Source organism: Pipra filicauda, unplaced genomic scaffold, assembly GCF_003945595.2.
Source record: "Pipra filicauda isolate LSUMZ 115617 unplaced genomic scaffold, ASM394559v2 scaffold351_size757598_pilon, whole genome shotgun sequence".
Lineage (NCBI taxonomy): Eukaryota > Metazoa > Chordata > Aves > Passeriformes > Pipridae > Pipra > Pipra filicauda.
In genome coordinates this window covers 47,820-583,561 of record NW_024104478.1, presented here as the reverse complement: position 1 = coordinate 583,561, position 535,742 = coordinate 47,820, and the positions used below count along the sequence as shown (strand labels likewise).

At 39.9% G+C, this 535,742-nt stretch overlaps 6 protein-coding genes and 2 long non-coding RNA genes across 11 annotated transcripts; 4 read left to right on the top strand and 4 right to left on the bottom strand.

Moving 5' to 3' along the window:
* The first annotated feature begins 5,159 nt into the window (after positions 1-5,159).
* DESI2 (desumoylating isopeptidase 2) lies at positions 5,160-16,877 on the top strand. The gene is made up of 5 exons (XM_027740987.2): positions 5,160-5,310; positions 12,076-12,148; positions 13,979-14,072; positions 14,566-14,707; positions 16,506-16,877. The coding sequence occupies exons 1-5, from the start codon at positions 5,272-5,274 to the stop codon at positions 16,737-16,739; spliced, it is 582 nt and encodes a 193-aa protein (XP_027596788.1). The 5' UTR covers positions 5,160-5,271; the 3' UTR covers positions 16,740-16,877.
* A 23,951-nt stretch (positions 16,878-40,828) lies between these two features.
* LOC113998336 (cytochrome c oxidase assembly protein COX20, mitochondrial) lies at positions 40,829-44,743 on the top strand. The gene is made up of 4 exons (XM_027740986.2): positions 40,829-41,050; positions 42,863-42,977; positions 43,120-43,183; positions 43,637-44,743. Exons 1-4 carry the CDS (start codon positions 41,018-41,020, stop codon positions 43,776-43,778), a joined length of 354 nt encoding a protein of 117 aa, XP_027596787.1. The 5' UTR covers positions 40,829-41,017; the 3' UTR covers positions 43,779-44,743.
* On the bottom strand, positions 41,417-46,633 carry LOC113998338. Its single transcript, XR_003544420.2, has 2 exons — positions 46,519-46,633; positions 41,417-41,814 (listed from the first exon to the last, which is right to left on the bottom strand). It is a non-coding gene; the product is annotated as an uncharacterized LOC113998338 (long non-coding RNA).
* Positions 46,634-54,920: 8,287 nt separating this feature from the next.
* On the bottom strand, positions 54,921-69,534 carry HNRNPU (heterogeneous nuclear ribonucleoprotein U). 2 transcript variants are annotated; one of them, XM_027740992.2, is made up of 15 exons: positions 68,699-69,534; positions 68,577-68,656; positions 67,652-67,763; positions 67,453-67,526; positions 64,974-65,113; positions 63,291-63,390; positions 62,073-62,185; positions 61,413-61,676; positions 61,040-61,159; positions 60,404-60,532; positions 59,876-60,044; positions 59,097-59,336; positions 58,653-58,855; positions 57,473-57,544; positions 54,921-57,056 (listed from the first exon to the last, which is right to left on the bottom strand). In XM_027740992.2, exons 1-15 carry the CDS (start codon positions 69,310-69,312, stop codon positions 57,003-57,005), a joined length of 2,484 nt encoding a protein of 827 aa, XP_027596793.1. In that variant the 5' UTR covers positions 69,313-69,534; the 3' UTR covers positions 54,921-57,002. The 2 variants fall into 2 exon arrangements, with proteins under 2 accessions (XP_027596793.1, XP_027596791.1); XM_027740990.2 differs by having other exon boundaries at positions 68,577-69,534.
* Positions 69,535-87,851: 18,317 nt separating this feature from the next.
* On the top strand, positions 87,852-119,604 carry EFCAB2 (EF-hand calcium binding domain 2). Of its 3 annotated transcripts, XM_027741001.2 has the most exons (8): positions 87,852-88,045; positions 91,663-91,715; positions 107,132-107,216; positions 112,279-112,351; positions 116,446-116,537; positions 118,191-118,233; positions 118,334-118,400; positions 119,359-119,604. In XM_027741001.2, the coding sequence occupies exons 1-8, from the start codon at positions 87,885-87,887 to the stop codon at positions 119,493-119,495; spliced, it is 711 nt and encodes a 236-aa protein (XP_027596802.1). In that variant the 5' UTR covers positions 87,852-87,884; the 3' UTR covers positions 119,496-119,604. The 3 variants fall into 3 exon arrangements, with proteins under 3 accessions (XP_027596802.1, XP_027596803.1, XP_027596804.1); XM_027741003.2 differs by lacking the exon at positions 91,663-91,715 and having other exon boundaries at positions 87,955-88,045; XM_027741002.2 differs by lacking the exons at positions 91,663-91,715; positions 107,132-107,216 and having other exon boundaries at positions 87,860-88,045.
* Positions 119,605-140,491: 20,887 nt separating this feature from the next.
* LOC120323834 lies at positions 140,492-141,905 on the bottom strand. Its single transcript, XR_005564712.1, has 2 exons — positions 141,820-141,905; positions 140,492-141,208 (listed from the first exon to the last, which is right to left on the bottom strand). It is a non-coding gene; the product is annotated as an uncharacterized LOC120323834 (long non-coding RNA).
* KIF26B (kinesin family member 26B) lies at positions 140,657-428,683 on the top strand. The gene is made up of 15 exons (XM_027740999.2): positions 140,657-141,517; positions 141,760-142,161; positions 229,073-229,606; positions 258,871-259,037; positions 321,646-321,829; positions 363,621-363,827; positions 365,366-365,459; positions 367,410-367,672; positions 370,317-370,500; positions 375,021-375,180; positions 401,623-401,785; positions 402,891-406,323; positions 419,306-419,508; positions 420,531-420,681; positions 422,252-428,683. Exons 1-15 carry the CDS (start codon positions 141,455-141,457, stop codon positions 422,398-422,400), a joined length of 6,357 nt encoding a protein of 2,118 aa, XP_027596800.1. The 5' UTR covers positions 140,657-141,454; the 3' UTR covers positions 422,401-428,683.
* An 11,713-nt stretch (positions 428,684-440,396) lies between these two features.
* Positions 440,397-524,601, bottom strand: SMYD3 (SET and MYND domain containing 3). Its single transcript, XM_027740994.2, has 7 exons — positions 524,519-524,601; positions 521,953-522,055; positions 513,424-513,534; positions 492,316-492,403; positions 488,924-489,098; positions 447,746-447,854; positions 440,397-441,115 (listed from the first exon to the last, which is right to left on the bottom strand). Exons 1-7 carry the CDS (start codon positions 524,548-524,550, stop codon positions 441,014-441,016), a joined length of 720 nt encoding a protein of 239 aa, XP_027596795.1. The 5' UTR covers positions 524,551-524,601; the 3' UTR covers positions 440,397-441,013.
* Between the last annotated feature and the right edge of the window lie 11,141 nt (positions 524,602-535,742).

Sequence of the window (535,742 nt, the reverse complement as noted above, 5' to 3'; positions counted from 1 at the left end):
GCTTAACCAATCTTCCAGTGCTCTTTGTTGAGAGAGTTTCTGCCACATGGCCACTGCAGCTTCCCTAGCCTGACTAGAGCTGACCCACAGAAGTCTTGTGTTACTACCCCTGGCATAGGCAAGAGAATTCTCTGTCCAAATGGAAAGACAACCTGAGCCTTTGACCTTTTTTCTCAATTGACTGTGAGATGTTTAAAAATAGAAGTGCACTTTAATATACTGTAGCTATAAACAGATCTGCATGACTCAAAATCAGGTCCAGCAACGTACCCTACACAAGATAATGATTGCGCTCAAATGCAAAACCAAAATGTACAGTAGATGGAAGCAGGGCAAGCTACCAAGGCCATGCAGGGACAGAATTGGGAAAATCTAAGCTTGGCTAGAATTTAAACGAGCAAGGAATATGAAGGAATAACAAAAAGTGCTTTCGTAGGTGCATCAATAGCATAAAGAAGAAAATGGAAAAGGTGAGTCCACTGCTAGGTCAGGCTGGAGATCTACTGACTAAGGATAAAGAGAAGGCTGGAGTAGTTACTGCCTTCCTCCTTCCATCATCTCTATTGACAAATGCTGTTTGCAGTCTTTCCAGGTCTCCATTCACATTAGTAAATTTAGTGGGAGAGTTACTACACATAGTATCAATGGATCTAAGTAGGGACTCCTTAGATAAGCTGGACATGCACAGTTCACAGGATCAGACTGGATACCTTTATGAATGCTGAAAGATTTGACAGTTGTCATTGCAAAGCCACTCTTTGTTGTCTTTGAATAGTAGTGACAATCAGGGGAAAAAGGCAAACATCTCAGCCATCTGAAGAAGGAGAGAAGGAAGACAAGGGAGAACTATGGGCCAATCAGCCTAACCTCAGTTCTTAGGAGCATTATTGATCAAATCATCCTGGAAGGCATTTCCAGTCACAGAAAGAAGGAGAAAGTGATTGTAAACAGTCAGCACCATTTTACCAGGAACAAATCATGCTTGACAAACCTGCTCACTTTCAGCAAGAGGATGACTGACTTGGACAAGGGTGTAACACAGACGTCATTTACCTTAGCAAAGCATTTGGTATAGAGTGAATAACTGGTGCACAAGATTGGCGGAAAACTGGTTGACCACATTTTGATCACTTCAGCTGGCAGAGGTGGTCTGATAAGTTCCACATCTCCATCAGTGGGATGAAATGCACCCTCAGCAAAGTCATGAATAATACAAAATTGGAGGCAGCAGCTGACAACCTGGAGATACCTCCTCATAACTTTGGAACTAGTTAGTGTATTTTTACCACCCCTTTCAGATTATACTAGATCAAGAGAGCCACAGCTAGTTTTCAGAAAGGAATAGGCCATAACAAGTACCCAATACAGGGCCTGGAAAATGCATATACATCTGTGCCAGAAACACAGTCAATGAAAATAAGTACACCATTACTGGATTTGAGTAGTGTTTGAGCCATGTGGTTAGGGAAAGGAAGATAAAAGTTAAATGGGGCTCTACTCAACCATTAATCAAAATAATATTATTGATAATAATGATGATGGATTGTCACTATTAATTTCTGCTACATTTTCTATTTTGCTCGCTCAGTCATTGGCTTCACCAGAGATGTCCCTCCAAGAAAAGATGATCTGATAGAAACCTTCAACAGGGTTTTGGAGTATTCAAGGAAAGATATAGCAAACATCTGATTCCTGTGAAAAATTGATACTTGAAACTGTTGCGCCCAGAGTAAAAGTTGGAGCAGTATTGCCTCAGGATGCTGACTGACAGAAGGGCAGTCTTCAGTATCTGAGTCACAAAACTTCACTGCTCTGACATTCATTCAGAATTGGGTTAAGAGCTTCCCTCTGTAAGAACAGCCTGTTCTACAGTAGGAGTTACACTTGCTGCTCACAACTTTCCTAAACTGGAGATCTGAGCTTATGGTGATTTGGTTTGCTCATTCACCTCTGTATAAAGGTGGTTGCCTCAACCAGTGTGGAAAAAAAAACAATCAAGGTACTAATGGTTGCTTTTCTTCCATGTGAAAGAGTCTTGAATTCGTTCAAATTTCAACCATATCTGAATTTCATTAGCATTAGGAAATCTGTGCCGTTTCCTAAACTCCCTGTAGTTTCAGGGCTGAGATGAACAGCAGACAGATCTTAATCTGAGCAGGACCAAATTATTTAGACTGTTAATGGCAGTTGCTCTGTTTGTCCTAAAATAAGTTTAATAACGCTCCATAAGTAAATAAATGTCTGGGGTTCTCATAATTACTGTATTTTATATTCACAAGTTTATGAAAATTTTCTTAAAATATTATAAAAGCTGTGGAAATCCGGCACAAAGAATACATGAGCATTTAAAATAATTTGTTACTGATTTATTTTTCATGATTCATATTCCATCTATTTCTGTGCAGTTTGTACCAAGACAGAAATCAGGGAAAAAAATCAGAAATCAACTTTGAAATTTCACCTTCAGTGGAAACAGTCTGTTCCTACTGAACATTAAGTCGGTCTTCCCTTAAGAGAGGATGGTCCCATGGGCTGTTGCGAAGATGAGAGCCCTCCAGTTCCTTCTGTAGTATTTGCGCATCTTTGTTCCACTTTAGCTGCACCTATGCCAAGTGCAAGAGCAACAGAGCTGGAGCAAGGAGCTGCAGAGCAACATCTGTGTGGGGTGCCTTAGGCTTCTCTAACTTCTCTTTTATGGCTGAAAATTGGTGCTCCTCTAATCATGACTATTTCTACACCTTTGAAAACTAAACAATGACATTTTCCATAAAGACAAGAAACCAGACTGCTCTTTGAGCATATTTCTCCCATAGAAGGATAGGAAAATGTCATGGCATAAAGTAAATGTAGCACAGATTGGTAGACAATGATTTTGGTTTGTGGTGTTCTCTGAGGAGAAGATTTTCTGTGTTCCCATTAAGGGCTCAGGCAGCTTGTCATTCAGTTTTACAATGCAGAAGTCCCTGGGTTCGCCACATTATACTTTTGCGGTGACAGTGCCCATCACTGATCTCTGCCCCTTTACCAAACTGCCACTGATGTTTGTGAGCATCTTGGAGTATCGCCATACCATACTTCCTCACTCTCCAAACTACTCAGATACGTGCAAACTGCTAAAACACAAACCACGTACAGCGTAACTTTCTGCAGTATTCACTCACGCTTAACATTACTTCTGACACATAGCTAATCACAGTCTTTTTGCTCAAAAGAAGGATTTTCCTGGTTTTTGCAGATAACTGCATGAAAAGATAAACTGTATCACCGAGGAAGTCAGAGCTGTAATATTGTGTTACTCCGCTATGTATTAAGTCTAGTATTTAAATGCAAATATTCAATTCCTAAGTCAAATAAATGACACTTTGGGGGTTTATTCTTCACCTTTCATAGAACATGAATTTTCTCTCTCCTGGCTAGAAGTTATGTATTTCTCTCCTTCTGCTTCACAGTGCCTCTTGTAGACAGAAATCAGGAGAGAAAGAAGACCAAGTGATTCACAAGTCATTCCAACACTCTGTATTTCTGTCTTGCAGCTAATGAATACTGTTAGTTGAAAATGGAGTCCCTGCCTTCTCAGATTTAAGATACAATCATATTTTCCTCAGTATTCCCTGACATGAAAGCAGCTTTTTCCCACAAAACTTTTTGGTTTAATAACTACCAGTTTGTTTCCTAGCTTTCAGCCAAAGGAGCAAAGAACACGACCCAAAGGAGTTATAGACCTGTCCACGTTTACCGTTTTACCAGCAAAGTAAGGCATTACTGCCAAGTCCTCACATGGCTAAGGTGAACCTCAGTTTCACACACCAGTCTCTCAGGTGCCTGAATTACATATTCTGACAATCAGTAGCCAAACCTGTGGGAAGTTTTTGCAACAATATTAATTTCGTCTAACCAAAGATCACTCCCCAAAGCAGGAATTGCTTTTTCTAACTGCCTACATCAGCTATGCTGTAGTACCCGAAGGATAAGCTGTTCTGCACACAAAATGGAGCTCAGCAGCTAAGCGAAATCTTAGCTAAGAAAGAGGGGCTAAACATCTAAAAGTCTGCAGCCAGAAATGATAGTGAAAGCCGGGATACCCCCTGGGGTGGTACATCCTCCTTCCTCCAGCACCTTCATCTCAAGGGCACAACCACAGCCTGCTGCGAACAGCACCTTTTTAAAGTGCTACAAAGCGGCAGTAGTAGTCTTTATAAAACTGAATCTGCTGGGAAAGAGAAGGCATCTTTTCTCCTGCTTTTACCAAATGGATTTTTGTTTTGCCGTTGCTTGAAAAGGTTATAGGTTGAGGTTGCCTTACCACCAGGCTGTAAGGCAAGGTTACTCTCGAAAGTGTCTGTAGCCTTAGGAGCGGCCACGCATTCATCAGCACCAACATGCGGATTATCCGCCCATCCACACAGTTCAAACGTTCCTGCTGCCGAGCCAGTTAAAATTCCCGTTCTTCCCTGAACTCAAACGTAAAATGGCGGTGCCGGGGGACGCTCCGCACGCGGCCACAACACGGACTGGGAACGGAGTAATCCTGCCGCTAGAACTACAAGCCTTAACCGCGCGTGTGGCATTTGCGGCACGGGACGGGGAGGCCGGGCACAGTCCCGCGGCCGTGAGGCGGTGCCGGGGCGGGCTCGGCTGCGATGCAGGGCGGATCGCGTTCCCGCTGGGACTCTGCTGCCACCCCGAACACCTCCCAGGACGGAGACGGGCCACACGGGGGTTTCCACAACCCGGGCTGGGCTCCCGCGGCGCGGGGCGGGCCGTGGAGGCGCCGGGCACGCCGGGACCGCATTCCCGCGCTGCGCGCCGGGAGCTGTAGGCGCCGCCGTCCCGCTCCGCGCGGGCGCTGGGGGCGGGCTGGAGCGGCTCCATCTTGCGCCCATTGGCGGGGCTGTCCGGCCGTCCCGCGGCCCCGGCGCCGCCGCCAGCGCCAGGCAGGGCGCGACCTGCCGCCCGCGCCTCTCCTTCCCTCCCTTCCTTCCCTCCTCCCCTCCCGCCGCCGGCACCGCCATCGGCACCGGGGTGGGGCCCGCGCCCGCTGCCCCCCGGCCCCCGCCGCCGGCCGCGGGCTGAGCGCGTCTCCCGGGGGCGCGGCCCGGTCCCTCCGCGGCGGCGGCTCCATGGTGCCCGCCGCCCGCCCCCGCCCCGCAGCAACAGGCAGGACGAGAAGGAAGCGGCCCCCGGGGGTCCGCACGGCCCCGCCGCCGGCCTGAGCGCCGCCGCCGCAGCGGGAGCTCCGAGCGGGCGGGGGGCGCCCGCGGGCCGCCGGCGATGGCGAACCAGCTGGTGATCCTGAACGTCTACGACATGGTGAGCCAGGGCTCGGCACGGCCCGGGGGCGACGGGGCGGGTGGGGGTCCCGGCCGCATCCCGGGAGGGCGGCGGCGGGGAGAGCCCTGTCCTGTCCTGTTCTGTCTTGTCCTGTCCTGCGGGGGGCAGGGGCGGCCGGGAAACTTTTCCTGCCCTTCCCTTGCCTGTCCCCGCGGGAGCGGGCTCTGTGGGCGGTGGAGCGGGAGAAATAACGAATCCGGGAAGGGGGGGTCGCGGGCGGTGATTTGGGAGGTCTGTCGATTTCTACAGATCTTTCGTGACCTGCGACCAAAGTTTGCCGGGATGGGTCTTCCAGTGGCAGGTGGATCCGCTCCCTGTCGCAGGGAAACTTCCCCTGCCCCTGCCATGAGCGTCCCCGAGCTGTGCCGCTCCCCCTGCTATTGCCCCAAAGCTCAGCAGCGGGGAGGCCCTGCCTTTCTGCTCACGAAAACCATAAAAGTGTCTAATTTTCCAGCAGGATAGTAGTTGGGGATAACCACTGTCTCTGTAGGGATAAGAGCTTTTTAGTGCAGTGTCAGTAAGGTGACTTTTTTCTGGATCAGAATTTTTGGGCGGTTTTGGTATGGCTGCGATTTGGTAGAAATAAAGGAGTCGTTCCAGCTTGATTTGCAGCCCTATGAGCTCACCTTCCCTCCCTCCTGGGTAATCTTTCTGTGACATCTACAGCAACTCTTGTATTGTCTTATGTTCAGCTGGAAGCTGCTCAAATGCCATGGTAACAAATGAGGTGTAAGTACCTGCATGGAACAGGAGGTGCGGATAAATAATATTAAGAAAATATTATCCCTTAATGCCTTTCAGCTGCTGGAAATTAGAACGAGTGGCATTAGTTCTCTAACCAAGTTTTGAGTCTACTGATAGAGGGACAGTAAGATCAACAACTAGCTTCAGGTGACAGTGTTTGTGTTACTTAGCTTGTTTTGGATAGGCTTTCCTACCACCATTTTAAAGTGAACCTTTGCTGTTTTGAAAGGGTGAAGGTGTTTAGTGTAGAGTCAGTGACTGCTGGAAGTAAGAAAATACAGCTTATTAGCTTGAGAGTAGTCATGTTCAAATGCTAAAATGTTTGATAGCAATCAATAGGCAGCTATCTGGCCTGAAATCAAATCTATTTATGATATTATAGGAACTAGCCTGAGCCTCGTCATCATTATTTCACCCCAATACGTCTCATAAAAATCAACATCCCTCTCAAAGGAGTTTTTTGGGCTTTTTTTTTTGTCCACTCCTGTGTTTGAGTTCTGTATCCAGTGAATATAACCTGTTACTTCGACTTTGGTTTGCCTTCTTTGTAGAGAATAAGGGGAAACTGGAGACAGGACAGTCTGCTCACTGTGATTTTTCTGAGGAGGCGGGGGAGAAAGAGGTCTTTGCTCACCTGGTTGAGCTCATATGTGGTGCTGATATTAGGAAGAAGGCACTGTGTGCCTTACGCTAGACTTGAGGAAGGAAGGATGCTCTGTCACGTGCATATATATGACTTCTCTTGATTACAGTGCAAAAATACACATTGTAGAATCTCTTTTACCGTGAAAAGAGATGGTTTTACATATATTAACTATAAATATTTGTGCAGAGAAAGAAGTAGGACTTCAGTTTCGGGACTCTTACGTAAGAGAGTGTCTTTAAAGTCAAGGCTTGACGCACTTCTGACTCACCAAGATGGAGACCTAGTGTTCCTGCAAAGACTTGCTTAGCTGTGCAAAGTGTCAACTGGGCCCAGTTCACAGGCAGGCTGTGAAAACTTTACAGAATGGATTGTCTCCTGTATAAATGCCTGCCTGGAAAGTAGGGTCATGCCCTCTGTGAGAAACTCCATTCTCACTATAATGGTAGCATTGGTGGGGTGTGACTTCACCATGCTGTTTCTTTTTTTCTTGTGATAGTCTGCTTTCATTCACATGGTTCTCCTTCATCTCTTACTCCTTAGATTTCTTTGCTGCAACCCATATCCTGCTTTCTTTTTCCTCCAGAGTTGAATTGCTGTGATCAGTTTTACTCCAGCCAATGTAGGAAGGCTGGCAGTTGACACAAAGGGAAGGGACGTAAAAAAGCAACGGGAAAGGTGTGCTCATAAAAACTAGTGTCATACTTTTCCTTAGGATGTGTTGGGGACTGATCGTTCTCCGATTGCGATTGCTGAAGCTCTGCCTCCATTGAGAAGTTACATAGCCTCTAAAGCTATGTAACTGTGGAAGGAACTTATTCTCCAAAAAAGCAACCAAGTACATTTATTTGCAGATGTTTGATTGCATGTAGGGGGTGACTTTTTTTGCATTTGTCCACAGTTTTAGTATCGGTTAAAGCTGCACAAATTATACATAGTATAAGCTGAGGCCATAAAGGAAAGTGTTTCTATTTCCCGCTTCAGTCCTGTTTGTTGTTTTATAGCAACGTCTACATTACTTGACCATTAGAGAAACAGATTTCCTTTAAACGGGTAAGAGAAACCCAGGTTCCTGTGACGTCTGAAAGATACCGTCAGTGTACATCCTGCCTCAAACTCTTTTTTTAAATGATGTCTCAGTCCATTTTGAACTTGTTTGAAGCAGGAATTTAAACCAAAGCCTCACGTTCATGTGCATAGCAGTCGTTACTGCGTGTACACAGCCTGCTGAAATCAATGGTACTCCGTTATTTGGGGGCACTGAGAGCGGGTGGAAGAAGGGAAGTGTCTTCTCTAAAGGCTATTTTGAAGTTCTGCTTGTTCATCAAATCCTGCCAACTGTGTACTTAAGACATTAGCAGGTTTGCTATTTGCTCCTGACATTCTGTGTCACTTGGAAGTGGATTTGGGCGTTTTCTGTAGTTTAGGTTTGGGATTGTTTTTTTTTTTGTTTCTCTTTTGGAACAAGAGACCACTGTTACTCACCTGCTTGACAGAATCAACGCTACTGTAATAATTGTAAAGCCGTATGAACAGCTTTATTTTAACCTGAATGCTAACTGTAGCTTCATTTCCCAAGCAGCTGCTTAGGTATGCAGGGAATACTAGGTGACCTTGCTCCTGCTGGATCTCCTTACATCACTGAGTCGGTTGGTTTTGGAGCATATACCCTTCCAGTGTCCTTATCACTTGAAAAAACAAAAATCTTTGATAAAAACAAAGAGGGAAGAGAGTTGAGTGTATTGTGCAAGAAAGTGGACTTTCAAGTACTGGTGTGTATTGTACAAGAAAGTGGACTTTCAAGTACTGGTGATTTTATGGTGGGAGAAAAGCTCAAGGCCACGTTTACATCGTGCAGTTCATACCTTTGAAAATCTTTTATGATCATTAAAAGATTAGGGTGAAGACTTTGATATATTGTGTTTTGAGAATTGGAGTACTTTATAGTTTCATTTTAACTGGCTTCTGTTTTTAGGAGTCTAGGTTTTTTGTGCCCAGAGAAGTATCCTATTTTTTCCCCTTATCAAATAAGGTGATAACAAGCTAAAGTATTAACATAAGTGAAAGCTCTGAAGAAAGTACTGTAGATATTTTTGAAGCACCGGGATTAGTGTTTTGCTTTCATTGCAGTGACGTGACTTTATTGTGCGCATAGAAAAACACTTCTCTAATATTTTCACTATGACAGTCGCATTAAACCTGAAATCCTGTTTTACAAGACTGACATATTGCAAAATATTGAGGATATGGAATTGAAGCATTCTACTATGGCAAAATTCATATCAAGACCAAAGGGAATCCAGTTTGTGTAATGGAAGCAAGGATATAGTGTTTGGGATGAGTTTGGGATTACAGAATTTATGGCATGTTACCGAACCAGTGATTTATATAGATGTCATTTGATTTACAGTCTTTATTTTGTGAGTTGTGTATAATCTTTTCAGCTGTAGCCAAATTCAGCACACTTTGTTGCATTTGTCCTGCATTTCTTCAGTGAGATAAGGCATTGTGTTCAATGAGAAAATGTGACCAACCTTCCAATAGCTCATCCAGATTAAGTAATAATTAGATATAATTACTGTTCCTAAGGGGAAAGTAATTCTGCCTCATTGAAATTCTTTTATCTTCAATTAACCTACTCTGTTCTTATTGGAAACACAAAGCGTGCCAGCTTACTTCAGGCTCTTCTTCCAAAGCTCTGCTAACTTTTGTTTCATCTGCCACCAGTGCTCAGTTTTTGTAGTCTAGCGAGCCCTATGTATTGAGGTGGCACCAGTAAGGGGGAGCGTGTACTTGAATAGCACGTGCTGAATACCTTGTTGGAGCAGCTTTCCTTCCTGTTCATCTGCTTCTGTGCAGATCGAAGAGAAGGGTTGGTGACTCACTTTTCTGTCCTCTCCCTATACTTTGTGTCAGGTTTCATGGGTTGTGGGCGGGCAGAAGCATGAATAATTTTTTCCTCATTTTTTCTGTCTAGTAACCAACTAGACTTTATTCTTCTACTGCTTGTGGGGTATCTTGTCTAACTTTTGTTCCATTTTCAGAGAGCAGCCATAACCTTGCTTGTCATTAGCAGATCCAATAGGTACGTGATGTGTAGGTTGTTTGGAATTCAAAGGCCAAATTCTGAGTTTTCTGGCCAAAAGTGTCCAGGAGAGGGAAAGACCTAAAGTACCAGGACCCTGTCTAGCTCAGTTCTAGATTAGGTTCATTTGGATGCACCTCATTAGGCAAACATACTTTCTTCCAGTGCTGACAAACTGTATGCTGACTGTGCCTACGGTTCTAACTATAAATATAAACCTAAGACTATTTTGGAATGGTCAGCTGGTAAACTGTGGGATAGGAATGGCTTCAGAACTGAAACAGGTTTATGTTGCAGTAGCTTTTCTGTTTTCCAGGGGATTTTGATTTCACCTCATGACCAGAGTCCACTGTTTTATGGTCACAAACCCATGAAGCTGGATGAGTAGTCTTGGCATCATTCTCCTTTCTTCTCCTCTTTGTTTTCTCTCTGTTCTGTGTCTTTCTATGCAGAGTAAATCAACTCCGTATATTTCTACATGTAGCTTGTTCATACGAGACTAGCTCTCTGCTCTTTCCTGGGGAGTGGAAGGAAAGAACTGCTAAACCCTTTAAATAGACTAAGGTGATGATTTAGTGTAGTCATCCATACCCCACTAGCTAACATAGCAATGCATTGACAGAGGCAGAGATTAAAGCAAAGGGTAAAGTTTAGTCTTAAGCAAAATTTATCCACAGATCACAATGAGCTTTAAATAAATATATGGCACAAAACCTGTCTTCTGTTAATTCATGTTGACAAAATTTCTCACAAACTGGCCTGTCTATTTGTAACTATTGGCATGACATTCTCTTTTTGCCATTGAACTTTTCTTAATTTTCATGACTAGCCTGTCAATCCAAGGTTTAGTGTATCATTTTTATTGGAAGACAACAAGCTTTCAGAAATGCATGTTATACGCCATAATGTTTGCGATGGCACTGTAAATTACGCAGTAACTCCAGCTAGCACTTCCTAAAAAAATGTGACATCTGCAACCTTTTACATCTTTATCATCAGTTGTGCTGTTTTAATAGTGACTTCGCATCAGAAAACACTGATTGTGTCAACAGGTTGTGCAGAGAAGATAGCTTCATTTTTCTGTTTGCTAAACCAGTATTAATTTACCGGCGGTAACACCTCATCCCATATCTGCCTGCCAGTTGATGTTTTGAAGTCTGCTCTGTAAAAGTTCGAAGCGATGCTCTCTGAGGAAAAAAAATCCTGTTACTGGAGTAATTGACAAAATAATACTTTTCTTGTATTTTCCAGAGGTTTTTCTTTCTAGTCAACTTCAGTTTTAAGGGCACAACTGAGGCTTTTTTTTTTTTGAAAGGCTTTGTTTGACCTTCTTTTAATTATGTGTCACTTGAAAATTTTTAATGCTTGGAGACTGATATTTTGAGGGTGGTGATGTAGACAAGGAAAGAGCAATTTTGAGATTTTCGTTTTCCAGAACTCCTTGCATCTTTAAGGACTTGAGGGTAGTAGCTTCTGATAGACACTGGTTGCTGGTGCAGCTTTTGTAAAAAGAAAAGACAAAGCACTGAGGGAAATTTCTCTTCTTTCCTATTTTTTCCCTTTTTGAACAAATTATCACTTCCTGGATTCCTTTTGAAATGCATCTATTTTCTGTTGGCAACAATACAAGTGATATATTGGAAACAGGTGTTAGACCTACGCAAAAGACTTAAACCTGATACGGGAGACCCATGCATCAGCAGCCTGGAGAGAGCTTTGTCTCTTGTATGGTGACCACTGTTTAAGTATTCAAAGACAAAATATAATAAGGTCATTTCAGTCCATCTTACAGATCTCTGAGTATGTCTCGTGCTCATCTGCTCATAAGCAAGTGTGATCATTGCTATAAGTGACAGTCAGCGTGTGTATATTACAGCCTTACATTGTGATGTTATTTTTTAAAAAATGTGCTCCTTCAAGATTAGTGTAATTGAGTCTAGAATGTGTTCCACCTAATGGAAAACTTTACAGCCTACAACTTGTTGACAAATAGAAAGTTGATCTGGATTTCTTCCGGGTACAGACTCCTTGCTTGACAGACATTGACAGCACGAAAACACTGGCATAGGACCTAATGGAATTAATTCACTGTGTACAGTTGGGGAATTTTAATGATATGTTCTGTTCTCATAAAATGAGTTGTGCAGTTTCATTTTGTGGTAGGGTTTAATGCTTTTCATGGGGGGGACAAATGCATGTCAGTCTGCTATGAGAAGACAAATCTGTATTGCAAACTAACTAGAGTTGTTCTTGTTTTCTTCTTTCCTTTTAGTATTGGATGAATGAATATACTTCTTCACTTGGAATTGGAGTTTTTCATTCAGGTATAGAGGTGTATGGCCGAGGTATGTACGAAAAAAGCACAACTTACTCTTTGTTTCGGGAATTCTGTTATTTAAAACCATTTTTCAGGTAGTGAGGGAAGTCTGGCTCCTGAAACCAGTTTATCTCTTTTTCTCATCTATTCTGCCTCTGGAAAAAATCTTGGACAGGAATAATCTGGTAGCCATCATGCATTCTTTTGTATAAAGCTATGCAGCTATGAAAAAGTGTGCAATTTATTCAGCCAGGCATAGAAATCTTTACTTTAGGTTTGAAAACACTTGTTGCAAAAACAAATGTACACTTTATGTAAGCATGGTTGAATCGTATTCTGCCAGCACTTAGTGCAAGGAGTTAATTTTTAGGTACAGAAACGAGAGGCACCCAAGAGTGCATGATGCTCAGGAAAAAGTCTGTTCCTTATTGGTTGGTTGGTCTGCTTTAAGGAGACTGTTTCTTTAAAAGACATCTCGTTCATGCTGTTCATAAAAGATACCCTAGTGATAATACAGAAATACATTTCAATTTTGCTAAATAGGTTGTACTGTGGGACTGCAGCTTCTTGATCTGTTCAGGCCACTTAGAATCTGCACTGCTGCCAGAAGGTGTTTCTGAGGAAGCTGTAGCACAGGCTCAGGGCTGAGGTGTTTCTGCACAGCAGTATAATGATGCTCGGAGGTGATAGTGTTGCTGAAAGTAGTCCATTTAAAGAAGAAAAATCTACTTCAGTTCTTTTTTTGGGAGGTGAGGGGAAGCAGCAAAAGGCATGGCATGCACTCCAAAGACCACACTGCTCAAAGTTATCCTAAACTATGTTTCAGCTACTATTATGGTCACATTGTAACTGGGTTTGCAAGTGTTACCAGAGCAACAAATTGACAATACTATGATTATTGTAAAAACTGGTTTTTTTATTTGTTTTAATCTGAACCAGAAAGACCTGCCTCTTAATAGTGCTGTGCCTGAAACCCAGTTTTTGAGCTGTGCCAAATACATGTGCCTCCCTTCCTGTTGGGATTATAACAGCTTTCTCATATAGCAGGTCATGCCCCTGCTAGAACAATGACTTGCATTTTTCAAAGTACATCAAACTTTTTATTCATTAACGTGTTGTAAAAAAGATTATCCCCAAAACTGAGTGCTAGACTTGCATGATGTGTTACGAGTTTTGAGGAAAGGAAGCGTGAAGTCATGCTTTTAAAGCCTTTTATTGCAGTCTGGGCACGGCATGCTGTGTTATCTGACAGACACAGATGGAAGCTACAGCATACCATGATATTGTCATGTACTGTGAGTGCTTGTGCCAGCAGACGCTATGTGCAGGCTTCAGATGCGTGCACTGGTTTACTTTCTTGTTATAGTAAAAAAACTCGTGACAGTTGAACCTTTGCAAATCGAGACATTTAAGAACCTCTTATGCCGCTACTTGCTGCCACACCTAGAGCTATGTAGTGCACACTGAATAGAAGTGCCATCAGACCTTTGAGGATACTGTACTTTGAATCCCCAATTTAGACATATCAAAGTGGACCCTTAAAGACAAGCATGTATAAAGAACATTGATAGGATTTACAATTTAACTTGTAAATCCTCACTTATACAATGAAAATTATATACTTACTGTAAAGTTATTCAAATTAAATCCATACACTGTAGGAAATTTCCTGTCAGTTTTTACTCAGGCTGACTAGTAATGTAACAAAACTATTCATTTCCAGCTCCTTTCATTTGTAATAATAAGATGTCTGGTTCCTAGCTTTAGATCCATGTGAAGTTGTCTTTGGTCAGTGAGCCCTGCTGCTCTTTGCTGTCATCATATGCTGGTTTTGTTAAATCTGAACTTTCTCTTTTAGAATTTGCCTACGGTGGTCATCCATACCCTTTTTCTGGAATATTTGAAATTTCACCGGGAAATGCTTCTGAGCTAGGAGAAACATTTAAATTTAAGTAAGAAAGATACCTATTTTCTTGTTTTCTGAGAAGGCATATGAAAAAGACAATTTGTTGGATTTATTTTTGAGGATAGGGGAATTGTACAAGGATTTCTGACTTTCTGAGAAATTCATGTGTTTACTTAGAAATGAAAGATGGACAGAGGTAATGAGATAGTGAAGTGTCTACAGCAAAGAACATTTTTTTTTTAGCATACCATTAAATTTCTTAAATGCATACAAATTTTGTGGACTTGTGGCTAACTTTTATTATTCATGCAGCATATACAATGCAGTAACTTTTTCAAGGTGGATAATAGGCAAGGAAACATAATCTTTCATGATAAAGATGAAAGTGGTGCTGTAAAATCGAATAGAAAGAATTGATGTTGTTCTAGGAGCACCGAAAGATCTCACCACCCCCAATGGGGTGACTTTTGAGCAGTGTATGAACAGTAATCCACCTGTATCATGGGAGCCTGATCACTTACTCTCTGTTTCTCTTCTAGAGAGGCTGTGGTTCTAGGCAGTACTGACTTTATGGAAGATGACATAGAAAAAATAGTAGAAGAGCTTGGAAAAGAATTCAAAGGAAATGCTTATCATCTAATGCACAAAAACTGCAATCACTTTTCTTCAGCTTTATCTGAGGTAAACAAACATGAAGATCTAGAAAGGTGCTTCCCAGGTGGCTACAGAGTATCATCTTCCTTTGGAATGTTTGGTCTAATTTCCAACTTCTTATCTCTGATACCTTGGGCAAATGTCACCATTTTCCAGATCGTATTTGTGCTTATGTCCAAAGTACAAGATTTTGCTGTCAAAAATGCTAAATATTGTTCTCATACATAGCTTGTATTCAAGCAGGGGTGCGTTCCTAAATGAGAGACCTAGTAAATGAACTAACAGGATTTCAAAATCATTTCAGTTGCTTCAGAGATTGCTACTGAGGATAGTATTTTGGTCAGTATTTCCCCACAGAAACATCACACTGAAAATAATTTTTAAAGTTATGAGCTACTGTTAAAGAATAACACATTCACAGAAGTTACAAAGACAGTGTTAATCTTCTGCTTGAGAGGCTTTTGTCAAGGTATTGCTCTGCCAGCATCTGTGTCCTGGTCATGTAGATACTTGAGTCATGCGAAGTATCTGACTGAGGAGTCAAATGGGCTTTTCTTTTTTCCCTTTGCAACGTGATCAGTTTGCCAATCTGATTGAATGCTTGATCATTCACACGTGTATCAACACAAGGGAAGGGGTCAGGAACAAGTATCCTAGGACAAAGAGGTGAATGGAAATTTGATTTTTATTGATAGTTGGCAATCTGTGCTTGCCAGAATTTATGATGTTTCACTGAAACACTCCCAAACAAGAATGGCTATTTTTTCTGTAGTGAGCTTTCACAGATTTTAATTTTTTTTTTCCCCAAATAGTTAATGCACTCTTACTGTATAGCCTGTGTTTTGTGTAGACTGATCTTCCAGTGGTACTGGAAAATTTTATTGAGATAATGATTCGTGTACAGTGACAAGTAAGTAGGGTGAGACACTAACAAAGCTGCAGTTGGTGTGAAATCTGGCCTATATGGACAGGGTTTTGCTATACTTTTCAGCTGCATGGTCATATTGTCTCTGTTTTAGTGTTTGTCCTATTTAGTGTTCTATTTAGTGTTCAAATTGACTATAGAAGTGGGTATAATTACAAGGTAAACGCTGCTTAGTTAAGCAGAGTAATGCTCCCATTCTCCAAATTTGCACTGGAGTAAGTAATACCAGAAGTGAACGTGGAGGCAGTTAAGTAAAATGGCTCACTCCTTGAATAGTGACAACGGAATTATTTAATGACTGATGTGCAGTACAAATCAGTATTTAATGCTGCATTATATATTTTTGAGGCGTTGAAACCAGCTATGCAGTGTATATCCTCTCTTGTTCCAGTGAACCTAAGTGCTTGTGCTTGTTTTGTGAGATAGTGACATCTCATGAAAGTCGTCAGAGGCCATCCCACTAAATAGCCTCAGCTGCATGTGTAACTCCACACAGCTACGGTATTTTTGGTCATTTGATTTCAGGGTGCTTTTTTGTAATAGTGAAGTTTCTCCTGCAATTTCTGTTTCTGAGGAATTAGCAGTGAATGGAATACATACCTTAACTAATTTCTGTCCCTTTTGTAGAAGTTATGCAAGAAGAGTGAGGTGGTTAGGCTTTCCAGGACTTCTAAGAAAAGCACGGAACCATGTGTCCAAATTTCACAGTGGAAAAAAGTCTGCTTTTACTGATGGAGAAAACTTGTCTTAGTGCAGCTAACTTGGGTGCTTCTTGAGTGGCATTTGTGATAAGTAAACTGTAAGGCTACTGCAGGTTTTGGTTTTTATTTACCACGCTGCAGTTTTGTTACTGCTGAATCCAGAAAACAAATTAATCCTTTCTTTTTCCTTCCCCCATAGATTCTCTGTGGAAAAGAGATTCCACGATGGGTGAATCGCCTTGCCTACTTCAGCTCTTGTATACCCTTTCTCCAGAGCTGCCTGCCGAAGGAGTGGCTAACTCCTGCAGCTCTCCAGTCTAGTGTTAGCCAGGAGCTACATGATGAGCTGGAGGAAGCTGAGGATGCAGCAGCATCAGCTTCCTTGGCAAGCTCAGCATCTGGGTCTAGAACTGGACGCCACACCAAATTATAAGTCCTCCTCCAAAGTAACAAATGGTTTGAAATACTTCAGTTTAATCTCTCCAGCAACTGACTTCCTGACAGAACATGAGAGCTGACTCTAGAACATTGTTTTTATATGCAAAAAAAAAAAAGCTCTCAGCAAACCATGTTTCAGCTCAGGATTATTTATGTAGTGAGAAGAATTGCTGGGAGAAAAGGGAAGGATTTTGTGTGAAGCCACCCTTTTCATTTTCACCTGATGTTTGGTAGACCTGGATTAACTTAACATCTTGTATAAAGCGAAACTTAAATTATTTGTTTACAGTATTGTGTACTGCTGTTTACAAGTCCTGTAAGGACTCCTGCCACCATGGAAGAAGAAAGAATTTGAGTTTGATTTAACTGTTGGTGTAACTCAAAACAGTGGTGTGATGCCCTGGATGAACTCTCCCCTTTGTTTTCAAGATTTAAGGCAGGTGAACGTTAAATTGAGAAATGCCAGAAACTGCTGAATACTATATATGTGAACAGGGTATTGTGCACTTAAAGTGGCTGATGTAAGCAGGTAGTTTCCAGGATGTAGGGAGACTGGTTCCGTCTAAGATCTGTTCCTAGAAGTATGACCTCTACATTAATGAAACTGTGGATTTTTGCACATATGAAGGGAAATTTCTATTTCATTACAATGCACATCGATCCTTCTTTTCTAACTCAGCCATGTAGTTTACATCTGATCTCCCATCTTTATTTACAGTTTACTTCAATCAGGATTTAGACGTGTGAAAATCATCTGTTAGAAGCATGAAAAATTTTTTGCTGTTTGCTTTACTTGATTTCAAACTTGTATCTACAAGTTAGTACTTGTATTCCTTTTTTGTTTGTTTCATATAGTTTGGAATCGTATAAAACAAGCCATTTGTGTTTGGGGAATGGCCTTGCTTCCTGCTGCTGATTTTGCTTCATTTGAGTTTGTAAACATTCATGTCCTTTTTATTTTTTTTTTTTGAGCTATGAAGTGCTGCCCAGTTGTGCACATCTGCACAAATGATAGAGAAATCCTAATTTATTTTCCCACTGTCTCTATCTGTGGCATTAACTTTTTTTGTCAGATGTAATGAAGAAAAACCTGAAAACTGCTTATGCACCTGCGTGTTTACACAGCAGAACCCACTAATCTGCACACATAATTATATCTGAAGGTAAGAGATATTATTTTCTAAAACACAGAAGTATGTTTGCTGGTAGATTATAATTAGAGCTAAATTATAATTAGTGATCAGAATATATAATGGAATGCCTTATTCTTGTTCACTTACCAAGAGAATTAATGGTTCTTCCAATCATTAGTGTAAATTAGTGAGGTTCTATTGTGCGCATAAGGCTACAGTAGCACAAACATGAGGGAGGTGAGCTTGTGTATTTTCTAAGAGTTGCTGCCTTAAACAAAAAACATACCATCCCTAAACTGATCAGCTCACAAAGAAGTGTGCATTACTAGAAATATAAATTATTCTTACAAGCTTTATTTTCAGTCTGTTGCTGGGTTTAGTTTTTCCACTAAGTGAAATACTGACTCTACAGTTTCTGCTGTTTAAAAGGAAAAAAAAGTCCTCTAGGGAGGCAGGAATGCTTCATGTTACAAATGCTCCTAGCCATGGGAAGTCGGTGCCATTGAACCCTACAGGAAGGTGCAATAGGCTGTATCCTAATAAGAATTCTTATGATGGCTTACTCGTGTTAGAAACAAGTTTCTCTGCTGGCAGCTGAGTTGAATCCTTTGTCAGACAGACTTTGTTTTCACTTATCTTCTGTGATGCCATGTAGGTACAGAGAGAGAAACGCTCAGTTCTGGGGAGGCCGGGGAATCACATGAGACTCTTTGTGGAAAGAGTGAGGTAATAGTAGGAGTCTCCTTAACTGTATTTTGGTACGTATTTTAATAATCTCTTCTACCACATGGGAAAATGCGTAAGACTGATGAGTCTGCCACTGACTTCGTTCTCTGATCTCCAGAAGCTGGACATACTTACCCTCCCTGTTGAGTGCTTTTCACTTGGATCTCTGAATTTGAGTTCTCCTTTCCTTTTTTTCCCCTGTAGTGAAAATGAATATGGTGGTCTCCAGTCAACTCTCAAGCATTACAGAACTGAATCTCGCACTACACACAGCTAAGAGAACAGGCTGCAGACAGGTTATGTTGCCTCTGCTGTGCAGCTGTGGTAGTAATGTGACTAAGTCTCTTGGCCAAGGCAGGTCCTTTATTTCAGCTCAGGGTTGAGGCCACTGATCTAGCAATGTACTGTAGCTTTTCCTAGGCTTTAGGAAAAATAAATAGAATGAATTTTCATTGCTACCTTTTATGTACCAAAATCAGCTTTTTAGGCTTCTGATACATCCAGAGTGCTAGGTCACAAATCTCTACACTTTCATTAACACACACAATTACAGCATGTACAATGCAAGAACGTGACAGATCACAGCACAGTTTTTATTTAGAAGTAAAACTAAGACTATTTTTTATAAAGCAGACTGGAAAGTTTGTAACAAAAACATTCATTTTATTGGTAGCTGTACAGGCAAAAATACTGTCTCATGCTCCATAATGAGTTTTGTGTTTGTTTCAAAACCATCCATTTGTAAATCCTGTGAGGAAACTGACACCTGAACCCTGAAGGCTGTTGGGTATTGTATGGAAGCGAGCGGCACTGTAACTCCAGTCATGTGCTGTCAGCTCCTGCTGGATGCCTCCAAAAAGTCGCCCTGCCAGTGGTTACTCTGATTTGTTAGCAATAGAGCAAGTTACCTTTCACCAGCATTACTGCCAAGCAGGGATTACTTTAGTCTACTAATGACCACACTGTGCTAGGACTAGAACACTCCAAAATGCTGTGAGAAAGCTGGACACCTGTGGAATCTTTTCCATCAAAACGGGTAGAAAAATCACCACTTCAGGGTTCTGCTCTGTTTACTTTCTCATTCTTGTTTAGTTTCCTGTGAGATAGTACTTTTGATACTTATTACATTGTTTAACTCGGTCATTTTATTTAAATGCCATTTTCTGTTCAGCAAGCCAAAAAAATCCAATGTACTGTTAGTGTGCACCAATAACTCCAGAGTGGCTTGGTAAAAAAAGCATAGTTGCATTACTTCTAAAACTGACAATGCAATTCTGATCACTATTGATAGATGATAATTTTCACTGTTGGAAGTTGCTTACAAGCTGAATATTCACTGATGCATTTTTTGTAAACTTGTATTCAAGTTTACTGTACTACATAGTATTTGTATAAAATTCGAAGAATTTTGACTTTTGTTACCTGTACATGGCAACAATTTGTCTAGCATCTTAAACTTAAATCCATCAGTTTATTAAAAATACTTTTATAAAAAAAAAGACAGTTGGCTCTGTGTGTTACTCCCCTTGTACCTACCTGTTTTGGTAGTGCCACCCAAGCTGATCTTTGGTTTAGAAAGATGGTTTTGAAGGACAGTAAAACTACCCAGGGGTTTCCTATAGTTAAGCTGTAGGCTGTTACGCTGACATGAGCATCAGGTGCTGTGGTTTGGTTTGTCTGAGGCGTTATTAAGAGCCACTAGTTTCCATTAGACTAAATTCAAAATGTGTTTAGATTTGGTGTACTAACTACATCTGTTGGGGCATCCAGACACCCCACTGTCCTTGGGATACATTGCAGGTACTATGTGCCACATTCTACAGTTTGCTTGAAAGCCCGGCTCTGTGGTCTGGATTTGCAGTGGACTGAGGAGCCACAAGGTATGTGGGGTCTGTAATGTCTGTGCCCTGCCAGTTCCTTTGAGCAGAGCAGAAGTACCCAGAGTTCAGGGAAGTACCAATGGCAACACCAGCCTCAGCCACAGCTGCCTGTGCTGTACCTGCTCCTGTGGCAGCAGCACCACTGGTGCACAGCCCAGTGCTGACCCAGACTGGAGAAACTCCCCTGGCTTTGAATTAAAAAGCTGCCAAGCTATTTCCTGGACAGGGCCGCTCAGCAGTTGAGTTGCAGCCCGACAGAACCTGTGGGGTGGTGGCACCTTTGTTTAAAGCTGTGGTTGCTCTGGGCAGCAGAGCTGGCCTGCTCCTTGCAGCCACACTGGCTGTGTGGTGCTGTGGAGCAGCTGCAGGGAGAGCTAACTGGCACAGCCTGTTCCCCAAACTTTCCCAAGCTCTGGCACAGTGTTTCCCAGCACCCAGAGGTGTTGGCATTGGAATTTGCAAAGGGCAGGTGAGTGCATGTGTTTTAACAGGAGAGAGACTTCTCTGCCCATTGAAGGCATTGATAAATGGGAGTGCTCTCCAAGCTGGTGCTGCTCCTACCTCTCTTGCCCCACAGCTGAGTGTAGTGGGTTGACCCTGGCCGGATACCAGGTACCCATTAAAGCCACTCTCTCACTCTCCCTCTGCAACTGGACAGAGGAGAGAGAAAAAAAAACAACAGCTAAGGATTCATGAGTTGAGATAAGAGCTGGGAGAGGTCAGTGACTGATTACCTTCATGGGCAAAACAGACTCAAAGTGGGGATAGTACTTAAATTTATTACTAAGAGGATAAGAGCCAAAGAGTGAGAAATAAAACAATCTTAAAAACACCTTCCCCCCACCCTTCGTTCCATGTTCTCCCTCCTCTCCCCAGCAGTGCAGGAGGATGAGGAATGGGGGTTATGGTCAGTTGTTTCTGCCACTGCTCCCTTGGGATCCCTCCTACGGAAACAGTCCTTGACGCACCTCTCCAGCGTGAGTCCATCCCTTGGGCAGCAGTTCTTCCCAAACTGCTGTCCCGTGGGTCGCTTCTCCATGGGGTGCAGTCCTTCATGAATGAGCTGTACCGACGTGGGTCCTCTACAGGGGCCACATTTATCACACGGGGAAAACCTGCTCCAGCGTGAGCTTCCCTCTCCACGGGCTGCAGGTTTCTGGCAGGACCCTGCTCCATCTTGGGCCTCCCACAGGGTCACAGCATCCTTTGGGCATCCAGCTGCTCCAGCCAGGGCTTCTTCATGGGCTTCAGGTGGGTCTCTGCACCCCGATGGTCCTCCATGGGCTGCAGGGGCACAGCTGCTCCACCATGGTCTGCACCAGGGGCTGCAGGGGCCTCAGCTCCAGTGCCTGGAGCACCTCCTGCCCCTCCTTCTGCACTGACCTTGGTGTCTACATTGTTGTTCACATGTTCTCATTCCACTCTTCCCTGGCTGGAATTCTTTCTGTGCAACAACCTTCTGTTCTTAAGTATGCTATCACAGAGGCGTTACTATTACTCCTGATTGACTTGGCCTTGGCCAGCAGCAGGAAGTCCATCCTGGAGCCAGCTGGCATTGGCTCCACGGGACAGGGCAAGCTTTTAGCAGCTTCTAACAGAAGCCACCCCAGTAAGCCCCCCTGCCAGCAAAACCCAGCCACAGAAACCCACTACACTGGGAAAGGGATGTGTTTTGCTGTGGTTTGCGTGCTGAGCCTGGCATCGCTGTGTGCATGGCTAATGAAGATTGGCTAGAGCATGACCTGTTGGAGAAGCTGTCCAGACACAGGTGTGTTCCCTTTTCTGACTGCTAAAAGGGACCCTAATCACTAACAAAGATGCAAGGGAGTTTGAGGAACTTGTAACCTATTGAAAGGAAACTTGGCAAGAGTTCATCAAATAAAACTAATGTGACTTCCAGGTGAACTCCTTTCTGGCATCCAATGGCCAAGAGTGCCTATCCACTTCTAGGAAGGCGATCAATATACAAAAATACATACTGCATTATCATAACTCTAACTGTTTCTTCAGGTGCGCAGAAGTACATGACAGATTTGTCATTGGAACAGCTTCTCAACAGGCAAAGGTGTTTTTTGTGGCTAAGACACCTTAGTTTTATCACACCCCCAAAATAAATATATTCTTCCAGAGTACTTCATATAGTGCAATGACAATGGCTAGTGGACAGTTCCTGACTCGCTCTGATACCCTGTGGCTTGATCTAAATCAGATCATAAAAAAACCCTTCAAACTTTGTCAATGTAACAACTTGTCAGGGAGGCCATGGCAGTTCTTTGAAAAGCAGCTGTGCACCACTGGCAACTCCCGTTCCTGTTGGGCTAGAGTAGGAATCCTGTATTTCTCCCATGATCTGGTCTAGTAAAATCAGGGTGCAGCAAACTAAAAATAGGATCTGGCCATAAAGGAATGCTAGATCTTGCACTAGTGTGGTTTTAGCTTGCTTTGGGGATGACAGGGCTGCATCTGTCTCCATGTCTCCTTAGAAAGGGACATGGCTCACACCAGAGTGGCTCTCCATCCCTGTCCATCTCTGAGCAGCAGCCTGGGACAAGTAGTACTAAGGTAACACCGCTCCTTTTGCAGGTGGCAGATGGGTGGCCAGCAGTCCTCACAGTCTTTGCAAAGTGGTGTCTTGATCCTGGAATCCTGAAAGCAGATAGTTTGCTGCACTTGCTGGTTACCTGGTGTGCTGCTTCTAGCCTGTGTGGTTGTGTGAAAGGAGTCTCCTGAATGAGGCAAAGGTGAAGGAGAGGGACTTCATGCATGCCCCGCAGGAGCTGTTCATGGGTTTCAACTCATGATTTCCTTTTAAGGAGCCTTTCTTAACTCTTTATCCCCTTTCACCTTTACACAGCCTGAAACAAGGCGCCCAAATACTGGAATTCAAGAAGCCAGGACTGTGTTGCTGAACTGTTCCTGCTGGGGGCTCACCATAGCTTGAGTGGAGGGGTAGGAAGGGGTTCAAGCCATCTCAGATGAGAAAAGCCTTTCCTGCATCCATGATGCCAGCCTTGTCTTCTGCCTCAGGTGACTGGGGCAGTAGCAGGGTGGGGTTAAAATGCACCTTTTGTGGAGTTCCGGTGTGGTCCCAGCGTGGCTGATGGTCAATATGGGCCCTCCTTTGCAGTGAGGTAAGTGACGTGAATCAGACACCCCCTGGCCTAACAGGGCACAGACAGGTTTTTATCAGGCTCCAGTGAAACGTGTCCAGACTCCCGCAGCAGGAAGAGGTGGGGGCAGAGGAGACCCACTGTTCCCAGTGAGTGCCTGAGTGACATGGTGAATGCGGTTTCAGCTGGCTCCCTCATGTTTCCCAGGTCTGAACGGTCAATACTGTTAGCTCAAGCAGAGCCAGGGCTTTCCTCATAGAATAAGAATAAAGCCCCATTAAACCCACCTAATGACAACACAAATCATGTTGAACAGAAAATGTCTTGTGTTCCTTACTCGGGCTTTGGAGGTTTGTGGGGTTTGTTCTGGTTTTCCCACTCCTAATTTGCCTGTGGGAAACGCTGCCTTCCCCCAGCCTTCCCAGTGCCAGCACACAATAGCTACTTGTTTTTTGCCTGGAAGGAATTGCTGAGCCTTTAAATAGCTGGAATTGAGTTTATTTTAATTCTGTACTTCGGCTCATTCATTACTCAGTTCTAGCATCCTAAAAGTGAAGATCTCCAGAAGAACTGGAATTTGCCTCCTTTTTTTCTTTACCTCAAAAAGATGCTCTGCATCTTAAATTCCCTGCACCAGCCCTGTGTTAGTCTCTCTAACTAATCCTGCAGCAAAGTGTCAGCTTCCAACAAATTAATTCACATGCCATTAAGCAAACATCAACAGAGTAGTGAGGACCAGCAAGAGCTGATGGCAGTGTAGCTGGCTCAAATACAACTGTAAAGGTCAAATGTTTTTTCTGTCAGAGAGACTTGGAAAGTTTAGTAAAAGCACTGAACAAGAAATGATGATAGTAAGGGTGACCGGCTGAGTGGAGGCTGCTTGGGCTGGCTCTTCCCTCCAGCACTTTGGAGCCGAGGGCAGAGGAACACTTCAGGGAGTGCCCAGCTTTTGAGGATGCTCTCATCTCTGCAATTGCTTTCTATAAGCTGCTTTGCCCTTCTAAGAGCCTTGTGGCTTCTGTGCATTTTAAAAGGTTTAAAGGAAGGACAGGCTCTGTGGCCTAAAGTGCTGCCTCTGCTCCACAACTCCCTGCACAAACGCTCCCCCAGTGAAATGCCACACCAAGACACGTACCCAGGGATGCCACACTCGCCCCATGCTTTTGGAGAGTATGGATGAGCATGGAGTGGGAACCTGCAATGCATCCTTCAGAGAGAAAGGCAGCCTCTAGCACCTCTCCAGGTTGCATTGAGCTTTAAAGATGTAATCATTAGTGCTAATATTGCTGAGATTGTCCTCAAATTAGGGGGAAAAAAGGCTTTTATACTGGCATGTCATTATTTATTGATAATAAACTAATACTGCATAATTAAACTAAGTACAAATGGGAATTCATTCAGAGCTAGACTATGCATCTTCCCAGTCCTGGCCTGTAACATGACCTATATGTATAGTACATCTGGAGCAATTAGCTCCTGACAGTCATCTTTTTCTCCCTCACTCTGTCCACAGACGTTGAACTTCCAAAATGGTCTCTGAGGATCTGCTTTTTTTAGGGTTACTCAGGTAACCCTACTGGTCATAAACTTCCCTGACTGTGTCATGAGCGAATCTATACTACTTCCTCCATATCTTCTGGAGAGGTTTACTGAGAATGCCTTGAGGCAGCAGCAACTCCCCCCCCCCCAGAAATGGGCTCTTGTTTAATGTCCACCAGAGACAGCCTTTGCAACGTATCCCTGGTAGTCTGGAAAAGCTTGCTCCCTCCTCACAGGCTCCGAGGTGATTTTCTGGCCCAGTACAACAGTTGTCTTTAAGCCATGTCTGCAAACAGGAGGAAAGTGCTGCAGTAGGTTACTTTTCAGCTGATCACCTTCAAATATTTTAATATTTCAGTTTTATAGGAAAGAACCCCCACCCTAAAAGCGCACTTTTGGTGACTGCTGCCTTGACTTTGAGAAGCTGGTCTGTGAAAAACATTAGAAACTCCATATCCATTGGCAGCTGGCGAGGCCAAAGTACTCTATTAACAGCTCTTGTAGTTTTTCAACTGTGGAAGCCTGTTCTGTTGACATCATTCTTCCATGATGACCTTGGAACAAGGAAACCTTTGCCCTCCTGTCTGAGAAGCCCACATAAGCTCTCTTGGTGCTCCTTTCCCAATGGCAACAGCAACTTGCTTTTGGGACAAGAGCCACAGGACACATTGTCTGCAAGGTTGCTGCTATTGGGGTGCTGCAGGGGACACAGAGCATGCCCTGCAAAGGGAACCAGGCCAGTGCCACACAGCACTGAGCCACTCAGATGGGCAGGATGGGCTCCCAGAGACACAGCAAAGGATTTCAAGGGCTCCATCTTGGTTCCCCCCTCCCCATGGCATCACTTTACTCACTTCAGAAGCTGCCTCGACACAATTGTTCTAGTTTTAAGTGACTTTTCAGGCCAAAGGCAAAAGCTGCTTTTAAAATTAAAACATTTTTAAGTAATATACTCCATGCTGGTGCCTGCAGTGTTTGAAGAAACAAAACAACCAAAAGCTGCAGCTGAGCCTGGGTCAGACAAGTTCCCTCTCTCTGCCCAAACACACAGACAAAACTGGTAGTTATTGAAGAGTGTGACATGGGTTTGCGGCTCCTTAAGGAACACCACAGGTAATGGAACCTTCACCTGGAAAGTAGATATTTCTGGTAGTAGTTAGGAAGAATTCCAAGAATATTTGTAAATTAGGTGCCATGCATATAGGGCTGATATTCAAAAATATACATCTTTGACAAGTTAACCTATAGGAATATTCTAGAAGCAGTGGAATAAATAGGTCAACAAAATATGTTGAGTAATGGGTAAGAGGTCCAAAACGGAAGGGGCACATGCACGTTCAAAGCTAACCATGAGTCCTTCCATCACTTCTGGGGCCTGGGAATGATACAGAGGTGCGAGGGTGTGTGAAGACATCTACAGACCCTTCCTCCCTCTGCCCTCCTCCCCTGGTTACAGGACAAGCTGCCCTGAGAGGCAGGATGAGGTGGGATGAGGAGGATGGGCAGCAGCCCATCTGCATTCAGGCTGCTGCTGGTGCAACAAGCTGAAGCCTTTGCACCTGGTCTTGTACACCTCATGGCAATGAGCAATGGATGTGCCCGTGCAAATGGAAGGAAGCCCGGCCGCAGGGGCCAGGGAAGGACAATCAGGTCAGCTGTCTTCTTTACTATACACGCTGCCAGTCGTTTCTTGGTTTCCATGGAAACCAGCTGCTGCAGAAATGATGTTATGGAAATTACTTCTGAGATTTAAAGCTCACAGATTTGCTTTGCTGTAATGAGTACAGAGGGACTTGCCCTGCACGTGGTGTAAAAGCGGTTTCAGAGGAGTTGCAGGTACCCCCGAGACAACCTGCTGGCAGCGAATGCACCTTCTGCCCTGTGTCACTGAGAGCCCATGGAGCCCCAAATCCTAGGCAGCAGAGAAGGGGTGGAGGAGGAGGAGGTGGAGAAGGAAAAAACAGAAACTTCCAGATCCCACTAGCTCCCTACTGTTGGGTTCAGCTCACGCCAGCACAAGAGGCAGCACTATTGCCATCTCTGAAGGCTGAAATCTATTGTTTGCCCTGCAAAGGCCAAGCCAGCAGATGCAGCACGTGGCAAGATGTCCAAGAGGCTGCAAGGAGACTGTGCTTCAGCACCTTCAGTGGAAACAGTAAAGGCAACAATAGTGGCTTAGAGAGAAGTGCAGCCCCTGTGAGGCTGCCCATCCCTCTTACCCAGATACTGAGCAGGGAACACTTTATTCAGTGTTTGCTTTCATATTTCACATGGCCACTGAATGGTCAAAAATCAGTCTTGTATGAAAAAGTTTAGATAGGCCAACTTATCTAAGTTGCTCTCAGAAATACATGTATTATTGAATAAACCAAGGTCATGCCTCGCTGAGAAGCTCTGTAGCAACAAAGCGATCCAGCCTTTGATGGAATAATTGGCAGAAAAACACGCAGAACTTAAAAAGCTTAACTCTCCCTCCACATTATTAATTACTCAGTGAAGTTTCATTTGGAACGAGTCCATGAAAATATAAAGAGGCATTTAACCTAACAACAGAAACACCACAGCCCAAGTTAGGCAGTGTGGCGGAGGCCTGGGGTTGATGCTCAGGACTGGTGGTGTGAAGACAAGCTGTGCTCTCCACCACAACAGCAACTTGCATCTCCTGTGGAAGGCGGCAGAACAGACACCCTGTGCCTGCTCAATGTAATGCAGTGCTTGCACCTGCAGGTAATACCTTCAGCGGGAGGACAGCCTTCCTAGTGGATACTAATCGGGCAAATCACAGAAAACAGCTGGAAACAGGTGACAACAGGGTGGAATTCATTTCAAGTATGAATTTTGATGTTTCTAGGAGCTGACCCAACATTCTACAAAAATGTTGTCAGTAATACAGAAATGCTGAAGGCAGCAAAATCAGACATCAAATATTTTTGTTCAAGTCCTGCAAATGACAGCTGATCATAGCACTAACCAACAAGTGTTTGTTGTTGAAAAGTCTCCATGTTCCTTGGTGCAGGGAGAGCCACATGATCCTGGTACCTTACTGTGAATATTTTTCTGCATCTCTGCTGCAAAATCCACTCAAAATGGCAATGCCAGGTTACCCCTGACTCCATTTCTGGAGAGACTCCCTCAGAGAGGCTCTACAAAATCTGAGGATGTAAAATTAGAAATCCTGGGAGCAGTGTGCACTCTGTTGTGGAGTGTTCCACCTCCTTATGCAGTGTTAATACTGGGGAGTATTAACACTAAGTACTGTAGCCATGTAACCGAAGACATAAAGAACTTCACAGTAAGACTAATAAGCAATCAGATGCCTCTTAATTTTGAAGCAGAACTTGATGGTCTGTAGTCCATCAAAGGAGGAACAAGCCCCTCAGAAGACAGGTATGGTATTTTATGGAAGAAGCGTGTAGCTCACAAATGCTGGTAACTGCAGCATTTGAAGATACACAGCATGAACAGGCACTACAGACTCGATTTTACATGTAAGCTTAGCCTACCAATAAAGTGTTTAAAATAGCATAAAAGTCACTCCACAGAAGAGGACAGCAAAAGAATAATGCATTATACTTTTTATATATATATAAAAGAAAGTGATTAAATGTAGAGAGGGGAGCTGTGCTTGCATTCTTTGGACTCAAGCTGCTGGACAGTCAGGGCACTGTTCAGTTGCCTACACGCTGGCATTGGGTCCCTCTTGGTTTAGTACATAAGGTACTTTTCCAGCTGATTTAAATCTGTTATGGGAGTAACAAAGCACATATACATGAAAGGAACCTGTTTGGCACAGACAGGATTTGCAGGATTGAGCTCTCCGTCATGTAGCCTTTCCCAGATTTCCTTCTCAACCTTCCTCCCAGCTCATGTCAGAAGAGGCTCAGATGTTCTTTGGAGCCTCGCCAGGGAGAGTAGAGGGTGATGTGAGGGAATCAGCTTTCCAGCCTACTACCTTTCTTCCTGGATGAGCAATTTGTGTCAAAGCGCTCCACCTCCTCTGAACACTACTCACCCACGTGGGCACGTTCCCTGGCGGAACAGATCAGTAGTTTTCCTGATGAGCTTGCAAAGTGCATGGCTTCGTGATCCAGCTGGTCCAGCCATGGCTTAGCTCTTATAAGCTTCTAGGAAAAGCATAGTGCCAGGTTGTTGTCTAAATGGTTAGGATCAGAACAGAGTCATGAGGTAGATCCCATAGGTCCCATAAAGGTTTGTATCAGTTTGGCCTGGCTCTCCCGCCAAGTCCAAGCTGTCTCCTCCCCCCTCCTGCTCTCCTCAAGCAAGGAAAAAAAACAAACAATGAACCACAGGGAAAAAAAACTGAAAGAAGTTCGAACTAAATGGGATTATATCAAATATATATATATATAACATATATTTACAGTTACATATACAATTTGAATATATTATACACAACAGGGAGCTCCTGAGGGGGGAAAAAGGGAAAAGGGAGGGGGAAAACAGGGATAAAAAGAAACCTAAAAACAAATACCTCCCAAATACACCCGTTAATAGAGAGCTAATGAATAAATATAAAAACAAATTGAATACTTCCCTGAGCGGGACAGCAGAGCTGTGTAAGGCAGCAGCCAACTCCCCCCATGCCTCCCGGAGAGACTGGAGATAACGGCAGGTCGGAGCAGGCAGGCTTTGGCCTATACAAGCAAAACCGTCTGCGAGAGGGACCTGTCATCTTCAGCCACTGGAAGAGAGAAGAGAGCGAACTCTCTTATCTGCGCCTTTTTATATATTGTGTTACGGAAAGGAATGATATGGAATACTTCCTTAGATTCCTGACCCCGTTGCTAAGGAAGGCCTAAAAATCCAAGAAACCAACCCACTACAAGGTTTTAGACAGCAACCAGAGAAGCCAGGTTTTGTATCAAACCAAGGATGTAAGGAGGAAACTTGGTCAGAAGGCAAGGCGATGTTGAGAAGTCAAGGCAGGAGCCTGGACTGAAACCTAGAGGGACTCAAGGAAACTGTAGAGGAAAGCCTTGTGTCTATCTGCCTTCTAAGGGCCCACTGAGTAAAGGATAGATGTGTTTTCGGAATCCCTTTTATTCTGTCTTACAATGTAGTTTAGAGAGTTGTGTTGTCAGACTTAACTGTTTTTCTAGTCTAATAAAACAGCCTTGAACAGGATGTGAAGAAAAGTGGAGAACAGCAGCGCACGGTCAGCCCAGCTCAGCACACTCATCCAGACTCATCCCAGCAGAGACAGCAACCCTGCCAGCTTCGGGGTACCAATCTATACATCCCTCTTTGCTCTCAAAGCCTTTAGTTGCCACTGAGACAGTCAAACCCTCAGATCAGGAAATGAATGCTCATGTCTGACTCCCAGATTGTTCAGCTGGTCTTTCTTGCCTCTGTTCAGCCAAACACATGAACTTTCAAACCAATTTTCAGACTAGAATTTGCCTGACCCGCAGTTGTGATTGGAGTGGAGACTCTGAGTTTCAAAACTGGTTCCCATAGCAGCATGGGAAGTGTGGGAAAATCACACACCAGCCTTGTAAAGAGCAACTTGTGCAACTTGTTAACTGAGAATTTGACAAATATAATATTTCACACTAATAACTGAACTCTCTCCCAAATCAATATTCTCTCACAACACCAAAGCACTCTTTCAGCTCACTGATACTGTTGTGCAGCCACTGTCCTATAGAAGTGAGATTTGAGTATCCTCAGCAATGGCAGAAGAAACCAGGGCTGGCAGATACACACCCAGAACTGCTGCAGCAAGTTGAGCAAATGACACAGATGAAGTCTGTATATCCTGATGAGTGATAAAACAATACAGGCATTTTGGTTGTTCAAAACCGACTCATGCATTCAGTTTTTCTGTCTAAGGGCAATATGTATATGAGAACTTCACTTCCAGGAACTAGGAGAATTTTCCCCTGGTCAGTAACTGCTGGCAAGGAGCCTGGGGAATTTCGAATGTGGTTGTAAAATACTTTCTGAAGCAAGAAGAGTCTTTGGAAAAGGTAGTAGAACTGAGTATTTCTGAACTATCAACTAAGCCTGGACTAAGTGTGCTATCTTCTAACCATGGAAGATCGATGACAAGATCTGTAAGAGGGGCTTGGCACAGCTGGCATAGAGTGGGAATGGTACAGCAGTACCAAGAAGTCTTTGTGGTGTTTGGACACTTTCACTGACCCACTTCTGTAACTATACATCTGATCTTTGCCTAGAGCTGCACACTTTACTAGTATTTGTATTCTTTGTGGGACCTGGAAGGGGGCAGAGAACATGGCCCAAGGGTTGCCGATGGCCTCTCCTGACCCTGGATGAATAGATATCCAGAACTCTCCCAGGGTGAAAATACCTGCATACCTTGGTGCTTTTTCCTGCAGAAGGCAAAGTCTGTGGGACAAAAGGTCTATCAGGATCCTACGGGGAGGGAGCATGGGGCATGTGTGGTCATGAAGCTGTCAGTGCAAGGATAGGTAATCTCTCCTGAGAGCTGAAATGGGGCAGAGGCAGAAAGCTATTGATCATGGAGGAGCAGGAGGAAGTTTCCTTGCTGAGAAGATTCCTTCAAACTTTCCAGGGCAGGAGCCATCAGCTCCACCTCCAGCCTCTCTAACCTTTATAAATTTCCCCATCTGTGGCTGTTGCTTGCAGCACTTTTATTAAGTTTCCCTCCAACCTGTTTTTTCACAAAAGTTATACTAACAACCTCAATAAATTTGAAGTTATCAGTAAGCTTTAAGATTTTATGAGGTTATTGTTTTGGTAAAATATCAGGGAATGTGTGTTAAGTGGATTCTAGAAACTTTCCAGAAACAGAGCTGGTTTAATTATGAGAAAATTAGGTTTAACCAACACTTACATAAATTTGCAGATTCCGGACAATTTTTATCTGATGGGCCTTTACAAATTAGCTACAATCAATCCATATGCCATTCTTTGTAACTACAGACTAAAATTGTCTAGGAATGTGAAATTAAGTGAAAAAGCAGCACATTTGTGGATCATATAAAATATTAGCACTTTTCTCAACTGCAGTCTGCACGATTTTGTTAATTACCTGTCTTAGCTCTGTATCTGAAATCACAGTCACTTAAAAGTACAGTGACAGGTTCTTAGCATTGTTCTTAGCAGACACGCCCCTAGTAACTAAGGAGGTGATGGTTACTGAGGTTTAAATAAAATCAAAGTGCTTTAATTCTATTCCTCTGAGTGCACAGCACCTTTACATTTTTTGAAGAAAAACCTAATAAGTGAAATGGTGAAGGTTTGGGGACCATTCCATGATTTGACTTAAAAATAACAGTGTAATGCCTGAGGTTCTTCTTAGGGATTGGTCTTTCGCCATGACTTGTCTGAGCAAATAATTATGCCAGTTATAGATAAGATTTTGAAGAAACCTCTAATATGTTCCAAATCTGAGGCTTGCCTGTAGTTAGGTTGGGGGGAAAAAAGCAAAAATCCAGAAGTCTGAACAGCATTAGTCTTTTAGTACTCATTACAAGCATTTGAAAAAGATGGGGGATTTAAGAAAAACTGCTGTCTCGCAATGATCATCTTGAGTCATGAGTTTGAAATACCCACATAGGAGGCAAAAAAATGTAAAAAGGAAACCATAAACTACAGGAATGTACTTCTTGTTCCCAAGCACAAGAATGAAGAGGGAATTGGATGGAACCAACGCTATTATTCAGAATTACACTACTGTAAGCCCAAGTTAGTGCTCTGAAGGACCATTCATCACAATAAGCACTCCTTTCCTTTTCTCACCTGAGAATTGTCCCCTCTCTGAAGCACCGGATTTTGTGACGCTTGTTGTTGAAAATTCTTGACAACCCAGACTTCCCCAGGACTGGAAGAATAACTCACCAGCCACCTCTGACCAATGTTAGGCTATTTTAGCTTTAGCAGACCAGAAAAACCAATCTATCAGACATCTATTATATCCAGCTATCTAAGAATTTTAAACAGTTTATAAGTGAGGCAATTAAGCATGTGTTTAGCTTCTGCACTTGTTCCTGCAGAGGTACTGAGAAGGCGCAAGTCAGACATGCTGAGAAAATAGAACTACCAGCACGGGAAAGTGTGTGGGAAAATAAAACCATTAGCATAAAGAAAGAAACCCTTCTGCACAGTTCAGTGGCCACTGAACAGATGCCCATGCTCAGGAGGTCTGAAACTCAATTTAGGGAGCCGCTAGCTGTCTCACTGGTCAGGACAACAGCAGCAGGCTCTGCACTAGGGAGACTTCTGAAGGTTTCCCGAGCAGCACCACTGGGCACATGGAGGGGGACATCAACAGTTCAGTGCAGAGGGTGCACACAAATCCTCCTGGTCTACTCAGGAACAATTCCCCCAGCAACCCAAAAAGCTCCAGTTGTCCTACTATTTTCCAAAACATCAGAACTCAGCTTCTGCACTACACGTACCCTCCCTCCCGCCAAATTCTGCTTGGCTGTCTTGCATCAGGTGCTCTGTAGAGTTAATGCATAGATGTGATTTTAGCCCAGCATCCAATTCTTTAGGCAGGAAACGAGGATCCTCCAAAATCAAAATATGACAGAAGGTTGTAGCCCTTGGTAGCCAGTCACCAACAGACTGACTCAACCTTCAGGCCAGGTCACAGTGAGGCATCAGGAAAAGAGTGAAAAATACCAGATCCAAAACAATAAGCAACGAGATATGAGGTATTTTTAATCTCTGCTTCTTCTCAAAAAGCAGCAGAAACCACACCAGGTACAGAAATATTTATATGCTAAACTAACACTCTCAGTGTGCAAGACATGAAGTCATTCCTGTCATGAACGAGAAAAACCTTGAATTCTTGCCAGGGAATCTGGACACCACAGCGGGACTTTAGGTGCCTGCAAATCTGGAACAACTGTTTGGAAATAATACATTGTGTTTGACTTTGAACTCTCAAATCTCAGCCTTGCAGACTGCCTGTTTCTCGTGAGATCCTTCTGAAGCCATGAGCAAATTATTTTCCTTTACCCCTTGCCAAAGGTGCGCTATTTTGTGTAGGAGATCCTGCCCTAGCAGACTGAAACCAGCCTTTGTAGCACAATGAAACAACATAGGCTGACTGTATTTTGGACAGTGGCTGTCTCAGGACTATACTGTAACTTCCAGTGCAACAAAACACCTTGCATCTGGCAGGGTACTAGCAGACAGTCTGTTGCCAGACCATGTGAGGTGGGAATAAGTCGATGAAATCCACTTTAAACCTGATTACAAAATTAAAATCAAACCTACAAACTCCTTACCCTCCTCCACTTTCCAAAGAGAAAAAAAAAAGAGGAAAAAAAAAATTGAAAAAAACCCCAAACAAGATATAATGAGATCTACCTGATGCATCATCATTTTTTCAAGTTGATACAAGGCATGGCTTCTGAACATCCTCTCCAGCTGTCTGATTTGAGTGTCTACTTTGACATGCTCTGCTCCTTGAATGTGACTCCTCTCTCCCTCTGTGCTGCTAATTATACACCTTCTTGGACAGCACATTGCATACAAAACATTACCAAAGTGGCTCCTGGCACACCATTTCTTTCCTCTCTTACCCTTCAGTTCAGTGATATCATTGTATTATGTCACTGTCTGTGTTACAAATGAACCAGTTGTCCAGACTATAGTACATTAAAGCAATGAGAAGGTTTTTTCCCTTCACTGGGCTTTAGCCTAATCTTGGCAAAAATGCAAGAACTGCAGCCAGTAACACAAAAAAGTTAATTTATCTAGTGTTGGATATATAGAGAAAAGTGTAATGATAGGAGAAGCACACCTTCTGACATCTCCTCAGAACACCCCTGCAGCCTCCAGTGACTTGTGCCAAGGGAATTCTTATGTCTGAGAGGGTGCCTGAGCATTTAATAACCTTCAATATATTTTTTCACTATGAATTTCCTAATTTTGTTGTGCTATTTAAACACCTTATTTCTAAATAAATTTCTTAGTGGTGCAACCCTCTCCAGTTTGTTATGAATTCTCAGAAACCATGTCCCAAAAGAAACAATTATCATACAAATACCTTGTTAACTCTAGTCTCCAGTTTTCCCTCGGGAGTTAATAAAGATTAAGCCTGACACATTCATATGACAGACATGGAACATGAGGTGCAGAGTTCATAATAAATCCCCTCCACATTGTTCATGATAGAAACCTCAAGACAGCTACTGTATTTTGAAAAATTAAGATGTGAAATGGAAGAGGAAGTTTAAAAGGAAAATTAGATGAACATGTTAGGAATGAAATAGGCCTAAGGAAAATAGCTCTGAGGCAAAAAGGGAGTCCCTTCCACTCCTGTTTCTGACCCTATGGTTACTAGGTCATTATTCAAATTTGTTTCAGAAACAGTATAAATCTCCTAACGTCTTCAGTTTCAAAAGAAAAGTTCCATGTCTTACAAAGTTGCAACTTAAAAAAAGGACCAAAAATGGCAGAAATAAATAGTACCATCATCTGCTTGAAGTGGATTATAGTGAAATACGAGAAAACTTAAGTGTCCATCAGTATTTGCCACTAATACATTAAAGACACACCTTACAGGCAAAGTAATTTACATTATATGAAAAAAAGGGTTATCTAAGAAAAACTCTGTTCTATTTTTAGTCAGAATCATCCTTAAGTCCAATTGATACTAATAAGTCAAGAAATTTTAAATGTAGCTCTACATCTAACTGCATAACTCAATTATAACTCCCATGTTTTATATGTCTTCTTTTATAATATAAATCCCTCTTCCTTTTTGAATCAAGTGCCTAAATAACATAAACAGATTAAGAGATCTGGCAGAAAAAAATAAAGCTATTAGGAGCCTCCCCTTGTTTCCTTAGCTTTCAGAGGAATACATTGAATTAAAATCTCTTATGTGTTGCAGATGAAAAGATCATCTGTACAAGCAGTTAGGAATAAGTTAGGCAAAGTCAACCTACAGAAATGATCAGCGAAGCCAACCCAGAATAAAATTGCCATGCAGTTGAAATGTAATTTGCATTAACATTAATGCTTGGGGGAAAAAAAGTAATTTTTTTATTCAGTTGCACGAGTGTGGTTGATGACTGCCTTGGCAACAGCACCTTGCTCACACTCCTTGTGCCCGCCCTGTCCCCACAAGGGTGGTTACTCTGACCCAACCTACTGCACAGTATCTCTGCAGCCATCATATTAACCATTTACACCCACAAAACCACCACAGAAACACAGAATCATAGAGTACCTTGGGTTGGAAAGGAATTCTAAAGATCATCTAATCCACTCCCCCACAATAAGCAGGGTCATCTTCAACTAGATCAGGCTGCTCAGAGCCCCACCCAATCTGATGCTGAATGTTTCTAGGAATGGGGCATTTACCAACTCTCTGAGCAACCTGTTCCAGTGTCTCACCACTCTTAGAGTGAAGAATTTCTTCCTAATATCCAATCTAAATGTACTCTCATTCAGTCTAAAGCCATTACCCCTTGTCCTATTGCAACAGGCCCTGCTAAAAAGTTCCCCTCCAGCTCTCTTGTAGGCTCCCTCTAAGTACTGGAAGGTGCTATAAGATATCCCCAGAGCCTTCTCTCCTACCAGCTGAGTAACCCCAGCTCTCAGCCCGTCTCCACAGAAGAGATGCTCCAGCGCTCTGATCATCTTCAGATGGCCCTCCTTTGGGCCCCCTCCAACAGGCCTATATCTTCCCTGTGCTGAGGATCCCAGAGTGGGGTCTCAAGAGAGCAGAGTAGATTAGAGCTCAACCATGTGGCTTGATACAGTCCAGGATACAGCTGGCTTTCTGGGCTGCAAAGTACTCCTTGCTTTCAAGGCTTACAAAATGGCACGTGGTCAGCACAAGCTACTCTTGACTGGTATTTAAGTAGCTTCAGGGTGACTATGAAGACAGATAAAAAGTCCCACTGGACATCTCCAATTTTGCCTTGAGGCATGCCTCAACTACCGATGGCCTGCTACTTAATAAACAACATCTTCAACAGAGCAATTTCTTGAGGCACTTGATCTAAACTGGCACTTGCTTTCAAAAAAAAAACAACCAACCTGTTTCTCCCCTCACCATGGCCAGGAAGAAGCTTTTTGTGTAGTGTTAACTTTCAGCTTCTCAGGCAGCAGGGCTGGTGGTACAAAGGAGAAGACAGGATTCACAGCAAAGAAGAGGAAGGCCTGGACTACCTCTGGTGTCAGCAGTCCCCCTCAGAACAGTTTAAGTTGCATGTGGAGCTGAAAGGATATCTGTGGATACCAACAGACAGAGCAGCCTCCACTGGTCATTAACAACTGCTACAGACAGACCAGGAGGACCTTTGCAAACTACCCAGGCAGAGCAGCCCTCAGGAGACGCTGAATTCACCATGAAGGTTAGTTATCTGAAAGGTCTGTGGTGGCCATCAACCTAAATGTGGTTATCATCCACAACCTAATAAATGTATTTCTTAGGACAGGCTGTCACAGCTTTTGCATGTGCTTGCTTTTCCACAAGACTACATAAACAGCTTATGGTATAGGAATAACTTACGTGACCGAGAGGTGCTAAAGGTAGGAAATTCCACGTTTGTGTGATGGCTTCCTCCTCCTTGGGAGTGTAGCCCAAAATTGTTTCAGAAGTGACAAGATACATACCTACTAGTATGTAGATTCAGACACCTCGATAAAGTTCTCTGTGTGATGAAGGAAATAAGCACTGGCGAAGTCAGCGAGCCAGGTTTCTGTCAGCTGCTTCATATCCTGTACACCGTGGTCTCTTTCCTGCTGCTGGACTGACAAGTGTTTTGCCTGGCCCAACCTTTAAACACAGGCGTGAAGGGTGACAGAACAAAGACTACAGTCAAAGACCCATCCAAACCATTCCCAAGCTGTCAATTTCAGGATGGACAGGCATACAGCTAAGGACGCTACACTTTATTGATCACTGCAAATAAAAATAAGAACTGCATAAATATAGGAAAAGTTCAAACTGCTGAGAGCAAGTGGCAATCAGCACCCTATGATTGATAGAACTGAGCATGTATAGGCAGGTTTTGCCACGGGTATCCAGCTCCAAGAGGAGAAAGAAGAATATTTTTATATGTCTATTGTGTCTTTTAGGTTCAGAAATCCAAGGCGACAATTCCAAATTTGCATATACAAGATGCCCAGCTTCCAGAAACAGCACAGGTCCCTGTTAGTGGAGGAAGCCATGCAGGGCTCTTGCTCAACCACTGTCCCTGTAGGCACACTGGCAGGTACAATGCTGGGATATGCCTTTGCTGGACCAGGTGTACCAAAGTCTTAAGCCAAGGTTGGTCCAGCCCTTGCAGCAAGTCATGTTGGCAAGGCAGCAGGCATATCCAGCAGCTCTCACATTCCCTGTGCTATCACCCTCTAAATGCAACATGCCCCCACAACTTCATCCTGCTTTATCAACTTACAGACTAAAACCTGCATTTCAGCTAGCTAGAACTATCTATCCGCACTTTTATTTGAATCCAGGATGTGAAAAGAACATCCTACTTCCAGAGTCTCCAGTGGACATCAGGGTAAAAGCAGCAGAAGTATGAGGCCTGCACTTCAAGACCCCTGCCCTCCTCATGTGCCAGAGGACACCACCCCCTGCCCTCTGCACACGCAGACATCTCAGGCCCCTAGGGACACAAGGGAATGATGGCTGCACGCTTCAGGCTATCCCAAAATGTCCTATCAGTGGTCCCTCTGCTCTTAAGCTAAGGATGCTCCAGCTCCAGCATCTTCACTGACCCCAAGCACTGACAAGCAGCCCTCTGTGTACTTCTAACTCCACCAAGGGTAATAGTTATTAATTTTAGAGCGGCTTCTGAATCAGGTGAAGCAGAACTGTGAGGTGCAGCAGTAAAGCAGAGTAATGACTGAATACCAAAAAGAGAGGGAAAAAATTGAATATGTTTATTGGCAATGGATATTTTAGTGTAATTTGTGTGATTTGAATGCTTGGAAAAGGGATACATAACATACAAGGAAAGCCACACACTTCCTAGCCTATTTTTGACTATCAGTCAGAAGATGCTCTGTGTTCTCTGCTCTCCAGCACCTTAATGCTAAAACCAATTTCCTCTTTCAAAGAAAAAAACATCCTTCCACTGTTTTCCTTCAAAATATGAACTGCTGCAGGCCAGGCCACCTCATCAGCAGTAAAAGCAGTGTCTGTTTCTCACCACTGTGGCCTTGTTAATCTCAGACATACTAACACGTTCTTATGATTCCTTGTTATATTCCTCAGTGTTTGTCACTGCTTAATTTTTAAACCAACTAAGATAAAACCAGACATTACAGACTTTTCCAATGAGAGATTATACCAATAATTTGTTTTTCACATATTACAGCAAATATCCTGTGTTTGCAGCACTACATACATAATATACATTAGCTTTAAACAGGTCAAGCTACTCACAATTCAAGTGACTCCTACTGATCTTTTTAAAATGGATAGTAAATGTATTGAATCAGTGTGTTTCGTGAATTCAGAGCACTGCCTGCAAGATCTACAAAGATGACAAAACAGTGCTAGATTGGGACTGTTGGGAAGGATTGAGACTTGTTTCTAATCCATGTGGGATTTAAAATAGCTCATGCAAATGTACAGTAGCACTTTTCAGCTAGTGATACATGAAAATTGATTATGTGTGAAAGTACATTGTTTCCAAAATCCTGCAAACATGTAAGTAATGAGATAAAATTCAAATTGACATAAATTTCAGTGTGTGAAAAAGACTGTTTTATTTAGCATAGGATTAAAAAAAACCCAAATACATAATAATATTTAACAAGGTCTGAAGACATCTCATGCCTCCTAGGTCAAGACACACTATTTTTTAAATCAAAGAGCAATATTACACATCTCTCATCCTTGTGATACTTCATCGCTAAGATGGAAAAGATCTTAAATTGAACCTACCCTGTCATTCACTTCTTGGCGGGTAGAAACTTGTTTTCTTGCGGCAAAATGTATTTTTACAGTATCTTGCAGAACTGTAACTCTGTCCTAAGTCACTTGTTTCTATTTACCTCTTCACATCCTTACTGCAGATACAATTACACATACCTAATAGGTAATTTCCACCATGTTCAAGTGATTTAACACAGGTTTCACCCCTTCCGAACCCACTGGGGTTTTGCTTGAAGTAGATGTACATGGCCTCACAAGAGGCCATTTTCCACAGCACTTCTCTTCAAACGATTCTTCCTCCACTTCCTGCTTCCCGCTGCCACCGAGGTACTTTTCCCTCAGCAGCACAAGCCATCGTCCCTTTCCAGCACTCTGAGTTGCGGAGACGGACAATCAACTCTCCCCCATCTGCCTTTGGGGGGTGTATCCCCGCATCCTTCAGGCTACCTACACGCCGTGAGGGATCCCATCACCTCCTTCTCCCACTAGGTGCTACCCACTGAGCGCGTTTACATCCCCCACCCCTGTGACTTCTCTTTTGGCTTTTAACAACGCGGCTCAGCCGGACTCCGGCAGGGCCCCTCTTCCAGCATTTACGGTACACCCGAGCACAGTCTCCCGTAGCCCCGGGTGCCCGCCGGCAGCCAAGAATCGGGAGTCAGGATCCAGACGCTACCCACAGTCTCGGCTCTCCCGCGCCCCACGGAGGCGCGCGCCTGGAGCGGGAGGGAGTGGAAAGGGAAGGGGAGGAGAGGGGCGGGATGAGCCCGGCGCTCCGCCTCCCGCCCGCGTGCCCGCGCGCGCGCCCCCCGCTCCGTGACCCATTTCGCCGAACAAAGGATTTTCGCTGGAATCTCTCTCGGCGCCGGGACCTAAAATGGCGCCGGCGCGGCCGCCCCCGCCCCTTCCGCGGGCGCCATAGAGACGGGGCGGGCGGAGCGGCCGCTCCTCGGCGCCGCTCTCCACGCGGGCGCGGCCCCGGCTCGCTGGTGCGGGCGGGAAGGCGCTGCCGCGTCATGGCGGGCGAGGGCGACTCTGAGCCGAGGAAGGTAATGGAGAGGGGGGGCGGAGAGGGGCGAGAAGGAGGAGGAGGAGAATGAGGAAGAGCTACGCGGGCACCCGTGTCTCCGCGGGAGTCCCGCGCTGGGGACATGGGAGGTTGTGGCAGAGCAGCCGTGACCCTCACACCCGCTGTTTTATCTCCAGAGGAAATAATTAGAGAACAATACACGGAAACCCACGGCAGAACCGAGGCTCTGTAGGGCCGAGTGGGTGGGGTGAGGGGTTGTGTGTGTTTGTTTTCCCCCGGACCCCCCCGTGGGAGTTTCTCTCTGTGGGCGAAACGCCGTCGTGACACTGGAACCTCCTTAACGCCGGTGATTACGGTGGTTAGAGACAGAACAAATGATTTCCAGTTCGGCAACAGGTGAAATGCTATTTTAAAAGAGTGCATCATGCTGCACGGATGTAGCAGGGATACCTCCTTGGCCAACAACAGCAGCATATCCAGTGACTTCTTCCTTGTGAGAGTACTTGAAATTGCTGTTTAGGAGATTCGACCAACATAGACCACATCCTTTCTGTCTGGCGTGTACATAGGGATTATGTGGAAACAGCTGATAGTTTTTCCATAGGGAACGTGGGTAAAACTAACGATGGGGGTTTCCATACTTGCATACAAATCCAGCTGTTGTCAGATGCTTGTCATCCCTATTACCAGTTTTGTGATGACTTGTCTCAGAGATGTCAGCCCTCCACGAACAGTTGATTGTAGTTCTCCATCTTTAAAATCCACTTTGACCAAGTAGAATACCTTTAAAAAAATAAACCAGTCATCTTTGATGAATTTAGATACAGTTGCACACATGGCACTTAATGCTTTAAGGATTTAAACACAACGAAGATGTATTCTTGCACTATCACTGACAAAAGAATGATAGCAGAAAGATGTGCTGATGTTACTGTGGTGCAGCCACCTTGACCCTGATTCATATCATCTTGAGGCTTCTTTTTTGTATGCAGTTTCTCACTCCTGCTTGTGGTGCCAGCCTGCATTTGCAAGGATGTTTGTCAGGTGGGAAATAGGAATTACATGCAGAAGCCAGAGTAGGCGTCTCTGAAATGAAAATCATACTTTTCAGTTCGCAGTTGACTTTGTGAATGCCACATGTAATTGCCATTTGAGTGAAATAAAAGGTCAGTTTATAGATAGGAGGCAGCATATGTAGTAGTTTGATTTTTTTTTTTTACCAGTAGGTTAATTAAGAAAATTACTCGTTATGTATAGAAGAATTTCTGTGCCCAGCCCCTGGCTGTACATAGGGTTAGGTTAAAATTTACTGGTTTATAAACGTTTTCATTTACTGTTCAGTACAAGGTTCTCTATTATATGCTCATTCTCTAGTAATTTCAATTTTTTTTAAAGCACATTTGCCTTTTCATATACTAAAATTACATGGCATAACTAACTGTGTACTTGATTGTAGCCTTATTTGTGTGTTGTGATGTAACAAAAATCCTGCATTCTTAAGGGTTTTCTCCCTTCCTTTTTGGGGGAATGTAAAGGGGGAAAATTAAGTAGTCATTTTATAATATTCAGTAGAAAGGATGGATCAACGGGTTTGTAGAAAATTATGTTGCGTAAGTTAGTAGTTCTTCCAAAACCATTCCTGATACAGCTGTGCTTGTTCACTTTTCCTCAGCTATAACTGTGCAGGCAGTAAATCCTCAACTGTATTTGGAAATACAGTCTATTTGACTACGAAAATAACAAGTCAGTTTTAGAATGGAGTTGGCATCATAGACTTCTACAAAAGTGATTTTTTTAAGTTTATGGTGTGTTTTTTTGTTGTGTCTTACAGTCCTTTAAACTCTTGGGATTTCTTGATGTTCAAAGTGTCCCATGTGCACGAGAATCTGTGCTCTATGGCTCCCTGGGGTCTTTAGTTGTGGGTCTTGGACATTTTTTAGCAACTAGTAAGTACTTATTCCTTCTGGTTATATATTTATTTGCAAGAGAAAAAATTCCTATTTGCTGTTAAGTGTTATTAATAATGGGAAGTGATCCAAGGCTTTTTTTCCTCTAACTTTTTGGAGAATTTTTGTTGGGTTTTTTTAGGTAGAGTTAGAAGATCTTGTGACTTTGCAGTTGGTGGCTTTATTTCCACAATGTTAGGATACTGGTATGTAAAATGCTTCTTCAATTTTAACAGACATGTGTTGGCTGAACTGTACTACATGATCCCCATGTTTGTTTTCAGAAACAGTATTTCACACTGCTTTTGAAACTCCATTAAAAAACTTGCCTAGCAAAGCATCCTCTTCCTTCTCCTCAAGATATTTCTCTTTTTTAAAGGGAAACAGTTCAATGTGAGTGAATTTTCATGTTCATATATTTTTTAAAAACTTGAATCCTAAGAGCTCAAGCCACCCAGTTATTTCCATTTTTCTTAATTCTTTCTTTTTTTTCCTTTGCATACCCCGTTCTTCTGTCCTAATTCCAAAGGCAGCATGCTGAATTTTACTAGCATTTTTATATGTGACTGCAACGTTTCAACTGGCTGAATAAGTCTGATTTGATACCGTGACTCATATAAGGCAGGGAATCATGTTTTCTTTTCATCCCCCCCCTCTAGGTTTTACTGCAGGTACAATTTGGCTCAACAAAGGATCCGGCAAAGAATGCTTAAAGAAGGAATGAAAAACAGAATGTTATTTGAAGGCAGTTATCTTGATCCAGAAAAAAACCAAACTGGCAATGAAAGAAGCGATTCATAGGCTGCTGTGGAGGAGTTGTGGTCTAATACAGCTTTGGGAGAAGGTGATCCAAAGATGTCAGTCTGCCTTGTAAACATGTGAGGTGTATAAAGCTGACAAATCATGGTTTTCCTGGCAAATCTGAGCAAGAAATTCATAGTGAATCTTTTAAGTCTGTACAAACCTTGCTTTGTTTCATGTATGTATGTGTGTGAGTGTGTGACTGTGCACATAGTTAGGAATGACTTCCTGTGAAACATCTGGGAACTGATGTGTTCTGTTACTGAGAGGATTAAGGGCAGTGATTTGGGACTGCTTTTAACTTCCATTGTAAACAGAGTGGTTCATTTTAGCAAAGTTGTAATTACATCTCATTTAAATACAGGAAAATATTTTCATCAGCTGTTCAGTAAGTGTATCTTCGGTGCTACTGTTAACAGTGCTGTTAGTAAAACACAAGTATTTAAACAGTAGATGAAGGCTTTGCTTGTGCAAGATGGGTGAGATCAGCGGCCTTTGTAAGATTTCAGCTGCAGGATAACCAGATAACTTACATACACTGTGAAGTTGTAGGATTTCCATGTTTGTTCTGTCCATATGAAACTAAGAATAAAATCTGAATAAAATTCAGAAGCAATCTAAATTATGTAAATAAGTAATTTTTTTACTTGATTAAAAGTCTTACTATTTAAGACAATCCCTACAGCTGTGGAATAATAATTTACATTATTTGTAAGTACCAATGGTCAGTAGTTTGTTCTTGTGTTTTTTTTTAAAGGCGCGTTCTGCTTAACTATTTCACTGTACATTTTATGGTTAAAAGGAATATGACTATAATTTCAAGGAAACCATCTTATTTGGAAATACAGTTTAGGTCTAATTGAATATTGTTAAAAAGATGAGTGATGACATCATATTCCTTGCTTGCTTCTGTCTGCAGGATTGACACGCTGTATTTATTTTTTCATAAAATGATTTATAGCCTATGATACTGTAAGAATTTTTTGGTCTAAAGGCATTCACTGAGCAAAAATAGTCCTTTCCCCCCATTCTGCACTTAATCTGAGAGAGTTCGTGATCTGTTGCTGACTCAGGTTGGTGGGGGAAGGTTTGAGACTCCAGATATAAACAGCAGTATTGCTCTACTTATTTATTTGGAAAATATATGCGAGAGCACTAAGCAAACATGCTATTTACACTGAAAAAATTAAACTTTTACCCTCTGTGGATTGGCCTCATCCAAGAAGAAAACAAACCTGCATAAACTAATTCTTTTTTTCCCCCCTCTATTCCTCTTGTTTCTTCTGGAGGAAAAAATAAAGATATATTTTATTGAGGACATTAATTCCAGTATTTTATATTAAAAGTGTTCAGAGGACTTCAGTTAGTGCAATGAAACACTTCCTGTCCTCACTGCAAAATCCGAACTCAGAAGTGAATTGGTAGCTAATTCAGGAAAGTGTTTCCCCTGGGTCTGTGCTGGGCAGGGGGCCAAGGGGGAGGGAGGCTCCTTCCCTTTGGGATGGGAGGTGTTGCTTCATAAAGCCCTTAGAGCAGCAGTGGGAAACTGAGCGAGCCATGAAGCAGGTCTTAGCAAGCTCCTGTTTTAATACATGGTTGAGTTCTCTCCTATCTGACATGAGAAAAGAAAGTGCAACCTAAGCAGGGGGTCTTTTGGCTGTGAGGTCATAGTTCAGCTTAGAGGAGTTTAGGCAACAAAAGCACAGAGATGAAAATTTACTCTTTGGCAAAGAGCAGTAGTAGAGAAAGAAGAGAATGGTGTTCTGTGCTGATGGGAAAGGAGGGAGCATGTGCATCATGGCATCCTTCAAAATACACAAGTACTGTGACTGATTAGGAGAAAAGAGAAGCATTATGATACTGTGTAAATCAAAAAATCTGGGGAAAACTGCAGCATTAAATCCTCTCTGGTGTTAATTGGTGTTGGTTTAAGTTACTGCATTTAAGGATATTAGCTCAATAGCAGCTTAACTACAGTATTAGCAATTCTGGCCAGTAACTGTGAAACGCTAGATGTATTTGCACTGTGTAGATAACCAATGTAATACTTCTGCTTCACTGTGCAGAATGTAAAATGAGCCTGCCAGATGTTGACAGAAAAATGGGGAAAGAGGCAATATGCAGAGGCAGCCTGGCCAACACGTTTGAGCTTCAGTATGTACTAAAACTTGAGGTGGAATTGAGCTAATTAAAAGTCGGGGCTTTAGCTGAATAGGAAAGGGTGGAGATATAAGGCAAGGAAGCTGTGAGCAGGACTCGGTGTAAGGAGGGGCCTGCAGCAGAGGGAAGAATGCTTATGGCTAAACACGCAGGGGAAAATGTCTCACAATAATTCCTGAAAGTGCTGGCTAGGCTGCTTCCCTGCCATCTGTGGAAAGTGAATTGAAAGTGACTGATGGGTTACCACATTGAAAAGGTGAGGGATTGGATAAAACAAAAAAATCTCAAAGCTATTAGTTGTCATAAATTAGGATACGTGGATAAGAAAATAAAAATTACAGCAACTTTATAGAAGTAATTTTAACATTTGAAAACAATTACATAACTGTTTTTTTAAAATTAGTGAGCTGTATCGCTGCTCATCCCTTACTGCTAATTTCTGAAATCTGAGTTATTGGTGGAAATGTATACTAAGCCTCTGTATTTTATTTTCAGACTTGATCTCTAAGTGTTGCTGCTAATGCCATGTGATAGTTTTTGCTTTCTGGATGTTCAAAATATTCTTTAAATTAAAACTTACCAGACAGTTACTAGAAAGGAAGAGAAATAGTGATTCTGAAGATGCTTGGTTTTCAGCCCTCTGAATGAGCCATAAGAAGGGAGAGAATGAAGTACAGCAACTTGAAACTGTAGAGCTGTTAAAATCCTGTTCATTTTACTGACAGTTACATCAGTTGGTCACTGCACAGTGACTGACAAGCACACTTAGTTTTTATCCCTGAAGTTAGTAAAATCCTTAAAGCAGCCTACAACACCAGCAAAATAAAGAAATGCGTTTATGGCCCCCATAGCTCCTCCACACCTTGTCTCTTCCCGTTCCTTGCAGTGGTGATACTCTTGGGAAAAGGTGTGTGCCAGCCTCCTCCGGCAGGAGCGCACACTCGGGACGCTTGCGCAAGGGCACCGTGTGTCCTCCAGGTCCTTCAGGAAGGAAAGTCCCTGTTGAGGCAACAGGGTGAAACGTGGCAATCCAAGGTTAATTGCCAACCCCGCTGCCAGAGATGCATGTGAGCAGATTGACTCTGCTCTTCAGTGCCTCTCACTGAAGCAAAGGTCTTGCCTCAGCCATCGACAGCTGCAACAGGCTCAAAACTCTTTTGAAGGTGACAGCAGAGGCAATTACAGCTTGTTACATTCCAAACTCATAATTTACATCTTTACTCAGGCAGTGATTTTGGGGAGGCATTGGCCCTCACTGCATTTTGCAGGCTTCCAGGCTATTCTGTGTGTGTCACACAGACCCAAGTCCTCGGGTGCTGCAAAGGAAAGGTCATCTCCTGTCACTGAGTCTGGCTTTTGGTAGTTTTTTTTTTTTTTTAAGGCCTGGAGGAAGCACGTTTGTTGTTTCTGGTGTAAGCAACCCAGGTAACAATGAAGTACTGTGTGAATGCAGTTGTAATGAGCTCCCAAGCAAAAGATTTTCTCCAACTTAGTAGACTAATTCCCATACTTCTCTAATTCCTGTCCAGGTATTTAGATCAAGAGCTAAGTGGTTACCAGTGAAAGTTTTTGCTGTGTTCCATTTAAAGTTTGAAACAAATCCATTGTTCTTGCCTTGAAAAAGTGATCAAACCAAAAGTTTTACAGTATATTCAGATATCAGGAAGATGATCCTTTGATGGTTTTTTTTCCTAATTGAAGTACCAAGAATTTATTAAGTATCAGAAATGGAGCTGAGTTTTAATTAAGGTGACTCAAGGCCTTGGAATATATATCCTTCTTACACTTAAAAAGAAAATATTACACTATAAGCAAGTACGGCTGCTAAACCTTCAAATGGAGGCGGGGCAGCAGGCTGATGGGAGTAGAACTTTGGATGAGACAATTTGAGGGATACTCAGACCTCTGTTTGTGGCTAACAGCACCCTGCCTAAGACTGTTCATAGGCTCCCACTTTTTCACACACTCTTTGTTTCTTCTCTGCTTAGGTTCATAGTTTGCCTGAGAGCCATCCAGCAGTGGGTCTGCCTGTTCCTTGCAGGAATAGGTCATGGCATCCTTATGTCTGCTTGTTTTAAAGATTAAGAGCAGTTTGTTCTGAGGCTATTTTAATCCTTCCAGCTTCTGTCATCTATCATGAGCAAGGCTGCGTCAGAATCTTCAACTTTCCTGAACATGCCAGGAGCCCACTGGCAGTACCTAAAATGTACTGTGGGAGCGAACAATTACCACTGCAGGGATCCTTTTCTTTAGGCTGGCCACATCTCCAAAAATATCCAGCCTGTATATTGTGCTGATCTGTTTAACAGAACCAAAGGTTCCCCCTCTTCCTGCTCTGGAGAGAAGGAAACACATGCTTTGCTTGTTGTTTAAACTTGTTTATTTTGTCAAATGCTCTAAAATAGAGCAGGAGGTGTGCTCTTGGCCAATGTGAGTTTTCTCCCTGGAAAACAGATCCTCATCTCCTGCTGATGGTAAATGGCTTGTGATTAACTCTGGTGGTCAGGATGTGCATTTATCCATGACACACCTTGGCCTTCAGTCCTGCGTATACATATGTGACAGGTCTTTGGAGTTCACTTACAAGCTTTATGACTCTGGCTTGTATTCTGGCTTTCTGTCATCCAGGTCAAGGGTTCTTACCACCTTTACCTTTGCCAGGTAGCAAAAAACAGTGAGAAAAATCTTCTTCCACCACCTCATCACTGTGACACTGCACAGATGCTGTGGAAACAGGATGAGAGATCCACTCAGCCCATCTGCCTGTTGCTTCTTGATCTGAACAAATTCACAGTCCGGGTGCCCACAATCCCCGCCAACAGAGCATTTAGGGTATGTTACTCATGTGATTAAAGGGAAGCTAACATCCCCTTCCCTGTCAGAAAACATTCAGGCTCTGGCTGAGATAGTAGGAATATTGCTGAAGATGAAAAGAAAATAACAGGTTTATTACTAGGCAGATACATTACCACAAATGGCTGTTGCAGGAATCCTTCACAGAGCAAGTACAGAGGAAAAAAGCCAGCCAACAGCCTGTTCCTTGAAATAGAGGGGATAATACCCTGTTCAGGTCCCCCAAAGAAATCCAGAACTACCAGTGATTGTTACATGCTGGGCTTATAGTGATTTCATCCAAGATATAAAGCCCTTGAGGGTTGCCCCTGAGGCAGCACTGAGGAGGCCATGACAGAACTTGTTTGACTCGGTTTCTTAGCTCTGATAGTAGTATCCCAGTGCCATCTTCTTCAGTAACTGCCTACTAAGACTCCCAAATGGATGAAAAAAGCAAAAGCTCAGCCTTTTCTTCCTACACCTCACACAGCCCCCTTGAACCACTAGAGGGGGTAGAAGGCTTCCTACCCCCACTAACAAGAACAATGGTACTCCCCTTCCCAAAAGCCAGTCACCATTTATTTCTACTCACCATTTTCTGTATCACCATTCGTCCTTCTGCGAGGGACACCATGTCTCAGTCTGTACATCTCTTGTCACCCACACCTGCACTCTCAAGATCTTCTAAGAGATATACATCAAGAGCATCTAAATGGGTCACAGAGTGGCCACCTACCAGATGGTCAGGAAGCCGCTCCCTCAGAGCAATGTTCTGTTCCAGCAGAGCGAAGGATGATATGACAGTGAACTGGACAAACTTTGGAGGAGTTCAGTTACTGATACATCAGCAACGCTGTCCATCTACTGGTGGCCTCCAGAGGAATTCACACCAATTGGAACACTGAAGACACAGCCACCATTCAAGGAGGAGCCCATCCACTCTCTGCCTTCCCCCATCAGCCCTTCAGTTGCTTTCAGCAGTGTAATTTTCATTGGTTTGTTCTGGAACTAGAGGATACTTGTACTTGCTAGATAATACACCTTTCAAGGCAGTAAGCACCTATAAAGGCAAGATCACTCCTGAAAACTTCTCTTCATTGTCTGTACTAGGATCTGCTGAAAGAAACAGTTGGAGCATCTCGTTTCCCTTCCACGGGTGTTTCCGTGAAGGAAAAAATAAAAAAGGACAGGCTGGCTAGCTGCCAGGCTGTGGAGGCACATAAATATCCCATGGCTGTGCCAACGCAGCTGCTGAAGCAGCAGCAGCAGCCCCCTCCCATGAATGTCCAGGAGCCACTGGGGAGATGTTGATCTTCAGGAAGTGTCTCCCGGCCTCCACCACTGCCAAACAGACTGTGGAGTTTTCTCAGTGCTGAGCAGGGCTGGGCTCAGCATGCAGCCCTTCCGACTGGAACACTGGATAACAATGATTCCTTCCACCTCCTCCTTTCCTTTGGAGGAAGCAGCTCCTATCGCAGCCACATACGGGAACCAGCCAGTCATCTTGAGTGTCGGCAGCCGGTGTGGCACTTGGCGGCCCCTGCTCCACACAGGAGATACCTTTTGGAAAAAAAAGGGGCACGCACGTTCATGCAAAAGGTACGATTGAAGGAATGTCCTAGGCCTGGAATCCAAATGTGGTTTTTGATATTTAAGTGTTGTGTTCACTGATGCATAAGTACTGAAATTGTTCTTATTGCACTATTTTAGCTGCTTTCTCCGAGGTCTCACAAAGTAAACGGGGAGAATACATGAGACATTTAATTTGCACAAGTAATTTAAAACTAATGTTTCTTTTTGAGGTGCTTGACTTACTGTTTATCTATTTAATAAGTTAGATTTTAAATATTGCTGTTATTATTATTGTTATAGTTATTTTTACATAGTAGCTGCTTGCATAATAGAGTGTCCACTAGATGCTGGGAAGCAGCAAGCTGAATAGCCGCCCTGCTGAAAAGGATAGGACTTACAGTGGATGCCAAGTTGAACGTGGGCCAGGGGAGTGTTCTCTCTGCAAATAAGTCAAGCTGCAGTCTGGGCTCCATCAGGAAGTACGTGGCCAACAAATCAAGGGACGCGCTTATCTGCCGGCATGTGACACTGAGAAGGCAGTGTATCCAATATTGCTGTCCAGCTTTGGGCCTCTCACCTAACAAGGATGCTGAAAAACTATAGAGGCTCCAATGATGGGCTCCTGAGGTATGTCCAGGGAGCCCAACTGCCTACCCTCCGGAAAAACAGTGGAAGGAGTTGGATGTAGTCCGAGGAGGAGGCGGCTGTGAGGTGACCTAGTAACAGCCTAATATTATCTGCAGGACAGTTACAAAGATGGAGCCAAATGCCTCCTGATAGCTGCAGGTGACGTGGCAGGGGCAGCAGCCACAAACTCTAGCCTGGGAGCTCGAGGCCAGGCAGCAGGACAAACTGCTTTACTCCAAGGGCAGTGCACTGGGCTGCCCAGAGAGGTCACGCAGTTTCCACCCTTGCAGGTTTTCAAGCTTCATCTAGACAAAGCCACAGCTGACCTGAGCACTAGTGCCAGTCCTGCTGCAAGCAGGAGGATGGACTGGATGTCCAGAAACAAAATTTCTACAATGCTACAACCTACGGAGAGACAGAAAAAAAAAACAAGGCAGAAAGAACCCAGTATGGTATAGAGGGCAACCTTGATTGAGACAGTAACATCCTGTTTTGCTTGTTCCCTTCGATGCAATGCTCCCAGGCTGGGCTGGAGGCCCCCAGGTGCTCCAAAGCAGCAGGGAGGATGCAGTGAAGACATAGTATGCACAATGTGGGGGTGCCAGGCTTTGGGGTACATAGCTCTGCTGCTCGCAACCTGCACATGATGCTGCAGGTGGACTTGCCTCTGCTAGCTCAACTTTTCTGAACGTTGTTTCTCAGCAAACCCCAAGTGTCATTTGTTTCAGAAAAAATTATTGCAGTAAATCCCTCCTTCTAGGCTTACTCATTTCTTCTCCCTCATCTCTTAGTACTTTCTTACCACAAAGACAGAAGTCCTTTTATAATACAAGGTTTATCTTACCTGCTTGCTCAACAGCCCCAAAGAGCTGAAAGTTCAGCAGAGCCCAAATATAGCTCTAGCTGTGTCTGAGTAGGTTACATGGAAACTATGAAGAGAGAATCAGACCTTTCATGCATCTCCCACCTTGTAAACAATCAGTGGTACTTTAGGCATGCATTTACATCCAGGGAGATCTTCAGTAGTATTCTGAGCCTTTTTATTTTGCAGCTGTCTTGGGCATCAGCACCATTTCAGAACTTGTGGTCTGTTAAGTGCCAGCACAGACCTCCCTAATCTAAGGCAAACAAGTATTTGTTAAAACCTGGGGGAAAACCTCCAGAGCACAGAGTGGCAGAGGAGTTAACATAGGCTAATGTGACATAAATGAAGGCCACACTCAGACCAGAGAACACATACTTGCATTTATATGCCACAGCAGTCACCAGAGGTGTCCTACTAAGCAGGCATCTGATCCTAGCAAAGGGGGAATTAACACTGAGAAAAACAAGTACCCTTTCAATCCTTGCATGCTAACCAGGCAGAAGATCCCCGCGTCATTAGCGTAAGTTGGATCTGCCCTGCACTACCAAGTTGTAAAAATTTTTTGAGCATGAAAAAGTTTGAGGGAAAAATTGGCTGAGTTGTCTTACCCACTTCAGTGACTTCTAGGACCAAAATTACTCTGCAGATCAAAGATTGTCAACCAAACCAGAAGAGGGAACAGAAAACTGTCTAAAGTAACGCCTGTATATCAAGTCACCTGCACAAGTAATTGTAGTTCTAGGTTTTTTACACTTGCTTTGTTTTCTGCTTTTGATGTTGACAATGTATTAAGTATTTAGCATCTTTTTGAAGCCACAGTTGAGTTTTTTTAAGCTACAACATAGCAACCGATTCATCACTGAATCTTCCTGCCGCTCCCAGCACTGGCAGAAAGACAAACTAAGGCAAGAGTTGCATCCAGATTAATTGCTGGCCTAGTCCTGATTTCAGCCAGTTCCCTGGCTGGCTTTGGAGAGGCCTGTTGCACTGGGGGAGATGGCTCGTGCCTTTCAAAGGAGAAAAGCTGCACAAAACTAACCACTAATCTGCCATTGTTAAGCGTAGGTGTCCTTCTCCCCTCCACCTGCACAGGGCAGGGGGCTTTGCCTAGGATGAGAACTGTGCATGACTGAGAGAGGTGCTACTTTAAGTTCACCACAGCCAGTTCGTTAACACCTGACTTACAAAGCTGCTCCTGAGTTTCTGCTTTCCCCTCAGCAGCTTTTTCTGACATCCTGGAGCTTTCCTTGTCCTCCACAGCACTTTGGGCCAAATCATCTCCAGCAGTACTTGCTCCTCCCTTGGTAGTTCACAAATACAGTATATGCACACTTCTTCGCTTGGGAGAGCCCAGCCCCTGGCAGTTAAACATCTGCAGTAGTCTCAAAGTACTTCACCTCTCTTTCTAACTCAGTTTGATTTCTTGTGGTTTCGTCTGAGGTTGCCCTTTTAGAAAGCACTGGCCTAGCTTTTCAAAAGGTCATGAACAAGGAAACTTCCTAATCTTAAAAGATGACTTCATCACCTATTCCTAGTTAAAAACATCACTCTAGTGTTGCGAGAAATTAAGAAAAATACCCGAACTAGTGGCTTATACCATGAATAATTTTTTAAATGCAAGTGGCTTGGACTGTACATGGCATTGCCAGAACACTGGTTCATTCTGCTATCTGAAAAATTGGGCACAATGTCTAAAAATGTCTTCGGTGATTAAGAGTTATCCTGCAGTAGGCACAGAAAGGAACTTGTGTACAGGTACCACTTACACTGAGCTCCTACACACGTGGCAGCACTGCCAAGTACTCCCTGTGCAGCACAGGAAGCAGTGCAGCACTGGAAGGGCCAGCTCACGACAGCAGAGCTGGGGTTTGGGGGTAGAGATCGCATATGGCACCCCAGAACCAAAGCCTGGCCTGGCTGTCCCACAGCTAAGAGTGCATTTATAAAGTCCTTTGACCCAGGACAGAGCTCCTTGCCAAGACTGTTGCATGTCAGGGAAGCACCTCCCTGTACACAGTGTGTATCCTAGCGACTGTTACTAGCAAAGGCAGAAATACAACTGGAGTTTATGTTTTGTTGTTAAATGGGTGCTTCCTCCCAGGATACCCAGCACAGACCCGCCTTCAGTCTGCAGCCAGACGTGCGTGGCCCCCTCACGCGATGCAGGGCAGCTACAACCTGTTCTAGGATGAGAGATGTCGGCAGATACAGCAGACAGGGCTGCAGTGAGAGAACCACCAGCAGCAGTGCTCCTGCTGCCAGGAGCTGCACAGGCATCATAAGCCATGCTTCTACTGCCAGAGCCAGGCCCAAGGTTCTCCAGGTTTGTACTCCATTAGGAAAAAACCCATCTCGGTTAGAAAAAAGCAAACCCAGTTTGCCCTCCAATATGAAAAACACCCAAAAACACAAACCCAAAACCCAGCTGTATGTTAGTGTCTGCGCAGCTGCTGCCAGCAGCACAGCTGCTGTAATCCAGGTACTTTTCTGCATGTAAACAAGCCCTTGTAAACTGCAAGAAATCACTCGATATGACAGATGGCTCATCCCTCTTGTTTTGGCAACGTTTGGCTGTGCCTTCCTCACCTTTCTGTAGCCATCAGCCAAGTTTGATATTGTCCTTTTTAAATGCAAACCACAATTTTTTTAATATTTCTGATTTTCTAGGTAATGGCTTTTCTGTAAAAGCAATTTTCACATGACAAAACAAATCCCTTTGCTATGAATAATCACAGCTATACTGATGAAGTCTCTCTGGGCAGACCCAGGCTGAACACAGCCTCACACAAGTGCTGGTCTCCACTCTACTGTGAGAAATCACGAGCAGGACGTGCTTGGGACTTTTCTGTGCCCTCTCTGAACTACACATGCCCCAGTGGTGCATGTCCTAAAGCTTTTTTGAATTCTGTTCCTGAGAAACGAGCAGTACAGCCAGTGCTGAAGTTACCAAAACAGCTTCTGTCATACAGGAGCATTTTTAACAGAAACACAAAAGTCCTCTTTTGAAACACTTCATGTGTGGCAAAGACTTGAACACAAAACATCCCAGACTTTTGAATTGAAATACAAGCTTTACAACCACATAGTAAGTGTAGGCTCTTATATTTAAGACTATATCATTTTATAGAGTACCAAAATAAGCAAAGGATCAGCACTCCATACAAAGTGTTAGTTCTCATGAAGAGGGTAGAAGGGAGATGGACTTTAATTACACTAAACTTTTTTTTTTTCAAGTCTAAAGAAAATTCCATTTCAGCAGAACAGATTTGGGTTTCAATTCCCCAAATTTCTAGTTCATTAAATAGCGTTTCTTTAAAGACAATTTACATTTTTTTCATTCAAAGTAAAGGGATGATTTAAAGCAATATTAACAAGGAGGTGGTGCTGTTAATGTTTAATGTCAATATGCATCTGCTATAAAGGCTAGAAGAGCAACACAACTTTATCTTTACTTCTGAAGACTACTAGAAATTGACTAACATTTGAGAGCAGTTTGCAGCACACTACACGGACTCCAGCTCTGGGCTGCTGCCAGGGAGCCTCTGCTAGTCTGTACGCTGCCACGAGGACTCGGCCAGCACAGCCCAACGCCCCAGTGCCGGCAGTGACACGTGTTCTCACACGTGTATGCTGAGTCCCACTGACAACGGTGACATCTCTCCCCTGTCTCATGGCATTAAAACACAAGTCAGCAGCTAACATTGCCACTACAATTTTACAGAAGCGTAAAGCTGAACATAATAGCAATTAAAACAAATTGAAGCTCTCTGTTAAACTTCATCCTCTTTCCCATCCTACTCCCTGTCCAGTCCCCTCCCTAATGTCTATTTTACAATAAAGAGGTTAAGTGGATTTACATGATGCAAGCCAACTCAAAGACTTTTGCCCTATACATATAACCATGTTAAACTGTGAAATTATACATGTGATAGATCTCTAACAGAGCGACTACCAGTTTAGATTTTAAAGAAACACAAGTATTTGAGCATGTACACAGCAATGAGTTTTAAAACTGTCCAACATCGTCACTTTCATACATTCTCTTCCTCTTTATAGCCTTAAAGGGATTTTAGACCTTGATGGTGACAATCCCAAACAAGAGTAAAATGAATTTATTTTATTGCAAACAAACGTCTAGAGTTAAACTTCTCCACCCACTTTCTTTAAAGAGAAAAGGAATCAGCAGGCTAAGGAGATACACCCATTTGAAAATTGACATGATTAAAAATTAAGATATAAAATGGGTGACTCACAGTTTCATTAGCTTACAAAATGGTGGAGTAACTACTACAAGCACACTAGGTATACAGTATTTTGTGGGGAAAGTTATACAGACACACAGCTAACTTCATATAGATCCCATTAGACAACTGGATTTACAACAAGTTTTGTTTAATAAGAAATGGGCAAAGCCAGCTTCTTTTCAGAATCAAAATGCAGAACAAATGGAAAAGAAATTATGGTGTTGTACCTTCACAAGTTTGAGCCTCCACAAATAAAGCAACCGAGTTTTACAACTTTAAGAGCTTCTACATACACTCCACCTTCACTATTTAGCCCCAGGTTTCTGCTTTGCCCCCAACATCCTAAAGAGTTCCAAGTGTTACAAAAAAGTCCTAGTTATTGCCAGAAACTTTTACCTCCCCCTCCTCCCCTCCCAACCCAAAAGCTTCATAGAGAAGATGGAGTGTAATATGGAGCTTTACATAATCTCATGGTATTTGAGGGCTACTGAGAAGCCTCCGTACGAATCTGGTTGCTAACACTGCTATCGTATTGTGACATGACTCACGACTGTTTCTTAGAAATCGGGGGATGGGGAAAAAGGAGAAAATTCTTTAATAAAAAGACACCAGGTACAAAGCAACGTTTTACTTTTGTTGTGGTAAAAAAAAAGTCACATTTTACAGATAAAATGCAGAACCCTGAAATACTGACACATTCTTTTATCGTGCACAATGCTGAGGTTCTCTTACGAATCACTTTAAAACTGCAATTAAAAATGTACAAAAAAAGAAAAGAAAAAAATCAACCCACAAAGCTTCTAAAAAAGGAACCCGCAGGCACTTCCTCTTGTGGAATGTTTAAAAAGTTAGCCTACTAAAGAAAACAGTCGACTTCTTGTGAAGGTTTTGGAGAAATATGTATCAGTTCATTTATTTGGGTATTCAATAATATCCTTGGTGATAATGCTGACTCCATGGCTTCTGACCCCAGAATTGCTGCAATAAAGAATAAATAGTTAGTTTTAATCTGCAGTTGCAAAATGGTTACATTTCTTACAGAAAAAAAAAAGTACTTAACAAACATCTAGTTCCTCTGGAACTTGAGAAGAATAAAATCCTCTCCAATAGCAGCAAGTTTCTGAACAACTGAAGGCAGTTATGAGCTCACCTCACAGCAGTAATGTGATGCCAAACACTACATACCATTAAGGCTGTTAAGCCACAGCTGATATTTGATATATCAAGACCATCAAGCCAGATTAAGTTTTGCACAGGAAACTATTTATAGTGATATTACCTAGCATTAGAAAATTTTAATATCCAGTTTTGATTACACATCTAATTATTTCAGTCAGCATTTTGAAATGTTCAAGTTAAAAAATCAGTAAAAAGATAAAGTTGGGACTACTTACACCCTGCTGCCACTGGTTGTAGCCCTGAGATTGGTTTTTGTAGCCACGATTATTTCCCCTTCCTCTGAAGTTCTGCAAGAGGACAACAGCTTTTAACAACTTCATCTATATGTGTTTTTCAGAAGTGTACTAATACCAATCTTTATTACCACCAAAACACCACACACCATATTGAAGCTTTCAAATTCAAGCTGTCAGTCTTGGGTTGAAACAAAACAAAAAAAACTACACAAAACAAAACCCTCCCTGAAAAACACTAGAATATCAAAAGCCTCCTCTCTCTAAGCAACTCCCTTTTAACAAGGGGCGAGAACATCAGAATTAATAAGCCAGCTCAAACTGTCGTTGCCAGTGGTCTGGAAAGCTGGCTAATCCAGTTTTGCCTCACCCTATTTTCAGCTGCTAAACTGCACCAGGACAACTAAAAATACAAGAGCTTGTCTATTTTCAGTTAGGAAAGGCTGTAGTTGCTACAAGGGTATGTTATCTGATCAGACAAAAGGATATGGGTCACACAACTGAAAATAGAAGAGCTAACCCACAGAACTTCAAACAGAAGTTATGGTACAACAAAGGACATTGATACTAGTAGATAAAATATTTCATTTCTCCTGTTTGTCAGTATTATGCAAACTTGAGCCATGTTTACTGGCTTGGGCTCCATCTGCTGGCTTTTCAGTAATCCAGTTTTTTTTTCATGAATTCCACTGATACTCCACCAGGTAAGACCTAGGCTAGCACCTTTACCAGTTGCATTTGATACCAGACACCAAGACAAAGACTGTGCAGAGTCATTTCCATAAAGTTCCCTAAATATTTGATAGAGTTACACCTTGACCCTAAAGCCGAACAACAGTTACTATTGTCAGGAGAGGGGGGGACACGTGACAAACAAAAAATCCCGAACACAAGCCTTCACATACATGCCCTAGAAATCTTCGTTTTTAACAAGACAGAGGTACAGCCTTAACATGGAACCCCCACATCCACATCAGCACTTCTTACACAGCATTCAGAGCCCTGCGCACATGCACTAAACCAAAAAAGCCTTGCAGTGGTGGCAGTGGTGCAGCACCACAACCTAGTGTGCAGCTGTTCACAGCCACCAAACCTTTCAACCAACCTCATCCAAAGTACTGTAGTTCACCCAGTCAATCCCCCCTCCCCACCCAAGCATCACCTGGTTGTAGTTCCCCCTGTTGGGCATTCCACCTCTGTTATAGTTTCCTCTGTTTGAGTAGCCACCTCTGCTTGGAAAGACAGGGCCGCGAGGATATGGGTAGCCAATCGCACCGCTGCTGCCACCGCCACCACCGCCACCTCCACCACCTCGCTGAGGCATGTTGCCTCCCCTTCTGTTGTATCCACCACGATTGCCAGGGACTGCAGGGAGAGAGTTACTTCAGGTCTTACATATTTCCTACTTGAAAATCAACAGTGCAATCCAGGATTTTGACAATTTTCTCATTTAAGCTGGACAATTAACTCTGCACTAAAACATTAAAGCTTGCTGAAATTGAAAGCAAGATTCCCACTAAATAATAACTGCAATGCAAGTACTACACCCTTTTTTCCCCTCAGTAGCAGCAACCTCCAGAATTCACAGCCTTATTTTTAGGCTCACCTCCTCCTCTGAAGTTGCCCCGCATGTTGAATCCTCCACGTCCTCTCTGACCCCTATTAAATTGATTTTTATTGCTCTTCTTGTTCTTCTTTGAGCCAGTGTTCTGTTTCTTTTCTGGCGGAAGAGCTTTCTTACTTTCTTCTTTATACTGTTCCAAAAGCTTCTGAGCTTCTTCTTTTTGCAACTCTACATAGATTATTTCATCAAAACATTCTGCTACCTCTGGCAGTGTGAAGTTCCCTATAATTGCAAAAACACTGAGTATTCAGCATCTACATTCAGCTACAATCAAAGCCGCAATTTAATCACCTTTCTCCCATTCTTCCTCCCACCCCCTGCATTCCCTCAAGCATAGGGACAAAATTACATAATTTGAGCATTTAGGAAATATAACAGTGACAAAAGAAATAAACAGGTCTTCATGGAGTTACCAGTACTGTTCCAAACCTCAAAAACATTCTGCCTGTATCTTTTTTTTCTTTTATAAGCCTCCACTCAGAATACCAGTTTCTGCCAAATATATCACTCATATAGGGCACTTTATGCCAAGACAGCTTTGTGCATCTGCATGAAGCGTATCAGCATAACTGAGTAGTGTTAAGGACTGCAGCAGAGGGAACACAATATAGTGTTATCCTACCAAGTTACAATAGTCTTCCAGTTTTGTTTAAGTACAACTGTTTAAGATAAAGTGATTTTTTTTTTAGACTTCACGTTTACTTAATCCTTTAAACAGATAGTCAGCATCCTAAAACACAGTATAGGATTATGTTCCATGCCTTTCATTTTGAGAACTGCATGCTCTGGAAGATCTTTTCCCTCCACCTCTGCCTTCTTTTGTGTTCTTTGCTTGTAGTCTTCATCTTTTGGGCAAACAACAACTGCTTTGCGCTGGAAGCCTGCAAACAGGCACATTTTTCTCCTCTGCGCAGCTGCAGACACATTTGTCTGAAAAAAATGCAGTAACTTACTACACGTAGCTGTCATTGTAAGAGTTAAGGAAGTCAACTTATGGTGTATAGACTTCACCTCTACAAGAGCTTGCAATGAAGTTTACAAATAACTGGACATAAAGATGCTGCACAATGCAAAGTTACGAACTCATATCCACGTGTTAAAACGCTATTCCTCCCACATCCCATAAATCCAGAGAAGTTCAGACAAGCATTTGTAGTATTATCTCAACTTTGTGTCCCCTGAGTAGTAAGTAAGTGAAAGTGCTATTACAATGTAACTTTAATCCCAGTTAATTACTACATTACAGCCTATAACAGATTTCCTTAACCGTTTTTCACTGAAGTTTCTACCTGATCCAAAATGAAATTCCGCTTCTTACGAGCTGCAATCTCAATGAATTTCCCAAGACACTGTGGAGCTCTCTGCAACAGTGTGTTAAGTTTCCCAGTGTCTGCCATCTGACGCTTAAAACCTGCAACCTATGGAGAGATTTTCCAGAGTTAAAGTAGTCGTGATACACGTGGCTGACATTTTCTTTGCTAAATGTTCTCCACCTCAATTCATGGATTGTTCAATTGAAGGCTATAGCTGCGAACTCGTAACTGAAATTCTCAAGCCTCCATAAGACACAGAGCTTTACAAACAAAGACTCTAGGTGAATCAATACAGTTCAGTTCAAGGTATACTCATCACAATACTAATTCCAGCTAAACATTCTATTCTGAAAACAGTAACACAGAGAAATAGAAATACGTTAAAGAGTCAACAACAGCTGACTATTTTTTATATACTACCACAAAAAGCTTTAGAATTCTGCTGTGCCACATACAAATGAGCAGCTCAGCAAGGTAAAAAGACTTTTAACAGTCACTAGCTAACACGTAGCCAGTTTCTTTGATACAAAAGAATCCCACAGCAGCCAGACACCTTGCATTTACACCAAGTTTTTAATATATTAAGAAATCAAATGTCGTATTTTCACTTACCATCATTTTGTCCATAATAGTATTTGTCCCAAGAATGTTGTATTTCCCGGGATTTGCTGCTGCATGTTTGGTAACCCATGTAGTCTTGCCAGCCCCAGGCAAACCAATCATCATCACCACCTATGACGACAAGTTCTATACTTGAGATACTAGTTCAAAGATTGTCTTTAGTATGTAACTTAGCCCAGAAAGCCTAATGAATACTGAGAGGGAATGTAGGAGTGTCAGGGGGTGGTGGTGGTAGTGAACAGTCATGGGATACCAAGTATTAAAGCTCCCAAACAACATCAGAGTGTGGTGTAATAGTCTGCTTAAGTCTGCCACTGCCATCCATCCATCTCAACAACTTTGAGATTATCAAGAAGAAACTTACCTCACAATCTTTCTTTTGCTCAGGTCCCTTTGGTCCTCGGACCCTATCCTCCAGGGGGACCTTCTGGATGAAGGTATACTCTTCAGGAACAGGAAAGTAAGGTTCCTCCTTCTGACCAAAGTTAAACTCAACTGCACAGTTATGGCAGAGAACATGTGGAAAGAGTGGTCGTCCATCAAGAACTTCCTTGCTTATTTTGAATGCAACACCAAGCTCTTGTCCATTCTTGGAATATGAGAGTTCCACTTCATCACCATCAAAATTCTGTTTTTCAGACAAAACATCAGGTTAGATACAAGTACCTCACTCTATGAAATTATATTAGTCACTTCACTATATTCATTTAACTCCTGTAACACTGCTATATCATAAACGAACTAAAACAAATTTTCTCTTACAATGAGTTACTGCCAATGATCATCTTGTTTAAGATCTGATTTTTTTGTTAAAGGCTTTAAAGACATTTGTTTATGAATACGTAATCACGTTGGCAGCAGCAGCCACTGTTGATAATAGCTGCTGCTTCTAGCATCTCCCTATGTTAAACAACTTGTCTTGCTCCCATGATTTTAAGTATTTGCTTTACTGCTTATCACATCAAAGAAGTCTAAAAATATTCTCTTTTGAGGAAAAACATCCTTGAAATAAGTGAAAACTTACAGCAAAACATCCAATCACATCATTTTCATCAAACTTCTCACCAAAGTCTTCAGTCTCACAATTGCAAGTCTTTATTCCTTTTAGAGAATAACCATAAGAAAATTCTTCTTCACCTGAAGAAATAATTTAAACTAATTAAAAACAGGCATTCCCACCTAACCTTTTAGAAATAAATCACTTTACAGCTACTTATGTAAGCTGCTGTTCAGAATATTTTTATTAATGCCAAAACAAGCTATGACCCTAAACAGTTACACAAGCTCACTTTTCTATTCAAGAGTACTCTCACTTGAGATGGAACAGCAGCGTTTCCTCATCCCAGTTTTAAGAGCCTTATGCTGCTGGTTCCAGATTCATCCTGACAAAGCTGAACTGCCAGATAAAGACATGAGCAAGTATTTTTAAAATCTGAAGACCTCACATTATGCACTGGTATACCTACTGTAACATAGTCAGAAAGGCTTTCTGACTGAATTTAGTCTCCAGTAGCACTTACCCCTCCCATTTTAAAGGGAGTTTAGCAGACAGTCAGCCTATGCCACAGCTGAGGATGAAGCTGCAAGGAACAAGCTAACAGGAAGTGTCAAACATAAGCACTCAGGTGGAACTTAAGTACTTAACTAGAAAGCTGTTGCTGATGTCAGAACATACCAACTCATACACATTTCCCACAAAGATGTGTTTCAGCAACAAGTATGAGCTGTCAGTGTTATTATGACCATTTGCCATGTATCTAATGAAGTTGTACTTTTTTCTTTCCAACTTTTTTCAGAAATTAGGATTTCCCCCCCAAGCCAAAGGAATGATAATGGAGTTATCCATGAATTTTTTTTCACTGGTTAAATCTTACACTATGTCCCATCCTTGAAGAAAAAAGAGAAGGGCTGTCCCTGTTCCCTCTTATGACACCACACAAAAAGGAGAAATCTTTATCTTGTTAGGTATTCGATAATGTTCTCCACAAGCCATACTTGACCACTGGAAGAACTAGCTCTGAAATTATGAACTCCTTACAGGCCTGAATACTTAATGGCTTAATTTGAGTCATTTACAGGACATGGTGTGAGGAAGTTTATTACTAGGACCAAATAAAGACTTTTCAGAACACACAGATTACAATCACTAAGCTTGTCCCACCTGCTTCAGAAAAAGATGATTTAAAACTTCAGCCATATTCAGCATACACAATTCAAAAGCAATCAAACATTTAATTCTTACCAAGCAACATTCCACTTGTGTTCAGTGACCAGCCAACTCGCACTTCATGTATGTCAATATCTTTTGTATACAGGTGTTTAACAGGAATCTTTTCTGTAACCTATTTTTAAATTATTCAGCAAAAGGTAAGCGATATTTATTAGACACTAACAAGATGGAAGCACAAAAGGTAGTATTTGGAACCTTTACACATTGGTTGAATCTTTGCTAAGTCTAAGTAATCACCTTCTGCAAAAATAAAACATTCTGAAACCACAAGCCAACGACTAAATAGTTTTATCTCCTGACCTAGCAATGAAGATTGAAGATACCATATATCTTGATCACTTTGTCAAAGCAGTCCCCCTCAGTGGCCAAAAGCCTTAAGTCCTTTTGACACTGTATTAATATCACAAACAAGATGTATACATACTTAAAAAAACCAAAAGAGCTGCCATAAAATTGGGATTAACAGTAAATTACTTTGCTAAGAAAATATGCAATGGATAAAAAAAATTGCTTTATATAGACTGAGGCAAATATTACACTCGTCCCTTTTCACTGTAAGCAGACTTCCTGGGCAAACCGCCAACTTCCAAACAACATAACCAGATTTAAACAAAAAAACCCCAACATACAAAACCCCCCCAACAAACCACCTAAAAGCACTGGAATCTGTAGGCAACCAGCTATTTCTTAATTGCATTTACTAACTTCACCAAATTCAAGTGAAAAATCCATCAGTACCCTACCAGCTTCCACAATTAATTTAAGTCAGGTCAAACTGATTTGAAAGTGAACAGGGCAATAGGGACATTAATTTCACTTTAGTGGCCTCCCAAAGTTAAAGAAAGAAATCGCTCCATGCAACAGCAAGAACGGGATCACTACCCAGTTCTCATGGAAAAAGTTACATGTCAAAGCACTAGAGGAAGAGAATAGAGTAAGAGAACACAGGCACATCATGTGCAAAGAAGCCTTTAACATGGTTTTAAGTAAAAAAAATAAAAAAAAAAATTCAAGCTTTCTGCTCTTGTTACTCTTCCATCCACAAGTTGGAGAAATCAATTTATTACAAGGCTGATTGCTCTTTGCTGTTCTTAGCCTTCAGGAGAACTTCTGTTCTCAAAATTTAACTACCTGCTAAATACTCACATTCAATGCATCAAGTCAGAGTTAATCATGTTGAAAGGGACCTCTGGAGGTCATCCAGCCCAAGTCTCTACCTAGAGCAGGTCAAACTCAAAGAGAAGTGGAAACAGAAAGGACTGCTGGGATAATTTATATCCCTTTTTTAAAAAGAAATCAAGCTCTCTGTACTCTTCAAAAAGTCCAAGCAAACTTCTGACTAGAGAGTATAAAAGTTCTTCAAGTGTTGATGCATGAGCTCCCAAATAGAATTCTTGGTTAAAAAATGAGAGCAAACGTCTCATTCAGACAAAATGAAGGGTTTTGTGGTTTTTTTGGGGGGCTTTATTTGTTTGGGGTTTTTTTTGTTGTTAAATGGAAGTTCTTATTAAAGAGGCAACAGTTTTGCAAACTGAGCCATCTTTTATCAAGAACATTTCACAGGCACATAAGACAAGGCCTTCCCAGGCCTTGTTCACATGACGTAGTTTTAACTTAGTCCAAAAAATGTGACAAGTATAAACAATATTATATTTAAGCATGCAAAACAGTCTCCTGTAAGCATCAGTAACTCACCTTCATCTCAAAGCAGACTTTGCCTTTAGAAACTCCATAGGAAGCTCTCCCTCCAGCCCAAAGGAAAGCAAAGCTTTCCATGGTCAGAGAGGAAGCACTAAACCGGTCTCTTGAGATTTTAAAATGCAGGTCACAGTTATCTGTTAACATAAAAATCATTCTGTTTACTCTGATTACAAAATAACGTACAGGTGTCCAATTGTATGCATTAAAGGTGATGTCAGCTTTCAAAGGTGATATTCAAGACAAACTGCCAGCAAGTACTCATTGGCTTTCAGAAAAGCAACTCACAACTGAACATATGCCTAGACAGAGGCACAGGCTGAAGCTCAGCATAAAGTCTTAAAAAAACTAGCTAACAAGAGCAATTTTTCAAGGTGTTATCTTCACTTTTGTCACCCATTTCCCCTCTATTTTTTCCATCTGCTTAAAAGCCCCTGAATTTCACCTTATCTACCCACTTGAGTCTTCTTTGTTGGTTACCTATTTCTGCCAGTACAGAGCAATTTGCATCACGCTCTTGGCAGTATGTGCTGTTGTACTGTTTTTGAAGTATTCTTAATGCTCACCCTCAAAATTAAGGGCTGCTAAGACGTAAATATGAACGTTTGAGTACTGAAAATAGTCTCTGGTTAATACAATAAACTAGCGAGTCCCATTACATTAAGCCAATTAAAACACAAGTGTTTAATTCAAACACTCTCTGTGCTTAGCCTGAGAACCTACTTCAGACCAAAAACAAGACCTACAACTATGAATTCACCTAAGAGCTTAAGTGGAACCTTGGTTTTACAGGCATCTTCAGAGCTGAACACCATCAAATTGCTAATTAATCTTTTAATAGGTTTCAGAATGACAATGCCAAATGGTAAGATGGGGTGCAGCATAGAGCACTTTAATTCCCCAGAACAAGGAATCCATAGATGAAGCTCCAAACCTATTTGATAGTTGCAAGAAAGAAGCTAAAGGAGCAAACAGCGAGTTCTGCTCTAGTGTAAAACCTGCACGCTGCCTGAGCACACCAAATGCAGTCTGCCCTGTATTACTGGCAACTGTCACGCACAAGATTTTTGCATACAACCATCCCCAACTGCAACAGTGTTTTCCAAGTGTTTTCTCATTAGTACTTCTAACTTTTATTTGTTGTGTGAAAACCAGATAAAATCACACAGAAGAAACCCACCTTTACATGTTACTTATAGAACAGGAAATGACAACAGAATTTCAAATTACAGCTTCCTTTTAAGACATGGGAAATAAAAGGTACTTAAGAGTGGCTAAACCTCTTATATGTCTGGATCACTATGGTGCAGAAAAGAGAATACCTATTCAGTCTTTAAGCTATGTTTGAATCTTATCTCCAAACAGTCTGTTAACACTTTAAATCATGAAGTTTGTCCAGTAAGAAAACTTTTCACTAGGAATTATTATTATTATTATAGAAATAGTAATAATTAACAGCAGCCATTTACTCAGTCATTGGGAAAATCCAAAGCTCCCACAGAGGTGGCTACTCACCAGGTTAGCAGCTAGAAACTTGAGATTCAGTTACCAAAATGTCAAGGATTGCATACTGAGCAGTTTATGTGGCTGTGAACTAATACTGCCTTCCATTTCAAAGCACTTGTTGTGGGAAAAAAACCATCTGGAACCACTAACAAATATGCTAGATAATGCCAGAAGTTAAGCTTTTCTTCCATGGCACTTTAAGAATCCAACAAGTTCAAGCACTACTTATTCCAGTTTTCTAATATTGCACTAAGTTCTTATACTTACCCTCAAGAATACAAATGTCAACTTTGCTCTTACGGTACATCCCAGTAATAGTAATGTTTATAATCTGTCTCAAAAAAAACCCATTTGCAGGTACTTGTCAAAGTCTACGCTCTGCCAACGAATTCTCTCTGTCTTCCCACTTACACAAATCACCACCCAACCCCATAAACTCCCAGGCTGCATAAATGGGTCACTTTTCAGGAGGTCTTACCAGATTCTGTTCAATTTCTCAGAAGATGTGAAAGAACACTCCACTGCTCGGTACATATATAGCGCAAGTTATGCAGGAAGCTCACTTCACCAACCATACCATTGTAATCACTTACACTACTGACTCTCTAAGCTTTCTGAAGCAGCAGTGCTGGACAACTATTTTCTCAAGCTGTTTTCAGGGTGTTCTATGTTCACTCTACATTTGGCCACCCAAGCTTCCATACTGTGTAAGAGTTTTGGTTAAGATTTCTTCACAGAATTCTGTCACCACAGACTTTGTAGGAAAACAAGCTTACTGCTGCTAATATACTTGCACATCCTTCTGATCTCTGTATATTGAAAATGGGTAGAAACACAATTTCTTTTTTTTTTAGTTACCTGGTAATGAAAGTCAACAAATGTATTCTCCCCGCATTTCAGAAAGTGTGGCATTAAGATTAAAAATATAACACCACATCTTTCCAGAGCAAAGGAAAGCATGTTTACTCACAAGTATCAAGACAAACCACTGTGTCATCAAAATGTTCATCTTCTTCTTCAACAGGTGGTTGAGGGGACTTGGCCCTGATAAAACAAAGACCAAACAAAAGATAATAAAGCTACACATATTTTAACAATGTTAAAATAGACACTCCTGTACTTTACTCCTCCTCATTCACAAAATGCTACCCAACATCAAGTCTGTTTACCTGCTATACTTATTTTCCTCAATGTATTCAAAATATCCTCGGCCATGGTCCTCACGTGGTCTTTTCACTCCCCTCTTCTTCTCACCAGGTTTTTGTTCCATTTTACCATCTCCTGTAACAAAATGAATGATTCACTTTAATTATTTTAAGTTTTAATATAATTAGGAATAAAATCTCTCTGAGGGCTATAAGCTTGTAAATTAAAAGAACCTACAGCCTGAGAAAAACAATAATATCCTAAAAAGAAGTTTTGCTTTTTTTTTTTTTTTTAAGATAGAACCCCGTATCTCGAATTTTCTCGGGAGACTCAGAACTTGTCGTAAGTCAGAAGCGATTTAGCAGACGGAAGCGGCCACTACACCACGCAGCAGCCGGTACGGCCGTCGGTGTTAAGATCCCCACGGAAAAGCCAGAAAAATAAAATGAAAAAAAATAAAAGGACCAAAAAAAACCTGGACCCGCCGCGACGCCGCACCCCCATCCTCCTCCCCGCGGGGACAGCGGGACATTCCCGGCCGCTCGCAAGGGCACGGCGCGATCCGCACGACTGCGCCTCCTCCCGGCGGGCCGCAGGCGGGAGCCCCAGGGCAGGAATTCCTCCTCCTCCTCCCGCCTCCATTGTACCGCCGGGCCTTCCCAGCGCCATCCCGTGCGCCCAGCCCGGAAGTGACGTCACGCGCGCCGCGCGCCCCTCGGCGCACAATGCACAGCGCGCCCCAGCGGCCCCTCCGCCGCCCCTCCCCCCACGGCCCCTCCCCCGCCCGGCCCCCCCCGCCGGGGCCGCACGAGGCGCGGGGCCTCCAACGTCCTCCCGCGCGCGCCCCGGAAGCCGCCCCCCCCTCACACCCCCCTGCGGGCAGCCCCCGCCATGGCGGGCGGGGGATGGGATTAATGGCCCCCCCTCGTCCCCACCGCGCTCACTCACCCCCGGCGCCCTGAGCCCCAGGGCGGCCGCTGCCGCCTTCCGCTTTCTTCTGCTGCTGCTGCTGTTGCTTGGCGGGGCCCGCCGGGCCGGAGGCGGCGGCCGCGGCGGGCCCCGAGGCGCCCCCGGCGCTCTTGCCCGGGGCCTCCTTGGTGGCGGCGGCGCCGCGCGGCGGGAGGAGCGGTGGGGGCTGCTGCGGCTGCTGGGACTGCGGCGGCTGCTGGTCGCCGTGCCCGTTGGCGTCTCCGGCCACGGCCTCCTCCTCGTCGGCCAGCTCGTCCTCCCCCTCCTGGAATCCCTGGTCGTCGCCGTTCTCATCCTCCTCCTCCTCCTCTTCCTCCTCCTCGCCGCCCGCCTCCTCCTCCATGGGGCCGCCCCCGGCCCCCGCCCGCTCGCCGTTCTCTTCGCCCAGCTCCATGGCGTCGCCATCAGCGGCCTCCAGCCCTTCCTCGTCGTCGTCCTCCATGGCGGAGGCCGCGGCCTGGCCAGGGCCTCCCCCCTGGCGGAGCTGCGCGGCGCCCCCGCCGCTCTCGGCCGCCTCCCCCTCCACGCTGCCGTTGCCGGGCTCGGCCGCGCCGCTGGCGGGGCCGCCCCCGCCGGCCTCCTCCTGGTCAAGCGCGGCCTGGAGCCGCTCCATGAGCTCGGCCTTGAGGCCCTTGTCGGAGAGGCGCCGCTTTTTCAGCTCCTCCTTCAGCTCCGACACCTTCAGCTTCTTCACGTTCACGGGCGAGCAGCTCATGGCGGCGGCGCTGGCGGCTCGGTCCCTGGGCGGCGCGCGGGCGGCGGCGGTCAGGGACGGGCGGGCGACTCTGGCTGTGCCTGCGGTGTATGGGTGCCCCGGCGGGCGGTGGGAACGGGCGGGAGGCGCGGGGGGCCTGTGCGGCTGCGGCGGCTGCGGGAGCTGCGGAGCGGGACCCGCCTGGCGCCAAATCCTTTCACCGCGAGCTCGCGAGGGAGACGCGCCTCGCGGGGCCGCGCACGCACCGCCGCCGCGCGCGCGCCGCCCCGCCCCGCCCCCGCGCACGTAGGCCCTCCCGCGCTACCGTAACCACCCTGTTACCGTAAATGCCCGGTCGAGCGCAGCGGGGCCCGCCGCCCTTCTGGCGTATTCCTGCCCGGCAGCGGATTCACCAACACGCAGCTCCGGCACACTGACCCCGCTCGGGGCTGGGAGCCGTCCCCGCGCCAGCTCCCGCTCGCTGACATGAGGCCACGGCCCGACCGAAATGCCCCCGCGTTCGAGCCGCAGCCTCGCAGCGCTCTGCCCTGCTTCCCCTCAGTCCCCGGCGCCCCTCTCGGGCCTAGTCCCGCACGGTTTATGCGTAAAGGCTTCGAAGAGGGGCACTGCCGCCCGAAATAGTTCCCCTGGCACAGCCCTGCTAACGCGGTTATGTAAGGGCAGGAGCGAGCAATCCGCGTCCCCGCAGCACCGGGAGGAAGCAGGCGCAGGGCTGATCCCAAAGCAGAGCCCTGCGATAACAAAGGTTCTGGAGTGCCTCAACTGGGGCTCGGCACAGAGCCCACCCACCAACCAAAACCGCTCAGCTTTCCCTCCTGTCCCCCACCCCTCTCTGCACAGTATTAATTGGGGGCTCTCCCCAGCTACCCAAGCTGTACAGCGGTTGAATTTGGGATTTTTCCAATTCGGTCAGAACTAACAAGAACAAACAGGAGAGAATTTTGCATGAACACGAAGGCAGAACTGATCTACGACTCAGCTTCCTTAGGGAGCAGGAATAAAAAACTAATTTTCCCTTCAGGAAAAGGAAAGCAAGTCAAACCATCGGTATGAGGCGCAACAGAAGGGAAGGTGTGTTTGGCACGAAGTTGCCTTGTGTTGGTGCAGATGGCGTGGCCTCCTGAATTAGAACAAATTACTTTTACCTGCCCCGAGAGGAAGGGAGGAGAAACAAGGAAGTCACCCTGTTTTAACTGCACAAGGAAAGGGCTCTATCAAGCACGTACAGGCACACACTGCTCTGTCCTCAGTCAGGCTACATCTATTGGGAGGAAACACGACTCAGTCAGCAAGGTTAGCTCAAGCCAGCACTACAGAACAGCTTGTTGGAACAGAGACAGGACAAGATGCAATATGTACAGATGAGAAAAAGGTTGCCAGAACCTTTCCCTTACTATAAATGCAAGTTAGTAGATTTTATCTCAGTCCAGTAGGTCAGAGTCATCTCAATAGGGGAAGAAGAAAAGGGTAAGAGTGCATCAGTGCAAGGCAGAGGTCACTGTGTGAGGAAACTGCTCTACTATAAACCATTACCTTTGTTCATTTCTTCATGAAAAAACTCTCTTAGCTAGTCTGCTGAGTAATTCTTGATATATACTCTTCTGCCAAGGTGGCAACAAAAGTAAACAGAGATCACCTAGTTAATATTGCAAGATTACTGACTAAAACTTACAGATAGCTCTGTATTAATTTAGATGTCATCTGCCTATTATATCTGAACCTCAGATGGAGCCCTACATTTGGACCTTGATCTGGCATAGGCCTCTTCACATGTTCAGCCATGTTTCTGGGATAGCCTAATCGACCTGTCTGCAAACTTTACAGACTGATAGACTGTTTTAGGCCAGCTTTGGATCCCTAAGCCTTGCCTTTAATTAGCACATCTGCACACATTCACAGCACCTGTGTATAAGAAAATGCCTAATTCAGAATCACTCCAGAGCTGCAGTCCTAACATATAATCCCATTTCTCTAAACAATGTCATGTCTCCCTACTTTAGTAACATGCTCATACCGCTTTATACTCCTGTTACCATGGAGAAACAAAACAGCTAACAGCTTTGAGGCACATGGAGAGATTTCTTATCCTAAAGCATTCAAGCCTGTTTATAAAGGCACAAGTATATAAAGTAAAAATCATATTCCTCCCCCTGCCCCCCAGAAATTTAGCACTACTAACCTTTTTTTTTAAGTTACTACAGCTATCTATTTATTAAACCACTTAGAAGGCTAAACATATTATTTTTAAAGGAGATAAATTCATACCATCATAGTACAGCTAATGCTTATTATCTAACCACACAATTAACTACCAAACAAGTGTAGCAGAACTGTGTTTTCAGACTACAGTTATGTTACCTATTATTACAGAAGTGAGAAATTTCAGTTGATTTTCAGATGTCAGGTGATTCAACTGTAAATAATAAATTGTAAATAAATAGTTGCAAATAATCATAAAGCTAATAAAATACACATATAACTGAAATAGATGTGTAACCTTAATGACTGCCTCTCAGTATAAAATAAAATTATGTTTAAGTTAAATACATATTTCTTACATATCTGTGCCTGGGAAAAAATTCTAAGATACTCCCCTGTCCTCTTTGAATCCTGTGTTTCGGGAGTCCGCCTTTTCCTTATTCATACTTTGAAGGGGATAAATGGGTTAGAGGGATATGCTCTGCTAATTGCTCTACCCTGTCTTAATTCAGATAGTAAGTAGATGCTTCAACTCTGCTTTTCATAGAGCATGCAGATAAATAGATGCCAGCCATGTCAAAAATGAGTGTTTGGTAATGCGAACTCCTGAAACGAGAAAGTTCTAGAAGAAAGCATATTAAACTTTAGTTTGCAAAGCTGCTACTTGTATGATGATGGCCACATGAAAAACAAAACATCATTGCTGATAACCACAAGTACTCCTCCATTAAAATTGTCTTTTCTTTCGTCTCAAAATATATTAAAAAAATCTTCCCTTTCATTTTCATTAGAAGTGACATCTCCCCATATATCAGATGTAATCCTATGCACTTTTTACCATGAGATAACATTTTCTTCCTAACTGTCTTGCTTTCTAACCTAAACTGTTCTTCTCTCCAAACCAGTCTCCCCTCTCAAATGTAATTTGGGATCCTACCTCTGGGACTTGACTCTTCAACAGATCCCTTGCTCTGGTTTCCCTCACTTCTTTAGACTTTAATTAGTTGATCTCCTCATCTTTAATATTCTTCCCATTATGCACCCTTAGTCCTTCCAAATCTCTCTCCTCCTCCAGTTTGCCAAGAGCAGTCACAAAGGGGTAACAAAAAGAAGAGCAGGCTTTCAGGAGGGGACTGAACGGTCTCAAGAGTCCATCCCACCTGGGTTTTGAACCTTTTCATACACTGTCAGTGTTGCAGGAGAACCCAGGCATTTATCTTTCCCTGTTCCATTCTCTTACAGCCTTGTCCGTCCCTTTGTGGCTCTTCTTCTCATGCTTTACCCTATGTCTAACCATCACCGAACCGTGTTCTTGGTCTCTTCTGCCTGTCCTTAACCCATCTACCCTCAATTAACATTGCCTTCAGAGTTCCACATTCAACATACCATTACTTTAAAAGAGAATATCATTCTTGCAATCCTCTGCTGCCTTTTATGATAGCAAGCAGCATGTGGAGCAAGTCTTTTTCTTTCTCCCTTTTCATCTCTCCTTGCCAAATCTTCATTAATCATTATTAGAGCCAGTCAGAAATTTTCAGACGTTTTTAAAGTGCTAATTTGTCACAAGTGAGGTTGCATGACAAAGGGTCAGGTCTGATAATTTCTTAGCCCAAATAATCCCTGTATCTATATATCTCCATAGGCAGGCTCTATCTGTAGAGCATATCTTTAGGCTCTATCTGCCAGGAGGTTGGGAGTTTGTTTTGGAGAAATACCACTACCCTTGCCCTGTGCTCCTCTTTCCCTGACGTGCACTGTTGCTTACTATCAGTCAGGATGCTGAACTAGACTGACCTTGCCTTGTACTATCTATTATCTCTCCATGATATTTTAATATCAAAGGAGTTCAATTAATCTCAGAAATTAGGTGGTCATATGTCACAATAAGGCCTATTATTTGCAGAGGAACTAGATCAGTTAGGTCCTGAGCATGCTTTCAGACCTAAAGGTAGTTAGTGCCTAATTACAAGGAGATCTAACAGTGTTCAAGGGACTGAAATTCAGCTTTCTGGCACTGGTTTGGTTAGCCATTTCTCCTCGGTAGCATCTTTCTCTTACTACACTTTCTGCCATATACCTTTTGGGCCTCCATGTGGGCTGTCAGTCTAGAGTCAGTACACAAGTCCTTTTAAAGATCCTGATGCTATTTTGTTTTTCCTTTGCTGGATGCAGTATTTGAACAATCCCACCAAGCAAAAGTACTGCAAAGCTGCACTGGGACATCACAAATCAACCACAACCCATGTTTGTCACTGTTTAAAGGGCAAGCATTCACTAACCCCATAGCAACAAGAATCCCTCTTTCCCCATTTTCAAGAAGTAACTTTTCTTACTTAAAAAAAACCAAACAAAAACACCAAAACCCAAGCCCATGAGTTTCTGAGAAACAGTTTCTCAATTCAAAGCATTCTAAGACTTACAGCTTCTAAGTCTGGCCTTGGAAAAAAAGGCTGCATTCTCCAACATAAAAGCCAGGATTCATTTGGCTTTATTCAGAACCATACAGAAGTTTACTGACTACACAAGTCTTGAGTGTTACATATGAACTAGTTAATAAGAAGATATTCAGCTCCACAAATCAGACATCTGCAGTTCCTTTAGATTATTTTTGTAACTTACCACATATACACATTCACTAGAGTGGAGCTGTGAACTCTGGAAATTTAGACAGACTAAACTCCTCTGCACAGCAGTCAGTCTGGGAAAGAGGAAGTAGCATTGTAAATCAGCTTCCAAAAAATACAGTTTTCTTGTGAGAAGACAATGTGAAACAAGCATTTCAAGAGAGTATCAATTAATCTCTCTAAGGGACTATTAAAACAATTATAAGTAGGTTTTAAGGTTGACTGTCAGCTCCAGTGTACCTTTCTGCTCATATATGAAGACACATATGGCCAATATATGTAACTAAATCGAAACAATCATGGAAGACAGATGCAAAAAGTGTAGGCGACGGGACAATTCACAACAGGCAGCCAATAGACCAGCTCTTGCCTAATGCAACTTTTCTGTTCAATCTGACTTAAAAAAAAAACAATGCCCACTAATGTCCAGATTACTATCTTTTTGGGTACCGCCTCTTCTGGTACTCTACACCCTCTGTAGTACACACAGTACACACCTATCATAATTTTACTCTTTAAACCTCTTCAATACAATTTTCTCCTTCCCCTCTTGAGATGTTTTGGTCAAAGAGGAGAAGTAGCCACACACTTTTTGTGGCACCGGAGCACTGCCAGCTCTTAGGCCATTTCATCTGTCCCCCCAGTTCACAAAGAACGGCTTCTACAGATTGGGAAGGCTGTGCTAAACAAAATCCCATAAGCACCCTAGAACTTATAAGAATATTGTATGCTAACAAAAGGTACCACTGTGGTCCAGTTGCATACCTTAAGTCTATGATGGGCAAAACTGAGTAAGCAAATTATTTTTAAATATTCATTAATCCATGAATTGTTCGCTTATTTGTTTTGAAGTTCTACAGCATCAAGAGAACTACATGCAGAGAGAAGCAGTACCTCAAACTTCTCCCCAGCACTACTTTCTATATAGGAAACATGTCCAGCACATTAGGAAAAAAAAAAAAAGAAAGGGAAAAAAAAGCTAGGTGCCATGTAGCTTTCCCTGTTTAGGTACTGCTCTGGCAATCCTACAAGGCGGCTGTTAGAAAATCCTGAGGTCTGCTAAGCAGACTCCAAAGCACCAAAAAATAACTTGGAAAGTACAAAACTGCCTTTCCCCACAGTCTTGGTCTTTGGAAGCAGTATCCCAAAGTCCAGCTACTTTTCTGTCAAGCCCCAGAAGAAGTCAGCTCAGAGAAGAAAATGAAAACCCCTCCACACAGTGAGTGAGAGAAGGAAATGGAGCCTTTTTCTTTCTGCCCACTCACCTCCCATCACACATGCATGGGCTCAGGAAAATACACAAAAATTAACTACGCACCAGGGAACAGCAGCTCAAGCATTAGCAACACTTAAAGACTGTACATGATATCATCTTTAAATCAAGAAATATAGACAAGCAGGATAAAGAAAGAGATCAGAAGTTTGGTCAGTTGATTCTTTTTAGAAAACTGCATTTTATCCAATTGAGTTAACCTCATTGTAGAATGCACCCTGGAAAGAAAGTAATTTTGTCATAGACTCCACTCTGCTGGAGCAAATTTGCTCAGCCTTTCTTTTTTTTTTTCAAACTGAGAAGAACCATCATCATTTCATATGACAGACTTATAGACAACAGAAACTCTTTTGGCAACGCAGTAGAGTAACTGCTAGCAAACAACTACAGGTAATTTCCTAGAAAAGCATCAAAAAACTCAGTCAGTCCCCTGCAAACTCTCTAAGAACAATTATTTGACAATAAGTATCAGACGAAAAGCATCATCACCTAACCTTGCTGTCCAGCATCCATAGGCTAAGGATAGTCCCGGGAGCACACCCTGGCCAGAAGGCAGGCAGCCTTTCCAGCGCGTACTATAAACCACGACCAGGTATCCCATGAGGTCACGCTGCTTTAAAGGAACAGTGCCAGCAAAATCATGGGGAGGAAAAGGGTCAAAAGTTTTCTAGAGCCTTTCTGCTAATCCAAGAGTTAACAAGCTCCTAAAGTATCCAACTGAAATTTTCTGATAGGAACATAAAGCAACCTATCCTTTTAAATAACATCAAGCCATCATGTTTTGTGTAGCGTCCTGAATTATCTGTATTTGCAATACAGGTCTCTCAATTCTGCAGTGTTTCCTACGTCCCAGGACCCATGTGACTCTGCTGAGTTCATTACAGGGTCAGGGCCTCAATGAGATTCTGGATTTTATGAATTCTTTTTCATACAAAAGAAAACAGAACTGCCTGGCAGTTTCTCTGTGAGACAAGGCATCTGCACTTGTTTCTCCGACTCTGCACACCAGCAAAGTAAGAGGTCCTCAACAGCAAAACTTAAGAAAGTTAGAAGCAAGGTGAGTACAGCATGCCAGTCTTAACAGGGAACTGTTTTAACAATACTGTTATAATAGACAGGATAGTGTTTATTACATAAAATAAGAGCTGGTTGCTGTTTCACAACAGTGAGCTTGTCTATCATTTACAAACTTGAAGAACTTATAACCAAAAGTATTATTAAAAAGGACTGAAAACAGGCATGCACTTCAAGCACAAATCTAACACCTTCAAAACAGAGAAGAATCAAATTGTCCACAATATCTATAAAGTTTTTTTTAATCACCAGTATGTTCCACATGGGAAAGTCTCAGATGCTTTAGCTATGGATAGCACCGTGAAATCATAATATACTTACAAGAAAAAAAGGCAATTTAGAGTAAAAGAAACGAAAACAAAACCAAAACCTGACAAAACACTTGAAAAATAAGCAATTACATGAGAAAATAGTGTTATAACTGTTCAGCTTTAAAGGAAATTAATGCAGAGCATTCAGATGGTAAATCTTTAAATGAATGCTTAAAACCAGCTTTTTTCCTTTATCCTCTATTTCTTTTCTGAAGCTGGTCTCATCACAAAAGCCAACATGTTTTTCTCAGTAGATAGCACGTATGCTCTCTCCAGCTTCTAGATATTAGCACTTTTATTCCTGATTTCCAAGTGACAATATAAGTGATTAATTCTGTGCAATTATTTGTGATCACAAAGTTGACAGAAAAAAGGGCTCTTACAGGCTAGATTTGTCTGTGAAATCTTGTGCTTAATATAAAACCAGCTCTTATCTGCTGCAATCCACCAGGCTACTGAAGGATGTGGGGAGGATGGAAAAAAAGAATTTGATGATGGCTCTCTTAAAAGCAGATCTTCCCAACCATTGGATTGCTGCTAATGGCACTGCCCCCTTCAAAACCAACCACACCTTATGCAGATGAAATGCCAGGCCTGGAGCTTTGAGTGATCTGTGAATGTATGGAGCTCATCCCCACCCCTGCCTCCTTTTTAATTCTGATATTACTGAAGATTGTCTCTACTGAGAAAAAGAGATGGGTATTTACTTCTTTCAAAGTCTCAAATCAGAGATTCTCATCTATGTTTCTCATTTCTCAAATCTATGGGGAAGCCAATAGCTTTAGGCTGATAACTTTATGCATTCATATTTCATGGTAATGAATATAGGTTGGAAAGTGATAAAAACACAGCTCTGAAAATCAGCTTCTTGCTTCTACTACTGAATCAAAGTAATCCCACAAAGACAAAACACTCTTTTATTCCTTTCTGTGTCATATTTACTGAAGAGGTCTTCAGTCTTCAGTTAATTTGGAAGACTGGACTTCTGAAAATATGCTCAAAAAATTGGCTGCTAGAGGTGTTTAGGAGAACAAGAGGTTCTCAGACTTGTCAAATTTTAGATCAGAAGAATCATGTGTATCTCCATGGTTACCAGATCAGTTTGTGAGCATCCTGGCAGATTTCTGGTAGCCATTTTGGAAGGCTTCATAGATACATTGCTTAGTGAAAAGACTACTGTAGCCATTCAGGCTTGCTGGGGAGACCAAGGGAGGTTGGACCAGATGACCCCATCGGTGGTCTCTTCCAACCTTAACCGTTCTGTGATTCTGCAAAGGCTGTATATATTTGACCATCAGTTAGAAAGGAGAACATGTTGCTGCACCACCTTGTTATCTGACCTTGTTAAACTTGCTGGTGTCAGGGCTAGAGATCAACAAAGTGGTCGGTTTAGTGTCTTGTGATCTGGCAATCATGGGTCTGTCTACATGTCTGTGTAGCCTGAACTTCTAGCACGCAAATATTTCACTATGGGAGCAGGAAAAGTGGTGGTGGTGCCACTGAAGGGAAGGCTTTGTTGCGGGTGGGAATAGAAGATTTAGACAAAGTTATTAAAAAGCAAGGCCTTGCCAGTGAGTCTTGAGGTACAGAAAGGACTCCCCTTGCTTTCTAAATTCCTTCTGAGAGAAGGGTTTAGGTGCGGTTAAACCCAATCTTACCTTGGACTGTGTTAACGGTTTAAATTTAAAGGAATTATAGAGGTCTGATTGAACCACTTTTGTCCTGCTGATTTTAATGATTGGCAAAAGGAAAATATTTATATAAAATGAATAATTTATTTTATATAAATGATCAGACAAAAGATCTTAATCAGAATTATTTACTACACAATATAAACACTAAAAATCTACTAGTAGAGTATAATGTAGCATAAAGTAGTATAGTGCACTGTAACAAAGCAATTATTGAAGCAGGTATATTAAAGCTAGCAAAAAGAAAGAATTATTAAGTAGAGAGCTGATGTAACTCACCCATACCAACACTTGGGGGAAGATCTTCTCTAAACCTCGAGGAGTATCCTTGGAGGGCATCCCCAACCCAAGGAAGGAATCTCCACACAGACACTCCAAGAAGGGTTATGTCAGAAGAACCTGGCTGCAGGAGAGGGGACTGGACTTCTATAGTATAAAGTGATTGACTGCTAGTCACACCTTTACAGGCCAGCTGCCAGCTTATCTGGGTGCTAGCTGGCAGTGGAAGGTAAGGTCACCAAGAGACAACAGTAGTGCCTCAAATCATCGCAGCAACATTTTGTCTTCAGGCTTCCAGAACTTGCGGTTTAGTTAAAAACTATTCTCCTTCTTGGACTCTGTCTGGTTGAGTTAATGTGAACTGACAGTAACCATAGCTCTCTAGGTGACAAAGATGCAATGCCAATAAATACTGTTGTATAGTGAAAGTATATATAAACCAGATAAAAAAGTGTGTTCTGTTTTAATTATATACTTCAATAAACAATTAGAGGAAAATAACTATCTCACACCGTGATATCACTTTTAGGTTTATTTTCATAGCCATCCTGTTCCTGAGGGTAAATCCTGGTGCCAGTGACATAGAACTGAGAAGAAGTTACCTATCTAGGATTTACAGATCCTCAATTTCAGGTGGACTATTAAACTTATATTTCCACTTTGTTAAATTCAATTAGCAGGTAAAACTTATGCATATATTAGGTATTAGTCCATTTTCACTGTCCTGCATAATCTTAGCCATAGCTCTTTCCTATGCTGCTAAACTTTATTTGTTGGAATAATCTTACACACTGATCTGCATATGATCAATGTGTCTAACCGGCAACTGCTCAGCAATCATACGTTAGGCAGTTGTCACTCCCCATCTTATTCTGTGCAAGTATTTATGTGGCTATTCAGAAAATGAGAATTCGTTTCATGGAGAAAAAGCCCATTAGTACTTTGTTGCCTATTTGTATTTCCTGGGTTATTTTTCACGTTGTTTGTCATTTCCCTGGTGTGGTTCATTGCATAGTTTCATAAATTCATAAGTGATACAGCTCTGAATGTCCGTACTGAAGACAATTTAAATGGCTTTATCGAGATATTTAAGTGCCTCTTCTTGTTAAGTCTCCTTTATTTGCATCTATCTACAGTATCGATTAGAATCAGTTTAGTATGCTGCAGTTTTCCCTGCTCCTTAGGGCTCTGCATGTGATAACTGCTTGTCTTTCTGTCCCATAAGGCTAATGTCCTTATCATGTTTTCCTTTGCAAACACTCACCTATACCTTGCAGGTACCAACTAGCCATTTCACTCCAATAGTCCAAATGATGTAACATAATAAAGCTAAATCTATTTGAAAGTGGTGACCACTGTACTCTGTTGAAGGGATGCAATTTCTGTTTCAGAACTGAAAAAGGGATTATGTCCAAAACCACTGGTGGTTGGTTTGTTTGTTTGTTTGTTTTTATCCCTCCAGCTAGTCTAATAAATGATTAAGTTTCTTCTTCCAAGCCCTGCTTTTGCTTCCTCAGTGGGCCTCTGTGAGAATGGAGCATGACTGGAAGACAGTTCAAGAAGGCAGTCATATGAGTTGGGAGAAGGCGAGCCAGTGATGGAACAAAAGCCCCTTCTTGGAGGATTGTGCCAAAAGTCTCAGGCTGCTCCTTGGTGGCAATTCTGTGTTTCCTCAGCCCCTGTGGATTGTTCTTTCACTGCCTCTTCTGCTACACTAGCCCAGCTCACAACCTGGTAACCACAACCACAAAGAAAGAGTATTTTTTAGCTGAATCAGCTTCCTACTCAGATCCTTTCATGGCCATGCCTTGGGGCATGGCAGAGGTGGTGATACAAAAGGAGGTGATGCCTCTGCTTGCCCTGGCACAGTGCCTCTGAAAACTCGACCAATCTGAAGTATTTGTTAGTTTGCTCTTAGTTTGAGTTACTGTGTCTAAATGGTGCAGTAGACCCTTCCTATTTCTAGATTTATGCCATATCTAAATAGTTGCAGTGGCAAAATTTACAAGAGGAGGAGCAGTTTTGAGAGCTTATTTTTTCAGTTCCCAAGAATGAAGAATACAGCAAAATGTCAACTCTTCCTGGTAAAATTGGCTGAACTTCAGCTTTTGACAGTGTAACAGTCTATTGTGGTATGAATATTTTACATTCATAGCCAACATGCAGTCTCTGAGAACAGATTTTATATTCATTAATACAGCTATGTATCTTCTGGCCACAGTGCATCAAAGTCCCCTATCCCTCACAAGGGAAGCAAATAGGAGCTCATTTTCTTTCTTATTCTGAAGGCAGAAAAAATATTTCTGGAATGCGTCTTAGTTCTCTTCCTTTTTTCCTCTCTCAAAATAACAAAATATATTTTTATTTCAAAGCAACTTTCATTTTACAATAGTAAGTCTATATAGGAAAGTCTACAAAACATACCCTGTATAGTATCTCTAGTTAGATCGGAGATAACTTTTTTAAAATATGGAAATCAATTTAATAACTGCAAAGTTAAAGCTTATATTTCAGTAAAAAATAAAATTCGTGAACCTGGAAAAACAAGCTAGCCATGCAATTAGCCCTTTAAATAAAAAAACACTGAGATGAATGAGAATCGAGGTGATACTTATACTATAAAACTAGTCTTCATCCTGTGCCACTTGTGTCAATGGAGATGAATAAATTGTGAATCAAATTAAAATCAGTCCCCCAGCCCTTAACCTTATTCCCACTGAAATTCTGAAGTTAACATGAGCAGGTAGTGGGGTAAGACTTGTAAAGTAAAATTCTGAACACATTAATGGGACTTGTTATGGAATATGGTTTTCTCCCTTGCTGTCCTACTGTAGATTTAAAAGGGTAGTGCTACATCAGTTCTCCAAACATTATCTTCACAAGCAGATGGTGTAGAATTTTTTTAATAAATGAAAATTTACATTCTGAAGAAAGCAGAATAATCAGAGATGGTTAAATTGATGGACTCTCTATAGCCAGGTTCATTTTGGTTTTGATTATTACTAACTTAGTGAGTATAGCAACATCTCTATGCCCGAATAATCTTGACAGATGATGTAAAAGAAAGTAATTTTACTTATAAGCCAGAAGGATTTTCCTGAGTATTAAAAAGTACCGTGTCATGCCTCATGTAAAGTGGTTAAGTGCCATATATGATCATTCAGATGTATAACTTCAGTTCCTTTTCTCATCCTGTGTCATGGCTGACAGCTCTGTAAAATTTGCTTTGGGCCAACTTACCCATGCTATGGTCTTTATACCCTTAAATTTCATGTTATAACATAACGAACAACAAAGTAGGAGCTTTTTTTTAAAGGTTAGCTTCACAATATTGGTAACATAAATGTAATTCCAGCAGTCAATCACTTTATACTATAGAAATCCAGTCCCCTCTCCTGCAGTCAGGTTCTTCTGACATAACCCTTCTTGGGGTGTGTGTGTGGAGATTCCTCCCTTGGGCTGAGGATGCCCCCTGAGGATACTCCTCGAGGTTGAGGGAAAGTGATCTCCCTACAAGCGTTGGTATGGGTGAGTTACATCAGCTCTCTACTTAATAATTCTTTCTTTTTGCTAGCTTTAATATAACTGCTTCAATAATTGCTTTGTTACAGTGCACTATATTATGCTATATTATACTCTACTAGTAAATTTTTAGTGTTTATATTGTGTAGTAAATAATTCTGATTAAGATCTTTTGCCTGTTCAACTGTTTGTTAATTTGTCATAATAAATTCATTTATATAAATATTTTCCTTTTGCCAATCATTAAAACCTGCAGGACAAAGTGGCTTAATGATACCTCTATAATTCCTTTAAATTTAAACCCTTAACACAGTATGAGGCTGAGATAGGATTCAGCCTCACCTAGACTCCTCTCTCAGAAGGAGTTTAGAAAGCAAGGGGAGTCCTTTCTGTACCTTGAGACTCATCGGCAAGGCTTTGCTTTTTAATAACTTTGTCTAAGCCTTCCACTCCCCCCCCCATGGCACTATTCAATTACAATTGTCTAATTATCAGTCTGAAATCTTTGATTTTGTGTTTTCCTCATGTATCTCTATTTTTACACAGCTTCTAGATAACCACCTTATTAGAGGGCCTCGCTTAAATATTAAACAATTATCAAATAATCTTTTGCTTTTTTAAGAATACCAAGATTAGCCTTCTGGGACATGTCAAATGTTCATCTCTTTGTGAATCCTTTCTTCTAGTGGTGCCTAAAGAAGGTGCTCAGTGGAGAATCAGGCAAATGAGTATCTTCAATACTCTGTCTCTCAGCCTCCTACAAATGGTTTGTGATTCAAGGATTTCCCAAGCTAGGGACATTTTAGAGTATTTCCATGTGTTCAGTACCACTCGGGTTTTTCTTCTTTTCTTCCTAAGTCCTTCAGTCATTTGAGAGTATGTTATTTGGGATTTTCTTTGGCATGGTATTGAAACATGCAAAGAACTTTTTCAAAAGAAACAGAGAAGGCAAGAATGGAGTTTTCATTGATGTTGCCAACATCACTGCTTTTGTCTCTTGAAAGAGGGATTCCACTGACCTTGTCTCGGTACTCCAAAAGTCCCTCATTCCTGAATATCAGGCTACTGGCTGATGCCTTCTAGGCTCCAGAGGAACACAGGCATCTTGGATATAGAATTCAAGGTCTTCATTTGAGGAAGCAGGCTTTCTTTACCAGTACGGGGCCCGTGAACTTGGCTCGGTGCTCAGTGGTGAGCCCCTGCTGCCTGTGGAGCATGGGGAGAAGTACTCATGGCAACCCATGTTGCTAGGCAGATGGATGATTGTGTTTTGTTCCTGCTACCGTGTTCTCAGGGATCCTGGCTTCACTTCTAGATATAATTAATGGTAATAAAGTCTGAAGGTTAAAATATATGGATCCCTAGGGCCATTTTTGTGCCTGGGTGGGATGGGGAACAGCATCCTGACACTTACATATAAAAGAGAGAGCTTTTTTCTGCTGCAGCTCTTTAGGCGTAGTCCCAGAGGCCAAGCACTGCCAGTAACTCCTTGACATTGAAGAATATCGCTGCAGTAAAAAATGCTTTTTTTTTCTAGTAACTCATTTTTAATGTATGTTCAGTCACTTTTCCTCAAGTGTAGCTTTGTTGAAGCTGGACAGGAGGAGCAAAAGATCCAAAAGATCCATAGCTGTACATGATAGATATTTACCAGGACAGTTCCAAAGCAATCCCATGGAGAAGGGTTTGAGACGCTGCTATTATAAGCAGACTTCAAACCTGATTTTTCCCCTTTCTTTCTTCTGTGTTTTACTTATGGACTTAGCCAATCACTGAGCCTTCTACCTGTAAAAGAATATCTCACCCTTCTTGCCTTCCTCTCTATTTCTCCCTCTCTTCTAATTGCATGGTCCAACTTCCTGGATGTACTGATTGAGATGCTTGTCAAACCCTTTTCTGAATTTCTTAATATGGCAGAACACTATTCACTTTTTGAGGGATTGTTTTTTTAGTACTTTAGTGACTCATATCTGCTCTCAGTGAGTGGCAGAACCAGCACAAGGTAGAAGGAGGTTGTGCAGCCAGCAATAGGGAAGGAAGAGCAAGACTTGGATCTTCCCCTTTCAGCATTGGTGAATTCCATATGTGTCAGGGAATCATATGCTGACATTTTATTTAAGAGATCAGATTTTTTGCTTCTAGGTTTATGACCTATAGAAAAAGTAAAGGAACTCCCTTGCCAATTTATGTGCTTTTTGCTATTCTGTAGGTGAGAACAGGAAAACTTATTTTTTACAAAGAACCCAAAGTTTTGGCAGATAAGGTTAATATAAACATACCAGCAGCCCAGAGGAGCTCAGTGGTAGAGCAGATAATGGTGGGCATGCCTATATGTCTGTCTCTACCCACTCTGTTAGGCTTCTCTTCATCTGGTCCAAACATAGGATAAAAGCCTACTGTTACAAAGAGAACAAGTCAGAGGAGAAGCTGTCTTCCCTCCCACACATCAAGGAATGAGGTAGCTGCTCTCAGTGTAATTTACCTAAATTCTGTAGGGAAAGATACAGCATAGGCAAGGAATAATGGAGTCTTTTTCTCATTTTTATCTGGTTGATGTGTATCATTTGGGCGAACAGATGTTTAGATAATACTCTGTTTTGAAGAGTCTGTTTCTGAGTGACACAAATCAGCTGCTAATCCCAGAGAAAGAGTGGAATGAAGGTGCCAAATGCACTTGGGCCATTCATGTCACATTGGTTAGAAAGGGTACCGTGACATGGAAATGCCTGCTGAGTGGTACAGCTATACCCGTTTAGCTGCGGAGGAGTTACAGGTAGAGTCCTGTCACAGAATTACAGTTATCCACCTGCTTTCTCTGAGAAGAGCAAATGAATATGCTTCTTTGTGCCTTCAGTTACATGGTCCCCAAGGACCCAGAGAGGGAGTCCTACAGTGAGGGTCTTCAGCAAGTATTTGGTGCAAAGATGTGTACAAATGCTGCAGCCCTGAAGCCATGGGGGGACACTGTTTTATAGGATGTTACTACACCTCCTTGAACTGCTTTGTCTTTTACGTCACTTCTCCCATTTTAGAGCTGGTTTTTATTGCTGAATAACATTTCTGAACATATGCATGGAAAATATGCAAAATGTGTGATAGGACCCTGATAGCTTACAGGAATGTATGTGATTAAATTAGGTTCAAAAGTAAGGGTACCTTATGTCTATCAGACTTCAGTGGATTCAGGCTTTGTATCAGTAATGCTGGATCCTTCCATATTTTCCCTGAGATATTTTCTGACATTTTTTAAATGAAAAGTTACAATTTTAAAAGGGTATGTTCTCTTCAGAGAAGCTCTGTAAAGATCTTGAATGCAGCAGCTGATATTTCAAGCTGTTGAATTAGTAGTTCTGGGTTTCCTTTTGTACTTGTCTGTGCCAAAATGTGATTAGTTGTTTCAGCCCACTCATACCCTTGGTTTGAGATATCTGTGCATTAAGTTAGAAGGGAAACAGCCATGTGGTTCAGGTCCAATATTTGATCTGCATTATAATTGTTAACACTTTTTTGCTACATAGATTTTTTCAAGACATGTTGCCAGGAAATTTTAAAGCAGTGAGTTCTTGTTTTGAAGTGCTTTCTCATTCCATATTTTGTTCTGCTCCTGAAGACAGCCGAGATATCAGAGCCCTGTGTGTCAGGAGTTGGGAGAAGAAGGAGAAACAGGTGCTGACACTTGGCTGCAAGCTACTGGAAGCAAAAGGAAACTCCACGCTGGAGCAGACAATGCAAAGGAAGCACTTTGATTTACAGTAATTGTCCTGAGTGGAATCTCAACAACACAGACAGGACAGCTCAAAATACTGTTAGCTGAAATTAATATGAGCTCTGAGTCACTGAAGGTTCTTCACCTAACTTAACAAGTACAAACATCCAGGATTTGAGCAATACCTTTATACACTCAAAACGACACTCTCCCCAAGGAGCTATAGTAGCAGCTCACGAGGGCTGGAGTTGGCTGCTGCAACGGGACATAGATGTTGTGGTGTAAATGATGTGTCATCTCTGTAGCGTATTTCACCATTTTCCCTTTCTTCATCAGCTTTTGCCCACTGCTTTCATTACCATCTCTCCTGGAGGAAACAAAGGAATAGTGAGGAAAGCCAAGTGCAAGCCCTGATGAAATTGCTGGGAAGATATTATAGGTGGATGCCTGAGTGGAGTTCCTGCCTTTTCACGTCACATTTGCAGTGACTCACTTCAATTCAAAGGCTACTATAAACACACAATAATCTCAATAAATTTGCACAATAAGCAATATTTGTATGTATTTTAAAGCTGAAAGCTGTTCATATTCTGGGCACAGATTTATCATGAAAACCTGAATAACTAGAACAGGATTTTTTAAAGCTTTGTTTAGGGATATGTAGTAAACACTTGAATCAGTGTAGCATTAGTAGAAGAGCTGTACGTGTGCTGTGATTAATTAGGTGATCCGGAAAATTACATAAGAAATGTAACGCTGGGTACAATATTCAAGAACATGAAATTCCGCATTTGGGGTAGGAGAGGGAAGAGATAAGAAAACTCCATCCTTGCCAAAACAATGTATTTCACACTTTACTTCCGTTTCAAACATGTGATTGATCCACCACCACATGCCTACAACCAGGAAAGAAAAAAGTTTTCTGTGTGGAGGGGTTGAGGGAATAAGAAATGGGACCCCTGTGAGACTGAAAGATAAGAGTCTTTCATTCTGCTGCCACTGCATCCTCTAAATTTCGCTGCCATGCTGTTCTCACAAAAATTTCTGTTACCAATTTGAGAGGAAACAAATCTGTGCTCCTCCTGTAGTCAAACATAATTTGAAATATTTAGTTACTTTAGTAAACTGCTCAAGTCAGTAGATAACCTTTCTGAGAGATCAGCTTTGTTAGAGAGCATAATCAGCTGTTTTCCCAACAGAGTAAAGATGTATTCTCTTGGGTATCTATTATACCATCTTTATTCAGAGCCACATTCAATAAAAATGCAAAAAAAAAGTGGCTGAAAGGCAAATAACAAATGCTAAAATGTTTTAAAAAAGGGTTGTTTTTTAAAGCAGAGAAGACCTCTCTAAGTTCAATGTGTTTTTTGAAATTTCAGGCTTCCATGAATACGGGGAACATTGTAACTGAGAGGTGGAAATGAATGTGTGAGGAGCAGTCGTCCACACGGGCTTTGCAAAAATTTAATATCTGACAAACAAGCACCTGCTGTGGTGAGGACGAGGTTTTAGTCCTAGGAATTTCATAAATGTTTATTTTCTAGGAATATATAATTTTATCTTGCCAAAATATTAATATTTATATTTTTTCTATTTTCACAGTTGTTTTTGAGTCAGAAGAACCAGGCATCGCAACCCTGTCTGCTAAAACACACAGCTAAATTTAAACTACACAGTTTTATTTAATATCACTAAGACAGAATATTTTAGCTGTTTCGGTGCGATGGTATTTAGAATAAAATGTTCTTTCACTTTCTAAAGCTGAGATACACGGAAATCTCTGCAATTGCTGGGAAAACTCTTTAAGAGAAATGTAGTCCTCTGAAGTGTCAGATTTAAGCGGCAGGTTTGATTCCTGCCTGGAAGGGCAGTGGGGTGCAGTGGGGGTCAGACATGAGGTTCGGGCACGTTCTCCATCTCTTTAGCACAGCGGGGAGCGACGCCCTACGCCCCGCTGGTGTGTGCAGGAGAGGGCCCGCCCGGGCCCGGCCAGGCCCGCGTCGCTATGGCGACAGCGCCGGCGGCTGCCATGGCGGAGAAGGAGAGCGCCGAGGGTAAGGCTGGGCCGGGGCCTGGCCGGGCCGGGCCAACCCAGGGCCTCCCGCCCGGCAGAGCGTGCAGGCGGGCAGCGCGGGGGACGGGCCGCCGCCGGGCGGTACCGAGAGAGGCCTGCCCGCCTAGGGCCTCCGGCGGCGGGATAGGAGGCGGCTGCGGGGTCAGCCCTGGCCGGGGTTGGTGCAAGGGTGGCACAGGGACACGCACTGAGCGACACAGGCACAGATACACACACACACACACACACGGACACATATATATAGGAGTGTGTACATTGAAGTCTTCAACATCTTCACGAGGGGAAGCAGGGGGGCAAGCACTGGTCTCTTCATTGTCGCGACCAGTGACAGGACTCGAGGATACGGCCTGAAGCTGTGCCAGGGGGGGCTGAGGTTAGGTATGAGGAAAAGGTGCTTCACCCAGAGGGTGGTTGGGCACTGGAACAGGCTCCCCAGGGAAGTGGTCGCAGCACCAAGCCCGACAGAGTTCAAGAAGCATTTGGACAGTGCTCTCATTCACACGGTGAGATTCTTGGGGTGTCCTGCGCAGGGCCAAGAGTTGGACCCAATGATCCTGATGGGTCCCTCCCAACTCAGCATATTCTGTGATTCTGTGGTTCTGTGATTCTATATATGTATATATATATATGTTTGTGTATGTATATATATATTTGCATATATCTGTGTGCATGTATGCACATATGTACATGGATATGAAAGCACGCACACGTGCATATTTACACACGCACAGAGAAATACACCTCCTGCCCCCTGTCCCATTCAGGGTGGTCACAGCAGTGCCTCCACCTCAGGGCAAGGAGCTGCTCCCCAGCACTCCTTGCCACAGGGGATGCCACCAGCTGCCCATGGCCAGTGTCACCTGTGGCCAATGCCACCCGTGGGCAGTGGCCACCAGCACTGGCAGCCTTGAATGTTGCTGCCACTCAACGGAGCGGCTGAACCCACTGCTGGAGTCACTTGGTCGTCTCCTTTTGCAGTCATTTCTGGATGCATCAGACTCTCTCTGCCAGAAAAAAAGTAATCTGTGCTGCTGATAGCACTGTGGCTTATTTTTAGAGGCAAGCATGTTCTACTTTAGGGAGTCTTGCCAGAAATTATATTTTGTAGGCTAAAGGTAATTCCTTCTTCAAGGATATTCAAGTACCATTTCAAGGAAAACGTATTTTCTGCAAAGCTCACAGTGTTGTGACTTCTGAAATTGATCCCTTCTGTAAGTAAACTTGGTGTGTTGCAGTAGTTTGCAAATTCTGAGCATTGTATTTGAAATAATTTAAACAATGGATTATTTCATATTATTTAGGAAACAAATAATATATTCCACAGGGAAGTCCAATATAAATAGTTGCTGTGGATAGTGCTAGATGAGTAATTTGATTTTGGTAGAAGTATTTCTAGCTGCACTTTGACACATAGATACCTTGCAGACATTAAAAAATAAGGCTGATTTAGCTTCATTGAAGACTGTTCTAAAAGTGGTTGTTTTTAATACTGGTTGTCCTTTTTGTTTAGCCTTGTGAAAGCATATGTTTTGCATCTTTCGAGTGTTGCAACTGAAGCTGAAGTGCAGTGCTGGCAGAGGTGAATAGAGATGTAGGATAGCAGCCTAGAAGTCTGCCAGACCGTCTGAGAAGAGAGAATGTGGTGTTCTGGCAGGGTAACAGTAGTATTGGGAAGTTCTAGCCCCATGTTTTGGGCACCCATATGTGTAGTACTGAGATTTTGCACCATTTTGGTAATCCACAGCCAGAAACTCTTGGAGAAGAAAGGTCATGGGTTTTTGACTGCTCAAATAATGAATTTAAATGCCTTTTTTGTAGCTTCAAAGTGAGAATACTTTGTAAGAAGTTTAATTATTGTATTACTAAAGACAGATCTCTTGGGTTTTTTTACACTTCATGTTTTTTTAGATCCTGTAAAACACTATTCCCAGAAGAGTATCAGATGTCATCTTCTAGAGGAAAATTGTACTGTCATCCTAAATGTCCTTGATCCGTAAACTCCATCCCTGGCCCTGCCGATGGTTCATGGAAAGTGACATTTAGTTTCTTTTCCATCGAATGAAGAAAATAACTTGTATCACAAGGAAAAGTCACTCATGAGAATCACAACAGTGTCTGCTGTTAGGCAAACCAGTTGCTTATTGCCCTATAAAGGTGCCTCATTATTCTAAAGACAGGTGAGGTAAGCTAAAAGTCTCATAGCAGAAGCAATCCCCTAAGAATAAGTCACATCATTTCAGACTTGCTATTAGCCTTCTTGCTGAGAGCAGTTAGAGGGTTAATTAGGATTCCCCGACTCTGGATTCACACATTGATTATGCTTTCTTCTGACAAGTATTCCACATCTGTGCAAACTGCAGCTTTTACTTTATTATGCTTCAAACTAATAACATTAGTTGCATTGTCAAATAAGTAGTCCTTAGAGTATTCCTCTCGGTTCTTTGTAGAACTGCAGTTCCAGCAGCTTTCATGGAAGGGTTTCCCTTAGGTCCTATTATCTTCCAAATTCTGTCTTCTTCAAAGTCGAAATGCCTACTTAAATGTTTTACAGATGTACATGATGTACACAAGGAAAAATGGTGAAAGGCCAAATCCTTCTACCTATTGAACATGTTATTCACATGAGTATTACCCTCTAACTTAAGCAAATGTTGTGAATAAAATCTTGTATGTGTGTTAAGTGTTAATGGGATCATACTATCTGTAGCTATGTGTTTTATGTATGAATTTATATCCCTACATTTGTGCTTTCAACTATATTTAATTTTTTTTTTCATACTCATCTGATCATGCTAGACTATTTGCTTAATCTTTTATTTTTGTACATATGTCCCTATCTTCCCTTCTTTCATTCTGTTCCTTTCCCTTTTTCTGCTACTTAATTCAGTCTGTCTGTTCTTCCATTTACTCTCAGATACTGTCTTTGTAATTTGACACAACGTGTCAGATTTTCTAAGTTTTAATACCTTTGATCTCAATACTGATGTTACCAGAACCTGAAAGCAAAATGCCAGACTGGTAGTGCCTCAAGTAGAACTAGACAGAAGACATGTTTTTTTCCATATGGGAATTAAGAAAGTACATAAAAGAGAGAATACTCAGTGTTCCTGTATCATTATGGAAATGTTATGTAATTGATAGGTATTAGAGTTTTTGATAAGACCATATTCTTTGTGCCAGATAGTGCATATTTAAAATGCAACTAAAAAGTCATGGATTTTAATCCAAAAGGGAGTATATTAAATAATCTGAGTTCCTGTTTCATCCACTTATGCCCATATGAAACCAAATAACTAGTTCTGGATAGCAGATGTCCTTCAGAAAGTTACTCTATTTGGATGTGAAGACTTATGGAGAATAACCTTCTGCAGTGATGGTTTTCTCTGGTAAATGATTAGTAGTTGTTCTGGGTAGTTTGAGTTACAGATGCCACATGTAATTGGGCCTCACAAAACCTCTTCCTACCACATGTGAAGACACACAGTCAAGTGGATGTTATAAGTGGAAATGGGAAAGAGTTTTCACCCCAATTTTATTATGTAAATACAGTAACGGTGTGTTCAGTCATACCTATATGTCTGCTCTTTACCTGCCCAGGTTGGCTGCCTGGCATGCTGATGAAATCAGGAGTTTACTGGAGATAACAATTGGTAAGAGCTAGCTACATATCCCATTCAACTACTACCTTCTTGCAAAGAAGCAGAGTTGCCACTACATCACCTGCCATGCTGAATCTTCTGGAATTAACATCTAAACCTTCCCTTTCCATGTCACCTGGCTCTGCCTGCCTTTTGATACTGATAGAGATACTGAAAATGTGCTATCACTGCTTGTTCTGTTTTAATAAAGTTTCAAGTCAAAGCTTAGAGAGCCTAGGAGCTGCCATGAGCACTGTAGGCAGTCGTAACCATTAATTCTGCTTGGAGCACACTTAATTAACATGAGAGTTTCAAATCTGACACAGAAAAGCACTTAAGCCTTGTAAGGCTTTGGGGAATCCTGCTGAATGGGATAACATGATGCACATGACACTTAAGCACATGAGTACATTTAAGGGTCTTGCTATATTGAGGATTTTAAATTATGTTTTTGAGAGTTTCACAAATGAGCATCAGCATTTGAAAGGTACAAAAGCTATAAATTAAACACAATAAACCTTCAGGCTAGAGGAGTCTATCAGACAGATTATCTCAATTTAAAAAGCGACAGTGTTTCATTTATGGGAAAATATACAAAATTAGTATGAGATGTTAAAAATAAGTGGCTTTCATAGTGCTCAAGCAAGCAATATTTCAGCTCTGGAAGAAAATCTGAATATATGAGATCACTTAGGAAATCCGTGTGCAGTTTTATCACAGTGGAATTTACAGATGAACACTATGAATATTTTTATATTCTCTTGTTGACATTGCTGTAGGAAATTACATGAGAATAAAAGTTTATAGCCTTTATTAGACTGTAATGCAGTTTAAGGTGCACCCTGGCATCAATCTGATTTACGTTTTAATATTTATACTTATTTGAGAGTGAAACAAAAAATAAATTTTGTCCATCTCACATGGACAAACACAGGTTGTAGATCTGATCCTCTTGGCTATACTCCCCCAGCAAAAATTGATCTCAAATGAATGTAGAATAGGTAATTGCAGATTGACATGTTTCTTGTTTCCATGGTGCATAAGACGACAGAAGTTTTTCAGTTTGGCTCTACTTCTAGATGATTTATTGAATAAAAATTGGCTGATGTGCTTTAAAGGCTTTAAACTTTTTTTGTCTTTTAAACAATACCAACCAGCAGATACACAGGGCTGACATGGAGCTTGAGAACCCCCACAAATTAGCTTTCCAACAATAGTTAACATGTTATTAAGAATTTCCATGTCTACATACTAATTACTCTGAGATCTGAGGGGTTGGGAGGTTTTTTTGCAATTTAGGAGTACCTGTATTTTGTGTGAACAGATACTGCTTTGTTGCTATTGGCAATAAAATGTGTTGGGCTGGAGGTTGTGGAAGGGAAGTGGTCTTTTGAGTAACAAGAGATCTGGCATGAACCTGTTGTCAGGCCCGGTGTTTAGCCCCTAGGTGGGAGGTGGCCATGCAGACAGCAGTGCTGGTCACACCAGTGCTCTGTCCTGGCCAAATCCTGCCATGGGGTTTGGCTGCTGCAGCTGTTTCTGCCTTGAGATTATGGCTGAGGTGGGGGGCGGAAGCTGAGAATATCTCCTACACATCCTGTGAGGTGTCCTGAGAGAAGAAGGGATGTGGCAGCAACATCCCAGCCCAGCCTGCGTGGAGGTAGGCCTTGTAAACGTGGCAGTGACGTGGGGAAGGGAATGGGACAGTCAGTGGAGGGGCTCAGGGTGTGCAGAGGTGGCCAGAGAAGCAGAGCTCACAGGTACCTGGTGCGAGGGTAAAAGCTAGTGGCACGATGAAGGGCTAGAGTTCCCAAACCTACCTCTGACCCCCACTGCTTTTGAGGTTGGATTAGGTGCTACCTGATGGGTCTCAGAAGATATTTTTATAAATGGTCTTCAATTGTAAATGTCCATCTTTAAGAAAGTACAGACTACCAAATTTTTGAAAATGACATCCTACCTCAAATGATTACAGAAATGTTAATTTATTGTTAAATGTATATGTCTTAATTTGTCAGTTGAAATGCTGTTCAAATTCAGAATATTGCTCTTAGGAAAACAAAAAGAAAATTGGAGGTTCATAGTCATTCACAGTATGTAAAGCAAGTGTTTTAGGACTGTAAATGATACTTTCAAGACAGCTCCTTAAAAAGAAGCAGCTGCAGCAAACCCCTGTAATCCTTGCCACTTTGTTTCACTCTAACAGTCTTCCTGCGTGGTCAACGACAGAGCAGTGCAGATAGAATTGCAACCAGTTTGGAAACTATTTTTCTAACCCATTTAACACCAAATTGAAGGCAAATTGAAGGGTTTGTGATATATTACATAATAACAGCATGTATTAAAAGTCATACTTAAAATGCTCATTCTCCTGTTATATTGTAGATTCAAAAGAAGAAAGTTTACAAACTGTTGTATTCTAGCAGCGGTACTGCGGTACTGCAGATAAACTTCATAATAGCTTATGTTTAAAATACATTAGTTCTCAGAGCACTAATATCCAGTTGATTCTGGTCCCTGGTTGCGGACCACTTAAGCAGTCCATGTGCAGAGGCATATTCAGTTCAGTTCAGTAGGCATATTCAATTTACGAGATGTTTGCTGCTGCCACGTGCAATCAGGTGTCCCTTGTCTGTGACAAGTGACAGGGTGCCCTGTTGGGGCTGTCCCATGTCCTTGGCAGAGTGAGCTGCTGTTGAGGGGCCACAGCAGCATGTGCATTGATGCATTTTGGTGGAGCGTGGGGTGGTGCATAGGTGTAGTAGGCTGTGGGTGTCGGAGTTGTCCTTTGTGGCTCTCCCATCTGCTTCTGGGGCCAGCACTGTGGAGAGTCCAGGAGAAATGGAGACAAATGCCTTCTGCGACCACACAGCACGGCAGCAGGGGTTGTGTTCTGCCAGTGTCACAGCCTATGTAAGCTTTTCATTTTCAGCAGCAGCTGGAGATATAGCGAGACTTGGCATCACCAGGAGAGCTACATATCCTTGCAGGGCAGTTTGCTGGTGGTGATGAAAGAGAATATAAGTATGGGCTAGACATAGCTCTTTCATTATATCTCAGGTGTGGCTGAGATGAAAGAAAGATATAGAACAAATTGCAACAGTGTAGATGACTGTTTTTGCCAGCTCAGAGCTACCACAGGGGTGCTGGCTGATGCCACTGCCAGAGTTGGGATTTCAGGGATGTACAAGACATCCCTGATGGAGATTTATTTAGAGTTTTTCTCTGCCTTATGAAAAGGGACACTGCATTGACTTTAAAAAAGATGTCACAATTATTTTCTGCAGGCTAAAAAACATCAAGTGCTGGCATTTCTTTAACTTCTCTGAAGGAAGGATAACATCCTGACTTTCCTCAAGAGAGGTATAAGATATTTAAATGTATATTACCTGAGAATCACAGGCATACAGGAAGCAATCCAGATCTGTGCATAAATCAGACTTCTTGCTTTCTTTTCTTTGGATGACTGGAGGCACGTCTCCACATTGTCTGATCAGAAGAGAAGACCTTTGTATCAAAAGGAAAGGATTTCCCCCATCATTCTGTAAGTTAGCTCAGGGCATGTTGTTTCACTGCCCTCAGTGTCAGTTGCATGTGATGGCAAATATTTGGTAACTTGTCTGTGGTCACCAGCTAGCAGAAGGAGAGCTTTGTTGTTAGAGCTGGACCTGTGCAAATGATTAGGGTGAGGGATGTTAGTCAGACCTTGCTGCTTTGGCTAATAAAGCTCCAGGTTTTGTGAAGTCAATCTCAGTCACCAGTGGAGTAGCTGCAAAATGATGATGTGCTTGTCTGGCTGAAATTCAGGTCATAATTGAGACCAGTTAGGTTCAATTTGGATTCTTCCTGAGAGTCCTTATTGCATGCTGCTTCCAAAATAATAATCTACAACAGTTGTGAGGCCTGTGGAACTAAAGCAGCATGAGCTATGGCCAGCTACTTGGGAAGACAGGTAGGGCCAAATCCCGAGAGCTGCAGTTGAACATTTCCTGCTATGCCCCAATTATTGCTCTAAAAATGTTACAGCTACTCCTGACATAAAATGTTTGACATCTTATCAAATGATAATACGCATTGTTGTGATCCAGGACTCAATAGCTTTCTCTGTCCTGTAATACTACTGTAACTTTCCTATCCCAGGGTCTTAAGGCCCGTCTCATCCAACACTTCGCTCCAAGAAATGCAAAAAGGAAAAATGGATTTCAGGGAAAAAAAATACGTTTCAACACTTGACCAAATATGAGAGATAAAAAAGAAGAAACTGTCTCTTCTTCAAAGATTCTACAAAAACAAATGCAGAAAGTGTGGGCTAACAGTCTCCTGTGAATGCTGGGAAGAGAGAAACCCCCATGGTCAGCATAGATGCTCTTGTATTTTGAAAGATGCTCAGGAGGACTGACAAGCCTTTCTGCTGTAAGTAGCAATGACTCCATATTCTTTCAAGCTCTAAAAGATTATCCCTACTTTTTATCTGAGGTTTGAGCGTATGCAGGGCAAACCCCATATGCATTCCTTGTGTTTCCCGGTGTTATGTATTCTCCAGAGGGTATAGGCAATGAGATGTATGTTACTGTTCACTGCATAACCCTGCACTATTTAAAATGGGGGTGGGGTGACAGTGTGTCAAGGCACAAGGAGTAAGGTGCTTAAGAAGATCAGGTCAGGGCATTAGCTCTCACTATTGAGTGTTTCAGAGCTCAGAAAGACTTTGTACTCATGGTGATAAAAATCTGTAAGCTGCAGCTATAGGGAAAGGTGCCAGCCTGAGCTATGAAGTCACACAGCAGCAGCAAGGTGCTTGTCACTGGGCACTGGCCCCCAAAGGCCAAGGGACCATGGGAGATGACAGGAGGAGCTCAGGGCTGTGACAAGGTGGAGCAGCAGCAGAGCAACAGTAAGTTGGAGCAGGAGGAGGGCTGGGTGCCAAGTATTTGCTTGCACACTTCCCTGCTACTTAAAGGTAGTAATTGTAGTAATCTTCCTGCCCAGCCATCCTGGCTGGTCAAAACGGAGAGCAGAAAACGTACTTGTGCTGCTGCCTATGTGGAAATCCAACTTGCTTTGCTATTTTCTGATGGAAGAGTTTCTGCCTATTACCACCAATGAAGTAGTGGATGATGACCTCCACTGGACTATTTTCCTTGCAGATGTAAAAGGAATGCTGTAGCATGGCTTACAAATTACTCACTAGAAAATGTGTCAGAATTTTAAATGGAATTAGCCAAATTACAGTTTTCTTTTTTGATTTTTTTTCCCCCCTGGGTATGCTGCTAGGTCCAGAACACTTAATCAGCAGGTGTATCTAGTGCTGTAGCCAAGTCCTGACCAAGTCTGCAGACTTTCAAGACCTTCCACTTCCCATCTCAGCAAGCTGCTGATATGGGCTACTGCCTGGACTTGCATCATTCAGACGAGCTGCCTACAAAGGAATGATTTTCCCCTAACAAACCATGTGATTGTAGTGTTTTGCCTCAGTGTGTCCCAGAACTGTGTAGACTGAGCTTGCCCTCACCAACAGGATCCTCAGGAACAATTTAAGCAGGGGGAAGGAAGGAATTTCTTGCCTCCAGGGTAGGGGAGAGACTAATCACACACATCACACGAAGAGATCCGGAGATTATGATGACAAAAGCACGAAGCTGAGAAAGAAGGTTCAGCAGAGCAAATGGGTGCTATCTCAGAGGGAACAGCAAAGTGCGCAGAGCTGAGGTGGTGTTGGTTGCCCTTGCCTTCATGCATTTCTGTGTAAAGGAGATCCATGAGATAACAGGAGGGGCAGATTCGTATTCCCTACCACATTCTCAGCATGTGCTGCTGCCTTTTTTTTTTTTTCAGTGGCACCAGACTTGCAGTCTGTCTTTCATATCTCTTCCTCAGGAGCAAACACTCCACATGCCCAGCCCTGAAGAGCATTTAGTGGAATTTTAGGGACTGTAAGAAACACTGTATCCCATTAGCAGGATTCTTACTGGTTCCCAATCCCATTCAGCCACTCTTAACATTTAACATTGCCTTCACTTGCAAGTTCTGCTTGGCTATAAATAGTTTCAGTAAGTTTAGAGAAAGTTTGGTTTGCGTTTTGGGTGTAGGAGGTCCTTATGCCTTTTATTTCTTTGATAAATTGCAACCTTCCATTCTGGGGACTTCCTGAAAGAATTGGGTGGAACCAGAGAAATTAATGCTTCAGTTTCAAGAGCCTGGGCACAGGGAGGCTGTCAGGGTTGTAGTATAGGAACTGATGCAAGAAAAAATGGTTTATTGGTCCCCTCCAACATATGGACAATTTTGTGTTGCAGCAAGCATCTGTTAAGGAATTTGCAGAGGTAGCAAGGCTATTCCTTGTACTTTGCCCTTCTCCATTCCCATAGGCAAATGCCTTATCTGCAGCAAGCCCAGGCAGTGGTTGTAGTTCCACTGTGGGTTCATGCTGACATACTTTGCCATCTGCATCCCCTGGTTTTGAGAAATACAGTGCAAGCTCAGGACAGAGCAAGCAAACAGCAGCTCTTAATATAGCAGCTCTTCAAGCTGTTATATCATAATGACTCGAGGCAGACAGGTATGAGTTACCAGGTGAGGTTACTGAGTGATCTCTCTATACTGGTGCGGGGGCTGTCTGCCCAGCACAGACCAGGATAAATAATGGCATCTTGCAGGAGCAACCAGAAGTGACAGCATTAAAATGGGCTTGATGACCTACAAGAATGTGTACCATGAGGGAAAGAAATGTTTTTCCATTGATGAACTGTGTTTGATCCAGAAGGGAGGTCAGCAGTCAAGACTGCCCATGACTCCAGCACTTTTTGTGAGAGATGAATGGGACAAGAACTTTGTGAATGGTGGATAGTTCCTTTCAAATCAATGACACTTTAATATGAACTGTGTTTTGAGGTAGTGTGAACTATGGGTTTAAACACCTTTGGAAATAGAGGGTGGGGAAAGGCATTAACTATTTATGCCTTCTTTTCCAGCTTGACATGGCATCCTCCATGGTCTATTTTGTTCTGTGTTACAGCAATTAGAAGCTTGACTGCTTATCAAGGCAGCAATAGTTTCTATACTTTGTTTCTTGACAGTTTGCTAATTGCCGCATCAGTTTTGTTAGTTTTTGTTCCCATATGTATTGAGACATCTGTATCTGTGGCAGATTAGAATGCCATGGCATTTAAAATAACACCTACTGAACAGTCAAAACCTGAGATAATACTGAGGATATCTTGTTTCATTAGGTGAAGTTACTGGCAAATTGTAACTTCAGTAGTTACTGCCAACTGACTACCGCAAACTAGATATATTTTGCAAATTGGTATATTATTGCATTTTTCAACTTTGAGTTTAAAATGCACAGTTGCTATATTATATTTTATAAGTCTTTAATGAATTTGTCAACTTCTAATGGAACTAAACAAGATATTTCCATTGTGGTTGATCTGAATACGTTTTACTTTTTAATGCTCTCAAATTCTATAAAATAGTATCATTTTCACAACCAAAGCTGGAATCAAGATAGTGCTTAATTTTTTATGTCACTTTATTATATATTTTGCTCATGTTACAACTGTCTTTTGTAAAGAAGATAAAAAGGAAAAATTGTATTTAATATTTTTGTGTCAGAATTTGAAGTAGCTTTTGCAGTTAACTTTTCCACAGCCATCATGAAACTGACAGCCTGTGTTTTATTATCAGACATCAAATTAATTACCTGATTTTTCTAAACTCTATTTGCTGCTGGTGATTTTGTTCTCATGGTTATTCACATTAGGTGCCATGGGGCTGTGCAAAGATTGTTCTGATTGCTCCACTCTGAAAGCTCCATTCTATGTATCTATTTTTAAATATAGTCCCTTTATTTTTATTCTCTATTAGTTTCCCACGAGGCAGTTACTGTGATGGAAACACCCGCGTAACTTTTCAGCTCTCACATGTACTACCATTAGGAAAAGAGGTATGACAGTAGGGTGAGGTTATGCTTTTAGTCCAAGGTTGCTCACATACGTGATGATGATGAGTGTAGGGTTTTGTTGATTCGCAGTGACGATGGGGTTTGCTTGCTTATCTAGATACTACATAGAATCATAGAATCATAGAATCACCTGGGTTGGAAAAGACCTCCGAGATCATCAAGTCCAACCGTTGATCCAACACTGCCTTGGTTACTAGACCATGGCACTAAGTGCCACATCCAGTCTTATCTTAAAAACCTCCAGGGATGGAGAATCCACCACTTCCTTGGGCAGCCCATCCCAATGTTTGATTACTCTCTCTGTAAAAAATTTCTTCCTATTATCTAACCTAAATTTCCTCTGGCACAGCTTAAGACCATGCCCTCTTCTACTGCTGGTTGCCTGGGAGAAGAGACCGACCCCCACCTGGCTACAACCTCCTTTCAGGTAGTTGTAGAGAGTGATGAGGTCTCCCCTGAACCTCTTCTCCAGGCTGAACAACCCCAGCTCCCTCAGCCTCTCCTCACAGGACTTGTGCTCGAGTCCCTTCACCAGCCTTGTTGCTCTTCTCTGGACCTGCTCCAGCACCTCAATATCCTTCCTGAACTGAGGGACCCAGAACTGGACGCAGTATTCAAGGTGTGGCCTCACCAGCGCTGAGTACAGGGGAAGAATCACTTCCCTGGACCTTTTGGCCACACTGTTCCTGATACAGGCCAGGATGCCATTGGCCTTCTTGGCCACCTGGGCACACTGCTGGCTCCTGTTCAGCTTCCTGTCAATCCAAACTCTCAGGTCTGTACATGGTGTATGTTGTGATAAACATAAGCAATAGGGAGCAATGACATGGCCAGTTCTCAACAATTCTGAAAAACATGAACAAAAAAGCTTTTGCTGTTCTTGAGATTTCATTTTTGTCTCTTTGAAAATGCATGCAAGTGACCTCTACATAAACCAGTTAAGCTTTTTTATTCTTCTACACCAACAGACTAAAATCAGATTGCCTGAGTATTATTATATTAACATGGGATGCTTCTTATCTAGCAGAGAAAGCATTATCCCTCTCCTGAGTCTGCAGGCCATAGCTTGCATCCCCAAACTGGAGTAGGTACTATTGTCAGTGAAGACTGGTCATTTCTTGGGAACTGATGTTTACCAAATTTCATGAATGTCCTAGTTAGGACAACTGAGACCAGTTCATCAGGGTATGGGTGTAACCCAAAACTGTGTATTCTATAGCCTTCCATGCCATTTCCCAGAAACTGTTATCAATGAACCATTTACACCATCTGCCCATAGAGCCTGACTCCTCAGGCTACAAACTAGGTGTTAAGAGGCCTGTGAGATAGGAGGATGCTCCTGTCCTCACACCCTTTGTGGAACTCCCCGCCCTGAGGGAAGTGCTGAGCATTCCTGCCTGAACTGCAGGATATATAATCTTGGAGTCTTGGAACATTTGGGAACCACTCTGTGGGATCCAGAGAAGGACTGTGGCTCATCGCTCTCAAACAGACTTGGATCACCACCCTATACTGGACTCCAATCACCACTTTTGACCAGACTGCAACGGCTCTTCCCCCGGCATCTCACTGCAATCACCACTTTTGACTAGACTGCAACAGCTCTCCCACCAGCAGGTTCTTCCCCTCTCCCTTTACTTTGGACTCAAGCGGGGCCCAAGGAACACCACGTTGTTCATGCCCCAGGGTACTGGGTCATACATTTGGGTTTTGTGGGTTAAGACCAATTGTTTGTTTGTATGATTGTACTTACTGTATTATTTTAGTAAATTGTTATTCTGACTTATAATCTCTCCTTTGAGTTGAGTTCATTTCCCCTGCTGGTTAACTCTTAAACCAGCACAATGAAGCTACATGTTTTATCTCTTCATTCAATCTGAGTGGCTAAACTCAGGTGACACATTTCCCATTGGTACCATCAATACTTTGCATCAATTTGTTTTCTTTGTATTCCAGTTCAGGGATAGGTTTATCCCTTCTTTGGATGACTTGAGCTGCTTTATAAGTGTCTTGTTTTTCTTCAAAATATTCTTGATTTGTCTTTTTAGAATGCAGACTCTTCAATGATCACATATCTTAAATTATTTCATTATGTATCACAAGACACAGAGAAACAACACTGCATATTCTACAAGCTTACAACTTAATCATATTGTTAATTTCTTTTCTGATACCCAATACATTAATATCATACATGCTGTAGGAGGTACAGAGTAACAAAGGAAAAATATTTGTCTTACCTCAAAATTTTTAGAGCATGTGCTGGTTCAGCACATTATACTGACTGTACATTAAGCTTCCTCTGGAACTAAAAAGTTCACTAGAAAAAAATCTAATGCATGCGTTTTCCTCTACAGAGCAGAAAGATCTTGCCAATAAGTCAGATTCAAGTGGTTTTCTCCATGTTCCTTTGCCTCAGTAATTTCCTTAAAATAGAATTAGTTAAATGCTGTAAGGTTTTCTTCTCTGAGGTGCAGCAAGCTTTCTGAATTATTTTTAAGTCGGTCAAGCTCCCCACATTTAACATGAATGCAATGCAAGTGTTTGTGGCAGAAAAATTTAGGGAGTTGTATACTTTGCTTTGGATCTAGGAAAGAGAACAGTGGCATGGGAACACCTTACGCTGATACCATCACCAAGAATTCGTTATGACACAACATTGGCTTTCCCTTTTTGTTCTGGAAACACAACACCTTGATAAAACTGATGAGTTTATCTGAAAGTATTTGAGATTTCACCTGTACAGGTGGTGCTGAGTGTTGTGACAGCTCTTTAATATCTTGACCTAGGTAATAGTACAGTTAGAACTTGCTTAAAATTCTGGTTAGATCTCGTAAGAGCTAATTAATAACCTCAGAGTTTGAATTGTGAAGTCTCTTACTGTTTTTTTTTTTCTGCAAACATCAAAGAAAAATCTCTTTTAGTTTTTAGTTCATCTCTTTTATCCTAAAAAGGGTGGCCATAGGGGCCTTACAGAAGAATGTTAGAGCAGTGTGGGGAGGGTGGTTAAAAAGAGTAACTTGGATCCATGAGCAGAAAGAGAAGGTTTGCTGAAGTTGAGTGCAGATTGCAGGAGGCTTTAAGACTCAGATTTTTTTATATGGCTGACTGCATAGAAACATCCCCTTTTGTGTCCATTGTCTTCTTAAAAATGTTCCTTTTACATCATGGCACTCTTTGTATTTCACTCCCAGTTCAGCTGACAGGACCGAGGTCACTGGCCACTTTTTTTTGTTGAAATAATGGTTAGTGGAAAAGAGAAGTGGTACTGTAGTATATAGCCACTGATATGGTTTTGTACTTTGTGCTGATAAGCCCCAGTTAGTGGATGGGAGATCTACAAAAGAGCTGTTGATAACAGGACTTTAAGTAAAACTGGAACAACAACATGCAAATGACTCTAAACTACCTGCCACTGAGTTGGAGTTATCTGGTTGTGCCCCTTATCCTTTCAGACTGACTGGTTCTACAAGTCAGCCCCATGTGAGAAAGGGTTTCTGTCAGCAGAGACCTCAGGGGTTTCCTCACACCTCCTTGTAATCATAATATAATTCTATGAAGAGAGGATGGAGTAATTAGTGAGATGTCCACATACACAGAGGAGTTTAAATATAAAATTGACTATATTTATTAAAATATGCTTAGATTAATGTTTATAAAGACTAAATGTGTCAGGTGTGTGAGCAGTAACGCTAAGTAATAAAATGAAGTCTGCTGGTGCTTCTACAAATCAACCCTTAATTTTACTCTTTACATAGCACGAAAGAGTTCCAGTAAATGGTTAATAGGTTCATCAGGTGGCACAGGGACTAAATGTTTTCCTGTGAGCAGCAGACAGATGCTGCTCCCCAGCATGTTAAGTGCTTGGTTAATGTTGGGCTACCTGTTCTTATGATAAGTCTTTTTTTCTGCACATAATTTCTCTTCAGTGAAAGGAAAGGTTAGCTTTTTGGACCATCAGAGCAACTGGCCCAGAAAAGGAAAGACAGCAAGCTCATACAGTTAAATGAATGGTAGAATCTAGCAAATTGCATCAACTAGAAATCCCCTTTTAAAACCCTCATTACTCAAGAGTCTGGCAGAGCCACATCCAGTTAATGGCTTCTGTTCCCTACAAAGACTTAAGTGTAGTCTTTGAGGAAGAAATGTCACAACGGAGGTAGGTGTGCTGCTTAAGGGCTGGCTGCAAGTGGGCCTCAGAGTGCTGGGCAATAGTGTGCACAAGCTGAAGAGGAGCAATTCAGTCTGAAAGAACGACAGGAATTGATTTGGGAGTCCCAGATCCCTGTCAGTCTTACTTAACTGACAGCGTCTAGAGCTTTATCTAGTTCACACTAAACAAATGGAAAATAGCAAAGGATAGTACAGGAAAGAAAACTGATAGTGAATACACTTTCAGTTAATGTGTCTGAGGAATAGATTTTAAGACATTTTGTCTTCTTTTTGCATATGTGGTAGGAAGATACGTTAGAATGAGGCAACAATGACAAATATCTGAAGCATTTCAGCAGCATAGAATTGGAAATAATATATCATCCCTACAGGACTCATTTGAGGAAAGTATTTGTAGGTATTAGAATCCTTTGTAGCATGGTATGTTTCAATATTTATTTATTTAAACAATTAGAAGTAGTCCAATAATTTTATCTTTGATATGTGTATTGTTTTTCTTGTTAGTAAAATAGGTGAATGAAGTCTTTTATTCAATCAAGGTGTAGGTATTTCTGTCCTGAAAAACAGATAAAACATTGTTCCACAGGGCAACATGTAACTTTCATTGATCTACCCATGGTGCAGCCTCTTTGTATAGAAAAATTTCAGTACATTAAAGCATCACATCTGCTGAGTTAACTGCATATCTGTTTCTTGTGCCCTTCTTGAAGGTATAATTTTAAAACTTTACCTTTTTCTTATCCTAAAACCGGAATCCATCTTCTTTTCCCTCCCAAAGGGAGGTTTAGAGTGAATCATAGAAGTCTTCAGATAACTAGCTTTGCCATCCTGAACTATGCTGAACATATTTGTCTTTCATTCCTAGAGGGAAGATGAGAGATTTAGGCAGTAGCTTATTAGGTGTTTACTCATCTCACCAAGAGTTTTTGAGAGGAATACAGTATACTATGTTTTCTTCCATGGATATGGCTCTTGAATCAACAACTTTCTCTGAGTTCTTGGAAGAAATATAGGTTATCTGGTACCTAGATTAAATCATCAAGTTCATTTCATTTCAGGACCTTTGTTTGTCAGGCCTCTTGAAACAGGTAAGATTAATGTACCCTGTTTTCATGAAAAAAGCTTGAAAAGGCTGGATGCTTACATGGTTCCAGTACTTAAAATCTTTCCCTGCCTTCCCTTGCCTAATTTTTATTTCTACAGAAGGCTTACACATCAAGACCGGAATATACAGCTATAAATTTTCCTCCAGCATTTCTCTGTTGCAAATCGTAGTATACAGCTGAAGGGCCTGATCTCAAGAACTAAACTCCAAGTCTACACTGAAGGCTAGATCTGAGACTCTTTGAAGTCACTGGAAAAAAACCTTAAAATTTAGTAGTTTGAGCGTCTTTGGGGACTTCTCTACAAGGAATCAGGTCCACTTGGATTGAACTGTGGGGTTTTTTTAAAGAATTCGGTTTGCATTCTTACTGGCACTTAGGCACAGAAAACATAGGCATTACTGTCAAGCTGTGAAAAGAATACAGTTTGTCCTGCATCAGGGACTGGACAGGGCTCTTCCTCAGTGAGCTCCAGTCTCCAATGCATTGTACGAGTACCTGCCTATGCTTCCATCAGGGGAATAAAGTCCAAGGGACGAATACAGGTTATATTCATACCTCTCTTCTCTTTACGTATTCTCTGGGGAGTTCAGTGCCAAACACAGATGGAAAGCAGCAGGCAGCTGTAGCTTTATAAGGGGATGCACCTCTCTTCTACATGAAGAAGAGGTTCCTTATAGCTGGTTCAATCCACTGCTGTACTGAATTGTTTGCAGCCTGTGATGGGCTGACCTTGGCAAGCTGCCAGGCACCCACCCAGCCTCTCTCTGCTTTCCTCAACAGCACAGAGGAAGAAAATATGATGAAAAAGCTCATGGGTCAAGATAAAGAGAGGGAGATCACAAAGCCAATGTATCATTCAACTATGGTCAGTTCTGACACCCTTCGCCAGCAGAAAGATATTTCTATCATGAGGGCAAGAAATCAAATGAAAAAATTGATTGCATACTACAGCCCCAAGGATTCCATACTATTGGGATTGTAGAAAACTAGGTATGAATTTTTTATGCCTGTAGAAAAAAGGTCCAGTGGCTTAATGTTGGTCAGAGCTGCTCAACAGACCTTAACACCACATCAGCTAAAGAAGAAAATAAATTGTCTGCTAGAGGAGAGCTGTGTTTTACTTATTATGTTGAAAATACAGAAGAGAAGTATGAAAACGAGAAAACAAGTGTCCCTCATACCAGTCTAATTCTGGCTGTCACACAGATTTTCCTTGTGGCATTGCTGTGGAGGCTGGGGGGCTAGCTCAAAAAATGCTGTCTCATGAGCTGGTTTGCCAGTTGGAGTTTGGGGGTGTATTTAGCCACAGGAACCAAAAGTTCAGCTCCATGTGACTTTGCTTCCCATATTCTCTCACTTGGAGTCAAATATTCATAAATGGCTAACCAGTTCACTCCTTATATACCCCGGTTTTCTTGCCAAGGAGTTTTTCTTTTGAGATAGACCCTTTCCTCTCTTTACATTATTTCTTCAGAATTTATTTCCTGGTACTTTGCCCCAAAAATGCAATTTCTGGCTTATACAAGATATATCTGTGATAACTTGTGGTTCTTCTTCCCCCATTCCTTGAGATTGAGATATGAAAAGGAAATGCAGCAAATTACTCCTTCCCCTTTGCTGAGATTGTCTTCTTTTCCAAACTGTTACAATAAATTATTTACCATGAGCCGTATTCACTGTGCACGTATCTTAGCCATCTCTTTATCTCTGGTTCTATGCTTTTCATGCATTATGACTAACTCAGTGGACATAAGAGCACTTATGTTTCCCTGGATGCAGGAACCTGGATGAAGTGACTCAGCCCTGTCTCAGGGCAAGCCTGGGCCCATGTTTGCCTTTCTCCTTCCACTGACACCATGGCATCCAGGAAGGGCTCAGGCTTGTGGTCCAGAGGGAGCTGTGGCACACTCTGGGCAGGGTCCACACCTAGGCAGCCTTCTGATCATGCAGTTCAGGCACACCATTTTCACCAGACTTGATATGGCTGCAGAGCCACAGCAAGGCCATATTACTAATACAAAATGAGAGATTCTGCATTTACAGTGGGTTTTTTTCAGAATAACTTCTGCTTTCCTGTCTGCCCCTTTATCAGTTTTGGTGCTTCTGCTGTTGCAAGTCTCAAATTGGAAATAAATCAGTTGCAACAGCACAGTGAATCTTTCTTTTTCTTATATTTCTCTTTGCAGATGGCAGAGTAGCTGAAATTGAGAAAAGGATTAGAGAAGCTTTTGAGGTGTTTGACCGGGAAAGCAATAAAACTGTGGATGCCAGGTTTGTAAATATATTCACAAAGAAATATTGCAGGATCAGATATAGAGATAAATAACTCCCTAAGCCAGCATCTGCTTTACCAGAAAATGTCATTGAAATAGGCCTTTTGGCCCTGTTTGGACAAGTATGTCTGTGGTGGGTTGACCTTGGCTGGACACCAGGTGCCCACCAAAGCCACTCCATCACTCCTCTCCTCAGTGGGACATGGGATAGAAAATATAACAAATGGCTTGTGGGTCAATGTAAGGGCAGGGAATCACTCACCAATTACTGTCACAGGAAAAACAGACTCGACTTGGGGAAATCAATTTAATTTATTACCAATCAAATCAGAATAGGAATAACGAGAAGTAAAACCAAATCTTAAAAGCAGCTTTCCACCCACCTCTTTACTCCCTGGGCTTAACTTTATTCCTGATTTTCTACCTCCCCTCCGCAGTGGTGCAGGGAGACAGGGAATGGGGGTCAGTTCATCACATGTTGTAGCTGCCAATCCTTCCTTCTCAGAGGGAGGACCCCTCACGCTCTTCACCTGCTTCAGCAGTGGGGTCCCTCCCACAGGAGACAGTCCTCCATGAACTTCTTCAATGTGAGTCCTTCCCACAAAGTGCAATTCTTCATGAACTGCTCTAGCATGGGTCCCTTTCCATGGATTGCAGTCCTTTGGGAACAGGCTGCTCCAGTGTGGGTCCCCCACAGAGTCACAAGTCCTGTCAGCAAACCTGCTCCAGCGTGGGTTCCTCTTCTCCACGGGGTCACAGGTCCTGCCTCCCTAAACCGGCATCTGCTTTTCCAGAAAATGTAATTGGCCCTTTTGTAATCAGTCCTTTTGGCCCTGATTGGATAAGTTTGTCTTTGCTGGTTTAATAGACATTTTGTATTGTTCACTGGTTGAAATTGGCTTGAGGGAGGAATGCTGGGACTGGTGGTGCAATGGGGCAAGAGGAAGCTGCAGCTAGGCAAGAGGTCCGAGGCCACAATTAGTGCTAGTAAATAAATCCCTGCTCTGATAGCTCATTTGGCACTACAGGACCTGGATCCTTATGAAACTCCTCACTTTTAGGGTATTTCAGCACATCAAGGGGTGTCCCTGCCAGTGTGTGTGTCACAGTTACCTGCACTCAGTAGGTGTCTTCAATGGAAATGCATCCTTCCTCTGGGGTAATGTGGGAGGTGGATGTTGCTTTGGCAGGGAGGTGGTTTGAGGAGACTTGGGAGAAACTTGCCTATAATTTATTTATGAATAATAATAATGATAACAACAACAACAGTAATATAAAAATTAACATAAAGATGATCATACTTGATTGCACCAAAAGTCTATTTAGCCCAGTACCCTCAGTTGAGCTATCAGTAGTTTCCTAGGGGAGGAATGTAAGGAATTGAACAAATATGCAGTATTTCTTGTTGGTTTTGTACATCTGGTACATTATGATTTGAGTGGCCTCTGGTTTATTTTTTTCTATCCTATGATAAATAGCAAACATTTGTTCTCTATTAATTTTCTCGTTAATGATTTCATACCTGGCTGTCACATTTGTCCTCCATCACAGTAATTTAAGGCTGAAGAGTCCAGATGTGTTCAATCTCTTAGGAGATGCTATTCCATAGCTTTGGCCATTCTCTTTTTGTGCTTCTTCATGTTCAGCTTTCTCATTTTTGAAATGGAATGACCAGAACTGGGGAAGTAGAGTGCACAGGTGGGAGTCTGGAAGGAGAACTGCATGCACTATACCTTTAGCATGCACCATTATGGAAAAACATACAAAATATACGTCTGAGCAAGGGGGTAGAAGTTCAGTGGAAGATAAAAACATGGACTGTTAGACTGATCAAGGCATAACTGGCTACAAGATACAGAGCTAAAGGATGTCAAATTTAAAAATTCCTCAGTAATCTTAATTCTGGTATTTTTTAAAGTTTGAATATTTGGCAATGCCACTTAAACTTCATTTTAATATAAGCATTCCTAGACATAACTATGGCATTTATTATAAAATACATAAATGACATGTTTATGTCTCACAGAGCAGGTTGTTATAAGCTGTTGTCATAAAAGCTTACTGGAGTAATTTTTCATATTTTCAATTACTACATTTAAAAGAATATCACTAGAGCTTTTAATTATAAACCAATTATTGAACATAAACACTACAAAGGAGTGTGAGAACTGGTGAAATTGTTGTCATTAAACATTCTTCATGAAGCCAAATTGGAAAATATCTTTAAATGTTTCAAACATCTTTTCTACATTCTAGAGCATAGGTGAGAGAGATGCAAAATATTTATGTGATGGTTTTAGGAATGCATGCTTACTAGTACCTCTAAATTTAAGAAATTGCCAGTACTTCATAGAAGTAATGATTTTTCTGCTATACTAGATAGGGGGAATTTCAGGATATATCTCCACACTCAGTGTAATTGCTGTTCCCTTGTCCATAGGGCTCTCTAGGGAAGGATGATCTTACATCTCTTGGCCCATGCCCAGGGAGGTGCCTGATCCCAGAAGTGGAATTGCCCCAGTGCCCCCCAGATGCCCTGCTCCTGGATGGGCCCTGGCTACCTGGCCCCTATGCAGAACCCCCACCACTACCATCCCCAGCCCTGGGGAGCCCCTAGCCCTCACTGCATCATGACATACTCATTGCTTATTTGTTTGCCATTTACATCTGCAGTCTTGGCTAAATAGTTGTAAAATTTTCTACATTCCTCACTCTATTATGTCATGGATATACAGCTTGATAAAATGTTACAACAATGAAATGATACAAATAGACTTTTAAAAAATGTGTTCGTTCAGACAGGAGACATCCAAAAGTCTGTTTAACATAGTAAATGCACAATTTCACGTTAATTTTTATCATAGTACAGTTACAGACAATGAACAACAGTTTATTGTCTAATTATTCCTAGGTTCATATTGCAGGGCTGTATCACAATAATGGGATTATTAATAACCGATTATCTTGTATCAGAAGGTGGCAGCACAGCACAATTCTTAACCACTGTTGTAGATGTATGAATTTTATTGCCTGAAATATCAGATACCCATGAAGAACATGGAAAATTACACTGGCTTGACAGGCTGACATTGGCATTGCATGACTCCTGATGCAAATTCAAATTAGTAAGAAATTAAGAATGAGGAATATAATATTGTTTCATGCTGCTTACAACATACTGTTGGTCAAGGACTTTTATGATTTTGCAAATCTTGCCATTGAAAGTGTTATATGTAGGGCAAAAATAATGACCCAAAATTTTATTGTTTCTGTGTTATAAAACTTGTATGATCATGAATTTGATTTTAGATGTTGTTTTTGTGTTCTAGAAACTAAACAGGAGGAATCGCAGCTTCTGAACTGAGAGGAAGTGGCTGGGAGCAAAATACAGTTTCCTGTCAGGGTTCTTTAAACTCTGTGTCATTACCAAATGGAACCTGACTTTTTTCACCACAGTCACTTTAGACAACATCCTCATGTTGGCACGCATGCAGACTGCCAGATACAGCACCAGGAATGCCAGATTTTGCAGGCTCTTCTAGGGCCTGGCTTACCTTAGTCACATCACAGTTTTGCTGGCTGTGAGTGAGGTGAGGCGGGAGGGTGATGGCAGCTTTACCATCTCTGGCATCTGTGAGAGTAGAAATAGTGTGGGACAGGAATGAGGCAGGATTTGTGTTGGGTGTTCCTCTAGGGGAGGCGGGGAATACTTAGAAATATCTTTTAGGTGGAAAAGGTGAGGGAGTGCAGGAGTGAGAACAGATGCAGTATATACATACTAGAAATAGGATGGATGGACAAGGATTATGCCTAAATGACTGACCCCCCTGACACCAATGGCCATTCGCATCCACAGAGGCAGAGTTTCACTGAGTCATTTGAGTAGATGGTCTCATTTCATAACAACTGGATGTGTAGGATTGGGTTTTGTTTTGTAACTAGTTTTGTCCAGCCTTTTCCTCTCTTTTGTCTATTGTAGTGCTTCTCACATGTTTTCAATCAGAATGGGAACTCCTTGGGACCTGTCTGAGGAGGTCAAAGACTTACAATTTTGCATGTGCTTGGTATGCCACATTCAGGGCCTTACTGTTGTAAGATTTTACAAAGGTCACTGCTCCTTGTATCTACCATTTTTATTGGGCAATCTGATTTTTCCACCAAATGGATTAGGATTAGGATTAGGATTAGGATTCACCACTGGTCAAGATGAAGAAACCACAGAGGTTTGGATTATGGGAACCACCAGCACTGTGAATAGATATTCAAATGTACTTAAATTTCTGTGTTGTTGAATTGGAATGTAAATCACAAGCAATAGTGATGCTTCTGTTATTCTGTTTTTAATCGTACTGTGAATCTCACTAAAGCTTTTTTACAGCTTTACAGTACTTTTGTTTCTAATCTGTGATGTTTTTCATCTTAAATTATTTTGAGGCATTGCCAGTTTGTTCAGAATTTTTTTAGAGCCTCAGAACAGCTGCACCAGGTTCAGCAGTAGATGCAAGCTATGAATATATTTGCAGCATAAACAGAGTGGGGATAAGCCACTTTGTTGTTCTGTTTGACTGTTTCAGAGCACAGTAGGGACATAGCAGGGCTGTCTCCTTCCTGACTTTTTGTAATTGTTCTTTAATGCAGTTAGAATTTGTATCTTTATAGCATTTAATGTACACATGTATTTTATTTGTTACCTTTCACCTCAGCATGTTTCCAAGTGATTTGTTAACTATATAGATGTAGACTTTACTGAAATAAAGCTTAACAATTAGAGAACAGTAGTTGAAAATTAACTTTCACACAGTACACTGCAACACAGTGGTAAAGAATTTTTTGGGAAAGTCACAAGAACAATTGCACTCTTTCAAAGAGCTCCAGAGTATTTAATGTCTGTAAAAATAGACATTGGTTACTGAAACATCATCTTGAAAGTCCACATGCATGTGCTTGTGCATACTTTTGGGCTTGTACGTGCATATTCCTACATGCAAACTCTTAACTGGATTGTCCACAAACACTCTTGTATTGCAGACATTGACAAAGATGTTCTTTCTTTCTTTCAGAGATATTGGTTGCATTGTCAGGTCACTGGGTTGCTTCCCAAGTGAGGCAGAACTACGTGAACTCCTTGCAAAGGTAAATGGTTAGATCTTTTGTATTTTTTTCAGTCTTAAACTTGCACAAGTTTGGCCCTTCTGCCTTACTGAGTGGGAAACTCAAGTTCTTTTCCCAGATGTTGGAAGTGTCATGGAAGTGTTTCAATCAGACAGGCAATCTCTCAGGTTGCCCTGAAGCAAACCTTTAGGTTGATGAAGTAACAATGCTGATGGGTTAAAATAAGGAGTCTTTGACTCTCTATTACCCCAGAGGATCACTGTGACACTGTGCTAAGGTGGAGGAGCATTTACAGAAAATGGACAAAAATTGTTTTTGACTGATGAAAAAGAATGTCCTAAACCTCAGTCAGATTAGGATCTCTAAACACTAACCATCTCACTCTTCAGGACATGCAGTGGACACACGGTGCATGATTAGGTAATAAAAATTAGTTCTTGAGAAGACGTTAAATTACAAAAATACACAGAGGGAAGATGGGCCATTTTTTTTCACTGGGTTACTGCTGTCTTATAGCCAGACCTTTCTACTTTCTGTCCTTCATGAGGTGTCTCCCAGTCTTGAGATTTCTCAGTTATAGGTAAGTAACCTTGATTACTTAAGCCTGTAAATCAGACTTCAGGACATAAAACTCCACAAGACCTAGTGGTCCTCCCATTCTCTCACTGATATGCAGTGGTAAGGAAATTCAATGACATTTCTCCACAATCTTTTCCTATACTAATTTTTGTCTCCTTACCGCATGCTTGTAATAGAAAGGATGATGTGCTGGTGCATTGGCAGGGTATGGCTAATAGATGGGATGAAAAAGTGGGAAAAAGTCTCCACATTCTTTTTGTAAATGGGCATGCTGCCTTAAGGAGTGGATGATGCTGGAGCTGAGAGGTGGGGTAAGGATTTTTCTCCTTTTCATGTGTAGCTCAGTATACTGAGAATTGATCTCTCTTACTGTTTTCTTCCTGCACCAACAAAAATTTGGATGGTTGCAGTAGTAGTCTCTCCTCAGTAGGCTTGTCTGGTCTCCTGTAGATCAGAATTTAGTGTGACAAATCTTGTGCTAAGTCTTGTGAAAATGACACAGCTGCTTCAGATGAGGAAGTGCAAAGAACCACCAGAGGAGAAAGCTCTTTTAACATGATACTGCAATCTGTCTGCTCTGGATCTGTACTCTCAGTACCAGATAGTCCCAGCTCCCACTGACAAACAAGGCAAAGTAGAAATTATTGTGCTTAATATAGATTATATTTTTAGTGTCCCACAGTAACTTTTCTTTACAGCAAATGAAAAGTACAACTGACTCAAGATATAGAATTGTGAAAAGAAAGGGGATATTTTGACAACCCACTTCAATTTCAGGAGAATCAGGAGAGTTTAAGGCCTTCCAAAGAGATTGGACATTGGTTTTTTACCCATTTTGAACAGTACTGAAATTTGAGATAAGTAATACATAACAAGGTACAATGCAATGCAGCCACAAGGCAGATGATTCTTGAGATATAACACTGTAACCTGTATGCAAATGTTGATTATAAGGATATTAAAGTACAAATACTGCAAAAATAAAGAGTATATTCAAGAGTAATGGTTAACCTTAAAGAACACTGAACTGGAAATCAAATAGCAAAGAACAGTGCCTGTAAGTGAAATCTTGGCATAGGTTTAGTACTAGAAGAACACTGTCTTCTTGTAGAACCCTTCATATATTATGATAATCACAAATACCTCTTAGTTTATATAAGATACCATTATAATTGACTATGGTAATACCATTTCATCTTAATCTAGATAAAGTAAAAATTGTGTCTGTTAGCTGGTTTGTAACTAAGCTATTTCCCCAGTATTGTTGCCCATTGTAAATGGTGATTTGTTTCTCTTTCTCTCTACTTGTGTCTCTCAGTCATCTGATCTTCCTATTAGCCTTATTGTAGTTAAACTAGTGTATGCTGCCATCAAATTATTCATATCTGTAAAATCATCGTTCATATAATTATGTTATCTCTATAAATCATCATTACTGTCTCCTATATTGCCTTATAATCAGTGTTATACTTAATATCATATCTTTAGGCCTACTTACAAGTTTAAGATTAAATGGTAAGCCTAGGGATGGTGAAAGCTAATCTAAGGATCATTTCAATGTCTGGAGTTCGGTACACTGCTCTGCCTGTTTCTTTGTGACTCAAGTCCCCCAGTGTTGTGTGGACAGAAATAGTATGGGTGTGAGAGTAGAGATACAAAACATAATGGGTGCTACAATACAATTGTTATGGGAGCTATGGATGAACCCAAAGGAAAGAAATAGAGCAAAACTCACAGTGAACATGCAAATGCTGTTATTGTGAAAAAAAGAGAAATTACAGAAAAAAGGAAAACAATAATGAGGAATGAGGTGTAGAACAGGAGTGAGCATGAGAAAGAGTAAGAGGATACATATACTTGCAAATCCCAATACTTAATGATTTAGGCAAAGTTAATATATTCAATTTATCCACTTATCAATCCATTGTTAGAAATAGGATTAATTTTAACTGTTCAGGATGTTTCTGGGCCTGTAGAGTCTCTGAAAGGGAAGCTGTTTCTTTCATCCTCAGAGGAAACTGAGGTTGCTGATCACCTCCCAGGACTAGGTTTTGCCTGGTATTTTTTACATCTTTTCAATCAAGCAAGCAGTAATACACATGATTCTGTAATGGTAAAAGGTACTATTTGATATAGCACGAACAGCTTCATTTCCTTGCTAAAGATCCCTTCAGTAGGCTCACCAAACAGAAGAGAAAATGTGTTTTTACAAGCCAATTTCCACTCTAAAGCAAGAGGTGACGGCTGTCTTCTCTTAGTGCCCAAGCCCCTTCAAAAACACCGTAGAAGAGCATTCAGCAGCAGTTGCAGCTCTCCATTTAAGCAAATGGATGTATCAGGAACCACCTCAGCTCTGATCCAGCTCCCAGGAGGAAGATTCCATACTAAGTGTTTCCTGGCTCAGTTAGAAGATTTCAAATCAGTGCCTATTTGAGCTTTCCTTCGATCTGAGCTGTGTCTCAGAGAGCCTAGCAAGGTGTTGGCTGCTGCCATGTGAGACCTCAAGGCATGCATCCAGTTTCAACACAGACAGGAACAGGCTAGCTTCATTAACAGGGGTCCTTCTGAGAGAAAAACTTGAAATTTTCAGGGAAGGGATGCACCCTGATGACAGGGAGCAGTTTTTACCATGTTTCTTATCTCTTGTGGAAATATAGGAATGCAGTGAGAATGCTGCTAGAAGTCCCTGATGTTTTGGGATTAATCTGTTAATTTGTTTGGGAGGCAAAAGGAAGATTTTCTGTGTATAGCATTTTATGGGCTGCCTTATGACTCCTTTGGACTGCCCTGACTCAGTCTGCCTGCCTCTCTGGTCCTGATGACTCTCTTTGGCTATGAAATATGTAGAGGCAACAAATTCCATCCTTGAGGTGTACTAGACTGGGGCTATGTCCAAGCTAGCCCATTAAATATGCCCAGAAACATCCTTGGGTGCTGAAGTCAGCTGGCACAGAGCAGCTTGTGTCTACCCCGGTAAATCTTTTATGCAGAGTGGCTGCACAAAGTATCCTTCCAGGGAAAAGCCCTTAAGGTCCCAGCCAGGATCTCCTGAGGGGAATATTGGGAGGCACAGGCCAAAGTCACGCCAGGGAATGTGCTCATGGTTTGCTGTAATGGGTGGTCACATTGCACTGATTGGGAATGTTCCAGATCCCGATAGACTTTACTGGTATGAATTCAGTCTGAACGTTTAAACCTCTGCTGAGTTATTGTGGAAGATAAGATCAGTTACACGGTGTCCGGTTACTTTGCAAGAATGGTTTTGAAGCACAAGAGGGCAATCTTGAGTTGTTGGAAGTGTCTATAATAGCGGGCCTGTGTTTTCCCTGGGATATTATTTCTTCCTCGAATTTCCTTCTGTTTGATCACAAGCATTTCACTCAGATGTTATGGTGCCCTGTGATATTAAAGACTTGATATAAATATTCAAAGTCTAACTCTGTAGTTTTAATGCAAGGACTACCCCAATTTTCTGTTTTTCTGTATCAGTTTGCTAATGAGCCATATACCCTGTGATACTTAAGTTTTATTTTTAGTTAGTACAAGAAGAAGAAGATGAAGAAGCAACCAGATTCATTCATATGGAAAAATTTCTTCCAGTGATGACAAAAGTACTACTTGACAGAAGGTAATGGAAAGTGAATTTTATGTATCTCTACTTTATTCCATATTGACAGGGTTGATTCTGAATAAATATATCTGCAGAAATTTTATATAACTGGAAGAAGTACAGATTTTATTTGTCATTTAAGATCAGTTTACATTAGCTAGATATTGATTCAAAATTACTTTGTCTACATAAAATTGTGTTTCACTGGTGATATAAATAATACCAGTTTATAATCATGAATTGTGATAATAGGTAGATTTTGTGTTTTTAATGGGAATCAGAATTAACTTGCTATTCAACATGTTTTGTGTATCTCTAAAATGTTTCATATGAAAATTAAGGTCATAACTATTACTTTCTCTGAACATATGGGTCACAGTTACGGAGAAGCACAGTCTGTTACAGTGTATTTTAAATAAGTTGTGTAAACCAGCTTCATATTCATGTCTCAAAGTGACAGCCAGGTACAGCTGAATGTATACAACTAGCACTCTAAAAGACTGCTGATCTAAAAGTCTCAAACAAAACCACTGTTCATTATACTAAGGTGCATGGAAGTCTTTGCATGTACACAGGAACTTGTGCTATTTTGACATTTGCACTAAAGCAAGATTACTTACAGCAAGATTAATTTCCTTTTAAAGATGGTAGTCAAGGCTTCTGAAAAACTCTGTCTTGTCCAATACCAAGAAGTTATTTTGCACACAGAGAACCTTTGGTAGGAGGGTGTTCTAGACATGAAATATCTGCGGCTCCACACTGATGTTCAGCCTTTCACACAGTGATGCCTTGCTGCTCTGGGCTCTCTTCTCCTCCTCCACAACCTCTCCACAAAAACATACACACACACAAAAAAACACAAAACCCTACATGCTTTCCCCAGGCTAGTTCAGGCTTGTCAAGACCCACTTTATCTTTTGGGGCACTCTGTCCATGGTTCACTTATCCAAGGGTACATGAGATTTGGATCATAAAAACCAAGACTACTTCTTAGAACATTTGATTTTTAGATAGTAAAAGACTGAGGCGGGTCTGGACAAAGCAATCAAGCACTTAGAATCTCCCTGGATTCAGCTCCTTCTATTTAGTATTCTGGGGGGTTGGTGAGAGTCTGTTGGGATACGGAAGCTCTCCTTTGCTACACAGAGCTTCTTTTCCATCTCTGAAATCAAGCACGCATATGCATGCACACATGTGCCCAGTTCTCCCATCTCTCTGAAATTGTTAGTGACAGACCTTTTCTTTTAAAGCTACCAACCTCCTTTGCTCATCATCAGCTCATTAGACTGCCCAAGTCCCACAGGTGATCTGTTGCCTAGCTACCAGTGTACCTGGACAAAACTTTGTTTTCTTGGTTTGGCCATCTTCTGTGCAGTGCATTGGCTGTGTGAGTGATTCAGCTGTTACTGACTCCTGCTAACCCACTCAGCCAGCCCAGACATGCAGAAGCCATTCATCTGGCTCCTCAGCACAAGGGAAGTTAAACAGTAGTACAACAAAAGACAAAAGAGTTAAATACATGGACAGTTCCAAAAAGTCAGGCTCCAATTAAATGTTTGATAGAAAAACTTAATAAGTTGTCATAGAAAGGAAGTTTTCCTTTTCCTCATGTTTTGTTCTTTCAGAACACTGGCAAACAGTAACTTAACTTTTCTGATTCAATGGTTTCAGCTACTGGCCTATTCGAGAAGATGTTCTTCTACATGCATTTGAGGTCTGTAACTAAATATTCAAGTACCTAATTGTTTGGAAGAAGTTGCTGCTTCTTGATACAATATGGTTAAAACAACAAGTTTTATTCTTTTTCTTTAAAGGCTTTGGATGAGAATAAATGTGGATATATTACTAAAGAGGACCTGGTCAAATATTTGACTGAAGAAGGTAACATGACTTCTGTAATATCAGTATTTAAGTAAAAAGCATTACAATTATATATGGCACCTTGAGGTCCTTAGTCTGTGTGCCAAAACCTGCGGTTTTTGTCTTCAAACAATACTGTTAATGTGATGAGTGGCTGCAGACTAGGACATTTCACTGGTGAATAATGCAGGGAAAAACATTTATCTGCCTGCTTACAGACGTAAGATAGATATGATGATGATGATTAATTCAATCATACCTGGATATGTTATGATTCTGTGCACATCTCTGTGCTTACTAAGGATGCGACTCTTTTTCTGTCCTCCTGTAAAATTGTAGCTTAGATTTCCAGATGTTTCAGGTAGTTTCAGTGCTCATTCATTCCTCCATTATCTTGATCTTAATTCTAGAGCAATACACAAACCAAGAGATTCAAGGGCAAGATTTAAGTTGTACATCCTGTAATCCTCAATATCCCTTGAAGAGCCTGCTTTTCTTGCATGGCTGACTCATGCATGCCTGCCTCAAGTACAAAACCTCAGATGGTAACCTAGTTCTCAGAGAGGGATGATGTGGGCCAGAAGCTCCTACAAGAGAAAAACCAGAAGTCTTTCATGATGTAAATACAAGTGCAAGGATAGCCAAATGACAGATAATAATAATATACACATTAGAAAAATTCCTTCTGACAAAAATGGTTGTTTCAAAATCCCTGTGGCAGAGAGGAATAGAGTGTTCTGGAGTCTGTGAACTAGAAGATCAGAAGATCCAGATCCTTTGCCTCCTTTCCCTTAGACTGGCTCACTTGGTGTGCAGGACTTACATTGGCAAAAGTGAAGGAATCAGATCCTTAGTTTTCCTCCTTTTCTTCTCTGTGTGAGAACCAAAAAGAGATTCTTTCAAGGGAAAAGCAGTATAATTTGCCAGTCCTGGAAAGAATACTTACCAAAACAAAGTGTTATTCTCTGCTGTCTTTCAGGTGAGCCCTTTACTGAGGAAGAAATGGAGGAAATGCTCTCCATTGCTCTAGATCCAGAAACAGATACTCTTCACTACAGAGACTACCTTTCAAAGTTGGTAGTAGATGAAACTAAGATCTTCCCCTTTCATGTTTGAGATGCCTTTTGGTAGCAAGAGTGAGCTTGGCACATAGTTGAAATATGTATTTTAAAGTATAACAATCTGTGACTTGCTGCTTATAATTAAAATAAAATCTGTGAAGTTATATCTCCTTGGGTTCTTTGTGTGTATGTATATATATATATATATATATATAAAAATATATTCACACCTGGAAAAAGAGCTCTTGACAGAAATACTGTGTAAGGTCTGGAAAAGAAATCATGGAATTTGGTTGGAAAATATCAGGAAAAATAATGTTAATGGAGTCAAGAAATTACTTTACAATTGCTTTTGAAAAACTAACGGAAAATGAGACCCCTGGAAGCAGGTAACAAGTGGGTGAGTATTTTAAGATGACTAATACTAGTAAGATAAAGCTTTTATATTTAAATGTGATCCTTGTTTGTGTTTAGCTAGTCAGGCACCAGGTAAGGTACCCCTTTTGAAATAATATAATAGATCAAATAAGCTGTCTATTTCTAGTGGTTTTCAAATATTTTTGTTTTGTTTACCATAAGCAATTGAACTGGACCAGTTAGTTCCATTTTATATTACTAACCTACTGACATATGCTTCCATATTTTTTCCTTCCATTTTAAACACACAGGTAAGACTCCAACCATTGCCATAGTCAAGTTTACAGACAAAGTAATCCTTGAGAACACTTCTGTTACTATAGGCAATAAACAGTTCCCCTTTCATAACCAGTTTGAAAGTCAGTAATTTCAAGTTTTCAGAACTTAGGATCACAGGACGGGAATTTGATTTTCATAAACTGATGAAGCACTATTTTTTGAAAGATGTTACTGTAGAATAGGTGTCTCAGCTTTCCTTGCTAGCAGACCACAACAGACCTCACAGCTCTTCTCATTTCTAGTTTAATAATTTTCTTGGCTGTTACTGTACTGCTCATCCTTAACTTGAGTTCAAGTTCCTTCCCCTCGAGTTCTTGCCTTGTACATCATCTTCTAACAAGTGGCCAGCAGTTGCCCTCAATTGATGAGGTCTCAGTTTGTAGAAGATTCGGTGGTCTGGTCCTCAAGGGCACCATCTTGCACTTTGTACTCCACACCTTCCACCCCATTTGTTTTTCTGCTCTCTATCAAGTTTGCTTTCCTCCTGTACTGTGTCCTACCACCCCTCTGTCTTAACTGCATATCCCAGCTCTGTGTCATCCACAGACCCACAGCTGATGAAATCTGGGGAAGACTGACACACAGAGGCACTGAGTGCCTTACCCCGTCATGCCCTTCTAGTGGCAGAGCTGAGAACAGAGACAGGACTCCTCCTCATGTCAGGAAGGACATGCTTTACCCGTTTGTTTCCCTTGAGCTGGAAGCTCAGACAAGCTGTTTTCATGTACAGCTGCAAGGGAGCTGCTGTGCTTCACAAAGAAGAGATTAGCATGATCTAAATGTGGTGATGGAAGCAGTCTGAAACAGACCATTTTTTAATTCAGTTTTTGCTTCTCTAACCCAAGTTGTCTTTCACTGATATTTTCTTAAACAGCAGGGCAACGAAGAGTTAATGCAAGTAGACAACATTTGCCTAGTTCTAAGCTGGGTTTCCATCTGGGAAACACTGTTGCACTGCTCCAAAGACTCTGCAATGCACTGATTAACACGTTTACTGTGTGTTTCACTTCATTGTCAGAAAGAATGAGAAACAAAGGCAGTCATTGGTGTTATACTGGTTGAAGATACAAGTTTTTGAAGATTAAAGCAAGAGCAATGAAGACCCGTTAAGAAAAACATTTATTAGGCTTATTCAGGCTCTCTTAGAAAGCTGAAATTATTTTCCCTAGATGAATTCTTCTTCCATTTGATATACAGTGTGTTATACTGGATTTCTGACCCAGCTGGTGGGAGTACAAGTTTCATTCGTATTCTACAGTCTTTGAGTCCTTGTCAGCCTCATCTGTGATGTCAAGCAGGAAGATGCTAATTTTGGGATGTCATCTCCTAGCTCCCAGTGCTCCACAGAGACCACAATTCGTTTCTAGTGGTGCTGCCCCAGAGGCCACCTCAGCTGATGCTGTGTCAGATCAGGATGTCCATCTGCAACACAGTTACAATTCATAGTGCAGATAGGTTCTTAACATACATCCTTTTATGATATACATATTTTTTTAACCTACAGTCCTCAAATGCAAGGGAAGAGGGTATTCTGGCACATGATTGTGTCTGAGTTTATCATCTAACATCTCCTCCAGCCTCGTCTATTTATATCTGTCCTCAAGAAAGATATGTGCAAACAGGACAGACAAAAGCAAGTTGCAGTCTTCCCTTTGTGCATAAGGAAGCAAATTCCATTGCCTAGAGAGTTTCCAAACTGGGGGTGAAAGAATTGTCAAGAATCAATCTCAGACTCTAGGATCCTAAAAGCTGAGCGCTCCCTGCCAGCTAGGATCACATAGCAGTGATCTGACCAGCTCATGAAGGGGCTGTCCCATGGGGCACCCCAGAGGCAGCTGCGCAGTGGCCACACATGACTATCCCCTTGCCTGTGTCTTTCATGACTTGCCAGCCCATGCTGTGCCCACCCATTTCCCCATGGTGGTGGTAGGCTGCATAAGGGGACTCTTCAAAGCTCCCTGGGGTGGGTTCTCTGAGTGCCCTGCATCTCTGTGCTCCCTGGGGATGAGCAGGGACCCATACGCTAGGGGAAAGTAGAGGAGACTTAGGGAACCATTTTGTTGTAGCTAAAACCCCTCTTTGTTTCCATATTTGAAGGGAAAAATATGTTACTTTGTCCTCTTCTTTGAGGTGGACAAATTGAACTGCTGAGTGGTCTTGAGCTATCTCTTGCTACATGCCTCTCCTTGCTGGCTGTTTTGCCTCTTCCCTCAAGATCAGGAACGAAGATAAGGAATAGGATCACAAGGAGAAGTCTAGGGAGGAACCAGCCTAGCACCTGGACTAAATCCACACAGGGAAGTAGAGCCAAGGCTTTGAAGAAACTGGGGAAGTCAGAGGGTTTTTGACCTTGTTGAAGGAGGGAGAGGGAAGGGAACTCATTATCCAGATGTAAAAAAGAAAACAAAATTAAAAGCAAAAGAAGAAATCAAAGAAGCAAACACTGGAAACCATCTACAAGTACAACTGAATCAGCAGACTGTTTACATCACTGCTGTGAGTTGTAGGCTGGACAAGACTTTACTTGTTTAAAACTTCAAGTAGGTTCAGCTGTGTCAGGGCTGGTATATAGTGGATAGTGGAGACCTTCTCCTCCATCTTACTGATACTGAGGAGAAATTCATCCAGCTGCTAAACTTGTACTTGGGAGTCCCATTGCTTGTATTCCAGGTAATACGTTGCTTTTTATGTTTCCTTCATCAGCTTTGAAGTTGCTTCTTCAAAACAGTTGTCTGTCTGCTAGTGACAGTCCCATATATATGCACACCTGAAGACTTCAGTATTTTACCACTGCATTGCGTACCAACATGGTATTTACAGTTCTTGTAGACTCTCCACTGACTGTGGGCACAAGCAGAAGTTGCAGGACTTCCACCACCAAAACGCTAAAGGGCCAGCATGAGACCTGGGACTCCAAGAAAAGAACTGGGCTGTTCACCTGTGCATCTCCACTCATGTTATCACAGAGGTAAGAGCCTCTAAAATGTTCAGGCTCTTACCTCTATTCAGGGAAAAAGAATTTGCTATATTTTTTCCCTTCTTTCTGTTGTTTCAGTCTGTCTTTTCTCCTGGTTCTCTTATATGTTGTTTCATTAATCCAGTTGCATGATTCAGTCCTGTGAGGACTGAAAATGCAGGAGAGTTTTGCTCTGCTCCACGCTGCTGATGCCCTGCTGCTTGCTCTGACAGCTGCCCATATCCCATGGCCAGATCTAGACTTGTTGCCACTGAAATCAGCACTGGCAAAACACTCATCACAGGTAAGGGGGAGAAGTGGCTGGGGATGTTGGAGTTGAACCAAGGCTGTGATAGGCATGGGAAGGTATGATTTTTTAAGTCCTGTAATACACTGTTATCATTGTGTGAAAGGAGTAGTGTAGTCTTGACAATAAGGCACGAGGTTGGCAGGTTCATTCTAGACTTTGTGAGAGGTGTTGGTAAGTCACATAGTCTCTCCCTAGCTGAACTTTCCATCTAAAAAGTCAGTGTAATTATAAGGAATGGGAGACAGGGAGTATCTATCTTGCCTACCTGGACTGTCGACTTTTTGTATTGCTAATTCTGATGTTTGCACAGTGTCTGGTACTATGACATTCTGATCGAAATCAGTGCCTACAGACCTCCCTGTCACATAATTAATAAAGGTCTCAGCCTTCAAGTCTTTTGTTCCAGACTGTACATTCAGCTCACAACTTCTAAACAGGTCAGTCTACTGCAAGTATGTTTTTTTTTTCATTGAACACCACTCTGTTTCATAGCGTCTCATGGCATTATAGGTTTGACTGTAAAACTAACTACTGAAACATCTGGTCTTATTATTGGAGATTTTTTTGGGCAGGTCAGTACTAGGCATGGGGACTATGGTGATTTAAAAGCTCAATAAAGATGTAGGTTGAAACAAAGCAGATTCTCCCGTTCAACCTATTTTGAATCCCTGGGGCTACTATTAGGCTTAGTGTAGTTCTGAAAGCCAAGAAAGTGTTACTCATTATGCTCAAAAGATTGATCACAGTATTTATGTCCTGAGGCTCAAATCCTGAAGTCCTTATTCAGACAGAACTCCCATTGACTTCAAAAGGAGTTCTGTCTGCAGAAGAGCTTCAGAAATAGTGATGCACTGGCTCACAAGGCACTGTAAAAACCTGTTAGTGTTTTTAATGAAGCCTCATCTGTGGAGGATCTAACAGAGATATGCAACCAGCAAGCAACTCGTGTCATTGAAATGCCCAAAACTGTAAAACTGTGGCCACAAGGAGTTAATTGTTGTCTATAGCAACACAAGCAAGAGTCAGTGAGAGTCAGCAGTCAGAACTTCTACATATTGTTCAGAGCACAAAAAGTAAAATCTAGGGATGCTACTGCATGGAAACGTAAAGTCACCTCTTCTGCTGTTACCCTGGAAGCACTGCAGCCTTAAAAACACACACATGTTGCATCTGTGATTTCATATACTATACCTATTCCTTTTATCCTGGACTCTATTTCTTTTAGAAGCCTTTTAGAAGAGGTTTCCCTGCTGCAAATACCTGCCTAAATGATAGCATGAAAGAAAACAGTTTGAAATAAGATATTTCATGTAGAGGAAAGCCTTTGAATATTTGCTGTCAACAGCAGTCTCTTTCCTGCCAAGACAACAGCTTCCCCCAGTGCAGAACGGGTCCTAAGATGGCTTTATGTTGCCAGACATGTCTTCCCCTAGACACCACCCTAGTGATGAAAATAACCAGATTGGAGTTCCAAGGTTTTCTACAGGTGTGATTTTGGAGCTGATTATGCAAGAATTTGAAGCTCTCTGAGATCTTCCATATTTGCAAGTGATCCGAGTTTTCTGCATTACAATAAATTTTACAGTAATGGAATGTTAAGGATATATTATGGTCCAGATGGAAAGTAGCAAAGACTGAAATTTAGCTTCATTTTAATCCATAGTAACGCAGCCACGAAAAACTCAGTACTGCAACTTTAAGGACAACTTCCTTGGAACACCTTTTTGCATGGTGAAATTGTACTCAATATTGCAGAGACAAAACTAAAAAAAACCCTACTGTAGCCACTTTTGGTCTGCAGTCATTGCCTTGAGAAGCAATGCCATTCTTCAGAGCTCCCCAAATAGAGAGGGGCATGGAAATTCAGCTCAAATTTAATGGAAAACTGAGAACCTGTCTCTAGTTTTTTGGGCATTGTCAAGGTTGTAGAGATAGTTTGTTATGCTAAATATGATGTTCTACCGTCTTCGAGATCAGCAGGGGAGAACTTTCTGTAGGAATTTGTATAACCAGGAGTGGGAAGAAGACCACTCTAAATACAGGGCCCTTGACTTGACTGATTCCAACAAAGAAAAAAGGAAAGAAAGAAGGAAAGAAGAAAAGAAGGCAAGAAAAAAGGCAAGAGGGAAGGAAAGAGGGAAAGAAAGAAAAGAAGAGTGAGAGAGAGAAAGAGAGAAAGGAAGAGAGACAGAGAAAGAGAAAGAAAGAGAGAGAAAGAAAGAGAAAAAGAAAGAGAGAAAGAAAAAGAGAGAAAGAGAAAGAGAGAGAAAGAAAGAAAAAGAGAGAGAAAGAAAGAGATAGAAAAAAGAGAGCAAAAGAAAAAGAAAGAAAGAAAGAAAGAAAAAAAATAAGAGCCACAGTTTGTTGACTTTCAAATGTTGTAAGACATGTCTATTTGCTTAGGATACCTGTTATTCAGTTTACAGAGACTGGCCTGAGCCTGAGGTTCAGCTGTGTGAATGCAGTTTGTTTTCATTGCTAGTCTCCTCTGGCATCTCCTCATTGGGAGGCACAATGCAGTTCTGCTCTCTTTCACCTTTTATTACAGTAGCCCTCTGAAGCTCAAATCAGGAAGAGTGTGTGCTCTAAAAAAACCCCAACTATCTAATCTAAGAACATCTATCATGAGAAGCAGGGGACACACAGCAAAAAACCAGTTACATACTCTTTTTAGAGCTATTTAATTACAGTGTTTTACAGTTTATATAAATAAGCTGTGAGTTTCCTCTGCTGTTCTTTTGCCAAGACAGGTTTCTTTTTGATGTCATGCCAGAGTACATATCCTGAAAGCATCTGTAAAAACGCACTGGAAACAGAGGTAAAAGAAAGAAAGAATGTAAGCATTAGTTTTACAGGAATGTGAAAAAAGAGGTTCTTCCTCTTATTTCCTATTAGCATGTGCAGTTGGGTTTTCAGGAAGGTGTTCTCACAAAAATCTTGTGGCTCTCATGGGTAGAACTGAGTGGCCATGAAGAAAGCAGTACGTGGAAATGTGTCCTTTGGATTTTCTCATATAAAGGGCTGAAACTTCTTTTTCCATCTTTAAAACCATAAAGGGATGCAATGTCTTTTGGCAATATGAAATGCGCTTGTTGGTGACATCTCTGCTTTCCTCTTCAGAAATGTACCACCTCTTCAGCATAATATAGTGGATTAGTTGGAGCAGGGCATCTTTCCCCATAACTTAGTCTTTAAAACAGCTAAATGAACACCAGAGACAGTAACAGACACTGCAAAGTTTAAAAAATAAAAAAGGTAAGAGATAAATCTCTTCATATGGATTTTTCTAATTGCCAAGGGTGTGTGTTCCATCTGGCAGAGATGATTTAGCAATACCCACCAAGAGGATGAGTTCAAGTGTCAGAAAGGAGTAACGATAACTCTTCTTTTGGATAGGTTGTCAGAATTTTAACAGGCACCATCAACTTTCTCTGTAGCATCCTTATTTCAGAATCTGGCCACTTGGTGATGGGGGGAGAGGACAATTTAAATATTCTGAGAATAGTCTATACCCACGGATATTAGTGCCTAATTGTGGAAGAACACAGTCCCTATGTAAGCCATGCTAGCTGGCCTTCAATAGCCAGAAACTGTTGCTCCCATGGGAGGCAATGTCAGCTGGAAACATACAGCTATGGCTGGTGAAGGGACTGGAGCATAAGTCCTATGGGGAGAGGCTGAGGGAGCTGGGGTTGTTTAGCCTGGAGAAGAGGAGGCTCAGAGGTGACCTCATCACCGTCTATAACTACCTGAAGGGAAGTTCTAGCCAGGTGGGGGTTGGTCTCTTCTCTCAGGCACTCAGCAATAGGACAAGGGGGCACGGGCTTAAGCTCCGCCAGGGGAAATTTAAGTTGGATATCAGGAGAAAATTCTTTACAGAGAGAGTAATCAGGCATTGGAATGGGCTGCCCAGAGAGGTGGTGGATTCACCATCCCTGGAGATTTTTAAACGCAGATTGGACGTGGCACTGAGTGCCATGATGTAGTAAATGGACTGGATTTGGACCAAGGGTTGGACTCGATGATCTCGGAGGTCTTTTTCAACCCAATTGATTCTATGATTCTATGATTCTATGATTCTATGAAGAGAAAGTCTGTTCTTCTGTTTCCTTGGTTTAACACAGAAGTTGAACATCATTGCTCACTCCCTGCCTGTTCTCACTGGAGAAGCAAAGGCTTTACAGTGATACAGTCACAAGGGGAAATGCTGAAAAATAAACTGCAGACATTTGGGACAAACATAGAATTACAAAAGATTACCTACAAGTAGAGATGTTGAACCCATACACCTTTTACATGCAATGTTCATACCCAAGATAGCTAATGTCAATTGTGCTATTATATGCTTACAAAAAGGTGAGCTCAGGAAACACATTTGAATTCACAGAAAAAATACACAAATCAAGATGGAAAGTAAAGTCCCATTCAGTGACCAGGGCTTGCCAAACTCAGTTCCTACAAAATGGGAAGAACCAAAAACTGCATTCAGAGACTGAGAGACACAGTGAAACAGTGGCTGCCTGGGCTAATATGACAACTTCAGGAGATAAATAACCATGGAAACCTCAGTAAAATGAATGCATCTTCAATGAAATTAAGCAGAGAGAGGAAGAAATGGTAACTGGAGAATCCTTCAGAGGCAAAAATACATGTATTTCCTTCCGCAGAGGTGCTTGTGGTACAAACAGGTTTTATTTTTAAACAGTGTATGTTCTCACTGGCATTTATGAGAAACTATTTGGTGCAAAGACTTTGTAATTTCTCTTTTATAGAGTTGCCACAATTCTGCATGTATGAAGGCCTTGATTTTAAAAGCTCTTGGACAAACTCATACTCAGTTTTTGTTTAAACAAGAAATAAGAAATAATCTGCCTTCCTCACTTCTGTCAATAGCTTCAAAAATAATAAACCCCATCGAAAAGTAAGTAGCTCTGGAAGACTACAGCATGCCTTTGTAATTCATATTTAATGTGTGCTATACTGTCCCTTGTTGGAAGCCAGCTTCTGATTGGTGCTATTCAAATATGATTTTTATTTCTATACTCAGTGGACCTCATATATTCATTTCTGTACTCTATATACCTCATAGACTCAGTTTGGTCTATGAGGTACACTGTTAGAAACTGCATGTAAATAATGGTGGGGAAAAGACCAGCTCTCTGCATCAGCTAATGAATGTGGCTCAGGGAGCAAGAGAAGAAACAATACATTCACTACTGCTAAAATTTAACTATGTAACTTACCTTTCGGCAATAAAAATTCATAACAAGGACAATAAAAATGGCAACAGAGGAACATTTTCCCCCTTTCTCTATTGTTGTTTGTCTAGCACTCATGTGCACCGAGCCAAGACCAGCAAGTTCACTTTCCTTTTGTTATGCTCTGAACCAGATATAAACTGTAAGGTAAAACTCTTGCACTAAACTTCTGCTCTGTTGATGAAATCTTTAAGCCTTACAATATTTGTTTAAGAACAACAGATAAAATTCTGTTTGCAGGGCATTTTTCAGGTAGTGGGTGGACTAAATAAATTTGTTCAGAAATGACTGCCTTCAGTCCCTGCTGATCAATGAGTGTTCCTCTGAATAGTGACATTTACAAACCATCGCTGTTCCCCATATGGGGAGAAAGCCTGGCTCTGTCCCTTTATTGTCCCATGTCAAAGAAATGACATTAATGACAAGCTAAGTTGCAGAAAGTCACAATTGTCTCACTTAGGATTGTAAAAATAGAATAAACTCTCCACATTCATTCCCGTGTTACTACCAATAACATCATTAATCTACTACAACAATCCATAAGGGGATGGCTTTACTGTCTATTAAGTGTCCATCTCACGGAGATGGTACAGTTTTTCATTATCCTTGCCCCTCATACTGAGGGTATTTACCTCATACGTTGGCACAGATGTGCCTCTGGAGATGCCAGTGAGGGGTCTCAAAATTCCCATCTCCCAGCTCTTCATCAGAGGGGCTCACAATTTACTTGATTATATATAGTCAGCAAAATCTGTATCTTCTATGTTCCCATCATAGACTCTATTTTCATATAAATCTGAAGTCAACTGGTTATATCCCCATATAGTGTCACTGTATGTTGAGAAGAAATCTGTCTCTTTGAAAAGTGTGTATAACTGGGCTACATGTACTGTGTCTGATTTGTACAATTAAGTTCTTTCTGGCCCATTGATACCTGTACAGTTAAATGCATAATTAGGCTGTTCTGAAGGGACCTGTATACAATGCAATAGAGGAAAAGTACCTACACAATTTTAGTTGTTCTATGTCTAATCAACATCAATGTGCACAAGTGCAAATGACAGGAACCATAAGGTGTTTAGCTTGGAGCCCAATCTAATGTGTTGTTGTAAAGTCTGTGCCTTGCAGTTTACTGGAGGCAAACCAGGGGAACACGGTTAACCTATCCAATTTCATGGCATTGTGTAGATCTCCCACTGTTCTAGAAACTGCAACTCTTAGTATTTCCTTTGAGTTCTCTGTGCCTATTTTGATTCTTGGAACGTGTCAGACATATGCTGCTGGGGAACAAATAGTGCCAAACTGCTTTCTCATCTTCTCCTACCTGTCCTCACACCATTGCATCCAAAACCCATAATTATTTCCTACACTGAAAGTTCAGGGAGCAAGCTGAGCTGCCTTCAGCAGTACTTAGTTGGGTCAAAAGTTCATATGGAAGAGCATACTTTGATTGCCACCTTCCTCCTCCTGGAGAGAATGCCTCATTCTGCAGTGTTTTGGTGGCGTCAAGCAGCATACTTTGGATGCCTGCTACTTATGGAAATCTGTAGATTGGCCATGCACTGCTACGTGCACAGATTAGAAATTGTTTCCATTTTTGCAGAACAGTCCTTCAACTACTCATTAATTTGGGCTCCATGTTCCGCTTTCTTCCATGGTCTGTATTTGCCAATCTGGTCCATGGGTCAAAGGAAGTTATTTCTTTGTTAGCAGAGTTTGTTAAGATGGATTCTTCCCCTTACTGACATCTTCAAGACCCTGAAGAGAAGCTGAGACTGAGAAGGTAGCCTGGAACCTTTCTTGGAACAGATATGATGTCAAAGTGCACCAGCAAACAAGTCTCATCAAGATGCCTCATCCTGGCACCAGCTACTTGGCAGGTATCATGAATAAGAGAATGCAGGCCCTGTTAAAATTTAAAGAGCTTCTTAACCTGGTTGAAGAAGGCATGCAGAAGAATTTTAGGATTAGTCTTGCGCTTCATGAAAAAAAAGTCTTTGTGGTTCTGATGTATGCAGGTTATCCTCATTTATCAAGACAAGAGCTATAAGGTTCCTGCATTTTAAGGATTGCTATTATCAAGTATTCCATGTTGCTAAATCTTGAAGAGCAATCATGAATATACAGGATGTTGAGTTTAGTTAGAAAACTAAATTAATTTATGTAATCCACTAAAAACCACCTCCTTGGCCTGCTTGGTCAAAGAATGAGTTGACCATTATTCAAGACTGGTTTTACAGGACCATTGCTGGTAATGCTTATGAGACATATAAAATAAATATCTATAGATAAGTATCTATAATGATTTCTTGCTTCCCTTCGTAAAGTTTTGGTATCTCCTTAGTAAGTCTGAATGCAACTCTAGTGACTAATTAACAGCAGTTTTGTTTCACTAGTATGCTATAAACAAAAAGAGCCAACAAGTGTCCAGGCAGGCAGGCGGCCTTTAAACAGTTCAGCTTAGGAGGAGACACGGTTATTTTTCTTTCAACACAGAAAATGGTAAACACATACCTACTCAACCTTTGCCAGACTCCTGAATGTTATCAGGACCTTCACCTGAAGAAGCATACAAGATTGTAGCCTTCATTTTATTGCTATTTACATGGCAATTAGTAATCCTAAAGTCACCACGTGGCCCTGGCTGCCCATTCTTTTCCAGATGGACTTGAATTATATGTAGCAATTTTTTTCTGCCTAGTTTCTCAGAGACTCATGCAACAAAGATTCTTCAACTCATGTGGACCCTCCATTTACTAGTTAGAATCTGAGCAGCTTCCTAAAACACTTCCTTAAAAGGTTCTAACCTTCCTTTTGAAGTCTATGAAAAATTGTGTCCAGTCAAGCATATGAAAGAACATGAAGAACTGGACAAACCTGACATATACAGGAAAAAAGGTAAGTCAACTCATCTATACTTGCAAGACAAATATATTTGCATTCCCAATAGTTCTGAGAACCACCTTCATGAGACATCAAGGTGAGATCAGGGTGACTGTCTTGACAGGAGAACCCACGCAGGTTCTCCAAATGCTGTGTGGCATCTAATAGGAGAGTTTCAACTTTAGACATTTTGACAATACTCTTACTGGTCCCTCTGGAGCTTTCTCCATACTTTTTAGCAACAAAAATGTTTTCTCTGTGATAAATTCTCATCTTGAAGCCAAATAAGATGAAAATTCTTTGAATGATACAACCTTACACATATTTCTCCCTAGAGTGATCTTGCATCAGCTGTCATCCCTACCCTGAGGCAGAATGCAGCTTTTTTGAGGAAAAAAAGTCGGAACCACTGAACTTCTTTTTCTGTTTTAAGCAGGCCTAACATGCTACAGGAACACTCAGTTTTTCTTAAGATCTTCCACTCAACGGTACTGGTTCATTTATTTATTTGTGTGCAAACAACCCTAAAAGAACACACCTCCCAGGTTTGCAGTGTCTCCTCCAACTAGCAAAGCATCATCCTCACACAGACTAAAGTGTAAATAACATGGCAGCAACAACACCAGTCTCCCACTGCCAAAAAGAACACAGATCAATACAAAATCACCGGATCCTTTGGGATCCAAAAGGCACCCTTTCCTCAGGTTGCCTCCCCAGCCCCACTTTGTTCCCACTAGCGGACAACAACAGCTGCTCCAAGCAGTGTGGAAGGGCTCCTGTACACATTCACAAATACAGAGAATTGCCATCTCCAGGGCACAGATTCCAGCTATTTTGCACCAAAACTTTGTTTCAGTTTGCAGTCTCTTTAAAGAAGTAACTCTATGAACATACTGGCACTCGAGGCTTCTCAGTAAAATTATTAACTTATTATTGATTTAATTAATAATTAAAATTATTAACAAGTGCCCTCACCTAGCAATGTTCATCCCAGAATATTAGTCCATACTTTCAGATGGGACCAGCCTCAGCTGTCACTGCAGCCCACCCCATTTTTCTAATACCTGACTGCTGCCCAAAACTCCTTGACCACAGAATGGCAGTGTCACTCACGTACAGCACCAGACACTTTCCAGGCTCTCACCCTGTCTGTACTAGGAGATTTGGACCAAATCCATTACTCTAAATTGATATTGTTGCATTATTGCAGATCAGGCATCATGTAATAGATACAGTGGTGAGGCTAGCACTGGTTAATATGCTCAATAAGGCTAATTTCATGGGTGAACATATCTTCAATATGGACAAGACTAAACAACCAAATTAAAATGTAGGCGATCATAAATACTTTAAAGCCTTACCTATGCATACAGGGACATCCTGATGGGTCTGAAGAGAGGGAAACCTCTGGGAAAGAGGCAGTGGGGAGCAGTGCCATCAGACTAAGAGTGCTAACCTTCTCTTCCAGCAGCACAGTTCTTTATAAAGTATTCATCTTTCTTCAGTGCAGTTATGGTTGTGTGCTGGTTTTGCCTGGGGTAGAGTTAATTTTCTTCATAGTAGCTGGTATGGGACTATATTTTTGTTTGTGATGAAAATATTGTTGATGACAATGTTTTAGTTATTGCTGACCTGTGCTTACACAGAACCAAGGCCTTTTCTGCTTTTCACACCACCCCACCAGTGGGTGGGCTGGGGGTGCACAAGAATTTGGGAGGGGTCACAACCAGGACAGCTGACCCTAACTGACCTAAGGAGTGTCCCATACCATATCTGTCACATTCAGCATAAAAGGTGGGGGAAGGTTGCCAAGGGCCCCACTGCTCAGGGACTGGCTGGGCATCAGTTAGTTGGTGGTGAGCAATTGTTTTCATTTGCATCACTTGTCTTCCCTTTTTTTTTTTTCTTTTTTTTCCTTTTCATTACAAATTTGTATTATCGCCATATTTTATTTTATCTCAATTATTAAACTGTTCTTATCTCAACCCATGAGTTTTCTCACTTTTACGTTTCCAATTCTCTTCTTGGGACGGAGTGAGCAAGTGGCCTTGCAATGCTTGGTTGTCGGATGGAGTTAAACCACGACGGGCTGTTAGGTTAAGCTGGCTTTTTCAAATGGATGCATCTTTATGTCTGAACACTGCTGCCAGCTTAAAGCTGGCGCTCTCCAGTTCAACTTGCACCTGCTCACACGGGTGGAAGCTAAATGGGTGTAACTAGTAAAAGGGGCTTTAAATTCATATAAATAACCGTCCAGGTCATGCTGATTTCATTAAGGCAATTCAACTTCATTTAAAACTGGTAAAACTTCCACAAGCAGACAAGCCCTGTCTACAGATTAGATCTACTTCTGCTGGATTTGGTGACATGCAGTAATGCATTCCACACTGCCAAAGCTTTCTGGCAGGAAGAAATGCCCATCAGTTTCTGCCAGTCCACCTCTGAAGCTGTGTTTGTGTTGATAGCTTCCAAGGCATGGGATTGTTTTCTCTCTGTCATGGTGTTTAACAGAATAGTTATGGATCAGAAAAGAGCTACATCATTAAGGCAGCGGGTGGGGATATGCTGCTGAGCACAGCTGCCCCTTGCTTGTGTTGCTTCCAGGGACAGAGCACAGCTTGAGGGGACAGATAGAGACTTTCCTAGAGCTGTGAGTATGCATGCCCTGAAACTGGGTAGCAATACTTTACCCCAGCCTGCCTGCGCCTACAGACAGGCTTCCGGAGTCAGTTCGCCACACTGACATCTGTGCTCAGAGACAAGACTGCTCATTTGTTTAAACCTGAAAGAAATTCCTGTGCAAACCATGCTCACCTGGAGCACCGGCTTCATGGTGTCCCTCTGAGGAACAGGTATGCCTTACTCATCCCCTGCTCTCCAGAGCTGTGCTGCCAGATCTGAACATCCCTTGATGGGCAAACACAGAAACTGAACTCATTTGGGTCTAGTCATGAATCCTCCTGGACTTCCCCACTTGGTTATTCATGCAGTCAGAGCAGGAGAGCATGAATACGCTAGAGAAAAGCTCTTTGCAGTGGACAGGGATGGGCAAAAAGAGCAGCTCTGTACCTTTCTAAGCCACTGACTTGCATCCATAGGAGATGCGAGGTCTAGCCATGGCTCTGCCTCCCCAGCTGCCAGTGAGCAGATGAAGAGAGGAATACAGGAACCAAACTGTGTCTCTCAAGGCAATGTGAAACTAGGGGCAGGTAACAAAGAGGTTTGAGGGAAATGGTAGGCAGATAAGCCAGTCATCAGCTCTCTGGAGTTGCTTCATAAAGAATACAATCAGTGTGGAATGATGTACAGCAAAGAGAAAAATGATGTACAGCAAAGAATTTTTTGGAAATCTGCATGCTCTAAAGTTCACTTTTAACCCTAACTTGGTGATAAAAGAAATGTATGAAATGTTTGAAAAGGAGTTGAAAAAGGGTTACAGATGAAGCAGATGCTCACAGATCTGGAGTGCCTACTGTTATAAAAATCTCAGGAACATACCGCAATGAGACCTCTGATGTAGTACATACATTATCATGAATGTAATTCTTTGTTGCTTGAGCAATGAGTTGAATTAGCTCACCTCAGATGAGCTGAGGGGCAGAAAAGAAATGCCTGCTGCCTTCTGTATCATGTTTTGTTCAAGGCATTTACACATTCAAGGCTATGATAAACTATTGCCTATGATGCCAGATCTGTTGTTGCTCTGCACTGCTATAAATTACTCCTGCAGAAAGAAAGGATGCAGCATAAAAATGCGACGATATAAATGCCTCACTGTTTGTTTCTCAGGGCTGCCTGTTCACTTTGCTGCGTTGTCTCCACTTAGCTCCTTCCACACCATCTGCACTGCTTGCCTGTCTCCCTGGCTCCTAGGGTGAAGCAGGCACACACGCTGGCTTTGTGCTTGCTATCCTCCAGCAGCCACTTCTCCTGTTTTCTAGCTTTGGCACATGCTGGCCTATGTTCCTCCTGTTAATGCTGTTATTTGCTAATACCATTAATACCATCTTCTCCCCTTTTCTATCCAAAGATGATTACTGAGAATAATTCCTTTGGAAGACAAGATTTTCCTCTACCCCTGATGTAGTTAGGAGGTTCTTTGAAGAACATTTAAAGGAAAGCCTTTGCCCTCTAATATATCCAGCCATGTCTTTGTGCTCAGGTAAAAGTGCTAGCAGTATTCCAGAGCCAGGCCCTGGCAGTTCAGGAGGCCCACAGGGGCAACCAAGGTTTCTAGACAAGAAGCAGCCTGTATCTTTCCCCACTAGAGCCTGTGACTGGCTGTTGGTACTCCAATAGTTTCTTGCTCTGTTGCTGTTCCATGTAATATCTGCACTGCTAGGGCTTGGTGCTTTGGGATTCACAGGTATCCCCCCCTTTGTTCATTTTTCAGGCTTGTCTTTAGTTCTGGAGTTGCAATAAATGCTCATTGTGCCTGAGAAACAGAAAATGAGATTCTGTCAAATTTCAGTATTTGAATTTATGAACTTAACCAAAATTGGCTGCAGACTTGTCATTGCAATGAATCCTGCTGCATAAAATGCCTGCAGACTTCTTCATGCAACCCTGCTGTGTGAGCATATGTATGTGCGTGACACCGCATCCTTTAGTACTTATGAAAAACATACCAATATTGTTTAAATAAGTAGACATTGATTTTTGCTAAGAACATAAAGATTTATGGAAGTAGGCAGTGCTGTGTGGCAGAAACTACGACAGCAGTTTCTAGAAAAATCTATAAAATATTTTACATTTGAGATATAGAAAAAAATGCCATTAAAAATGAATCCAAATAGACAGGTCCCTTTGTGGAAAATAGATTGTTTCTGGTAGTGGGCAAGGGTAAGTTTTAAAGGCAACTGGTTTACAACAAATGAAACTTTTTCTCCAAATTTGAACACAAATGGCTTCTTTTTAGATTTTGGAGATTTTCAAGGAGGACCTCAGTGGAGCAAGAAGAGTACAGGCTAAACAGCTGCACAATGGCCCTGAGGCAAAAAAATATAAAGTAAGCAAATAGAGAGATGTCAGGCAGACAGTAAAACTGTGCTGTTGTTTCAAGGTGGAAAAATTACATTCAAAGTTGACTGATTCAGGTCTGCTGGTAACAGCAATAAATAGAAGCTGTAATAAGGACCATGTAGAGGGTTCCCTGTCCATGATACACCATCCAGACCTAGGGATTGTAGCAGTGACTGAGAAGTACATTTATTCCAGCGTCAGTCCACTTTTACACTGACACACAAGGTAAATCTTGGGACTGATTTAGAAATTGTGCTACAGCAAACACCTCAGCAGCCAGCTCATACAGAGGAAATGCCCAGCCTTAATTCTCCATGACATCATGGTTAACAACTGTCAAGAGTAAGTAGAAAAACACAGTCCAGAAGCATAGTATATCCCAGATACTCTGGAAGGAACATAATCTACAATACCAGAAATACAAATGCAGTCCAAATAGCTGATTTCCTCCTATACTGCACGTATTCATAAACTCTGCAGAATACTTGGGCTTGGCTATGTGTGTTTCTACTCATGTGTGGGCTATACAAAAGGATAAGGGACTTAATATGCTTGATGTGCTAGAGCTTTTTGCTGAAAAGGTCCTATACTTTGGGCAAGGGGAAGAGAACAAGAACTGGAATGGTTTTAGAGAAGAAACATATCAAACAGGGAAAGTTCTGGTGATTTTGTTTGCAGCTCTTAATGATTAGCTGCTTCTATCTTTACAATTAATTCTTTGTCAGTATTACCAGGAATGCCTTCAATTTCCTCCCTGTCCCCCAACGGACTCCAGCTCATTAATATGCAGCTCTAAGCAAGTATTGAAGCTGTCGTGCATTTCAAATCTCCCCGAGGAAGCTTTTTAAAATTGTAAGTAAGACCTGATACCGAGACTTATTAGCACCAAACCTGGAAAAAAAGCTTCTGTGCAGGCAGCAATGACTCTTCAAGTTACAGTTGCTGTCACCTTTTTTTATCCTAAAATTTATTATAAATGTGAATACCTCAAAGGATTTCTTTGATGCAGCCAACATTTCCAACTCTCAGAAACTGCTGTTTGTGGATAGAACTGGGCTTGTGCCAGCATCTCAGATTTGAGTGCTGAAGCTGAACTTCTAGGTCAGATTTAATTGCACCCACACTGAGAAATACTCAGAAGGAATCCAATGAAGGCAGCAGAGGGATAGTACACCATGTCAAATGCACTGTGGTGGGATGGAGAAACTGGAAGTTTGTATACTTGCTAAAAGGCAGGTCATAACACTCCACAGATGTGTCAGATTTAGATCAAGATCAAAGTCCAGCCACAATGTTTTGAGACCAGCTTTCGCTCAAAGCTCTGATACTTAAGCTTGCATCCAAGGTTTGGATCTTGTCCACTTACTTATGTCTGAACAGCTCCATTTTTTCAGCTCTGTCTTGAATTAAGAAGAACAATCAGTCTAACTTCTAAACTGCTAGCATAAATGATTTGCCAGGACTAAGGTGAAGGCAGACTCCCATGACTACAGTTACAGTAACAGAAGGAACGTGTAAACTTGAAACTGAGAGGTAGCTGTGGAGCTGCCTGCCATTGGCATGTTGGTGATTCTGCTAGCTAATCATCTTTCATTAGTGACACATGGAGCGTGAGGTTTTGGTAAGAGGAAACTAAACCAACTTCCACATAAGGGAGCCTAAAGAGAGGGAGAAGGCCATTCTTCAACACTTCTCAGAGAGAAAGGTGATATTCCAGAGAAAGGGTTCTTAGCAGAGCTTTTTGGTAGAGTGATACTATAGTGTCCCAAACATTGTCCAGCACAAAATAACTGGAAAGATTTTAGCAGCAAAATACCTCAAACTGGAATTTGGAATGTCCCTCAGCTTCCGAAAATGTTCACAACTCAATAAAGCCTTTCTTGAATGACCCAAAATATCAGTAAATACTGACACCTGTCAGGAGGGAGAGCTGATCCAACAGAGCTATTGCCCAATAAAGCTGCAAAAGTGCAAGCTGTGAGAGATGCTCTTCTAATGCACCTTCTTAACAGTTCCCCCAAACCTGAGATATGAGGAAACACAGGTTTGCTACTGAAACTCTTCAGGCTCAAACGACAATTTCATCATGTCCTGAGGTCCCAATTTCCTGATTAGAGGTGTTCTTCATCCTCACCAGTCCTGACCCTACTTCTCCACTTCCAACCAAACTTAGCCATCAGCTACGGGCCGAGAAAGCCACCCTCCTCTAGAACCTGCTCTGTGTATAGGATCCACTCCTTTCCTGGTGGGCTACTCCATCTGCTCCAGTAGCCCTTCAGCCACGCTGCTGGCAGGCACCCAGGCTGCCGCTGCCTCCCAAAGACCTGGGTGTGAACCCATCTCCTTTGGGATGCTTGCTGCAGCCCTCACTCAGCCGGGCGGCCCTACATCTCCTAGATGGAGTTCCGCCTCGGAAAAGGCACGCTCTGACAGCCCTTCGCAGCCGTGCCGAGGGGAGCCCCGGTACGGCGGGCACTCCCCTGAAGGAGGGTCCCGGTGCCGCCCCCTCCCCGCCCGTCTCCTCACGGCCGCCGGCAGAGGGCGCGCGCCGCCTGCCAACGCCGCGGGGCCGCGCCCCGCCCCGCCCCGCCCCGCCCCGCCCGGCTGCGGGGGCTCCCGGGGCCCGGCGGGCGGCAGCGTTCCGGACCGGGATCCTGCCGCCGGAGCCGGGAAGGAGCGCAGCCACTCAGCCCGCCTCGGCTCCCGCGGGGCGGTGCCCGCCCTCCGCGCTCCCCCAGCCCGGCAGCCGGGGGCCGCAGAGCCGCCGTGCGCCCCTGCCCCTCCAGCCCGCGGTCAGCGCTGCCGCACCGGGGTCCGCCCGCTGCCCCGACCCCCGGGTCTGTGGGGAGAGCGGAGGCCGGGGTGCCGGCCGACAGAGCCTCCCGGTCCCGCCCGGACCCAGCGCGCGGGTTGGAAGGGTCAGCCCACTCCTGCCCGCAGGATTGCCCGCGGGCACGGCGCTGCGCGCGGGGCGACGGTCCCTGGCAGCACACGTGGTTAGGCAGGCATAGCTGGCAGCTTGGGAATTGAAGGTCTGCCGAAAAACAAAGAAAATCTGCCAGCTCGCCACCAGAACTGCCGAGCCCAGAGAAGGAGCAGTTCCACGCTGCAGTGCGAGCGGCCCCCCGTCAGCGCCGTGGGGCCAGCGGAGGCTGTACAGCTCCGCACTGCTGCGGGCTCGTACGGCATTTCCCTGCCTTACCTTGTCATCCCTATCACGTCTGCCTACAGAACAAACCACGGGATCTCTGCATGCGGATTTATGTGAAACCTATTCACATGCGACAGCAGCTGGGGTGCACCTCCTTTTGTTTGCCCGTTTGTTCAGCTTTTTGGGGTCACCTACGTAAACGCACAAGGCACTACCGATGTAGCCTGGCTATCTTGGATGGCATCACTTTTGTCAGCTTTAGATTAAAGCTTTCCTAACCGGATCAGGAGTGGCTGTTCCACTCTTAGGGTGATAACACAGTGAAGTTAAAACACAGCAGAGCATCTTACACATCTTTACTATTGTCAGAGTATCTGTGAAGACAGACAAGGACTGGGAGATTCCTTGCTCAGTGATGCTGGTTTTGTTTCCTCACAGCTGTCATGGCCCAGGTACACTAGGGATGCAGGAAGGACGCAGTTATATGGAAGTAACAATAGGAGGTTGGAAAGGTGGATGCAAGTCCCCTGTGTGTTCTGCCCTCTCATCTACATCAACCTATCCATGTTATGACCCTATCAAGGGATCTGGTATTTAGCTCTTTATTGCCTCCATTTCTGAGAAAATGAGCAACTTCTTTTGAGAAGGAAGATTTATTAGAGATGATTTTACTATCTACAGGATTTGAAATAAAAAAGGATATGTAACTAGATACACATGACCATCAAATAGAAATCATAATTAGAAGAGAAAGATTAATAGGGACACAAGTCTGTAGAATTTCATTGTTAAGAGATCAATTTATTATGCCCTTGACTGCAAGTTAAATTAATAACATTTAAAATTACAACAAGGAAAAGAAATGCCAGAAATGCCAGTGACTGTCATAAATACAGCTTGCTTTTCTTTCCTAGTTATTTAGGGAGGATTGGGAACACTTGTGAATAAAGCCTGAATAGAGGCAACTAACCAATAACTGCGGTGAAAGCAACAAGGTTCTCCCCCCGCACCCGCCCGCCTTTGCAAGAACGGGGGGAAATCACAGATGTCAGTCAAGAAATACTGCAAAATAAAATGGACCCTCCCGTCAGCCGAGGCACCGCGCAGAGCAGCGGTGAGGCTCTGGCAATCTGCTCACAGCCGCTAGCCCTGCAGCTCCGCCGCTGACCGGGGAGCGCACGGGGCTCCGCAGCCCGGGTCTTCCCTTCCCTCCCTTGCAAAACTGTCAGGCACAAATGGGCAGGAGGATATTGGTTGCAAGGGACGCGGAGGCTCCTCCCAGAGACTGGATCCCGATATTTTCGGAGGATTTCTTTTAACTCACTTACAAACCTGGGTGAAGGGAACAAGTTGCCGATATAGCGGAGGCGGAGAGAGCGGCTCCTACTCCTTCTTTCGCCTTCCTAGTGCTACCTTAGATGCTTCGCCTCACTTGCGGATAAGAGCTTGGCTGCCTGCCGGGAGATAGTTCCTGCTCTGGATGTTGCTGTTTCTGTGAAAACAAGGGTTGTAAGGGAATGAGAAGGAAGACAATGAAGAAAAACCGACCTAGAGAAAACCCCAGACCCAAGCGTTTTCCTGAGAACTGACGGGTGTTTTGGGGCTGAGTGATTCCGTCGGAGGCGGAGGAGGGAGCAAGCCTGCCCGCTCCGCGGGGGACTTCCCAGGACCGGCTATTCCCTTCGGATGCGGAGTGGGAAACCTGTAGGAAATTCTCCCGCCTCCCTACGAAGCCACCATGAATTCAGTGGCTGGAAATAAGGAGAGGATTGCGGTCACGGCTCGGAGCAGAAAATACGGGGTAAGTTGTCGGCGGAGGGGCGGCTCGGAGCGGTGGCCGCCGCCGTGCTGGGGCTCCCGCGCCTGTCGCCCGCTGGCTGCCGGCCATCGCCCTCCGGCCCCGCGCAAGTTCCGCGGTGCGGGGCGGCAGAGGCTCCGGGCGGGGGAGGCGCGGGAACCGCCGCAGGCGCGGAGCGTCCGAGCGAAACTTGGCGGCGCCGCTGGGCCTCCCTGCCTGACCCGCTGCTCCTTCTCCCGCTCCAGGTGACCGACCCCTGCTCCCCCACCAAGCCCGCCGCTCCCTTCTCCCCCGAGAGCTGGTACCGGAAGGCGTATGAGGAGTCCCGGGCGGGCAGTCGCCCGGCGCCGGAGGGAGCCGGCTCTGCCCTGGGCTCCTCCGGCACCCCGTCCCCAGGCTCCGGCACATCCTCGCCGGGCTCCTTCACCGGCTCGCCGGGACCCGCCTCGCCCGGCATCGGCACCAGCTCCCCCGGCTCGCTGGGCGGCTCGCCGGGCTTCGGCACCGGCTCGCCGGGCTCCGGCAGCGGCGGCGGCTCCTCGCCGGGCTCGGACCGCGGCGTCTGGTGCGAGCACTGCAACGCCCGCCTGGCGGAGCTGAAGAGGCAGGCGCTGAAGCTCCTCATCCCCGGGCCCGTCAGCAGCAAGGTGAGCGCGGGGCCGAGGGGAGCGGGGCATCCCTGTGCCCGGAGCAGCCTCCAGCAGCCGCTGGGGCTGTCGGCCATCTGGGCTCCCCTCTAACGGTGTCACCGCTGAGCGCTTTGGGTTTATTTGTGTTCTCCCCTTCTTGGTCTTGTTCCCTTTTCCCATCCCTTCCTATTGCTTCGTGTGGAGCAGGGTGCCTCTGTCTCCGGAGGGCTGCCAGGCTTCCGGGGGCACCTGTGATAGTCCCTGCAGTTCGTTTCTTGCCTCCCTCTTTCATTGCACTGGTAGCGGTTCTGTGTTATTTCCTGCGTGCTTGTTTTTTTTCCTAGCGGGGGGGTGTGGTGTGTGTGTGTGTAAGGGAGTTATTGGCCCCTTCCCTTTCTGCTATCTTTGATCCCTACAGGATGGATTTACAAAATACCCTGAGACTCGGCAGCCAACTTAGTGGTGAGGTGTGTATGTATGGTCTGGTGCCAGTGGTCTCTACTTCCATTGAGGGAGAGACCCTCCTGTACCTCTGGGTTCAGATGAGGCAGTGAAATGCTATGTGAGCCCAAAGGTCACCCAGGGAGGCTGTGGCAGACCATGGCATTGAACCCAGCTCTCCCAGGTGTCATTAAAAGAAGGATAACTTGCTGATGCTTCTCTGATATAGAGAAGTGCTGAATTTTTTTTTTTTTTTTATTCTTAAGAGGACTTGAAAATACTTGAAGCTGGTGGACACTGAGCACTGGGTTTAATAATCCTGTGTCTAAAGAGGATGTAAGCATTTCTGATATTTGGCACCAGGTTTTAAGAACTGGCTGATCCTGAATAGAGCTGGAAGTCTGCTTTCTGCCTCTGTTGGGGAATTTGGTACCTCCAAAGGCATACTCTGAAATTCCCAGGGGGTTTTTTGGCACTGCTTTTTGGTTTCCCTGTTTGTTACATAGAAAGATTAAGGCTAACAGCCCTAAACGAGTGTCCAGCAGCCCTTGGCTGACCTCATGCTACCAAAATAGTAAGCACCGGGTTCCTCCATAGCAACCCTGTGAGTGTTGCATTGTGAATGGGTCTACAGCTGCTGGAATGTAGTACAATACCATTTTGTTTGCCCTGTTGGGTCCAGGTACTATCAAATGATAATATTTACTCTTCCACTTCAAAGAGTTTTCATTAGTGGTTACAATAAAGAGGTATCGTGGAAAAGAGCCGACTGCTGAGAAAGGATCCCTGGTATTGCTGTTGTGTTGTACTCTCCATTATTTATTTATGTGCTTTTGAGAGGGAGCTGGTGCTCTCATGAACAAAAGACTCAAGGACTGGTTACCTTGTCTCAAGAGCTGACTTCACTGGATTATTCATGAAAAGGGAAAGGTAGAACCACCAAAATTAATAGTAAATTTAACCATTAATACATGGTTGATCAACTGTAAAGTGTCCCTGTACCGAAACCTTCACAAATTTCAGGCTGTGTGATTTGGCAGGGATTACCAGCTGTGAACGTGGGTGGGAAATTACTGATACCCATATGGGAGCCACCAGAATAACAGAGATTAGGGGTGGAGGGGAGGATAAAACTAACATAAAGTCACAGTGTTTAAATAGAAATTTTGTGGTCATGCAAGGGTTTGCACAGTGTTCCCTTATTGCAGTAGTGGTTGACATAGCCTTCCTGAGATGTTAGCCTTGTATTACTATTGTTATTTGTTCTGTTGTTCACTAAGTTTAGCTGATGCTGTTGTACAGGCTAGTCTTCATTTGTATGAGTAGAGTAAGCCTTACTTATCTATTTTAGCCACCCTAACATATTTTTTTTATTTTATTCTTACACCTCCTTTCCAAACCTTCCAGTTCTATAGGAAGGTTGCTATCCAACTATTGCTATCCAACCTGTGCACTTAGAGGCAAGGACGGAGGCACAAGTAAGGTGGTCTTTGTGGGCTGTGGTGACCCTCTGCCCTAATTGCTATGGTCAGTTGTACTTGCAGGCTCAGTTCTGTTGAGATACTCCAGCCTTTTGCATACAGTTCTTTTCTGTGCATGGGTGCTACTGGCTCTGACTGTTTGCTAAAATATCCCTTTCTCTCATCCTTTCTGGCTTATTTGTGACTCCTCAGAACCTTCTCGCCTTGTGATTTTTTTGCCTTCAGCAGGTGCTGCCCAGCAGAGTGAAGCTTTGGCCTAGGTGGCGTGAGATACAAACATCATGGCTAGTGCCATTGATTTCTTTGGACCAGCTGTGTTGGTCTTGCAAGTTTGTTTTTGCTGGTATCATTGGGTAGCTTTTTCAGTGTCTGCTTTGGGGAAAGTAAGGCACTGGCATGGGCTTGGCCAGTTCAACTAGGGCCTGTGAGCTGCCTTTGCAGTGCCACAGTAACACAGTTGCCCTCTGAGGGCAAGATGTAGAGGGTCTCTCAAGAATGTGAAAATCTGTCTGTGTCTGGGGAGAACTTGGATTTGGTTTGGGTTGAGGCAGGAGTCTACTACACTGTGTTTAGTGGAGCTGGCATTTTTTAGGGTCCTGTGAGGTGTGCTCTTGATTGCTGCTATGGAAATAGGTTTTTTGTGTGTGGAATGGATCCTGCCACTTAGTTAAGTGGAAGAAGGAGCAGATCACATTCCTAATTCTGGGTATTCCTTCAGAACTTGCAAAGTGTCTTACAACTCAAGACTGTGGTGCCTATGGGACACAGCTAATTGGCAATATGCCTTTATTAGAACAATTAAATGAAACATTTAAAATGTATCTGCCATCATCTAGTCACCCAGATCTAACTTACATGTTTTGTTTTGTTGCTGTTGAAGACAGCCTAGAAATATTGTTATCTGTATCAATACATTCTGTGGCACCTGTTCCGCATTTATACTGTATTTATAAATACATATGATCTGGGGTATTGTGTATTGCAGAACAAGCAGAATATGAGAGTTTATTTTTTTATATGTTTTAACATATATCTAGTAGCAGACATTGAAACCTACAGTAACTATCCAAATGTGAACCTACATTGATGTTTTCTACATATGCAATCACATAAAGGCTTGTGTATATCTGTAAACTGCAATAGTATACTTAATTGATTCATACACAGACCAGGCTTTATGCATGAAGTTATGTACTGAAGCTTTTCATTTGACTGAAAAAAAGCCACACTTAACCTAGAGCAAACTGCTTCTGACTAGCTGATTGTTAATGCTGAGGTGTTGAGCTTCCAGTTTTAAATAGAAACATTCTCTCCTAATATGTCAACAGGATGAAAACTAGTCTTTTTTTTTTTTTTTTGGTGAGGCACAAAGGTGAAGAATATATAATTATGGTTGTGCTAACTTATTTTAACCATTTAAAATGCCAGGTTCCCTCCCAATAGCAAAAAGAAAAGTGCTAAAAGCTTATTGTTTCTTTTTCATCCTTTTGTGACACAGATGTGACTTACTGATGTTCAGCAATTATGTGCATATAAGGGGTTATGTTTTATGAGAATTAAACCTTATTCTAGCCCCCATGTGGAGCAGGCCTATGGGAAATAACTAGCACAGGTGGTTGGTATAGTTGTACACTGAGGGTGTATTGGAGCATTTGGTGACGGTTGCTGGTGGGGTTTATGTTACATTTGCGTGATGAGAAAGATTGTCTCAAAAATTACTAATACATTTTTTTTTTTAATTTAATGTTTTTCTTAGGCTATATTTTCAGAAGGGCACCAGACAAAATTCTAGCATAGGAGTTTATGGCATCATATTCCCTATTTATCAGAATTTGTGTGAAATGTGTTTACCTTGAATTCAGTCCTGTGATATCACCTGTCTTCAATGAACACTAACCTCGCAGGCATCTAACAATTGAGGAGTTACTATATTGATGTGTATCCAATTATATTGTGTATAAATAATCAGTGGGATGCTAATAAGAATACTCTTCAGCTGATGGTTATAAATTTGTTAGTACAGGATTCCAAAAACGCTGGATAGAGCATATAAACAAAGGTAATTTGAATGTGTAGATATGAATAGCTGCTTAGGTGTGTTGTGATTGTGTTTGTAAGGAAGGATACTATTTTAAATGGTAGAGACTGATAGCACTGATGTTGTTGGGTGGCTTATATTGTGGACTATCCCATAGCTAAAAAGTCTGTGCTTCTGAGTATAAGAATTGGGTAAATTCTGAGCACAGTGTGTCTGTGACGAAGGAAGGAAAGGACCTGCATTCAGTGTAAAGTTTTGGGTTTTTTCCACCAATTTACTGACACTGTCCCATTTTTTGCTTGCATACTGTTGAATTACCTCTTCTTTCAGGAGTGCTCAATGGTCAAAGACTTGACTAATAATTATTAATAATGAAGAAAGCCCCAAAGCTGATCTAATGAAAAATAGGTTCCCGTTAGCTTGTAGCTGCTTCAAAAACATTCCCAGTAGAGACAGGACAGTAATGAACCCTTCCTCAAAGCTTAGTGAGTGGCAGAATAATGGAATTTCATTTCTGTCCAGACCTTTAATTTGTGAACAAGCACGGCCGTCTGTATGGTGACTTAATTCATTGTGCAAAAAATCTCAGGCACCTAATCATTTCATCCCAACTCATTGTAATGCAGATAGGATTATTGCATTAGAAATGTGATTTTAAATGGCCTGAGGCAGTAATTTGTCAGCATTTGGAAGGATTAACTCCATTAAAGTTTAGGCAACAACAACCATTCTTTTGTGTTGCATCACAGGTCACAATACCAAACATTTAGCATAACTCATCTGTGAATCTTCTTACAATTGTATGCTTCCTGGCAAGTTGGGAAGCCATGAGCTACTGCACTTGTGCTGGAATTACAGCTGCTTGCAGAGCTCCAGAGGAGACAAACGGATATGCCTTCACCTCTCATGAATTAATGTAAACCCTTTTCTAGGAGCAGCTGGAAGTCTTGCTGTTGCAGTCCCCAGTGTCAACATGTGAAATAGTTATATAATTTCTTTCAAACTTGCAAATGTCTTGGAGGTCATAGTGAAGATACTGTATATTAAAGACTGCTCTTTAGAAAGCTGTCAAAACTGTTAGCTCTGCAGCTTTCTCTGTGGGATGAAAAACGCTTGCCATTACTAAGTGCCCTGGAAATTAGAAACCGACCTATGATCACAGATTATATTTAGTGAATTGAAACTGTAGTATTTCCTGTCAGAAAAGAAAATACTTTTAGACCATAGACGCAAGTATTGAAGGTGGAGAGGGAAGTATTGATGTTTTAACTGAAGTAAATCTCTAGGGAGCAGATTTCTTTTTTTCACGAAGACTTGCCTGTGCATCTGAAAATATTGTGTTCAGAAATAGAGTAAGTGCTGAGTCTGTAACTGGCCTCTTCATGCCAGGCTGTTATAAAATAACAATGCGTCTTCAAGGTGCTTTATGCATGAAATCTGCACAGATCTCAAAAATACCCTTGTATCTTTAGAGAGTCTTATATTTCCTTAGAAGTAAATGTAACATCCGTAAATATATTGTATAATAAGCACAGGATTTTGGCATATAGTTTTGGAAGGGGAGAAGGAAGAAAGGTGGTCCATCTGAGTTACCCAGACAGTGTTTGAAAAAGTGTCAAACATTACCAGTGTGGGCCATCGGCATGTAATGGGAGTCAGGCCTGCATCAGCAGATTATTAGAACATTGCAGTGCTGTGTATGTAGGGCTGAAAGACATAGCAGTTTTGCCACATCAGCAGCACATAGCCTTTGACATCATATAATTGGGGTGTTTCCAAGCACTGAACTTGCAGCCCGCCACCACAATAAACTTGACTGTCATGCTCTACATAATGATGTAGTGGGAACTGTAGCATTCTGTCACATGGGGTCTGCACGTCAAAAAAGTGAGAGATGTTCGAAGTTAAATTGCTAGCTTAGATCTTAAAGTGTCATGCTGTAGCTTGAGAGGCATAGATGTTATTAAAATGGAGAAACACAAGCATATGTCTTCCCCTCCTGCCACTGAATAAATAATTCCTAGCCCACAGTATATGTTGTTGAAGCTGCAATTCAAGAACTATCCCTGATTGGAGAAAATTAGATTATATGTTTACTTTGAACTAAGCAAGCTGTAGCTTGTAACAATACCCTGATAACCAAAGTAGTATCCTAGGAGCAGAGAGCTCTAGAAGTGTCTTTTACAGTGTGTCCCATTGTACCAAATTTTGGTTGCTCTGTGACACTGATGGAAGTCACAATGAAAGTATTGCTCTTCTAGAAAGCAGTGGTGAAGTAATAACCTCAAGCAATCTGCTACAGTCCCACACAGAAACACTGCTTTGCTCTGGAAGCTTCAGCTTGTATGTTTGAAAGACACGGTAACGTTTCATCCAACACAGAGTGATCATTGGAGCTAGGTGTTTTAGATGATCATACCATTGCTGCACCCTTATTTGTAGGTTTATAGAACTCAAATCCCAGTGGCTTCTGTTGTTCATCTTTATTTTCAGTTGCTTTCTATGCAACCTTCCTACATTAAACCAGGTTTAAAATGCCCCCAAACATGTACTGAGCATTATGAAGCTGTTAAGAGCTGTGTTTGTCTCTAGTTTTGAAACCTGAAATATATAATCAGATTTGGTACAGATCAGAGTCTGTACAGTCGTAAAATCTTGTAGTATCTACAGCCAGGATATGCATTTGCTTACGCTTCTTTTTCCTCCACTCTCCTCTTACATAATTTTACAACACAGCTTGGTAATGTTTTGATGGGACTGTGTTTGCGGCTTCTTCAAGTAAAATCAGACCTACACAAGACACTTAATAGAGGAAAGTTGATAGGACCATTCTGAGCTTGACATGAAGGCTGTTCAAAAGATCCTGCACGAAATATCAAATATTGAAAATTCTTTCCTTTGTATAACACGCACTATTGCTTGTTACTTATAAAAATAGTAAAGTAGTGTGAAGGGGGAGAGAGAGAAGTGGTCTGGATATCAACCTTGTCAGTCTATTGACTGACATGAAATTGACCTTAGTGAGGGCGTTTTGGACTTCAGTGAAATCAGTAGGATTTCATTTAGGCCACAGCTCTTGTGTATCGTGTACCTCCAACCAGGGAATACTTGCATGCATTCAAAGCAGCAGACATGCTGCTCAGGCTGAGCCAGGGCTAAGATATCCTGGCTCCCTCTGGCCTTCCCATGTGCCTTTTCTTTCTCTTCTCCGTATAAAGGTCATAAGTTACCATCACTGCAGGTCTCCTGTGTGAATACGTGGTGGTTGCTCCCTGCTTTAGTTCTTATAAAAATGATAGATAGTTCAAACACTTTCAATAGCAGTGCTTTCTAAACTCAGATCCTTTTGATCAGGATTATTACAACAGCAGATGCGAGGAGCCAGTGATTTCTGTGAAAGGTACTGATGTGAGCAGTGCAATGCATCCAACTGTAGCTTCTGCTAGGGATTACTTTTTAATTACTTTACAAAATAGAAAGTAAAGGAAAATATGATACCAGCTATACAAAAGATTCACTCTTAAGGAACTGATGTGTTCAATTTCAGCTCAGATTTATTTTTATGGTATCAGAATTCAATTTATTTTAATTGAAATAATACAGTGTAGTAAGGCTGTTAAAAGCTACTTACCATTCCAGCACTGGTGTACTTCTTAAAAATTATTTTAATCCTCAACTGTGTTTATTTTTATTGTCCGTTATGATTTAACCCCAGCCAGCAACCAAGCACAACACAGCCCCTCACTCACTCCCCCACCTGCAAGATCAGGGAGACAATTGCAAGAGTAAAAGCTAGAAAACTCATGGGTTGAAATAAAGATAGTTTAAAAGCAAGAGCTGTGCACACAAGCAAAGCAAAACAAGGAATTAATTCACTGCTTCTCGTGGAGAGGCAGGTGTTCAACCATCTCCAGGAGAGCAGGGCCCCATCATGTGCAAAGGTTACTTGGGAAGACAAATGCCATTGCTCCAAACATCTCCTTCTTTCCCCCACTTTATGGACTGAGCATGATGTCATAGGGTATGGAATATCCCTTTGGTCAGTTTAGGTCACCTGTCCCAGCCGTGTCTTCTCCCTGCCTGCTCACCATTGTGGCAGTATGAGAAAAGGCCTTGGCTCTCTGTAAGCCCTGCTCAGCAATGACAAAAACATCTCTGTATTATCAACCCTGTGTTCAGTGCAAATCCAAAACATAGTCCCATGGTAGCCACTGGGAATAAAATTAATGCTACCCCAGCCAAAACCAACCCATTGTCAATAAGACCTTCTGTTCAATCTGTATTATTAAATCACAGTATATGTTGATCTTGAATTTCTTATATAACTGAAAACATTTTGTGTTTTCTGGGAGGAAAAAAAAAAGTATTTCAGTCTGATGAAACTTTCAGACTGGTTTCCTCTTCTCACCTTCCTTCTGAAACTGTATTTGGTAGCAATCTTTGGGTTAAAAAAGTTAAATTGCCAAGGAAGATTACTCAAGAGATCTGAGGAAACTGGTGGGATATTAAACTGACCTTTGTTTACAATTCATGATGAAAACAAAAGACTTTGCTCAGAAGGAACTGGATGCTTCTAGAGTCACGTAAGTAAAGCATTTGCTGATATAAGATTGTTGCATATTTAAAGTTGTCATGCCTTCCTATTAAACAAATAAGGACTGAGTCTGCTCGCTTTGTTGCCCTACAAGTAGGAGAACTTAACATATAGGCCCTATGGTGTCTGTTTTGTTAGTGCCTAGTCAATGATCTTATTCAATGGATTTGTCCATTTGGGAAAAGAGGGTCAAATGCCTTTGAAAAATTATTTTATTCCAGTAAAAAAGTACTGCAAGCTGAATTGAATGTGGATCTGGAAAACACTTTAAATTTCTTGCTGGTGATATGTGTTGAAGGAACTGTATACTGAAGGTAGGATATCTTTATCTAGTGCAATATGACTTATGTAAAGCATCCATCCAGCTCTAGTGTCTGTAGGAAAATCTTAAGACTGGGAATACAGTCTGTTTAAGTGTTCTGGCTTCCAAATTACCTTCAAGTGCAACTTGCTTTGTATGTCCTTATTTCTTACACATGTATTTTGATCCGTGGATTTTCTATGATCTATTAATAGCAAACCTCTACTCTAACTTATATTTCCCCATGCCCCCTAAGTCATAAATACTTTGATGTGATCATTTATTTGCACCTGAGTATTCACAACAGCTTCTCTATTCCATGGCCTTGCACTGGAACAAAATTCTACTCATGTGAATGTTTGGGGAAAAGTAAATGAAAGGAGACTTTGACATCCACCACAGTAAATATTTTCTTTTTCTGAAGAAAAAGTGAAATTTCGCAGTGGTTTGGGGGTTTCAACTTTGTTCAGAACTATCTGAACAGAATCTGCCCCAGCAGTGCAAATGATTTTCCCCAAGTTGTGCATGCTTCATTCCCTCCCTCCCTACCACGCTCAGAATTGACTGAAGATAAATCAAGACTCAAGATGCAACTCCTCAATTTCTGTGGACCTCTGTGACATTCTGTTGGGAATTGCCCATTCGTTTTACTGCAGGTGTACTTGAAGATATGAAAGAGATTCCTGCAGTGCTGAAGATGATGGTTGCTCTGAAGCCCTTTGTTAAAAGTGGGGCAGAACTTGGCCTTTATGTATTTCTCTCCTGGCTCCTCTGAGACTCACCTGGGCAAACTCCTGTCTTATCAAAGCTAAACTCAGACTTGGTTATGCTAAAGTTATTCAGGAAAGGGGACTTCTGCCTGCTAACTGATTGTCTGAATGATTGCATGCTACTATTTCATTTGGACAGTTTTATTTTTCTGTGCCTCTTGGCTAAATAAACGTCTGACCTGTTGAGTGCCAAATGCTGAAAGAATTGCCCATTTACTCCATCCACCTGATGGACTCCAGCAGAAAGCCTAGTGGGCAATAAGGCAATCTTGGCCTTCAGCAGGCACTGAACATTGAGAATAGAAGTCATTACTCTTCATTTCTCTATTAGTTTCACTGTTCATTTAATAGAGCCAGGCAAAGAAAACATTAATATCCTATTCAGCAGCCAAATGCACCAAAGTGGGAGTTGTGACTTGTGTGTTTTCCTCTTTTCTAATGGTATCATTAAAATTTAACAAGTCCTTTAAACCATGTTAGTATTCCCAGGGTTACTATGCTGAAATTGGTGGCAGCATTCCCACAGGAAGAGTAAACAGTGGCTGAGGCTGTGTGGCTGGCATTTGTTGCTCAGAGGGAGGTGTTGGGTCTGGACAAGCCCTGGCACCAGAAAGGAGAAATCAAGTCTTTGGCGACAGGGGGCATTTACAGTACACATACATATTCTTTGCTATTTACCTCTCCCTTTTCCCTCTCTCCTTGCTTTTCTCTCCCCATTAGCACTAAAGCTGTCATTTCAGCTCATACCCTTAGATGTCTAATGGAAATTCTTGACAATAAACCTGCATACATGTGAACTTAGCAGGAAGGCACACAAGTGTGCTAGTCAGTGTGAGTGTCAGATTTAAGAGATTGTTAGACCATAGATGGCTTTTACTGGAGGTCGAGAAGGCTAACAAAGTGGGAGATGCAATTAAAATGGTATTTGTTAGAAAGGAATAGCTAGCTGTCTGGGCAGACTGAACGTGGGGAAATGATGGGTAGCTGGAAGGACATTAATGATGGCTTTGTAAGCAGTTCTGCAGCATGGGTGGTAAGCCTAAATCCAGAGCTGTTCTCTTAGTATGCCTAATAAGACTTCCTTTTTTTTCCCCTGTGTGTCAAGTCCATTTTTGAATAATGGATTTGACAAAAGTTCTGTGGATTTTGGTTTAGGTTTAGAGGTGAGTGAAAGATTGCTTTAGATTTAGATGTGGGTGAGGTAAGAGAAGAAACTAGCTTTTGGAAGCATTCTCAACACCTTGAAAACAAGGTTTTGCAGGATTTTGCAGAATTGGTTTTTGTAAAGTCATTGATTCAGTGCTCTTGCAAAGAGGCTGTTTGGTGAGAACTATGAGACGGGGCAGCAACTCATTAAAATGTTTTCTTATTTTAAATGAACATTTGGGATCTGATTCTTTTAAGCTCTTGACAAGAGCTCTGATATTAAATAGTAATAATAATAATAAAATCTTCTCAAAATTACTTTTGCCACAGCAATCATCTTTAATTGTTAGAGGTATTTGATCACATCTTTCCTTTATAATTTTTTTTTGGCTGGTGGGCAGTTGGGTATTTGGCTTCAACATCATGGTTTACAACTTCCAAAGTTGCAAGGAGCAGAGTGGGCACTTACAGCAGGTTGGCCAATACATTTTGGCGTCCTAAAAGACATAAGCAGCTGTGTGTATAGAAAAGGCCCATTACAAGGAGAAATGTGGGGCTTTGAGAGAAAGAAGACATGCTATGGAGACAGAAATGCAGTGGGGAATGAAGTGTGCCTTGGTTCATCCAGGCAGCAAAGCTGCAGTGCTTTCATGGGAAAGGTGGTACACTGGGGAAGCAGGGAGAAATGGGTGATAAACCTGGGTTCTGTAAAAGCCTGAGCTCACTTTAAAGTTTTGAAGAACTGATTCATATGAAGGTTGTGTTTTGTTTTGTTTTTCTTTAAAAAGGCTATCCCTGTAATTTTTTGTCTCTCTTAAAACAGAAACCAACAAGCAGCTAGAAGTGTAGAAAGCAGTTAAACTGAAGTTGTCCTTGGTTTAAGGCACTTCAGTATTTTTCATTCTGAAATTTATATTTTTGTCCAAAGACTAAGGTACTGGTACATCCTCTGATCTAAAGGTGTAACAAAGTTTTCTTTCTTACATCTAATTAATTTGTTTCTCTTTTTACCAGTCATGAAGACATATATGTTCCATGCTGTCCATTTGAGATTTGGTATAATAGGGATTCAACCCACTGCACTAGCAATTTTACCTAGCACGGCAAATAAATGAGATATGTTTTAGTGCATCAGCAATAGTTATGAATTCAGTCTGGCTTTTCCTTTCTCTGTTCTTGTCTCTGAAGGAAAAAAATGTTTGATTTCCAGATTAATTTGAATTCTTATAGTGTTAAGCTTACTAATTCTGTAGTATTATTATACTAGACATTTTAAGGCCACACTATTAAGTAGCAGTGCTTGTTTCAAATACTTTAAAAGCAGAATAGAAAAGACTTAAGGTGTGAGAGAAAAGCTAAAGGTGGGGGGATATACATGAGGGCTGAATGCACAGGCACTGATGGCTCTAAATGAAGCACTTTACAGACTGAAGTGCTTTAAATTGCCATCCTTCTTTGTCAGTCCTAGTTACTTAGTTCTTCCTAGCCTGCTCTACCACTGTCTTGCCTGTTTAATATTCCACTTCAGTATAACAAGAGATGAAACATCCAAGATGCCTGTATCCTCCAGGAGTCAGCACTACTGATGTATTTGTGTTAGCTGTTTATAAGCAATGTGCCAAACAGAGCTATAAAGAGGAGAGGGAGCAGGGGAAGGGAAACCGTTGCGACTTCTCTTAATTTGCTGGGTTTTTTATCAGTGAAGGAAATAAATTCCGTCGCTTTCCTACTCCAAATGCACGCGCTCTGGATAATACAAATTGTTTCAATAATCACGCGCTGCTAAGGCCTAGATAAGGGCCTGTATTTCTGTGCCTGAAATATCAAGGACCAGTGTGTGCTATGTGGAAAGCTGGTATGGAATCATGCTGCTGAGGAAGCTGTGTGTAGTAATGTGCATGGGTGACACTGATAAATGGCTCCTCTAAGCAGGCATCTGCAGCAAATCGTCAGATTGAGACTTCCCAGCATACCCTAGACCTCCACATGAATGAAATCTCTGTTGCGCCATTATTTACTCACCTCCATATGAAATGAGAGGATAGGATTCATTGCTTTAGTGCAGCTTTTATATGATTTTACTCTTTATGTATGCACGTGTGTATATATTTCTTTTCTCTCACTTTCTGCAGCAATGGCCGCAGAACTCCCAGTGTTTTCTCACTGATTAGACAAACAACATTTTGAAAGAGGATAAAATGGTTTTCAGGGTAAAGGATGGGTGTTTTATTTCTAGAAACCTAAAATGAATGTTCTATGTATTCTGTTTTTTTGGCTAGACACATGTATAATTAAAGGTAGGTAAGCATGGTTTGCTTTTCGTTGTTTTATTTTGTTGTGGCTGTTCTAGTAGAGGTTGTGGTGGCTGGGAAAGAAAAGGGAAAAGTCTTAGATTATTTTCCTTTTTGAAGAATCATGATTATGGTCTTCAAAAGGCAATGAGATAGTCTGCAAATCTATTTTGCACTGAAGTAGAGCCTCATCTTTTCCTTGTTACCACTGGACATTACTGATGCATGAAAAGAATCGGACTTGCTCCTTGCCTTCCTTCAACATGTGGTTTGGCTTTTTATTTTTTCCTTCTTTGAGGTGATTTTCTAGAGTAACTTGTCATTGAAACTGAAACTCTGGTTATTTAGGCTTTGATGGAAAGGTCTCTTGAGATCAGGGTGGAATTTCTGGCCAATCTAGAAAAAAAGAACAATTTTTTGTAGTTAGATCCTGATAAGTTCCCCATTCTTCTTAATTCCAGCCAATATGTCAAACCCGAACTCTGAACCTGAAACTTGGGCTCCGAACTGCTGTGAGTTTATCTACAAGGATATAAAATGGTAACCTCTGATAGAACAGCAGAAAGGGAACACAAGTGTCAGGGCAGAAGGACTTATGCACACAAAATTTAGCTACTGCATTACACTAACAACCACCTTACCTGAAGTTTGCCTTTATTGGCATTGTGAATGTATCTGACAGGGAGGTGAGGATCTATGTCTTGTCCTACCACCATGCTGTGGTGTTGATGGATGTCTGTGGCTGCCTGCTCCACCCTTCTGCTGCAGCTCTCTTAAATTGTTGCTTCATTATCAGAGCCCTTAGCTTCTTGCTATTTTAGCCTTTGCCCTCAGACTATTTCTGTGTGTCTTGCTGGCTTTTAGTAAAAATGTTTAATATTTGCAGGTGATGTGGAATGGGACTTTCCACACAGAAGTTTCCACAAGAAAAGACCTTTTTTAATCACTTGGTGGAAGAGGACAGATGGTCTTAGAGTAGAGAAGTGGTTTCTAACACGAAGATGCTCATGGAAGTCACAGGGCTTCACACAGCTGCAAATATTCACACCAATATACCCATTCCTGGAGTACATGCGTAGATCTCATCTCAGTAAAGTATTTGCTTTTTCTATCTTTACAGCTGAGGAGAAGAGATACAGAGTAACTTGGTGAATTAATTAGTTGCATAGAACAGAGGTCAGGGTTCTTACATGCTTGTGCTCTTGACTAGAGGGCTTTTCCCTTTCTTGCTAATGTTGACCATCCTATTCTGCAGGAGCTCTTGTACGCTGGCTCAGTGTTGGCTCTTCTGACTCTGTACAGAGAGGAAGAAGGGAGGCGCAGTTTGCATTTCAAAGCTGTCGGCCTTAGAGGGATTGGAATATGGCAGTTGAATATGTAGTAACTAATTATCCAGTTATGACAAAAAGTCTTTCGGAAAGACCTTGACTTCTGATTCTCTGATTGGTACCAGGAGCTGGCCGTTAGTTTAACAAAAAAAAAAAAATTGCTAATGGGTTTGGTGTGGGGTTTTTTTGTGATTTTTCAAGAATGTGTTTATTAATTCTCTTTCTTTTTCTTCCTACCTTGGACAGTTCATATCTATGAATAATTTAATTGTCCTTGGCCGTCTGCTGTTGTGAATGGCACGCTGTTAGGCATTCTGTATTCATGTAGCATTTGTTAATGTTTGTTTTGTATTCTGTCTGCTTCTCTGCCTTTCCAGAGATCAAATGGATGATGCAAAGCTTGACAACATATAAATGCTATTAAACTGGATCTGAAAGAACAGAAAAGGAGGCCTTTGTCATTTCATTAGCTAGAACATTAATTGGAATAGATTGTTCAGTGTTTTTCTTGCCAGTTGAGAAGTAAATGTTTATGTGAAAGCATTTTTCTACTTTTTGAAAAGTTTGTCTTGAGAATATGTCTTGAATTTACAAGTAACTATTTGTACTGGTTTACATGATATCTCAAATATGTTCCCTCTGTTTTCTTGCCGTAGACATTCTTTTATACTGTATTATTCGCAAGTTTTAAACTGCAGAAATTCTAGTTTTGAGGTTTTAATCCTTTTTGCATTGAGGATTATATTGCTTTAACTGCTTTTGTCATGATGCTTGTTAAGCAAAAAAAAAAACAAAGATCTGTAAATTTTTTTCTGTTTGCATCTTTTCTGATCCAAACATAAGCATCTTTATTAGTATTTATTAGATCTTGTCAGTAACTCTTACAAGCTTCAGGTTGAGACTTTGAGGACAGTAGGCAGAAAGCACATTCCAAGCTACTTTGTTGTCTACAGTTCTGCCAGGTGAATGGGAAACCAGGTTAATGCTTTATTGCAATTATAGAAAGTGATCTCATCCTTTTTGGAGAAAGCGTCATCTTTCAGAAAAAAACATGCTAAAAAGAAGAAATAATAACATTTTCTCTCATGGGTAATTCACTTAATGACTGCTTTCCTGCTGTCTATGTTAATAGTAACTTTTTAACATAACATTGAAATTTTTCGTCATCCACAATTAAAGAGTGTTTGAATGTATGTTACTGCTCTAACAGCCTCTGCTTTTGTAACTATTTTGCCCAAGGTCCTCAGAGTTCCTCAAAGCTCTATCTTCATATATTTCCTATGGTGCCTACCAGAGTGAGACTACATGTTGCTGGGCTTCATAAAAATGTTGCATAGCCCTATAGGCAGCAGAGGGTCTTCTAAAGTGCTTCTGATGCTGGGTGCATCTAATGTAGAGGGATAACTTCCTATAAAGTTCACCCCGCTGCTGCTGGACAGCTGGTAAGCAAGTATGCGGTTGTTTTGCTTGTTCTTTAGAGTCCAGTCCTATAGCTCTTGTTAATGGCTGTCAGCCAAGTGGCTGTGTGCTGTGGGGCTGGGTGTCAGCGCTGCAGTGTCTCCTGAGGCAGGCGTGTTTGAAAACACCGTTCTCAGTGTGGGCAGTGCTGGGTGTGCTGCCTCTTTGTCTGTGGAATGTCTTGTTAGGCTGCCTTTAATTTGAACCATCTGTGGCAACCTGCACGCTCTGTTATAATACTGTTTTTATGTCAGACCTCCAGTGGCATGCTGTGAGAGTGCTGGAGACCAGCATGGGAATTAAGGTAGAAAATCCACGGCAAACATATTGCAGTGCGTGTACAATTAACTGGAAAATAATTGTGTTCATTGTGAACTGTACATCCTGCACCAGACTCCATCTTTGTTTTTATTCTGTCAACTGGAGTGACTCTAATGAAATTACAGGGTGTAAAACAAGGATGAAATGTATATGTAATTGTTCCAGTGCTTGTTAAAGGCCTCCCCTCTGTTGGGTGAAGCAGTATTGGACTTTGCCCTTCCCTTTATCATTGTCTGTTGAAGGACCCTTTAAGGTAGTCTGAGGCTTGTTAGAGCGCCCAAAACATGGAGTTGCTAATTGGCTACAGCCCTGTCCTTTCTTTATGTACTGCTGTTTCTCTTCCTGTAGCTAGCAAACATACTGTATGCCTATTCCCTTTAAAAAACTTCTATGCTGTTTTAACCTCTCTACCCCATTTTCTGCTCTGTTTTGATAATTTTCTTTTCCCTAACTAATGACTCACCTGGACAGGATTGCTGCTGGCTCTGTGATTATAGCAATTAACTCTAGCCCTAAGGAAATGTCTTGCTGTGTTTCCTGGCAGCCAGGATCTATGGGAGTTGGTAAAACAGAATGGATCAGACTTCATTTTTCTTTAATTTTAATCTTGCTACTGATTTACAAGGAAAGCAACTTACTGTGAAGGATCTTGTCAACCTTTGGGCTGGCTAAGTTATTCGAAAATTTGTTGACTTGATTTTTTCAGAGTTGTGATTTCCTTACAACTTCTAGCAACTGCAATGGCTTTGGTTGTTCTGTAAACAGGGCTTCTTAAGCCTGGCTTAAAGGAATTGAGAACTGCAACTGGAAACACTGTCATAACAATTTTTTCTTCTGCAAGACTTGATTTTATAGTGGTGTTTAGCCAAACCTTAGTATTGTCTTTCACTTGATGGTATAGAATAATGAAAATCCAGTTTCAAGTGAAGTTAGGACCTTAGGAATACATTATTGTCTTCAGCAAGCTTGCTCACACATTAATAACTAAAACCAGATGTGTGAGCAAGAGTTTTGAATATTGGACAAAATGGGAGTGAGCAGTGTTTATATAGGTGTCTAAAAGCAGGCCTAACTCTGGGTACCAGGTGTTATCAAAGAGCACCTCTCAACTCACATCAGAGGTAATAATGTGAACAAGCCATCTGAATTGGGGCAACATGGCACAATTAAATCTTTATAGGGCTAACCTCAGCCTGCTGAATTGGTTGCATGAGGGGAAACATAGATCTGCTTACAAACAAACGTAGAGCTAATAAACCTGCAATTTGTTTTTGTACCCCCATTGCCCCTTTTAATCATTCTTTTGTCAAATGTCAGCACAGATGGAAAATTCAAACCAAGCTCCTAGAGCCAATTCTCTGGAATTGTAAAGGTGTGTAGTACACCAGTGCAGCTCCCCTAGGCTGGAGAGCTGCCAAGCTTGACAGCAGATGTTTTAGGGTTGAAAGACACTTCTGAAAGTTACTTAGTCCAACCTCCACTTCAAAGCAGGGTGGACATCAGTGTTAAATCAGCTTGTTCTGGGGCTCATGCAGTGAAATGATGAGCATCTCTAAGGCCAGAGATTGCACAACCCCTGTTGCCCTTGCTTCTGCTGTCCTGTCCTCTCAAGCGCACATTCTTGCCCTATCTCATGCCAGCAATTACTTATCTGATCTTTTGGTGAACTTGTTAGGGAACTAACCTGGCAAAATCAACCCCTTCCCCAACCCCCTCGTACTAGCAAAAAGGAAGCTTAATGCATTAAAAGTTACACAGTAAACCAGAACTTGTTTCACTCATGTTCTTCTTTGGTCTGGAGGTATTTGTGTTTTCTAGAGCCAAATCTACACCCAGCTGAGTGATTAAGACAGGAACTGCTTAACTGACATCAGTATATTTGTAAACACTATGATTCTACATACAGCCACAGGCAAGTGATTTTTTTCTTTTCCCCCACAATACATGACTGTGCAATGAAAAAAATGTGCTTGTAACTAGAGGGGAACAATCCAGCCTTTTCATATACTGCAGTCTTAGTTATTAAACATCTGTTAGCATTTCTCATGGTATTTTGTTGGGTTACTTTTTTTTTTAGGTGACATAAAGGTGATCAGAAGTGCCAATTTAAATGACAATGCCTACCCTTAGAAATCAGTGTGAAGGCAGTGAATTTTCTATGGTAATGCAAGTAGATAGACAAGTGCAGTATTGACAGTAACAGTCTAAATATAGTGTTTCATGCTCTACTTATGTGTGGCCATGGGTGACCACTTGCAGTGACAAATAGTGGATTATATATCACCTAATCGAAGAAAGTGTATAAGAAGGGAAAAAGTGCTTGAAATCCGTAAATACATCTCACAGACACATCGATGTTCCCCCATACTGAAAAGATGTGATTTAACTCTGCTGAGACAGAGGTGTTTGTGCGGGGCTCTACTGGTGTCAGTCCAATGCAGAAGGCTTCTTTTCTGCAGCTGTACAATATGAAGACCTTTACCTTGAGCTGCTAAGTGGCAAAACAGTCTGCTGCAGGTGTCTCTGCCTTTGGGAGGGAGTGTGACAACAAGTGCATGGGACTTGTCTAGGTTCTGTGTTTCTGATCACCACAGGCAACGAGCTGTTAAGCTTCTCTGGGACATGTACCTTAGGTCTTCAGGGCTTCAGCCTTTGTGCTGTTAATTCACTTTCTCTTCATTCAGCTGTGGTGAAAAAAGAGAACTAAATGCAAATCCCCTGGCTATGACTGCTGATCATACTTTGGGATTTAATACAAATAAAGGGCTTCTTCTACCTGTTAGAAGTATTTCAACAAGCTCAAGGAATCCTAGCAGTAAACATTGATCTATTTCACTTGCATCATCCACTGCCTTTTTGTGAACATTTCTGTCCCATATACCCAGTAACTCTGTCTCAGCATTTTTTGGAATTACAGCTATTTTGAAAAGCTTACAAACATTCTTAGTAAAAAGAAAACCATACCTCGAATAGTCAAATTTTAAAGAGGTAGTGGGACTAACCTCAGACCTGGGTGCCAGACACCAAGTGTATTTATATTTATCCTTTTGAATTCAGGTGATTCTGAGGTTGATCTGCGCTTGTCCATTTCAAGGTGCAAATCCAGAGACTCACTTATTGCAGCTGTCTCATGGGCCAAAAGAATAACTACAGACTGGCAAGGTAGAAATGAGCTCTGACAATGGCTTTCTGCCTCTGAATGGAGATGGGTATGCCTGCAGTGGTGGGAGCACTGATGTGGTAGAGGAATAAGGATTCTAGATAACCATTTTCTAGCTGGGCAAATCCTCTAGAGGCTGGTCACCTGGGTTTGCTGGCAGAAATGACTAATGTTGTTTTGATTCCACAAGTGGCTTCACTGTGGAAGCTTGGTGAGCACTTGTGATGGGAAGAGAAAAGGCCAGGGAAGAGCAGGGGGGAAAATCCACTCTGTTTTTTTTTCATTGCAGTCAGTTTCTAACGTTTGTTGAGCTGCCTACTTGTACCAATGAGAATCATACTTCATAGGAACCTTTCCGTGTTCAGACAGTTTAATTATTCAAAATGCATGAAGACTTTTTAAAATATCTGGACAGAGTTCTAGTAATAAATACATTAGTTCAGTTTTGAAAATGCACTCAAGTAATTCACAACTATTAATGAATTATCCTCCAGCCTTTCACCTGCCTGAGGGATATATGACTAGAGATCAAAGGCATGGAGGAGTGAAATGACTTGTCACAGTCACAGGGAACCTGACTGTGATTCCCAGGACCTGTGTTTTAATGACAAAAAGCAATGTGTCACCATGAATAGCTACTAAACTTCTATGTGGAAGCTGAAAATCTCTTACAGCAGCATAGACAAATCGTATGGCCTTGAACAAGCTGTGTTATCTATGAATTATTTTTACCTTTGTTTCTTTGCCCTAGCTCCTTTGTCTCTTCTAAGACTGTAAATTCTAATTGGGAAAAGCCTCTGTCTTTGTACAGTACATGGCATAAGGGATCTTGGTGCTTTTTAGGTTTTTTTAGCTGTTACCTCTAAGACCTACCAAAATACAACACATAAAAAAATAAACATAGAAAGAGATTTTCTGTGTTATATTCTTTCAGGCTTTACTTTCTTTGATGTATTTCTTTGCATTGCTACTTTAGCACTGTGGCTGTCCATAGTGCTCTAGATTGCCATAAATCTTTATATTCTACATACCCGCATACGCAATTACTTTCTCCTGCCTAGTTGCTGCTGTTACACAAATTAAATGCTCAAACAGCAGTCTCTTTCACCCTCTCTCATTTACCTTCCTCTTATTTTGAATCGCGGAAGAACCAGGTAGATTTAGTTTTGCTACTCCTGCTCCTGTTTTTCTTTTTTTTTTTAATACACTCCATATAAATACACTGACAAATTTAAATTAGCTGCAACAGTAACTTACTGTTGAACCAGAAACTGACTCCATCTTACTGTATCCTGTAAAAAAGAAAGTGATAGTGTCACAAACACATCCTCTCTCTAAAAGCTCTGTAGTTTTCAGCAGCCTGGTTGCCTGTGTAATGCTTACTGACACTCAGAATTTTGTCTTCTAATTGTAGCAGGGGAAAATACCACCTCTGTCAGAGTCAGTGGTGGGTCAGTGGAGAACAAAGGCAGCAATCAATCCAAGGCCTAATTAAAGGCAGTGGTGCCAGGAAATGATAGGGAATTCAACAGCCTGACGCTCAAACTTCCCTAATTGGACTAGTGTTCTTTATAACTGCCCTGTGCCCCACTCCATATTGCCCCAGCTATGATAGCAGTATCTCACTCTATCAGTGTTTAGTGTTTTGCTCTGGAGTTCAAGGCAGAGATGGATAGAGGATCAATTAGCAGGGATTGTTGTAGGTTTATACTCTTTCACTTCACTGTTTTTGGTAAAAGCTTGGTTTCTCAATGACGGTTATAGGCCAGTCAATATTCTATCACAATTGATAAACTTAAAAAGAGATGGTGTAGCTAAGAGAGGAACACAATGAGGCTGCTGCTGTTCTCATATTCTTTAAATGAGAGAGCAAATAAGGGAAATGGTACTTTTGGATGGAGAAGGTGACTTTGGTTCATTAGCTATTTCATTTGAAGTGTCATGTTTTCTACTTCATGAGATTAAAAGAAACTCCCTCTGAAGAACTTCAGGCCAAAAGTAGAGCATAAAAGCCAATATCTGTGACCAAGAAACAAAAATGTTTTCTGCATCCTGTAAGTATATGATAAAGTGCAGCAGTTGCTGCAGGAATCTGAGGAAAAAATCTTAAAAATCATTTATGAGTTCTCCATAAGTGTAAATACAATAAATACATGTTCACATAAGCTGTGCGATATGTTCTAGTTAAATAATGTTTAGCTAAAATTCTGTCAATCCTGCAGAGCATCTTAAGTATAAAAAAGAAGTCCCAATGGAATCTTCAGTAGCTTTGCAGAGAAATATGTTTTGAGCATCAGACTAGTTTGTACTGCAGAAATTCCTTCTCCCACACTTGATATTTTCCTGTCTATTGGAGGTTTCTGTACAATAGTGAGAAATACTTAATTCTTTCTTTCATGTTGAGAAAAAACTGCTTGGGAATGAAGCGGAATTAGTGTCTGGAAAAAATGTGAAGATCTAGCTCTTTTTTCCCCTGGACATGAATATCTACAAATGGGGACAGGGAGAAGATTGTAGGTAATAAATTGCAGCATGACAAACAGTTGATATATAGTTGATACCACCATGCAGGATTTGATTCTGAATTTTTGCAATTGTATCACTCTTGTGATTCTTTCCTCAGCGATATAATAAGATGTCATAGCACAAGCTAGTCAACTCTAAGTAATTTCATGGGCTTCAACAGAATGTTGCCCATGTAACATATACTAACATAGTTTTGAAGGGTTGGGCTGCAGGCTAGGCTGTGGTGTTAGTGTGTTCCCGGTAGCAGGGTGGTGGGACAGAAGCCTTCCCAGTGCCAGCTCCCTGTCAGTGTCGGTGAAACATGTGCCCGTTCAGTTTGCTTAGTAATGTGAATGCCATGTGTAGTGGAGACAGAGATGTTTCCATGTAAAGATAACTTAAAATATTTTTGTTTTCTTTTCAAAGAAATTGCAGGAGTTATAACCACATCTGCCTAGTTGCTCACTGGCATAGCTAAGTGAATTACCCTATGACTCTTATTCCCAGGTATTTTTCAACTGGGAGTTGGATGTCACTGAGTAAAGGTATTTACTGTGAAGTGGAAAGACCATCATAAAACAGTATTTAAAATATAGAGAAATGCAAGCTACACTATTTGTGTTAATAATGATTTTTTTTCATCCCAGACCTGTGTAAATGTTTCAAGAAGAATTTAGTTTTGTACATAGGTGAAACAGATCTGAGGGAACTAGATGGTCTCTGACACAAATGAAGCCAGGTCTCTAATCTTTTTGCCATGTCTGCCACACCTGACTGCAGAATAAGCTCTAGATGAAATTGTACTGAAGGAAGCACTGAGCAACCCTTTTCTCCATTGTTGACCCTTCTAAAGAGATTTAAATTATGCAAATCTTAATGCAACAGAGCAATTTTTTTTCTATACCAACAAATTTGAGCAGAGTTGTTCTCTGGTACCTAATCACAGTAATGAAACATAATCCAAGTTTGGACTTCAAACCATCTGAAGAATAACCAATAAACACAGCTAATGAGTGGGCTTCCTGTGTATATATTAGAAACAGTGTTTCTTTGTATGTTACTTTAAAAACTTGGAAATGTCTCCGTTGCCTCTTATAAGAGGTGTGGAAAACTCTTCACAGACTTGCCTGTCTCCTAAGCTGCTCCGACTCCTGCAAATTATGTACTTTGCAGGGAAGTATTATTAATTCCAGTGTATTGGCCTGTGGCACAGTCCAAATCTGTTTATAATCTTTCAGCACTCTGATATTGCCTACACTTCTAACAAGAAGGATCAGAGGCATGCAGAGGGGGAGAGATGGACCCACATTTCAGTGTGATAAGTACTTAAAAAAAAAAAGAACAGCAACTGCTCTCTGTTAAATATCTGCTGTTTAACTCTATCTAGTGGCATAGAAGTTTTATAATTTTTCACAAATAAAAAACCAATTGAATAACCATATCTACGCAGCCAGTTCCCAAGAGATGGAATGCAGCCTTATTTTGATCTGCATGGTATTCTCATGGACTAAGTTCTTGTTCAGATCACGAACCTCCTCTCAAAAAAAAAAAAGAAAAAAATCAGGGGGAGGGGAAGGCAACACCAGACCATAATGAAATAATAATATTGTATCCCTGGCTGTCAAAGACTAGTACCATTATCTTCTTAGATTGATGAGTTTATTACTATGTTTTTTTGGTGCTTTAATAGGTTGTCATGTACTGGGACTTAATAGCTGCATATTATATGTGAGTGTTTCTATATTTTGTGTATTATATATGATATTTAACTACAGATTTAGCTGAGTAGCAAATTTCTTTGAGAAGAAAGACCAGCCAAAATCAGGACTCTTTCTAGTTGGCAGGTCAATAATACAGCTCTGCTTCTATCTGGCAAGATAAGTTTTCCCTGCCTCATTCTGGTTTTTTGTTGTGCAGTGTGTAGTAGATGGATTTGAATCAAAGTTTGGCTGATGTACGGTATAGAATGTCTGTCTAAATTCTCCAAAACTTGGTGCAGAGAATAATGCTGACTACAGTAAAACAGGATGAGTAGTTTTTTGGATAGACTTTAGAGGATTTGTCAACCTCAAATGGAGAATTTCCTCTGGCTTTTGAGCTGATAGAGCACTTCAGTCACAGCTGAGTTTCTCCAATATAGTAGTTCAAAGGCATCCATACTACAATTAATCCATGTTATTACTTGCAAACCTTACCTGTGAATTAAATCAGAAAGCCTTCTGATGGAGTCATGGTTTTTCATCATTGATTTGCATCTGAGTCATGCACAATGATACCTGTTATTGTTCTGCGGAATTAGGAAGACTTACTTTTGCAAAGAGTCCATGCTGCTTTTTGTGGTTGCAAAGTCACCAGTTGCACTTCAAAATGCACTTTGACTATTCACATAAAAGGTTTGGGTTGTAATTGAGTTTTTTGTGGGCTAGTGGCTATTCATCCCCATTTTGACTCTGAGTGGAAGTGGGCAAGTGAAAAGTTTTCAGTAGCAGAATTTGTCAGCTGAAGTGCAGCACAGGACCAAGGCCTTTGCATGCCAACACTTGACCTCATGCTGGACTTAGATGCTTGGAATGACATTCACAGAGGGCTATTAACTTATGCCTACCTTCTTCTGAATTCTTCTTTTTGAATTGGCATCACTGACAAAATTGGTATCTTCTTTCTTGTGTGTGTTCAGATTTCCACTGCAATGCCTCCTAACCCATAGCCATTACTGAGCTTTTAAGCTCATCTCGTTACAATAATGTTTCTCCTTTCAGTTGTGTTTGCCATTAAAAATGAGTATTTGCTGACACCTACACAACATTCAAAGCTGAGGTTCACTGGTGTGAGCTAAGAACACTTGCTGTCTATCAGACACAGCAGGGCATTAATTAAAGGGAAATGACAGACTCCTGAACAATGTTGTTATACTTTGAAGGCCAAGCTTAATGTTATCTGATGTCTTACATGAGATTGTTGTGTTCATAATAGGGCAGGTTAGGAGAATAAAAAATACAGCTCATTGAAATTGTTTACGGAAGTTTGTACACAATGTCATGTTCTTTCTTGCTTCATTAGTACTGGTTGAGTTGTCTCCTGCTTTGTTTTACCTTTTCATGCCTCTGGGGCAGACTCCATCATATTGGCTGTTGTATTACATTATTTGCTTCTCATGTTAAATACTATCTGTGGAAAACAGTGTCCTATTATGGTGTGCACTGTGTACACAAAAGAAAAAACTGCTCTCTGCTCTTAAATGATAGCAACAACACTTAAACTAACCAGAATGTCTGAGAGTGTTGCTCTGAGTATTTATTCTCTTGTTTGTGACATGGGAGTACTGATTAGTGATGTTACTCTAGTAGTTATTCACCCAGATAGTTTTCTGGATTATAATACTAACACTTCTAAATGCTCTGTAGCCCCAGAGATGGGGTTGCCAAGCCTAGAATATGGGATCTCCCTATGTTTCTGGAGTGTGCAAGAGGACCTGTAGAAGGATTTTAAGACTGAGGCAATGAGATGGAAATGAAAGTTTCACAGACTTGCCATGTAACTTTTTGCACATTCCATTGCCTGACTTTCACTGCTTGAAATACCACAAGCAAAGGACCTGTTACATAAGGGCCACAGGAAACTTTAGCTGTTTTATGTTTTCTGCAGAAATCTTCAGGTGAAATTTGTTGCAAACTTTTATATTCTGTGGTTAAACTGTATTATCACTCTAACTTATCACCACAATTGTAATAGCATAAATGGATTTGATGATTAAGTTACCATGAATAATTTGACATGGTAATAAAAAAATTAATTATAAGCTGTGAACTGTAAACACAGCTGTTTATTCTGGTTTTATTGTAGAAACAAATGAGGGATAAAATGCTGTTATATTGATATAAACTTCCCCCAAGTCTCTGAACTTTCAACTGGTAAGGCATTGGAGAAAAAGAAAACGTTTCTTCCAACATATTTACTCCTTTTTCTTTTCCTCTAGGCAGCTGTTTTCATTACCACAGGGAGGTTCTACTCTGCAAGGGTTATTTACTACCTGGATCATTACAGTGCTGTAACTTTTAGGATGTTTCTACCTAGAGGCAAGAGGAGGTAACTTTGCTAAATGGCCTATAATTCTAGTTCTTGCATCTTTCACCCTACCCTGTATTTAATGCTCTCCTCTGTCGACACAGGTGGGGAGAAGCTTTTGGCCTGAGAAACCAAAAGTCATGAAATGCTCTCACAGGTTGTTACTTTGCTTTCAGATTAGCTAACACTGTCAACACCATCAAACCCTTGTGTTTGTGTGATGGCAGCATTTTTCTGACAGTTGTTTTTCAGTAGTCAGTGTGTGTGGCTATAGCTGTGATCCTACAAGCAATTGAACTGGCAGAGTAGTTCTGTGCCCATGTGTCTGGAAAGGTTGGTAATGGTTCCTGGATGTAGGCAAGTGGTTTTTGTGCTGTAAGTGCAATGGCCAACTTGACATGCCAGTAAGCACTTTTATCTTGCCTTCCTCCTTCCCTCCTCTGGTGCCCAGAACTTACACAGCATGGTGTGCTTCTCCTGTAGCATTCCACAGTTTTTGCTAGTTTTGCTGGTTGTGGGCTAACTGTAATGTATGGGCTTCCCCATTAAGCACTGTGAGGCTGATCTATGTCCACATATGTGTCAATTTGATACCCTGTGTTCTGGCATCTCTCTTGTCATTTGATATGTCAATAAGGTATCTGATGTATGTGTTACTCCTATGATGCTGATGCACAGCCCCCTCTCCTGCTTCTCGCTTTTGTGTGGACCAGTGCATGGCATTTCAGCTGAATTCTGTAGTCTATGGTCATAGGAGCGTGACTCTTCAGTCTTTTAAAATCCATGATAGGATGACTGTGTGTGGAAATCCTTGAGCTGTGAATCAGAATGCTTTGTCTAGACTCAGGCACAGCTTGGTTCTTAATTCTCTATGGGCTAGAGCAAGATGAATGCAAAAGGGTGGAAATGGTTATTTCATATTTTGTTTAACACAGCTTGGTCCTAGTGAAAATGTGTAATGTGCAAGGCAGCAGAGAGCACAGGGTGCTCTCAGCTTTAATCCATTCTGTCATCGGTGGCATCACGTAATCATATTAGATTTTAATATTCAGACTTGCTGGATTTACTATTATTTTCTTTCAAATGCCTATAAAATCAAGCCTTTTTTTTTGGCCTGAAATCAGTACTATTCTGAGCTTAACACCTAGTCTACTGTTTGAGTAGGGTCTGCAGAAATTCTTAAGGCTTCAAAGTAAGTTTTGCTCGAAGGACGATATCAGTATTTAGTCCGGTGGATATAGCTGTAAAAGAAATACTTTGTAGGAAAGGACACGGATGGGTTGCCTTTGCCCATGCTGTTTGAAAGACTATTTCGCATGCAATACTTTATCTGTGCTGAAAAGAGCATTAAGTGCTTTACTGACGTTATTGTGTGGGTAGTAGTAGAGGGGAATTACAAAACGGATGGAAGTGAGTTTTGACTTGACTTGCTGGGAATCACTAATCAGGTGTTGAGTGAGGGACTAAATATTAACACCTTTCAGGACACTAAGCACCTATAAACTCTGTAGTAAATTCCTGTAAGGGTACTTGGCATGGAGAATGCAGAGGCAATTTGTTAGAAGGGTAGGCATGTATTTGAAAAGAGTTGGTTGATTTGAGAGGTAAGTCCTAATTGGGCGCAATGATGAGCTAAATTTCTGATTCAAATGCAACTGTGAGTAATAATACCGAACAAATGCTGTTTTCTGAATGTTTGAAAGGAGTAGGTTATCAAATTGCATATGTATCACACTTCCAATCTAGCAAGCCCCTCAGTGGTGGGCTGATCCTAGCTTGACGGTAAGCCCCTAATGACAGACTTGCTTCTGCCTCCAGCAGGATGGTGATGAGGGCAAAAGCAAGGGGAAAACCCTTGTTGGTTGAGATAGAGTTTAAGAAGAAAAAAAGGATCCCCCTGCCCCTCACCTTCACCCTGAAAAACAAGATGTAAAAACAGTCACTTGCCACCACCAGACCACTGCTCAGCTACTTTAGGAAACCTTCTTCCCCGGTTTTGCTGCTGAACATGATGTTATCTGTTCTGGAACATCCTTTTGGTTAGTTGGGGTCAGCTGTCCCGTGGCTGTGTCCCTTCCCAACCTCTTGTCCACCCTCAGCCTGCACACTGGGATGGCAGAGTGAGAAACAGAGAATGCCTTGGGACTGCCCAGCAATAGTGGAAATGTTGGGGTGTTATCAACACTGTTGTGGTCAGCCATCTAAAACACATATAGGCTGCTGTGAAGAAAATTATCTCCACCCCAGCTAAATCCAGTACACCCTCCCAGTTGACAGGTTGAAGACTGGATTTCAGAACACAGTAACATGATGGTTTAGCCAAAGCCTATGTTGAGAAGGACTTCCACAGTCAAGATCGCTAGCGTGTCCACAGCAATGTGCTGTTAAAAACTCAAGTCTCCCTTTTTTTGAATGACTGTTTTTGTTTGTTTTTATTTAAGTTACTGAAAACAAAGAGGAAAGTATACAAAATGCCTAAACAGATGTAGGAGATGGAGAGTAAAGGATGCAAGGCTTTATATGTTGTATGTTGTAGGAGTAGTTTGTTGGGCTTTTTGTACTTGTAATGTGTTTTTTTTTTTTTTTTTTTTTTTTTTTTTTTTTTTTTTTTTTTTTTTTTTTTGGTAAAGTTTTTTATTTGAGACCGCTTGTAGGTACAGATTATGGATACCCAATTTGTACAGAAAGTAAAGGTAGAAAGCATATATCCATCACTATTATCTCCCCTTTCAAATACTAGTTTGTGACTTACCCTTTACTTTCTCCTTCAAGTCTTGTAATTCAAGTAGCTCCCATCACATTTCTAACCCTGCTGTTGAATGACAACTGAAGAACTTGGTACAGACGGGTATCTTGATCTGTCCACCTGCTCAGGTAGCACTGCTTGTTAAAAAAATAAGGCATGTGAACATCGATATTTGGAGGCACAGTTTTATTTTTATCGCCAAAGCTATGTGAACAAGTAGAAGTAAAAAAACAAGGCCAAATTCCATACTCAGTTAACTTACTTATCCCAAGCTGCTGAAAGCATCTATTTTGAGTGAAGTTCTCGATCCACTCTCACTCCAGTCCTAAGTTTGAAAAATATCTGAATAACAAAATGATAATTGTTATTCTTCCTCATGACAGAGAACTAGCTGCAATTACACAGAAAATACTGAGTGTGCCTGTGGGCTTTTTTTGGCATGCAAAATAAACCTAAACTGTGGCCTACCTTTAAAAACATCAAGTGCTGTTACTGGAGAGCCTATATTCTTTAGAATGAGCAAGAGGGCGTAGGAAAGGAAGAAAAGGGTCAGATTGCCTACAGCAAGTCTTGTCTTTAGGTAGTGATGGACTGGCAGGTTGTCAAAACACAGATGGATGCTTCTGTAATGTATGAACAACATGGCATCAGAATGAATGAGCAGTGTTCTGCTTTTCCAGCCTCCTTCCACTGTCGAGTTATTAGCTGCATTGCATAATTTGTGTATGTGAAACATTTTATAAAGTCAGTATGGTGCTTGTCAAACTACCTGTCATTATCCTCCTTGTAAGGCAGTTCCTCTGTCTGCTCCTGCTTTGGTCTGTTCCCTTCCCTTAGGGAGGTACAGCACAGCTGACTTGGATTTCAGTTTCAGTGGCTTCCTAAAATTGTCCCTTCTGAAAGGCATTGTTTGACTTTTAGTGGGGGTGTTGTTTGTAGACAAATCTATTGGTAAACTGAGACTTAGGCACCTTCAGACCAGCGAGAGAAAGTTGGTCACATTTTCTTTACTTGAATGACTCTATTAACTTCATTGAGTTAATTGAGTGCTGACAGGAGAGATGCATCCCTCCCTCGATTTTGTACATCCCTTTTAATTTTGTTGTTTATTTTTCTATCTTTGATTTTCTCAGTTCTCTTACAGAAGTGCTGTACATTTTTGTTTAAAATATGTATATTTCATGCTTTGGGTAGTCTTACTAAGAAATCCTATTGAATTTTTTTTTTTTTAAAGTATTTAAACTCATGCTTACAAAGACTTGTAAGAACAAAGCAGTTCATCACTGTTACAATTTATAAGATCAGATTTTTATCTCAGGAAATTAAAAAGTGACAGTTGAGGAAAACTCCTCACATCCTTTCATGTGTCAGAATGTATATATGTGGAGTGAATGGATGGCAAAGGCTGGGAAGTTTCACTGCTGAAGAGAAAGTTAGATGCAGAAGATAAGTTTTCAGGTAATGTTTGCTGAGTGTTCTAGGATTTCACTTACAGTTGTATTGTAAAAAATAAAAGATACAGCAATACACACAAACAGAGTGTAGGAAAAACTCAAGTCCCAAACAAATGTTCACCAAATTTTCCTAATTACCTCCATCTTTCTACTCTGACAGGTTTTAGGGAGTTAAAAATGTCACAAGCACCAGAGAATAGCCCCTGTCAGTAATGTGGGCAAGCCACCATGTGTGCCATGTATATGCAGGAGATGGTGAAGTACCCAGCTGTTCTCATTTGAGTTTGTGCTTATTTCTGTTGTGGCTATTTCTGCCTAAAGTAGGCATAGCTCCCTGCAAAAAAAAAAGGTTGCAGGTGTGCTTTAGCTGAGGAGATTCTGACATTGCAGTGTGTTAAAATCACAGAAATAGTTGGGCTGTCACCAACCCTATGCCTGTAAGACAGATGTGTGCCAGCAACAGGCAAGGAGAAGGTAGGATGTGAAGGTGTGTGAGGTCAGAGGGAGGGATAGGCTATGGGAATCTTCAGGGAGGATGAAGGAACTGATGGAATTGTGATGTAGGTTGTCTGGGAATGTGAACCATAGAGCCAGGTTATGTGTGGGGGAAAAAATATTGGATTTGGATGCAGGTTATGGGAGAGGAGACAGAGGACGTCCAGGTGCTATAAGATGTTTTCAGCTGTAGGTTCTATGTGGTGGTCTCTGCCCAGATTGCTGTGTCCCAGACTGAGCTCTGGCTCTGTTTGCTGTAGGTAAAAATAGAGAAGCACTGTTTGTTGCACAGCCTCCATGGTAATCAAAGAAAAACGGTATTTGATCTTGCTGGGTCACTAGGTGTGCTGGGTTGTAGGAGGGCTTGTTGCTTGTGTCCCTCTAAACACACCATTACAGGGACTGTGCAGCTGGGGCTACCCATGCTGCTGCAGAACCAGTGCCTGCTGTAGAGCAGGTTGTCAAGTTAGTTCACAAATGGGTGTGAAGTGCTATGTATTATGAACCAAACCAGAAGATTAATCTTGAGAGTAAAACCTAGTTGCAATAAACATCTTAAGTGAAAAAAAAAGCCTGGAACTTGCTTTTCTAGACCAGCTAAATTCAGTTTATGAAAGTAACCCGTTACGCTGTTTGTAAGTGCTGCCCTTGGTCTTTCAAGAACATTTACTGGTCTTCTCTAGCAGCAAGGTAATCTCTGAACTAGTATGTGACATTTCTGTGTTGGTGTGGTACAGCTTCAGATCTCTCCTATAGAGGGAATGGTTTTCTTGGCAATCTATGATACGATTCTGTGTTGAAGCATGCAGGGAGAGACTATTTTTGGCCAGTGATAAAATGACAATGATTACACATAATTGCTGAAAACAATTTTGAATTTTATTAATGAGATACTCCAAACAACATCTTGTAGACTATTGTCTCAGTTAACAGCCAATTCCTAAGAGTTAAGTGTTGTGTAATTTATATTTATTTCCCCTATTGATATTGAAATGACACTTGCTGTCCATAATTACCCATCCTCCAGATACAAGTTGTTGCTTTTCAGTTGCTATTTCCCTTAAAAGAAGTGGAAATAAACACACAATTTAGAGTTTCATCCAGGGTATAAGTAGAGTTTTTATCGTGCATCTGTTCCTCTACATTTTGGGAAGGCTAGCTGCAGGCACCAAGAATAATTCTAATAAAAATTTAAGTGCTAAGGCTAATCACAGGGCAGTGTTTTTTTTAAATGGCATGAAATAGTGGTGGGAATCTTTCTGGTCCTAGTTCTGCAAGGATTTCTATTTTGTCCTATCATTAAGACTATTTAAAGAAAAATAAATAAAGCATGAGTAGCAAAGAAAATGAAGGGAACAATGTTAGCAGAGAGAAAAATTTTAAGTTGTCATGTCAATTTATGGTGTGGTTTGGCTCTCTCCTGGGAGGGATAAACAAGTAGGAGTGACAGGTACAGTGAGGTGGTGGTTGGAATCTGATAATTTGTATAAATCTGATAATTGGTATATGAAGTAAAGTGAAGAACCTGTAACTCCCAAAAATCTGTTGAGGAATAAAAGATTTTGTTGTATGTCCTACATACAAGGAACAATTTCTTCCCAAACGTTGATGTTACTCTTAACTTTTAGGGTGAGCAGCGGGATAACTGCTGCTGATGCTTCACATGTGCCGAGATTTTGGATAGTGGGGCTCATTGGCACTCCCCACCCCTCTTTTTCTTCTCTTCTATCTTCCTTGCAGTGAAGTTATGGATGTACTGTCCTCAACGTAGCTTAGTCTTAATTAGTATGAGAAAGTTCCTTGGTGATACTGAAATAAGCTCAGCTGAGTGTACACTCCTATGAGCTAGTCCTGCTTTGGGAAGAAAGTTGGGTCTGAGGCTTCTTGAGATCCCTTTCAGTCTGAGGGGTTCTGTGATCCTGTTCTGTGATTTGTGCATGTTTTACCCCCGTGTTCTAGCCATACTGAATCCAGTGTAAGGAACAGGATTTACTGCCAGGTTATATGTAATGCTTACCTTCTTTAGTAGCAAGTTTATTTGAGGTTGAAGTTGTAGTAGTCATCTGGGATCAAAACATTAGGAAAAGCAGTTCTTCTCCAACAGAACAATAGAGAAGGCTTTTATGTGCATCATTTTTTCCCATAAATATTTTCAAATATTACAGGTTTGAGGAAATATAGTCTATTGCAGGAAAACGGAAGGAAGGTGAACTATTCCACTCTTTTTTGGTTTGTTCGTCAATGCTCTTTGTTTCAGGATAGAGAGGACATGGAGGTAAACTTAGTGCTTTGGGTTAACTCTCTTCCCACTTGTGACAGGTTTAATAGAAATGCATATGATTGATTTCTAGTTTGGTTTGGTCTCCCTTCCATCAGTTGCTGATGTACCTGGGGAGGTATTACTGCTACTTTCCTGCAGGTGGTGTTAAGTGTTGCAGAATGTTTTAACTGACTGCGGGGGACGAGGAAGAGGAATTTCAATTAAGCAAATTAATTTTTCTTTTATGAAATCCTAATGCTAACAGATACCTATCCAGTGCTAGAGGAACTCCATCCACTGACTTGATATTACCCTCTACAGGAAAAGAGCATGCAGGAAACTTCAGATGGATCGGTCTCAATTGCTGAGCCTTCTTCAGATCTTTGTGTATCTTGGTAACTAAAGTTGTGTATACTTCTACAAAAAACATACAAGTCTAAATGCTATCAGAGGGAATAGTATATGGAATAATCCAATTACTTGCTTAATCAAATTCAAAGATATTTTTTCAGAGGGTATGCTGTAATCTTCTCATTCCCTGACCTCTGTGGGAACCGATATCTTAGTTGCTGTGGAATTCACAAGATGGGTAATAAAGGCTGAGGAAAAAGAACTGAAGACAGTCTTTCTCACTTTCTTCAATGATGTACAAATGGGATGTGTCACTGTGCACTTCTGGTGAACAGCACAGTCTGGTAGACAGTTGAATTTCTTGCTTATATGATGAATTACAGGAATGTTTCCACAGATGCTACCTGATGCAATTAAGAATGGAAGGTACATGTCTCTCTCCCCTTTCTTTTCACTCTTCATTTGCTGCTGCTAGCTTTGCTTTTGTGCTGACTTGCTCAGGAGGAGCAGAAATATGGGATTCAGAAATGTGTTACTCAAAATAAAAGCATTCAGTGTAATTGTTACATCTTTGAAGCTGATGATAAAAGGTTGGTTTTGACTTTTTTTGCTTGTGAATGTATGAATAAATCTGTTGATGAATTTTTCATTAGTGAAGTCTCCCAGGACCTCAAGAGTACACCTTGAATGAAAAAAAAAAATGTCGTTCTTGTAGGAGGCTGAACTGGTGGAAAGAATGGAGTGAAGCACAAAAAGCTTGTAAGAGATTAGTTAATCAAACTTTGAACTTATTAATTTAACCATAGTTTCCTTCAGGTTTTTCAGAAAGCTGCAGTAACCGTTAAAATGAAGGATTTCTTTCAACTTTGCAGGTAGCAACACTGGAAATACTTCAGTTGGTTTTGGAGAAACAATGGTTGGTTGGTTCAGTTTTGGAGAAACAATGCTATTAAACAGGCTTGTAATCAAACAGGCCTGCAAAGAGTAATCATTGGGTAAGAAATTATAGTCTCTTTCAAGCACAGGGAACATCTAATTAATCCCTGAAGCTATGGGTGGGCTAGAACACACCTGCTGTGATGTCTGGAAGATGACACCTTAGGTGTAAATGGGCAGGAGAGCAGGGATATTAATCCTTTATTATAAAAAAAATTAAAACAAAATAAAACAAAAAATTCAGAGAAAAAAACCCCCAAACCAAATACAAACCATAGTATTTATTTTTCTCCAAGTTCATTGTAGAATTTTCATTCATGTTTCTTTTGTAAGGGTCTGTCTATCAGTTTTTGAGGAGCGAAACAGTCCCAAATGCTAACAATCACAGCATAAATATCTGTCTATCAAGCAGGCCTTGGATTATTTTTATTATAGGCATTAAAGACTGCACATAGCAAGCATGCAGTTATTGTACTTGCAGGGGAAAATGGTAGTCTTATGCACAAGGCACCTCTCTGATGCACTTACCTTAGTGTGAAGCATGAGTTGGAGCCTTCCAATTTGGAGTAGTTTTGACTCCTAGAGATATGTATGCTTGCCTTGACCCCCCCTCCCCCCCTTTTTTTTTGCCCCCCCCCAAGTCTCTATTAAAAGCATCCTCAGGAGGTCTGCAGGGCTTGTGTCACATAGGAGCTAACTGATGTGTAAAACATGAGTCTATGCATTTCCACAGAAAATCTTAGTTTTTCTGTTTCAAACAATAACTTTTAGTCATACACTATAATGTCTTCTTGCCAAAGTTGAAAAGTATTGCACTATTAAAAATAGAAACATCTTATTTGCAAGATAATTTCAGCTGTGTTTATGCTTGGATGTGAACGTGAGGTGACTCAGAAATATGGAGGAATTAAGTTCCTTTTGGGAAGGTATGTACTACTCGTTCTGTGGTGCACACATTAGTTTTTTCTGTGTCTCTGTGTAGTGTTTAAATCAGTTCCTTGGGTGTTTGGATTTGTAAATTAAGCCAGTCCCAGGGGTGGTATGAATTTGAAGTGAAGTAGGAAGGTGAATAAAGGAGTTGGGATTCAGGGGAATATATTCTCCTTAATCTTTGTAGTGTCTCACACATACACTTCTGACAAACAAGATTTTCCCCTACATAATCCTCACGTACTGTTTTGTTTGGGTGAAAAATTGATGACCTGCTTACAAGTATTAGTGTCCTGATATTTCTTTTAATTTTGAAATAGTTTCATGGTCTACAAAATTTAAAAGGTTGGCACTGAGTAGGAGATACAGCATCTGAAAACAAAAATCCAGCCCTGGATAGAGGCCCCATCAACATCTACCATTTCAAGAGTGGACTGGACCCAAGAACTGAAAAAGTTGCAGCATAAGTGCTAAGACACCACCCGTGGCCTGCAGATACTGTATTGGAGCAGTGTAAAAGGGTTTAATTTCCAAAAGCTTTAGTTACACTTTTTTTTTTTTTTACTGTATGGTCAATATTTTTTCCTTATTTTATAAACTGTTGAGGATTCGGCTATGGTTTTCTTCAGTCTGCAGGTTCAGTGAAGGATTGGGATTACTATCATGAACTAATGTGTCCTTTTCCTAAAATCTTGAATTGCAGGTCTTCAGGAGACTAAATCTGTAGAGAAATCGATAGTTTGTAGATTGCTTCTCGCTTTACTTATTGACACAGCTTTACCTAGTTTTCTTATAGCTATGAAGTTACGTGCAGAGTACGTTTTCCTCCCTTGTTCCTCTGATTTGCTGCTCCAAGGAAGATATGGGACCTCGAAAAAGGGATTTGATTACATGAGTGGAGGAGAATCTGACCTTCAGATGTTTCACCCTCCACAACTGAGGGAGGGGAGATAACAGTTTAAGCATCTCCTTGAGGGAAGAGAGATGTGCAAATCTTGCTTAGGGAGGCAAAACTCTTGTGCTCAATTACTGTTTTATTTGAACGAAGCTTGATGGTTTTGTCCCTGCTGTTTCATTCAGGAACAGTAACTGATGTGGCAGACAGAGTAATAAGAAAGAAATCCTTACAAAAGCTTTCCAGAAGCTGACATTTCATTCTGGGACTTTTTTGTCTGGTAGCAGCTGGTTTACCAGCTTGCAATCTTGAGATCTGGGTGTCGCAGCAACTTTCTTCTTTCCAAAACCCATCCTTTTATTCTACCTCATCTCCTCTAGCAGGTAATGTGTTTCTTTATGTACAGGGGTGCTTAAGGTTGCTGCTAATGGCTGAGGAGTGAGACATTTCTGGGGTGCTAGCTGTTGTCTAGACATACATGATGCTTGGAATGAAACTTTGTGACCTCAACTTTAAGTGGTCCTTAATCTCTGTGAGGTAATCCTCTTTGTCTCAGGTCACTATTGTTTATGTGAAAATAAGCACATGAAATATGGTTTTGCAGGCATACTCTTATGTGCCCTTCAGAGCTGTTTTGATGCCAGTTTCAACCACTTCATGATAGTTAACGTCTAAGTGTCTCTGGAGACTTGAAACCGTCGTGGTTTCAAAAGTGTAATGGAACTCTTTATGTCTGAGTATTTCTGTTCTGCCTGATAGCAGATCTCTCAACATGTGTTTGGGCCTAGGCTGTTAATTTAGTTGTCAATACAAGGATCAGCTATTATTAAATTTACTCAAACTTATAATCAAGCTTTTATAATAAACCATGACTCAGAACTTAGGTTATTGTTTCCATTTCCTGGCAGAGTGATTTCCAAACCTGAGCCTATCAAACATTGTGTTTCTCAGACATCAACTTGAAGAACAGCATCAAATCAGCAGGATAAGAGCGCTAGGAAGTGTTAGACTCTTTCTTCTTGAAATACTGCAAGACTACTGCTCAAACTCTTATAACTCTTCTTGAATCTGAGGGCTTTCTTTTTCCATTTACTGGATCAGTCACTTTTAGTTGAAGAAAAAATGAAATGTCTTTATTTAGAAACAGAGAAATGATGTTGCATGTTAGCCCTGGCCTTTAAGGTGCCTGTAATGCTTCTCTTGGACTTGAACTGATAAGTTCCACAAAATCTGCAAGTGAGGACAGTCTTTTGTAAAATCACTGTTAAAAATATCATGAAGTATCAAGACTGTGAGTAAACCTTCTAGTGCCTTGCTTCACACTTTCCTAGCTTGATAGTGAATGACCAAGAATGATTGATCAAAAAAATTTTTTTTCAGCCAGCTGTGTGCTTCTGTAGCTGTAATTGGATATAAACTATACTTCCATAATCCATGAATGAAATATGTCGTATAACTCAATTATATTCAGGTAGTTAAGTGGTACATCTTCTCTGCCCTAATTTAAGTCACATATTGACTTGATGGTATTTGCTTTGTATTGACTGTTGTTATTCCCTACATGATCCTAGGTTAAGTTTTCTTCTTTCACTTCAGCATTGTTAAGGGTATCAAAGCTATATGGACCATTCTGTCTCATCTCTTCCTTTCTACAGCAAGTAATTTGGTTTGTCCTTTCAGAATTTTCTCTATTCTGTATGAATTCTTAGAAACTAGTTTGTACTTTAAGTGTTCTTGGTACATCTCATTAAACCATGCCAGCATAAATACCTGTACCTATATTAATTTATCTTCTTTCTATTTTTTTTCCTATTTTACTATCCTAGTTCCTAATTTTTATTAAATATAATGTGAAGCCTAAGGTTAAAGTAATTGTCTGTGCTGTGCCATTGGGTATTTCTTCACATTCTCTATTGGTTAACAGCAGACTTTCCTACAGTAATGGATTTGTCTATTCTGCATCCTTTCACTTCTAACTATTAATCAAACATCCTTATTGTAATTTTTTTATTTCCCTTGGTAGGTGCGACTTATAATCAGCCTGTGCATTAGCCTTCCTGACTTTTGCATCTCTCTGCTTGTACTCTTTATACTCACCCTTAACAATGTATCTTTGTTTGCGTTTTTGTACCACTCCTTCTTTGACTACTAAGATCCTGAAAGAGTTCTTGATGAAACCTTATTGAGCTCCTGTTATATATCTTGACTTTCATCCCCAGAAGAACATTTTGCTATTGAGTTTTTTAATGCTACTCTCCTATAGAAAAGAGCAGCTTTTCATTTTTCCCCTCTGAGTTGCTTCCTATGGGATCACAAACTCCCTCACCTCTTCCCCCCCTCCCTATTCATACTCATTGTTGCAGAATCACTTCAATCTAAAATGCCTTTTATGCTTAGTCTGGCAACTAGAGGCATTTGTCGCAAAGGGGGTTACAAATGTGATCACTAATTTTGATATAATTGACAAACTAGGGTGACTAGAGGCTGAAGGAAACTTGAGCCCAGAAGGGTTTATGTTGCTCAAAATCAGATTAAGTATCTAGAAGGGGACAAATTCTCATGCATCAGGGGACAAATGAACCCCTAAATGAATTGGTATAGAAGAGATAGATGGACCATTACTATGATCAGATACAGCTATTCCTGTACTTTGCTGATAATGTGAGGGGTGACAGATTGGTGTATGGTCTGTCAGAAAGAGGGGAGAAAACAATTTCTTCTTCCACTGTCTGTCAACATATGTGTATTTTGGGGATAAGGATTAAATAATCATAATACACATCAGCATTGCCACTGGCCGTGATAGGAAATTATTTAGGTATGTGAGCTGTGTATGAGACCAGATACCAGTATCTCTAATGGTGGTGTCCATGGAGAGGAATTTCTTTCAAGGCTAGTGGAATTATTTTAAATCTACCCTTGTAAGAATTCATTTGCTTAGAAACTAAATACATACAGCTGTATCTAGAAAATACGTGTGAGGACAGATAACTGAAGATGCAGTAATTTTCATGTTGCAGTTGTTCTGTGTTTGCCAGCAGGATTGGCTTCATGCTTATTGTCCGTTCTATGATATTTGTGTCACAGATACTTGTAGGCACATGGCTACTTTAGCACAGAGTTGAGCTTCCTCAGTTGTTCCTGTGTCTGTGTTTGACAAGCACATGGCAGATAAGGATGGCAGCTTCAGCTATAATGTTGCTCTGAAGTTCATGATTTTATCAAACCTTTTTCTGCTGAAAAAAAGTACCAACTGTCCTTCAGCTGCTTATTGGTTTGTGTTTTTGATTTTTTTTTTTAAACTGTTTAAATCACGTTCCCAAATAACTTTTTTCTGTGTGTGTGGGAGGGGTGGGGCTTTTTGTCTTTTTTCTTTGCTTTTTTGAAATCTGTCACTTGGTATAAAGTACATCTCAAACTTTGGAAACTAGGAAATCACTTTCCACAGAAACACTTTTTTGGTTTTGTTTGGGGATTTCTGTTTGATTTCTTTATCAAAGAAAAATGATTTTCCCATGTTAAGCACATTGCTGCGGATGAAGGGGTGTTATGGTTCTTAAGCATGGTCTACTGTGAGGAAGACAGACCACCCATTTTCAAAACATTCCAGAGAACAAAAGATGTTCATACTGACAGATGATGTGTTCTCTCATTGTAACATCAAACTATTAAGTAAAACTGTCCCTCAAGGCAAAGCATTTCATTTATTATCCTTTGAATGAGTATCGCGTTTATTAAGATGTCTAAGTGGCTGAATCCAGATTGTACTGCAGGCAAGGAAAATTGATTTATCACAGTGCTTTCTTATTGGATGTTTTATATTTAGTGAAGTGCCTTTAGTTTTAGACTAAGGAGGATATTTCGAAATACCAAGTCCTTCTCCAGAATAAGCAATTTATTGTTTTTAAACTCTTTCACTCTAGAAGTTGTGGTGTTGCCTGATGAGACAATCTGGCAGTGGATGCTTGCAGGAGTGAGCAAGGCACATAAGCAGCATGTGCACACCTGTCTTCATTGGAGCTCTTATATTGAGTAAGGAAAAAACTTGGCATTCTTATGCAGATGCTGGATCGTCTTTTGGGGAATGAAAATAGATGTGGTCATGCTGAACTCTGCTTATATAATCTCAGTAGGGGTCATCTAGTCGACGTGGACTGTAATTTCAAGACCTGACGTTAGCTTTCATGTCTGGAACTGTTTACCCGAGTTGTCAGAAGAGATGAAGGGGGAAAAGGGTAAACTGAAGAAGGCAAAGAAAGAAATTCTGTAAGGCATGGAAGCGTTTGAGAAATTATGTGCTTGTGAGTTACTGTGGAGGTGGGAGGCAAAAATGTTCTCAGTGTTTGCATTTACATCTATACACGGGATCTTGATTTGGCAGAAGGGACTAAAGCTCAGGGGCACACAAGAGTTAGTGGTAACAGTTAAGAATCAAAAGAAAGTAAAATCCCAGCACCAGATGGTCTAACCTTGTGCAGTGCTACTCAGTCATCTTGTGGGGACACATGGTGCTGATTAAGCTTAAAACTGCAAATAATGATATAAATTAGCTGGCTAGTTGTAGACTGTTTATGATTCCTAGCTTAGCAAGGTTTTGTTACCTCATCTGAAAAACATCAACTCAGACAATCACGTCTAAAGCTTTCAGGAAAGGGTTTAAGGAAAGCCAGTGGTAACATTGCTAACGATTTCTTTCCCCATTCCCAGATGCTTCCAATCTTCCCCATTTTCTCTTTCCCTTAATAGAGGAGAGTTACTGTCACATATACTGTAGCTCTTAGCATGCTAGAACTGCTCATGGGTTTTCATTCCGTCTGTGGACTTGGTCTCTGTTCTTTGCACTCTTTGAGTTTGTTTTGGGCATGGCTTTGTGACTGAACTATGCCACTGAGACTGAGTAGTAAAACCTTTTCTGACAGGGTGTGAAGCTGAGAAAGCCACAGTGATGCTGAGCCTCGTTTCCTCCATCTGTGAAAAGCTGAAGAAAAGGTGGAATGAAGTATTACTTGTCTTGTTTCACAAGGATTGCAAGCTGCCCAAGGAAGGGGTGATCTTTAGCTGAGTGTTTGAACAGTACGTAGCACACCCACCTCCTACTTTAGCTGATTTCTCTAAACCACGGTACAACTGATGATGATAGTTCGTATCCCTTGGTTCTAGAATAGCAACAGGGATTAACTATGAAGGGATGAGATTCAGAAATTCCGTTTTTCTGATGACTAATAGAGCCACCTCAAATATTGTTGTAAGATCTTTCTAAAACTTGAACCCAAGTCGACACTATAGCTGTCCTGCGTGCTATATGTTGGAAACCTGTATGTGCTGGGTATCTTGCTGTGTAATCCTCCTAGACACCTGAGCAAACAGAGATAAAGCCTGAATCATCTGACTGACCAGGAATATGTCCACAGCAGTTGTGTGGAAATCAGGAACACACTGGTTAGAGAACGCTAGTAGGCTACAGCTTTGCTTCCCATTCAAGATGTTTCTCTGTAGCACATGTGTATTTTATCTTTCTCATTTGTACCTTTTAGGAGGGAGGGAAAGGGGGAGAGCAATAATCTGCAGAGCCTTCCAATCCAATTTATTTTTTCCTCCTCCCATTTTAAAAGTCTTGTTTCCCCACTAGATGCAGACACAGCCTTGTGGTCTAACTACAAAATAGATTGTAGTCAATTCTGCCATCTGCTGATGATCTCTTCTGGCTGCTTGCCAGCATGCTTATGATGTGTGGCTAAATCCAAATCGGTTGAGGACATTAGTAGGATTTGGCTTGTGCTATAGGAAAAAGAGAGGCAAAATGTGTCCTGGCGTTTGATAAAACAATTATCTTTTGTGCTACTAGAATTATTCTTCATATTCTAAATCAGCATTCACAGGTAAGAACTATATATGTTTCTGTTACAGCTTTATTAACTATGTTGTATTAACCTCTTAATTACTGCTGATTGCAAAAAGTAGAAACTAGCCAGTATTTTGAATTTGAATGTCCTCAATTGCTGCGGAATATAGGCAGTAAGAGGGGAATTTCTCTTCTAAGGGAGTTAAACTTTGCCTGTGTTGGTATTGGGACATACCACACTTGCTTCTGTTGTAGTTTGGGCACAGCTAAAATTTCAACGATGTATTATTTGTCTGCTGATGATTTGTTGAGGGGGCCTTCCAGAAATAGGGGATCTCACAGTGTTTGTGGTTTCGTGGGAAAAATTAAGGAACAGAGTGGAACTGTATCCAGCTGTTGATTTTTATCTGCATTCCTGGTACTTGCCTTGCCCTGGGTCTCTAGTGATTTTTTTGAGTGTCTCAGCATCAAAAGCTACCTCTTGGGCCAATCTCTTCCTAACCATCAAACCACAAAGGCAACAAAATTGAAAGCAAACCTACCATGAGCCTGCAGCACATAACTTACAGAACATGCTGTGAAGTTACAACACTGAAACAATCTCTGAAGATACACCTCCTTTATTTATTTTTATATTAATTTTTCCTATAAATTAAACTATTACTGTGGCTGGAGCAGTCAGGATGTAAATGCTCTAGACAGGCTGGAGGAGGAGGAAGTGACATCTGATATATTGCACATCAGGCTGCATTTTAAGTGTTTTGTATCTTCCTCAAGAAGACACAGTTAGTTGTTTAGAGCAGAAATTCTAGCTGGGCCGTGTTTCTGGTATAACATTGCTTATATGATACTTCTAATGCTATATTTTAACTCATTTTTAGTGGCTGAATATGTGTAGAACATAGAGTTAGCAAAGGAATGATTTTAAAACACACTTATGCTGGCAAGGGTATGAAAACGATTTGAAACAAGCTGGAAGTATGGTGATGTTTTAATAAACTGTACCCAAAGAACATGCTTGTTGAGGAATTTATCCATGAGATCTGCTTAGAAAGTGATAGCTTTTAGTCCTGAATTCCCATGTCTTGTCTGTCTTACTGCCATGTTATTCTTTAAAGTATTGCTGATATCTGCAGGTAACACCTGTCTCGGGACAGTTGTAGCTTAGAGATACTTCTCAGTGCTTTTCTTGTCTTTTTTTACACACTGCTGTTTCCCAGCAGAGGCACCTGGAAACTCAATAACACACTTGTAAGATTTTCTTTCCTCTGGATTCCTCTACGAGTTGTACTGTGTTTGGCCTTACTTTCTACCGGGCATGCCTTAGGTAAAGCTACCAAAAATAAGTGTAAAAGCAGAAAGAAGCCTATAGGAAGATCTGAGTAAACATCAGATAATGACAAAATAATTGGATATTTTAGCCTCCAATCCTGGAAGTACTTAAGTGTCTGCTTTATTTTATGCACCATGACTAACCCTATGAAAAGCAGTGGGACTGCAGAGACTCTAGTGCTGTGCAAGGGACAGATGTTACATAGTTTCAATCTGCAGTGTGACTTTGATCTGTTACATGGCATTTACTCTGCAAAAAGGCTCTCCACCTTCTTGCATCACATTATGCTGATACCTTTGTGTTTTAACTGAAATTCAGAAAGCACCTGGTAGTTGAGGAAGTACAAAGAGGGAGAGCATTTTTCACCTACTTTCCAAATACCTTTTGTGCTTATTGCTTTTCAGTTCTGGATACTCCCCCTCTTCCTGCTCCTTGACTGGAGAAGCAGAAAGTTACCCATTTATTAACAACATTTCACATTCTCAGTCAAAAAGACCAGCTGTAAGTTGGGGTGAGGAAGGGAGGGGAGAGAGTGGGTATGAACTGAAGAGGTTCTTGGACTGCAGTAATTCAAGTTCTGGTTTGGATTACTGCCAGCCACTGAGAGTACTACCAGTGCCGTGGGAGGAGGAAAGGGATAGGTATAGGGATTTATTTAGCAGTTAATTCAAGTGGTTTGTAAGCTTCTGAATGGTGAGCAATCAGCCCAGTAGGGGAGCTCTTCCACTGTGTCTTGTGATGTGTGCTTGCTATTAAGTGTTTATAACAGAATGAAAGCATGTTGTGTTAAAATACTGGGTACTTAACAAGCAGCGTGCCTCTTGGCTAACCTAACAGACATCCTGTGTTTGGTTGGAGAAGTATAAGAGGTCAGCATGGCCTTTTTTAAATAACGTTCTTTAAATTCTTGTTGACCTCCATCCTCTTATGAAATAACTGAAAAGTCAAACTCAAAAATTCAGCAGCTTTTCTTAAAACTTTAAGTGGTTCACTGACAAAGACATTGAGAAAGAGGGCATCAGTGTCTCCTTACCATGCCTGAACGCCAGCCAGTATGCATATGTTCTTACTTGAACAAGTGTCTAAATGGAATAGATGACATAGACAAAGTGATCGAGTGCGCCCTCAGCAAATTTGCAGATGACACCAAACTGAGTGGTGTGGTTGACATACCTGAAGAATGGGGTGCCTTCCAGAGGGAGCTGAACAAGCTCAAGAAGTGGAGCCATGGGAATTTCATGTGGTTTAACAAGAGCAAGTGCAAGGTGCTGCACCTGGGTCGCAGCACCCCTGGTATCAATACAGGCTGAGGGATGAACAAATTGAGAGCTGCCCTGCTGAGAGGGACTTGGGGGTGCTGGTGGATGAGAGGATGGACATGAGCCGGCAATTTGCACTGGCAACCCAGAAAGCCAGTTGTGTCCTGGATTGCATCCAAAGCAGTGCGGGCAACAGGTCAAGGGAGGTGATTCTTCCCCTCTACTCTGCTCTTGTGAGACCCCACGTGGAGTGCTGCATCCAGCTCTGGGGTCCCCAGCACAGAAAGGATATCAGCCTGTTGGAGCGAGTCCAGAGGACAGCCAACAAGTTGATTGGAGGAATGAGGCACCTCTGTGATGAGGAAAGGCTGAGAGGATTGTGATTGTTCAGCCTGGAAAAGAGAAGGCTTAGGAGTCACCAAATTACAGCCTTCTAGTACCTAAAGAGAGCCTACAAGAAAGATAGAGTCTGTTTACAAGGGTGTGTAGTGACAGCATAAGGGGTAATGAATTTAAACTGAAAGATTGTAGGTTAAATTAGATAGTAGGAAAAAATTCTTCGCTCTGAGGGCGGTGAGGCACTGAAACAGGTTGCCAAGAGAAGTAGTGGATGCCCCATCCCTGAAAGTATTCGAGGCCAGGTTGGATGGGACTCCAAGCAATCTAGTCTAGTGGAAGCTGTTCCTGTCCATGGCAGGGGGCTTGGAACTAGATAATCTTTAAGGTCCCTTCCAACCCAAACCATTCTTATGATTGTATGATTTTTTTAAAGTGGTCCTTAAATAACTGGGATTTCTACCTTTTATTTATTTCTGTTTTCAAGTTCAAACTTTTAAGTTTGCCCTATTCTCTTCTGTGTCTGTACTCTTCATTTGTGTCAGGAATATTAAGCTTATGATTTGTCTTATCAAAGCCAAGCTTAGAAATGCATGATCTGGGATGGCAAGAGGATGTATTAACTGAGGGTAATAAATCTTAGCCGAAGGTGCTTTATCTAAAATTTTAGTCGTATGGTTGTGTTAAATGAATGTAAATAAAATACTTGTAAAGTAGTCTGACATAAAACATGACAGATGTCTATGGCTGTCAGGATGGGTGGTGGCAAGATGTCTTTGGGATACAGGAGACTTGTAATGTGCTCTATGAAGTATTTTTGTGTCAGAGTGAGTGCATGAGGTGCTATGTAATCATATATCCCCAAAGGTGGTTGATATATAAGTTTGGAAAGACAGAGTAACAGGAAGACTTCTCTGACTAAGAACTTAAAAAGTACAGCACTAGATGTGATTAAAGAGGTGAAAAATAGCATTTTTGCCGATTTATTTGTTTTGTCCAGCTACATCTTGTGAACTCCTTCCTGCTACAAGCAAGCTGTACAAAGGAAAAAATAGTGGTCGACCCATCATGAATCTCCTGTGCTTAGATGGGGAATTTAAAAATATTTTTCTAGGCTTTCCTTCAGTTGGCTGTAGGCACAAAGCAATTCTTTAGCTCTAAGACTGGTGTTTAATGACTGTGGAGAGGAAAGGGGCAGAGTTCCTGGGAAAAAGGAAAGGTCTGTTTCTGCAGAGGAGTTGACCCAGTGCAAGCTGGTCTTACAGCTGAGCAGCTGCCAGGACTTGTGTGTGTTGTGAGGGAGGAAAGAGAGGCTGGTGTCTCCTGACTCAAGATGGCAGATTTCCCTTCTGCTGTGGGAACTGACTGGCAAGTCCTGAAAAAGTACAAGTTCCTGCCCACAGGGGCAACCTCTGTTCTGAGACCAGAATCTCTGTTACCTGGTGCATGTAAGAATTAATTGCATTTGTCCCAAATCTTTGGAAAGCGCTACTCCTGCTTCAGTGAATATTGTGTGAAATCTGCTTTGGTTTATATCAGATATATAAGGGAATGGCTTTCTCTTGCAGTCCTTTATTTTGTTCCCCATGCAGCAAATGTTGTGTTTCTACTAAATGCTAACAACTGCTGATAATAGACAGGTACCAAGCCTTCCACTGGTGCCTGTGCAATGTGAAGGTGTGTTCAAGGTTGCCATAGCAAAGCAACAACCATATAGTGAAATACTTACCTCCTTCCAGCTGTGTTTTTTTTTAAATATCTATTTTTGCCTTCAGAATGTTTCCATCATATTGAATTGAATGTTTTATAGAATTTTAAAAGAGGAAAAAAAAGTCTGTTTCAATACAGCTTTCCAAACAGTAGGTACCAAGCCCGCTCCACCTTCTTTTATCTGTAATATTCAAATACTTTCTGCAAGTCATTGGTACCACTCATATCTTCGTACTCTTTAACCTCTGGAGAGGTTATTATTAAAAGTCTTTTCAGTAAACACAGCAGCAGCTGTGAAAGTATATTTTCCTTACAGGTAAATGAATATTTACCTGCAAGAATGTCAGTCCAACATTTTGGAGCCAGAAGAGTCCTGAGTGTTAATAGCAAGACTTGTGAAATATGCAGCCAATCTCTGAAATAATTCCAGATCAAGGCTGAACATATTGAATACAACCGTGTTTGTGCTGGAGCTGGATCAAAGCTCTCTTTTCTTCTGTTTTAAATAGCTGAAGAATAAACAGGTTAGTGACCAGAGATTAACATTCATTTTAGTAATTTCAGGTCTGCTTGATTAGGAGTGGGCTTCTTTCCAGGCTTCACCTGTTTCATGTTAGGCTACCAAACTCCATGCTGTGCAGGTTCTGCAACTTAGTTTTCAGAAGCAAGAGACAGTGTTCAGCAAATACAATTCTGTAGATTCACTGGAAGGAAAATATGCTTTAAAACAAGCCAATATACTTAAAAATTTAAAGCTTATCTTTTGCTGTACTGAAGAACTGGCTCCTTCTTTTTATTTCTTGGTTCTTTGCTGATCCAAGATATTTTACTACTTAGTGATTTACTTTCTTTAACAACCTTTACTAGGAAACTTTCCTGACAGTGTTTTTTAGAAATAGAAATAAATAAGAAATTACTTTCAACTCATTTACTCTTTACATGCTGAGGAACTTGAATAGGTGGTAATAAAAACCTTGCATGGTCTGTATTGACTGGCATGTTATGCTGTGTGGCTTTTCCTGTATTCTTCCTCCCGCTACAGAACAAATGGTAATGGCATACACTGGGGTCCAGAAAACAGTGCAAAATGTTTTCTTGTGTGAGTGGAGGCTTCCACATAGGACACTGCTAGCAGAAGGTATTCCTGTGTTCGTTATCTATCTTATCTGAGGTATTTGTTCAGGGCAGTTGTGCAGTGCAGCCTCCCACTGCTGAGGCTTAGGATGAGCCTGTTGGTAGAACGGATGCTTTTAAAGTTTTGTAGTGCCTATAGCTCACCTATCACACACACACACACACAGAGAACATTCTGGGTTGGTGTGGATAATGCCACACAGAGTCAGGATCATCAAAGCTGAGAATAGGAGCTGGGGTAGTGTATGAAACCTGCAGTGGTCCTCGAGGTAAAGCTTTGTGCATCGAGTTTCGTTTGCCTGTTAGTAAGGAATGGAAATAGGACATGTGGTAGTTCAAACTGCACACAGTGCCTCCATTGTAAAGTTCCTTCTATGTTAAATATTGGATTTATCTGGACTTTTTATTACCTAAATCTTTCTGACATTGGCTGCCCTTTCAGAGTGATTGCTCTCCTAATCAAATCCCAGGACCACTATAGTACCAATTCACATATCTGGTGGGGGGGTTTTTTCTTTTCTTTTTTTTTTGTCCCCTGTTTTTTTCCCCCTTCAGCTTTTCATTTCTTAGAGAAAAAAAAAAACTGTGTCAAGCAACAAATTAAAGCAAACCACAGTTGGGTTTGACCCTTGAAGCAAACCTGGCATGCCTTCTACCTTTGAGAAATCTACACGTTCTGCAGAAGTCTAGGTTATAGATTTATTTTTTATCAGTAAGATCTAGTGTGGTATTAGAACCTCTTGGTGCTAAATACAGATCTCAATGATCAGTTGGTTATTGATTATATAGGAAAAGATTTAGCTCCTCCTGTGTTAGGCACATTGGTATTGACTACTGAGCAGAACTATTGTTCTGATGTGATGATTTTATTTAAAAAAAAAACCAAACCAGCACAAAATCAGTCTTTATCCTTAAGTCATCCTCTGTTACTAGATACAGCACTATGACACATTAGGAGAACTAGTTAGTATTCCAAAGACTTGCCTGTTGGCATTTGAAAAAGTAAACCACTCTGCAACAGTTACTGTATGCCTAGATTTCCTAAAGTTGATGAGATAGTTTGGCTTTCATTATTAGATATAGGAAAAAGTCATAATTGAAGTGATAAAGTTTTGATTTTTTTATAAAGTGATGGGTTTTAATGGATTTTCTTTTACTGTTGTGGTTCTATATAGGTTTTTAGAAAAAAGAAGAGGAATACTATAAGTCAGCTGTAAGTATCAGGTTGTAATTTGGTGGTAAATGCCAGTGATGGATCTTTTTCCTTACACATACTCTATACTTGAAAAAAATCTTGAAGATAAGTTTAACTTCCTGAAGGGAAGTGTAGGGATCTGAGAGCTGATTTACAGGGCAACCATAAAATACTTGAGTTTGTTGGGTTTAAGTATACTCACAGTTTTTCAGAGATATCTGTGAGGGGGTGGCAATGCCTTATATGGAAAAGATCTAGCTAATTAAGAATGTGACTCATGGCAATCCATAAGATATTCATATTTGTTTAGGAGACTTGCTGTTTGTAACGTCTCAAAGAAGAGATCACAAGAAGAAAGTAAAAAAAAAATATGTCGAAGGTTGGATTTTGTCTGAGTTGTACCTGTGAGTTTTAGGTATATTTTTTTAACATCGGAGAGCACACTGAAGGCATCATGTTGTTTACAGACAATACAAATACTCAGTTGTATGGAACTATCTGTTTGATAATTAGGTACAGTTTTGTTCTTGTCAGTACCTACTGTTCTCAACATAACGGCTGAGATGTGAGAAACAAGATAATAAAAAGTTGATTTAAAGTCAGTTATTTGAAACTACACTCTATTTTCTTCCATAAAGTTCAAGAGTTCAGAGCATTTTTGAGAAAAGTGTGATACAAGCAGGAGATGTAAAGAAATGCGTTAAGAACTATTAAACCTTAAAAAAGTTGCTAAACTGGTGGTTTCAGAGTCTCTTTTGCAGTTTTCTGATGGTAGCTGGAAACATTTATCAGGATTTGATTTCTGTCATTCCTGCTTTAGTGGCTCAAAGTCCTTGAACTACTTACTCTTTGTGTTTTCTTTTCCTAAACAGGACGTCCATAAATGACCATTTATTGCACGTTCCCTGGCTTGTACTTTTCCAGGTTGCTTTGACTTCTGTTTCCAAGCTCTGAATCCCTGTTTTGTGTGTACCAGGCGAGTTTTATTTTGCCCTTTTGAGTCTTAACCTTTCATTCAGTATTAATGTGGGCAGCTTGACTGGGCCTCCAAACTGATTTTTGGAAGTAAAGTTCCATTGGAAATACATTGAGCTGATTAGAATGTGTCTGGACTCCCCGGCTTGGGATTGCAAACCTGAGAGAGTCAAAATAATTCTTGACAGAAGAAGCCTGTAGATGTGCTCTGAGTGCATGATAGGAAAATTGCTTAAACCTCAGTAACGCATTCTACTGAGTTGCTATTATAATGGCTTTGGTAGATTTAACCTTGAAATTTTGTGTCTGAGAATGTAAGGCTAATTTGTAGGATTGAGAGAGACTTCAATGACCCCTATCTTAACTCAGCTGTCAAAAAGACAAATTAACCCCTTTCCAAAATCTTTCTTATCATTCATCACTTCTGATATGGTCTGAGAGCTCAGCTACTCACTTTCAGTTGCCCACAAAAACGCTGCTTGTGTATGATAAGGCGGCATTTGTTAAATCATTTTGGGAAATGAAAGCTTAGAGAGGTAAGCTAATTTTGGTAATCTCTTGGTTAGTTTTCTTCCCTTATTCCCAAAATTACAAGTCACCTATGGTTTACTTAAAAAGTTACAGTAGTTTTTAGCATGAATGAAATATATGTCAAATTAAGTTAAATTTACTCTTTCGATTTTGCAAGCCTATACCTATTCCTTCAGAGCCCAAGTCTAGTAATAGATCTAGGAGTAGAAATAACTTGTAAAGTTCCATAGCTAGTTGAATGTCCAGCATTGGTCACTGCAGGCTCTCGTAGGTTAGTTATTTGTGTCTGAAGTGGGGAAAAATAATTCCATTGTATGTAACTTTTCCTACTTCCTCTGTTTCTCCTGTATTGGGAAAGAGCTGCATTCAAGAACGGTTCTTATTTTGGGGCTGAGTACTGCTTAGATTTCTCATGGAGCAGAAGTGGGTGGAGGTGGTTTGTTTTGTTGCTTTGGTATTTTTGTGGTTTTCAATTGTTGACATTTTTTAGTAGTGCAAAAATTTACATTGTCAGATTAATTTCTAACAGAGTATTAGAGTTTAATTCAGATCTCCCTGTTACTATGCACTGCTTCTTAGTCTTTGTACATTTTAATAGTGTATGTGAAGGTATATTTCTGTTTCCTTGCTTCTCTGGTAAGGAGGCAAGCTGGGAGTTGCTTTGTTCTTTACTGTAGTCTTTGACTGATTCTGAGCTAACAGACAGGGAAGCTGGAAGAAGCAAAGTTGATGTGGAGAGTTTTATCACATCAAAACCAGTGTAAGAAGAAAACAAAGTCTTGGAAACTTGCATCTGAGTATATTTGCTTCTAAGCTGAGTAGTAAGAGTATGGTTTGAGCAAATTACTTGCTATGATCATGCACTGCTCTTTTGATGCATTGGAACAGAAGCTCAGAAAGACAGTTTGGAAGAAAAGTGAGGTTTACAAAGCTTAAAAAGCAAGGTGTCAGGAAAAATGATTCTAAGAGCAGTTCAAAGAAAAAAGCAAAACGCAAAGAATGAAATATTACTGAATTATAATGCTGTAATTTTTAGCTTTTTCCACAGACTACATTTCAGTCTCCATGTATAAATGTTAGTGCAGCAGTCTTAATATTATTTATGCAGACAGCTTTTCAGTCACCCAAGTTGATTTTATTATCATGGGATAACATTCTCGGTTCATTCCACTCACTCCCAAATATTCCTTTCTAAAGTTCCACTTAGCCTTACAGGTAAACTTCAGTGTTTCATATCTGTTGCATGCTTCAGGCTTGTACTGATTTCTTTGGATCTGCTTGCAGAGATGGCTGCTTAGGAGCTGCTGTAGGTAAATCCAGAGCATTTGATGTTTTGGGCTTCAGACCTCAGCCTTCCTCTGATGTACTTACTGGGATATAGATACGCAGTTTTGAAATCAATAAGCATTCTATGTGTTGTTTAAAAAAACAAAAAGTGAGAATTCCTGCTCTTAAGTTTGAGAACATTTCGGAAAACCCCCTGAGCTGCTCTATTTTAGGGGGTGTGGTGTGTTCTGAGAGACTATTGGCACAGTAAAGATGCAAACCCACTGTGTTAAAAGATTGACAGGAGAAAATGGACAATCTACAGAACTCGTATGGGACAGAACTTCTTCCCTAGGTGTGTTATTGAAGGTCACAGGTTGTTGTTCAAACACTTTTGCACAGTGTCCTATCTTGTAACATGAATGAGAGAATAAATAACGTCAAGAGCTGCTGAACCGGTGACTTATTTCCTTCTCCATAGTTCCAAGTAGTTGCTTTTGGGTTTGTTTTTATTTTTCATTGTTTCCCTTCTTTAATATTTGAATACATGAGCTTGTTCTGTTTACTGACTTCTTGAATCTGGAAAATATCTGATGTCATGGAGGCCCCAACTTGTTGCTGACAAAAGTTTAAGAATAAAGGAGAAATATTCTGGGCTGTTATTGAGGGAGACTTGTCTCAGGAAATTGTTACTGGAAGAAGTTTTAAAGTAGACAAAATCTTTCCACGGCTTGATGTCATGATGACAAGTACAAAAGTCACCAAGCCTTCAAGAATAAAAAGACTGACATAATGAATACCAACGTCCATAATATGGCACTTTAATTTTAAAAAATATCATTAAAATGTTGGTGTTTCTCAGTGTGAGGAGGAGGGGAGGGGGGTAGTGTTTAGATTTTCTGGATGTTTGGTACATTGTCTCTAAAATAGCTCTTACCACGTTCTGGTAGTGTCATGTTGACCCCACACAAACTCCAACAAATGCCGTTCTCCCCTGCAGCCACCCTGCTGCTCTCCCAGAGCTTGCTGAGATTTTGGGAAGGATAAGTAGCCACTGGTGGTTCCTTTTCTGGCAAATGACAGGGCTGAAGGGAATCGTCTTCAGGCAGTCTTCTCTGTCCTTTTTTCCCTGGCCTGCTCTGCTGGGCAGAAAAGAATACTCTCTCCTTCTGCAAAAAGGGAAAAATGCACTTCCCAAAACCTTGACAAACAGTGGAGTTCTACTGGATCAAAGTGTCTCTATCGACTTAATGTTTTTAATGTACTGTATTTTGGAGTGGTTTTTTGAGGGGAGAGTTAATGTATTTGAATAAATAAAACAGCTTTAAAAATCATAGGACAACTTTGCCCAAGAAGTGTAACAGCAGCTAGAAACACTGATGTGCTTTGCAGTTACATCAGAGACTGTTCCTGGTCAGTGGCTTGCTCTGGTTCCATAATTAGGAGGCTATTAACTGATCATATAGTACCTTTTAAGGATTATCTGTCTCTGGTGTAACTTTCATTAAAAAACCCAAACCAAAACAATCCCCAATCAAAAAAACCTCCACACCCACAAGTAATACCTTTTCTGTTTCCCAAAGAAACAACTGTGTTCTATAATTGAACCATTTTAATTTGACTGCTACTGTAAAAAATATTTTTTTCTGCTTTTTTTTCTCTCCACTTCCCTAGCTGACAAGCAATGTAATGAATGTAGCCAAGACAGTTTGACCAGGTTTGCTTGAGCAGTGAGATGATTTGTTACTAAGTAAGGTGGGCTAGAGAGTCAGAAAGCTACTATAGGAATGGGCAAGGACCTGAAGAATACCAAAGCAAATCTATGCTTATTAACCTCAAGTGAGAGAAGAAGTCAGTTTCTGAAGGTTCCCTTTTAGGCTCTAGGTTTGGTTTTGCCTCTTAGTCGCTGGAGATGATGGTTAACCCAGTCTTAAAAGGATAGAAGTCATAAGATCTAGCAGAGAAACAGTGTTTGTAAGAGTGTGAACACTTTGTTCTGTCTTGCCTGGGGACTAGTGGAAGCCTCTGCATGCTCTCCCCTATTGGGCCATCTCCCGTATTGCCCCATGGCTTCTTTAGTGCCTGAATAAACCTGGTGCTTTAGAGTGTCTCAAGACAATTGGGCATCAGTAGTCTGTTCAGTGATTCCAGCCCACAGAGATAATTTAAAGGAACAAGAGAAATCAAAATGGCCACATTTCCCTTGGCATATAAATTCTGAACCTGAATTTCTCATCAACTCATAAGCATTGATGTGCGTACATGTAGGGTACTCCGTGTGTGTCTTTCTGTATATGTGGGTTTACAAAATTATCAAATGGATAAGAACAAGAATAATATATGTATTTGTAGTCTGAGCAGAATTATACACAAATGGAAGATCTGGGGATTTTTTTCCCCCATTTGTTTGTCATTAATGGGTGTTTTCAAGAAAATACTGTGTTCTAGTGAAAACCTAAGAGTTGTTTTTTCATATGCATTCACATAATCCACTCAAGCTATTCCCTATTCACCTCATCCAACTCTGTTCCCTCCTTCCATTTAGGAAATTCAGTGTTCTCTGAAGCCCAGATAGGGGATATCAATCATGTTCAATATTAGGTTACTTGCAGAAGAGAGTCATTACCTTTAATGTGTAATAACTGTGCCATGAAGATAATACAATAAAATCTTAGAAATGTAATTTAGAAGGGCTTCCTGCTCAAGCTAAAAAAAAAAAATATGTTATAATCTCATCCTTAGGGTCACAGAAAATCTTGTTTATTTTATTCCTTCTACTTTGTTTGTGCCTTTTGGGGCTTCTTGCAGAGTAATGCATCATCTGCCTGGGATGGTTCTCAGTGTGGGTCTGCTGCATTCAGCTATTTCTATAGAAACACCCAAGGTGTTTTAGTGTAGCTGCTGTGCTAAGGGCTGCACAGCACAGAGAGCAACTGTTGTGTTGGATTGTGATCATAATGGTCCTGCTAAAAATCCTCACAATTTCATGGATTACAAGGAATAGGACTACACTGTACTTTTGACATAGGTATGAATGGTGCCCAAGCGGAGATACTGGAAACTTGGAAAAATAAACAAGTTTTTTGTGGTCAAATGTGCCCCCCAGGAAACAAATGGCTACTTTTTTGGAGTGACTTCAGCGGGAGCAAGGGGTCAGGATGTGGAGCTGCTGTTACTGCTTTTGTACCTTTTACTTTGGCTTTGTTCTCCAGCACTGACACATTAGTGTGCCTGGCTGTCCTTCTGAAAAGGAACAAAATAGTGTCAGCTTTAGAAGAGTAACGAGGAGATAAATAGCAAGAGAACTTCTCAATCTTGAGAATGTAACCTAGTTATTAAGTTATTAAACAACCAGTCTTTTGTGAGAGATTCCCAGCTCTGACTGGATTTCTTAGGACCCGTTTAATGCAGTGGTTCAAAGTTTTTTTATTACTAATTTTTTTTAACCCAGCAGTGGCAATGGCAAATCCGAACTCTGGTTTTGGACTTTGTGTTTTTCCAGTTCTAGAGATGTTGTGGCTGGTAGATGTCCTTAACTGAGGAGGTCATTACTTTTTTTTCCCTCAGCATCTTGAATTAAAATTCTGACTCAGCTGCCAGAATTCTTCTCCCTTCATTTACTTTATTGGAAAATATTTACCTTGTCACATTTTTTTCCAAAATGTTCATTTTAGTTTTATTTCACATTTTTTCTCTCTTTTGGGTACCTTCCCACGAGGCTATATGTTGTTCTACTTACTATAATCCAAATTTCAGCAACTGACAGTTTCTGCTAATTTGATAAATTCAGTTTTCCATGTTGGAGTTTTCAACAGGGAGTGTGCTTCCATGAACTATTCTCTCTAGAATAAAGATGATGGTCTACAGTTAGCACATGTGTCTTTGCTGTCACATATTTTGTTGTTAAACTCTTAATGGAGTTCTTACTATTTTCTGTTGGAATATGCTTCCTCCTGCTGTTGTCTCTAGTTGTACATATCTTGGAGAGCAAAGCAGCCTTATTAGGTAAAGATGACCTTCTCTGAATTTACTCCTTTATTCCCTTTAGGTGCATGCCTATAGGTAAGCAAGCAACCATGCAAAGTAATAAAATCAGTCAACTGAACCCAAGTCCCTTTGGGTCTGAAATTATAACTAAGCAGCTGATGGAGTTTACAGTACTGGTTCTCTGTATTACTAGCAGAGGTATTGATCAATATTTGAGAGGGAAATCTAAACAAGAACCAGAGTATTACGGGAAAAACTTCACAGCTAAACAAACTTCTTACCCACTCCTACATGAAAGTTTTGGTCAGGCTGTGCAGTACCAAGGGGCCTCAGGTTGGTCCCAATGGGAAGAAGTGGACTATTAGTAAAGCTTCTAACAGTGTTTTGCCACTTCAGCTCTCTTAATATTTAACTCTGAAATGTGGTGTTTCAGTAGGCAATATTAGGAATTATGCTTCTTTAACAGTCCTACGTCAGTACAGTTGTACAAGTTTGTAGTTTCATTGGATAATTCTTTATATAAATAGTTTGAAGGAAAACTGAATGAACTCAAATTTTCTCTCTGTGGGAGATGTCTCTTTTCCCCAAAGTTCTGAAAAAATAGCTATCAATGAAAAATAGAGGCAGCTGAATATACAGAAAGCTGTATCTTCTTTCTTAATTTTATTTCTTCCCACATGTACAACCAAACCTCAAAATGAACCTGCCTTAACTATTCTCATGTTGCGTTGATGTTGTGTTGTCTCTGGACACTGAAATAATCCGGTAAATGTGCTCTCTGCTTAAGTGAAACTTTAATTTGAAAATCATATCCATAGCAGTTCTCAGAAATCCTATCTGAAATTACTGAGCATGATTGCTCATGCTGGAAGTGCTTTAAAGAATCAGTCCAGTCAGATACCAGAAGCTATTTCAAGTGGCTTTTCTTGCCAATCTTTGTTACACAGCATGGGTCAGAATTAAAGTCCCTGTACATCAAATATAGTCAACACACTGATTATTCGGTAGAGTAGGAATCTTGAAAAAGCACTATGGAATAAATTCTAAAAGAGAATCATGGTTGATATACCCTAGAAAAAGGTGAAGTAGATTTGTCAAATTTTATCTGTTGTGAATTAGTGTCTTGGCTTGAATTAATAAGAGAAAATTATCTGGAGACGATTTTCTGGATGAAACTTGTTGAGGCAATGTCATTTAATCTATTAAATATCTTTTTCCTAATACTGCACCTGTTGCTAGTCAGCACTAGTTAGATGTTTCTTATTTTTCTACCCTTAAAACTTTCTCCGAGACTCCAAGAATCAAACTTTGTTTCTCCCTGTAATAAGATAAATGTTGCATAAATAAAATAAATGCTGCCTATGTATATGCTTGTGGTAGGCCATCAGATTTTGCTTAACTGGAAACTGCATCTGAGTAAGAACACTAGTCTTCGGAAAGATGTTGGCATGTGATGAGTCCCGACCCAGTACTGACGGAGTGCGTGTGTGGATGGACAAATCAAGATAACTGTATTTTGCTGTAAATTAAACAGGGCTATGACTAAGCCTACATTTCCTTAAAAGTTCTGAAGAATTATGTCTCAAATGCTTGGTTATATTTGTTGCTTTTACTTTTCATGAAACCAAGGCACCATAGCCTTAGTTATAAATCATTTCAGTTTGTCCTGGGCTTTGTCGGTGTGCCAGTTGGAGAAGAAGATGCCATTCAGTGTATCCTGCAGCCGTTTGGACTAGAATTGATTTGAAAGATAAAAATCTTAAAATTTGTCAACCAGCTGAAGTAGCTCATCTTTTTCAGGTTAAGTCTCTGCTGAGCTGGTTGCAGATCCTGGTGATTGGGTGGCTGGTACTCAGGTCCCCCGCATTCCTGTTTGCTTCTATGTGAAGCAAAAAGCCTTCAGTGAAGCTTCAAGTTGGTTGGAGGTGGTGTGAAAAAGTTTAACCTAAGAGTAAATCATGCAGTCAACTATGCAACTTTCTGCATCCTGGTTTCTGGCTCATAGTATCTTTTTGTGGAAGTATTCTATAAGCTGTGAGTTCACCAAGAGGATTGAATATAATCACAGATAGCAAATGAATATTAGCACTGCAATTTAGGAGTAATATCTCTCACTTCAGTACTCCTCTTTTTGAGAGTTCTGTAGTGACAAAAACTGTTGGAATAACCTTGAATTGTAGTGGAAACTCGGATCTTTGCTCTACTGACACCCATTTTAACTCCGACTATAATTACAAATAGGAAAGAAGGTAGAGGTAACCAGTTTAGATCTTAAACCATTCATAAACAGAATGAGATTAACTGTGCTTTGTTAAAGAATGCCAGTCTGGAGATTTGCCACTTTATGTGTTGTTGGAGAATTTCCCCACTTTAAATTGATTATTAGTTTTTTGTGTTTTCTGTTTTTAAAATTGAAAAACTTGTTACAAAAATTATTTTTATGGCAAATAACTTTGCTTAAAGGGGTATGTCTCTTGTTTTCTTCAAGTTGCTGCCTTTCACTCTAAGACTGCATAGTAGTGGATAGTGTCCCTTTTCTTAAGTTTATTTTTTGTGGGATTTTACTTGCTGTGTATAAACCCACAGAACAAAACCAAGACTCGTTTAAAACTAGATAGCCCTTGTCTTTGTGTATGTGTGTCTGTGAGGTTTTGTGGTTTCCTCTGAAATGGAAACTGGACTTAGAAGTGTATGCTCTACTTCTGTAACTTGGCAGCAGGGTGTCATGCAGGAGACCCTGTGAAACTGGGAAGTAATTTTTTTCTCTGAAGGGAGAGGAGATCTAGGGCTCTAACTCTTGTGTTCTTTGAATAGCAGTCTGCTTTTGTTTTGCTTTGAGAAAATGATTCTGTGGTCTATTTACTGTGACCAGAATCTCAAGCAAGGAGAGATGGAGAACTGGTAAAACCATCCATGTAGGGCTCCCAAATGGAGTTTATTTGGGTTTGTGATTAAAAAAGAAAGACATTAAAATCCTGAAATTACACTTACTTAAAAGGATAGCTTTTACTTTAAACTCTTAATGGAACTGCAATGACTTGAGGAAAGCTAATTTATTTCCATAGTTTAACCTTGTCTCTGTACCTTATGGTTTCTTTTAACTTTGGATTTTGTTGTGATAGTTTTGCACAATGCTAGTTTAAAATCTGCACTGGGGATAATGGAAATAGAGGCATCATTAGTGTCAGGAGATGTGGGCACAACATAACTCAGCATTTCTTTGGCTACCTTAGCTTGAGCTGGTTGCCTGATTTTTATGTTGTTAGGTATCTGTGACTAGACTTCTGTCAAATACATGTACACACACAAAGTAGTTCTGCTAAGCTGAGTTTATTATTTTTATGCAAGTCTATGTAACGTATTAGTTCATTGCCTTAAGATCACAGGAGATGTTAAACATATGGTGCATGCTTAGTAGACAGGGTAGTGTTAACAAATTCTTCTTTTGTGTTTGCTAGGTTTAAATTGACACTGGTTCCTGAGCTGTGGCTCACAGCATATTTGTTAGTGGTTAGAGGGGAGCAGTAGTATTCTGTGGCACTGACTGTCTCCATCTGCCATTCACATTAAGAGAAAACCACACACATGATGCCCTTGCCTAGTGTCATTCTGTGGTTCCTGTAATTTCTGGACTGTCACATAATTATGGCTTGGAGAGATGTAGACTTTGTGGTAGGGACTGTGCCTTCTAGTTCCTTCTGGTAAGCCATGCACTGAAAGTGGTTTGGAAGCCTTGAATTGTTGCATTTTATGTTTCTTAAAAAAAAAATTATATAAAAAAAAATCCTGTGAGTTTCATCACAAGATTTATTTGAGCCGTTAACTGCTGTGATGAAGGTGATCCCTGAAGTCTTCAGCACAAGCTTGGTAACAGATGACTTTGTCAGAGTGGTATATTGAATCTGTTACAAGCAAATGATATACGACTTGGTCAGATCATGTTTGTCTTGGATTTCTGTTCTCTTGTAGTGGAAATTCTGCTGCACAGCCCTTCACCTGATTATTAAATAAGGACAGATACTCCAGAAGTATGTGCCACACATCCACTACTGTTCAACAAACATTAAAGACTTAATCTTTTCTAATTTGAATCTAAATTTTCATTTAAGTGTATTGACAAAGGAGTTCTTAAATGGGAGACAGAAAAACACTTGCCATGTAGATGCTGCTTTTCATAAACCCTGTGGTCCCTTTGAGCTGATTGATCTATTTCTTCTGAAGAACAGGACATGGACTGGTCCTATGCTCCTTGCTCTGTTTCTCAGTGGTGACTGTCTTGTATTGGGCTTGGAGTGGCACTGCTTTGGCCCTTAGTTGTGTATAAAATATGACAAAACAAGAAAGAAATACTAATTTTGTATTCATCTTGGAAAAGTATTGTTTTCTTTGTCTGGCTAGTCCAGGGGAAAACAACAGGATAGTTTTTGTGAGCCAGGCAAATTGTGTTTTTTCTTTGAATTTGTAACAGAAACACTTGTAACTTGGACAAAACCAGTTGAAGTATCTGACCTGCTTATGGATCCGTCATGTTTTTTTAGTACATGATGAAGTAAAGCTTGGAGAAAACAGATGGAAAGTATCATGAGAACTCGGATGAATTAGCTTTTGGTAGAAACCAAAATGTGATTTGATCTAGTAGCCTTTCTTTTCTATTATTTTAACTCTCACTATTGCATTCAGGGAACAAAATGGGTCTTCCTGTGGGTAATTCATCACCTGTAATTTTCCATAACTGTTTCTCAAAGTCTCCTGGAGTAACTGTATTTGTTTCACATATCAAAGGAAGTGAGAACAAATCCTGTTATGGTGTTCTTTTCCATCAGGTTAGCTGAGTTTTTTCATTTTAGAATAAACTTACGGAGGGGGATGGGCAAAAATTAAAGTAATATCCCATCAGCAATTGTTTGCATCTTAAATATTCAAAATAAAATTACCTCTTGCAAAGACGAAGTAAGAGGTACCTTAGAGAAGATGAGCTATGAAAGACATCCCACAAGTATTATGTGTGTGTAAATATGCTTTGTGTGAGTGTTAGCTTCAGTGGGCTCAGGCAAAGAATCTTGTCTATGTAATAGTGTGTAGGCCCTCACTCTGGTCCTTAACCCGTCCATTGTAGAAGAAATTCTATTGTTTCTGTAGCCAATGGAGGGCAAACTGGTCATGCACAACCCTTCTGGCTCCTGACTACCTGGAGACTGCTGATTTCCTTCCCCCCTTCCCTATACAGTCAGAAATATGAAGCGGTGTTTTTCTTTTTTTTTTTTTTTCAGCAAACTTTTTGTGGGACAGTGCCACTGTCAGAGCAAACTTGCTGTGGGAAGTGTTTGCACAACCTCCATGGGCAAAATGTTTTCCTGGAGTCTGAGGTGCAACATCATCTGAGAAAATAAGAAGAGATCCCAGAGAATAAAATGTGTTGTCAGAATATTTGGATAAGTGTGTTTGCTCACTTTGCCTGAGCGAGGCAGGGTGCCCATCACAGGACTTAGGAGAAAGGTTGCCCTTTTAGAGCCATTTTGTATGAGGAGATAAAACTCTGTGGGCAAGTGAGCAACTGAATGTATTGCTTGGTGGTTGAGGTATTCTCCATAAGAGTATGCTGGTAGGAAACAGCCTATGCCTTACACAAACATCCAGACTGGTGGGTGGGGACACAGAAGATAGAAGCAAAATACTGTACTTCATAGGCATGCATAAAAAAAATGAAAATATTCTGATTATTCAAACTCTGCAGAGATATTCTCATCCCATCTTATTAGCAGTGGCACAAAGGCATTCTCTAAACTAGCGGGCCAGATTTTGGCATCTGAAGCTTTGTAGTTTTGGCAATGGCGTTCGCTGTGGAACCTGCTGCTCTGTAACTTGGGTTGCAAGCTCTGCTTTCCTGCATTGTCCTCCAAGTGCACGTCTTGTGTGGAAAAGTGTTGGATAGGCTTTTTTGCTGGGTGCCTTACAGATGCTAATTGCAGAATCTCTCAGCAGGAAGTTGTGAAAGAAGAGGTTTTCTGCTGTGTTGCATCAGCAGACAAGTAAGGTTAGAATTTCACCATTGACTGAACTCTTTGGTCATTGGTAGCAATGTGAATTTTATCACTATCTTGGATTTGCTGTGTCCTCTTGGAAGTCCCATTCTTGAGAAGATTTGACTCTGGTCACTCTAGTACTGTTCTTGTGGTTTTGAGAGAAGTCAAAGGGCTGGAACAGAACATGTAAAGCAGATATATGGGCATAATTTTAAAGGAACTATTGCTGCCTACTGAGATGTATGCAGAATGGTGGTGGGGGGGATGAAATCACAGTTTAACTCTGGGAGTCTTTTCCCAATGATTTGACAGCTGCCTGTTGTCCAAAAACTGGGGCAAGACCGTTTGCCTCTGGAAGTCAAGGCATGTCCACAGGTGGCTGGGCTGCATTCTACATGTGGTAGAGAACAGACTCTGTGAACTTTCTCTGGGTGCTGCTTGCAAAATACCTATTTACCTCAAAGTTGATGATAATTCACCTCTGTTTCTAGAAGTGAAAGTCTTTTGCCACTCTAGGTTTATGAGAAGAAACCTCAGAGAAAGGCTTTCAGTTAAATCAAAAAACCCCCCTATTTTACAGCTAATCTTTCTGTTCCAGTGTCATGTTTTTGGACCCATTTTTTCTCCCACTTGACAGACAATCAGTAGCTGCCAGATGCTAATAAAATTGTAAGGGATGGAGATGCCGAAATCACATCCCTTTGGTACAACTAGTGTATTCCAGGGGCAGCCATAAATGCAATCTATGAGAAGCAGGGAGCCATTTCACTCTAGCACAGATGGTTTAGTGTAGCTGGAAGAGAGGGGGGGAGAGGATAAACCCCACCTGAGGGCTGACAGGGGAACTGTGGGCATTGCAGCTCTGCATTTGGGATACAGGATAGACAACATCGGAGAGATGTGACCTGCCACAAATAATGCACCAATGTGGGATTTACAGCTCTGTATTTTTCTGCCTGGGTGTATAATGCTCAATGTAAACAGAAGCTTAGTGAACTGCAGAAGACAATGTGTTGCTTGGCTGTGCTGTGTGCTTAGATTTAATAGAAAAACATAAAAATTCCAACCCTCCAAGAACCACCACCACTAAGAAACTCCTCTTTTAGTCCATTTGCTGGGAATAAGAGCCAGGCATGAAAGCTGCTTGGCACCAAGGATTGAAGGGTTTTAGTCCCTATCCAACCTGTACATTTTGAGGTTTCTTTAATGTTGTCTGTACTCTGTAAGATAATCACTATGCTAACTTTGTTAAAATAGAAACAAAACAAAAAGGAAAATTGACACAATGACTCCTTTTAACAGGATCATAAGAAGCAAGAACACTTTGTTTCTGGCCCTGAAAACACTCTTTTTAGCCTGCTTCTCCGCTCACTCACAGAGGACAAACTAAAGAACATCTACCAGGCTCTGAGCACCCTTCCCAGGTGTAATTCCTGAAACCTGTGGAAGTATCCTTCTGAGGCAGAGCCTGATTGTTCTGCAGAAGTTGCTTCCGAAATCAGATGCTAAGTCTCCACTGCTGCTGGTGAAACAACTTAGAAACAAATAAGCTTTTACTACTGAATGAGAGAGACCAGGCTGATGGGTTTCCTTTCCTATCCCTATGTCCATACCCCATTTCCCCAAAATATTTGCTGTTGTTATCACTACATTGAGCTGGAATTTGTGAACAATTTGGGTGGCTTTCAGCCCACTGTGATAGCTATTGCTGAAGCCAAGAGGAATGACTTGAGAAGAGGTGCAATTATAGGAGAGACTGGTATTTTTCCAGTGGGAACTATTTTTCTACTTCTTTCTTTTGCCCTCTTTGATACTTTCCTCTTATTTTTGTCACCTAGAGACCTATATCTTTAAAACCACATGGACAACCACTAAACTCCAGTAGCAACAGCTACATTTTATTTAAACTGCATCCTAACCCTGTAAATCTCATAAAACAGACATGTTATATTATCTTTGTGTACTGCTGGATGCTGCATTTCAGCTGGAGGTAACTGTGAAGAAAGCAGGGCAGTGGACCAACTTTTGGATAAGTGAACCAGCCGTGTGGATTAGGTTGCCAACAAGGTGGACACGTTGGCTGGTTGAAAGAGTCTGTTTTTATTATTTAATTTTAACTTCTGTTTCTTAAGTGTCTGGGGCAGTGTATCAAGTACTAAAGTAGCAGAGCAACTGTTATGGCCAAACTCAACTAACTTGCCAACCTAAGAGTTGGAGGGTTCATTTGTTCAGCCATGGAAGTGTTTTGCTTCCTGATCTCCATCCTCTTGGGTTTTTTGGGTAGCTGAACTCTGCTGCTGAGGAGCTCAGGGCTGCGGGTATCCTGGTGCTCAATAGCAGAGGGAAACTCTGGGGGATGTGTGAGACTTTGGGCTGCTGAGCTGGCAGTAAAACTTTCCCTTTGGAAAGTGATGCAGGTTGCTTCTTTCTGACTTGTAGTACCTCTTCTTTACCCTTCTCAGCACCATTTAGGTTGCCCTGGTGCAACATTTGAAGAAACGGGGGAGATAAAAATTTTAACTTCCTGCCTTTTCTGATCATGCTATCTGTCCATAAAGAGCTGAAGACAAGTGGAATCTTGATTCTTGATGTTATGTGCCACACTTCTGCTCCTTAATGCTGTTGTTCCTCCTCTGGTGTGGCAAAGATGATAGGCTTAGGTCATATATGTGTCTCAAAGTACACTGCTTGTATGCCTTTAGGTAAATATGCCATTGCATATAGACAATTTCAGTTTTAATTCCTTCTCATCAGGTGCTTAGTGGTGGTCCAATATTCAGTAGCGTACGTGTTTGTTTTCTCCCCAGTACGTAGGATTCCCATGTTATTTCCCATCTGAGCATCAGCTAGACCTTCTCTGTTTCTAAAATAAGATAAGTAGCTGTACTTTGTCCAGCTGTAGGCAGCAGTGGGTTGTAGGCTGTATAGAAAGATGCTTTTTAAATGCTGTATTTCCCTTTTCTAAATGTATTCCACTGTGAAGTGGAATTATTGAAGAGCTGCATATAGTCTGAGAAATTACACCTGAACTGTAGAAATAAAATGTGTAAGAGATGTAGGGCAAACTCTAGGAGTACAGTAGGCCACATGTTGAGTACTGTGTCCAATTCTGGGTCCCTCACTACAAGAAGGACATTTGAGATACTGGAGCGTGTCCAGAGAAGAGAAACAGAGCTGGTGAAGGGTCTGGAGCACAGGTCTTACGAGGAGTGGCTGAGGGAGCTGGGGGTGTTTAGCCTGGAGAAAAGAAAACTTGGGAGAAATCTTATCACTCTTTACAACTACCTAAAAGGAGGGAGTGGTCTCTCCTAGCAAGAGATGACAAGGCGAGAGGAAATGGCCTCAAATTGCGCCAGTGGAGGTCTAGGTAGGATATTAGAAAAATTTATTGATGGAAAAGTTTGTCAAGTATTGGAACAGGCTGCCCAGGGAAGTAGTTGAGTTGCCATCCCTGAAGGTATTTAAAAGATATGTAGATGTGGCGCTTAGGGACATGGTTTAATGGTGGACTTGGCAGCTGTGGGTTAACAGTTGGACTCCACAAGTGATCTTAAAAATCTTTTCTAACCTAAATGATTTTATGATTCTTAACTCTAATCTGTATCAGCACTGTAGCTATCAGAAACATGTTTGGTGAGGGCAAGTAGGTGATTAATGAATTTCAGATCAGAATTCTAGTCTTTCTTTCTTTTTTTTATAAGTAGATGCTGAAGTCTCAATGATTATAAGGGCCTGTCCTGTGAATGATGCTAAAGCTGAAGCAGTTTCATTGTACTGAATAACCACGATAAATTGTTAATCCTCTGCTCTTGAGAACAGGAGTGAGAGAGAGATCTATTCAGGAAGATATATTGCTTTCAAGGATAAGCCCAAAGAAAATCAATCCACAGCCAGCAGAAAAGACCACTTCCATGTTGGTTGGAACTGTGTATTGCAGAAGTTTTAGCCACTCTGGTCTAGAAATTGCTGTAAATTTTCAATTTTACAGTGATTTTTTTTTTTTTAATACACTGGTGCTGTTTGCTTTGCTGGTTTTGATTACTGTGAGGGTTTCTGTTCTATGGAAAGGTTTGTGTGTGGGTTTTGTTTGCGTTATTTTTCTTCTTTTATGCTCCTATGTATCATCTATATTGTTTGGTATTGTGCTTTCACATCTCAGGGAACCATTAAATTTCATACATCAGATTTGCTGTGAGACTATTGTTCATTTCAGAATTCAGAAATTTACATCTAATTTTAACATATTTACTGTTTTTGCAGTATTTCTTTCCTTTTAGTAAATTAAATGACTTTAATGTTAATGAACAGCAAATTAAGAAAGGACAAAGAACAGAAACACTCAGTTTCCTGGTTGTTCAGTATTAACAGAATAATCTTGAAGGCATTCTCCTCGCTTAGCTGAAAACAATTGATGACTTTTTATAGGATTTGGAATATAAGGATTTGGTTCCTGACTCTGCACAGGCTCTCAGTTTAATCTCTGTTTTCTGAATGTTTCTTGACTGTAAATACACCAGCCATAGCAGTGGCAGATTCATCCTCTCATGAGAGAGACAGTATTCCTTTTTCTGTATCTGTCATTACTTGGACCAGAGGGGCAGGAACACCTGACTGTTTTATTTACCAATATTTTACCAAAGGGAAGTCCAACGTTGATATTCAACTTGTGGGCTAATGAAAAAAAAATTACAAGTGTGGAGTTTTTCTGCCATCTCAGGGGTGCTACAATGCTTCTGTTGGTTATTTCAAACACTTTAAGGGATGTATTTTTTGGAATAGTCATCAGGTCATTTACAAACTGGGTGAATGAGCCAAGCCATAAACCATACTGTTAGCTTTTGTTCTTTTGAGTAGTTGGTGGAGTTATTATTTAGTGCATAAACTGATCTAATGGATGAGAGCTAACAGATAGAAATCACATTTCTGTGGTACTTAAGCTAAGAGTAAGTTGCCTGTTTGTGATTTGTGTTTGACAGTACTGTATGATTCTTCAGAATGCACACAGATGCTGTGTGTGATGATCTTGAGAGCCCCTTTATCTTGATGATGTTTTCCAAAGTGAAAAAATGGTCTGACAATTGTGAGGTAAGAGTTTAAACTGAAACAAACTGACACGGTCTGTAGACTTTATCTTGTGCTAGACTGATTCATTAAGTTCAAATCATACTCCTTTTAAAACTGCCTGTGAAAGAAAGAGGTGTAGTATTTCTTATATACTGTGTTGTTTTGTTAAGTTTTCTCCTGTGAAATAAAGTAATTTTTTTTCCTTTTCCTTGTATTACTTTTGACCTTTCCTCTGCAGAGATGCCATATGGAGTCATATGGAATCCCCGCACTTCTGGCAGAATATAAGCAGGGCTGGTCAAAGCAAAGTCTTTGGGCTTTCGTCTCCTTGTGTTTAAGGAAACACAGTGTGCTCGTACTAGAAGAAATCAGTCCCAGGTATTTGTCTTTTAGTAGCACTAATTAAATCATATCTCCAAAGTAGCTGGACTTGTCATTCAGGGGGCTCTAAATGAGAGATCCTGACCTTAACACAGATTCCAGGTCAGAAGACTAATGCTTGCTCTGCTGAACTTTTTATGTGATGGATGAGCCTTTTCTTGGTCAATAAAGTTTCACCTTGCTGACTGTTTTGATTTTCTTTTCCATTTGCTTCAACTTCCTGCATCAATTCCATTTGCACTGGCTTATTGTTTTCCCCTCACCATCTTAAGTTTCTGGTCTTATATTAACAGCTTGCTTCGTAAGATACTATAAATCTTATGCTGGTTAGAGAAAATAGGGGATCTCATCAGTTCATTAGGGGTGTCTTGACAGGGAGAAAAAAATAATGTACTCCCTCCAGTCACATAAGTGCTAGTTGATCTGCCACATGGGCAGGATCTGGCTTTTGAGTGGGGTATAATAGCTTCTAGTGTAGTATGGTCTCCCTCTGTTTCCTGATGGCTAGACTTTGGTCATTTGGCAGACAAAGTGATGATCTGTATGGCAATATACAGAAGAAGGACTTGCTGTGTACTCTTGCTAGTCTGTGGGTTTGTGAGACACTTTATGGAGATCAAAGCAGAGAACAAATTTTTTTTCTTAATTATGAGTGCTAGTCCAGTAGACTGTTAGCTAGTCTGTACTGCATGGAACATAGTGTGGAAGACATAAATTTGCATCTTTAGCTTTTATGTATACCTTAAAGATTTAAGTTAGGCTTTAAAGATGAAATCGATATGCCTGAAGAAGTGTGCGATGGACAAAGCCTTCAGTTTGACATATTTCCACTATTGCAGAAGCATTTCTTCTACTGCTGAAGCATAAGAGCACCTTGGTAATGCAATCTTTCCTCCCCACTTAGCAATGACTTAGAGTGAAATACAGTGTCAAACTTGAAGTGCTCGGTGAGTGGGCTTAGCATAACTAAACTGTTAATTAAAATTCTGGAACAGAAACTGAAGATCCAAGGCTATTCAGAGTGAAACTACAAAACCTGCTTATTTCTGATTGAAATATAGCCCTCGTGCACCCAGCTTCAGGATGAGTCTTAGTAAAATTCATTGCAAATCTCCCTGCAGCCTGTTTCACGTACAAAGTAACTTTGATTTGGTTTTCTCTGGTGAGTGTATTGTGATTTGTGTGGTTGACGTCTGTTGATCTAAACACCTGGTATGTCAAAAGAAGCATTTGTTCTCTATTTCATGTGCTTCTCCATCTGGGGAGAAGATGAAAACTAACAGTTTAATTTTAGAGCTGAAAGATGATTGCATGCTGCTGTGGTGAGTGTAGTAGAATTTAGGCAGAGCAAAATGTCCAAATATCCACTTTCATAATGTCTGCTCACTAGTGTTTGTGTTTTACTTAAATCAACACCCTTCATTTCTTAATGTTTCTGCACCATACCTAAAAGATAAATTATCTGTTGAATCTTCCTTATGTGCACAGCTAAATGGGCAGGATGTTGGTTAGAAGCTCTGTTAAAAAAAATAAAATCTTGAGCAGCAGCTCTTTTAAAGTTATTTAACTTTTCAAACTTTGCCTCAATCAAGAGGTCGATATTCATGAGCTGTGTAGAAGAAGTGGATGCTGAGGAAACAAATAAGTATCTGGATGGTAGTAATTTGCTCAGATATTTGACCAAAGGTTTCTTATGTAAGGAGAACCTGGCAAAAGACAGGAAATTTGCTTTTCTGTTTGTTCCTTTTAAAAAGGGAAAATAAAATGCTCCAAGGAGCAAATTTTTCCTAATTTAAACTTCTCTAATTTTAAATGAGAACACTATTTTCTCCATTTTGCAGAGAAAATGGAAAATGAGTTTATTCTCAACATGCAGTGATCTTCTAGCATTTCCCTCAAGGTAGCTGTTGTGTGCTACATTTGCTGATAATCATTTGAAGTTTCATATACGAAGACATTCTGTGTTTTATGGAAAGGTTTTTTTAATTCACAGAAGGCTGGAAAGAAAGTAAAGTCGTTCAATGTCTATGCAGTACTTATAGAAGTGTGGAGGAGTAAAGAAAAGCTTTGGGACACTATGAGGGGGAAAAATTGAAAGATGCAGTCCTGAAATTTGGTACTAATGGAATTAGAGTGATCAAGACCAACCCCTGAGTGTTTTAAAGGATATAGAGCACTTTAAAGAGCTAAAGATCTGCTCTTGTTTTCTGACTGCAGTGAAAGTTGTTTTTTGTTCAAGGCAAAAAATTGGATACCTTCTTGCTCTTGGAAGATTTAGTTTCTTTTGGTTAGTATTTTACAGTAAAAAACCCTAATGTGTTTCAAATTAGGGTAATTTGAGGTTTTGGATAGCAGCTCTCCAATAAACATAATCAAGAAAAGATGTTCCATGGAGTGAGTTGTATAATATCTGGATTTGTTACTGTGTTTTTCTTCCCTGTCTTCCTCACCCAACCAATACCAGAATAGTTTACATTTATTTTTAGCTTTATAGGGTTTCTATTTTATTTTTTCTGGTCACTTACATGTTGCAGAAGTATCTTGACTTCTGAAAAGTTTCTGGTAGCTGGAAACCCTGGGGAGCTCTGAGGGGCAGGAGAGTGTTGGGGGGGGGGGTGGCAGTGAAGGGAGAGGGGGGTGTGGTTCAGCATGCACAGCTGTTTGTCTGCATGGTGCCTCTGTGATCTCCAAGAGCAGAACTGAGAGGGTAGTATACCAAATATCTTCTGAACACTGCATTTTGTACTTGTATCAAGGCCCAGTGGTTCAAGTCAGGGAGCTCCGCAGCTGGAAAGGTGGTGCTGTGGGTCTGTGGTGTGGGTACCCAGACACCATGTTTGTTGGCCAAGCTTTATTACAGCTCAGTGACCCCATTCCCCCCATGAGATTTTTCTGCATGTAGGACTGCTGTGATACCACCTAAAATTATTATCTTGGCTGTTTCTTATACTATTTACTTCTGTTTTCAGACTTGTTTTAATATGGAATGAACAGACCTTTGTGGAAGATAAAGGGACAAAATTTCTGTAAGTCACTGCATGTTATGAGCCGTTATGGCTGAAATATGTCCCTCCTCGTGGAAGTGCTTTACAGCCTTGTTTGGCTACATGAGGAATCACCAGGTTGCAGATTACTGATTTTACCCTAAAAAATGTTTTCTGTTTTAGACAGTGACTTAGGCAACCTGTTTCATGGATTTATCTCATGAGCGATGTACTAAAGCTGTAAATGAAACGTGACACAGGAATTACTTTATGGAAATGAGACCTAAAGGCATTTTAATACATTTAATTAAGAACAGACTTAAGGCAGTGTCCCAAATCTGTCAGCAGGACGATAGTTGCTTCCCACCCAGGTAGACTGTGCACCACAGGGCTGTGCTGCACCAGTTTGCCCATTTTCTCCTGCTTTGGAGTGTGCCACAATGTATTTGACAGTAGACTTGATCATATGTGTTCTGAGCCCAGTTTGTACATACAATAGGTGATTTCTGCTGTGTCACCGTAAAGGAAGCCTAAGGATTTCCTCATCTGAGGAAGTAAGGGAGAGTAAGTGGTGGTTGCTGTGGTGAGTAGACATGGTGAATAAACATAATAAGCATGTATAAAGATGGGGAATCTTTAGCAATCATGTCCCAAATGGTGATTTGAACTCTGCATGGGTTTTGCCCCTTGCTTAATTTGCTATAATTAGCTTAATTTGCTAACTGCTCTGCCAGGTACCACAGCCCACACAGATCTGGATTGCTCCAAAAGTCATGAGGAAAAGTGTCAGGAGCTTCTCATCTGAACATCAGGAAACCCTTTCACCATGCAGGTGCCTGAGCACTGGCTCAGGTTGCCCAGAGAGGTTGTGGAGGTACCTTGGAGGTACTTGAAAGCTGTCTAGACCTGGTTCTGGGCAGCCTGTTCTAAATGGTCCTATTTGAGCAGGAAGGTTGTATGAGATCACCTCCAGAGGTCCCTTTCAGCCTCAGCTGTGATTCTATTGCTTTGATTCTCTCACTCAAGATTCTACAAGTATTCTTGGATGAACCAGAACTGGGAACTCAGGCAAGGAGAACATAGGTATGCATGGTTCTGCATTTTCTGTTTGGGGCTGATGTTGTCAAGGAGGAGTCAGAATTATTTATTCATTGCACTGCAAATTCCTTTCTTGAAGTTAAAAACACTTCTAAATGTGATTGAGAAGAATAACTTGTGCTGTCTTCAAGACTCTGAGATGCATTTTTGTATTGTGTTTGCTGACTTTGTATATTATTAAATAGCAAAGGAGATTTTCTGTGTAGATTTTTTAAAAACATAGACAGGAGGAAACTAGCATAACAGAGTTCAGGATAGAGACATTTTGGTGCTTATTTATGTGTAAGAGGACTGGGAGCACCTTATGCATCTGATATGTCTGATATAGCCAAGAATAAATGTGAAAGCAATTGCATACAAAGCCTGGCTGGGAACAGGGGCAGGAGATTGGATGGGAAATGAGAGGTTTAAATCTGTTGTGGAGGATGGTATAGAATGTTCTAGCTATGCAGGTATAACTCTCCCTAAAAATAAAATGAACTTAAAAAGTAGTAGGGTATTCAATGCTTATTTAAAAAAAAAAGCCATAAAAAGTCTGAATGTATATATGCGTGTCAGATTTCATTAGTTATATTTGCGCTGGATACCAAGTGATGGCTCTGTAATCCTTCCCTTTCCACGTCCCTTAAGTTTTACATAATAAATTAGAAAATTCTATAGATGTGGATGCCAGAAAAGGTCTCTGGTGGAATTTTGTGAGCATGCCAGAAAACATTTTGTGGATGGTAACATGGGAGAGTAAGTTAAATTACAATACTAAATGCAGGGTTTAGTTGAGAACACGAAAAGCATTTAAAATTAGGGGAGGGAGGGGGAGTTGAACTCCCCAGTAACTTCAGACTGCCAATCCCTTTGGTAATCAGTGGAGTCCTCAGTGGGGACTCTGTAAGCGTTAATAAAACAAAAAGATCCCAGTGTTCTAGTATCAGTTCTGGAAAAGCCTTGAAGACCTTACATATAGTTTGTGTAGTGTTGATGATAAAATAATTTCAGACAGAAACTGTGAGCTGCAGGCATGGTTCTCATTATTAATATCAAACTGTACAAATGGTTGCAAAAATAGCTAAAATGCTTGTAATTAAAAATGTCAGTTTGATTGTGCAATGCAACTATATTTCCATCTGCAAAATTGGAGTATGGGTAACAAAAAATCCCCTCCGTGTTAAGCGTACTAAGTGGAGCCACTGTGTGCTTCCAAAGTGATCTGTTGGCATGTAGGAATCAGGGCCTTACATACAGCTCCCAGTTTGCAAATGCAGTTTGTTTTTCCTATGGAACACACCTAGTATTCCTGCTAGCTTGATTAGCGTTCTAGGATTTTTCTGCCTGTGTTACTCTGCTCATCGGAAAAAGTAAATACAAAGTAAGAGGGGATTATTGTAGGGCAATCTCTATCCTTTGCCCAGGTCCTGAGTAGAAGGGCTGACAATGGACGATTTGTTCCATTTTTGTAGTATATTGATCACTTAGTGATTACTCCTTTCTGTTTTTTGTTTCTCTCTTCCCTGTGCCCCCGCCCTCCCTCTCCCCCCAGAAACAAAGCCTGTATAATTTTTGTGAAGAATTGCTCTTCTGACTGAACATGTGGAATACCTAAAGCCAGGCCTCAGGTATAGTGGTCTAGTGACAATGAATTTCAAGAAGTCATATAAGGTGGCAAGTTCAGATTTGGAATCTGGTCTTGGATGTATTACACTAGGTCAGTTGAACTGGGTCTTTGGCTGTATTGATGCCCCATGACAATTGATCCTTTCCCATGCACAATCAGTCATATTCAAAGGTGCATGACAAGCACCAAGTACATGACACTCCTGTGCCAAAAAGGGCACTTGCCCTTCTGATGGGTGGTGCTGCTGCCCTAAGCAGCCTTAGCATAAAAGAGCCCATACATGATGGTGTCCAACAAGGCCTGGAGAAACTCGGGTTCCCTGCTCAAGTTAAGATGGGTTTCTACCAGACAAGGGGATTAAGGCCACAACATTAAGGAATGCAGAGGAGGAAATTCTCTCACCAGCTCCCAGCTCTGCAGGCTATCCCCACCTTTCCTGTTGCAGCCTTTGTAATTGGCTTGCTCCTTAGGAGCTGCCACACCTCAGTTGCATGGAGAAGGAGAGGTGATGGCAGCACTGACTTCACCTGACCCAGCACTCCTCCACGTCTGCTGTGGTGAGCTGGATTTCAGGACCATGAGTAACATGATAACATGTTTTCAGCTGCTCAGCAGCTCACCTTCTGCATGAAGAATAGACAGTTGTCTTACCTGGCCATGTGTGAAGGTAGACAGTGCAGATTGTTAGGAGATGGAGGTTTTAAACTCCAGAAGGCTGCTCTGCCAAGTGGTGTGGGGTAAGGGGGTACAGCCATGCTGCTGCGTGGAGAGAATGGTGCAATTGGGGAGGATCTAATGAGTGAATCCTGGTAGAACAGCTTTGGGGGTGTAGAACCGCAAGATACAACCCTATGTTTGGCAGATTTTCTTTGAGAGGTTACGTTGTTCACTGCCAGGTGTCACTTGCTCAAGTGTCCCTGTTGCTCCTCGTGGCTTATCTAAGGGTTGCAGTCACTGAGGTCCAGGATGCAGATACTGCTATGGGAGCTGCCGGCAAAGGACAAGCACAATGCTTCATATTGCTGTACTTTGTGAACCTGGCCTAAACCCACAGTGGCACCGTTAATCACTGCTGACCTGCTCAGACTGCTTCAGCTCTCCAACTCTCACTCTATCTCCATCTCAGTGCAACTCTTCTGCTACACCACTAGAAACAGCAAGATTTGGTGCTAATTCCAGGACATTATGCTCCTTAACCCCTGCTCCATCTGCTTCGGAGAAAAAAGAGCAATCTCTGACAGGAACCGTCTAGGTCTGCCTGGATCAGAAGTAGTAAAGATGTGTATGAGAGGTAAATAGAGAATAATAATAAATTTAAATAAATGAGATCCAGGCTCTGGAAATGAAACTAAGGAAAATAAGGTAATGCAATGGGTAGGAGAGCTTTCTATCTCACAGCTGTTTTCTTTCGTTATATGTAGCTTTCAGCTATTCAGAGAAAAATAAATCTAAGCCAGTAAAATAACAACTCCTTTTTTTCCCCCATTGCTTACACTGTTTTCCTTGAAGCATCTTTCCAGGGTGATGTTGACACTATTCTTTTTGTTTGTTTGTTTAGGGATTTTTTTTTTTTGTTTAAAATCTAAATACAGATGTTCTCTTGTCTCTCAATAAATAACAGAAATTAGATTTATTTTTTTCCAGTCTGCATGAATTATGCAGGTATGTAGATTTCATAATGTGTTTACTTAATCATTGGTTGCTGAAATTCTTAAAAGGTGTTTTAAGAGGCCACTGGATTACTCTACTGATCGTAAATAAATTTTTTTGAGAAGGAATTTCTACATTTTCTTAAATTTAGTTTGATTTCTGGATCTATAGACGTGAATCAGTAGTGGAGAACCTGGAGCTTGAGTTTAGAGGGTTACTCTGTAGATTAATTGCAGGAGGTGTCCTTGGGTAGAGGGGAGAGGGTGAGTAGCCTTATTCAGTGTATTTCAAGAGCAGTGTCATAGTGGCAATGACTGTCTCTATAACTATTAGCTTCATTCTTTCAGATGAGATTCCCGTATTCCTGTTGATTATGGTGTGACTGGGTGCACCAGGAGTCCTATGTTAGTCTGAAGTCACGATCAGTGTCTTGTGTTTTTAATTTTTACAAAGGTTGGAAATCCATTCTCCTTCCCACTGGTTAGAAAGCTTTTCATCTGACACTGTAGCTTGAGGTACATTGTATTTTGGTTTAAGGACAGCTAATGTTACCAGCCCCTACTGGAAGTTTTTCTCCCTCTTCCTTTTTTTTTTTTTTTTGTATGTGTGTGTATGTGGCTCACTTGGGGACTATTTGGAAAAAGATTTGTAATCTTAGCCTTCATCAGACCACACAAGTCAGGAGGCTGATCCCCTCTTGGGCTTGTCAGCAGTCAGCTTAATCAGGAGAGAACATGAGCTGTGGTTAGAGTGGGGGAGGTATGTTTTTAGCCCACACTTGTAGATCAGTGTCATGGGGGGCCAGCAATACCGTGCTGTTTGGCAGTGAGGGCTCATTATGTGCTTGTCCCCTGTGGTCCCACAGCAAGGGCTTGAGGCTTCTGTTCACAGTGAATGGATGTGGGGAGGGGAGTGCTTGGCCTCCTTTAGCTCTGAATGCCTTCATTGAGACCTTGGTGAGAACTCTTTCCAGCTGAGCTCTGTTGCATCCTTCACCATTTGAATTGTTTGGGACCTTGTGAGGGTGTGGAGGATGGGATATAGGCTGTGGAGGCTGTGACAGCCTGAGGTTGCACAGTGTGAGTAATTTTGAACAAACCCAGTAGTTCTGAACTGAAACAACATTTTTGAGTTTGGGATACTCTTTTTTTAGTAGGTGACAACAACAAAAGGTTATTTGCTGTACTCCAAAGTTCCGACAGTGTCACAAATCTGACCTTAAAGATACATATAGAAATAGAGCATTTACCAGCCTGTAGAAGTGCAGTGGTAAATGTTAGACCATGTTACTTGCTCCTGGCTGCAAGTATTCAGAAGCAGCAGTGTTCTCAGGGGGCTGACCAAGGCCCATGGAATCACATTGTACTCTATACCAACTTCATTTGGCTTTGGGTCCATGAAGGTTTCTTCTATACCCGCATCATCAGATTCCTGGCAGCCAAGTAGCCCGTCACGCTGCTGGACCCCAGCCAGTACTTTCCCTCAGAGCAGCCTTGCATCATGCAGCTGTGTCAGCTTGAGTCAGTGCTTGAGTCAGTAGTAGGTGCCTTCTGGATCACCTGGCGTGGAAGCAGCCCAAAGCAGGTTCTGCAAAAGCCATAGTGAGTGGAGTTGGATCTCTCCTCATGTAAAGCCACACTCAGCAGCCCAACGGCTTTCATCCTGACCATGGCTTCCTATCTTCCCCACACATCTTCCTGCACTCACCAGTCCCTCAAACCCAGACTCTGTCACCTACCCTTGGCACAAAATACCAAACCCTATGCAATCACTGCCTCAGCAGATGCAGGCAGAGTCTGCTGAATTGGAGCTGAAACATATGCTGAAGTATATACATTAGCTTATGGTTTGTGTAGAAAGTCACACACTGACACAGTGTAATGAAATTTAGCAGGTATGTTTGCAGCAGACTTGAGAGAAAAAGGCTGTGTCATAACACACGTTCTACCATGTGTGTTGGCATAGTTAAACAGTTCAACTACCCCAGGGCTGGAGTAAAGAGCTTTGCCTGGCAAAAAGGTGTTCTGTGCACAGCAGTTTATCCTTGTGATGCATGTGAGAGAGTTGTGACGGCGTAATTCAGTTCCCACTGAAAGTTGTCAGATTCCTGTTACTTTCATTAGTTTCTTCAGGATTCTGTTTTTTTTTCTTTCTTTCCCTTTGCATACTGCAAATATTCATGCTGTGCTAACCAAACATAAGCTGATCTTGCCACTGAAGTGGAAATCTGCAAACAACTTTGCTCATGAAATTATTCCCAACTGAAAAGCTGAGGTGTGCTCCTGCCTCTTGCCCTTTATCCCAGGTGGAATAAATGTTCTTTCATGGCTGCTCTAATGCGTTTAGATTTGGCTGCACAGCAGCTGGGGGCACTCAGCACCCTCTAAGACAGATTTTTACTTTTCTGATGCATTTTTTTTTGTTTTCATATGTCCGTAATGTTTTTCTGCAAGCATAACAATGGTATCAATATATCTAGACTATTGTACATGAGAAATGTGTATAATGTAATGAGATCAGAAGTGATAGAATTTTAGAGGGAGCAGTGTACTTACATATACAAATTTCACTTCCAAAGAAAAGCCTTTCATATGTTATATCTCAATTTAGGTGTTCCAGGGATCACAGGCAATGATTATAAGTGATTCCATGTGCACAAAAGAAATTAAGCAAAACCATAATTAGACAATTTGATAATTAGATCATTAACAAGCTCTTAATATAACTGTGTTAATGGAAACAGCTATAAATACAAAACTATATCTGGTTACTGTTTGGTATTTTGTCAAAGCTTCAAAGCTGAGGAGCTTTGACAAGCAAACATAACTCATGCTGAGATAATGTAAAACTGTTAGAAAAAATGTCAATGGGTTGTGCTGGGATTTTCCTTAGTTCACAGTATTAATAAAAACAAACCCATGTGCTAATAAAAACTGATGAATAATGTCTTGCACACCTGAAGTGGTAAGTATGGTATCAATTAACCTGAAGCTGGGATTAGTGCACAGAGTGAGGTGGGGTGTGACAGCTGAGGGGCAGAAGGGTCAAAGGGTATCTGCTGGGTTTGGGAGTTGTGCACCTGATAAGCCTCGTGAGCCTGAGGCTGGAATCCAAAAGCCTGTGCAAACCAGAAAGGAGTTGTGGGCATTGTATTGCTGTCAGGAAAAAATAGGATGGTGGTGCTTTTCCCTCTCTGAGGTAAAAAGGGGGTTTCCAAGAGGCTGAGTCACTGAAATGTAGTTTGATCTTGGACACCACTGGAGTTTGCAGAATCCTGATGCAGAAGCAAGCACAGCAGCCCTTCTGTGGGTGAGTGAGAAGGAGGTGATAAATGATAACAGGCCAAATGTTACTGAGAGACAAAGATTTAACAGATTGAAGTGAGACTGTGAGAGCCTGTATGGCTACACAGCAGGGGATGTTAGCTGCCTGTAGAGCAAGTGACTGTCAGCACCTGGTATGTGGCTACTATTTAAAGCAGCAGCTTGCTGCAGGCCTGGTATGTGTCAAGGAGGATATTTCAGACAGGTGCTGTCAAACTTCAGAGTTGCTTACAGGATACACTTATGCAACTTTTGTCCATACAAAACAGCATAAAGTCTTTTAGGAAAGCAGGGTGGCATACAACCTATTAATAGGAATGTTGTGACCTTCCTTCTAGGTCAGCAATTGAGTATCTTTGCTGACCCCATTAGGAGACCTTCAAATTACTTGTATCAGAAATTAGGGGGGAAAAAAATTCTTTCAGAGATCTTTGCCTTGATTTCTCCTCTTTCCCTCCTTCATCCCCTTCCAGTCTCATCATCAGCTTCAACTAGATAGTTCGTCTTCTTCTTCTGCAGCCTCTAAAGGGTTGTGCACTTATCTAGGACTGTTCTCAACAGTCCTGACTAACCCTCCAGCTTTCTCAATGCCCATTTGCTTGATCCTGGGTGCATTCCCTAAAAAAGGCATGTAACAACTCTGTGGGCATTGAGGTGTATGTTTACTTCAGTCGAGAAAAAAGCTTACAGAAATCCCCAGTCAATACTAGTGTGAGATGTGACTGCCACTGAGTGGTAAGAGCAGGTTTGTATGCAGCTTGGAATGCTCTGCATGTACAAGGATTTGAGAATTAGTGCAGAGAGGAGACTCGTTTCTGTTTCCAAATTACATGTTTGTAACAAGTTATTTATCTAATGAAAAATGGAAACATAAAGAAGAGACAAATACATTTCAGTTTTTCATGTGCCTCTGACTGTGGATGTGCATGGGAGGGACTTCATTATTGCTGTGAAGTGACTGTTGTCTTTGTGATCTACTTTCCGGGTGGTTAGGAACAATATGAATTCTCTGGTTTCCTAGATGGCACACAGAAAAGCTCCATCTGATTTGAAGAATTTTATTTGCCAAGATCGAGATTACTTGGGTTGCCTGGTGTTTTCACATTCAAGGACATGAAAGAAGGTCAATTTAAAGTGTGAATTTCAAATGACCCTGACAAACTTCAGCATTCCAGGTTTTAACTGACCATAATTAGTTCTGTACTAAGGTTTGCAATGTTCTAATTCTGGTCAAGCTGAGAACCATGGAAATCTGATATGTCAGAAAAGAAACTGGAGAAGAGAGCCTGAAAGACTGTTGCTTGAGGAGAGGATATCTAAGATGAATGAAAGGTAGCTTTGCTGCACCACGTGTGCAGTGTGAAGTGGAGAAAATGATAGAATTGTGTCCAAAAGTCAAGTGATTCAAAACAAACAGAAGAACACAGTAACCGAAAATTAAAACGAAGATTGGACATGCAAAGGCAAAGCTCTTTACCCTTTGCAAAAACCATCAATAACCTGTATCATTCTATTGACTTTTTTTATTTTTTTCCCCTCCGAAACAGTGATTTTGAATGGAATTTAAAGATACTAATGCTTCTTAGAGTGGAGAGAAAAGCATAAGAGTGAGCCTTCAAAAATGGTTTAACAAAGTAGGATACAGAAGTAAGCTGCAGAGATCAAAAGTTTCTGGTTCTATGATGCATGTCAATTGTAGACATGTTGAAGCTGAACAAATTTGACAAAAAAATGTAACATATTCAGTAGTTCTTTTGAGAATGTTAAGTTATGAAATAAAATCCACGATAATCTTTCTAATGATTGTTTGCCTAAAATAAAAGATTCTCATTTTGAAAAGCAGTTACAAGAGGTTTCAGTTTGCTACAAACCTCTTTTTAAATCAGGGGAACAGTAAGTATATAGGTGTCACAAATACTATCCTGACCTTTGCATCTGTGATGTTTAGTACTGTACTTCAAGTATGACAGTTTTTGAGAAATCACTGGTTGTTGTGTCAGTAGTAGCTCTGTGCTGGCATTTGTCAAAGAACTGTAATGCTCTTCTCTCAGGAAAAGCAAGCTAAACTTTGAAAATGTGGAGGTGTGTCAGAACAAGAATTGCTACTGTAGCCCGGTTGCTCAAAGAGGAGGTTCAAGTGATCTGTCGATTTAGTGTTTATCAAAGCTTGGAATAATGGGAAGGTTTGAAAGGATCAAAGAAAAAATAATATTATTCCAGTATTTACTGTGTCTGGCCCACGTAATCATAGGTCTGTCGTGCTTATCCCAGATGGGTTTGAAAGGGTGGGGAACAGGGTATCAACTGTACAGAACAATGTCTTTGTGAATGGTAATCAGCAGAATTTTATGAAAAAAGGGTATCATATTTGCCACTACGGCGAGGAGTGAGAGTAACATTTGGTTGATAAAGCAAACAGTTTGCAAGCTCACGAAAGCATCTAATCCTAACTTAGTAGCTAAGTCAAATTTATATCTGGACCCCAGCTGAGGTAAGAGGCAGCAATAGCCACCAACTTCCGTGAGGTGACTGGAAACTTGACCAAAAATGCATCTGTAGTACATCTGGGTTCCATGCATGACACAAAACTGCTTATAGCAGGGAATGATGCAGGGAAGTACTGGGGGGTCAAGGTGAACAGTCAGTTGAACACAAGCTCATAGTGTGCTCTGGTGGCTGAGAAAGCAAATGCAATCCTTCCACATCCAGGCAGGAAAGTAGAAAGCAAGGAAGAGAGAATAGAGCTGCTGCATTTTCCAGCATAAGGATGAGGTTTCTGCAATTCTAAGTTGTATCCATTCTTTGTTCTCAAAGGGATGCTGACAAATGCTACCCTTTCAGCAACAGCTGAGTTTGTCTGCCACATAGCTGTAGAAGAAGCTTCCCTCCAGGAGACCCTGTGCGTGCTGTGGCCAGAGATTTAGTCTGGGCTGCAGGGCTCTAGACAACCGCATAGCAGAGCTCATTGGGCAAGACTTGGATTTGCACTACTGAGTGTGTATTTAGATTTTCCTGCTGCTATTTCATCTCTTCTTCCCAACCCAATTAAAAATCTGGCTGCTGTCTAGCTATCGAATGCTAACACAAACACCTGTGTGCCAGATGTATATAGCTGTAAGTCCGTCAGTGCTGATCCATCATCAGAGCCATGAGCCATAAGCCAATTCATGGAGCAATTGGAAAACACTGCTTATTTTTTTCCCACCTTTTTCTATTCTTCCTCCCTATTTTTAATCCTCCTATTTTCTCAGGGTTTTCTCTCTTCTGCTTCCTGCTGCTGCAAGTTTGTAAGGTGAGCCCTGCTCAGACTTTCTGTCTCTTTCAGATAAGAAAACAGCCTAAACCACAGAAATACATTTTTTTGGCCACAGAGTGGCTGGTTTATACTGACAAGTGTTAAATTATAAAAGTCCAAATGTCAGTTGTACATGCCAGCTCAAGAAGAACGCCTTGAAATACTAATGTTGTGAGTGCTACCCTGGGCAGGATTAAGACTTGATTTTTGAATTCCCCCTCTTTCTGAAAAGAACTAGTCCCCCGGGTGTGTTTTGGAGATACCAACTGTAGGACAGGGTGCATTTTTGAAAGTGAAGACTCAAGTCAGCAGTAGAAAGTTCAAGTTTGAGGGACAAGAATGGTAATAGTTAAAGAGGTGGGATATAATAAGACTGCAGAGATTTTACTGATAAGACAATCTTTTTACGTGGGCTTGCTGGAAACAAGCTAATATAAAACGCCTCTCTTATTTTACTATGCTTTCCTCGTGATCTCTGTTTCTTCTTTCACCAAAGTTCCCTACTTACAGCTCTCCAGTTTAGGATTGCCTCCTCTCTACTGTCCCCAGTGTGCAGTGACAGTGATTATGGGGGAATGTTCCTGCTGGAGAAAGAGAGAGTTTTAGAAGGACAAAAGGGAAATATGTTCTTTTCTAGCAGAGGAGATAAGATAGTTTTATTTGCTCAGCTGGGAGTGATAATGGATGGCTTATGTGAAGAAGACATTTTGGGTGTGAGGGATGACTTCTGTGGCAAGGAGGGTAAAGCAGTGTGGTTTTACCCAGAGAAGATGCCAGTTGCTATATACAGAGCAATAGAGCAAGGGAGGCCAGTTTGCTGCCCCCTTGGTCTTGCTTATGTGCAACTTTGGCTTTTACTTACCAAAACACTGCTTGTGCTAGCAGAGATCCTGCCAGCTTGGATAATTCAGAGGATTCAGTGTTTCGATCTCCGAGGATTACTTACCAAAGCTAACTGATTTTTATCCAAGGGTTCCTGGCTCAGTTTGATGGTACAGTACTACTAATTTACAGTCACTGTGTGTATCCTGTCATGCTTTCTTTAAGGCAAAACTCCCACTGACTTCTGTATATTTGAAGATACTTTTGCTTTAATGGAAGTGGTGCCATCGTAACAGTGAGGAGCTGTTTTTCAACTGTTGGGGCTCTGGAAAATTAAAACAGCAAACCTCTAAAATGTAACCTAGAAAATTATAGGATACGTTTAAGTTAGGATGCAGAGTTTTGGAAAATAGACGAAGTGCCTCTGGAAAACAACTTACAAGTGTAATCTCTTTATTGAGCTTGAAAGTACACCCTCAAGAGGGAAAGGAGAACGGAGGAGATTTTTTTGTTTAAATTTCCCCCCACCTCCATTTTTCCTAAATAGTAATCAACTATGGACTAGCAGGATTGTGTTTAGAGTAGACATGTTTGTACAATCATAGAATAACATGGGGTTTTTTATCAGGTTAAGGCTTCCCTCCTACTAAAGTTTCTTAAGTTGTTCTACTCCTTGCCTGTGGAGAGGGAGAATCTGGAAAACATACTTCTTCCTGGGAAGAGCTCTGATTGATGCTTTCCCCTTTTCTCCTCACCTTGCGTGATGGATTATATACCAGCAATCATTACTGCCTGGACCATTTCAGAAACAAGAGAACTCCATGAGTCTTTTGTGAGCATCTTCAAGTGGAAGCTGACCTCTGTGATTTAGTTAGTATTGACTCTTTGTTTTTCTGTAAAGAGCGGTGAGTAATATTGGTGTTGAAGAACACAATTTGTTCAAAAACATCTTGAGATCCATTGTATATTTGAGTTTTCTCTGAGGTAATAGCGTAGGTTACAATGTCTAACTTGCATAAACTGTTGTTGGCCAAATCAAATACAGTTGTGTATGAAATTTTAGAGAGTATTTCCTTTATTAGTTTCTGCCTGCTGTATGCTTGCAAAAGAGTAGAATGTGTACGAGGCGTTTGTATACGAATCTATGATCAACTAGTATCCATATGACATGTAAAAGTGCACATTGTTCATCTTATTTCTTGCCTGTCTCTCTGTCCAGCAGTTGAGCTCATCCTGCTTTTGTCGTGTCTCCTTGTGAGCTTTGTGTAAATGTATGTGTGAAACAGCTGGTGCTTCATGCTGGAAGTGGTTGTTTGCTTTCTCTCCTGAGGAAGATGTGCTCTAAGCTTTGTCATCTGCTTTCTTAGCAGTGGAGTTAAAACATCATGAGAACTATATAGAAAGGCACAGTTTTATGAAGGGAGATGAAAGAGAGGAGGATGCTTCTGCAGGCCCTTTCATGATCATACAGTAGTGCTGTTCCTCCTCCTCCATGAAATTAGGACTACATTTACTCTGGTAGAGCTGTCTGTGTAAGAAACATTTCAGTGTTTCTTAACTAGTGACTGTTTGCTGGGTACAGGAATTCCTTAGCCTACCTTGCGTCTCTAAAATGCAATATTTTGTTCCCTCTTCTGTATTTCCCATGTGGGTTTTTAGTTCAGTAACAAAGATAAGGAATTAGTTACTATCTGGTTACAGTGGAGAAGATGAGGAACTAAACATATCTGGAATTGGTGTTTACTTGACCTTGAAAACTCAAAGGTAAGGTGAAAAGCCTTCTTGCAGTATAGATCAGCGCGCACTCTGTTTAGTTCACTGCTTGCCTTGTGCATTTATGCCATGGTCTGTGCTATGTCTGATCTCCTGAAGCTTTCAGACCTCTTACACGCCTTCATTTGTTTATTGTAGGAATAGGAGTTTACAGTAATGATGTTTATACTAAAGATGGGTAAACCATTACAGCAAGAAGAGAAACCATCGTGAACCTTTGCCCTGAACTCAAACCAAACTCTTTTGTGATTTTAAAGTTCTGTTTCAGTTTTCAGTGTCACTGTACTTTGTTCCATCAGGACTAGAAATGAGTGCCAAAACATAAATGGTATTTCCAGTGTCAACCTCAGATTTCACAAGCAAATCTACTCTTTTGCCAGGGAGTGCGGAGTTTCTTAGACCTCACAAATTTTGGTAGTGAATATAACCTTTTTCAACTTCTGCTGCTCAGTGCAGCTAGCTCAAATTGCTTATCCAGTGAGGCTTGCCTGTTGCTATTTTGTATGGGACAAGATACTGTTTATTGAACTATTAAGCATTCCTAGGGGAATGTGTGCAGATGATTGCTTGCAGCTGAAATACTAAAACAGAAAGTGCGGTGTAGCTGCATTTCCCTGCTATTCCAACAAGGATGTAGGGACTGTCCAGCTTTGGCCTCCTCCCTGCTAAATGTGTTGTAGATGTGTCGTCAGCCACTTCTGTGAAATTATAGTGGATCTGCCCAGTGCAGAATATGAAAGTAAACTCTCTAGGCTCTATCAGTTTTGTTTTGAGAACAAAATGTGACTAATGTGCTTCTGGAACCTGTGTTCCTCCAAATTTATTTGCTGTCCTGTAGGCTTTTCTGTTTCATATCCCAGACTTGGATCCAGGTAGAACTGTCTATCTAGTAGAGTCTGATATATTAGTAGGACCAATCTTCAGAGCAACCAGTTCAGGTTTTGCCTGTTTCTCCTTTCTGCTCCTGAGGAGGAACAGTCTTTCATCTTCCCTTCCTCCCTCTCTCTCTCTGTTTATTGTTGTATCAGAGAATGATCTGATGTTTGTTTTAACACTGAGATGAAGCTGAATTCACTGCTGTCCAGTACTCTGTAAAGTTGGTGCGCTACTTGAATATTTATATCATGCTGACATTTGCTTATGTTAAAGAAGGCATTATTTCCTTGGAATATTTATCATAGTATCCCGGAATTTCCATGTTGAACTGCTGCTGGATCTCAGTGTTGTATATAATTACCTGCGTCCAAGCCCAGTTGCCTTAGGAAGTTAACTTTCAAAGAACAACAGCTACCTTTGTGACACTTGCTAGCTGAAGGAAGAGCTGGCAAGGATTTTTCCTGGACTGATGTAGAGCAGCCTGGAAAGAAGACCCACACCCCACTTCAGCTATATAGGTAGCTTTGTCTAGCTCATTATGGGAAAAGTAGAGAGTCATTTCCCTGCACACCTGGCATCACAGAGTGAGTGCCTATATCCAGTGTGATCTGTTGACCTAGTTATGGTCTGGGATGGAAAATATGATTTGACATCTTCTGCATCCTGTTTTTTCCCCCTGATTTCCACCAGTCCCTTTCCCAAAGGTTAAGGGGGAAGGGTTGTTACAGAATCCAGTTCTGCCTTCCTGACACACTTTGAAGCTCTGACCCCCTTTGTGCATAGAATAGAAATGACCAGCTTGAGGCTTGATCAGATCTCAGCCTCCTGTTGTTTCCCATCAGCTTATATGACTCTCCTGGGCTTCTGGGGCTGGAACTACTCTTTTGCTGCTGTGCATAAAGAGGCACCGTGATTTATGAATCAATTAATCACTGCATGCTGAGGAGCTGTTCACGGTAGTTAAACAGTGAAAATAAAATGCTCAAGTATATTATAAAGATGGATCATAATGAATATGACCCTCTATCAATGAATCCTCTCCCTCTCTCTATTATACCCCCTACCCACTTTTCCAGCACAGCCACACTATCAAGACATGAAATTTGTCTATCTCGATGGCACAGGGTTCATCAAATTACTTAATTACTTGATAAGGGTGCTGCCTATTTGTGGGATTTTTTTCCCCTCACACACACATGCATTCTTTCAGTCTGATTTCAGTTTGCTGCTAAAGCTATTAGAGCCACAAAGATGGAGAGAATAAAAAAGATTCTGATACTACCGATTAAATCTTTTTGAGTAGTCATAAGAAAATCCACCAATAAGTCTCCAAAAATTAAGGAGGGGCAGGTGAAGTCTGCCCTGCTTGGTCTGTAAAACCACAGAAATGTGGTGTGAAAATTCCAAGAAATATTTCTGTCAAATCACTGTCACCTTTTTGCTCTGTGCACCACACACATCATTGCTGTGAGTTTCTGAAACTGCGTGATACTGTAAGAAGGAGGTAAGTTTGGTGCTAAGTCTCCGTTAAGACTGCTGTTTGGCTTCAGAACTTACTGAAGCACTTTGCAATTTGGACCAGCATTCAGATCAGGGTGGCATATTGCTCTGTGGGGAGCACCACTGGTGTTCAAATACCTACCTGTGAGATAAGGCTATGAGGCAAAAGGCTTTAAACTTGATTATGTGGTTTTGCACCAAAACTATGCTTTTCGAGGAGAAAATTAGTCTTAACAGATTATTAACTCTATACATGTTGTATTTTATAAATAAAATTATTACTTTATTATACATTATCAGCAGATACCCAAAATAGTGGTAGAACATTTCAGTAACAGAAAGGTGATTTGTTTTCATTTGGATTTTTTTAGGTTTTTTTTGGGGTGGATGGGATTTGGCTGAAAAGTGCATTCTTGGTAAATGACTATCAACTATCCATCTGTTTTGAATTCTGAAAAGGATTTTGGGACAGTGATAATACTTCTGTTTTTTCATTTTGTTTCTTTACAGCAGTCTTTGAAGTGTGACATTTTTGTTGCAGAGTATTTCCTGGGTTTTCTGAGTACCAAAAGCTGGCATTGATGAGCAGATGGACTTATGAACCTTGCTACAAGTCCACTGGCTATAGTGGAGTTGCTCTTAACCTCACCTGTGTAACTAAGAGTAGATTTCATTCAAGCCAGAAACTAGGTGCAGTGGTGTGAAGCAAGTTAATTCCATTTCTCTGCTATGCATTGAAACTTGCAGTGGAATTACAATATTTGCTACTTATCAGTAAAAGTAAAAGAATTTTTTTTCTTTCCAACACAATCCAGTTTCTCAGATTTGTTCAGCTCTGCTGCTGGCATATGTTGACTGTATCTAATGGCCTTTGTTTGCATTCTAAGCTTATCTCATAAACTGGCCTTTGAAATACAGTAATAGTGTTTCACTGTGATGACCATGGTTAAACATTTCTCTTCTGTCCTCTCCTTACCCTTCTCTGTTTGATTTTTAGGACCTGGGTTTCTCTTCAGTGATTCATGAGAAGCTTCAAGTTCCCAATACCATTCGTAAGGCATGGAACGAGAAGGACAACAGATGTGATGTTTGTGCCACACACCTGAACCAACTGAAGCAAGAGGCCATTCAGATGGTGCTGACCTTAGAGCAAGCTGCCAACTCAGAACATTACGATGCCTCGCCAGGCTCTCCCCCACCTCTCTCCAATATCCCCACGTTAGTGAGTCCCCGGCACATGGGCAGCCTGCAGCCCAGGGACTGGGCATACATGCCTTCTCCTTATGCTACATCTAACTATACAGGCTTTGTTGCCAACAAACACAGTGGAAAACCCAACAGTTTAGGAATCGGCAATGGGGTGGAGAAAAAAAATGGCTCTCCTGGACACCAAGCTAAGGTCAGCTTTCAAATGGCCACCAGCCCCAGCAATGGTAATGTTCTCAACTCTGTGGCCATCCAGGCCCATCAGTACCTTGACGGCACTTGGTCTTTGTCAAGAACGAATGGAGTCACTCTATATCCCTACCAAGTAAGTATTTTCAAATAACAGAACATGTTTGTTTTCCTCCCATTAAAGCTTGCATGGGCATACTAACACGGCTTGCTCCTGTAGGGTAGAAGTGGAGCCATTTGAATAGGGAGCACCAGAACAAGGAGTGATATAAACTTCTGTTTCCCTGCTAGGGGATTGAGTTGGAGGAGACACAGATCAAAAGCAGAGCTAATTAGAACACCTTTTATAAATTCAGCTGTTATTAAGAGCAGAACCGAGCTGTTGTTTTTAGTAGCAGATAACTAATCATACATTATATGCAGTTATTTGCTCATACAGTTACTTTCTCTCAGAATACTTGGTTGGAGCAACAGCTGGGAGCCAATCACACTTGTTTACTCGCAAGTGGAAGGTGGCACTAATGCACCAGTGACTTCTGAGTTGGAATTCAGGAAGGATCCAGAAGGTCTTTTATTTCATCATATGTCATCATGTGTCTTGATCCTTTGACTACATATAGCAGGCACTAACTTCAACATGTTCTAAGTTGCCTGCATTCTTGATGCTAGTGTGCTGGTGGCCTTCTGCAGGTTCAGCTGATTCTTGGTGTTTTGATTTTTATCAATTCTCATGGATTCAGGATGTCCAGTAACCTTCAGATCTTAGAAATTCTGTGAGATTTTCAAGTACTTCTCAGCACGGTCTTTTCCTTCTCTTTAGCCTGCTGTTTTCTGGTACACCACACCCATAAATACCTGTAGAATCCATCCATGGCACAGAAGAAGCTTTTGTACGACAGGAGGTGGGCTTTCTGATGTGCTGAACTGTAGCTGGTGGGATTTTCAGAGTGCTCAAGCACTTGCAGACTGGGACATAAGCCTGTTCTTCCCGTGTTCTCACAGCCATCCCTGTTGGCTTCCTTAGGCCTGTAAATAACTTTGAAAGTTGGTCTTTCTATTAAGTTATGAACATAGTACAAGATAGATCCCTAAATTAATATTTAACTTTTGTTAGTATAAGTAATTGATATTACAGCCAGAAAAATGTGAAGTTATTCATAAGCATTAAGATATTGTCATGCACCAAAGCAAACTAGGTAAAACCAGAAGTTATTTTATCTACAGTTATTTTATCTGGAAAATATGTGACTTTATGGTTCTGTGATTTATGCTCTAGTGAACCTAAATCACATTTGAGTAGGTCAGTATGTGGTCATATTTTTGATCTAAGAAAAAAAAATCTGATCTAAGTTTGAACTAAGAAAAAAAAAACCTAAACAAAGAATGTACATTAACAAATCTGAATAACTATTGTTTGTATTAAGAAAATTAATTCAGGTTTATTGCATTCACAATCTCTTAGGTTTATCTGTGAAAATGTGGGTTTTGTTTACTTTTTTATAATTTTTGCATTTCTGGATGATTCATTTTGACTTAAAAATATTCAGTAAGGAGAATCTAATATTCAAAATTGTCCAGACTGATTCTATTTATTAACTGGGTCCAGTTAAATTAAGGACTCTTCTCTACCCTTCCCTTTCAAAAAACATGAAAAAAAAATATTGCCTGCCCTTCAGACCCCCCCTGCCAAAAAACTCCAAAAAAACCTGACACAAAAACCAAACTAACCCCTCAGAAAACAGCAAAACAAACAAACAAACAAAATCTGACAAACCCAAACAAACCTAGCAGTGTTGGTCTTTGATAGAAAGTGTTTATTGTTTCATTGTTTTCTTCAAGATTCTAGTTTCAAATATTGAAATTCTCACTATACTCAAATTGTCACATTTAATTCTCCAGTTCAGAAATAATAATGATGGCTTTCATCTTTAAACACACTAAAAAGAATTTAGTGTTTGTTTACATAGTGTCTGTATTCTGTATCAGACCGGGAATCAGTCAAGCAAGAAGAAATGCTTTTAAATGTAATTTACTTGTAGTTTCAAATATTGGGAAGATGCAAGCTTTGCTTTTTTTCTGCTTTTGTGTGCAGAAACCAATCTTGCTACACATTTTAGATTTCTGTCCCACGTAATTGTATTTTTGTTATGCACTTACAGTTACAAAACTCTGCTGGGGAAGAGCACTAGGAAGTTGAATCTGTTATCTCATCTTAATTAGAACCCTTCTTGATTTGAAGGTGAATTAAAAAAGTGTTGCTAGCTACTTACTGGTGAATGTCTATATATTAATTAAGTTTTCTTGCTTTCCCTTAAGAATAGTGATTAGAAAAACCTCCCAGTGCATTAGCTAAGAGGAACAGAAGATAATTTCTTGGGATAAAAAGCCTTGCGCTTCACACAAAGAAGTGCAGTACGCTTCTACATCATAATCTTGTTAAATAGTTGTTCAGGGAGAAGTCAGTCTCATGGCTCTAGACTTAATGGCACCTGTGGTAGACACCTCCCATTGTAAATTAGCTTTTGTTAGACAGTTTAGATAACTTGAAAGAAATGGTTGAGTACCTTGAAAACTGACTGTGGTTTCTTCCTTAAAGTATCATCAAGAAGAGAAAATACTAGTTTGAAAGTGATGTTCTTTTGCTCAGAATTGGCTCACTGCAATTTTAGGCACCAAAAGTATTCCTAAAATTGTGAGTTGTATGATGTTATTCGTTTCCTAGCATCTTCCTTCCAGACTGCCTAAAATTAGAACCTTGTTATGGGGAATTAATTACAATTTTTGTTTCAGTTCCAGTAGAAAAACAATTTAAAAAAAATAAAGGGATTATTGCGATATTCTAAGGCTCAGTTGCTACAGTAGTGTAAGACAAGTCTTAAATGACATGCCACTATTCAATTAATTTTGCAGAAAGAGCACTTGTTACCAGGGTAAGTAAAACAAATGTGAATTTATATATTATCAGATTTAGTAATGTATTATATGTTTACAATCAGAAAAGTAGAAGTAGCGCTGTCTTTAACTGGAGATACATGTCGGATGTAAAAGAAAATTTCTAATAATTTCATGGATGCATAATTTGAACTAGTCAATGGATTCTCCTAAGAACTTTGGAGAAGTTGCTACTAACAATTTTGTAGGCAAAACTGATCCTGCCTGGAGATGAGGAGATGATGTAGATGACCTCATCAATCCCCACTGTCCCTGTTTTATGTGATTCCATATTTAGTCACCCCTTGAAACACAAACAAAAATCTGGTTCTAAAGATCCGTGATGTCTCCTAGGCCTGACAAAAAGGGGGCTGAATCAAATTTCGCTGATAAGTGGTCCTTTGAAAAAAACAGGGAATCAGCTGCAGGGAAATGGAATTATTGATCCTTGAACAAAGAGGCCTGTTAAAGCCCTTCTATGAATACTGGAATTCTGAAGTATTTACCTGGTCAGGGTAAAACTGACACCTTGCTGTTTAATACATGGAAAAAAAATACTAGCCAAAATTCATTAGAATTCGATTGAGAGTCTGAAAACTGTGCTCTTTCAGTGCTTGTTGGCAGGTAGCATTTGTATACCCTGTAGATCAGACTGTGTTTTAACACTTGCAAAGGCCTCTGTTGATCTCCCTATCATTCAGAGGGATTTCAGTCCTTCCCTACTCTGAGAAAACTAATTTGGATTGGTGAGGTTTTACCTGAGAAGGGCTGCAATTATTTGTGCAGCTGCTGATGTGAATTACAGGATACCATAGTGTTAAGTACACTTCTGTTCCTTACCAATTATTACATAACACTTCTAAAGAAAAAGAAACCTTTGGGCATGGGGTTCTAATATAGGAGCCAAAAGTCCAAATTCCTTAATGAAATGATTGCTTCTTGTAATTTTTATAGAGAATGCGATATTAAATTGAATTCATAACATTTTCATTACTTTATAATCCCAAACTGATAAAGTAGCTAAAACAAAAACGCCACATTGGAGAATAAGATTTGAGTCCTCAGGTGTTCAGACTGATTTAGGGTTTGCTTTCAAAGGGAAAGGACTTGAAAATAGTGTCTAGATTAAGCTGGTTACACTTTTTCTGGAGTCAAAGCAATCCAGTATTTTACTAAAATATTAAATTAACTGCGTGGTTGTCGTGTGTTGGTGTGAGCTGTAGAACGTAAAATGGTGGGCACATTTCCTTGGTATTCTAGTTGCCCTCCTGGATCTGCATAAGAATCTTTTCATGACTTTATGTAGATAATTTCAAAAGGCAAACCAAAGGAAATTTAGCACAGCGTGTGTGGTAGATTTGAGTGACAGGAAGGTAAGAGTAAGCCTGAGAACTGGAGAAGGTCAACTGTTTCAGGAACAATTTAGGCCATAAAGGGAACGATGGGTAACAGAAAATGTAGCAGCTGATGTGGGTGAGCACTTCCTACTCCTGACCTTGAGGATGTGAAGTTTGATTTTGGTAAGGAAAAAGGTAGTGTGTGTAAGGATTTGAGTAGGGGCATTGTGAACATAACGATATTCATGGAAAAAGTGTTCCTTTCTCCCTTGCAGTTAAAAAGACTCTATTGACTAAAAGTTTGGAAAATGAGATCTTAAACTACTGAGAGCCTCTTGGCCTGGGGCATAATGATCTCAAGCCTATTCAGAATTATCAAAGGCTTTGTTTGTGTACAATTGATGAAAGCCTACAGAAAGTATGTGTTTTCTGTTTTCTCTTCATGTATAACGTGTGTTTAGAAGAACACTGTTCTGTGAGAAAGTACCAGCTTGTTCTGGAGCTTTGCTGTGATGAATGATTTGTTTGGAGTTTACTTAGGTCATGACTGTCTCATAACACATCAGTTCATTCAGGCACAGGCTTTTGAAAAGAAACTGGTAATGATTAGAGTTGGACACAAGATGGAGAATTCAGATACAGAGCCAACGCCTGTGTGGGGGGTATTCCCATCCAGGATTTTGATTCCAAGCTTTTTTTCCAAGTCTTGTCTGTCTAATTTATTTCTCTTCCATTTGCTGCTGCTTCTGTTGCTTCTTCAAGTGTTCAGAAGGATAAAATGTTAATGATTGCTACATTGGTGCCAGGGTAGTTTAGGTGCCTTCTAAAGCATATAATGCAAGGTAGAGAAATAAAGTTACTTGCTCCATCTGCAAACTAACAGTGTCTTCTCTTAGTTATTCCATGCTTCCTAAAACTGGACTGTTTTACCAAGGCATCTTAGAAACAAAGGATTTATATGTTGACCTTTCTAGTACCATGTTTTTATGCAACCACACTCGATACACTGAGATACCTAATGCTGGAAGTATTTTGCCTTTGTGCAGTTAGGTTTTGGTTCAGAATTATTTGAATGGCTCATGTTTCAATAGCAGTTCAGTTGCTGTATGTATGAGAACCACTTCTAAGTGTAGTGACTACCTGAACAGTCAAAAACTTTTTGTTCCTATTACTGTGAGCTAATGAATGATGATGCTGAGCAAATGTGTGCAAATTCTTGCACTGATTTTTTTTTTTTTTTATTTTTTTTATTCTGTGACCTGGACTCTTAACAACAAAGTGACTCCATAGTGAGACTATACACTGAAAGTGCAGGAATTTTATTTACAAAGATTGTTTAACTGGACCAAGAAGCAGAATGTCAAACAAGTTCATTGGCACTGAAATTATATCCTTGCTTAATTATCTCTGTTGCCCTCTTCCCCCATGCATTAGTTGTTATCTCTGAAGTAGCTCTCCTCTAAAAGCCTTTTTCAACCAAATCACTAATAATTAGATATGACCCTACCAAAGTCAGTGTATGTCATCAGCTGACATTTTGCCATGATTGTTTGATCATTCAATTTGTATATTAAAGGAGTTAGCTATTTGTATTTCATTCCTCCTGTCCACCCCCTCAACTAACAGCCCAGTTGTATACTGATTTTCTAATATCATAAAGAGGGGAAACTGAAGTCTATGTGAACTGCAGGAGAGGTTTTTTTTGTTTTTTTTTTTTTTTTTGCATTGCATGGGTGTGATTTGATCCCTTACGGCATTTTTATGCATGGCTTAATGACCTTAGCATCATTACTTTTCCCCTTCATGATACTGGGGTGACTAAGGGAAGAAAGAGGTAAAGGGTATCCCATGGGCTGAAAAGAGCTAAATAGGCTTATCCTGTGAGTATGAAAACCCCATGACTCAATTGTGATGTGAGGAAGAAATCTGGACTATTATAGGAGTGAGTTAATCCTGTAAATTAGCAAAAGCCAGAAGATCACAATTAGTGAGGATTTGGAGTCTTGGTTTCCTTCCCTGCTCTGTAGCTTAAGGATTTTGTCCACATGTGAGACTAGTTTCTTTTCTGAAATAATAGCTGTGCTGATTGCTTGCATCATTGAACAAAAATATAAATTGAGAGGAGAAGTGATGTTTTAACAGTCAGAAAAATGATGTAGAGATGGAATGGAGCGAGGGGGAAGACAAACTGATACACTGACACAAATTTGTACTTTTGTTTCCTATGATATAAACAAGGTGGAAGAGTAACTAGAGATAAAAATAGTCAGCTCCTGCTTTCATAGATCAAGAACATAGAGAGCTAAGACAGCCAATTTAGAAGTAAGAAGAAATATGCTGTTTATGCAATGTACAGTTTTTTGGGACTTATCGCTGTAGAGATAGTACTGAGGCCAAGAGCTTAGAAATATTCATAAAGGGATTATGTGTTTATGTGGTCAATAAAAAAGTCCCTTCTTTCTGATATTAGCATAAAAATAGTAGGAGATAAATTTCTATATAGCATAAGGCAGTTGGTACCTTATATACTACGGAGAAGGCTTCTTTAAGTACATGCAATATATAGCTAAGGACTAGAATTTCTGAAACTGCCCCTGAAGGTTTCTGGCACAGGTGTTACTGGGTTCACTGGGAAGAGGATACTCAGTACTTAGAGACTCTTTGTCCCTGTGTTCTAAAAGTGGGTGACTGGTGCTATGTTTTGGATGGAAGCCTGTGATAAATAAATTGGCAAAAAGTGCTTTTCTAACAGTTTCTACATTTCTGGAGTTCAACGTAAGTGTGGTATGTTTCAGAATTTTTTTGTTGTTATTATTTCTTACTTAAGTGTTGAAAAAAAGATTCTAAAAAATCTCTTGGATTGAATCATTCATATGAGTAACATGCTGGTCTTTAATTCTGCATAAATATACAGTCCTTGTGGCTGATACTCCTCCTGTGTCTTACTACTGTTCAACATCTGTTGCAAGAAGAGAGGAAAAAGAAATGTACTAAACCAAGGGTAACTCATTCTAGCTGAGATGGGAAAGAGGGGATGACAAAAGAATTAGCAAGAAATTTTTTAGGAGTTTCTCTTTAAATTCCTAAGGGATACCACTCAAAGAACACACAAATCAGTGTACTGTCTCATTGACTAAGACATTTGTTTCTCACATTGTTTTGCATAAATGGGATATAGAACTAAGATTAGATTTAGACATGTCATCATACTTTTTTGATTTTTGTGTAATTCTGTTCTAACCTTTGATTTCTGCTTAGAAAAAATTTGAGCCTTTAAAAATGAAGAACTGTGTTACTATGCAAAAAATAAATTTACAAAGCCTTTGCTTTGATACTATGCTGCACTTATAGGAAGTAAGGAATAAATTGCTAGAGACTCATCTCACTCTGAAATGTGATTCCACACAGCTATCATGTGGAACCATTGTTTTCTTTTCTCTAAAGTGCTCCTGAAATGGTGTCAGAAAGGGAACATCAACTTGTCTGCTGGGACTGCTCTCTTTAATTCGTGGATTTGAGTTAAAGTGGTTGGCTCTTCCCTTATATTCCAGAGCATTGTGCCCTTGAGAGGTGGGTGTTGTCAGATAGAATACATTTGGGGCCAGACATTCTTCTGTCTCACTCTGGGATAATTGTTTTGCAGTTGACACGGCTACACTGGTATAGTACAGATAAGAATGAGATCAATGTCAGCCCTATAAGATCTGATCATCCAGAGTGTGAGAGTGGTTGTGGTGATTGGAGTAAATGTAGTGTCTTGCTTTCATAGTGGGCTTCACTCCCTTTTGGGTTGGTGAATGGGGAAGCTTTCTTTTACTATAATCTTATGGTCTGACCTGACACTGAAGAGTCTTTTGGAACTGCTCTTCTTGACAAATGAAAGCAGAAACCTGATTGTCCAGCATCTTTTGAACTTTGAACGGGCCTAGATGTGTCTTATGAAGAATAAGGAAGGATTACATCTCTGCAGGGGTGAGAAAAAGCCCCTCTCAGCTAATGAAAACATCTTTTAGATGTGAAAACTGCTCTGAGAAGAAATGAAATTGCATTTCACCTTTCACTCCCACCTAATCTCTCAAGTTGAATTCAGAACTGCTCCAAGGGTTGAAGGGAAAGGAACAGTAGTGAGCTTTCATCTTCCATGGGGTTTGTTGGTGCTCATGATGGTTAGTGTTGCTAGCAAATCTCAGCAGAAATATCTGTAGCTCTTCCTTGTATGACAGCACTAGAGTCACCATCACTTATGTCGTTAAGGTGTCTGAGGACTTGGGTTCTGTACACCAGGAAAACCTCAGGTCTCTCTGGTAGATGTGAACGTCAGGTGACTAAGCTGCAACCAGTGCGAGGTTATAGTTGTATGGATGGGTGTGCAAGTGAAGTGTTTCTATTGTGACAGCTCTTTGAATCAAATACTGCCAAGCTTTACTTCAAAGTGATACTTTTTAAACTGTATGTATGTTTATTAAATATCTGGCTAAATTTATGTACAGGCATTTGGCTAATGGGAAAGACAGAAAAGAACTGAAGGTTGGAACTATGCTTGATGAAATCATTTCTGTTTCCCTAACTTCACTGTAGCTGCATGCTTGTCACTGGATAATCATAAAGCACACTTGCATTGTGAATCCTGAAATTTTACACCTTTTACTACTCTATATATTACTTTCCAAGAAAGTCAAGACTATTAGTATAAGCAGAGTTTAGGCCTAGTTTTGAAAAAAATTCTACTTTAAAGCATGTAGAGTGATACATTATTTCCTGTAAGAGAAAGAGAGTTGATAGGTAGGGTTTGTTATTGCTTTCTTTCCTGACAGGTTTTAGGCCACTGGAGCTAGGCAGTGCTGCTGGATTTAAACAAAAATCATAAACACAATCATCTCTGTATTTTATTCTTGTGTATTTTCTCAGTTATTGCAGTGCAACATAGAAGATGGAAAATGAATTCAAGCGCTATTAGAGAAATTGTACAGAACATATCAGAAGAATATATAGTAATGAGATACTATCAGTGCTTAATTGATCAGACTCTAAGACTTTGTATGAAGTTTGTTGCCAGTGTGCAGGAGGTAAAAATAGATAACGTGATCCTCAGTTGTACATACAGATATATTATGGCAGCGATCAGACAGGACTGACAGGGAAAATGCACTCAGAAAGCTTTGTCTGCATATGGATCAACTTCTGCGAAAGTCATTGTGGAAAGTCTTGCAATGTTAGGTAGGTTTAACTGAGGCTTGGTGTGCAAGCTTGTGGAGATTTCTGATTTTTTTTGCTTTGAAGTAATGTAAACAAAAATAATCATAATTTGTCCTGGACAGCAAATAATATAACCAGATACTGTTCAAATGACTTAGGAGAACACCACAATGAAGGATTTCTGGCCACCAGGCTTCCCTGATAAATTATAAGAGCATCAGAGAGTGTCCTAAAGCTTATCTATTTTACTTTACTTTTAGATGTAAGTGCTAAATGAGGGATCAAGTTGTTTTCATGTAGCTAAGTGCTTTAGAGGGAAAAATCTCATTCTCATGTTACTGGCTTTTCATTATTTTCTGTTCTTAGTCAGTCATCAGAAGGGTTTTTGCCTCTGTAATCCTAAATGATGGGATATGCTATTTTCAGCCAGGATTTAGTAGTGATGCTTATGATCTCCTAACTGTTGTCTTGCAGTTCAGAACCTTTGTAAAGATCCATTTAAACATTGCCAGAGCTCAACTTACCAAGATTTATATATAAGTATTTATATAAAAGTAGGTGAAATGCAGACTCTTGGCCTGGGTTAGATGAAGATTTCTGGAAAGAGGCTTGAGACAGGGGTTATGTGTGTGCAGGTTATGTAGATTATGAGATTTGTCCAAGCTAAGTGATGTGGGTTTCTCTGCTTCCTTTTCCATTCACTGCTCAATTACTTTAATCACATATTATGAATATTTGCTGCTTCTCCCTGCCACCTCAATTCTTTGTCTCTGAAGCAGGGACAGTCACCATTGGTGCAAGGGGCCATTACTTCTGTATCCTCTAGACATTTTATGATTCAATGAATATGAATAATAAAGTACCTTATTCCTCCTATGTTCTCCAGTAAAGGTGATTTCAAGTGTGCCAGTGGCTTGGTTTCCTTTTGAGTATAAGAGAGTGGGAGGGCACCTATTAATTATAAAAGCTTAATAGAAATGCTGGAAAACAGCTGTTTGCTCCTCAGTATCCCATTCTATCTGCTGGAAAATTTGATATAATTCATGATAAAAAAATCTTTATTGATGGTACTGCTGCTAGTATTCTTGTGCCCAATTTGAATAAACTGAGTAGAAATTTTCTCTTTATAATTTTTTGGAGAATCTGTAGTAGATGATACCACAGAAAGCCAAAGGACCTATCAGTAGCCAAACTGTACTAGAGCAAGAGAATGGTTTGTGCTTAGGTGATTAGAGAATTTACTTCCAAGACTTTTTAAATGTTGCATGGGCATGAAGTAGGGAAAAATGAAATTACCAGGAAAGATATAATATAAATTCAACTGAACTGTATAATATTTTGCAGACTTTAAAGTCCATTTCTGTAAAATGATCAAAAATGCTTGGAGGGAGGAAACAAATTTTATTGTGCTGCTTTTTACATGTTAAGAACTAGATGTACAGGAAAGTGGAAGGATATGCCTGAGATGGCTGCTATGCAGTTTGTAGAGTTGAGAAAATAACCTTTTTTTTCCTATTACACTCAGAATAAAAGGGCCATCTTGTCATTTCATATGTCGCGGTTAGATTATTCTGTGCCTGCCTGAAAGAATCAACATCAGAGTGAATTATGAAACAGAGAAATTTTAGGGGTCCAGAACAATTTGGAAAAATGTTAGTAGCAGAAGGGACTGACTAAAAATATCTTGCTGGTTGATAGTTTTTTATCTTCAAATACAGTTTGAGCTGGAATTTTTATCAGCTGCACAGAGTTCGTACACTTTGCCTTTTACAACAAGCTGCTACTGTAGTTTCTGAGAAGAAAAGAAACTTGCAAATAAGGACTTTGCTTTAAAGGGATTCACTTGAAAGCATACCCTTGGGAAAGAAAAAGACTGTAGAAGTTTCAAATTGACCTCTGAAGTTTTTAGGTTTTAGCATCTTTGAAACATATTCTTTCAAAAAGCTCCTGAGTCCAGGATATGTATTTCTTGTTGTTTATTCTGTCTTAATTTCTTCCTTAATAAATGTAGTTCCAGCAAATATTAAAATCCTGTCATTCTCCTACAATGCTCTGTTTTCAGCAAGGGAACCTAACGTAATGCTTTTCTACTGGAAAATTGAGCTTTTTTAAAAATAATATTTTTTTTTTCCTGTTTTGTAATTATCTGTTACTGTTGGATAAGACTGAACCCTGTGTGAATGAAACCCACTGTCTCTAGGGGACACTCTGTAGGGGTGGATGTTTTGGAGTTCCAGTCCTCTGGGTTGGTTGCAGACCTAATCTGCACCTGTTATACATGGCTCCTGTTCCTGTGGCCATTGTGAGCACAGCTACTTAGTGGTGGAAAGCATTTGGAGAATTATCCCAGAATTTTTTTGTTTGATGCATAAATAATAGGGAGAATTTAATGGTTTAATGTATATATATATTAATTCCACTTCTGATTTTTTGGGGCATCCTTGGTTTGTTTCTTTATTTGTGCATGCATGTATTTATGAATATACATGCACAAATAGATGTGCATGTAATTTCCTCAAAGAAGGAATCCTCTGCTGCTTTTCCAAAAGAAATTGCTGATAGAGTTCAGAGTAGGTTCTGATCTGAAATCAAGTTCACTCCACTGGTGATAGAGCATCATCATGCTTTTTCCTTTTAGTGACTGCATGCCATTTTGAAAGTGAGTACACAGGGTGAGAGTGTTTCAACCCCTCTTTAGAATACACAGTAAGCATCAGTTCTATAAATGTTTCCGGCTTAGTTCTTTATTACCCTGCATGTGGAATAGTGCTCTACATTTTTTTTTGAGCTAGTTCATGCCCATCTTGTATTCCTTTTGTCCTACTGTTCAAGATGACTTAGTAAATGCCTATAAAATACCTTGTGAAGGGACCTTTTTCTTCAGTTATATGGATTAAAGCACTGTACTTCCACTGACCTGTAGACATTGATCCTTCCTTTGACGTGTCCCCATGGAGCAGCATGTCAGTCCATGACGCTCTATTAAAAAATAATAGAATAAAGAGTTCCTTTCAAAAACTGATTTAAAAGTAACTTCTGAAACTTTTACATTGCAAACCCATTAAACAAATTGGAGGGAAAAGATTCAAAACATTTCATGTGCAAATAAAAATTCTCTGAAGATAACAATGAGATATTTATTACAGTTCAGAATGGTTTACTAGAGTTCGGGCATCATTTCAGATGATGTACTGTTTTGTTGTTGTTATACTTGGGCTTCATTAAATGCAATTAATTAAATCTATTGTAGATCTGTTTTATTCCCAAGCGTCCAGTTAATGTAATCTTACTGTTTGCTTATTAAAAATATCAACCAATTGTTCTTCCACTTATTTTAATCACTGTTCATTTTCAAACCTTGGTGAAATGCATTTTGTCTGTTTAATTTATTGAGCAAACTCCTTGGGGCAGTGACTTTTTGTGTCCTGTGTAGAAGAAACTTTATATTCTTTGTCACTGTGTTTAACTCAAAAAAAGATAAAAGAAAAAGAAGAAAAATAAGTAAAGCAATGCCATTTGAAGTTTATTTAGGCTGACTTAAATGAGTGTCATGGTTTGAGAAATAAATGTATCTATAAGACTTGAACTGCCAAACAGTAATAAAAATTAGCAAACGTTGGTAGTAAAAATTGGGAAATAATAAGCCTACAAGGATAAAAAAATTAAGAAAATTAGGAGCATCTTAGACAATTCACAAAGTACGAGCCTACTGGAGATTAATGTAGTACATAGACAGGCAGTAATTTATAGCAAACACTGGAAGAACATTCTGTGTATGTACTGTGAATAAGTTTTGCTGTGAAAGTATGCGCAAAGTGTAACTATGAGTAAAGAGTAAATAATTGACTATATTTACTGTGTGCACTGCATTCCGTAGTTGAATGCATAAGGTAGTAAGATGCATAAGACTTTGCATATGACTGTCTTGTATTTGTCTTTGCCCTTTTCCTAGACAGGAAATCATACAAGATCATTAAAGCTGTATGGAGTCTACCCTTGGTTTGTTGAACCTTGAGTTCTGTTTTAGTGGAAAACAATCCCTGATGAATCAGGTTATAATATGTCCACTCAAAATTCTCATGATAGGCTATACTGACAAAATTTGAAAGAATATCATCTCTTGAGGGGAATGATTGTTAGTGCTGCAGGTTATGGATGTTCAGTTGTCTCCTCTCCTGCCTTTTCAGAAAGAGCTGTAGTGCACAGTCAGACTAAAGCCTGTGCCCCTTCCTCTCTATAATTAATTTTCCAGAGCTGTGCAATTTTGAGAATACCCATGTCTGTAGTTTATATCTTCTAAATGGATCACTGATTTTTTTTTTTTAATGCCCTCCAAGAAAAGTAAAGGAGTTCTATCTCAACATTGTCTAAAAAGATGCATCTAAAGTCACTGGTGAGAAGAAAATATTGTTCTTCATCTGACCTTATTTAGCTGGTCAATGGAGATGGGGATTGGTATTAATTACTCAGTCTGCAAGTGAATGAGCATGAAATTCCAGCTGAGAATGGACAGTTAGTATGTTTAAAGTTCTCAGTGTACAAGGGCCCTAAGGGGGAATGTGGGAATGTCATCTTTGTACTGTAAAGCAGTCACAGTGAAGACAGATTGTGATGGTTCCTGCAAATCAAAATGCAAATTGCATATAATGGGGAAAGATCACTGTGTGCACTTGAATTAAATGCTAGGTCAGCTTCAGATAAGTTTTAAGTTACATCCTGGAAAACTGTGCTCGGCTTGGGTCCCTTCAAGGCTTGCAAATCAAACAAGGCCAGCTGCAACAAATAATTTGGATGGACAACATGATAGAAGTTGCAGCAAATGGGAGGAGACAAAAACATGATTTGCTTGGAAAATAGAATTAGTCTAGGAGCATATGTAAAAAGCTGAGGCAGTTTGGTGCGGTGTATGAAAGATCCATCCCATTCAGCAGAGTACCCTAGCAAGAATGTGGCCTGGTGGTCACAATTTGATCCTTTGTGCCACAGAAAGGGAACTACAACAGAGAGAGGCCCATTTAGTGACAATTTTCAATATGCACCAGCAGTGGTTAATTTGTTTAGTTGAGGATGTGCTCCTCCTCTTTTTTGCTTTCATTAGCTGAGAGGGCTGTAAATCTAGAGTAAACAGAAGACACTGTAGCATAACTGAGCACCTTGTTGGCCTATGGAATTCACCCCAGGAAGTGGCCTCCAAGTCAAATTCTTATAGCTGAGTGATTTTTATGACTGTTAATAACAACTGTAGCTATACAAACTAAGGCTATAGGGCAACCAAATGTATGACTGAAGGCATTCACCTTCAGGGCAGGAAGGAACTGTTTCTGTCCAGCTCTGCCCTCATTTGAAGGCTCTACTGGCACCTTTTGAATTCTTTTCATGTATTCCTGTGAAAAATTATGATTCCTGCTATGGTTTTAAAATTATTATTATTATTAACATGAAAGTAAGACGTGCTCATGTATTGTGACAGGGCTTAGAAAGACCAACCTTGTTAACTTTATAGAGGTCCCTCCTTATGATGTGTAACTTCTGCAGGGGACTATTTATGTAGGGACAGAAAAGGGGAAGGCAGCTACACAAAGCTAAAGGGCAGTGCAGTTTAGCATGACTTACATTGTGAGATGGTGGCTCAGGTTTGTGGAATTCACTGCAAAGGTGGAAGTCTTCAGCATGAAACTTGAGGCTAAATGTTGGTTCTCTGCGGGAAGAGAGGAACATGATATTGCTATGCTTTTTGACTTGACATGTTGGTTGTTGTCAAGGTCTTGCAAAGTATTTGCATTGAAAAGCAACTTCTGAAGAGTGTTGACTTCTGAAGAATATCAACATCTGCTTGTAGGGATGAAATAAGAGGGATTCCTAGGAAATGCAAGGCTCACAGTTCTGAGGCTTTTCTAGCTGGAATTCAGCCCCCTGAAAGTGCCTTTCTTGTAAAACCACTCTGTTGGTATTTCTCATGTTTCCACATCTGCACATCTTCAGTGCATTTTTGGACCAAGTAATAGCCAATCCCTTGCATTTACATTTAGCCCCACTAAGCCCATTTGAACGTACTGTGGTTGAACTTCTGAGCAACAATGCGTTCAAGCTTGCATAATGGCTCCTGTTCTGGCTATCCTACCCTAATCTGTGTCTTAGGACTCAGACACATGATCAGCATGATAACTTCTTAGGAAGCTTACTAATACACAGTAACTGTGAATGCATGTTCATACTTTTTAGCAAATTCGAGACAGTTTGACTTGGTTTCTTTGACTTAGCTCTAGAAAAGTGATTTTAAGATAAAACCGTGTTTGCTATAGGCAAAGCGTGTGCATGGGGACAACTGTTATGACTTTGCCCAGGAACTTATTCCAGTGCCTGAGCCCTCCTAACCTCACAGAATGTCAGTTAGTTAGGATTAGGAGAGAAAACTGACTCTTAGACAGCACTACAGACGATGGTTTAACCTGAATGCAACTTGAGTGATTTTTTTAATTTCATTGTAAGCATTTAAGCTGATAACTTCATTTTAAGAATTAAATTTCATGCAGAGGACTGAATACTTTGCAGTTCTAAATGCTTCTTGGGGAATCAAGCCCAAACAGAGGAAACAGAAAGGATACTTTCTTTTTCAGAAATGAGGTAAATTGCTCTTTTTAAGATAAGAGATTTTACCTGAATGTGGGTAATACGTGGGAAGATGTGTTTTAGCATTGGTAAAACTGAACTGAAATGGAAAGGAACAATGCACCAACTTGATGACTAGATGCTAAGATCTGAACACAGTATTTTCTTTTTTTAAAGCTTTCTTTGCGGGCTGCAGTGAAATTTAAATGTATTTTCAGAAGAGCTGAGGGTACTTGGAGACTTTCACCTGTCTTGAGAAATGCAAATTTTACAAAGCATTCAGATTTACATCTTAAGTTTTATTCCACTAAGGATGGATTAGGATTTACAAGACTCTCCTTAGAGTCCTTTCATACACTGCATTGTTAATATTTCAGTGAGGCAGCAAAAAAGAAAACTGCGTAACAATATTATTCGTATCAGAAGTTGGCTTGTATTTAGTCAGTTTTTAGAACAGTACATCTATGGGAAGATGATTTAGGAAAACATATGGAAAAGGATATTACAGAAAAAATCTTCAAACTTAGAATATTTGATGAATTGAGAAAGATTTCTCAGTCTCTCTCATATTTCCCAAGCTTCTATATTGCTACTTCCAAAATATGCCTGGCCTCTAAATGACTCTTCTCTGCAAGAAACTCTTTTGTATTTGTTCAAAAGTTAATGTCTCATGCTAGGTTCAAGTCCTCTGGTCTCTCCCTTTATAAAGATACGCTACTGATAGTCTTATGATCTAACGGACAGAGAAAACAATTTGTATTGTTGTGGTATCTGCCTTCACTAATTAAACCTGTGGCAGCAGTTTATAGAAAAGCTGATATTCATAATTTCTTTCTGACGAGGAAGTCACTGGAATGGTAATAGTTTCCAAATAGACTCGAGGCATTTTCTAGACTCCTGGGGATCAAACCCATGCACCTTTCCGTGGGCAACTTGGTAATACACCCATCAGATATGTACTGATCTTATCCCCCCAAAAGGTCTGATCTTGAGGTGATTATGTGTGTGGACTGAATTCTCACTATGCCACATTCTTATGTGGTAATCATTGCAGGAATCTCTTAGACTGTCAGATTTTTTTTCATACTGGAAATGAAGTAGTTCTCTCTCCTCATATATTCATGGTAGAATTTGACCATATGTGTTTTAAATAAAGACTAATGATCTGGTTCATACATTTATGTGTGGAGAAACTGATTGTATTTTTTATTCCTTACTCTCTTGCTAGCTACAGAAAGAAGTTCCTTTCTGGGTCAATAATGCCATTTAAGTTAAGCCCACATGCTGACACACTCTGGTAGCTTCTAGAGCTGTTCTTGTCAACTGACAAGGGAAAGGTCAGTGGCTCACAGATTTTTGTTTGTGATAGGGAAACACCTACAGTAAGATTTGAACTTCTTGTGATGTCTTGACATTGCTGGCAGTTAGTAACTGATCAGAGAAATGAAAGTTTGTTTTCATAACAAATGCATTACTCCTGCACACAGTGAACCAGAGAGACTTGTGCCTCAGCTTTAAAAGTGCAGTCATTTCATGTAGCTGCTGCCCCATGTGTACATGTGTACAGACAGCAGTCAGACATACTCCTCTTTTGTAGTCTGCACACACTCTTCATTGTTGCACTAGTTATTTTAGCACAATTAACCTGGCTGCTGAGGACTCAAAAGGTAGCTGATGCAACAAGGGATTACAGTATAAGTGCTGAATCTGGATGTATGAAATCAACTTTAACTGAGTCACACAAAAGAAAGGCCTTTTCTCTTGTAAAATGTTACTAATCTGATAGCAAACAAGTCATAGTAGAAAAAGATCCAATTAATTTCCAGCTGCACAGCTTTATAATGCAGCAAGACAATTAAGAGAATTAACTACTTCATAAAAACAGATTTAAAAAAATCTGAAAGCTAGAGGCAGCCTCAGCTTTCCCACAGATTGCCATGTTATTGTCATCTTCTTGACAAGAAAGGAAGCAGTTTTATTGTGTTGCTGCACAGTGTCTTTTTTCATTGTTAAAATGCTTAGAGACACAAAATTGAGAACAGGACCTCTCTTTGCTAGCTGGTGTTCCTCCTTTTCATTTGCAGAGTCAGTGTGGGAATATGCCAACTGGGAAACCTCACATTGCTATTCTGTCATCAGAGGCTTCGCTGGTGGAGCTTTGTGAATGAGAGACGTATGTGGGCCTAGCTGATGGTGCTTTATTGCTCTACTCACAAGGGGTGGCTCACAGCCTTGCAGAGGTCTGCCTAGGGGCATTCTGCTTTTCTGGGGGACCTCTGGGGTGAGGAGAGTGAGCAGATTTGCATGCCAGGATCGCTATCCAGCCTGTAGCTTCCTTGGAGAGGAATAGGAAAGGCTGGCATAATTCTGAGGGGACATCAGAAAACATTGAAGGTATTCAGAATGGTAGGTCTGACAGCTATTGCAGTTTTGGAATAAGATAGAGGCCTTCCTTACCTTTCAGAAAATAGTTTGACAGTTAGGTAGTAGCCAATAGATAAAATTTGCAAGCTGTGTCACTCAGACTAAAGGACCACTGCACACTAGAATTTTCAACTTCTCTACAAGGGTTGAGTTAACTTGAGGTTAGATATTTGCTGTTCTGAATGCTTCAGATCATGAAATTTCCCCTCCTCTAATATTTTTTCCTTCTGTTTACTTTTCTGCTTAATAAATATATAAAAACAAAATGAGGAAGCAAGAAGGCGGCTTGATCGATACGATTTCAGATTCTATACTGATTCCTTTTGGTGTAGGTACAGGATGGGTCAATGAGGGGAGAGCAGTGGGTGTCATCTACCTTGACTTTACAAGGCTTTTGACACTGTTTTGCATAACATCTTCATAGGTAAGCTCAGGAAATGTGGGTTAGATGAATGGAAAGTGAGGAGAATCGAGAACTGAATGGCAGAGCTCACAGGGTCATGACCAGTGGAGTAGAATCCAGTTGGAGGTCTGTAGTAAGTGGTGTTGCCCAGGGACCAATACTGGGTCCAGTCTTATTTAACTTGTTTATCAGTGACCTGGATGAAGGATGGAATGCACCCTCAGCCAGTTTGCTGATGATAAGAAACTGGGGGAAGTGGCTGATACACCTGAAGGCTGTGCTGCCATTCAGTGGGACCTTGATAGGCAGGAGAGTTGAGCAGAGAGAAACCTGATGAGGTTCAACAAGGGCAAGTGCAGGGTCCTGCAGCTGGGGGGGGAATAACCTCAAGTACCAGTACAGGATGGGGGCTGAACCACTGGAGAGCAGCTCTGCTGAGAATGATCTCAGAGTCTTGATGGATGACAAGTTGACTATGAGCCAGCAGTGTGCCCTTGCAGCCAAGAGAGCCAATGGTATCCTGGGGTGCATCAGGAAGAGTGTGGTCAGCAGGTCGAGGGAGGTGATCTTACCCCTCTATTTGGCCCTAGTGAGGCCACATCGGGAGTACTGGGTTCAGTTCTCCTCAGTACAAGAAAGACAAGGATCTACTGGAGAGGGTCCAATGGAGGGCCACGAAGATGATTAGGCATCTGGAGCATCTCTCTTGTGAGGAGAGACTGTGGGAGCTGCTCCTGTTTAGTCTAGAGAAGACTGAGAGGGGATCTCATTGATGCATATAAATATCTCAAAGGCAGGTGCTAAGAGGACAGTGTCAGACCCTTTTTGGTGGTGCCCAGTGACAGGATGAGGAAAAATAACCATAAACTAAAACATAAAGAAATTTTACCTCAAAAGAAGGAAGAACTTATTTAAATTGAGGGTGGCAGAGCACTGGAACAGGCTGCCCAGGGAGGTCGTGGAGTCTTCCCCTCTGGAGACATTCAAAACCCACCTGAATATGTTCCTGTGTCTTGATGACCCTGCCTTGGTAGGGGCATTGGACCCTGCCTTGGTAGGGGCATTGGATGATCTCCAGAGGTCCCTTCCACCCCTAACAGTTCTGTTTTTCTGTGATATTAACTACTTCCCTGGACTACTTAATTCAAAAGGGCACTGCCAAATTGAGAAAACTGAATTCATTGTAAAACCAGATCAAAACAAGTCTGTATGTGTCATGTCTCAGTGGTGGAGGTTTCTTGGGATGGAGCATCAACTAGTATTTACCAAGTTATGGTCTGTGTGGGAATTAGCTAAGCAAGCGAATTGTCGCAGGCTTATTAGAGCAGATTTCCTGTTTTATAACAAATTTCATTGTTGCTAATGCAATTCTTATTTGATACTGTTTCTGAGGGGAGTGTGCTCAAGAAGTAACTTGCAGATTTTTTGGGCATTACTGTTTCACTGTATAGTTTTGCTTTTGCTTGTTTTGCTTTGCTTTTCATTTCAAAAGCTAGGGCAAGAAGGTGCACAGAGTGAATGAGTGAAAGTGCTCTTCCTCATGAGAAAGTTGTAGACTGTGATGAGGTGTCCCCTCAGTCTCCTCTTCTCCAGGCTGAACAGTGATCTCAGCCACTCCTCGTATGGTGTCCCCTCAAGGCCCTTCACCATCTTCGTTGCCCTCCTTTGGACATCCTCTAATAGCTTGATATTTCCCATATTTTGGTGCCCAAAACTGCACACAATATTCAAGGTGAGGTCGCCCCAGTGCAGAGCAGAGTGGGACAATCCCCTTCCTTGGCCAGCTGGTGATGCTTTGCCTGATGCCCCCCAGGACAGGTTTGGCCCTCTTGGCTGCCAGGGCACTGCTGGCTCATATTCAACTTGCCATTGACCAGGATCTCCAGGTCCCTTTCCATGGCACTGCCTTCCAGCATCTCATTCTCCAGTCTGGACATACATCCAGGGTTACCCCATCCCAGGTGCAGAATCTCACACTTCCCCATGTTGAACTTCACACGGTTGGTGGTTGCTTCTCTCCTTGCAGGACCTCTCTGACTTCAGGGGAGTCAACAACTCCTCCCAATCTAGTATCCCCAGCAAATGTACTTATTATTCCTTTGAGTCCTGCATCCAAGTTGTTTATGAAGATGTTAAAGAGAACTGGCTCTAAAATGGAGCCCTGTGGAACCTCACTACTGACAGGTCACCGGCCTGATGTTACCCCATTAATTATTACCCTTTGTGTCTGACCCAAGAGCCAAGTGCTCACCCATCACATGATATGTTTATCCAGCTGTGCTGGACACTTTGTCCAGATGGATCCTGTGAGAGACAGTATCAAAATCTTTACTGAAATCCAAAAAGATTACATCAACTGGCTTCCTTCGATCAGCCAGGTGGGTTACCTTGTCAAAAAGGAAATTCAGTTTGACAAGAAGGACTTTGCCCTCACAGAGCCACACTGGCTGTGATTGATGACTGTTGTCCTTCAGGTGTTTTTCAATAACTCCCAGTATAATCTTCTTTGTGATTTTACCAGGCGGTGAAGTGAGACTGTCAGGCTTGTAGTTACCAGGGTCATTCCTCTTATCCTTCTTTAAAATTGGGACAGTGTTTGCCAGTTTCCAGTCAATCAGAACCTCACCAGATTTCCAAGACTCATTTCAAAAGATCATTTTGAGAGGTCTCATGATGACATCATCCAGCTCTTTGAATAGTACTCTTGGATGAATCCTGTCAGGCCCCATACACTTATAGGAACCCAGCTGGAAAAAAAAAAATCTCTTTTGTATGGCAGAACTCTTAGAAGTAAGAATTGGAAGAAAATGTCTTACAGCAGAGAACTCCACCATTATTTGGACGTCCAGTTAGCCTCTAAGCAGTTGATCTTGAGACATTGTCATTTGTGGCAAAGTATTTAATTTAATGGGCTTTTGAGTGTAATATGGAACTAAATATATCATAGCAGTTTTGATGGGAGGATATATCCATGTGTGTGAAAATTTGGATTTCATCTGTGCTGAGGAGTGTACTCGATCTGTGTAATAAGAACAACAACAACAACAGTTATCTGTTTTCTAGAGGGATATGGGAGGGAACTGCGACAGTCAAAGGTCATCCTTCTTTTGGACAGCAGAAAGCTGAAGGTTGCAATTAAGCTCTACGTGCTGCCATGGTAACTAAGTTATGTTTCAAGAGAAGTAGTTTATGGTAAATACATTTTGACTCTTTCTTGTTAAATACAAAGCACGATCAGCATTTTTACAATGCCAGTGATTCTGCCTTTGAAAAACCTCACTCTAAGATACATTGTTTTGTGTTTAGACACAAACTGTGCTGTTACAGCAGCCTGTTCTGCTAGAAATATTTCAGACTTTGTGTGTAAATTTGCTTGAAGTAGGAGCAGAGCATGCCTGAAGATCATCCATAGAGCTTCAGTATTCACAATGAATAGCAAGTTGCCTTCACTAAGCAGCATTCAGTATGTCTACCTTCAAGAAGGAGTCTGAACACAGCAGACTTTATGCATGGCCTTTTTCAGCCTCTTGCTCGTAGAACACATTCTTTTGACAAGGAAAGGACTATCAGAATCTTATGTCTTGCTCTGGTTCACACAGAGTCTGTATCAGCAGTGGCAGTGATCTCTAGCTATAGAGAAGCTTAGTATTTTACTATGAGAGAAAAAGGTCGTAGTCAAATGGCAAGATGCTATATAAGTTACAGGAACTTGCTACTGTTTCAAAATTATTTTCCCTAAAGGTGGATTTTGTCCTGAATAATTCCTTAAATGTTTCCTCTGTTGGAGTGAGTGATTTTTGAGAGATGAAGTGTATGTCCTTGGTATTCCGTGGTGTATTGAAAGATGATTAACTTAGTAAATAACCACCACTTTCAAGTTGTTTTGACTGAATGGTGTAATTGTTCCCTTTTGCCCTGTGAAGGATGCGTTAATGATTTGATAGTTGTGTGGGCAGCACAATATTCCTTTTTTCCTCTACCTCTTCATCCTTAAAATCCCACTTCAGTTTACTGGTAGTTCAGTAAACCCTCTACCAGATTTACCACAAACTATTTGAAGCTGTATTTAACAATGATATTTGAAATTGACCGTATGTTATTTTCGTTTCCTTTTTTCATATGTTAACCTCTCCCAACAACATGCGAAAATGATGAAAATGAAATACAGTAAATATCAAATTATCCACTGTTCTCTTTTTAGTTTTTGGTACTGAGTACAGTGAATCCCAGCTGCTACCTTGTCCTTTGAATGCTACCAAACATAAATTTATGCTGCACTTTTTTTATTACTGCACAGAGATTAATGCAGAACATCCATGTTAGGCAGAAGTGATGAACACTATTGCCAAGGGAGCTCAGAGAAAATAGCCAAATTGTAGAAAGAGAGCCTGCTTCTTATTGATAAATTCCCTTGTTGAGGGATGTGTTCTCCAGGTGAGGTAGAACTCCAGTATTTCCTTCATTAACCTCCCTTCTGAAGAGACTCAAGAAGTATTATCTCCTGCTCTGTTTGTTTTCTGATGCTGGTTCCTATAGGCAACTTACTGTAATTCCACTGGCAGTTTTAGCAGCTGGGAAGCTGGTAGCTTACTGAAGACTTCAGAGTTTTGTCTCATTCTACAATCCACTGCACTGTCACATCAGATAGCGAACACTTAAACACTAAAGAAAGTGGAAGAATTCTTTCAGTTTTCAAAATTAATTTGTAAATTAGATACTTGCCTCAACCTTTAAGAATTAGTAGGTAAAGCCCAGAAAAACCAGCATTGCTTAGTTCTCAGGAAAGTTTTCTATGTCAGAAGAAAGACACATGAATGATGTATTGTAAATTGCATCTCCCAGTGCTAGTTTCATCACTCCCATAGACCAGAAACCAGGCTTCTTGAGCCAAACAGGAAGAATAAATTTATCTTGTTATGACTGAGAGTAAACTGAAGAGCCAAAAGGAGTTGGGCAGAAGGTAAAAAATTAATATCTTAGAATAGCCAGAATACTTGATTGTGTGTAATGGAAAACTTGGTATTAAGCTGTTAAACTTGTGTTATAAACAGGTTTATAAGAATTTATGATTTTTTTTTGTGTGCTAAAGCTTTGAGACATCTATCTTTTAGTGCTTCCCTCGACTCAGCTTTAAAAGGAGAGTCTTTAAGAAGAGCCTTTTTCTTGTTTAATATAGACATGCTGTCTAAAATAACCCAGGAAGTAATTACATCAGTATTTATTGGGCAGAAAATTCAGTGCTGCTCTGAATAAAGAGTGGATTGCCAAAGAAGCCATTCAGGAGTGTTTGTGCATTTATGAAAGAGAGCTTTCTACCTTCACTTTCTTCTTCCCGGTGAGCTTCTCTCCTGAGGTTAGGAACTCTGGACTCTGAGAATTGCTTTGTAGTGAATTTGAATTTTTGAATTTAGCTTTGACATGGATATCTTTCACACATTTCTGTGCATTCAGTTCATTCATCAGTTACTAATGTTAACTAGATTTTGGGGATGTTCCTGAATGCTTCACTACCTCCAGAGCAATGGATGTTTCATATCTTTCATAAATGCTAACTTCCATTTGTACAGTAATTTCAGTTGGAAGTCCTCAGTTAGGAACTTTAGAAACCACTAATGAGCTGGGCTGTAAAATGCCCTTATGTAAATATAATTAACCTCATACTGCATGATGGCAAGTCTTATGCACAGAGAGACTCTGTAATTGGAATAGGAAGAGAATCTAGCCTGGCTGACACCTGTAGTTTAACTGCAGAGCCATCTTTTTCCTACGAATTAGGGAATTTAAATCATGATTTATCTCTAGCTCTTGCTGTATACTGTCAGCAACCAGTGAAAGAGGAAGTTAATGGATGCCTTGCATTTATGAGACAGGAGGAAAAAAATGAAGCCTTGGGAGGGATATCTGTCTTGTCCCACATGCACTTAGAAGGTTTTTATTGAGGCATGAAAGGTTGTGTTGTTTCATTCTTTGTCTTTTTGTTCCTTATCCAGGCACTGATGTGCTGCCAACAATTCTATGAAGGAATTTTTCCTATGTCCTATTAAGTGATCTTAAACCTCTTGTATATGCTATGTGGGTACTCACAAAAGAGAAGGGAAAGATAATTTAAGAATCAAGTCTTTTCCCCCTTAAAGACTGAAACAGCATCTAGTAAGAGAGATGGTGACACTAAAGAGGCAGATTTACTTGAATTGTGCTTGCCAGACCCACATTAGTGTGGAAAAAGAGAAAGGTAAAAAAGAAAAAGTGAGTTTGTTAATGCTCAAAGTGTAATTTTCAACTATTCTTTGGCAGTGGGACAGGGAAAACCAAATTCTCTAATAACTTTGGAAATGTGTGTTATGTGAGTGTTTTTCCCTAAATACTTTATATATTTTGGGCGATTTACTTGAGTTTGTATATGTGTGAATTCAGTGAGTGATGTCAGAAGAGAAAGGGATAATTTGTTACTGTGACTGGAGGACAGAATAAATGAGATGGTAATATTCCCTCCAAAGACCACTTTTCAGTTTGGTTTAACAATTTGAATGATTTCTACTCTCTCCAATCTATGAGGGAAAAGAAAGTAAATGCAAAATAACTGACTTAAAGCCAGTAGTCTCTGGATATATGAATTGTCTGGATTTCTTTCTGCCCCCCTGCCTTATGTATATGTATTGAACTCTGGGGATAAATGACGATTTATTAGTCAAATATTGTGGGCACACATCTAGTGAGGTACTCAACCCATGGATTGACACACTTGTACAAATTTGTGCAGTATGAACAATACTCTGAAAAGTACTGGATGCCAACATGGTTCACAGCACCATCTTTACCTTTCATCACCACTGGCTGCATGACCAAAAGGATATAAGGAAAAGATAGCAAAAAAAGAGTGACTTGAACTCGTTCAGACAAAACCTGTTGTTCTGTTAGAGGCTATGGGTGTTGCAGTATCACAAGGTGCTTCTGTGGGCTTTTACCTTTGTAGCACCAAGTGGTTGCAGACTTCCCAGATGAGGAATTGGAGAATGTTTGTAATTCAAGAAAATATTTCAGCTTTCATTTCTCCTGGAGACATTTCACTGTTGAAAAAATCCCACATTGGCAAAAAGTAATAAAGTACTAAAACTGGAGATATTCCTACATTAGGAAATCCTGGACTGTGGCTTAAGCCAGATTTTATTTTATCTTGATTTTTCTACATCTTAGGTAAAACAAAGTATGTTCCCATTTCAGTATCCCTGTAATCACTGTTGACTATGAAGTGTCTCTGCTGAGGAAAAGAGTAAATCAAAGGAGCTCAAGGACAGACAGTATGTACATTTAGAGTTTAGTTCTGAGTGACTTCATGCTGAGAAACAGATTTTTTTTTTGGCCAGGAAGTGTGCCAGCATCTGTAAGGAAACCAGACAGTGGTGCTGGACCTCAGGATCAAGAAAGTGTTTAACTAGTCCAACATGCTGCATTATGAGTGTCCATCCAGGGCACCTCTAGGAGGGCTCTCAGGAATGCTGCTTTTCGCAGATGGTACATCAATGTTAATGTCAAGAAGTAGCTTCCTGTGTTCTGCAACAAAGCAAGTGGTGTGAATGAACATGAAGGAGAGCTGCTGCTTGTCCAGCAGGCTCTGGTGGTCAGTACCATACAGATGTTTCACAGCTTGCAATTTGAGCAGCTGACCATCCCCTGTAGTACTTGGACTGTTGTGTTGGACACAACAAAGTAGCAAGAGTACTGAAAAGCCTACATTTATATAGAAACAACCCCATTCAGCATCTGCTCATAGTACGTGCAGTTACTAAAATAAGTATTATTTGTCTCTTTTCTCTCAGTCCTATGGATAGTGTGACACTTCACAAATACAGAATTTGTAAATGTGTTTGATCATTTCCAGCTTCTCCTTCAGTTCCTTTGCATTTTGCTGTAAGAAAATGTGACCTTAATAACAGGCTTTATAAGATCCTCATCCCTATTTATTAAAAAAGCATTAACATTCCATTGGCTGACTAATATTCACTTCTCTCTGAGTGCATAGGTGAGGAACAGTGTTTTATATTTATATCTTTGTGAAACAATCTCATATTTCTTTGGTAAGTGATTATTTTTGAGTGCTTGTGTATAAGAACTAGTTATCCAATAAATTCAGGAACCAAGCATCTAAACAGATTCTGAGGAAGCTAGAGAGTAATACTTTACAGGAATGTGCACAATCAGTTTGAGGGATTTTATTGCTCTGTGCTGGTCACATTAGTAGGACTTGTGGATGTGGACATGGAACACCTCAAAGTCTCTATAATCACAGAAACCATGTAACCAACATGACATAGGCTTTTATGCCCATGTCACGTTTATTGTTTTCTGGTTGTTCCAAATACCAAGATACACAAATCCTTTCCTGTTTTGCAGTTGGCTCAAATGCCTCTCAAGCTTCACTGTCTTAAAACTTCAGGGGATCTGCTGACACCAATAGAAATGTACCGCACTGCCTGTGGAAATTCATATTTGGAGCTGTACCTTTATTTGGCAGAATATGGAGAGGTTATGATTGCAGTTGACATAAGTCAACTCATCAATTTCTTAACTGCTGTTCAGTTGCCATGGGAGTAGCACTTCCTAGTGACACTGTCAACAATGGTAATTAATTAATGATAATCCATTCTGATTTCAGATATATGAATCAGATGAACTAAGATGAGGTTAGGTTTGTATGTATACTCTGCTCTGAAGAGTGGGCTTTTAAAATCTGTCTGTTTAGCAGTTGATGAATTTGGTTTCAGGATAATTTGAGGGGACAGGGCAGAATCTTGTACTAGTTCATTGCAAATATAAATAGCTGAGTTAGCCAAAATTATGCAATATTTAAGGAATAATTACTTAGTGAAATCAAGTGTGTTGGATGCCCCAGGTGGACATACATAGGGTAGCAGAACACTGAAGAACTGTCTGCCTGCACACTGGAAATGTGGAGGTATCCTGGCAGACAGCCTGAATTCCTGCATTCTAACAGTAGTATGAGATGATTTAAGTCCAGAATTTCATCTGTAGCCTTCCGAGAGCACTGCTTATTCAGAGTAGTGAATCCTGAATCTTGTAAATTAGAAGGGCTCACCATAAGATTAACATGATGGGGACACTTGCAGCAATTTTATTGGTTCCTCATGAAAATAGAGTGGCTAGTTTAGTATTCCTTCTCTTGAAGTATTGCAGTCAATTGGTCTAAAAGTATGCAATTAAGGATAAACACTTGGATTATCTTCTTAGCCATCGTAGAATGGATAGCAATTCTCTATGAGAGAAATAGAGGTTGTGTGATAGTTGGTCTAAAAAATGTTGCCATATCACGTCTTTTTCCCCTTCCAAATACAAATCAGTTCTTCAACTTTGCTTTTAATAACTGAAATGTTTAACAGCTGAAATAAAGCAAGTCTGAGCGGAAGAAGAAATACAGGATTATTTCAAGTACTTTTCTTGACATGCCTCACGAAGATGTTCTGTTGGTATTGTGGTGATAAGTAGAGGCATGAAAACTGAAATTGAACTGGTTAGAGACTGCCTCTTGCAAACTTTTTGCAGGGAGAAGGAAGTTATACCTTGGATGATTGCTAGCGATAATTTGAAAGGGCTCTTTTAAGGCATATGTAGCAATTTTGTAACACACATTGGTGAACAAAAGCTATTTGTCATTGAAACGAGGGAAGGAAGAAAGAATGTTTTAGGAATTGCATGAAGTACAGTAGCTGACATTACTTCATTGTAAATTCATCCAGAAGAAGTCAGGAAACTGAAATCAAAGTTTTGAGGAGGTGCTTTGGTAGAGCTGATCCAGCTTTCTCTGAAGTCAAGGGATCTTTCAATTGATCTGAGGAGAGCTGGGTCAGGTCAGTTTGAACTCTGGTTCTTTTTCAGACAATGAAAAGCTGAGATGAGGCTTCCTAACAGGGGAAAAAAATGTTAAATGGACCGTCAAAAGAATGAAATGTTTAAAATCTTTCAATAAAGCCAATGAAAGTGAGTAGTAATGGTCCCAATTTTCCAGAGAGATGATAAATTGCCTAAGATCCCATGGGACTTCTTCCTATGCTGTGTATTGGGTTTGCTGAAGAAAGGTCAACAAAAATGCTTAATATGCTAGTGCTGTGTTATTTTACAAAGGCCTGGAGTAAAATATAAATATCTTGCACATAGCAAAACTGTCTCTCTTGTACCATAAGATAAAACCAGGCAAGGATTAGGGTTTACTCTTTCTTTTCTATGTGAATGGAAAACCACAGACATTATTGACATTTATTGATGGGATAAATTTATCCTACTAGTTTTAATGCAGACAAGGTTAGAGCTGAGCTAAGGTACTGTAGATTAGCATGAAAGAAGCAATAAGCTTGTTCACAGAGCAGCAAAGAGATAGTGAATGAAATGCCTCTCTTACTCCATCTGCAATCTGGAGGTACTTCTGGATTAGGAGGGGTCAGCTAGTGAGCTTTAGCTGATGACACTTCTGTTTTTTTCTGTTTTCAGATATCTCAGCTTATGACAGAGACTAGTCGAGAGGGCCTGACTGAAGCAGCACTGAACCGCTACAATGCAGATAAACCCTCCCTGTACAGCTTCCCTGCTTCCCAGAACACATATGTTGCCAGTGAAGTATCCACAGGCACCTCAGTGGCAGCATCATTTTTTGCCAGGTAAGAAAGGTTCCTCAGATTTTCCTTCTCTGGAAACATAACTTCTTTCAAAGGAGGTGACTCTGTAGTGAAGAAGTGGGATTGACAGAGTACAGCATGCATGTCAAAAACATGGCTACAGATACGGACCTATCACAGACTTTCAGGAATTACCACGAAAATATTGTTCAATCCACCTGTATGCATTTATCTGTAAAATGGGGGTAATACTTCTACCCTCTTCTGTAAAACATCTCTTCATGCTTGATTTGGGCTAAAATGGGACTGTGCTCCCCAAATAATATTTTAGCGACATTTTTAGGACGGTGTATCCCTGAATGAGAAGAGCCCATCCAAGTAATTGTCTGAGATAGGGAATTAATTGTAGAGCTAACTGGAACTGGTAGTTCTATTTGGTAGCAATCATCAGACTTCTTTGTTGAATTTTACTTCCATATTGGGAAATTATCAAGATTTCCACTTTCAGGCTGAAAAATTAAGGTTTCTGATTTCAGCTCCTGTCCCTGTCATGTCATTAAATTGACCTGAGGGTCTAAATTCAGCCTTAGAACGCCCTTTCTGTTGAATATTCAGAAAATGTTAAAAAAATATTGAGGTAAAATTTCATTAAAAAATCTTACAGCTATCTTTATTAATTTGTTAGTAAAAATGTTTTGTTAAATTGGCATAGCAGCTAGTAAGTGAAATATCAATTATCACCAATGGAAATATTTTTTTGTGTGGAAATACACTCTTTGCAGAACATAATCTCGTTAGCCCGGTTGAATCCTTATGTAACAAAAGACGTTGAAATAATCCTTGTCTTTTAATGCTTTTTATTAATTAACAGATTGACTTGGGAAGAGTTGTGAAAGTAATGAAATATCAAGAGAATAAGCTATTATTATAGCACTTCCAAACCAATCCAGTGAGAGATCTTGATTTCAAAACATGGAGTGAATTTTGAGTGAATGCCTCAAGCATTTTCAGATTAGTTTTCTTCCTTTGAGAGAGCCAAATTATTAGTAATTCCATATGATTCTATTTTATTTTAAAGGTAAATGGAAAATTTATAAAGTTGTTGGACTCCATAAATCTGGAAAGAATACCTGCGTCTCCTATTTTTCCTCACCAACATGAGGGCAACATATGTTCGATCAGTGTCACACAGCAAGGGAGTCATGTAAAAGGATTAAGAGTAGAATTTTAGAAGATCCAGTTGTTTGGGGCAGCTCTGCCATTTTTTTCTTTGCAGATGTGGTGCTGCAATAGCATGTGAATGATGAGAGGGGTTTGCTACCCTTTTCTGTTTAACTGCAGGCAATTTAAATTAAAATTGCTGAATGTACACACATGGTAATATCTAACTGGCGTGCAGATTGGGATTAGCACATATTTTAGCGTGAATTGATTTATGAAGATGGCTTAACTCATTTGTTCTTCATTGTTTCACTGTTTATGCTGAGGGAATTCATTTACTTTTAGTATACTCTGCTGAAATGTAGGAAACTAATTAAATTTACTCAAAATCCCTGGTGTAAATCACATCATTTTAAGTAGAACTCTGTTAGCTTCTAGCTGATGATGTGAATTCTTGGGTATGCTTGGCCCTGCAGAGATCTCATGTTTAGGTTGTTTATTCTTAAACTCTACTTAGCAAGACAAAACCACCTGGTTTAGTTTGGGGTATTGCACAATTAGTGTAATCTTACTTGTATAAGTCAGTTTTGTCCTGGACTTCAAGTTACATCATCTGCTGGCAATTTAAGCAAATTCAAGTCAGTTGTTCACTACTTGACCTTTTAACAAGAAAATCCACAATTTGTTTTCAAAATGTGAATAATTATTTTTTGTTTTGCATCTTATGTGTCTGTTTACATTTTTTTAAAGTTGGGGTAAGAAGCATAAGAACCCACATGTATGTGTATTATAAAACATAAGGTAGAAGGCAGTGGTTGTCTAGCTCACTAAGATGCTGCCCTGTTTACAATGTGAAACAGTCCTTTGTACCAGGCCTATGAATTCCAAACTTTTGCTTTTTCTGATGGTTAGTGACACATGGAGTAGTGACTAACCAACCATGTCTGTTTTTTTTTGAGTTTGTGTCACATACAATGTTTACAGTCAGTAAGTGAGAAATTATTACAAAGCCAGAGAAATTTGCTAATGCGAAGCTGAAGTTCAAAGTAGAAGAGTGGAACATATTCTTCTGAAATTTGAATAGTATCCCACAGTATTTCACTCAAGTTCCCTAACAAGCAAAGCAAACCTCAGACGAGGCTCACATAAAAGTCATCCATCATGAGGAAAAAACCCAATTAACTAAAATACCCTGGTACAGAGGAAATGTCAAGGCATCCATGGGAAATTTTGGTTGTAATTACTTGAGAAACATCAGGCATGGCATACTGGGAGCTTATAATTTTTCTGTTCTCAGGCATTACTAGTCCAACAGTGATAGTCACTTGATTGGCCTACAGCTGGCATTGAGCCATGAAGAAGCATCCCGAGGCCATAGTGACTCTCAGGTTTTATAAAAAATATCTCAGTAATATTCAGATATCTCAGTAATTGACTGTTATATTTCATGATCTATAGCTGACAGATTTCCAAACCAGCTAAAAGGGCTGCAACTCTTGTGAATTGTCATTTGTTGGGATATTGTTGCAAGGGAACTTATGACACATCAGGATTCCTGGGGAACAGCATGTGAATGTTTTAAAGGAACAAACACTGAAAACTGTCCAAAGTGCTCAGCTGGTAGGCTTATGAATATTAGATGATACAGGTATGAATAATGAATTTCTAAGGATGATTCTGACACAGAAACTGAATCCAATTAGTTGTACTTTTAATGACAAGCACCAAATTTGCCTTTCTCTTCAGGGCTATCACTCATTTTTGTCTCAGATATGCTTCAATCATGCTGATTTAGCATCAACTTGCTTCTTAGTGGTACACATTTGTGATGAGAATAATTCACTTAGTGAATGTGAAATAATGTTAAGATTCTTTACAGAAAAAGAATCATTTATAGAGCATTTTCAGATTTTTTTGCATGAATTAACTTTTGCCTCCAGTTTGGGTCTTTGTCACAAGGAGCACTGTATCTTTGGGCCATTACAGTCTAAGGTGTTCTAGCCTCTTGCCTTATGTCCTTCAAGCATGATGTAGGAGTGTACCACCTCCAATCAGGAGATCAGTATATGCTGGTGCTAATGCTGCCAAAGAGCTGAGGGAGGGACCTTCTATTGCTTCTCTCCCCGTTAGACAAGTTAGACTCTGTGAAGCTCTAACAGGCCAAGGGACGTAGCACTGAATCTTATTCCTATCTAGGCTGGTTTCTACATAAAGAAAACTTCTGGGACTCTTGACTTCAGCTTTGACTTGACTGCTCTGTAAACAAACCTGCTCTTCCGAATAAAACTCTCTTGTGACTGGGCTGTGGAGTTTCAATAGTCTCTCACAGGGTGATAGCATGATGCAGGAACTAGAAGTCAGAGCTGAACCAGAGCCTTTCAGTTGTCCTTTACAATGCCTAAGAGTTTTTGAGATCTTCCTTGTTTGCCCCATCACAGCAAGCTTGTTTTCTTGGAGAGGAGGAACTTTTATTGCATCAGGACAAGTGAGAAACATAAAGCCCATTTCACTTAGAGTGTAAAAGAAAGGTAATTTTTTGAGAAGGAGATATTTTTGAAGGTTAGTCTTGAAAGTTGTTTCCTGTTGCTAGTCAGGAAGTGTAACAGTATATTTTAACAAAAGCCTGCCTCAATCTGAAATCAGATATGGTCATATTTGGATTAATTGAGCCTAATGGGAATATAGATAATCTTGAAAGTAGCCTGAAAAATCTGTTCTAGGGATCATTTTCCATGTCTTTATGCAGCTAAACACTAAGCAGGGCCACACAATGCTACTGTTGTAGATGTAGCAAGGCATGTTTTTCAGACAAAATGCAGAAATTTCCAGATTTTTTAAAAACTTCTTATTAGGAATAGAGAAACTCAGTGTCATGTATAACTGATGTGCAACTACTCAGCATGGGATAAGTGCTACTTACGGTTACCTGCATTCTTGGAAAAACTGTAGGTGACCCTTTCCACGCTCATTCCCCATGCCTGTGTGGTTTGGCAGCTGGAGAAGGAGGAGGTGAGGCAGTGCCTTACTGCCAAGGGGTACTGTGGATGTGTTCAAAATGCTGCTGAATGTTCCATAGATTTCCCTTCCCCTCCTGAGAATTCTTTTTGAATATTTTTTAAAATTCTCATGCATCTTACATGAGTTACAAAGCTTACATGAGGATGGTATTTGTGGGGCCTCATTTTAAGGCTGCTGTGCTGTTTTGATGACTTAACTCTCCAGAGACTCTGGAATCTCATCTCTCCCTGTTTTTTGCATATATGTGGTAAACTTCTGTTCATCACACAACTTGTGTTGTTTGCTGGTTTTCCTTATAGGTGCTATATCATGTGACTTGTGTTGAAATTTAAAGTAAGGAGCTAGTCTGTACAATCTTTCTGTGTGTGTCTGTTTTAAAGCCCTAAGGAATCCAGGAACACCAGGGCTTTAATTCATTAAAGGCTGTGTATTGTTTTAAATCAACCATTCCATTTTAACGTCCTGGATTCAGTTTTTCAGAGGTCCAGGGGAAGTTCACAAAACTGAACCTTTCCTGGCATTGCAACAGAGGATTTGTCAGAAAATATGCAGGAACAACAGGTAAGAAACAGAGGCAGCAGCTAGTAGAGAAAGAAGTGGGTTGGAGAGGATATCCTTGTACCACAGAGTCCAACTTTGGCTTGGGAAGCTCCACAGGAGAAACATTTGACTTGTGTCAGTACTCTGGCTGTAGCTATTGGTGTAGCTGAAGCGTGACACCAGCAGATGTGAGAGCCAGGTCAGGAATCTGCTGTTGATATTCCTATAAGTGGTGCAGGTGCACAGCAGGCTGTGCAGGTACAGCCAGGGCATTGGTGCTGCTGAGGCCTGAGAGACCTCTCAGGAAAGAGCCAGTGAACAGTCACAGAGTGAAAGCTGCTTGTCTGTGCCTTTCTGAAGAAAGTTTTGACTGTTTTTGTCTCAAGAGCAAATGACTTGGCTGACAGTGTTTCTTCATGCTGGAGAGTGGTGGACCCAACTGCTCTTTCAAGCCATGCACTAGTTCCCTAGTTTGGGCACTGCTTGGGAAGTTCTTGATGTTAAATAGTCATCACCTCAACATCTTTAAGAGAAAATTATTTTCTGACACTTAGGTGAAAACAATTTGGTTTCTTGCTGTCTAAACTATGCAGAATCTAACAGGATTTTCTTTCATTAGCTGAACAAACTAAATTTAAAAGTTAAATTGTGGTCACTCCTTTGGACATTTTGCAGAGCTACATATTAATAACTGTAATCCGAATTTCTACTCTTTTCCCTCATCCTCATAATATACTGAATAAGCAATACATAAAAAGAATGTTAAGATAAAAGATCCACAGACTGTCTTTCCATAGGAGTGCTGGCAGAAAGTTTTAAAATGTCTGTAAATCATTTTCACAAGTATTTCTACCTTCAAAGCCGGTCTTGGTCTGACTAGTGGAGGAAATTTTAATCACAATGATCTCAGTCATCCTGAAAGACCATGAAAGGTCTTTTTGGAGTTTGAGTGCACAACTCCAGTGGCTGACTTGTAATACTTGCTCAGCATTCCTCAGAAATGTGGGAGATCCATGCTCATAATCATTGCTTCTGTGTGCTCCCTGTTGCTGTGAGAGCCCTAACTAACAGGCTGTTTCTACTTTCTGTTATTGGTGTTATTTCACATATATAAATTAAATGCCAATCAAAAGGGATTTGTGACTCTCCTTAAATAAAAGGAGGCTGGCAGTTGGGGCATAAAGAATACTCTTTTTCTATGGTTCAGTGTAAACAAAATGAAAATATTGTGGTGAGAAAGACTATGAGAGTTACATGCAAGAATAGCCAGTGTGTAGTAGTGGAGGCAATGATCTGATTACGACTTAAGTGCCACATTTGGAAGAGGGAAAGCAGAGATATTTGAATGATCTCTAATTTTGCATGGTAGCTCCATCTTGGGTCCCAAGCAATTTCCAGTGATCGTTTTTTTTTCCAAAGCTGACACATTCCCCATGACACTTTTGTTTGAATCAGTTCATGTCATTTGATTACAGAAAAAAAAAGTTTAACAAGCTTCCAGACTAGGTCCATTTCTAACACAAATTGTCTAAGGTACATATCTGAAACCATGGTGTTTGAATCTTTGCATACTTGCATATGGCCATTATTTAAACAAAAGCTTATGAAAATATACACACTCTTGGGACCTAGGTTGGAAATCTAGTTGTGATATGTTTAAGTTGGCACTGGAGTGTAAACAAAAATAATTTGAACCTTCATGCCAACTAGATCCACTATATGTTGGCTGCAGATTATTAGCTTTCATTCACAGCTTAAAATACAGATAATGGACCTTGATTTTTAAACATGTTTTTGTGAGTGATCCGTGGAGCTATAAAAAGAAATAAACTAAAGCTACCCTAGATTACCATAGAATACTATACTTGCAGGGGTGTTCCATCTGCTTAGCTTCAAAGCATGTTCCTAGTATCAAAGTAATCCACTTAAGGTAAACAACTCTGTACATTTGAAGTTAACAAATATAGTTTTCCAGTCTAAGCATGATTTAAAAATATAATTATTTAGAAGAAACTAAAAGAAAAATTACCATCCAGAACAATTTATTTAGCATTGAACAGAGAAATTAAAATTCCAGTCCATGAAAGGTATGTTACTTTGATGTTTTGTCTTTATTGAAATATGCTACACCTGCTGCTGTGCACTGCACTAGGTGAGTGTTTTCTGACCTGCACTTGCCCCACATATGGTATGTTTTGTATTGATGGAAATGGCAATCACTAAATTATGTTGTTATTGAAATGGTCATCAAGATTTGCAGTTTCTTGTGTAACTGACCTTTCACAGTTTGGAGAAAACTTGCCCTTTTCCTCCCTTTGTCTTTGGAAAGTTTTGAGATATGTTGTTTCTCTGTGGTGCAATGAATATCTGGTTCTGTAAAGCAAAGGACATATACCGCGAAATTTTTTCTGCTAAGAGATTATCTTAAAATGCATGTCTTGTCTCCTAAGTGAAATTCATTATATTATTTCTTTCTAATATGTATTGCTTGGAAACTAGAATCCCAGAGTTTTTCTCATTCCTGTAAGAATCTGTGGTGTTTAGTTATAACTTTTTGTCTGAATAAATGTGTGACTATTTTCCACCATTTTAATTTTTACTTTCTTATGTACACAAATTTTAACTTGTGTTTGGAATTAATTTTCTCTGTTAATTTTTATATGATGAGTTGTATTCAATTTTTAAATTAAAAAAATTAATCTGGGAATACATTTGTATGTGCTCTTCCCTCCTTTTTTCCTGTCTGCTTCTTTTCTCAAGTACAATTCATGAAAAGGCATGATAACTGAGGACCTGTTTACCTTGTAAACAAACACCGACCAGCTCTCTGAGATCCTAGAGTCAATAGCTGATTGAATTACAGTGAAAAGGGGCAGTAGTGCAAACACCTACTTAATCTAGTTCATGCAATGTAAAAGCTTTGTAGAAGCTCTTAAGTGTTATGTAGCCTCTATCAAGGCAGGAAGAGGTAACCAAGACACTTCCTATCTTCAGTAGTTAGCAATGGCCTTTGTCCGATGTTTCTGAGATGTTACCTTAGCTTAAAACTTGCCCTCACCATTTGTACCCCATTGATTGCTGCTATTACAGATAAGAAACTTTAGACCTGTAAATAACTGTGCTGGCCCCATTCTTGCTGCGACTCTTGTGTCTTAGGTGCTGTGTACCAATAAATGCTTCACGTTGCAGGAAAGAGTATAGGATGATGATTATATGGCACTGAAGCTCTGATTATTTTAATGGTTTGCCAAGGAAGGAGGGAATTTTTCATGGATTTGTATTCCTAACTCTCCTAGGTGATTTCAAGCATTCAGTAGAAAAGTAGCTAGATGTATTGAAGCTGAACTCTTGCTGCTCTCCATACACTATGCTAAAATAGTGGTAACTTTTTTTCTACTTCTTGTCACATCCTGCTGATTTCAATAGATTGCAAAGGGGGAGGCTAATTAAGCATAGGTTTTTCCTTTAATTTCTAACAGGTTTTCTGGAGTGCCAGAATACTTGCTACGTGAACATCCACTCCCCGCATTGATTTAAGAAAACTTAAAAGGAACTGAGGCTATTTCCTTCCCTCAGCACTGCCTTTCCCTGAAACCTGACATATACATTGAGAAAAATTGCTAGCAGCATATGCAGTAATCCCTCAGCACCTGTTACCAAAGATTCCTGGTGTTCAATCTTGCTTTTTACTCTTAGGGCAGTGGAAATAAAAATGGTCAGCATTAATCTTCTGACTTCTAGTATAGTTGTGACTGCCAACTGTAATATAGGCAACCTCATGTTGATTTACTATTTTGCATATTTCTTGCTTCCCTTAAACCTTGACATGAGAGTTCTGATTTATAGTGTCTCTATCTTGACTTGTGGAGAGAGAAAGATGAATTGATGTAGTTGCACTGTCTAGAGCAGAAAATTATATGCACTACCAGTTGTTTTTTCCCTCTGTTTTTAAAAACATCAAACTAACCTTGACTCAAAGAGATCATAAATCCATAGTAACAAAATTTTTCCTAAACACCTGGAAGTTCAGAGTGGGAAACTTTTATTCTGATTACTGCTTTCCTGTTGCAAATACTGTTACAATGCTGCCCCAGCAGTCTTGACATTCCAGCTCTGCTTTACCTTGTCTGTCACCCTCTCCATTGCCTGCTCGGTCAGTGTTTTCTTAACCTTGAGAGCAATCTGTTCAACTGCTGAATAACTGGCTTTTCCTTACAATTACCAAGGAATACAGGCCATTTTAGTATTTTCCTTGCTCATCGACTAAAAACTCCAAAAAGAAAATATGCTGAAATGTTAAAGTATTTGTTTATTGCCAAATAATTTAATATTAGGTAGACAAATGCCAGTTGGGCTTGTATACATTCATGCCTGTGATGTGCTTATAAGATTTAGGACCACAGTGCGCCCATATACATGACTAAGTGGATCATACCAAATAGAGATTTAGAATCTCTTTACTCAGCTGTAAATTGAACATGATGCCCATCTTGCAGCTGTTATCCATTGGCATAATTCAGTCAAACTTTTGGTCTCTTCTGAGTTACTCAAGTTCGGGAATACATGAATGCATTGCATGCAACAGAGGGACTCCAGAGCTTTCTACCACACATCTTGATTTGACAGTACTAGTTGCCTTTCAGGAAACAGACCTGTTAAAGGATAAACCAAGAAATGAATGTACACATTCATAAATAATTACAGGAACATTGCGAATAATGGAGACAATTTTCCATGTGAATACATTTCTTGAGATTTTGTGAGTTTGGGGTGTAGCTTTAGAGATTTTCCTATGATTGGGGAATTCTAGAGGCTTTTTCCTCAAGTGTATTTTCTGTTGTTTAATAAAGAATTTTCGCAATTTCTTCAATCAAAGCATTGTCAGGGTCTGCCCCTTCTATGCAGCTGTCTATTTTCAGGAGATGAACAAACACTTAATTTCTTTAATGTCTCTGTTCTTCTGGTCAAAATTGGGCAATGGTTTCAAATCTCCTTTTAGGGTATAGTCAGAGATTCAGGTAGATTGTATATCAGTTCATTTTTTTTAATAACCAGGACAAAAGTCTATGGTTGATAATTAATGATGAGATCTTTGGTTTTATTATTCTAACAGTCATGAGAGGAAGGAACCAAACTAGTTACTCTATTGTGAAAATTACAGCAATAATCTCTTTGAATCTAAGAAAGAATGCTGAATAAGTGAAAACTGGAAATCTAGGCAAAGACAGAAAATGCAACATTAGCGGAAATTATAGTTGTTTCTTTTTTGAATACCTCTTTGTATGCAAATAAAGGGAAAAATCAGAGAGCCTTTCATTAGAAAGGAAAAAGTATGCTGAGATATATTGGACAGCATTGTGTCTCCTGTTCAAGCCATCTGTAAGCAAGCCGAGTTCCTAACCTGTCCAGGATGAGCATATCAACACTGTATGAATGTTCAAAGTTGCCTATTTCTGCTTTTGCTTTTTATTATGGAGAAACAAATTAATGTGAGTCTAAGCTTTCTCATTGCAACAGCTATTCCTTTTCCATCTTATATCATGTTTGTCCTTAACTACAGCAGCATCAACCTTTTATTAAGACAGAACTACTTTAATGAGTTATGTCGTGGAAATATCAGACTAGCTGTGCAAGGTGAAAGACATTTGAGTTATGTCCAACAATTTATTTCTGAAATGTGCAAGACAGCACTGTTCAGAGATTCCCAAGGGCCTCATGACCTCCTGTTCAGGTCTTTTAACTAGCCTTGGACTTTCTGTTTGAAACTTTCTTATTCTGGTTTATTTTGATTGTCTCCATAGGATAGTACACAACAGGGTTTATGCTCCAAAACTGGCATTTCTGCCAGCCTCAAGTATTACCTGTCATGAGAGAGATGCAAACCACTATGAGAAAAAAAAAAAGGATAAATTTTTTGATCTTTAAGTTATAAAGGTCTTTAAATTTTATATATTAAGATTGTGTTGGCTTATTTTTGCCTTTTCCCTCTCTGCCTATTTCAAGGTCAGAAGTGGACTTGCATAATGAAAACTGAGAAGAGTATTCCTATGATTCCACAATTTGAAGAGAAACATTTTGTATTACAGAAGTCATGAAATAATGTTGAGAGCTGATAGGAACAAGATATGGATGTACCTTCTCCATCAATCTATGCATGAGAATGGGACTACAAGGAGGGAAAACAAAATAAAACTCTGAAAAAGAAATAGAAATATTTCACTAAGTCATGAAATTCTGGGGAAACCAGTAAAGTAATATGCCATCATTTAAGGAATATTACCTTTATTAACTATTTAAAAGTTTAGTGGAACAATCCAGGTCCCCATAAAAAATACTAGATGCTACATTGATCCAGGGCAAACAGGAAAATTTGTATGATGAGATATAATAAAAAAAAATTAAAATATTGCCAGTGACTTTAGGATTATGGAAAACATGTGTTGGTCATACTGACTTGAAAGGTTACTCCTGAGATGATTAGATATCTAGTTAATAAAGTACAACTGATACAATACAGTCTGTGTATTTCACTGAGCTATTTGGGTTAACACACTGTGAATTCTTGATTAATACATTGCAGCAATGTGAAAAAAAATGCGAATGAATTAAATAGACTAAGTTAGATGAAATTCTGTTTTGTGTTAAGTGACGCTGTTCCTGTTGGGGTTCTGTAGAGATACTGAACGCCATAGAACACTAACTGGAAAAATACTGTTAAACCTTTCAGGTTATGTTGGGAAGGTTGCTGGTAAGAGATTGCTTAGTCATTTGTATCAGCAACAGGTGTTACATCAGTGTCAAATGTAATGTCATGAGACCAATAGCAAAGAATGTAGACCATACTTACAGAATAGGGACCAATGGACTAAGAAGGGCTTATTGGAAAAGATCTGTGTGTCATGATTAATTAGTTCCATATGAGCTCACAGTGGGACACTTTTGCCAGGAGGGCTAATGCAGCTCTTGAATATCTGTAAGAATAAGAACATATGAAGAGAATCTGGGAAGTTACTTTATTTCTGCATTGGGAATAGATATGGCCACTGCTAGAATACTCTGTATAATTCTGATGTCCACAGTCAAGAAAGATGTTGAAAAAATGGGGAAGCCTCTGAGAAGAGGCACTAAGATGATTAAAAGTTTGGAAACCATGCCTTCCAACAACTTGACTTTAGTTTATCAAACAGATTTAGAGAGAGATGCGTTGACAGTGTGCAGGGAACCTCAGCAGGGAACAGAAACGTGATACTAGGGGACTTCAGACTAGCAGACGAAAGCATGTCAGGATGTAACGGCAGGAAGTTGAATTTAGACAGACTCTGAATCGTAATGAAATGTGCATGTTTTGGAAAGGGCAGTGACCTGCTGAAATGAACAAGACTAGAAAGAGTTGTCTTTTAGAGTCTGTTTTTTAAATTAGAATTGATATTTGAAAAAAAAGGCTGAAGTTAATCACACTTTGGGGGACTTTAAGAGATTTAACGTAGGAAAGATCCGTTGCTTTCGCTATATGGGAAGCCACATTAGAGAGTCATAATAGCCTTAACAATCTGGTAAGACATTCTCATTTGTGTGTGAAGGTGCAACAACAAGGAAAACTATTTCTTCTGCTCTTTTATACAGCAATGCTGTAACAAAGCTTGAGAAAAAATTGCCATTGAAGAAAGAAGTAAATAATTATTTTTCTTAATTTATTTAGGAGTGATTAAAAATTAAGTATTCTAATTGGGGGGGTGTTGTAGATGAACTTCAGAGGGTTTTGCTTGCCTGTTTCTGTTAAAAACCATCATTATCTGTCATTTTCATTTTTGCCTTTTTATGCAACAAGATGTGAACACTTTTATTTTTTTCATAGTTTCTTTGGGCACACATCTGTTGTAGTGGTGCATTGTTTTCCTATTCTTTTGAAATTCCATCCATTGCTTGGCGGTTACAAAAAATACATCAATGTATATATCATTAGGGAAAAAGGAAAAAAAAAGAAGCCTTCCTAAAGTTATAAATGCTTTACTTGTCCTTTGCTTCTTGAGTTGAGGATGTCAGTCAGCAAATGTGATGGATGTTTCACTCCTGACACAAGTAGATGAGTAAAAATCATGAAGAGTGGGAAAAGAACATCATAATATTTTGACAAATAAACGAAGAGTAGCATTTAGCAGCAAAAGCTGAAATAAAAACATATTGTATCTGGAGGCAAATGCTTTGGGGCAAATGTCTGTGCTTGAAAATTATTGAACTGATTAAACCAATGGAAAAAAAAAAAATCAAACAAAAAGCCCCTACCAAAAAAAATCCCAGCTGTTCCACTTGATGGCTCATAAAATCTGAATAAAATCCTTCAAGGGCTTTTTTTATAGGAAGATACTATTTTTTGTATGCATAGTTATGGTAGCATCTGGTTCCCATCTCTGGGAATTCAGAGAATCCACAGGCACCGACACGCTGTCTGCTGCAGAGAAGCTCTACAACACAGATAAACGCTTCAGACAAGCGTGCAGTATGTAATGTAATGTAATTGTCGGCAAGCTGGAAAGATGTCGGGGTCTGCTGGAAGGAGGCAAAATCTGAGTCAGTAAATTTTGATTAACATAAGCAAAAGGAGCAGCCCTTGCATCAAATTTCCTTTGTTCACCTGTGAAGAGTGGACTGATTAGCTAACAACACCTGAGTCAATAAGATTAATCAATCAGAGAAGGTAAGCAAGGAATGCCTAAGGCAAAAGGAATCAGGGAGTTTCCACAGAAGCTGTATGCTTTACAGAGTGATCAAACAATGGGATCAGTAAACTAATTGTCCACAAATATGAGCAGAAAGTATGAAGAGCCTTTTATGAATAATCACATTTACTTTATTACGAATGACAAAGGAAAGCTGAATCTGTCTCAGTTGTTTCTGGCTCATCACATTTGTCCTTCTAATGCTTTATCCTCTCTATAAACAGGATCTGTGTGTAAGCAGTAGTCACACAACTATGTGAAATTATCTTACCTCATGGTAAGAGTTTGTTACACATTGTTGACATCTAGTATCATAGAAAGCAAAATCTTCAGGATGCCTTCAATGTGGGCACAGACACAGCACTGATTTTTTGGATTTTTTGGTTTATATTGTGCTTGGCATATTGTTTTTGCTTAATGGGTAGTAGGAATGAGAAAATAGAACATATAAAGATTTTGCTTCTCTTATGGCTGGTGATTGACTGAACCTCAAGAGGAGTCTAACCAATATGACTTAGAGTACAACTCTGTGCTTGAATGAAGCTTGCCTTCATTCCAGGACACAGCTTATGTCTATATATACACAGAAGAGGTAATAGCAGATATCCTTTGTGCCTCAGGGAACCACCCTTGTACTGTGTGAATATGCCTGACTTGTGTACTATCTGAGAGGTTAGGTTACTTCTCCAGGAAACTGGAGAACTGGGTTCTAGGCGTCCCTGAACCTGAAAAGAGTAAAAGACGACAGCTCGTGCTAAAAGAACGTCTTTAAATGATACGCAAGGATGGAGTAGGTGCTTTTTCTTGTCTCTGACAATAATGTCGTCTGAGGATGCTTTGCTGCAGAGGGAGGAGTGTGGGATCCACAGGGCCACCGGCAGTGAGTGAGAAGGAACAAGCTCTTGCTTAGATGGGCAGGTGCTGTAGCTGCCATTCTTTTCCTCCAGCAGCCACATCTAAATGAAAAGGGAGTTGCCAGCTATTACGTGTGACTTTGTGACTACATCCAGGAAGAAATTTGGGGCTGTGACTTGCTTTTCCACACAGATGCCTAATTCTGTGCTACAAAAGTGCTGTGGTCTAGGAAGGAGACATTGTTTCAGAAATGTCTGTCTTCAGTGCTTCCTATGGGTCGATTTATATGTTTGTAGCATGCGAAGCTGGGGCGATGTTAAGTCAAGCGCCTCAATCTTCCTATATTCTGTGTCTAGAAATTAGGTACCTAACTGAGGCTTTAGCTCTCCCATTAATAGAGTTGCTAAGAAATTGCCATGCATAAGGATGGCTTGGATCTAGGCTGAAGTTTACACCCAGATCTGAAGGGTATCTACAGGTTCAAAGTTTCAGATTTAACTTGCATTAAAGATGACAAGAACATTGTGAATATGAAACAATATATTCCTAAAGTAAAAAAATTCAAAATTTTGAAGAGACCAGCTTTACAAGAGCCGTGAGATGGGAATAATTCAGAAGCCTAGGTCCTATTTTCTAGAACTATTGATGTGCTTATGAGTCCAGTGACGACCACTGGAATCTAGGTTCTTGCACATCTAGGTAACTTGCGAAATTGCACCTGTGAAGCAATTACAACTTTTTCAGTACTTCCAGGAGGCAGATCTTACAACTGTGTTCTGATTCAGATTTATCTCTGGCTCTACAATAAAGTACTATTCTCGAATTTTGGAAATTTTGTTTATATTTAATTCCTAACAAATAGTACACTTAAACCCCAAACATATTATACATTATGTTAGCTCCAAGGGACGATATCCTAAATGAAAACAGATCCTTTTCTTTTTCTTCATGCCAGTTCTTTGTTTAGCAGTATGGTAATTGCACATACATATTCCAGATGTTCATGGAAACAAAATTCCTCTTTAATTTACAGCAGAAACTGTTTTTTTCCCTTGCTGGCTTTGTATTTGTCAAACACACAAATGTTTAAAACGTTATACTCAAATACTTACAGTAGTATTTTTCATACTTCTTAAAAGCTAAGCTAATGTTTGTAAAATCACAGAATAATTCAGATTGGGGAAACACCTGGGGGGCTTTTAGTCCAATTCCCTGTTCAGAACAGGTCCAGTTACATCAGGTTGCTCAGGGCTGCGTTTCACAGAGTTTTGAATATTACTGGATGGACCTTTTACAGCTTCTGAGGGCAGATTCCAGTGGCTGGCCATGCTCATGGTGGAAAAATGCTCTTTATGTATAATTTGATTTCCCCATGTTGCAGTTTGTGTCCTTTGCCTCCCCTTCTGTCCTTTTACACCTCCAAGAAGGAGTCCAGCCCTGTATTCTCTAAACCCTCTCATCAGTTGTAGACAGCATGAAGAGCTCCCCCTCACCTACTCAGGATTGAGTAAATCCTGTTGTTATGGCATCTCCTCCCACATTACATGCTCCAGCCCCTGACCATGCTTGGTGTTCATCTCAGTGGACAAAAGGATCATTGTCTTATTGGAGGGAAGATCATGGAGATGAGCCTTCAGTGAGGTACTGTTCTAGAAATATAAACTGCTTATATGGGAGCTCTGGGTATTGTGCAGTTTATTTTTTTGTTGGGATTGGTCTTGGAGATCATGCTCAAAATATGAACTTTGAGATTTGGGTTTTAATTTCTGACCCCGACTGTATTTTCCATTGCTTTTACCGGAGTAATACATAGTCAGGAGAGGCTGAACTGCTTAAACATTTGGAAAGATGTGTGATTTCAGATGTAGTAACTCTTATAGCTAGTGTTTTCTTTGCTCTTCTAGTAGTGAATATGGGCAATACTGTGGAACACCCATGGCAGATCATTCATATTTGCTTTGCAAAGTTCTTGGCTGGAAGTCAAACAGCCCTGACAGCTGAGCCTCTGTTTCACATACTCAGGAAGTATTAAATATTGATGTTTCTTGGAAAAAGCCATCATCACAGATTGAGCCAATTTGGCCACCACATGATTGTGTAGGCCGCAAAAAAATTTTTACCTGGAGAGCTTTTCTGTGCAGACTGCTGCTGTGGGCTATGGGCGATGAGGGCTTAGCCAACGCCATGATATTGTCAGGTGCCCTTATGGGGGCTCCCCATAAGGGTGACAGGACGGGGCAGCCAGGGCCTGTCCTACCATCCAGCCAGGAGCAGCCCAGGGGCACCAGAGCAGCCCTGGGCATTGGGCTCCTCCCTGGGTACAGGCTGAGGCCAGGCAGCGATGTGGGCCCATGGGAAGGCTTGGCTCAGTGGGACCCATGGCAGGCCTGGGCTGTGGGGAGCTGGAGCCCACACCTGCAGTGGGCGTGAGGCTAGAAAGGACTGCAAAACACCAGTGCAAGCTGTGAAAGTGTTTCTCCTGTGTCAGTTGGTTCATTTGGGCCACGGCGCTAGGGGAGCTAAAGTTCAGGAAAGCCTAGGATTAGGATTAGAAGGTGTAAGCCCAGAGCTGCATCTGTCATGGGGCTGCGAAGGGGCTGCAAAATCACGGAGCAGACTGCACAAAGATTTCTCCCTCAGTGATTTGCAGAGAAATTTGGCTGAGGATCACATTGATACAGATGATGGGAGGAGCTGCTGCAAAACTCGCCATATTGTGAGCATCTACCACATTCTCAGAGCACATCCCAATCTTGTGTTTGTAGCCCAGGAGAAACACACCAGGAAATAGACCTGTCTGAACTGCAATTTTTTGCTGTGGTGCTCAGTTTGTTCAGTACTCTTTATTTTTTACACTAGAATGAGCATATTCTCAAACCTTTTTTACTCCCTCTCTGGAGAGGGAGTAAAATATGAATACAGAAGTGACATTGATTTCCATGAACCCTTTTGCATTGGCAATGAACTAGCACTGCTTTGGTTTTCTTATTGCGTCAGCTGCTACTGAAAGGGGGAATAGAGAAGAGTCAGAAAATTCAGCCCAGGCACAATTCATTTTGCATACAAGCCACTGAAAAACAGCAGCAAGTGCTAATTATGTTTTTTAAGTTGAGCTCTAATTGTTTACTGTCTGTTTGCAAACAGCAAATTCCCTCCACACCAACGTAGTTGAACACACAAAGATGATACTGGAGCATTCAAATACATACTTGTCTATAAATTGTCTTCAGGCTTTCCTCCTTAGTATGGGTATCAGAGTAGGAGTTTGTTTAGCTTGCTTGGTGAGTCTTTCTTGACTAGTTGGATCTGATGAATTTTAGCCCACGTTTTCTGCCGTGGCAAGCACAGGAAAGAAGAGCTTTAAAAATCCTCGTGAGCAATTAAAGGATGTGGTATTTTGTGTTACCTTATATAAGCTAGATCTTGGGGATTCAAGGGCAAAAGAATGCTTGGGTCTCTGACTCCTTCCTTTGTGCTTTAATAGGCAGAGAATTATTTTTTTCCCTTGGTGTTTCTGCACCGCTTTCAATACATTGACTTGAAGTTCATAGTGCTTGTAGTGATATGGCCAACAGTATTTCATTAGAGCCCAATACAGATGTCTAACAGTTTGCTTTTGACCTGCAGCTTCTACAGTGAAGTTCTTTGCTGTATTTTTCAGACTTCTCTACCAGTTTGAAAACACACTATTGCTCATGGAGATTCAGTTATGCACTCTGCAAAACAGAGCAGCATATTGAAATTAATAAAGATTAATTAATAAAGAATTAAAAGAAGGCAATATAATTAATGCCAATCAACATGAACCTGTGGAAAATAGCTCTTGTCAAAATGACTTGTAATCTCATCAAAAAGAAATATCAAGTAGAGTTGATTAAATGTAATTGCATTGATGTGAAATTTGGTAGTTGATGACTCTTAAGTCTACTGGGTGTGTAAAGACAGGCAATGGCTAGGAAATAAAGAAATGCTTGGAGTTGAAGTAAGATCTTTACTCTGACGACGGTTAAACATTGCAGATTGAAGGCTGGTAAAAGCTTATTAATTATGATTTCTGTAAATGTGCATTGCAGATCTGTGGCCTGTTATATAAGAGAGCATCCATGGTGACCATGATGCTCTTTTCTGGGTATATAAACCAAGAGATCTCAAAATGGGAAGGTGCTGAATTGTAGGCTGGGGAGAGTCAGAGGATGTTGAGCACATCTTGCAGCAGCAGCAAGGAGGTTGTGAGTTAGAGATGGGACCAGGAGAAAGACCTGAGCTGAGAAGCTATGTACTTTGAGGACCAGTGAAGCAGCTTATGTGCTTTTCAGTGAATAGTCATTTATGTTAAAATTTATGAAATTTGTAGTTTGTAAAATTGTTTCTCAAAATGTCTCTTAGTTGCATGAATTCTCAGTTTTAAAATTATGGCTCTCTCTTCCACCTACTGTCACGATGCACAGCACTTGATATTTGACCATCTGACTTTTTTATTTTTTCTTTTTGAGTTAAGTTATTTGTGTAGAAAGTTTCTGCTGAATATGAACAAGGGACATACCAGTTGCACTAAAAAATAGGAAGAATCATACAGCTAAATATTTGGTTGCTACCACTTCTTATTTACATTATATAGTACCTTCTACTACTAATGCACCATTTAAGACTGTGGAAAGACATTGGTCACAGTATGACATGGTGTTCAAGATTCATCACCTTGAGAACAGCTACAAGAAGTTTGTTGCCTTATAGGATAAACTTGAGTGAAATTGGGCCTTGGGAGAACCATGAAGGTTCCTTTAGGACATAATTCCTTCCTTTTTATGCCCTGAATCTAAGTCAGATTTAGAAGCTTGTAATTTCCTTCTGACTGGCTTCCAATATCATGTTTTAGTATCATTTAATCATTTCAATTCTACCAACTAACACAAAGGTAAAAAATAACCATTGAAATAATCCCTTTCTTCCACCTTCTTACCTAGTTCTTGCATACCTGGTGTTGTGCAAAAGGGTCAGTTCTGATGAATTTTTTTTAATTAAAAAAGTCTTCTCAACAGAAGCAGTGTCCTGTATTGAATCCTGTCTTTGCCTCAGTGTGGAGCCAGTTAGAAGACCTGCCAAGAACAAACCCAGCATAGTTGGTCTGTACAAATTGCAGACTTAGTGTGGCAAGAGGAATCTGAAACACAAACTGTAACATTTAAAAATACATACTGATAAGCTTGCTGTGTTGTTTTGCTCTGTGTGATTGCCTTTTACTGAAAGGTTCTGAGGAAAAGGAGTCAGCCAGGTGAGCTCTTGGCTATGCACTCAGTCTTTTGGCAAGCTCAGCACCTCAGTGCCACACCACTCAGGATGGTGGGTGTTTGTGCTTTTTTTTCCCCCTACTGTGATAAGTGTGGCTTTTACTTGTCTGTGATATGAACAACCACATTCAGAAGTTCAGAGAGAACAAATGTATTTGCCTGTCAATTTGTCAGTTTTTGAACCTAAAAATAATTCAAAGCCTTTCTTTGTTTCTGTTTTTTAACAAATCTGACAGACTGAAGCACCTCAGAAGCATCAAGCCTATCTTTAGCAAGACTTATGCTCCTCTCATGTTTCCTCATGTTGTCTTCCTCTCATCCATGCTTGCATTACCCAGTTATCACATATTAATTTTGGCAGCACATGGATAGGTATTGGAGAGAGATCCAGTTCCCACTGAAACCAATATAAGTCTTTAATATGAAGAATAAAGTTCTTTTCAAGGTGTTAGATAACTGTTGGGTGATAATTTATCACTTTTAAAGTAACATCAACAGATATGGTACTGTTTAGGATAAGGTAACCTTAGCTCAGGGCTTCATCTTCTTTCTGGAATAAGTCTTTACTTGTGGAGAAAGAAGGCTTTAACTCACAGGAACTTTGTAAAAGAACACTCTGTGAGGCTATAGCTGATAATTAACTGGATGCCAGACAAGACAGTTTAGTAATACAATAAGAAGAACTCAGGCTAATTAACTCCATATTCCTATTAAAATCAAATTTATTTTCTGTCTCTCTTTTTCTTTTTGGCATTTGGATTATAAATTGTACACAATGTTATGTGTACACATGGCCACTGGACAGTCATCTGAGTGCAGCCTGCTCTGAATAAATGATACTGAACAGCATTAGGCAAGCCTTGTTCCTTTATAGAGATAATTTTTAATTTAAATTTTGTTTGAAATAGAAACAAGGAAAGAAACTAATTAAAATTATTAAGAGGTATTTCAGTTGGCATAATCTGTCTGTATGAAAGAGAGAAAATCTATCTGCCACAGAGTTCTCTGGCACCATTTGTCCTCAAAGCCTTTGCATTATGATCTTGATTGACAACTGGAGGGAAGGAGTTGCCTGATTGGTAATATCAAATCAACACTTTTATTCTCAAAGTGGTTCTGAATAGTATTAGTGGAGCCTCTTTCTCAGTTAAATATGTGTTAACCAATGTTTTCTTAATGCATGGTTTTCATCATGTATATTTAATACTGTTCATACAATTCTCTTAACTGTTGTTCTGCTCCTCCTAAGTGTCCCTGAACCAGTGGCCGTGGTAGCACTCACTTTCTATACTTTAGGTTTCTTCCAACACTGCCTTACTAGGGCTAGTTGCTAATGAGCATCGTTTGCTGGTTCATTTGTACAAGGTCATTCTTAATTTCCTTGTGGTTTTAGTGTAACTTCAGCATTGAAGAATCTCAGCACTAACATCCCCAGAGTGTTTTTTTTGTCTGGGAGGAAAAAAATGGAATGTGTACATATTTAAATATAAATAGTACTTTGATTAACATTTAGCTGATGTGTCATCTTACCAGCTTGCTATTTATTTATTCCTCTTTTAATTGTTGAAATATGACATTTTACCAGTTCATGACTCTTCACTACATCTCTAGGTCCTCCCTGTATACATTTTAGTTCTACAGATAAGTATTTAGAAATGCCATGGATTTATTGCTGTCTGTCTGCCTGTGGGCTAGTGTACGGTAAATGGAGTACTATTAGCATATGATTATATAGTTCTGCCCTTGTTGTTAATACATGAATTGTGCATCATTGTTCTGCTAACTGACAGACCCCTATCTGAATTCATCTTTTTCTGTAGGCTAATTAGGCAGCACTATCTGTATCAACGTGGCTTTCAGCAGAGCCTCCCTTGCAGCTGCAAGGACAGTGAGCAGCAAGAAATCATGGCCAGAACTGCTGAATAGTTGAACACGGTTTCCTTTTTAAAAATGTAGCCTCTTGGAACTACGACTGAAAATATCATCAGTCCCATTTTAAGTTCCATTAGCATTACAGAGGTCATAGAGCCATGGGAGAGAGTTTCTTTGGCCCACATATGCAGGTTTTTCTTCAGGAAGCATGGAACCGAGTGTGTACCCTTAGTGTGAAAGCAGGAGGCACAAGGCTGCTCACCTATACCGGGGCTCCCTTTGGTGCTCAACAAGTGAGTCAGAAAGGACGCAGTTTTCTTTCAGCTTCAGCATTTTAGATTGGCAATGGAAGAACAATAATCTTGTGAATTTGAAAGCAGAGTTAATTTGCTCAGGGTAATTAGAGGACAGTGAAGAAGGAACCTCGTGCTGCCTCTTCTAGCAACATTTCAGAGTGGAAACAGCTAGAAGGTTCAGGGTTTACCACTATGAATGATATGCAAAGAAATTAATTGGTGCTTGAAACCCCTGGCTAACTTGTCTGTTCATTGCACAGGATATTTATTTGGAGGTTATTTACTGGGCTGTCTTCTCTGGCCATTTCAGTGCCAACTCAGAAATCACTTATGTAACCATTTCTCAAAGAGAATAAGAAACCACTTTTGGAAATTCAGTTCCTAAACAGTATTTCAAGTAGTTGGGTGAGACTTGCTGAGTCATCTAGTTCTGTCAGGGACATGAAACTAATTAATAACTCTGTTGCAAGTGACATATCAACTGGAGAAAATGGCACTGAGAAGCTGCTTACAGGTTAAATATTTCTTGTCCTTAAACATCATGACAAACGTGCAGTAACATAAAGTAATCAGGCTCAGTTATCAGTACTGTGTGAGAAATAGAAATGGGATTTCTGGAGTAAAGAGAAAGGCAGCTGAAGGGTAATATTTAAACCTGTTTTTATTGCATCTGCAGAAAAAGCCGCAATTATACCTTAAAAAGCCAAAAATTTTCTATTTATTTAACAGCAGAAACTCTTTCATGCTTCTTTTCATGTCCCATGGTGGTGTGTATGTTGTGTGCATTCATTGTAATGTTTAGTCTGGGACGTTTGATCTTTAAAGCTAAAAAGACTATGTACAAGACAGTGAAAGTCTTGTGAAGACTTTGTGAAGTCACTTTACAGAAAAATGGCTAATTCCCTTGACAAAGAAATGGACATGTTTCAGTGTATATATAATGTCTATTTGAAACCCCCCCCAACAAACAAACTGTGAAAAACATGTAATATTTGTAAGGATGAGAAGTGTCTGGAATGGAATGTCTGAAGTAGCAATTCGAGTTTTCAAAGAATAGGCATAAAATGCAAGAAGAAGTCCAACATGCAGCTATTTTGTGCTGTTTTCTGTCCATACATGGTGATGGAATAGTTCCACAATGTGCCACTGTTGGCACACCACCCCATTTCAACCTCTATTGAAATAACCAAAAGAAGCATTTGATTCCTTGTCAATGATGGTTTGGAAAGAATCTTCTCTATGTCCAGAGCGTGTCCAAAGATTAGTTTTAAATGCCTACAAAAAACACACAAATTTATGAAGGGTGAAGCTATAAATAATAAAAACTGTGGTTTTTTTCTTTTAAAGATGGAAAGCAATTGCAGAATAGCAGGTTGTAAGTACAAAGTCCTGTGTTTTTTTCTCTTTGTCATGGCTGCTGTTTTAGCACTGAGCTGTGTTAGCAGAAAACTATTGGCTGGGTTTAGTTAGGTCTGCTGGTGAGCAGGATTTGAACAAGCACCAAAACCGGTGCTAGAGAAGAGGAGAAACTACAAAGCTGATGTCAAGGGAAGAATAATGCTTAAAATCTGCAGTGAGAGGTGCTGGGAGCAGTTGTCTGTCATGAAATGCCCAGTATTGGGTGGCTCATAAGCATGATGACAAACATGGCACCATCTGCCTATGGCCAGGTGGGTTGCTGCGGATTAACTCTGCTAGGGAGGCTCCTTGGATAGAGGGCTAGCTACTGCTGCCTGTCATAGGAATTCCTTGGTTGTGTTGGCCATCAGGGAAGCATTTTCTCTCTGAGAGCATAGGTTGACTATGATCCAAAAGTACCCATTAAGGACAAGTATACTGTTAATTCACTAAAAGATAAATAGCAAGAAAAGAGATAAAACAGCAAAAGGTCTCTGTGTTCTTTCTGAGACCTCCTTTCCTTGTAAATCTTTTAAAGTTAGCAGCTTATCCTCCTACTCATAGGACACAGTCTGTTGCACTGTTCACATGATAATATTAGGATCTTGCTTAGGCTCCTGCTGCCATTTGTCTCTAGCTTTCTCTATAGATTGAGGTCTTTCATGCATTGGTCTCCACTGCATCATACATTCTGGATTTTCTGAGGAAAGGAACCTGCATCTGAGGAGACTGGCATTTCTTCAGTAGGTAGCTCCTCTTTTCTCTTGCTTTACTAAAGAGCCTGATGTTCTTTCTGATGGCATCTTATATTTGGTGGGTTTTTTCCTGCTTCTGGCACCTTACAGCTTCCCCTGATTTAATTCTGTAGGGTCAGATTAGTTGCTGTCTTGATCTACCTCCAGTATAAAACTGATATGCAAAAAATGACTAGTGATCTGTTCTCTGCTGGACAGCTATGGAGTAATAGTGTACTCTGTACAAAACAGAAGGTGACTTTAAAGACTGAGCAGAGGGCTCCTGATAGCTGAAGTCTGAACTCTTTTATCACTCTATTTTTGGATGCTTTAACCAGATAACCCAACTAATTTTAATATAGTTCTTTTAAAAAAATGAAATATGCTTTACTATATATTTGCTACCTCTCAATGACAGCTGTCAGGTTCCCAAGGCAATTCGACAGTGACGATAAATCATTCTATCAGCCTGCTGCAAGGTGGTGCCATTAGATCTGTGTTACTGGAATTGTACACGAGCTAAAGTACTTGAATTTCTGTGTGAGCTCACGTTTTTAGTTTCTATTGAACAGATGAGACCAGGGCTATGTACGTACTGTCTCTATGCATGTCTTATCTTGTGACTCTTAACAGTTTTGCACTGGAGTATCTGCGTTCCTAGTGTTCCCATTTTCTGCATAGCATAAGCATGTATCAGAGGTAGAGGAATAAAAGCCAATTGCTTTTTTTATATTTTTTTAGTGACTCAGACTCTACATGACTCAGGCACTACATATTTCATATACCTCAGGCTACTAAGGCATGGACTTTAAATGAAGCACTTGTTGGAGTTTGTAGTTGGGCTTTAAAATGTTGAGCGTGTTACTTCAGTGATTTCTGGGCCAGGATCTTTCAATAGGAAAGGTGTTTCTTTCAGGGAGGAGCACCAAGTGAAAAAGTACGCCAAGCAATGGCTTCACAAATTGATAAATTTGATTTAAAGCACTCAGAAACAGATGAAAAACAGCAGGTAAATGGTGCAAATCAGTGAAATGACATCAAGCCATTCTGCCATTTCATGTTTGTTTAAGGCTACTTGAAGGGCTAATTTGCCTTTATAGGTCATTTTAACTAGATTGAGTATAATCTGTCCTCCCAGCATTCACAGAAATGCCAGCATGAACTCTCTAGACAGTGATTTAGGTAGGTCAAGAGAAATATAATTTGTACTTTTATCCCAGTTAGAGAAAATTGTGCTGCTGAGTAAATGGGGAATATGCAAACATTGTAGAACCATGACTTTAGTCATTAAAAATTAGAGAAAGAAGAAAATACGGAGGTTCAATGATGAAATACATTGTAGAAAAAATAATTTGAGGAGCTGACTCAAACTTTTGCCTTTTTCACGCGTTCCCAGTTGGGACTGCATGCTGTCCTGGTGATAACAACCACACAAGAAGCTGGATATGTAGCAAAGCCCAGGCTAATACATCTGCTGGGCTTATTAACATGGGCTCTGCAGTGGCACCACAGGAGGCAGCAGGAGGGATGCAGGTGTAAAAAGATGCTGATGAATAAACAACATGACTCCTGTGGAATGAGGAAACATCTGTGAAGCTTTTCTGGAAAAAAAAAGTGAGAAAACCAATACAGTCATGGATATTTGCTGACATTATGAACTTTCACACACCATTTTGTTTTTTCTTTGGTGTGGGTCACGGTCTGCTGCTATCACAGTGGGTGCTTAACAAGTCCTAGTAAAAGAGAACTGTTTGTGGAAGCTGCTGTGCAAATTTGGTAGGATGTTAGGATGGAGAAGCAGAACAACCAGTATTCTGAGACATAGCAATAGACAAAAACAAAGTGAAGATAAATATATTTTTTCTTTTTGATGTGGTGTGAATCTTTGTACTGGGGAGCTCAGCTGTTAAATGCCTTTCATTTTAATTCCAGGATGTCTACTTTTGACCATGATGGCTTCAGAACAATCTCTATAGTACGCTGTAAGACACAGTGTCTGCAAAGGCCGTGCTAAGAAATCGGTAATCCTCTCTGAATTGCAGTCCTACAGTGTTACTGGTTAGCACACCACTCTTGCTTTACTTTTTTTTCCTTTGGAATATATGCTTCACTGGATTTTGAAAAAATGCTGCAAAAGCTCTGAAGATGGATAACGCAATTCCTTTTTCACAACACCACAAGCCTGCATTATGAATGCAAGAGGCAATGAAGTATTCCAGCAGGAAACATGTTTAGTGGATAAATGGACAAGAGGTCTGTTCAAATGTATTTCTAACAGTTGTCCAGAAGAAGGAGGATCATAATGCCATAGTACTGAGACTGTTATTGCCATAATTACCCTACAGGTCCCTCTACTTCTGGTTGTTCACAGTGTCTGCTTCACTCAGCAGCCTCATAATAGGCCACATTAGTTCTGAATAGGACTATGAGAAAGTGCCTGTACTGCCACATAGATTTTATGGTACTCAGCCTTTTGTGTTCATCAGAGGCAGCTTGTGTGGGCTAGGCCAGAACCTCACGAAGAGGTTACTGAAGGTTGGGTTGGCAGTTTCAAACACCAGAACCAAAACTATCAGAGGCTATTTTTTGCTATTATTAGGCTATAGTAATTTTATTCAGTTTATTTAAAACATAACTTAAAGACTACAGTTTGATTTCCAGAGAGTAAATTGAGAATGCTTGATCATTTTGTCAAATTACATGAACGTGTCGATTATTAATATACAAGGAACAGAGATGTAGACATAGAAAAATATACTTGCACACGAACTGAATTATTCCCCTCTGAGTTCTTTTTGGTGAGAAATTAAAGGAGATATAATGAAGTCTTGGAGTGGAAATCAAAGAAATGTCACCCTGTATGATTGGGTGTAATGGCACCAAGGGAACCTGAAAGTATTGTCTCAATTTATCATTTCCAAGACAAGCACCTTGCATTTGAAAGCAGGAAAGCCTTCAGAAACATTCTTTCAATAGCTCCATTTCTGCATTTATAATTCTCATAGTATATTTGAATTTTTGGCTTTTAAAACAGCCTTTTGGTTGCATTGACTCTGTTCTGGTCAAACATACTTTTCCAGCTAGAAAAGGAAACAAAAAATTTCCTTCCCTGTTCTCCTCCACTCTCCACCAAATAAAAACCACTGACCAAAAATGTTCATTCTTCCTTAAGAGTTTTGTCTGATTGAGACCTATAGAATAAGGATCAGCATGAATGCCTCTGGATTACTGCCTACTCAGTATTTTTTATGCTAATATACCTCATATCTCATGTCCTCCTTTTCATTGGTGATTTTCCATCCATAACATTTTTAAATTCTTCATTCATTTATTTTATACTTCATCATTTCCTATCAGCTACTAAGGTGCAAAAAGTGAGCTTTTAATCACAATCACAAGACTGGCTTTTCCCCCTGCTTCTCTCCTGTCTTTGCTTGCACTGCTCTGTATAAAAACCCACCAAAATATGAAGCTAAAATGAGTTATTTTTCTAGAACACTTTCCAGTGCTCTTGTGCACATTCTCCTCTTGCATTGCTTCTAGGAAGAGCTGGGGTATTTGTTTCATTGATTAAAAAGTCCTGTAGAATTTGGTGGAGGGCTATATCCTATTCATAGCCCTCTTAAAGCAGCTCATGGGATTTATTAGGGTAATGCCTATCTGCTATAGAATTCAGTCAGCTACATAAATATTTTTTTGAACTCTCCTATGACCCATATGATGTTTAGAGTAATTTCTATGGAGTTTGTTTAATTTCTTTCAAACTTTATTGGTTTCATCCTTATTATACTTGATGGGAATTTCCCATGAGAAGAGGATAAAAAACCCAATGAAGTATGAGTTGAAAAAAATACCCTCTAGTTGTATACATTCTTTGTAGAAGAGATGTGGAACTGTGTCCTTAATTGGTAACATAATAAATTGATGTATGTGCCTACATTCTCTTAGGCTTATACTGTATTTGGGGAAAAAATGTGAAATTACAAATGTTTTTCAAAATATGAAAAGTTTACTAAAGGATTGAGTGAAAACATTTCTTAAAGAATAAAAAAATCCTCAATGTAACACTGAGGTGCCTGCACTATTTTTCTCTACTTTCTGGGCTTCAGATTTGCATCATGATATTAAATATGCCATAGTATAGATAATATATACTTTGTAAGATAAAACTTACAGATAAAACAGTAAGTGAAAGGCAAGATAACAATACAGATTGTAGCACTGTATGATCAGTATCAATTACTGTTTCCTACACTTTTCAATATAAATGTAAATATAAAGAGTACCTGTTCTAAAAGCAGTGAATTTTGTTGTCTGTTGCACTTTCCTCTGAAATTCTGAAAATACAGCAGCAGTGTCCTATCCAGTTTGAAACTATCATTAACTTTTTAAATTTAGTCAGAGCTTTGAATTGTGGATGGAAGCACAAAGGACAGATTTATCATACGGCCCACCATCCCTTAATACAAATACATTTTGTCTCCTGTACTAGTAGTTTATATTTCACCTTTGTTGTACATTCAAGTAATATATAACCAAGCTATGGCTCTGGAGCTGGAAGTGCAGTATTTTCTGTTAAAATTTTTCACATATATTTATGCATTCCAGACAGGGGTGTGTTGCAATAGTGCTTTTCATTGATTTAGGATATGATAATATTTTAGATACCACTAATATAAAAGTATGGTTTATTCAGCTCTGCTTTCTTTTTAAGAGACCTAATCTAGGGGTGTTGTTACTTACTTTACATCTTGGCCACTGTGCAAAGCCATCCATTAGACTGTGCACATGAGCTGAAGTAGAGGTTAGTATGCACATAATGACTGGTTTGAACTGCAAGCAAGCACAGCTTTCCCATATCAGGTTTAGAATTTCCAAGGCAAACCCCAGCACCAAAGACTCCTTAGAGATGTCAGGGTATTTAATGGTTTTTGATACCTTATAGGGACATATCTAGTAGAGGAAAACACATAAACTTCACCTGTCTATCTGTGCTTTCTCTTTATGTCGAGACTGCAAAAAAACCAATTCTTATACAACACATAGGTAGTGTTTTCATGTAATTTATACTCCCTTCATGTTATAAGGTTGCACTTCGTGGCCAGATAATTTGGGAGGGAAATGAGGAAATTTACAGGACACTTAACATCATAAAACTTTACCAAATCTACAGGTTTAGAAAAACCTGATTAAGATTTCAGAACACAGCAGATACTGATGCAGTAAAAATGCAGAAGGCAATTTTGTATACATCCTGTATGGAACAGCCAAGCACAGAAAGATCAGCAGATCAATTCACATACCTTTTCAAACGGAGAAGGTGGCTTTTGAACAAAGAGAAATGCAGTGATTTCAAGCCTGCCAATATTTTAACACTGGGTCAAATGGGCGACTAAAATGAAAATATGTCTTTATCTTTGGTCGTTGAAGTTCTTTTTGCCTTGGTCTTTCTCTTTTCACAGGATTTTGTTTCTGCCACCTACATCTTACCCTCAGTACTGTGGTGCCACTGAGGATGTGTGTCATATTGCACTACTTGCATTTTCAACCTCATTATTCTTGTGTGATTGGAGAAGCCAGAAATTGAATTGGAAACCTTAAGGGCCTCTAAAGTGAAAAGCCAGAGATATTCAGGCTTTGTATGCTTTGTATGCTATCAGCTTTGTATGCTTAATTAGAAGTTCAGTAGCAGATTGTCTTTTACTTTAGCAGTGCTGAAACCACTAGAAATGAAACTATGATGAAGAGGAGCATGTGGCAAACAGTCTGTGAACCATAACTAAGGCCTGTTTATCTGGGGCAACCACTGGAGAGAATGAGAAGAGAGAGTTGCTATTGCTGGTGTTATGCTGCATGAATGAATTTAAGTTGGTACTTCTGTGGAGCTGTTGAAATGAGCTTGTAAGGGAGAAGGAAATAGTTTTCAAGACATTATGCTTTTCAGTTCCTGACATTTCCTTTTTCCTTAAAGCAAAGTACTTAAAGATGGGACAGAAACAACAGAAGTCCAGTGCAGAGCCAGTGCCCAGATACATAAACTGGGATCAAGGTGAATCATGTTTCATGGCTGTGGATGGGATTGAGTGATTTTCCTCACTATGGGGATGCTGTGTCTCTTTGGAGCCCTTGTTTTAAAAACCGGCTCCCCAGACCACCCAGTACCACATTTGTAGCAGCTACTGAGCTTCATCTTACCTGTTCAGATATGTTCTTATTCCTTTAGAACAAAAAGAAATCCCAAAGCCCCAAAACCAACCAAGCAAAAAACTGACAAAACCCAAACCATCCCGGGTGTTAATTGTGAGAATGAAGGAGTACAGTCTGTTGGGGCTTGGCGCGATGGACCCTTCCCAAGCCTTGGTGAGCTACTTATCCCACTGTTCATGCAGAGGCTTGCAGGCAGGCTGGCTCTGTTAGCTCCGATAACCACAGCATTTGCATTTTCACCCTCAACGGCTGATTTACTCCAGTGCTTTTACATCAGATAAAGTATTTAAATAATGATAACTGACAGGTGAGGAGCAATGACTAAGAAGGCTGTAATGGCTTATGTAGGAAGATTTTAAGATGTTTAAGGAAAGGAGATTTTAGTTAAAATCATTAACAAGTAGATCCATGGAGGCTGTACTGCCAGGTATTTTTATCATGTTTTTTTAGTGTAATTTCTGTCTATGGTAGATCTCTAGTGTATATTAGCAAGAGCAGGAAATTCCTATTTTCCTTTAACACAGACTATTATATATTGAAGCAATTCTGAACAACAGGAAAAGGTTTTTCAAAATAGTGATTGGCAAGAGTTGGGTATGCGATTTGGAATTAAATTCTGTTCCTAGTGCTAACATTGCTACTGGCTTAATGGGAGCATTTCAATATAGAAATATATAGAGAAAATAAGATGTTTCTTCTTCTGAGTAGAGCAGTGCAGGTGGACGAAAGTCCTGTGGCAATGTTCTGTAAGTAGATATTGTGTAATTGTGTTAGACAATGTGATAAGCAATGCCTGATTTATTCTTATTGCTGCTTATTTTTAAAAAATTGGCCTTTCACCCAAGTAAAGTGAATTGACCTTGGAGCTTCAGAGATCTAAACTTATTATTTTTTTCCCCTTGTTTAAATCCATTAGATTTAAACAAGAAACTTTCTGGATTCATGAAATCCTTCTCTGTATGCCTCTGTTCCAAGAGAAAACTTTCCCTACAAATGTAGCAAGAATATTAGCTGAAGCCTGTTGACTTACAGAGAGATTTGCTTGTTCTCTTTGCTTGTACCAATGTGAAGAAGTCTGAGAAGACAACATAGCAAGCAGTCAAAAGTCTGTATCCAAAGATTTATCATGTCTTGCTGGTGCCTGGGTAGCGACGATGCCCGTTCTCTTTTGCAGGCACCTGTGGCTTGATGTAGCGTCTCCCCTCACGTGACTAAACATGTTTCTATCCCAAGATCAGCCTGTACATTTCACCCATCATTTTACAATGCTGACCTGTGCCTTGTTCATACAATGGATATACATCAGGCCATGCGACAGGGAGAGGCAGCAGAGCCCTTGTGGGGGAGAGAGTGGGCAGGAGTTGTCTGATGATGCTAAAACAATTTGTCTTACTAGAGCCCACTCCCTGCCCCTGGCTGAAGGCCCTGTGAGAAAACAAGGGCGGCAGGAAATCATCTGTAGGTGGATGAAATGTCTTGGCAGCTCGGTCCTTGCCTGCAGTTTGTAGGTGTGGTGTGTGCTCTTACTCTGGGGGTTGTTCCTTTCTTAGGCTTTTTGAACTTTCTGGATTGGTGGCAATGGTGTGATGGTGATAGTGCTGATGATGCCAATGAGAGAAAGATCATTTTCTTCCTGAACTCCTAATACTATGAAAGGTAAATTCAACAGAAGTAATGTGAATGCATCCGATCTACTACCTGTTTACATATTGAATGTCTTGAGCGTGTTGGCAGTGCTTTTGGTATTATTGAGAGTAGCTTCATTATTACCAACGGACTTGATTTTCTTTTAGAACTCCCAGAAAAATATCCAGGAGTACCTTGTGGCTTATGTCATCCTCAAACTCCATCACAGTAGAGACAGGCTGCTGCCCAGTTCTGGGATAATGCTGAATTAGAAAGGCTAAGTTGTTACATTTTTAATCATCTGCGAGCTCATGAAGGTACAAAAACACGCTCTAGCCCCAAGTGATAGAGTAGGTAATTGCTTCATGCTTTATAAGTGCGTCGAGTGGATGCCAAAGATGTTAGCTTTGCTGGCACGCCTCTTCCTTTTTCTTTTTTTTTTAAATATTTTTTTTTTGTTTCTGTATAATATGCACACAGCTGGGACTACTAGCCATTTTCCTTAGTCTTAGCTGTGAAAGCAAGCTCCTTAATGAAACTTGAAATTAAATTCTTCCCTTTCCATTTGCAAGTTTTTAAATTTTTCCATTTAATTAAAAAAGATCCCACATGTGAAGAGGGTAACGTTCTCCACACAAATGTGTTCAATCTGTTTTGTTGTGGACCATATGTAGACGACTCAACATTTTTTTGAATGTAATTTCTTGTTAAAATTATGAGATTTTTATCACATGAAATACCTTAGGCAAATATTTGAGCATGTTTTAATGCATGTATGGTGTGTTTTCTGGTTCATGCCCAGTAAAACTGGATTTACAGTCATCTTATGTATTACAGCATATACTATTTGTACTTGTTGGTAATGTCATCTTTGGTTTTCATGCATATTAATTAACTACCTGGGAACATATGTATCACATCAATGTTCCAAGTATCTGTACAGAGTTAAAGAATGAAGCTCATTGCTGTCAGTCTTAGAAGACTGGAAAAGACTTCTTCAGTGAATAATTTTTTTCCCCTAACATATTTAAACAATATATAGTATCTTCACAGGTGTGGACTCATAGCAATACTTGCTGAGTGAGTTTCCGTGGCCTATGTTATGCAGGAGGTCAGATAGGATTGTAGGATGATGCTTTTGACTTTAATACAAAAAAATAGCTTCTTCAGAAACTTACTCAAGTCTTTTATTTTTCAGAATTTCATAAATTAGGGTTGTATTATTGCATCCCACTGTTTTCATAAAAGCTTTAAAAAGGCAGATTCAAACAGAGACTGTGCTTTGAAAGGAGTTATTTGTGTGCTTTTTATACATTTGGCAGTTGCCATGGTTAGTTAGTGTCAGCACAACACAGCTTACAATATAATGAGCTATTTTTGAGAAAATTAATTAGCTGAAGAGCTTGAGTTAGTGCATATGAGCTTGTGCACATGCATGCACACAACCATATGCCAGCACATAGCCATTTACACTGGTGCATGCTCCTGACCCAAACATCCAGTTGAACTGGCCTGTTACTTCATGCATACATGTTTTGGAAGGAATAATATTGCTTGCTGTATTTGGAAACTATCTTACAGTAAGAGAGAGGTATTATGTAGCTCATGAATGCTTTTACCAGCATTTGATGTAATTCTGTGTTATAGTTGATTCCCCATTACACAAGATAAGAGGGGAACTGAAACACCCTGAAAAACCCAGATAATGCAGTACTAAGGGGAGATAGCTGAGTGACTATTACTCACAGCCAACTCCTCCACAATTTGGACAGCTTTGTGCGGGAGTTACTAAGCCAATGCTGACTTCTGTGGAGCAGGTAGAAGGCCAGGGTTATTGCTCCGCCAGAGTATCCATCTGTGCTGCTCTTCATAGCAGCTAAGATTGTTTCCAAAAACTTAGAGATCTAGGAAGTATTGCCTGAGTGGCTCATGTGGAGGCATGTCAACTTGAGTCTGGCTTGTGAGCTCCAGGTGTCCTTCTGTGACTGATTCCAGCAGCAGCTGATGTATTGTGCTTCAAGGGCACTTGTGATTGGTGTCATGAGTTTAGTGAAGCTTCAGGGCTTCTAGCTTACGTGGGTCTGGGATGGCAGGGCAGAAAGTTCCTGTGAGAGTCTCTGTATCAGTGCTACTGTTGATCTGTGATGGTTAACTTGTCCTGAAATATTGAAAGATTGACTGAATTTACAGAGTGGTTATTAGGCACTAGAAAGTTTGGATTTAAAAAGCCCATTTTATTACTTCAGCTAAAGGAATTAGTCTATTAATGGTGTATAAGAGTTAGGTTTTGATACTTTTTGAATTCAGCTACTGAAAGGAGGGATGTGATCTTGTGCATTAAAGCAAGCATAGTACATAAAAGATTGCACAATGGCCTTTTTGTAGCATGCCTTTATTTCCAGAGCAGCTGTGAACAGGACTTGTCTGAAAAGCAATGCATGTAAATGTTTTTTATGAAAATGTAAAACATTTTATTGCTGTCTAAAATTTAGATTAGATTTTATATTTTCTATTAAGTTTTTTTGAAGAAGTAGTAACCCTTACTATCTCTTTTGTAAATAAAGAAAAAAAACAACAAGAAATGAAGCCTATAAAAAGAAAGATTTGCAAAAAAACCCTGATACTGGACACTAGCTGGAACTTTACCTCATCAGAATAGTGATTTCTTCCTTAATCTTTTATGTGGTTTAAGTTCTATACCTGAACTAGGTATTATTGATGGTGAAAGCTGTGTTTGCCTTCCATGAAGGAAAAATTTCTAGTAGAAAATCCCAACCACTTATATTTCCTTAAAATAAAATTTTGAGTTAGATATTTTCCACAAGCATTATTTGTGACCAACCATGCTTACAAAAGACATTGGAAAAATAATTGGTCCTTCCAGGAAGAATTTCTCTGGCATTCCCTGACTGCAAGGAAAGCTGGTGGCATTGTAACAAATAGTGCAGGGAAGGGGTAAAGAGCCCTATTTTTAGTCTCTCTCAAGCCCTTCAGAGGCGTGTGGATGTTATGTCCTTGATACTTTAGATATTCCCAGCACACACAGGCTGGGAACATGCCCTCAGTGAGTGCTGAAGATCCTAGCAGAATTGTTCCAAGGCTATAAATTGATCTGAAATGAAATTTCAGAGAATTTCTCCATATGCATGTTATGGATCATTCCACTGTATCGGTTAATTGTGGTCTAGTGATGTAATTGGAATTCTGGAAATATAAATTAGTGTCATCCTCAAAAAGAACCAGAGCTAAGTGACATGTTTTATTGGTTATTCCATTTAGATGTAATGTAATTTCAGATGCTTGTAAGATTATAACATTGAGGCCTAATATGACAGATTCGGTAAGTGTGTAGACTGGGTGCTTGATAAAAATTAATATTGAGGTAGGCCTTTCTTATTATTATTTTGGTCTGAGGCAGGAAAGATCCTATCAGACTGATGTCTCAATATTCTCCAAAATTCTGGTGTTACTACTTCACCAATCATTTAAACAAATCAAAGAGTATTTTAAAATTTAAAAAATTAGGAGTAATATAAGGATTTAAATAAATGTTGTGGGTTTTTCTGCTCTTTCTTTTCTTACCATGGCTTGTAGTCTGTGAGCTCTCAGTGTCCACTGGAATAAACCCCCATGTAGTTAACATAAGTAACAGAATTTGTCAATACTGCTTTAGATTCCAAATCCAGTTAATGAAACGGATAATTATTTAATGAAAGATATATATAAGAAAAGTGAACAAGTAAATAATGATGTACATTCCTCCAATTAGTTTCCTTAGTACCCTTCCTATAGTACATGTTTTTGTTCTGTTGATCAAGCACAATATGAGAAGAGGAATAATTGGAAACGAGAGAAAAGGGGACCTGGGAGCACTGTAAAGGTGACTGGGAGAGCCAAGGGTGGGGAAATGAGTTCAGTATTTTCTTTGAGTGGTTTCTGTCAAACTGAGTTCTGCGTAGTGACCTGCTGTACTCCTGACAGCTCCAAGGATTCTGCTCATTCTCATCCTAAATTGGTTTCTGCAGTTACAAATCCAAGAGGAAAAGTAAAGCTACTAATTGAATGTAAAGGCTTTCTGACTTGGCTCACAGCTTACTCCAGGGCTGCTCTGTGTCTACTTGCAGGCCATAAGTAAGAATGAGCTTTGTGTTTATAAACAGTGCATTTGGCTTGGTTGAGACTGCCCATTTAGGAAAAAAAAATTAAAAATTTACTGTTGTGATATATTTGAAAAATTAAATGGTATGTAACCCATCAAGGCAACACTGAGTTTTTACCACAGTAGGTTATACTACAGTCTAAACTCACTATGCATGCTTCGTAGGCACACTGTCAATGGAAAAGATGCAGAACTGTTTTTGATCTTAAGAGCAGCAACTATTTTCTTCTTCTAAGATTTATGTCTTGAAGCTTTGAACATTGCAGGTAGTGTTTCCAAAGGTAAAACAGTTGGCTTGAAAGAACAAAATGACACTCCAGAAGTGTGAAAAAGAAGAAAAAACAAAAAAAGATATTAGTAATGAAATCACCCTCATTTCCCACAGCCTGCTCTTTCCTTATGGACCTTGTGACTGTAACATGGACAGGCATGTGCCCAAGCAGTGACAAGTCTGGGTTTAAGAACTTAAAGCTCCAGATTGTAGGGGTATACAAGCTCATCTTAAGCAATTTTGAAAAAAACTCACCACTTCCATATTTACTGCCAGCCTCTTTTTACCTCTTGTAAATCTGAAGTTGAGGGTTGTGTTTTCTTTTTGTGTCTTTACAGTCTGTGGGGTACACAATAGGGCAACAGAAAAGCGTTAGTAGTTGCAACCAAACCTTTAGCTATGATGGGAAAGGTCATGTGTCTGGGCTCTTTGCTTCCAGCAAGAGGTGGATGAACCAGGAAAAGGACATAAGAGAGAAGGAGCATATCTAAAAAATAAAATCTCCAAGGATACACTGAAAGAAATAGAGCTATTTAAGAAGAAGACTGAGAAATCATTTAATAATGGTCTAAAAAAGTAGTAGAGAATATCTCCTCCATAGTTGTGGTGAATGGGACAAATTACAGCAAGGATATTTCAGATAGGATATTTGAAAAACTTCCTGTATTGTAAGGATAATGGAGCACTGTGGTAGATGACCTAGGAAAGTTGTGGAGTTGCCATCAAAGGATATCTTTAAGAGCAGAATGGGCAAGCATCTGTCAAAAGTGGCTTAGGTACAGTCAGCTGTGGTAGGAAAACTTGGATCTGTCAGTACGTAGAAGATTATACTTTTTGAGGCAGGCTTTCCAAATACAAAAACAAATAAATAGGTTCTATCTGGTGACACTGTTATTCATGGAAAGAAGTGACCAGAATACAAAGATATAACTGAGGGAAACTTGTGCTTATTGCAGATTTAATTTGACTTTGAGTGGTTTTACACTGTGGCTGTCTACAAAGAATGATCTTGATAATGCAGATAATTGCAAGTGGAATTTTCCTCAAATTTTTGGCAAATCTTTTCATTCACTGTGAGTGGATTTTGCTGCTGAAAGGTTTTTCCATGTGCAAAGAGCATTCATGATGAAAGATTTCTGTGGGAAGGAATTTCTGCAGAGGGTTGCTCTGGTTGTCTGTTGTGGGAAAGCTCTGTGCAGAAAAGTGTTTTCTGACTGTGGATGCAATATGCATTATAACTTCAGCAGATGAATTGTTCTGGATCAGGCAGATAATGGCAGCTCCAGTGGACTGTAGGGTACTCAATGATGAATTGCATTTTGACACATTTTCAGTGCTCCTTCATGATTTCTTTTACAGTCAGTTGCCTCTATTTGCCTCTACTGTGATTTATCATTCACATCCCAGCACTTCTTACCCTTATTCTCTTCATGTATACTGGTTGCCTCCTTGCCTTTTGTATGTCCCCAGTGTAGTAGGCTCCGTGTCACTGGCATATCAGGTGCTACAATGTCTCCTTCTCCCTACATTTCCTCTGAATACTCCTCGATTCCTATGTTAGCATGTGCAGTCCGAGCCCCAACAGGACTGGACCAGACTGTTGAAAAACGTGTTCTCTATAGCTAGTTCTGATGTTTTGAAGTTACAGTGCTCACTAGAAAGTTCATTGGTTAGTTGTCAGTGGCCCAGGAATAGAAGTACTAACTAGGATAAAAATCAGGGATTATGTATATTCCCGTTCCTAGTGGGTGTGCTTATGAATAAATATTTGGTTGTCTAATCATGAAAACTAAATATTTTGCTTCTTGAGACGTGGGCATTCATTTGATTAAGGAGCCAATATGAAAGAAAAAATTCATTTTGAATCAGAAAATGAGAACAGATTTTTTGAAAACATGTTTTGGAAAAGTGATTACAAAGGGCAGCAGATACTTAGAGCTGCTTCTAAATTTGAAGACGTGAAGAAAACCTGCATGTGCAACTAAGAACAGAAGTGATAGCCTTGTGATTTTCTGCAAGTCTCTGGAGGACGCCATATCAGTTGTATGTTGTACTATTTAACTTACTTGTATGTGTTGTGGTTTAACCTCAGCCAGCAACCAGGCCCTATGCAGCTGCTTGCTCACTCCCCCACCAGTGGGATCAGGGAGAGAATGGCAAGGGTAAAAGCCGGAAAACTTATGGATTGAGATAAAGACAGTATAATAGGAAAAGCAAAAACTGTGTGCACAAGCAAAACAAAGCAAGGAATTAATTCACTGTTTCCCATGGGCAGGCAGGTGTTCAGCCATCTCCCAGAGAGCAGCGCCCCATCACATATAACAGTTACTCAGGAAGACAAACACCATCACTCCAAATGTCTCCCGCTTTCTTCTTCTCCCCGCTCTGCCCCGTCTTTCATATACTGAGCATGATGTCATATGGTATGGAATATCCCTTTGGTCAGTTTGGGTCACCTGGCTGTGTCTCCTCCCAACCTCTCATGCACTCCCAGCCTCCTCACCAGCATGGCAGTACGAAAAGCAGAAGAGGCCTTGGCTCTGTGTAAGCCCTGCTCAGTAATAGCAAAAACATTTCTATATTATCAACCAGGTGTTCAGCACAAAGCCAAGACATTGTGCCATACTAGCCACTCTGAAGAAAATTAACTCTACCGCAGCCAAAACTGGCACAGTACTTAAAGAAGGATATTCTTACTAAGCCAGCTGCTGAAATCCTTAATTTATGGGGAAGCTGAACTCCTACAGGCATCAGCTTAGAGTAGAGACCAAACAGACTCTCAATGTCTTTTAGAGGAGTTTATCTCTCTCTACACGCTGTATAGAGGCTAGAGATACTATTTGGACAGCTAAATCAGATTCATGTGGTTCAGCATTATGTGTACACCTAATTGTTTTGTATGCACTTCTCCTCACTGGAGGTGACATAAATGTGAATTTATGTGCAGACGTGTGGAGACAAAAGGAGGTTACTGATTCAGCATTTGGCTGTCTAATTATTCGTTGCTGCTGTCAGAACTACCTTTCTAAAAGGAACCTAACTGTGACTTTTGCTCTTGGGCTTCTTTCTGGGTTAGAGCATATTTGTGCTACCTGAGGGGTGCCCCAAGGCCCTCCTCTAGGTATATATAATACATATATATATATATAAGAGCACTTTTATCCTTTTAAGCTCAGACAGTTTAGTGAATTGTGTAGGTCTGGTGAATTTACTAATAGACCAACCAACATAGAAGCTAGAGTCAATATAGTCATGCAGTGTATCTTCTGTTTTAAATGAAAGGCATTCCCAAATGAAAATTATATCCATTTTAATGAAAAACTCTCAAATAATGTTCTCCACAGACTGTAGTTATAGCTACCTCTAAACAGTGTCTCCACTGATTGCTACTACATTACTCATTGTAAGATTGCTTTCTTTTCCTACAGTCTTTTCAGAATGTAAATGAATTTAGGTTATTGTAATCATTTGCCTCAGATCCTGCCAATTAAAAAAGAAGAAAGATGGAATAGAAGTATTGTTTTGCAAGTGACAATTAGATATCTTACACTGCCTTAGGTTGCATTTCTGTTTGTTTTCCTTCCTAATTTCCTTTGAATACAGTTCCGTGTTTTTCTTTCTTTTCACCTCTTTTATCTTCTGTGGGGATTGTCAGCAGAAAATTTTCATCTAATTATTCATGGCTCATGTTCATGCTATGGAATGTCTTTCTCACCACAAAGCCCTTTGATAGGTTCCCCATGGTATTTCTGGTTGACATCTTCCTAGTCCTGGAGTTTTCGTATTCACATCCTGGTCATGTTATTGAGCAGAATGTATAAAACAGCCTCTTTCACTAAAAGGTCTTCAAGATCCGTACGTGTTAGTTTTTAAGTGGCTTGACTGGTGAACATGAAATGCTGCCGCCCACACCCTCATGCAATATGGAATGTTGTAGGTCTGCTGTGGAGTACAGTTTAGAACAGTACGTCTGAGGAGCCAGACGGTGGTCACACTGTTACAGCACTGTCCTGACTTATTAGATATTGCTGTGGTCATGCCTTCCAAACCAGAGCTATGCTCATATGAAGCAAAAACCACTTCAGCTAATGAAGCAAAGGATGCATCATTGCAGTAGGCAGAGCCAAAGTGGCATCAAATGGTTAAAGGGTTTCTGCAGAACAGGATGCGTGCTGGTACGTCATCAAGTGGCAGTGAGTTGGTGTGATGTTGCAGAACAGAAATAACTTCTAGATCAAGTTCACACTTGTTTAGTTCACTATCTTCTGTATAATGAGCAACCTGTAGCTTCTGAGGAAATGCAAGAAATTGTGTGGGGGCCAGGCATGAACACATCTTATGACTTCTAGTACAGCACTGAGTGGTTCATTTGATCTGGATTCTTGAGTAAGTAGCAATCCATTCATCATCAGTTTGACCAAGTGTTGTACAGCATTTTCCTGGCCAACACCAGTGGCTGCACACTGTTGGTTTTTCCCTAACAGACAAGGGTAGGGGAAGAAATACCCTGCAGAAATGAAGGAAATATTGTGAGTGCAAGTCCTCAGCTAGGTTGGAATGGCATTTCATCAGCAGTCTGGATTTAGTACCAAGGTTTGACATTATAGTACCTCAACTACAGAGGACATATTAAGCTGTGAACAGTATTAAACTGCCTTTCTCCTTCTTGTTTCTTCAGGTTTAACCTTCTTTATTTAGTATTCTTGTTCACAGTAGATTTTTAGCAAAAAAATTGACCAAAATTTTGATATAAATGGTGATTAAAAAACTGTTAACTTCAGACAGAACAAAATCTTAATTTTGGAAAAACATATTTTTTTTCCAACAACAACAAAGCCCTTTTTCAAAAGGATTTCTACAACTTAGCCAACTGCAATAGAACAACTGCTTTTGTATATTACAGTTTGCCACATCATACTTATAGACAAATCCAGTTTAATTGGATAAAAATTTTGCAGTCATGGAAGGTAGGATCAAAAAAAACCATAGGAGATTTTCTTACAGACAGAGACTAGTACATGAAGGTAAAGTGTGGCATGGATCTGAAGGTAAATCAGAGGTTAGTGCGCACAGGCATAGGATAATGTCACTGATGTTTGGACTTCATAACATAAATGGCCAGAACAGTCAGGTTTCTGCTAGAGAAAGAATATTATGCCAACAGAAGAGAATATTTGGTTGATCTTTTAAGACACTATTTAAATAGTGATGAGAACATTAAGAATGTCATTGGAAAACTAAGTTCTTCACTGATATAGTTAAGGCTCCTCTGAGCTTTATAATGTTTCTGGCATACTCTGAAGTTGCAGCACCTGGTAAAGGATATGTTGACCTGTCAGTTAAATTCGGATCTAGTAAATTTATCTTTAGGTAGAGCTTAATCATTTCATCCTAGTCAGAGACTGTTATTTTAGTAGCTATGGACATCTGTGCACAAGATATAGCTCCTATACTCTTAGCCAAAGTTGCTCTGAAAGAGTGGAAGTTGTTTTTCTGATAAATGTTTTCCATTAACCACCAGGGCTGCTCAGCAGATGAGTATTTATGTCACCATCTCTCTTCTTGTCATGCCTTATGATTTACCTTCTCTTGCTGTTTATGTTGCAGAGTCTCTGAGTATCATTTATATAGGTGTGGGCTAAGGCTGTGGGAGAAGTGGGGCAGGATGCTCCTTTGCTTTCACACAAAGGCAAAGGAGAGAAGTCATTTCACATTCTGTGCTCCCTCTTTACTTCTCCAAGGCTACAAAACATCCCAATCCTCAAGGGCGGAGAAAGGGATAAGAATTTTGTTCTTTACCACTCTCTCAACGTATACTGTAGCCACTGAGAAGGATTGATTCTGTGGGAGATAAGATGTACCCTATAAATATGTACTGTACCTGTTCCCCAGTCCTTGCCTCTATACCCATCTTTCAAGTCAGTGTGACTCAGTCATCTACTTAGCATTTAAGGACTTTTAGTGGTGTAAACCAAAGCCACTGATACCAGCAGTGAATCCATATTGTTTTGGTGAGGCAGTGCTTCACTGAATACATAAAATCAGGTTTTTTCTTAAATACTGGCTCATTATTAAGAGCATTAGTTGCAGCAGGGCACTGCTCATATTTTTTAAAAGTCAAGGTTTTTTTTACAGCCAAAATGTACAGAAAGCGCCCATGGTGCTTAGAATCATTGAAATTCTAAAAATAAAGCAGGGCAGTTGTGCAACATAATTATACCAACCTTGTTCTTGGAACTGAACTATGCAGCACTGAAAATACCATACTTGGACACAAAATTGATTCCTAAATATCAGTCTGTGAATTCTCAAGTGTATTGGCTTGAGCACAATATGGTGTTAATAGTATTTAAGCCAGATTTTAGGTATTTAGATGCTTAACATTCAGTAGCTTTAGATACTATTGAAACTATGTAGAAACCATTCAAAACTGGGCCCTTTTATTACTGCAAAAGTGAACATTGTACTAAACCTTGAAAGAGAGAGCAATAAATTAAAAAAAAACCCCAAAACTAATAGAAGCTAACACAGTTTGAGGTGCAGGTGAAAGCCAACTCAATTCTATTTGTGGGCTTTGCTCCAGCTGGGCTAGTTGTGTGGGTGAGGGAAGCCAGATTTGGCATTGGGAAGCAATAACACTGAAGAAGACATAGGGATGAAGAGATGCAGTATGCAAGAGCTAAACTACAGTCTATATTTCCAAGAACACTGGGATGAGGAGAGAAGAGTTCCTCTTTACAGTGTCATGATGCAGAAGCATGGGCTACAATGTTGTGAGAGAGACTGAGAAACCAGGGATTTCAGAGAAAGGGATTACGAGTAATTAATGATCCTAATAAAAAGGACTAAATGTGTATAGTTTGGCTAAGTGGTGACTAGTGTAGCCCGAGGGATAGAACAGCCCACAAATTTTTGAGGGATGAAACTCCCCCAAAGAGAAAGAGAAGAAGAATTATGTAGCATAAAGGATGAATTGTAGCTATAAGTAAATGGAGAAAACAAGACAAAGAAAAACTTAATCTCAATATTGGGAACAATTTCTTGAATGAGAGTTCAGTTATTACCCCCTGGAATAATCATCCCAAAGAAGTGTGGGAGCCTGACTTTTCCCTGTATTAAACACTTGGCTGGAAAAATACTACACACACAACTGGAGCAAACTTAATCTTAGTGTGTGAGAATAGAGAAGGTCTAAAGGTCCACTACCCTTATGCTGTCTAAGGCAATAACATGTACATGGACCTGCTCTTCTTTCCTGATGTTTGGGAGCTTTTTCTCGGATAAATCAGTTCAAATTTCAAACTATATTGGCAGATGTACCTCTGTAGATGCAGCTGCCCTGGGCAGGAGGAAGCCCTTGTGCCATGGGAGGCCAGGCCCTGGCTGTCTGGGGAGCAGCTGTGCAGGAGAAGACCCAGGGTCCTGCTGGGCACTGAGCCTGCAGTGTGTCCAGCAGCGAGGGACAGCATCGGTGTCCTGGGCTGTACTGGCAGGAGCAGAGCTATGGATCAAGGGAAATGATTATCCCTCTCAGCTGAGCACTTGTTATACTCTGTTTAGACACCATGTCCAGCTGGGGGGGTGTCTCCAGTGCAAGAGAGACAAACAAGTTGAAGGGAGTTAATCAGAGGCCACCAAGGCCCTGGTTTGAGCAGGAGGATGTACTAGAGACCACCCATCCAACCTGAATTGTCCTATGCAGTATCAGTCTTGTCTTGCTATAGACAGTGATGCATACCAGATAACCTTTAGAAGTTTTTATAAAAACAGTTTATTTCAGTTTATTCCACAGAAAGTATGAGATTATGTCCAAGTTTAGCAAAAAAATGAAGGACATTTTTGCTTTGAACAGAACTTGTTCTGTTGGGCTGCACTGCTACACGTTTTTTACCTGGAAAAAAAGGGAGCCTCAGAGAAATTGTAAACAGCAGCGAATCCTTGAGACAGTTCTGCCTGTCTAAGCCATAGTTGTGTGTGAGGAGTGTGTCACTTCCCCCTTGTCCCTTAGTGACATATTCCTGACACTGCTTTCAGTCGCATCCCCTTCGTGCTGGTGCTGCCTGTGGCAATGCCTTTCTTTGGAGTGGACTGCAGTGTGCTTGCTGTGCCGTACTGTATGCAGTGTGGTACTACTGGGAGCTTATGTAAATGCCATCACTGGAGGTTCTTCCAGCCATAGGGAGATGGTGCAGCGTTTCTCAGTGTCTCTTTGCTGATAGGGAGGGCATGCTTTGCTTGCTCTGACATTCTGCCTCTTGTGCAAACATTAATACCTAAGCCATCTGAGTTTATAATGCTTTAACATCTGAATTTTATGCAGGTGTAAACAATTAATGAGTTTGCAAGGTAATGAAAAATCAGGCCTTAGGTCCTCAGAAGTAGGCTCCATTGTTATTTGAATAAGGAGACATGGGACAGTGATTCTAAAACCTCAGGAGAGTTTTTGCAAACATGCTTAAATAAAACTGCAGTTAGAGAAATGAAATTGAAAGCTATGTTATGGCAGTGGCTGGGAGAAAGATCAAAGAAAGGACCATGGTGGCACAGAAGAAGAGAGAGGGGACAAAGGGAGTCACTCTGCATTATGCTTCTGGCTACCCCTCGATTTCATGTAACAGTTTACTGACCTCTCTTCCCCTTTCTTCTGCTTGTTATGCCACCATAACTCTTTGTGGGTCAGTGTGGTAAACTGGATCACTGGTAGGCTAAAAATGCATCCCTTCAGGGGTGTGCTTGCTGTCCTGACATAATAAACCATGACCAGCAGGGCAGCAGAGGTAAATGCAGTTCATCTTGGCTGTTACATGTGAGCCTTGGCCTTTGCACTGAAGTAATTGGATGTGCCCTTTCCATCAGCTGTTCCAATAGCCAAGGTTTGCATGTATACAAGAGAGATATGTGCTACTGCTCTTTATGTTTATGTGTACTTTGCTATGTAAACTATATTTAGCTCATTGCATTACAGAGGTAAAAATTACATTCTGCGTATGTGTTAAACAGTGTTAAAGACTTAACCTGTTCAGCCCTCTGCAAGGGAATTCTTGAGTTACACGTTAAATAGAGTCCCAGCAGGTGTTTGCATCTCTCTTTGCCTCTCCCAGTTACACACATGCTGTGTGTTTTGCTCTTTCACAGCCACTCTTAAACATTGAATAACATGGAAGAGAGAAACTGAGACAGCTTCTTTCAGAAAGCTGCAGGGAGAAGTTTGTAACATGCTATTCAAAACCTCCTACAAATGAGAAATGTTTTGCTGGAGCAGGTACTGTGTGGGGTAGGAAGTTAGCATGACATTCAGTCAAGATACCTTCTCAGATGAAATCTGTTGGGTGGTAGTAGTGTTTGCCCAGGGAATCGTGACTCTTCCATTCCTTCTGGTTTTGTAGCATCTCTGAGGATCTGGGGATCTTTATGACCTTCTGTCTTCACCTCCATGCTGTTGCACTTCTGTGAGGGAAGCTACAGCTCTAACCAGGAACATCTGAACAAAATGTTTTATTATCAGACACAAAGTTTCTTGCATTTGATTTTCTGGCCATAATGTAGTAATGATAATGATGAAATGGCAGGCAATATAAATAATGTGATTAAGTTATTTGATTGGGAACTGGAGGAGTTTTATTACCTTCTTTGCTTCTTTCATAAGTTTCAATATGCCCATTTAAAAAGTATAACCAAAACAATATGTTTCCTTGGTTTATACATTAGTCACTATGAAAAGTTCCTAGCAATGAGATATACAGATTTTTTTCATGAAGGGAAAGCTTAATATTACATGTGAAAAACGTGCCTAAATGGGTCTTTCTCTTTTTGAGTCAGCATACCAAGAACTAAATGGATAAAACCCAGTAAACATTACACTAACCTTTAGTAATATTCAGTTATTGTAATTTGCTATATTTATTTCTATTTTTATTAGCTGACCTAAATTTCATCCTTTCATCTTTTTTCTCCCATTTTAGCAGTCATTTGTGGATTAAGAGGCTTTTAGTTTTGTATCTAATTGGGATAAAGAGTGGGACAAATTTCAAGCTTTCCGTGAACCAGCTGTTGTGAAATCATACAGAAGTATTTGGAACAAGGCTAGCTTAGATTTCCTGAAAATTTGCCCCATATGTGTTATGCACAGTTGCATGTTAGTGCCTAAATTGTTTTCTTTTCTTAAGGTTTGCAAAGTTTCTCTGTGGTATTGCTTTTCTGGATAATAAACCTGCACAGCCTTAGGAGAAGCAAACAGTGGCTGTTTGGGGCAAAGCTCCACAAACCTACGTAGTGTCCACACAATTCCTTCTTTAACTCTTATCAGGTTAGTGACTAAAGCTGTATGAACCATCGTCTTTTTGTTTGGCACCAGAAATGAAACCAACAAAATTCTGGTTTGAGTTAGACAGAACATTCTTTTCAATCTGATACACACAATTTTATTTCTCTTTCCACGTATGCTAAAGTTTAAAAAAAATACGCGTGTGTGTTTTCAGGCTCTGAACTGTTTCACTGGTGTTCTTAAAATTCTAGTACATCTTTTCATCCTAAACACTGTTTATGACCAAAGCTACTAGCCAAATTCTAACCCATAAACTAGAAACTGAGAAACTGAGGACTGCATCCTACCCTCTGTTACATGTCTGTGCTCGTAGAGAGGAAAGGTAGAGGAGGTGTGTTAGCTCTCTGCACCAGCAGCTCTGGGCACTACTGTAGCACTCACAGGTTAAGCTGGGGTAGTGATTAATGAGCCAGCTGGTCCACCACAACCTTGAGGGACACTTCTAGTGCTGCAGCTAGATCGTACATAGATAGCTGATGCTTCGCTCATTAGCTCTTGGACAGAAAAGTGCTTCTTTGCCTTCCTGAAAGTGTATACTCCTGCCCTGAAGAATTCAAGCCAGTGTGAGGCAAGTATCTACTTGCCACCTGTAGATACCACACACTGGCTGCTAACCTCAACTCTGAGCTTGCCATTTGCAAAGATAGACCTCTTTTCCCCATAGCTTTGGAATGATTTAGATATTATGCAGGCTTAATCTCTATGGCACTTTCTTCCTCTAATTCAACCTGCAAGGATTTATATAACCAAAATTATTACAGACTAATTAAAACTAACAGTCTTCAAATGGTCTCACATACTTCTTTATACTTCCTTTGCTTATGGCAATGTGACAGACGGTGTTCAAGCATCCAAAATAACTGTGCTTGCTTCCTGTTATATAAGATGACTCCTTAAAATAGACTGCTTAGAGATTTTTTGAGCTGATGGTTTTTTTTTTTTACTTCCCTCCCAGCAAGCTTCCCAATATCATAGCACCGTCCTCATATAAGCCAATGTGACTGCCCTTCTGCTTCTGCTATAATCTTATTTAGCCTTGGAAAAGAACATAAAAATAAGCTTTGTTTTTGCCATTCCACGTTTTTCTGTGACATCAGAGAGAGAAGGGGAGATGGCATGGTCACATGCCTTATATTTATACTCCTTTAATTACCAAATGTCTTGCTCTTGAAGTTCTCATGATAGTGAGTTTATCTGCAGCAAAGGCAGCCAGCCTCTCTGCTTATGAGCCAGTTTTACTCACAGCCAGGTGTTCAATTCAGTTGTGCTTGAAAAAATTCTGCATCTTGCTTGGTAAATAATGATTGTGTAATCATGTCTTGCACTCCTAACACACACAGTGGTAACTCCAGTTTGGCAGGCTACCCCACCAGCTAACTTTTCTAGGAGCCTCCTAACAGCTGTATTGACGAGCTCCATGCGTGAGCTGGTTGTCTTGTGTTCTAACTTTAGGGCTTTTTGTAATTTCCTTCTTCAAGAGAATGAGTATTTTTTGCTTCTTTTTTTTTTTTTTTTTTTTTTCAGCAGCAATACAGGGCATACTTCATGGTATTGGATCAGGTCCACAGACAGGAATTGCTTTCATAATTTGAAAAATGCCTGTTTCTGAAATTTGTCCAGCCCCTTAAAGGTCCCATTAGTCTCAGTGAGAGCTAAAAGCGTGCAGCACACACTGTAGGAGGTGGTTGGGTCCTTGCAAAATTGAACTTGCAGAGCAAATTTATCATACATTCAGAAACAAGTGACCCAAGATTGGCCTCCGTGAGCTTCAAAGCATGATCATATCTCCGAAGAGAGATATACCCCTTACATTATTGATTTGAATTTAATGTGATAAGAGTGCGTCCCCTTGAAGTGTTAGATGTGTGAAATACAACCATTCAAAAAGGCCCCGCAGATACACTGTTTCTCCTGGTGCAAAATGCTGTCTAATTGTGTCACATAGTCCACGGGTCTTCTTTCCAGATCTTCATTTTCAGAGGTAGGTATCTAGAAAAGAAAGTAAACCCAAAGGGAAGTATAAGTGCATTCTAGCCAGGGGAACAGAAAGGCAAATGAAAGTCTAACTCGGTGCAGAGGGGAGGAGCTAATCATGGAGCAAGGACTGTAACATTACTCCCAAATGGGCATCAGCCTGTTGGTGACGAGCCGAATGCATTTCATCCTCCTGCTGTCTTTTCAATATTACCTGTTGGAATGAATCGTTGTGGCAGTAATCAGATAAAGTGAAAACATGGCACATATATAAAGTAGCTACAAGAGCACATAATAAAATGAAAGAAAAAAAGGAGTCAGTGATACTGATGACTGAACAGGAGAGATCTGTAGCCACTTGCTTTGTCTGGCATGGACTTGTGCTGTCCCAGCTCAGGTGTGAGGCAGTGTGGTGGTGTTGGCCCAACCTAACAAGGCCCAGAATTGGTTCCCTGTTCTGTGCTCCACAGTGCTTCTCTTCTTTGGTTTGTGCATGCAGGACTGGTGTGGGTGTTGATCTGTACAGGGGAAAGTGAACTTTCTGTGCTGCATGTATGTGTTCATATATACACAAAGCACACACATATATATAAAATATATATATATAAAGCAACAATTTTTGTTATGAGTCATATTTCTTTTTGCCAACATAATTGTATCAGTATCATCACTCTTGAGTAACTGCAGTTTTATCATTAAGTGGTACTCTACATTATATTCCCATATTCCTTGTGCTGCTTAGGAATAAACTGACCAGAATAAATACTTTCACACTAAGAAGGTTATTTGCTATAACCACGCTACTGTAATTACAATGGGATAGCTTCTGTTTAGACAAGGGCAAAAAAATCTGTATTTATATAGCATAAGTTAAGGCTTCTCTGTCTGTATCAACTTCACAGTGTTTCTGCACTGTGGGCACAGTGTATACCTATAGCTTTCCTGCTGAAGCACCATATCAGGGAGAAGAATAACATTCATATTTGGAAATTTAGTGTTTCTTGTGGTGTAAAAAGGTTGTGTTATCAGCTACTTGAAGCTAAAATACTTTACCCCTCTCTTGTCCCCCAATATTTGTAGTCTTCCGAGTTGTAACATTCAGTCTTGAATGACTACTTGAGTGGAGCTGCTTCAGTGATGCAAGTTTATGGTGATGTTGCAAGTGTACAAAACAGAAGATATACTAAAAATAACCTCAGTTCTGAGAGTGTGAAAGGCCGTGTGGCTGTGTACAAAGCTGTACAGAGCCCCACTCTTTATTGGAGTCTAATGGGTTCTGTTAAAGCCAAAGGACTGGTTTTACACTCTGTGGCTCAGTGAGAGGGTGCAGGGTGGGTTTTTTGGTTGTGAGAAATGAAAGTGCCATGATATGCTGATATCTTCTAAAAGCCTTTTAGAGAGGACTGATTGCAACCTACCTTTGCTGGGTACTAGTTCACAGAACAATCAGGGTGGGAGGATGAGGGGAGGATCTGCTTGAGGTTCCTCAGAGAGTACTGCACAGGTTTGTTTTAAGCCCAGAAGGCCTAAACTGATAAAGTTAGACAGCTTAAATAAGTCCCAAATGGATAAATACCCTGCAGATAGAATGAAGTTTTCATTTTGTTCTGAAGCTTCAACAGGAATATGTTTTACTCCAAAGGAATGGAGAGTTCTTTAATAAAAGGAGGCAACCCCAGACATGACAGATCAGTCGGTCAGCTTAATTTTAACTACATTACCCACTCAATAAGGTTTCCATCCTCTCTAGTTTAAATCAGATAAAAGCATTTCAAGTGAGAGCAGAGTCTCATGATGTTGGAAACTGAATGCAAAGTTTTGTTTCCTACTGGTTTATGGTTATTTAAAATATAAATATTACCAATATACTGAATGTGTCAGGATGATCAAATTTCCAGAATGGAAAATAGGGGCTTCTCTTGCTGCAAACACAGAGGTGAGGGACCATTTGGACTGCTTGTACCTTGCTGCAGGCAGCTGTAGTAGGGCAGAAGAAACAAATTAATCTCTCTGTTATCTTCTTCTCTGGAAAGTGAAGTATACTCAAATTTTTCTGTATGCAGAATGTGCTCTCTTCTTCTCCTGTCCTCTGTCTGGTATAAAAGAAATATAGTAAAAAAATACAATTTTTGTCCTATTATTGGCCAGGGGGGCTGGGGGTGGCGAAGGATGAGCAAAGAGCAGCTGTTTGTTACACAGAAGAGAGATGGTAAGATCTGACTACAGGCTGTCCTATGTCTTACTTCCCATGTTTATAAACTTTTTCTGTATAGCAAGTAGGACAACAGGATGAAATAAACGCACTTTGGCAATTGTAGGAATTTCTGAGGTAGGTGTGCAGAGAAAGAAGTACCGGAAATGGTTTCCAAGTTCAAAAGAAAACTGTCAATAATCCTAACTTGACTTTCTGATTTCCTGACAATGGGATATTTATCATAAAGTAGGCAGATGAACCAATTTTCCAGGCCTTCTCATCAAAGAAAATACTTCACAGAGCAGTGATTGTGCTGTGACGGAGGCAAGGCAGTGACTTGATCTGTGTCAGGGAGCTGCTTTACTAAACAAGAGATCTCTTGGAAGAATAATTCTGTTCCTGGTTTTTTTTAAGTATTCTCTGAGTTGTTGGTAGAGGTAATGTTTAGCCTACTGTTTGCTTTGGTGATGAGGACCAGAATCTTTAGAAGAACACATTGTACCAAGATGTTTTAATATGGAGGATGTGCCTTTTGATAGGATTGCACCAAGCAGTAGGTGCTGCGGGTCAGGAACCTATGGATCACGGGAGAGGGAAGAACCAGAAGCCCCCAGCACAGAGAGAGCTGATTCAGCTTTCAGTAGGCCAGCTGTCCAGGAAGCAAAGCTTTAGATGCAGACAACTCTGGGAAAGCTTCAGGTATTCACTGAGCATGATTTGTCTTATGAAAAACAAGAAACAGAAAGTTTATCATGCTCCTAACCATTGACTATAGAGAATAGTGGAGAAAGACAATAGGATGACAAGAGGAGAGCTCAGAGTTATGGCTGAATCTGCCTGCTTGGGAAATGAGCTTTCATTCTGACTGCACCAAGTGAAACATTCATGCCTAGCTCTCATTAGAGCAAACAACAATATTTTGACCTGCAGATGATGAAAAATATACCACAGAAAAGCCTGTATCCAAAAATAAATAGGAGGATTATAAGAGGGAGCAATTATAAGAGGGAAAAGATTTTTCTGGGTAATATTGCTCCTTGTATTTGTAATACCTACCATGGACCCATGAGATTCAGAGACTTCAGTCCCTTTGGTGTTCTGACAAGACTCTAATTCCTCTGATATCCCTTCCCACTGCACCCCTCAGTCTCAGCTGTATTTTATCAGTATTGAATATGAGTTACTGGCACTTTTTTCAGGTGGAACAGATGTGTGAATATGGGTGCTATCAACAAACCATAAAAGAGATTGAGATCCAAGTAAAATCAAACAGCAAATACATTTTCCTCTTTTCTTTATATAAGACAGGATGTATTTAAAAAAACATTTTTGCATAAAATTTTGAGCCACTTTAAATAACTTATTTTTCCACCTTTAGAGGTGGAATAATAAAGGAAAATACCTTTAGAGGTATTTTCAGGAATTTACTTTCTCTGAGAAACAAAAATACATGTCAAATACTTGTTCAGTATAGCAGTATACCCAACTGTCTGAGAAGTGACCTCAAAACTGAAAATTAATTGGCTTTCACTGAAATTTGTACAGGTAATTAGCAAAAAGCTGCTGATTAAATTCTTTACATTTCTTATAAATTCTGCTTGTTGGTGCCTGTGCCACACATCTGTACAGTTAATTTTTTTTTCTGGCAATAGCTTACTACTCTGTGTGGTGTATTTAATTTCATGTTTTTTTTTTTCATTTCACTTTACTGGAAATAGAAAAAAGAGAACAAAAGGTTTGTTTTAAAAATATCAGTAATTGCCAACACTAATAGTGTTTTCTAGTTTTATAATTTTTCATATTAATTCATTTTGCAGTATGATTAAAGTACGTTAAATATTAAGGTCAGCTCCCAAAGGAGGTGGGGTCCGAGCCAGCAGAATGCTGAGCATTCCTGCAAGAGGCTGGGTGCATGGGACTTTCCCTGCAAATGGTAGGATATGAGGACATTTAGTATTGAGTAGAATTACTTCCATCTGCTATCAGTAGATAGAGATAGAAGGTCTTATCACAAAACATTGAAGGGGACTTGGGTGAAATTTGTGTCAAATTTGTTTCTCAGCAAGATACATGGATTTCATTCAGAATAAATTCATCAGCCTCTGCTGATTAGCTAATGTCCTCCCAGAAAGGCAACAATAATCAAGAAATTTTTTAATGTGTTTTGGTTAGAGCCTTGCAAAAAGAAGCAGCCATTAACTTTTTCAGTATGAAATTGTAGTTTGACAGTTCTCCAATTATATTTAAATTAATATTCTCAAAATTAAAGCTTTAATTTTGGATTTCATGAATTTCTGAGACTGATGCCAAGTGAATTTATTGAAAAATTTCAGAGAAAATACATTTTGATAGAAAAAATAAAGCATAATATTTTATTGCTTTCAGAATTGCAGCAATATTTCTTTCATAGCATCATTGGATCAACAAGGGTTGAAGTGACCTCAGAATGTTTCTAATCCAATTTCCTGCTCAAAGCAGGTTCAGCTCTGAAGTCAGACACATTGTTCACACCCTTATCCATTTGGGTCTTAAACTTTCCCAAGCACAAAAAAAGCACCATGTTGTTTGGCTGCCCTCAGGATAAAAAAGCCTTTCCTTTTACCCTGTCCAGACTTCTCTCATTTCAACATATGTCCTTTAGCTCTTTTTCTCCTTCCATACCCCGGTACAGAGTGTAACTCCATCATTTTGGTACCCTCCTTTTAGGTAGTGGAATGGGGATGCCGAGTTAGACATCTCCAAAAGCATCATAACTATTTGTGTGAATTTGCTGGGATGATCTAGATTAAATTATCATTTCCCACTATTTGTGAAATTCTTTGTGCTTCAGCCTATTTCCATGAAGGTGGGATCATAAAATTTCTTTCTTTTGTTTTGTCTACTTTGCTTATTAGCTGTTAGGACTGGACTGATTTTAGGATGTGTGCAGTCTGTTATGAGAAGAACCTCATTCTTGGACTGTATCATATTATACGTAGTAATGGCTATAGTCTCCAGTAGTTGAAAACAACTTGTCTCAAAGAATTATCACTATCTCATGGTGGTGACTTAAATAAGTACAAGACAAGACTAACAGGAACTCTTAGAGGAAATAGTTTTTACTACGACAGGAGATTGCTTGTCAGAGCTGGGCTGAAGTGCATTGAATTTCAGTGCATCTGCATTGTCAGAATAGTTTACCATTTGTACACTGGTGTTATTTTAAATGTACTGACCTCAAAAATATTGATGAGGCAAAATCCCCTGTAAAACATACCTGCCTTTTAACCTTTTTATGGTTCTGCCAACTGGAAAGTTAAACAATGACAAAATGGACTGTGAATCTGTGTGCTGGCTGCTTTTCCTCCTGGTGTTATGAGAGGTTTTTGCTGAATGGGACAGAGATGAAGCAAAATAGCTTTCTGCACAGTATGTGGTCAGGCTTTAGCATCCAAGGTAATAGAATAACCGTAATCATATAAGCTCCATAAAACTTACAGCTAAAGAATTTTCTTTATGTGATTTTAAGGACTGTTATTAAATGGCCAGTGGTTTGTGGCCATCTCATTGCAAAGCTTCTGTTAGTCCTGTTTTTGAGCTATCATGAACGCTCATGAAAAGAGTCAGCTAGGGGCTGACTAATAGTCCTGTCCACAGTTTGGCATTTGCTACGTTATCTCAGACATAGGGAAAATCTGCCAGCTATTCCTGGTGGAGCTTTTATGAGAAGGCAGTGTAACTGTACATCTAAAGCCCTAATATTTTACAGCGAACACTTGAAGACTGACAGATCTGCATATGTTTCTTGTTTTACACAATAACAGTACAAATATAAAACAGTGCACATCTCCTTTCTTATTGCTTAGTGGCAATGCCAGTGTCTTGCATATAAATCTTTATTATATATAGGCAATACTTCTTAACATCCAAAGCTTGAGCTGGATGGAGCCTATTTCTGACCTTTCCTTGGAAGGTACTAGAACCCTTGCCCTCAGCTCTGTGAGCCTGAAATTAAGGCTACTCTGGTTTGTGGTTGTCGTGCTCTTGCCTATGCAGTTTTCACACACGGACTTGAAAATGCATTGTCAAGTAACCATGGCAGTAATTGGTAAGTTCTTACATTTGAATTTATTTGAGTTGGAGTAAATATAGCTGGTTTTCTTCCCCTTTTAAGCTAGTGCTAAACATCTGATTTTATTTTACCCAAGTATAACGGTTCAGCTTGCTTCATGTATTAAGCATGCAGTGACACATGTCCAATTGATCCTCAGAGCTTTCCAAGAACAGGATAATGTAATGAGAACTGTGATCTGTCTGACTACCATTTTTTATAAAAGCATATTTCGTAAAACCATTTTTAGAGAGAACAATAAGGTAGGTTAGTAATAAAAAACAACCTTTACCCGTTCTTAAAAAAATTGAATAATAGTTTCTCTTCTGTTTTTGAATGCTGAACATTTTTTTTAGAGTTGGTTTCTTCTGCTGGTCTCCAAAATCACTCTTTTTTTCTCTAAAGGTGCAGACTGATTATGTGTGTCTGCAGCCAATAACGCAGAAGGAGGGGTGAATCTGGTAATTTTTTATAGTGTGTGTGGTGACCTAAGTCAGTAATGCCTGAAATTTAGAAACCATACTAAGAAGAGAAGATACTGATGTGACAAAAGAAAGGAAAGAAATCAGGAATGACCTTTCTCTAGCTAAATGTATCAAGATATTAAGTCAAGAAGTAGTTTTCTTGATGGGTAGTATTGAAGGACAAGGGTATGATCTTGTAAAAATTCCAAATGTGATGGTTCATTTGAGTGGTTACTTTTTTTGCCAACATTACCTTGATGCATGAGTGCTAATTAATGGTCCCGTTGCCAAAGGCAGAAGGGCATCTGTCACTGAATCAGGATTTTCCAGGAACTTTTAGGTTAGATAAGAAGATCTTCACTGGAATACAGTGATTCCTGATGTAGAGAATCTTGTGAATCAAACAATAATGACACGAGAAGGGGTTTGTTTCATATCTTGTAATACCCTTCTCTAAAACTGGGAGTTTCACTCAAGTAACAGCTGTGTAGAATATGAGTCCTCTGTCCTACAATGTGTACGTACATAGAATTTTGAGCTTTTGGTTAATCTATTGGTCTTCAAACATATTCATTACCTTTGTTTTGGTGCAGTCTAGGACCAGCTCTGTTGCTAGTGAATTTACACAAATTTCAAGTTTATGTAAGAGCGTGTCTGAGCTCTTAATTTTACTATGTTTGCCTGTGTGCAGCAAGCCTCAGTTTTTGTAAGACCTGTCCTGAATAAAGTCTGAAACCCTATTTTGACTGGTTTAGAATCAAATAAATTGAAAATAATGGGTTTCTGGACAGTTACAGTACAGTTGCTGGGGAGATCGCAGTCACTAAGGCACTGTGGCCAAAATATCCTTACTACCACCCAAGACGTGAAAGATTACAGCCTGGGACAGCTTTATTGTTGCTATGAAATTGGATGCATGCATAAAAATAAAGAGAACAATAAGGGGCAAGTGTTTACTGGGCATTAGAGAGATGTTTATTATACCTTCTACAGCATAAGCAGAAAGCTCAAATTATCTCCAGATTTTAAAGGCATTGTAAAATAATTAAACACAAATACTAAGAATCTTACTGGAAGTACAAATCTCGGAACTGTTCCTCTGAGGGTTCTTATTTCATTCTTCACATATCTTGCTAGGCTGCAACACCACAGCCCTTGGGTTTGGCCACACAGAGAATTAAAGTGGAGTAAAGTTGCCCTGATTCTTGTTTATAGCTTGTAACTTCCTGTTGCAAGGCAGGGAATGAGGACTGAGAAGTGACATGGCAAGCCAGCTGCAGGATTTGTTGCTCTGTCTTTTTGCTTTCACTCTGGATGAGAAAAACTGTTCCATGTGGAGGTATGAGGAGAAGCTCTTGGAGGTTGTTCTTGCTCTGCCATGGAGCATGCTTCCCAGATGGTAGCCCTGGTTTGCAGCAGATGGTGGAGAGGCAACCTGGCCCCTTTCAGCAGAGCGTGGCTGTTAGCTTGTTGGTTAAACAACCTGTAAAGCATCTCTCTTCTCTTTGCTTTAGAAGATGCAAAGAAAGGCATGGCGCAAAGGAAGCCGTGGCTCCTCGCCAGTTCATTGCCCTCCAAACAGAAATATGAGATTTGTATGAAACCACATTTTGTACCACATGCCTCAGATTTTAAGGCTGGGAAAGCGCTTGCCATAGTAATTCAGGTATATTAGCCATGTCAAATAAGTATGATTTAGAGTAGTCTTGGCACAAGCCCATTCAGGAGGTTAAAGTGGTAGTGGCCAAGCCAAAATAAGTGAAGAAAAAAGAAAAGATAAAAAAAAAGAAGAAAGGGAGAGAAAGGAAGTGTGCAGCCAGGGCCATGGCAGGTGTGGGGTTTCCCCTTTTGGTAGTAGTACTCAGGTCAACTTGGTTGTAATGTCACGTTAGTAAGCCTGCGTCACCTATACAGGTGACTGGGAGAAAAAGGAATAATTTTTTGTGATGATTCAGAGAAGGTAGATTAGATCCCTATAATCAGAAAATGTGAACATCCCATTAAGTGCCCTGTGTCTAGTTTTTATAGGCAGCATGTAGCTGACGTAATTCAGTAGTGAAAGATCATAGAGAAGGCATTGTTGAATGACCCTGTGTAACTAAAAATCAAGACTAGCTTTTCTCCCAGAAAACAAGTCTGCATAGTTGTAAATTTGCTGTATCCTATTGTTTTTTACCTTCCACCTACATGAGGACCTATATATGATATGATATGATATCATGACTCATTTTATAGAAACATAATTACCCAAAGCAGAAAATACACTGTGAAACCATTTGCAAACCTTTGAGTTGGAAATAATCAAAACTAATGACAATCTTCCAGTATACCTTTGTTTGACATTCTGTCACTTAAATAAAATACTATGCAGACTACGTTTTACTTTGTAGCTGACAGCCAAGAGTTTCTACTTTTTCTGCAGGAAGAATTATGTCTGAGGTTTAAAAAAACCCAAACAAACGAGAACATAAGTAGGGTTTTCAATTTGAGGGTGAGGCTGGGTAATGGTATCTTTCACTTTTAGGTGGCCAACTTGAGACCATAGGATATGAGCATTTCATGCTGGGTATCCAACACTTCTGGCCATAAATATCGGTGTATTTTATAACTGGTGATATAGCTGCACAAATATGCTTAAAGAGTTTGCTCAGAAGACTCATTTTCAAACTAAACCTGCATCTATTTTCCAACCTAGCATTAAGATACAGCAGGCAAGGCAGTTTTGGATAAGTAAAGGTCGTGTTTTAGTTGTTAGGGAATATCATTAACCTCCTTCAGGCTTGTCAAACCAGAACATCCTCTGGTAAGCCATTCCTTGCACGGATAAAGTTCATTCCTTACTCTTTGAATTGTGTTCCCAGCCAAGAGTATTTGTGTTACAAAATAAAATGTATACCTCCAAATAAAAAAGAAAAATAGATTTTAGTTTTAATTAAAATTGTAAATATTTACATTACATTTAGCTAATCCATGGATGTTCAACCTCCATATCTTGAGAACCATTTTCTCTGTGGAAAATATGATATGAAAATGAGCATATTTCAGTTTCTATTTTGACACAGAAACTAATATGCTAGCTCAGTTGCTCCTGTGATCTGGAATTTTGTTTCCAATGTTAATAAGTATTGAATGCCTTGTAGTGGAGTATGAATATCCAGTAAGGAATAATTATACAGAGATACACACCTAAGGAAATCTTTTCAGATGTCAGTGATGAAGGAGCAGTGTTACTTATGAATGATGATCTTTGCTGACACAACTGTGAATAATATTTTAAGTATTCACTTAATGTTCCACCTCCCTCTGAATCTAATGAACCTAGTGGCCTTAGTGACCTCTACTTTGACAGTGGGTCCTGAAGTTTTAACTTTGCCTTGGATGATGTGTTGCTGAAAAAATATTTTTTTTTATGAAGCTAAAGAGGTGTCCCTTAAATTTTATTAGCATTAATTTAGAAACCATGAATTTTCCAACTATTCCTTCCACAGAGTTTCCTTATACATATTATACTATAAGAAATTACCCAATGAGTTCTCTAAGCAAGGTATTTACAGAGCTTTCTGTAACGGTTTTTATTTTGTCTTAAGAGTTTCATCAACTTCATTCTTATATTTCTTATAAGTAGTATGAATAACTTAGCAGAGTTATTTCCATCAAGCCTAGAAATGCCTTTGTTCTGTGTTAAAAATAATTTAATCCATTTATGCTCATTTGTCTCTCTAGACAAGTTTCCAAAGAGCATACTTTGTCCCCTTACATCTCAGAATGACCTCTAAGCTGGTTTACTTCATTTCTTCAGTGAATCCCATGGAGGACCTTCAGCTTTCATAAAGTTCCTATCAATCATGAATTGGTTTCCAGTGTAGGGGACTTAGCTCTACAATCAGTGTATTTGAAAATCCCAGCCTGGTCGTGAATTTTTAAGGGAAAAAATATATCAACATTTCTGCATAGGTGGGAGGCAAAAAGTATTCTGACTGCCCAAAGATATACCTTATTAGACTTCTATTTTAAAAAACAAAAAGCAGAGAATGTCCTTTCAAAGAATAATCTCGATCTTTGCTATGGATTAGGTGGATTTTCAAAGCAGTTCCCCGTTGCTGCCAGCAATCTATTAGTTTTATTTGGATTCAACTTTAATCTGCTTTCTAATGTCCCTCCTGCAATTTCAGCTCTTGATCTTGTGATTATTTCATCTGCCAGAAGTCTTGTAAGCTTTCAAATAGTCTCTAGATGCTTGTTTACATCCAGAAAAAATAGTCCAAAATATCCGAAGGTGTTAATCCAAAGTATATTAGCTAAACTGGATTAAACTTGCATTATTTTGGAAGGTAATTCAGTGAAATGACATTAAAGACAGTTCTGTTGTGAATGAATGTGTCCACACAGTGATCTAATACAGTTTAAATTGCGCACTTCAAAAATTTAATTTGGATCAAGTTCCCTGTGTGTCTCTGGGGACACAATCTCTACCACAGCCATGCCGCATACACAGTGGGGAAGTGGTTTACGATGCACTGGAGCCCAGTGCACACCCCTGCATAGTTCATGGCTGATATCACTGGGCTCAAGTGGGAGCTGATATGACTTTGAGTATGATCAGCTTATTCTCTGTACATAAAGCCATGCTGCCATCATCGCCATTACCATTATGCAATAGTGTGCAGAGTCTCGAGTGGAAATCAGAGTCCTATTATACTAGATACTAAATGAAAAAAAAAAAATAGTTGGCTCCTGTACAAAGAGCAGAGCCTAAACAGCTGCTGGCTGAGCTGGGCAGGCTGTGAGCTGCAGCAGCATCAGGTCTCCCAAGTCCAGCCTGGTGCTTTGCCTGAGATATCTAGTGATGCAGAGAGTCTGCATGGGAGAGCCAGGCCTCTGACTCCCTGAAAAAGTAAAATATGAGAATTTCTAACCTCCTGTACTGGATCACAGAGCCAAATCAGCATCAGCTGGCATGACCAGCTATGTTCAGAGCAATGCTAGCCACCCAAGCTGAATTATTTTGCTCATGCAAATGTGCTCATAAGGAAGCCACACTCTATGTATTTGTGTCATGTTGCAGCCTACATCTGGTTAAAATATCCTTCTCTTCCCAGCTAAGTGCTCTGGGAATTACTTGATGCTTATTGCCTTTTTGATCCCCTTCAAAATTCAGTCAAGTCTGATAGGACTTGTAATGATTTTCTAGCCTGCCATGCATTGATTTTTCTCTCCTTGGGGAAAAACAGAAAACCCCATGAAGTTCTGGGAAACAGTTTATTGTTTTTCATATATTTTACCAATTGCAGGCCAAAAATATAATGAAAATTCAGGTTGTTCCACCTGAATGCAGTCTGAAAGGTTGTAACTGTCAAACTAGAATATAGTTCCAAGATCTTGAAAAGGCCAGGTACCTTCAACAACATTTTTTCTTTAAGAAAATGCCAGCTATGGGCTTGGTTGGGTCAAAAAGTGGTTTGTATTACATTGTCAGCTTTGTAAAAGGAACAGCAAAGTCTGGAGAAGCATTTTGTAGCAAGAGGAATAATAGCTCTGTCAGTCAATTCAGAAAACAGCTTTTAGGAAATGTATTTTCACCCAAAGTGAGTCAGTGAGACCAGATGGATGACCACAGTAAGTGGAGCCACTGCCTATATTTAAAACTGGACTAATGAGCTTGACCACAAGGGTAAATTTTTCAGTATGTTTGGCTGACATTTATGTTTTCAATTGTTGCACATAGTAGAAGATTTTCCTTGAAATAATTTTATAGTGAAACTAAGGCACACACTTGACTTAACATGGACAACTTCATGGAAGTGTTAGTCATGGACAGTGTGGAAGCTGAAATCATTGAATTCTCTCAAACCATTGAAGTGTTGCTAGGAACAGGAAAAATTTTTTTGACCAACATATTTTGATTATGTTTTCTTTGAAAAAAATGCAGAAGCTTAAAAGAGAGGGCTAGATTATGAGCATCAGTCTAGGGCAGAGTGAAGGGGAAGGACAAGGAGGTGGTACAGAAACTTCTGAGTTCTAATTCTGTGTCAGGTGAATTAAAATCTCCTAGTGTTTTCCTTTTATTAGAAACTAATCTGTCTGAAACTGCTTTTAACTTGCCATAGGGTAAAAAAACCTATACTGGTGGTGCACGCAATGTGCATGCGACCAGCTGACATACGGTAATTTCATGCCCAGCAGTAATTTGTTCATGTGCTTGAGACACATGATACAAACACAAGTTACTTGCATACTTAAATATTTGTTTGTATATATATATATATATATGTAAAATTCAATCTTTTTCCCTAACTCCTTGGGATAAAATTATGCAATTACTTTTGTAAGTTCAGAGTTGGATAATATATACTGATACCAGTGTAAGGGAACTAAGGCTTCTTAAAACTTAGGAGGATTTAGAATTATTGGTCTTGACTGTCACACTTCAGCAAAGTGAGGAGAGCTACTGTCAGTAGAGACTACTTTTTATACCTATCTTAAGTCCCAATTTGTCTGCTAAAGCAAACAACCTGAAATTGTTGTATCCATCTCTCCATTGAGACGGTGCTCCCATTGACCTGCTCTGTTTAAAGTGGTCCTTTTACAAAAAGGAAGCCACAGGACAGCATGATTAATTTTAGCATTATCCATGGGCAGTGCAGAATGCACAAGTGTTGGGCCAAACTAGCTGCAACAAAGAGTGAACGTTGAATTATCTATCAAAATAAAACATTTTTAAAATGAAAGTACTGAATGTTTCTGTTCCAGAAAAGCTTAGTTTTTTAATCAAAGTCTATACAAACTTCAGCGTTCTTATCTAAGAATAACCTACTATTAAAAAGTCTTCACTGTTTTCCCTGCTTAGTGGTTAATGCAGCTGGAGTTTGTATGATTGTCTCCATCTCATCGCAAACAGCAATATTTTCATTGGTTACCATTTGTTCAGTTTTTAGACTAACTTATGTTTTAAGTGGTGATAAAAATTTCAAACAGCTAGTGCAAGGCTTCTTACACCTTAGCAAATACAGTGAGCATTTATTACTAATTAACTTAACAGTGGCTGCTTGCATCCAAACACTGCACAAGTATTAATCTTCTAATCAGAGGCTTACGAGTGAGACACAATTCTGTGTGAACCATTTGGTGACCAAACTTAATTTTAAAACAGAAATTGCCAGATTGCTCATTGATTTAATTGGAGGGTTTTGAGCCTTCTTGCAAGCTGAATTGTTTCAACAGATAAGATACTGATAGAGGCCCAATTATGATCCTATTTAATGCAGATGGTAAATTTGGAGCAAATCTGTGAACTCAATGGCATTAAACTATTAATAACGAATGAGGAACAAGAATTATAAAACTTTTGGGATTGATGAGGTCAAAATTGAGAGCCTACACAAACAGTAACCTGAAAAATACCTTTATTCATTCTTGTTGATGAGTTTGAGGATGCTTTACCTTACTCTTGTTTTTCCTGCAGAGCTGCTCAGAAATTGAACCTGTCTTCCAAAAAGAAGAAGCACAGGCCTTCTGCATCGTCTGTTCCTGAATCTCCTCTCTTCTCTACCTGCTTCAGCAGTATTCTTCAGACTTCCCCACCACCTGCACCACCATGTTTGTTGAGGGCAGTCAGCAAAGTGAAAGACACCCCTGGTTTGGGCAAGGTAAGCCTTGCAAATATCACTAAAACACTTGTTTTCTTTGGGAGATTTTATCCTTGTTCAAAACATTAAGAGAATTGGAAGACCGTGTCCTTTCTCAGTTGGATTTACTGCAGTTGGTTCCTGAACACGTATACAAAGGCCTAATAACCTGAGTCACTTAGTGCAAATGAATTTCTAATGAAGTTGACTTGAACACAGACAGAGCTAATTGTGTAGCAGTAATATACTTCAAGACTCAGCTACATTAATGTACCTGCACTGAGACCACAGTGGGGAGGTAATATCCATTCTGCCAGGGTTTCAGGAGCGTTTGGTCTCCATGGCTGTGTTTAAACTGCATCGCAGTTGCTTGCTGTTGCATGTTTTGTGTTCCTGATCCCCTTGCTTTCCAGAGTGGTGTCTTGGCTGGACACACTGTAATTTGCTTCTGGCTCATGTTTCTTGGCTTTCTTCCAGTATATATACCTGAACAAAACCTATGCTGATAATGATAAATTGCTCCTTTTTCTTTCTGTCATGTTATTTTCTCCCTTTCTGCATAATCATTCCCTCTTAAAGTGCTGTTTAGGTGCACACTTATGCTGAGGCGATGGAGGAGGTAGCTATTTAGTTTGCTGTTGCTTTGCAGTTTGTCAGAGTGGACCTTCCTTTTTCCCTGTCGTAATTGAAGAGCGTGGCATATTACATCTGGGAATACATTCAGGCAGTTGCTGAGGACAACAGTTTGTTTTAATCAAGGTAGTTTCTTATGCAAGCATCTGTGTGCGTGACTTTTCCATATTCATTGAATACTAAGCAGTGACAATGAATTTGGTGAAAGTTTTTGTTTAGAGGAGAAATTGTAATGTATGACCTAGGATTGCTGAGGATGGGCTCCAGAATTTTCACTGCTGATTTTGGATACCCCCTTTCTTATATTGTGCAGTTCCAGGGTTTTCTTTCAAAGAACAATGGTATTGCTTTCATGGCTGCTGTAATGTCTGTTTGAAAAGAGATTCCCTCCACATGAGGCTCCCTTTCTTTCCTCTGGCCTGGTAGGTGGGAAGAAACGCAGAAATCTGTTGTGATCTTATAAAAGTTTAATAGTGATGCATACTCTGACTAGCAGGGGGAGGAGGAGTAAACTTGAACCTGTTCATTGTTGTAAGAAGTTGCTATAGAATAGATTTAAAATGGAAGCCATCCTTTCAGGAGTCTCACTTTTTTGTGCCTAGGACAGGTTACATCTGAATAAAAAGTTCATTGAGGAATAATGAAGGGTGTGTGCTTGAAAACAAACTTTTCTGGACTATCAGTCCGGAAGACCACAGAGACACAAACATAGCTCTGTCTAAACATTCCAAGCTTGATCTGAACCATTCTTGTTCCTCTCATCCCTGGTTTCCACTGGAGAGGGCTTGGAAAATAGTTTTGCGGTATGCCCAAACAGACCCGTGATTTGCTTCTTCATCAAGATCATGTACCAGAACAGGCTCCAGGCTTTCCAGCTGTGTGAGTAAAACTGAAGTTTTGCAGCCCAGATCATGAAGGTGATATTTCTTTTCACTTTAGATTTGTCATCCTGAAGCTATCAGGCTACATGATACATAGCTAAGAGGTTTTAACATACTACTTCTTCAAAATAGTAACCCCAATAAGGTTATTTCATATAGTCAAAATAGACAAAATTAATTTTTTTCCACATTTCCCTTAGCAAAAATATGTTTAACCTGCAGTTCTTGGAAGCCAGTTTCATTTTTCATCTCTTTGGTTTCTTATAGAAGTCACCCTATAATTGCAACCTGAAACTTTTACACTTTCATCGAAGTTTCCCATCAGTTTACCTCTGTAGCACAGTTTTCATTTTAATATGTCAGAAATAGGTGCGAGGCACAATAAGTAAATAACTACAGGATAACAATATAATTTATCTGTCAGACTGGGAGAACTTCAGATGAGGTAATGGAATTTCCAGCTTATTTTAATTTTCATTGTTATTTATACATATTCTGTTCAGTTTGGTTGGGATATGTTTTGATAGGAGTGTGCTAAAAAACTGTTACTTTTCTCAGCATTTTGTCTCTCTTCTGTAAGGGTATAAATTTACAGAACATGGACCCACGTGTAGGTAGTGGGTTCAGGGAAACTAAACGTTATTTTCAATCACTTACAGTTTTTTCTTGGTTTGTATTTAAATAGCATTTTACCAGCAATCTCAATTTGATAAAACTCTGTTTCGCTTTGGATTTAAGTGGGCTGGGCAATTTCTAATGTGACTGTTTGTTACTGGAAAGTCTGGTTCACCAGAACTGAAACGATAGCCTTTGCCAAGGATTCTGGATTTCTGAGACTCCAGGGGCAGCTGTGCATAGGCTGCCTGGAAGGCAGGCTCACTGCTACAGGGCTGTGAGCCCTCGCGCAGACTCTGCGTATCACTGGCTTGGTGTCAGCCTGAGAGCTGTCTGTGTGCCAGGGGAGGTGGGTATCTGAGATGTGAAGATAGGAAGTCGGATACTTCAAAGCTTAGTGTTTGAGGTTAAATTTCATTTCACAGTTTTCTAAAATGAACTTGCAAGATAACAGCTGCTATTTTCACTTGTACTAGAAATTTCAAAGATTCTACTTCTCATTGCAAATTAATGACAATGATTTATTTAAAATTATAGAATTGTTCATCTGTTATATGTAGGCATAAAATTTTTTTTAGTTAAAATAGGAAGATCTGCTTGTCAGCAATATATTTAAAAGTTGATTTGCAGCTCAGTTAGTACAGATATGGGTACAACTAAAGAGTCTAAACTGACAAAGAGAATTAGAGATTATATATTCAGGTTGCATGCTTCACACCTTTTCTTACAAAATGTCTTGCAAATCAAAACTGTACCAACCTGGACTTTACAAGAAGTATTATTTGAAATCTAAAGTTCAGCTCCACAGAAACAGGAAGATGATATTAATAATGAAATGGTGGGACTGCGCAATCAGCATTTTACTTTGATGTTAGATACACCACTGAGCCTAGCAGAACATACAGCAGTGTCAAAGGGAAATAAAGTATTAGAGGACAAGATTCTTTGTTGCACTCATTTCCAGATGATGATGTTAAAGGGTGTGACCATGCTGCAAATGTATTAACAGCGGTGCTTGTATGGGTCATAATGTATGCATGTGCTTTAGGTTTGCATTTGCTGGCAGAGGAATATGATCTTGAGTAGTAGTGTGGTATCCCCACACCTGCTTCTTGAGAGCAGAGATTGCCCTTTGGGCTGAGTGACAGTCCTGCTCCATATACTGCCACAGCTTCCTTGTCACTTCTGCTCTCTCTGCTGTCTTTGAGTCGTCATATTCTGAGTGGCAGATTGCTTTTACTGGGTTTACAGAGAGTGCTACTCTTATGGATGGTTGTACATGATGTTTCCCCGAGTCCCATAGTTTTCCTGAAGACATTCCTTAAGTCTGTTTTGTCCTTCCTGACAATAAGCCAAAAAGAGAGAAAAAAGGCTTTCTGTGCATAAAGAACGAATTATTCCATGCCTGCATGAAATGGCCGGGTAGGGCCATTCTAGTAAGGTTTGCTCCCCAGTCTGCTTCCCTCCTCCCTTCTTTGTCTAAACCAATACTTTTGATGAAAACGGGAAATGTTCTTTCTGTGAAAGATGATGTTTTGCTGATTTCCACATGAAAAAAGGCTGAAATAAAAAATTTTCTGCCAGCCTTAATAAATAGGTTGTTTTCAGGTGGCACAGAGTTTAGGATGAATGGATGTGGTTTCTATGCTTTCTTTCATTTATTATTTTTCTGTGTAGTCTTATAAACCTCTGTCACTGAGAGGTATTTGCTATGTTTGGGCGGAGATTAGTTTACTTTTCCTTACTTACAATTTTTTTACTGTGAATTTTATTAGTTAGTACTTGTTAATCTCAAAATAAAATAACAATTCTTGGGCGTTAAAATAATCCCTATGCAAAAGGTTTATACCAGGGAGAAGCAAGTCATCACTGAACTTTCTTCGACTAGTCTTTTCAACCTATTAATAAAAGTGACTGTAATTTGTGATTCTATTTAATTTTTATTTTTCTGTAGCAACAGGACTCCTGTTTGCAGACCCTAGCTCTGTTTCACTAAATTATGTGTAAATTCAGATTTAAAAAAAATCCTGTTTCTGTCTAGAGCACTTATGATTTTGCTGTAGGGAGGAAGACCAGACGGGCAGAGCGACAGGACAAGAAGAAACAATTAGGTATTATCGGTTATCTTGATAGTGGTGTCCTCAACCCATCAGGAGTCTAATATTAGATACCCCTTGTCAAGCTTTTGTATGTGCTGTAGAAGAGGAGATTATTAAAAGCTTTGAAGGGGGAGTAATAGGTTATGCTGCAGATGCTCCTGAGAAGCCCTTTCCAAGTGTGTAAGACAGGGTAGGAAGCAGCACAGAGAGGGGTTTTTGAGAGTCTAGTGAGTGAGTGAGCGATGCGTGAGCTGGTCTCCTGGCATCAAGCGCAGGGCTGAGCATGGAGTCTGGCTGGGAGGGGCCATAAATGGGAACCAAGCCATGGCCAAATGCCAAGAGTGGCAATAAGAGGTTAGTAGAAGATTGGCAGCGTGATAGAAACTCCTGAGTCAATGCACCTTTCTCCCAAGGACCTGTGTCATGTAGTAAAGAAGGTTCAGTGCATGGCTGAAAAATCTAATCTCCCATTACAGCACAATATGTGATTGAAATAAGCCCGAAATCTACTATTCAGTTTATGTTATTCTGCAGCTTAGCTTTTCTTCACATTGGTTTGCATAAAAATCTATATGGAAGCATCAGAAAGATTTTTGTCTGCCCTGAAAGTACCATACCAGCACAGGATTTCCAGAGCACTCAGTTTTGTCATTCCTTTTTGTGAATGTCAGTGGGAGCTGGTACCTACTTCCCCAAGCCCAGTGAAGGTTCCACCTGTAATTGCTAGCTGGTGACTGTATTGTTTGGTGAGGGAGAACATATTTGTGTGGGGAGAAGTGTGATACTTCCCATATCTTTGCAAGCAGGAGGTCCACAAAGGCAGAATACCACTGATGACTAAAGAGCAGTCTTATGCCTTTGGCCTTAAAAGGCAGTGGTAGTATCATTGTTAAAATTCAAAAGGTGGCCTTTTATGGTACTTTGTAGATTGATCATATAATATGTTACTATCCTTTTGATTCGAGTGGCTATTCAAGATGCAATGTTTATGCAAATTTTTTCCAGATAGAGGTTATGAAGGGAATAGATAATAGAATCATTTAGGTTGGAGAAGGCCTTTGAGATCACTGAGTCCAACTATTAACCTAACATTGCCAAGTCCACCACTAAATTGTGTATTACGAACAGGACAATTCAGTTCTTTTACAAGGAAATACAAAATCTTTACTACCGACAGAGAAAAGCAGCCAAAGAGAATTTTCCTTCTAACTTCACCAGGCCCTTTTAGCTAGGACTTCAATGTCTCATTCCTTCCTTGGTTTAAGGGCATTTCTTTGTCTTAAAGTAAAAATGTTCAGATTTTTCTTCTCCCTGTTGCTTTTTCTACCCCTTGTGCTGTTCATTGTTTATATGTACCCTTGCCAAAAGTAACAGTGAAGAAAGCTCTAATGGCCAAGCAGTTCAGTTTCTGAATAGATTCATAACTGTCTTTTGGCTGGGACAAAATTGTATGCCAATACTTTGGGTTCACAAACTGCTAGTATTTCAGCTGTCCACTGCCTTAAAATAGTTTTTGTTGACTTTTCACTAAGTAGAGAAACAGTTGTTGCGCTGGCCTTGACATACTTTAATCCAAGCTGTATAACAGCATAGTACGTGCGTTAATAATGAGTATTATATTGACTATGACCTGTATGAATCATGATGTGAATAGTCTTTGTCAAAAGAGTTTTTCAACGGCTATGCCAACTCTTTGTTTCAGTGCAGCAGGAAGCAGAGACATTCTTTAAATTATGTAATTTGCAAAGTTGATTTGAAGGGAAGAAAATTGATGCACATCTTGATGAAGTCCCAAAGGTACAGGAAACCTCCTTTTCTACTACCAGAGTTTGCATTTTGAGCTGCTTACTGATGGATGTTAGGATTTATTTTTTTTTTGCTACATTATGGTATATGTTTAGGAGGCATCTATGAAAACCTGTGTTATGGTCAGCAAAAATACAAATGGAACTTGAAAAATATGTTGTTATTTTACTTCACTGCCATCCACCTTCATGGTTTTTCAGAGAGAATCGGAAGAGGTTCTCTTTCCTTTGTAAAGCAGAGATTTTCTCTCCTTCATCCTTCAGGTGTATAGGGGGAAAAGTTAACAGTTAGATGATAAATGTGATTTAAAACCCTTTATCACAGAAAACTGTTTCTGGCTGCTTTTTTTCCCCAAAGTTACCATGGCTACTGAAAGGTAGTAGGATGATCCCTCGAGGCATTTAAAGGAGATATATGTGTTCGTCTTTGTTGTCAACATGATTGTTGTACAAATTAGTTAGTTCCACTTGGAATGAAATCCAGATGGCCTTTTGCCCTCCAGACAGAGTTGCTCAGAACTGAGATTTTTCTCACGAGATGTACTGTTTGGATCTTGTGGAGGATTTCATGGTCTTTGCCTGGATTCCAGCTTGATGAGATTTTCTGGGAGGAGTTTTAATACCTCAAACTGCTTTAAGTAGAATATGAAATTAATAGAAGCTGGAAGAATTGCTGTAAACAATAACCTCTTACCTTCGTCAATCATATTTTCTATGAACACTTAGTTTTCCTTTTGCTAAAGTAAAGATTATTCTGGACGTGCAAGTAGCAACTCAGGCATGCCAGGACCTTGTTGGATTGTATTTTTGTTGACTGTGAAGTCAGGCATATTTTAAAGACATCTCAGTGCAGTCCTGTTTCCATGATTTAGAGAATAGCCATAACTGCTGTTCCTTCTCTATGAAGTCCAGAATCTGCTACTTCGTGGGAGTCAGGAGCACATATCAACAAAACTACTAAAGGAAAACCTGTCCCATTGCCTAAACTTTATACCACGTAAGAGAGAATTCCCGTGTGCAGAAGCAGGGCTGCATTTCTTCCATATAATCTAGCCAGCCCCTTTAGGAGGGGGAGATTAGGTCTTGCCCCTACCTATTAATGAACAATTTAAGGGATGTGGGTCCATTTTGACCCAGCTGCAAGCTTTAAAAGCTTAGAAAGTGGCTCCACAGTTTTTGTCCTGACAAGCTGTCTTTCCTGATAATGGGATTCCTAAAGTGAGTTGGCAAGAAGCTGACCCCAGAGAGGGGAATTCACAGCATGTGGATGCTAGTGTAGTGGTTTCCTGGAGCATTGCAGATGCAGGCAAGTAAATGAAGGTTGACACCAACGAATAGGCTCACATCTGAAATGGGAAATTTAAAGAATACTGCTTCTTTCCGTACATCTGACTCCACAAAACCGAACAGTTTGTCTGTATGGCATTAGGAGTGCTCCACTGATGTAGGCACCGTGTGAGCAAACATGATACTGAGGTATCTTTCTCTTCTGTTAATTCCTTTGCCTCTGCTGATTTTCCAAAATAAAAACATCTTTCAAACTAGTAGACATCGTCCTCTTCACCAGAGGGGGGAGGGCGGTGTGAAAACAGCAGCACAGAAAGTGAGATTTTCTAGCGAGTAACATATAATCCTTAATTGAAACTCTTGGCTTTGGAAAAAAACATCTCTTTCCATATGTCATAGACAAAAACTTGCATCCTAATCTGAGTACCAGCTCCTGGTAATAGCAAATATAGACAAGAGACTAGTGTTCATTAAATTCCTTTTTTGCCTCAAAGAATACCAAAAATGATGTTTTTCCCTTTAGTGGCATCTTCCCATGTGTATTCAGCATTGTACTAATGAGCTTGTGAGCACAAGAGGTGGCTAGAGATTTCCAGGTGTAATTGAACTGGACAGAAAAAATATGAAAAAGGCTGTACCTTGACTCACGTGTGTAGCACTTTTTATTTCTGTGTTAGAAGAATCAATATTTTCTCTGTTTCTTTTATAGTACATTTCACCCAGGAAAAGACCTGCAAAGTCTAGTTTTGTACTGTTTACCCTAGACTATTTTGATGATTTTTTCTGTAAACATTAATGATCAAAAGAAAATTAGCTTGCTCAAATCACTTCAGGCTGGTGGTACTAGGGTTTGTACGTTCCTAAGTGACTTTACTTATCTAGTACCCTCTGCATTGTCATATGATTTTATGCCTAGCAATCTGTAAGTTTTATGCTAGTTGACTTTTATTGATTCAAGTCATTTAGTGGAATGAATGACCATAATTTGTAGGCATCTAGTTAGCTATGGGCCCATACGGGTCAATTAATTTGATTATTTTCATGTTGATAGGCTAATGAAGCTGCAGAAATCTTTACTCTTGCTCACCTAGTAAGTACGCTTTAAACATGTTCTCATGTTGTTGAAATAGTATGATGGTGCAGTGGCCACATATTTTAGAGTCTCTTAAACATTGTATGAAAATAACTAGATTTTTCTAGAATATAAAAACATTGGTTTTAACACTGATCTCCTCCAAGTTTTTCTGAGCTATTATATTTTTATTTACTTTGTTTTCCAATTTAGGTTGTACTGCTGGTTGATATTTTGATAGTTCTAGTTTTAATCACTTCCATTTCCTTTTTAAATCTTTTAGGAGTATTTACTGAAATGACCCTTTCTTCCCTGCCCTCTCCCCCATACGTCTCACCCCATTAATTTTTAAATTCATGAAGAAGAGGTTAATATAAATCAGGAAAATCTTTCAGTTTTTCTTCAGTATTTCTCAGACAATGCTGAAGAAGGAATTTAAATGCTGGATAGTTTGCTAAACGTGGGAGCATGGTAAGATTTCTGAGATCTTAAGCAAGTACCAGGCACTGTACTTGGAGCACTCAGCTGTAGACATTATTACAATTTTTTTCTTTAAAACTTCCTAAAGCTTTTCTCCTCCCAGCCTTTTTCTTTTGTGTTTCACTTCTCTCAGCACGTGTCGAAGAGCAGTGGTGCAGGCGGGATGGTGACACTGCGGGAGGCTCCACTATAGCACTGCTGTAACATCATGGGCTAATGATTTGTCTGAGCCTCTTGGTTCAACCTCAAGGTTATCATGCTTTTTTTTATCCTGAAGGTCTGGGCTTTACCTCATTTCTCTGGTGCAACATCGACTCAGATAGATAACTAGCTCCGCTGAGGAAGAGGGAACATGGACTGTATTTTAATACTGAGAAAACCATTAGAATATATCTCCTCTTATTCGGTCTCCCCCTTTTTTGCCTTTTCCTTTAGGATTCACACCCATTTTTGGAAATATCTATTTACATTTATATATTTCTTGTGCTTTTATGAGAAGCATGTATCTCCATGCTTGGAGTCATTATCTCCTTGTGCTTCTCTTCACTCTTTAGTGCCACTATTATTACCACCTTAGGACACGATTCATATTGGCAGCTTAGGTGACCTGATCACTGTCCTTCTGATCTAGGCTGGTCATATGTATTCCTCTCATGGAGGAATGGAGACAAGTGTTACGTATATTATAATGGGCTGACTTGCCTACCAGATGTTCCTTTATTTCTCAGTTGATTGCAGAGGCAGCTGCCTTAGAATGAGATATCTGTGTTTTGGCTGGCTCAAATAAGGTGAAAAACAGCTACTGTGAGATACAGTAACAAGGTGCTTGCAGAAAGTTCTGGGTGCATTCATCTCCTCCAGGTGGAAGTCTACATCATCTGCTTTCCAGTCTATGAAACATAGAGGTTCACTATACAGCACCTGGGTCTGGTTGCAGACCTGCATGCAAATGAGCAGGTTGCATAAAGCAGCCAGACCTTCATGGAAAAGGACCAAGCAGACTTTTTCGCATTTGGTCTTGGGCAAACCAAAGGAAAGTTGAACTGATCTTTATTGAGTCAAGGACCAGAGATGTTCAGCTGTACTTCTGTTGGGATGGATCTATAAAGATGGTCATAATGTGCACACCTGTTAGATTAGAGCCTCTGTGACCTGTGAATTGCTTCCAGTAGGACTCCTTCCCAAAAGTGTAGGCAGTGTGACTTGGGCTTTCTTTACTGGATCTGGATTCCTGATACCCAAATGCCATTTCCTTTTCCAAATATAAGTAGACTTTTTCCTCTATATTGTTGATAACGTGATTAGCTCTTAAATTATCTTTCATCAGATAGTGAGATATGAAATGTCAGATATGAAAAGTAATACTTCAATGTTCCTATTTTAATTTATGTAAGAATCTTTCTAGGTAGTAAAGGTAAAACCAAAGTTTGATGAAATCATTGACCTGTTTGATATTAAAAATCAGGAGGTATTTCAATACATTTTTAAGTCTTGTGACTCTTAAAGTCTTTTGTAACACTCAGAAGCGAGAAACAGAGTGGGTGCACCTGTGAAGGGTGGATGGAAATGTGTATGTGTAATTCTTACTTTATTTCGTGTGTACATTTGCATCTAGAAACATATAGGTGCATATATATATATATATATATTCATCTCCCTTTCCCCCCTAGCACAGGGGAAATATATAGGAAAAAGCTATACATGGAGTTTCTGAGCAAGTTATCTGAAAAAAATGTAAGGGTAACAGGCTGTAGACTTGCTTTTATTTGTAAACTAGCAGTTCGTTTTTTTTTTTTTTTTTGAGAAATCAATATTCCCTGAAGACGTTGCCATTAAACTTATAGATTTTAATCCAGAGTAATATAATTTTTCTTGTTTAGCCCAATCCTACTATGCAATGTATTATCTTTTTTCCTCCTGTGTGGTGGTTGAAAATGCTTATACAAATAGCAGCATTTTACATTAAATTCTCTAGGTACATCTGAGGCTCTGTTGCGTTTCTGTAGATCACAACTGCTTTCATCCCTGTTAATTAATGCTGGATTTTTCCACAGATCTGTTCAATATACAATGTTTGTACTGAAGGGAGACATGTAGAAAAAGATGTGGTGTGTATTAAAATGCCAGGAGAAAAGCTGTACAATAACCTTTACAGCATCACATACCCCACTACAGAAAAATAGATGTTCAAAACCTTAAAAACTCTCGATCCTTTCTTCCCTGCCCCCTCTTCCACAGAAAATATGACATGTATTTCAAACTGTATGGTGTGAGCATAATTATCTTTGCTTTAATGTCTTGCCCCCTTCTTTCCACCATTTGGTACTGATGGAGTTTTATCCAAATGCAAATCTTGATCTGCAACAGGAATCTCTTCTTGACTAGCTTGTCTGTAGCCCCCAAGCCCAGTTTCTGGAAGTAGTGTGGCTAGAAAAGCTACACCACCCCCAATAAAGTATCTTAAGCTAGAAAAGCTACCCACCCCCAACAAAATACCTTAAACACTGCTTTTTTGTCAACTGAGAGGAGCAGTTCTAAGGTATGTGCTGGCACGAGCTCTGACAGAGGCACTGGGGACGTTTCTTGCCTGACCACACACAAGGAGAAGGCATGCACCCTGACTCATAACAGTGTGTGCAGATGTGATAAGCACAAGGAGGCCCAGGCTGCTTTTGGGAAATGGAATACCGACACAGAGGAGGAAACAGGATTCCCCCAGGGCCTCATACACTGTGAGCAGTGGGAATCATGAATCTCTGCAGATGGGAGGGAGTTATTCATCATAAAGACTATTATGCCGTGCAAGGCATTGCTGAAACAGAACACCACCAAGCTATTTCCTATCTTATCAGGGTGTATTAATAATGCAGTAGTAATAATAGAAGTACAAATTAAAAATAACTGGATGGGCAGATAAGCAGAGTTCTTGAGATTAAGGATATTGGGAATTGCTTCAAACAGTTAATTGCAGAGCAGCACATAGAGGGAAATTTGCCTTTATTATTTTCTTATTCTTCATCTTATCTCTGCCAGCATTATTTCTAGGGCTTTCACATAGACACTAGTAGGCAGAATATTTCCTCAAGAATTCAGACTGTTCTTTTTTATCTCCAAAGAAATTAAGTATCTTTTGCTAATCCATCTAATTCAGTAGGGACTAATAATGCCGAATAAAAAGAGTATTCTGATTATTAGCCTTCCTGTACATAAATCTCTTATAATTTTCTCCTTCCGCTTGCATCCCACAATACAAAGGCAGACAAGACATTACAAGTGTCAAATATTCAGGCTTCAGGACAAATTGATGCAGACAATTCCCTAGAGGTTTGTAAGCTCCTTCTGATTGCAGTTGCACGAAATCTCCGGAGTCCCTGAACCTCTTAAGGTGTAATAGCTGGCTTGGGCAAAGAGAAATGTGAGTATGTGGTTCTCTGACACTGGATGACTGTGTTCCCCCCAAGTCCTTTCTTTCATTGCCTGTGTCTGTCAGTCACTGACCTGGCAGGGTTTTACCTGATTTGGGGGCCTCTGCAGTGTTCCTTTCCACAGAATTAAAATAAAACTTCAGAACTAGTCTTTGGTCCCCTGCTGGGTACCAAAACATGCCTTACATAGGGCATTAAACTACTGTCACTTTGATTTCAAGTTGTATTTGCTAAGCAATTTTCAGGACACTCAAATTCTGTTCTCAATGAAACAGATACTGAAGCAATGCACAGTCATTTCACACAGCTCCGTCCAAGCAACACTGGCCCACTGAGAGATAAAGCTATCAAGGGAAGACCATTTGACTGAACATCCAATACACTGATGGAGCAGAAGCTTAGCAAAGAACTGCAGCACAACTATTACTCCACTGTTTTTCTGGAAAGCAACATAATTTGTGAGACTAGCAATATTAGAGCTTGGTGTCAAAGATGGTAAATCATGTCGTCTTGCTTTTAACATGGTTTTAGTAGTCCCAAAAGCTTCTCCATGTAATACTGCTATTACTGAACAACTTAATCTACTGTACAGAATAGTTCCTCGCAATTGGTTGCCACAGGAATATCCTACATGACTTGTCAGATTAAAAACTTAAATATTGATTTCTTCAGTAACAGGAGAAAAAGAAAGCCCTTTGGAAGGGATGGCATGAGTCAAAACTCAGGCTGGGGTGGAAAGAGGTGGAGGGTGTCAAAGACAAAAGGGTGTATTATTTGCACACTGATCCTGGACTTCCTCTGCGTGCCATTAGAATGGTAAGTGCTCATCTACCTATCCATGTCTCTGACGTGCATCTTCTTGTCCCTAACTCCCACTGATGTCTCTTGTTTGTCTCAGTTTTGCTGTTGCACCTCCGTTAGCTGGGATGATCTTCTCACCATTTCTGCACCCTCGAGTGCAGGCCTCTCTACTGGACCTGTGATCATTCTACCTGTCTGATCGTTCCAGTCTGGATCCAGAGCACTGCATCTTAAATGTCTACATTTCTTCTCATTCAGGAAGGCTTTTCTTTTTTCCTCCTATGTGACTTACATATGCATCAGTAAATGGTTTGCTTTTTTTATTACATGTAAAGGGAGACAAAGGGGTTACAGAAAATGAAAATATAAAAATTGGAAATGCTTTTTTTCATATGTCTGGTCTCCATTCACTAAATTCTCAGGCAATATTCTCAAAACAATGGTTTATGAGACAATCCTTGTTTTAAGGTGTCTCAGGGCTGGACTCTGGAGACTTGGTCAGGGGACTAAGTGGATCTGCAAAGAGTACCACAGAGGCAGGCTATTAACATTTTCTTGCAGATTTCCCAGTTACCGTCTAGACAGAAAATATTCAAGATGGGTGCATGTCCTGCACTTATTTCCATCCCCCCCGCACCCTGCCTACCTCCCCTTGCTCTTTCGAAGAAGCTTTGTAAAATCTGAAAACACCTTTGAGGCTCTAAGAGTTTTCATAGGAAGCCTTTTTCATCTCAGTGTGGTTTTAGTGGTTTTCTGGGGTTTATTGTGTGTTACACAATGATTTATATCAATCTTTTTCTCCTATAGGGTAGTCCTAGAGCCTACGAAAACATAGAGAGGATATGTTCTAGCTAGCAAGGGAGTCTAAGGTATCAGGCTCTGGACAACAGTCAGCTTTCCTTTCTCAGCAAGTTACACTTTACCTCTCTCAGTGACCCTTCCACTTCAGTTTAACTTGCGCCCCCACTAGTCTAATTCTTTGTTTTCCCTTTATTTTTGAGATTCTTTTACTACTGTAAGATAGAAGGCTATTCACTAAAATCTCTTGCCTCCTTGGAAATCTTTTAAAATTACACTGCTGCATGGTATCCCCAGTATAAAGTTACAGTAACGCAGGTATCCCCAGAAATGCCAAGGCAGTGAAAAGAATTCAAAAAAAGTTTATTTAGAAGGCCAGAACACAAAAACCTAACAGTGCGGTTTGCGCACTGGACCTCAGGGAGCAAAAGGCAAGTTTTCGCCCCCTCAAGGCCCTTTTTATCCTCTGTTTCTCCCCCACCTTCCCAAGGCCTTGGTGTATGTCTGCTAGGGCTATCTCTCTCTTCTCACATACCAGAGAGCAAGGCTGAGAACTTCTCTTGCTCTGCAGGGAAAGAAAGCATTGAAACTGCCTTTGATAAAGAAATACCATTTAGGCAGAAAGCCTTCATAGCGAAAATTCTTCCGGAATTGTATCTATTCCTACATTTCTGAAGTAAACATGTCCATTACTTAGTCCAAGATCAAATGACCTGATAAGATGGATAAAGCAAAGCTGTCGTAACATGGCCTCTCCCTCCCTTGCTCATGACACCTTAATCCTACGGCACTGCTGCCCATCCAAACCCCTTGATCATCTCCTTGCAAAAGTATTAGCGTCTTCCTCCTAACTGGCAGAGGCAAATGCACACAGCCTTACATTGCAACGTGCTTACTTGTTTTGAAGTAAATTATTCAAGCCCAAATTTGTAATGGTTGTTCAAAGTCCAGCTGATAAGAAACTCAAACTGTGAACAGTTAAAGGCTGGTAATTGACTTTGATACTTTCTCGAGACTTGACCTTTCATACTACATAGAACTATGTTTTAGCAAATTGTGGAAATACAACAAATGACTAAGATCTGTTTCAGAAGCTGAATTGAGTATTTGTCATGTAAATATTATCTGAAGTGAATTTCTTTGAAACTAGATATCAAAACAGATTTCCGAATGAAAGGCAAAAGGATGTAAGGCTCTGTAAGACTGACTGCTTTCTGGAACAATATGAACCAAATTCAGCTATGACTCTCACAAACAGAGTACAAATACTGAATTAGAGTTGTTTCCTGAACACTGCATTTCTGCTGTTGAGATCTGAAGAATGGAAATATAAATTGCACCTTGCTTTTGGCTGGCCACGCAAGCCTTGGGAGATGTTTGCAGATCTGCTGCCCTTGTGCCCACCCAGTAACACCACACATGAGAGCAACACATGCAATGATTGGAGTATAAGGATTATTTAGGACAGCAGTCACTGCACAGTGTGCAGAAGTCCCTCTGACAACTGCCCTTTACTGTGTGGAGATGTGCAGGAATTCTGTTCTTTCCATTCTCAGAGGGATGTTATGCTGGAGAAATCGAATTTTCAAAGAGACAATGAGAGCCTGTTTAATTTTAGTGTTTTTTTATTACATCCCAAAATAGAAGCCAAATGGAGAGATACTTTCTTAAAAGGAGAGTTTTAGGACCTGATATTTTTAAAATCCAGACAGCTAATGATTCAGAGCAGTGGAGGGAAGGCTGTTGGTGGTCTCTCAGTGAATAGACAAATAGATCAGGAAAACCAGTATGAGCTAGCAGCCTTAACTGAGAGCCCAAGATTAAACAGGCACACCCCCCAAACAATTCTCTTGCCCCTTGAAATGGCCCTAGTCAAATACAGCTAAGGTATGTGAATAGGTAAACTGATCTGGATACAGCTTATGCAGTACCTGGTCTGTTTAGAGAAAAGAATTGTCAACATGGTAATTTCCTAGTTTTTAAGTCACTTCATGTAAAAAAAAAAAAACAAACCAAAAATAAATCATGATTTATGTATGTCGGGCAGGCTGTCCCAGCAATCATGCCTTCAGTTCACATCCCAGCCTGTGCATGCAGAGCCAAACAAAAACACCTCTGTCATGTAGCTATGCCTTTTAATTTGTACAAACCAAATAGCTGCCACAGACCACATCACATCCAAGAGTACGCAGGAGCTGGTGGAAAGATGAGGAGGATTGTAGACTGGCAAGAAAAGATTTGTATTAAATGAGATTTAGTTTGCATTTTATACTATTTAGTTGAGCTTGAAAGTAAAGGCTGTTGCAGCCTCATAGTATAAAAATGCTTTTGCTTGTGCTTTTTCCCCCCCATTAAGAAGACAATTTGTCTGTGTTTTACTGATCTTAGAGATAAGACAGATAAGGAAAAAAGTGAATCTTCCTGTCAATTCAGACTGAAAAAAAAATCCCTGTGTTACTCCTACCTCCATCTAGACATGCCTTTGTCATCATGGTTCAGATCTGGTCTCTTTGAAAAATTTCTTTTGAGCAGATGTTAAAAATGTCACAAAAGAATGAAGGAAGAAAAGTAAGAATGAACTCGAAGTTCTTGGACCTTGCCTGACTGAGAACTTGGCCTTCGCAGAAAAGTATACGATGTGGTAGATAAATCGGTATAGCAAATGAAGCTATAATTTTTATGTTGTTTTGTAAATTTCTGTATTTTGTCAGTTATACTCATCTGACCCTTATACTTGTGGATCTGTAAGGATGTTACTTGTAATTCATAGGTTTTCTTGCCTTTGAATTACCAGTACAAGCAGATGAGAAGATACTAAAAAACCTAGGAATGTAGTGCAATTTTGTATAAATCAGATACAGAATGCAGTTCAGAGATTAAAGCAGTGTATTCTGATTATGAAGAGTTCCTTTGAAATAATTCTTCCTTTTCTTTGACCGTGTGAGTTTTTTTCATCTGTAGTTAATACAGCAGATGATGACGTGCAGAGTGAAGATAGACTAAATGAAGAAGGCTGACAAGGGCAGTATCAAAAGTGTAAATGGAGGTGCACAAGAACCAGTGTGCTGTGCTCATCTTCTTTCTTTTGTTGGTGTTTTCAGCTACACCATATCACAAATGCTCAATTTTTTGAGGGTTTGATTTTCTTTTTTTTGGTCATAGAGAGGTTACAAGGATGCTTCCGATGTATTTACATTGACTCTGCTTTAAGCCTCTGAATATTGTTCTCACAGGACATTCATCGCTATATGCTTCTGACAGACAAAGAGAAATAATTTCCAACTGAGAAATTAGGTGCTTCTAAGGACTAGCCTTTTAGAACAGTGTCTGCAGTCAGAAAGACTAATCGTCCAAGTGATAGACATGCATGGTTGACTGTCCTCTTTATGCAGCCGTGATTGAGACACGATGAGCATGCTGCTGGCCTTTGCAATAGATAATTTTGTTAGAACAATGTCCTTTGGGAAAGGCTTTTATACAGCAAGGATGACAAGTGTGGCAAATTGCTTACAAACCCTAGACCTAGAGGCTTTTCTTTCTGAAAACTGCCAGCCCACAGTACAGCAGTGCTACAAAGCTGTAATTTGATAGCTGTTTATTCTGCTGTAAAAAAATTCACTTTCTTCCTAAACTTTTTGCTTATTTTCTCAGAATACTTGTTTTCACAGGTCCAATAGGTTTGGAAAGTCTAGAGTACACAAAAACAAAACAGGACCAAGTACAGATTGCTTGTTCTTATACCAATAACAAGAGAAGTCATCACCTCCTGATGAAGTGAAATAGGTCACTATCTTCTTTCCATTCAATTTATGATATAGAAATTTTGTCTGTGACAACTGCAACCTCGTGTCCTATAGTTTTTTTTCCTTTTTATCTGTTAAGCAACAGCAGCGACCAAAAATATTCTATCCCATTTTATTTCTTACATACTTTATAGTAGCTGCACCACAAGTGTGTATTTTGAGATGTGCTGGTTTTCTTGTCTGTGTATCTTCTGATGTATTTCATGGTGACAAGGGATCTTGTTTTAATTGCTTATAGTCTCATAAGCAGAAATGGTCTCTGCAGTGAAATGAAGAGGCAGGGCATCATTACCACAATGGGTGACAGATCCAATAGGATTTATAATTTAATTTTAGATCGTTAATGACTGTGATATTTAACTTTTCCAGCCTGCCCTTTTGCTAACTGTGTCTAGTCTTCTGGACTGCAATGCCACTCTTACAGAGCCCCTGACACAGGTTGCCTCTCATTGCCTGATGTCTTTGTTTCCAAAATACGATCCATTCATGTTGTTTTCCTTATTGTTACTTTTTCATCCTCCCACATTTGTCTCAGGGCTGTCTTCTGTATTATGTCCTTATTTTTTGAACCTGTCTTATCCTTTTGCAGCAGTCAGTATCTTCACTCCCATCCAGCTTCTCACAGCTGTTCTGCTGACCTTATTCTGTTATAAAAGTGGAGGAAGATGCCTGAAACACAGCTGGAGACAAGATTGAGAAGATCAGGGCAGAGTTCTGTGATATCAGCTCTGCTGATGGATGCTTATTTACATCTGCAAAAGGTCTAGTCCCTAAAATCTTAGGAACTTGCACCTGATATATCATGTCTTATTTTCTTCATAGATAGAAGAAGTAGAACTTAGTTTAACTCTGGTTATGTGAAGAGGCATACAAAAGAACTGTAATTTGTCCACATGCCCATACTTCAATATCGAATATCTGTATTAGCTGATACTTGAGATATTGCGTGCTAGAAACAGCATTTCAACAGAATTACCAGAGACAGAAGGTTCGCGTTCTCTTCCCTCCTGCTCACCTAATGTTGCTGCTTGCTGTGTGGGCCAGGATGGGGCTACCAGCTCCCCCTTACCCTCCCTTCCTGACCTTTCTCTGCCGCCTTCTAATGTGAGGATCTACTACTATTTCTCCCATAATGCTTTTTATTTCTGTTGATACCATGAGCTTTATTGTACCTTTAGGAAGTATTTGTGTGTTATGAATTATATTTCACTCCCATACTGGTTTCTCTTTTCATTAACAAGCTTTACAAAAATCTCTGCATTGGGCAGTTACTTATAATTTGATCCTTTTGTTTTCTTCACAGAGAGGATAAGGTAAATGATGGATTGCATTAATAAAAAAATGTGTATTGCTACATGTAAACTGGTCCCTTATGATATAATATACCACTCTTCAGTCTGTATCAACAATATGTTGAACAAGGCATTCATTTAGAAAAGGAGAAAAATATCACCTAGCCTGAAAGTTCAAGTCTAGAGTTAGTACAAAGTGAGGGTTAGTGAAACATACAATCACTTCTTTGTCTAAACAGTGTACCAAGAAGAAAAGGGCCAGAAAAGACCCACCTGGAATGTGGAAACTTTGGGACTGTAAATGAAGAACCCCATTTTCACTTTAACAAAGAGTGAGGTTAGAGGCGTGCTTGTTATTTATTAGTATGTTCACCCAGAAAACAACTCAAAAGCTGAATAGCCTGATCTGGTTTATGCAGATCATGTGGGACATGACAGAATTCTCATGCTTTCCCGTTGAACAAAACTGTAGTTGTTGTATCAGGATGCACACTAGTAATCCTAGAGAATAATCCAATCAAATTCTGGCCTCTCTTAGCCCACCCCTCCACCAAGAGAACTGTTGTCATGTGGAATTAAAGTACTCCTGAAATGACTTACCATGGCTGTTACATCATGTTCCTATTTGCAACTCTCTGGAGGTTATCAGTACAGTTAATTAGTGTCATGGGTATTCTAGAAGTTAACATCTCAAATCGAAGTATATTTATAATATTGGTTTAGAAGTCAGAGAGTTAGAAGTGTATAGATGTTAAAAAAGAAAACCCTCACCATTCAGCCAAAAAATTAACACTGGATTTTCTGTCATTAAACTGACATTTACTGCTGTAAATAATAGTGACTGCTAAAATCTTTTGGCTTCCCCAGTGTACAAATCAACAAAACATGGATTAACTGGTTTCCTCTGATGTGGTTTACATTAATCCCATATCCTCTGATAACAGGAGAAGGCCTTTAATTAGAACGTTTTGGTTTCTCTTCTGTGTATGCTGTGGCTTCTTAGAAAACACTCTTTAGCTTTATGGAGTTCAAAGTCAAGTAATTTAAAAATCTACTACCTGAATGATACCTGGGGACATCTGTGTGGGGTTTTTGCTGGGACCCTGGGGCTGGATGCTTGTGCCTTGGATGAGAATTAGCTTGAACATTACCAGAAACAAGATAGACAGATTGCTCCTTCCCTTTCCTCAAACTGGAAAGTCTGCAGATGAGTGGTACTGTGTGCCGTATTCTCAGTCCTCCATTTTCTTCATTTCACACACAAATGATGTGAGGGATAACAGGGGCTCTAGACAATACCTGACCTTCCTTGTGCGTTTGCACTGTCTTTTGTTCTTGGTTACAAGAGCTGCAGGGTTGCTCTTGTGTGCTCTCAGTGGCCCTGCCAGCAGCCATTGCTTTTACTTGAGAGTTTTTGGAGTGGGGCACGCTCCTGCAGCATTTCCTTTGCTCATGGCATGCCTTTGTCACAGTGATCCCATCTGTGTCTGTTCAGTGGGAATACAGATTTCCCAGGTATGCTGCTCTACCTTGGGAGCCCCTTACACTCTGAGTAAGTACTATGTGAATATTGAATTCAGCAGCTCAATGAGTTTGTTGTGCTGCTGTGGAGAAATACAGAAACCAAATTGCTCTATGAGGCTGACAGGCAGACAGACCGGCAGCAGTCATCTGAGTTGAATGGTTTCATTTTCATGTTTTAACAAAAACCAAGATGAAAGTTATTAAGGGCAACAGTAGAAGAAGCCAGGTTCTTTGGCAGTCTCTGCACTTTCACCTTTCCCTAGATGTCATTATGGTCTTTAAACAGCTACCAATTGACTCACTGGTAATGTCACCTTTGCTCTCTTCTGCCCCTTTTGGTCTTCACATTTATAACAAAATCATTAAGGGTTGGAGGGAAAGAGGTGGGGAGAGAAAGAAGCGGCTGAACAAGAGATGCAATAGTGAGTTACTTTATTAAAATGCAGGCAGTCTGGTGGCTGAATAGCTTAACTGAAATTTTTGTGTAACAAAGCAGAAAACTTCCTATCAACATGAATGCTTGAAATACCTCTCAGTTCTTGCTAAGGATGGGGAGATATTTAGCTTAGAAGTCTTATTAGCTTCTTAGGAGATATTTAGCTTATTAGTCTTTAGAACTAACATATTCTCAATAACCTTAGAAGATAACTCTTACACAGCTTGGGTTTGGGTTTTTTTTAGGATTTTCAGTGTGTGTGATTAGCTGAACCCTTCAGAGGTTGGTGTTCCCAGAAAACCAGGCTTCCTCCTATTCAGCCATTCTATAGACTTTCCTCACTTTGTGGGAATCACCAGTTGGTCAGGGAGTACCTCAGCATGGTTGCAAGGCCAGAGACATGTCAAACAGTTTTAATGGGGTTTAAGATTTAAGGAAGGTTGTCGAGTCTTCTGTGATGCATATAAGATGGACTGCAACTGAACCTCATCTCAAGCTCCCCTAAGGCCAAGGCTGCATCTCCCAGTTTTGGAGCCTGGTGATGTGTCCTTCTCACTTTCTGACATGCTGACTGATAATGCTAACTAGCTGTGCCTGGTATGTTGGGCCAAGGAGTAGGAGAGGTGCATCTGGAGCAGTACATGTTTCACAGACCAGCTTTGGGGCTCTTCCACCATGCGAGTGGATGCGCAGCTGTCCCATGAACACGACATGCTGTTATGTGACTCAACACATGGAGTTGCATCTGCTGGAAAAGGAAAATGATGAATCTAATCAGACATCTGGTTTTGACTCCCTCAACAGACGTTTTACACCCTCAAAAAGTGTATCATGCTCATGTGGGTTTTCTCTTGACTATCTAAGCATACACTTAGAGTCTTTCACCACATACACCAGTCTTCTACATCATTGTGAAATTGGCTTTACTGCAGAACAGTAATGACTTGAGCAGCTGGGAATCAGAGAAAGGAGGAAGAATGAGAAAAGGAAGTTATATCTCTGTTTTAATGAACACAGACATTTTTAAAGACTTTTCCGGGCAGAGAAATATTTATTTGATACACAGTAATTTGGCAGTGTAAACAATTATCTCAGATGAACTCATGCTAAAAAATGACTTCTTCATTTTTTATTTTTTTCTTTTTAAAATACATTTGGAACATTTTGAGAAGACTGTGTATAAAAGTATTGAAACTCACAGCTTGGGAGAGAGAACATTGATTTTATCATTTGTGTAAACACATACATGCACAGACAGAAGCCAAGTCACTAAAATAGTCTGTAACAAATGGATCTGATCCAGAAAAGTCTATGTAATTAGATTAGCCTTTGGCCTGGCAAACACTTCATAAAGTTCCGTTAATACAATGTGAGAGAGCTAGTAAAATAAAGAGGAATTTATCATGGGCTGAAATGGGAAAAAAACCCTATTCTTTTTTAATTTCACAGCAATGAATCCACTGGATAAATATATTTATTGGTTGGTCACAATAAGGGTTTTAGACTAGGAATGCTCAATCAACAATCTCCGTATTTTTTGGAGCAGTATTTTAAAAATTTTTACAGCTCTCAGATTAGACAGATTTCCCTTCCATCATGCACTGAAAAATTGATCTTTAGTGGCAGTTGTTGTTGTTGTTTTTATCTTTCCCATCAGTTTGTTCATTGTTTTTTTAATTATCTTCTTTTCTAAATGAGACTAGAAAAGCAGATGACATATAGGAACAGGTTATGGACCAGGTCCAAATGACCTCAGGAAAACAGAGTTGGAGCTGTGGCATAACACGTGTGAGACAGCAGAAGCTTTGGCAGAGCACAGCAAGGCTCCACCTCTTCCTATTCCTCTAAAGGGAACAGAAATTTTATCACTGGCTTCAGTGGCAGCCTAATTGGGTCTCTGAAGACTTTTGAAAAATCCTCCTTGATATCTCATTACTGTTCCCTGTGGGGTCAATAGAAAAGTATGTATCTTCTGTCAGTGCAAAAGATGGCTCCACATGGGACTTTTTCCCCCTACAAATTATATATTATAGCTCTTCTTTTGTCACCATGTGGCTGAAGAAAGTACAGCCTTGTCCATGAAATACAGCATGAGTTTGTTACGAATGCATGGTAGGTTAATGCAATGGTCTATCTCTAGACATCTGGGTTCACATCCTTGCTCAGACCTTGTGTAAAAACAAGTCCACAGTCCCAGAAGACTCCTTAGCACACCTCATTCACAGTACTCCTGCATTGTCTTGGCAGGTTTCCATCTCTATCTGGAAAAGGCTTAGGACTGGAATAGCAGTAGAGCTTTTCCAGGTGAGAAATGAAGAGTGGTGATAGAGAACTGCTAGAAAATTGCTCAGGCTCTGCCTATGGTGGATGAATGGAAATACCACCGATACCATGCAGCATTCTTGGTGCTCGTTTGGACATTTCCACAGTGTCATTTGTTTCAGGCAGATAGAGTTCAGCACCTTTATGCCTTCCCTGTTGTGGTGGGTTGACCTTGTCCAGTTGCAGAGGGGAGTGATAAAGCGGTTTTGGTGGGTACCTGGCATCCAGTCTAGGTTAGACCACCACATCTGTGTGACAGAATGATATTGTAAGGAAGGTGAGATCCTGCAAGTCCTGTGGCTACTTAACACTTACTCTTTCAGTAATTTAGGGAGTAATTTTGAAATTTGAGGATACGTTGAGTAATGCATTACTTAAAAAAAAAATATCCATAGAATTTATCAGGAAAGAGTCATATATAGCCTTATTAAGTGTTGGATTTATCGATTGTCAGATGCCGAGGTCAGAGAGACTACCTTTTCTCCTTAAGATATTTGAGTTTCTGGCAAAGTAATAATAGTAAGGCATAGAGAATTGAATTGTACATGAACGTATAATAGCATGAAGGAATCCTATTCTTGAGGGCATTGAGCACAGGTGGCGCTGCAAGGACATAAAGTAGATCCATACAGACTCATGTACATGCCTATCCGTAATTGGCAAAGATTAGGTCAGTGGCCTATACAGTCCAGTGTCCTGCCACCTCTATCAAAACCATTGCCTGGTGATTTAAAGGATGTCTTCAACTCAGCTGTAAACTGTGAAGCAGCATGGGCTGGGAAAAGGAGAGGAAGGATTCTTTCCTAATGCTTGTGGACAATTAGGTGACGTGATGGGAGGAGATTTGATTATTTGAAGCATTCACTTGGGACCATAATTAACATAACAGAATAAATTCTGTTAAGATCATGCCATCATCCAGACACTAAAAAAAAAATAAATAAAAATATCCAGTTACACTGCTTATCTTAATAGCTTTATACAGTAGTGAATACTGCATATTGAAGGGAAAAGAGTTACTTACACTGTTTGAGGATTCAAAGTGACCTTTTTATTTTAGTGTTTCTTGTGGATGGTAGAACTAGAAAAGCCAGCTTCATCTTCCTGTTCTTCACAAACATTTGCCTTAGTAAAGTCCCTGGTATTTCAACAGCAAAGTACCTGATGTATGGAGGGTAGCTGAACCTCAACATAGGGACGATGTCATAGTTGGGGGAATTATATCACTGGCTGTATTGAGGGAGAAAATGTTCTAAGTCTTTGACCACATGTAGACTTTCTTCATCCTATTCACTGAGGGCATCAGCAGGGTTAAAGTAATCATCCACATCAAACTGTGTGAGAGCTATTCAGTCCTTGGGGCAATGATGGTCTCCAGCCAGTGCTTCTCTTTCTCTTCTGAGGACGATGGTGGTGGAGAAGACTTGAAGGCTAAGTCCAGCCCCCGATCCCCAGGCCCAGATATACTCCCCTTTCCAGAGAGTTTGACCATTGTTCTTAATAGTTTACTCTGTTGTGAGACCCTCACTTTACAGGGTTACTCTATGATCTTCCTTTCTTACTTTTCATTCCTTCCAGTGAAACCTTTCCAGCCTGAAAAGATTTCATTAATCTTCAAGAGGTCAATTGACTTAAAGAAGTCAAGCTACTATGATTAGCTAATCTCTCTAAAAGATCATGTGTGGATAAACTCAGTGGACCAGGATTTCAACTTGTATGTTTTGGATTGTCTGTGCACAAATACTGACAAATATTTTTAAAAAAATAAATATCTACTCATGATTTTTCTTCAGACAATTTCTGTATACTTCTCCTCTACATTTTTATTCTTGTGCAGAAACTATTTGAAAAAGGTTAATTATAAAGATTTCTACATGCTTTTCTAGGTTTATATGTGAAAAGAGTTCTTACTTTTTCTTTGGAAAAATGTAGATTCAGAATAGTATGCCATGTATGACTACAGACACTTGAAGGTTTTCTTCACAAAAATGTGTTGACTTTTAAGCTGGATTTTGTGGTGTTCTTTTTGGTTTTTTTTTTTTAGAACTTGTTCTGTTTCATGTTAAGATAATGAATTTTTCCTTCTTTTTTTTTTTTTTTTAATTGGAAATGTGGTGTGTGAGTATAGTCTTTGCCCTGACTGTACATCTCTAGAGGGAGTAATGAAGTGTAGATTAACTCTGCAAAATATATGTTACACTAGTTCAAAAAGATAATAAAATTCTGTGATTAAAAGTCTTTATAGATATCAATTTGATCAATCTTACTTTTTTATGGAGTTTTATGGAGTCTAATGTAAGGATTTAAAAAATAATTTTTTGTTGTTGTTGTTCTACTGGCACTTTCTTAACTCTTTCAGCACTCAAGTGTTTAATATGTGCCCAGTTAGTAGGTCTTGTTCTACTAAAGTAATAACTTAGTTATTTTATGTCATTTTTTGTATTAGTACCTGTATTTCAGGATAGCTGCTCTCTGTCAGGTTATGCTAGTTTTCAATATTCACCTAATCGGATTATTTAAAAACTGATGATTGAAAGTTGAACTGGCTGTTGAGCTAAAAAGGAACTAAAATTTTTTTCAGTCAGATTTTGTTGAGTTGGTTTGCTTGGTTTGTTTTTTTCTTTTCCCTAAAAAACAAATTTGTGGTGCCAGCACTCCATAGGTATTGGAGTATTTTTATTTCATAATTATTTTTGTTTATGTAATGCATCATATAAGCTACATTTGCAGAGTATTTTTAAAGTCAGAGAAGAAAACACTTTTTTCTTACCAGCATGGACTTTTTAAAGGAATCTAAAATTACTTCTGTATTTCTCAGAAAATTTTAGTCTTACATATGTTAAACTATCAAAGTTTCTATCCTGGCAAAATAGAAATTCTGAGTGTTGGGTCTTTAAAGATGTAATTGAAAGTTGCCAAGTTAAAATGTAATTGATTTCCTGTAACCAAAAGAGCTTCAATTTTATATGTTGCAACAAGACACAAATTTACAATTTACATATGTGTGAGAGTCCTGTTACCCAGCGGAAAAAAAAAGGCATTTTGCAAAATATGCTGCCTGATCTGAGTTTGGAATTTTAACTTCAGGAAATAAAAGATATGTTGTAAAGGTTCAGCAAGACAGGCTTTGAGTTAATCCCTTCCTTTTGAGGGAGAGGGGACTATGTTTTAATGCCCTTTAAAAGCCAGAACTGAGTGGCTTGGTCCAGCTGTATCTGTATGGTCTATAGGGGCTGAGCTCCATAATCCTAACCCTTTGCCTACAGTGTCTATGGTTTCTTGTGTGACCTGAGGTTTGTTTCAGTCTTCAGAAGTAATTAAAGGTGACTAAAATATATCCAGATGAGGAGTTTTGGGTTCAAGTGTCTTTTTTGAGGCTCATGTTAATATAGCAGTCTAGATGTAATCTGTTGGTTATTGGAAGTTCCTGTGTTAGGGCTATAGAAAATATTAGCCTCCTGAACCAGCAAATAAACCACCTCTTTCTAATGGAAATCACCAGAGAGCCATGGTAGCTGATTCATAAAGCAGATCCCATGTAACATAATCAGGCATTGGTGTACTTTGTCAATGGTAACAACTTTTCTGCCAGGTGAGTTAGTAGGAGGAACTCTGAGATACTCTTATCTGGAAGTCATGGCTGATTAATGGCATTTTCTTCCTCATGCCTTTGTCCATCTGGTTACTTGCAATATTTCAAAATACATTTTAGAGGATGTTGCAGTCTGTGGATGTTCATGCAGTTAGAGACATAGTAAATTAGGCTTACTGTGCATGTCAGTGAGCTATACAGAAAAGATTTGAACCATAGACCACAATAGTTTGGAAAGAGTTATTATAATCTGTCAAGTCAATAATTCACATTTTAGAAAAGCCCACAGTATAAATTTACAGTTAGGATTCATTTTATAACCTATCAGGCCATTAATCAGGGCTTTGTAAGGTCTTCTAATGCAGTTTTATATAATCTGTATGTTTATGTTTTGACATGATGAATCGTAACAGCTTAATTAAAATAATATTAAGAGGTTTACTGAATCCTACAGTATCCGAGGACATCCTGAGATAGTGACTCCATTGAAAATGTGCCTTGTTCTGTCTTACTCAGAGAACAGGGTATGTCCTGAAGCACCTTCAAAGAGACCACATTTCTTTAAACATCTATACAGATGGGTAGAAATTAATGATAGAATGAATTTCCTTTACATTACATTCATTACATTACCTTTTTTACAATTTCCTTTTCATATGCAATGTTCACCTTACCAAAACTTGTATTGAATATTTGCTCATGTGCATTCATATGCAGTCAGAGAAGATGTGCAGCATTTAATTGAAATACAGGAAGAGCAGTGGTATAGACAAAGTTGTATGCAAACCATGACGTATTAGCATTTATTAGGTTTTATCTTATGCAATAATCTGAATCAATATCCAGATGTAAATATACCTAAAGTTGAGATGCACCCTGTCTAAAGATCTATAGCCCAATTTTTTATTTGTATAGCAAAAATAGTATGTAAGAATGAAAGATACTTTACTATTAAAGAGGTAAGCACAGAGGTGCATGGTTTGCAGCACTCACAGATGAATGTTGCTAGGAGGGCAGTCCTTAAAAAAAAAAAGGACTAAGGTACAGCTATAATAATGGACAAGTGATAAAGGCAGCTTTAGATGTGCAATTAAAAACCTGCATTGTTCATTTTTCGCTGTAACAGTTCTCATAATGCCTATACCTGAAACTTCCCAACTGGTCAGATTTGTGCTCCATTCTATCTAAATGTGGTACAGTCATACCAGGAACTGTTTGGAAGGTTTTATGTACTGAAAGAGGTGAGGGAAAACCAAGTTGATCCAAGTTAGGGCTTTGGCTCCACTAGTGAAAGTCTGAATATTGTTGTGGTTGGCGTGACTGATTTGGATTCTGGCCCAACTCTGGCCGCACTGGCTTTCTGCGCTTCTCACAATTCATACTGATGTATATGACCAGTCTGCACTCGAGCAGTCTCACTTTTTTCAAGACATACCTTTCTCAGGTTTAGTGGTGTAAAACCATCCTTCACCAGACAGACAGGCAGTAGATCTGTCTCTTTCCCTACCCCACAGTGCTGATTTAGGATCACGTTTAGATTTGAAGTTTGAATATTTCACCAAGGTTCTTTCTGTGCTGCACATTAAAAATTACTCTGTAAGTGTAATTTTTTTGTGGTATCTTCTTCCTTTTATCATTCTGATATATTTTACCTTGCTTATTTGTTCTGCCTATGCTCTAGTCTACTGTGGGAAGATGCTTCTTAAAAAAAATACTCCTCACCCTCTGTTTTTCTCCTTCATTAATCTCTCTATTTTGTGATGAGTGATAAAACCTTAGAAGGCATCAAAGAATGTTTCTTTTCTGATACTAAGCTTGAGTAGTGACAAGCATGGAGGATAAATTATCTTAAAATGAAAGATCTGTTTGTTGCTCAAGCGAGGGCTAGTTGCTTCAATCATCTGGGAAACCTGTGCAAGGATTGCTACTTTCATAGCCGTTGTCTGGCATGCAGTTCCATCAATGACAAATAGCAGTGTCACCATAGAAATTGTCATAGTAGGTGGAAAAGCACTGTTTAGAGAAACAGGTTAATTGGTGTAATAGCTAGGATATCTCCATAGTATCAAGAGACATGCAGGCTCTCTGCAGGAATTGTTACCCACCAAAGGCACCTAGGTGACCAAAGTGGAAATCCTCAGATTTTAGAGGAGATGAAGCAGCCAGCTCTGTCACCCACCTGTGAGAGAGAGGTGCAGGCATAAAACTGTGGCCTGCTCAACCTCATCAAGGTTCTTCGCTTGTTCTTATTTATCACTCCTTCTGCCTGCAGTAGAAAAGAGAAATCAAATGGTCAGTGTAGTTCAGTCTAGCTAGACGTGAAGCCTTCTTAAGCAGATCCTAACTGATCAAGAGCCTGGTCTTTAGCAAGTAAGCTTACATGGCTGATGCAGTCCCCATCCTGGTGCATTCCAGGTACAATGGAAGGAGCCTTGCTTGAATGTATAGAGTCCAGGATGAGATTATTCTTAGCTGTTTAAATAACATGCCTTGAAAACTGATCACACTGGACTCAGAATTTGACAACTTTGGCAGTTAAAATTAAGGGTTTTAAGCCATGTGGGACTAAAGCAAGCTTCATTAAACCTCTGTTTTCATCACCTTGCTCATATTTGTCAGTGGTCATTATAACCCTTAACGATTGCTACTCTGTATATCACTGGATGAAAATTAACTGCAACTGGAGTTGCCTTGTGCTTGTTAGACCATTTATTAAGAAAGGTAAAAGCTTTCCCAAACAGTCAAAACTACGTGCTCCTTTGATACATGCTTCATCTAGATACGAGGAAGAGGTAAAGTGCTTACCATTGTCTTGGTTTGTAATGTTTGTTTGATTACCTTGCTAATCCGAGGTTTTGAAACCCAAATACAAATGCATTTTTGCATTCGTACTAAGCAGCTCAGCCTGTCTAGAGTTACAGTGAGGATTGTTTTATAGGTGCTCCTGGGAACCAAGATAAAATAATCTTGTATAACTAGCAGCTTAGGGACAAAGTACTATTATGGCAAAGTTTTACTTTAACAAAGCTCGGGTAATGGCCATTGCATTTCTACTTAATAAGTCCTTATTTTTTGTTTTGGTCATCGAAAAATATAATTATACTCAATACAAAAAAACATATTTTCAGGACTCAAAAAAGTGTGTTTTTATAATTCTTGTGGACAGCAGCTGGAGGCTATCAGCCTGAACCCTTGATAAATGATTTTGACATTTCCTGCAGACACTCCTCATGAAAAAAAGCTTTTTATTTATTCTCAAATGTTGAATTCTGCATTATTGATCAGGTGCCATTCATTAAAGGCTGCTACTTGCTAGAAGAATTACACAGTCCCTAAATTACACACAGCATAATGAATTATTCTGTTGACAAACAGCAGCATTAAAGGAATCTTAAGGTTGCATTGTTAAGTCCTAAGAAGTCAGGAAATGGCAGTTGAGGTGGAAGATGATGGGAATTTTGCCTGAATTAGATTGCAGGATTACAACTGAGGGCATGTACAAAGATTACTAACAAGCACTGGATATTTGTTCTAGGGCAAGTGGTTGGTTATCCCGTCTATTCACAAATACTGCTGTTATTTATTGCAATGTTTAACAAAGCAGCGAGCAGTGGATGAAATCATTAATGGTAGGGGTCACTAGGCAGATGGCACTTTGTTGACTGCTATTCATTGCTATAGAGCAACATTCATCAAGGAAGAGCGTCACAGTGTTATACTGTATACTAAAGCTGAGGGTAAAAGAAGTTTGTGACATGAGACAAGTTCCACTTGTCAAAGTACTATTTGCATTTATAGTAGCCCCATCTGGGCTACTGTTTAGTTTTCTTTCTGTCTTTTTTGTTTGTCTGTCTCTCTGATTTGCTTCTGTTATTTAGCTAGTTATGTTTAGTACAAAAAAACCACAGGAAAGCATTACATCTGGTATCTTGGTTTTGTGATCAGTCAGGCCAGGAGCAGTGCTAAGCATACCATACCATCCTCCTTGCCTACATACCTGGATTTCTTCCCATGGGAGCACAGGATGCAGTGGAGTTGAGCTGTACTGTACCTGGAGTGAGATGTGTGCCCAGGAGCCAGTATTGCAGAGTAATACTCAGACATCATTTGCACCAACAGTGTAGACTTAGCTAATATGTCTGGGTTTTTCCAAGTAGGTAAGAGCATCCTTGTGCCACCAGATCCCCAGCTTCTAGGGACAAATTTCCTCAGACATATGACTTCCTTGAATTTGATTTCCTTCAGGGGTAAGAGTCAGGCTCTAGTGCCTTCTAGAGGCTATTGAAAATCCCGGCACAATGTTCGCTACTGGTCAGAAAACAATTGAATGTTAGGACTGGGGAAGGCATTAAAAAATCCAAAATCTGAGCAGCACAAGCAATCAGAACCTCGACAACAGGTTTTGGAAGAGCTCGGAGAGGCAACTTCATGTACGTATGTACCCAGGGAGACCTTTGTCCAACACTTCTCACTCCACCTCCAAAAGGAGTGACACCATCCCACAAATGGAACTATGAATATGCCCAAGCCAAATAATGTCCTGAATGGGCTGTAGATTTGATTTAGACTACAAGTTGACTCACTGGAGCCTGTGGTTTTCTCCTGATAGTATGTGTTCCTCTCAGTTTGTGTCTCAGTAAGATGCAAGTGTTATGTGAACCATACAGCTATCGGCAAAGCACAGTTTGGGAAGGAGCTGGGGGATGGCAGTGCAGTTCACCACAGTGGGAGGCTCACAGGGCAGACCGTTGGATCACTGTTGGAGATGGAATATTATGGAGTTAGGTGAAGCTTCAGATGCATCTTGTATGATCTTGTGTTCTATTCTCGTTCCAGGCACAATAAATAATTCCGTTTGTTTCAGGGGAATGCAGAATCAAGTCCAACATAAAAATCTGTTGCATGGATTTCTGTTAAAGCTCAAAAAAAAAAAAGGCATTTTTAGTTAGAGATAATATATAGCATTACAAATGGATCTCATTAATTATGACTGGCTGCTTGGGCTCTGAAATTATTGTGCCTCCCTGTACCACTCCCAAAGATAAAAGCATGAAAGTAGTATTAAATAGGATACAACATGAAAGAAAAAGTAAATTTAATATCAATTTTATGCCCTTGTAAACATTGCAGCCTACAGTTATGGGATAAGAAAAGGGAGACCGAGAGTTCAAGTAGCCTGGTAAAGTTTAGGTAAAACATGCTTTTCCTGGATCTTTGGTGATTGATTTACTCTTAGGCTTTATTTCCGCAGTGGAAAAATGAGAATAATTGTAAGATGTGTCTTGATTCCATCAGAAGATTTTGCAAAGCTCTGAGGGATCTTCAGGTAAAAGGTCTATATAAATATAGACTATATCATTGCTTGGATCCAGCTTTTATCATTTCCTCCTTTTTCAAATTTCATTTGGTTTGTGGTTGTTCCAAACTAAGGTCAAATCCTCATGCTGTATACTTGCAGGTAATTAAGAAATTCTTGCTGAATTCAATGATATTATAATGTATTACATTTCTCATTAAAGTGTCTAGCTCTAATCCTTGAAGTTTCTGCTGATTGTTTCATGCAACATATGGTACTGGAGGCTGCTTATACTCCACTTCTGGAGACTGGATTTCTCCTCTGAATACTTAAGCACTTGTTAGTTATCTCACCTGTATTGCCTAATATAATAATTGTACCTCCTTCCATTTATATAGACTCTCTTTCCCAGTGGTACCCTTTGCTTTCTTTGAGATATTTTTTCCTCACCACGAAGTCTCAAATCTTTTTCCTAGTCAGAACTATCCCTTTTATTTACTGTCTGTCATTAGCAACTGCCACTCCAAAGTTTACATCTTTTTTCACACTTATCTACATTAAACTGCAATTTTTCACTTCTGGCTTTGCTTAAATAATGTAAATTCTTCTTGTCTGATTGTATTGCTACTTGTTATTTATGGTGCTATGGCATACAATTTTATGTGCAGACTGGGGAATCTTCTTTTGTATGCAGTCACAGAGATCATCTTTATAAATAATGGAAAAGCTTACAATTGTGATTATACATCTCTTTGCAATACCTGTATATCCTTTGTTTCTCTAGCATGAAAAGACATCTATCTCAAAGACACACGTAAAGAAAATTTTGTCTTTTATTTGCATTCTTTCAATACAAATTCTTGTTTCCTTAGATAAAAAAACTGATAGCCTTGTTCGTCTGGGAATTCCTCTTCTCCAGAGAACATATGATGTGAAGCCCTCAGTGCCACACTTTCTTTAATTAGCGATGAGATGACCTGCCTCTTATACTTAACAAGCTGCATCCTCTACACCTCTTTCACAGCCTCACAAAAAGGGAAACTGGGGCTCTTAGAAATAATATAGCAGACACAATTATCAAGGCATGTGCTCGAGATATTGCTATAATGATACTGCTTCTGCTTCTATCAACACCAGTCCTTGTGGCAGATGAGGCAGTACAGTCATGTTTTGCTGGAAGAGCAGATTTCTAAGAGGAAACTTTAACAGGCAAAGAGAAGTTCTCGTCAGTCTTTCTGCACAGCAGGAGGATAGGAGCATGGCCTATGAGAAATAGGCAAGTGACTCAGCATTGCTGTCTACTTCCTTCCTGGGGCTCTGCTGGTAGCCTTGTGTAGGCAGCAAGAATGACAGCAGCCTTGTCATCAATCATGAGAGCATGGAAGTTCCTTTAGGGAGGCTCGTCTCCCTGGTGCCACAAATGGGTTTGATGGATTTGGCTGATCTGTCTGTAGGATCTGTAGATATCAAGCTGGGTCGAAGTAGAACGGAGCAACATATGACACATTACATGCTTGGGATGCCACTACTGCACAACCTTAGTTTCTTGTGTTTAACATAAAGAATGGAAAACGTGGCTAAGCCGTGCAGTGGTCTGTGAGTGGGACCATTCTGTGATTTAACCCTGGCAGGCAGTTTGGCCCCACACCGCCTCTTGCTCACTCCCTTCCACTGGGATGTGCAAGAGAAAGGGTAAAAGTGAAAACTTGTGGGTTGAGATAAAGACAGTTTACTAGAAAGAGCAAAAGCTGCATGAACAAGCAAAGCAAAATAAGGAATTCATCCATTACTTCCTGTGGGCATGCAGGTGCTCAGCCATCTCCAGGAGAGCAGGGCTTCATCACATATAATGGAAAGACAAGCACCATATCTCTGAACGTGTCCCTCTTTCTCCTTCTTTCCCCAGATTTTTATGCTGAACATGATGCCATATGGTGTGGAATATCCCCTTGGCCAGTTGGAATCAGCTGTCCTGGCTGTCTCCCCTCCCCAGTTCTTGTGTACCCTCAGCCTACTTGTTTGCAGGGTGGTACAAGAAGCAGTAAAGGCCTTGATTCTGTGTAATCACTGCTCAGCAATAACTAAAATATCCCTGTGTCATCAACACTATTTTAATTACAGATCCAAAACACAGCCCCATACCAGCTACTATGAAGCTACTATGAAACCCAGTACAGACTCAAACATAAATTAAACAGGAACAGGAAATGTTCCTGTGCGCTGGCACTTAATCATCGTACTCCTGAATTGTTAGCAAGGACCCTGGCATGGTGTTGGGCTACTAGTCTCTCCCAAACAATTCCAGGTATGGTTTTTAAATTAGGATGGGCAAGGGACCATCTTGGCAGACCACTGGATATGGCCACACCATAGCAGAGGATGAAATTACAGGGAAGGATGCCATTTCTCCATTTTGTGCCAGGAATCAGTTCTTTCCTTGTTTAATTTACTAGATAGATATTTTATTTTTTAGACCCTTTTGAAAAAGTCATATTAAATAGAAAAAAAGGAAGAGGGGAAACTGTCTACTTTAAACAGTCACTGAAGTGAAGCAAAATATGTGTTTGATTTTGAAAGGTAAAGAGATGTGGCACCAAGGAAAAGATGAGATCTTGAAATTCCTAGTGGTCAACTGTACTTATACTAAGCACAGAAAAATACATTCTTATTAGAGTGGGAGAAGCAAGGCAAATCTTTGCAGTAGTGCAAAGGCTGGAGACTTAAGTAAGTATCTGCTGACTATACCAGTAGGCTCATGCTTACGTATCTGCAGATCCACTACAGGGAAGACAAAATTTGCCAGCTGATCCCATGTTGTTCATGCTGGGATTGCTGGAGTCTGTTTTGGTTTGTTGAGTTCTTATGAAAATATCCCTCTCAGTGATGTTTAAATATATTTTCTCTCTCTCTAAAAAAAAAAAAAGTGTTGGAATTTCATCCCAGCACATGGACTGAGTCAGGCTGTGTTGGCCCCATCGTAGCTGCTGCAGGTACGCTTTGTTGATCCATGTGCAGGTATGTGGAGAGTGTCAGAAGCTGGGAAAAATCCTTCTCCTGTTTGAGGGAACACACAGACTGCCCAGTTATGCAGTTCTGAAATGCAGACTTCCCTCAAAGAGGTCATAAGGAAGCAAAAGGAAAACCGAGAACCCACAGTCTGCATGGGGGGAGCCTTAGGGAAAGATTGTTTCCATGACAGCATGATCCTCATGTCTTTTTTTTTTTTTTTTCCCGGTTTGGGTTTATTTTTTTATGTGGTTTGGGTTTTTTTATTATTATTTTTTATTTTTAATCTTTTTTAAGGGTAGAAGAAGGTTGCAGTGGTCTGTGTTAATTTAGAATCTAGTAAATGCTGAGGTAGCAACGCGACAACTGAATGGCTGGGCTGATGTATGTGCTGGTTTCAGACTGTTGGTGCTCAGCGTTGTCTTTTGACTGTAACAAACCATACTGACAAAACTCACAACTACTGCTGACATGAACAAGACAGGAGGTCACTGAGCCATGCCCTGTGACCTTGAGTATATTTCACAGAAGATTTTATTGAATTCATTATTAAAGTTGCATCATCCAACTGGAAAAGGGTACAATCATGATAAGTGCAAGTTTTTAGAATAACATGATTGGTGTTTGGGTACAGTACACTGCCACTACTTCCCATTATTGCTACAAGTGCAAATTAGTTTAACTGCTGTACAAGATGGGGTTGATGAGCCGGTAAAGTTTTAGCAACTACACAAGATAGAAACAGAGAGACAGTCATAAAAAAAAGAGGAAACCTGCACACCCAGGTTGCTATTGTTTTTTCAATCGTTTTCACTGCTTTTCCAAAGCATTAGTAGCAGTAACAGCCATTTCCACGAAGAGCAAGAGTGATCACGCCTATGTATTTTCTAAATTTTTGCTAAAGCTGAACCCGGGAGAGTTACCTTCGTGAAAATAGAAAGAGAGGACAATAACACCTATTTACACATGCTTCCTGAGCAGCTTCCTGAACTGGCCTAATTTACCCGAGTTCGTTTGTTGTTTTCTTTTTTTCACATGTGACCAGATTTCCATTAAAGCAACACCTACTCATCTAATCCCGTATTTGTCGCATTCTGGGTCAGTCTGTTTAGCTTGACCTCCTAGATTTCATGTTTGCATGATCAGTTAATTGTCTCAAGATCTGTAAGAAAAATCCTTTAAAATACTTAACAGATGGTTTCCATATTCTCTGGGAACCATAGAAAGGTTTGAAGCTTTGCATCCATCATGCAAAAGCGTGAATGTGCATAAGCGTATGGGACGTTACAGATTTTTTTGTGCTGTAGTACTTTGTGGCTGGCTACAGCAAAAATGCATGCCTGCCACCATTATTTACAACTGTAACAGTGAGAAATTACAAAACCTACTCTTCATTAACCTCCAATAAGGCTGTTCCTGCAGCCAGTGATTGCCATTACATTGATGGAGTGCTGATACAGCTCAATAGCCCCGACTGGCCTGTCTCGACTGTGACTGCACTGCCGCTCCTGCCTCCCACCACTACCCAGCACACATCCAGCAGAAGCTGCTCAAATGATTGATGAGAAAAGCAGCTCATAAAGGCAAGCACAATGCCTGAAGCAACAGCTGTCTAGCCCTGTCCCTGCAGTAATTAGATAAATGAACCCCAAATGAAATCTTACAGGCAAGAGTAGAAGGAAGTGATAATATCCCCAGTGTTATCTCTGATTGCTTGTGTTGCCTCATTCCAGTCTCTGTTTGTAGCTATTTGTGTGTGATACAGATTTGACACAGCTTACCTCTCCCACCTTCCCTGCTCATTTTGCTGTCTGTCCTCCAGACAGACCCCTGTGGGCACAGGAGACATGGCAGTATCAGTGCCTGGACTCTGCTTTCTTTTTTTTTCCTACGGCACCAGTTCTACTTTGCAGAGTGTGCTGAACCTTTGTCCTTCTCCACAGAGTATGAACATAACAAAAGGTCCATGACAGGTCACAAATTGAGTTCATCTGGGGAAAATCCTACAATTAGCAAATTCCTTGTTCAAGGAATAGTGGATGTGTATATAGGGATGCATTAGGGAAAAAAAGGAGAAAGCATAGGAGCATAGTTCAGGCAACTGAAGTTGTCATAGAGTTACTTAAAAGGTCTATGCTTATTTTTACAGTACAGTAGCACAGTGATAATACAGCAATTCCCCTAAATCTTCCCTTGGTTCTTCTGAATGGTACCCATGAAGGAAGCCTTCAGTGCCAATAATTGCCATTTAGAGAGAAACTTATGAAAAAAATACTGATTTTTATATATGTTCAGAAAATGTATATGTTTTTTAAAAATGGTGTATATAATTTAAATACACACACGTATGTGTAAAATAAACGCATAGACAAAAATACGTAAAATTCTCAGTTGTGGAAACCTAGACAGTATAGCTCTGATTCCACTTTTATTTGTGGCATTGCACACCAGGAGTAATATTGTGGAATTCAATGACTGTAGAACTCATGCAAGAACAAACCATGTCTTTGAAGGCAGATGAAGTAAATGGGGGTGCTGTTGGATTAAATAGTTGTCCAATGAAATGCTGTAAACTCATAAGAGAAAACACATTAAAAATGTTAAAATGCATGAACTGAATTAAGAAATGAAGCTATATCCTAGAAAAGGCACAATAATGATGCAGAGCAAGTGACCTTTTATTCTCTCCCTCCGCTCGTAAAGTAGGTAATTCTTGTTGAGTTCAGCCAGATTTGCATGGCTGACCAAATCAGACCAAAATTAGGCCCAGGTTGTTTTTTTACCAAGAGCCCATGTCTCAAGAGATTGCTTTTGTGTTTCCGCATAGTAGCAGTCAGAGGTACATCTAAGGCTGGGCGCTGCCAAGACCTGGTCACTGGAATTCAAATAAGAGTTTCTGGCAGACTGAGTGGTCCCATTAATTGCAAGTGGTATCTCTTAGACGCTTCAATTACACAAGATTAGTGGGAAACTGTAACATTGGACTAAAGGAGTAATGACACATAGGAGGTAAAGCAGAAAACCTGCTTTCTTCTTTTTAAGGAGAAGTTCAATTTACAGTTTATTTAAATATAAATTGCAAGCATAAAGTATTAGAGTTCTTAAACTTCACTCTTCAGTTAGTTTCAAATTAACCATACTGTATTTCTGCCCTCCCCAGAGCAGCACTGTGATCTGCGGTCTGTTCCTTAAATTGAGCTGAAGTCTTTTAAGTCCATTAAGTTCCTTTGCAATCCCCACAGCTGACTGAGTTACATTTGCCTAACCTCATGCTGCCTCCCCTGTGGTGTGGATTTTCAGGGTCCAGCACAGACTCTGAGCCTCCTCCCCTTAACTCCAGTTATAAATTGCAATGAAGGACTGTGAAATGGCAGACTGTGAAATGGGAGGCCTTGGTCTCCCATTGTTTCTACTGCTGTAGCTTAGTTGATTTACTCTTGTCATAACTACTGTTGGGAAGTGCCTTGCTTGAATCCTTGGGTTTAGTTTACAAGCATTATTATGTTTTATAATGGAGTGTCTACCTAATGGCTACTGCCGGTCCTTTGAGGCCAGGCAAGGACTGTATGAATATATCAGTGTGCCTTGCAGTGGAGTAAACTGTGACTCTGCCCATTTTACAGATGGGTAGTGTGAAACAGAGATTGAACCACCAGCTCACAATCATGCTGCATCTGAGGCACAGCTGTCAGAAGAGGTCCTACCTCCCCAGTCTCAGCCTGATTCCCAGACCAGAAGCCTGCCTGTCTTGTCAGAAGTTTTATCTGGCTCCGATATTTTAAAATATGTTTTGGACTGCCTATTTTAGTGTGCCATAATTGCATATGCAATTCTGAATCCCAATATGTATTTCTCAGGGCTGAAGTTTACCTGTATCTTGCCTGCCTATTGGGTTTTTGTTATAGTCACAGCTCCCATGGCATGTAGGCAACGTACATTTTGCACAGATGGGATCTAGTTGTCTTCTCAATTAATGTAATGTAAATCAGGAGAAATTTGAAAGAATTGCACTGGTGTGAAACTGGCCTGGAATAATACCCTAAGTATCTACAAATTACCAGATGAGTTCAAATAATCTGTTGTTACTACGAGTGTGTGTTCAATGTCCATCACACTCATGTGCTTAACTTTATTTTTGCTAGAGACTGTCACACAGATTTGTGTGTGTGTGTCTGCTGCTGCATTTGGTCCAGGAAGAGAATTTTTTTTTTCTTACAGCAAAAAGAGTAACTTTAGGCAGCCTAGGATGTAGGGACCTGCATCTCAGGTAAACATTTAAGATGCCTGTGGTGCTGTAGAGAAATCAAGAAGCATTTGTGCAGTGCAACTGTTCTTATCTGTTATAAAACAGAACATTCAAATTAAGTGCTAGAAATGCTTGTTTCTCTCTATTGCCTACAAAGGGGTCAGACAACTGACTCAGATGGAGATAGCTCCAACAGGCTGGTCTAAATGGAGGTGAGCCAAATTGCCCATGATATGGTGTGCCAAGGTGCACAGACATTTTCATGATGAGTAAGAAGTGGTCCAGATATGAGGATACCCACATGTAATCAATAGGATATTCCTCTGCCCTAGCACACATGAACATGGTCTTTTTCAACCTAAATTATTCTGGGATTCCATGTAGAGGTGACACTTAGGGACATGGTATAGTGGTGGAGTTGTCAGTCATTGGTTAACAGTTGAACCTGACGATCTTATGGGTGTTTTCCAACCTATGTGATTCTATGACTACGTGAACCATAAGGTCTCAAAACAAAAATCCGCAATGCACAGGACATTGAAAGGTTCATGGTAATAGAAGTATTTTTCTTGAGAAATGTTTATATTTACCAGAGTTGAGGAGCCAAATGGTCAGAGAATGTATGCTGTTAGACAGCTCCTGCGACTTCAGAGTTGAGGTCTTTTTTTTATAGTGGTTCATTCAGTTTATCTGATGCTAGTAAATTTTTAGGATTTCAGTTAAATTGGTCTTTTATTCCAGGGAAAGAGGAAACAATTGGAAGCTGCTGGAAATTAGGGGGATTTGCAGTATTACTTCAGTAAGAAGTGGCAGGTATTAATCTGACTTTGTGTGAAAAGGTTTAAATCTGGACTCAAGCTAGTGATATTATACCATAACATAATGGGTATAGCTGTAGTTAAAACTGAATGCCCATATAGTTTGAGGCCAGAAAGAACTCTTAGACTGCCTGTATATGAAGGCTTGCTAAATTTTACACACTGTCTATTCTCCAACCCCCCAAAAAACTTAACACAGTTAGCTCTCCTTTGCACATGGGGATCAAGGATTAGAAGTACATGGATTCACAGCAGCTAAAATTACACATAAACTTAAAGGGAAAGAGTTTTCCTAAGCAGAGCAAGTATTTTATTTAACATAGTTGAAGAATAACATTTATGTTTTTTTCCAGCAGATCAGTCTAATGCTCTTGATATTGGTATCTGTTTAAAAATGTGGGACACAGTAGAAAAAAGCCAAAGGCACATAAAGTTGAAAACAGGAAAACAGCCCAAGACTGATACTGTCCTTTGTTTTCTTGATGCTCTAGGATTTACAGCTGTACTCCCTCCCTTTCCTGCTAACTTGACCAGTGCCTCCCTTCTGAGCTTCCAAGAGACCCAGGGCTGAAATAAAAATTCAGACCTCGCCCATTTCATGTGGAATGACCAGGGTTGTTGGCTGACACTCACATGTCAAACGTGGGTGGGTTTGATGCAAGTGGGGTATGATTAAGGAGCATTAAGATAAAATTCTGTCTAGTTGCTATGAAAGTCAGTCTGCTCTAGGACAGAGCTGGCAGAGAGAGAGCGGTGATGTTTGCCCTGTAAGGTTCGGGAGCTTACGTGTCTGCAGGTGGTGAATTTGTGGGGACAACTAAAGCCAGACTGATTGTCCTGTTTTCCTTACATCTAAATTGCTTACGAACTGGGCTAAGGATGCGGCATAACCTCATTAAATCTATGAAGATTTATTTTTGTCTCAAGAATAACATTTTACTATGTAGCTATTTAATGAATTGTGAACTAACGTGTTTTAACAAATCTTTTAGCACCTATTACATCCACTCCCTTGACAATAATTTCAAAATCTCACCATTGAAACAGGACTCTTTTCACAACTCTTTGATGATGACACTTAGAACTGAGCACTTCATCTTTGCTTTTGAATTAAAATTGTAAAGGTAATTGTAAATTACAGATCTTTTAGGTGCTTTTATTGATCAGAGTTTTTGTAGAAACTGCAGCAGTTCTGATAGCTTAGCAGTCTAGATTACCTTTCAGCTTTCTTAATTGGGCCACTAGGGTATGGTTAATTTTCAATTTATATTGAGAGTAAGACAAGGTGATGTAATACCTCATCGTTGTACTTGAGTAACACCGACACTAAACCACCATGATGTACATCATCATTCCAAATACACAAGTAGATGGAGATGAGTTCTGGCTTTATTTACTCTGTATTTTAGGACAAATTCTCCCTCATAATTCCTGTGCATTCACTAACTTCCACTGAGACACTAGCTAAAACAAGCAAGTATGAATTGGTTGAGTGTAATTGGAAAATTTGTTCAGTATACCAGTCTGGAGCAGACAACAGACTAATGAAATTTGCTCATCTATTTGTGTGTTTGCTGACAGGTCAAAGTCATGGTGCGCATTTCTTCCACACTTGCCAGAGATACATCTGAATCCAGCTCTTTCTTAAAAGTTGACCCTCGTAAGAAGCAAATCACACTCTATGACCCGCTGGCCTGCGGAGGTCAGAATGCTTTCCAGAAAAGGGGAAACCAGGTTCCACCAAAGATGTTTGCTTTTGATGCAGTTTTCCCCCAAGATGCATCACAGGTAGGCAATGTATGATCTGAATAGTTATCGAAATAGTAGTGTGCACCAGAGCCAAATTCATTTCTGCTGCAGCAGTAGTACCTTCAGGGCTGCATTTGGTATGCCATCATTATCAATAATGAAATCAGTTTATTAAATTTTAACTCGATAATTAGGTGTTTTCTTTATTCTTTACTGTAAATAATTTGTCCTAAAATTATACATGCAATAAATGTGCTAAATGATGCCTCGTAGGAAAATATCCTCAATATCAACAAGCATATTATAAAATCTTATTATCTGGTGTATACAGAGATCTGATCAGAGCTGCCGTTCTCTAATACAGTTCTCTATTTGTTAAGGGGTCAAGGGTTATTTTTACGGTGTTCTATTGTATAGTTTACAATAAGAAGCTGGGGATTTTAATCTACAAATCTTTATTCATGTGTATATATGCAGATTTCTTCTTTTTATTAGACTTCTTTGGTTTGATGAACTATGTTACCCAAATGTCATGAGGACAGCAGAAAAGTAAAATAGCATTGTAAAGTATAATTAGAAAACCACCCTGTAAGGCTATTTCTGTACTAATAAACTAAACAGAACTGGGACACAGGACCAGCTAAAGTACTGTCATATAACATGTCATATAACATATTAGGCCAGTCCCTCACCTGATTCTGGTCCCAGCAGCTAGCACCTCCCAGACTAATGCCTGGATGTAGTTCAAGGGGCTGGCCTGTGAACAGTCCCTTACTTGTCCCATTTTATTTTATATTGTAGAAATAGTTTAGAAATGGCCATGAACTAGGTGAATTTATGTGATTTATTATCAAATGTGAAGTGCTTCCCATCAAGGCCTAAACTGTGAATTCTGATTTAGTTTCATCCACTATTGATAGGCAGTTGCTGCAGAACCACTGTAAACCATTCAGCCTTCTTGAACCTTAAATCCAAGAATGCCTAGGGTAAATTTCAGTGTTGTACTTCTTAAAATACTGTTACAGTCTTCAGAATGGAGTCTACTGCTGCAAAACGCTGAGAAGACTCATAGTAATGTAGTCACCCAGCTAGTACCAAAGAGGCTGTTTGTTCCCCTGATATTCTTTACCAACATGCTGGTGTAATTGAACTCAATCCATAATTTGGTAAATAATAGATCCTGTAAAAATTCCTCAGTATTGGATTGATTTTTAATCAAAACTGTATTTTAAAATCCCCTAAATAGGCAGTTCTAACAGGCCAACCACATCCCCTTACAATAAGTGCATTTTTTTAACTCCACAAAGGATGTTGATGGTTCAGCGAATGAAACTTACTTGACAGAGAACAAAAGTCCTGCTTCATGTGCTTACACAAGTAATGTCATTCCCATCAACAGCACAGGTCACACAAATGAGACAAGCAGGATTAGACTTTTTGATACTTCAGCATGCTAATGTGAGCACAGATGACATTACTACCATTTTCCAGTGAAAATAGTTATTTTCCTTATTATTGTTAATGCTTTTCTTTTCTTTTTCTTTTTTTCTTTTTTCTTTTTTAAATACCTATGACAGGCTGAAGTATGTGCTGGGACTGTGGCTGAGGTGATCCAGTCTGTGGTCAATGGGGCAGATGGCTGCGTGTTCTGCTTTGGTCATGCCAAGCTTGGTTGGTATTGTTAAACTTCCCTACTCAAGTGGCAAAATGAATATTTTAACCCAAGATTGCTAGTATATTATATCAGGGAAAAGAAACTTTCACTTGTCTGGGTATATTAATTGTATTTGAAAGTAGTACACTGTGCATGATCTGTACTACACCTTCACCTCTTGCTTACACATCTTTGAATATTGTATAAATATTGGACAATTGTTAATGAATGATCCAACAGTTTTACAGTTTTACAAATGTGCTTGGTATTGGAGATGGTGTGCCAAAATACCACTTTTATCAAGCTGTGTAAAGGCTGTTAGTATTCACTTAAATACTTGATGTTTGTGATGACACTATTCAAGTGTTGTGACTGGACACTCAAATAGTTTGATTTATATTCTATTCCCTAATTAAACAGTTCACTCATTACTAACCTGTTCTTGCAGCGTCTCCAACAAGTCTTATTCTAATAGTTAACTGAACATTACCAGTGGATCAAAACTAGCACTTTGCAAACACTTCAGTTGAATTTCAGGTATTCATGGAAGGAAAATAAAAAGGAGAATTGTCGTCATTAACACTCTATTCTTTTGAAATAATTGGATTTCAAGAGTAATCATATGTTTTGCTCATGCCTACCTAGTTGTATTTTGAAAGTACTGTCTCTTGAATGAAGAGGGTTTTATTGTCTGCATTCTTTACTGTCTCAACGAAACCGAGTCATATACATACACATTAAAAGGATAATTCAGTTTTTCAGGTGGTAAAGAAGATCAAGCTGTATCAGGTCACAATTATGCCAAATTATAGGCAACAAAAACTGGAGACTACTGAATGTTGCAATGCCACCAGCTCTGGTACAACGAATGTAGGAGATTACTACACCACAAGGCCCCTCTGAACAAGGCAGGAGCAAGAGTAGGATGAGCTCTTAGGTATTTAACCCCCTTTGACTTGCCAAACATAAGATAACAAGTGAGATGGAAAAGGAAACCACCAGATAACAGTGTTTCACAGGTTCTTTAGAGAGGTATTCTAGCTAGGGCTTTGCTGGAGTACGAGTTGAGTCTCTGCAGTTGCATTGTTAACTGCACCACCACCATTCCACAAACTATTGATAGACCAGACCTTGACACAGACACGTGCATTCCACATAAATTCAACATAAGAAATGAAACAAGGTGAAGAAGCCAGGAGTACTTGCCTGAAAGGATGTACACCTTTATCATTTGGCTTATAAATTTAGGAGCTTTAGAAAACTTATCTAAAAGCATTATATGTAGCAACACCTAAAGCAGTATAAGATCGTACTCTATGTCTGTTCTTAAATAGCAAACTTTTACAACAAAGACAAGCCAAAGCTATAGCTGCAGAGTCAAATAATACCAAATGAGGGGGTGGTTTTGACCCAGATGAAATAGTTTTTATTGTGGATCCACTTCTGCACCAAATGATCACATATACCTGTTGTGCTGGGTTTTTTTCCTTTTCTGTATAAAAATCTGTATGATTCTGGGACTAAGTTTATGTCAATCCCACCCCCAGCATATGAAATGTAATATAGTGCTTTGAAGTAAAATGGTATTGAAAGAATACTACACTTACAGTATCTAAAGTAGGGATTTTTAGAGACCATGGCACTCCTGCTCTACTCAATTCTCTCCACAATTCACCCACACCTATCAGAAGCTGCAGTGTTGCAGGGTAGGGTCCTGCAGCACCTTGCCTGGAGAATGGGACACGTCAGGGGAATGCATGAGGTAATGATTTTTGAAAGCAGCTCAAGATTTCATCTGCATTCTCCATGTACTAATTTGTCTGCCTGCCTATCTTTTCCCTTTGCCGGCTGTGCTTGTTGTAGTGAAGTTGTTTTCAGGAGGTTGCACAGGATAATCTCTCTTGGCAGAAGGCTGTGAAGGTTCAGGGAATAATGTTTTATTTTCTACATCCCCCTATTCCTGACAGGGAAGTCATACACCATGATTGGGAAGGATGATTCCATGCAAAACCTTGGCATAATTCCTTGTGCCATCTCATGGCTCTTCAAGTTGATTAATGAACGGAAAGAGAAGACAGGAGCCCGCTTCTCAGTCCGAATTTCTGCAGTGGAAGTGTGGGGGAAAGAAGAAAATCTGAGAGACCTGTTGTCAGAAGTGGCTACAGGCAGCCTGCAAGATGGTCAGTCCCCAGGTGTCTACCTTTGTGAAGACCCCATTTGTGGAATGCAGGTGAATCCAAAGTTCGTTTTACATTGAAACAAGCAACATGACTTTTTTTTTCTTTAGCTATTGAAGTGGTTCAAATTCAAGAACTACCCAGAGCATTAAGTTTATAGACTTGAAAGTGTTTACTTTAAAACATGCAAGAACTTTATGACCTACAGCTGCAGGGCCATCTGCTTTCCTGGCCTAAATATTTGTACCTCTGGTATAACTGATATTGAGCAGGGGCTTGTGTTTGCAATAAAATTTGAAAACATTCAGTGCAAACAAAAATTCACCTCATTCTTTAAAAAAAAAAAGTGTGATCTCTCTTTTGTAAAACAACAAGCTAAAATATTTACAGTACTGCACAAATAGCTGTAGGCCATTAATATGGCTGTTTATTTCTTTATAAATTATATTATTTATAGCATTTGCATTAGCAATGTTGCAGGAAACATTAATCACTACTTATTAACTGCTGCCAAGAAGTAAATTCCTGAACTGGGCAAGTCAAGAATAACTTAAACTCTTCTCAGGTTCAGAGGTTTAGCAGGAATGAGTAACTGGCTCATGTATTTCTGGATAACCATGAGAAATTCTCAGCAGCCCTATCTTTTCACCCCACTTGCTCTGAGGGAAAAAAAGGTCTATTCTTTCATTTTTCTGTCTGTGAGGGCGTAAATATGCTTTCTGTATGAGTAGATGAAGAGGGAGCAAACAAGTATGATAGAGCTTGAATATGTTCTTTCAATCTGAAAGGCAAAGGCTGATTCCATCGAGAACCTGCAGAGCCCTACCTATCTAAGGATGGGGAGGGGAGGGAGGAGAGAACAGGCTCACGGGGTCATCTACACTATATCCAGCTCCAAGCATCTAGAGATCATTATTCAATCTACACAAGTCACGAACTGCGAGATTTTAAAAAACAAGTAAAAAAATTTGTGTCTTATCTCTCTGTGGTTTAAGCTTTTTAGGCATACTTAGGTCTTATTTTTCATTGTTTTCCATTCTACCTAAAGACTACAAAGTTGCATCTTGATTTTGAATAACTTTTTCTCTTAACTCCTGACTTTAGTGTTTTATGAAATACTTACGCTATCTCAAGAGATCTCACTCTCTGGTATCCACTAATTGGTGCAGTCTAGAGAATATGAGATGAGAGACTTGAGTCTTCGCAGTTCCCATTGGGGTGGTAGATGGGTCAGTTAAGATCTGAATTAGCATATGTACATTACTTGTGTTACATAACTGTGTGACATCTACCATCTCCTTAGAGCTTAATTCTTTACCAAGGTATTTAGCACAATAGCAATAACAATAAATATCCCATTATTGTGGCTTATTTTCATATAGATACAGACAGAACAGCTATATACAAAATGAATTATTTTAGATCAGTGAAGAAGAAGTATTTCCATGAGACACCTATGTATCTCTGCAGTGCAAAAAATATTGAGTTAAATTGCAAGGGAAAGAAGCCTTTTTATGTGTTCTTAAAAGACATAGCGACATTCTGGAGTCATACGTCCTACACCTGAATTCTCAAAATCCTCGAATGAAGGGAGGTTATTATATTATAGCCATACAGATATGCAGAATCAGCAGTGTACATAGCAAATGAATGATCACTATATGTCATACTGTCTGTCACTGGACCTTTCCAAGTATGCACATTGTTGCTTACATTAGTGAGATCAGCCCACTGACTGACCTGCCTTCTGCTTGCCTTGTTAACTCCTTCCTGCCCCCCTCCCTCTTTCTTGAGAGTGCTTAGCCTTCAGCTGTGTCACCCCATCCCACACACAGCCTCAGCTTTATCCCTCCTCTGATTAATGGTCACAAAGAGAAGACAGAAGTACTGTCTTTAGGAGAATTTTACTTCTAGCTATATTATATAGCAGGGGAACAAACCCCAGGAAAGGGAGTTCCTTGCTGTTTTTACACCAGACAAAACAAGCTCATCCTATGGGCTGTGGGCCAGTTCTGCGTACTGCCGAAACTAATGCTATCAGATTGCGCAGTCACGTGTCCCTTCACAGACAAACTAATCTTAGGTGACATGAAACATGCATGCATTCCTAATGTTATGGGAGGGTTAATAATATCTGCCCTCCTAAGCTGTCTGTCACTTTGGGGAGTTAAGAGCAGGCTGGTGACTGGGATTGAGGTCCAGCAAATGTGAATGTATGTACATTACCTTCCTTGTTCCATTTAATGGATTGCCGTGGCTTATTAGCAAGTGCATAAGCTTTTGGTAAGAAGGGGTAAGGAAAGGGCTTCTCTTCTGTGCTGCTCCCCGTATGCCACAAGACTAAGCACAATTTTCAGTCCTGTTATTTCCCAGATTTATCTGGGACCATATATCTGTGGACTGCTCCCTTCTAACACATTCTGAAGTGGCCCTGCCACTGCCACTCTCCACCAGCTATTGAGTTTTGGATTGACATGTCTTCCACAATTTTTTTTTCCTACTTCTAGCCATCAGGGCTCCTGGAGGGCATGTTATTGCCACTGCCAATGTCAGTAGTCTCATTGCTTTGGCACTTCCTCCTTTTTGGTCCCAGCAGAAAGCAGCATATCCACAGTATGTGTTGACTGGTGTAAGTTGTCTGGTGGTGTTGACTTGTGTGGGAGTTTCTAAATGATTTCTCCCTTGTGTTAACTGCAGCTTCAGAATCAGAGTGAGCTCCGTGCCCCTACGGCAGAGAAGGCTGCCTTCTTCCTGGATGCTGCCATTGCCTCACGCCGGAGCAGCCAGCGGGACTGTGATGAGGAGGATCACCGCAACTCCCACATGCTCTTCACTCTGCACATCTACCAGTATCGCATGGAGAAGAGCGGCAAAGGCGGAAGTGAGCTGTCCTCTTGCTACTTTCTCTCTCCTCCAGGCCTCTCTGGAAACTGGCTTTACATGGGCCTTTAAGCAATGTTCTTTAGTGGTGAAAATCAGCAGAGTTTTTCATTTAGCATTGGGTGGGGCCATTCATACCAGCAGACCATTCATGTGCCAGGTGAAGACCTACCAAAGGCCATTGAAGGCCACTGGGAATTATTGCCATCACTTGTCAGTTTAATTGCTGTTGTGGAGATACTGACAATTCTCAGCACTGTGTGGGCCTCTCCATCCGAAAAAAAGAAGGTGCTTCTCAAATTGTCTTTTATTGTTATCTTTACAGATAGTGTTGAGGTAATGGATTAAAATATTGTGGTGACGAGAATTCCTTGCCACCTTTATGTTAGCTGTTCCTCTTTAGCACCTGAATAGGGCAGTGTGTGTGGAAGTTCATGTTGACAATCCAGAAACTGGGAAGCTGATTTTGGCAATCCATAAACTATACCTTTTCTTGGAAGTACATGTTATTTTAGTTGCTGGCCAAACTATGTGTGCACAGAGGATTCTTGTTCTTTGTAAAGGCTCCAGACTTTTCAGGTAGACTTGCTCCCTCTCTTTGTTATAGATGCTTTTACTGGCTTGTGTCTTTACTTCCATCTCCCACTTGTTCATGAGGAAAAGATACTTCCGTGTCTACTTATATATTGCTATAATTTTCGAGGCTTTCATTTGGCTCACACCATTTATATTTTTTTATTATACTTGTCTTCTGTTTCAAGACTCCCAAATTGTTTATGACTACAGATATACAGAGAGTGGTTTTTTTTAGTGAGTTCCAATGAGAAAAGATTTGTATAGTATGAGGCACCCCTACTGAAAAAGGAAACTTTCATGTTAAAATTCTTTTTTCAAATAATGTTTTTTTTTAACAGGAAAAAAAGTTTGTTCAAAAGACACCAGAGACATCTGCTTTTTTAAATTTGTGGGCTTAAGCAATTCTGCAGAAACAGCATATGTGTCAGCTCCTGGCTCTGCATAGGTTATCTGTAATAAGGAATAGATTGCAAGCTATGATGTGTAGTGGGTGATCACCACTACAGTATTAATATCTAATGTTTGAATGAAGAAAATTTACATTGACTGTACTTACAAGAGAGAAAACCAGAAAGTTGCTCTAAACGGAAATACAGCTTGCATGTGTTTAAGTAATAACCCCTGTGGAATTGGCAGGCAGAAATCTCAGTTAACTAAAGGTATATTAATTAACCACCCTGCAGTGGAAAGGAAGACTGTGAATAATCAAACAGATTGGTTTATAGAAATAAAATGGCTGATTTTGAGGGAATAATTATTGCAATTATTTAATACTTAATGCTTTTTACTGCATGCAAGTACATGTGCATACAGTCCTTTGCTACTATTTTCAAATGCCATTAGTAAAAGGGAAAATACTATTTTCCTGTGGCTATAATTTCAAAAAAAGAAGATATGATCCTGTTGGATTAGAATATTGTATGCTTTGCCCACTGCCTCTAGTTATATCTTTGTCTAGTGGCCATTCCACCTCCTGTCTTCAAGTTCCCATATCTGAGTGGCCTTACAAGCCAGGCAGGGTCAGATCTGGCTGATAATTGAATGAGGAGGGAATTCCAGCTCCTCAGAAAGGGCGCCTAGTGATTATCACTGTCTCCTGCTGTAATGAAGGACTTCTCAGAAAAAAACCATGAAGATAGTAGAGATATATAGATTCCAGTAACAGGATTAAAAAGGGATAGGAAGAAAGAAAAGAAAAGAAAAAGAAAAACCCAAAAAACCAAAAACCCTCAGCTTCTGAAGGATAAGAGATTAAAGGGCTGACTAACATGTGATTTTGGTAAAAAATTACTGTTAGAATAAGGCATTGGTACTGTACTTACCTCCTTGTTAGATTCATTACTAGGGATGTTGTGAAGCAGGCCTAGCACCATTGAAATAAATGACATTGTGGCAGAACTGGCACAGTCATTTTTCAGCTGTCAGCTCTGCAAAGTCTCTATGGTCATAGACAAAACCAAGTGTTACAATGTTTCACTTCTTTTCTCTATAGTTGTCAGGCACATTAGTGGAGAACTTGCGTAACAAATAACTTCATTTTTCAAGCAAGTGGATCTACAATCTTAAAAATGTTACTTCAGCATGTAAATTAAATTAAAAGATCTACTAATTTATCTTATTCTGCATTTCCTCAACCTGTGTAATAGGAATATATGTGGAAACAATATGACTGAGCTTTTGAAAGTTAGTGATTTCGTTCATTTTCTTTTGTTTCCCTGATATCTGGTAATCTTAGCAACAGAAATACTCATTTTGTATGATTCAGTAATGTCACCTGCAGTCATTTTCAGTAGCAACAAAATGCGTTTCTTTGTTTTCCTAACGAAATGATTGGGAGATACGCAAAAAAGGTAATTTCAGTCTTATGAGGGTAACAATCTTAGAGGAGTCAAGGACTCTTAAGATTTTTAAGGACTCTAAAAGGGGAGACAGAAGTCCTCCATGAGAAGTTTAGAGGTGCAGATGCCTGACTGGTTCCCCAAGGAAGCCTAACTTTGTGTGGCAAATGCCTGTAGTGTGTGTGGATACTACTTCCTTGTGAGAGAATACATAGAAGTCCAGTGTGTGAAGAAGGTGTTGCCAAACACCTGATGTAGCGAAGAACTGACAGAAAAGCAGCAGAAGTCATTGTATTTTAACATTTATTGACAGAGATACTGGATACACTTTTGGAATGTTATTCTCAAATACCATAGCATAAATCATTTTCACAGAAAGAGTATTCTGTGTTCTTTTGTCTTCTCTCTTCTTTCTTTCTTTTTTTCCCTCTGCTTATTTTATTTTCATATCTTCTCTTTTTCTCTTAATTAATTTTTTCTTTTATAATAAAAATCTACTTGTAGTTTTATTGTTATTAATTTTTAACTAGCCATCAACTATAACTGAAACAGAATTATAAAATTATACATAACACATTTTAGAGAAACTCTTCCTTTTTTTTAATAGAAAGTTTTGTGTCATGCAAGACACCAGGTAAATAGGACTAAGCAATGAACCCTGTGTCTTGCAGTGCTAGCAAAATGAAATCTCTTTTTTCAGTGTAGGTTAATATGTTTTATGTTATAGTTAATAGTTATATATCGCTTTAGTAGCTGTATGTTTTCTATATTTATATACATTTTCATAGTACACTTTCTGAATCTGAAAAATTATATGATTGTGAATCACCTTTTTGTCAATATGTAGAAGTTTTACAAATGTCTTTGTCACTTTTTTATGTAATCCTTCTACCTCTTAGAGCACCAATGTGTCTACCATGCAGCTACTGAATGCAGGGCCATTGAAAAAGGATGTTTGTGATTGATAAAGCATTTATAAAGCAATTAAATACATCCATAAAATCCTTTTCTAAAGTTCCCATTATGTAGTTGCTCCCATTGCCATCTTTGCTTGTGAAAGATGTCCCTGCTCAGTGCTAATACTTCTTTTTACCAAATGTGTAACTTGAGATGCTGTGTCAAAATGCCTGTGACTTTGTTTGCATAAACTCAGATGTAAAGTATTTTCACTGCTGTTTAAGGTAGGTTTGTGCCCTTGAATACTGCTCTTACCTTTTGAGTTAAGATCCTTGAAATACAACTGCCTTTTCCTACATATTGTTTCTAAACTAACTCCTGAGAATAGGGAAGAGTGCTCAAAGATGGCTTGCAAAAAACTCAGCTAGGAAATTGTCTTGCGAGAGTAGAGAGCTCGAAGCACTTCTGTAAAGTCTGCTTAGTCCCCATTCTGGATTCATAAGGAACCACAGGTTTTTAAGAGAGCAAATGTCTATTAATCTTGATGTTTCAATGGTAGCATCTTCTTACTCTAAAGGTAGTGTGTTGATACAGAATAAACAAAAAAAAAACCCAAAAAGATCTAGTGCCAGTCTTACAGAAACTGTTTTCAGAACAGAGGATCTACTTCACAATCACTCCAGCATGGCAAACTTTTTCTTAGCTGAAAGGATAATATAAAAGTATGTAGACTTAAAGCAAAGTTGAACATCCCACAGATATCACAGGTTCTTCTTAAGATACAGGATTCAGGATGGGAAAAATAAGAGAAGGATCCTTGCTCACTAAGCAGCAGTTCCCAGCCTGCAGTATTCCAGACAGAGGAACAGTAGTGACAGAGACAGAAACAGAGCCAACTCAGGTACAGGCTAATAAAGCTATATTTAAAAAAAAACAGTCACATTGGTGACTCTCACAGTGTTAAACCTGGAGGAGAGGGTGAGTACCGAAAGGCTTGGCATTTTTTACACAAGTCTGGAGTAGACAGCAATGTACAGCAATAAAGACTGACAGTGAGTTAACAGGACTCCTCCAGTTTGTGTCTGCTAACATGACTTAGGGAAGGTTTCTGTGTTGTTTCCTCTTCGCAAGTCTTGGTGAGTTTTCTGCCTGCATGGAAAGCTGCTCTTGGAGACGTACACTAACTCTTTGCTTTCTTTGTTTATGGCAGTGTCTGGAGGTCGCAGCCGTTTGCACCTTATTGACCTGGGCAGCTGCGTGAAAGTACTCAGCAAAAACCGTGAGGGAAGCTCTGGCCTCTGTCTCTCATTGCCAGCGCTGGGCAATGTCATCCTTGCCCTTGTCAATGGAAGCAAACACATCCCATACAAGTAAGTGGTATTCTGGGTTGCACCTAATTGGAGGATGCTTGAAAGCAATTTGCCTGTCTGGGCCTGAGGCAGATTTGGGTAAGGAGGAAAACAGCCTGCTGGAGTCAATACAGCTCTCTTGAGCTACAGCAAAACCTGCATAAGCTTCAGTGACACCTGATCTAACCTGACATCTGTATTTAACAAACAGGTTTCATAAGAAGAAGCCTGCTGAAATAAGACTCAGGTGTCTGAAAGATCCTAAGGCTTGAAGTTCAGCACATTAGGGTTTTGTTTTCTGGGACTGTTCAAAGATTTTTTCAATGTTTCAAAGCATGCGTGAGCATTTCATGTTTGTTCCAAGGAGAGAAGCATTGCTGCCGTGATGCAGAACTATAGAGAAAATTATTTTGCTGTCCATTGTGTGGAATTTACATTCCTGAAAATATATGTCACGATGAGTATGCATGTTGGTCATGAGATTCCTTCTGTGACCCAAGGTTACTTTGCATTTTTTTTATATGGTTTGAATCTCAGTGTCAGCCTTTCACCTGCAAAAAAGAAGTAGGCCCTATTTGTCACACTAGACAAGTGGCCTTTGCTACTGCAGGCAACTTCTGGGGAATGAGAAGAATTGCTCACCTCGTAGGTATGCTTTGTACTCATTTCTCTTCATCGTTGCTTCACCCCATTTGTCATGTGTGCAGGTCTGAGAGGAAGCTTGGATTCATTACCCAAGCCAGGTACTCACACGGCTTTCCTATTGAGAATTTCTGATTTTGTGGACGGTATTGCTTTTCTCTAGCCTAGAGCTCAAGGAATAGCAACTAGCATCATGGGAATGGCTTACAGTAGCAACTTGTAATCAAACTGCCAATGAATGTCACCATTCATGAAGGACATGTATATGATATCAGGAGTTAGGAATGACAGGATGACATGGAAAACGAAACAAGTAATTCACAGAGCAATATTTCAGTCCACAGATTTTACCCTTTTTATAATTTTAAAGGCTACAAACGTGGTTATTTTCTCATGTTCATTTAAGATTGCTTCTCTGGTTTTGTCTTCATTTTGGAAAATAAAAATGCATTGAGGTTGGTTATAATTTTATTTCTCTTCTAACATTTATTTTCAAAAATTATTTAGAAGTCTGGACTTAAAACGTGCTTTCTGGAAATATTCCCATTCCTAGAGCTCAGTAAGACTGAAATTCAGTTGAGGGCCAATGAAATTTCTTTGTATAAACATTCATTAAATGTTTTGTGAATCATGCACCTAGTCATAGTGTAAAAATAGCTTGAATTTTGCACTTCAAAAAGTGTAACTCAAATTATACTTATCAAAAGTCTGTTTTCCTTCCTGTTGAACTTTATGGATGGAAGGGAAGGTCAACTATAGGAATAGGAAAAAGGATGTTAATGATGCTCCCTAGGCTAGAACTAAACATACAAGAAGTAGTTACCAAATACAACAATTGTCTTTCTGGGAATGATTGACTAGGAGAAAAGCATTACCAAACATTTCTTCTACTTGCTACATGTCCAATCTCTCACACAGTCAGAGGTGCCAGCACAGTTTCTCATCCATGTCTGTACTGCTGAAGCTCTCTTCATGCCACAATCTCCTCTTGAATTCACTCCTTTAAAAACAGGTATTATAGAGTATAGAGCAGTGGTCAGTCATCTGTAAATCAGAGGCAATGTCTTGGTTCTATGGAGGACTTTTAAAATGTAATCTGAAAAAAAAAATACTGGCCTATTTGAATCAAATTTTGTCTTCTTGTTGAGTAGAATACCAAAAGCACTTTTCCCCATATGCTATCTATTCATGAGCCATGGAAATAGAAGTTTTGGTGGCTGGGTGAGCATAAACACTTTTTGCTCAGTAATCTGGCGGAACAGGTGTGTGCTGCACCTTGGTGGTAATGAGAGGAAGGGGGATGCGGGTGTGTGTGCTGCATTTTAGAAGAGTAGAAGAGTCTGAGTATCCCATAGACAGACATGACGTGTTCAGTGGCATCTCTTGTTTAGAGCAATGACTAACCTATCTAGCTGAGATAATTTCTCTTTCTCTAGGGGTGTTTACTTTCATTGTTAAGGATAAAATAAAATTTTTGTTCACTGCCTTTGTTGAGTGGGACCAAATGAAAACAATGGAAGTGTTTTCTTACATCACAGCTCTGCACAATGTGTGTGGTCTCAGCAAATTTCCATAGACCAGTAGACAAAATGCATCTTTTCTTTATGTGAGCTAAGTAACAGCCATTAAGTGTTTTATGGCAGCCTCTCAGTAGGCACTGCATTGCTTCCTGAGAGCCCGGAAACTCACAATTCATAGATTTTCTCTTACTGCAGAAATTTGGTTCTCTAAACTCTAAGAGGCTGCAGGCTCTTAAACTCCCTTCAGTGCTGTATCCAGCTCTATCTCCACAGGTAGTACTTGTAGTTGTAGGGAAAAGCTTGTTCAGATTCATAGCTGGTATAAGCAGATGCTACTGCATTGCCTTCAGTGGTCTGTGTGTTTGTGCCAGGGATGAATTTGCCTCTCTGCCTGCAGTCTCTATGCATGCTGTTGTTCAGCACGTTGCTTTTCTTTTATTGTTACCCATAAAGCTAAGCCTTGGAAGCTATTAAGTTGTAATCTTTCTCTCTTGGGAACACCCTCGCACCACCACCCCATTTTTGGGAATAGTAACACATACTGACACTAGCTTTAGCAGGAACTTGTCTACTGAAGTTGTAAGAAAGTGATACAGAAATTCTCTGACATCAAACGATATGGTTTGATGTGGTTTGGGATCTTGTCCTGCATTCATGTCAAATTCCACATGGGTCTGAAGAATGTGTAAGAATCCCTATAATGGGCAAATACTTGCAGCTAAGGAACAAGGACCAGACCATGATTTCTGGGAGTTTGTATCTTCCATATATGTACTTATAATCTCTTTCTAATGTCTCAGTGGGTTATCTCTTTGCCAGTATTATGTCCAGTCCTATTTTGAACCTTAGTAAGCACATAATTCTGTCATGGTATGAACCAATACGTTCTTCCAGCTCAGCATGTTATTTAAAAATAGAATTTTTAATTTGACTTAAATACATTGCCATTTTATGTCACCAGTTTCTTTTGCTCTTGAGTTATGAACAAATCCTTCAGAAGACTGGGCAAGAATTATTTTCCCCATAGGAATGTCAAATATCTTCATAAAAATTGGAAAGGGGCAATTGCAAGCCCAAGGAGGAGCAAGGGAGTAAACTCCTGCCCTGACCAAGTATGATAGGGTTTAGATCTGCTACAGAAGGGTTTTGCTGAGCTACAATATTTGTTAGTGCCATTTTATGTTTTTAAGAGAATTTGAGTTTTGCATTAGCACTGCATTATCTGCCTCTGATTTCCAAGATAAATGTGTTTTAAACCCTCAAATGAACATCCATTTGCACAAACTCCAGATACTGTTTTCTATAGCTCACAATTCAAAAATTACTCGAGTTGCTAGGCAACATGGGTGGTGATAATTCATGGTAATGCTGTTTTGAAAATAGTCATTTTTATACATTTTAATGACTGTGAGAATGTAAGAAAACTCTATGGGAAAGCGAAAGGCTGTATGAATTTCTCTTTCAGAAATTGTTGCTTGTTTTATTTAATAGGCTTCTCTCTTACTGTGCTCTCCCAATGTGCTAGTGTTTCCAGAGGCATCCTATGTTTTGAACTATGTGCTTATCCAAGGAGGAAGTCTTGCCTGTAACATAAATGGGTGTGAGTTAAAAGCATGAATTTTATACTTGGCACTTCTGCTTCTCTGTCATACGGTTGCAGTTCCTCCCAGATCTTACATACTGGTATTGTTTTTTTCAATCCTATCTGCATAAAATAAAATGATATTAAGTGAGTGATGCAAGGTTGCACAGGAGGCTTCATGGCAGAGCCACCATATTTTAAGATCTAATATGGTGCTTAAACCATAGGCTAATCCATTTTTTCTTTCTGCATGACCTTTGGAAAATAATTTAGTTATGTATTTACTTATTTATTCCCATTTATAAAACTGAATTAGAAAACATTCAAGTAGGACTTTTTAAAGGGCATTCAGAGTTGGCAAAAAGCATTATGTAATTTTGAACTGTTGCTGGGACTGTGTTACCTTATTTTCCCCCCTTTTTTAGAGTTAATGACTCGCATAAATGGCCCTAATGGGATACAAAATCTGGCGTTTTTTTGGTCAAGAATATTATTGCTTTTAAATAAAGAGAAAAGGAAAAATGTTGGATTATAGCATTGTGGTATACTAGCCTAGAGAATGAGCTGTATATCAGATATTTTCTTTAAATTGTTAGTTAATTATTGGAATAAAAATGAAAATGAGAATTGGAAGGATCCAGTAATTCAGATTCTTAGTTAAATGGGTGTATCTGCAGTTGTTTCATCTTTGTAAAAAGCTGTGTGAGAAAATTGGGATCCTAGGCATCTTTTGCTTATGTGTCTTGCCTTTTCATTTGTAGCATGAGTTATATTATTTTTCTCAAAAGAAATATTAGTGGAAACTTTTCAGGAAGAGATAAGAAAAGCTAAAACCCAGTTGACAATTCAGTTCCTGTACAATAACTAGTACTAGTACTGGAGATTTTATCCTTATTTATGAGCTTGTAGTAAGTCCTAGTTTTGTGGAATTCACACAACAATGTCTGCTTACTAGGCCTAAGAATTTAATGGCACACTTGAACTATATGGCCAGTGAGCAATCTATTTAATGGTTACTTCAGCACATAAACCTAAAATAATATTTGTCGTTTTTCACTGAGAAATTTAAAACACGCTTATTTTCCACTGTTACACCTTTGTCTTTTGCTCCTCTTCAATGAGAACGTGATACCAAGACCACAGAAAGTCTAAGAAAAAAATCTGGTGTGCCCTTTGGAATCTCCAATATTTCTGTGTTAATTTAGTATTGAATATATTAGAAGCAGATGAAGAACTGTTTTTCTGTTTTACTTGTGGGAACATGAGAGCAAAAGAAGGGGGAAAAGAAAGAACAAAAGTGAGGACATGAGAGACAGCTGAAACAGAATCACAGGGCTGGGAAATAGCCTGAAATTAATGGAAGAGCTCTGAAAGACACTGAAGTTTTGTGCAAAAGAGACAACAATCCACAGAGAAGAGCTGAGAAGTAAACAAGGAAGAAGAAATGAGCCTATTTAAAAAAGAGGAATAAGCCTGAGAAACATCCCTGAATGATCCGGTTGTAGGAGAGCGGTCAATAGATATTTTGTTGAACGTGAAACAGTTCCTAATTAGCTATCAAAACCACGAGCTGCTCAAGGACAAAAAAAAATTCCGTGAAGTTGGCAGCCAGGTCATATGAACAAGAGCCTTGGCTAACAGACACTGAAGCCACTGGAGCAATGCCATCTTACACCAGCTGAGGCCCTGTCCTTAGGTGTATGCTCTTTGACACTGGGCAGAGGGTTTTGGCGATATGTAAGTGCAATGCAGTTGCCTGCAAGAGCACTGAAACACTGCCAGCATGGACATAATGAGCACGTGGAGCATCTGGCAATAACTTCCACCTTTGGGGTTTTTCTGTATTCTGACAATTTTACTAGGTTGAATTTCTGACAATTTCCTCCTTTATTTCAGGGAACTATGTAAAATAGATGGAATAACGGATGCACAGTCCCTAAATGTAGGAAAACTTCTTGTGTTTTATTAGGGTAATTTAATCTGCAACTCAGGAGCACGACAATAACAGATTTATATGCCCCAGCAATCACTGTTGTAGAGTTCATCAACAATGCACTTTATTGTAGAATAGTTTTTAGAGCTGATAGTGCAGATTTGAGCTTTATCTGCACACATCTTACAGTATTATGTTTCATCATCAAGTTAACGAGAGACAGTATAAAAAATCCTCAAGGAAAGCTTCAGTGGAGCTGCCATTCCCCAGCTTTGTTTTTTCAAATGAGTCCTGCTAGCCTGGCAGGACTATATAATGTGATAATAATTGGAGCAGAGGTGTTTGTGTGTACGTGTAGTGGGTGTGAGTATGTTGCATGCACTGAGCCTGAACACCTGTTACACCAGGTTTACAACAGACCTCAGCTGACAGACTCCATTCTGCACAAGTGCTCAAGTGAGAAGAATCAGGCCTCACAAACTAGCTCTTTTAATGCTCTTTGAACATCTCAACAAATTACTACTTTACAGATACTGTAACAAGCAAATAATGATGGACTGCAAAATGAAATGAGAAGGGAAGTGCTTGTGGTTTATAGTCAGACTTAATAGCAATTACTAATTGCATTTAAATAGCCATTCCTATGAGCAGCAGATAACTGGATCATGGAAGGACACTACTTTGGTCCCAGGCCAGCACAGACGTGACTGGTAATGAACAAGCAATCCAAGAGCGTGCAGTTATTCCTGAAATATAGCTTGAATGGAACCCAAATAGGTCATTGTGGTGCTTTCATTTTTCACAAATTAAGCTGTACTTAATTCATTAAAATGTCATTTTGAACCTACAGTCAGGGTATCCAGCAGTTTATTCTCACCTGTTCTACCACTGGTTCAGGCTCAATTGAACATTAATACATTTTCTCTTGTGGAAATGTGGTGATAATTCATTTCATGTATAATTGAACAATTTTTAAATAGTCATATCCTTGGAATAACTAGCTCTTGTACAAGGCAGCAAATTATCAAAAAGCATGTAATAATTTTTATTAGACTCACTTCACATTTTTGGTTATCTCCAGTTTCATGAACAGTTGCATATGGATATGATGTGTGAAATTAACTTTCATTTTCCTACTGATCCTTCTTTCCTTGCACAAAACCAGAGTGACTCAGGGCAAAAGATATCCCACTGCAACTGAAATAGCTTTTCTTCGTATAGTGCAAGTATGTAGCCCCTTGTTTGGAGTCGGGCATCTCATCACTAAGAAAAGGTTGCAGACTGGAGAGAATTTAAAAGAGAAGCAAGAGGAATTATGAATGGTCTGAGATGAGAGAGTTACTCACCTGGAAGAACACTGCAATGGAAAAAAAGCTTCATAGCTTGCAGGAAAAAGGAGACCTCTGAGAGGGGAGATGACAACTACTCTGTAGTACTTCAAGGATGTGAATACACACAGGAGGAAGGAATTGTTTCTGATGAGAAAAGTGGCAGAATGATTTCTTATCCTTAAGTAATGAGGTGGAGGAATATAAAATTTAAAGCATGCCAGTAGGGATTCCCGTAAGTCAGTGGAATAACTACTGAAGAGCTGAAGTGAGCACTTCCTTGGTAGAGTGATTTAAAAGCAAAACAAATGTATAACTAACAAATATTAATGAACAATTACATAATAAACTGTTTAAGATGAGTTAGGGACTAGGCTTATGCAATTTCAGTTCAGAGTTCTGGATCCAAATCTTTGTCAATTTTCAGTAGCTTACTTCCATTTTGATTATTTGTCTACATCCTTGATTGTAAAGTGTTTGGACATGGCTGGCAGATACCCAAATAAACAATAAAATATGTTCTAGAGTGTCTGCTAGAATCAACTCTGCTTTTAGGAGCCTGAAAACCAGCAGTTGTATGGATTATTACACTTGTATGACACCAAAGAAATCCAGAAAGTCTCAGAAATATCTTTCTCAAGATGCTGCTAGGTTGTCCAGTCCATTCCTGTGACAGATGATTTAACTCTGTTAACCACTTTTTTTTCCTTCATAATTTAGTTACACATTTTTTTGAGGTCTCTTTCTCTTTGAATTGCAAAACCAAGTTCTGCCAGTGCTTGATCCAAAACTCAATGTAAATCAATGGAAATCTTTTTATTGGGATTTGGCTTAAACCCACAGATTAGAAAACATGCTTATATATAATTAGATGAGATAATCCTCAAATCCTTGCTAAGGGATATTTCGTGTTCAGTGTTTGATGATTAACAGCTTATTTGTTGAAAGAGGCAGTATGTGGTTATGTGTTACCTAATGTTGAGTTTGTTTGGGATTGCAAGGGATGTAATTGATGGAATTGGTGAATGGGAAGACTGCAAAAGTACAAGCATCTATTGTTTGGTTGCAGATGGGTTTGTGACCATGAATTTGGAGCTCAAAAAATTTATACAGAAACTTGCCACTGAAATGGGGATTTGTGACTACTGAAGTGGCACAAGCAGGACTATTGGATTTTCCTCTTCAATGTATATAAATAGTATTTGTGACCTTAACTTAAAAATAAAACCTTTGTTTACATTTTCTGGGCAAATAGTTGAACACTTTTTCTTCAAACTCTTTCTTTTCTTGGACTCTTTTTGACATCACCTTCTCGATGGAGGGACAGGCCCCAGAAGCTTTTAAGAGAATTCTATGGTTGCAAGTGGAGTATATTTCAGCCAGTTTGCTTCAAGAGTATTTGAATAGCATTACAACTGCAAGATATTTTTTTCCATACAAACTTTTTTTGAAGTTCTTATTTTCATAGCATGTTTTAGAGTAAAGCAATGAAGATAATCCTCTTGTGCTCTTCAGATACCAGATTCTGCTGGATGATCAAAGTTTTCTGGCTGGTGGTTGCCTCCAGGTCTATACACAATGAACAGATGTGAAGGGGATTTTTTAAAATATGCATTGACTTTTTAGAGTTAAGCAGGCTAGTTAGAACTATCTTCTGAAATATGAAAATTACTTCTCTCTCCTGCTGCAGGATGAACTTGTTAGATTATTTTAATTTTTAAAATGTTGTTTGTTTATAAATGCCATCCAGGTGACATGCTTTCTAGCAATATCTGACAAGACTCAGTAAAATGAATGTCAGACAACAGGTTTAACTGTTTTAGCTGTATTTTCTTTCAGCTATGTTTTGTCTTATCATCCCACTAGAAAAACTGTTCTACCTGCCATATCTAAAATTATTTTCCAATGAGTTATTTTTGAGAGATGGTGGGAGTTACTAGATTGTTTCTCTCCCTACTCCTTAGTTCCTGCTCTTGGTCATAAATAAAGCTACACTCACTTTGAAAATCAGTGACAAAGTGTACATCCATACTGTTGGAAATATCAGCCCTTCCGGTTCCTTCTGGTACAGCTGGTTCCAGATAGCAGAGAGCTGAGTTGCAGAATGATGGTGGCGGCTGTTTTGGGTAGAAACTATGGAGATACAGTCTTCAATCCCTATAAATAGAACAAAAAAGTTGGGAGTGGTAATAGACATGAAGGGATTTTGGAGTTTGGAAAAGGACACATTACACTCTGCAGGAGTAGGTACTCTCACTGAAGTCCTTCTCCTGCTGGCCTTGCTGTAGGCAACTTGGACAGCCGGCAGCTTTCCCTGGTGTCCTGCCTGCCTTCAGTGGGAGTGCCAGGGGGCAGAGGTCTCACATGGCTTCCATGTTGTGTGTACCAGTCCCTTCAGGCAGCTCAGACTGCACCAGGCACCTGCACTGCTCAGCTCTGAGACAGATGGAAAACAAAGGAGGGGAGCCACTTACAAGGTGAGCTGTTAAAAGCACATCATCCTCTCTGTGCAAGTGGGACCTGAAACTCCTTGGAACAGTCTTTTGAGGAATGAACACAATTTTCATGTCTGCCTCCAGCTTTAAACAGATTAGCAGAATCTTTTGTGCTCCTAGACTGTGTTTCTTCTCTTGCAAACAACAGTTTTCACAGGCTCTATGTGAAGTGTTTTGAAGTTACATGCTTATGCAGGAGGACAGGAATTAGATGCAGCATCCAGATCTGCTACCCAGTTGGCGTGTATGCATGACAAAAAAAATGTTTTCAAAGGTTAGAAACTTCAAAAAACTTCACTTTTTCCAAGAGGGAGAGAGTATTCTTGGAGTTCTGTGTTCTCAGTCAGGTCATGCCAACATGCACCTCCTGAATTCTGATCATCTCTCTCATGTGTGGACATTTACTGGGGTGATGGAGGACAATTCTTTGGATGTCAGAGGGAATTGAGAGTAACAGCTGTAGTTGCAATGAATTACAGGGACATATAAACTGCTGGGGAGATGCTGATGTTCTGTTTTTCAAATTTTTTTGTCATTGCTCTCAATCTGTTTATATTAATTATTAAATATGGAATTTTTATATCCCATGATGCCCTTAATTTACACAAGCTCAACAGAATGTGGATCAGATACATTTTCCTTCCTGTTCCTAGCTGCGTCTTTCCATCTTTAATCTTTTCACTCACTAACAAGTGGTAACATTATGAAACATAGGGTTCTTTTCCTTCTATACCTCCAATGTATCTAAGAAGTAACTTTGATTTATCATATAATTCTAGAAAATAACTATGAAGCACTTATTGTCACTGCTGCTGTATCTTTAGTTTCTCAAATACTTTCATAATCTCAAGCAGGTGAGGGAGAAGGTGGCAAGCGTAACTGCAAGCCACATTTCTGATTCGGGGAAATTCCAGGGCCAGCCCCTCATGTTGAATATTCTGGAGGCTTAGCCAGCAGCAGGCACCCCAGGATGCTTGTTGGGCCACTTTGCTGCCTAACATCTCCACAGGACACGGCACACAATGCTATGATGCCATCTCTGACATGTCCCCTCTACTAGCAGTGGTCACATCCTTGGCAATTCCCCCCATGGTATCATTGTAGAAAACCCACAGGAAATAGTGTCTTGACTGCTGTCTCAGTGACTGTACTCCTAAACATCCTTTGATACCAAATATGATGCTCTTCTACATGGTGGAGAAGGTCTAGAGGTGTGTGAACGTTTCATCCTTTTCTGTTTTCTTTCATATTTGCCAAGTCTGAAATTGAATGATCTGTTCTGCTGTGTTAATTGATTAAGTGGCATCTATCATAACATAAAGAGATCAAACAGAATTGTTTTTTCTCCCGTGTTACCATTTAGAGCTCTCGATTCTTCGCGGATCATTAGCATATAATTTTCAGATGAGCTAGCCAGTAGGTCCCTAAATAAAAATTAGTAGAAAAGATTAGCTAGGAAAGCTAGACTGGTAATGAGCTGTTGCACTATACTAATATGATGCGTTTATAGTTCTTATTTAGCCTTAAGCAGTGATAAGGGCAAGTTGTCAGCATTTGATAGCTAGTTGGTATTTCTTGGAATTACATTGCAACAAAACCACTGAAATGAAAATAAAGCTTTTCTTGATATATGACAAGTTAAGGGTTAACTATAAATACTTGGGTCAAATATACCTCTTAGCTACACTATATGCAAATCAGCTGCACTGAGGGAAGGTTCATTGGTCGTCAAAACTTCTTTGGTCCCTTTTGGTTAATTATAATTTTTTTAAACTGGTACAGGACTGGCTTTGTAAACAGAACCACGCCTTTAAGCCATATGCTATGTATTTAATATGTCATGTAACACGCAAAAAACCCATAAACCTGAACTACTGAAAAATATTAACAATGCAACGACAACTTGAACTCTTATAGCAGTCCATTTCTTAATGATTTTGTTTACTCTGTGTTCATTTGGGAACTGCTGTCCTCCCACGGAATTAATTGGATGAAAAATAATAACATGGATCTGAAAAATTATAAGGCAGGAATAATCTAAGCCACAGGATATGAAAGACTTGAAAGCCTGGCTAACTTGACATCTGTGAGCTGAAATTTTTGTCATTGCACAGCTATAATTAGGTGACTCTAATCAGTCTCGTAATTGCTAATACGGGAAATGTCCTGTCTGTCCTCAGTAGCTGGTGGTGGGAATGACTGCTACGCACAACGTTGTGGTTCCAAACTGTAAAGCCAGACAAACTGTGCGAGCAGAATTTTCTCTGACACGCATGCTCCAAGAGAATTTTAGCTATCTCTTAAGAGGCTAAAGTATACGTGATCATGCAATCTCACTGCTAGTCATCCAAATACATTTTTAATTGGCCATTTAATTGGCCATTTCCAATCAGATTTAACACAGGGACAGGCCTTTAGGTATCTTAGGTCTGTGCAAGACTCTTGAGACTGAGAGAGAGATGAGGCAGAAGCAGGCTGGGCCATGAAGGTGTGAAACCAGCAGTTACCTGTGCCACTGGTGCTGGCTTGCCAAACAGCTGAGCTGAATGTTAGCCAGCCAGCATGCAGAGGCCAAGAAGCAGAGGGGAAGGAGCTGCATCTGAAGGAGATGAGTTAGGTGGGATGTAGCGAGGGGGGGTGTCGTAGGAACTATGCAGAAGAGGGGACAGCCAAAGTATAGAAAATGGAGTAACACAGCACACAAAACTAGTCTTCATTACTCCCTCTATTCAAAGAACAACTTGTTCATTTTTCCAGATCCTCACCGTTTGAAATGCAATTAGATGAATATGTTTTCCTACTGAATGAAATTCATGCAGTCAACAAACCTCTCTCATTATTTGCTCATCAGTGTGTATGGAAGAGGAGGAGGAAGAATAGAGAGAAGAAAGAATTTTAAGTGAGTTCACTGCTAGATCATCTGAATTAAGACATCAATTTTTGCTAGTGAAATAGCTGCAAAAGTTAACATTAAGATGTTAAGAAAGTCCTGCTGCAATAATAATTCAGTATTAGCATTCAGATGTGAGAGGAACAAATCCTGAAGGCCTGAGTTAAAACTTACTTAAGAGTAAACGAGACAACAGGTATTGCGAACTACCATCAGACCTTCGAGATGCAGTCATCATCACTCTGTATAAGAAGAAAGGAATTAAATCAGATTGCTCAAATTACTGTGGTATTACTCTGCTCTCCATTGCTGGCAAAATCCTGGCAAGAATACTCTTGAACAGACTAATACCTGCTATAGCAGAAGGAATTCTACCTGAAAGTAGAATTGGCAGTATCAGAGCCAGCAGGAGTACCACAGACATGGTATTCATTCTCAGATAACTGCAAGAGAAGTGTAGGGAACAGAACAAAGGTCTCTATGTAACCTTTGTCGACCTCACCAAGGCTTTCGATACTGTGAGCAGAAAAGGTCTATGGCAGATTTTGGAATGTTTAGGTTGTCCCCCTAAGTGCCTTCTCAGATGAGAACTTTGAAATATCTTCACTGTTCCCAAAACTGGGAAATCTGGAACAGCTGCCTGTGCAGTTAAATTCAACCCTCCTTTCAAAATGGGCATACATTTGGATACAACCCTCTGGATACAGCCCTCACCCTCTCTTCTATGCAGAAGTGGTACGTAATGTCTAGGTAAAAGAAATGTAATTTAATCTGTCTAGATCTAAGTAAATACCTGAATTGGTGACCCCTGAGAATTTATTAAGCTGAAAAGACAAGGGTCCGTAAGATGCATCAGATAGTGAAGACTGAAGAGACACTAGCTAGCATTGAAGTGGGAGCTATCAGACTAGAGTGAAGGCCATTGGGAAAGTTCTTCAAGGACCAGTTTTGGGAGAGATTTTATTTTACTCGACATTATTATCAGCAGCCTTGGCACACAAAGGAGGAGCATGCTAATCATAGCGACTGGTTACACGAAGCTGAGAGCCATCATCTGTAAAAAGGCATATGAGAACATCAGATGAGAGCAGCTGTGAGCGCTACAGTAATACAAAGGGCACTAATGCAAGGGAGTTCCCTGATGGACTCCTAACGATTTCTGATGCAATCTGGGAGCTCATCAGCTAGAAAGTGGATGGGGGTGTGTGCTGATTTAGGCACATTGGTTATCATCACAGGTGTCCATAACTGAACTAACAGTGACAAGGTAATGAAATCTGAGGAGGCATTAGGAATGACAGCAGAAAAATAGTGAGTGTTATGCAAGAGGCTAGCAATTCATCTCTTGGGTACAGCTCTAGTATATTCATCTCAAATAGATGAAGGATGAATTCAGACAAACAAGAACAAGAAAGTCTGACAAGGGGAGCTTTTCACATGAGAGAACATGAAATTAATTTGGCTTACATATCCAAATAGAGTTAAGGAAAAGAGAGCACTTTTCTGTACATGTGGAGGAGCATTCCCATTCCCATTGCAAGAGCAATGGAAACCAAAGAGCATGGTCAGATAGGGAAGTAGCTGGCTTCCAGCATGCCACTCTGAAATGGAAGTGTGTGTGGGCAGTGCTAGGTTTTAAGGATGGGTTTTCTAAATGCTTAAGGAGGATTATATGATTCTCTGTACTGGATAGGGGCAGGAGCTAATAATTCAGTTTCTTCTGACCCCAGGCATCACCCCTGCTTTGGTGATAGCTCAAGGGGATTAGGCTCACAGGACCAAGCAATGCATTTCTCTTTCCTCTTTCTCCCTCTGTGGTGGTTGTCTACCACAGTCATTTACCAGAATGACTGTCTTTGCTCTTGGCCTCTTGACAAGGGTTAATTGGATGCTGAGGAACTCTTTGCTCTGTCCCTAGGGGAACACAGCAGGCATGCAGAGGGGATGCAGGAAGGAGGCTGCAGAGTCAGACTGTAAATCTCTGTAATGTAAGAACGTAAGAATGACTGTACTGATTCAAGTCAAATGTCCTTATAATATCCTGTCTCTGTCTAAATTCAACAGCAGATGCCAAGGATGAAGTGTAAGACTGGAGCAAATACTTCATCAAAAAGTATTCAAGCCTCAACTATTTTCAGCTGTGGGAATTCACTGGCTTTGTAAACAGAAGTAGGACCTTCCAGGCACATTGTAAATGATTCCAGTTTGAGGCTTTCTGAAGACTGTTGGGTTCAAGGTTGAAAGGAGCTTTTTGTGAAAGACTGGCTCAGCTTATCTTTGAAATTTTATGTTAGTGCTTCTTGAATTTTGAACAGCTAACTTTAATAGATATCTTTTTATAATTTAAAACTAAATACATACAAACATTAGTATTGGATATTGTTTTCTGTCACTCACAACTGTTCTGACTAACAATCTTGTGGAGAGCCAGCTGTTAACATGGAAAGACTCAAATTTATGGTTGTTTTTCTGAGCACAATAGATACAATATTGAACTCTAAAGAATGTTCTGGTTACCTCAGGTAAAACTGCAAGCTATGTAACAATTGCTAAATGGCAAAAAATTTAAGAGAGTTGCTTTTCTGCCAAAGGCTAGAAGAAGATCTCTGAAGTGTTAAGAGATAAAGAGCCTATTGAAAAGCTTGTCTACTCAATGGTATTATAGTGGGCAAAATAAATATAAGAATCCATTTAAAGGGGGAGTGAAACTTCACATAACATGAAAAATGAATGTGTCTCATTAATATTTTAAATTGCTGCATGGGTGAAGAGAAATATATTTGATACAGCTTATCTCCTCTTGGTTTAAATAGCAAATATATACATTAAAATATTTATACATCAATTTTGCCACTTTTACTTACAGTACGTAGTACTTGCCTAAGTCTGGGGTCCCTCGGGTTTTATTTAGGCTCATGTGTGTATGAAGTATGGCAGAGCATGAGAGATGTTAAAGAATCATACATTTACTTTCCTTATGCCTGTATTTATAGATGACAGAATTCCCACTGTCCTACACCAGCTGCTAGATTTGGACCTGTTCTGCCCAAACTGTCATCATAAACCTGCCTGTGGTTCTGCAGTTTAATTTCAATGCCATGTATTTGACTTGAGAAGAGATTGGTTTAGTCTTTGTCTCGTGTATCCTGTCACTAAATCTGTAAAAGCCCAGTTCAGACTCTGAAGCATATGGGAGCCTTTCTGGAGATTTCAGTGACTGCTGGGTTCGGAGCACAGTGCCATGGGTTTCCGTTAATAAAATCTCAGTACTGGGGCTTGTCTTTGGACATCACTAAACCCAGGCACAGGTAGAGAATTTTCATCTGTGATCTTTAATTGCCATGCAAGTCACCATCATCACTGCTGTTGCTCAGACTGTCCCATCACATCTCTAAATCAGCAATAAGTGTGAGCAGCTCAGCCCATCTGTGGATGAAAGTTTTGTCTGTCTGACGGCCATTCATTTTTATGTCAAAGGACTTCTTGGTCTCTCTCCAGTTCCTAACAAGGTCACCCCACCCATATTGATTCCTGGCAGTACAAATATAGATGCCAAGGACTTGCAGGCCAGAGAGCATTCTGTTCATTAGATTCTGCAAACATCATTGCAGGTATCTAAGAAACTTATTTTGATCCTAAAATTATATATTGAGTGGTAAAGTGAGTTCTTGAAGCGCAACCAGCTTTTTAGTCCCTTTTGTTTTTTAAAGAAACACGTGTAGTGGAGAAACTCAGCTTTCTTACTCTTCTTGAAAGAGAAAGAATGTGTAAAGTTAAACAGCAAAGTCCATACTTAGCCCCTGTTACTTACCCACATTTTTGAAAAGACAGTCATGCATGTTGCCTAGGGTCTGTGTGTATTACCTGTACATGCCAGTATAGTATTCCTTAATATAAGTCACGGGTTTTTAATTTGTAGATGGTTTGGAGCTGAGCAACTGAGGCCAATGTGTCCCCAGCTGTTAAATGGGGACATCACACATAAAAAAATCCTCCATTCTGGAACTCGCTTCACCTGCTTAATTCCAATCCTAGGTTAGCAGATCGCTGGGCTGCTGCAAAGTCCATCTTCCTTGCCGAAGGATTGCTTCTTTTATCAGGTTTTATCAGTTTCATGCTTTGTGAAGCAGACTTGGGAACTGTATGTGAAAAGGAACTTTAAAAGGTATTAAACTGATTACCAGAGAGAGAAGCATGACTTGGGGCTTCCGGCTGTATATTTTGCTTTAATGCTGATAGTTTAATATTTTCACTGCTTTACTTTCGGTTTTGACAGCTTATAGTCAGGACCCACTTTCATGTAAGTGCATATTTTTTGGTCTGTTGATCTAAATGAGCAGTTCTAGGAGTATCAGCATCCCGAAAATAATGTTTGTAACAACTTACCTCTCAGTTTGACATCCAAAAGGGTATAAAAATTGGCCAAAAGTTTTCCTACTTTTTAGATTTTCTCTCATCTGTCTGATTTCTCTGGTGTGTTCAAGAGTGGAGTTTAAAGAGTTTCAGTCTGGTTTCTGTGGAAGCACAAATAAGATTTCTCTCCATCCACCGAGCCATCAGTTCTCACAGTGTTTACAGAGGCTTACTAACTTTGAGCTTTTTATATTATTTTCTCAAAGTTTCTTCAAATCGGCCAACATTCTAGAAGTTTATTGCTGGAGGTGATAAGGCAAGCTTGTGTGCAGGTACATAGGCAGTGTGAACTTTTAAACCTATTCTTTGGGAATATATCTAGTGAGTGGCATAGAGGAATTAGAAATTTTCATATCATTACTGACAGTAAAAATCTGCTTTTTTCTTTCTTTTTTTTCCTTTCCACACAGGAGTGTGCGTGCTTTCACTGCCCTCTGCTACAATGCTGAAGGGTATAGGAGGTTGGCATGTAAAATCCTACTTATCAAAATGTGAATTATTTCACTGAGTGACCTTCCCAGTTTCCTGGAAATGTCATCTGTTTACACTAGTAGCAGTGCCAACTGGAGTGGTTTCTAAAACTGAACAGCAGTCAATTTATTTTCAGGTACCACTCCATTTGGGATTGCAATTAGAATAACTAGAGCTGCTCTCCAGCACAGGAAACTGGGAAGGTCATGCTGCCAAATTGTTGGCATCTTGATGAAGGAGTGTAAACTACTGCTGTTGCTACTGCAGATCAAATGAGCCTAACCAGAATGAAGTAATTATGAAATCCTCCCAAAAGATCATGAATATTCATGGATCAATTACAAACATTTGAAGTTAATTTTCGTTTGAGGAAATAACCCTGGTATTCCACTCTTGGTACGTATGAATCATAACACTCCTTGCAGGCAAAGGGCAAAGCTGTTTCTTGCTTCTCGGGCTCATGGGTGCCGCTGTGTGCACAGCAGTGGCTGCCTCTGGCTGGGCAGAGGGTAACACATGACTCATGCCAGTCTGGTAGGTAGATGCTTATCTGCACTGAAAGGGGAGTTGAAGTTACTGCTGCCCTGCCCTCTTGGCAGGGGCTGTCACCCATGGGGGCTCTTCAGCACGTGTGAACCCCAATGATGAGACTGGCAGCAGCTCAGCTGCAGGGAGCTGAGGCCTTTTGAAAAACAAGCCCTTTACTTGGCCTCTTGAATGCAGAGTTGAGAGCCTTGCTTTAATCTCCCCACTGCTTGGCCCCATTAAGGCAGTGGGAGCTGGGGGCATCAGTGCTGGAAGGAAAGATGTTGAGCAAGGGGAGTGGGACCTTCTCTTCATCGTAATGGAGTGGTGGTGGAAATGCCCTCACTGTGTGTCTGCTCTGCTCCTGCCAATTTTAGCCACTAGAAGGGCTAGTGTGAAAGTGGTTTTCATAACGTGTCCTCAGGGACATGTCAGGGAGTGTTTCCTCATGCTTTTTCTTGCTATGTACCTTATAGGCACAGGCACTGCCCAACTACATCCCAACCCTTCCCTTCCCAGCACTCCTGCTGCACTGCCAGGGAGCAGGCGGCCCAGAGGAGAGGCAAGCAAGCTCCCAAGCTGCTCCAGTTGCTATTCCATAGCAGATATACTGTTGTCTTCTCATATAAAGAAACCAAACCATACAGATAGGCTGAGGCAAACTTGTGGTTGCCGTAATGCTTCCAAGTAAGGGAAACAAAGGGAGGCATGGGAGGGAGAGAGGGCTTTTTCCTTCCTTTTATGAGTGTACCTTGGTAGAAGTTAGCACATGCAGAGTTCTTAAATTATTTAAGATCTGGGTCATTATAGGTTTTAACTGTATGATTTTTTTCTCCTATAAATCGTAGTTTACCTATTGCTCACATTTTCTTAACAAGTGGCATTGACAGTTTTGGGGAATCTGGCTTTAGCTCCAAGATAGAGTTGCTGAGCCTAATTAGCTCCCTGGATTAATTGAGCTTTGGTTTTTCAGCTAGAATTTATTAGGAGCTGGCACTCTAATGAGGCAGACCAGTAGGATCCTTTTCTTTTTTATTATCTTTGAACTTTGTTTGTATGTTTTTAATGGTTGCTTGTGAATGGCATTTGGTTCTTTGCTGGGAGTTGGAGTACAGAGGGATCAATATTTTCATTTTCAGTGTAGACTTCTCTCTGAAACCATCACTGGTCTCCAGTAGAGTTGCCCTCCCAACCACCTCCCCCCTCCCACTGCACAACTTGCTTTTGCAAGTGCTGCGCTGCATGACTTTAAACTACATTTTGATCTCTTAGCTCTCATTTGAGTAATACATTGACCTGTAGATGAGGGTTTATGTCTTCAGTTTGGTATTGCCAAAATGCAAAATGCAAGTGAACCAAACCACATAAATTCACGAAGCTCAGGAAAAGACTGCAAGGAACTTTTTTTGAGTTATTGAGTTTTTTAAATGAAGGCCAAGTGGCTTCAGCTCCATTGCTGGCACAAGGCAGAAATGAGAAGATGGAGGAGACATCTTTCTCTGTGCATCTTCAGGGCTAGTGTAGTGGTGTGCAGCTCAGAGCTGGGCTAGCAATGTCAGAAACCATGCACTCTTTGGTATGTAAAGGTAAAAGTGAAGTTGTTGTGTGATAGCAGTAGCTTTATTGTGAGAGTTCTACTATGGATAAATCTGAATTGCTGAGATGAGGTAGCAAAAGGACCTTCAAGAAGTAGGGTACTTTTACATCATCTTTGAATAACAGGGCACTCCTTGTCTGTTTTGTGGCCTGTTTAAGTTTCATCAGCTTTGGATCAAATTTTGTACAAAAGTTACAGCTCTTGAATGAGCCCCTTTCATGGTGAGAGGGAGAAGAGGCCAGACTTGGGAGAAGAGGCCAACCCCCACCTGGCTACAAGCTCCTTTCAGGTGGTTTTAGAGAGCAATAAGGTCTCCCCTGAGCCTCATTTTCTCCAGGTTAAACAACCCCAGCTCCCTCAGCTGCTCCTCATAAGACTTGTGCTCCAGACCCATCACCAGCTCCATTCCTCTCTGGACATGCTCCAGCACCTCAATGTCCTTCTTGTAGTGACGGGCCCAAAAACTGAGCTGATTTGAGTAGCAGCCTCACCAGTGGGACTCTGTCCTTCTCTCATTAATTTTATTTTCTCTCTTTGGTGAAAAGAAACAAAAAGATGCTATTTTGTGCATCTGCCATATGATCATGTGTTGAACATGTCAAAACCACAAGGATTGTTCTTCAATATGAAATTTCCTCTTAAAAGACAACAATTGTAGGGGGAATCCTCCTACATTTTATATGCATTTTGTGATAGTACAATTTAAATGTAAAACCCGTACTTGGCTGCAGCAATATCTTTCTCCTGCTCTTGACCTCTTGACTGCTGCAGTATCACATGCCTTCCAGATGTGGTTTTGATTTTCCCAGTACATGAACCTAAGCACAGTATCCCCTCAGCATAGTCCTTTTAGTTGGCTCTCCCTCCCCCTGTGCAGTGAGCACAATGTTCTGGGTTGTACTAGTGTACTTAATACAAGATAACTAACTGCAGTTGCAGTGGAAATTTCTGCTTTGCTTTATTTTCCCTTTAAGGCTAGCAAGCTCCCACCTGGAACAAGTTCATTATCTCCCCAATGCCTTCTTTCACCAGGTGAAGGATTCCCCAGGTTAAAGGTTTAACATGTTACTCATCTTTCTTCAACTGCCTTGCTTCATTCTGCTAACACAGGCTTACATGGCTGAACCACCAAGGACTTTATGACTCCACCTAGCCTCATTTTGCCTGTGCCTACATACATTGCTCCCATTTCCTCTCTCCCTCTATCAAAACTATTAACAGAAAGGAAAGACATAACTAAGCAAACTATACTGGGTCGTTGTGAACTCAGCTGCTACACACCTGTAACATCTGCTGTTGGGTTTGTTCCTTTTGAGCTATAAACTCTCCTCTGTAGAGATTATTCCCATGCAATAAGAGCCAAAACCAAATATAGTCTTTATGTGATTCCCTTGTCATGTAAGCATTTATTACTGTGAATAAAGCAGTGCATCAGCTCAAAGGAGCAGACTTCACGATCAAAAATAACTGCCATAGTTACTGAGATTTTTCCTTTGACATACCTCTATAAATAATTAGATTACAAGACACCTGAGGGCATACATCATCTGATGCTGTAACAATAACACCTTGAGCGAGTTGACAACTCTCTCCTTTTGGCCAAGTGCCTAGGAAGACACTAAGGTATATGATTAATAGAGAGCACAAACACAGCCTTGCACTTCCTAAAGCTTAACTATACTATTGTATTGTCTCTCTTGTGGAATGTTATTATTCCTATTCCTAATGGTGCTGCTGTAGTTGTTGAATAGCCAAAATCCTCAGAGCAGCAGAGTGAGAGGAAAGGGAAGACAAAAAAAATGTTAATGTGGTCTTGGGAAAGACCAAAACAAAGCATATAATACAATTGGCTAAATAATTCCACAGAAAAAATCATTATTCTAACATTTCAGCTGGATATTCCTCTCCAGTATTGCCTTCTTTTTATGGAACAATTCTGTGTTTGCGTCTCCCATACACAGAATGAAATGCTGGGCAATGAAAACTCCTGTGAATTTCCTGAGCGTAATATTTATTCTTACTGCTTCATTTTCTATTCATGAATTCTATTTTGCAGCCCTAAACAAAAGCAATCACCATTTGCCTCTTTTCTGTGTAGCTTACTTTGAACACATTGCTTGCACGGATTCTTGTCAAGCTGGAGGACCTGGCAGAGGAAAATCCAGGAAGGCACTGCCCATGTTATACCCCCTCACCCTGGCCTACACCTCAACTGGGCACTGTGATTCATGCAACCATGTCAAATTACGGCAGAGTTATGGGATTCCTCTGCTGTGTATCAGTGAGCAATTAGGGGGACTTCAGAGGGTAGAGGGGCCTTGGAGGTCAGGCGATGACAGTGAAGGATGTTAGTGGGAGGAAGAGGGGAAGAAAGAGGAGATTGATCCTGGAAGAGTGTCTAGCAGCGATGCTGGAGAGTGGCAAAGTCTGGTGCAGCTGGTTAGACCACTGCAGGATGAAACTGAGCTCTACCAGGCTGTTTAGGGGAGGAATTAGGGGTGAGTGTCATGATGTGGGAGTAAGAACAAGCAAGAAGATTAGATGAAGAAACCCCCTGATAGAAGAGAATAGGATTGTTTGACGAGAGAAGAGCATGTCAAAAAGGACATGAACACGTTAGAGCACAGCTTTCCTACAGCACCGCAAAGGATTGTGATACTCCTGAGTCTCACTGCTTTTCTATAGGCAGCAAATACTAGCAAAACCCCATGGTAAATTGTGAGTCATGTTCTCCTTCTTTACTGCTTGTCCAAACAAAAGGTGGCAGCCGGTGGCTGCTGCTGCCACCAGCTAGTTCAGCAACTGAGGCTATTTAACATATAGGAATGTTCCAGGCTTGCTGGAGTCTCATTGAAGTGTAACCACAAATTCACATGAAATTACATAAAATACAAATAATACGAGCATTTGGATTTTGAAATCAATTGCTACAGGGGCAGGAAATGTCAAAATTAATGGGCTATACATTGTGTTGTCTGTTCAGGATTCCCCCCAAGTATTATCTTTTTCAAGGCAGATAAACGACTTACTTTACACATGAATTGAGACTGTACAGCAATGTGGTCATTGTGAACAAAACCTTCCCTGATTTGTAACAGAAACTGGAAGGCATATGGAGACTGGGATTGAGGACTGTGGAAGTGAAGGAAGGTCTTCTGAAGGGAACTGGTACTACGTTCAGAACTAGCTCTACCAATGTCTTCCTAAAATTTTTAGATGGGCTACTAATTGTATGTTCCTGGTTCTTTTGAGTACCCAGTCTGAAAACCATCTGACCCATTTTATGTTCAAGAGAAGTCAAAGTTAGCTGAACGTGAAAGACTATGCAATGATCAGTATTCCAAAAGATTGGTGCTTTTCACCAAACACTTGTACTTAGTGCTTCAGGTATAATCAGAGGATTATGTACCTCGCCTCAGAGGCATTAATCAGATACTGCATTGATGAACTCCCCAGGGAAAAGAAAAAATAATTAAGAGCCCTTGAAGAAATCAGTTGTTCTGGGTTCTGAGATGAGTATGTATAGTCATAACAGTAGATAATGGACAAGTCTGACCATTGCAAGGCAAGGATTAAATGAAAGACTAAATAATTTATAGTTCAGTGAGCACTGTTTTTCCTGTGCAGGGATTGAGGTAGGGGTCTAGTGTAAAAATAGTATCTAGTCATTAAATTAAGGATTTTGACTTAACAGCACTGTAAGTCCTTCAGCAGCTTTTGTAATATGAGAGGGTGGAAATAACAGAGGAGAAAAAGGGGCAGAATGGAGAAGCAAGAAGCCCTCAAATGGAGGGCTGTTACTCCATGGAATTAACTGAAGATTTCTGCCTGGCAATCTTCTGTGCCACACCTGCAGACATACTTCATAGAGACATCTAAGTTCAGTTTCCTGCCCACAGAGGTCCTGCTTCTGGACTTTTCCAGAGTTAAAACTTTGCATACTTTCTCTTGGAGTTTTACCTGTGTGGCATGTATGAATAATATTTAGCAGCATTTTCCTGTAGCCATGATTATCTAAGGAGCTAGGCAAGAAAAGGTGTAAGAGTAATGTATTTTATTAGACCAAGTGATGTAATAAGCAAAAAAATAAGGTGACTTTTAAATACTGAAAAAACTGCAGAATTGACTTACCAGTATACAGTTATTGAAGTCTGAAGTGTGGTATCCTGACCACATCTTCATTTTTCTCTGTGTATTACATCCTCATATTCATGATAGGTTATGGTGAATTTCCTAAACTATAAAAACATTAGTTGATGGGATAGAAATTTATTTAAAATGAAGACAGGTATATTAAATGGTGTCATCGTGCTGCTCTGGCATATAATTTTTATTGCTTTTGGAGCAGAATAGAAATAGACCATTGGCATTCCTGAAGTTTCATCTGCTATAAAAACATTGGTGCATTTCACTATGCTGCTGTGAGAAATCTGGGACGTTCTGCTAGCCAGCCTCTGCTTAATACAATGAGCAACATGCACGCAGGAGCAGCAGACTTTCTGTGAACTTCTTCAAATTTTCTGTGTCACTTAGTTTACAGAGCCAGAGGATCAACAAAGGTCTTGCTTCTCAAAGCCCTTCCAGTGCAGAAGTGCAGACCTTCTCTTTGTAAAACTTCTGCTTTCACAGGAAATTTTGCATTTGCAAATACCAGCTCATGAATCACCTAATGAAACAATTCATAGCCTTCCATTTTTTTCAGGCAGAAATGCTATGTCAGCACTCAGAAGAACAAAGCATCTACTTTGTGTCTCACACTGTCTGTTAAGCAAATTTCAGTGAGACATCCAAAATATTTTACCAATATTTTAATTGAAGAGGATAGAGTGAGTTCAAGATTAAACAACACATTTTTGTGTTTTATATTCTCTTTTATTTTCTTTCATTCCTTCCAAAGTTAGTAGGTGGTATTGTGAGAGACCAGTGAACCTTGAACAGCTGAACTTGTCTTATGACAATGTCCAGAATTGACAAAAATCTGTGTTTCATAACTTTCTTCCCCTTTATTTTATTTTATTTTTAAGTGTACGGTAGTGACACGAGGCTAATTATTTTTTCTGGGTGCAGAGGGAAGCTGATAGTCAAGATGCCGGCTGCTGAATGAACAAACTCTGAAATTAGAAATCAGTGTTGGCTGGGCTTTTTACTGCTAGGTCTCATGCTTTAATCATTGACAAATCTGCCCTTTAGTTCCCAACTGATATATGTCAGAGGATCATTTGAATTATATAATAGGTATTTCCTCTGCATTGTCATTCTTCTTGCAAGCGTGTGTTTCAGTACAAGCAGATGGCACAGATTATTTTATATTCCTAATGCATATACCTCTAGGAGAGCCACAGCTCAGTTTGCTGATGCTGGCTGCATGGGCTATATGTTCTCAGGAGACCAACATGTTTAGAATGTATTCTTTTGCCCTTTCCTCTGGCATCTCATGTTTTGCTATGATAGAAGCATTGGCAAATGAAAGGCTTGTTATTGATTTCTGTGCAGATGTTAATAATTTCCGCGTTACTCTGCATTGGAGTGGCAGCAACTGATGTACAAAATTTGACATCTTAATTATTCCATGATGGAAAGGAGGGACACTAACCTGAGATACAGCAGCTTATTAACTCTGGATCTGTGGATTTAAAGCAGCCTTAGGTCACAAGTGAAATGAGTGAGGCTGTCTCAGTGTAGTCTGTATGGATATTTGTTTGCTTCTCAAAGACACCTGATGCCTTCACTGTGTCTGGAGCAGATGGAAGCAGAAATCCCAAAACGAAAAAATGTTTTACTTCCAGTATTGCTAGCCAAGCTGAAATTGTAAGTACTAGAAATCTCAGGAGATGCACGATTTATGAGCTCTCCAGAGTTATTACTAGATGCATCAAAATATGCAACCCAAATGCTGCTGTTTATTAATCAAAAAGAGAGGTCCTAGAGTTTTGGTATTTGTCCATCAGTCCCAATCAGGTAGGCATAGGTTCAGTTCCCAGCAGTTGCAGCTTTATGAAGAGTTCCTGTGAGTTGGAAATGTCAAGTGAATGACCAAGGGCACACATGCACCACAGGTGATTAGCAGATATTGAACAGTGAGCCCCAAAAATCTGATCTGCAGCCACTGAAGGTGTTGCTATCATTGTGACAGTGAAAGCAATTTCTTTACCAATAGATAAATATCAAACTGTCGCTGTCTTTGTTTTCAGCTGTATGTAACTATCACCCACAACTTTTAGCATAGGAGAGGCTGTCTTCAAGAGGATACCATTTCCCAAGTAACCATCCAGTTGACCTGTACATCATGTAGATAAATGTCTCTTTAAAAATTGTATATTTTGCATTTCTGACTACAGGATTAGATGACCACCACAGAATTATTTTATATGCATCATCATGCTGTTAAAATTCATATTCTCAGTCCAGTCACAGACAGCCCCACAATAAGGCATCAGCATTTCAAAAGCTATCCGATGCTGAACAATAGAGTAAGTGGCAAGAAGAGAAAATTTGATTTCCGCCTCAGTGGAAGAAAAGATCTAATATGAAAGAACAATTGTGTGAAGTCTGAAGACTTGATTGTTTTGTATTTCACCAGCAGCATCCAAAACTGACTTCAGTGATTTAACTACTATTAACCTTGAGTTATCCAGTGCCCTGGAAGGCAAGAAAAAATTTGTGTTCTCTAATCTAATCCACTACCCTCTTTGTCCTCCAGAGCTGGGCCAGGGTTTGCCTGCACACCCTGCATTTCCAAAGGGCAGCAGTTTGATGTGTGCTGCTTTAGCTTCTTAACAGTCTCCAGTGCTGGTCTGCATCTCTGTTTTGGCAGTGGTAACAGTGCAGGTAGGACTGAGACCAGAAAAAGACAGAAGGCAGGAACTGGGATAAGAAGTTTGACTTGTAGTCCAGCGTCTTTCAGCATGCTCAGCTGCAAAAGCAGCATAGCCTAAACCTGAGGAAGGCAACTAATTAAGATTCCATTAAAAAGAGGAGAAAATATCTTGCCAAGACTCAAGTTGCATCATGGTGGCCGAAATGAAACCTTGCTCGCTAATGTAGCCTTAATTCATTTTATTTTACAGAGACAGCAAGCTCACCATGTTGCTTCGAGAGTCCTTGGGGAATATGAACTGCCGCACCACAATGATAGCTCACATTTCAGCTACTGCAGGGAACTATGCTGAGACACTGTCCACCATCCAGATTGCATCACGGGTCCTAAGGATGAAGAAAAAGAAAACTAAGGTAAGACAATGTATAACTCCCTTGTGATGGTGGAGGAGGGAGGAAAAAGGATCCTGAAGGTTCCTTAATAGGGTAGAGCAAAATGTAAAAAATCAGTAATCAATTCCAAAGTGTATGGGTTGTATATACCCTGTCCTAGGCAAGTGTCACAGAGCACATATCAGAGACTAGGGCGGGTAAATGCATCAGCTTCAAAGACAGAGGAGTGAGTTCAGACATATCTACTGTAGCAGGTTTGTAAGCTGCCCTCATTTAATGATATAACTGTCAGAGAGCATTTATTTTCCATTATGCTCTTAGTGCTAATGAAATAATAAGGAACAAAACTGCTGCAGAGTTAAAGGAAATTGAGATTAATTAAGAATTAGATTCTCTATGCTTCTCAGAGAGAGCAGTAGCAAAATAAATGCAAAACAGTGTGTCCATTGCCAGCATTGGTGCCTTTTTTATTCCTACTGCTTCTAAATAAGGGTGGTAGATTTTCCAGGAAACAGGCTGTACCTGTTTTCATGATTTAGAGTCCCGGTTCCTTCTATGAAGCTTATGGTGTGAATTGAGCAGAACAAGTGAATGTTATGTGTTTCACTTAAACAAAAGATTTTTTTGTCAATTGACCGAAGAGAGGCAAGTGAAGAAATTCGGTCCACACATCGTCACGGCGCTGTGTCTCCAGAGACCTCTGAGTGCATGTTATCCAATCCCACACACTATAAGTAGGACCAAAGAGGGTCATATGTAATGAGTTTTCTTGATCCTCTTCACACACACACACACACACACACACACAAAATCAGCAAAGGCTTTACCAAATATCTGATTTCTTTGGACAGGGTCAACTAAGGGAGGGGTCCTAATTAATTTTTTTAGCACTTTTTTTTGGAAGTCTCATGATTTTGAGTGGGACTCAGAGTTGAAGTATTGGGTTCTCCATTGAACAATAGCTGCGTGTTTGCTGTAGGACTGTGGATAAGCAGCTTCAAAGCTCTGTGCCTTAGTTTAGAGATCCCAGTTTAGATGTGACTGTGACCTTTTTGTGTATGCAGTTTGTGCAAGGAGCAGCTTGCAATGCTGAAATATCATAGACTCTCTTTCTCTCATATTGCAGTACACATCGAGTTCTTCTGGAGGAGAAAGCTCTTGTGAGGAGGGCAGGATGCGGAGGCCAACCCAGCTGAGACCTTTCCATTCTAGAAACACTGTTGACCCAGACTTTCCTATTTTGCATTTATCAAGTGATCCTGATTATTCATCCAGCAGTGAGCAGTCATGTGATACGGTGATTTATGTTGGTCCCAATGGCACTGCCCTTTCTGATAAGGAACTGACAGATAATGAGGGTCCCCCTGACTTTGTTCCCATAGTTCCTGCTCTGCAAAAGACCAAAAATGAGGGCAGGTTGGAGGAAATTAGTGAATCAGGGCCCAGCACATCTGAAAGAGACTGCCTGAAGTGCAACACCTTTGCAGAGCTCCAGGAGAGGCTGGATTGCATAGATGGCAGTGAAGAGACTGACAAATTTCCCTTTGAAGAGATGCCTGCTCAATTTAGCTCAGACCAGATGTCTAAGTGCTCTGTCTCAAGCCAGCTGGCAGAACTTAGCCACTTACCAGAGTCAGATAAGGAAGATACGATGCCAGAATGTCAGCATCCTGATAGAGAAGCCAAGGAAAATATAAATGCAACACCCAGCAAAACTAAGAGAAATCACTCCCCTGTTTCTTCTGGAGCTCTTACTAATCTTTCAACTCCTTCTTCTCCCAGGAGTGTAACAGGCAGCTCTAGTAAAGAGCTTAGCTCTTGTCAGTTAGCACACAGCACCAGCTTGCAGAGCAGCAGAGAAGGGCTCAACACCTGTGGATTTGTGGAAGGCAAGCCTCGGCCAATGGGTTCACCCCGGCTTGGCATTGCAAGCCTCTCAAAGACATCTGAGTATAAGCCACCAACTTCTCCTTCCCAGAGGTGCAAGGTCTATACACAGAAAGGAGTCCTGCCCAGCTCCACTCCCCCACCAGCTCCCCTGAGTAAGGATGCTGGGATGACGTCTAGTGAATCTTTATTACAACCAGAAATTCGGACCCCGCCTGTAGGCATGAGCCCTCAGATTATGAAGAAGTCGGTGTCCTCCAGCAATGGAGATTTTGAAGAGACTGTTCTCAATGAAGATCAGCAGCAAAGCATTTCTCCAGAATCCAAGAAGGAGATTCTGACCACCACCATGGTGACCGTTCAGCAACCTTTGGAGCTGAATGGAGAGGATGAGCTGGTGTTCACTCTTGTAGAAGAGCTAACCATTAGTGGGGTCCTTGACAATGGGCGCCCAACCAGTATCATCAGTTTTAACAGTGACTGCTCAGTGCAGGCTTTGGCCTCTGGGTCTAGACCAGTCAGTATTATCAGCAGCATATCTGAAGATCTTGAATGTTACTCCAGTGCAGCTCCTGTGTCTGAAGTCAGCATCACACAGTTCCTTCCACTTCCAAAGTTGAGTCTAGATGACAAATCCCGAGATGATGGCAGCAGGCGCTCATCCATCAGCTCATGGTTGAGTGAAATGAGCACAGGGAGTGATGGTGAACAGTCGTGCCATAGCTTCATAGCCCAGGCATGCTATGGGCATGGGGAAGCTATGGCAGAACCCCCTGTCTCCGAGTTTGCAAGCACCATACAAAGTGCCAGCATGATTTGTGTAAGTGATAAACAGAAGTCAGTGGCTGACAACATGCTTATACTGTCGGAAATGGGGGAGGAAGCTTTCAGCAAAGTGCCACCCATCAAAGGTTGTAAAATATCAGCTCTAGGAAAAACTACTGTCACAATCAAAAACACCACAAGCCTTAGCAGCTGTGAAGGCTACATCCCAATGAAGACAAACATTACTGTGTACCCATGTATTGCTGTCAATCCCTTCAAAGCACAAGACACTGATGATGCTGTACCGGCAGTAACTGTAGACCCAAAGGTTGCTCATCCCCATGACAGGAAAGAATCTAGTGCTAAGAAGGATATCAAATTTGAAGACCCTTGGCTGAAGAGAGAAGAAGATGTTAAAAAGGACAGCTCTGAGAGCAGTGATGGGCCAAGGCCTGACACGGCTGTGGTTTCAGCCAAGCCCGAGCACAGCACAAAGCAGTCCTCAGTGGACAGGTTTAGCACCAGCAGTGGGGATGCTTCTATTTCACCAGGATCTGACAGTCTAAAAAGGATTGTGGATGGGTGTGAGGTGGCAGCATCTAGCTCTGCAACCCAAAGTCCTGTTCATTCCAGTGATGGCTTGAAGAATTTTAGCCTCCCTCGAGGCCTCCCGAAGGCAAGCAAGGTGGAGGAGTCTGACAGTCATCTCCATCCTACGACCACTGACAGCAGTGGAGTCAGTTCTCCTGCCCTCCTCCTGTTTTCTAAGGCTAGTCTTGACAAGAAAATGGTATCTCCCAAACACTGCATCCTCACTCGTCCCAAAGGGACCCCTCCTCTGCCACCAGTGAGAAAGTCAAGCTTGGATCAGAAGAACAGAGCCAGCCCCCAGCACAGTGCAGCCAGCAGCACCACGAGCAGTCCCTCCAGCCAGCCTGTGTCCTTCCTGGCCAGCTTCCCTGAGGAGCTGAATGCCAAACAAAAGGGCCCTGGCATTGATTGCAGTGTCAACAACAGCAGCAGCAAGCTCTTCAGTGCCAAACTGGAGCAGCTTGCCAGCAGGACCAACTCCCTTGGGAGGTCCACAGGAAGCCACTATGAGTGTTTGTCACTGGAAAGAGCAGAAAGCCTGTCGTCTGTGAGCTCCAAGATGAGCCCTGGCAGAGACACCACAATGCCCAGGGCTGGAAGGAGCCTCAGCCGCAGTGCCATGTCCTCACCCACCAACTCGGGCCTCTCCCAGTCAGCAGGTGCCTCCCCAAAAGCCAGCCAGTCAAAGATCTCTGCAGTCAGCAAGCTCCTGCTGGCAAGTCCCAAGGCCCGCAGCCTGTCTGCCTCTGCCACCAAAACGCTCAGCTTCTCCACCAAATCTCTGCCTCAGTCCGTAGGGCAGAGCTCCAGTTTGCCCCCAAGTGGGAAGAACATGTCCTGGTCAATGCAGTCCCTCAGCAGAAGCCGGGGCTCCAGCCTTGCTTCCAAACTGCCTCTTCGGGCTGTCAATGGGCGGATTTCAGAGCTGCTCCAAGGGAGTGCCAGTGCCAGAGGCTTACAGCTGCAGGGAAGCTCAGAGGCAGATGAGCGTGGGGGCCTTCCCGGAGATGAGAAGCCAGCTGTTCACATGCTGCCTTCACCTTACAGCAAGATCACCCCTCCTCGGAAACCTCACCGCTGTAGCAGTGGCCATGGGAGCGACAACAGCAGTGTCCTGAGTGGGGAGCTGCCCCCTGCCATGGGGAAAACAGCCCTCTTCTACCACAGCGGGGGGAGCAGTGGCTATGAGAGCATGATGAGGGACAGCGAGGCGACAGGGAGTGCCTCATCAGCTCAAGACTCCATGAGCGAGAACAGTAGCTCTGCGAGCGGCAGGTGCCGAAGTCTCAAAAATCCAAAGAAACGATCAAATGCAGGTAAGCTTGTGGTGGTGTGAAAGAGGGATGCAGATCAAAGCAGGTAACTAGTAATGTGGTGGGTAGGCTAGCTCTAAAGGTAAGCTGGTTAAATACCATTCTTAGCTGAGAAGAGAGGACAGGATAAGTTTCCTAGGCTCTGCCTTGCTTCAGTTTGGAACATGCACAAATCCTTTGTGGTTTCATTGCCTTGGCAGTGGAGTCTCTCCCTCACCTGTTTCACTTAGGTTTACTTCAGATGAACAAAAATTGGTTAGTAATGCCAATGACAGCCACATTCAAGTATTTATACAAGTATACTTGTGATTTGATTCCCGAAAGATGCCTTTGTTAGGCCATGAAATGTAATTGTTACTCTTAAGCGCTTTGGACACAGACTTCCTTCTTATTATGCACATTTCACCAGCCCAAGACAAGAGTCTTGCCAAATATCTATATCTGTTGTGAGCCCAGTTTTTTTCCTTGTGTGCTCTGGATACCCAAAGGTGCAAGATGCCCTACATCTGAAACTGCTGAATTCTTTCTTCCTGCATAGAAGATGGAACGAATTGTACCCATGTGCCTTGAAAGATGTTATCTTGTGTCTGAAGTTCTTTCTTTTTAAGTTTTGACTTGAGACTCCTTTTCCCACTAATTTATTGATAAAAAATAACAGATTATATTAAGAACAATATATAGGAACTACTGCACTGAAGGACTTGCAACTGAAACCTTTTTAGTGATCGTGGTACAAATCAGAAAGACTTCACCTTTGTTCAGATATAATCCTCGGTAGCTTTCACACTACATCAGGACTTTTTTATTAGGTGGCAAGAGCCTCCTGTGTAATACCAAGAGTCTGTGCAGTTGCAACTTGTACATATTCCCACCAGAACGAGTTTCATAAAGTTGCAGAACAGGGATGGGGAGCATTCATGAGCTGGTCACCTCGCCTTTTTCCTGGACGCTGTTTTCCCAACCTGTAGTGCAAGTCCTGCCTAACCTACTTTTGAAAAAAATGCACGTTGACATTGGAACTGGTGTACACAGGTATGTGGAGTATCAGTGACTAATCCTACAGTAGCTCTGGCTGTCCAAAATTTTTTTTTCTCGTAGTTTTCCTAAGTCACCAGCCATTCCACTTGCTACAATACTCACCTCATTTGCAGTGAACAAACTGAGTAATGCATAACTCTCTCTTTCTTTATGCTCTTGACTGTGGTGGCAGGAAGAACACGTTCAACACAGATGTGAATGCTATAGATACCGCTATTAAAACAATATCCATAAATGCATGGTTGATTGTACCTGCTCAGAGTATGCATCTGAAAGTGATCACTCTACATACTGCAAACCCAGATGAAGTGATTAAATAATCTTTCTGAAGTTAATTTTGCATCCTGTGAAAAAATATCTTTCCTATCCCCTCAGTTTAAGTGGTAATAATTTGATTTTCCTCTTTCTGAGGAACTCTTCCTCTAAAAGCTCCTTTCAAATATAAACTTGCAAGAAAAATAGGGATGATTTGTGTGTTGTGGAAAAGGAAAACAAAGCTGTCCACAGTGATGGAATTTTTGTGTGCATGCTGACAACTGGATTGTGCCTTGTGGAGAAGCTGCCCATGTAACATAGACTTTTTCCACAGGTCATTTAGATGCAAAAATTTATCAAGTTCTGTGAAAACAGGCAGCTGTGCAGATGAAGGAACAGATTAGACACTAGAGAACAAGGTCTCCCACCTCCCCACTCTTTCCCTAGGGGAGATATTTTATAAAAATACTCTGAGAAAAGCTTTAGGCAGAGCCTCTGAATTCTTTAGACTCAAGAGTTCCTCCCAAAAGTAAATCAGTAGAAGACCAGGATTTGTTTACTCTGATGCTCATAAAACTAGTTTCATTTCACTTCTCTCTGCTTTGATAGCACATTGGAGGCTGGACAAGGCTGGAGATATGAGTGGGAAAAGCATTACCTCTGTATTGTAATGACAGACAAGCTTCAGATGTGTTTGTTGTATTTTATACCAGGGCTGTATTTTGGCTCGCAACTTTGGCTTTTGATAACTCCTGTGCAGGACTGAAGATTGTGGCCAAAAGAAGGGAGTTTTGGAGGAGAGGACTATTTGAGACTCAGGTTTCAGGTTGTTCTTGTAGCAGTCAGGACGACACACCAGGTGAGAAGAGACTTTTCCAGCCTTGAGCCTACGTGGCAGAACATTGACACTGGTTTGTCACGCAGTACAGACATGCAAAGTTAGCAAGTGAAGGGGCAAGCAAGAACCTTTCCTTAGAAGGAACCATGAGGAGTCCTAGCTTTGCTGCTTTTCTACTGCTGTGTAACATCTAACCTGTCTTTTTCACCAAGTACAGCTTTTTTTTTTGTTGACCAGGACCTTCATCTCTTTATTCTAATTTCTGGTGTGGGTTTGTTCCTCTTTCCTTTGTCAGCAATGTTGCAGTTATCTGGACCTGAATGGGGGTGGAGGGCTTTCAGTGGAGAACCTGTGTCCTTGGAAGTTGCCTGCCCCAGTGGACTTGGCATAGCCTAGCACATCAACCTCCCTCAAAGTAATTTACAAAGCTTCTCTCTTAATTCAACATCATCTGATGTGGAGAGATTTTGAGTGTATCATCTGTGGAACTTTACTTTTGCATGTGATTGCCTATATCAGCAAGTAATTCCTGTATTGTTTTGAATGACGTGTATTTGTGCATAAGTACAACAAGGGGTTTCATAGAAACTAAAAAAAAAAAAATTATCACCATCCCTATCTAGTAGCAAACCACTGCCCAGAAATTAATCAAGTTTCACTTTCTTTTAGCCCAGATCCAGTTTGCATTTGGTCCTGCAGCAGTGAAATCATAATTCTGTTTTGATGTGTTTGATAATAGTATAATTTTTCACATGTCAGCCGATTTATGATGGCATAAACCCAGGATTATTACTTCAATGCAGGAGAACATGAAGGAAGAGTTGAGATATAAGGGAGAATAGAGCTGTTCACAAATGTATTTTTATTGCATAATAAAAAATTGTGAAGTTTTGCAATCTTTCATCCTCTGTAATATCTCCGTTCTTATAAGCATGAATGTTCTCTCCTAAGGAAAAATTTTTAATGAAAAAGATAGCATACAAAGATTCTGAGCTCTTAAAAGACAGATATTATTTTAATACAAAATGTCAAGAGCACTGGACCTTTCCTGATTTGTGGCCACAGATCCACTGTGCTGTAATGGATATGGCACTATAGATATGCTCATTTCAGGTCAGGCAACCTTGTCCACTTTATTTATGATTATTATTAACAGAAATGCTAGCTGTCAGACACGATCAACATGAATCAGCCCAAGGCCCCTGTAAAAGGAGCTCTAAAGAGTCTTTAAGAGAATCACCAGCAGATCTCACAATTACTTTTGAAGTTCTGACACATTGGAGAGACATCATTTTTTCCTGAGATTAAGATCTTGTCTTTCAGTGCTCTTAAATGCATGATTTGTATGTGTAGGTGCTTCTGCCCTGAATGTCATACATGAAGCATCAGACCTATATTGACAGCTTTTGAAGGATACAGCTAATTCATATCCTTCACTGTTAGCCTTAGATTAAATTTTGTGCTCTGCCTGAGTACCTGTACAGTTCCCAGACAGCCCAGTACAAAACTGTGTATGTACAAAATTAGAAGAAAATAGAAAAAATATATTTGCCTCTTGAATTCTGGTGCCCTTTGAAAAATCATGTGTTTACATCATGAAGCACGTAAGCCTTTCCCCCGAAGCTAACCTATCCATTTAATCAACATTCCCATCTTTGTATCATCGTCTAATATTGGTTCTATAACATCATGTCAACATATATTGGCCCAAAGTGAGTGTTTATGGCAGAAACAGAGCTATTTAGCCCTGATCTACAGTTGTATATTTCAAAGCTTTGTATAGCTGCTCTTTAATCCATCCTGCAGTCCAAGACCTCTTTTTTCAGATGGAGAAAAGAAGGTGGAGAATTTTACTGCCTTGCCTAGTGCCCTCAACCAAAGCAGAGCCAGATCCAGGGTTAAGTTACAAGCACCCATGACTCCTAACCTCAACTACAACTGACTTTGCCATACATCTTCCCCTCCCATTGCTGAGCAGTGGAGAGGAGAGTTTCATTTATTTTCTTTTTATGGCAGGCCCTTCCTCCCTCTTTGCCCACAATCATATGCGCAACTATGTTTTCTTTGATTTTTTTACTCACTCCATTACCCTTTTCCCTGTAAGAAACAACTGGCATCTCAGCCATATCTCTGTTTGTGGCTCCAGTCTCCTGTCTCTTGGGTAGACAGGGCTGTCTTGAGCAGGGCACTGAAATGTGGGGGCATAGTTTGTACCATTATCAGTATTATTTTTTAATTCCTTGGGAATTCCAATTCCAACGTCCCTGTGCTACTCCATGGAAAGGCAATAATAAGAGTACTTTTATAATACATATTCCTGTATGTGATCAGGAAATGCATTCTGGTTGAACTCCATTTTGCAAAAACCATATTTGTCTCCTGGGGATGCAACAGATATGAGAGGGAGGCAGGCAGGCGGGGTGGCAGATTAGGACTTGCAAGATCTATGTTGTATTCTCTGGTGTGCTGCTGGTTCACTGTATCACCTTGGGCAACTTGTGTAATTTTTGTGTTCTCTGGTTACTAGCTCATAAAAGTAGGTAATGGTGGAACAAAAAAAGTGACAGCAGGGTCTTTAGATCAAAAGTGTTATCTACCTGTTTTTTGCTCTTCTGATTTGATTTTTAGCATCTTTTCCTGAGTTTAGTTTTGATGTATGGGGGCATTACTTTAAGATAACTCTCAATGCAAACATGACTGGATGATTTCAGAGATGCAGCTCTGGTGTTAGCTCCATGTCTTGCCCACTGTGAGCTAACAGCAAAGCAAGAGCCCAGGCTCTAATGAGGTTTACCCAGTAAAGGCAGGTCCTGTTTGCATTCTCATGTAATGTTCATAAATGCCTTGTTTCTACCTTTTGCCGCCCTCTCCTACAGATGTTATTTACAGGTTCTGATCCCTTACAGTGTTTCAGTGCTGTCTATAATGAAACCTTCCCTGGGAACAGCAGAACAGGAGGGTCTCTGAGATGATTATCATAATTAGGCATTTTCATGAAGACACACAGATCTTTCTGAAGCTGTTTTCTTTCCTGTTCCCTTTGGGAATAGGGTTGGGTGCCTAAGAGAGTCTCCATCCTATGTACATTGAGTTAGACCTGTGGGCTGCAATCTGTCACTGCTTGCAGCACTCTGCTGAGATGGGATGGACATGTGCTATAGAGTGTGTCTCCTTTGATTTCTCCAGTTGAGGCTTTTTGGAGCTGAGCCTGAGCCAGGAGCTTTACTGGCGGCGGGGCTTGTGCCAACAAGGTGAAACACTCATGGCAGTGATCTGTGACCTGAGCAGGCTTGGGGAAGCAGGAAGTGTGCAACAATCATAACATGTCGGTGGGACCACTGCCTTTCAGTTGGCATGCACAGACCCACTCATGGGAGCAAAGACACAGACTTGGACATGAGAGGAAGATGTGAGAAGGAAGGAGAAAGTTTGAAGACATGAGACTTTGGGCATAAAGTCCTTCCCTGTAAAGCATTTTCAAGTTGGGCCAGTCAGAGCCAGTTCATCCTTTTCCTGAATGTTAAGTATCAGTAAACACCAGAAGGGAAGAACCTAAGAGAGGCCATTGAAAATCAGGCCAAGTAGAAACACAACTGGGAAAAATTAAGGTTTTCAGATGCTGACTTCCTGAAGTTCAAACCTGTGCCCTGAGTTGGAACCTGTCTGACTATAGACAATTAAAGATTCCTACTGCAGCATTTGATGGCATTCACAGTAAAGTTTGATGACTCCTTGAGGCTCTTTCTCAGTACTAACTTTCAACACCAAAGTAGAGCAAATTGCTACATGATTTTAAAAACTTTAATAAAAAGACTGAATGTTAAGATGTGACAATAATTATCTACAATTAGAGAGACCTTTTCTCTCTTACTAGTGTACTCTAGCTTTCACTGGTGGGATGGTTTTAAAGACGGAGATTTAGAGGTTCCTGGAAAGCCCTGAAAATTCTATACTTGAACATATCCACGCTCTGGAAGCACTTAGCCCTGTCTATGAAAGCAGCAGAAAAAGCCAGAGGCTGAATCCACAGACTGTAAATTATGAAAGTCCGTCTCCAACCAACATTGCAAAGCATCACATTTTGAAACATGGCCAAAATGATAATGATAAAACAAAACACCAACAAAGAGAGTCTGAGCTTTTCTTGTTGAATCCAAGTGAAAAGGAATTTGGTTCATGTTTAGACTGCCTAAGGCACAGTGTGGGGAGCTGAAAATTGCCCTTTGTATCAGAAAGCTGTAGGGCATTTCCAGCATTTCTACTTTAACTTGCTTACAAGTGATAGTAGCTAATTGATATCCTGCATTATACCTTTACTGTGACAAAGGATGTTTAGAATTATATGGGAAAATGCTGTTTGCATGTGGGCGACCACTTTATGCATATGACTTGCTGGCTGGACAGCCCTGGGGGGAGCAAAGGGAGGGGAAGTGCGGGCTTCAGCTCCAATTTTTTTTTTTTTGTTCATTAAAACAACAGCATTGATTTTCCCAGGTCAAAGCCAGGCCATTTCATGCAGCAAATCTGTGTTGAAAGGGATCAGAGTAATCATTTTTTACACGCTTGACTACTGCATGCCAGCACTGAGCTTTCAGCCACATGAACATAGGAATGATTTAATAGAGGAAGTGGCAGCAGGCTATTGTGCACGGTGAAGGCTCCATGTAACATGCATGACTGAGTCGCACACCATTAGGCTGGGTGTAAATAAAACCTGCTCCTGACACTGCCACAGAATTAGCTCACTGGAATGCCTCCACCACTGTCCTGTTGGGAGCCCCTTCCCCCTCCAACCTCTGCCTTTGCTGCCCAAGTGACTGGTGCAGCTATTTAGTGCAATACTGTACTAAGAATAAGCAGCTTCTTAAATAATACCACAATGCTGACAAATACCTGTTAAACCAAAATCCAGTCTAAAGTGAGATAAATGTTTAGAGGAGACTGGTTGTTTTTTCCTAGGAATTGTGGGTGATGTGCATCTTCTGTGGAGCATCTCCCACATTACTTGTCAACCTGCCACGTTGCAGGAGGACTGCTTCCTGATCTGGTTTCAGCAGTGTTCATTCACCAGCTCTAAACTACCCTGAAAAAATTAGGAGTTTGCTGTACATCAGCATGTTCCTTATACCAGTACAGAAGCAGCATATCTAGTATAGGTATGGATGGAATATTACAAAAAAGGGTTGCTTTATTCCTGTATACAGGCAGCAGCGATTTCTTGCCTCAGGTGTCCTTGTATTTCTTATGAATTCACAACAGTGGGATTGCGTAAAAGTCAATACAGAATATGTCCTGAATTATTTTACAATGAGGTGGGCATAGAAAATTTTCTTCTGAACAGTGTATCCTGTCAGTATTTCCTATTCCACGTGCACCTATTGGGTGCAACATGGTCCTTCCTATGAAATCTGTGTAATCTGAGTTGTCGGGATGAGTGAATGCTATTTAGATTTTCTGGAAATACACACCTGGATTCTTTGATCTTTGGAGTACCAACCTCAAGATGGGGACTCTAAATACTTACGGTGAAGTCCCCACATCCTTCAGAGGGGCCTTCCACTGGAAAACATTGGCAATGTCTTCAGTAATCAGGAGGAGACCTGTGCAAACTGCGTGAAAATCTGAGGAGTGAATGTGCTGGCTATGTGCTCTGCACTAGGCAAAGTGCACTATAAAATAAATTAGGAGAATGGAGGTCAAAGGATTGGGAGGAGTTGGTTCAGTCATGGACAATTGCCCATAAGGGCAGATCTCATTAGGAAATGAGAATGAGAGACAAAGTCAGCATCATGTTTTCAACTCAAACAAAACAGCAGTCCTGTTGTCAGACAGTGAGGAGCAGCAGGAGGAACAGGACAGATAATCTTTGCTGGTAAACAAACAATTTGATGCTACAATTGACATTGATGCTATTGCTATTGGAGGCACAATATTTCTTGGAAATTAAGCTACACAAGGAATGGTGGGAGCTTAGGGGTACTTCTCTAGTTAGCCAGGTCTGGTTTTAGTAATTGCCTTGGACTGTCTGGTGAGAAAAAAACAAAATGCTGAAGAGCAAGTTCTGTACAGAAAGGCAATTTTACATCCCATAACATTAAGTGCTGCGGGGAATAGCTTTGGCTGCACATCCTGCCTTTGAGCACACACTATAAACTTCTGAAACGATGTTATATCAAGTTACAGTTTCATTTTCTGTTTGAAACAACTTGAAATTTCTAGGACAGCCATTGTTTTGAATCCCATTCAGATGTATCCTGCTTTGAAGATATATGCATCACACTGCTTTTCATTAAAATTTTGCATTTGCAGTTTTTGCCTTTACCTGTTTCATAGAGAAGATGCTCAGTGTGGAGTGTGTGCTTGGAAAGCAATCTAAGGGAAACGCTTTAAAATATACAGTACTTAAGCAAAACCAGACTTTTTAAAGCTTCTGCCCTGGTCAACACATACTTTTTTGAGCACACATCCTTATGCATGTTGGCAATTTTGCTGAGGTCAGTGTGTCTTCTTATCCTTACAGTTACCCTTGGTCTGTATTTCTCATACTTTAAGGCTTCTCTGAGCTTGTCTTTTCTGAAGCATGTTCCTTAAGTGCCACTCTTCAGTCAGATCTGCTTTCACCCCACACACCTTCACTGCTCTGCTAGTCTCTGTACCTTAAATGTAACCTGGCCAAACCTTAACCTATAGCTCAAGGTAGAGCAACAGATCTATTGCAAAAGCAAATCTTGTATCTTGCACATTTTGAGGGCTATTTCGTAGCATGGTTATTCACGCTCCAGATAGGCTAAGGAGTGTGGATAAATTCAACCTAAGTGAAAAACATATCCTTCAAGACATTTAGCAAATTACATGTTGCTTTACATGCTGCATGGTCATAAATGAACATGTGGTTATTCTGCCCTTGGTTCATCTTACTGGATTTATTTAAGATTGATTTTTGGTATAAATTTCTTTTTTGAATGGAGAAATTAATCCCATTTACATGGCAGGAGGGTCAGCCAGTTTGCTGAGGGGCAGAGGTGGGGCAGAGGTGGGAGGGACATACTGAGAGCTGCTCCTGTTGAGCTCCCTGGCTGTCCAGGGAGCAGTGTGATATAATTTCTACAAAGCATTTTATTCATTATACAGTCAAAATTGATGAGATCGTAGCTCCATCAAGTGCTCCCAATAAATTTGGAACTTCAAATGGGTATTTTCTATATAAAGGGAAAACTGTATTAATTTTAACAATTTAATTGTTGTGTCTGTGTGTTGTTACGGATGAACAAGCTGTCAACTGCTTTGTGACACTCATCCTGAAGCTCTGCTTTGGCTGTATCTCCTTACTGATCCCAATTAAGGTAACATCAGAAAAAAAACAGAGGCTAAATGGAGATGTCAGTGGCAGGAGTCTCTTGTCAAAAGACACTGTTATTTTCTGTACCTGGGCTAATAAAAAGCCTATTAATTAGTGCATGTTTAGAACAAACTGGATCTGGTTTTGCCTTACTGGAAAGATGAAGAAGATCTTTCATTTAATTTCCCCTCAAAGCACTCTAAACCTCAGATAAATCATCCTGAGTCAGCATTCAAGGCTCAGATAAAAAGACATCTCTCTTTCTCTTTCCTCTCTGCATCTCACACAGTTGTACCCACTTGGAGACCTGTGTCCCAAAGGAGCCCCTGGGCAGACAGTGGGGAGTTGGGTAGCCTGTGGTGGCTCTGCCCTGTTGCATTGCCTCAGTGCACCAAGAGCCAGCAGCTCTTTTGTTGTAATAACCCATGGGCAATCCAGGCGTGAGTTCTGACCAGAAAAATATAATGAGTTAATGTGTCCTGCCATACTGTAGTCCTCTCTGCCTCTCCACTGAGGGATAAGCAAGTGCTGTTAAACAAGGCCTCAGATTGGAGCCCTCCTTCTAGACCCCAGGCTTCTGTTTCTCATTGAGTCAAACATATATGGATGAGAATTAAATGCAAAAATATTTACCATCATCCCTGTACTTCATACCCCAGTGACATCTGTTTTGCTTTGCTCCAAGTAGGAGCATGATGCTGTTGTCATGGCAAGGTGCATTGGAGCCATCCACCTGCATTCCCAGAGAGTCTCAGACCTGGGCTTTGTCTCTGGGCAGAGATGTAGTTTTTCCAGTGGGGTGGTTTGAAAGTGCCTCATTGCACAAGAAGGTGATGTTAACAGCCACAGTGAGGAAAAGGGGAAGAAAATCAAACATCACAGAAAAAGGCACTACCTTAGTCATAATTCAGCCATGCGTGGAAAGCTGGGCAGAAGGAATTTCCAGTCTGCTCAGCTGCTTCCTGGAAATGCTAGAGCTAGTCTGTAGGCATGTCAAGAGAGGAGTGTGACCACCAATGTGGAACAGAAAATAAAAAGAATTAACAGCACTCAGTGCATTAAACAGGAGGTCAGATCTGATGCTTGTAGATATTGCCGAGTCTAAAAGTTGAGAAACAGCAAAGAGATTGCTTTTACATGCAGACAAAATTTGAAAGACTGCTCCTGTGGGACACCAAAACCCTAAAAAATATTTTAAAATGTATTTAATGCCTGAATTCATTTTGCTCTTGAGTGACACTAGGACTATATTCAGTGCCCTTCCCATCTAAGCAAGCGGAGGGTTTGTTTCCCAGGAAGACCTGAGCCTGTTGCAGGATCTATTCCTGCATGTAACGAAATTTAATAGTCTCACTTCCCTTCAAGTATGCAGCTGCTCCCACCATTTGGTTACCTTTCTCTAGCATTGCTGACAAGAGTCACCCTTAGCGTTACAGTTTGTTGAGGTCTTCCCAAACTGTATTTCTCTTATTGTTTTCAGTTTTCATCTGTGATAATGGGTCAGGTCTTGCTTTTCCTTTTGTCAAGATCTGACTCTTCTCTTGATCAGGCAGTTTAATCTAGAGATTAACTGAAATGTATTCAAGGTAAGTGAATACTGACATTGTCTTCCAGTGACTGGTACTACAGATCTAAAATAACTCCTACTTGCTAGTATTTGTAAGGCTTCATTTGTTCTGGCATGAACGTTTTTGCTGGGCTGCAGTTTGAGTAGTAAATACAACTATTATAGGTGTCACAGGATGGGCAATCCAGATCTCAGACTGTTTGTTATAAAACAGCCTTGTGGAGCTCCCTGACTACACAGAGCTCTCTGTCCATCAGCTTTGGCTGTGCTCTTCTTTTCTTCCATCCAATTATCTCAGATGAATTCAACTAAAAACTCTGTAGACTACGCTTTACAGATAGCAAGATAGACCATTCTCATCTATTTTAGAGCTAACATTTACAGGTTAATTACAGGTCTTTAACTGCTGGTTTCTAGCACAGACTGCTGCACTCAGAAATCATGGGATAAGATGTGATAGTTCATAAAATCAGCAGAGAAACAGACTACAATGAATGAAACTCGACCATGGTTTGTTACTGGCAAATTTGAAAACTAGGTAATCAATAGATATTTGGAGGTTTTTGTTTTGGGTGGGTTTTGTTTGGTGTTCTTTTTTTTTGGCATTCATTGAAGCACCAAGTTGACAGACATGTTGAAACTATTTGCATTCAAGTCTCAATAAATATAATGTGGGATATTCCTATAAATGGTTTTATCTTGTTTTTAAAATAAAATCTGCATAATTATTCTGCATCTCTTCCCTGCTGGCACCACTTTTATTCTTGCAGCCAAGAGAGTCAGTTAATAGTTTCATTCAAACTTGCTGGCTCCAGCTTTTGTTTTTGGCTTCTCCCATCCCTTCTATTCCTTCTGCCTCCTAGGGGAGACGTTGCAGGAATTGTCAGCTGCAAATTTTTTTATTTTTTTTTTGTAAACCCATTCATTGCTCTGATTGTGCTAAACCAAGCAAGCAAATGCAACCAGTTGTTTTTCTTTTTTGTGTGTCTGTTTGTTCTTTCTTCCAACAAACCTCATGTTCAGCTTTCTTACCCCTGCTGTTAGGCCAGTGACGTACATTTTCTTCCTTGCTTTACCTTAGGCCCTGACTTGGCAACTCACATGGCAGATGCCTTTTTCAGTGCTCTCATCCACTGCACTGGTATTATAAAGCAGGATGGGTGGGCACAAGCACTAGTATTGAAGCAGGCACAGTGACTAACCTGCCTACCAGCCTGTTCTTGCTTCTGTCTGGCCCATCGTCAGTGCCGCAGAAAGTGTGTAAATGGGAAATGTTTTAGAAGAATATTCTACTGAACGGAGACAAGGCTGATGTGACTCTGGTGGCAACCACCAAGCTTGGATGTACTTACTACAAGCATTTTTGTCCTCTCTACTGGCTTTGCTGCTTTAGTCAGCCTACAGTGTTATTATGCAAAGAACTAGATGGTGGTATTCTGGCACTCAACTCCAGGATAGTGAAAGAGCTTGGGTATCACAGTGCTTTTTGTGCTGTGATTAAAAAAAAACCTAAACCCACACCTTTCCTGGAGGTGGTCTTTGCAGAGGCTGGCTAATGCTTGTCCTTCAGCTGTAAGAGTCAGTACCAGTAAAGAGATAGGAAAACAAAGCTGTTCCAGCCTGCTGCTTTGATCCTTCGTTGGCACACCTGTACACACCGAGACCTAAGCAAAGGGGAGCAGACACAGGCTCTGTAAACTTTAGGGTACTTATGCCCTCTGAGTATCAAATCCTGGAGTCAGACACCAAATACATGAGGATCTGACTCATGGGGAGTGGGTACAGCACATTGCAGCTACAGCTCCCATGGTTTCCCTGGGTTTTCTGTCCATTTTCTTCTGTGCGCAAAAAGGCCAAATACATATAATTTGTAGATTTCTCTGCAGATGGGGCAGAAAGGAGAGGCAGTAACTCTGCTAACATGCTATGGCACTTTCTGCATTTGCAGGTTCACAGAGACGGAGGCTTATTCCAGCTTTATCACTGGATACCACTTCCCCAGCAAGGAAGCCTGCCAACAGCCCCGGGGTCCGCTGGGTGGATGGGCCACTGCGAAGTGGGCAGAGGGGCCTGGGGGAGCCCTTTGAGATCAAAGTCTATGAGATAGATGATGTGGAGAGGCTCCAGCGACGGCGAGGTGGGGACAGCAAGGTGAGTGCAATCTGTGTGATCTCCTGGAGTGTGTAAATTGTAAAGGTCAGCTCTTGATATGGAAGATTGGGAGGAGTATCTGAAGTTGAGTATTTTAGAGTAACTGTGGATACAGGCTTTATTATTATTTTAAGGCACTTTTCCTTCCTACCTCTTATCACTTGTTTAGGCAGTTCGTGATGTTGTTCTCAGACATGGTTTTGTTTGGAGAAACTTTCTGTGGTGGGTTTTCCACTGCACTTCACCCACACAGCAGATTTGTTAATAGAGAAAAAAGTGGAATAGTGTTGAGACCTTCACACAGGCTTGAAGGAGGATAGTTCTATTACTGGAATTGCTTCCAGACTGGCGAGGGTAGCACAGCCCTCACTGTGGAGTCACTTGCTGCACGTCTTGATGGTTGCCACCTCTCAGAAGTCACATGAGGCCAGGCTTCTTGTCCGCAGACAGCACTGCACCCTGTGCTGTCACTGTGCTCCATATCTTTACAGAAAATATATCATCTTTATTAATGATTGTGGATTACTAGAGCTTTTCATAACACACTGCCTTTGTTTAAGGATATTTTAAATTTGATATTGCTACCAGTTTTCTATTTTAAAATATGACTACTGCATTTCTTATGTGCCAAGCACAAGGGTGTATTTAGGCTTTTAATAAAGCAAGCAATGGATTTTCTTCTCCCAAAAGCTTAGGTTTTTTTAGCCAAACTCTGGTGACAAAAAGCAGAAATGTTTTACCGCAGTTAATCTAATTTCAAGATGCTGCCTGTTATTAATTATTATGGTTTATTATTAACTACCATTGCAAAGTCTCCAAAGCTCACTGATGGAAAACATCAAAACCAAACAAAAGCAATAAAAATAAAAAAGATGATGGATTTCATGCAGTGATTCATATGCTTCCAGAATAAATGGCACATTGTCAGTATTATTGATTGGAAGATCATTTCACTGAATGGATCTGAATATTTCTTCTCCTCTTCATCTATTCCTTCCTTGCTTCTTTTTCCTGTTTGGCAGGAGGTGATATGTTTTAATGCCAAGCTGAAAATCCTGGAGCATCGCCAGCAGAGAATTGCTGAGGTCAAGGCCAAGTACGAATGGTTAATGAGAGAACTGGAGGTGACAAAACAGTACCTGATGCTGGATCCTAATAAATGGCTTAGTGAATGTAAGGGCATCCTTTTATTGCCTGGACTCATAGGTTTCCTTTGGTTTATATAATGGGGGTGGGTGGAGGAGAGCAGAAATGTGCGGTAAGAGAGTGAGATGTGAGCTACTATGTTTGTGAACTAAAATGAACCAACATATAACCTAAGAGCAAGTTTTAGGCTGATTGTATTTCTAGAACTAGTTCCTATAATTCTTATTAAATGTTTACAGGAGAACTGAACAATCCTTTTTGCCTGAGAGCTGAATGTTGAAATGGTACAGCATTCTAGTGGTGGATATTGCCATTGGTAGATTAACATTCACGCGTTTCAGTCCACAGCTCCCGAAAATGAGATTTTTTTTTGGCCTCAGATCACTCAAACGTATAAGCAATATTATAAATCTGCTCTTCTACCACAAAATAACACTGTGAAGCAAACTTGTCCCTTGGCACCAGTGGGCTTACATGAAAAATGAATTTGGCCCATTTTTTATAACTATATATGTAAAGTTCAGAGAGCTTAAAGATCATTCACATTCAAATGAAGAAGGGCCTCAGCACCTCAAAGGAAAAAAACATAAAGAGTGCTGCGGTAGTTATACAACAGTTTTTAGTATGAGCAAGCAGACAAGTTCATATCAAAAAGTTCTAGAAAAAAAGCCACAATATGTAATTTATCTAGGATAATGGCATGTAGCAAAAGGAGGCTGACTGGTGTGTTCTCTTACAGCATCCTAACTCTTCCTTTGACAGTTGCCTTAAGTTGACCCTAGATTGGTACATCCTTCAAAACAGCCACAGTATAGGTTTCAGGAACACTGTTAAGGAAGAGAAGTAAAAAAAGACAGTTTTAAAGAGAGCAAGGAATTTACTATACAGTGCTGTTCACTGAGAGTGTGATGCCTTTGCTTCTGATTCCAGGGTGGTAAATGCAGAAAGCCTCAAGGATTGCAAAGACCTCAGGGACTAGATAAGATGAGAAGTGCTGGCCCAGACAATATATCTCACACTTGGCTTCCATGGAAGCTGCTGTTGACTGGTCTCTGGCAGCATATGGGCACCTAAGTTGGAGTTTTTAATGTGTATGCCTTTCCTTGCCATGCTTGAGTGGTCTAGTGAGAATCATATGGAACAGAGAAAGGTGGGAGGAACAAAGAGACTAGAGATTGGTTTCTAGTTCCGAGTTCTGAATTCAACAAGGGAGCTGTCCTCCCAGGACAGAGGAGCTATTTAAAGCTGCTTCTGATCAGGAGAATGTGTGAGAAAGTCAGTACATGCTTAGCACTCAATATTTGCTTAAGGGTGATGGAGTGTGGCAAAAGCCATCTGCAGCTCTGGTGAGGATGGCAGAGCATATTGCTCAAGAAAGCATCCCATGCGGCTTAGAAGTATTTTTCACAATGGGCAAGCCACTGTGCCATTTTAATAGCCATTAAGCAGAAAAGGCAACTTTTAACGACAGTGGCAAGCCAGAGGTAATAATGTTGTATATTGATGGGTCTGAAGACTTGAATTAGTTCTGACTATCCCAACAACAATCACTGGTTTTTTTTTTACTTTTCTATCTGTGTGTTTTTTTCCCCCACAGTTGATCTGGAGCAGGTATTTGAGCTGGATTCTCTGGAATACCTGGAGGCCCTGGAATGTGTGACTGAGCGTTTGGAAAACCGTGTCAACTTCTGCAAGGCCCATCTTATGATGATCACCTGTTTTGACATCACCTCTAGACGCCGATAAAGTATGAACCTCAAGAGAACTTCAATGTGCATCTCTGCCATCCTCCTTTTCCCTTCCAAGTAGCATCCCAAAGACAAAAGAATGAGGATGAAGGTTGGAGTCAAGTCTCAACTGTGTGTATGAGAGATTTGCTATACTATACAGAGGTCTTGTATTAGAAAAAAACGGGACAAGCATGAAAAATGGAGATATAAGGTTGTTGATTCTCTTAGCCTAAAAGAGCACTTTGAGGAACCTTTAAGGATATGTCTGTAAATAAAAACTGCTGGCAGAAGACACTTCTTTCCCTGCATTAGCTGAGGAAGGAGAAAAGGTGGTTGTAGGACTTCCACTGAGAGGTTCATTAAAAGAAAACCTATCCAGAAAAACTGTTTAAGTGCCTTGCAAATCTTTATTATCCAAACATTTATGTTCATACTTTATTGTGTACAGATGGTGCTAGTCAAGAAAAGAAAAAGGAAAAAAAACAAATACACTTTTGAAATGTATTTACAGCTTGTTTTTCTCTTGGTGTTTTCTCCTATTTCAGACTTGCTGTTTCTAGGTAACTTGTGTTTGTAGAGATATTTCCTAATCAGTACAACATATGAATAAATGTTAACTGTCTTTTCTTGTTACCAGAGTAAGGCCACTCAAAGAGAAATTCAACTTTCCCAGATGACACAAAAGTATTTCTAGCAGAGAGTAAGATTTGCTTATATGCCTTCTATACTCTCTTATATGCTGGAGAACACAGTAATTTTCCCAGCCTGTAGGTTTTGCAATGTATGAGAGAGGAGAAGTGACATTACTGTGAAGTAAACATCTTTTCAGTTTGATCCAACCCCCCAACTTGTTTTCTTTTTCATATTTTTTTTTGCTTTGTACTGGCTGGAGTTATAAATGAGGAGGTACTTTTATCCTAACCCCTTTTTCTGGTGCTAATAACTTGCTGAAAAATTATCCTTTAGGCTAAATATTCCAACAGTTATCAGTCCAAAAATGAGTGATTATTCTGTGATTTCTTTCTTCAGGCTCTGACTGATAAAATTTACCTTCACCTCTTTATGACATATACCACTGCAAAACGTGTTTTGGCAGCTTTGGATCCCTGGCCCAGTGTGTCCATAGTCACAGACATACCTGAGAAGCTCAGGCTCTACTTAGCTTAGTATATCTGGAAATAAAGTAAATGAGTAGATGTAGCACTTCAAGTATGTTGGCTATGGCATCTGCTTCACTAATCCTCCAGTACGTGAAGCCATGGCAAAATTCACATTGACGTCAAAAGGACAGGGGCCTGTGCCTCAATGCACATCCAAATGTTTTACTAGTTTGCCTCTTTATCTACAAAAGAGTACATGGGAAGGAAAATCCTTTGTGTTTTATAAAAAAATGTGCAAAATCTGCATTTTAATTACATATGGGCATGAAGCATTATTTTGTTGGATTAGGTTTCTTATTCCTCTGTATTGAAATAAGCCTATACACAGAAATTCCTCTTTCACATACACTTGTGCTACCCTCCTGTTACTTGTGAGGAAATAAGAGCCTCGTTTAATATATACTCAAAATTCATCTACTGCTGTACTTACGTGCAACTTTTCTTTTACCTGCAACATCATATTAATGCTATCTTACAATATCCCAAGCAACAAGTTCCAGTGGAAAAATAATACTGATAGATTTTCTAGTGGTTAGGTGAAAAAAAAAAAGCTTTTTTAAAAAATAGAAATAACATTTTTATAGTTTTATTTTTATTTAGTAATAACAAATTTTATTAATTCTATTACCCTTGTCACTGGATTTTGTAGAAGATTCTTCTTACAATCTATAAAAGGGGAAAAAAGGTCCTACATGTAACTCAGTTTCTACTCTGTTCCACACCAATTTCCTATCATGAAACTTTTATTCCAAGTAAGAATTAAGGACATATCCCCCTCTCTCTCAAAGGAAAAAACCACCACCACCACCAAAAACTCAAAACCAAACCAAACCAAACCAAAAAAAAAAAAAAACAGCTGCAGAGAGCCAAGGAAATCGCCCCTACACACAGTCTGGGACTTATACAAGAGTGGTGTTGTTTCTATAAATCGAGTGGACACATTTCAGAGGTATTGTAAAATATCAATTGCATGTAATATTCCTCATCATCATTAACTCAATTATTCATTGACTCTAGATTTGGTACTTCTGGAGATTGGGACGCATAGAAAGCAGCATGTCTACCTAGCCATTACTTAAAACAGTAAGAGCATATGTTCGCTCTGTTTACCATGAGGGACCAAAATTGATTCCTGAAACCAAATGGATTATGCCAAGGATGAATTTTGCGTACTGAAAATTATGTACTAATTAGCAGAATCATGGTACTTACAAATATTTTATTTCTGAGGACCTGATTAAAGGGACCATTAACACTCCCGTTACATACTAGTATTCATATCCTAAAATCCATACTCATCTTCTCTTTCTTGACTTTCTGTCATTGCAATTCAGAATTTGCCACTATGTTTTTAAGAATTGTGATGGCTTAATGGAAAAAGAGGAATGAAAAATTTGTGGAGATTTGAACACTATAAAATGTTTTCTTCTCAAAAATAGCTTTTTACTTCAGTATTTATATTATTATATTTCAAATATCTGCAAAAGAGGTAATTAAAAGCATCAAGACCTTATTATGCAATGGATCTTAGTCTGCAGTAGTCAGCATTTTACAGAAGACCCATACACTTCTGCAAGTCATCCAGGAAGTCCCATTATTTAAGGAATTGCCAGCATAATGCTGGTTTTATGTTGATTTTTTAAAAGGCATCATGTTGCCTAAAATACACAAGGAACAACATGAATGTAATGCTTAATCATTTGCACATTCAGAAATCAATCTTATTTCCCTGGGACAGCTTTAGTAGCGAACAGCAGTGTTAATGTAATTAGGTTTGAAGGTTAATTCTTTGTTTGCATGTGTGACAGGAGATCACAGCTCTTCATTGTCGAGTTGTGTGACAGCTGCAGAACAGCACTACTGCTCCGTATCCCCACCACTGTTCTCCAGCACGGGCAGCTGTGGGGCAGCTTGAGGCTTATTCTGGGAACTGCTCGTCTTTGCATATGTGAGCCTTATTCATACAAGGGACAGAAGTTGCTTTATAGCCACAAATTCAAGTGTAGCCTTAGACTGGAGACTTTGGCTGCAATCTGGATTCAGACGTCCTTCTGGTCTGTGTGAGCTCTTGCAGCAGGCAGAAAGCCATGGGTCACACCCCTGCTGGCTCCAGGTGCTGGGTCACTTTGTGTCCTAGAGGATATGGGAGAGCCCTAATTCCTGTCATAATGACACAAGTCTTTTCTCTAGGCATGCATGCCTTGTATTTGCCTCAAACTGATTCCTTGTCAATTCATTCAGATCTAAGCAATCCGAAGTATTACTTTATAGAGAGACAAGGAAGCAAACCAGCACTTGGGCTCTCCTTTCTTAGGTCTTTACTGGGCCTCTTCTCATCTCACCTGCGCTAGTAAAACTGAAGCACAATTGTGTTAAGAGTCAGGAGAGTTACAGCAGTGTAACCTTCCCATAGCGAGGAAAAGGAAAATTCATCCACCTGCCTTTTTTTTTTTTTTTTTTTTTTCATTTACTGTGCTGTTATATTGTAGCAAAATATTCTCCTCTTACATATTTGATATCCCCTCATTTTGCATAAGGGCCACACACAGAGCTATTGCTGAACATCTGCTGACTTTGATTCAGTCTTGGAGTACCCACTGCCATAAAACATAACTTCTGAAACATGCAGGTACATAAAACAGTAAGTGGTAATGGCATGATCCTCTGGCATGAAGCAAGCTAAGTGAGAGTTGCAGATAATGTACAGAAAAGGATGAAAGATACAGAGGCTGAAAACTGGGAGTGATGCTGGAAATAATGCTCACCAAATCTCATGCTTGCTCACAGGATAGTCTCAGTCCATCTTGAAGTATGGGAGATTTAATTTTTTTTTCATTTGTCTCGATACTATGGTATGTCTTAAAATGGTGACTATTATCTGTGGCATGGAATTCAAATGTGATGACAGCTGAAGAATACAGACTCTTTTACAAACATTACCTTTTATAAATGTTTGTGATTTTGCTGCATCTTTCTTATGAACTAAAAATAATTGTAAAAACAAAGGGTATATACATACAGAGAAGTATATATGCAAGCAGTCTGAGACAGTCCCCACACACATTATTGTGGGGAGGTGGCATAGGTGTTCACAAATGGTAACACCACCACTCCCCCTTCCTCCTCCAAGGAGTGCCTACAAAACCTTTCTCCTTGCATTCACTGGGATGAAGGTGACTCACGCCACACTACAGAGAAAACTTATGCTTGAAACACTTTTAAGGCCTGCTTTAAAAAGTCCTTTCTTCCCCACCTTCTTCAATCTACAAAGCCAATTGCTGCAGCTCCCATCTAGAGGCCTGTAATAGTATTCCAAATGAACTACTCTATATTTCAGGGTGTCATGAATTTAAGGCAAGATATTTTACAATCTCAGCTGTTAAATACAATAAATTCTGCATATGTGTGAGGAATACAGCATAGTTACATCAAGTGAGAACCTGGACTCTTGGTGGTCTATGAGATCAAGCTTTCTGTCTAGTCCTAATAGCTTTAAAATTATAACTTGAAACTTCTTCACCGCAGAAGGAAATTCCATTCTTATAAAACAGAGGCTGAATGACCCTCTGATGCCAGTTCATATGATGGGAGGGATGGTTGCACAGCATCAGGGATACACCAACTCGCTGCAGAGATCAAAGCATTGGTGTTGTTAAACACTGATAGGAGTGGATGATGACCATATGGAGAGGCACTTTTTCTCAATTCCACGGATGGGTGGCATACCTTGCTTAATCCTGATGTCCTCATGGTCTTTGATTTGTTACTCCACAGGCTTTTGCATTGGCAACACACAGCAGTTTCTGAAGATACAAGGCTGGACATTGCTAGCTATCATAAGATTTGAAACAGGTTTCCAAATAACTATAGCAAACAAAACTGTGAATGATTTGTCAGTGCAAAGTTAATAATCTCTCTCTCTCTCTCACATTTATTGTGTGCTCATCTCGGGGTTATCAGAGTTTCCATACCTGCTCTTGGAAATAATAAACCATTTTATTATTGTCTTTATCTTTCTTCTTTCTCCTTCTCAAGCAACCTTTCAAAAAAAAAAAAAAAAAGAAAAAAAGAAAAAAAAAGAAAAATCTGTTTTCCCTGAAAACTAACGCAGTTGAAGTCAATATGGATTTTGCCACCAACTTCATAAACAGCAGTCTCATGCTCACTTATGCAACATTTTGAAGCTCACAAAGGGCATGACGATTCTGCAAAGAATGGAGGTACTGAAAGTGAAATAGTAGCATTCAGCCATAATATTTCAAACTACCTTCAAATGCTCCTGGACAGGAAATAAAACACAACCCAAACCATTTTACTTTGAGTGGTCCTACTTAAGTATTGAGCGAACTTTATAATAATGGTAATAAATTGGTGCTTGAGGCAGTTTCAGCTATATTACATATTCCCTATATAATATAGATATGGATGTATTCACCCTCTATATTGTATATGTATGTGTGTGAGTATTTACATGTAGCACACATACATATATGTTTTATGTATGCATAGATACTAACTTTTCTATGTTTTACTTCTTTCCCTCCCATAGCTGAAACTGCTGGTTACTAACATCCACATCATATTCTATGTATGAAGGATATAATTTATTTGTAAACTCAGGATGTTCTTGTTTTATAGAGTTGCTTGTATTTTATAATTTATTTACACATGATGGTTGGAAATGCTTATCTAAGTGCTATGCATTGCAGTGTATGTTTGCTAAATCCATTTCACTCTGTCTGTGGCTATGTTCTTTCTCACTTTAACAGTGGTATAAAATAGGGCTAAGGAGGAGAGAAACTGATAGATATAGAACTTATGCTGGTCCCACCAGTGGGCAATTCCAGAAGAGGCTGTATCAGTGGTAGATATATATATTTTATCAACTAAATTTTATGGGGAAAAAAAAGAAAGAATAGCATGAGGATAAGTTGAAAATGTGGAAAGTCACAGCCATTTTCAAGTTGGTCAACAAATGCATTGAGCCTTTTGCCATTAAAATTGTAAAGTTTATTGTTTGCTGGCTAAAAAATATCCTTTTTGTGGTATCTGAGGTGTGAAACATTGTCAAAAATATGATGTCTGGAAAAAAAAATCAAACTATAGTGGCATTAAATGTTTACTTTTATCTTACCAATATATCTGCTTCCTCCTCCTGACTATTTCACTTTGAATGAGAAACTTTCATGACATTTCCTACCATGAAATGGCTGATAAGAAGGTGCTTTTAACCCACAGGAGGACATGCAATTATAATAGTGAGAGTAAGCAAGATTAAACCTGAAAATAAAATGACCAAAGGGGTTCTACCAAGCAAGTATTGCTGAGAAGAAAATTTGCCAGAAAACAATCAGGAATTGCAGGGTTCAATAGCAATGACAGAAATATTACAAGCATCAGAGCACCATTAACTTCTTCCCTGCTGCTGTCCAGAAACAGACAGAAAACATAGTCACAGGCCTGAATTAATCAGGCTTTTACATAAGCTGGTTATGCATATGTGCCTCCCCACATCAGCAGGGATTGGTCTGTCTGTGTCTGTGAGCAATGGAAAAATCTGAGACCAAACAAATTATGTGTTCTTAGGCATTTCTCCCAATCTCTAGGAATTGTGTCAGATTTCCCTTGGCCACCATGCAGGTACGTAACACAACACAGGAGTTACAAAGAGTTTGTGTCTTGTGTCAAGACATGCTTCTTTCTCAGCGAGGCAATAGTGGCAGGTCCAGCTGACTCCTGAGCTGCTGCTAAGGTGTATACAATATCTTCTTGCCTTCAGCTCCCATTTGTGTCATTCCCTGTCGATTATTAAGAGGGCGCCTCACTTAGAGGACTTAGATGTAAATATGCTCTCTCTCTATGGGCAAATATCACATGCCCACTATCACTTGGGTAAGCCCAGATAAGGACACTGGTCTCTTCCGATTGGAAGGAAACAGCAAACCTTACTTCTCCTAGGGAAGGGGGGGGGGAAGGAAATAATTTAAAATCTCTTTTAAGACACATAATGTGCTGGCAGATGATTCCCTCATATCCCCTACTTTAGGGGGGGCATATTAGGGTGCTAGGCATCTAAATATTTGTTTAATAGTTTGGTAAGAATTTAGTATAGTCCTTCTATCTTATTCTACAGCTCAGTGGCAGAGCTAGCAGTCACAGAGGAGAGATGCAGTCATTTATGTTGACCAGCTCTTACAAACGAAAAGTATTGAGGTGGCTACAGAGGCAAAGGCTGATGGTGGGGAGGAGAGAGTCTTGTCCTCCCCGCTCCACAGCAAGCCCTGTGACTGCAGTACTCCCTTAGCTGTTGCCCCTGGGCCAGTGAATTTGCATGTTGTGCCACTCCACAGTAGCTGTAAATGAAGATAAACAGCCATTTCTTTTGTCTGTGGGCTCTTCAGAATAGCTCTGCTTTGCTCTAAAGAGCTAAAAGGCTTATTGCCTACTTTTGAGGTAATTTATCTTCATTGCTGTTATCATGCAGCCACATCAGTAGTAAGAAACCCAAAGTGCCTTACAGTGACAAAACCAGAAAAATGGGTTAGTGCAAGTCCTAGCTTGTGTCTAAGACAGAACTGATGGTGAGGCACTCTAGATGAGCTGGAAACAAAATCAATTCACTCATGATCTGATCTTGAGCCTTACAGGCCTCACTTAAGGTTTGGGGCAAGACAGCAAGGAAAGGTTTCACTCATGGAGGGAGATCGGGGGCTCACACATATCAGAAGGCTGGTGTCCTTATGAGGCCTGCTTGAAATTGTTGGTGCCTCTTGTAAACCAATGCCCTATCCACGACCAAGTCTTGTCTTTGAAACCATAAACTTGCTGGACTAAAAATCAGGGGAGGGTTTAGCATTGAAATCTGACAGGCTTCCTTATGGGGTCTTGAATAAGCTCCCCAACTACTGGAAAACCAGGAGAAGAGGAAGTTCTCGCTAAAGGATGTTCCTCTCCCACATCCATCTGCAAAACAGGGTCCCAGGACCTCACCCTCAGTTTGGCTGGTAGAAGTAGCTGCCTGGAAGCTGCTGAGGAGGGATGAGGGTAAGAAAATTCAGTTCCCAGTTGCTGAGATGAACACAAAGTTAATGTTTAGTTCCTCTAGAAAAGGCCATCTGTGGATTTTACGTTTTATGATATGTTAGCAGTCTTGACAGTTGCCAATCTGGCAGTTTTGGAGTCTGGCATCTGCTATTTAACCACTGAGCAATGCTTTGCTGGCTGTGACTACATGAATGCTCTACAATGCTCAAAGACCACTTTCATAATCTCCAAAAACAAGTAGGTAGCCTGGAGGTCCTGTCTACTCCCAAGAACAATTCTGGCAAAGGCTGACCTGGGAGAAGCTTCAAGACAGCCAAAAACGGTCCCTCCCCAATGCATGCTTGTCTGGGGAGAAAACCTGCATTCATTTTCATATACGTTTATATGTGTCTCTTCTGTGGACACTTATAGCATAGGTTTGGCACCCATGTTTTGCGTCAGATTGCAGCTCATGCCAACCAACTGGCAGCCAAACCTATTGAGCAGTGTGTGTCTGGCACATATCCATATTTCCATTTCTATCTTCTAGAGACTGAAGTGCCGCCAGACGCATCGGTACTGTGTGTGGGACTCGGGGCTTGCTGCAGAGAGAAAGTCTCACACCTCCAGCGCTGGGGGACCTTTGTCACTCACTTTAAAAGGAGCAGGGTCTGTCCCTTTCTCATTCCTGCTCATCTTCATTCTCTGAATGACAGGAAACCAGGGACATGGGAGAAAACCTTGACATTTTCCTATATTTAGTTTTTCAGTACATGAATTGCTCACTGTAGCTACAATAAGGAAGAGGTGAGGGAGCACAAAAGCCACCCCACTCGCTGGGCTGTGCTCTGCAGACTACTCCATAGCGGTGCTGTTGGATGCTCTGTGCCATTTCAGCACTGCCCCTCAGAAACTGCCCCTTGGAGCTTGCTTGAAACAAGAGCTCACGGTGGTGCAAAGGAGTAGCAGTGCTCCTACCCACCTTGTCTTTCAGGGCCTGTCCATGCTGAGTGGCCCAGCTCGCTCCCATCTCTGTGCTTTAGTTGGATGCCCAGGGACACAACTGTGAAAAGAGTCACGGCAGCTGCCTGATTTTATTTAAGAGCAAGCTGCCTGCTGCTAAAGTGGGTTTGATGGAAACCTCACAATACCCAACAAACGGCACTGAGGGAGTCAAGCAAGGCACAGTAACTGTAACCACATTTTCTCCTAGTTTCCAAGGATAATAGAAGGCATGGCAATTACCTAATAATGGGAAAGACAACAGCTGGCTCCTGGCTCCTTGCTAGTGACTCTTGCAGCCCTGGGGGCTGGTGTAGCTCTGAGTTTCCAGAGGCTCAAAGAATATTTCTGAAGGTTATATGTGAAGCCATTAAGATGTTGTGAAATCCACAGAAAAGTTTCTGGACAGCCTCTAAGCCTTGGCATTGCAGAGTTTGCATCCACTGGACTCTCTTTTTTCTGCTGTCAAGGCTGAAACAATGGGAGCACCCATTCGAGTCTGCTTGACAATCAGCATTGCAGTGGCATGAAGGGGTCTGCAGAGCAGGTCAGTCACAGGAACAAACACTATATGCATACTAAATAAGCCTGTAGCCTAGCAAGAGGGCTTTGCACCTGAAATCTGTCATGGGGACTGCAGTTATTGTGAGGCTACCGGGGCACTGAAATACTTCCACAGTGAGAAAATTGTTCTGAAACTGGTGTCTCCACCCAGTAAAATCATCTAGTCACCAATGACTTGTTCTATGAAAAACTTATTTATTGCTCCTCTAAACAATGCCTGGCTTGCTTTTATGTCCTGTTAGTAGCTTGCTTTCCCAATTTTTCCATATATTAGCAATATATAATGGCCCAAGAGACGTTTCCCAGTTCTTTTTGGCAGGTTAGTGAAGCCATGAAAGTCAAGGCATGTGAGCCTCCCTAGGAGCTCATTGCAAAGCTATCTGTAGTTTCTTATTAAGGTACTTTTAAGGTTGAGCTGGCCCTTTTCACCGCTGTACATCACACAGGCACTAGGACAGTGATGTTGCTTATACACAGCCCCCAAGACACGTCCAGTACAATGTGGTTACAGTCTTCTCCTCCAGTCTTAACTGAGAACAGTGCTGCTGGAGCATGGACAAGGCAGCACTATGCGACAGAAATGGAGGACTGAGGGGAGATAAAAGGAATGTCAGAACCCACCCAGGTTCATGGAGACAGGAGGCCATTCACAGATGTGTCAGCAATTTAAGAACAGAGTGATACCAGGTGAATTGCAGAGAAGATGATCATAATGATGCATCGCTCACCCCTACAAAGGCACAGGACATACAATGTCACCACCTGGCCAGAGGCCTGGGGCAGAGACGCAATTTAATTTTGGGATTCATTTCGAGATTCATTTCTTTGACTCACTGAAAGTAGAAAACCCACTGATGCTAGGGGAAAAAACAAACAACCCAAACCCCTAGAACCTAATAGTTATGTCAAAGCTGGCTATGAAGATTTAGGATGTTACTTCCCCTCCTCAAACAGGAACTTTAAGTAAAGGACCCTTATACTAAGCCATTTTGACCTCTTCATAAGCTCTCCCCATAAAGTGTGGAGGCTATTATACTACCTTATCTTGCTAGGATTGTAAACCTTTGAGCTCTAAATTCTATGACCCTAGAAATTCTTCCCAAGGAAATACAGAGTAGATTTTTTTTTTTTTAAGCATACAGTGAGGTAACTGTAATTAAACCCAAAATAATCAATGTGTTTCAGATGGGTAAGGAATCCTACACCTGACCACATCCTGGAAGCTTTGGTTGGCTGCAGGACCATGCTGGCTGATCAGGAGCTGGCCCACTGGCTGCGAGAAAGTTCATATGGGGCCCGAGGTATACAGCAGGGCTGGGTAAAGGCTGGCACAGGGACACTGGTGCAAAACATGGTTTCCTCTGCCTGGGACAGTCTGTTGGCCTGAGGCAATGCAGGATTTCCATCATTTTCATCTGGCAGGCTGTGTAAGCTTTTTCATGGGAGTTGAAGATGGTAGAGGGCATTCCAGCCTAATGATAACATGATTCTCTTTTCTTGGCTGCCTTTTGTAGACCTCCTCCATGGGCTTGCCCAGGTGGCAAAGCCCTGCTCCACAAACTGGTGGTGACAGCTGTGCCTGAACCACTGCATCCTCCCTTGCAGGGCTGGGGGGAAAGGCAGGTGGTGCCAGAACATGCCTGGCTTAGCCGATATCAGAGAGCAGAAGGCACAAAATAGATGCCATGATCCAAAGCCAACACAGGAGATGGAGACTTGTCCTGCTTAACTGTTGCTCTCTGACACTTGCCAAGAGAGAAGCGGCAAGCTAAACATTTCCATGCCAATTCAGAAATTATTATTTTATGTTTTGTTTTTTTTTGGTTTTTTTTGTTTTTTTTTTTAATAGAGCTTTTTGCTCTCTGTTCTCTCCCTCCTCCCCCCTCAACAGGAGTTGGACACTTGATATCTTTTTTCAAGGGTAAAACCTCCACAGCTTTAAGAGCAATGGCCCCTGATGAGAGAGTGCATCACTCTCTCAGAGCAGGAAATAATGTAGGCAGTGAGGAAAGTGCTGGTTTCTCTGTGGTGCAGAGCAGGGAAAAGGGAAGCTCCCTAAGGCTTGCTTCAGTGAGAGGTGAACAGCCTCAAAAAACACCCCAAGGCACCTTTGTCCTATACAGAGGAAAATGCAATATGCTCTGGAGTTGGCTTTGGCACATTGCTGCATTCCCCACATGTAAAGGAAAGGTGTTGCTGAAGGCATCACATCAGGTGGGAATAAAATCCTTGCCTTTGCCTCCCTCAGCTCATCATTTGGCTCTGGTCTGAACTGGGATACCTGCCCATCTAAGTGACTGCCTGACAGGTCTTGGTCAAGAGGCAAGAGGTCCAGGTTAAAGCCCATTTGGGCCACAGGCTAGATTTGAGCGAGTCTGAAGGGCTTCAGAGCTCTAAACCCATGTCAATTCTGCAGCTCTGCAAACACCAACCAAGCAAACCAGCCTTTTTTCAACTCACAAGCAGGACAAGTTCCTTCCTTGCTCCCATCACCCAATAACCATCACCACGTGATTTAGCAGCAGATTTCAAAAGGCTCTTTCACACTTCAGGAGACGTTGGTCTATTTATGAGCTTCTCCTCTACCTTGGAAGGACACATATTGCCAAGGCTTTAGATTTTAATGGTAAAACAGACAGTTTTATGGCATGGGTGTCACATTACATAGACTACAGAAAGTGCTTTGGGGCTCCAGTGAAATGAATTTGGACAATGCCCATCTGAAGGATTTTTATCCATTTTCCCATTTGCCAGACATAAACAAGGCAGCATCCTTGCCTGGCGGCTGGTGAGCTGCCTCATCCCAGACTTGGGATCATTATTCCTCTGGTCTTTGCAGAAAACACAAATTATATAACAGTCCCCACAGAAAACATGTGGTAATAGGGAAAAAAAAAAAGTCTTTATATAACCTCATTATTCTGACTTTTAAAAGTATCATTATTTACTGGTTTGTTCAACCACAGATGTTCAGAAATTAACATTCCCAACTCATTCATATTCCTGATAGCATGATAGGGAACATCACTCCCCAGTAATGGTATTCTGATTGCAATCCTACGTAGACTATAATCTGGGTACAAACATCAATGACATTAAAAAGAATAGAAATACAGCCATTGCCAGTACCTCGTTGAAGATTTTCTCCATGGAGCTTGACATGACTTTCAAGGAGACCGAAGTACAACAAGGGCCCTTGCATCCAAATGGGGGAGCGCAAGGAGCAGAGGCAAACCCCCAGCAGTGACTGCTCTGTTTCTTGCAGTCCCCATCATCTTCACAACTCCAGTTCCCAGACCACCAGCTGTCCCTCAGATATATAGCTACTGCTATAGGTATGGAGCGTGAAGAGCAATTCCTCCCTTCACTGGTGTGGTACCTGAAACTCTCTCCCAAGATCACAACAGCTTTTCCATTCTTCACTGTGGGCTCCTGCAGTGTGCTGCTGCTGGTGGGAGGGCTGGCAGCCCCATGGCTTTACAATGCATCACTTTGAGTGTTCCCAGCTCAGCAAGGGACAGCTCAAGGAGGATCAGGCCAGACCTCTCCTTTACCTGTTTCATCACAGGATGCTCAGCACCACACCCGGTATCCAGTGCAATAGGAAGACAACACAAAAAATGCTTAATTAAAAGGAACTTCATTAAAAATAAACAGGCAAGAACAGCACAGAGCAGAGCACAAGGCTTGGGGGAGGGGAAGAGTTGAGCTCTGCTAATTTTCTCATCAGACGCCCTCCTCTATTACTGTCTCACAGCTCCTGCTCTGAAAGTCAAGTGGAATTGTCAAGAGGAATCACCTGTGATTTAAAGAGCAGTTTTCCTCCAAGAGGTATGTAAAATTGCCACCTTCCTATCTGGAGCCTCTGGGGACTGGGAATCAGAGCTGCTGAATTAGAGGGGCGGAGGAAGAAAGCACCACACTTTACTCTTGTCAGCACTCAGCTGAAATGGAGATGGGGAAGCAGGCTCCTTAGCTCCAGGTAAGGGGACCAGCAAATGCTGCCTGCCCGAGCCCAAGAGATGGAGGGGAACTTTAAGCATGGAAGAGTCTGCATGATTATTCTCTTCCTCCTGTCCTGGGGGCAAGGAAATCAGAAGAAGAGGTTGTACTCTGTCTTAATTTTGGTATCTTTGGAGTTAAAATGGACTCAGGCAGGATGCTTCAGACCTGTCTTCTTGCCATAAGCCCCATCAGAATTTGGTTAACAAGGAGCCAGAGCATCTGAGGCTGCTGAAAAGCTTGTGTGTATGTGCATTTTTGTGTGTGCCTGTCTCTATGGCTATATAGAGATATATTTAAAAGAAGGTTAATTGGTCTCCTGGGAACTATAAAGAACCTGTTAGGTTCCTCTGTGTTAGCAGTGACTGTATGAAGCCTAATTACTAAGCCTGAGTTATTCTTTTTTACTTTGGAGGGGGGAAGGAATCTCTAAGGTCCTTATTAAAACCTACAAAAAGTCTAAAGAATGATGGAATTAGAATTGATTTGTCCATGTTGATCACAAGTGCAGAGAAAATAAAAACATTGAACTTTCCCCATGAAATTCTAATAAGGGTCATATAGGCCTGGCTTATACATCACTATTGTGGGGATAAACAACCACTGTGCTGAATAGCAAGAATTGAAGACCAAAGGATTTCACATGAGGTGCACTTCTTATGCTTAGGACAGGGAAAATGCACGCTCGGATGTTCTTGTAGGGAACATTTTACAAAACAGCCATATCAAATGTATTTTCAGGCTGATTAAATTTGTAAAATCAGAAATGAAAGAGAAAAGGACTTTTTTTGGGAAAAATGTACATTGATAGGAAAAAGAAAATAGTAATCTAAAAAAGAAGAAAAAAGAAAAGGAAAAGAGGAACTTTAACATGGCTTTGGTCTGAAATGCACAAAAGCACTTGCTTTGGATTTTTTGACTGTTCTCCAGACTTTGTTGAAGCTCTGTGAATGGAAACCAAAGCTTTTCTATGTGGAGAAGGCACAGTGTAGGCGCTCTCCTCCCCTCCCCTCCCTTCCCCTCCCCTCCTTTCCTCTTTCTCTTCCTTTTCCTCTCCTCTCCTCTCCTCTCCTCTCCTCTCCTCTCCTCTCCTCTCCTCTCCTTCCTTTTCCTTTTCCTTTTCCTTTTCCTTTTCCTTTTCCTTTTCCTTTTCCTTTTCCTTTTCCTTTTCCTTTTCCTTTTCCTTTTCCTTTTCCTCTCTTTTCCTTTTCCTTTTCCTTTTCCTTTTCCTTTTCCTTTTCCTTTTCCTTTTCCTTTTCCTTTTTTCAACAGTGAGAAAGTATTTCCCAAGAATCCACAACGACAAGACCCAAGTGTGGACGTCTAACCCTGTCTGATTTGCCCAAGGTCAGGCAGCAGAGAAGCCAAGCCAGAACTCTATGTCCGTAGCTTTAAGACCTTTCTTCTTCTCCCTGACTTATGGGAGATTTAATTCTGATTCAGGAAAAAAAATCCTCATAATTGGCACAACCTCTGTGAAAAATAGAACTCTGTTCATTAGGAGCTTTGCAGTGGCCAGGGACTATTTGGAATATACTGTACAGAAAACAGCCTCTGTATTTCATAAATGTGCTATGTAAAAAAATAACAAGCCTAAGAAAAACTCGCTTAAAAAAACTAACCATCAGAGAATTGGGTTACAGTGAGAAGAAGAAAAAGATCTGAGTTATGGACAAGTTTTGTTGGCATAAACCCATGCACAATAGACTTCACACACAGGTTGATAGACTCAAAGAAGTCAAAGCTCTAAAAAATTGGTTTACTGCATTGTCTTGCTTTCTACCACTGCTTCTATGCATGCAAGCTCTGTTTGCCAAGAGCCCGGAGAGTTTTTACTTCTGACATCAGGTCAGCACCCCTCGAGGGGCAGGGATACAGAGAATTATGCCATGCTCAAAGAAATAGCACAGTTTAGTGAAGTTTTTTGTTTTGTTTGTTTGTTTTTTTTATGAGACAAATGTTCTGTTTGACTGTAATCAGTTATTCTTAGCAAAACTGTATAATTCCCCATGATTTTTTTCCTGTGTCCTGGTACTGCTTTTTGTCCAAACACATACTGTTCCCTCTAAGCCCAATCTAACATTGTTTTTACTGGACTAATTTAAGGGATAGTGACAAAACAAAAGTAACTCAAAATGTATTCCTAAAACTTGAGGTGAACCCAAATTACCATTGCTTTCCAAAAGGCATTGAAAAAGCCTCCAACCTGTGAGAAGCAAGCAGCAAGACTGCCAGCATTACAGATAATGTTGCAGTCTGGCTCTTTCTGACTTTAGCATCTCTATCTTACCAAAGTAATACCATCACCTGAAAAATTTGACAGATATTATTCGCGAAAACTTATCCAATGTTCCCTCCTCGCTGGCACGCTTGCTTGCTACTGCACTTTCAAACAACGTACATAGGTAAATCTCTATACAGTCACAGGCCAGCATTCTGTGCAGAAAATAGGCTGGAGTGGGGCGGCCCACCAGGAGACAAAATCTGCCCACAACAAACTCCCTTGCAGCACCATCAGCCCTGCTGGTGGTATTAGTGCATGGGACTCTCCAAGGGAAACTGCTCAATAAATGATTGAAACCAACCAGAAAACATGACTCTTGCCTTGACCAAGCTGAAAGAAGTGTAAGATTGGCATCAACAGTAATGAATATAAAGCGTGGTTTATGCCCCCACACTAGGGAGCTTTCGCAGAGCAGCACAGAGAAGGCCAGGCAGGGCAGGCAATGCAGTGGTGCTCTTGAGCCACAAACCAACCTGGTGCTGATTTGTTTCTTTGCATTGCTCAGTGGGCTGTGGATGAATTTACAACAGCCCTGCACTCATGGCAGCCCACTTGCCGTTGTTACGCTCTACAGCCAACATAGCATGTTCCTTCTCTGTTTCCTGTTTCGCCAGCTGTTGGAAGTGTTTAATTCATACCTTTTATCTAAGTGTTTTCTTAGACCTTAGAGAAGACCACTGCTGGAGAGAAAATCCCAGTGTAGATAGGCGTTTCAACTTGATGTAAGGTGGCTGTTCTCATCTGACATCAGGTAACTCTGCCTCTCCCCTAGCACCCACCTTTCCCTGCTATTGTGCTTGGAGCGTTGAGGTGTCCTTGTACCAGAAGCCCCAGGAAACAGCGCTCCAGTTCATACGCACAGATGTGTCTGCACACATGAGAGCCTGTGAGCTGTCTCCCAGTACATGCTGCATAAACTAACGCATCATCTTACCTTACATTCTGAAGTCCTTTCCATTTGCAAATCTTAGTACTAGATATGTAATCACAACATAAGCACCATCTTTATGAAAAAATCACATAAATTCTAATATGCATGTGCCCCTTTAAAAACAGAAAATAGCTCTTGAAGACTGAATCCCCCTCACATTTTCTGGTTGTCCATCAGTGATGCCAGTACTTTGTCAGAAATCTCAGTAAATGCAAAGGTCTGACCTTTTCCCCCAGACAATTTCCTTTTCCTAATAGCAGGAAGACCCAACCAAGCAGTGAATTTCTGTGAGGATTACTGCACTTCTTGGGTGGCTGATATGACTTGGCCTCTGGCACCAAGCCATGCTACGTACTCCAGAAATGTACTGCATTTCGTAGGTTATTGCTTGCATATTACTGCCGGGCAAGTGAACGCTCCATACACTGGAACAAATTCAAATGCCTTGAAAGGAGATATCTTCCTCAGCATTGTGCTGTGGCTGTAAATTACGCCCAGAGTGTTCATTTTCTTTTTAAATGTGTTCTCATCGTGTAATAATTAATGGTGTCAAGTTACCAGTGTGAAAAAAGCCTGACTTCACAACAACGATGGATTAATGAAGTAACAGTCATGGCTGAAGTAGCAGCAATAAATTGTTAGAGACGAGCAACACACCTGAAGCAATACTTTCCAAGTCCTTAAATTATTTAGGTTTCAATGTTCCTCATAAATATTTGGCTTTTGTTAATATTTGTTTCTGTGTTAAAAATGGAAGACAAGAGCTGTGGCAAGAAAAACTCTCTTGCTGATAGCATGGAGAAATGGGGTGCCTGTGCTTTCCAAGACATCCTTCTCTTCCCTGTGGATGACAGCTTTCATCTAGAAGTCTCTGGGCTTCACTATTTGGGGTAGTGACATTCAAACCCCACAGACTCAGAAAGGTCTAGAAATCATACCACTGAGCTCATAGGCCCCAATCTCTCTGTTTTTAAAAGTCATATGAAATAAAAAGCCTTTGAAGGAGGCATAATGGGGAGAAAGCAGAGTAAGCAATTTCCACAGTACACTTTTGATAAAATTTTTTATTCAATCCATTTTAATATTAAATATAACATATGAAACACAAAAAGAAGAGGGACAGAGCCCTGAAGATACATTGGGAGGGATGAAAATCTCATTTAGAACATTGGGAAACTTATTTGATGTCAAAGCGCACTGAATCAGGCTTCTGGAAACCATATCTAAGGTCAAGGCAAAGGGAAAAAGTATATTCTCTGCAATTATAATGTATCTGACATGAGATTCTTAATTGCTGGCATAAACTGATATAAAAATTGACTGCTGATATCAATAGAATTAGATCAGTTTGTAACTGATGAAGACTCTGTATGCATTTCCCAATACTTATTATCAATTAAATTAGGTGTTGTAAATTGATAATAAGGTATTGTCAATTAGATTGATGATAGGAGCAAAAAATCCTCTGAAAATTACAGGAATTTGTCCAAACATCAACTCAATTCAAATTATACAGCAAAACTAATAAATCTTAAACTTTTTTGTACAGCAAATAGGTCTTAGGGAAAAGACACTAACATCATCAAGAAGCTTTGCAATGAAATAAAAATAATGTGATTTTCTTTCTCCTTGAATCTTTTGTTTTCCAGACTAGAGATTATTTTCACTGTATTCTCACCATAGCCTCACACTCTTCCTTTATCTCCATTAAGGTTTTCATCAGGCTGTGATCCGTGCCGTGGGTCACCTTCATAATATTATAGGCCTTGAGGAAAGAACAGAAAGGGACACGTTAGTCGTTGTGCAGACCATGCAAAGGGGTTGGACCCTGCAGCAGGGTGGTCATGTGAGTACTGGACCTCAAGTGGTTGGCAACTTGGAGCTTGAATGCACAGTATAGTCAAAATAGGAATGAAGCATCCCAAAGTGTATGATGATTTGTCCCTGACAAAGGAGGAGGCACTGACACATTATTCTTAGGTGTTAAAACCCACAAATACATTGCATAGATGAATGTTTGGAATAACAGAGGAAGATACTTTTGCACTGAGGCATGAAGGCCACTTAAAGATTGGTCAAGTGTAGCACCCAAGGTTTCAATACACTATTTAAAAGATGATAGTGATGTTCAGGATGTTAGTAGCCACAAAGTCCTGTAAATAGAAATGGACTAATGCTTAACCAATGGAATAAAGTGCTTTAACTCTATCAGGAGGAACTATACATAGCATCAAACAAATCAGTACGTTAATAGTTTCAGTGTAAAAAGGCATACAGGATAATGGGTCTTTGCTGTTATTCCCAGAGATTAGTTTCTCTGTGTGTTTGTCATCTTCTATTACTGGGCCAATTTACACTTGCTCATATTGCCTGTAGTTTTGCTGATTCCCTGCCACAGATATGACTGAAATGCTCTTTGCCCAGCTCATGTTGAGATCATCACTTTTCATATGACATTTCTGCTTCTCCCTTCTATTAAATTCCTCCTGCAAGGAGGGAAATACCAGATGGAAATTGATTCAGCACTTCTGAAGATAGAACAAGGGAGCTAGGAGTGTACTGGCAAGAGAAAAGACATCACAGATTTTTCGTCATCCCAAACTGAAAAATTGCCAAAACCTGAATGCAGCCTGTGTTTCAAAGGGTTCCTTGTCCAGTCAGCTGATGAAATTCAGCTAAATCAGCTTTGCATTGCAGATGGAATATCTTTTTGGAAACAAAGTTAAGGAAGGGGCTTCATTTAAATTGGAAAGATAAAAATAAAAATAAATATATTCTTTGGTGGGAGAAATGAAAACCTATTTCTAAATTCTAGAGACTGGCAAGCATATGGAAATTCTAGCACAGTTTATTTTTGCTTCAAATTAGCTAATTCTTAAAATTCTTAAAATAAGAGGAAGGCAGCAAAAGATTGAAAGAACAAGTTGAAACAGCAGTCAAAACAAATCAGAGTAAGTAAGGAGCTCTAAAAAGAGTCAAATATATACTGAGCTACCAGAGTGCTGTACTACTAAATGATAAAGTACTCAGTTAAGCACAACAATGAAACACTTTCATCACTATCAGAAATGCATAAGAAATGTGAATGAAACCAGAAATCCTCATTTTTCTGTACTTTTACGTGAATTGAAATTCAAAGCTGGTCCTGTTTTTCCAAAATGTTTGCAAGTAAGTTATAATTATAATTCCTGGAAAAAAAATGAAAAAAGTTGTACAAGAGCTTTTTTTTTTAATAAATAATTGAAAAAGTAGTCTGAAAAGCAAGAAAAAGAGTCAGCCCTTCCAAGGATGGAGAAAGACGAATACTTGCATGGCATAGGGAATTCTCTCTGGTGCAGAGCAGAATTGCTTCAGAAGGGATCCTGTGTATGTTGTAGTACAGTAACATGGAGCTGTGGCCAGGATAACTAGGAAGGGGCAGGATAACGCTTGATCAAAGCAGCCAGGGAAATTGGCCATGGATCCTGACACACTTGGTGCACAGTGCTTGCATGCTCCGTCTCAGAAAGGTGATGGATTTTTTGTGAATGGTGTATGCAAAGAGCTGTGCACCTGGACATATCTGAGTGACAGGGCAGCTGACCTTGATCTTCAGTCCCCCTACAGGATAGAGGTCAGGCTCACAGTGATGGACTTGGACCCTGACACCCTGATGCCCAGCCAGAGATGTCCATAGGGATATGCCTCTATTAAAAGGCGAAAATCCTTAATATCAACCCTAATTTTCAGGTAATGATACCCTTGCTGACTTATCTCTTGCCTCCAGCATTTCCTTTCCGTTTCTTTTCTTTCCTCAGTATGGCAGAAAAAAAACACTCAGTCTTTATCCTTTTGTTTCCTTGGAGAAAATCATTCTCATGCAACGTACTGTCTCACACACTGCAGTACGAGTCAGAACCAGCTGCATCAAAGTTAGAACAGCAATGATTTGTGTAATCCCTAAATTCAGCTGGTATTAGACTATGCAGTTGTTTTTGCAGAGGTCAGTGCAAAACTGGGGATAATGTCAGCTCCAATGCAAGGAGTTGTTTTACTGGATAGAAGCAGGAACATGTGGGCTCTTTGACCACTCCCCTGTCCTCACAGCTAGCCAGCAGAGCAGATTCATGTGGTCTGTGTGGTCTTCCTCTCAGCTAAAAGAGCAAATCTAATTATGAAAAACTACAGTAATTGCAAGACGGCAACACAGGCCACAGTGTCATCAGGCACATACTGTCTCCCTGAAGAATATAAAACTCATTAGATTAGAGGTATGGCTGTTGCTCCATGAATGCAAATGAGATGCAGTGCAGGCATTTGTGCCTGATTTGCATGGGGATGGGACAGGATGCCCATTGCCATGGCTGTGAGAACCGTGAGCAGATGCAGGATGGCACAGCTCTGTCACAAGGAAAGAAGAAAGCAAATGGCCACATGCCAGAATGGCAGGAAATGTAGCCTAGTGTTTCACAGAGGGTATCTGAGGTTTTCCAACTTGACTGAAGGGGAAAAGTTGCTAAAACAGGCATAGGAATACCAAAAACTATCACAGTTACTATCAATAACAGCTTGTAAACAATTCAGCCTTTGAAGTAAACACCTAGAGAAAGGGTACTTCTGTGTTGCTGTGAAATCTGGGAAGGATTTTACCCCAGTTCCTGAGCTTTTTGCCTCTACAATAGGGATTACCATAAGAAAGGAAATGATATTGTGCCTATTGCAGACATTCACGAGACAAGACAGCCATGCCCATCAGCTCATGGTGGGAGAAAAGTACTCCTCAGACCATGCCAGCCAAGTGCAGGGTCTGCAGGGGAAACTGGATGGTCAGTGTCCTACACACGTGTATCCTCCTGCCTGCCCCCATCCCCAGTTAGCATCACTCAGCAGATGGGCACCACAGCCCTGTGCAGGAAGGCAGCCACCACCACCACAGCCCACAGGATGGAGCAGCAGCCAAGACATCACATCGTGCTGCAGCATCCATTGTCTTGCTTTGAGGAGACACTAACCAATGAAGTCATCTTCTTGAATCCGAGCCTTCCCCTCTGCATCCTGCCTGTCACTCCTAGTCAAATCCAGTTCAATCCAGGCTATGGGCAACCCAACAAGTTTGCTTATAGTGCTGTGAAGGTAACAAATGACACCAAACAAATAGTTATGATAATAAGTGCACCTTAGGGCAAATCTGTACACTTGTTAGGGGCTCCCATGAGCTCCAGAGATGCAGCTGCATTCTGAGCTCCTGCGGGAGTGCTGCTTCCCCATCAAGAAGATTTTATCTTCACAAGACAGGTTGTGGCAACTTTTGTTATTGGAGCTTTACAGTCATATCAGGCTCTTTAAATTACATTTTTCAGGCTGGGCTCCAACTCTGGTCCCTTCCTGATAAAAGTTTTCCTGATCTATAATTCCATTTGTCCTCCCACCATTATATCTTTCATATATGTATGTATACAAATTTAAAAAACAATATGTTGGTTGTACAATAAACCAAGGGCTACCTTCACGTTTTATTCTAGTGGAGTATTGCCTCTCTGCAACACTTCTATTACCAAACTGGTAAATTAGATTTAGATTCTGCAGAGCCTAATATACAGTTAGGGGTGGGTTTCTTTCTAATGGGCAACATAATGCTCTCCACATTATTTAAGCCTTCTTTGGGGATGCAGGGTAGAGAGCTAAACCCAAAGGGAACTAAGAGCAAGGTGACTATGACAGTGATTAATTTTTGGGTGGCACAGAGAGCAGCAGTAAGGGCTAGGCTGGAGAGCTGTGTGTTAAGATCCACTGGTCTTAAACTGTGCATCTACTGCAGAGAGGTTGTCAATCCCCAGCAGCTCTGAGGCTGTGCCTGATTAAACAGGATTTATATGAGGCAAATTTCACTCAGATTGACTCAATTCCTCTGCACCTTCCACATCCTTCTCCTTAATGTTACACTGAAATTAGTTGGACGAGGGTTCCAACAGGGTGCTGCTATTCAGTGTCAGAGTGTATTAAGAAGAGTAATGAAGCAGAGAAGGTAATCGAGTTTCTGCTCTGAGCATGTGGCATGCTCTGTTGACACATCTAATCACAAAGGGCCAAACTGTATTCTCATCTAACTCTACAACATTATCTAAGTTATATTAGGAATCACATCCTTTACTCAAGACAAACTGGGAATTATATCTTCCTCTAATTTGTTCCAGTGTAGACAGCAAGGAAGGGAATCAGCTGCAGAGCTCATCCAAAGAACTGTTCTGTGTTTACAAGTTACATGGAGAAACATGGTGACAAGAAGCTTTTCCTCCTCTCAGCTGTGCTCCCAGAGAGTGGCATTTCAGTCTCTCCTTGTCTCACACATGTGGGTGAAAAGGGGGAGGCTGAATAGGGAATAGGTGAAACCACAACAGGATTCATCACCTCAGTTGCAAAGCACTTACTGTGTCCTTGTGGACCACTAACAGCTTGGAGACCACAGAGGTGCACTGAGGTATGGCACAGAATGGCAAGCAGGACCTTAATCTCCCTTTGCAGAGAAAGAGGAGATCGCAGCTTGAAAAAAGATTTCTTTGTTAGGCATTGCTCAGTATTCAAAGCATCATACAGTAGCAATCTGGCTTGCAATGGGCAACTTTTTAACCAAGAAATGTAGGAACATAAAAACATTCTTCCCTAAAAACATATTAATCCCCATCACAATGTCCACCTTCACTGAAAAGCAGCATTCAGATGTCTGGGAATTTACTCCATTTTAATTTAATGCAGTATCATATCAGAAATGCAGTTAGAAAAATGTTGATATATTATGGCAGTATGAATGCAAACAGAAGCTCCTCTGACTGGGGTCTCATTCCACCACTAAAAAGGAAAGTCAGAATGTTTGGAAACTAAATATTATGGCGGAAAGAGCAAAGCAGATTACTTGGCATATGACAGATATATGACATACTTCTGAATAATGCATGGAAAATAGAATTGGTTACTCTTCCATCTGCTTTATAATGATCAGAATTGGCCACAATTTAAGTAAAATATATAAAGTGAAGATTTAAGTTATGCCAAGACTTAACAAGAGTGGCATCATAATACATACTAATTTATTACTTCAACATGTGAAAATTATCAGTTATTCAGCTTGCATCATTAATCAAATGTTAAAACCAAAGAGAGATGGGGGTTGAAAAAAAAGTAAGTACAAAATACTAAGTTACCTAGAGAGTCATGATTGATATTAACTTTATAGGGGATCCGGGCAGGAGTAAAAAAGCACCTCTCCCCCATCCCCCATGCAGACACCCATTCCCTTTTTTCCAAGCCGTTGCCCTCTTTGCCACAAGACTAGCTCTTCATATAGTATAGACATTAATCACAGGGAACATAGAGCCAAATTCTGCACTTCTTTCTGACACTGGTGCCAGTCCTGGGGCCCGCTCCTGCCCAGCAGGTACAGGCAAGTATTTGGGCCAGGTGGCTTTCTGCAGCACCTGGCAAAGGCAGTGAGGAGCTGTGTCAGGCATTGGAGGTGGGCTGAGAGAGCTGAGATGGTGAACCAAATGGAGCACGTACTGTCTTCAGGCCAAACGGACCACAAGACAATCAGTAATACAAGAGAAGAAGCGTAAGACCTCTTTGAGGGAAACAGGAGGCAGCACATCTTACAGAAGGGGAAAAGCACTCCAGCAGTGATTGAAAGCTTGAGATGGAAAGCAAGTAAGAGCCTACATCCTGAGGACATGTTGCACATGGAAGGGGATTATTCAATATATTTAAGATGATACTAACATCAATATAACAGCAGGACAAAAAGAAGCCTGAGGTACATGGAAATTAATATAAAAGTCAGCTCAAGTCCAAGAGGGATGGCTTAAAGCTGAAATGTAACTAACAAAGCACCAGCTGCAAAACTAGATCAAAGGTGATGAATGATATAAGAAATAGGAAGGATCAAGAAGCATGCCTGTTGATTTGAGTGTGGCTCACAATAAAATACATGCTCTAAAGACAAAGTTCTCCAACCTGAAATCACAGACCCTGATTGTGAATAAGGAGGGAAGAAACTGCAGCTCTGCACTTGTTCTTGTACTTTCAGTGCTCCCAGATTCAATTTGCCATGGAAAGAAGGAACATATGAGGCAGTGAGATAATTTTATTTCTTCAGATCTAATAGTAATTTTTCATCCAGGCACTTTTGAGCTATCAAACTGTAATTAGCAGTGACTGATACTGGAGGATATCAATGCCTGAAACGCTGAGCAGCAGTGACCCATCATCACACTCAGCTGCAGCCTGGGGAAACACCACTGATGAAAGCAGCAGTGAGGAGTATCTAAAAGCATGAGGTACAGCCAGAGCAGAAGGGGGGGGTCACATGGCATTTTCAGGGGAAGCAAGGGAGGAGAGCAGAGAAAAAACAATTCACAATACTGACCTGTTTCAAGGTCTCCAGTGCCTGAGGAAACATGTCTTGACTGTACTGCAGTTTGCCCACTCGCAGCAGCTGGACAGCCCTCAGAGGATGGAAACCAGGATAGTACAGTCTATAGAGAAAAAGAAGGAAAATGTGTCACTGTCAGCTTTCACCTTCACAGTCACTGCCTCTGCTAAGAACTATTAGGGTGGGACTGTAAAGTCATCGTGAATGTTAATAAGGTACAAAGAGAAAATTAGCTGCAATACTGCAAAGCATGAAATACTGAAGGGAATTAGAAAATTATTACTCTCCATCCCAGAGGAATGACTTTAACATTATCCTGTTAGAAAGTGACGGGAGTAGGATTATTGAATTCGCTACTGTTGGATAATACAATAGCATTTACTGTATTTAGTGCTGCAAACAGAGGTTCTTCACAATCTCAGGTCTCTGGAGAGGCATAATTTTAAGAGGAAGCTTCATCTGGGAACCCAGTCCTGGATCCTCCAAGATGAAGGAGTGGTACTACAGGGAAAGCAGGTATACAACAGTGACACCACTGTTTCTGAGGCTTTGCTTGCTGCTCTCTGTTGCAGAAAGTACTGGTTCTGCACATTCAAGGAAACGTCTCAGACTTGGCTTGTACATGTAGACAAGATATTTGCTAGTGTGAGAATACACTCCCATTCTTACTTGATTAATTTCAGAGAAGCAGAAGTTCTGCTAAAAAAAAACCCCAAACCAAAACAGAACAATGCTCTTTTTTTTCTAGGCAGTAGAAAAAAAAGGAGATGGAGAGAAATATCATCATTAATTCCTCTCAAGATGTTCTTGAAATGTCCATGCTTTCATGGTGGCTGCTCCACATTTTCAAATTCCACTGGCCTTTGGCCCATCACACCTGGATCTCACCCCAGCCCTGTGTCCTGGATGTGGAGAGCATGGCATCTTGGGCCAGCAACTTGAGGATTGCAGAAAGGCCTGGATGTAACTTGCCTGGAACTAGTCATCAGAAAACATGAGGTGAAGGGACACACTTGGAAGTTAAGTCACCTGCAAAAGACCTTATATCTTTTTTGACTAACTATCACAGAATTGTTAGGGTTGGAAGGGACCTCTGGAGGTCATCTAGTCCAAGCCCTCTGCCAAGGCAGGCTCATCTAGAGCAGGTTACACAGAAATGCGTGCAGGTGGGTTTTGTATGTCTCCAAAGAGGAAGAGACTCCATAAGCTCCCTGGGCAGCCTGTTCCAGTACTCTGCCACCCTCAATGTAAGGAATTTCTTCCTAATGTAAGGAAGTTCTTCATCATGTTGAGGTGGAACTTCCTGTGTTTTATTTTATGGCTATTGCTCCTTGTCCTATTGCTGGGCACCACCTAAAAGAGTCTGGGACCATCCTCTTGGCACCTGCCTTTGAGATATTTATAAGTGTTGATGAGATCAGTCTGCTCTTCTCTAGACTAAACAGGAGCAGCTCCCACAGTCTCTCCTCACGAGAGAGATGCTCCAGACCTCTAATCATCTTTGTGGCCCTCCATTGGACCCTCTCCAGTAGATCCTTGTCTTTCTTGTACTGATGTGGCCTCACTAGGGCCGAGTAGAGGGGCAGGATCACCTCCCTCAACCTGCTGGTCACACTCCTCCCGATGCACCCCAGGATGCCATTGGCTCTCCTGGCTGCAAGGGCACACTGCTGGCTCATGGTCAACTTGTCATACACCAGGACTCCAAAGTCCTTCTCCTTAGAGCTGCTCTCCACTAGATCAGCCCCCAGTCTCTACTGGTACTTGAGGTTATTCCCCCCCCAGCTGCAGGACCCTGCACTTGCCTTGTTGAACCTCATCAGGTTTCTCTCTGCCCAACTCTCCAGCCTGTCACAGTCCCGCTGAATGGCAGCACAGCCTGCAGGTGTATCAGTGACTACCCTGAGTTTCATATCATCAGCAAACTGGCTGAGGGTGCATTCCATCCTTCATCCATGTTGCTGATAAACAAGTTGAATAAGACTGGACCCAGTATTGATCCCTGGGGAACACCACTGACTACAGACTATGCAAATGAAAGAATAAAAGCCTTAAGCATGACTCACCAAAGACAAACATCCTACTTGATCAAAGAGCATTTTATTTCCACAAGTACACCAGCAGTGTGCTTGAGGAGTATCTAAAATATACAAAGTGTGTCACAATTTCAGGAGGAATAGTCAATAAGCTTTCTGAAATATACTTTATGAAGAATATTTTTTGGTGTGTTTACACCAAACCGATGATCATCAGAGTTCAGAGTAACTGCTAATGAATGATATCACTGCAGTCAGAAAGACACTTAAATTTGCATGAATATGATTAAATACACGCTAAAACATTAAATGATGGAAATTTGTACAATGTACAGGAATCTTCTGATAAGTCTGCATGCAAATTAATAAGTTATCTTATTTTACACTTATGAAAATGCAAACACAATTAAATACTGTTTAAATGGCAGCATATCTGGCTGTCCTTATAAATCTCAAATTAAGATGTTCAAACATAATGAAAAATGTTTTCGCACCCAAAACCCCCCTATTCCACTGATCCCATGCAGTTTCAGTGAAGACATCGAGAAATACATGGGAAGCATGCATACATGGGAAGCATGCCTGGCAGGATCTCAGCAGCAACAGCTTTTGATCTGCCAAAGCCTCTCATGAAACAGCAGAAGACAATGAGAATAATCCATCCTGAATTGCCATAAGCACCTCCTGCTCAGACTCCTTGTGGGTTGCAGTTCAAAAAGGCTGGAGAGCCAGCAGACAAGAAAGAAGAAAAATGATAGCACTTATCTCAGCCCAAAATGACCACTCAGGAACTTCAAGGGTCTGGTCAAACAAACACTAGAAAATTATCAGTAGGTTTATTTTTAGATTTTGTTTCTGGTTATCATATCAACATTGTGCTATCTGCTACTAGTGAAATAGGGAGAAAATGCAACTAAGAGATTTTGGTGTGAATTAGTGAAGAGTAATAGAAATTCCAGCACTTACATGGCACAAGTGGAAGTAACGAGCATATGCACGACTTTGTAAAAATCTAAAAGAAAATGTCTCTGTGATTGCACCCTTTTACCCTCACCTGTGTCTACTGTAAAGGAAGGAGTAAAAAAGGTCATTTCCTCTCCTCTGGGCCACCAAAATATCAGGTTGCCTGGGGAAGGATCATGGCCACAGGAGAAGGTGCCAGGGAGACGAAGACATCTGCATGAGAGGATAGCCCATCTTTGCAGGCCCCATTAGACCGTCCCTGCTATATCCTGATAGCCACTGTTCCTTCACGGTCCCTTTACACCTCTTTCATTCCACACCTTTCATCCTACCAACCATATTTTTAATCTCCCTTTCCTCACCCTTCTGAATAACCAGCCCCATCATAATACCAATGCAAACAAGGAATGTGGATCCTGCCTCACCTGCAGCCAAATGAGGGATGGCAGCTCATGTAGGAAAATACAGGCTGTGCTTTAGTTCAGGAACACGGTGCCTGCTAAACTTCAGAAAGATACATTAGAATTCAGAATATGCTCCTCCAGCAGACATGTTTCTTTCTATAGATCATTCACCTGCAGTCAATAAAGATCTAGGATTGTGGTATGTGCAATATCAGAGAAAACAGGCAGCAATTTAGCAATGTTAGGTACTCGGCCCAAACTACCAGCCATAAACTAGGGCAAGTGAAAACTTAAGATGAGGGCAGAGGAGTAAAATGTGTGAAATGAAGAGCACTGTGTTCATAAATATTTACAAAGCTATTTTACTAAGCTGATTTATGCTCTGATCTTATGCATGTACATAGTTACATTTTGCAAGCCTTAAAATTGACATTTGAAACAACTGTTTATTATCATATTTTGGAATAATTTTATTAAACTATTGGAACACCTTTTATGGAAGCACATCCATTGAGTTTACTAGAGAAATCCAGGCAGCTTGCAGCTCTTCTGGGAGATGTGCAAGTAGGAAAAATGCTGCTGGCTTCTTCCAGACATCCCCAGGATTCAATATTATTCATAATACACCGGCAAGACAGAAAGAACTAAGAAATAGTGTCAGGTACTTGTGAGCCAACTTGTTATCCTCATGCATTGCTCTGAACAAAACAAAGTGGATAGATTAAGAATAAGGAAGACATTTACCAGCCAAGGAACTGTAACTAAAGACTGTCAACAAGAGACTAAGATAACTATAGAGAAATACATGCTGTAAAACATGTTACAGCTTGGGAAGAGTAGGATTTCAATCTGAAAAGGGTTTTATGAGATTTACCAAGGCCTGAGGGACAGAAAGTGGAAGAATAGTAACATCCTGAAAGCTGAAATAAAGATAGTTCTTTGGAGTGATGTTTCCTGGCCCTTGGCACTGGTCAATGCCCAGTAGATCACTTGCAAAGAGAGATTAAACAAAATACAACAACTAACAAATAAAGCTGCACTGCAAACAAGAGAACTGGAGGAGGCTGAGAAAGATCTGTACATTTTGTATCACATCCTCTGCTTATGTAAGACAGCACAGCTTTGTTCTCATCTATACCCAACAGCATCCATGCTGGCCTGTTCCTCCAACCTGCTCTTCTGCCCATCAACTGGTCCCCTCAGTTTGGTATCATCTGCAAACCCCACAGAAGTGCCTTCTGTTGCCTCCTCCAGGTCAATGATACAGTTGTTACAAAGGACAAGCCCCAGGACAGACTCCTGGGGTACCCCACTCTTACTGGCATCCGAAGAGCATACAACCATGTCCTCTCACCCCAACCATCCAACCAATCTTTTACCTATCTAGCTCCCTGCTCACCTGGACTGTAGCATCCTAACTTGCATGGTAACTCCCTGCTCTTCTCGACCTTGCAAAGATTATAATGAGCAAGCTGGCCAGCTCTCTCAATGCCTTTTCTAGAGGTAACTATCAGGTCTGATGGATCTGTAGGGGTCACACGCTATTAGGCGATCCCTGGCTTAACCCTCATTCTGGGATCTGTCTGGGAAACTTCATAGGTGAACTGTGATGCAAGGAAGGCACTGTCTGGCTTACTATTCAAAACTGCAAATGCAAGCCGTTTCCCAGTCTTCAGCTAGCTTGCACCAGTGTTTCACTGTTCCAGGCATCAGCAGTTCCTTCATTTCATTCACAAAATAGGAGGATACCAATTTTTACTCAGCAAAGAAATGGACCGTAGTTTGTAAAACAGTAGCTGCTTCTAATACCCCATGAAAATGATTGCTCCTATTTGTAATTCAGCCTCAAGGTTTGCCTTGATTAACCCCCAGGGCAGTCACTGATAATATATTTTATGTAGAAAAATATATTTTTCTTCATTCCATGTATTATCTCTGAATCTCTCCAAGCAATCCCTTGTGTTCTTACGTAAAGGACAGCGTACAAAACACAACCCTTGACAAAATTTAGCCAGTTCCTTCTATTTCTTAATACTGCAGTTCCATTAACTCCACTCAACTTATCTCTGATTACAGATTAAAAAATCAGAGCTTTTATGTTCTCTTGTAAATTAAAGCCTAGTATTAAAAAAAATAAGACTCTGCAAAATCACTGCCATTTCTGATGACTCATATTTTAAAATAAATAGACGCCTACCGTTCCTTGTAAACCAGTTTGTGGGGGTAACATTTACACTTGTAATTAGAAGGAGGCAGGATTTATAAAACCTGAAATAAGGGTTTGAAATGGGAATGTTACAAGGTTTTTTAATATGGTGACATGTAAAAAGTGATGCTATACATAACTGTAAATTGGTTTGCAGTACCTTTTAGTGCAAGTAAATATGACAGCATAAAAGACATAGAGCAGTTTTAGCAGTCGCAGTAACAGAGAAGGGATTAAGAGGCTCCTGGGCTTCAGCAAAGGTGGTGAGCAGAATGCAAAGAGGACAGCATCAGCCTCACAACAGAAATGTACACCACAAATACAGCACCCAATAAGTTCAATCTTTTCTTCTTTCTCTGACTTGTTCTTGATTTCTGAACTGCTCAGTCTTTGAGTACATTCATTAAAGCTGTTCACTGAACTGCAGCCTAGGAATTGGTTTTATGTTGTCTAGTTATTTGCTTTTTAATTAGTCAGTGATGTGAGACTGGTCATCTAATTCACATATTACTTCTACTCCTTGGCTGGGATGATCAATGGGCTTTGAATATGGGAATTATGAGAAATATTTTTATGACAAATTTAAGGCCAAATAATTATTTGCTCTAAAATGAAACATTTGGTACCTATCAACATTTCCAGGGATTAACCACTTATTTTATGAATAGTCAGAGAAATCACATGTCTCAGGAACATAAGACAGGTAAACTAACTGTACTCATTTAGTACAGTTTACATATCTTAATGCCAAAGGTGCTGTAGATGTTCAGTCTGATCTCCTAAACAGCATTTCACCAAGCAATTCATGTTCCAAACCCAGAAATTTGAGGCTGAAGTAGTGCTTAAGAATAAATGTTCTATTTATAGAAAAAAATCTTAAGTAGTATTACACGTAATTTGCTCAATATTTTTTTTAATGAGCCCAAGTCCTGTGCAAGGGTTTTGCCTGGAAAGAACAAGGTTACAGGGTTATTTTTTGAGAAACTGGGAATGTATCATTGATACTAGACTGACTGTTTTGCATGCTATGTATTAGAAATGTGGTTGGAACTTTTAATTTTTAAGGGCAATACACCTATATAAACCTGTGTAACATCTTTGGGGGTCCCTGTGAAAGCCTTCCTAAAAAATACTGGCCTGGCTTTCACACTACTTTTGTATTTTTTTCTTGGAATAATAATGATGTTAACCTGTTATTCTTTCTGGCTTCTCATTCTTTCTCCCTCTCTTTCTTCTCTCTTCTTAACAACTTCCTATTTATCACAGATGACCAGGTAAGTTTAAATCAGTTCAGTACTTCACAACTTCCCTTATACCTTCTGCAGCAGCCATACCATTTTTGGAGTAGAAGACTTAATCCTTTGACTGTGGCAGACCTGATATACTCCAGCTGCCCTGAAATGTTTATTGTCCATTTTATATCCCCATCACAGTGTCTCATGGAGATGATCAAAGCATCAGTGAACAGTTTAATGCCGGTATTCAGTCTTTCCTATTTTTTCCCAGATTTGACTTCTCTCACTTGGATTTTGGGATCAGCTCCTCTGCACTAGCAGGGAGGTTTTTCTGGAGCTAACTGCTAGTGCACATCCCTAAAGCATTATAAGAAAGCTTTGCCAGAAATGAGAAAATGTTCTTAGTAGAAATTTTATGCTGCAAAGTCTCTTACAAACTAAAGCAGAAGTTACTTTCTGCAATTACTATGCAAAACTATTAATTACCCCCAAGAGACTTCTTCTGGTTTAACTAAATAAAGCAGAAAGTTGGCATCATTTTCTGAGCCAGATGGGGCAATATCAGTAGAGATGTGCAGACCAAACACCTCTGATCCGAATTCATTTGGAAGTCTCCATACTCTTAGAAATATACCCTGACTGTACATTTTTGCAGTCTACCTAACATACGCTCTCTCTCTCTGAATTGTTTTATATTGGCAAAATTCTTGGTTATATCCACTATTGAGATTTTCACCAATGACCACAGTTCATGTATGAGCTTCATCATGCTAAGCAGTAAAGTGTACGGCATGACAGCCTTTGTTCTGCACAGATAAGATATGGAGGCCAAGGCAAATGAAATGGTTTGTCCAGTGTTACAAGGTTAAATCTCTAGGAAAGCCAAAAGTTAAACCTAGATCTCATTGTAACTTTAGGATGGCTGTTGGTTCATTCAGAGTCTGGTTCTTGTGTCTATGCTGTCTTGCCTACATTTCTGGCTCTAACAATCCAAACGAAAGTAAATGTAGTTTTATAGGCTTAACAGGCTTGCTGTAATTTGCAAACAAAATATTGAAACAGTAACCTTAATTTAGAAATTTTTGTGCCAGACTGCCACCTTATTTTTCTGTTTCATTTTTTTTTTCTATTCTGTTGTCACTCAAGAAATGTCCTGTTATTTCAGTGAAATAACTGCCTTTGGAAACAGTTCAGGATTTAGATCTGTGAAATAATGGCTCAAAATATTTTTCATCACATCTGCATCTCATACTGTTCTGTTACTATTTGTTTCAGTAATTTAACTGATGTGATCAAATAAGCAATCATACTTCTTAATTGACTGAATTCTCAACAAATGTTAGCTATCCACTGCGGAAATTATTTCTCTCTGGCTCCTGATCATTCTGCCATATTCCTTATGATGATAATTTATGTCACATTAAAGTGGATATAGTTCCAGCTGTTGACTCTGCCAAGATTTGAATGAAATGAAATGAAATGAAAAAAGTGTATAAAACTCTTCATGTCTCTAACTCACCCACTTAAAATGTTAATTCTGTCTGTTTTAACTGTCCACTGCAATGTTCTCCCCTCTTCTGTTATTATGAGATGTTAAGGAAAGAAAAGGTTCTCAATTTGGAATGGAAGTAGGAAAAGATTTTATATATTGTCTCTGTGTCCTGGCTGAGCTTCAAAACATCTTATAGCTCTTAGGGTTTTTTTGTTATGAGTTCACCACCTTTACAGATAAAGATGGCAGTACGGACTGTCCCTGCAGATAAGGACATACTCTCTCAGTCCTCCAGAAGAGTAAGATATTAAGATCAACAGTTTAGTTCAAAGGATTTATAAAAAGATTTTAGGGGCCATACACAGTACATTGGAAAAATGCCAGAAAACTCAAGCGGTATAGGAAAGACAGCAAAGGAACAACGGGAAAGCTAATTAAAGAGAACGTGCATGGGAAGAGAAACAAAAAAAATGAAGGAAAGTGTACACCAGAGACACTAATTTGTTTGCAAAGATCTTGGTGTCACTTTCTCATCCAGCAGCAAACCTATGACCAGCTGCTGATGTTATGAAAAATAGCTCACCTTCCGTATCTCATACTCTGACAATACAAAACTGCAGGTACAAGAAATGCAAGTTTAGACTTTGGTTTCCTTACAGAAAATTACAGACCTACAGGTTCTCATGATCTCAATTCTTCAGCCACAGAATTAGAGAGTGACAGGAAAATGAAAATCACTGCTGGATCCCTATGCAAGTCACATATAACTTTCCTCTAATTGATTCCCTCTGCTATGATATGAGCATTCCAATATCAAAGCCACACATATTTAATTACTACTAGTCTCAGCAAACCTTGGAGAAGTTGTGTGTGTGTGTGCTTGCACAAACTGCAGAAGGAAGGATGCAACTGGCAGTACTGACATCTTTAGTGCAAAACATCTTCTCCCCACTCACCAGTACCTGAGATCACCTCAGAAGTCTGTTGTAATACAAAAGACTGCTAACATGCAAGTTGGACCCCTGATTTAAGCAACAGTATCAAACTTCCTTGTTTCCTTTTCTATTGCATCTCCAGATAATTATACTGAGAAACGGTCAGGTGCAGCGCAATGACTCTCTCTTTTTAGAGAGATGATTACAAATACCAGTTTCAGACAGGACGCATGAAATCTGAGAGGCATGGTCATTTTTCTCATGACAGCTGTGGGACAGGGAAGAATCAATACAGTATGGTCTTTAAATGGCATTCTGTCACTTTTGACTCCCAGAGACCGGAGAGTTATTGTTTGTTTTGGTTTTATGTTTGGTTTTATTAATTTTGTTTTGTGTTGTGTTTGTTGTTTGGGTTTTTTTTGGTACACATAGGTCAGTGTTTTAACAGGCATTTATATACACACTGATGGGTTCTGAAGTACCATGCAGTTTTGGGAAATGGATCTTGGTTTTAGAATGGGTATTTCTTTAAGAACATTAGCTCGGTGAACATTACAGTCAGAAAAGCAAAACAAATATTAGGATACTTTTAGGAAAAGAGAGAAGTGCTGTAAAAATACATAGCAATCCTACATCTTGGGTATTATATGGAATTCTGATCCTGTCTATTCAAAAGAGTTCAATAGAAAAGTACAGACAAAGGTGATGAGGACAGTTAGAGGCAGTGCAATGAAAGAGTAGATAGAGAGTCCAGGGCAAGTCTGCAAAAGAAATTATTGTGGAAGGACTTGATGGATGTACAAATCACAGTCAGTGTGGAAAAGGTAAATGTCTCTCGTAACACCCGGAAGACCAAACCAACAACTGACAGATTCAGAACAAATACAGTGTTCTGTCTCACTCAGACACTGGTTGAATAATCAGCCCAGGTACAGTTGAGGTACAGTTGATTTCTGATCAAAAAACACATGAATAAGCAAGTCATGTTCATATTTTCTTCCTCCATGACTACATCACTTGGCATGTTATACTCCTCCTATGATCATAAAATGTTCCCTGTCTGCTATTTCCAGATAAACTTCTAGTTTAGGACAGATGGACCTGTGGAAGGACTCAGGAATATCCCTCTTTTTTGGTATCTCCTCAAACCTGCCTCTTGCTTACCCAGTTTCTTATCCGTCTTGTAATTTTTGTGCACATGACCTACAAGAATGACGGTGACTTTGTAATGTTCCATTACATTCTTCATTGGAGCTTAGCTCTGTGTTATTTTCCTGCATTTAGATTATACTATCTTATCAAAAATACAGTCTTGCACACTCCATTTCTAGCAAATCTATGCTGGTTTTTTACAGCACTTTCCACTCTTTTCACTTTTTTCTCCCTTCATAATTTGCCCTAAATCTTTGAGGTGATAGCCCTCTAGATCCCCCTTCTAAGATACTATGGGTCTTTTTCTTCAATTGTTTACTGCCATCTCTGATGTGAGGATGTTCTTTGAGCATAATTTTTGCTTTGGAAATTTACCATGTCCACAGCTAATAGTGAAGTTATTTGAATGCAGAAAGGAATTTACTCTGCATCCAATTAACATGATGGTCCTTTTTTCTTTGTGTAATCTTGTGCCTTTGTGGTTCCCTGAGTAACAGTTCCCTGTTTCCTGTTTGCACTTACAATCACAGTGACATTTTGTTCCCAATAGAATTTCAAGTTAATACCAATATGGGGTTACTTTAAAAAGCAAGACCAGGGATCTCTCCTTTGCCCCACAGTCTTCACACTAGGAAGAGGTTGTTTCACTGTCATTCCAACAGCAGACATCTGATACAGCTCAACGTTTACAGGCTTCTGATTTAGATGAGTAGCTGTTAAACCTAGTGATACAAATCTCACTGTCCTGCTAATGTCTGGATGGCTCATCAGCTCATTTTTGACCACACAGCGACCTTACAGGCTCATCTCTCTAACAACTTTTTATTTTTTTTTGCTCTCCCACTGTGTTGTCACCTTTTAAGATTTGTCATGCCTGCACTTGACCAGCTGCCATTTCAATTTGTCTTTCTTTTGGGATACTTACTATCAAAAATAATAGCAACAATTACAGCTGAATTAGCATTTACAAAATTTAGTGACATTTTTGTGCATAACTTGTTACCAGCATGTCTGAACAGGAACTCCATTGCCTGATGTCAGATATCTCATTTAGACAACTAGCCTTACTCATTTTCATGTCTCAGCTTTTCCATCTGTAAGATGAGAATACCGGTCTATTTATTCAGTGCAGCTGATGTGATGGCTAAATTCTATGTGTTTGTGAAGAGCTTTGAGAGTTCAATAGGAAGATTCTGTAGAAGTTCAAAATATTACCAGTAGTTCTGAAAAGAACACTAAATCCTTGGGAAGCTACACAGTTAAAACATGACAGCTAAACAAAACCATCTGGATGAACTGGAGAACACGTAACTTCCATCCAGTTGCTCAGCTGGATAGAAAATTTCTCTCATGACCCAAAAGGCATGTAAATTGCTCCAGAGCTTCCTAGGAAATAAAACAATCTGGAAGAAAGGGGAGGGGGAAAATAGCTTTCTTTACAGAAAAAAAGAGACCAGCTATGAACTTTATGAATAGCAATTCATGAGCAATAATCTCTCCCAGGCTCTAAAGTGCTGCCTGAAATGCTAGCTGAATATGACGGAGAGATTTTTTCAGGTAGTACTACAATGTCTCTTCACAGCATGGAAAACAGTGTGTAATACTTCAAATGACCAAGGCATTCGTGAATTCTCTGTTTGTAATTAAAAGTACCATGTTCACTGAGCAAGCATTTTTCAAGAAAGCCAGGTTTGCTGTACACCTTCATTAATGGCTACATTGTACCTTCATAGAACAGGCAGGAGGTAAAAATTTTTTAAGAGAAGATCTCAATCCACCATTTTGTAACTATATGTTATTGTCCTGAAGGATTCTGAGGCTTTTCAAAATTATATCTAGCTACAATTATGTGGCCCAGCCACTCAGAAATTGTTCAGAGATATTTGAGATAGGGGTATGAAAGATACTCTCCAATAGGCACTTTGCATCAAATTTCCTCAGTATGAGGTTTTGGATTGCATTTCTAGGTTAGGTCATTAGAGGTCCATGTCTTGACATGATGAGGATATATTTCTATAAGCAAAATAAGGGATGAACGATTCATTTAAGCTAAAGTTCATTGCATTCAGGGACCTAATGAATAAATCTCCTGTATAAGAACAGATACAAAGAGTTCCCAGACTGAAAATATAGGGTACAATACACAGGAACCCAGTTCCCAAATAATTAGCTGGTTTTATTTCCACTTAGTGGCTACTACATAAAAATACATGATGGGTCTGTTGGAAGGATGTTTTCTTCAGTCATGAGAACTTCAGCCCTCATGAGAAGAACCACGGAAGGGTGGCCACCTCTCGAGGCCAGACCACAAGTGAAGTGTCTGAACATGACACTGAATATGAATTTGAGCCCAGTAGAGAAAGAAAAAAAAAAAAAAAAGAAAAAGAAAAAAAAAGAAAAAAAAAGAAAAAAAAAAAAAAAAAGAAAAGAAAAGAAAAAGAAAAAAAACCCACCCACCCAACCATACAAAAAACCCTATGGAAGCCGCACAGGAAATCCTGTGGAGTTACTTGATAGAGACCTGATTATTCAAGCCCTTACAATGACACTTGCTCAGGCACCAGTGGAGACACAGGTATTTAATGTCCAACCTCCTTTGCCGAGGCCATGGGCAGACATCCCATGGTGCAGAACACTTCTGACAAGAAACCTCTGAAATAATCCAGCAAAAGTTCACCTTGCACCCCATTCACTGTGGGCAGTATAGGCACAAAACAAGAGCTACAACTGCCTTATCATGCCTAAAGTGCATGAGTAAATGGCTTGTAACAGTCTAAAATTATGAAACAGTTAGCAACCACATTCTCTCACAGCTGATTGTGTGGAGGCATTTACCACATGGATTTATGGATGAGTGGGGATGGAGGAGGAGAAATGAGCAAAAGAAACATATGTGGACTCTACCAAGTACTGTTTTTTCTATCAAATTTTAGTTGGGTCCCACTGAGCTATAGAAAGACTCTGTAACTCTTGGTCCACAGCTCCCAGTAGAGGATTTCTGTGCAATGAGACAAGGTGCACAGTTCTAGCTCAAATAATAGCCAGTGCATGGGGAAGAGCTCCAGCAAGCTGTTGTGCCAGTGCAGCAGAGCTGTCAGGGTAATCAATTCATGAGTCCTGCACTACTATTTTATCCTGTGTACCAGGTTATACCTCTTTGTTGGCTAAAGCACTCTGGCATAGTATTTACTATTGGTTTCCCATTACAGGTACCAGCTGTGTCTGAGGCAGAACTCCAGTCTATCTCACAACTAATTATTTCAAACACTAAGAAGAAATTCTCTTTTCTCCCTCTTCAGAGGTGCTTGACTCCTGGGGTTTTTTTTCGTTTTGTTTTCTTCTTCTTCTAGTTTTTGCATCTTTCTTTCATGGTTTCTCTATCCTTACCCTTAAATTTTCTTTTTTCAGTACCAAGTTGCTTTTCTTCCCCTCTAACCAACTCTTATGATATTTTTATTCATATTTTTAATATTTTTTTTCACTCCAGGGTCCTCTCTACCTACGTATAACTAAGGCAGTAGGTCCTGGGGAGGCTGATTGCTCATTTGGATGTGCAACATGTAAGATATACATCTTTGAAGCAACTGCTAGACTACTAATAGCTGTTTCAAGGTAAACTCTCTTTGCACTCTGAAAATCACATGTAAAGACATGCAATGGTGTACTGTTCATAAAGGCTCAGGAAACTACCCATTGATCTATGATATGTCCATTAATCTCTGCAGCCTAAAGGGCATCTTTCTAAATTGGTACAGGAGCCAGCCATGAGAAGAAATCTGTCAATACCCTTTTGCGAGGCACAGGAAAACCACATACTGAGTCTTTGCTATTAAATGTGAATCCATAGAATGAGGCAGGCACCAAAATCTAAAATGCCACTTACTTGCCTCAAGCAAAAATAAAATGTCATGGCTCCTTCTGATTGCAAAGTAGAACAGTTTGATTGTCAATTTGCGATTTCTCTGAAATATGGCTTAGATATCTCTTGGCTTTCACAGCATTCATTCTGAGGATGCTTCTATCACTTCCAGTTTGTTTTTCCTGCTGGACCAGACGTACCTTAATAGAGTGCTGAAAAAGGCCTCTGCTAGGTGACAGCTTCTCTCCCAGAAAAATGGAGATCTTTCCTGGAATCACCTTGCATTGCAGATGCACATCATGGCACTGCAAGCTTTTGTAATAAAAAGGACTTCCTGCTCTCACTCGTGTATGTATTTTTTTTTCTTTCTCTGCTCATGCTGGTACATCAAATAATGTGTCCGCTTCCTCCCATTTTTAAGGAAGACCAGTTCTTAGAAAGGGTTCTGCTAATTTCTTACTGGCTTGTGGCAGACTTTTTTGAGAAAAACTATGATATACTTATCACAGTCCTTGATATTTAGTTTACATTGTCCCTTATCAGAGGTAGCTGATGAGAGTTGTACTTTCATATTAAAAGGTATATGGCTCAGTTCTAGCCCTTACTTGGTTGGTGCCATCAACTGCCATTCTTAGCCTTGAATCAACAGATCTGCTCTCTTCCAGATCTGCTATGAACAGGCAACAGGGTAGTCAATGGTTAAGTTCCTGCTTTGAACAGCTTGCCTATATGTGCATTTTACCTCTCTCAGGCATCTTAAAGCTGAATGACCTCTGCTTTGGTGTTTGGTTTTGAGATCTAACATCCCTTCCCCTCAGAAAGCACCTGGATTATAGTTGCAATTTTTTTGGTATAAATTTCATTTTAAGCTAAAAGATAATAATTACATAAAAAGGAAAGTCAAAGTTATGCATTTCTAGATGCAATCTTTCTAGATTCAGTCTTTTTAACAGTGCATTTCTAGAATAGATGTGAGAATGAAGCCGATTTCTGAACACAGACTTATTTACCTACAACACAGCAGAAGGCCTGTATAGTCTACCTATGCAAATGATCATTTTTATATGTCACTCTAAAGTTCAAATAATGCTAACCATGCAAGTAAGTTTTGCAAAATACATAGCTTTTTCATTCCTGTCTTGAGACATGATACAGTAGTTTGTTTAAAATTGCAGAGTATTACCTTCTCTGTGACACTTGTTTATGAATAGCGGTGAGACAAGAGGGAAATTTTGCTGTGCATGGATGTACACTGACAGCGTGAACACTACCATGTAGTAAAAGTATTTCCACTGTGACATAAGTAGATTTAAAATGAATGCATGCAGATATGCAGATTACCTAAAAGATGAGCCCAGACAGATGAAATATACCCATTCCACAATTAGTTTGATTCCTACATGATAGAATACAGATCAGGTCATTTAATACAGTGTCATACAATAGTATACAACACACAAGATGTAACAGTTTAAGCCAGTTTCAGGTGGAGAAATACCTATATCAGAAAACAGCCATTGAACAAGGCTATCTTCCCCTCAACAGAGAAGCAATAAATGAAGAGATTACTGGGTTAGAGAGTACAGGAATGTCTTGTTTTGTCTCCACTCCAGAGCACATACACTCATCTCTTCTTTTTCTCTCTACCTTAGAGACAGAGATTCAAAAACTCAAAATAAAGAAAATTTATACATAAAGAAAGTGTTTGGTGAAACCTCAGACCTATATTTGCCACTGTACATGAGACTACCCCAATAATCCCTCAGTTGACTTGATTTGAAATTATGACTGCAACATGAAACAGTTCTCAAATTACAATTTCAAATTTTCAGCATTTGTAATATGGGGGCAAGCACACATTTTCAGGAGGAGTTTGGAAATAACGACAATTGTTGGATAGACATAATTCTTCTGCATAAGACTAGAATTAGACAGCTTGTCTACCTATAGACTTTCAAGGCTAATTTGAATTCGTTAATAGTGTGAATTTTAAAGTAATCACTTCAGCCATGCTGTAGATTCTGTCATTGAAAAATAACAGAATTATTTCATATTTAGCTTAATTCATTTCCAAAGCAAACTCAACCAGACTGCATTAAATTGAGAAAAACACAGGTATTTGAAAAGACTAATTAAAGCACTTTAAAATCTATTTGGGTTATTTACCCTTGAGGCAGAAGCATTGGTTAAACAATGGTATACTTAAAAAACCAAAGCCCTTCTTTCTTCAGAACATTGGTCCAAAACATATGTAAAGATTAAATCCTATGATGATGATCATGTAATTGTCCTCTCCTCAGAATAAAATTTGATATTTTTTACATGACTTGCTCAAAACAAACAGGAGGTAGCTAGAAATTTGGTTAATGTGGAGAAAAAAAAAGATTTATCCTTTAAGATACTAGACAAAAAGGGGCAAGGGGCAAACAAGATACAAGAATATATTTTGCATTATTAGGTTAATAAACTGGTTGTGCTACATTTTGATCCAAAATTGATGGTGCCATAACTATAAATTATGATGTATTAGTCGGAAATGGCATATTGTTTAATGTACTAGCAAATACTAAACTACCAACAAACACACAATCAGTTGCTATAGTAATTCTAATCTCCACCTATGCATCAAGAATTTTTACGGGATGTGATGAATTCTGTCCTTTAGAAAATGTGTACTTTCCCATAATCGTGTTTAGTGGATTTTCTGCACAATCCTCATGTGCATGCTGCACAGATCACACAGCGCCTCATCAGATCCAAATATCTGATTTGAATTTTTATAGAACACTGACCTTTCCAACATATGTTTAATTTGTGTTTATATCTAATATATATATCGTGATCTCAAATATTCCACTCGTCTTGTGTTTAAATAGAAGGCAGCATGAAAGCAGTTTACTAGGAAAAAAAAGGAAGCAGATCAAAAAGAATAAAAGATTTTTAAAGGAAAATGCAATAGTTAATTATTTCAAGCCTAAAAACTGGGAGCAATTCTCCCACGTGTATAAGGGCCAGTACAGGTCCTGTACATCAATTAAGCCCACTTAAAGCACATTTTGAAGGCTTAGACAGGATTTCTATGGTGCATAAGCCTGGGGCTGTCTGTCTGCACGTGAATTTTATTCCCTATGAATATACCTGTCAAGATAGTTGAAATCTGAACATTAAGGAGGTTGTTAGCAAATCAAAAGCTAAATTTGCAGACATTGCCACCTCAATTGTATTTGTCACTCTTCCCTTTCTCACAGCAAAACAAAGTGGTTACATGCACAAAGCAAGTGCAAGAAATAGTGGCCACAGTACTACATTTTCTCAGTTAAACTGCTTTTAAGAGGAAGATGGATGGTACTCTCTGAAGAAAAAGATTGTTTCTTTCTCTTGCTCTCTTTAAAAGAAGAGCTTTTAGTGGTACTCAATAAAATTTGTTTCTATGTCAGGAAACAGAACAGAACAAATACTGCACTAAGCTCGTAAGCCTTCGATTACCTGTTTTGTTCACATAAATATATAAGACTTAAAATGCATGATTAAATTGTATTATATATGGAGTTGGAACTTAATCCCTGATGAGCAACTATTTAGGGTTCATGGATTCTTAGTAATTACAGGTTTCTCCATTCCTTTACATTTCTGCATCAGTCATCATTTCTAAGGAAGGTAGAATCTGGAAATCTGGAATCTCTACTTACTCCCAGAATTTACCAGAAAACAGTTTTGTTGTTTTTTATTTGAGACATTAAACATTTTGACAAGTATTCAACTACTTGGATCCACATTAAATTATGAAATAAAGGAAAAACTATGGGAATAATTGTGTTTGTAATTCCTGGAGAAAAGTCAAAGATACTTCACGTGGGGAATTTGCACTGAAAGCACAGAGAATTCAGGCTTTGCATTCTATTTGAACTTGTCCCATCAGATCCTATCTGACCTATTAATGATATCAGATTTGAAAAAACTTTTTTTTTTCAATTTAATTTCTAGGCATTTTTCTTTGTGTCTCCGTATGTTTGACTTCATGCCAAATTGTCAAAATTGTCACTGCCTCATTTAAATCCCTCGAGAAATAACATGTTCTGCCCTACCTGAAGAAAGCAGAATTGGTACCTTTTCTCACCCTAAGAATTCTCTAGTATACATTGTTACTGGGTTATTTTAGGAAACATTGCATTCTGTCTATGTATCTTTCAGCCTATGCTCTGAGGTCAGTTAATGTCTTTGTGGTGTACACTGCACTGCACCTAAGCGTTTGAGCACTAATTCCATATTTGGGCAAGCATTTAAAGTAAGTGCTTAAGCATCCACTTAGTTGACTTATGTGGGCTTTATACATGCGTCTGAATTATTTTCAGATCTTCCTACAGTTGGTTCTAAAGAGTTAACAAATAACCAGTTCTGTTACTACATTTGAACATGACTTCAGAAAACTCTTACATGACAGTAAGTGTAGGATTTATCCCAACAGTGTATTCACACTGTCAGCTCACAGGCATCTAGCCTGGACGGGAAGCCTAATCTTCCCAGGTTCCCAGTTTAGAAAGTGCATTGTCAAGGACTCCTTGAGAAGGAAACTCAGAACATCAAGCTCACTCTGCTGAATATTGCCCAGCATTAATAAATCAAGATTACCTCATGATCTCTGTTTTCTGTCACGTTGGCTCAGACTTCTAACTGTGGTAAAATTTGTGCCACATTTTGATTCTCCAAATTGAAATGAGGATACAGAAGGATTGATTTTGCTTGTCACTTAGTAATATTTGACAAATATGGAAAGCTTCAGTACAGTGCATTTATACAGGAACAACACACTTCCAAAGAGAGAAGCCATCTACACAGCAAACTCCTATAAGTATGTTGGATGTGCAAACTTCATCATGAACACATTTACTAAATGCTGTAGAAGTAAATGTCTAGACGCTAAAAGCACAATTCTCAAAGGGCCTCAGTTTCTAATTTCTTTGGAAAACAAACACAACCTACACCATGAAAAATTTAATGGCACTTTAATTATCAGTCAGTTGAATAGCATGAAGTGTATGTGCCTTCATTTTTTAATACCTTCTTCCCTTTCCAGCAAATTGTGGAAAGAAATAATGGATGCCTTGAGTATTCTTCCTTTCTGTTTCTACCAAAATTTAAAAAAAAAAGATTCTTTTGAACACTAGCAATAATGAATATGGATACAGAAATGCAGCTGCAGCATTCACATCAGTGGTAAGGTAATGCAAAAATTTGCCCCTTTGTTTGGGTTCTGCTACATAAAGCTCTTGGCTGTCTGACTTTAGGTTGCTTCTTTGTTTTATAAGGTCAGAGCTTTAGCATTTGAAAAATATTTTGTATTTTGCAATATTGACCACATTTCCCTCTACAGAGATGTTGCAATAATTCAGGAATAGCAAAGAATATTACATATATAGAGAAACCTTTATGAATAAAAGCATTCCAACATTTTGAATGATTTCATTAAATGGGTGCATAGTTAATGAAAAATGTTAAGCTGGATACAGTGCAGTCTAGGTTGTGTTTTATACCACACATCACATACATACGGTGGCATCTGAACAGCAGAAAAATGGACATTATAGTGACAAAGTCTCTGTAATGCTTATATCTTCTCAGAACTGAAAACCAGCTTACATTACAAAAGAGTTTCTGTTTAGCATTATGGGGAAATGCGCAAACCAGCATGTCTTGTTCTGGCCTCAATGGCTTTTGTTCATGCTGATCTCCAGCACAGGAGAGCTTCCTAAGTATCAAAGTATGCCTGAGTTATTTAATTCAATATATACTATTATATTTAGTACATAGCACTGAGGAATTAGCAAGAATGGTAAGTGTGTGACAGGGAGAAATCTTTTTGTCCATGCTCACTGAAAGGTGATGGAAGTAAAAGATATTTTCAAAGCTTTGTGCTCCTTACCATAATAATATGTTTGACTACAGGACACGTGCACTAGCGACAAATGAACATTAGTTACAAATGTAAATATCCCTCTGAGGATGAGAAAATCTTATCTTTGGTAAATCTGCATAAGGCATAGCAATGTGGACTGTATTATTATTACTACTACTACTACTACTACTACTACTACTACTACTACTATTATGTTTTCCATTTTTTAAGGGAGGAATTAAATAGTGATATGAATTATTGGAAGAACCAGTGTTACCCACTGTGATAAATCCCCATTGCTGCTTTGCTGAAAAGGTACACCACACAAGAAAACATTTGGCCTCTGAAGATACAGTACTGTCAAAACTGAAATATCAAAATGCTCTCACTTTGTTATCACATCAAGAATTAATATTATACTGAAGTCTAAGTGATGCAGAACCACGTATTTTTATTGGCAAATTTCAGAGGAAAGATCTTGAAAGGAACACTGTATTTTCTCCATACTACTTACTCTATGTTATATAGAATTATACACATTATAGAATGATAGCATTTTAAACATTCTTTTGTGATGAAGAGCAGTAATGAAAACCAGGAAAATGGCACATGCTTAACTATGGATAAAGCACCTATTAAAGCACAGTTATCCAACTTGATAATTCATAAATAAGGAACATTGATTGGAAGTAAGTAATTTTGAGTGACATCTTGCATGTTTATATATGTTTAAGCCCTCTAGTTTCTCTTGCAATTATTACCATGATGAAAGAGTACAAAATAAAAGAAATCTGCAATGATATCTTTTCTTTTTTTTGCTGACAAGTGTGAAATGTGAGCTTTTTAATATTAGAATATTATTTTTTAAAGTAAGAACCTGGAAAGCCTTGATGTTTCAGTGGCATTTTAAAATCTGACTAGAGGTTACAGGGAGGTTAATATTAGTCACTGCTTTCTTATTGTTATGCTGCTTTATTCCCACAGGTTTTCCATAAACAGCATGAATTTGCATAGGCAATACAACACTGAAGGAAGAGATTAGAACATGGATAGCTGACAAACTGTTAAGTGAAAAGTCAGAAACATTAGCTGTTGTAGTACGAATGTTTTTTAGAGGATTTGCATTGGAGAATAATATTCTTCAGGAGCACTTGCTCTATTTCCACTGTCCTAATCACAAAAGCAGTGGTATTAAATCAGTTAGCAGAGCTGAAACCCAGCAAAATGTGTCAAATGTAGATGAGTTTAACCTTGCAGTATTCAAGGAATGGAAACTATACCCTGAGGCACATTAGAGAAATACATGGATAGTAATTATCTAAAAGGAGATAACCAATGTGGATTTAGAAAGGCAAGAGCCTCCCTAACTAATCTACTTGACCTTTATCATGAAGCTAAAGGCAAGGCTGATAATAGGCTCTGCAAATAAAAGGAGTGTGTTTATATTTTCAGGAGGTCATGTGGGCATACACAACAAATAGATGAAAGGGGTGAAAAGAAAATAGCTTTATAAAAAACCTCTGAAAACTCATAAGAAAGCATGTACTGCAAGGGAATGCATTTAACCCTCCACCAACCACTTAGGGACACACAATTGCAACACTGTGGGAGCATTTGTTGCACCATCCTCATGGTAAGTTTGCCCAGAAAGGTAAATGGTAATCAGAGACGGCAGTTCCATGGGAGCTGCTGGTCCTTTTAAATGTAAGTAAAGGGGAAGTTACATAGTATCAACAGGAAACTTAGTGTAGCTAAAAAAACTGAATCGACAGATCAAGAAGCTATAGTACATAAATCCCTTTCTACAATCAGTTTTTATTTTTCAATTTTTTTTCTTTTTTTTCGAGATAGCATATGAACCTAGGGAAGGCAATGCTGAAAAGGGTAACAAGGGTAAAGCTACTTTCCAAAAAAAAAAAAGGTCTTTCTTGAAACTGTTTTTCTGATTCATGACAGTCTGCAGACGCTTTGGGTGGGGAATGCTTGGGCCATAGTGAAAGTCTATCTTCTGACAGCCACTTCCAAACCCCACAGAAATTAATGACATTTGGACAATGCTCTCACAGTTTCATTTTCCTCTAACCAGGTGAGAAGATGCTCATCTGTCTATTTGGAATGCAGCAGCCATTCTAGTGAACTATTTTCCTCTTTCCTGCACTGCCTGAGCAGTTCCCCTCTACATTCCTGGAAGATGAAAAAGGTCCTCTGATACCTTGGTTGGAGAAATGACCATGTATGGAAGGAGGACTTTGTGTGACAGAAACAATCTCTTCCTTGGAGAAAAAAGAAGTTAAGTTCTAAGCTCTTCATCCTTTTTTCATGGGAGCTACTGGAAGGAGGACTATTATTCTGTCTCCTGTTGTAAATGGAGAGGCCAACAGTTATGACACACATTTGCATCATCTGAAGTTGCTGAGGTAATGGGGGATAAAGGAGAAGAAATTAAGAAATACATGTCCCATGCACCCACACTGCCACTGCCTTCCCCCCCTACATTTTTCAGCAAGGAACAGAGAGAGGAGTCAAAAAAAAATAAAGATAAACAGAGTCAAAGAAGCAGTAAGGAGTATAAAAAGAATTTGGGAGAGGAAAGAACTTGATCCAAAATACCTCCCTATCTCATCTACTCAGATAAAGAGAAAAAGAAGAACCTTAACCAAGGGAGGCTGGTTAGGAGATCCTTACTGCCTTTAACACCAAACATTCACAGATCTTTAAACCCCAGAATGGAAATGTATCACAGTCTTTCCTGGAGTATTTTCTATGTTTCCCTGCTTTTTCTACCGAGCAGATGGTGGCCACTGTCAGCTCTTCTCCAGAGTGCCATGAATACACTTGTACAGTTCCAGTTCCCTCTTCTTGGGCAGATAGGCTACAAAAATATAAACAAGTCAGCAAACTTGCATAGCAGTGGGTGCAACCAGTGAATCAACTCTCTGCTCTAATACCAGGTTTTGCATGCTCAACTGGAGACTTCTTTACCATCCTGATCTCACCCAGAAGTTCATGAAGAGATTTTGAACATCTGAATTTTTACTTTAATCACTGTTGCTAATGATACTGCTGGATCCAGCACAAATATTACATTACTCTTTTCTTTTTTTCAGAATGAATGGTTTAGATGGAGTATTTTGGGTAGCTCTAAGAAGTCAGGAACCACTCAGAAAGTGCGAAGTACCAGGGCTGGGAACACAGAAGAGAGGTAAACTAGAACGTTAACTAGAGCATACAGATCTTCTACAGATAGCATTCATTTGTTGTCACCCAGAAAAAAAATCATTTTGCAAATATTTAAAGCATTTGACCATCTACACAGCATCTGGAAGTGTACACATTGCTTTTTTTTTTTCCTCCATCATTTCAGAAGAGTGCTAGAAGCAGCACAAAATATCCCGTTCTTTGCATTAAAGTGGAACATACTTGTCTGCATTTTAACTGAATTTATCAGGTCCTTGATTTTGTTTCACAGTCAATGACAACTTGAATTCTACTATAATAAATATTCATAGCATGCATATTCCAGTCATATGTGTGAATTGGTAAAGTTAAAGCTTGGTTCCCATAATTAAAGCCATTAGTAAGGATTCCAAGATGGCTTTGTGCTTGTGCAGAAATTTGCAAAAGAATTATCTCCATTTTTTAATACCAACATTTGGCTGGAAACTGCCTCAGTGCTCAGCTAGTATGGCAGCAAGCCTTTTCACCTGAGGGATAAAAACTAAGCACTGAGTTTTAAAGGTTCACAATACAGCCATATAGTAAAATATTCTAAAATAGTCTAAAAAACTCTTATTTGAAGAATTCCAGTAAAAATAAATCTGAGAAAGCTGTACATATGCTCATGGCTCTTCTGAAGGCAAAGGAGGAAGTAATTTTGGGAAACAAATTTGTTGTTATTTTTTGCTTTCTCAGCTCTACTAATAATTTGTTCTGTTCAGGCCCAATATCAGTGACTGGGGCCAGTAACCTCTGGCTGAGTTGAATTATGTTGTGTGGGAGTGGCACATTCAGATGCTGAAAAATCATTACTGGGAACTACAAAATGCAAGACTGTGATATATCCTAATGTAGCAATTCCCAGAATGCGGTACCTTGAGGATTGCTTTGGGTTATGCAAGGTTCTCCCCTTGACTTAAATATCTCAGTTTTAAACGGTGGGAAAGCATCTGCAGCAGGACATCATCTGCATAGTGGAAGTGGTGATAGTATTTCTGGGAAAATACAGGAGGAAAATCCTGTGCTGCTGCTTGTCATTTGTAGCTTGCCTTCTAAGAGAAAAAGGTTGGCATCTGGAAAAGGAAACACATGCCTACAGCGAGTTGGCAGGGGTGGGAAGGTATCCTGAAATGTGTAGGAATGTGAGGAAATAGGAAGATAGTATTTGGTGTTATGTGAGATAGGGAAATGTGAGTCCAATGCCATGTGGGAAAGAGAGTAACTCCTGGAGATTTGACAGCTGCCAAAATTGCCTTTGCAAAAAGAAGTTGATGCTCCACTGCAATCAGTAGACTGATTAGCTAAAGCTATCTAATCAGCACTCGGGTACCTTACAAACTGAGATGTTCAATTGTCATTGCTCAACTACACCAATAGGAGAAACAGCCACACCCCCCACACCAAGTTTAAACTTTCAAATTTTCCTTGCTGTACTTTCTCTCAAGCTGCCCTTCATACCTGGAAGAACCTTCCTACATGCATCCATAAAACTCCTTTGTTAGGTATCAGCAAATCCCTCATTAAAACTCCTCCTTGTCACAGTTTTTACCCTGATAACAAGATTTATGGAGCCATCATCTGTCTGCCTGTTCTTCTCTAGTAACTTTTGAATCCACTGGTCAATTTTAGTTAAATTTGGCACTGAAGTAGAAATCTCAAAGGTGTTTTAGTAATCTAAAAAACTAAGATAGCAGAAGATAAAGCTACCAATATTACATTCCCCAGGGTAAAAAAGTGTGAGCTTTGCCCTGAGATAGATACAATGCAATGTATGCAGGAGAAATGTTATAAATTCTCCACTCTGGGAAACTCTGGTTTGTGCACTATAAAATCCATTATGCCCACATTGAATTCTAGAGAATCTCTGATGTGTAATAGGCACTACATGAACACTGCAGCATAGCTATCATTCAGTCAATCAGCATAAAAAGTCAGTCAGTCAGAGAGAAAAATGTAATGGAAAACACCTTCCTTAGTTCTGGAGGCCAGTTAACAACTCAGTTTTTGAGCACTGGCATGATAGTATTTTTTCCTTTAGAGCTAACATGCCACTGCCCAGAGCTTTTTACAGCCAGAAGTTATCCCAGTGTCGATCACAGTCGACAGCAAACTTTTCTGTATGCTTGTACATTTATGGATAGCACTTCAGGAAAGCAAACATTTAAATGCAAAGAAGAAAACCAGATCTCCCAAGTGACTGTTATTAGCAAGCTATCTTCAGGAGGAGAATAAACCAGACAACATTCTACAAAGTAGGTCTATTTAATTTATTTTTTTTTTTTATGAAATAATGCAGTATTCTTATTAGATAGAGAAGGTTGGATATATCTTACATAAGTATCCCTTGACTCTGGTCACTGCTATGATTTGCATCAGCAAAAAGTTAAAGGTAAGTGATGGCTTGGACAAAAGGCTTGCAGAGGTTGGTGTTAGGGATGAAACAGGACAACGTGTGGTGACACAGAAGGCAGATCATGTACAAAATCGCGGATATTTTCACACTTGAGATGGAACAATGGTGGAAGCTATTAAAAAAAAGAAGTACATAAATCAGGGCTTGCTCCTTCAGATTGTGATGAGCTATCCCCAACACTTCCACAAATAACAAATTACCAGCATCAGTCAGAGGCTGCATTTATTCTCACTAACTACACACTGGCTTCATTTTTCTATTACTCCAAGTTAAATAGCATCATTACCTCTGGCCCCTCTGATCAACCAACCTATCCTTGTTTTATTGTTAAAAATATTTTCAACTAAAAAGTCTGAAGTCACTGAAAAACAAAAGCTGTAAAAGAGTAAAGAAAAAGATGGCAGTCATGCAAATATCTATCTTCACAACAATGGATACAAAATCTTGGGATGTTTTGGCCCTATACATACTCCCTGTAAAAAAAAAGTTTCTGAGAAATGTTAAGTACAGAAATACCATTTTCTTAAGGACTGTCACAATTTGTGACAAACTCCTACAATGCGGTGTGCTTTTCAAGAAGGTGAAAGTATTGTAGCTGGAGAGTTTCAAAAGTCATGATTGTAAGTTCACCTTTTATTTCCATGAACTTGCATTCAGTAGTTTTCATTACGGATGTAAAGTTAAAGGGTAATAACTAAAAAACCCTCAGCCTGAAAATAGTGTCTTTTTAATTATCCATAATTCTTTTGCTCAGCATAAGAAGGTGCATTACACAGTGAAGAGCATTCTAATGATACCTCACGAAATCTTCTCTGGTTTCTAAGTTACTGTTTTGTCTGGGTTACATGATAAAAGAATTTGTAATCTCCAGACTGTGAAAAGCAGGTATCTTCAACTACTGAGAATAAAGTAAAATTGCAAAATGTGGCTACACTGAAATTAAAGAGCAAATGATGCTTCATTGAACTCAGGGGGAAATAGAAACATCTGTCAACACATTGCAACAAAAACTCCTACAGTGAACAAAAGTCATACGTGCAGCTCTCTTCCAGAGGAGCTTGCTAATTTAAAAATTATGTATGTGAAAGGAGTCAGGTCTTGAATTTATGAAAGTGTACTAACCCATAAGGAATTGAGGAAAAGAAACACACTACAGGAATCACACACACAAGATTCATGCATTGGATGACAAGTGTATGAGTGGGTGACTGACTGCACTTCCAGGCACATAAGAGGAAGACCTGTCACTGCATTGCTCCTGAATAATGAATCATCTAGCAATAAATTATTCCAGATAACTTTTCACAGGGATCCTTATTACCAGGTGCAATAGACACAGAGAGGTCAGAAGACCAAGTTTCCTACCCAGCATGTGAGACTTGACATCTCTGAAGGTATGGGGGACACTTGCATATGACTCATCCATAAGCCACCTACAGCTGACTGACCTAGAACTAGCATAAGAGAACTAGCTAGATGAAACTCTAGCCTTAAGGAAGCCAAGAGAACTTTTCCAATAACTACAACAGTGCCAAGTATTCCACTTGATGACTTTGAATTTTTTCCAAGAACATTAACCAAAGACTGTGTTGACTTTGATGTATAAAGGAATGCAGACTTGACAAAACCTCTCAACCTCATCCAGGCAATGTACTAAGAATGGCTGTGTATGCAATGACTTTTTCTTCCACTTAAACTTCAAATAACGCTGAAGCTGCAGGCAGGATTCAAGATCTTCCTTGTTTTTAAAATTTTTTGCCCTATTTTTACTCTGGTAATTTTTTTTGCTCTATACATTAAAAATAAAACAAAATAATTATAACATACCAAATCAAAAATTCTTAGCACAAAAAGCAGGCAGGAAAGCAAATGTTTTCACTGATACTGAGCAAATTCTAAAGTATTCATTGAGATGCAGTATCTCAGAGCACTATGCGTGTAAAATGCAGATGTTGAGCTCTGATGTCATCATTTCTAAGAGAAATATGGGCCTCAGCAGAAACAAATACACTGGCTGCTATTTATGCCTCTTTCGTGTTCCCTGCACCTTCTCCCTTTCCCCAATGGTGGTGAGAAGGGGCTTAGCTTCTGTCCATAGCAGTGCCACTGAGGTGAGCAGCAGTTGTAGGAGTACCTAAATTTATCAAACTCCTTGTGATTCATGGTTGTTCTATGCTACCATAATAAGATAGATGTGAAGCTTTTTCACCTCCACCAGGATATTAAAAACTGCTTTTTGTTATGTGGACATTTTGGTGTCAACTAATACATTCAAATATGAGCTTAACTTCTCTCTTTATAGGCACTCTATATGTGGCCTCTTATTTTCTATAGACTTGTGGGAACTTCATACGCTTGACATCTCCGTCTTTATGCAAATTGCTAGGTAGCACCAACAAGCAAAGACACAGACAACACAATCACAGAAGCCTCATTGACACTGAAATGTCTTTAATTTCTTAGAAGTTGCTGCAAGACCTAGTTCTTATTGGGGCAACGTACGGCAATCTTTCAGCACGTCCCTGACCCTTGCCATTCTGCTCTCCAGTCCTCTGGGTGGAAAGAAGATGCACAACATGCTATTCTGGGAAAAATTGAGGGTTTGGCTCTGGTTTTTTTTCTGCAGCTATACAGGTTTTCCCATGATTTGTGTAGTCAAGATTCACTTAGGTTTGAAAAGGTACGACATTTATTGAGCCTTTCAAAAGCATGCTAACGATGTGTCCTCTCACCACCAGCAAACTAGCCCAACAGGATATCATATACCGTACCCTGAAGAACATATAAAATGTAGTTTTAAAGTTAATTGAAGACTCCAGCACACATAATTCACGAGTAGAATTATATTTCCATTTTTAATATTATTTCTTACTCCTCTCACTCCAGGTAAATTTCTCGCAATCAGATGAAACAAGATCTTTGCTACAGGTACAGAAATCCTGCACTACACAGAAGGCAAGACAGTAGAAATCCATATTCTTTTTTAATTTTGGGAGGCACATTGATTTGCTTGTTTTCAAAAAATAAAAAAAGCCCCAAGCTTCTGAAAATCTAACCTTTCTTCACTTATTAAGCTGATTTAGTTCAGTATAATACAATAGGATAAATGCCAATGCAGGCTGCCTGAAAATTCCATGCCAATGTTTAACTTGGTGCAAATTTTGGAACAGAAAAACTAAATTGTCACTGTCATAATGGCACACAGCTTAAAATCCTTGGAGTATTGACTATGGTGAAGCTTTGACATGGGGTTTATTATTTCTTCAGATTAGCAAATGGTGGAGATTAGAAAGTCACCTTCAAGGATATAAATATAATGTCTTCCTTACATACATACCCTAGTGGAATTCAACTTACAACTACATCCATTGTCTGCAGAGTTTTACAGTATGCTTCAACAGATCTGTAGGATGCTTAACATTGTTTTAATTAAATGTTACAGGTTTTTATATAATTTTCATACAACTCTACCTCATTTTTATAGATGCTAGAATTTTAAGACATGCCTGCTATGGACTTAATTTTCCACTGAACTGTAATGAGACTCCAGTGTCTTATTCCTTATGTTGTTGTAGAATCCTTAATCTTTTTTTTCAGTTCCTTAGGATAAATCCTCAATGATTCAGTGATTTTTACCTACCTCATTATTTTAGAAGAGAAGTATGTCTTTCAAACAAAAGTTCTTTCTTGATGAATTTCTGTGCACCTATTAATGTTGGGTTCCTCACATTTAGCTTCCAGCACCTTACTGGAAATTCAAGCATATGTGGTCTGTGTTTATTTGGGTTAAAACAAGTAAGCATCAAACAAATCTGATAGAAGCTGCATGCTTGCACAAATCAATCTATTTTACAGGTTCCATCTGCTCTTAAGTGCTTCCCAGAGAACAAACACTGTGTCACTTTACCACATATTTCCATTGCACTATCCCAAACACACTTAAGCTGCTGACAGATTAATGCTTAGTTCACTTGTGGCATACATTCTTGGGTTCTTACACATGTTCTTATAAGGAAATGGAACTCACTAAGCACTTAATCACAAGTTGGGGTAGTGTTATGGTCTTGAATACAACACACCAACTCTGTTTGAGGAACAGGCTAAGGTATCTCTATATAAGCCATCTCTGTCACTGGTACTGCCAAAGACTCTGGAAATCAAATTACTTTTGTCATCCTCAGTTAAACAAAAGCAAGCAGAAATTGTCATCCTCAGTTAAACAAAAGCAAGCAGGGCTACCAAAGGGTAGCCCTGTGGGCTAGGGATGAGCCACCTGAGGAGTGTGCAGAAATGGTCTAAGGATTGTGCCCTTTACTGGAAGCCAACTTGTATGGCTTAAGTGTATATTGGCTTGAAGCCATTACAAAGAAATATTGATAAAATGACTGCAAAGACAGGGAATAAGAAACAGATACAAAAAACAATAGCAAACATACCTGAAGAAACATACAACCCAACTTTCTAAATATATCACCAATTCAGTTAATTGTGAATTTCCCTGGTTAGGATGCAGTGACAGCAAGAGAAACTCATATGAGTGTATGCAAAATGTGAACATACACTATGAATATCTGCATCTGTGCTTGAGAGAAAGGTGAAGTTTCATGGAAAATCCTTTGCATCCTTACTTGATGTAAACCAAGTTCAAATGGTTCAGAGCAGTCAACAACTTCACCTGGTTTTATGCTTAAATACAGGACACAAAAAGGAAGGGGTAAATAGCAGAGAAATTGTAAGTAAATTTTCTTCCATATTCAACCTGGTAAATATTTATCCAGTTCTGATCTTTGAAATAGATTTTACAGAAGAAAACTTAGTACTTCACTCCCTAAGCAGACCAATCCCCCATTATGTACACCACACCATTATCACCAACAGTGAATCTTAGAATCATAAAAGCTGGAAAAGACCTCTAAGATCACTGAGTCAAACTGTTAACCCAGAACTACCGTGTTCATCAATAAACCACATCCACAAGTGCTACATCCACACACCTTTTGAATACTTCCATGGACAGTTATTCCATTGCTTCCCTGGGCAGCCTATTGCAATGTCTGATCACCCTTTCAGTGAAGAAATTTTTCCTAATATCCTACCTAAACCTCCCTGGCACAACTGGACATCCATTTCTCTTGACCTGCCCTTGTTACTTGGAAGAAAAGGCTAACCCCCAGTGAAGGGCTTTTGCCATTGAATTGTATGCTGCTGAGTGCCATGGTGAAATTGGAATCCACAAGTCACCTTTGATTTCCATGGAGATGTGTCCTTTTGATTTATGAGCAACTTCGTTGTTACTCTTCCCTTGCTTAGCTTAGCAGGGTCTGAGTACAACTCACTGTGGGTTTTTCTTAGTGTCACTGGATGCAGTAAATGCTCTCTACCCTGGTGTTTCACTTTCAAAAGCACAGTGAAAGTCCTCACCCCTGCAAATGGGATGGGAAAAATCCTGTCCTACTGCAATACTTGGAGTTAGTTGTTCTTTGATGGACACAGTTGAACACATCAAAGGTTAAGCACTGTATTTTCTTGTTTTCCTCAAGGTATCAGAAGACAGGAGTACCTCCCTGGCACAATGCTGGTGTCAGAGCAAGGCAGGGGGTTGAAAACATGGGGTACTTAATGAAATTAACAATTTCAGTTAAAGTCAATATACTTTTTATTTGTATTCAGAGATTATGTCAGTGCTCTCTTACATGGAAAAGACCTTCCCCCCACCTCTGTTTTTCTCTCTACTGGCACAAGCAACCTTGCACAATTTGATAGCATTTCTTGATAAATATCCAGCATTGGTAGAGCTCATTTGCACTGCAAACTTGCCAGCAAGACAATACGCAGATGAACTGAATCCAGACAGGTAGCAACAGATAAAGCTTAAGTATGCATTCAGGACATTATCTTACTGTAAGCATGTAAACCTGTTTTTCATCTCAAAATTCTGAGATGTTGAATTGGTAGAGGTAATATTACCCAACTTGGTTACGCATTTTGAAATCCCTTAAAAAATAAAAGGCCTTATGACAGTGCAGTACTGAGACAAATATCTAAGATAACTTATCTTTAGCTATTGTCATGAGAGTAAGCAACTAACTAGTAGGACATTCCCCTGGTCATAAGTTACTTTGTGGGATTTTTTGGTAAGATTGGAGAAGTTACACTGTGTTTCATAGGACACAATGTCTATGTTTCAGAACACCTCAAATTGCAACATGCAGGAATTTCCCATTCTCCCTCAGCAAGGTCTCCAGTTGTATTTACATACACATTTTAAAAACAGCTACTTTGTGCTACTGTCTAAAGCAAAGTTTTCCACAAAATGCTTTGGTAAATCTTGCACATTCCCCATATGTTGAGAAAATTAACATGCTAAATATTTTTTTCCTTTTTATGACCGTATATACTTTTGCTTTGCAGCAATGTAGGATCTAATTCCATTTTTTAAAGTCTGCCAAGCACACTATTGCATGAAAATATTTTCTTTTCTCTTTCTCTTTTCTAGTTCATCAACAATGATTCGAGTAGAAAGACCTGGTTCAGGATGCTTCTACTTGTTGGTTGTCACTTTTGCCAGTTTTCAGAAGACTTCTGAAGCTCTGGCCAGCCTTGAAAGTACATTAAATCCTTGGTGTGCATCATTCAACATACCTGAATTAATATGAAATGAATTCATGATGTTGTTGTAATGAACACACTTTGATTCCAGAACTTTACCTTTCCTTCTGGCAGCCCATCAGCCATATCTTCCAAGAGCACACTGCATGGCTAGAAAAAGCTGATTTTTCTTTTAGCAATGTTTTTTTGTAACTGTGGCAGTATCCTTTTTTCTTTGCCCTCTCTCTTTTTTATTCTTTGTGAGGATGGGGAGAAGTTTAAAAAAAAAGGCTTTTCCTACCTAATTTTGATATTTCTAGGCTTCTTGTCATTGTTCTTTGGTTGCCTATACTCTTCCTTTACTGGTCATATGTGCCTTGAATACCTCAGTTTTCCTCCAAGATGACTTTATTTTGTAGTAAAATACATATTTTTTATTATTAATTAGTAGAATTGCACCATTTTCTGAGGGTGAGTTTTTCCTCTTTGATATATTTATCTTGCTCTCACTTTTGTCAGTTTTTGTGGCCCTTTTTGTGGCAGCTTCTTTCTGTTTCTCTGAGTCTTTTTTTCTTAGCAGTGCCTTTTGTTAGCCTTCCAGAATTTCTAATCAGTTACTGTCTTTTTTCAGCTGTCTACAAACAATCATCTGCTTTTTGTTTCTTCCTTCTTACTTTCATCTTCAAATTCACCACAGTAAAGGTGATTCAGGCTTCTGTGTCTTGCCTGATGATGAAATGACAAACTGAACCTGAGGAAAGAGGTTCCAGTATACTCAGGGGAAGACAAGGACATCTGGGAGAGGAGAAGCACTGAATCACCTGCTTAACCATGGAACTGGTTTGTCTGAAGGCTGACAAACATCTCAGGATTAGATACCAACAGACAGTGTTTGGGATTCTGGCCTAAAGCAGATAGAATTTCTAATAGAAAACTAGAGTAGAAAGGAAGGAAGAAGCACCTTTGGTGGTAGCCAAGGGAATACACGCAGAAGGATTTTACTAGTGAACATAGGGTCACAACACAACATGAACTCTCACTCAAAATTGCATAATTCAATATTAGATGTTGTACAGATAAGTAAGGAGAAGATTAGCCATTGACTAAATTTCTGAAGGCCAGGAACTGTTGTATTTATGAGGTAGCACAACAATGCTTATGTAGCAGTCAATATTCTCAGCATTTCCTTGAGTAGCAAGGAAATGCTGAGAATTTGTGGCACAATTCTACTGGTAATTATATGAGGTAGAGTGCTATCCTAATGTGGCTGTGTCATTTCTCATACCAAGATTAGATAATTTAGAATTAGTTTAGATAATTTAGAATTAGTTTTGATACTTCCAATGTTCCCTGTATAGAAGGACTGGATTTTATGGTTTTATGGGGTTAAGGAAAACTAACAAACCCTGACCAAGGCAAGACAAATATAGTTCATAGAGATTTGATATGTTGGATAGGAGTATGCATGAATCTGTACAACCAAGGTAACATTATGCACAAGCTCAGTAAACACAGGAACTGAAAATAAAGATATTTCTGGTTTTCAGGAACATCTGAGTAATGCATTCCTAATAAGATCTTCCATTACATTTTAGCCCTTTAATGGGTAAATTCAAGATCTGGTGAGCTTGTAGTCTACCATCACATCAGCAAATGTGTGGTCTCCAGGATTTGCTCACTGCAGTAATTTACAATTTCCTCTCATCTGCATATTCTTTCTTTCCTCTTCCTTTCCTGCCAATATCCATCTGGGAAATTTCAGCTTTACTCAGCATCACCTATTTTACTACAGAGCTTCTCTGATCTTCACTCTCTGGTTTTCCTGGTGGATGGATCATCTCACTTGGAATTTATTAATTCCTTAGCACAGTTCTTATTTGACAATACTTCAATTTTCAGGGTCTGCATGCCCCCTTCAAAGCACCATCTTTACATCACCCACTCTCCCTGGGCAATCTCATTGATTCACCCTTTGAACAAATTCTATATTATTCAATTTCTTTGCTCTCCTTATTTCCTGCTTCTTTCCTCTTCTCTTCCTCATGACTATGTTTTTTCTTTTCAGTAACTTTTCTGATTTTTCAATAGAAAAAAAATACTGCTTTTTAACCTTTCTCAGACTTTATCTCTAATGTCGCTTAGACTGTTTTCTCGCTTAAATACCCCAACTTTCCTTTTTCACTACTGTTCACACCCCCACCACAAGAAACTCTTAATTGATTTCCTCCTTAAAAGTCCTTCCAAGTCTCCACTCTATGCCTCCTCAACTCAAACTGACAATTTATTCAAACAAAGAAATAGATATTTTCTGACTAAAATCAGACTCTTCCTAATTCTCCCCTCAGAAAATGCATTGCTCCTTACAACTTCTCCGCTTCTATTTCCTGCATGACCTCTCTTTTTTTTCTCTTTCATCAGAGATAGAATTGTTTGTCCTTCTTTTTTAATGATTCTCCTCCCCTTTGTCTCACTTTTCACCACAACTTCTGTCTCTAGCACAGCTTTTGCAAAGCAATGCTCAGTTATTGTCAAAGGAATGCAGAACTCCACATATGCTTCTTATGTCTCTATTCTTTAACTGCTAATTGTTCCCTTGACATCACTCCCCAATTCTATTTTAGTTCAGGTTCTAAACAAACCTTTGTTTAGAATCTGTATGTCATCAACTCCACCCTTTTCTTCTTAGCAAAATTCATACAGACACTGTGAATTCCCCAAAATTGTTCTCAAAATCATTCCAGCTGAATAACTACGCTGCATTTTTTTCACAGCACACAGGTCTTTGTAATATCCATTCATGCACTGGGAGGCTAGTATACGAGAGCTTTGTATTTCCTTAATATATGTTTAACACTTGCTTCAATTTTATTCATGTGTGTCCTTTAATTAGTGTGTAATAGCAAGCAGACTAATGAAAACAGCTCAGGTAAGGGTTGCATAAGTCAAATTGCAAGCATGCATGTATGAAAAGGGAAAAAAAAAGGATCCCTTTATTACAAGACAAAGACACCAACTATTACTGCTTAGGTTAAAAAAATTCAAACCAACAAAAATGAAAGCCAAACTGAATCTTTCAGTTCTGGTAGGCAGATAGACTAGGACTAAAACCCTTATTTGAGATAAAGCCTGAACTCCTGAATGGTTAACATCTTAATCTGAAAGAGATCCTACAGTGAAGAAAAAGAAAATAAATCTCTACAGATAAAGTTATCATTGGAAAGAACACAGTTCTTTTAAGAAGTGTCTAAAACCACCCTGGAAATGCCATGTGAGAGATGGAGAAATAGCACTTGTAGTTGTGTCAGAGAAAAATGAAACTCTGGGAAACTCAGTAATTTAGTTCACTAACATCACTAGGAGATCACTATCTGTAAAATTCAGATTCAAATAGCTCCTGGCATAAGTGAAAGGTGAAACTAAAACTAAACCTGAAACTAGAAGCTCAAACTGAAGATAGTAAGCACCAGTATAGAAATGTAGAGTGACCAGATGAACACTGACAGAAAAAATATTGCAGTGATGGAGATATTTAAGAAAATCTTAGCCTACCTAAGAAATGTGATATAAACTGAATTAACACTGATGTTGCTGAACTTCTACTCATGTGTGATAGAGTTTATTTGGCAAACTAGTGTCATCAAAATCATACCTGAAAAAGAGCTGACATGACTGGAGAGAATAGTAAGAAATTCTACCCATACACACAATATGTGAAAATGAGGAAAGGTAGATGATGGAGCATCTATGGGAGTGTGCATTTGCAGAAGTCATCGAGGATTATGCAGGTCAGCATCATTTTGGGGAACAACACATAGTTGTGATGGAAAGATGCAAGAAAAACAACTAGGAAAGGACCAAAGAATCCAAGGTGGTGGTGCTATGCAGACAAACAGCAAACCAGAAAATCCATTTCTTATGTCGGAAATGGATCGATTAGGATGTAGATAACTTAGGCACCAGACCAGTCATAAAACCTTTTATTTTTCATTTTTGGAAAAGGCTGTTGGGACTGAAGGGGAAGGAAGAGGGGAAGAATGGAAGACTTAAGTGGGCTGCTGAAGTGTTTTAAGGGATTCCTAAATATATTGCCCAGTGACAGACATTCTCCCTGTTTATTTATAAAATAGGTACACTGAAGCCAAAAGTTGTGCAAATATTGCTAGAAACATCTGTCTTTTGGAAGAATTATCAACAATGAACCCGAGACAATACACTCTCTAATTTATACTGGGTTTTCCTCTTCTTTTGACATATTTTTCTCTAACCATGAGCATTTTCTAAAACCCCAGCAAAGTGAAGAAGGTAGATTTTATTCTTTCTACTCTTTGTTTCATTCTTTCTTTGAATTGCTTTCTCCACCTTCACATTTTTCTCTCCCTCTATCCCAGAGGTAAGATTTATGTTTACAACTGATGGTTTATGATTAAGACACTGAACTTTGGTCACTGAATTAGTACTGTCTATAGGTTCAGAAATTTGCCAGCCAGGCACGAGTCCTCAGGGGACCTCCCACAACCAGGGTGCCGACTGGCGCCGAATCCCGGCTGTAACCCTTAAGCAGTAGCATCCCCCAGTGGCCCTAGTTATCACTGCAGTGATAACTTTTTTAGATAATTTTAGGCACTCTAACTTTCAATGTAAATTCAATTCAAGTGCCTCAGAACTAGCCAGGACTCAGGAGTCTGTTAAACTCAGTAAAGAACCATATATACTTGACGAAAAAAATTATTTTCAGTTACTGAATATACCATGTGTGTACGGCAAAACACATAGCTGTAAAAGCAGGATTTTTTTTTTTTGTAAAATGCATTCAAAAAGGGGGCAAAATCGAATCAAAAGAAAGTCAACCTCTTTGCTGGAGAGCCTTCTTGAAGAAGAGAAAATGGGTTTAGATTTTTTTCCAAGAATATTAGGTTCTACAGCTATTTTTGGCTTTTTTACAAGATCAGGACTCATGGAAGGGATACTTTAGCAACCTTCAATTTTTAATCTGCCTTTTGATTGAAGTTCACATATTTAGAAACTATAGTCCATCATATATATTGAATTAAAATTCTAAATCAAAAATCCCTGGCTGGTGTTTAATTCACTCAATGAAAATTCAACGCTATTCTCAGAAAATACTCAACAAGAACATCCCACATCCCAGTCACTATTCTTAAACCCAGTCCTTTGCAAAACAATCCAAAACTGCGCTCACTGGGATTGCTTTCCCTGTTCCCTAGAAGAACTCAGTCGTTGAGGAAAGGTGAAGTAATTGGTACTTCAAATTGTCACTGGAAGAGAATAGGAGAAGGTAGAAGGGCAGACAAATGATGCACAGGTAACACAAATATGAGATGCTTGCACCTACCCAGCTCCCTCCCACTCCAGAAGCAGAACAGACACATTAGCACAATCCCTGTATCAGTGCTGACTCAGCAGAGAGAGGATGGAGGAGGAAGGATGTGCAAGGCTGCCAGAGGAAGAGCCAGAACAGCACTTTTGCACAACTCTTCTGTATGCGATGAAAAGAAGGAATTTTCTCTTGTTAATGTTGGAACCCTCCAGTAACTTCTAATGTTGCAGCAGTGGAGATGAAGGGTTGTTAATTAAAACAACCCATATGAAAATCAGTGGGACTTCTACATTAGCTTGAAGTTCAGCAGGGGATTATAAGCAGTGCAGAGCAGAAACCAGTGAACGTTTGTCCTCTCTCTATCAGAATCTCACCAGACCTGATGCCACAAGAGCCCAAAGAGGTGACATGGCTTTATCCAGTAGGTAAATCCAGTAGGTCTATGGCATCAAGTAGTTACTTCTTTCCTCCTATTACTCTTGTCACAATAGCTGAGTACCTCTAGTAGAGTTTTATAACAGATGCATAATTCCATTCTCTGGCTGCAGTGTGAAGCACAGAATACTTGAGACAAGCGGAAAAAAAACCCCCAAGCCTAATCCCCAGAACATATGTGCCTTCTCAGTAATTTAAGGGCTAAATGCTGGGGTCCTTCCTCTGAGGTAACCTAAGGGAAATCTGTCTTTCTCAGTATCTCTGAATCTGATCCTTCATGAGCAGCAGTCAGCCCAGTGTGAATGTGCTAACTGAGATATGACAAACCCATGTAACAACTCTTGCTGATATTCTGTTATTCTGTGGTTAAGGCTCATGAGGATTTTTGAAAGGAAGTTTATTTTTGCAAGCTGCTGAGTGCTGACTATGACGTGGGGCAGCTTTCACTTAGGCAAATGTCTTAACTTTTGCTAAGGCTCGTGGGCAGATAGGCTATTACTGAGACATTTACAAGTAAAGCCTGGCTTGGCTTAGGCTATTCAGTGAAAGGAGATGTAGGTTTTAACAAATAATAGACAGCTATTTTCAGCACAAAGAGAGGAGGCAGCTTTTCATCTTGGCAGACACTACCTCTCCCCTTCTTTTGGAAGTTCTAAAAACATTTCAGAGGTCCTAAACAATGCTCCTCATAGGTTATTGTCACTACCTAAAACATAGGGGCTGGTATTCAGCATGACAAATCAGTTTTATGTAGTTTAGTCATCTATCTCTGCCAGTTGCATGAAGTGGATGATTCTGAAAAAGTCAGCAACTATCATAATGAAAATATACATTACGATACAATGTGTCACACAGCATTGAAGATTAATCCTGCTGCTAAAAAAATAGAAAATGCACAATAAACACATTACCTGAAATTAAAAGTGGTTTTGACCAAATCTCCAGAGCCTTTAAAGTTGTAACAATGATTTCCTATTTATATGGACTGTGTGAATTCTCAGGTGATTCCCTGTGGAGAGTTGTATGAATACTTTTTCCAGAGTTGAGGAAAGGAAAATAGGTAGCTATAATGGAACTACAGGAGCAGCCAAGCAGTAGATTGATTCAACAGGAGAAATTCAATGTATCCCAAAAGATTTCCTAGGATTTGCTCTCCTGCTGCTTAGGGCACAATTTGTTGTAATGAGAAACTGAGGATTTTGTTTCAGGTGTCAAAGCTTGTAGTGATGACTTGAAGGTATAAAGAAAAAGCAACAACCGAAAATCACTCTTAAATAATGCTTTTGGATGAGAATAGAACAAGGACAAGCTCTTCAAGGTGCAAAAAAGGTCAAATATCTCATGTAAATAACATTCCTTAAGAGATACTAATTGGATGCACAGTTGAACCCTTTCGTTCATCTCCAAACTGCTGCATTAAACAGCTTGAAAACTACAGTACACTTCCACAAGCGAAACAAAGAAAGCTTTATTAAATTATCTGGTAAAATTGCACTCAGTCTCACTGTAATCTCTGCTCTCAGTAATGTCTGCAGAAAAAAATACTCAGTTTTCAGTTGTGAAGAACTGAGCTAACTGAGTTATAAAGAAACCCAAACCAAATGAAAAACAGTGAGGTTCAGGTTTTTTATTTAATAAGGGAACATTTAAACAGGCAGACTATTCTGTTCATCTGGAGCATGCCACATGGTAGAAAGCTGGCAGGAAGCATGTTCTGCTGCAGTACTACATAAGCCATGTTTAAAAGGTTAAGTGGGACATGCTCGACATGAATTTCACCCTGCAGAAATGTGAAAATTTGCAGGTATTCATGTCCTCCTCTGTGAAAAGGAATAATCATTATGAACACAGTGCTACTCTACCGCTGTGATGTACCACAGCCTATGCAGGTTTTATTGATAATCACTTTTTAGTGAAAGCTCTGAAACACTATGTTGTTTCTCAAGTGGAGCCCAGAGTTTTATTCAGAAACAGACTGCCACATGGAATTTCCTCAGGCAAAATGCTGAATGATGATGGCATCCCCATTTGACTAGGGAAAACATGCAAAATCTGAAATGTTCATATTCACAGCAGAACATATTGTTCAGCACTAGCATACTCCTCACACTTTGTTCTGAAACATTACATGGTGTATTTCACTGGAGGAGAAATGGATGCTCCAAAAAATACCTTACCAAGAATGAACATTCATGTGTGAATGACATTACATTTGGACATTTGGGACAGGTTTACACTTAGTTACAAACAATGCAACTATCTAGAACCCAAAGATTTGAGTCTTAAAAGTTTTTACAACACAGACCAAAGCAGATAGCACCTGCCCTTTCTCGACTAGATGACCAAAGTTGCATTACAGCTCCAGGCTCCAATCAATTTCAAACCTACCACATGATGTATGATCTCCTAGACTATCCTTCCTTAGCAACAAATGACTATCAGACTCAGAAACCCTCCCAGCAGGTAGCATAGGAATAGGTACTGACTAGGAGAAAAGAAAAGTAAATCCTTCACCACTTTGGCTCCTTCCCAAAATAAAGATCAGGAGCTTTTTAATTTCCAGTTGAAATTGCATTTTGCAAGACTTTTTTTTTATCCTTTCTGTAAATTCTATGTATAGAGTATGCAGAAAATATACAGTTTCAACCTGCTACCTGTCCCTCAGGTCTGACCTGAGCATAAAACACTGATACCCTCATGTCAATGGAGTCTGAACCAGAAAGTCAGTTTCTGATCAGGAATGGGGGAGCATCTGAACACATGAAACAGCAAGGAGCTAATAATCAAGTTATTATTATAGTTCCTGTTATCATTCTATTTCCTCACAGCCTGACTGTGAAAGCAGAATGGGAGTTCTGCCTCATTCATTAACCTAGAAAGCAATGCAAGATGTACACAAGAAATAAAAAGAGTAAGAAGAATCGAGATGAAGCACAGTCTTTGTTTTTAATGAGACAGCTAGCTCTCCCCCATCTTTGGAACCAGTTGAACCAATTACATCTCTTACCTGTATGGTTCCAGAGTCCTGAGGCCATAACACAATGCTTCTTCCCAGGATTCAAGGTTAATACAGGCATCCATGGCACAGTCAAGCATTTTCAGCTGATAGATATTTGTGTCTGGTAGGCGATCCATGTTACTGCTCAAGAGATTCTGGCATCTTGCCAGAACGTGCTTCCACTCTGTTATTGGCCTTAGTTAAAGAAATGTATTTAATCAAACAAAAATACAAGTTCTAAATGCTGTTTAGCAAGGTGTAAGAGCTACAAAGCATTAAAATAGAAAAGCTGCCACCATTTCAGACTCTGCTACAATTCTTGAAAACACACTTGAACGCAGAAGAGGTAGCTTAGGTAACTATGTTTTGCTTACATCTAGCAAAACAATTTCTATAGAAGGCAGTATTTTAGCAAAAAATGGTAAAAGAAAGATGACAAATTGCAAAGATATTTTAATACACAATAAAATTTCAAATAACTTTTATTTAGGTGCTGAAACATTATTTACTTAAGATACTCCTCCAAATCTTACAGCCAAGGGCAAGAGCCCATGGAAATGCATCTTAAAAAATGTTTCAGTGGCTAAAAAAAGAAAATTATGGTTTTATATATTAAATAATGGTACATTCTTTTAAGCTGACCAAGATTTTTTTAAAATTCTCATTAAATTAGAACCTTTTCTTGAAATTAAATAATTTTCTTTCTCCTTGAAACAATTATAAAGAGCATTGTGGATTTTTTTCATGTACAGCTGCATGTTTCATGCATGAGAAAGAAAAATATCATAGTTTTATGTCTGACTAGTTGAAGACTAATGAACTAGGCAGTACAGAAGATTTTCACCTCCAATGTCACAAGAAGATTTTTTTGTGAGTTTGGAATAGAGGAAAAGTAACCTGGGGCTTGCATTCACTTTATTTGGATATTCCTTACTACAAAACACTTATTTCCATTACATTCTACACTTATTCAACTTCTGTGTGGACCAGATTCTTCTCTTTCTGACCACACCTAAGCTGAACACTTTAAGAATTTTCAGTTTTAAAATGAGTACTGTCATCTGTGACTGCACTCATGGGAGTCCCAGAATGCAAGCTGTCTAAACACCAAAAAGACACCACACACATCAGTAAGAACAAATGAAATAAAGAAAAAATTAGACTTATAGTAAGAGAAGTAATAACATTGATTGTATCATAGTCCTTTCCATACAATCAGTTCAAGGAAGTCCAGCAGTTATCTTCACAACATTACTGAAAGTACTATTCACACTAATCCAAGGATGAGTTTAAAGTGTACAATGTGAACCTGTGATGAAGTAATTAGTCCTTCTTGAACATGGGAATATTTACCCACTTAAATTTAAGAATGTGACCACTACGTGGCTGGGCCAGGATTTATAGCATGGTTGTTACAAGGCTAAACTAATTATTTGTGAATTGCTCTCATGCCCTTGGATTGAAAGAACCATATAAGGGAAGGAATGTGTTATTATAATTGCACCTTAACCTTTATATCTCTGGCAAACATCCATGTATTCTTTACAACCGATTAAGGGCAGACAAACAGAAGAGTGGGGGATATTATTTCCACTTGATACAATTTTTGTAGAAAGTACAAAGCACTGACATTTTTGAAAGATTACCATTTTAGCTGATGCATAGTCTGTCTGCTCTTACTTCTTGTTATTCTGCTTTGTTCACTGACTAGCATCTAATGACAGATGTGCTTTATAACAAAACCTGTTGGGACCAAATTTGTAGGTATGTAAATTACAACTTAGAAAATTCTCTGTCAGCTGCAACAGGACAAAAGAGAAGCTGCCTATCCTGTATCTGCCCAAGACTAGAGGAGGACTGCCTCAAGCAGACGCTCTCTAACTGTAGATTTAGCATTACAACGCTTTATCAGCTATAATCAGTAAGTCAGACTGTGGGAGTCACAAACTTTTTCAACTGTAGAAACTGTTGGTTTAATTTGCTAAAAAAATGACATTTGCAGAAACTAATAAGTATGTGCCTCAGTCAGCCAGAAAGGTTTTCTACTCATTATTGGCAAGTGGGCAAAAGTCAAGTTCCCTCTTCAGGTACTGCACTTGCCAATGTACGTCAATTAGCACTGGTATTGTGGTGCAATGGAAGGGAAGATGACATATTTCAAACAGCCCATGACTGAGAACAGAAGCTGAACAGACAACAAGAACAGATTTTTTTCAACCAGTCCTGTTACCTTTTACTATGATGTATTTGATTAATTTTTAAGTATCAGTTAAATCAGTAATCTTAATTAAAGACCTTAGTAAATTTAATTAGGTGCAATTTCTCCTGCAATTAAATATAGGAACATTAAATAGGACCAGTATCGTGACTCCATAATTTTGGTATAAAAAATATTGCAACTTAAGGTTGCATACCTATAATTTAACTTTCACGTTAAAACATAGTCCCTGAAATATAACTGAATGCCTGAAGGTCTATTTCAGTATTGTCTGTCTCAATCCAGTGAAGACAGAGGAACTTTAGACAGACTAGAAACTATACAAAAATTAACGTAAGATGAGATGAGTGTTTCTCCTTTGCTCATGAATAAATCTCTCTGGATTAGAAATAAACAAACTCGGTTGTGTAGGTTTTTTTCTTTTTTGCACAATAAGAATTGTAATCACTTGTTTCCAGCCTGGAATAACACTGTGCAAACCTGCTTTTCATGCTGCCAAAAAGGAGTACTGGAAGATTAAATTCTCTCTAGGTTGAGAGAAAGCCCATGTTTCTAAAATGGTAAGACATCTTGCCACAATAAGCCAAGTTCACAGTCAGAAAAATTCCACTGAATAGACCAAGATAAGAGAGAGAGCAGTATACCCATAGTATTCTAGTAAAAATCTCCATCTCTCTTCTGCTCATCTTTTCTTGGTTGTTGCTTTTCACTAATTTCTTTAATTGGATTGAATATCTACATGACAGCCATTAGGCTCCAGTTCTGTTTATTAGTGCAAGATCATCTCATTCAATTTGCTTAATTATAAATTATTATTATAACTTATTATAATGATTCTATAATGTCTGCTGTGAAAATAATTTAACAACCTTTTTTCTATTTAAAAGTGGATTTATATGAAGCAGTGCGATGGTAGAAATCCAAACTTGAATGAAAATATCCCTTTACATCCTAAGTAGCTACCATCCCTTCCATGAAGCAGTTCCAGTCCAGGTAATCAGAGACTATAGTAATACAATTATGAATAGTGCCCATTTTAAACATCAAATGAATTAAAAACATTAAAAATAAAAGAATGAAAATGTAAGTAAATTAATCTCAAGAGATGAATTGCATACTAAGGGGCTTTCTAGATTATTTCCACAACTGAATGACAAACTATGGCATGTCACTGAAAGGATACCTTCTTTTGATTTTGGATATCTCACTTTATTTACAGCGTCTTTGACTTCTTTCCAGGCATGCTCTTCACCAGCCAGTTTCTCAGAATCCTGGTTAATTGAAACAAATGCATTTAATGAGAAAAACAGTAAAATGAGAATATGTAGTAATGATGAAAAACAGGGTAAAAAGATTTCACTGCTAAAAGCTATTTGTAGAGACTATATTGCTATCATTTGACCTGGCAATCATACTCACCCTGTGTTTGGAAGTAAATGAGACGATCTAAAGAAAAATGAATGTAAACTTGGAAACATTAAATTCTCAAATGAGATACTAAGTTTGCAACAAAAACTATGATCAATCAGAAAAGAGAAATAATAGCATGTGAATTTTACTATTAAAACACATTGAGAAGATCAAATTCTTTCAAAGGCCTTCTATCTAATACTTCACAGACCCTCAGGCATACTGTATAAAAGATTTAGCAAATAATTTTGATTAACTGTGTGGTGATTATAGAGTCTTTACAAAGAGTGGAAGGCTACTTTCATCCGTTACAGTTATGAACATGAGCTTACAGGAGAAGTCAACGACTCAGAAAAAGCTGAACTTTGGTTTAATAACTCACTGCTATTTCTTCCCTATTCCATTGGATTCTACAAACAGCAATATTTCCCCATTGCTTTGTCATAAAGAAAGCAAAAATTATTAATGGCTACAGCAGTAAGGGGAAAGTTTCCCTTTTCAACTCTTTAGCAGTGACTAACTGCATCTTAGGTAAACCACTTGGAACAAATTTATTAAAGCATCTACAGACACAGTTATGCATCTTAAGAGATTTCCAAAAGCATCTAGATATTCGATTTCCATTGCTATAGCATTTAAATACCTCTAAAAATCTGGCCTGTAAAACACTGAAGTTCATTACCTATCTTTCCTTATGAAAGGCCCTACTACTTCCAAAAGAGTTTTTAAAGTACAAAGTCTTGCAGGAATATTTTAGAAATACAGTTCTAAAAAGATCAACCCTCAGCAGGGGTGGAGGCCTGCAGATGAACAGAGAAGGTGTATTAAAACCAAGCACTTTGTAAGCAAAAGATGCTCACTGGGCATCAGAGAAGTACTTCCACTGAAAATCCTGTAATCTGTAACTACCTAGAATTGCATAATTTTCTTATCCCACTGTTCCTTTTTCAGAACAGAAAATATTTACAGTGAGAATCAGCACTTTGTTTCGGATTTAATTTGCAGTTTTGTCTTTCCATCTGCTTCATGAAACAGCAGACCTCTGTGTATTCCTGGGATGATTAAATCAAGATTAAACTGAGATTGTTCTCAGCTGCCCTACCATTCTGTAGGGCCTTACAAGGAGGGTGGTATGACCTCACTGCATTTTGAACATGTACTTCCTCTACAATCAGTTCTCTGATCAAAATAATCATCTGGAAATAATTTTGTGCAGAGATGAATTTGCCACCAGAAGCCATAAGGTGAATGTTAGGACAAACAAGCTCATACTGCAGAAATTTTGTCACCGGAGTTAATGTACATACCCAGCCCTCTTACAGCTTTGCAAAAGATGTATGCTGAATCTCTTAGCATCCATGTAACCTCTACGAATTTCTATGAGACTACATCTACTTCTGAACATAGCCTGTTAACCTGTAGCAATCTCTCTAAAACATCTTTGTGGATCAACTGCTGCTCACTGATCAAAAAAAATAAATCTCACCTGTAAGATGCTAATAATGATGTCTGTGAAATTTTAGGTTTAAGGAGCTACCAAAACAGAAAAATTGTCTTAAGCTATCTTTTCTCACTGGCCCAGGCATCATTCTCAGCGTTTCTCTAATATGGTGTAAGCCTAAAACCTCAGAAACATGGGAATTGAGAGAGATTTGTAAGTGAAAGAAGGAAAAAAACTACGCACCAAGGCCAATAACTGATGCATCATTAGGGCTCACTTCGCACACAGCAAGACTGATGGATGAATCAGACTAAAGTGTTCACTCACATGGGATTAATCTTCCTCTGTCTAGTGCAGCCTTTCGAAATGCTTTCCATTGTCTTCTAGCATTTCACTGACAACACAAAGCAGTGCAAGGCTGGGGTTTCCTCTAACCTTTAAACTAGTGCACAGGGTTAAGTCCACGCTGGCTTCATATCCAGGTAGAGAATACAGAGTGTCTGTTGGACCAGTAATCTCCCAACCCTCTCTAGATTCACAGTCTTTATCCCTTTTGTAAGAGAGTTTAGGATGGAGGGAAGCTCTGGGGAGGATTTAAGTCATAGGTTTCAATGAGATGTTTCCTGTGTTCTCAAGATGAGGCATTTTGCAGATTGGCTGACGTAAGAACAAGGAAAAACATGGCTAGTTGGGCACTTCACACCTCTGTTCTTCATCAGATTTCCATCCATGAAAGAAGTCCAGTCCCTTCCTAAACACTAGTTCAAGACATGGAAGCTGCTTCCAAATAGGCAGCCAAACAGGGGCTGCAAAACAACTAGGAGAGCCTGTCACCAGGAACAATTCTGCCTTGCAGCCTAATAAGCTCTTTCCAAGTAAGTTGTTTCTCTGCCTTGGACAGCACCTTGGAAGTCATGGCTATGTGATACGATTAAGCCAGCTAAAAATACAAAGTTGCCTTGGAGTTGGAATTATGAAAATAATTGAAGTGATAATTAGTTACACTGAACTGCTTAATTTAATTTAAGAGCATGACATTAACAACTACGGGATATACAGCTTTCCATGGAGTAACACCTATTCAAAGTATCACTTTTCAGAACATGTTCCCAGTCAAACCTCCAGGTGTGCAGACACAATAAAGGAATCACAGAATCACAGAGTATGCTGAGTTGGAAGAGACCCACAAGGATCATCAAGTCGAACCCTTAGCCCTGCACAGGACCATCCCTAAGAGTCACACCATGTACCTGGAAGACAGGGGTTTTTTTCATCTCTAGAAACGAAGAACACCAGCTGAAGAAAAGGAAGAGGCTTTTGAAAAAGAAGGAAGAGTTAGCAACTTTTACCTGATTATTTTCCTTATTTCTAACATTGACAGTAAACACAAGGGTTCGATCCTCAGAACAACAAAATATTTTTGTTTTGGTCCAAAAAATAATTAGACCAGATAATTTAGTCACAAAAATGCATAACAACCTTATGACAGCTGAAACTGGCATGCTTTATGGTTCAGCTTTTGCACATAGAAATGTGCTGGAGAAAACCAAGACTAGAAGCGTTGAAAACTCTTGGGGAAAGCAGAAAAGACAGCTGCATCACATGCTTTTCTATGGCAAGAAGACACTGCAATACTCTTAACACAGGTACAAGCCATTCGAGGCAGAAGTGCCACTGGATCTGCTAACTGAATCCATAATTCAGGGCACAAAGAAGACAAAAATTACTTATTTTGAACAATTATTCTGGATGGGAAAGGGTTTTAGTACCTGCTTTCCCCTTACTCCAAGCATCTGCAGAGAAAACTTGTTCATTAAAAGGTGAGTTAAGACACAACAACATTTCAATTTCATCCCTCCATTCTTCCAATACTGTGGCAGGTGCTGCTACAGCTTTCTTGATAAAATACATCTGGGGATTCATCTCTTTACACTGAAGCTTTCTGGAAATCTCTGTGGACTACCTATCCCTGATTAATTAGATCTGTGCTTCTAATGCTCTAGACAAAAAAATTTCCAATTATATTCAGTTCTTGTAAAACAGGCCATAAGCTGAACTTCACACCTGACACTTTTCACTTTCACATCTTCTTGAATTTACAGTACATAAAACATGAAGGCCCACCTACATAATTCCACCAGAGAAAATTCTGTCCTTGAAATCTTTTTGGCTCTTCAAGGTGGGCAAATGCCAAATATTTTGTAAAGCAAAATCTTCCTGCCATAAAGAATCATACTTCCTCCCCCAAATTTCACTACTGAGAAAGTTTGCTCTATAAAGGATTCAATAACAAGATTAATTTTTTTTAAAAATATATACTTGAATAGCATAATTTCTACAGATTTTAGATCAGAACATTAGTTGTTGTTTTTCTTTAGAATACTTCCAGCTTTCATACCCAATGATTCTCCACAGTTTTAAATTTGTAGCTACTCATTGAAAACTTCTTTCAGGAGCCTGAGAATGGACATGATCAGCTCTGCCCAGTGCATCCTGCAAATGCTCATAAAAATAGTTTGTCATACAATATACCACTAAATGTCAATATTTGCTTTAAATATTACCATTTTGGTTCTGTTAGTGACACTTGTAAAAATGGAATTATAACCACTCATAACAAAGAATTAACGAAAGAGAGAGAAATAAGAAAACTGGAGGGTATTTGATGAGGATTGTAATCTATTTAAAGAATGATCAAATATAAAATGTTCTGCCGTTCTCATTTGAAGTGATAGGAAGATTTATTACAAAGGCATCATCTCCTGAAACAAGTACAGACATCAACCACCACAGAAATAAGCATTTGAAACAATCACCTGTTCTATTCTCTACTATTCTTTTCCCATTTTCTTTCTAAGAATTAGTTCTTTCCCTACCTCTTCTGCTATTTAAGTGTCCTGAACACATGCTATCCTTAAGGGAACTCTCCTTAAAAAGGAGTATAATCTTCAAAGTACAGATAAATGTTTCCTTTCTGCTCCTTTACACCGCTACTCCTTCCCAGACTACTCTTCTGTTTCTTATACTTCCTAAGAGTGTTCCCTGTCTATTAATTTCAGGTACCACTGCTTTTATACACTCTTTTAGCAATCACTGTTCTTTCCTATCGCAGTATTTAAAATCCGGACTGCTAAAAGATTCCCACATGGACAGCATGTCCTCTGAGAGAAGGTATCCCTCGTGCCAAAACAAGTACATGCCAACCAGTAAGCATCACTGCCCAGGACTGCTCATCTGTAATGCACTGCATCTCCAAAACTCTCATGAACATTGGAAAGATTGATTAAGGGCTCGTTGTTCTTTCACACTTAGGCTACAGAATAGAAAATAAAAAATGGATTTTCTGTCCTCTCTACAAAATTCATCTATCTCCTTCTCCCAGAAGGAAAGAAACAAGAGAGAAACAAGCCAAAGATCGTCCACAGTGAGGAACCATGAAGCCGTCCTCGCCTCCCTCCACAGAAGGGAGAAGTGCTGACTGGGAACTCCAAACAGTAAGCAACCCCTATATCTCTTTTTCCCCTTTCGAGCATTCCTCCTACTAGAAATACGTCCAAAGGCATCTTCACTCTGTGTTTATTTTCAGTGTTCAGGTATCCAGTCCCACATAGGCAGAAATAAGCAAAGCTTTGCAGGAGGTATTGGAGTTCCAGGCTGCCCTGAGAGAAGTAAAATTAAGGACTAAAGTTTTCCCTGACCAGTATCTTCTCTTAACCACCAGCAAATGTCATTTTAACAAGGGTAAAAACCTTTAAACTATAGTTCAAATTGAAATTAGCAGTCTAATATTGGGTATGATACTTTTGCAAGAGAGAAAAATCACACTAAATAATAATTTTAGTTTTTTCTGGACACAAAATCTATTACTATATAATGATAATCCTGTGAGAAAGCAGCACATAACTCTGTTCTTGTTCTCTTTTTTGTGGAAGCTTTAAAAATATCTTCAAAAAGGAAAGTTTTCTGAACTTCAATATTTTAACTCTTTAAAAGCTACAGATACCTCAAATACCTGAACATTTCATAGAAATTGCTGATCATTGCTTATGATTTGCTTAATTTCTAAAAACTTAAGTGGCAACTACAGATGTTAATCTGACAAAACAATTCTGACCAACCTGACAGGTTCAAATCAAAAGAGGTTTTCTTAGGTTTTTTTCCAAGAAAGTGTCGAGGAGCTCAAACACATTTAAATAAGGGCACGACATTTTAGAGCAGTTCTCTGATACATTATGCACTGAAAGCATAAATAACAACTTTCTATTTCTGGTTCTATCGAAAAGTTCAGCAACTACTGAATGCATGTTTCTAGTAAACTCAATAACTCATTTTCTTATACTAGGCAGCAAAAGAAAAACAGTAAATGAGTAAAGACATGGCAGATCTTCTGAACTTTCACTTTCAGAAAGATGAAGAAAATGTTAGAAAATGTGATATTGAAGCTGTTATATTGCAGCTAGACTAAATTTCTGACTTGAGTGCTTCAGAGCAAAGAGGGTATAAGGGCCTGATGGGCAATCACAGGGGCACAAAGCTACAGGCACAGAAAGAGAAAGGGCACTTGAGTGCTTTCCTGAAATATCTGAGGTCATTTCCTATGAAACATTTTCTGGATAAAGTTTAAACTCCAAATCAAAGACTCCTCATCTCTTATGAGAGCTGTGGCTTACAGAAGCCTATAGCTTCAGTTGGGGATTCACTCACCTTCACTCTTGTAAATGTACTTTGTTAAGAACCACATGTATGTGAAAACCTCAGTGCACAGAGACCTGTCATGATTCCAGATTTACATACAATTTCTGAAGTTTTAAAAGTTCCCCTGCCCTGTTCCATGAAAAATAATGCCAGGTCCAAAAATGCCAGTTCAACTACTCTTTCCAAACCACATAAGATTGTCCTCACCAGGAGCTGAGTTGTCAGAAAAGAAGACCTTGTGTTTTCTGTCATATGGCTCTGAAGAGGGTGGGTGGGACACATGGTACATTCCAAAGCTACTCTGTTTGCAGATAAAAACAACACTGTATTCCCCGTGAGGCTATTGGGAGGGGGTGAACCCAACTTTTGAACAAATCGAATTTGTACTTTCTGGTTTTGAATTCTGAAAGTAAAATAGGACACACTGCAGTTGGATGCCATATTGCATCTGTGCAGTATATTGCTCAGTATTAGGCAGGCTGCATTACCTCACATAATCGATATCATCTCTTCATAGGTTACTGATTCTGGTGTCTGGAAGTGCATAAGAATGGCACAGGCTAATAATCCTCTAAATCATGTAGGTATTGGAAAATTTAACAGTTGTTCACACCATTCATGTTTAAGTGCTCTACTTAGGCATTGAAATCAAGATGAAGGTTTCCCCAGACCCTGCATACAAATAGTGCAAAAAGGCAAGCACTTTCACAGGGTATGAATAACCTTTCCTTAACATTATCCAACTTGGTTACACCATTATAATATTTACCCAGAAATTTGAAAAAGATATCAAAAACAGCTGTGGGAAATTTATTAAAATGAGATGCCTTCAATAAACAGATAATTAAGATCAGCAAGTCTATTTTAAGAAGTCATTTGAATTTAATAAAATTAAATGAGACTAAGATAAGTTTATCCCAATAACATCTTAGAGTTAATTAAGACTTAAAGTATAAGGTAAGAGAAGCAACCAGACAAACAATTCTCCCCCTCTTTGGCTGCAAGTCCATTATCTGTCAGGTTCACAAGCTCAGATTTACACTGTAGCTGTCTGGGGTTCTGCTGAAATAAATCATAGCTCTAGATCCCCATTTCAGATGTTGAACATGTGTTCTATCTTTGTATTTATCAGGCAATTCCAGTTACTCTGTATTATTTACCTGTCCTAATAAATGTTTATTATTCTCTCAGTCTTTTTCATCCATTAACTTTACTGGCAATGATTTTGAAATTACTTCCACTTCATTCATGAAAATGCCGGGTACACTAGAAATGGGGTTATTATGGACACACTTTGAAACTATCTGGTAAGCATTATATATAACTGATGATTATGGTGATTTAGTGTTTAAGTGTGTTGTCAGAAAAATCTTTAGAGTACATTATATTTAGAGTGTATATATAGAAATTCCTGTAGTAAGAGAAAATACACTGAAAAAGCTCAAAGTTTTCATTAGTCTTGACTATCACAGCCCAATGGAACTTCTTTGAGACCCATAATGATCAGAGATCAAGTCTTGTTAATATTAGAGCTTTTCTATTTTACATCCACTCTTTGTGATAAAAATCTCAGCAAATAACATCACAGACAGTATTTTCTCTCTCAAAAAGCAGTATAAAAGGATGCTGGGCTACTTAGGAAGAAAATGAGATAGTATCTAAAGAGATCTGTCAAAATATAAATAAACAGGGCTAAGCAGCTAAACTACATCATATCATCTTGTTACCTGGAGCCTCTTCAAATGAAAGGCACATGTATTGAACACATTCTGAAATCATTTCAGTTAAGTGTTGGTCATCCTGGTCGCTGGCCAAAACATTTTCCATATGTATTTTCACAATTAGGTCCCTTAAATACTATTACTCTTTTTGGTGATAAAGGAGGCAAAATTACACAAGGGCTATCCTTGTGTCCCACACAGTTCAGGCTCCTGGGAATGAGTGACACTGTGCAGGCCCAGGACCTCAATGCCTACTCCCAGTCAAGATGACGGAAATTGCATGAGCAACAGGACTGAGCTTTGTGTCTGTAACAGCACTGCCTTTATAAACCTCCCTTTTCAGGAGCTTAAAGCTGACTGCATACTTCCCATCCAAGCTGCAGAGGCTACAAGCAGAAATAAAAATTGATTGGATGATGGGAAAAGCAATAAATAAAAGTTCACTATTTGTCAACTCATAAAAGCCAGAGGAAGGGAGGAAAAGCAAAGGAAACTACTTACAGTTTAGCATAAATGAAACAGGGCCTTATGCCAGATCACCCAAAAATTCCTGTCACATTTGTAATTCCATTGTAATTTCCAGCATCAGTCCAAAAGTAAACCCTGTGGGTAATTCACTTACCTGGGGAAGGATACTGTTCAACCTAATCCCTAGCAACTGTGAAGCTTGCTAGGGATTAGGTATTTCGCAATCTGTCTTAGTCATTACACATTTTTTAAAGCAATCTCTAGGTCTCTCTTACCACACAAATTGTAAGTTATATGGCAAATCTGCTTTATTTCTTAATTCTGCAACCTGTGGAGACATACAGTGTCACTGAGTGCATTTAGTGGCTCAAAATAGACATGTAGGTCCAAAATCCTCAGAATATTTAGGTATTCACAATGCATAATCCAATCCACATTCATCAGTGCATTGAAATATGCACTTAAGTTTAAAAGCATGTATAAATCCCATTAAAGTTAATACTTATGCAAATAACTAAACACTTAACACTTAAGTAGAAGTGTAGTTACTTGTGTATCAAAATTCAGTTTATGCTTCTGCGATTTGAAGAATTTGTGCCCATTGAATTATTGGTTCTAACTGAAGAGATAATGACATTAAGTTACACATTTATTTTTCAACACTAATATCAAAACAATTTAATATCTTAATGCATAATATATCTCATGATAAAATTGTAGTTATAGTAATTATGTATTTTAGCCTACACTGCAATGCAAAAAACCAGTATTTACTTCAGCATATGCTTTCTGAATGAATGAGTACAAAATACAGGAATTTGATTGTGTAGCAAAGTACATGCAACATGATTAAGATCATACACTGTTGATCAGTCTACTCTAAACCTTAAAATATTTAGTGCATCTCAAAAAAGTTAAAAGCAGTAATTCCTAGAGCACTGATACAAATTGATTGCCTAACTCACCAGCACGTTTCTTGAATATTCAGTGTCAATACTCAAATCCACACTCTCCAGTCTCCAAGTTTTTTAAAGTCATGAATAAAAAAGGTTGAAATAATTTTTTACAACTGCAGCTCTTCCTCTAGAATTTTGCCAACAAATTGGACTGCCTACTATACGAGTATTAGTTTAATATAATCAAAGAAGAGGTTTGTAAATAGCTTTAGAAGATACTGTACAGTGTTTTAGTAACTTCAAGAACTTCTACTTTAGAGAATCATTATTGACTATCCTCTTACTAAAACCAATTTAAACCAGTAAAGGTTCTTCCAGCGTTTAAGGGAAGCAGTTAGAAGCATTCTATAAGGCAAATGTGTGCTTGATACAGTTTCCATACCTTTCTAGCGCTCTATTGTTCTGATTCAATAATATGGACATTTTAGTCATTGCCACAAAAAATAGAAAGAGAGTGGAAAGGACAGTCTCAAAAATGTCATAATGTCATGGGAGCTATTATAAGACCCTTGAATATTTCTCAGGGCCTTTATTTACTGTTTGGATAGCTATCATGCAGCTGGTTCCTGTTGACTGCCAGTGCTGTGAGTATTTACGTGCCTCAACAATCAATGGTGATCAGCCAAGGTGATTCAAAGCAAAGGGAGGTAGCCTACATCACAAAACATATACTGAAAGTTAGACATCTTGACTTACCTGAGAGCAACTGTTAAAGGGATCTGATGCAACAACATAATTTGGTGAGATATAATCTATATTGGATTTCTAATTTTCCAAAACAGTTCACAGTAGTAGTAATTTTTCCTCCTGATAAGTACTCTCCCCAAGTACTTCACTCACTGATTAAAACCAGACAAACTGTTCTCCTAACATGTTTTTCCCAGTCAAATGAATGAGTGTTGCCCCTCTGACAAGCATGCTATCTCAAACCTTTCTTCTTAAAATATCTTTTGTAGGTCAGGGTTTGGGGTAGGGGAGAAGCAGGTCACTTCATATGGATCCCTACCTTCACTAACCAACTACAATTTACTAGTAACTGAACTTCACAGTATCTTTCTCCACTATACCATATGCCTATAGATTTAAACTACTGTATTTTTAGGCAGTAGCTGGAATTAAGTCAAAAGGTTTCAAAACTAAGAAGGATTTAAGTGATGCAAACTTAACAGAAAGTTATACACTAGAAATACTCTGAGAATAAAAATTGTCTAGATATTGTTCAAAGGAAGTGCAGGAGCTTTAGTTTATATCCAACAGTTGTCAGCACTGACTAAGATAAAGATTCATACCATAAGCAATATGACACAGCAACATATGTTTCTTAATGACAGTGTTCAGATAAATCTTGGGCAGAACTGTGATACACTGTTTCACTACAGTCCCCAGTTCAAATCACTTTTTATGGCAAAATCAACAGCTTTCATAAAATTCCCTGAGCAATCCTGTGGAAAATAGCAGGACATCCTACAAAGGGTCATCAAATTATAAAGTCCTCTGCTGTAACTCATGTGGCTGGAGTAAATACAGCCTTTTCAAGCCTGATTTTCAAGTCTTTTAGAGAAAATAAAGTTCCTATTCATGCCTTAGAATAAAACTCACAAATACAAAATTTGTAACTACAGCTTTATGGCACTGTTGTGTTATTAATTGAATTAATAGCAAGAAACTTGTATGACACACTGCTTATCATAGCAATTTTTCAATCCAAAGCATTCAGTCTGCAGTTTTACAGTCTCAAAAGTTATAGGCTTCCTTGTTATTCAAATGAGTTCATTCTTGCTTTAATAGGCCTCAGAGGACACTAGTTGGGCCTGCCACTGGTTTAAGCACTGAAGAGCATGATTCTGTCTTTCTCAACCTATGATGCTTCCTACAAATTCAGCCAGAGCCTCAAACTTTGAATTATTACACTGTCAAAAAGAAATTAGAATGAATTCATGATACCTGATGAACTTGCCACAGGGTCCTAAATCAGTCAATCAACCTTTGAAAAAGAAAATGAAATATAAAATTTGGCTTGCAAAGAGTGTTTGAAAGTTTAGAGGCAGCTGATAGGAAAGCCATCTTTCTTAATTTAATAAGCCTAGAGTGAAAGATGCATTTCCACAATGTGGCATGGGAAATGACAATGTGAGTCTTTGCAGTAAGTTTCATACTGAGATATACTAAAGAATAATTAATCCTTTTAATATAACTTGTATAATGGGCATTTCAGCATCTGTTTTATGGCAGGAGATACGAAATAGGGCTGCACATTACTTAACAGAGATCACAAAACAAATAGTAGCAAAAGAAAACAACCACCATCAGGTATTGCATGTGTAATATATTGCTCACTAAAGAGGCATATCTTCAAAATTGTCCCTGTATGTTCCACAAAAAGCAATTACAGTGAAATGGGTCACAGAATACACTGTTCTTCCAAGACAGACAGGCTAAGGAGATGGCTTAGTTCAAAGATTTAATGACAGGCAGATTACCAGGTTAAAATCTGGACTACTAGATTAAACTTCCCCCCAGATTTTTTTAACCTATCTTGGACCCATATGAAGTAAAACCATGATCATACTTCAGGGCCCTATGTGCACAAGTCTGCTTAACACAACCATTCATGATTCCTCTCCTCTCCTCTGATTGGAATTATCAGAAAACTAGGACAACAAACACAGCAATGAAGCTAATTTTACCAAGCATTTACACCTACTGTATATGTAGTATTTCATTCTAGTGATTTCCAGGCATTGAATGGACAGTAATTGATATCAGAAAAAACATACTGTAAGAAAGTTAAGATTTATTAGCACAATTTTTTTGGTTGAGGAAAATAAAACAAAAAGAAAAACTGCTCAACATCATGAAGTATATAGTATACAATTAGGATGGCACTAAGAGCCAGAAATTTGGAGTATGAAGAAAGTTTATTCAGAATTTGAAGAGAAAGACACAGAATGCACTGATATGAAGGAGCATAATAGGAACTACAGTTGAAAACCTTTTATTCAGAATGAAAAAGTTTCCTCTGGACTAGTTTTGGGTGATGTCTTCAAAAGGGAATGAGTTTGGAGATAACAAAAACTTTTGCTGAAATTACTTGAAGATGGTATATTGTGAAAAATTTCAGTGAGCTAATAAAATAGTGTCCTATTTCAAGTTAGTCACAATTTTGCTGATAAACAGTAGAGTCCTTTTCCATCTTGTTTTCTTCCTCTATGTTGACATGACTCAGATTGTTTGTTGACTTCACTGCTGTTATTATTTATAAAACTGGCAGTATCAGAAACAGCTACACTGCTTTAGGTTTGTAGACTGTGCAGAGTAAAAAGAATACTCATCCCAAAGATGAGAAAAAACATTGAAATGGAGCAAAATATATAGCATGCCAGCAAAGGCTGAAGTTATGGTCAACCCATATAATGTTAATGTCCTGCTTTGGACCTATAAAGGTAAATGGTAAAATTCTTTCCTTGTCAGAAAGGTATTTAGCTTACATACAGAGAATGAATGGGAGAAAGGTATTTCCACTCACTTTCTTTTCCTTGTTCTTTAAAATTCATAGCCCATTACTTAAAATACACACTTGGAAAGACAAAGATCTAAGTTTCCAATTTCTACCTGATTTGAAGAAGGAATCTAGAAAAAAGATACGTTGTGCTTTCTGTATCCTGGACTCACCTGAAACTCACCTATCACTTGAAGCACTAACAGAATTGTGGGGTCCCCTACCCCTTGGGGTCTGCTCTTACACTGAGGATAACCTTTCATTCTAACTCTGATGAAGATATTATTTTGTCCAAAGTGGAAGACCTTCAACAGGAGAGATTCTTGTTTCCAGAAAACAGAATACCAGTCAGTCCAGAAAACTGCAATTTAAAGTGGCAACATCTTTTTTTTTTTCCCCTTTTAAATGACTGAAATCGGATCTGAATTAAAATCCACCATACTTCAAGTAAATTACTTAATTAATGAGATTTTAAAAGATCAAACATATTGCAGAGTAGAGAAAAGAGACTGAAAAAAGTGACCGATACTGGAAATGGCCTCGACAGGCTGAAACACACAAGACCTTATAGGAACCTCAGTGAAATAGAATTCAGAGATTCAAGCTCAGATAATGCAACAACTGGCTTCAATATTAGGGAAAAAACCTGAACTGGGGTCTCCAAAATCAGTGCAGGAAAAGGTGTTTGGAAAGTGGTCTGTCTGATCTAGTCCTGCATTTTAAATTTTTTCATTACTACTGTTTCTAATTTGCTAACGCAGAGCAAGACCTTTCTTATTTCTATTAATAATTCAGAAGAGGCCAAATAGTGGCTGCTATAGGAAGGACGCTATTTGAAAAAAAAATCATAACAGTAATAGCTACTTCTAACAACAGTCCCAAGGAAGCTGGACATTAATAAAGGGGGAACACTGCCATCCAGGCACTTAAAAGTAGTTGCAACAGCCTAAAACAATGATGAGAGTGGACTATGTTCCCTTGGCAAAACAGTGTTTCTGCTTAAAACATCTGCCAGAAGACTTACATTTCCTCTTAAATGGCTGGATCTGAGATTCTGAGCAGAATGAGATTCTGCTCCCCTCAGATGAGAAGAAAGCCAAACTCCCAGGAGAGTACCACACTCTAACTTCTACCTTTGCTTCAAATATGAACTTGTTGGACCAAACTGATACAGATTTCCCTATCAAGGATCTCCTGAACAGGCAAGGAGTTTGCATACAGTTTTCAACTCATGTCTATTTATAACAACAGCTGCATCTTTTCCATTGACAACCCAAGTGAGCTCCAGCTGACTGCTGCCAAGGGGTGACCAGAGCACACTGAGGCAGTCCCAAAACAACTGAGATAGGTAAGCTGTTATGGAAAAATGATCGCACTCCATTTGTCACTGTCTTTGGAATGGACCTTTAGTGGAAAAGAATTAAAATGCTGAAAGATAGAAGGAGCCTCAGAAGTCTTGTAAGAAATGCTAAGATGCTGAAGAGGTGGTGCCTTAATGAACAAGAGATCCCAGAAATCAGAAACAGTCGCCTTGGGTTTTGCTGTCATTTTTGGCACTACAAAAATAAAATCCCTCCGTCCTTAGCTGTTTGGAAATCCATCCCAAGAGGGTAAGATCCTCTGAAAGGGAACAGAAAAGTGTTATACTGACGGTTGGATTTCAGGAACCAATCCAGGGTTTACGTCACTACCAAATGTCTTGCCAGAAGGAAGGAACTGTTAATCAGACAACCACCTATGGAAAGAATCAGTACTGTGTCCCAGTGGGCTGCTAATTACTGATGCTTGTACTTGATGTTTTTGTAGGCACTGGTTATACTAACACTGAGCTAAAAGAATAGGTCGGTGAAATATTTTCAATCTCTGGCTTGATGTCATTTTGTAGTTTGCTTCAAAGGCAATTCAAAGGCTAGTGGCAAAACAGTAAAAAATATGAGGAATAAACATTTTTTTACAATCAACTATTGCAAACTCTATATTTTATTAGGAAATTATTAAACCATAATTTTATTAGAATAAAGTCCTGATCTTTTTTTCTTAACTTTGTAGGTTAGTACTTAGAAAGTTCCTTAGAATCATTACTAGAGATACAGATGCTCCTAGTTAATTTTTTGTTTTGATCAAGGGGTTTTATGTTCAGTTAGTTGTATAAACAGATTTATTTTCAACAATCCCATTTAATCCTTGCTTCCCAGGCCTTGTCTTTTGAATTAATTTGGAGATCTCATCTTTCATATCGTACTTGGAAAACTCAGTGAGACTGTAAATGTCCAAAAATAAATAAATGTTGGGGAAACTGGGACACAAACTTCTGGAATTTGGTAATTCGGCAATTTAAAAAGGCACTTCTCAACACATAATTTTGTGTTCCCTGTGTCCTAAATATATGATCCCTGAGGGAGGGGTAATATTTTTGTACTAAAACCAGTACAGTGATCTTGCATGAAGTCTTTACATGCTAATTCAAAACAACAGTCAATAATAATATTCTTCATGTAACAATGTCTATGTAATTTAAGCATATATTCTTCAAAGGTATTGCTGACATCAAACATGGACATCAAAGGTTAAAGTGTCATATCCTAGTGTATTCTGGGCCATAGTGAAGTATCTTTCAGAAAACCTGGTGAGGCAAATCAATCATGGACATATGCCATAGCAACAAATTCATTCAACTTACGTAGAGGTTCATTTACATTGATGAAATTCCTAAGCTACAGTTGTGTTGTTTTCTCAGCTTGTAACAGAATGTCAAAACTTCTAGTAGGATCAGGAACTTAGTCAGTGGGTTTTTTTAATAATAGAGCTGGTGGATGTATGCAATAACAGCTAAAGAATTGCAAGTGACATTTTTATGTAGAGGTAGATAGCTTGGCTGCTGTTCAGGTGACCTAATTTTGAAAGTCCTTGAGTTGGAAACTGGATTTACAATGTTCTCTACCGAACTCAGGATGCAATATAAGTAAGTACTAAGCAAAGCAATAAACTGATTAAAGGAATAAAATACTTACTGGCATTTTGTTATTATTAACTTTGGCGACTATCAAACACTGACCAAGCATAACAATTATTCAGGATCAAACTCATTGCTTTTGACCTTGTAATAAATAAAAGCTTTTAAAAAACCAATATAGACTAAAATATTAAATCCTGGATCCAAAAGAGAAAGACAACTCATAACAAAGTGATTCTATAAGCACAAATGTTCCTGAAATCCTTGGTTGAAAATGTAGAACATGAACAATACCCTGGCTCATGACTGTGGAAAAAACTGTCTTCATTTAAAATGTTTGTCATCAATGTAATACCATCTTTAATTATAATTAATGCAAGGGACTTTTATATGCTGGAATGGTAACAAGAATTCAGCTTTTACAAAGGCACACATTTCTTAATTACAGTGGAGATTGATCTTAACATGGAGTGAAGAATAATGCGTAAAGGTGTCAAAGATACAATGAACCGAAGACATTACAGTAGCTATAACTTGAAGTACAGACAGTCAGGAAGTACTCTATGAGTGACTTTTAGAAAGACATGTTTATTTCCCTCTGTTAATTACTAGGATTTTTTTCCAACTTTGGCCAAAAGTGTTGTTTAGATTTGTAGCTATTGGCATTTAATTTGTCAGGAACTGAACTGCCAAAAGCTCCATCTCAATCTTATCTTAACCAGTTTACAGTGATGTAAGCACTTGCCAGGCTTCTTGACCAGCTGCCAGAAGACACTGGTCACCATTTTGGTTAAGTCCTCCTAGAATTAAAATACAGCTGATATTGAGACCCAGGCACCAAAAACTATTCAGGATACCCAGTTCCAGCTAGTGCTGCTGTTTGCCTCTATATATTCTCATCCTTGTGACATCTATGCACCTGGGTTATTTCATGGCTGTGCTCACAGTTAGAGAGGAAGATAAAAAACTACTACTGTATAGCAAACCGAGATTAGCTTTGAAGTCCTTTCATCAGCAGTGACCAATGAGGAACGTTTCCTTTCATTTTGCATGCAATGCAATTGCGACTGTACAGCCACGGAACTCTCCGTTTGGTCTAGGGCTGTGTCTGCTCACACCGACTGCCAGTGTGTATCAGTTGATGCTAAACTTCAATTACGTTTGCTTCAGCAAGGGTCCTTGTGGTTGGGCTGCAGCCTGTTTCAGGATACTTGAAAATGTAGCCTTTCCCATTTTACAGTCTCAGATATTGACAATTGTGCAAGGGAACTTTGTACACTTAGGCAGCGGTTAGAGAAGATTATTGTGCTGCATGAAGTTGCTATATCTAGCTAAAAAGACCAAGTAACTATGAATTTCAGTCCTTGCTGATGTTGGAGTGAATTTTGCTTTTTTTTTATATAGCCGTAACATGAAATATTACAGTAAATGAGAAATAAAAAAATATTTCTTTATAGGTAAGTTGCATCTTAAATCATGTCAGAAGCCTGAAATATTATAAAAAGCCCTCATGTAACCTAGAATGGCAAAAGAGCACTTTGACACACTACTCTTGTTTGTATGCATACCTAAAATGTGTGACTGTAGTATGATGCAACCACTATCTGAGTTTAATCAATTTTAGCACAAATAACAGTGAAGAAGCAATGACACTGACTGTAAGATACATTTGTCTACAGTAGCAGCCAGAGACAAATGCTTGAAGTGATCTGCATAAACAAATTTTAACGACAATCTGGGTGTTGGCATGCTGAAACCTACATAGTTGCAACTGCACTATGCTTATCCATGTCAGCTAACACAGAAATGTAATCATGTGATTCTTGATTTTGTATTTATATACCCTTCATGGAGCAGCATAATTTATCTCACCAAACTTCATCTGTTTAAAGTGTGGGCATTTACTTGAAGGCATGCCTTTAACCTCTTATATCCATTCCAGTTTTCATCGATTTCTACCGAAAGACAGTATGAATGATCTGCTTGTCTTTTCTTTGGGTATGGAGGGAGGCATAAAGTACATGTATAAACCTCAAAACATTCCACTTCAAGAAATTATTCTCATCTAAACAAATCCATCACATAAAGCTAAAAGACCTTAGAAAATACAGCATCTTTCTTTATTATCCTTTGGGCATCAGAATACTCGGCAGACATATGAATTACCAACTTCACCCTGAATTTGTGGAAACTGAGCAAACCAGAGCAAACATTCACAAAAATGACCACCAATACAGACAGACTGATCTGGTTTCCAGTCAAAAACCTGTTCAGCTCCAATTGAAATGGTAGCTTCTCACTAACTATGAAAAATAAGAGTAGGATCTTAGAAAACACAAAGGTTGCTTTTGAATAAAATGAATGCCCAAAGTCATTTACAGTCAGTAACTGACTTGAGAACAGAAACTTAATACCATCTTCCTTTTTCACACAGGCATATAACAATAAATGAACAAGCCTTTAAAAATATAGCAGGAAACACAAATTTCATTGATAATAATCTTGCAAAGTATTTTTATAAATATGAATAAAATAAGCATGCACGTAACCAAGTTCAAATAGATATAAGGTTTACATGCTCTTCATATAAATTGTAATGTATATTTCCCACAGGATTCTCAGGATTGCTTTTAAAACATTACAAAGGGTGTAGAATAAAAGCTACAATGGAAATTACCTGATTTAAAGTTCTACTGTAAATTGCTGTGTGCATCTCAGGAGCTTTCACTGGTCCCTAGTACATGCTCAGCAGCTCACAGGCACACTCAGCAAGACTGGAGTAACAAGAAGCTATGAACTCTGTAAATGTTTGTTAGTGTTTCAAAAAGTATTCTACCTTTTCGGATGAGATGACTACAACTGAAAAAATTCCCAACACCCAAGAACTTACTTGAATGCATAAAGCATTTCTGCAATTTGCATTTTTACCTTTAAGCAAGACATACAAGATGAATTGCTGTTGACTAAACCATCTTTTTTCGCAAAGCAATGTTGTAGTATGGGAATTTACTGTTAGCTGATTACATTTATTGATTCACAATGTTGAATCTGCCACTCCTGATAACCCAAAGTTGCAGATGTTGCCTATTCTGTTGAAAATGACTTTCCTTTTTAAAAATTTTCTAAGATGTCTTGGAAATTTGTCTCAGTATTAGGGGTATTTCAGCAGGGATGCTATTGAATAATTTTGTCAACTGATGACTTTTAAGCATCTAAATTCAGACATTACGTAGTTTAAAACCCCAGTATTTCACCCTTGGTACCTGCAGTGTTACTTGCCTCTCAGCTTACCAACAGCAACTGAAATCAATGGAAAAAATAAAAGTCAAAGTTTCCAAGCTAGTCATGTAGGGATTTTATAAAAACAATTTTTCGTCACAGAGAAATGAAATGTCATACTGTGAGGACTGCTGCAGATAATGTCTAATCACTCTTGACTGAAGCTGAGGATAAAGATATCTTCTTCATAGACAACAGACAAAGTTGCCATGAGGCTCCTAGACTTTCACAGACCTCTCTACATGGTACCAATGGGGCAATTACAGAATTTCAGACTGCAGTTACACAAAGCTTTCCAAACATTTTGCAATATTATTCCCAAGGAAATTTTGCAAATGGGCAAAAAAAATCTACAGAATCTGAATACAAACTACAGTTATATTTTCAAAAAGAAAAAAAAGTATTAATTTTAACCTATGTATGAGACTATTCTTTTCATTAATATATGCACATATAATTTCACTACAATATTTTTTGATGTTATATGTTGATTTTTACAATGACATGTACACCAGCTTGGGGAAATTGTTTCTTAAAACATTCCACATGCTGAATGGTCTTTATACTACTTGTCTACCCTTTCACAAACCGCTAAGTGATCCTTAAAGACTCTTTAGTCTGCTTATTTTTCTTAATCATCATTGCATCTGTGAGGATGCCATTTACCCAAAACTAATCCAAGATTTCATGGCACTTGAGTGACCATCTTTAAAAGAAAGACAAAAGGAGGTCTTCACTTCACTGCCTCTGAGTAGAATTGCAGCAGTCTTTACCAGGCACAGAATGCCAACAGACAGGAAGTAATTTAGCGTTATGTCATAAGCCTGAAACTTTTCTGTGTTCTCTTTTTTGAACTGCTTACTGATGAATCAAAGCATAAGTTACAGTTTAAACTTTGGGGGTTCTTTTTTTTTTTTTTCTGTATAGCAATTATTTCATGAATCATATTATGCTCCTTGGAATTACATTTTCACCTTTCTAATCAAGCAGGAACACATTTAGCTATGGCATGTGACTTATCCCAAACAGGCATTTGTGAAAATAAGAACAAGTGTACATATAAGTGTACAAAAGAGACGAAATACATAAACTGCTATGAAGCCAACCTCATTCTGCATATTCCATTTGATCGTTCATGAGGCTCTGAGCCAAAATTATTCCATCAAGCCTGTATAACTATGAAGCAACCCAGAATATAATCAAACCAGTCTAGGCTGAACCCTGGTAAAAGGTCACACTACAACTACTGACCTGCTACTCCAAGAACTTGTGATGTAAGTGAGCATAAAAACTACAGTCACCCAAGGAGGTTCACCATTCTAAGAACTGCTGACTAAGTCAGTAATTCTTGAAAATTACTGATGCAGGCGTTTGTCAGAATTAATTCAATATTATTATGAGGATAAGCACAGCCTTCCTGTATTATCAGACAATTGGCTTCAGTTAAAGTTCTAAGATTATTCTTTTGAATAGAAAACCAAAAAAAATTCTTTCAGCTTAAAGTCATGTTTCAAGTCTCATGTTTCAAGTCATGTTTCAAGTCATGCCTAAAGTCTCAAGTTTCAAGGTCCGTGAATCTCAAAGTGATCTGAACCACATATTGGAACTGAAAGTAGCTCCTAGCTTTATGAACAATGCATATTTTAGCAAGAAATTCTTCTTATCATGTTGCCAGCATTTCCTGCTTTTCCTTCCTTCACAGTTGTCTTCCATAGCAACATAAACAGCACTGAGAGCAGAGGTCATTTTCTCCTCTAATCTGGCCATTCAATTAGTAGCAAAAGATAAGTATTACGTAAAGGAAGGGAAGGTGCTGACAGGCCTAGGAAAACTCTGTTCATTGGCAAGGAATTTTTTTACTCAACTTACCTTCTCCTGATTCTGGCAGAGAAGACAATCACATTCAAAGCAATACTGGCGCACCAGCTGCTTTTGGCGCTCGCTGGTAGGCATCAGTGATTCAATATAGCTGATGGTGAGCTGCATGCAGTACATAAAAGAACAGAGTTGGTATATTTTACAAAAATTCCATTTTCAGTGTATGTATAGCTAAGGTAACATTTTTTGGATATAACATTTTTTCCAGCATAAAATACAATGTTAATAGACTATTCTCTAGAAGAAATTGCCTCCTTTTACAAAGAGTGGGAAAAAAAAAAGGACAAAAATAATTTCTACAGAAGAACACTTCTGCACATTTCAAGATCAATATTCTTTGAAATTATTAATCAACCCCAAATTATCACTATTTCAACTTTTCATTCTAATTTGGAAGATAAAGAAAAAAGAAAGGAGAGCAAGAAAGGAGAACAAAGAAAGTCAGTATTTGAATTCCATGTGAATGAAATCTCATTTTCTGTCTAACTTCAAAGTTTAAATGTGTATTTACCACTGCTGTTATACAACATTCCACTATCTCCAAAAATTTTTTCTCAAGGAAGTCCCTACTTTCTTATATGTTTGAGCCTAAGGATAATTCCCCCTATGTCATACCCATATTCAGTATGTCTGTGATGTTTCCCTTGTGACCAAGGAAGCACAAAAGCATTGCAGTCTAAGTTGTTGAAACTATTGACAAGAACATTAATTAAAATGATAAAAGAAAATTTGTGCCTACATTTGTGCCATTTTCAACTCCTCATGCTGTACAGAGTGAATTCCAATGAACTACAGAGAAGTCTGTAGTTTGTTCACTTTGACGCCTGCCAGAAGGAATTTTACAGGGCTAACCATTTGTAGAGTTCTTGAAATGTTTAAAGTGCTGCACAGGCACAAACTAATGACAAGGAAAAGAGTATAACAAAAAAACCCAGTCCAGTTCAGACCAGCATGCAGTCAAATATGCTATTGAGTGATTACACTATGTGCCCAACACACTTTGAAACATTATAGAGAGGTCAGAGCTAAAAAAAATCAGGTCATTATTTCATCCTGAGCCTAGACACTTCAACTAATTGGTAGAATTTTCACATGGTCCTCAGTTAAATCATGAGAGTCCACTCAAAGAAATTACAGGAAAACCTGACCAATTTGTAGCAATGACTACGAAATCCATTATCAGAACCTGCATTTTGCGAATTAGCGAGCATTCTAATTGAATGAGCAATTAAGAAGCAACTAAAACAATGCCTGCTTTCTTTCTTGCTTGCTATTACAGTGTAATTTGATTACATACTGAAGGAGGACTGTATTAAAAGAAGTCTACTGAGATGGAAAAATTAAGTATTTAAAATTATCATAAGCAGAAAGCCTGCAGAAAAAAATAAATATGGTCTCATAATGAAGATTAATAATATAATTAATGAAAGAGACAAATAAAGTTCCATAATTAACCAAAAGTTAGAAAGTGTGAGAACTTTTAGGTTTGCATTCTATATAATGTTGTTCTGTCCCAGTTTGTGCATGTCTGAGCCAAGAAAGGATTAGTTTCACCACTACTGGCTTACAGCAGAACAGAATTATAGGCTTCCCTCTGATCTTTCTACAGTGAATGGATGGAAATTGTGCTGCCTATTTATTTTCCACTCTTTTCTCCCAAGCTTGATATCTTCTGCCCCATTATCTCCAATGTCCCTCTTATTCTTTCTCTTCTCTACCCCTCAACATGAGTATAATTTTCCTGTCTTATTCTCAACACCTGATTATCTAAACTTGTTTTCCATCCCTCAATTCTAGCTCCTTAAATAGCCATTCTTGGTACAATGGGATGACTTCATCAATGTGCCAGTCTCAGATCTGTCCTTATGCCTCATCTAACACCTTTTCCCCATATCTGATCACCTACACACTTACTCTCCCAAGTTAAAAGTCCTTGTTGCCCTACTCTGTTTTCCCAAACATCTTCAGTGATCCCAAAAACTTTCTCCTTGCTTCTTTCTACAGCTGGTTCTAATCTGCAACTTCCCTAGTGTGGCAAGAAAGATCTGTCTCCCTTCCTTTCCACAAAGCATTTTCCAGCCAAGCTGCAGTCCTAACCTCATCCTTCAGACATTCCAAACCCAATTTCCCTCTCCCATCACAAGCCTCCTGATCATTGTGCCTCCTTACAACTCGCAAGTGTTTTCTGTCAAAATCATTCCACACAGGCTGTTCCCTGTCTCTTATCCTCTGCATAAACATCTCTGGTTCTGACCCATGTCCTACTGGGCTTTAGGTTCAGGTGGCATCCAGAAGTAAAAGGGATTTGACCAAGTTCAGACACAGTGCAAGACAGTAGGAATCTTCTGGGAGAAATAATTCATGTGAGATTAGTCTACTCTTTGCCAAAATATTTAAGACAATGCTTTAAACCCTATCATTACTATTGAAACCATCATTAGGCCGGGTTTAGATCTAATGCTGCAAAACAAACACAGAGCCAATACTTTATCTATCATCAGCCTACAGGCTTCATCCCTTTCTCTTTTTATATTTTTGGCTTTTTTTTTCTTTCTTTTTTTCATTTATGTTGCAGAAACCTTGGAAGTAGAAACAAGTTTGAAACAAGTAGTTTCTTTTTCAGAGGTTATCAAACAGTTGTGGATATGAATAGTCACATAACAACCCGCTCTGGATTAGAGCATTATGACTGGGCATAAGGAGGAAGACAAGAGGCTTTTAGCATTTTAACAACTTAAGAGTTTCTCTTGCTGTCAGAGGCCTGAGTTCAAATTTCCAGTCCTACCAGCAGAAATCCATAAGTTGTAGCTCGCAGCTTAAGTGGGAAAATATAATTAGAATATTTAGAAACATGACCAACCTAACAGCGACTAAGCCTACACTAACCATTTAATTGTCTAAAAATAAGAATTCTGTATTCAAGTCTCTCTTACACTTGTTTTAATTTTGGATCACTTCATTAGAGGCAAGGCTCATTTAACTTGTACGTAGTTAGGAAATATGCACATTTATCAAAGGTTGTCTTAATGGTGTTTGCATGTGGGATGTATGCTATTAATTAAAACATTATTTCAGCTGACCAAAGCTTGACTCTTTATTGCATCGCTTATGAAGAATGCAGTAAATCTTTTGCCCCGAGCTGAAGAATATATATTAAAAAACAATTATGAAGGCATGAGACTTATTGACTCAAGACATTCAGCACTCCCTGAGCCCTGCTTCTCACTTTGACACAGAAATTCTTTAACCATGGGTATGATGGTTAGTTTCTCACGTTCCTCATTTGCCAAATGAGGTGGACACAATTTTCCAGTACTGCCATGCTGCAGCGGACTTAATTTATGGGGTTTTTTTTGTAACAGACTATAAGCTACAAAATGTCTAGATAGAAAATTCTGTAGGAATTTAAAATTAATTATTTTAATGCAAACAGCAGGGAGAAAAAAGTGAATCTTGTTTTTGCAATCATAGGTCTCAGGGTCTTAGAGAGGGTTTTGTACAGAAGTCTGTTAATAACACAGAGTTATAGACTGTTATGGGTAACAGTCTATGCTCTTTCTGCTTTGGCATAAAAGATCAAAATACCTTCTAACTCAACAAAAAATTTGGTTTTAAAAAATGTAATGTGACAAAATGTAATGTGGCAAACATACAGCGATATAAAACTTCTCATAGAATTTCAATAACAAAAACATTATATAATTTGGTTGAAATCTATCTTGAAAATAGATTTAATTGATCATCCGAAATCATGATCTGTGTTTAGTATTAATTTAGAAAAAAAATGATGCTCTGCAAGGGTACAGTCAGTTATGTGATTTTCTGAAGAAAGATACAAATTTGTTGTAACTGAACTCTGAAGCTGATGAGAAGCCAAGCACCCATTTTGGAGCAGAATTGCACCTCAGCTAATCCATTCTGTCTCTCTCTGCAGGACTAATTGCTTTGAAGGTATACAACTTTTTATCGGAGAAGAGGAAAAACCAGCTTGTGCCTGCCTGCAAAACACCAGGTAAACTCAGCAATTAACAAAAAGTCAATTGAAATTGTAGCACACATCTTGATGCTGTTTCAAGTGGTTACTTAAGGGTAGGGAAAGGATGAAGACCTCTTCAGAGCAGGTTACTTGTCTTTTTGACAAAACTGGCTGATAGGCTACCTTATCACTAAAGGAGCCCTCATAATCTCTAGGTGAATAATTTTTGCTTTCTTATGATCCTTCCCCATATCTTACCTTTCTTTGTGAGACCTAAATTTCATTTCTGTGAAGAGGAAAGTGCAAGAAAAGGAAAACTTTGTATGCTGTCAAATTAAAATCACCTCAAGTTATCAGAACTGTGATAGCACTACAGAGAAGTTGTGAAGTTCCCATCCCTGGAAGAGTTCAAGGCCAGGTTGGATGGAGCTCTGAGCAACCTGATCTAGTGAAAGGTGTCCTTGCCCACACCAGGGTGGTTGGAATCAGATGATCTCTGAGGTTCCTTCTAACCCAAGCCATTCTATGATTATCTTGATGGGCAAAAATTTGTTATAATTAGTTTTGAGCTGCTGGAAGCAAGTTTCAGAATTCAGAAAGTCCTGCAGTCTTCAGTAGGGATGTATAGAAAAAAGTCCCCACAAAAATCTATCAGTTTTTTTTCCTTCACATTATTAGACTCAATTATGCTCAAAAACCTGCTATAGAATAGTCTACAGAGCCTTAGTGGCCCTTATAGCCACCTTGACCCCACATCTATGCATGGAGATCAACAGTTGCTCCCAAGCCTTCTTCTCCTTTCACTTCTTTTGTCCTCTCCTGTTTCATTCCCGTGATGCCACTTTCAGGGCAGAAGACATTTAAATGTAGCTGATCAAGCACCAGAATTTGGGGTACTAGCATAGACCCATACTGCCTTATATGAATTATAACAGAGTCAGAACAAGGAGAGGTAAGTTAAAAAAAGAAAGGTTACCAAGCTTGAAGGAAATTTTCTAACAGAGCCAAGTTTTCACTTTAAAAATTCTACATTCAATGACCATTTTAAATGTCATTTAAATAAACTATATAATGACAGAAATGAAAGCCTTTATTCTGAATATCACCTAAAGCATTCACTGGCAAAAACCCATGGGAACAGTTTGCTTTTGTTTTAAATGGTAACTTTCTACCCTCAAAAAGCATAAAACATCATTAGCATAAAAATCAAATAATATACTTAAATATAAATCTGGTTTCCAAAGCAAAATTTAAGGACCACATACTTCTTACTATTTCTGCAACACACTGACTTCTTAAAGCTTTCACCTGGGAAACCACGCTATTACACATGAATCCCTTCTTTCAGTGCCCTCGAAAAAAAAGTAACATTCATGACTCATTATTTTGTAGCACTTCAGGACTGTCAACACTGTCTTTGCCACAGAAAAAAGGCCTAGATTGCTAGGGTATGGTTTTTGGGAGTGATTAGTTTTCCAAATATACAACACCACCAAATTTAGCAGTTTCATTCTATAAGGATACAGGTAAAATTCAATTAAAGCACACAAAATGCCACATGCTTTCCTGTCAAAAACATTCAAAGCTGAAGAAATTTGCCTAGACATGAGATTAAAACTGAAATGAAACAACTTCAATCAGAATATAAAAACTTTTTGAGGTTCTCATAATTTTGCATGCTTTTTATCACTGACATGATAAATATAATTACTGCGTATAGCTTGAGTATTCTGAAGTGTGGTTGGGGCATAAATGTTACTCCTGAAAAAATCTGCACTACACTGCAGCAACTACATCCAATGTAATAACTTCTAGTTTACAACCAAAATAATATCTAGTGGTTCCTCCCTCCTTATATGATTGTGCGATGACCACAGCAGCGCACGAGCTCAGAGCCCTTTGTTTCTGTTTTCCCTGTGACTATAGGAGTTCAACAACTCCTTAACGTGTACACTGCTGTAGTGTACTCTGACAGAAAGTACTACAAATGTGCAAAAATACTTCTACTTCTCACTGGCCTAGTGAACATATCATATTGCAGTGGCTGATACTTTCAGGGCAACAGTCCAGAGGCGCTATCAAGTTTGTTCTTGTATGGACAGGAAGGCCATAGTCCTCTTCTACTAATCTGAGCTTGACTTGCTACTTAGCTTCTTACTCCTAATTAATTTTGTGCTTACTTCCTTTTTATTAATTATTATATAGGGAATCTCATTCTGTCTGACTCTATTGTAACAGGATAAGACAAATTTTCTAGTGATTATATTTAAGTTTTCTTGTTGCCCCATGGCTTGAAATAACATTCATCTTACCATCTCAAGGCACCCAATCTGTTCAGAAAACCCAATCAGATTTCTCCCTAATATATTTTCTCTCCCATTAGCTCAGATTCTGACGTCTGTAATAGAAGTTAAAACTCAGCTTGTAACAGGTGATGTAGTTTTATGTACATATGTGTGTAAATTCAATACACGGCTATTAATAAAACTCAGCTCACCCTACCTCAGGCAAGCAGTATGGCAGTGTGGAAAGAAGTTGTACCAAAGTCACCATGCAGAACACAAAAGGAAAAGCGGTAGCAGTAGTGTATGACGAAAAGTAATTGTTGAAAATAATATTGAACTGCTGACTTGTATATACCCTCAAAATAATTTTATTTCCCTCCCTCTTCCCATAACAGATCTAAGTTAATACTGACTTTGCAGCTTTATTTTGTCACTTAAACCTCAAGCCATTCTTCTTCCATAGACACATCCTTATTTAAAGAGTCACGTACCTCAGACTGAGACTTTTATTTCCAGGTAAGTCAAGGGGACAGCTGCTTTAACATAGTATGTAGGTTTACATGTTCCTTAAGGTAAGTATTCCTTTCGCTACCAAACCCATAAGGAACAGTTGCAACAAAGACACTAGAACATGAGCTCTTTGGAAAATTCTGACTTTATTTTCCCACCTCAATGGTGGCAAAGTTTTTTAGAAAATACAATATGCCCACATAAGGTGCAGTCATTTTAAAGCCTATATTAACACAACTGCAAAGTCACCACAAACAAACTAGTCCTTGCTGCCCTGCTTTGTAATTTACATATATTTCCTGATTGCCTTACAAGGAACTAGTAAATTACACCGTATCTGTTTCACCACCAATTTTAATCTAGAGATTTCTGGGGGCTACAGACCACTAACACAAAGTCTAAAATTCGGGTCACAGCTTCACAGCCATAGTACAGTCTGCACATCATACCTGCACAGAATTCTACTTCACTTCTCGCTCCAGAACCACCCAGGGCCACATCAGGGCCTCTCCACTCAGTAAAAGCTGCTTCTCACAAAGAATTGCCTTATGAAATTTACTTAGAAAAATATACCCAGGTACAAATTAAGATAGCTTCAGAATCTTACGCTTTAATAATTAAGCCAAAGGCATCCTGGAAGACATTAAAATCTACAGTATTTTTAAATAAACAACCCATGTAAGTGAACTGGGAAGCCAAGAGGAAAGTTATGGTTTATGGATAAAATAGAAGAAAGGTGTCTATAATTTGGCTTAAACAAGAATGACAGACTAAAAGATGTCTACATTAAATAGCTCCACAAATATATATTGCATCCTAAAAAATTTCTCTTAGCAAAAATGCAAAAACATTTCTGCTGGTTCTTAACAAGGTTTTACCTAAAAAAAAATATTTTACCATTTACTTATTTTCATGGCCTACTATATGTGAGAAAAGATACATTAAAAAAAGAAAAACTTCATAGGAAGGAAAAGAGATACTACTTCTCAATTAGAATATATATGCTTTTCATATTCTTGGGGTTTTAAACACAGGTGTGAACTGTATTTACATTAGGTCAGGATTTTGAAATGACCAACAGCTGGGACTGTGTAGGTCATCAGTGCATTTAAAGTTACATTTGTACACACATCTTTGCAGGTCTTATTAAGCACATTCAATACTGCATTGCTGCAAAACACATTTATTTTGAAATTATTTCCTAGACACAAATTATTATTTTCAAATTAGTACAAATGCCATCATAAAGTTGAGAATAGCTTAGACCAAAACAGAAATCTCTTGAAAAGGATATTTTGAAGTCTTTCCTAGTGAAATGGACAAGAAAACAAACCATGTTTTGCTGCTCGCCCTGTCAATGAAAGGTTTACTACAACCGCATGGTTGCAGGCAGACAAATGCTTGTTGTTGCAATGACTTAGTGAACACTGCATTCCACTCAAAAATATTCTAAGTGTTCTGTCAGGGTAAAGACATCCAAAAACAAACAAAATGAAGTGCCTAGAGGAGGAAAGGAGGAACAAGAATTTATCAAGACTGCTAGTGATTTATGAGAAGTAATGATTATGGGGCCCAGGCAGTGTGAAGAGATTATTCTATTTATCATTTTCCCCCCTGATAGCTATGTGCTAGAAAGTGGCATCAATATATCATCAAAATATTAAGCTGGTGGCCCTGCAGTCTGGAATTTATTTAGGGAGATGTCATTGTTGCAGGTGTCTGTGACGGAAGGGAGGACAAGTTAATTACCTCTTCACCAATCTGGATCTCTCGGACAGAGCGAAGTAAAAGCTGATGTCCTTCAAAAACGATCACACAGTTTGGGTCACAGCTGTGGTTCAGTAAAGACATGCTGTGAGGGGTGGTAGAGGGGGAAAGAGAGAAAAAAAACTTAACAGAGGAGTCTCCATTGTCATTTCCCTTCAATAATTTAAAAGCATCTAACATGATTATACGTGAACCATCGGGCAATTAAGCTATGAAACAAATAAAATCCCTGGTAAATCAACTGCTCTTGGTTAGGGGAGGAAAATTAATACTCAGAAGATTTATATTTATTGCTAATAGGAGCCATGCCTGGATCTCTTAAGATGTTTCTGCCTTCTCTGTCATCAGGCAGGAGGGAGGCAATGGCCTCCCAGCAACTCACCTAGAGGCCTGACTCAGGGGACAGGGCAAGTGGGGAACAAGGTTATCTGGACAGTTCAGAGCGAAAACTCAGCCTTTGGGCTGAATTATATTTCTGCTGCTTCTGCTCAGTCTCAGGGCATTAACCTTATCACTTACCTGACTGTCATTGGAACCACAGCTCAACAGGGCCAACAATCAACCTGTATTTCATATCAGGAGAAAATGGAGTATACTATGTCCCAAAGCCAAAGAATTTGGTGTATAGAGTTGAAAGAAGAAACATGGCCATTGCCTCTGTTTTACACATATTTTCATCCAGCCTCTGTTCTTGTGGCATGTGACAGCTGAAGCAGCACTGACCATTAGGGAGCTGCTGCCACCCTCAAGAGACACACATGCTGTACAAACATGCCCTTTCCTCTTCTTGAAGGATGCTGTTAAGAACAACATGTCACTATATACTGTGAGTCACGTGTTGCATTAGCTGAGAAACAACTGCCTTTGCCAGACCAATCTCAGTTCCATAGCAGAAGTGGGGCTGATGGTTCTTTCCCTATGGGAATGACCCATTGAAAGAATGATTCTGGCATCATCAGCCTGGAAGAATTTTTGGCTTATGCAGCTCCTGGCTGCGTTTATTTGCTTTCCTTGTCTGCCTGATTCAGCAACTCAAAATCTCAGCTGTTGGCAAAATACAGGATGTTCCCAAGGGTCAGAGACCTGCACCAAACTATGTTTATTCAGTTTTTGACTCTTAAAGAAGGTATCAACAGGATCTTGACTCTTCTGTTATCCCTTCTGGCCTAATAAAATATCTGTGGTTAACCTCCACAAGAATCCAGTGATGTATGCTAGGAGAGAGTATCCATGACACTTACTGTGAGATCATTGGGCATACTCCCAAAGCTGCTGGCAAGGTGATGTAAAGCAGGGCCATAGGATTTTATAGATTTTAAAATATGTTGTGATGTTGAAGCCATCAAGCCATACAACAATGTTTAGTCTCTCAATAAGGCTAAACAAAGCACTTTTAATTAAATTTCATTTCATAGAAACATTAGTGGGTTTGATGACAATTTCCTCTGGAAGCATATGAATTCATCAGGAAGGACATTTGCCCAGGATTAGCAAAGTGCAGATTTAAGTTCACAGTTTTCCTAGCTCAGAGTGGTTTGCTACAGCAAATCTCAAACTGCTCTGAAGTGACTTGAGAAAGAGTCTCTTGCATCCCTTGGCAATGCGTTATCATTGAACATAGACAGAACATAGACACTTTATTCACAGTTAGGGGCTTTTTTCAACCTAAAGGAAACATTTCTCTAATAATAATGCTCCAAAATAATATTTCTTTTCTCTCAAATGTGAAAAGTATTTGTTTGCATTCCACTATGAAATCAAATGTTTTGCACTTTCCATAACACCAATTACCATGTCCTCCTAACCAACTTTCCCTTAACCTTACCATAAGGCAGGCCTCAAGATATTAAGTTTCCTTAGTCAAATCTTGCATGTGTGACATTAGTAGGAAAAGAATCAACAGTGAGAGGCCCACTGAGGTACTGACAAAATGGTCCAACCATTCATTAACAAAAAATTTAGGTAGTAAAATGTCATTTTAAATTATACATACTAATTTTCCATATTAATGATTACAGGTAACTAATTCTATGAAGATAAAACCTTAACTGGGACATACTTCTTACCTAATACAAATAAGAAATTCAAATTCATCTCCCAAGAGACTTATCTTTTCACCTTAGTGGTTTGTTTATTGTGGCAATTTACTAAAACATACTCAATCTTTTCATTTTAATTGCCAATTCTGAAGGCTCTCTGCTGCAAAATATCTGTATTCTAAAGCATCACTGAACAGGTTTCCTTTAACTAGTCCCAGTTACGTATTTTTGATGTCAGCATTTATTCTTACTTAGAAAAGACTACCACCTCCATAAAAATAAAATATAAAGATGTATCTTATTTAAACTGTTTTAATGCTGTAATCAGGGCTATTAAGAATGTTTTCAACTAGATCATATTTTTTATTCTCCTTTAATTTATTTCCATTTCCCAGTTTCTTGTTTAGACATGTTACCTTCTGCTTTGATGGCCCTTACAGCTACCTTGAAAAAAAGGGAAAAAAAACTAACATAGATTTTGCCTGTGAATGAAACAGTGTCCACAGTACCTGGGATACAGGCCAACACCAACATCCTGCATCTCTCCATTACTGATGGTGAAACAGTTACAGGTCACCTGTAAAAACAAAGGAAAAAATCCAGGATTACTAGAATCATTTTGAAACCCCACACTCAAGTGAAAAAAAAACCTTCCAAAATAAAACGAAGGGGCAATTGGTAAATTGGATGGAAAACATTCAAGCCCAACACTGGTGCTCTTTCATTTTAGAGTAATCACGTCTGGGACACACTCTCCTGTAAAACTGCTGTCAATTAGAAACAGAAATATAAGTATCCTGCAAAAATGTGGGGTTAAATACATGCAGAGACCCTACTTTCCTGTCCAGAGAACAAAAAAAAGCCACCCTACACAGAGCCTGAGAAGCTCAGCCCAGAAACAACATAACAGATCACAGTGACTACTGATGAAAGGAGTGGCTGTTTCCACGCAGGGACTCTGCTGACATCAGGCTGTTACAGCATATTTTAATGACTAGCAGTGAAGCCCAAAGAATATATACAGGACAGTTTTGAAGTAAATAGCAGCTCTGGTTGTGGCAACCTGATATGGATACAAATAAATGCAAAGACTGTGCAATAACATATCTTTCACATTATGGGAATTTTGGTTTGCACGTAAAAGATCCCACAACAAAGCACGTTCAAATTGCCATTCAAGAGAAATATAACCTTTCTTTTAATCTCAAATATTCAGCTTGTAAGTGTATTCTTCCTTCATACAATCATACAAAGATAAAGTAGTTCTAGAAAAGGAAGGAGAAGCATGGAAGACACCTGCAAGTAGATATAATTCTACCCCAAACTATCAGACTGAAGTTTCTTGGTGTTCGAGACACATCAGCACTTAGCAAATTATTAGAAAGTATAATTTTCATGGGCTTAAACAAAAAACAGAGCCCACTTGTGAATGTATTTTTTAAACATTTGATTTTTGGGGGAAGAGCTAGTTTGGGGTTTTTTTTAAATTTATTTTTTAGATATGTTGGTCAGTTATCAATGACATACTAATAAAATATTTTATCTAGAAAAATACTGCATGATACTTCATATTCAACAAAAGCCTCAGGTCTCTTCTGCATAACATGAGATTATTAATATCATTAATTCTCATTAGAACAGAAAATGAGTAAGAGTATGATTTGGCAGACATGGAAATGAGATTTGAAAGTTGCAGTTTTATCCATAGAGTAATTGTCCAGAACAGTAAATGCACACCTATGTTTTAAAGAGGTATGCTGAACAATTTAATAGTATAACTTATCCTACAAATTGACAAATTATTATTTATGAGACCATTAACCATAAGGTGCAAATGAAATCCTCTTTCAAAATTTCTCATACATTTTGACAGCTACATTAATTTAAATAAATGTACATGCAGCAGGGCATGTGTTTTTTGTAAACGGTTAGACAATACTTTGATTAGTCAATTATTTATGTAACCCACTCAAATGTTCTCAATCAATTACCAAAAGCACGGATCTTAATTATTTCTTTCCTGCTGGCATTGGATATAAAGTGCCAGGCAACTTCTGAGCAAAGATTAGTCCATTTCAAATGGCAATTATCCTGGCTCTAAAAATATTGACTTGATTTTGGTACTTATTGAAAAAATAATGCCTTCCAGGTAAAACAGAAAGAAAGCTAGCTTTTGTGACCCTTAGCTCTCTCTAACGGATTATGAAGTAGCAGAGGTCAAACATCTCTTGGAACTAAATGAACTCCTCTTTCTTGAAAATCTCTTATTATTACCATAAAACAGTTATATTAATAATATTGAATTTTGATTACCGTAGAGTTATAGAGACTATTTCATCATTTTCTATTAAAGGTATTATGTGAAAAGTTTTAAACAAAGAAGTCACAATAGTGACTTCTTCCTTTTCAGAATCATGCATTAGTTTTTTATACAAGGACATATGTGAAGAAAAATGTGAGCGGAATGAATAAGATGAGATTCAGACATCAAGAGATTCTTTCAAGAGTAGTTCACTGTGAGGCACTTTTTAACCTCTCCTAGATATTTTCACAGTATGCAGGTGCATCTCAATATCCCAGTGAGGTAGTGAAATGCCATCCAGTTTCTAATTATTTGCAGTTTCAAATACAAGACTGGGAATCCAAAGTATACAGAGCCAGATCTAAAATGGTTTTTAATACATAAACACAGACAGAAGCCTAATTGCTCTCATGAATTTTGAGCTACATGATTTTGCACACAATCTCACTACAGGTGCTCTGAGGTTTATTTAACCTCCTAAGAGACAGTCTTTCCTCACTTTTAAACTGAGGTATGAAAAAACCCAACAGTGGTAGACATACAATGTGTACTACAGATAATAACCTTAGTCATGACTTCTTTTTTGTGCTCAGCAAGTAGAGAGAGAGAAACTGAGATTACGGTGATGAGCAGAGGGAGATCTCACAATTTACAGTGTGAGAAATTCTGACTTAATAGCAATCTTTCACAGACAGTTACCAGCTTGCAACAGGTACAAAATATGAAATATCCACAGTCTGTCACCGGAGGATGTGGTTGTTTTTTTCTTTTCTTTTAGATTTGTTACAAAGTCTCTAAAAATCTACTGAATCACCTCTACTTTTCTATTTACATAAACTTTTAGGAGGTTTCAAATCTCAAAGTTAAAGATCAGTCCTACTAAGGGGAGTTATGCAATTTCAACACAAGAGTTGATGTTGTAGATCACACTTCCAAGAAACAAAAGGAAGAAGGTTTTTTTTTTTTTTTTTTCAGAACGCCCAAAGAAAAATCAGTTTTCCTAGCTTCCCAGGATTCACAGAGGGAGCTCAAATAACAGCTAAATCTAGAGTATCTAACGTTGCTTCAGGAGAGCATGGGTAAACTGCTTGTTCATGAGGCGATTGTTTCCAGATCAAAAACTACTGGGACTGGAAGTTGACTAATTCTGTTTCTAAGGGAAAAACCAACCAACCAAACAAACTCCGCACAAAACAATAACAAAAAACCACCACAACAAAACACAACAACAACAGCAAAAACCACCACCAACAACAAAACCAAACAAAAAACCAAACAAAACCCCAAACAAACAAACAAAACCCACAAAAAACCAGAACAAGGCAAAGCAAACAATATTTTTCTCCTGTGTCATAGATTTCTTTCAGGTTTCATGGTCACCTTGTGCCATCTTTTTTCTGTCCTAGCTGTTCAGCCTTATTCCTTATATTACAACCAGGATCTGATTCTGTGCGATCACAGATTTTCAAATAAGAAAAATAAACAATTGTTTGTAATTGAGTGCTTCAATAAATATGTTCTTCCATCCAAAGGCATGTCTTTGTCATCTTAACTCCTGCAGAACCATTTATCGCAGTAATTTAATTTGTGTTTGTCCGTCCTGATTCCTCTAAAAATTCCTACCCACCTACAAAGCACTAAAACTTTAGTTTTACACTTAGAAACAGAATAGAGTACTCACAGTTTGTTATACTCACAAATAAAGAAAATTGCCACATATTTCAGAAGTGCAAAGATAAATTCCTTGCCATTTCTAAAATTTCTGAAATAACACCCCTTTCAGCATGAGAATCAAGGGAGAATTCTCAGGGGAGAGTCACAAACTTTTCAAACATCTACAATGCAAAACTTAGAAGTATCCTAGAGCTCTGAGGCTTATCATCATAGCTTGATCAGTCATAGAGTTCACTAACAGTTTAAAGAATCAATTCACAGTGTTTAAGTTAGCTCCATGGCAATAAATCCTGCAAGTTTATTTAAAAGGAACTACTATTTCAAACAACAAACATTACTATATAAACTGATTGATTTAAATAAAAAGATTTATTCTTTTGAGAGGTTGAGCATATTTTAGAGAGGCATCCTGTACTCGGTAAGGTAACTCAAGTAGAAGACATAATCTTTCCAAGACTGGTAAAAACACTATGAGTAAACCAATTTTTCTGACTGGCCAATACTCTCAGGCATACCTTATCATCAAACAAAAATTATTGCAATCTGTTAAATTTGATTTCCTCTCTGAGTGACTAATGAAAACTCTGTAAATTTAGCCCATAAAGAGGTCACTGTTCTCAAGATGTCTGGAACTACTGTCTGAGCAATCTCTCTCTGTGCCAGACTCACAGTCTAGTGGACGGCCATGAAGATTTATTTCAGTGTTTGGATTTGACAGAGTATGAAGGCTTGTTTGGCAACATAATGAGTTGAATTTGCTTTCAGTTCAGACCTCATTCATATTGCTTTATACTAAGCATTTGCCTTTGGGTTAAATAAAGCAGAGTTAGACTTGATAGCAGGACATTCCAGATTTGGAATTTTGGACACTAAGACAATGAAACACATCAATAAGGGAGTAAGGGAAAGAAAACAAATCACTATTGGCTAACACTTGCTGCACTGATCAAATTACAAACATCAGGGCTAATAATCAATCATTTTGTCTCCAAGTGTTTCTCTAAGTCACTGCAACGCAGTGAGGCAGCTCTTATAATACATGTAAGAAACCCTCACAAGAAGGACTACCAAAGGGTTATTGCACTGATAGAGTCAATATAATTTTCAGCCTTGATATACAATGAATCCAGTCATCTCAGTAAATGGTGTGTTACAGCTGGTGTATTCTAACCCACCACCAGGAAGAAAGCCATAAGTAACACTTTTTTCCCCTAATTTATGAACTCAATGTAATGTAAATTAAAGTTATATAAAAAGCCCCTTCATGGATTATTAAGTTTCTCATTCATGCCATAGCTGGCTCGGTATGGCTGGTCATTGCCAAATATATAACAAAAGATACTGCAACCAGTTCTCAAAAGGCTCCTTGAGAGACTCAAACATTTTTCCAGGAGGAAGAGGTGAGCAATAAATGCTATATGAGGGGCACATTAACGCAAATGACCAAGGCGTACCCCAGAGACCTTCTAGCACCACTACATCCCAGTACAGCTCTGCACTGATAGCTCTTTCCCACTTGAGGATGAACAGATACCAGGCACAGATGGTTCATAGACCTCAAATCTGCTAATGACTTCATTTGGCACATGGAGCACTAGATTAACCATGCTAAACCATAAATGCACAGTATGCCACGGCAGTGACAGATCTGTCAAATCCCTGTTTTGAGTATATGTCACTCAACTGCTCGTGCTCACTTTTCACTCAACTGCTCGTGCTTACAGCCCATGACACCCAGGCTTCCCGTTCAGGAAGAGCTTCTCGCTCTGAAACCTCAGCTCTGTCCATGGCGGAAGGGCATCTGCTAACCTGAACACTGTGCTGAAAGGAGCCCTGTTACAAGGCACATTTGAAAACTACATACATGCTTACATGTACATACATGTTTACATGTTTTTACTAAATCAGGAACTTTCAATCCAATTCTACATTACATTCAACTTGGGACCTACTTACTGGCTTCCATGGGAGCCAGAGAACCAAAACTAGATGAAAGAGACATCTGAAAGAAGAAAATAACTGATGGGGGGAAAAAAAAAGATTCTTTTGTTCCAGACAGAATGCAAAACATATTAGAAGAGTTTAGGGAAAGTTTTCTTACTTAGATTTTCAAACTAAGTAAAGCAGACAAGTAGTTAACTCTTCATGATATTTGCTCAGAAGCCAAACCATGCTGCAATACCATCAAGTTTGGAGAATTTCTTTCAGTCCTTGACTGAATTTGCAAATATTTAATTTTACTTCAAAAAATTCCTATTAATCTCTTGCGCCAAAACATCAATGTTTTGGCTGAATTAGAGACTACAATTACTTACAGTGAAGATGTGCATTTCAAATGGTTTTCTTAGTTCTTCATCTTATGTCTTTGGACATCTTTCTTCATATTTAAGTATTTCAGGCTTTTTTTGCTATCCTAGCACACAAAAGTTTCTGATGAGTGTACAGAACACAGGTATCCATTGCAGATAGGCTGTCACTGCCAACAAGGTAGTAGACCAGAAATTTGGTCTGACATTAACAGATGATTTAATGCAAGTGTGCTTCAGGCATCCCTTTACAGTACTCAGCTAAGTGGTGCAATTTTGATTGGAATGGAATGAAAATAGGTCATAGCAAATTGCCTTCGCTTTTCTTAACCCCACACATACTTCTCCAATCTTTCAAATAAAAGTATTTAGCTACGCAGCTAAATATATTTGATTACTTAGAATTTCAATGCCATCATTACTAGGACAAATGTCATGTTTGCTATGGTCCTGTGGTCACCTTTTCTTTTTTTTTTTAATATGTGTGCAACATGTAGTTACAAAGCTGAGACTTGAAAAGATGAAGCTCAAAACATGCAAACTTTTTGCACTCTTTGGGTAAAATGAAATATCTTGAAGTTTTGTAGAACTCTCATTAAAAGTTTTGTGCAACCTGTCCTAAGCTTTTGACAAGTTTCTCCTCTGACGACAGTCAGCAAGTCCCATGTTCCCCTTGGTGAAATTCTAGCTTTTACCCAGCCCTGTAAATGTCATTATTATTCCTGCTTTTTGGAACAGAACTGAAATGCATCTATTTCTGGAGCAGAACTGGAGAGTGGGAGCTGCAAAGTCACTAATGGATCATATTACTGTATGCTTGAAGCATTTGGCATTATTAATTGGAGTGGAGTAGGAGCATGACATCCTTCTCTTCATCCTCATTTTCCTACTGCTAAGTCCACTGCTGTAAAACGGGGTAGAGTTATTAACTTCATTTCAACAGCCACTGCGTGCCCACCTATTGAAAACATACAGTTTGTTTACTGAATGATATCAAACTTCATGGGAATTCAGGAGTGATTAACTGACTCTGTATTTATCTTGCCTATTTTGTTACAGGTAGATGTTTATATGCTTTGTAATGCTATATTAAAAAAAAAAAAAGTGGACTTAATTTTTATACCAGCAACCATAGCTGAATTTCAACCTAATTTTTCATATTACATAGGCAAAAGCAAAACATTAATGAATTAGTCTTATACAACCTCAGCTAATGATATAGGTGGAAAAAAGTATTATATGTCACCTCCTTCCATTACTCAGATGATTTCCTCATACCAAACTCATAACTGCTAGGCGGGCCAAGGTAGGTGAGAAGAAATCTAACCTAAATGTTTCAGGGTTTGATGACTTCATTATCACAGATGAAATGTAATTGCTATTCATTTGGAGGTGCTTTTTGAGCTTCAAGTATATTTACCTCAAAGTTCATTGAACATAAGTCTTTGGATTTGGTCTGTTGGGCTTACTGGATTTTTGCCTCTCTTTCCTTTTCTCTTAACTCTTTAACTATTGCCCAACAACATCTTTTCTACTGGGGTGGTGGCAGGGAGGGGTTTGAGGATGAGGGGGAAGATGAAAATTTGGGGAAAACTTTTCTCATACCATCACTTTAAAATTGTTTCCATGAGGAAATTTCTGAAAGCATAAAAGCTGAGAATGTTTGAAGAGAAGAATATTTCAAAAAGGGTAGGAAAAATGAAACTTCTCTTCCAAAATGTGATGTCATGAAATGAGTACTTTTAACTCTTAAAATCTTAAACAAATGTAAATAAAAGGCTTGGCTTTGAAACTTCTTCTGAAAATGGCAACAAAAAACATTAAACTTGATTTAGAAATGTGGAAAGCATTTTTTTAAGAAAACAATCCACATTTTTTCTAATTTTTTTTCTATGTAGCACATGGTTTTTGAACCAGTGCTAGTCTTACTTTGCTACTTGAGTTACAACCTAAACCAGAGATGACTGGGGAGTTTTAGAACTGAACCTAAGACTTTTTTTTTCCTTAGTATGATGAAAAGAAATACACAGAAACTCCGCATGGAAGCATACGACACTGTAAGACTGCATGTGTCCATGATCACTGACAAGCAAGGATAACAAAAACCTGCCTTGTTTTGTATTAGCCAGACAAAATTACAGGCTCTTGAAATGTTTGCACATTGAGGCCCAAAAGAACCCTGATATCGCTTCCAGTTCCTTCCATTTTTCTTATGTTTTTTTCCTATAAACTACTAATATTTTTCTCTTTTTGACATACAGTTTTATCAAAAGGAGAAAGTATTGTTCCTTTTATCATATCAATAAAGCAGAAAAATAATTATAAAAAGGTTTTTAGTTATTTAGATATCATTTATTTTCCAGCTTATTCCTGTAATTCAAACTGGGTGACACTACTACTTCTAAAAATCAGTGGATCAGACATATACTTTTGTAAACCCATCACCTTTAGTGATACAACCCCTTTCTCCCCATTAAAGGCATTTGGAATTCAGTAAGGCAATAGAAAACATGCAGTATGTTCCTCTAGATAGTTGGCAGACCAAATATCTGCTGTGAGCTGCTCTTTTAAATTAGGTGCAAAAACATTGAAAGTTATATGAGCTGTTCAAAAAATGCCAAAGTTACATTTAACAAATAAAATACTATCCTTTAAAGTTTTTAAGTGCTTGATTAGCATATGCCTGCACAATGCTTTTTAACTTACTCTTGTGTCTTCCTTCAGTGGAAAGTATATGAACAGTGCTGTCAGATACGACGACTGATGCTACTGTACCATAGCAGGTGTTCTGTATGAGGCAGGCTAGAGCTGCCCAGGATGGTGAAAAGGAGTGGTGTATCAGTTGATATTCATCAGATATATTAAGTCCAGGCAGCGATTAGAAGCTTAGCGGGACAAAATAAAACTGTGAAACAAAAAGCTCACTACGTATTCAGTTCAGAAACACTGAAATACCCAGCTGATTGCCCTAATGAAAGGTCTTTGAGGAAAAAAAAGGGTAACAGCCTATTAAAGGCATTGAAGAGGTGGTTAAATCCAGACCACAGTTCTAGACCTCTTTCTGACTGAAAGGGAAAACTGATTGTACTCTAAGCATGTGTCCTGGCATGCAGGGGTGAGTAGGACCACATCAGAAAATAGCGGGATGTGATAAGGCAGAATATATAAGTCAAACTCAATATAAGTACAAAATAGAAAAGTATTACATTTAACTCCTGATGTGATGCATAGAACAAATCAAAGCTAAAGCAGTAAATGTAAGGCCTGTATAACTCAAGTACTCAGTATTCAATGAGTTCTTAGGTTTCCACAGGTTGTGTGCATTCTTAGTATCTCTGAAAAATCAACTCCCCAAGGGTTTCTAGCCACCATTTATTTTAAATCTCTCTATTTTGGGGCCATTTCAAACATTGCTCTGATCAGAAAACAGTTGAAATAATTCAATTTTCAGAATTCCATAACACTGGACATGTTTAGTCTCAACACAGTACATACATTTCCAGTTACAATGAGGTACAACTTTCATGCTGATGCCACTCATTTTCTCATCCCCCCAGTACAAGTCCAACATTCCTGGACTATCTTTTTTGATGATAAACCATGTCAATGATGTCTAACAATACCAAAGACAATTTGCTAGAATTTTTGCTGTATTTGACCATACTGGAAAGTGAGAGGAGTAAAGTCAGAAGAAAAACCAATCCTGCTCTACTCCTTTGCACCACTGGGTGCATATGGCATCCAGGACCTAAACCATAGCACTGCAGAGCTGCATTTCCCATTAATAGGCCATGGTGGGAGATTTTCCTTAAAAGTCTTTGGATGCTACAACCAGCTCCAATTAGAAATGACTGGATAGTTGGTATTGAGGTATAGGAAACTCACATTTTGTTTGGATTCCTTTATGACTTTTGAAAGTACTAGTAGAAAATAACTGCTTTTTATGCCAAGGAAAGGAACCATGGACATATATTGGACATTTACATGGGAACAAGACTTGTGGAACCCACAATGTATGTACCACAGAAACTAGTAGAGGAAAGGTCACCATCCCATCCATCAGAATTCCTTAGCAGGAAGGTCATTACTTCAGCAAAACAGAAAACTCCCAGTATGTTGTTCTATCTACAGCTGAATAGAATGCATTTTCCTTTGGAATACTATTTTTCTTTATTGTACCAGATTAGACATTGCCATTATACACATTTTCTGAATCGTTACTATACACTATCACTATTTACTGACACACAATACTTGAAGGCAGCATTAAGCAGCACTTCTATTGGAGTAAGAGCCACAGAGAAAAGAAAATATAGAAATTTACTCCAAAATAAGCTCACAAGTTAATATCTAACAGAGAACTCCTAGGCAAGGAACATTGAGCAATGAGTTGACAAAAGAACTGTAAAATAGATACATACACAGTAGCTTTTATTCGCACAGCTAGAACTAGAGCTTGCAGAAAAAGTCAGGAAAAAGCTGAACTCCTGTGTATGCTTCTTACTTAATGAACTCTCTTAGGGTATACAGACTGTAAATTGGTGAGAAAATGGTCAAGGAATTCCATCATTTGATCTTTCACTTGTAATGGGGAAAAAAAAGTATTTAATTTTGAAAAGTCTCTACTAGATATCTTGGAAATAAAGGAAGGTTATACAAACACTACATTGAGCTCACAGTTCAAATGCTTGTGGGTAGCTAACTAAAGTTCACAGACCTGTATGTAATTGCTGTCTACAGGAAATACTTGTGTTAGCAAAAGAATTTTCTCCTTGCTCCTTCACCTTTGCCCTTCCACAAACTCTGCAGTAAATAAACCTCCTAAGAGCATTTCTTTTTAATGAACAGGGCTTTCCCCACCTCTACCAGATGAACTAAATCTAACAGTCAGGGACAGAATCTGTCAACTTCTCAGAAACATACTCTCACTAACTATTAATTGATAAAGGGTATACTTTTATACAAATAGGTGTGAAACAAAATGATCCACTCCCTGTACATTTGTCTTTGTCTAAACTCTATAGGGGTTTTTATGAAGCTTGCAACATGACTAAAAGCACAAAATTTGCACTTATTGTAATGCAAATTGGCAGTGACTTTAGTGGCATCAGATGAGTTACACAAAATAACAATTAGGTAAGAAGAAAGTTCATAAATTGAACTTGAATTAAAATTTCTGTAAGCACTGAAATTGGGTGATCTAATTCCACGTGGTTAAAATTCTATACATTTCAGAGAAAACAAATCCTTGCCACTAAAGGTCTGCAAACTTTGGTTTGCTTGATTCTTAACCTAAGCTCTTCACCATGAATATCTCACCTAACATTAAATAATAAAATAAAAAGCCAGAAGATTTTTCTTAAAAAATCTCCAGACAGCAGATGTGATATCATTAAATAGCTTGACTAGTGAAACTTGAAAGCTGAGCAAACATTTTTAAAAATAACATGC

Bases quoted from the DNA above. Each gene is read 5' to 3' on its own strand.
- DESI2 (XM_027740987.2), top strand. From the start codon at position 5,272: ATGGCGAACCAGCTGGTGATCCTGAACGTCTACGACATG. The intron at 14,073-14,565 runs GTAAGAAAGATA...TTTCTCTTCTAG, and splicing joins GGAGAAACATTTAAATTTAA to AGAGGCTGTGGTTCTAGGCA. The intron at 14,708-16,505 runs GTAAACAAACAT...CTTCCCCCATAG, and splicing joins TTTCTTCAGCTTTATCTGAG to ATTCTCTGTGGAAAAGAGAT.
- KIF26B (XM_027740999.2), top strand. From the start codon at position 141,455: ATGAATTCAGTGGCTGGAAATAAGGAGAGGATTGCGGTCACGGCTCGG. The intron at 142,162-229,072 runs GTGAGCGCGGGG...TTTGATTTTTAG, and splicing joins CCGGGCCCGTCAGCAGCAAG to GACCTGGGTTTCTCTTCAGT. The intron at 401,786-402,890 runs GTAAGACAATGT...CTCATATTGCAG, and splicing joins TGAAGAAAAAGAAAACTAAG to TACACATCGAGTTCTTCTGG.
- EFCAB2 (XM_027741001.2), top strand. From the start codon at position 87,885: ATGAGGTTCGGGCACGTTCTCCATCTCTTTAGCACAGCGGGGAGCGAC. The intron at 91,716-107,131 runs GTAAGAGCTAGC...TTCTCTTTGCAG, and splicing joins TTTACTGGAGATAACAATTG to ATGGCAGAGTAGCTGAAATT. The intron at 107,217-112,278 runs GTTTGTAAATAT...TCTTTCTTTCAG, and splicing joins AATAAAACTGTGGATGCCAG to AGATATTGGTTGCATTGTCA.
- SMYD3 (XM_027740994.2), bottom strand. From the start codon at position 524,550: ATGCAGGATGTTGGTGTTGGCCTGTATCCCAG. The intron at 522,056-524,518 runs GTACTGTGGACA...CACCCCTCACAG, and splicing joins GGTGTTGGCCTGTATCCCAG to CATGTCTTTACTGAACCACA. The intron at 489,099-492,315 runs GTATCCTTTCAG...GGCCAATAACAG, and splicing joins ATATCCAAAATCAAAAGAAG to AGTGGAAGCACGTTCTGGCA.
- HNRNPU (XM_027740990.2), bottom strand. From the start codon at position 69,312: ATGAGCTGCTCGCCCGTGAACGTGAAGAAGCTGAAGGTGTCGGAGCTG. The intron at 67,764-68,576 runs GTGAGTGAGCGC...ATTTTGTTACAG, and splicing joins TGGGGCTCAGGGCGCCGGGG to GAGATGGTAAAATGGAACAA. The intron at 63,391-64,973 runs GTGAGTTACTGA...ATTTAAAAATAG, and splicing joins AAGTCTGCTTTGAGATGAAG to GTTACAGAAAAGATTCCTGT.
- LOC113998336 (XM_027740986.2), top strand. From the start codon at position 41,018: ATGGCGGGCGAGGGCGACTCTGAGCCGAGGAAG. The intron at 42,978-43,119 runs GTAAGTACTTAT...GGGTTTTTTTAG, and splicing joins TGGACATTTTTTAGCAACTA to GTAGAGTTAGAAGATCTTGT. The intron at 43,184-43,636 runs GTATGTAAAATG...CCCCCCCTCTAG, and splicing joins TCCACAATGTTAGGATACTG to GTTTTACTGCAGGTACAATT.